Source organism: Pongo abelii, chromosome 19 (assembly GCF_028885655.2).
Source record: "Pongo abelii isolate AG06213 chromosome 19, NHGRI_mPonAbe1-v2.0_pri, whole genome shotgun sequence".
Classification (NCBI taxonomy): domain Eukaryota; kingdom Metazoa; phylum Chordata; class Mammalia; order Primates; family Hominidae; genus Pongo; species Pongo abelii.
Window position 1 is genome coordinate 59,255,175 of NC_072004.2, and position 576,716 is coordinate 59,831,890.

Below are 576,716 nucleotides of genomic sequence, written 5' to 3' on the forward strand. Positions count from 1 at the left end.
ACATGTACACCTATGCATCCACCCATGCATCCACGCACCAGCTTTCAGTCCATCTGTTCCCCCATCCATAATATTTATTGAGCACCTATAGTATATCAGGCATTGCACTGGCTGCCTTGGTTGCCTTAGACTCTGGGGGAATATGTCAGCTATGATCTCTGTCCTCATGAAGCTTACAATCAATTAAAAGCAAAATGAATGTTTTTCCTTTCTTCTGTCCCCGCTTTCCTTCCTCCCATCTGCCTTCCATCCTATTTCCTCCTCCTCTCTCCTTTCCTTCTTCACCTCTGGTTTTGGGAAAGAATTGATTCCACACCAAGGGTGGGGGAAAAGCCAAAGTTGTGGGAGGCCTAGCTTCGCATAGAGAGAGATTTGCTGTGGTGGAGAGTGCAGTGGCCAGTAGCTGGAGTAAGATCTCGTGATGAAAATTAAGTCCTTGCTTGAGCCACTGTGAGACACCAGCAGGGGTCCCTAAGATCTAGCTCCAGGTCTCTCTATGTATTGCCTGTCTAGGATTGGCCTGACCCATGGGTGGGGCAGGTAAATGCCTTATCTCTTCTGTCCCCAGCACCCCTCCTCATCTACTCTTTGATGCCTAAAGGGCCAACAAGTGAAGTGTATTTCTTGAGCTTAAAGCTTTGATCTCTGTGAAAATGAAAATCCCTGTGGGAGGGTCACAGTTTAAACTGGTACTGATTATTCACACTTGGTTGTGAATGAATATCACTTTTTGTTCCCCAATGGAATTAAATCAACAGGTATTTACAAGCCTGCTTGAGATCAGATTAGGTAGGCAATGGCATATTTGGAGAGAGCCCTAGACGGGGACACAGGTATGTTAGGGATGGTCCCTGCCAGGCCATCTGTGAGCTCCTAAGCCTTGTGCAGTCCCTCTGGGCTTCTGGGACTGGATGATCTGCAAGGTGGCTCCTAGGCTCTGAAGTGGATATGGAGGGAGTCACCGAGGGCCTGCTTCATGGGCATCCTCCTGAGCAGCTACATAGGGCTCTGTGCTGGGTTAATGCTCTCCTGTCACCATCTTGAATAGAATAGTTTTTGAACATGAGGCCCCACATTTTCATTTGGCATTATGCCAGGAAATGATGTAGCCAGTCTTGGTGGCAGCGGTGGTGGTGGTGACTCAGGAAAGGGGTCTCAAAGACAAATACTGCTCACTTTAGCAGCTTGCCCTCAGTGGCTGCTGCTCCCCATCCTCCGCAGTCCAGCCTAGGACTCACCTCCTTGAGAAAGCCATTTCCAGATAAATTCACCTGCCGGGAACGCTCAATTCCTCCCTGGCAAGTAGATAGATAACAGGCTTGGCTTGGTGAATCTTTTGCTTGTTTGTGATGCTCAGGGGGAATATTGGGTGGTTTCAAGTGCGTGTCCCCATTTCCCTGCTAGCGGTTCTCGGGGTGCTCCCCACCTTCTCTGGATGCCCTGCTGCACGGTAGAAAAAAATTCTTTGGAATCACATAGTCCTGGGTTTGAGTTCAGACTTCACTTCTTACAAGCTGTGCGATGAAGGGAAGATAGCATCCCCTTGGAAGCTCCCACCTGCCCTCCTGGATTACTGTGAGGATGGAGAGATGCGTATGTATAGCACTCAGCACATAGTAGGCGCTAAATAAATAAAAGCGCCTTAAACTCTCAGAGTCTCGCTTCCTTGCCTATAAAGTGGAGAAATCACTCCTACCTCTAGGCCGAAGGCTCAAGGCCATTTAGAATCATTATCAACTAAAAATACCCAGACCCCAGTGAAGTCTCCCCCGCCCCCACCCCACCCTCTGGCAAGCAGAGAGCTGCGCCCAGCGGGAGTCCCGACAGCAGAGCGCTGCATCTCTAGGGTGATCGTGCCTTGCGAGTTTCTAGAGGCTGTTGAGCCCTTTGAGGTTTGAGTTACATTTTCACTTGGCAGAGTCTAGTTCTCTGATTCAAAGAGAAAAGCTGTCAGAGAGAGGGATAGGAAGAGAAGGGGGGTGTGTGTAAAAAAAAAAAAAAAAGTCTCCCACAGCTTCTCGGACTTGGAATGGCTCTGTGGAGACCAGGCGGGATGCATGCAAATCAGAAACACATGCATGAGGCTTTCCTCCCAGCACATGCGGGCTCCGGAATGAAGGCGCCAAGCCCTTGACATGTTGGCTCAAGACTGGCCAGGCTTGGGCTGGATTGGGATGTGGAGTTGGAGCCTGCACCTGTGTCCTCTTGTCCTGTCCTGGTGAAAGGGGAGAAGATGGGAGCAGTGGCTGGTTCTATGCTCGACTCTTGGACTCTGAAAGGTCCTGAGACCTTGAGACCTCCTGGATCAACACGCCAGGGAAAGCTTTGGGGGTAATATCTGGCAGCACAGGGCAGTGGAAAGATTATGGGCTTTTAAGTCAGAAAAACTTGAGTTAGCATCTTGGCCATGTCCCTTATTAGCTGTGTGACTTTGGGTAAGTTACTTAAGCTCTCTGTGCCAGAATCTTCTCAGCCAAAACTTGAGGACAATGATCACTATCCCAACAGGCTTAGTGAGAATAAAACCAAAGTTTGCATTTTGTTTATTTATTTAATGGAAGATTGATTTGATCCCTTATACTGCTTTTCTTTCCAGACAGGAGACAAGACAGCTCTTTTAAAAAATGCAGTGTATTAAAGAAACCGTGGCAAAAAGAAAAGAAGAGCTGAACAGAAATATGAAGCGAAGGCAGGGTTAGTACACAGGCATGCACAACTTGGAATCTTGCACAATTATTAAAGTTGTTTAGTAAATTTGTTTCTGAGCTTTTAGTTGGCCAGAATAAAGCAGAAGACATCATTGAGAAGATTTATGTTGTCTATTAAAAAAAATGGTTTCGGCTGGGTGCGGTGGCTCACGCCTGTAATCCCAGCACTTTGGGAGTCTGAGGTGGGTGGATCATCTGAGGTCAGGAGTTCAAGACCAGCCTGGCCAACATGGTGAAACCCCATCTCTACTAAATATACAAAAATTAGCTGGGCATGGTGGTGCACACCTGCAGTCCCAGCTACTTGGGAGGCTGAGGCAAAGAGAATCGCTTGCATCCGGGAGGTGGAGGTTGCAGTGAGCCGAGATTATGCCACTATGCTCCAGCCTGGGTGAAAGAGAGATACTCTGTCTCAAAAAATAATATAAAATAAAATAAAATAAAATAAAATAAAATAAAATAAAATAAAATAAAATAAATGGTTTCTCTGGAGAGCAACTTTCCTTGACATTGAGGTCGCTCGCAGTCATTTTTCCCAGGGGTCCTCTCTTCGGGGTCATAGACTGGGAATAAGTGGAGAGCAGTTCCTTGTTGCACTGGACTGTACTTCTTATACTGACTCCCAGTGGAAGGAATTGGGAGGAGTGCAATGCATGTGCCTATCTTGGGTCCCGGTACATAGGGGGTGCTGTCTCTAATGGGCTGCTTATGGTATTGGGGTGATTGTCTCCTTGCAGGAGAAGGGCTGGAATCTAATACAGCTTTTATCCCACAGCTTTCCTCTGTGGCTTGATTTCACCTTCTGCCAAGCCAACCCGCTCCTCTCTCTCTGCTAGTCTGAAGCTTCTGTCAGGGGTGCCTCTTGGTGGCTCTGAGATGGAGATGATGCAGACAGATTGGGCTGTTCTCAGGAAGCCCAAATCCTCCTCCTGGAACCCTGCATAGTTGGCTCAGTGACATTTCATCTCTCTGGGTTCTGTCCCAGGGAGAAAACATGTGGGCATTCTCTAATAACTTGAGCATAGCTCCCTCCTGCCTTCCTTTGTTTTTCCTTCCTGGGCAAATGAAAGGCAGAATGAATGAAAGTTTCTATTCTGATGGGAAAACTCACTCTGGCCTTGTAATGAGCTAGAATAATTGATTTGTCGGTGAAAACCAAGTCTGTGGAATTGATGCTTAGTGTCAAAACAGTCCAGATCACTTTGGTACCAATTCATTGTCGCTGGAGGGAAGCTGTTAGCCAGGAGCCCAGTGAGAAAGGAGTAGGCTGAGTTGAAACATGAAAAGATTTGATTGTGCTAAAGCTCCCCAGCACAGAATTGCCCTGTTGGGATCTGATTTCAGCGCTCCAGATCGAAGGTCCCGGCTAATATTTTCTTTCTTTCCTTTCTCATGAGGGTAGAAATAACTTGGCAATTGCCCCATTGCAGCTACTGTTTGAACGTGGGTATTAATTTAATCTGGAGTTCTGTTACTCTTTAAATATTTAGGGGTTTGGCTGAGGCCGTTGTGCTTTTACAATGCAATAGACAGTAAAAATGGAATTGGAATGTTTCTACTCATTTTAGAAAGGACAGGGATTCTTGGCCCTGTTTCCCGCACACCCTACCCCACCCCATTTTCATTCCTTCATCTTCTGACTGCAGCTCCTGATGAGAATGAAAAGTTATTTTGACATATATGGACAGAGGCCATGGGGTGGAGGAGAAAGAGAATATACTTTAGAATCAGATGGATCCACAAGGGAATGTTCAAATCCTGGCTCTTTCATCATGAGCTGTGCAAATTTGGGTGAGTGTTTAAGAACTCTGTCCCCTCTTCTATGGACACCTACTCCATAGAACTGATACAAATATTCAGTGAGATATAATGTATATTTAAAGCAACCACCAGAATACTATTATTATTTTATGAAAATGCTATTGACTTAAAACCATATATCCCCAAAGCGTTCCTGCAAAATTCTGAAAGGGTATATTTCTTATAGGATGAAGCTAGTTACTTCTTGGGTTACCTGGTGTCCTTTTAGTTTCATGAGTTTGTTGAAGGAGTTGGGCTCTGTGCTGTTGTTATCTAGAGAAAGGCTCAGAAAAGAAGGGTGCTAGATAGAGCCCTTCTATGCTTCAAGTGCCACCATCTAATTCTCTTGTTTCCCCCTTCCAACAACTGCGGAGTATATTTTTATTTGAAAGATGAGGAAACAAACTCAAATATCTGGAGTCACTTGTCCCAGAGATCCCTGAGTCACTTGTGACTCAGAGATCACAGTGTGATTGCCTCCACAGTTCAAGTTCTTTTGGCTTGACTAAGATGCTGCTCACAGTTTATGATGGTGATGGGAGATAAGGGGGGGTCTTCCCCGTCTCCACTAGAGACCTGCACCTGGGACTCTCATTGTTTTGTTGTTGGCTTATTTTCCAGATATCTATCTATTGATCTATCTATCTATCTATCTATCTATCTATCTATCTATCTATCTATCATCTGTCTATCAAGATAGGTTCTTGTTCTGTGGCCCATGCTAGAGTGCAGTGGCCCCATCAAGGCTCACTGCAGCCTCAACCTTCTGGGCTCAAGAGATCCTCTTACTGGCTGGGCGTGGTGGCTCACACCTGTAATTCCAGCACTTTGGGAGGCCGAGGCGGGTGGGTCACCTGAGATCAAGAGTTCAAGACCAGCCTTGCCAACATGGTGAAACCTCGTCTCTCCCAAGAAATACAAAAATTAGCCAGGTGTGGTGGCAGACCCCTATAATCCCAGCTACTCGGGAGGCTGAGGCAAGAGAATCTCTTGAATCCAAGAGGCAGAGGTTGCAATGAGCTGAGATCGTGCCATTGCACTCCAGCCTGGGCAACAGAGCAAAAACTCCGTCTCAAAAAAAGAAAACAGAAAAAAGAAAAGAAGAGAGAGAGAGATCCTCCTACCTCAGCCTCCTGAGTAGTTGGGGCCATAGGGCCATCGCACTCAGTTTTTTTTTTTTTTTTTTTTTTTTTTTAGAGACAAAGGCTTGCTATGTTGCTCAGGCTGGTGTTGAACTCCTGGCCTCAAGCGATCCTCCCACCTTGGCCTCCACAGTGCTGGGATTACAGGCTTGAACCACCTTGTCCATCCCCAGATATCTATTAAGTGTCTATTCTGTGCCACATGTTGTGGGAAGTAAAAAGGAGCAAGACATAGTCCCTGGCCTCAAGGAACTAACAGTTTATTTAGAGAGACAGAGACACATAAGTAATTTTTTAAAAAGAGAAAGGAGGAAGAAAAGTTTTGGAAAGAGTGTTGGGTGCTTCTCTTTCTCCCTTATTTGTACAGGCACTGCTGAGCATGCAGATAGGAGTGTGCACAGAGTAGCTCTGCAATAAATATCCTCTAAGTGAATACAGTCTTTCTCCCCCATCATCAGCCCCCAAATGCCAGAAATCCCATATCTGGTTTCCTTAGACTTAAGACCTGGAGTCTTCAGTGCACAGTCAGTTTCAGATTGACAACCCAGGAATCTTTGCGCATAATAAAAGAAAGCCATAGCTGTGCAAACCAGACGAAGTGGATTCAGCCCAGGTAATAATAAGAACAACAAGGGCTGGTAGCTATTGAGGCTGACTCAGAGCCAAGTTGTCTGCACGTTCATTTACTCTTCATGACTACTGATGTGGTGGATACTTGCTATGGATGGAATCTTTATGTCTTCTACAAAAATCCATGTAGAAAATGAAACCCCAATGTTATGGTTTGAGAAGATGGGGCCTTGGGCAGGTGATTAGGCCGTGATATTGGAGCCCTTGTGAATGGTATTAGTGCCCTTGTAAAAGAGATCCCAGAGAGTTCCCTTGTCCCTTCCACCATGTGTAGACACAGCAACAAGATGGTTGTGTAGAAACCAGGAAGTGGGCCCAAATTAGATGCTGGATCTGTATGTGTTTAAGCCATCCAGTTGATGGTATTCTCTTATAGCAGTCTGCACAGTCCAAGATAGTAATCCCAAAGCCCAAGCTACAGATGGGGAAACAGACATGATGAGGTTGCCAGGCTACATCTCCAGGTACACAAAGAGGGTGGGGAAGAAGCCCCTTAGGCCAGGCCCAGGGAGAAACTGATGACATGTGGACACCTGGACATGAGGTGCCTGGGTTGGAGGGTGCCCTGAACAGCTTCAGGAAGGGAGGGTTGGAGCAGGCAGCTGTCCAGCATTCCTGAAGTGGGCTGAGTACACGCCTTCTCCATCAGCCACACCCATACCCCTTCCCATGTCATCTCTACCTGCTGGCATACATGGAATAAGGGTCTCAGAGTCTGTGGCTCCTGAGACAAGACAGGCTTCGAGGAGTCCTCACTGGCTGAACCTGCTTTCTTGGGCCCAAGGAGCCTCCTGAGAATTTCTGGCAAGTTAATGGCCTCAGAGTGGGTACAGCTATTTATTTTGCTGAGAAGAGATGTCTTCATCTTCACTTTCTGTATTTCCTCTTCTGGCAATTCTTTCACTCACCCACCCCTCTCTTTTTCTTTTGACTCCTCCTCTTACTTTTCTATCTCCTTTTTCTTTTCTTCCTCCCTCACACACTTCCTCTTATGCATTCTCTTTTCCTTTTTCCTCCTTCTCATTTCCAAACAGTTGTCTTTTATACACACACATTTGTAGGTATACGTATAAGATGTAAGATTTTTGAAACAGATATTACATATGTGTATATGTATTATATACATATTTAAATATACAAATATATATTACAGATGTGTATATGTGTGCATACACACATATACGCATATATATGTACATATACATATAATCAGTGTAATTATACATCCAGACATGTTTTTCTGCTAAGAATATCGAAAATCCAGAAGCCAGTCTGACCAGAGCCCCATTAGGAGTCTCAAGGGCAGGCAGAAGAATGGTGGAGAAAGCAAGGACTTTTAGTGTTAGAGACCACTTGGGCTAGAAGTTTCTGATACTAAGTTGCTGTATGATGCTGGGAAAATGACCGTATCTCTGTTTTCTCTTCACATGGAAAACAAAACCTACATATGACATAAAGTTGGAGTGATGCTCCAATTAGAGAATAGTATTACAAAAAGTATGAATGTGTCATCCTTTTAATTATGTGTTGTTTCATTCTCTCCCTCATTTGAAACAAGTGAAGAACAATTGTGTGTATGTGGGGAGGGGGCAGGGAGGAACAAGGAAAGGAAAGGGAGGAAAGACTTCTTTTCACAAAAAAGTAGAGTAGTTTTTACATAATTCCTATTGGATTACTTATCCCCACTGTCTAAAGGAAGATTTCTTAATTTTCTTTTAACTGATGTCCAATACCACATTTGTCTAACTTTTAGTAATTTGTATAATTGAAATGAAACCTATTTTTCTTTTTGCTAGGTATAACCTTATTTTGCAACACCCAGTATGCTTTTCTGTTTGGTTGTTTGTTTTTTGAGACAGAGTTTCGCTCTTTCACCCAGGCTGGAGTGCAGTGGCGCGATCTTGGCTCACTGCAATCTCCGCCTCCCTGGTTCAAGTGATTATTCTGCCTCAGCCCCCTGAGCAGCTGGGATTACCGACATGCACCAGTACGCCCAACTAATTTTTGTATTTTGTAGATGGGGTTTCAACATGTTGGCCAGGCTGGTCTTGAACTCCTGACCTCAGGTCATCTGCCCGCCTCAGCCTCCCAAAGTGCTGGGATTATAGGCATGAGCCACTGTGCCCAGCCTACACCCAGTATACTTTATCAAACTTTCCTTTCCGGAAATGTGGATCTGCCCCAGTCTTGGGGGAATAGAGTATTGATCTCAAATCGTTTTGTGAACTAGGCTTGGTTACTCACCTTTTCTGAGCCTCAGTTTCCCCTTCTGTGAGATGGGGGATGAGATGCTTCCTCAGCACCTAGCAGGCCTGTTGTGAGGAATTGAAGTCCTTGCAGTTAACGATGCTTCATTGCAGAGGGGTTTCCTGCCACAATACTCAGGTCAGACCAGCAGAGGCAAGGCAGGGGTCCCTCAGTAACAACAGTTTCTCTCTGGGGACTGTCTCCTGGACATTCAATGTGATGTTTTTTCTCCCTCTCAGGAATCTGGCCAAACTCCAGGGCCACCTATCATGAGCAGCCTTGTTTTCTTGCAATTTTCAGAGTTGCAAGGGGTAAAGGACTGGCTTTGACTATTCAATCTTTCAGGTGAGTGTGGGGAGCTGCCTTAGACCGGAGGTGTGGACTTTTCCTTCCCTTTTAGGAAGAAGGCATTCCCGTATGTGATTCAGTGGAAGCGTGTGTGCGTGTGTGTGTGTGGTGATGGCAGTGGGGCAGGGGGGAGTGTAACACTTTTTTGAGTGACTGCTTAGTGCCTACACTGTCTTGCAAGATGTCCTCTTATTTAACATCTCTTATTTAATCATGCTGCTTCTGGCCAGGCGCAGCGGCTCACACCTGTAATCCCAGCACTTTGGGAGGCCAAGGCAGGCAGATCACATGAGTTCAGGAGTTTGAGACCAGTCTGGCCTACACGGTGAAACATCATCTCTACTAAAAATAAAAAAATTACCCGGGCGTGGTGGCGGACACCTGTAATCCCAGCTACTCAGGAGGCTGAGGCGATTCAAGGAGAATTGCTTGAACCCAAGAGGCAGAGGTTGCAGTGAGCCGAGATCGTGCCACTGCACTCCAGCCTGGGCGACAGAGAGAGACTCCATCTAAAAAAAAAAAAAAAAATCTCTCTTGGAGGCCTGATTATCCCCATTTTACAGAGGAGGCCCCGGAGGCTCAGAGATGGTATGTAATTGTTCCCAGTCGTGTACCTAGGTCTGTAGCCTCAGAAGCCCATGTGGGAATATAGGAGGGAGGGAGGAATGTTTCCAAGGGATAACAGGGCAAGGGCCTAAGCTATTTCCTCTCTGCTATTTCCTCTGCCCATTTTCTTGAGCAGAATGAATTTGAGGAGGGGATGGCAATAGCAGCTGACCCCTGATTGTGCCCAGCAAGTGTCTTGGAGTTTTGGATCCTGCTATAGACGAAGCCAGCAGTTCAGAATGGGCTCTGCTCTGCCCGAGCTGTGGACGGTCATCCTTCCTAAGAACCACAGGTTTTGATAGATGAGCCCCTGCTTGTCTTCTTTGATGTTCACAGGCCTTGAGTCCTTGTCAGCATAATGGCCCATAAAGCCAGAAAATGCAAGAGAAGGGAGCAAAAAAGAGTATAGACTTTATTGTTATTATTTTTTTGAGACAGAGTCTCGCTCTTGTTGCCCAGGCTGGAGTTCAATGGTCTGATCTCGGCTCACTGCAACCTCTGCCTCCTTGGTTCAAGCGATTCTCCTGCCTCAGCCTCCCCAGTGGCTGGGATTACAGGCACCCACCACCACACCTGGCTGTTTTTTGTATTTTTAGTACAGACAGGTTTTTACCATGTTGGCCAGGCTGGTCTTGAACTCCTGACCTCAGGTGATCCGCCTGCCTCGGCCTCCCAAAGTGCTGGAATTACAGGTGTGAGCCACCGCACCCAGCCAAGAGTGTAGACTTTAGAGTCCAACCAATCCATGCTCAAGTCTTATTCTGCCACCTTCCAACTATATGGCTTCAGACCAACCCTGGCTCATCTTTAAGCCTCAGTTTCCTCCTCTGTAAAATGGAGATGAATCTCATTTACTGTAGGAGTGAACCAAGGTGAGGAATGAGGAAGTGCCCTGCATGGAGCCTGGCACATGGTAGGGATCCAGGAGATGCTGGATTGTTTTCTTCCTGGTAGAGAAGATGTGTAGTTGGGAAACCCTTGGCAAAGGACAGTCTCACTCTTCCCTGACCCCAGCTGCTTAGACCCAGGAGATGCTGGACTGTTTTATTCCTGGGAGAGAAATGTGTGGTCAGGAGACACCTTGTCAAAGGACAGTCTCACCCTTCCCTGCCCCCAGCTGCTCACAGTTAAAAGCAGGAGACATGCACCTCACAAGCACTAAACATCACATGGAGAGAAAAAAACAAGTAAGAAAGGGAGAAGGCAAGACAGACGGATGGGTCTGGATCTGCAGAGGTCATCACCAGAGTGATGCTCACAGCTAGCTGCCCCCAGTGGCTGCTCCGCAACAGAACACACCCAGAGGCATAGAGGATGTTTCTTATCACTCCAAGCTCTGCACTGGGCCTGAAGGGGGCTGGGATCCGGTTTTGATGAGGGGACACGAGGCCCTTGCCTTGCTGGCTGCAGAGGCAGGAAGAGCCCACCAGGGTGGGGCTCCCCATGAGGCTGTCTGGAATTGAGGAACACAGCCCACTGCAGATTCCAGAGCCAAAGAAACGAAACTCTCCAAGCTCAGAACTGTGGAGAAACACTTCTTCAGTCTGTTTTAAATCAAGCTCCCCACGCTGACACTTGGGCTCCATTCAACCATTAAAAAGTTCCACTAGCAAATAAACACTTAGCCAAATATTTGCTCTTATGTGTTTTCAATAGTAAATGCCAGCTATATTGCTCATCTCTGTATATCACCCTGGCGGCCCACCCCTGGTTGTCTTGAGCTAAGTGGCCTCTTTAAAGACAGGTGGAAACTCCTTCCTAACTTCCTACCATGGCAGACAAGAGGGGTGGACTTAGACCCTGGTGGAAAAGAAAAAGTTCCCTCCCACCCTAAAGGGCAGACCAACTTAGGATCGTTCTGTGAGATTTGTACTTACATGTAGCACAGACCCCACAGCCCCCAGGCCCCAGAAATGTATTTCTGCTTTCCCCTTCTCTCGTGGGTCCTGCTCCTACCTTCTCCAGTGGTCAGTCACCAGCTCTAAAATTGCTAGCACACCTCTGAGAGGTAGGTCAGCGTTTACAGCTGCTTTCCACCCCATCTTCTAGCCCCTGAGGACTTTAGGGGAAGGTTTAGAAACTGGGAAGGCAGAATGGAGATGAGAGTGAGAGGGCAAAGAAGGGCTTCAGCTTTCACAGGTACAAAGGGTGTTTGGGACCTTAAGTTACACAAAACACAACTACACACACACACATACACACACACACACACTACCACGCACCATGCCACACAGCAACCACAGAATTGGCTAGCATTCCTTGGTTGTAAGCAACAGATACTGGTGGGTTAACTTAAATGAAAAAGGGAATTTATTGGAGGCATTAAAGGGAGCCCATAAGAGAAGAGGTGGGAAACTTAGGTTTGGAAAAGACAAGGCCAGGCAGGAGCTTCAGAGGGTGTCGGTAGCAGGAACTCCTCAGCAGCCTCATCCAGGTGCTGCCACTGGAGAAAATGTTCTTAGTCCCGGACACTGCTCATGAATCAAGTTCTCGTAAGGGAATTTTCTGTTGACCTTGATTGGGTTCTGTCCTTGATCGGGTTCTCTCCCTGTCGACCATGGAGGTCAGGATGCCTTGATAAATAGTCCTTCAGGGCTTGGTTGCCTTTTTTCTCAACTGTTTTTGTATTCTGACATGCAAAGGATACTACGCTTATAAGACATGATGGGGTGAAAGGATAAGTTGTTCTTCCTTATCTTAAGGCTACTTCTGGCCATAAGTGACTGCTGAACACTGCCTCCCCAACCAGGACAGAGGGGATCAGTGTCTCACGCACCTGTACCTTTTATGGAAATCACTGGGAGATTCAACTGTTTCCAAGAAGGGGAGGTAATCACCAAAATATTATCAAGATGCCACCAAAGATGGCAAATGGAATGGTTCCTGAAGACTCACTCCCCTCTCTAACATGCATTAAAGCCTCCAGCATCATCAATAAAGCAATGGGAGGTTCTCTTCTGCTTCTACCTCTGCCTCCCACTCCTCCCCATCTCATTCCAGCCACAGTATATTGAATTTTCCCACCTAATTCGTTTCTCAGTACGGGGATAGCAAACAAATACACTTTTTTTTTTTTTTTTTGAGACAGAGTCTCACTCTGTCACCCAGGCTGGAGTGCAGTGGCACGATCTTGGCTCACTGCAGCCTCCGCCTCCAGGGTTCAAGCATTTCTTCTGCCTCAGCCTCCCAAGTAGCTGAGACTACAGGTGCACGCCACCATGCCCGGCTCATTTTTGTATTCGTAGTAGAGATGGGGTTTTACCATGTTGGCTAGGCTATTCTTGAACTCCTGACCTCGTGATCTGCCCACCTCGGCCTCCAAAAGTGCTAGGATTACAAGCGTGAGCCACCGCGCCAGGCCTAACAAACGCATTTATATCTCTGCTCGCACATCACAATCTCTCCTTCTAAAGACTGTGGGCACTTGAGGGCCCAGGCTCCTTGGTATTTCACTGGCACCTAGACAAGTGCTCTGTACACAAGTCAGCCTTCAAAATAGACCCCAAGCTTAGACAAAACTTATACTCCAGATACATCAAATGCTTACATAGCTCCCAACATGCTCTGCTGTTTACAGGTCTCCTTGGAGGGCTTTCTTCAGTATTCACGATGTCTCTTAAAAGGGACTTTTGATGTACATTTATGGAATGAATGGAGAGAGTGTTAGAGTGGATTCCCCCCAAATAGTAATCAGGCCAAAGCATCAGATCATACAAAGATGTTCATTATATTCTTGTTTTTTTTTTTTTTTTCTGGAATCTCTTATGAAAACTTGATCCAGTCGGCTATATTCTTGGACTGGCAAAACTGTAATGTTGAGTGCTTCTACCAACTGATAACCTATGGGAAATCAAGACAGAGCTGCTCTGGGATGACTATGCATGTTGAAGGAGGAGTGGAATTTCATTTACAAGACATTTTGATGAAGTCTCAGTAGGGAAGAAAACTAACTTCTGGAGAGAGCTTACCTGTGCTAGATAATTGTACTTGTATTATTTCACTGAATCTTTTCGGCAAAGCTTTGAGGTAGGCATTATAGCTCCCTTTGCGCAGATGGAAATACCAAGGAGAGATGTAGACATATGCCTAAATTTATTTTTAAACAACTGGTGTGAGGCAGAGCTGAGAGTCAAACCCAGGTGTTCTCCCTCTGACCCAGAGCACTTTCTTTCTTTTCTCTTTTCTTTTCTTTTTTTTTTTTTTTTGAGACGGAGTCTCACTCTGGTGCACAGGCTGGAGTGCAGTGGCACGATCTCGGCTCACTGCAACCTCTGCCTCCCAGGTTGAAGCAATTCTCCTGCTTCAGCCTCCCGAGTAGCTGGGATTACAGGTGCGTGCCACCATGCCTGGCTATTTTTTTTTTTGTTTGTATTTTTAGTAGAGACAGGGTTTCACCATGCTGGCCAGGCTGGTCTCAAACTCCTAACCTCGTGATCCTCCTGCCTCAGCCTCCCAAAGTGCTGGGATTACAGGTGTGAGCCACTGCGTCCAGCCCAGAGCACTTTCTACTCCACCTCTGCACCTCTTTGCCTGCTCTATCATTAATATCACCAGTTTTCTTTTGGGCTAGTTTTTAGTTCTGGCTTATACTGAAACTAATGGACATGCCACCTGATGTGGACAGAGGTAGCTTAGAGGATGTGGTCACGTTTTGGGAATCCAGTATCGAGACTGAGATCCAGCATTAACTGTGGCTGAGATCTGTCTCGAACACATGCACACATATGTGTTCTGTCTCGAACACATGCACACATGTACACCCACGTGCATTTAAGTAGAAACAATTGAGGGCTGATGATCCAATCAAACAGTTGATCTCTTCCAGTCGCTGGAAAGGCAGCAGAGAGGGCATGGAGACAGACACATCTGGATGAGAAACTCCAGCTCTGCCTACTTAACAGCTGTGTGATCTTGGATGTGCCATTTACTCTCTTGCCTCAGTTCGTTCATCTGTGAAATGGAGCAAACATCACATCCCTGGTGGTTGTGAAGATTAACCATGATCATGTGTATGTGGCACGTACTGTTACCTACCTGTTAACCCTTAAGTCACGGGTGAGGATTTGAAAACACTTGTGAAAGAGGGTGGTGTCAGCTGATGTATACATTTCTCTGTTTATCTTTCATTTTTCTTACTGTTCAAGTGAAATGCCAGAAGGTTGAGCTTCAGTCTGGTGACCAGGAGGACAAGGGGCACATGCTAGAAAGAGAAGACAATGGTGCCTTGGTCCCTATTGGTAGATTGAATGATTTGTTCAAAACATATTCTTGGTGCCTTTCTGTGGGACCCTGGCTCTTGCCCCTTCATGGGAGAGGAGAGCACTCCCATGCCATTCAATCAGGCATGGCCGTGTGTCTTGCATTAGCCAGTGGGATGTGAGCAGAAGTGACTATGCCCTGCTTGAGAAGAAGTTCAGCGCCATCCCATGATCTTACCTTTCCTTTGACATGAGGCCGCAAGTCCCAGAGAGGGGCTGCTCCTTCTGCTTGGACCTCAGAAAGAAGATACTAGGGGCAGAACTGCAGCTGACTTGTGAAGGGCATTTAATGGGAGCAAACAGACCTTTGAGATTTGGGGTTATTCCTTATGGCAGCACAGCTGGGAAAGCTGACTAATTAATAGCATCGCTGATGGCGTACTGGGGCTGCCACACTAGCTCTCACTGGTTTTACCTCCAGACTTCTTGCTACATGAGAAAAAACAACTCCTACTTGGCTAAGCCACCATTTTTTGTGACTGTGGTCATGATATCCAGTATCATGAAAGTACCAGGCACATTCGCACTTAATAAATTAATGTTAGCTATTATTAGGGTAATATACAGACATGTATTTTAGAAAATACTCAACTTATGCAGTCTACATTTAAGCGATAAATTAATGGTGGATTTTTAAAATGAAATTCGGCTTTGTTAATAACCTAATGAATTCACTTATTTTTATTTAAAAATTGAACATTACAAAACGTCGTAAAATGAAGATTTCTACCTGCCATTCTTTCAATACTTCTCTCCATTGATAACCTGTGTATCAGCCCAAAACATTTTTCTGTGTAATGGCCAGATTAAGGTGAGGCAAGTGAGGCACCTTGGGCACAAAATTTAAGGAGGCCCTCACTCTCTCTCCTGTGCAGGGCAGAGTTGATACTTCCATAAGCCTGAAAGTGAGGGCATCCTTAAATTTTGCTCCCTGGGTGTGCCTTATTGCCTCACCCCAGTCCTGGCTTTGCTAAGCATTGCATACATTCACGCGGGTACTTACGCAGTTATTTTTCAAAACTAAAATCACTTTTATTGAACCGTGACTTGCTTTTTTGTTTTTTACACAATGAATCAGAACGATTTGTGTCAATTCCTACGAGTCTGTCACAAACTTTTAATTGTTTTGTAGTATTCTGTACTATGAATGAACCCAAGTTTAGCCATTTCCCTACTGATGAGCATTTAAATTTTAATCTTGCTCTTGCAGTGAATGCTACCAAAAACATAACCTAGCTCATATGTGCTTGCCAGTATTTCCAGGGGATACATTTCTAGAGGTGGCAATGCTGGGTAAAGGGATGTTTTAAAACTATGAAAGCTACAACCAAAGCACATTTCAAAAGTTTCAAACCAATTGCTGTTCCTACAAACAGTGCAGAAGGATATAATGGGAAACACTTTACATTAGAATTATCTGCATGATTTCTTTAAATAGCCAGCTTTCTTGGTACTTATGACTTCCCCAAATTAGAGTCACATGCAGTTTTCCAGCAGTCTGTTATTGCATAAATCCAGACAGGCTGCTGAAGTGTGTGTGCTGCCTTAAGAGCCAGCTCTTTCCCTGCTGTGTAGCTCAGCTGGGAAGTGGTTGCTCTGACTTCTCCTATAGGCCTGGAGCTGGTCTGTGTTGGAAATGGGGTGCTGGGCAATCTGTAAGGTTACACCCTGGGTCAATGTCTCACAACTGCTCTCCAATCTCTCCAAAGATGGGAGCAGGATCATGAGTCCTGTGGGACATCAACAGCTGTAGAAAAAAAACTTTCCAACACGGAGGAGTTTGTTGAATCTGAATCTCTACATTTTTGAAGAACATAACTTGATGTGGAATATTGCTAGGCCTTCTGGCAAGGAAGAAGTGCTGGAACTGGTGACCATTTGAGATAGTTGTGTAGGATTCTGTTTTATGAATGAACATAGTTTAGCCATTAGCCTTAGCAACAGAGTGCTGGACCTGGTGACCATTTGAGGTTCTTGAAATCCTCCACGCTGGCCCTCCTCCTACACTTTCCCTACAATCCAGGATGGATGTGGATTCCTATCCATTCACCTTCAAATCAGGAGCTGGCAAACTCTGGCTTGTGGGTCCAATCTGGCCTGCAGCCTCCTTTTGTAATATAAAGTTTTATTGGAACACAGCCATGCTCATTTGTTTGCAAATTGTCTATGGCTGCTTTTGCAACAGAGGAGTTGAGGAGTTGCAGCAGGTTGTTTGGTCTGCAAAATCTGAAATACTTATTATCTGGCCTTTTACAGATGAAGTATGCCAACCTTCTGCTCTAAATGTCTTTCAAGTTTGTTCCTTCTTTTTCCTTCTCTTAGTTCATCACATCTTGCCTGGATGACTGCAGTGGCCACTAAGCTGGTCACAGATTGAGCTTTCTTAAATGCAAATGTCAGGATGGCAGAGCCTCAAGTGCTTCAGTTTCTCCAAGTGCCTGTTCGCTGAGTGGCATGCCATTGAAGGCCCTCTGAGTCTGCACCTATCTTTCCCCTCTCATTGGTGTGTGCACCTGGAGCTGTCACTTTTTCAATAATGCATTTCTGACTCCTTCATCAACAAAGGTATTTACTCCTTCCTCTTTGCTGCCAATAAACCACTGAGAACATGCCTTCCTTTGGTATTTCAATGGCATTTGTAATTATGTTTCTTTCCCTGTCTTCCTCACTGATCTGTGGACTCCAGTGTGCAGGAAACTTGTCTTATTCTCTTTCACATCTAACAGGGTCTGGTCCAAATAAGTACTAAAGAAATGTTTGCTGAATGAATAAACACTAATATTTCTTGAGCTCTTCTTGCTTTTTCTCAATACTGTCTCTTAGAATCCTCACAACAGCCTTGTGGCACAGACACTGTTATATCCCTACTTTATAGATGTGGCCGCTGAGGGCACAGAGAAGTTAAGTCACTTGCCCAAGGTACAGAACTTGACAGGATTTGAACCCTGCCAGTTAGGCTTTATGGTATATATCAAACTCTAACTCCCATGGTAATAATGAGCAAATGAATGAATGAATGAATGAATGAATGCAGTGAGATTCCATGAACTGAAGATAGGAAAGGGAAATGCTACACGACCTTATAAAACCCATTGGTAGGGTTTATAAAAGAAAAACACAAAGATTCCAGGAGACCTGGCAGGAATGGAAGCTATGGAGGATCAACAGCCAGCAGAGTTCAGGCAGAGTTTAAAGCAAGTGGAAAATCAGACCCTCTTGTGAACTGCTGGGAGTGCTCAAAGAAGAAGCCATAGGGCTGGGCATGGTGGCTCATGCCTGTAATCCCAGCACTTTGGGAGGCCGAGGAGGGTGGATTGCCTGAGCTCAGGAGTTCAAGACCAGCCTGGGCTACATCGTGAAACCCCATCTCTATTAAAATACAAAAAATTAGCTGGGTGTGGTGGTGCATGCCTGTAATTCCAGCTACTCAGGAGGCTGAGGTGGGAGAATCGCTTGAACTTGGGAGGCAGAGGTTGCAGTGAGCTGAGATTGCACCACTGCACTCCAGCCTGGGCGACAGAGCAAGACTCTGTCAAAAAAAAAAAAAAAAAAAAAAAAAAAAAAAGCCATAGGGCCACAATTAAACTAAACAAACAAAGCCTGCCCCTTGGTGCATTGGGTGAAGGTAAAAAAGCACCAACCTTAACACTTATGGCAAGCCTCCTGTATGTGCAACACCACACCAGTGAGCTGTACATATGCTGGCTCAATGAATGAAAATTACCTCCTCAAGCCCCGCCACAAAACCTTTCTTATTCAATACATTTTCATTGATCAGCTATTATGTGCCAAGCCATTGAACTAGATGCCGAGAGAACATAAATAAACGAACTCTAGGAGCTCCCAGTCTAGCAGGGGAGAGTATATAATTCTAACAAAGTGCTGGGCGTTATCAGAGAGATACAACCAAGAGAACAGAGGGGACCTAACTCTGCCTGGAGATGTGGGGAAGATTTCAAGACAGTCATGACTGAGGTGGGTTTTGAAGGATGAATAGAATTTTGCCAGGTGGACAAGGCAGAGATGGGCTCCTTGAGAGAAAGCACAGTTAGTGCCAAAGCACAAAGGCAAGAATGCCAGGATGCACTCGGGGATCTAGGAACAATTCAGAGGGGAGAAACGAAGAGTGGAGGCCCATCAGGAAGTCTTGTAAGGCATGCTGTAGAGCTTGGCTTCCTCCTGTGGAGTGACTGGGTTTTTAAAGCAGATGTTTTAAAAAAGTGAGATGGTATTTGCATGACACTAACTGTGGAAGAAACAGAAAGGTGCAACTAGAAGTCAGGAAACCAGCTAGGAAGCTGTTGCTATAGCCCAGTGGGGAAAAATTCAGGTCTGAGCTGAAGACATGGACAGGGGAGGTGAAAAGCAAGCCAAAGACCAAGAAGTGTTGGTCTTGAAATGTTAAAATATACACTAACCACTTGCTTTTTGAAAAGGCTGGTTATTAGAATCCTCCTTTGAGGGGGCTACACACACAGAGAAGTGACAGTGTGGCCTTTATCTGGGAAGTGAACAAACACACCCTACAGAAAAATGGTAGAATAAAAGTATCCAACAAAAGAGTAAATATGTATAATAATTACAGTATTGGGCCAGGCGCAGTGGCTCACACCTGTAATCCCAGCACTTTGGGAGGCCAAGGTGGGTAGATCACTTGAGGCCAGGAGTTTGAGACCAGCCTGGCCACCATGATGAAACACCGTCTCTACTAAAAATACAAAAATTAACTGGGTGTGGTAGCACATGCCTGTAATCCCAGCTACTTGGGAGGCTGAGGCATGAGAATCACTTGAACCTGGGAGGCGGAGGTTGCAGTGAGCCGAGATCACGACACTGCACTCCAGCCTGGGTGACAGAGAGAGAATCTGTCTCAAAAAACAAAACAAAACAAATTATAGCACTGGTGTAGTCTGAAATAAATGCATGTATTGTATAGGATGCAAGTAGGTAGGTATGATAAGAGTTGGATGGTTTTAGCTTGGGGATCTCTTGTGAGGTTGTAGTCAGGATTAGGTGGAAGTTTTGGGTTTTGGCTGGAGAGTCCAGTTCCAAGATGGCTCAGTCCTGTAGCTGGCAAATTTATTTTGGTGTTAGGCAGAAAGCCTCAGTGTCTCACCACAAGAACCTCTCCACAGGGCTATTTGAGTGTCATACCAACAGGCTTCCCCCATGGGGAGTGATCGAGAGAGCAAGGTAGAAGTAGCGATGTCTGTTATGATCTCGCCTTGGAGGTCACATGCTGTCACTTGCACAATACCCTTTTGGCTATTCAGGTCTGTCCTCTTCGCTATGGGAGAAGACTGTACAAGGATATGAACCCAGAAGCGGGGATCACTGAGAGCCATCTTGGAGGCACAAATGGGCCTTGGTCTACCTGAGAGTGGGCTAGGTAATGTGGTGCAAAGGAAAGCAAGCAAGATTTGGAGACAGAAATTGGTTGACTGACCAATAGTCATCCTGCGTATATGAGCCTTGGCTCCTCATCTGTAAAATGAGGTGCATAATCAAAACCCTGATGGCTAGTGAAGGTCATTTGAGACAAGGCTTGTAAAATGCTTTTTGGGAACCATAAAGCATGATAGTATGACATACAGTGACTGCATAAATAAAAGGGATCATTATGAAGTCCCATATTTTATCTGGATGGAAGGTTTAGCCTTGATGAATCTCAGAGCTTCAAGAAAGACACTTGCTCCTTTATTTCTGTGGCTGTAGAAATCCAATAAATAACATTTATTGATCTTCTACTTCTACATGCCAGGAATGGCACCATAATAATTTCATTTCATTCCCTCAATGATGCTGAGAAATGGAATCTATAAACCACATTTTATAAGTGAGAAAACCAAGGCTCAGTGAGATTAAATAACTTGCTCTGAACATGGGAGAGCTGGGGACACCAGCCCAGTCCTGTTGGACCCCAACGCATGAGCATGAGGCAAATGGGAGATGGGCTTGGTGGGACCTGAAAAAAGTGTCCCCACCCTGCCCAGATCTGGGGCTGGGATGTCCTCATGGCTGGGGTTTTGCAGGTCTCTGGCAAGGGAGGGTGAACGGTGAGTGACAGGCCTCTCCTACCCCTGCACATCCTTGGTCTTGAACTGATGAGGGGTCTTCCTGTGTGTGTCTGTGTATGTGTACGTGTGTGTATGTGTGACCACACTGGCAACCGCTGCCATCCCAAAGCTGGGGACTAGGGTGACGAGTCCTACAGCGCCCTCCAGAGTTGGATGTAGGCCAGGGCTGCATTGGGCCTTGGACTCCTTGGAGGACGGCTCCCAGACCATTCTCGGAAAAGCATTTGCAGCAAGGCTACCCCAGGTGCCAGGCCGGGCCATCAATCCCTCACTCTTCGGAGCAGTGAGTTTATAAAGTAGCAATTAAATAAGAGCTCTGTAAGTGCTTCTGGGAACTGCCCTGAATGCATTTTCCAAACATAAATAACGGGGACCTCCACTCTGAGCAAAGTACATACAGAGCAGAGAAGCAGCGCCGAAAAGAAGGGAGCCCTGTTGTGCTAACGAGTTGGGCTACGTGCCCCTGGTGTGCACGTGTGCTCCGTGGAGGTGGCAAGTCCATTTGTCTTGCCTGCCTGGGTGGCATGTCAGCCAGTCCGGACAGTTCGTGGTGAGGAGATGGTGGCTGTGACACCCGCTCCCCTGGGAAGGCAAAGCATTGTTATTTCAGAGATAGTGATAATGATGGTGGAAGCAATGATGACAGCTGCTATTCATTGAGAACCTATGGTGAGCCAAGAGCTCGCAGATCCCCTATTACTGGGAGGATTAGAGACTTGTCCAAGGTGGAAAATCCTATAAGGTGGAGGGAAAGATAAATGAGAACTCTTCAGCAGCTTACATGTATTAGGCTCTTATTATATGCCACATACTGTTCCAAGAGTTTTACTTGCATGAGCTTACTTAGATCTCCCAACAAACCTGTGTAGTAGGTACTCTTCTTATCCTATTTTGAAGGGAAGAAACTGAGGCATGGAGAAGTCATGTCTGTTTCCCAGGGTCACACTAAGCCAACATTCAGGTGCAGGCAGACTGGCTCCAGAAACCCTACTCCTAACCATCTCTGTGCTGCATTGGTCCTGAGCGCTGGTACCGGGTGCCATCCTATCTTTTCAGTTCAGGTTTGATTATTGTCAACAGTCTGTCCCTGCCCAAGTATGGGCAGCAATGTCTTTCTCAGAAAACAATACTCCCCTAAGTCCCCCTGCCTGTCTCAGTGAGCCCTCCTGGTCTTAGGCCCAGCCTTGGCCCGAGTCATCCTCCTGTCCCCAAGAGCTAGCTCTCCCAGCCGTGCAGGGATCCCGAAGGGCCGTGCTCACTCTGCTCTACCACTTCATGCCTTTGCCCATGCTAGTCCTTGCCCCTGGATGCTCTTTCCCTGCTTGTCTACCTTGGGATTTTAAGTCATAGAAGAAAGCTCACTCACTCTTAGAAGTATTTCCCGACCTCACCTCCACTTTAACCACCACCATCCAGCTGAATGCGTCCATCAGAACACATATCAAATTCTTTTATTTTTTATTTTTATTTTTTATTTTTTTTAATTTTTTTCTTTTTATTATTATTATTATTGTTATACTTTAGGCTCTATGGTACATGTGCGCAACGTGCAGGTAAGTTACATATGTATACATGTGCCATGCTGGTGCGCTGCACCCACCAACTCGTCATCTAGCATTAGGTATATCTCCCAATGCTATCCCTCCCCCCTCCCCCCACCCCACAACAGTCCCCGAAGTGTGATGTTCCCCTTCCTGTGTCCATGTGTTCTCATTGTTCAATTCCCACCTATGAGTGAGAATATGCGGTGTTTGGTTTTTTGTTCTTGCGATAGTTTACTGAGAATGATGATTTCCAATTTCATCCATGTCCCTACAAAGGACGTGAACTCATCAATTCTTATTATTGTTGATTTTCTAGTCTGTCTCCCCTGAAACAGTGTTGCATGTCCTGGGATCTATAGCTCCTCACATGGTGCCTGGCACATAGTAGGGATTCAATAGATATTGATAGGTAGGTGGAGCCATTTTCCAGAAAGAGTGGACACATCAGACCACACCTGATCCTGAGTTGCTAAGAGCTCCAGCCATGACTATGCCTGCTCCCCCCAGAGCAATGTGCAAGGAACAGGACTGAATAGAATGAGCCCTGACCTTGGCTCTGCCATGAACCTGCTGAGTGGCCTTGACCAAGTCATTCCACTTCTCTAGGCTTCCATTTTCTCATCTGTATAACAGGAACAATTATATCTTTTTGGCAGATCACCTGAGGCTTAAATAGGATACAGAAAACAAAGGCACCCAGCACATCATTGGAACTTGAAAAATATTAATTTTCCTCCCCCTTCCCCTTACCTGTGAAATGGGCTCTTGGTTTGGGGATAATTGAGTGGCACTGTAAGACACCCTTTGCAACAGATGCCTCTGCAGGTTTACCATTTTCCCTTCACGTCACTAAGGTATGGTCTCATTGTTTTCTGCAGAAGACCCTGCCACCACTAAGCTTCTTCCCTGCATTTCTTGGGGTTCTGAAGCAGCCTCTGGCCACCAACTCTGTTATGCCACACCTGAACGCTGTCTTCCCTGCAGTCACTCACCAGAGAATCCCATCGCAAAAACCCCATCAAGAATCTAGCCCCTGTTCATTCCAGAGTCAGGAGTCAGTGATTTCCCTGTCTCGGACTCCATCGAACTTGCCAGTGATTAAGAAACTCATATATTTTCACACTCATTAAAAGAAACATGATGTTCACTTTTCCAAGAAAAGCCATCCTTGTTTGTAGACCCTGTAATATATTGGGAACGCCTCTTAATTGGCTTCTAGGTCTCAGTGTCAGAAGTCAGACCCAAGTTTGTTTATTTACACAAGAAAAAAAATAAAACGTCGTATAATTAGTTGAGTGACTGACTCTAAATTCAGTAACTCCCATCGGTATGTGGCCTTGTCAGGGTTTAAGATTCCATTTTGGGTTATGAAAGAGGCCGGGTCCTAGGTAGTCCAGACGCGGGCCGCACTGCATCATAGCTATTGTACAAATGGGCTCAGTGTGCTGTTTGTGTTAAGATGGAAAACTTTTACATGTTTGATTTTTATGCAAGTCAATTAACTTGTTTTTTATAACTGTAAGGGCTTGCTTTGCAAATAAGATTACTTACCACTATAAATTATGGGAACATAGGGGCCTATTCAGACAAAATGTTACACACCCCTAACCCGTGCGCCAGGCTGCATGCCGGCCTTCTGCAGGGGGGACAGCCGAGGCGAATGGGACAGGGAGGTGAAGGAGGAGGGAGGGGTTATTTTGGTGGATTCTGAGGGGCCCTTCCAAGAAAGATGCAAAGGGGGAGTGGGGAGATCTGGGGGCGGAGATTAAGAGTGAACCGCAATACTCTTCTCTGTGCTCACCCCCACCCCAACTCTCCCAGGTTGCCCAGAGCTGGCCAAGACTTTCCTTACATGGCAACACAGGAATCTCCTTTGGGGATTTTTTTCCCCCAAATGTTTGCTTCTTGGTGACAGCACATCCCCCTGAAGTTGGAAAGTTGGGGAGGGCTAAGTCTGGGCTTTATCCTCACTGTCATTTGTTGTCCTTCCTGCATGATGGTTCCACGCCCATTCCAGCATTCAGTGGGCAGCCCCCTCCCAAAGCACAGGGAAGGAGCAAGTTTAGGACAGAGGGAGGGAGAGGAAGAGTAGCAGGCATTCCTGGGGGCTGCCACTCAATGGTGGAGAGGGGGCTGGGAGGGTTTCAGGCAGGACTGGGAAAGAGCAGGGCCAGTCTTTGGTCCCTCTGACCTACTCCTTCCCTTCAGGTCCTTAGCAGAGGGCACTGCAGTTCTATACATAGGTGTTCTGGAAAGCCAAGTTGGGACTCTTGTTTCTCAAGCCCTTTTGTGAACTTGGATGGATTCCTTCCTGTTCTAGGTCTCAGGTTTTTTCATCTGTGAAATGTGAGCAGAAACCCCAGCCCGGCATACCTCCTATGGGTAGGTTGTGATCCTAATGTGATCCTCAACAAGGTAGTTTTACAATTTTGCATTCCAACCCCATGGACATGTAGCAACGTCCAGAAACATTGTAGCTGTTACAACTAAGGGGTGGGTGTGGGCATCTAGGAGTTAGAGGCCAGGAATTCTGCTAAACACCCTGCAAGATACAGGACAGCCCCGTTCCCTGCCTTCCAACAAACATTTGTCTGGCCCAAAATGTCAAGAGTGTCAAGGTTGAGAAATTCTGTTTCTCCAAAGCATGTGAGGGAAAAGGAGACCTTCTTGGGGTGATCAGTATTTGGGACAAGATTTAATTTACTGAAGAATCAATACAGAATATCTAGTCACTCAGAAATAAAGGGATAAGTCTTCAACAGTGGCAACAATACAATCCTTCACAAATAAATAGGACATTGCTGCTGATTCAGTGCTTTTAGATGCATATTTCACCATTAGAGTTCCACAGTAACTGTATGGGGGTAGCTAGAGAAATAATAATAATTTGAATAATCCTAATAAGGATTATGATATTATTCCTATTCTTCTGATAAAGAGACTGAAGCTTAAACATATGAAATTGGTGGGGTGAAGTGGCTCACGCCTGTAATCTCAGCACTTTGGGAGGCAAGGCGGGCAGATCACCTGAGGTCAGGAGTTCGAGACCAGCCTGGCCAACATGGTGAAATCCCATCTCTACTGAAAATACAAAAAATAGCTGGAAGTGGTGGTGGGCACTTGTAATCCCAGCTACTCAAGAGGCTAAGGCAGGAGAATTGCTTGAACCCGGGAGGTGGAGGTTGCAGTGAGCTGAGATCACACTGTTGTACTCAGCCTGGGCAAACAGAGCAAGACTCTGTCTTGAAAAAACAAAAAACAAAAAAGTATGAAATCATTAGTCTAAAATCACACAGCAAAATCTTCAAGCACAGGGTCCTTTTTACATATTTGTTGAAGAAATCAGGACGCATATCATCATATTATCATGAAACAACCGATTTGAGGCAAAGCCAAGTGACATTGTCAGGCATGACTTCACTGCACTTGCAAATGCTTCCCAAAGGGAGGCCTTCCTTTTTAAGATAATTGTGCTATCCTCCACACACCTTGAGTACTTTGTATCCACTCTTATTGGGTCACAGGTTGTGGCTTCTATGTCTGCCACTTCTATTGAATTGGGGGCCCTTTCAGGGTAGGGGCCATATCTTAATCATGTTGACAGGCCTCTTCAAGCTGTAGTTTCCTCTTCCAGAAAATGAGACAATGGCTGCAATCTTACCAGGTAGATCTCCATTAAATGTCTGTGGAGCACTGGGGTGAAATAAGAATGCCGGCTTTCCCCAGTGCCCCAGGCTTCTGTGCCCACCCCTTCATTCTTTCCCTTGGCTTGTTTGATATTGTGCCAAGTGGCAGAGAAGGCAAAAGATTTGTAGAGAGTGTGAGAAGAGTCATTGAACTCTGAGGACTGTATTTTATTTTTTGAAATCTGGCTTATGGAAAATTGAGAATCACAGGTGTTAAGGGGAACTGATCTTTGAGAATCCAATTTTCATAAGAAATAGAAACCAGCGGTGAGATTTCAACTTGAAAATAACCTTCAGCTCTGGCTCCTCAGATCATCCAAGGAATCAAGTGTCCCCAAAGAGATGAAAATTCAAGCTTCTACTTGGCACATCTGGAACTCACAGAACTGTTAGCACTCGGCCTCTGCGTCTGGAAATGGCAAGATTCAAATCTGGCCTGATGTGTTCTTCCTTAGGCTGCTCATGATGTGTGTCTGCTGGATGGAGGCCTCAGAAAACTCATTTGACATCTTGGCTGTAACTTTGTCCAAGTCTGTGTCTGATGTCATTATGCAATCAATTCTATACTAGATTCTGCAGGGTAAGATCTTAAAAGACAAAAGCTTTGTTCTTCAGATCATCACTGGCTTTGAGGACATACCTTGTTCATTCATTCATTCATTCTGCAAATTATTTATTAGAGCAAATTAACTTCTGTGACTCTCAATCTTCTCTTCTACATACAGGAATAATAAACCTTGCTTCATAGGGTTAAGTTTTAGGCATATGGCTGGTACTCAAGAAATGATTATTATTAGATTATTATTATTATTAGATTCTTCACAGAAGTCTTAGTAGTAGTCAAAGCATAAAGGACATTTAAAGGCTGGGTGCTGTGGCTCACGTCTGAAATCCCAGCACTTTGGGAGGCAGATGTGGGAGGATCACCTGAGGTCAGGAGTTCAAGACTAGCTTGGCCAATATGGTGAAACCCTGTCTGTACTAAAAATACAAAAAAATTAGCTGGGCATGGTGGCGGGCACCTGTAGTCCCAGCTACTTAGGAGGCTGAGGCAGAAGAATTGTTTGAACCCAGGAGGTGGAGGTTGCAGTGAGCTGAGATTGCACCACTGCACTCCAGCCTGGGCAACAAAGCTAGTCTCCGTCTCAAAGAAAAAAAAATTAAAGAAAAATATTTAGCAATTCAGCAACATACAAACGAATGTTTAACTGTTGCCCCTGTATACATGTTGGGGACACTAAACAGGCCCTCTGTGAATAATCTTGGAGGCTTCCCAGAGGAAGTGAGACGTGACTCTCACGTAAAGAGAATCCTAGATCGTAGAGTTAGAATCGAGATTAAGTAGGCCGGGTGCGGTGGCTCACGCCTGTAATCCCAGTACTTCGAGAGGCTGAGGTGGGCAGATCACAAGGTCAGGAGATCAAGACCATCCTGGCTAACACGGTGAAACCCCATCTCTACTAAAAATACAAAAAATTAGCCAGGCGTGGTGGCGGGCGCCTGTAGTCCCAGCTACTCGGGAGGCTGAGGCAGGAGAATGTTGTAAACCTGGGAAGCGGAGCTTGCAGTGAGCCGAGATCGTGCCACTGCACTCCAGCCTGGACGACAAAGCGAGACTCCATCTGAAAAAAAAAGAAAAAAAAAAAAATCAAGTAGGGTCTACCCCTTGCCTCTAGTCTGGCATAGTAGAATTATTGTTATTTTCTCATTTTTTTAGTTGAAGAAACTGAAAGTGAGGTGAAGAGTCTTATGCCCATTAACTGGACATTATTATTTCTTTCCTTTCACAAATGAGAAAACTGAGGCAAAGAGATGATATTTAACTCTCCCCTAGGGACATACCACTAATCAGCAGTAGATCCCAAGTAGGACTGCAGGTAGCCTGGCTCCAGAGACTAGGACTGTAGCCTCTAGACTCAATAGGATTAGAGGCTATAGTGAGAAGAATATTGGATTTGGAGTTAGACCAATCTGGCTTCTAATCTCTGCTCCAGCACAGACTATCTTGAACCTGGAAAAGCCACTTAACTGCCTGAGCTCTGGTTTCCTTATCTGGGAACTGGAAATAATGATAATACCTACCCTGTAGGAAACTTGTAAGAATGAGAAATAACATATGTCATTCCTTAGGTAGTGTAAATTCTTAGACCATCATTGACATTTTTGCTTAGAGACAGGGTCTCACTCTGTCTCCCAGGCTGGAGTGCAGTGGTGCAATCATAGCTCACGGTAACCTTGAACTCCTGGGCTCAAGTGATCCTCCTGTCTAGGCCTCCCACAGTGCTGGGATTACAGGCATGAGCTCCCATGCCCGGCCAGGTCATCATAGACTCTTAAACATCACAAGAACTTTTGCAAACATGACTGTATGGAATTAGCGCAGTCACATGAGGAGGAATATAGGAGAGAGATTTTTTTCCCTGTTTACAGATAAGGAAAGTAAGCCAGAGAGGAAGAGAAAGGGGGAAGGGAACTCTTTTAAATGTTTTCATTTATTCAATCAATATCAGTTAAGCAGCTATTCAATTTATGTTGACTGATATCATTTATTTAATAAATGTCAGTTGAGCAGTATCACATCATGAGGGGTACAAGGATTGACCCTATTTTTTTCTGGATGAGGAACTGAGGCTCAGAGAAAGCATAACTTGCACATAGTCACAGAACTAATCATGAACAACACTGCAATTTAAACTAAGGTATGTGTGGACCCAGACATGCTCACAGTGGAGTGAATTTCCCCCAGGTCTCAGATGTAAGGGGCAAAGTCAAGGAAGGCTCTAACCTTAATCTTCTGTGTCCAGATCTAGTCCCCTTTCATCCCACCATGTGGTGTAGCCCTACAAATAAGTTGAATTCCAAATTCTAAGCAAGCATTGACTAATGCAAAAGTGGTTAAAAGGCCAGAACCCTAGAGGCAGGAAATGTCACCTTCCTTGATTAAACCTGGGAAATCTACCCATTATGGATAAGATTTACTGTCTACAGGAAACCTTCTTAGACATAAACTGATCCTATCTTCCAGCCAAAGTGATTTGAAGATGGCTTAACTAAGGAGATTTAAGTAGCAGACTACCTTCAAGGTAATCTATGAAAAGGGACCGCTGACTTCGGAAAGTGCGTCTACCACAAAAGTCTGTGAGGATGATGGGTGTGGTTCTGTGATAAGTGCATTCAGAAAGTCCATATGAGTTCTGAAAAAGTGCAGGTGACCTGGAGCCAGAGAGATGGGGTTCAAATCCTAGTTTCTCTCCCACTTTGAACTTATTTGTGTTTAACCATCTTCATCTGTAAAATGGAGAGAGCATTGTTTTGTTTGTTTGCTTGAGAATCTAGAGACATTAGGATGATTAAACCATACTGTACACATCTCTGATAATCTTTTAAGGAAAAATCATGGAGAATGGAAAAAAAATCAGTGAGTGAAAAGATTTCTCTGTATCATCGTCACAATCCAGAGAAAAGAAGTACAGAATCCAATGGTTTTGGACAACTTGGTCATCAGAGAAATGAAGTATGCCCTGTCTTTGGTGTATTTCACTAGGTTCTACCTTATGAACATGATGACAATAATAATAAAAAGTACTTTGCTGTTTACTGTGTGCCTGCACATACGGTTCTTATTTTCAATTTCCTGAGTTGATCCTGTACTCTCTTACTTTTTGACCTTTGTACAATGTTGTTACTGCTGGAACATCTCTCCCCTCTCTTTGCCAGACCAACTGTTTATCCTTCAATATCAATTTAGATCTTTTATTCTCAGTTCCCGATCCACTCTACCACCAACCTGAGCGAAGAGCCCTTCTGGACGCCTTCTAATCCTACAGCTCACGTTGCAATTGCATATTTGTCTGTATCTTCACCTCTTCTCTCCATGAGAGCTGGGGTTGGGTCTGTTTGCCTTTGAACTCCCAGAGTCTAGCACAAAGCTAGGCACATGGAAGGTGCCTAATGGATAATGCTGTATGAACAAATGAATTTGATTTTCACAACAATTGCATTAGGAAGGTAGTAGGGCTAGAAGACACTGGAGAGATGGTCCAGGCCAACTCTCTGTTTCAGATGAGGGAATCAAGGCCCTTAAATTAAATAACAGTTCTGACAGCACTTTTCCTATTGGTAGCAGAGCCGTTTGACTGGTACCAGGCTGTTCTTTTTGTCCCAAGTCTGTGATCTCCAAGCAGCCTCAAGATAATGATACAGATTTAGATACCTTTGTATTGGACTGGGAACGCTCCAGACAGTAGTCATTATGCAATGGAAAGAACATTGGAGCTATCCTTGACTCCTCCCTTCTCTTTATCTTCTGTATCAAATCAAGTCCTGACAGTCTAACCAAGCCCTGCCAATTTTACCTCCCAAGTTCTTGCATCAATTACTACCTCTCCATCTAAATCCTTCCATGATAAAAAACCACCCAATCTTGAACCCAGGCATTGAAGAGTTTTGCTTATTCGTCTCTTCCCTGCTGCTGATTTACCCTCTACAATGACATACAGAGCTTTTTCATGACTTCACATGAATGCTTCAATGATCTACGTGAAAGTCCTCTCCCACGAACTAGAGCACTTTAATAACTTCCAGTGGCCTTGCAGATAAAGTCAAAATCCTGAACATGGATTACAAGGCCCTCCATTGCATGGCCCTTGACTTCTACTCTAGTTTTTATTTGTCCACCATTCTCAGGCTCCTGCTCTATGCTTCAGGGACCTTGAATTGTGTAGCGTTCCCAGTACACACCAATCTATTTTAGATCTCCATGCCTATGGTCATGCCAGTCTCCCTTTCAGGAGTGTCTCTTTTCTTCTCTGCCTCCCCATTTTGCCCAGCTCACTCTTACTCTTCCTTCAACTTGTTGAAGCTCCTGGGCTGGAACAAGAGTTCACATAGCAATACTTGTCCACCTCAAGATCAAGGAACATTTCTGATGTATCTCTGTGGCTCCAGCACTTAAACTGGAGTTTTGATCTCACCGTCTTACTAGCTGTGTGGTCTTGAGCATATCGCTTGACCTCTTCAGACTTCAATGGATAGATATTGTGTAGCTACTATGTTGTGTGCATGATGTAAGTCTCGACTTCCTCCACTGTGAAATGGAGAAGGAAGGATAATTGCATTACATAATCTTTAAGGTCCCCTCAAATTCTAAATGATATAGTTCCTGCATCAATTTCACTGGCATAATATTACCCCATTGTAATATGGTGTTAAATGTAAGTGATGGCTTTGGAACAGGATTGACTGTAGCACAGTGGTCAAGAAACCAGATTTGAAATCAGATGAAGAGGTTGTGAACAGCTGATAGGTATTTTCTGGGAAGAATAATCTTGGACCACTTGGATACTCAGTTTCCTCATCTCAAAAAAACGGCAGTGATAATAAGGCTCTCTTTTGGTTAATGAGATCAATTGAGATGCTATGTATAATGTGCTTTGTGCACCCACATGCTCAAGATAACTGTAAGGAATGGCTATTACTGGCTGGGTGCAGTGGCTCCCTCCTGTAATCCCAGCAACTTGGGAGGCCGAGGCAGGTGGATTATTTGAGGCCAGGAGTTTGAGATCAACCTGGCCAACATGGCGAAAACCCATCTCTACTAAAAATACAAAATTTAGCCAGGCGTGGTGGTGCAGGCCTGTAATCCCAGCTACTTGGGTGGCTGAGGCATGAAAATCACGTGAACCCTGGGGTGGAGGTTACAATGAGCCTAGGTTACGCCACTGGACTCCAGCTTGGGCAACAGAATGAGAAACCCAAACACACCAAAAGCAAACGATTGAAACCAAATGAAATGAAACCAAACGAAACGAAACCAAAACAAAAAGAATGACTATTACTGACCTGTCTTACATAAGAAGGAATCACATGAGCTGGGAGGGTCATCATCTGATAACTGGTGCATGGAGCAGATTCTATGATTCCAGATTTACAGGGACTGGGCTCAGAATTTTTATCCAGGGAAGCCCACCGGCCAAAAATGCTAGAAATAGCTGGTTTCCCTTAGTCATAACATACTACAGGGGCAAGAGCTCCTCAGTGGCACCCATGCATGGAAAAGGCCAAGGTGGGTGGATCACTTGAGGCCAGGAGTTTGAGACCAGCCTGATCAACATGGTGAAACCCCATCACTACTAAAAATACAAAAATTAGCTGGGCATGGTGGCCCACTCCTGTAATGCCAGCTACTCAGGTAGGACCTTCAGGGGCTTTGATTCTTTTGCTCTGTCTCCATCCTAGAAAGAGTTTTGTTGCGTTTGTTTGTTTAAGTGGAGATTCTACATCTTCTTTACCTTTGCCCCTCTCTTTTGGGAAAATGTCCTCTTGCCTTTGAGCAAGGCCAGCCCGGCCCTCTGAACAACACTTTTAAGTTAGATGGGCAGCCTTGATCAGCAAGATAGGGGTGTGAGGGAAACAGCAACTGTGCCACCTCTTCATTGCTGCTGGGATGTGTTGCTATGGATACCAAATTCAGGGAAGCAAAGACAGCAGCAGAAGAAAAAAAGCTATAGTGTGTATATTGATGTGGACACGTGTGTGCTCCTGCATGCTTGCACACTTGTGTATGAGAACCAGAGAAAAAGGAAAGGTGTTCATTGAGGAGGAGGCCTGATATTTTAACAATTAGATTGGCATTATCAAAGGTGGATTAGCATTTCCAGATACTATATTAGTGACCCGCCCCCATAGTGACTACTCCATAGTCAGAACAGGCCCCAGAAACTTGGCCTCTGTCTCTCCCCTTCTTGTTTCTTATTCTTGGTCTCAGCCCCAATAGGGGACAGAGAATACATTTCTTAAGTGCCCACATGTGGCAGACATTGTGCCAAGCACTTACATTTCTTACCTGCCTTTATCCTTGCAGTAACCTTGTAAGATAAATACTGTTACTGCTATTACATAGATGAAGAGGTTAAGGAGGCTAAGGGTATAGGCTGTGAAGTCGGAATGCTTGAATACATCCCAAATCTACCAGTCACTAGCTGTGTAATCTTTGATCTCTGCTGTGTCTCAGTTTCCTCATCTGTAATTGGTAGCACCACCACCAGCATGGTGAAGCGTGAGTTGAGACATGCTTAGCTCAGTGCCTGACACATCATAAGTGCCCAATAAATGATAGTTGCTATTATTGATTGTGCCCATGGACAAACAGCTGGAAAGGAGGGGGTTTCTAATTTGTTGACACTATACAATACCCGCCATGGGGTAAGTGCTTAACAGATGGATGAAAGGATCACAGTACCTTGATTTTGCTACTGTCAGGGAGGAGAAGGACTGATGAGATCATGGCTAGGTTATGAGTGGGCTGTCAATCCAGATGTCTCTTATTTCAAAACCAGGTGTGGTGGCTCACACCTGTAATTCCAGCACTTTGGGAGGCCAAGGAGGGAGGACCACCTGAGGTCAGGAGTTTGAGACCTGCCTGGCCAACGTGGTGAAACCTTGTCTCTACTAAAAATACAAAAGTTAGATGGGTGTGGTTGTGTGCGCCTGTAATCCCAGCTACTTGGGAAGCTGAGGCAGGAGAATCACTTGAACCTGGGAGGCAGAGATTGCAGTGAGCCGAGATCGCCCCACTGTACTCCAGCCTGGGTGACAGGGTGAGACGCTGTCGCAAAACACACACACACACCATGAGCTCTTTCTACGCATCATGTTGGCCTGATTCAGAAACTGGACTGATTTCCCAGCCTCAGGAAGGTTGTATCCCTGGAAATGTTTAAGGGTAGGAGTGACAACAGCCTGTCTTTGAGAGCTAAACTACCCTCTGGCCTGCAAGGAGAAGGTGTTGGTCCTAGGAACCTGCAGAGTACTGGTTCTTTCAATGCCGTCTGGGCTCCTCTCACAGCTTTCAGGGCTTTGGAGATGACAGATGTCTCTCTGACATTTGTGGTACAGTGGAGGTCTAATTGGCACATTCTTTAAAGAAATGCTTCATTTGGGAACCAAGAAAGAAGAGAATCATATAGAGCATTTTAAAAGAGTGATTTTAAGGCCAGGCGTGGTGGCTCACACCTGTAATCCCAGCACTTTGGGAGGTTGAGGTGGGTGGATCACCTGAGGCAGGAGTTCGAGACCAGCCTGGACAACGTGATGAAAACCTCTACTAAAAACACAAAAAATTAGTTGAGTGTAGTGGTGCATGCCTGTAATCCCAGCTACTTGGGAGGCTGAGGCATGTGAATTACTTGAACCTAGGAGGTGGAGGTTGCAGTGAGCTGAGATTGCACCACTGCACTCCAGCCTGGGTGACAGACTGAGACTCTGTCTAAAAAAAAAAAGAAAAGAAAAAAGAAAAGAAATTGACTTTAATATTGGGAGGATGATTATCAGGCATTCCATGGGTGTTACTTGAATCTGGTCCCAGCTCCAGTGCCAACCAGCTTTGTTACTTTAGACAAGTCTGTGCACCTCTCTGGGTCTTGATTTCCTTACCTGTAATGAAGCAATGACTGGGACAAATGGCAACCACTTTGGTCTCATGTCCCCTTGGCTCTATTCTTCTATGACTTCACCCCCAGCTTCTCTGGGTGTAAATAGGTCACAATTCCTCATTATTCCAGCTTTTGCTGAACCTGCTCCTTCTGGGACAGTAGTAACTATGGAAAAGCATCCCTCCCTGGTATTCACAGGCTTTTCCAAAAAAGAGTCCAGTGGTCTCCAGGGTTATCTGCCTCCACTTTCCCTCTCTGTCTCAGAGGAAACAGCTTGAGTCCTCTTTGGAGAAGCACATATTATTAATAACAATGGCTTGTGTTTGTTCAGGGTTTTAGAGCTTACAATGGAATTAATATTATCAGTCACACAGCTGGGATGGGATAGAGCCTAGAGCTTAGGTCCAACTTCAAAGTCCCTGCTTTTAACAACCCCACATTACCTATGTCTTCAAAAGGTCTCCTTAAGTTAAAGTTGGAATTAACTGATGTTCATGAAACAAACAAACCATTGTATTTGGATTTAATTTTAAAAGAAAAAACTGGAGCCCCTTCTCATATCTAGTCACTGAGTTCCTGATTCACCACACATTTATTAAACGCCTACTATCTACAGGCACTATTTTGGATAATATGGTTGCAAATTAGAATCAAAAACAGTAGCTGCCTCAAAGGGCTTTGAAACCCAGAGGTAGCCAGATATGGTTCCATACACATGTAGTGCAAAGTTGTAAGTGCTGGACACACTGTGATGGGAAAAAGTATGCAAGGTTGGAAAGAACATGGATTTTGAATCCTGGTTTTGAGTCCTGGCTTTGCCATTAACTAATTAGGAGTCTTTGGGTAAGTCACACAATCTCTGTGAATCTATTACATAGCAAGAGTTAAATACCACATAGGATTACTGTTGAAGTTTAAGTGATACAATGTGCATAAAGTACCGAGGACAGTGCTCATCACATGTGGGCAGTTCATATCTATTCATATTATTATTAGTGACCAGCACTGTGGGAGGATAGCATTGCTTGATTAATTCCACCCTGGCCAAGGGCTGAGGAGGTGCCATGAAGCTGGGCCCTTAAGTATGAGTAGGTCTGCCCTGGTTTGGGGTGACGGGGAAAGCAAGGGTGGGGCAGGGGGTCGTTCAGGGAGAGCAAATAGTGTGAATAAAAGCTCAGAAGCATCAAAGGGTTGGCAAGTTTGGGCAGCCATGAGTAAGTTGGTGTGGCTGGCTGGTGGGGGTGGGGTGGAGCAGAAAATAATGGCAGATTATAGTGGTAGGTAAATTGGGGTCATAGATTGTAAAGGGTTTGGGTGCCATGCTAAGGAACTTAGCCAGGGTTTTATAGAAAAGGGGAGTCACTGAAAGTTTGGAGTGTGTGTTAGGGAAACGGCCACTCAAGTGGCAATTCTGGGGCAAGGCTGGAGGTGAAGACATGGACTATCAGGCTATTGCAAAGGCCAAGGCGAAAGAGGACAGAGGCCTGAGGGTGAGGATGAGAAGATGGACTGACAGACAATTTAGGAGGTATTGGCGGATACTTTGTTTGTGACAAAAGGATGCTGACAAGGATGAAAGACCAGAGATTTTTTATTTTTTTCGATCTGTATACCTGGGTGAACAGTGGGGCCATTACTCAAGAATAAGAAAACTGAAAACAGATCAGAAGGTTTGGGGATAGGGTTAGGATTCAACTTTGAAAACGTATTTGATGTGGTGAAGTCCAGGAGGCAGTTGGTTCTGCAAGTGTGGAACTCAGGAGAGACATCTGCCTTGGGGGTGAGATTTGGGTGCTGGCCATCCCGTGGTGATGGCCCCCACTGTGGAAGGCCCTGAGTTTCTTTTCAGGCAAAGAGATGGGAAGAGGCTGACCAGAACTCTGGGGAACATCAAGCTCCAAGGGTCCAGCCAGAAAGAGGAATTGCACTGAGCATGACCCTAGGAACCCCAGGGGTTGGAGCTGCAGAGCAGGCCTATCCATGGTGCTTGCCTTTGAAGGGAAGAGGAGACAGCAGCAGAGGCCCAAGCCCTTGGTTAACCTGTCTCAGAATGTGACATTTTGGGGAAGTTGTCCAACCTTGAGGGTGTGAGGCCCTTGAGTCCACAAGTTAGTTACCAGCAGCCCATACTCTCATCAAAGTTTCTCCATTACCCTTGGTCTCTAACTTGAGGTTGATATTGACTAGGTCACTTTTCCTCTATGGGTCTTAATTTCCTCATTCTCCACTGTGGTAGTCATGAGTAGACAGATGTCCTTTAAGGCACTGCATTGCTGACTTTGCATGTTGACTCTCTTGGGGCCCTCGGTCCTCTGTGGCTGTGATGATCTCACTGACAACCAGGTCTCTGCCCTTGAAGCGAGGCTGGAATGACACCAGTCAAGACTGTTTCTGGGAGGGAGTCACTTCTGCATAATTTCCAGTAAAGAGCCAATCACTAGAAATGAAGAATTTTTAGATTTAGAGCATATTAGGGCTAGTTTCCCTAGGCTGGATTCCTGCCTTTGCTCATGTAAAACCAACTCTCTGTTTTCCCAATTTCCTCCCATCCTGATTGAACTTTTTGTCTTTTCTCTCAGCTTTGCCTTTGGTCATTGGTTTTCCCATCCTTACCCGTTCTTTGTCTTATAATTTAAAAGAACAACAACAACAACAACCGCCACCAAAAAAATAACTGGAGCTAAATTAAAAGCCTTTTGTCACCTGAAAAAAGGGTAGCAATACATTCCGATGGAGAAGAGCGCAGCACAGGCCCTGGAATTAGGGAGACAGAAGGAAACCATCATTGGCTGGGCAGGGGCTACATGTTTGGAAGATACTAGAACATCCCAATAGCCTGGTAAGATAGGTGTCATTATGCCCATTTTAGGTATGGAGAAACAGTCTCAGGAGATCAGATGCCTTAACCAAGATCCACAGTTAATAGAGCCAAGATTCAAACCCAGGCGGTTCTCACTCCAAAGTTCAAGATGTTCTGTTTTGTTTTCCTCCATATTCTCAAGCTCCCTCTCCGCAGAAAGGTTTTTGCCTCACAGGCAAGTTACTCTTCATGTCTCAGTTTCCTTATCTTTCAAATGATAATCCAAATTCTAGCCATGAGCTGTTGTGTGGGTTTGAAAGAGATAACAGATGTGAAAGTGGTTTGTCAACTGTAAAGCATTAGACGTGAGTTAGTCATTGCTTAATTTTATTATTCCCTGGGCAGGAAAGATCAAGTTTTAACTGTCCAACAGATAAGGCAATTTCTCCCATTTTTAAAGGATTTCAGATGTGGGGGCAGGTGATTCTTCCGCCCACTCCCTGGAGTCTTCTTAGAATTTTCTCTATGAAATCATTCAGTGCTATCTAGCTTCTGATGGGGAAGCTTTTCTAAGTAGTGGACTCTCTCTGACTGGGAGGGTTCTTGATTGGCTAAAAGGGTTTATCTGGCAACTCAGCTCTCCCTCTCCACCTATTCAAGGAGACAGGGGGTTTCGGGTTCAGTAACCTGGGAGTTCCTGTAATCCCCAGAACTGATAGTCACTTTAGGGTCTTCTGCTCCCTGCCCTGCATTTCACATGTGGGCACATTCTTAAATTCCCTCTGGATCACTAGTTAACAGCAGCTGGACTCTGAACTCTTGGTATGCTTGGAGCCCCAGATAGAACCTGGCTTATGCCAGGAAGGTAATTAATTAATATTTCTTCTTTTATGCAGTGTATTCATTTATCTCTCTCTACATATTGTCTACATGTGCCCCAAACAGCACCAGTGATCAGGGATATCATAATGAGTAAAATGGAGACAGGCGATCTATGTATTCAGAGAGAGAAGGCACACAAATAATTGTAAATTGTGCATTCCAACTACAAACCATAATACGGCCTATGAAGAAAAAGCACAGAGAGCTGAGAGATCATGCATCAGAGGGGACCCAATATGCTTCCCCTAAGACTGATCTGAAGGACAGGGTGACATTTAGGGGTGCAGAGAAATTACCCCAGACTGAAGGTGGGGCATGTGCAAAGGCCCTGAAGCAGTGGGGAACTTGGTGTGTGAGGGGACCTGAAAAGAAGGCTGAGCTCAGAGCCAGGGGAGAGAGGGCCTCAACTTGGTAAGGATCCTGGCCTTTATTCTCAAAGCAATGGGAAGCCACTGAGAGGTTTTAAGCAGGGGAGTGACAAGACCACATGTGTGTCTTAAGGTCACTCGGGCTACAGCGTGGAGAATGGATTGGAGCTGGGGTGAGCAGGGAATCAGGGAGAGTGGCTGGGATTATGAACTCAGGGAGCACTAAACCCCCTGCCTCTCCCAACAGCCCAGCAGAGTGCTAGAGCTAGGGCTGTCTGAATCTTGGCTCCACCACCAACGAGCTGTTTGATCTTGGGCGAGTCCCTTAGGCTTCCTGTTTTGCAAGTTTCTGCATCTGCAAAATGAGGGGAGGTCTCCTTGCTTAACAATTTTTTTTCCCCTCAATTGAATAAGTTGAACACCAGTCAGGAGTCCTTTACAACACTGGGTGGGAAGATGCTGACAAAAACAGTGACTATAAGGCCTGTTTTGTTTGGCAGGTGTACACTCCCACCATCTTCCTTTTGTTGCATAGACTTACTGGGCAATCTGCAGATGTGTGGTTGGTTTCTGGAGCTCAACACTGACCATAGAGAAATAGCAGCTGCTGGATCTCCCAGTGCTGATGGCACCAGCTCCTCCTGCCTCCAGCAACAGGAATGAACTCTGTGACCATCTGTCCTTAACTGAACTTCTCCGAGCTTCAGTTTTCTTATCTGTAAAATGAACCTATGTGCATTTATCCCTGCAGTTAATGTTTGTTAAGTGCTGCTATGGGCCAGGCCCTGTGCTAGGCTCTGGGGATATTAGACAAGCCTATTTCCTATCCTTGGGAGTTCTCATGCCTCATTTTACATAAAATTATGCACATGAAAGTGCTTTTTAAATTCTAATGCTGTTTAAACCTACAACAACTATAAAAGGAGGGTTGAACTGAAAATCTGGAAACATTGCTTCTAGTGCCATTTCTGTCCCAAAGTAAATAAAACTGAGACAAGTCAATTGGCCTTGATAAGCCTTAGTTTCTGCAGTCAAATTAATGGGTAAAGAACTTTAAGGACACCCCAGCTCAAATATTGTGATTCTATCATCTTTCCCTCAAAATTTGAATTTATTTTTAAAATTCTGTATATGGTTTCTTTTGGGGCCCCCTTTTCTCTTATTTCAAAAGAATAAAAATTTGCAGTCTCCTCACTATATCTAATCCAGAAGTCCCAATTGCAAATGTCTACAAAGGTCATGGTAGGTGATATAATGACTGAAGTATGTAATAGAGAGAGGTGGAGGCTGTGGCAAAACATGGAGGGCACACTGTATTCAAAGGGGGCCGTTTATTTTCTGCTGCAGCAAATTATTGCTTCATACAAAAATGCAAGTTGGATCCAGCTTCTGTTTTCCTTTAAATCATCTGTCAGTTTTGTCCTTTTATCTCTTCTTCCTGATTATCTGTCCTTCAGGATTAGATGCAATCTCTTACATGGCCTTCCAGTCTGGAGTTTTACCTTTCTAATCTTTTTGTTTGTTTGTTTTTTAGTTTTTATATAGTTTTAATCCAGAAAGTCTTCCCGCATCATCCTTTGCTCAATGACCTAGCATGACACCCTGTGGACACTCAAATCAGTCCATATTTCTTTACCTAATATTTAGTGAAGACTTACTATGTCAAGCACTATGTCAGAGACTTGTATGAATGGCCACACGAGAGTTTAGCTATCTCTTACTCTCAATGTCCTGTGTATGTGTGGGTTGGGGGTAAAGGAGGGACAGAACTCCTACATCTGAAATTCCTCTTCTGTGCATGGTCCTTTGCAGGCCTGAAGCATCAGGGGTCTTTTAAAATCTGTTCCTTAGCCTCGCACTCAGTCAGTGACCAGGTCCTCTCTAGTCTTCTGAGAAACGATCTCATTTGTTGGTATTGATGCTCCTCAGGTATAGACTCTTACTTGACTCTTTTTTTTTTTTTTTTTTTTTTTTGAGACAGGATCTCACTCTGTCACCTAGGCTGGAGTGCAGAGGCGCGATCTCGGCTCACTGCAACCTTTGCCTCCTGGGTTCAAGTGATTCTCCCATCTCAGCCTCCCAAGTAGCTGGGATTACAGGTGTGCACTACCACTCCCAGCTAATTTTTTTTTTTTTTTTTTTTGTATTTTTAGTAGAGACGGGGTTTCACCATGTTGGCCAGGCTGGTCTCGAACTCCCGACCTCAAGTGATCCACCCGCCTCGGCCTCCCAAAGTGCTGGGATTGCAGGCATGAGCCACCACGTCTGGCCTTGACTCTTGACCATAGCAAGGCCCTCCTTAACTAATCTCCTGGCAGCCACTATTCCCATCTCCAATCTATTCAGGACACCGGCACCAAATTTAAATGGAAAATCACTGCATCGTTTCATTTGTGTGTCCTAGACATACAGTATAGAACCTGGACTTCAGAAGTGCCCACCACAAGATAGATTAAAGATGGGTGCCAATTATTTGCTACTCCTCCCATTGAGAAGTGATGTCTAATTTCCTTCCTCTTGAATCTGGGCTGGTCTTAGAGACTTGCTTAACCAGTAGGCTGAAGTGGAAACAATATTTTGGGACTTTTGGAGTCTATGTCACAAGAAGCCCTGCAGCTTCCCTTCAGGCCTCTTGGAACACTTTCTCTCAGGGCCGTGAGCTACCATGTAGGTCCAATTAGCCTGAGCCACCAGACTGTGGGAAAATCCAAGCCACATGGAGAAGTCGCTTGCAGAGGCTCTGGCCAATATTTCTTCTGAGCTCCTAGTTGGCAGCTGGGTGCTAGAAGCCATTTTGGAAGTGGATCCTCCAGCTCTCAGCTGACATCATGAGTGTAAGAGATGAACTGCCCAGCAGATCCCTTCCCAAATTGCTCACTCACAAAAGCATGAATAAAATAAAATGGTTTTTAAAGATTATTCATTTTGGGGTAGCATGTTATACACCAATGGATAACCAGAACAGTGCTCAAAAATATTTATTGAGTAAATAAATAATTCATTTTGCAGCAGTGCCCTAATGGGGTCCCTGCCCTATTTAAGAGCTCTCAATGGCTTCCTGTCACTATTCCCTTAGTTGGCATTCAACATCCTCCATAATTTGGCTCCAACCTGCTTTTCAAATCTTATTGCTTGCTCTTCTCAGCATGGATCTATCCTATGCTAAAGTTTGTTTGAGCTATTTCCCAAACACACACATACTTTTCCAGCATCATGTCTTCACTGATATTAATATATATTGCTTTCTCCATCCTCACATCTCCTCCTCCATCCTCACTTCAGTGGGTTGACATTCAGTCTGTTCTTTGAGGCTTCAGTCAAATGCCTTCTCTGGCTGTGAGCCCTCCTTTTTCCGGCCCAGGTTTATTTGATGCTTTACCTCCTCTTTTGTCTCTTACCCAGTTCTTCTTCTTTTATTTATTTATTTAGTTTTTAAGAGACAGGGCCTCACTCTGTTGCCCAGGCTGGAGTACAGTCAGGTCACGGTTCACTGCAGCCTTGAATTCCTGGACTCAAGAGATCCTCCTGCTTCAGTCTCCTGAGTAGCTAGGGCTACAGGAATGTGCCACCATGCCTGGCTAGTTTTTAAATTTTTTGTAGACATGAAGTTGCCCAGGCTGATTTTGAACTCTGGCCTCAAGCAATCCTCCTGCCTCGGCCTCCCAAATTGCTGAGATTGCAGGTGTGTGCCACTGCACCCAGCCACCAGTTCTTCATTTCTTATCTCCTCTATTGCATTGTAACTTCCTTGTGGGGGTATGGGGGGAGGAAGTGGGAGGTGCTGGCACATAACAGGGTGTGCAAATATTTTTTTGTGTGGCTTACCAGGCATGAACCCCTACAGAGCTTGACTTGAGACTTACCAGCTCACAGCGTGGCATGCATTTTGTCTCCCAAGATCGGTGTTCAAGTCCTTAAAGGAAGGAAGATTATTTGGAAGAAGCATAGGCTTTGGTGGTGTCAGCTTGGATTTTGAACTGTAACCGTGTCACTTACTATGAGGCTTTGGGGAAGATGCTTAAACTCTCTGAGCTTCAGTTTCCTTATTTGGACACTAGAGGCCTTAGATGAAAATGAGTGTAAAGGCCTAACACACCGCTTGGCACATCACAAACCATTAATAAACACCTGCTAAACAGGTACAACAGAAGGATTGATCCGCTTGCTGATGATCAGTTGTTACTATGTCAACTTTAGGGAGAACTTGCTCCCCTCAATTAAAAAAAAAAAAGCAAAGAAAAAGAGAACAAGAAAAAGAGAACCATGATGAGGCTCACTAGAGAGGCACCACCTAGCCAATCTCAACTGTATTAATCTGTGTGATCTTCAGCAAGTGGCTGCTGAGGTCTTAGTCTTCTCATCGGTAAATTGAGCGGTGGGCATTGGAATCCAAGCTCCCCTCCAGCTCTGACATTCCAAGAGCATTAAAGAAAAAGGATGAATCACCCCCTTCAAAATACCAATATGGGCTGGGCCCTCCCCCTGTAGTCCCCATCGAGCACAGCTAAGAGCTCTTAATACGCAGCCAGTTTCTTCTTGCAGCTGCCACCAAACTTCAACCCCCTTTCCCAGGGAGTCTCAGAAGCAAGACTGATAATGGACCCCTGGCCTTCTCCATCTCAACAGAGGACTAAATCCCGTTCCCAGACTCTGGGGGCCAGAGGACCCTCCATTGAGAGGGCTGACTTTCCCTCTCAGTTTGGTCATTGGGCCTCAGTTTGCTCTTGTGTGCAGAGAGAGAGAGAGAGAGTGTGTGTGTGTGTGTGTGGGGCGGGGGGAGGACATTGAAAGTGGAAGGAAGGAATAAAGCGGAGGCTTGCAAATAGGAGGTTGATGAGTGAATTCTCGAAATTCTAGTGGGAGGAATGGGTTGGTGGAAACCTTGCCATTCTCTTCCAGTATTTGAAAAAGTTGACATGTATGTATCTGTAATAGTTATAAATCTCCACTCTGGGGAGGCACGGCCCCCCAGCAGCTGCATAAATTCATAGACACAGGTGTCAGAACCGCAGAAGTCACCTAGATCAATTGTCCTCCTTACAGAAGATAGGCACTAGATGACCGAAAAGGACAGTCTTCTTGCCACTTTACCCAGAGCCCTCCCCTCCTTTCCGCGTTGACGCTATTATTAGTATTATCGGCATTAATAATAATGGAGAGGTAACCAGCTGTCCATTAGGCACAATGTTCCAGGACCAGCACTTCCTTCGTTAGCTTCTGGGACTGCCTGGGTCCCGCTGGGTCCTCTCTCGCGGCCGCAGCGGCTTCGGGCCTGCTCTCCGGTTCTGTGCATCCGGTGGTCTGTCTGTCGCCGGTCACGTCTGCAACCCGCGTCCTCCCAGCTCACACCGGCTCCCGCTCTGAAAGCCGAGAAGCTCGCCGGCTGCGGGCGGGTTTTCCAAGTGGGCAGGGGTGGGGAGGAGGGGCGCGGGCGGGCGGGCCCGCGGAGGGAGGAGGGGGCGTCGCGGAGGGGAAGACCTCGCATTGTAATCCAATGACATTGCCAACGTGGGGGTGGGGGCGCTGGCCTCGGCGCGCTCTCCGAGTTTTGGCTGCCCGCCCAGCTGGGAATAACTCTCTTCGCATAATTCGCGTGTTTACCAGGCATGAAAATTCTTGCTTTCGCCCCCCTCGCATAAGACCCCTCCTCTTCCCCACTCCCCACCACCTCCGCCCCTCGCAAGTGAAACTCTGTCTAAAAAAATATTGGCCCGGGGCACAGAAAGTTTTGCATAAATTCATAAGTGATGAATGGCTGATTTTAACGTTATTTGGGTATTTGTCAGAACTTAACAAATATACATGGGGACGGCAGTTCATAAACTTAAACATCTCAATATCCCCTTTCTTCTGGAAATAAATTACGTTTGTTTGCCCAGCTTGGAGTCTTAAGGTAGCCGACATTAGGAATATTTTAAAAGCCATCATCCATCGAGCATGTCTCCCAGGCGCCAGGAAGATTAAATGAAAGAATCATAAGATGGAGGTCTTTAACTTTTAATCCTTTTACAATGAAGCCTCAGATAGTCGCGGGGGCAGGGTGCCCTCTCTGGGGGGAATAATGCCGTTATTCCTCGGCTCTCAGTTAATGAATACCCTAACGTCTGTCCCACGGCTGACGGAGGCAGCGCCGGGGAGGGGGCTCGGCTCCGGGGCCAGGCTATTGAAATGAGGAGCCATCGAGGCTGCGTCGGGAGGGAAGAAAGCGCCCGGCTGGAGGGACAGGGCGGGCGGGGCCGGGGGCACTGAGACTGCGCTGGGGACCAGGCGCAGGTTTGAAATAATTAGCATAGATTCGCCGGGACTCCGGACTTGGGGGGTTAGGGGGGTGGGGGGTGGGGTGGGAGGAACGCCGGGAGGGAGGCGCGGAGAGGTGGCAGGGAGGTGGGGAGGGAGCAAAGGAGAGCGACTTTGGAGTCCAAGATAAATAAAGGGAGCGCTGAGCAGTGTCAGGAAGCTGGCCCACGTGGAGCTGTGCGGACGGGCGCCACTGGGGACTGAGGCGGAGGGACGCATGCGAGAGTCAGGCGTCGGTCCCAAGGAGTTGGCTTTTTAAGGGGTGGGGTGGGAGTGATGTTTTGCACGTCCCTTTAAGGGGTTACGTGTCTTCTGCCCCTATCTAATCTTAAAGCGCAAAGATTCCGGTTCCGATTTCTCCCTTCTCCCCACCCCTCAAGGGGAGAAAGTGCCCAGAGCACAGGCATACCCTCTTCCCAAAAACAGATGCCAGAGGTGGTGATTTTCACCCAGATTCGGACCCCTCCGAAACCATGGCTCTCAGTCTTCCTTAGGTCCCCGGGGAGAGGAGAGGCCAGTGTCAAATCTCCCTGATATCCCCAGCACCTCCGGCCGAGGGCCTGGGATTTCGGGGCTCGGACCTGCAAGATCCCGGAGGCTGTGAGCCTTGTTGATTCCAAGGGATTGCCTCAGCTCGTACCACCGCAGCTTCCGGGCATGCAAAGGGTTAACATGGGCTGGATATTGAGGTGGGGGGTACGAGGCGGGAGGGGTGGCGGGATCTGGGTGGGCGCGCTCTGATCTCCCCCCCTCCCCATTCCTCGGGGGTCAAGTTTCAGCGGCACTCCGCCCCCAGGGTAGGTGTGAAAGACACGTGTCCCCATTGTGAAGGGCCTGTCAGGCAGGACAAAGCGGCCGCCCACCCTCCCCCTGCCCCTCGGCCCAGCCTGGGGTCAGCTCCAGGGGGCCGGCTGGGTGTCGAGGTCACTACAGGCCCGAGCTTTGGTGACATAGGGGGAAAAGCTAGGAGACTAGGCGGAGGCCACGTGATGTTTTAGTGAGGGGTTAGAGAATATCGCCCCCCTCCCACCGCCCTCAAAAAACTAAGTCACCTCCATCATACCACAGGAGGGGAGTCCGAGGGGATGAGCCCCTTCCCCAACGGGGTAGGAGGCACAGCAGCATCCCCTGCCCGCCCCCTCCCACGCCCTCCCACTCCCATCAATCACCAACACAGAAAATCAGTGTGGAGCGCAGTCGGTTTTAGTGGTTTTCTTTAATCCTGCTCTGCACTTCTTTCTCATTTACTACACGGGATATTATAAAGAATAAATAGCAGATACTCTTAATTTACAATGATTAGTCATTCCATTTGTTCTCTATATTTACAATAACTGTAAAATAACATTGAACTCTATAGCTTCTTCGAGGTCCAAGGAAAACCAAAACACTTTCCGAAGAATGGAAAATAGCTTTTAAAAAGTCCTCTACAAAAGTTCCCCCGTCTCTTTGTACTTTAAGAAAAAAAATAACTTTTCCCCCCTGCTTCGCCATGCGAAGGGCACTGGAATATAAATAGCAGGTTAACATTATTAGCAACAACCAGAATAAGTCTCTCTTTTCTCTGTTCTTTTTTTTTTTTCCTTTTGCTTACTTTTTTTTAAAAATACAGTAGAAGCCGGTAACTTTTAACGTATAATACTGACCTTTTAATAAGTAAATTAAAACTGGGACCGTATATACACACACATATACATTCCTACACAGTTAAACAGTGCATTACATGAACCAGAAAGCTAGGTCTCTGTAGCCCAAAAAAAAAAAAAAAAAAGAAAAGTTCATTGAAAACCCTCGCTAGAGGGTGGTGGAACTGGTTGGAGGCGGTGCAGGGGGCGTCGGTGGGGATCGATCAAGTGTCCGGGTGCGGGCAGGGGGCCCCCGAGTTCTAGCACGAGCACTTGCACTCGGAAATGATGGGGTACTGGATGGGAATCCAGCCGCAGCGCTGGCCCCCGCGCCGCTGACAGCGCCACCGCAGCACCGTGAGGTGCACGGACTTGGACGGCTTGCACACCATGCCCTCGGGCACGGAGCACGAGCGCTTACTGAAGCAGCTGCCCACCTTCACGTAGCGCGGCCAAAAGCGGCTGCCCAGGTCGTTCCACGCGTACAGCACCGGGCAGAATGTCTGCGACCACAGCCACATCTGTAACTTCCTCCGCAGCTTCTTGCTTAGGCGCTGCTTCTTGCCCTGGGCCAAGCCCTCGGAGAACTCTAGCCCTTTGATCTCGCTCGGCATGGCCCCCGACGGCCGCTGCCGCAGCAGCTGGTCCAGCTCCGCCAGGTCCTCCGCGCCCCCAGCTGCACCCCCGCCCCCGCCGGGCCGCTCCTCGGGGGGCGAGGTGGCCATGAAGCCCGGGTCGTAGTGGCCCCCGAGCAGCGAGCGCAGCAGTGTCTCGTTCAGATCCTTTTCCTTGGGGTCAAAGATAGGGTCTGGGTGTTCGATGAGGTCCACCAGGGGCAGGTTGTCGCTGGGCGCCGGGCGGATGTGGAGATAGTGCTGGCCGCCGGCCGGTGTCGCCCGCAGCCCCAGGACCACCACCAGGGCGTAGAGGGTGACCCCTAGGCTGGGGCAGCGCTCCATGCCTCCGGCGCGCGCCCGGGGCTGCTGCTTCGTCCCGCGTCCCCGGAGGAGAGCACGCCGAGCCCGCGGCGCCGCCGCGCTCCCCCGTCTCTCCGGAGGCGGCTCACCCGAGGCTGGGCAGGCGCAGGGCCGGCAGCATGAGCCGCCGGGAGAGCCCTTCGCGCAGCGCTGGCTCCCACCGGGGCGGAAGAAAGGCACACAAGTTGGCCGCAACTCCTCTCCCGGGTCTACTGGGGAAGGCGGCCGCGGCTGGGCATCGGAAATTACTCCAGGGCGACCGCGGGGCGCCGGAGGCGCCGGCTCCTCGCTGCCTTCCCGGGCCGGCGGCGGCGCAGGGCGCGTGGACGAGCCCCTCTCCCCTCCTCCTCTCGCTGCTCTTCGTCCTGCCGCTCTGTGCAAGCGCCGCTGGCTGAGCTGGTCCTAGGGGCACTTCCCTCCGCCTGCTCCGGGCTCCGCGGCCGGCTCTGCCCGGCGGACTCCAGCGGCGGCGGCGGCGGCGGCGTCCGCGCACGTTGGCACCGGTTTGTCTGTCTCGCAGGGTCCAAGCCTTTAAATTTCCTGCACTTTCAGCTCCATCACCATGGAAACCACTGACTCTCTCGGCGTTGCCCCCTCCCCCTTCTTCCCCCCAAACAACAACCCCACCCCCCACTTCTCCACCCCCGAGGAGCTGGAGCTGCACAGGCTCCGGGGGAAGCCGCCTGTACTCGCCGCGGAGGCGGCGGCGGCGGCTTCGGCAGCGCCCAGGGCTGTGCCCCGCCGGACCCAGATGCCCCGGGAAGCCGACAGTCCGGCTGCCCGCCGGAGCTCACAGGCGGCGGCGGCGGCGGCGGCGGCGGCGGTGGCGGCGGCGGTGGCGCTTGGCAGGTCTCCGCGCAATTTTCTCTCTCCCCCACCACCCACCCCCCTTCTCCTCCTCCTGCAAAATGCACCGCCCCCCTCCTTTCTCCTGGAGCAATGCAACTGGGGCTCTAGGCGCCCCGCCAGGGCCAGTCCTGGGGAAAGCTCGCGGCGGCGCTGGAGCCGGGCTGGAGGGTGCAGAGCCGGTGTTTGCGGGGACGGTGCTCGAGGTGGGGCTGGAGGGTTTCTCACTAGCTGGGTGCTTTGCACTGGGAGGGGAGCAGCGGGGAAGTGCTGGGGGCTCGTTTCTCGGTGCATGCAGTTCGGAGCAAGAAATTTCTCCATGTGCATGGAGCGTTTTCCCCGAGCGCGTCTTCCTCTCTCCCTGGCTCTTGCTCTAAGTCCCCTCCCCCCAACACACACACACACACACACACACACACACACACACACACACACACACAGCCCCTACCCCACCCCCCTTTGCACCAGGGAGTCCGAGAGCCGCAGCGTTGCGCAGCGTGATGTAATTCTTAGGAAGCACTCCTGTCTGTCTGCCCCTCGGGCCCACGAGGGGGTTCAGCTCCTCACCATCCTCCTCCTCCTTGGCCGGGTCCTGCACCCTGAGTGGCCTAGCCTCAGGGGCACGACTGGCTCGCCTGCGGCTCCCCTAGCCCGCCCGGCTCCGCGCGGCCGCCGCTCGGCTCCCTGGGGGCGGCGCGCCCTCTGCTGGCCCGCTGTGAGCCCTGCACCTGGCGCTGGCGGGGGCGGCCGTGCGAGGTGGGTCGGCCGCTGCCCGCTCTGCCCAGCTCAGCTTCTGCTTCTGTGTCCGTGTCACTTTGTGTGTGTCTGCGTCTGCTGACGGGTCCGTTTTGGTTCTGGCTATTTTCCCGAAGCTCTCCAAGCCCCCAGTGTAAACAAACTTCCTGAGATTCCTTCTCAGTCCCCTCAAATTTCACAAGAATGCGTGCAGCACCTTCTGCCTCAGGTAAATCGGTCTCTGGTCTCAGTGGGTGCGAGTGGGGACCAGAAACTTGAAAGATGAGCTGACAGCAGAGGCACCTGAGTCTTTCCCGGGGTCCACCCTGATATAACTCGGACAAGTCATTTTCCTCACTTTTCCCATTAGTGACATAACTATTAATAAATTTCTCTTCCAGCCCTACCTTTCTGTGATTTTAAATAAACCTCCATGATGCTTTCTCTTTCAGAAGCAGTTTCTCTTTGATGGGAGATGGGTACTGAAGGGACACCTCCGGTTAATTTCCCCTTGGACGAGGAACTCAATCTAAGCTTTAAAATGCAAACTCAGTTTTCTTTGTGGTGAATGTGATTGGAATCTGGAAAAAGCTGGAGAAGAGAGACTTGGAGTGGATGACTCAAGTATTTGCCAGTCTTCCATGGAGTGGGAGTTAAGAGGTCCCATTGTGACAACCTAAATCCCTCAACTTTCTTTCCCCAAAGATCTGGTTTTTCCTTTCAACCTGCCCCACCCCAACTCCCAAAGTTTATCATCTGTCTAAGGAAGAAAACACTTTGTTGCACACTACAGTCTTTCTGCAAAACCTCTATTAAAAGGGGTGGGCAGTTTCCGCTGAAAGCGTTTCCTCAATTTTAAAGTCTAGACAACTAGAATTAGACTATCAAGGGACTGCTCAAAAGGAGATCTTGCTTTGATGGATACTGGAGATAAAAACAACCCATTGGTTGTTTGAATTGGGCTGACTTTGAAATAATATGTGATTAGAACCTGGTACAGGCTGGGCACGGTGGCTCATGCCTGTAATACCGGCACTTTGGGAGGCTGAGGCAGGCGGATCACTTGAGGTCAGGAGTTGGAGACCAGCCTGCCCAACATGCTGAAACCCTGTCTCTATTAAAAAAAAAAAAAAAAAATTAGCTGGGCCTGGTGGCAGGCTCCTGTAATCCCAGGTACTCGGGAGGCTGAGGCACGAGAATCACTTGAACCTGGGAGGCAAAGGTTGCACTGAGTTGAGATTGCACCACTGTACTCCAGCCTGAATAACAGAGTGAGACTCTGTCCCCACCTCCCCAGCTCCTCCCCGCCAAAAAAAGAACCTGGCACATAGTAGGCTCCTAAGCATACCTCTTTCTTTTTGATGTGCTTTATGGGGATTCAGCACTAGTTTGTTTCCTTATGAAGATTACATGTTCCAGAGCAATTTTGTCACTGATGTGAATTAACTAAGAAAATTATTTAGTGGCGTTCAAGGGCTAAACTCTAGCTCAGCCCTCCTGAGATGGTGGGTTCCAATTAATTACATTATATCATGCTGGTTTCTGTTCTTTTAATCCCCCTCTCCTCTCCTTCAAATCACCTATTTTTGCTTGAAGACCAACCCAGATCCTTTATTTAGTTAGGCCGAGCAGATTTGACTGAACAGCAAAAAAGGTCCCTCAGGAACCAGAAACAAATCATGCTTGAGAACAGATTGGGTGACCTGTTTATGGAGTATCTACTGGGTGAAGACCATCAGGAAAAATACAAAGAAGAAAAAATTCATAGTCAGTCTCCATCCTGCAAGACTTTTGTAGTACAGTTAGGGGAGATATGACAAGCACAAGAAAAAAATAGTAAAAGGACATTGGAAAAATTTATAAATTCCCATAACAGTGTGGACTAGTTTTTTATAACCTTTTCTTTTTAAAATCCATGTCCCCTTTTGATAAATATAACAATATCATGCTCTTCTTTGAATGTTGTTTAAAGTTTTTAAAATACATTATTATAACCAAAAGGAAGCTCAAGCAATTATTATGTTAGCTATACTGTTTTCAAACCATATCTACCCCTCTTCAATGTGAAGTTCTGAAATGCCACATTTGGGAAGCTTGCAACTCCTAACTCTGTGCCACACTGGAGTAGCCCATGCGCTTAGGTACTGAGTGAACCTGGGGATGTTGGTATTAGAGACTAAGCAGTACTAAGACCTTAATGGTAGAGCTGAATTTTAGCTGAGCTTCATGAAGAAGGATGTATTTATCTGAGTATGGAGAGGAGGAGATTTGAGAGATAGGATATACATCTACATGAAGAAGGGAACCACACTTGTATGAGGGACAGCCAGAAAATCTGGGGATATGAGAGGTGGAAGAAGAAATGTCCCAGACAGGGAAGCTCCATGACTTTTGGACCAGGTGGATTTAAGTTGGAATTCTGGCTGTGCCCCTCACCAGCTGTGTTACCTTTTTAACACAGTCATCTTAACCACCCCGTTTCCATTCTCTCATCTGTAAGATGGGGATGATACACGCCTGTCAGAATCATCCCATGTAAAAGAGGTAAGGAATGCCTAGCCTAGCAAGGTGCCTGGGGCAGAGCCTATATCAGGCAATGGTTTTACAACATGTTACTTCTTTAGAGAACCCCACTGCCCTCAATTGGCCAGCCATCTCAGGTTTGAGCGGAAGAAGTTTGAAGGGGTGAGGATGCTGCTGAAATAAACTCCAACACCTTTGGACTTGCTTTCTGTCCACTCCATCTGTGCAACTTGAGGGCTGCCAGGCTTCAGGAGTTTGAGGGAGGGAGGACTGTAGTTTCTTAGGAGATTCTGTAGCCAACCCATTTTGATGCTTCTGTGGTTCTGTTGAAGAGGGAGCTTGACAAAACTGGACAAAGAGGGTTGTATTTCTTCCAAAGGAAGTTGTGGGTGGAAGATGGGCCAATGGAAGTACGGCTGTCAGCTTGACTCTCACCGCTGTGGGCAGTGTTTGGAGTGTAGTGGGGCTTGGTTGGGGACTTAGGCCTCAGGAGGCTACATAGGAAGAGTCTAATGAACAACATAAATGGAGGCCAGTCCCTGGGTAGCCCCATCCCAGGTTTCTGTCCCTGCAAAATTCTCTGGGCAAGGTAAATGGAAGCACTCTTTTAAACAGTCGCTGGGGCAACTCCAGGTCAAAGGCAAGAGGAGCCAGAGGGTGCTTTTATGTATCTTCTCTTATTTCTATCATGATTCAAAGAACAAATTGACAATCTTCTTGCTTCTTTGGCCCTGGAAACATAGACCTAAGGCAACTGTGGGTGATACCTAAAGGGCATGGGGCTTGAGGTCAGAAAACTTGCAATCTACCAGCTGTGTGACCTTGGGTGAGACACTCTACCTTTCAAGGACCATGAGACATCCTTGGAGAATGCATGAGAACTGCCATCTTTTACATCTCGTGTCATCCCAGGCATTGAAATTCTCTACCCTCTGTTTCTGACAATCTCTTGGGACCCATAAATGTAGAATCTGATGGGCTTTCTCTTAATGAGACCCCAAAATGGCATTCTTGGGCTTGACTTAACTTAGCAAAGGGAGAACAAGTCAGCCATGAGGCTTGCCACATATCTCTCCTGACTGCCAGAAGGAGGTGACAGTAGAGGTGGCACTGAGGTCAGAGGGTGGTGAACTCCATGTAGCCTCCTGGGTCTTGGGGAGCCCTGGCAAGTTCAGAACTCACAGTGAGGGTAGAAAGAACCCAGTTCAGCTTCACAGGGCATTATAATTGTGTGTGTGTGTCCCATTGGTGATTAGATTCTGGAGAGAAGTAACTAAAATGGGCATGCTGGGCAAAAGAGGGAAAATAGGAGAGAAAGAGGAGGGAGAGAGTGGGAAATCGCTCTAAAACGTGGTCTGGGGTGGGAACGTGGGCAAATACATGTGAAATACATTTCCCAAAATAGAGACAAAGTTTAAGACCAAAGGAGGAAACGAGCTTCAGCTAGCTTATTCCATCCCCGACAGCCCCTTCCCTTCCTCAGTCTGGCTCCTGCTCTGCCTGTAGCCCCCTCCTCATCTGGCTCCACACTGGGGAAGGGGAGACGTCTCTGGAGCCCGGTGGCTCATTCATCTCCTGATAAACTGTTTATCTGAGTTTTAACGAGGGCGCCTCTCTCCAGCCCTGGAGACAGAAGCCTCAGCATGTTTAGCCTGCCCTGATGTGGGGGGCCTGGGGGTGGATGGGGGCGACGCCAGCAGGCATATCTTCTCCCCTTTCCTGCTTCAGCTCTCCTGGGCTTCACATTGCATTTCCTTGGCTGAAGTCTGGGTCTAGGATGGACCCAACGTTTTCCTATGGATAGGAAATCCTTGTACAATCCTTCTCTCTCCAGCCACTGCTTTACACACACACACACACACACATTCTAAATAAAATTTAAAGACCAACAACACTTGGTTCTGAGTTATGGACTTTTACCATATGTGACCCAGTATTTCAAGGGGAATGAATGGAATACTACAGATACAGTATTGCTAGTGTGGGACAAGAATCTCCAAAATGATGGGGGGGCTATGATGTGAACGGATAACTGTCATCGAATAGAAACACAAACTCTAAATGCTCTAGGACTTGCTTCCCACTCCCCACCATACACTGTCATAGATTTGCACAGGCACACAATTTTCAGATACTGAAAGTCTACCTGTATTGAAGAGCCTACCTTCCAGGCCCCAATACATATGTAGTTAATCAATACAAACACACGAGTGCACATGCACACACATGCATATATGCACATATCACACACACTCGCTATGCACTGCTCCCTAACACACCACACATACCACACACACAGACATACACACCACACCACACACACACACCACATACCACACACACAAACCACACACACCACACGCACACAGACACACACCACACCACACACATACCACACACACCACACGTGCACACACACACATACACACAAACCACACACACCACACACCCATACTTCTGCCTCTTCTGTTCCTATCTGGGCTTAAAGGTTTCTGAAGGTGGTTCCCTTTAGCAACCTGCCATGGGAAATTGATACACTGCCTCCTCCTGCCAAAAACACACAAACACCCATCTCAATGTACACTAGCATTTCCCCCACATCCTCTCATCCCATTGCCTCAGATAGATGTGTATTGAGATAATAAGGTCTAGTCTCCCTTATCCCGTCAAAGGCTCAAGATAACAAGCAGACAGAAGCTCAGTGGAGTGAAAAATAAGGGGAAAAGTGACCTCATTTCAGGTGGGTGGGATGAATCATGGGTTCCAGCTACCGAATCCACCTAACACAACACCTTCACATCTCTGACTTTTTTCCTAGCCCCTACTCTGTCTCCTCACCATCCAAGTCATGGTGCAGCCTTGGATATGACTTGCTGTGACCACCTACTGTTATCTATCAGTCTTTTATTCATTTATCTCATCACCAGGCATGTACCCCAATTATAGACACATTGCTCAACAAGAGATAAGATGGAGTCTCATCTCTTGAGGAGGTCACAGATGATTGGGGAAAAAAAATAAAGATTACAATTCAGGATGTCAGCTGCCATGAAGAGGCATAGAAATGTTGGGCTGGGGGATCCGAAAAGGCTCCCTAAAAGATTTGATGTCCAAGTTGATTTTTTAGTTTCTTTCTTTTTTTTTTTTTTTTTTTTTTTTTTTTTGAGACAGGGTCTCATTCTGTCATCCAGGCTGGAGTGCAGTGGCATCATCTCGGCTCACTGCAGCCTCTGCCTCCCAGGGTCAGGTGATTCTCCTGCCTCAGCCTCCCAAGTAGCTGGGATTACAGGCATGCGCCACCACGTCCTGCTAATTTTTGTATTTTTAGTAGAGACAGGGTTTCACCATGTTGGCCAGGCTGGTCTCTAACTCCTAACCTCAAGAGATCCTCCTGCCTCAGCCTCCCAAAGTGCTGGGATTACAGGCGTGAGCCACCATGCCTGGCTTGATGTCCAAGTTGAAAGACCTGAAAAATCAAGTGGTGGTTACAGAACAAATGGGTGAGGAGAGGCCACTGGCTGGATGACATATGGGGCAGTGGGGAGGAGGTGTGACATAATCCAAATTCTGGGGGTGGGTTGGCAGTGTCCAGAGTTAGGGATTGAGGAATAGAGACTGGAAGACCAGAGGCCTTGCATGGTGGACCACTGAAGGGTCTTAAGCTGTTTTAAATAGGATTTAAATTTAGACTTGAGCTTAGAAATATTTGAAACAAACCTTAGAAACCATCTAAATATGGCGATTATAGGTCTTAAATATTTCAAGAGAGTCCCTATTAAGAAGTGGCCAGGCATGGTGGCTCACGCCTGTAATCGCAGCACTTTGGGAGGCCGAGGCGGGCGGATCACGAGGTCAGGAGATCGAGACCATCCTGGCTAACACCGTGAAACCCTGTCTCTACTAAAAATACAAAAAATTTGCCAGGTGTGGTGGCGGGCGCCTGTGGTCCCAGCTACTCGGGAGGCTGAGGCAGGAGAATGGTGTGAACCTGGGAGGCGGAGCTTGCAGTGAGCCAAGATCACACCACTGAACTCCAGCCTGGGTGACAGAGCGAGACTCTGTCAAAAAAAAAAAAAAGAAGTGAAAATAAAAATTCATTATGTGTTACATCAAGTTTGAAATCTAGGATTTCAACTCTAGAGCCCTTGATTTTAATATGTATGCAGGGATTATTTTACGTACGAGGAAATATGTTAAAAAATGTTTGTAAGTCATTAGTTGTAATGATTATCCTAAAGAATGGGGTTATTACCCTTAAAGTGTGAGGTGAGGAAGAGAGAGAAGCTCACTTTTTACTTTATGTAAATCTGATTTAAAAAAAGATGGCAATCAGCATTTTTGTGTTTAAGGAAAAAATCAGTAAAAGATTAAAATCAGTGAATTTAGAAGAAACAATTTGCCCCAAAGTTACTATTAGGCATTAGTAAAACTGAAAATGGTGTTTAAAGTTCTAAATGTTAAAAAGATTTTTGAAGCCAGCAGCAGGCTGCAGGGTAGGCACGATTCTTATTCTTAGGTGATGTTCATTTTGTGTTGAGTTAAATGGTGCAGTGCTCATTTATGATGGTAAAGTGAAGAAGTACATTTGTGGAACTTTCGTATGCATATGTGTGTGTGCATGTGTGTGTGCGTGTGCGCCCACATATAAGTAAGTGAGAGACACTGTTTCATGACACTTTGATTTCCTGTCTCAGGCATCTACAGAGAAATCAGATTGCTTTCCAAATAAAGTGAAAACCCACTGCTGGGCTGGGAAATAAAACTAAAATGAACCAAAAACCACTCTCATGCTTGATTGAAAAAAATCTGTGCAGTCTGGAATGAGTTTGGTGTGTAAGCAAATGATTGGAAATAAGTTACCTAAGTTGAGGGTTTGGAGGATGAGGTCCCTAAATAAGTACCAAAGGAACTTACCCTTTGGTAAAATGGGGAGGTAGGGACAACTACTTCCCCATTTTATAGATAGAGAAATTGAGGGCCAGAGAAGTGAGGGGGTGTCTCAATGCTCTGCTCTTGACTCAAGGATCATCTATGGAGGCAGAGAGAGGCTTCTTAGCTCAGAGCCGTGAGCCCAAAGCGGGCTTCTTAATGCATCTGCTGTCTTGCTCTGAATCCACGTTTGACTCCAGAGATCGTCAGTACCAGCAGGCCAGGGAGGTTTACTTGTGGGCAGTGACTTTTGGCAACCTGGTTGAGTAGAGGAGAGGGCTCGTTTCATCTACCTCCCACTCCCCCGTCCCCATCCTCATCCCCACCTCCCATAATGGAGCATGACTGTAGTAAAACAAGGCTTTTGATCAAGCTTCTCCACCTCACTCTTAAGACAAACAATGTCTCTGAAACCCCCAACTGTTTTTTTATTTTTCTTATATCTAAGGTTTCATCTTAGTGTCTTTACTCAGCTTCATTTAAAAATGCCCTCAATTAAGGAAAAAAAATTTTCTTTTTTATTTTAATTCACAAAACATACCTACAACAAATGAAAGGAAGGCTTCAAAGTTACACAAACAACCACCTTAAAGTTCTAAAAGGAGTTCTTACTTTTCCTGTAACCCACTGGGCAACCGCAAACGTTTTACAATCTGTTCTTTGGCATAATAGGTTAAGATCATAAGTAAATTTATTAATTAAAATATGAATAAACATAAATAAAGCAGTGGCTAGTCCTTTACCAGCATGGCTTGTGTTTCAACACAGGACTTTTTTGAGATATGATTCATTATTCATTGGAGTTTTGGAAAAAAATTAGTTTTATAAATTGGTATGCTTATAAATTTAAAGAAAAAATTTTTTTTTCACTCATGATAGAGAGAATGGATAAGGTTAGAGCTGGTACCCAGGCTTGGGCCTCTTTGTCCCTTCCCTACAAAATGAATTCAGTACACTACAATTTCAGATAAATGTCTCTTTTCTCACACAAAAGCTTAACCATGTTAACTGGTTAATGTAAAGCTTGATTAAACTCGCAAAGATAATCCCTAAAATGCTGGGAGAAGGGCCCTTAAAGTGCCTGGAGGTGGCAGGGAGGAGGCGGGCCAGTAATGAGGCAAGGTTTTGATTCCAATCTCATTTTCCCTTTGCATTGTTTCAAAAGTGAATTACTGCAGTGGATCAGCAGAATACATTGAGAAAAATGCAAAGCTGCTTCCCGCACCTCCTCAAGGATTTGAGTCACCTCGGATAAGGCTTTAAATATAATAAGAGACATCGTAATGATCATGCCACGGGGGTAAAAAAATCCTGGCAGATCACATTTTATGGAACTCTGCTTTTCTTTCAGACCCTAGCCCAGAAGGAGAGGCAGCTACATTTTAGACTAAATGTTTATGGTTTAAGCTTCTTCAACAGCGTGAACGTTTACTTCTGAGCTAGTCCTATTGTTCCGTCTGTGATTTAAATATGCTTCTTCTAAATATTTTGACAGCAAAGCAAGTCTTGGGGGCACTTGTACGTTTTCTAGGGACTTCAGGGCTGTCACTGGTTGCAGGGTAGGGGTTTGGTGAGATCTCTGACTTGTCTTTTGTAGCAGCTATTCTTCATCTCATAGGTATGAGATCCTAGATGGGGTCTTTATCTCTCACCAAAGTTATGCTAAGGTCACCACTGAGAAGTAAGTCTTGCAGATGGTACTGGCCCACCCAAGACAGATAGCTTCCTGCTGAAATTCAGTGAAGTGCCGCCTCATTTCTCCCAAAGTCTTAGTATTCCTGAAGAAGAAACAGGCTAAAATAAACTGCTGTATAGGATGGGAATTGTAATTATTCAAAAACCTCTAAGGATTCTTCTGGTTACTCTCAAGATAAAGTTATGACATTTGATGCCATTTCCAACCTGACCACAATCTGCCTTTCTCCTATTACCTTGTTCTACTCTTTGCTGTTTGCTGTATATTTAGCTTGGAGGTCTCTACACATAGCCTGCACTTCCTCACTGTTACGTGTCCTGTTTACTCACTTTCTCCCTTTTGCAAAATCACTTGCCACCCTCTAGATCCTGCTTAAACGTTGCTTCCTCCATTCTTGATTCTGTCTGGGAAGATAAATTGCTCCCTCCTGTCAGTCCTACACCATCTCATTCCTTCCTCTAGCTCATCCATTAGTGACTGCATTCAGGCTTATGGCTGTCCTGCTTGCTGGACAACGAGCTCTTTATGGGAATTCAACTCCTTATTCCCAGTGCCTGGCCTTGTGTTTATTATACAGTAGGTGCCTAGTAAATGAACGAACACCTGAACTTGTTTAATTACTTCTGGTTACCATATTGGATCCTGGTAGTGGGTAGATGGAAGCGATGGTGGTCAAAACAATGCCCATTTCTTAATTAACAGCTTATGATGTTTGATCTTCTCTTATAAATCACATCCTTCTTCTTGGCTGAGTCTGTCTATTTACTGAAAAAAGTTTAATCAGATTCCTCATAGGTGTCTGGAAAATAAAAAGACCAGTTTGACCCAAATAGATGCTTTACAATTTAACTGGTATACACCAATGTCTTGTCCATGTTGAACTAGAGATGGCCTGGTTGTTGTACCAACACCCTCAGCAGCCTGAATCCTCACAAATTAGCAGCTCTGTATCTTGAAGTCAGCTGATTTTGGCAGCAGAAGCAATTCAGGGCAGGGGAGAGGGTGAGGGATGGTTGGCTCTCTCCCAGGAAGCTGCAGCTTGGGCTGTTGTTGGGGTGGGGTGGGGAGTAGTTGAATGATCCCAGCTCATTCTGGAAAGGCAGCAGCTGCTGTGAGATGTCAGGCTAACCTCAGCCCATGTCCTCAGAAAGGAAGATGGTGCAGGCTCCCACTCCCATCTTTGGGACCCCAGGATCTAGTTTTTGCTGGAACTGTTTTTCTTCCCTTCCACCCCACCGCTCCCAGTCCCTCCCATGTTCTTGGAGAGGTGGACTCAGAAGCCATTTCCAAAAGGGCAGAATAGCACTAATCTCTCTGAAGACAGCTCTCCTTGGTGTCCAATTCCTCTTTATGTAGCCAAAGAGCCTTGCTCACCATCTGGCATGGTCAGCACTCACTGGGGGTGGCTGGATCAATGGCTGGGTTCACTGTCAACACCGACTGGGTGCAATTCCACAAACATCTTTTAGGTCCTCTAAACTGTCATTCCCCAGTCACAATTGTCCGGATAACCAGGTCAAAGGTGCACCTTTGACTATTCTTTTCCCAGCCTGAATGACGCAGCCCAATGCAAGAGCTTCTCAGGGACAGCTCCATGTTATTCGGACTCTGTCCACCTGGCACAAAGGGCAACGCTTTGAAGAAGAAATGGATTAAGATATTAGATTACAGTTTCTCTAGCCAGGCTCAGGGCCTGTGCTGAATGTTCTCTCCCAAGTAGAGTGACTTGGCAGAGTGGGTCAGGCCTCCCGCCTTCCTTACTTTCCTCCACTCTCCACTGCCTTCTGGGTGGGAGGTGGAAGGGGAGAGGGGGACACTCACTCTCCATGACTTACATCAACATTTTTGTAAAAGTCAAACAGGGCTGCATTTTTTTTTTGTCTTATACTTTTGCACATGTTCTGTCCTACCTCAGGGCAGCATGAAGATGCAGGCAAAAATAGTCAGTGGATCATGGATGAGAAATGGCTGTGGAGAGGCAACAACACAACAAGAACATTTGATTAATTAATTTATTTATTTTGAGACAGGGTCTTGCTGTGTTGGCCAGGCTGGAGTACAGTGTCATGATCATGGCTCACTGCAGCCTCAACTTCCCAGGCTCAAGTGATCATCCCATTTCAGTTGCCTGAGTAGCTGGGATTACAGGTGGCACCACCATGCCAGGCTAATTTTTGAATTTTTTTGTAGAGAAGGGGTTTTGCTATGTTTCCCAGATTTTTCTCAAACTCCTGGACTCAAGCGATCTGCCTGCTTTGGCCTCCCAAAATGCTGGGAATACAGGCGTGAGCCATTGCACCTGGCCCAAGAAAATTAACGTTAACCTCTTTCTTCTCTTCCCCCTCCACCTTCCCAATTACTGAACTCTTACTATGTGCTGATATAGTGCATTATATTTGTTGTCTTCTTCAGTCCTGCAGACATCTCAGTTTATAATCTAGGACACAAGCTCAGAGAGGTCAAGTGACCTGACCAAGGTCACACAAGTAGGAAGTAACACAGTTGAGGTTTAACTCTCTGCCTAACTCCAAAGCTTCTGATTTATTCCGTGTGGCCTTTTTTGGTTTCATCTGGAATTCTGCTTTTGGTATTCTTTGTACAACTTATAAATGTGGAAGGTAGTGATGGGGGTGGAGAAGGACACAAAAGTGGAATCCAATGTGACCCACAAAATAGTAGTATAAATTATTAATGAATGCAAATAGGCCTGGTAAATTTATACATGAATTGCAATCCTACACACCAACTTGGGGACAGTGCTTGCCTCTGGGGAGAGGGACAGAATGTAAAGTACTTGGTGGATACTTACGTGTATCTATACCATATTATTTCTTTGAAAAAGGAAAGAGATCAAAGCAAACATAAAATAAATACAAATCTTTGGTGTTCAAAAACCACAATGTGATAGCACTCATACCCATTAGAATAGCTGATATCAAAAAAAGGGAAGGAAAATAACAAGTGTGATGGGGATGTGGAGAGACGCAAACCCTTGTGTGCTGCTGGTGGGAATGTAAAATAATGCAGCCTCTATGGAAAACAGTATGGCACTCCCACACAAAATTAAAAATGGAAATAGCATATAAACCATCAATTCCACTGCTGGGTATATCCTTCACATAACTAAAACAGGGACTCAGATATTTATACATCTTTTTTTCATAGCAGCATTATTCACAATAGCTAAAAGGTGGAAGTAGCCCATGTGTTCATTGATGAATGGGTAAATAAAATGTGGTATATCCATACAATGAGGTATTATTCAGCCTTAACAAGAAAAGAAATTCTGATGGCCTCAACATGGGTAAATCTTGAAGACATTATGCTAAGTGAAACAAGCATAAGTCACAAAAGGACAAATACTGTGTAATTTCACTTATATGAGGTATCTAGAGTGGTCAGATTCATAGAGATGGAAAGTAGAATGATGGTGGCCAAGGGCTGGGAGGAGGGAAAATGGGGAGTTACTGTGTAATGGGTATGGAGTTTTAGTTGGCGTATTAGTCTGTTCTCACATTGCTAATAAAGACATATCTGAGACTGGGTAATTTATGAAGGAAAGAGGTTTAATTGACGCACAGTTCCACATGGCTGGGGAGGCCTTACAATCATGGCTGAAGGCGAACAAGGAGCAAAGTCATGTCTTACATGGCAGCAGGCAAGAGAGTTTGTGTAGGGGAACTTCCATTTATAAAGTCATCAGATCTTGAGAGACTTATTCACTATCACAAGAACAACACAGGAAAGACCTGCTCCCATGATTCAATTACCTCCCACCAGGTCCCTACCATGACATATGGGAAATATGGAAGCCACAACTCAGGATGAGATTTGGGTGGGGACACAGTCACAGCATATCAGTTGGGATAATGAGAAAGTTCTGGTGATGGAAGGTGGTGATGACTGCATAACAATGAGAATGTACTTAATGCCACTCAACTGTACACTTACAAATGGTTAAAATGGTGAATTTTACTTTATGTATATTTTACCACAACAGAAAAATTAAAACTTTTAGTGGTGTCCATTGAGGGAGGAGCAGAACTTTGTAAAGAGTTCTCCCTCATAGGCCATCTTTCCATGGCTTGTTCCTCACCAGGAGTCCTAAAGTGAAGTCAGAGGCTCCCTTCCCTTGGGACTCTTAACAGGCAGCTTTCTTGCTTCTGGTAGGCCAGTAGCTGTGTGCAAAACACATTTCTCCATTCTTTTGTCTCTCAGCCAAGCCCTGGATGCTTTCAGGCTCAGAGGAAGTTCATCTGAAAATAAAAGCGGTCCTTCAAGGGTCCATTTGGACTGAAAGACTCCCTTCCTGGTAGCCTCTGAGGCTGAAGCATGACTCCAGCCAGCCCCCTGGGTATAGTAACAGCCCTGTCAGCCAAGGCAAAGCTGCCGAACCTCAGAATCCCAAATTAGCACCTGGCCCTTCAATAGGGCAACTTTGGTTTAAAGTTTAAGTGAAACCTTGACAGTCCTACTGACTTGAGGGGAGGCCCTGGCCGGCTCTCATAGGATGCTCTTTCTTCAGAGGAATGTGAAGGTGTGTACAGTGCGGTGTCTGCAAACAGTCAGTGCCTACAACTGCAATTAGGGCCTTTCAATGGAGGTGTTAGCCACATTCAAAGTCTGACCGGTCTCACCCATGAAATTCATAATGGGATAAAAGTTCCATTCCGGGACTGACAACTTCAAATGGAATTTGGTGTAATCTTTTATTTATTTACAGGGTTGTGGGAGTGGGGGATGGGGGTTATGAAAATCCCACCTCACCCTGCACTCCACCCCCCAAGCTTCCAAGGATAAAATGAGGGTTGGGATTACATTTCGAGGGAAGCAAGGCTATATTTAAATATGCTTTGGAAAGTGTGGCTCCATGTCTGAGGCTGCCCTGGGTGACAGCTTCATCCAGCCTGGCCGGGGACATTCCAAAGAATCATATTGAGACCTTGTTGCTAATTGGTTCCAATTTATCAGTTCCAATTTCTCCCATACCAGGGCCAGCCTGAATGCTTGATAATTTCAGAGGGAAGCAACACACTGGATTTACTCCAGGAGCTCAAGAAGGAGTCCATGCTTTGCCTCCGTCTCTGGTTTTCACTGATGACGATGGCTGTTTAATTAATTCCTGAATGCCCCTTCTTTTTAACCTAAGCTTACCCAAGTCATTATTCTATTAGCTGCCTCTCGGTAGATCTTTCAGTAACTTAAGTTCCTCGTATTTACGCAAAAGCAGCGGCTTTTTGTGGTATTAAGCGAGCTGGGAGAGCCAGGGGGTGGGGGTGGGTGGCGGATTTATTTGTAATTACAGTAGGGTTCTTGCTGCCATCCCACCATTCTGCCCATTCACAGGCTCTGGCCAGGGCTGGCGCCAAGATCTCCAAGTTGCCCTGTGTTTATGTCATTGAGACGAGGACAATATTTCAGTGTGGAGCCAAGCCACAGGGATCCACTCTATAAAACCCTCACTAAAAATAGACGTTCCAACCCCTGCCCAGCCCCCCTCCCCGCCTCCGCGACTCCCCCACGCCTGCCCCCAGCACTAGCAGCACCCAGCTTCAATTCGCAGGGAGACAAGCGTGCCAAATCGGTCGAATCTGGGGGCCCGGTGAGCTCTTTTCTTCCTGAGGAGTTTTAACCCAGAATAAAAGGCGTCAATTAGCAGCCTTTAGAGCTGACAGGGCAATTAAAGTTAAATTGCAAGACAGAGGGAGAGCTGGAAGAAGAAGGAAGGAAGGGAAAGGAGAGAAAGAGAGAGAGTGAGGAAGAGAGAGATTTCAAATGTATTTTTGGTGACAGCTGCATTTTTGAGGAGGGAGAGCCTCTCAAACTACAACTGGCTGTTTGGATATATTTTCACTTGTGAAGTGATATTTTCAGTGGACACTGATACTCCCAGTTTATTGCACTTTTCATGTTAGATCTGAGCTGCTTGGGAAAATTAAAACAAACACAAAGCAAAAGGATCTTGTCTTTACAAAGGCTCCCAACTGGCTGGGTCCCAACACACCCGTTGCTTTGGAGGGTGAGTTAGATGCAACATGAAATTGTGAGGGTAGATGTGTGGGTGGGTGAGGGCAGTTGGGGTAGTCAGCCCTAAATCGGGTTTTGGGGCTCTCAGAGCTTAGAGCTGGTGACTTGGTCATAATGCTTCTGCACACCCCTGGGCTTTCAGTTCAGTTTCCTAGTCCAGGACACCAAGTCAGATTATAAAACTATTGGGAAATAAAACCTTTTTTTGGTCTACTTCTAGGTGACTTTCCTTCACTGATGACGACGGCTGTTTAATTAATTCTTGAATGCCCCTTCTTTTTAACCTAAGCTTACCCAAGCCATTATTCCATTAGCTGCCTCTTGGTAGATCTTTCAGGAACTTAATTTCCTCTTATTTACGCAAAAGTAGCAGCTTTTTGTGGTATTAAGCGAGCTGGGAGAGCCAGGGGGTGGGGGTGGGACCTGGGAGGGCTTTGGTTTGGGACCTGGGAGGGCCTGCAACTTTTTAAATGCAGATTGGAATTCATGACAAGAGCAGTATTGATTTGTGATTCAATCTTGCAACATGCCGGCTCAGGGCAATGAAGCTCATGGAGCTGTGCACAGGGCTGGACCCAAGAGAGAAATGTAACATAATCAGAGCAGGGGTCAGCCTGGGGAAGCTAGAGCTTTGCCCACTTCCACAGCCTCTTACCCCACCACCACTCCCAGCCCCCAACCCGTGGAGGAAACAGGAACTACAGTTCCTGAGAGGGTGTTCCCAAAGTCACCCTTGCTTTGTGGGACCTCAGATTTCAGTCTCCCATCCTACGTCTATAGTTCTTTTTCATGATCCTCTGTCACTGTTTAGGGAAACTACCATTTCTGCCCATACCTGGAATGCAGGCTGGATCCCATTATTATACCTATTTGATGTAAGAGGAAACTGAGGCTGACAAAGATTCAGTAACTTGCTCAGTGTCGCCTAGTTCGTAAGAGGTGGTGCTGGGATTGGAACTAAGTCTAAATCTCAAGGCTGTGCTCCTTGGGCTGGGCACAGTGGGATTTGTAATCCCAGCAGTTCGGGAGGCTGAAGTGGGAGGATTGCTTGAGCCCAGGAGTTTGAGACCAGCTGAGCAACATGGAGAGATCCTGTCCCTGCCAAAAAAAAAAAAAAAAAAAAATTAGCTGGCTGTCATGGCACAAGTATGTAGTAGTCCTAGCTGCTGGGGATGCTGAAGTGGGAGGATCCCTTGAGCCCGGGAGGTCAAGACTGCAGTGAGGCATCATGGTGCCACTGCACTCCAGCCTACACAGCAGAGGGAGACCCCATCTCAAAAATAAAAAATAAAATAGGCTGTGATCCTAATCTTCACATGAATCTTCAGAAAAACCTTTTTATTATTTATTTATTTATTTAAGAGACAGAGTCTTGCTCTGTTACCCAGGCTGGAGTGCAATGGTGCAATCTTGGCCCACTGCAACCTCGGCCTCCCGAGTTCAAGCGATTATCCTGCCTCAGCCTCCCTAGTAGGTGGGTATTACAGGCGCCCGTCACCATGCCTGGCTAATTTTTTTTGTATTTTTAGTGGAGATGGGGTTTTGCCATTTTGGCTAAGCTGGTCTCGAACTCCTGACCTCAGGCGGTCCGCCCACCTCAGCCTCCCAAAGTGCTGGAATTACAAGCATGAGCCACCATGCTTGGCCTGTTATTTATTTATCTTTATTTTTCAAGAAAAATTTTAATGTCAGATTAGGAGAAAGAAAGAAAACTGCATTAAGTGCAACTAATCAACTTGAAGGAAATAAAGAAGTGTAACATAAAGAAACCAGAATCAAATGCAATAATCTTACTTTCAGTATGTTTCTTTTTTGTCATTCTTATTACTAAACATCACTATTATATAAATGAATAATAATGAACTTGTGGTAAGTACTAATTGTTTAATAAAGTTTGAGATATGCATGGTTCATGATTTCAAGAAGCTTATAACCTAGCAGAAGTAATCACCATAATTAAAGCTAGAACTTACTGAACATTTACTATGTAATAAATATTCAACCCATGTTAATTAATTCAAGATTAATTAAATTCTTATTTAATCTGCATAACAATTCTATGTAGTAGGAACTGCTATTATTCTCATTTTACTGACAAGGAAACAGAATTACAGAGTTTTAGTAACTTACCTAGTATCATGGAGGGCTATCTCACCTCTGAGGCTGTATTCTTACCCATAGACAATAAAAGGAAATGGAGCAATATAGGTTAATATATATCTTGATTATCTCAATACCAACCTAAATTCATGACATTAGTTCAATGACAAACAGAGAGAATGCTAGCTTGGTAGGAAAACTTTTTAATCTAGAATCAGTGCTCACTTGGAAGTTTTGAAGCTCTTAGTAAAGTGGGACTTGCTGGTCTCAGGACACTTTAAAGACAAAAGTCAACATGCCTGGAATCAGCACTTGTGAGCTGAAAGGACCTGAGAGTGATGTTTAGTGGAAGGTCTCTCCAACTGGGGTCTAGGGTTCCCGGATTTTGGAGAACCTGTTCTCAGGAGTATAATGAGTTTAGATATTTGAGACATATCTGTCTGGCTCAAGCCCTGCCATTTTGACAGCTCAGGAAGGTGAGAGGCCAAAGGTCACACAGTTAGTTATGGCAGATGAAGTCTTAGCCAGGACTCTATCTTTGTCCAGGACTATTTCTGCTAACTAGTATTTTTCTGACAGTGAATTTATAGGTTTACTCACACAGCTCGATGGAAACCCCTTAAGGGTAGGGACTGATTCTTGGGGCTTTAATAGATGTTTGGAGAGTGAATGTGTAAAAGCAATTTAGAAGTAGTTACAGGTACGTAAACACTTGATATGCTAATTACAGACCAGTGTTACTTGCACTCAGGGGTATTGATATTTGGCCACAGATCAGTCTCCTAATGTCAATTGCTTAAATCAAGTAAAATCACCTTTCTTTGTATACCCTGAGTTCTTCTCGATTCATTCCACATTCAATAATATTTTATGGAGTACCTAATATAGGCCAGGCACCATTCCAGGTTACAAACAAAATAGACTAATTCCTCACTTCCCTTCACTATTAACTTTCTTTGTAAGATATTGACGCCATATACACATGTACTTTTAATGAGATGGGGTCTTGCTATGTTGCACAGGTTGGTCTTGAACTCCTGGGCTCAAAACTATCCTTCTGCCTCAGCCTCCCAAATACCAAATAGCTAGGATTACAGGTGTGCACCACCGAGCCTCGCTGATATGCCGTATTGCTATGAAATGGGATTTGGTTTGGTTAGAGTTTGATAGAGAGAAGTCCAGTTTAATTTTTCCAACGTGGAGACAATGACTCATCTGATGTATTTTGTTGGCTTGTATTTTCATATTTTCTTCTATTATGCCTAAGTGAATGTTTCTTTCCTTTAAAAATTTTAAAAATCACAAAGCAATACACTAAAAAAGTAAATGCAGGAATATAAAAGTAAAAATATGAAAGTCTCCCTTATCCCTCCTTTGAGTAACCAGTGTTAATGATGTGGTGGTGTATGTTCTTACCTCATGGCACGTATATACAACAGTCATACAATATACAATATCTACTCATATATAAAGTGGACGACCATCCCTAGAGGGTACAGGGTTGGGGCAATTCAGTCAGTGGGGCTGGCCAGGATAATTATGCTTGATATGGTTCTGCACTTGTAGGCATTTTTTATAAGCCTCTTAGGACATCATTAAGAACAGAAATTTCAAAATTAAATTTTAATGATATTCAGAAAAGAGTAGTCAAATGTAGCACCTTACAGCTCCCTCTCCTTGCCCCACCTTCCCCGGAAGCCTAGGCCCAGAACAGCCTGCACTCTATTTGAGGCCCAAGGGGTGGGTCCCAATTTGAGTTTTCCTTTGTTTCTTTTTCATCTTCTTTTTTTTAAACAAAAATGTTTGATCCTATTATCGATGTTATTTTTTTTTCAACTTGCTTTATTTTTAACACATTTAACTACATGAGTATTTGTCCATAGGATTACAAGCAGAGTAGCACACTCTTTGTAATGGTTGCATGCTCTTCCATAGCATGGAGGCATCATGATTATTTATTTATTTATTGAAACGAAAAGTCTCACATATTTATTACTGAACCCAGCCAACCAATGTGTTCATAACAGATTCACAAGAGAAAAAAATGTATTTCTGATAAAACATGTCCAACTGTCCAGATAGTGACATTTTCAGCTTGATATGATAAGATGGTAGTGACTTTGACACAGCATAAATATGTGTGGCATCTCATGTGCAATTCCTTATAGATCCAGCTTGCTTCTTCTCCAATGTCTCCTTTTGGAGTTGTACCTGATTTTATTACCAGTTTTCATCCAAATCCACTGGAGAATGAGACGATTCTGCTTTGTTTCTTGGCCAGGAAACTTTTAGTCCTGAAAGTCTTGTGAGAAGACACGATGAGAAGGGGAGTCAAGCATATACCATGATGGCGGAGAAAGGAACATGATTTTTAAAAAACAGTTTTCCTAATAAGAAGCATTTGGCTCTCTACATTTTTTTCTTTTTATTGTTATAATAGATAGAGCTGCAGTAGAACAGCTTTGACACATGTCTTCTGCTCACTCATGTGAATATTTCTTTAGAATAGAGTCTTAGAAGTGAATTGTTGGATCTGAGGGTTTGTGCATTTGTAATTTTGGTACTGCCAATTTCCCTTTAAAATTTCCAATTTGCACACCAACCAGAAGAGTGCCCTTTACCTACCCATACTACAGTGGGCATTTTTTGCTATTCATTATGCTAACTCCAGTCAACCATATTCAGTGGGATATAATCAGTGACAGGTCCTCAAGTGAGTAAGAGTGACAAACCAAGACTGTCCTGAGAATTTACCTTTGTTAAGTTTCCCTTAAACAACCCTTCCCAGCAGAAGTGGAGCTGAGATAGTAATAAACAAAATAAACAAATAAGACTTCAGAAACTCATGGGTATTTCTGAATACCCATGGTAGTTCTGAAGCAAATGGATTACATCATCTGAGCTGGTACAAGAAGACCTATTCTCCTTGCTGGCCTTAATCCTGCTGAGTTCTGTCTGGATTCTGTCCTTGGAGCTCTAGGAAGCCTCTGGGGTATGGGTATGGGACCCTTCGGTTCACAGTTCCCCAAATAGTGAGGGCTGATCCCTAAGCAAGCCTATCTTTTTGAACATAGCACATGATGATTTTTCACCCATAAGGAGATAGTTCATAAAAGGTGCCCTTGGCCTTTGACAGGTAGCCTACTTCAGGAGAAAGGCACTAGAATTAGAAGGAAGTATTAGAAGACTGGCTTCCAGCTGGTGTTTGCCATTTACTAGCTGTAGCATCTGGAGCTGTGGCACCTGTATTCACTACCTAGAATTCCAAGAACCTCAGGTCCCTAACCCGCTGAACAGGATTTTGTCATATAGTCTTCACACTTCACGGGGTTGCTATGAAGACAGCATGCCTCAGTGTCCCAGTGTGGTATGTGAAAGTTTTATAAAAAGGTATGTCATTTGGAAAACTGCAGATTTGATGGATCTTTGGTAGGAGGACTACTGCTTCGATACAGATACACAGAGCAGCTTGGATTGTATTTAAGTCTATGCATAGATATTAACGGACCCTGATATCTGAGTGCTTTGGGAGAAAGGGTCTTGGATTGAGTTTCTAAACCATGTTTCTTTGGGCTTCAGATAAGCTTTTGAGAAATTTAAGGAGTAGCAAGGAGCTCCTGGGGATGCTTTTGTAATACTGTGAGACATTTGGAGAGAGGATGACAGAATGGTGTGTAATTGCCCAAGATGATAAGGTTAACTTTTAGCTGTTGGGCTTGGCACATGGTAGGAGCCTAAGAAATAATGGAGGGAATGCATGAATAGTGCTCATACTTACAACCCAACAGTGTGAGTATTCTCTTTGACCTTGAGTTGGAGATCACATGCCAGTCCCTGACATTTTGCTCACTGCTTTAATGACATGATGCTATGTTATAGCATAGCTATGTTATTAATAGCTATGTTAATACCTGGCATTGTGCTTGACTTATTGGAGGGGCCCAGTTAGTGTTTTCATTTGGCTCCCTCTGCCTTCGTGGTCCTGCTCTCTTCATTGCACAGTTCGCATAGATTCCCCATTCCCTTCCCCTCCTTTTTTTTTTTGGCATATGGGATAATTATGTATCATTATTGCAGCTAGATACAATGTGTTCCAGTTTCAACTATGCCATGTGCTTGGTTTAATGACAGTGAGTAAAGTACTTAACGTAGCTCTGCCTCAATTTCCCCATCTGTAGAATAGATAATAAATGGTTCAGGATTCTTGTGAGGTTTACATAAAATGATGGTGCAGGGTGCTACTCCCAGGTTTACAACCCAATACAGTGAGGCATTTGAGATGGTTATCCTTCACATGATTTTAGTTCTGATGACAACAACAACTAACATTTTGGTGTGTAATTGCTTACAAGCCCCTGTAACCACTTTAATTCCATTCTTATAAGAAGTCATGAAATTATGTCTCAGAGAGGTGAGGCAGCTTCTCCAATGTCCCACCACTAGAAATGGTGGAGCTATATTTCTGCACCAGGCTGAATCCCTAAGGCTAATTCAATGGTGCATTCCCGACTTGACTCCTATTCCAGTTTCAGAGACCCATGGGTATTTGTCAAGTTCTGAAGCAAATAGATTGCATCATCTGAGCTAGTATAGGAAGACCTATACTTCTTGCTGGCCTTAATCCTGCTGAGTTCTACCTGGATTCTGTCCTTGGAGCTCTAGGAAGCCCCAGGGGGCTGGAAGGGTATGGGTCCCTTCAGTTCACAGTTCTCAAAATAGTGAGGGCTGATCCCTGAGCAAGCCCATTTTTTTGAAGTCTGTGGTGGGACGTGATCTCATGGGGGAGCAGGTCCCCAGGGAAGAGTGAGGTTAAAGAAAGCCAGACTGGGAATGACCTCCTAACACTGGCCTCTCCCTCCTGACCTCCATCCATCACTGCTTCCCTCTCCCGGTGTCTCCAATCTCCTGGGGGATGGCTGTCTCCTCCTTTCTTTTCTCTGTAGCATCAGGGAGGATGACTCAAATACTGCCTAAGGGCACCAAAGACATCCACAAATTGGTCCCAATCCCAGCTAATGAGGAAGGCAAGAGAGGAGACAGGAAGGCTGAGTCCTGTGGCTTTGGGCTGTGAGAGGAGGGGAGATGGGGGCAGCCAGCTAGGCCCTCCTCTGACCCCACACAGCCCTGAGGCCTGAGACCTGAGGCCCCATACCCTGGGCATGTGGATCAGACTTCTCTGAAATATCTCCTATTCCAAACCAGTAAATAAACAGATCTGTCTCCAACCTTCCTCCCTCTTTCCATAGTCACACTTACCCACATGAGATCAAGTGGCTCTGGTGGTATAGAGGAGAAGTTAAAAGCACATCTTTCATTCAGAGCCCAGAAGGTCTTAGTGTCTATTCCAGCTTGTGGGTCCCAGCATAAGCCACTCGACATCTCTAAGCTTTAGTCTTCTCATCTGTGGAATGGACCCAGTATTACCTGTTTTGGAGAGCTGTGAAGTAGAAGTTAGTTCAGACATGTGAATTGCCTGGAACCCAATCCTTCAGGAAGTGGTGTCTTTTATTATTTTAAACAACCTCCTTCCCCTGACACCACCTCTGTCCCCCAACACACACATTTAGAGCAGGCAACTACAGCACTGACACAAATCCCAAGATCCATTTTTCAAATCATTGCCTTTCTTTTAAAATTGATCCTAATATGACTTCTTGTAGTGTTGAGACCCTGCCCTCCCAGGCCAAACTGCAACACCAGCATCACTGATTAAATGCTCTTAGTGTCAAATTGGCGCAGCCCACTCCCTTGAATGACATGGGTGTGGGGGAGGGGAAATACTAACCAAATAATGGCCAAGGCTGTTCTGAGGTCTTCCATGCTAACTCTCTCCTTTCCCCATCACTAAGTAATCTCTTCTAATTTAAGGTGGTCTCCTCGGTTGATAAACTCAGCTGACTTCCTTTTTTTTTCACGCCTGGCTTGAAGTCGGAAATTATATTGGTAAGTCTCACTACGGTGGATGTTATTAATGTGCTTAATGGGCACTCAAGGCAGTTTAAAGATCTTAGCCTTTGCACTGTGCCTTTATCCCACCCTGGGGGTAAATAATGGAGATGCTAACACAGTCTGTAAAGGGGAAAGAGCAGAGGTGGCCTGCCTGCTTCACAGGGGCAGGATGCTTTGATGGCCTGTCTGCTGGCGGGTGATGAAATCAGCTTCCCTCATTTTTATATCCCTTTCAAAAGGCCAATTCTCCCAACACAATGCCCACTTCCAAGTCGTTTTTAATTTGGCATGAAAATGTCTTCTTTATCCCAGACTAGAGGCAGCAGAGTTAATGGGAAACACACATCTGGGCAGCTGTGCTCTCCCAAGTGAGGAGGTGAGCACTGGGGGCAGGAGTGTGGTGAAGGATTAAAGATAATGGCACTCAGGCCCCATCAGCCTACAGTGTTTAATCACACTGGAATTGTAAGTTTTCAGTGCTATCTGTGGCTCCTATGAGTGGCCATAGATTCCTTCTTTTCCCTCATGGAGGTGAGGTATGGGGTGGTGGGAGTGTCAGTTAACTTTTTGGTGGTCTTTAGTTCTTGATCCCAGGCAATGGGGGGCATTCTCCTTGAGCTCTCTATTAAGGGAGTCCAAACTGTTTCCTAGATGGCCCCTCTTTTGCTGTAGACATTCCCCATGCCTGACACGGATAGTGGGCACAAGTGCTAAGATGGGGGCATTTGGCAAGAGGATAATGGGGTAGGCTCTGAACACATCCATGCCAGGCTTTCGGGATTCTCCATAGTCTGTTTTCATTCCCTTCTCTGATGAGATTCTTTGTGTATGAATTCAAATTTAGTATGCATTTGTATCCAAGATGAGCAGGCAATGGCCCTGATAGACATCTTTATGTTGATAGTGGCCTTGTCCATGAATGCCTTGAGTTCTCTGCATAAACTTGCTCCATCATTATGTTGGTCTCAAGTTTTAGGCATACTTTTACCATATTTCAGTTTGTATATTATTTTTTAAAACTGTTCTTTAAGGCTGACATGTGTAGCCTAAGGAACCTTGGGGTCTATGAATCCCTTGGAATTGTCTATAAAAAATGTGTGTGCTCATGGCTTTCATCAGATTCTTAAAGGAATCTCAAAAGCTAAAATTAGAGTATCATACATCCCCATTTGCTTGAGACAGTCCAGTTTATGCCAGTTGTCCTGGTGTAATTGTTAATAGCAACTCTTCAGTTATAAAAGTGTCTTGGTATGGATGATAAGTTACAGTCTATCCTCATTATTTGCAGATTTCCTATTTGTGAATTTCCCATTGCTAAAATTTATTTGCAGTCCCAAAGTCAACACCCACAGTGCTTTTGTGGCCACTCACTGACCTATGCAGAATGGCAAAAAATTGAGTTGTCTGATATGCATGTTTCAACTGAGGTCGAACTAGGTGATACTTTATGTTCTTGTTGCAGCGCTCGTATTGTAAACAAGTGTTTCTTTCATGGGCTATCTATTACCACTTTTTTTGCATTATCTGTTGTTGGTGATTTTGCTCTTTGAAATGGCCTTCAGGCATAATGCTGAAGGCACAGGAAGGTGTGATGTACCTTGCAAAGAAAACAAATATGTTAGATAAACTTCATTCAGGCATGAATTATAGTGTTTTTGGCTATGAGCTCAATGTTAATGAGTCAACAATATATTAAACAAGGTGTCTGTATTGGTCAATGTTCTCCAGAGAAATGGAACCAATAGGATGGCAAGCTAGCTAGCTTAGATAGATAGATAGATAGAGGAGATTTAGTATAGGAATTGACTCATGTAGTTATGAAAGCCAAGAAGTCCCATGATCTGCTGTAATTCAGCCTGAGACTGAAGGCCTGAGAATTCCAGGGGCCAATGGTGTAAGTCTGAGTCTGCCTGAAAGCTGGAGAACCAGGAGTGATGATGACCAAGGGCAAGAGAAGATGGATGTCTCAGTTCAAGCAGAGAGAGCAAATTCACCATTCAGCCAACGCCATAACTACTTTCTTTGCCTGTTGACTCAGAGGTATGAGGAGCCCAAAGTGGCCAGGTGGCAGGCAGTTTCAACTTCAAGTTCAATGGAATCACTGTTGTGTCTCCTGGTGACAGTATTCCTGTCTCTGGAACTAAGACCTCTAGGCCAGGAAGGCATAAAAGGTGTGGGAACGGGAAGCAAAAATTTTGTTAGGTAGTCACTCTGGGTAATAGTGAGTGGTGCTACTCCCATTTTCAACCCTTAATTCTTGGACTCATGAATCCTGGCTATCAAATAACAGCACCATATATCAGACATTGATTCAAAGCATAGACAGCGTTCTGAAGAATGTTGTTCTATCCCTGCAAAGTACTACTACCTGGTTGGCATTGTAACTGAGTCTTCAAAATGTCATTCCCTTGTTCAATCAAGCCAACTGTTTAAGATGGTGAGAAAGATGGTAAGACCAGTGAATTCCATGAGCCTGGGCCCATTGCCAAACTTCTTTTGCTGTGAAGTAAATTCTTTGATCAGAAGCAATGCTGTGTGGAATCTTTGATCAGAAGCAATGCTGTGTGGAATACCATGACAGTGTGTAAGGCATTCAGTAGGCCCATGGATGGTAGTTTTGGCAGAAGCATTTGCAGGCAGAGAAGACAAAGTCATAACCAGAGTAAGTGTTTATTCCAGTAAGGACAAAAAACTGCCTCTTCCATGATGGAAGCAGTCCAGTGTAATCAACCTGATGCTGGATAGCTCACTGATCACTCCAGGAAATAGTGCCATATCTTGGGGTTCCGTGTTAGCCTCTATTTCTGCCAGATTGGACAATCAGTGGTGGCCATAGGCAGGTCAGCCTTGATGAGTGGAAGTCTATGTTGCTGAGCCCATGCATAAACTCCATCTCTACCACCATGGCTATTTTGGTCATAAGCCTATCGGGCAATGACAGAGGTGGCTGGTATCACAGAATGGGTCATCTTATCTACTTGATTATTTAAATCCTCCTTTGCTAAGCCCATCCTTTGGTGTGCATTCATGTGGGATACACATATCCTCATGTTTTGCTCATTCAGAGAGGTCTATCTACATACCTCTTTCCCCAATTTTTTCGTCACCAATTTTTCAATCATGTTTCTTCCAAGTCCCTGACTATATAGCCAAACCATTGGCTATAGTCCATGAATTAGTATATTACTGCATGTAAGGCCATTTCTCCTTCCAAGTAAAGTGCACAACCAGGTGCACTGGCAGAATTTCCCTTCACCACAGTCCTTCAGGGGTGTCCCAAAGATGGACTGTAGTGCTGCTGTATGGCCTGCACAATATGCAAGCACCGCCCAAAGTTGACAGCTTTTGGGTGGTGTTTGCATATTGTGCAGAACCAGCTGTAAACCAGGCCCAAGTCTTTTCTTCCCCAGTCAACTGACTATAGGGAATTCCTCATGAGGCTGTAGGGGCAGCCTGGTAGGGAGACAGGAGTGTAGCAGGAGTGGGGATCATGAGCATTTGGGCAATTCCCTCATGTAAACTGACCATTCCGTCAAGGCTTTCTCAGGCCTGATCATGTATGTATTACCTCCATTTGATGGTGGAGTATTGCAGTGCATGCTCAACTTTATGGTTTTGTGGATCAGCTAATACGCAGTTCATGATGGGTAACTCAGGTTATATGGTAACTTGGTGGCCCATGGTCAAGCACTCAGTTTCCACTAAGGCTCAGTAGCAGGTCAAGAACTATCTCTTAAAAGGTGAGTAGTTATCTGTGGATAATGGCTGAGCTTTGCTTCAAAATCCTAGAGGCCTGCACTTCAATTCACCAATGAGGGCTTGCTAAAGGCTCCAAACAGCATTCCTATCTGCCACTGATACTTTTAAGCACCATTGGATCTGCTGGATCATATACCCCCAAGTGTCAGAGCAGTTTGTCCAGCAACCTGGACCTGTTGCAGAGCCTTCTCTTGTTCTGAGTTCCATTGAAAACTAGAAGCTTTTCAGGTCACTTGTAAATGGGCCAGAGTAACACATCCAAATGAGGAATATGTTGCCTCCAACATTCAAAGAGGCCCCCTAGGCATGCTCTTTCTTGGCTGTAGGAGGGGCCAGATGCAACAGCTTATCCTTCACTTTAGAAGGGATATCTTGACTTGCCCCACACAACTGGACCCCAAGAAATTTCACTGAGGTGGAAGGCCCTGAAGTTTTTTGAATTTATTTCCCAAACTCTGCTGCAAAAATTTCTTACCACTAAACTAGAGTAGTTGCTACTTCTTGCTCACTAGATCCAATCAACATAATGTCATCAATATAATGGGTCAGTGTGACATCTTGTGGAAGGGAAAGGTGATCAAGATCCCTGAGAACTAAGTTATGTCATAGGGCTGCAGAGTTGATACACCTGAGATAGAACAGTGAAGGTGTACTGCTGGCCTTGCCAGCTGAAAGAAAACTGCTTTTTGTGGTCCTTATAGACAGGGATAGAGAGAAAGTCATTTGCCAGATAAATAACTGCCAGGTAATAGGGGATGTGTTAATTTGCTCAAGGAATAAAACCACATCTGGCACAGCACCTGCAACTGAAGTCGCCACTTGGTTAAGCTTACAGTAATCCACTATCTTTCTCCAAGATCATCTGTCTTCTGCACAGGCTGAGTAGGAGGGTGAAATGGAGATGTGGTGGGAATCACTATTCCTGCATCTGTCAAGTCCTTGATGTTAGTACTAATCTCTACAATACTTCCAAGGATGTAGTATTGCTTTTGATATACTATTTTCCGTGATGTTAGTATTAATCTCTACAATACTTCCAAGGATGTAGTATTGCTTTTGATTTACTAGAAGCAGTTTTAGTGGCTTCCATTTGGTCATTCCCATGATACTAGCTCTCACTGTAGAGGTCAGGGAACCAGTGTAGGGATTCTGCCAGCTGCTAAGTGTGTCTATTCCCATTATGCATCTGAAATTGTGGATATAACAACAGGATGGATTTTGGGGTCCAATGGACTCACTGGACCCACTGTAAGATGAACCTGAGCTAAAACTCCATTAATCGCCTGACCTCCATAAGCTCCTACTCTAACTGGAGAACCACAGTGATGTTTTGGGTTTCCTGGAATCAGTGTCAGTTCAGAGCCAGTGTCTAGTAGCTCCCCAAAGAACTGATCATTTCCTTTCCCCCAGTGCACAGTTACCCTGATAAAAGGCTGTGGGCCCATTGCGGGAAGGCTGGGAATAAGATTAACAGTGTGTGGGGGAGGAGCCAAGATGGCGGAATAGGAACAGCTCCGGTCTACAGCTCCCAGCGTGAGCGATGCAGAAGAAGGGTGATTTCTGCATTTCCATCTGAGGTACCGTGTTCATCTCACTAGGGAGTGCCAGACAGTGGGCACAGGTCAGTGGGTGAGCACACCGTGCCCCAGCCAAAGCAGTGGCGAGGCATTGCCTCACTCGGGAAGTGCGAGGGGTCAGGAAGTTCCCTTTCCAGGGGTGACAGACGGCACCTGGAAAACCGGGCCACTCCCACCCGAATACTGTGCTTTTCCAACGGGCTTAGGAAACGGTGCACCAGGAGATTATAGCTCGCACCTGGCTCAGAGGGTCCTATGCCCACGGAGTCTCGCTGATTGCTAGCCACAGCAGTCTGAGATCAAACAGCAAGGCGGCAGCGAGGCTGGGGGAGGGGCGCCCGCCATTGCCCAGGCTTGCTTAGGTAAACAAAGCAGCCCGGAAGCCCGAACTGGGTGGAGCCCACCACAGTTCAAGGAGGCCTGCCTGCCTCTGTAGGCTCCACCTCTGGGGGCAGGGCACAGACAAACAAAAAGACAGCAGTAACCTCTGCAGACTTAAATGTCCCTGTCTGACAGCTTTGAGGAGAGCAGTGGTTCTCCCAGCATGCAGCTGGAGATCTGAGAACGGGCAGACTGCCTCCTCAAGTGGGTCCCTGACCCCTGACCCCCGAGCAGCCTAACTGGGAGGCACCCCCCAGCAGGGGCAGACTGACACCTCACATGGCTGGCTGGGTACTCCAACAGACCTGCAGCTGAGGGTCCTGTCTGTTAGAAGGAAAACTAACAAACAGAAAGGACATCCACACCAAAAACCCATCTGTACATCACCATCATCAAAGACCAAAAGGAGATAAAACCACAAAGATGGGGAAAAAACAGAGCAGAAAAACTGGAAACTCTGAAAAACAGAGTGCCTCTCCTCCTCCAAAGGAATGCAGTTCCTCACCAGCAACGGAACAAAGCTGGACGGAGAATGACTTTGATGAGCTGAGAGAAGAAGGCTTCAGACGATCAAATTACTCTGAGCTATGGGAGGATATTCAAACCAAAGGCAAAGAAGTTGAAAACTTTGAAAAAAATTTAGAAGAATGTATAACTAGAATAACCAATACAGAGAAGTGCTTAAAGGAGTTGATGGAGCTGAAAACCAAGGCTCGAGAACTACGTGAAGAATGCAGAAGCCTCAGGAGCCGATGCGATCAAATGGAAGAAAGAGTATCAGCAATGGAAGATGAAATGAATGAAATGAAGCGAGAAGGGAAGTTTAGAGAAAAAAGAATAAAAAGAAACGAGCAAAGCCTTCAAGAAATGTGGGACTATGTGAAAAGACCAAATCTACGTCTGATTGGTGTACCTGAAAGTGACGGGGAGAATGGAAACAAGTTGGAAAACACTCTGCAGGATATTATCCAGGAGAACTTCCCCAATCTAGCAAGGCAGGCCAACATTCAGATTCAGGAAATACAGAGAACGCCACAAAGATACTCCTTGAGAAGAGCGACTCCAAGACACATAATTTTCAGATTCACCAAAGTTGAAATGAAGGAAAAAATGTTAAGGGCAGCCAGAGAGAAAGGTTGGGTTACCCTCAAAGGGAAGCCCATCAGACTAACAGCGGATCTCTCAACAGAAACCCTACAAGCCAGAAGAGAGTGGGGGCCAATATTCAACATTCTTAAAGAAAAGAATTTTCAACCCAGAATTTCATATCCAGCCAAACTAAGCTTCATAAGTGAAGGAGAAATAAAATACTTTACAGACAAGCAAATGCTGAGAGATTTTGTCACCACCAAGCCTGCCCTAAAAGAGCTCCTTAAAGGAAGTGCTAAACATGGAAAGGCACAACTGGTACCAGCCACTGCAAAATCATGCCAAAATGTAAAGACCATCGAGACTAGGAAGAGACTGCATCAACTAACGAGCAAAATATCCAGCTAACATCATAATGACAGGATCAAATTCACACATAACAATATTAACTTTAAATGTAAATGGACTAAATGCTCCAATTAAAAGACACAGACTGGCAAATTGGATAAAGACTCAAGACCCATCAGTGTGCTGTATTCAGGAAACCCATCTCACGTACAGAGACACACATAGGCTCAAAATAAAAGGATGGAGGAAGATCTACCAAGCTAATGGAAAACAAAAAAAGGCAGGGGTTGCAATCCTAGTCTCTGATAAAACAGACTTTAAACCAACAAAGATCAAAAGAGACAAGGCCGTTACATAATGGTAAAGGGATCAATTCAACAAGAAGAGCTAACTATCCTAAATCTATATGCACCCAATACAGGAGCACCTAGATTCATAAAGCAAGTCCTGAGTGACCTACAAAGAGACTTAGACTCCCACACATTAATAATGGGAGACTTTTAACACCCCACTGTCAACATTAGACAGATCAACGAGACAGAAAGTCAACAAGGATACCCAGGAATTGAACTCAGCTCTGCACCAAGCTGACCTAATAGACATCTACAGAACTCTCCACCCCAAATCAACAGAATATACATTTTTTCAGCACCACACCACACCTATTCCAAAATTGACCACATACTTGGAAGTAAAGCTCTCCTCAGTAAATGTAAAAGAACAGAAATTATAACAAACTATCTCTCAGATCACAGTGCAATCAAGCTAGAACTCAGGATTAAGAATCTCACTCAAAACCGCTCAACTGCATGGAAACTGAACAACCTGCTCCTGAATGACTACTGGGTACATAACGTAATGAAGGCAGAAATAAAGATGTTCTTTGAAACCAACCAGAACCAGGACACAACATACCAGAATCTCTGGGATGCATTCAAAGCAGTGTGTAGAGGGAAATTTATAGCACTAAATACCCACAAGAGAAAGCAGGAAAGATCCAAAATTGACACCCTAACATCACAATTAAAAGAACTAGAAAAGCAACAGCAAACACATTCAAAAGCTAGCAGAAGGCAAGAAATAACTAAAATCAGAGCAGAACTGAAGGAAATAGAGACACAAAAAACCCTTCAAAAAATTAATGAATCCAGGAGCTGGTTTTTTGAAAGGATCAACAAAATTGATAGACCGCTAGCAAGATTAATAAAGACAAAAAGAGAGAAGAATCAATAGATGCAATAAAAAATGATAAAGGGGATATCACCAGTGATCCCACAGAAATACAAACTACCATCAGAGAATACTACAAACACCTCTACGCAAATAAGCTAGAAAATCTAGAAGAAATGGATAAATTCCTCAACACATACACCCTCCCAAGACTAAACCAGGAAGAAGTTGAATCTCTGAATAGACGAATAACAGGAGCTGAAATTGTGGCAATAATCAATAACTTACCAACCAAAAAGAGTCCAGGACCAGATGGATTCACAGCTGAATTCTACCAGAGGTACAAGGAGGAACTGGTACCATTCCTTCTGAAACTATTCCAATCAATTGAAAAAGAGGGAATCCTCCCTAACTCATTTTATGAGGCCAGCATCATCCTGATACCAAAGCCGGGCAGAGACACAACCAAAAAAGAGAATTTTAGACCAATATCCTTGATGAACATTGATGCAAAAATCCTCAATAAAATACTGGCAAACCGAATCCGGCAGCACATCAAAAAGCTTATCCACCGTGATCAAGTGGGCTTCATCCCTGGGATGCAAGGCTGGTTCAATATATGCAAATCAATAAATGTAATCCAGCATATAAACAGAACCAAAGACAAAAACCACATGATTATCTCAATAGATGCAGAAAAGGCCTTTGACAAAATTCAACAACCCTTCATGCTAAAAACTCTCAATAAATTAGGTATTGATGGGACGTATCTCAAAATAATAAGAGCTATCTATGACAAACCCACAGCCAATATCATACTGAATGGGCAAAAACTGGAAGCATTCCCTTTGAAAACTGGCACAAGACAGGTTTGCCCTCTCTCACCACTTCTATTCAACATAGTGTTGGAAGTTCTGGCGAGGGCAATTAGGCAGGAGAAGGAAATAAAGAGTATTCAATTAGGAAAAGAGGAAGTCAAATTGTCTCTGTTTGCAGATGACATGATTGTATATCTAGAAAACCCCATTGTCTCAGCCCAAAATCTCCTTAAGCTGATAAGCAACTTCAGCAAAGTCTCAGGATACAAAATCAATGTACAAAAATCACAAAAATCACAAGTATTCTTATACATCAATAACAGACAAACAGAGAGCCAAATCATGAGTGAACTCCCATTCACAATTGCTTCAAAGAGAATAAAATACCTAGGAATCCAACTTACAAGGGATGTGAAGGACCTCTTCAAGGAGAACTACAAACCACTGCTCAAAGAAATAAAAGAGGATACAAACAAATGGAAGAACATTCCATGCTCATGGGTAGGAAGAATCAATATTGTGAAAATGGCCATACTGCCCAAGGTAATTTACAGATTCAATGCCATCCCCATCAAGCTACCAATGACTTTCTTCACAGAATTGGAAAAAACTACTTTAAAGTTCATATGGAACCAAAAAAGAGCCCGCATCGCCAAGTCAATCCTAAGCCAAAAGAACAAAGCTGGAGGCATCACACTACCTGACTTCAAACTATACTACAAGGCTACAGTAACCAAAACAGCATGGTACTGGTACCAAAACAGAGATGTAGATCAATGGAACAGAACAGAGCCCTCAGAAATAACGCCGCATATCTACAACAATCTGATCTTTGACAAACCGGAGAAAAACAAGCAATGGGGAAAGGATTCCCTATTTAATAAATGGTGCTGGGAAAACTGGCTAGCCATATGTAGAAAGCTGAAACTGGATCCCTTCCTTACACCTTATACAAAAATCAATTCAAGATGGATTAAAGACTTAGACGTTAGACCTAAAACCATAAAAACCCTAGAAGAAAACCTAGGCCATCATTCAGGACATAGGCATGGGCAAGGACTTCATGTCTAAAACACCAAAAGCAATGGCAACAAAAGCCAAAATTGACAAATGGGATCTAGTTGGACTGAAGAGCTTCTGCGCGGCAAAGGAAACTACCATCAGAGTGAACGGGCACCCTTCAGAATGGGAGAAAATTTTCGCAACCTACTCATCTGACAAAGGGCTAATATCCAGAATCTACAATGAACTCCAACAAATTTACAAGAAAAAAACAAACAACCCCATCGAAGAGTGGGCGAAGGACGTGAACAGACACTTCTCAAAAGAAGACATTTATGCAGCCAAAAAACACATGAAGAAATGCTCACCATCACTGGCCATCAGAGAAGTGCAAATCAGAACCACGGTGGGATACCATCTCACACCAGTTAGAATGGCAATCATTGAAAGGTCAGGAAATGACGGGTGCTGGAGAGGATGTGGAGAAATAGGAACACTTTTACACTGTTGGTGGGACTGTAAACTAGTTCAACCCTTGTGGAAGTCAGTGTGGCGATTCCTCAGGGATCTAGAATTAGAAATACCATTTGACCCAGCCATCCCATTGCTAGGTATATGCCCAAAGGACTATAAATCATGCTGCTATAAAGACACATGCACACGCATGTTTCTTGCGGCATTATTCGCGATGGCAGAGACTTGGAACCAACCCAAATGTCCAACAATGATAGACTGGATTAAGAAAGTGTGGCACATATGCACTATGGAATACTATGCAGCCATAAAAAATGATGAGTTCATGTCCTTTGTAGGGACATGGATGAGATTGGAGATCATCATTCTCAGTAAACTATCGCAAGAACAGAAAACCAAACACCGCATATTCTCACTCATAGGTGGGAATTGAACAATGAGAACACATGGACACAGGAAGGGGAACATCACACTTTGGGGACTGTTGTGGGGTGGGGGGAGGGGGGAGGGATAGCATTAGGAGATATACCTAATGCTAGATGACGAGTTAGTGGGTGCAGCGTACCAGCATGGCACATGTATACATATGTAACTAACCTGCACATTGTGCACATGTACCATAAAACCTAAAGTATAATAATAATAATAAAAAAAAGATAAACAGTGTGTGTGTTCAGTGGTGAACTAGGCTTTTCTTTGATGGGACTCTACCTCCTCTTCACTCAAGAAGTTTTGTGTTTGTAAACTAGCTCAAGTCTGGGAATTGATTGAGAGGCTGTGACTCTGTTTTTATGATTTGAGTTACACTTTTGTTCACTTGACCTAGAGCTTTTCTGCTTGTATGGATCAAGTAAGAGCATTGTAGGCTTCTTATTTATTTCACTTCTAGGAACACCATGATGAACCAGTGAATACCATGGATCTGCATGAGTCAGACTATCCTGATTGTTGCATCTACTCTGCTATCCATGTTGGTAACTATGTCCATCTTGCCTTTGGCAGTTGAGTGCCACACTTGGATCCAATTACACCAATTGCATTTAGATTTTCCAACTGAGTGGCTACAGTTCCTACTGTAAGATCTGGTCTCAGAGAATAGTGATCATGAAGCTCTTCAAGGATGCTGGAGCTCCCCTCAGAAATTTACTTCTCAAAGTATTGGTGAAATTTATGTCTTCTGGACTCTCCTGGTGTGGGTAAGCAGGTCTTAAATGACAAATCCACTCTAACATTCCAGTCTCCCTAATTCTTTGAATCCCTTCCTCTATATTAAACCACAGGAGGCTGGGTATTTCCAGTTTGCTCATGGTAGCCCATCTTTTGATCCAGGTTTCAGCCAACCAATCAAATTATTAGAGCTCTTTCTAACTTCTTGAGCTGCAACATTAAATGCAGAATCACTGCTTGGTGAGTTCATATCAATCAATTAAGCTTCATCTGACTTTGTTTCTTCCATCATTAACCCACACCCTTAATACCCATTCTTACACATGTTCCCCAGATTTCTGATTGCATAAATTGGAAAACTCAAGTACAGTTATGTGTTGCTTAATGATGGGGACACGTTCTGAGAAATGCATTGTAGGAGATTTTGTCATTGTGTGAACATTGTAGAGTGTATTTACACAAAATTCTATATGGTACAGCCTATTGCTCCTAGACTACACACCTGTACAGCATGTTACTGTCCTGAAAACTGTAGGCAATTATAACACAATGTTAAGTACTTGTGTGTCTAAACATATCTAAACAAAAAGTACAGTAAAATATGGTAGAAAAGACAAAAAAAAGTTACACCTGTATAGGGCCCTTACCATAAGTAGAGCTTGCAGGACTAGAAATGGCTCTGGATGAGTCCGTGACTGAGTGGAAAATGAATGTGAAGGCCAAGGACATTTACTATACACTACTATGGACTTTATAAACACTGTAAACTTAGGTTACACTAAATTTATACTTTTTTTCTTCAATAATAAATTAATTTAGCTTATTATAACTTTTTTACTTTATAAACTTTTAGTTTTTTTTTTTTTTAACTTTTTGACCCATTTCTAATAACTTTTTTTTCTTTCTTTTTTTTTTTTTGAGACAGAGTCTTGCCCTGTCGCTCAGGCTGGAGTGCAGTGGCATGATCCCAGCTCACTGAAAGCTCCGCCTCCTGGGATCAAGTACCACCTGCCACCATGCCCAGCTAATTTTTGTGTTTTTAGTAGAGACGGGGTTTTGCCAGGCTGGTCTTGAACTCCTGACCTTAGGTGATCTACCTGCCTCTGCTTCCCAAAGTGCTGGGATTACAGGCGTGAGCCACTGTGCCCAGCCTGTAATAACTCTTAACTTAAAGCACAAATGTTTTACAATTGTACAAAAATAGTTCTTTCTTTATATCCTTATTATATAAGATCTTTCCTATTTTTAAACATTTTTATTTTTTTACTTTTTAAGCTTTTTAACTAAAAACTAAGACACATATACACACATTAGCCTAGGCCTACTCAGGGTAAGGATCGTCAATATTGCTGTCTTCCACCTCTGCATCTTGTCCCGTTGGAAGTCCTTCAGGGGCAATAACACACATGGAGCTGTCATCTATGATAACAATGCCTTCTTCTGGAATACCTCTGAAAGATCTACCTGAGGTTGTTTTACAGTTAACTATCTTTTTTATAAGTAGAAGGGGTACACTCTAAAATAATGATAAAAAGTTTACTATAATAAATACATAAACCAGTAACATAATTGTTTACTATCATTATCAACTATGATGTACTGTACATGATTGTTATATGCTGTACTTTTATACAACTGGCAGCACAGTAGGCTTGTTTACCCCAGCATCACCACAGACATGTGAGCAATGAATTGCTCTATGATGTCAAGACATTAAGATGGCAACATTAAGGTGTCACTAGGCGATAGAAATTCTTCAGCTTTGTTATAATCTTATGGGACCACCATTGTATATGTGGTCCATGGTTGACCAAAATGTTATGTGGCGCATGACTGTAGTTCCTTCGGAGTGTAGCACACCTCCTCACAGCTTCATACTTTGCCTTTAGGGGCCTGCTGGGACATGAGTCTGCTTATAGGTCTAGAAGAAAAGAAGAGGGATGGGGAAAGGTTCTGAGGAGAGCTAGCATCATCTTGCATGGTAGCTGCCTCAGGAGAGGTTATTATCATTTCCTAAGGTAATGCAGGATTAACCCCTCAGATAGAGATGGAAAGGCTGTAGCTATTGGGAGTGGACAGACCACTTCTACTGCGGGTGAGGAGAACCCTTCTACTGGCAAAGAAGACTCATTTAGGGACTCAATGTCCCCATGTTCATCAAGGTCTTCCCACATATCCCCATTTCAACTTAAAGGATTCCATTTTTTCCCCCAATCAATGCCATCACTTTAACAGTGGACACCCTGTGATGCTGGGAGTTCAACTTGCATTGTAATTCAGCAAATTGCAAGATGAGGTTCTGCATTTGATTTTCAGCAATTTCAACCCTACGGCTACAGGAGATAAGACTCTCTTTCAGGGCATACCCAGAAGCTCTTAGGTCATTTATGCAATGCTTGAGCTTTGAATTCACATCCTTAAGCTCATACTTTTCTTTCACCACTTTGCCCAGTGACATTAGGAGCAACCCACCAACATCATTATATTCCTTGGTTTTCAAAAAATGTTTGAAAGTATCACATATAGAGTTACTAGCACCTTACTTCTTCTTTTGTATTTTTTTAAACTTGGTACTTATTTTATTTGAATAATATATGAGGAATCACAATTGCTTCAAAGCTTCAGGCCTTTCTAAATGAAGCTTCCCTTGCATTCCTAATCTCGAGGAGATTAAAAGTCTCTGAGATCTTATTCTGTTTTGTAAACTTTATTATTCCCTTGGAGATAGCAGTCTTATGATCAGAAACCTGAAATTTTGTCAGACTCCCCTTGGGATAAAGTCTCACTTAGATTCAGATAGTCAGACTCTGATGGCAATGAATTCAATTCTGTCTTGATGGTCTAACTATATGGTAGGGCTGCTTTCAATTTCTCTCTTTTTTCTTGATGGCTTTGTTCCTAAAGAGTTTACTGGTTCATTATAAAGAACATTGCAAAGGATACAGATGAAGAGATGTGTAGGGCAAGGTATAGGGGAAAAGGCATGGAGCTTCCATGCCCTCCCTGGGCATGCCACCCTCCAGGAACCTCCATGTGTTCAGCTATCTGGAAGCTCTGCACCTTGCTTCTTGTAAATAGGTGATTAGAAGTATCCCATGCAGACTTTTTTGTGTTTGTAAATAATTCACTCCATGGATTATCAGTGCTCATTTTACTATTGGAAACATAGTCATCAGTGTCTTTAAATCTAATCAGATTGGAGAGTCCATTTCAGAAACCCCAGAACCAATTCAGAAAACTTATCCCTAAAATTTTGTTCCTCTAGAACCATTCTCAGTACCAAACAAAATCTGTATTCGTCAGGGTTCTCCAGAGAAATAGAACAAATATTATATATTGGATAATATACATATGTTGGAATACATATATATAATATATATATATCCTGTCCTTCAGATAAATCCTATTCTTCATATATGTATGTGTGTGTTCATGTGTGTGTGTGTATATATATATATTTATATTTATAATCCTATAAAGATTTATTATAGGAGTTGGATCATGCAGTTATGAGACTGAGAAGTCCCATGATCTGCTATCTGCAAGCTGAACAACCAGGAAACCCAGTGGTGAGTCTGATTCAGGAGGCAGAATGCCTGAGAATTGGGGGTTGGGAGTGGAGTCGGGATGATGGTGTTAGTCTTGATCTGAGTCTAAAAGCCTGAAAATCAGGAGCATTGATGGCTGACAATAGGAAAAGATGGCTGTCCCAGCTCAAGCAGAGAGAGTAAATTTGCTCTTCCTCTGCCTTTTTGTTCTATTTGAGCCCTCAACAGATTGGTAATGTCCACCCACATTGGTGAGAACAATACTCTTTACTCAGTCTACCAATTCAAATGCTATGCTCTTCCAGAAATATCCTCACAGACACATCCAGATTTAATATTTTACCAGCTATATGGGCATTTCTTAGCCCAGTCAAGTTGACACATAAAATTAACCGTCATGGTGTCTTTAAACAGAAACACATCTAAAACAACATTATAAATTGATGGGATGATGGAGATCTTGTGACCAGAGGCTTGCAGGAACCTAATCTTGTATTTTGTTTAGGTGCAATGATTCAGTACTTGCTAATTCAGGTGACTTTATAGAACATAAAATGTGAATTGATTGTGTTTTGTTACCCTTGTTAAAATTCTTTTTTTTTTTTTTTTTTTTTTTTTTTTTTATGAGACAACCAGATTGCAATCAGTCAGACTTGGTTCCAGAACACTGCTCTGCTTCATGCTAGTTGTGACACCTTGAGTGCTCACTTCCCATGGGCAGACATCAGATTTCTTCTCAGTAGGATAAGAAGAATGCACTTGGGGTTCCCTTTCTTTTTGCCTTAAGTTGTACAGCTTGTTATTGTCTTGGAGAAGTAGATTATCTTGTGGAAGCCTGCTCCAGATGAGAGTTGAAGGTTCCTTCTTGTATCTGGAACAGACTAGCCTGTCTGTTGAGTCCTCTTGTGATTATGACTGGAGTGGGCCCCTCCTAGGGCCTCTCGTTGGAAATACTGGTAATTGCACATCCATCCCCTCCCTTTCATTGCCTCCCTTCTCTATCACTTCCTCCTTTCATGGAGTATCCTTAAATCAAGAGAAGTTTTCAGTCCCAGGGAGCCCAACAAATAGACCTTCCATACTGGCAGCATCCTGATCTATTTTATAGGTACACAATAAAGCCTAGTAGAGAACATCTAAATGACCCGGTAAAAAACAAGAAGACAAAGGAGTTGGAAGTTTCATGTACAGAGTGCCCACAAAGAGTTGGGCATTGTACTTTGTACTTCGATAAATTACTCTATTTCCCATAGCAACTTTGATAGTTAGATATTATTATGTCCATTTTAAAAACAGATATGGAAACTGAAGCTAAGTTAAAAACGCTCAGTAAGTAATTAGCAGTGTGAACAATTCAAACTCAAGTTTTTCTCACTCCAAATCCTATCATTTTCACTTCTTTGTGGTGTTTTCCAATAAAGCCTACTTTGGGGGAGTTTGGGGGGGACCTTCGAAGTCACAGGATCTCTGACTCCCTGGGGAACTTTGAGAAAGAAAGCAGATCATCTTGTATAATGGAAACTCCAAGGGGTTCAGTAGTTTCTTAGGAACCCTGGATTCCAGTGGCCCGTCTTCAGACCCTGGTGTAGGAGCAATAGTGGACCTCCAAATTAGTTGTTTCCCAGAATGGCACCCATGGCCTGTGGGCTGCTGTTTGTGGAAGGTCATTCTCTTAGCTCTGCTTGCTTTTTGCTGCTTTCGAGCACCCTTTTTCAGCACAGGAGCTTGGTTGCAACACTCTCTTTTGCTTGGCCCCAGGACAATTTTTCCACTGTCACCGCCCTGTAGCCTCAGCTGGCACAGAAATTCCAAAATAAATGAACGTGTTGTAAATCGGGAGAAAATATTGTATCCTTGTGGTGTTGATGTTGATTGCAGCTCAGCGGCTCAGGCAGCAATGACCACAGCTCAAGCTGCATATTTCTTTACCCAAACACGCAGAGGGGCTGCCGAGGCCAGAAGGTCTGCAGACGCCTCCATTCAGTATGCACTTCAGCTTCTTAGAGGTGCGTTGGGCTGACAAAGTGCCGTTGATCTGCAGCCACCAGCTAGGCCAGGGGCCCAGCCTGTCAAAGCCAGGCTGAGACAAGACGCACCAGTCTTCCCAATGTGGCGTTTGGGAACACAGGCCTGCCGATAACACCTTGGCAGGATGTACCCCCTGGAGCAGCCTGGTGCTGGCCTTGGGAATGGCCCTCGGGCTTGCATTTGATTGGGGCTGGCACATCACAGCCAGTAGCTAACTGAGGCCCTGTGGTAAGAGGCTTCATGAGCCAAGGGTGAGGTCTGGGTTTGCTTGTCAGAGTCTGGCTGCAGGTTCTGCGGGGTCTTGAAAGTTTGACCACCCAGCGTCATTTTGGTAGGGGACATGAATAAGAGAGAAACAAAATCTTCTTTGAAGAGGGTTATGAGCAGGCAGAAGGAGAAACTGATCTGTCATATGATTTTTTTCCCCCCTACCCCAAAGATTGGGACTGAATTTTCCAGGCAGCAATGGGAATTCTTGTACGGGTTACTTTCCCAGAGTGTTTTGGAGAGACATCTATTATTTTTTTCTGTCCAGCAACCCCCATACCCTGCTTTAAGACATTGTTCCCACTTCCCAATCATGTGACTTGGTGGTACAGCCAATCAGTTTCTCGTGCTCCTGAGTGTGAGGGTGGGACATGGTCATGACCTGCCAATCACAGGACTGCATTTCACTGTCCGGAATGGACATTTAACCGCAGCCAGACCCATCAGAATCTTTCCCTGGAACTTTTTTCTTTTTTTGAGATAGTCTCTCTGTCATCCAGTCTGGAGTGTAATGGTGCAATGATAGCTCACTGCAGCCTCGAACTCTTGGGCTCAAGCCGTGCTCCTACCTTAGCCTCCTGAGTAGCTGAGACTACAGGTGTGCCACCACACCTGGCTAATTTTTAAACTTTTGTAGAGAGGGGATCTTGCTATGTTGCCGAGGCTGGTCTTGAACTCCTGGCCTCAAGTAATCTTCCCACCTTGGTCTCCCAAAATGCTATGATTACAGCCGTGAGCTACCACACCAAGCCTTTTTTCCTCTTTTTCTTAGGGACTTTGGATTTGAAGGAGAAAGTGGTGCCTTTTATGACAGAGAGCTAGGAGGATATGAATTGGGGATGGCAGGTGGCCATCTTTTTTACAATTTGGTGATGACCTATTTGCAGAATAGGAGAGAATAAGGCAATATGCAGAAAAAGCATCAGTACCAAGCAATGGGGAAGAAGGTGAGAGAGGGTCTTGAGGATTGTGCTTGAATTCCTGGACCTAGGTGTGCCTGGAGCCAGGTTCATCCGTGATTTCCTGCTTTGATGGACCAATATAGTCTCCTCATCCTTCTTCTTTAATCCTAAATTAGTCTGAGAGTTCTATCTCAAATAAAGGTCATGGCTTGTGGCCCATCCTCAGGCAAATCAAAACTGTGTTTCTGAGGGGGAGAAGACAGAAACTGGGAAAGAAATTGTGAACAGTCATTTTATGAAACCCATGCATGATAATGGTCTGTGGTCCCACCTCTATTCCTTCTCATTAATTTGTTCAGCATATATATATTAAATGCCCACTGTGTGCTAAGCTTGTGCCAGCACTGGGGATATTAAAATGAAGAAGGTGAAATCTCTTGCCCTCAAGGATTCCACAGTCCAATTGGAAGAACAAACAAATAAACAGGCAACAATAATACACGGTGATATGATGAAGTACTAGGATTAGACTACAATGCTAGGAAGGAAGACTGGCACCCGGGGGACATGGGAAAAGGCAGCTAACTCAGGAGTAAAGGGAGATCAGAGACTTCCAAAAGGAGGCAGCACCTAAGCTGAGCCCTAAGGGACAAAGGCTCCTGGAGATGGAGGTGCAGATGTAGCTGGATGTTCACCAGTAGCTCACCACTCCAAGCACTTTCTGATGGGTTATTATTTCTGAGAATAATGTGGAGGTGCTAGAGAGGAGCAGATATGGTGCTATCCTGAATTGTGCTAAGTAAGTTACAACAGATTTGGTCCCTCTTGAAGTGAAAAATATCCAACAGACTAATTTGGTGAAGACAAAAGAGAGAAAAGACAAAGGAACGTACAGCTATAGAATCAAATTTGGCAAATGTGTATCATAGTTTTTGTATCCTCTCTGGTGAGTTCTGAAATGACTGAATGGCCAAACCCCAGGCAGCAATAACCAAGGGTCAGTGGGGGAGAAGGTTGGGAAACATTTGCTTATATGAGAGTGGAACTAACCATAGAATGAGTTTTAAAGGTAGCTTTATTGTTTATTTTAAATGTTTATTGGTATTTTTTTAATCAGAAAAAAACCCTCAAATCACTCAAAATACGATTACCCAGAGATTTCTACTACTAATATTTTGCTGAGCTTCACCTAGGCATTTTTCTAAGGATATATTTACATAGATTATTCATACATAGAGATATATGGCTATAATTTAATAAAAATGGTATCATACTGCATGTCCATTTACATAATCTTTTTATTACTTGATGACATGCTGCATTAATCTTTACATTCTAACAAATACAGAACTACGCTATCATTTTTAATGGCTGCATAATATTACATTAAATGGAAGTATTGCACATCAATAAACCCTACTGAAATATGGATGGACACTTAGAGGGTTCCCAAATTTTCACTCGGTTTTGATAGCAGTACTGTGATAAGCCTGTCTGTAAACACAGTGGAGTTCCTTAGGTTATGCCATATTGAGGACGAGCACAGCATTTTTCAGAAGGTCACTTTATCCTGTGTCTCCTCGAGCATTGGAACATATTGATTCTCTGCTTGGCTTGCATGTAGGGATTATGTCATAGGTCATGTATCTTTAAACACTAGCCTCAACATGCAGCATGAAGAGATGCTTATTCTAAGAGAGGCAGTTGGGAACTGAGGCCAGTTTGAGAGATCAAGAGATTAATTGTCTCCCACATCAAGCTTGCCTTGGACTTAGGCTTACTGGGTGGAAGTATTTCAGAATCACACACACACTACTTAAATGATTTCTCTTTTTCCCTTTTATTTATTTTTATTATTACTATTTTCAAAACTTTGAGCCTGGGTCTCACTACGTTGCCCAATCTCATCTAAAACTCCTGGGCCCAAGCAATCCTCCTGCCTCAGCCTCTTGAGTAGCTGGGATTACAGGCACATGCCACTGTGCCCAGCCTACTTAAATGATTTCTTTTCCTCTCTATGTTGCCGTCATATATTTTTGAGTTCATATTTGTTAAATGTTCATGTAATGTAATCTTCCTTATCTGCCGCACATCATTTTGCGCTTGTCCAATTATCTCTTTGGTGTAAATTCCTAGAAGTGAGATTACAGGCCAAATGTCTGCACAGTTTACATGTTGATACATACTGTCCAACAGCCCTCCAGAGATATTGTATCAATTTAGTGATCCCTTTTAACCATGGGGAAACAGTTTTTCTGGTCATGCTTGGTTTGGGGGTTTTTCAATGTTTCTTCATTGTGGAAAGCCTCCATTTAAAAGCAACCTCTTTAGGCAGTGCTAATGAGAATGACTTGAATTGGGTGGCCCCAATGGACATTTGCATCCAAGGGCTAGGTAAATGACAGAATATCTTTGTGGAAAGGGCTCTGCAATAGATGCTGATGATGTAGAGATGAACCGTCCCTAATCCTTGGCTTGGAGCTCTTATTCTGGGGTTGGGGCTGAAAAGGGTTGGGAAGGAGACTAGAACAGAAATTATGGTAACACATGACTGGCTGGGGAGGCACTGGGGGCCATGACTCATGATCAATCAGGAGCTATAGACACTCACAGACGTTCAAATGTTCCCATCAGGAAATGATATTTCCAGGTCACAATTCATGTGCTCTATGCCTTCCTTACCTGCCCTTTTGGCCACTGCCTTTGCTATATGTCTACTATTTCCAACAGTGGTTTTCAAATATTTTTGATCATAACTTTCATTGGTAAAATAATTTTGATGAGGTACCCACAATATTTGTTTATTTATTGATGTACTGGTGAATAATATATATAAATAAAAGCTGTTGTGTCAATAAATTATGCAATTATAAAATATATTCAGAAGCAAGAAATTTTAAAGCATGAGATAAAAATGAAATAGTGTTTTAAAAGTCTCCCTAACTGTACTAGCCAAATACACATCAGCAGCTATGCCTTTAGAGTAAGGTTAATTGTAAATGCAAGTGGATTTGTAGCCACCCATTTTTCAAGTAGATTTTATTTTATTTGAGATAGAGTCTCTCTTTTTCGTCCAGGCTGGAGTGCAGTGGTGTGATTGTGGCTCACTGAAACCTCTGCTTCCCAGGTTCAAGCAATTCTCTTGTTTCAGCCTCTGGAGTAGCTGGGACTACAGGTGTGTATCACCACGCCTACTAATTTTTGTATTTTTAGTGGAGACAAGTTTTGCCACGTGGGCCAAGCTGGTCTCGAACTCCTGGTCTTAAGTGATCTGCCCGCTATGGCCTCCCAAATTGCTGATATTACAGGAGTAAGCCACCATGCCCAGCCTCAAATAGTCTTAATAATTTGATTTGTTGGACAATTTTCTTATCATATTTGATTATTTAGTTGATGGAGAGCTCACTGGAAGTAGGAAAAGCAGGATTGTCATTTTCCCTTTTTTTGTTGTCACTTGTGCTTGTGTTATCAGTATTATCCTTCGTCCATACTTTCTTTGCAAAAATTCTTTTAAAAACCGTTTGTTGAATTTGTGATAAGTTTGGTTAAAATTAGGTAATATAAAACATTAATCTACTTAACTGGGCACATGTAAACTGCAATACACATAGAAATGCAGTGAGATCAGGCAAACCAGGAAGGGCATGGCTGTCAGTCATCTGTATTTTGGGAGCCCCACTGAACCCTCAGTACACCTTGCATGCTATTTGTGCTACGTTTCCTCTGTCATATGGACCAAGGAAGACCACAAGTGACAACTTAGACATTAAATAACATACAGCTCAATTAATTCATTTTTAAGAGAAAATAAATATGTATTGCAATGCTAATATTTTCTCTCAGTTCTCGGGATTGTTGTGTGCATCCTCTGGAATGTTAAAACTAATTGTGTTGACTGTTGATTGATATGGTGAGGTAGACAAAAGGTGGCTGCAAATTCTTTGTTCCTCCTCCCATTGAGCAGTGGAATCTCATTTCCTATTTCCTGAATCTGAGTTGGTCTAAGTGCCTTGCTTGGCAGAAAGAACAGGGGTGGAAGTGACATTCTGGAATTTCAAAAGCATGATCATATGAAGCCTTGAAGCTTTGGACTGAACCTCTTGAGACACTCTCCCTGAGATCCCTAAGCGGCTGCATAAGAAGTTTGGTTACCCTGCCTGATACTGCAGGCTGAGCCTAGCCTTCTGGCAATCGCAGTGCAGATGCTAGAAGTGAGAGTGAAGCTCTCTTCTGTCCATCCAGCCAGGTGAATTCTTTGTTGACACTATGTGGAACAGAATAACCAGCCAGCTGTGCCCTGCCCAAATTCCTGACCCACAAACACATGAGATATAATAAAATGGTGTTGTTTAAGATACCACATTTAAAGGCTATTTGAAGCAACAGAGAGCCTTAACTTGTGGCTTTACCCTTCCAGCTAGATGCATATATAGTCCCTCTTGACTTTAGTGAGAACTTCCTTTCTAGGCTTATTTTTTTAAATCTCTGAATATACTTCCCAATAGTATTTATAGATGATAAATTACCATCTCTGGGAGAGAGGGCATCACCAGGAAAACACCAGATATTTTCAGACTCACAGGGAGGTGTGATCATTCCTGTCTTATCCATGCCTCTGGTTGGATTTGATCTGTAGCCGCTTCTCTGGATCTAATTCTGCTCAGAGATTTTCAGTCCCAGGGTGACATGATTTGGCTCTGTGTCTCCACCCAAATCTCATGTGAAATTTTAATCGCTGGTGTTGGAGGAGGGACCTGGTGGAAGACGATTAAATCATGGGGATGGACTTCCCCCTTGCTGTTCTCGTGATAGAGTTCTCATGGGACCTGGTTATTTAAAATGAGTAACACTTCCTCCTTCATTTTCTCTCTCTCCTGCTGCCATGTGAATATGTGCCTGCTTCCCTTTCACCTTCCACCATGATTGTAAGTTTACTGAGGCCTTCCAAGCCATGCTTTCTGTACAGCCTGCAGACCTGTGAGCCAATTAAACCTCTTAATTTATGTCTTAGGTATGTTTTTATAGCAGTGTGAGAATGGACTAATACACAGGGCTTTTCCCCCTCCTCAGCCTACTGACCACGTGGAAAGGTTTGTCTGAGATCCTCAGCCAGTGGGGTAGAACCTGTATCCACTCTGGCTTTTCTTACCAGTGCCTAGTCCCATGGGTATTGCTTTTGCATTAACAGAATTCTCAGAACAACCTCATTTGAAACTTGACCTTCAGTGCATCTCTGCCCAGGAGCCTAAAAGTTGTGTTCCTGTCTCCTCCCTAGAGAGTGACTTTCTTAGGCCCCCTAATACTTGACTTAGATCTGGTTTGGACTGAGGAAGTTTATCAGGACCAGGTCTTTGGGCTGTTGGTCTTTCTTTGAGGGAGTGGAAACTTGTCCCTTAATGTCATAAAACAGGGACTTCTTGCCAACTCCTCCCTTACCAGGTTCCCTTTCCTCCTTACCACAAAGACAACCTGGCTGGGCAGGCTTTACTTTCTCCCTGAAATGAAAACTAATTGAAACGTTGTATCGGTTACCTGCTGCCACAATGATGTTGGTAGAAAGTCACCCCAAAGCTGAGTGCTTAAAACAATACATATTTCTTTACTTTTTTTTTTTTTTTTTTTTTTTAAGACAGAGGCCCTCTCTGTTGCTCAGGCTGGAGTGCAGTGGTATGATCTCGGCTCACTGCAACTTCTGCCTCCTGGTTTCAAGTGATTCTAGTGCCTCAGCCTCCTGACTAGTTGGGATTACAGGTGTTTCCACCACATCCAGCTAATTTTCATATTTTTAGTAGAGACGGGGTTTCATCATGTTGGCCAGGCGGGTCTTGAACTCCTGGCCTCAAGGGATCCACCCTCCTTGGCCTCCCAAAGTGCTGGAATTACAGGCATGAGCCACTGCACCCAGCCAACAATATATATTTCTTATCACTCATGAATTGAGGGTTTGCCAAATAGTCCTTGTGGTCTCAGTTGGGGTCACTTTTGTTCTGTAGTCAGCTGTGGGTCTGGAAGGTGGCTCTGCTGTTCTTGATTGAGCATTCTCATATGCTTGGGACTTGGCTAGCTGTAGGCTCGTACATGAAGCCTTGGTTGGGAAAACTGGACTCTCCTTATGATCCTCCAGCAGGCTCTTTCAGTCATATTGTGAGGCTATCACCATCTCATGGTAGAAGTAGAAACATGCAAGTGTTTTTGTTTTTGTTTTGTGGAGCTGTTTTCCCACATAGCCAAGGCAACATACAGAGTAGGAGAGGACTATGAAGTTACAGGCAAAAGATAACCATAGGGAGGCCATTAATTGACCATTAATATAATTAACCTAACAATAAGATCAACTCTCTCTTCTACCAAGTGGTTGCTGAAATCTCACCTGGAACAATACAAAGGCAATCATTTGGTGGGAGCTGTAGTCACAAGAAAATGTGAATATTGGCAGATACACAGGGCTGAAGCAGGGAAAGGTGACAAAGAAATGTCCTGCTCACAATCTCTCCCTGATGGACAATCTCCTATTAGTGCCTTCCACTGTCCAAACCCAACCTGAAGCCAGCCAGTAGAAAAACCCAGAAGACACAGGCCAGAAAGGTCAGCCTCCCTGGTCACAGAGCATATAGATGAGGGCAGAGGGTATATCTGGGTGTACGTATCAAGCAGGTCATTCTTTCTTTAGCCATACCACAGGGACAGAACCAAAAAACTTTCCTCCCAACTCCAAGCTCAGGAACTTTGAGATGGGCTAGTTTCAAGCAAAGCCACACTCAGCAACCCCCCTCCTTCTCTTAATCCTTCCCTCCTTATATTGTCTAGGTACTCTGAGATGCAGATGCCAAGACAGGTTTAGACCCACTGGGAGAAATGACTGTAAGTAACAAAAGAAGAGGGAGCCGGAGGAGACTGGAAGAGCCATTAGACCATGATGCAGGTCTGACACCTTTGAAGGGAGAGGAGAGAGGGTTGGATACATAGAGTCTCAGACAGCAGTGCACTTCTAAGAAAGTTTCAGCTAGGCCAAAGGAAAGTCCTTGAACCAAAGTCCATATTAAAAGAGTCTCATGTTTTGCAGGAACTATATGCCCAAGTATCACTGCCATGCTTACCCTTTGACTGAGAGCAGCTGTGAGATGTGTGGTCTGTACACAGAGTGCTGCATTTGGAGCTTGGCAGCTGGAGCCATCAGTCAATTATGCACTTGGTAGTAGTAGATCTGAGAGGCAAATTTTCATGGCTTCTACTCTTCTTTCCTCCTTCTCTCCCTTTCTTTCTTCCTTCTTTTTTTCCTTCAGTTAATATTTTTGGAGTGCTGTTTAAGTTCAGGCTTGGTGCCAGGTACTGGTGATAAATAACAAATAAGACAAATATGATCTCTGCCCTTATGGAGCTTACGTTGGTTCTTCTTAATGATTTCATAAACCCTTTTTTCTAGGGTTCTGTTGAGTGATCTCAACTGAAAGCATTTTTGAGTGGAAGGAGGGAGATTTGTCTAGCTCTATGCACTTTCTCCCCATCCTTTCACCCCACAGAGCCTAGCCAACTGCTTGGTACATCATTCAGAGAACCATATTACCTAAGCCCAAACCCAGGCCATTCTTATTTGTGAATTTACTTACAGCAAAAGTCATAAAAAAAGTGTGAAAATTAAATCACATTTTTTCATAGTTTTAATGCATGCCCTTCAAGAATTAGGACAAATTCATGGAATTGAGCTGATCCTAGGAAGTCCAGGTCATATGTTAAATAAAGCAAACAGGTTGACTTAATCAGACTTGTTTGGATGCAAACAGAGATTCATCTAAGTTACTCATAGGTTTGTCATAAGTTAACATGTGCATGGGAACTCACGGAAAGCTATTTAGCTGGCCTTGGTAAGATGAAGAAGTCCAGCAGAATCTGAGCCATACAGAGACAGAAAGTGGAATTCAATGTCATTTGGATCCTGGCTGGTTCCAGGAATGTTGGTCTCAGGAGTGCATGGATCTTGACTCATCTCTTCTCCATGGCTTGGTCTTCTCTTCGTACTGACTGATTTCTCAGCCTCTGTCCTTTATGTTCTTGACCTCATCTTTTATTTTGTATTTTTGAGACAGGGTCTCACTCTGTTGCCCAGGCTGGAGTGCAGTGGTGTGATCACGGCTCATTGCAGCCTTGACCTCCCAAGGCTCAGGTGATCATCCTGCCTCAGCCCCCCAAATACCTGGGACTATGGGCACATGCTACCACACCCAGCTAATTTTTGTCTTTTTAGTAGATATGGGGTTTTGCCATGTTGTCTAGGCTGATCTCTAACTCCTGGACTCAAGTGATCTACCCACATCCGCCTCCCAAAGTGCTGGGATTATAGGCTTGAGCCACCACACCTGGCCTCAACTTCATCATTTCTTTTTGTTTTTCAGACTGAGTCTCGCTCTGTCACCTGGGTTGGAGTGCAATGGTGCAATCTCCGCTCAATGAAACCTCCACGTCCCGGGTTCAAGTGATTCTCCTGCCTCAGCCTCCTGAGTAGCTGGGATTATAGGCACGTGTCATCACGCCCGGCTAATTTTTTGTATTTTTAGTAGAGATGGGGTTTCACCGTGTTGGCCAGGATGGTCTCTATCTCCTGACCTCGTGATCTGCCTGCCTCAGCCTCCCAAAGTGCTGGGTTACAAGTGTGAGCCACCACACCCAGCCCATCATTTCTGATTCTCATAATTTCACTTTGTTTGTGATGCATCATGATCCCTCTGGTTTCTTTCTGTCTCATGATCTCTGGCTATCTGTTGCTAAATGCTTTACTCTCCTGGTATTTCTGTTGTTCAAATACTAGACAGAAAAAATCTGATTGGCCCAGGTCTTCTTTTATGACAGTCCACCTAATTGGTGCTGGACTGAGGAACCTTGTTCAGAAGTCCGATTGTGGTTCAATCGACTGATTAAACAGATTACAAAACCGAGACCCAGAGAGGTTAAATAGCTTGCTACAGATCATAGAACTAGCAAACAGCTGGCCCAGGGTTCACACCTATATTCTTGACCCCAGGTCTGTACTGTTTCTTCTTCAGCACCCAACTTCCCTTGCCCTTCAAGAGAGACACTTATGCCTGGGTTAGATACAACTAAAAACACTCACTTCTCTGCCTCCTTTAGCCTGACACACAGGTTTCCCCAGAATCCAGGGAATGCATGTATGTGCCTCTTTTTGTCCTTTACTTATCTCAGAATCCCAGTGACCATCTAGTCCATGAGGATGATGACTGTGTGCTGTCTGCTCCCTTCTTCATGTTATGTCGTCCTCTACCACACACCTTCCTCTGGGGTAGTAAAAATAATTTTAGATAAGAAGGTGTCAGAAGGCCTGAGTTTAAGTCTTGGCTCTGCTACTAATGAGCTGGGTGATCTTGGGCCACATTTTTCTGGTGACAAATGAGAAAAATTTTTAAGTTTCTTGGAGTCTCCATAGGCCGTGCCCCAAATAAAGCATGGGTTCTTTCAGCTTATCTCCATGTCTGAAAGCTCACTGGCTTTGGCTTAGGATCCTGAATCTCTGGTCCTTCCAGGTGGATCAAAGTTCTTTCATAGCCTACTGCTGACCACAGCCACCGTGTGTAATTGTTTGGGAAATTGGAGGAGGCTGGGTTGCCCCTAAAAATGGCTTGAACTTTGAGTAACTGCTACTTTCCATCTGATTCAGGGCCTTTCGCGTGGGAGGAATGTGAAATATAGCTGAGTGGGAGAAAATAATTCTCCATAGTATGAATTCATTTTCTTCAGCTGTTTACCAAGACCATGCTTTTGATTCAGCAAAGCCCCACAGTTTCACACGTTATCATCCTAGTCTGTCTGGAGTCCCAGTCTGCGGATACAGAAGTCTAATCAATGGAGCGTTCATTGTCATCTCTTTCATTCATTAAAAATTGAGTGCCATGGCATAGTTCTTGGTTACTAGGCTTGGAATAGTGAGGAAAACAAATATGACCTTTTCTTTTGGATTTTTGGATTCCAGAGGAGAGATAGTCAATAAGTAAGCGATACATATGTGGTTCTGACTTCTCAGATGACTCTTCTTTAGAAATCCCATAGGGAGTAAATCAAACGGTGCTAGTATCTTTTTTTTTTTTTTTAAACTGCCTCTTAGTGTTATGCATAACAAATAAGATCTCATTATGCATAATTTCTCCAAATATCCCAATGGTTTTGTCATAGTAAAATTTACTTACAATGAGACCCAGTGAATCACAGTCCCATCTTAGGAGCTGTTGAAGCAGACATACCCTCATGATCACCTGAGAAGCAGCAGGATACAGTCAAATTTTCTTGGTTATATAGTCAGATAGGTTTGTGTTTAAATTCCCATTTCTCCACTTATTAGCAGTGTAACTATGGGCAAGTTACTTAATCTCTCTCAGCATGTATGTATCATTTATCAAATAGTTTGGGTTATCATGTGGTTTTACATGAGATAAAAAGTCAAAATACTTGGCACATAGTAGGTGTTCATTAAATGCTCATTTTCAATCTTTTCCCTAAAAGTAAATTAGTGACAAAATGGGTTCTGAACCAAACAGTGGAAGAAGGAAACTGTCATATAGACATTTTTGAACTAAGCCTATTGCTCCATTTATTAGATCATTTTTGCAGGTATTCCCATTATCATTAAATAATTAATTCTTGTTATGTACCAGGGCTACTAGGCCTGCTAGGTTACGGGAATGTAGTGGCAAGCAGGACACAGTCCTTGTCCCTGTAGAGCTGTTTTAAAATTTTTTCTTTGTCTTTGACTTCTTCCTGTCTCCCTCCTCCCCACCCTCCTCCCCTCCCCCCTCCTCCCCTCCCCCCACCCTCCCCCCCTCCCCCCCTCCTCCCCTCCCCCCACCCTCCTCCCCTCCCCCTCCTCCCCCCACCCTCCTCCCCTTTCCCCCTTCCTCTCTCCCTCCCTCTCTTCCTTCCCTTCATCCCTCCCTCCCTCCTTTCCTTCCCTTCCTCTCTCCCTTCCTTTCTTCTTTCCTTGTGTCCACCAGTGGGCTTTTCATGTAGGGTTATATTTTAGAAAGCATGATTAAAATGATGTTTGAAATTACATGGGAAGTAGTAACTATAGAGATGAAGAAAATGATAGGAAAATAATGGCAAGGAGGGGCAGTTTTGCTTTCTTCACCTTTTTTTCTTGTATGATGAAGAGCTCATAATCAGGATACTATTACTATAGAGAGTGACTCTTACATAGAAAGGATCCAGGGAGAGTGTTTATTGTATAGGAGCATTAATTATAACCATCCGGGCCAACAGCCTGCCATGGAAATAACCCTTTTATTTGTGTAGCTCTTTACAGCAATGGGATGTGCCATCCTGGAAGCTGACTTGTGTTACTCTCTGCAGGGATGCAGGCCGGTGACAATTTACAAGTCTATATTCTAAGGTTGCTCTAAACAACTGGTAACTGAGGTGATGAAGGGATAGGGGCTTTGCATAAATAGAAAAGCAAATGTATATTTGTCGGCATTGCTCTCTTCTCCTTTGCTTTTCCCTCTTTCCAAAAATAAAGTACATTGTTCCCAGGGAGTGGAATTTGCAGTGGCAGCTGTCTGCCTGGCTGACTCCTTCTCAGAGAGCAGAGCTCAAGGAAGTAACTAGGGTTAATTTGAGTTTGTTCTGTCCTCCATAGACACCGGGATTGATGCTGCCAAAATAGCTGCATTCACAGGGTGTGTCAGACTGAGCTTGAAATGCCCATTGCTCACACATTTACAAGTGACACACAAGCTCTGTTGGTACCTGGGTCCTTGGGTTCTACACAAGTGTTCCCTGTTGGAAAGTCGGCTCCAAATTGGTGCCATTTGTCAAGAGTGGCATAGCATTCCTTCTGTCCTTCTCCACTCTCTGAAAATCACCTCTCTTTCTCTGGGTCAACAACTCAAATGAGGTTTGATTTTGCCTATGCTATTGTTTGTCCACCTGTTAATCTGAGAGGCTAATCAAAATTGTGAAGGAAAACATGAACTTTGTACCATGCTATAGGGCTGGCTTTAAGTAAAATTTAGGATTTATGAGATGACAGCTCAGGGTTGCTGATCTAGGTTGTTTGCCCAGGAGAGGAGGAAACAATTTATTCAGGAAAGTTCTGTGGGCAAAATTCAGGTGCATAGTCAATGTTTCTGGAATTGAGTTAAGCTGATTTGAATCAATTCAACAAACGCTTGGTGTAGTTACTACACCAAGACATTTGTGTAAAACACTCTAGCCTTTCCTCAAATGGCTGCTTCAGTGTTTTACGTTAGTAGAGATATTATGGAGGGATAATGTGCATGTGATCCCAGGAGTATCAATCTTAAGTGGCAGTGGGAGAAAAGATAGCATTGGCACTTGGGAAAAATTGTTCTTAGCCACATTTTGTTAGCAGGCACTAAGTGTGTTAGGGGTTACGGGTAGTGACAGAACACCCGTCTGTCCATTCATCCATCCATCCAACCCATTTAAAAAATTGACTCCCCAGCACTTTGGGAGGCCGAGGTGGGTGGATCACGAGGTCAGGAGATCGAGACCATCCTGGCTAACATGGTGAAACCCCTTCTCTACCAAAAATACAAAAAATTAGCTGGGCATGGTGGTGGGCACCTGTAGTCCCAGCTACTCGGGAGGCTGAGGCAGGAGAATGGTGTGAACCTGGGAGGCGGAGCTTGCAGTGATCCGAGATGACGCCACTCCACTCCAGCCTGGGCAACAGAGCGAGAATCCATTTCAAAAAAAAAAAAAAAAATTGACTCTATGCTAGCTGTTACGGTGAGAATAAAATATATCTTTACCATAATAAGGGCACTTCTTGGATTGTATGGTAAACCTCCCCCCTACCGCAAAGACATATATACATCTTAATCCCTGGAATCTGTGAATGTGTCCTCATTTGGAAACAAGGCCTTTACATATGTAATTAAGTTAAAGATCTCAAGATGAGATAATTCTGGATTATCTAGGTGGTCCTAAATCCAATGACAAGTGTTCTCATAAGAGACACAGAGAAGAGACACAGAGAGAAAAGAAAAAGACCACGTGAAGATGAAGACAGAGATTGGAGTTATGCAGCCAGATGCCAAGGATGCCTGAAGCCACTGCAAGCTGGAACAGGCAAGGAAGGATTCTGTTCTAGAGCTTTTGGCAGGTCCTGCTAATCCCTTGATTTTAGACTTCTGACCTCCAGAACTGTGTGAAAATAAATTTCTGTTGTTTTAAGCCACCAAGTTTGTGGTAATTTGTTGCATTAGCTCTAGTAAACAAATACAGGGCATTAGCAAGTAATTTTATTATGGAAATCCATAGTTGGAAGCCAGCTCTTTCTGAGCTTTCACAGGCCTTTATAATTCATTCATTCACTCCCTCTTGAAGCACAAAACTCAGGGCCACTATGTGCCGGGCACTGTTCTTGGTGCTGAGTAAACAAAGACAGTAAGATACAGCTTGGCCCTCTAAGGAGCTCACAGAGTGAGGCAAAGCAGTAACTTAGCCAACAGAGAAAGGCACTTAGAGGTGTGTGCTGTAGGAGCACAAAGTGGGGCTGGACACCTCAGTATTTTTGCGGGGAGATGATGAATAGCTTATTAAAACAGAGATACATGCTTTATGGTATGGATGTGCTCAAAACTAGGGCAAATCTGCTTTCACAGAAAGCACTTCTGGGTCAGGCGCAGTGGCTCACGCCTGTAATCCCAGCACTTTGGGAGGTTGAGGCAGGTGGGTCATCTGAGGCCAGGAGTTCAAGACCCTCCTGGACAACATGGAGAAACCCCATCTCTACTAAAAATATAAAATTAGTCGGGCATGGTGATGAGGTGCACCTGTAATCCCAGCTACTCAGGAGGCTGAGGCAGGAGAATCACTTGAACTCTGGAGGTAGAAGTTGCAGTGAGCTGAGATCACACCACTATACTCCAGCCTGCGCGACAGAGAGAGACTCTGTCTCAGAAAAAAAAAAAAAAAGAAAGAAAGATAGAAAGCACTTCTGTAGGGTGAGTGATGATTTCTCTACCCTAAACTTAGGCTCACTTAATAAACAAAGGCTGTAGCTCATAATTTATGGGGGCCCATGGGAAAGAAAACAAAAGCGTCCTTTCTTGAGTAGGCTGATTGTGTGTGGAGTTTATGTGTCAATCTCCCTCTGACATTGCCAGCCCTGGTTTGAAATCCTTATGAGCTGGAGATGGTAAGTGGTGGTGGGTGGGTGGGGATGAGAGGGTGTGAGAGGGTGGAGTGAAGGGAGGGAAATTTGTCTGCACAGAAAAGACATTCCCATCAGGAGTTGGGCCTCAGCTAGATGTAGAATGCAATTTCCCAAAGATGCTGTTTTGTCTTAGAGACTTGTTCAGATACAGTCACTCTTTTATTCACTAATAAAACATTCATTTACCGTCATGAGATTAACAAGATGGACTGTGTTAGGGGTCAAGATGGGATGATCCTGGAAGGCAAGAAAATCATATCAGGAATGATTAGTTATATGGGGCATAAGACAAGACCTTGAGCTTGAGGAGCACTGTAAGGCCAGGCATGTTTAGCCCCATATGTGAGTGTATAGCCAGATGTGATGATAATGAATATTGATGGTTAGAAAAGGGAGATCAGAGATGGCCACCATGGCCAGGAAACGCATTCTGAGGAATGAGTGACTTGAGGTGGAGAGATGGGTAGGATTTATTTATTGTTATTATTTCTTATTTTTTTGAGACAGGATCTTACTCTGTCACTCAGCTAGAGTGCAGTGGAATGGTCACGGCTCACTGAAGCCTCTACCTCCTGGGCTCAAGTGATCCTCCCACCTGAGTAGCTGGAACCACAGGATTGCACCACCATGTCTGGCTAATGTTTAACATTTTTTTTGTAGAGAGAGAGTCTTGCTATGTTGCCCAGGCTGATCTTGAACTCCTGGGCTCAAGTGATCCTCTTGTTTCGGTCTCCCAAAGTGCTGGGAGTATAGGCGTGAACCACTGGTTGACATGGGTAGGATTTAGATGAGAGCAGGTGGAGGTTGATAGGTCTTCCTCCCTCCCTCCCTCCCTTCCTTGAACCCAGGGTAGGAAGAAGATAGCATGCTTAAATGTCTATTGTCAAAAAAATTGTCATCTGGGGAAGCAGATGAAACTTGTGTTAGCTGAAACATCAAATTCTGGTAAAGAAAAAAAACAATCTTGGGAGACAAGAAACAAATATAATTTTTTAAAGTAGAAAATATAATTCATTGCCAGATTGTGAAGTCCTTGACTGCCTGCTTAGATGTTTAGATATGATCCTAAAGGCAGTGGGAAGCCATTGCTGTTTCTTTTTTCTTTTTCCTTAAAATGAATAAAATTTATTTTTTATCCTAAAAGTAATAATCCTCATTATGGGAAGTAGAAGGATTATAGAAAAGAAGGAAAAATAAATAACCTGTAATTTCACCTTAAATAAATGATTACTGTCAGCATTGTTTCCTGCATATAATTTTTTAAATAGTTGAAGAAATCATATATATACATATATACTATTTTATATCCTTTTTTTAATCTTACTATTATAACACAAGCCTTTCCTGTTATTTTAGTCTTTCAGCTGCATAGTTTTTAATGCCCACATCTAGGAGATGCACATTAATTTACTTAATCTTTCCCCTTTGGTTGAATATTTGATTTACTAGCACTTTTTCATTATTATAAATCATGCTGGGATAATCTTCTTCCATATTTATGATTATTTCCTTTGGCTAGATCCCTAGATGGGGAATCACTGAATCAAAGGGCATGAACATCTTTAAGGTTCTTTGAACGTTCTGCCAAATTGCTTCCTTGGGGGTTGTTGAGCTTTGGAAGTACATGATGAAAGATGAGTCTCATAGCCGAGGACAGGCAGAGCCAGGCCAGAGAGAAAGAGCATTCCAAACATTCTAGCAGGAAGAGACATTCCAGAGTCACCGAAGCCGCAGTCCTCGTGGTGTGCTGTCCTGATATGAAAGCATTGCTGGTGCCCCTGCCATTTATAGAAAGCTGGCTTTGAATTCTTCCCTACAAGGACAGTAGTACTCCAGCCACGATGGTCTTCTATTCTGCTCTTGGAGCACACCAAGCTGACTTCCACCACAGGGCCTTTGCATTTGCTGTGTTCTACTGGGAATGCTCATTCCTCAGATTTTGCCATGCCTCGTGCTTTTGTATCATCCTCTGCCTCCAGCCACTTCTGTTAGGCTGATTTTATTCATAGCACTTATTTTTCCTGACCCATAGTCAATGTTCAGTATATATCTATAGAATGATTGAAGCCATTCACTCGTTCATTTAATCTATGAATATTTTCTGAGGGCCACTTAGAAATATTCTCATTGCTTTTCAGGTAAAGAACAAAATATTTAGCATAGCCTATAGAAGGGTTTCCAGAATGAATTTCTACTCAAACTCTCCCGTTTTATTTTTATTTTTTATTTTTTTAGACAGAGTCTCACTTTGTCATTCAGGCTGGAGTGCAGTGGTGTGATGTTGGCTCACTGCAACCTCTGCTTCCCGGGTTCAAGTTAGTCTCCTGCCTCAGCCTCCCGACTAGCTGGGATTACAGGCACCCACCACCACACCCAGCTGATTTTTGTATTTTTAGTAGAGATGGGGTTTCACCATGTTGGCCAGGCTGGTCTTGAACTCCTGACCTCAGGTGATCTGCCCACTTTGGCCTCCCAAAGTGCTGGGATTACAGGCGTGAGCCACTATGCTCAGCCTCTCCTGTTTTATCTTGTCTCACATCCTGACTTAGTCTCTGTTCATCAGCTCTACTCTCTTTATATTCTTGAATGTGTCCTGCTGCTCACTGCCCCAGGGACTTTGCACATACTGTTCCCTCTGCCTGGAACATACTTCCTGTTTTTATCTCATTAATTTCAACTCAACTGTTATATCTCAGAGCAATGGCACTTTCTTGGAAACTTTCCTTGACCCCCCCCAAACTAGATCAATTTCCTCTATTTCAAAATTTTTGTGGGAGTTAATTTCCAAAGATGATCCCCAATGAACCATACATTCCAGCATTCATGCACTTTTGTGGTTCCCCTTCCTTGAGTCTACCCCGACCTTCTTTTTTTTTTTTGCCAATAGAATGTGGCAGATGTGACACTGTGCAGTTTCTGAGACAGTCACGAGAAGCCTTGCATCTTCCACTTGGTTCTCTTAGAGTGCTTGCTCTTGGGACACCTCCCCTTCTAGGAATCCAGCCACCATGCTGTGAGAAGCCCATGTTACATGGAGAGGCCGTGGGTAGGTGCTGTGGTCAAAAGACCTCGCTTGAGTTCCAGCCGACAGCCAGTGTCAACTGACCATGATGCTGAACTTTCATGTGCCTCCACCTCCAGCTGCTATCTGACTGCAACTGCATGACAGAGGCCAAGTCAGAACCACCCAGTTGAGCCCAGTCAGTCCATAGAACCATGAGAAACAAAAATACATGTTTGTCTTAAACTACTGGTTTTGGGATTGTTTGTTACAGAGCAATGGATACCTGAAACACATTTGCAGCATTATATTCCTTAGGGTACATCATTCCTCTCCTTTGCTGTACTCATCACAGCTGTGACTGTTTCTTGCCTAATTATTTAATTAATGATTCTCTAAGGATTCTTTTCTTACTAATCTATAAGCTATATGAGGGCAAAGACCATGTTGACCATGCATTTTGCTTTTATTTTGGGGCTTTGTTTTGGCTCATCATTGACAATTGTCACTTCATGGCCACTTAAGAAATATTTGGGGAGCCTTTTTTGGTGTAAGTTTCAGGAGAGGCAGGGATTTGCCTTCCAATAAGAAAGATGGAAAGTCTTTATGTGTCAGAGAATATCTGACAGATAGGGCACAGCATGTGCCCAGAGCTCAGCCAGTCAGATGCTCCTGCCTGGGTCTTAGAATCTGGAACCAGTGATGCAGAGAATCAGGGAGGGCTGAGGATTCTTTTCGGTGGCCCTGGTAGCAGCATCTGGTGTCCAGTAGTGTCAGCCCCGATGCCCTGACTGACTCCTCTGAGGTATAACCTTGGCTGTGCTATGGCTGCCCAAATTCCTTTATTTTCTGCCTATCCATTTTACAAGTTGGTTCTCCAACCTTGCTGGTGATCCTCTGGGCTACTTGATATCCCTTCAGAATTTCATTTATGTTTAAGTTAGCCAGAGGTGCTTTCTGTTGTGTCTAACTGGTGATGTTGACTAGTTACATAGTACCCAGCATGTAAGTATTCCTAAAGGAATGAATGTGAATGAGTTTCAGGGGTGAAGGTGGATATCAGAGATTCCAGGATAAATAAACCTCTAATTCAGAGATGCCTATTTCTGTTTTTTCAGATGGAGTCTTGCTCTGTTGCCCAGGCTGGAGTGCAGTGGTATGATATTGGCTCACTGCAACCTCCACCTCCTGGTTCAAGCAACTCTCCTGCCTCATCCTCCTGAGTAACTGGGATTACAGGCAAGAGCCACAAAGCCTGGCAAATTTTTGTAGTTTTAGCAGAGATGGGGTTTCACCATGTTATGGCCAGGCTGGTCTGGAACTCCTGACCTCAAGTGATCCATTGACCTCGGCCTCCCAAAGTGCTGGGATTATAGGCATGAGCCACTGTGCCCACCCAGCCAGAGAAGCCTATGTTTTACTAAGTTATAGATATCCATGTAGAGTAATTAGAGTTAAGTGCTGCAAGAATGATAGGCACAAAATTATGGGAACCAACTATAGCTAAGAGAGGAATGGGGAGGGGATCGCCTTGACTTATGTCAGTGACTGTAATTAGATAAACTGTAAATATTTATTTGTTGAATAAATTGATGAATAAATAAATGCAATATTGAAGAAATTAAATGAAAAGCTTTGGCAATTGTAGAGTAGTACATAAATGGAAAGTATTATTCTTAGACTAACACGTTGAATTCTGTATTATTTATGTTGCAAATATCAGAAAACCCAAGTCAAACTAGCTTAAGTAAAAAGAGAATTGGTTGGCTCATATATCAGAAAAGTCCCGGAAGTATAATATTTTCAGGTGCTTGGGTATTGTTACCAATATCTTCTCAGCTTTGATCTTATCTGCATTGGCATTATTCTTAGGTTCTCTCTAAATGGTGGTTCCCAGACATTCAAGACTTCCTGTCTCAGGTCCAGGCTCAGAAGACACAAACAAACAAGAAAATACTTTTGGTTGTTCCAGCAGAAAACCTTGGGTTTGCAGTGGACAAGATTGGCCTACTTTGGGTAATATATGATGCTTGAATTGGCCAGACCTAGTTCATGAGCCTGAAGTTGTGTTAGAGTTCAGCCCTACTGCAACTACTAGTGGTTAGGATCATAGGCACTGCATGCAGTCTACCTGGCTTTGTAAATCTCGGTTCTGCCATTTAAGAGCAAATTGCATATTTATCTGTAAGTTATCTGAGACATCTCTCAAATGGGAATAATAATAGTACCTGTATCAAAGAGTTGGTATGAGGATTAAATGAGTTAATTATGCAAAATGCTCAGATCAGTGCCTGGCATGTGGTTAGTGCTTAATGTATGTTAGTTATCATTCTTAGCTATTACTGCATGGACTGAGAATAGTGAAGAGATGGTTTCCAAAGGAAATTCAGGGGACTGTTACCAGAAGACGGTACAAATGAATGCTTGAAAGGCAAAAACAACAAATGTCCACTGCACTTCATCCCCAGTTCTAACAACCAACTACTGGAGGTGGGCAGCCAATAAGCTCTTGCATGAAGCCAGCTGGGATTCACAGCTGCCTCTTGGTGTCAATCTTATCCCCCAAGGTGAAGTCCCAAAGCACAGTCATGCCCACCTGATCAACACCCCAGGAGGGCTGAATGTCTCTCTGGCAATCAGCCCTCATTTTTCTAGGCTTCACCTTTGTGGCAGTCTTAGAAAATCCATGGCTTGGCCAGCCTGAGTGCACATTAAACCATTTCAAAATGTTGGAAGAGGAAGTCTGCATGCTGAATGTGTAATTTAGCTGAAAGAACTGGAACAACTTTCATTTTGGTATGTTCCTCATTTTGCAAATGAACGTTATTTTCATAATGGACCATAATGGCTTGCTCAGAGTTATTCTGGTCTGTCATATTAATGTGGATTATGGTGCTTTAATAAGAGTTGACTTTTGAGTCTTTGGTCTGTGCATCCCGTATACCAAATCATCAGTCATTATTCTTGTGAATTGATATCTATTTCTTATTTCATTACTTCCATGGGATGAGAAAGAACATGAATAATACATCAACAAGCCCCAAGCACGTCAATGGCTTGAAGTGACAAAGGACTGTTTTTTTTTTGTTGTTGTTGTTGTTGTTTTTTTATTTTTTTCATTTGTTTGTTTCTTTAGAGACAGGGTCCCACCGTGTCGCCTAGGCTGGAGTGCAGTGGAGAGATCAGAGATGACTGCAGTCTTGACCTCCTGGGCTCAAGTTATCCTCCCACTTCAGCCTCTTGAGTAGTTGGGACTACAAGTATGCATCACGCACCTGGCTAAGCTTTTTAAATTTTTTATAGGAATGAATCTCACTATGTTGCCCAGGCTGGTCTTGAACTCCTGGGCTCAAGAAATACTCCCATTTCAGCCTCCCAAAATGCTGGGATTATAGGCGTGAGCCACTGCCCCTGGCCCAGAACTGGTTTTTAAGTCCTTCCAAAATTCCAGCTGAGGAAGAATTGTGTTCATTTTGTCCAATTTTATCTGGAATCTCCATGTCTTCATCATTCTTCTTGTCCCTGGAGATAGGCTCAAGAGATGATCCAGACTTCTAATTTTGCCTAATTCAATCTGTTTCAAGATGGGGGTGCTTATGCCATAAATTAACTGGGTAAGAAGGATCTTCACAGTCAAGAATTCCTGGAGAGCATGTCTGGCAGAGAACTGGTTTTAAGCTAGGTTTCTGGAAAGAAAACTTAAGCCCTTGAAACAATTTCTTCGAGGAGTGCTGGAAAATCCAGACTCCTCTGTGCTAAGAGTTCCACAGTATTGCTTGGAGACACCTGGGTGGTGACTGTGACAATCTACAGCTACAAGGCTTCTGTGACACACTCTTTCCTTTGCCTGGCATACAGCAAGATTCAAGGCTTCCTTTGGCTTCTCGGTGTAGCATCTCATGAGTTCTAGACTCACTGTTAGAGGGTAACCATTAGCTCCTGTCTCTCCCCAGCACCCAATCTCTCCTCTCCCTCTCCACTTGGAAATGCATTCCCGAGTTCCATTCATTCCTTGCTTGTCCTGTTGCTTTCTACCTCAGCCTTACCCTCTTGTAGGGCAACCATTTATTTTATATATTCTAGGCAGACTCAATATCAAATGTTACATGGCTTTGTTATAACGTGTCCAGCTCTATATCGATTCTTAGTTTAGAAGGTATGATCCCATGATTTTCCCCTCATCAACTCCATTACTAAAAGTCCTCAAATGCTGCCCCAAGGAACAGTAGACAGCACACATTCAGCAGAGCCAGAGAGACCTGGGTTCTCATCTCAGCTGGACAAACTTGCTAGCTATGCAATTTAGGGCAGGTTATATCACCTCTCTGATTCTCAGTGTCCTCATCTGCAAAATGGTCATAATCACATATACTGCAGGGGGATTCAGATGAAAATAAATAAAGCTGGGTGTGGTGGTGTGAGCCTGTAGTCCTGGCTACTTGGGAGGCTGAGGTGGGAGAATGGTTTGAGCCCAGGAGTTCAAGTCCAGCCTGGGCAACATAAGGAGATTCCATCTCTTAAAAAAAATCTAATTAATTAAATGAGACCATGTCAGTAACACATTTAGTGTACCGTTTGGCACACAGCAGATTTGCAGTAAATATCTGCTGTTGTTATTTGTGAAATCATTCAGTAAGATAGGAGGTAGATTTGCTTCATCTGTGGAGGACACTGGTTCCTATCCTTCTCCTTCTTTTCTAAACTTCCTTGGACCCTTCCCTGTCTTTTTCTTTTCCTTCCATTTTCTTCATGCTCTAGTCTCTTCCACCTTTTTCAATCCCACCCACAACTTTGAGATGATGGAAAAGGATAGAGTTGTTTATTTTGAGAGTAAATTCAACATTGACCCTCAGAAAAAACGACCCCTGCAATACGCTCTATTACCACATAAAGCATCACATTTAAACAAAGCCTTTTGGCCTGAACTGAAAATTACTGTCCCACTGGGAAGCATAAACTGGAGGGGCTGCCTGCATGAAGGAGGGACGCCTAGCAGCTGGCAGGGCTATGTCCGCAGGAAGGAGGAGCCGAGCTCTTTGCTTTATGCATTGATTTCATTTGGAAAATTGTGTTTCCCGTTTTCCCTCCAAAGACAGGGAAAACAAGAGCAATCTGTTAAAATGTTGGAAAGCAGGAAAGCAACAACTACCATATAATAAAATCAGTGAAACCCGCCCCCTCTCCCCCTTCAACTAGCAGCAGGAGAATTCTATTAGGACTGCAGAAAAGGTCCAATGATACAGTCTAAAAATGGCATGTTGATAGGACTTTGCACAAAATATCAAAAGAACAAAAAATGGCGGAGCAGAAGAACTTCCTTTGGCCTGGATAATAATAATGTTAATGCTGATAAAAGCAGACATTTATTGAGTACTTTTCACGTACCAGGCATTGAACTAGGTGGTGACTTCGCATATATAAACTAATTTACTCTTCTCAGCCACCTTGTGAGAGACGTGTTATTTTTATCCTCATTTTCGCAAATGAGGAAACTGAGGCAAGGTTCAGTAACTTATCCAAAGTCACACAGTTGATGATTTGAGCCCCAGCATTCTGGTTCCAGAACCCATTCTCTTCACCCGCTTCTTATGCCGTCTCATTTGGTGGGAGATGGAAGTGAGTTTGCACACACTATATGTGCACACCTGCACACACCTAGCCAAGGACACTGAACAAACATTTCTAAAACTGCATGGGTCTTTCTCATGGACCTGATACTATGTTGTCTTGGGTAAAGTATAGTCATTTGCACGCACGTCTTGTCGTCCCCTTAGAGATTGCAGAATTCTTGAGGATCTTTCCATTTCAGTGTTCTCTACAGGTCTGAATACTGCACCTGGCATAGAGCAGGGGCTCAATAAATAAATGCTTGTTGAGTTGAGAACAGGTAAGTGTTAAACAAGGCAATGCTGACTCTAAGTGTGAGCTAGACATTTCAGAGAAGATTTAGATCCGTGAGGGACAGAGAAGCTGCAGAAAGTTATGGGGAAGAAATGGACCTTTAACATTTAGATAGATAGATGGCTCAAAAAAAGATGCTCAGGGTGGGGAAGGCACATGGGAAAAAAAATGTTCAGGGTGGGGAAGGCACATGGGAAAAGGACAGATACAGGAGAGAGAATGGCATGGCAGGAGCTAATAGGGAAATCTGGTCAACCAGAGTGAGCACTTGAACCTGGTGCAGCTGGTGGTCACCTGGACTGGGAGAGAGGTTCTTGAGCTAGGACAGTGCCTTGGGGAAGACAATGCTTTCAGGATCCCGGGGAGCCAGTATGGCCCAGTGGTTAAGTGCATGAAGCCCTTGTCCAGGGCTCTTGGGTGTGAGGGACGTTATAGGAAGATATGTATATGTTTAAAAAATAAGCCAATCTCGGCTTTATTTTTTTAAACATTAATATTTTCCTGGCACTGCTGGTTAGAATTACTTGTCTGAGTGTCCTCAACTCAGCCATTTTCCAGTTGTGGGACCTTGAGCGAATCACAAGCCATACATCCCTTTGAGGGTGTTGAGAGGATTAAATGAGATGATGTGTGGGCAGTGCCTAGCGCTGTCCCATAGTAAACAGTGCTGCCCTTATCTGTCTAAAGCTGTGAGATCAAGGATGGCGTTGTGTGGGGGTGAGTCTGAAGCCAACAGCAAGTACAAGAAGAAGAGGAAGAAGAAGAAGGAAGAGGAGGAGGAGGAGGAGAAGAACAAGAAGGAGGAAGAGAAGGAGAAGAATCATTAAGCAGCAGCTTTATACTCAGGCTTCTTGTTACATAATGGGGAGGTGAGTGGTTACCCTACAATTTTATAGGAGTTAGTGAACTATTTGGGCTTACATGCACTCTGTCCGGCTTCCAGGCCAATGGGCTTTCTCCCACCATATCTTGCCAATGTGGTTCAGGATATGATGGGAGAGGAAATTTTACTGGTGGAAATATCCCTAGGCTACAAGTTGGAGGACATCAGGTAAGTGCCCTAACTTTAAGGAGGCCTCTTTTAATTCCTTCTGCCTTTTGAGAAACACACCAGCCTCCCCCATCCTACCTCCTAGAGATTCTGCCAAAGGCACCTGTCCTCTTCTTTCTAAAGAATCACCATCTTCTGTGTTTCCCCAGTAAATGAGAAGCTTTGTGTGAAGCTTAACTTTCTGTAGTTTGTTTTACATTTCATTCCCGTTTTCAAACAAATTTGTAACATTGGGTTTTAAAATTTCTAGGACTAGAATGTAAACTCCACGAAGGCAGGGCCTTTGTCCAGCTTGTTGACTGTTTTATCCTCTTCACTTAGAACAACACTTGGCACAGGATGGAAGCACAATAAACACTTGTTGAATGAATGAACATATGTTTTCAAACAACACATTCTCCTTGGGGATTCTGTGTATCCCTGGCACATATCCAGAAGATGATAGTTAGTATTATTTGTATGGCAATACACTTGTTCATTTGCCCAGCCCCTACTCCACAGCTAGACTGTTCATTCTGTACAGTCAGTGTCCTGGGGTCTTTAGAATCTTTTATATCTTATTTCTGAATTTTGTAAGGGGCACTGCACCAGCTAAGTGCTCAGTCAATGCTGAGAGACTGTTTTGTTGGTGTTGTGTAAGTGCATGTGTATGTGTGCAGGTGTGTGTATGCACACAGGTGGATATGGGTGTGGTTTCCATACCAGTCTGCCTTCCATGGGCTTGGAGGACATTTGCTAAAGTTAGTCAGAATGGCTGGGACCCAGGACTCTTGGTTCTCTTCCTATGATTCATGGGCATTCTGGGGAAGTCTGTGAAGCCCTTAAACTGCAGTGAAAACTGGTATTAAAAAAAGAGGATGACTTCGTTCCTCGTTCCCTTTTGTACATTTTTCCACTAGCATACAGGCTCCTCCAGGAAATTTTGGATCTTTTGCTATCCTTAGAACAAGTCATTTCATTATTAGTATTTATTTTTGCTTTTTTTTTTTTTTGCATTAGCTGTCTACTAATTAGGCATTTGCTTATAACATTTCATTCATTGTTTAACACTCACTTACTCTGCCCCTACTGTGTGCCAGACACTGGCTGATACTACAGAAATGAGACACATCGCTGCCCCTGAAGGGCTCCTGAGGTGGGGTGACTGACAAGGGCCTGGGAGCAGGGACCCAGTAGAGAGGTGGGGAGGGTGGGGCAGGTTGAGGGTCAGGGTTCAAGGATGATTTCCAGAGGCGGCAGAACTCTCTTAATGAGAGCTCATGAGGTGCCAGGAATCATGCTAAGCACGTTACAGACATTATCTCATTCACTCCTCACCACTCTATGAGGTAAGTGCTATTATCCCTGTTTTCATGTCACTTTGGATGAATTACTTCACCTCTGTAAGTCTTAGTTTCCTTATCTGTAAAATGGGATTTGTAAAACCTCAGAGAGTTATGGTTTAAAACGTACACAAGGTATTTAACAACATGTTAAGCTGGAGTTACTAGATGGCTCATAAATGTTACCTACTGTTATTATGATGAGGGCATGGGGACTGCAGAAGGTGAGTGGCTTGCCCAAGTTCCCCTAGAAAGTCAGCGTCAGAAGCCAGGTTTAGATTCTGTGCTCTTGGGTGCAGGCCACACCACCTTGTATGTCTGCTTGGAAGTTTAGGAAGGGTTTGGAGAGTTTTTCCTGGATGGAAAGATGTATTACTGAAAGATTTTCAGGAGGGAGTGGCCGTCCCACACCTAATCTACTCTACTCCATGATCCCATTCATAGAAGATGTATTAGTTATCTGGTTAGCCTCTAACATGGACATGGCACCTCTTCCCTTGACCTCTAAACACTATAGCCCTTGAGCTGACGTTTCCTCTTTCTTTTGCATTGTCCAGGAATTATCTACAGTGGAAACAATGAAGCCAATAGAAGACTCGGGATTCTCGCCATGGAGTTTCTGGGTGGCAAATAACAAAAAGAAGTCATTTTTATGGGGGTGGGGGTGGGTGGAGAGTAAAAAAATAACATAGAAATAAAAGCAATCTGTTTCTGGCACTGGATTTGCTCATTGAAATCATTTTTTATCCTCTGTACAGAGTCACTACCAAGTTCTTCTTGGAGCCACCTCCCAGGGCAGTTGTAAGGAGCCCTGATAAAGATTTATGTGGTTTGTTTTCTTTCCCCAAACTTTTGAAGATCAACAGAGGAGGTAATGTTTATGGTTGGTTGGTTAACCCTATGGCTCTCTGGGGTCTCCTCTGCGACCCCTGGGCTGTTTCTCAAGGCAGGAGGCAGCAGGCCTTGGCTGCCGTATCTGGGGAACTGGCTGTTTAAAGGCCAGGGTTGGAGAGAGTTTCAGGCCCAATAGTTCTGGAGGCTTTGCTCACCACAACGGCGTCATCCCAGCCGAACGCCCCCACCATCTTCGGAATAGAACCAATTTATCCCACAGGGGAGTGAACGCTTGAAAATCAGCGTCAAGAGGAAAAAAGAGGTTGGGGGTGATGCTTACAAGGTTGGGTTAGCGAGACACGAATAGATTTGGCTCTGAACTTGTTAATCCTGCTCAGGTGAAAGCAGAATTGTCCAGGGCTCTTGGGTGTGAGGGACGTTATAGGAAGATATGTATATGTTTAAAAAATAAACAAATCTCTGCTTTATTTTTTTAAACATTAATATTTTCCTGGCACTGCTGGTTAGAATTACTTGTCTGGGTGTCCTGAACTTCATTTCTGAGACCCAGCTGAAAACCCTGGACAGCTGGAGGGAAGCAGACACCTTGGAGAACCGAAATATTTGGTATGCCTTTCAGACCTTATTAAAAAACGAATCCATTTGGTTTTTTTTTCACATGTTCCTCTACATCCTAGGATAGCTACTGAGAGAACATTGGAAAAACATGTCTTTTTGGAGTTTCATTGGCCTACAGTTCAGGAAAACATAGTTCTTTGCTTCATGCAGGAAACTCCGATCTTAAAGATCCAAATCTTCCATTGCTGTTCAGGAACTCAGGAGCTAGCAGTGGGAGTCTTTAGAGTTACTCTCCTGAGTAACAGTCATAGGGGTTCCTTTGGGAACTTACACTCAGAAGAAATGTTAGTTTACCTATTTATTGATTAATTTATTGGTATTCTTTCAGTCAACAAACTGTCCATGAGGTACTGAGTAAATTTTCAAGTCATATCTAAGATTTCAGCTGGCCCACAGCAGTCCTATTAAGGGTAATGGTAGCAATTCTAACATATTATGGCCAAGGAAACTGAGGCAAGGTGAGGTTGAATAACTGGGTTGCACAGCATTTATGACTCTTTTCACTGCTCCAGGCTGCTTTTCCCAGAACCTATGGTAGAACAGTTCTAAACTTGGGAGCCAGAAAGACCTGAGCTCAAATTCTGTGCCTTCTATTTACTTCAGGTGGGGCCTTGGGCAAGTTGCTTAATTTATTCAAGCCTCAATCCATGCATTTGTAGAATGGGGATCAAAGCAACAATAGCAACTTTGCCAGGGTGGCGGTGAGAATCAAACCAGATGAGGTGTTCAGAGTCCTGTACAGATAGGTTCTCCATTGGAGTATGAATATTGTCATTATTAGGTTGAAGCTGTTATCTTTTGCTCTCCTCCTATGGTCCCAGAGGAGTGCTGCAAGTTGACAGAAAGCTTAACTGGCCTTTCTAAGGGGTAGATCCCATCTCGGGTGCTGTGCTGTCTGTGTTGGGCAGTGGTGGTCTTGAGAACTGTCAGCTTTGGTTTCTCCACCAGGAGGTAGAAATACTTAACATAACACAGTGACCTAATCAGGGGCATACCAGATGCTATCATCCATAAACAGCCATTTATTCAAGTCAAGCAGGCCCCACATGCCACAGGTAAGCTGGGAAAGAGAGATTGAATTGTTCAGTCCTGCAGGAGTGGAGGTCAAACAGAAAAGCAACACAACCCTTACTCATAACTTCCAATTGCTGCAATTTTTTTAAAGCAGGTTAAACAGGCTTTCCACTGGAAAGGTGTGGAAAAGACCCAAAGCGGGACAATGACAATATTTTATTTTTTACACAATCATCTTCCTCCTGGCTTTCTGCAAATTCTCTCATCTCAAACCATTCTGCCCCATCCCACATTTTAGCATTTGTCACTGCTCCTGTTTCCCACCCCTGAAGAAACATGGAAGGCACAAGTTAGCCTGATTCAACTCCATAAAGGCACAGTCTTTCCAAACGAGCAAAAATATTCCCACCTAAAACTATACACAAAATGTTTATGAAATGAGAAGGGGGAGATTCAGAAGTTATAGGAGCCGGGAAAAAGTAAGTAGTGCCCAATGTATGTGAGAGCACCTCTGATGGTTTCCTTTGCAATTGCCATTTAAAATGTGTAGACATGTTCTTGCTCCCTCCCTGGAAGGCCCCCCGCTCCCCACCCCCAGTCCCAGCTGCACATGCACACAAGAACCCACATATATATGCATGCTCGCTCTGACTGAGGAATCCAGCAAAACACGGGGCTGTTCTTTATAGGCCAGGGAGCTTGTTGTTTTAGTCTGTTGTTTTCATTTCTGTGCACCTGCACCCCTTCCCTAAGACCTCACCACATTGCCTGTGCCTTGGCCAACAACACGGGGATGTGTGTTTCTGAATAAGTCACACATTATGCAATTTGGTTTCCTCAGGAATTTGGTAGAAAAACTCTGGATCCCGGTGAATTGGGCTTAATTGCATCCTTCAGGTCCTGGGCATGTTTCACCTGCCTTGGGTTTACTCTTTGGGATTCCCCAGTCCCCATCAGTTCCCTCCATCCCTCCCTCCCCCCAGGAGCTGCATGCATGATGAGGCTGAGGTCTTTACCTTTAGCGAGGCAATGAGCTCGGTATGTGGGTGGTAAGGACAGCCTGGGCTGCCCGGCATTCTGGTGGCCAAAGGGTGGGTGGAGGGTGGGCACCAGACTCCAGGTTGATGAAGAGTTATTTCCATGTATTTGACATCCAGCCACCATGGGATCCTGTATGCAAATGCTAAGTAACCCAGTCAATATGGTACAAATTATCAATAGCAGCAGGGGGAATGCTGACTGCTGCAGCTTGGGCTTTGAAGAGATTACTGTGCTCTTGGTGCAATCCAGGGCCAATAAGGTCTTAACTCCAATTTCAACTTGGTAGGTCTCTAAATCATGGTGGAGGTGCCATTGCAAAAACAAAGCAATGGCTTCTCCATGGTGGGAGCAAGCCAATCAGGCCCCAAATAAGATCCAGAGGAAAATCATGCCAGGGTTGCTTTGCATTGCTATGATGGTGACCTTACTTTCTTAACCAGAGAGAAGACTGAAGGTTAGGAAATCAATGATGGCTGGTTGGAATATGAAGAATGAGATGAAAAATAAAGAATTTGGGTTCTAAGCTCATGCTCATGCACCCAGTGTAGATATCACCTTTACAGTATCCTGAGAATTGGTGGTCCTGCTTCTGGTTGAACACAGGGATCTCACTTCTTCAGCTGTGAGTGGTGCCATTCCACTCTTAGACAAAAGTTTTCATTTGCAATTATTTTTTCTGTTAAGGTTAAATTGGTTTCCTTCCCAGATGAATCTTTTGGTCATTGTATTACTTATCTATTGCTGAATAACAAATTACCCTACAAATTTAGCAGCTTAAAAACAACAAACATTTATTATCTCACACAGTTTCTGTGGTTCAGGAATTCAGGAGCAGCTTAGCTGGTCGGTTTTGGCTAAGAATAGCTCATGATGTTGAAGTCAACCTGTTGGTTAGGACTGTTGTCAAACGAGGCTTGACTGGAAGTTGGACAATTGCTTCCAGAATGGTTTGCTCATATGGGTGTTGGCAGGAGACCTCAGTTCCTTACCAGGTGAGCCTTTCCATAGGGCTGCTTGAGTATCCTTAGGACATGGCAGCTGGCTTTCCCCAGAGAAAGTGATCCAAGAGAAAGAGCATGGAGGAATCCACGATGCCTTCTATGACCTAGTCTTGGAAGTCACACGTAATCACTTCTGCCACATTTTAGTCAATAGAAGCGTGTCATTAAGTCTAACCCACATTCAAGGGAAGGGGAATTAGGCTCCATCTTTTGAAGGGTATCAAAGAATTTCTAAACATGTTTTTAAACTATCACAGTCAATTCTCCTAAATGATGCTACATAAAGTAAATCTATTTAACAATTGTCACAGTAATCCTCCAGATATTTCACTGCAGTTATCATACCTTAACACCTCTGGCTAGACAGCTTCAATTTCTTTGACTATTCTGTGCATGACTTGGTATATATCTATTATCCTTGTATAGTGTGACAATGAAGCTAAAACATGGTATCCTGGATTGAACATAAGACTCAAACTATGAATAAAGAGTACTATGTAACTCTTAGAGTTCCTTAACACATTCTAAGCACAGTGCCTGGCATGTAGTAGGTATTCAACTAATGTTTGCTATTGAAAGAATGAACAAAAGAATGACTATATGAATGGATCTATTTCTGTTAAAATATCTAGAGATTGCACTAGTGGACTTTTTTAAAAAGCAGCTTTTTATACTGTGATTAATTTGAGCTTGTTAACTAAAACATCTGAATTAATTCTTTGTTTTCCCCCAATCCTTTGCCCAGCTAAAATTCTCTCATCTTGTTCTTAGATTACTTTAACCAAATACGGAAATTGTCTTTAATCTCTATTAAATGAAATCTGCTGGTCAAGACCATTTTGAATAATAGTCTATCATCTAGCATAAGCTATCTCTTTTAGATTTATGTGGTCTAAAAGTGTAATCTAGGAGTTGTCCATACAAGTCATTGATCAAATATTGCTTCATCAGGCAACCAATTTATTTCTTCTGTGCAGGTCTGCTCTGCCACCAGGGCTTCTGATTTCCTGCCCCTCTCTGTCACTGGGCTCTGTATGCAATCAGCACTCCAAAAATGACAAACCACCCATAACTAACTTGTTCTAACTGCACTTAAATCCAAGCCATCCTCAACAGAGGTGACTCGCTCCCTCAGTAAAGGCCTTTAGAGAGGGAGATTCCACTGCCTCCCACAGTTATCCATTTCCAGAGTCCAACATCTGGAGGTTAGGGAGAAAAGAGTAGGGAAGATGATGTATTGGTAGAATAATTGGGGTGGAGAGGATTTATTCCTGGCCTTTTTAGCAGGAACCAAAATCTTCTTGGGGGTGAGTGGGTGGAGGGAAAAGTGGGAGCGGGAGGATAGTTCACAACCAAAATCTTAACATCCAGCAGAGGTGGCCATTTTAAAAACCAATATAGAGAATAAAGAGGGGATGAGTCCCACACAGATGTCAGTGTCTGGGGCCAATTAACAGAGTTAATTTGGATGAACCCAAAGATGTAAGGGAGGAATCTGAGTTTTCTTTGTTCAAATTAGACATGGCAAAATTCTAGGCTTAGTTTATTTTCTTTTTGACTTGCTTTATTATTGTTTTAAATTACAGAAAGAATATATGCTTTTAAAAATAAAAAGTCAAATAATTCAGAATCATATAAAAATGTTACTAATCTCTCCCTTCCTTTTCCTAGCCCAAACTCTGAAGTTAACAACTTATATTTCTTTTCATATTTATTTCTGTGTATGTTTATATATATACACACACATATATATACACACACACATATATATATATAAACATAGATATGCATATAATAGAACTTAAAACAATTGCTTATAGCAGGCTGGATTACAAAAATACATTTTATTCTCCCACTTTCCTTCCTTACCTTCTTCCTCCCAACCCATCATAGAGATCTTTCTATGTCAAGGTAAATGGCTTTTACTCGTTCTTCATAACAATACTAAAGATGCAGCAGAATTTGTCCAATTGTTTCGCTATTTGTGGGCACTCAGGTTGTCTCCCGGTAGTTGTGTCACGACCAGCAACTTTGCAATAAGCATGTTTACAAATTTCTTTATCTACTACTGATTTTCTCTCTATTGGCTACATTTCCCAATGTATTGGTTTTACCTGGTAGCAAGTTTTATATTCTTTTATGCTAGTCAATGGTATGATAAACAATGTACTGTCTTCTCTCTCTTCTCTTTTTTTTTTTTTTTTTTTTTTGAGATGGAGTCTCATTCTGTCGCCCAGGCTGGAGTGCAGTGGTGGGATCTCAGCTCACTGCAAGCTCCACCTCCTCGGTTCACGCCATTCTCTTGCCTCAGCCTCCCAAGTAGCTGGGACTACAGGTGCCCGCCACCACGAAGGCTAATTTTTTGTATTTTTAGTAGAGACAGAGTTTCACCATGTTAGCCAGGATGGTCTCGATCTCCTGACCTCGTGATCCGCTTGCCTTGGCCTCCCAAGTGCTGGGATTACAGGCGTGAGCTACTGCGCCCACCCTCTCCCTTCTCTTTTAATTTGCTAAGTCATTATTTTATTTTGTTATGCAGCATTTTCTTTTTCTTTTATTATTATTATTATTATTATACTTTAAGTTCTAGGGTACATGTGCACAATGTGCAGGTTTGTTACATATGTATACATGTGCCATGTTGGTGTGCTTCACCCATTAATTCGTCATTTAGCATTAGGTATATCTCCTAATGCTATCCCTCACCCCTCCCTCCACCCCACAACAGGCCCCGGTGTGTGATGTCCCCCTTCCTGTGTCCAAGTGTTGTCATTGTTCAATTCCCACCTATAAGTGAGAACATGCGATGTTTGATTTTTTTGTCCTTGCGATAGTTTGCCGGGAATGATGGTTTCTAGCTTCATCCATGTCCCTACAAAGGACATGAACTCATCATTTTTTATGGCTGCACAGTATTCCATGCTGTATATGCAGCATTTTATTTTTCAGAGTGACTATTTGGCTGAAGTAAAATCCAGGAAAATTCATCTGTTCACTGTTTGGGTAGGGGAGTGAGGTGAGTTAGTTTATTTGGACCCAGTTTTGAGATTGGTCTATATGTGTTGGTGAGTGTGTGTATATGTGTGTGTTTGTGTGTGTTTTAAATGACTCAGCTGAAATGCGAGGACTAACCATATCTAAATATCACTCCATGTTAAATAAAATAAATGGATTTTAATATTGAGGCATGGTACAGGATTTAAAGTCAGAAGACCTGCATCTGAATTTTGTTGTTGTTGTTGTTTTTTTTCTACCTACTGGCTATATTCTCTTAGAGTTGGTATCTTCATTAAAAAAAAATGGGCACAATCATACTGCCCACCTTATACATTGTGAGACTGAAGAGCAAGATTACATTGTAAACCATATGGCCTTTCCCATGTGTTTTAAATTTATTTAATGCTAGCAAAACACTCCAGAGGAAGGTGCTATTCTTTTTAAACAAGCCAGCCAGTAAGCAAACAGACAAACAAAAACATTAAGTTAGAAAAAGGTCGCCAAGACCTTATGTTGGAGGGGTCTTCCAGAGACTCAGGAAGGCAAATTCCAGAGGCATCCAGGGAACACAGAGGGGATGGCCAGGTTGAATGGAAGGAACCAGAGGCTTAAGAGTAAGAGTGTATTTCAAAACAGTCACACACAAAAGGCTGTTCAAGCATTTTCCGCATTTGAAAGTTCTTAAGTCACCTGGCTGACCAGGATTACTTTCTTCTGGAGAGCTGTCTGGTTTTGGTAATGGGTCTAAAGATGATTGCTGATAGATTGAGGCTGTTTGCTGGTTTCGTGCTAAGGAATCCTTGTATACTTTTCAGGTGTTTTCTTCTTTCATTGAGGCAACCAGTTCGTTGGTGTCCCCAGGACTTTTCTGGTTTTAAAACTGAAAGTCCAGTGTCCTCAATGCTAGGCATCTTGGACAGCTGAGCATCTTACGTCTTGATCTTCATACGTGAATAATTAAAGCTGTTTAAAGAAAATATGTCATGATCATGAGAGTTGTCCTCCATCTCTCACTTCCCTAGGGGCTATTCTTGATTCTTTAATTTTGCTTTTGTAGAATATTAATGTTCTGTGAGATGAAAGAAGGGGCTTTTCCATTAAAATGGAATAACAGCTATTTCTTCCAATTAACAGAAAAAAATTAAGATGACAGAATTTTCTCAATTTTAAGTCCTGTATTCATAATGATTTACCATATTATATTATAACATACGATTATATGTTAAATAAGAATTTTATGTATAGATATCATGGCATACTATAAAAGACTGTGGCTTTTAATGGGCTTTATGCAATAGAGTAAACTTTAGGGCCATTTTAGAAAAGATTACCTTGATGGAGTGTTAAATAGGAACTTTTCGAAAGGCTATAAAAGAATGGGATCCTATGTCCCAGTTTTCCCAGGTAGTCCCTGGTAAGCCAGTGTCCCAGGATTCTGTCCAGGTAGCACCCATTCTCACTATCAAAAGTCTGATTGATAAATTTTATTTTCTCTCCCTTTATAAGGGATCTGGCAGGATGGAACAATCTTTCTTTCTGGCTAACATTTGCCAGTGACACACCAGGCATTGGTTTGATCACTTTCCATGCATTTTGATCATTTAACCCTTAAGACCATAAGTAGGTGCTGTCAGAGACAAAGAACCTAAGTCCAAGAAAGGTTAAGTAACCTGCCCATGTTCAAAATGCTATTAAGGGACACATCAGGAGTAGAACCCTCGTCTGGCAAACTCCAGAGCCTGTGTGCTTAGCTGATATACTGGTCGGAGATGTTGGACTTGAGTCCTACCTAGCCACCTGAAACCCTCAAGAATTCCAAGATGTAACCTCAAGTGGCCAGCAGGGCTTCCTTCTGGGGAAGCCGTGTTCCTTGGTTAGAGAAAATGAAGTGTTTGTACTCATCTGAGTATTTCAGATAATCCCGAGGGACGCCTTGTCCATCCCTCATGGGTAGGGCTGGCTGTTTACAGGCATGCTTTTTTTTTTTTTTTTTTTCGCAATTAGAGTATAACCAATCTGCTAAGACCTTGTCCCACACAGCCCTGCCAGTTGGGTGTTTCAGGGTAGATAAAATGAAGAAGTAGGAGTCCAGCGGCCTGCCCCGGGGTGAGAAGAGAAAAGGGCAGATCTGTGCGCGCCCTAGCAGCCGGCAGCTCTCCCTGTGCTGTGGCCTGTTCTGGGACTGCCAGCCGAAGGAGGCTTGGAATTGCTTAGACCTGCCTCTGTGCCTTTAGCCGTCCGGGTAAAAACATCACCTCTCTGGAGGCCTGTGCTGGAGCACAAACCCACGTATTGTCTGGCCCCTGGCAGGCTGGTCTGTGGAGGGGACACTCTAAGAGCTCTATTTTAATCTTTTGGAGCTAGGCCAGGGTAGGAATTCAGCTGCCAGCCCCAGGCTCCCCACCCCCCTGCTCTCACCCTGCCCCCACCCCCTTCTCCTGGTTTCATTCGCTCTGACCTCCCATCATGAGAGGTGCTGGTGTTCTTTCTCTCTCCCTTTCTCTTTTTTCAACTACCAGGGCTCTTTCATTGATTTGACCTCCCAAAGTGAGGCAGACCAGGGCTCCTCAGTGGGCTACTCGGGGCTCAGGGCTGGCATGAGGCCAACCCTTGAATCCTGAGATTTACCTCCAGATGTGTGTGCCTCTGTGCTTGTATGGACGTGTGTATTTGTGTTGTGTGTGAGTGAGAGATCTGCATGTGTTTGTGTGTTTACGTGTGTTTTTTGTATCTCTATGACTTTTCTCTCCATGTGAAGAAAATGTATGGATGGAAAAGTTGAGGAGAGGAGCAATTAGAGGCAAAGAAAAAGGGTGGCCTAAGTCCATAAACCTCCTCTTCTCCCTCTGCCAACAGTGCTTTCCCTGCCCAGAGTCAGATAATTTCAGCTGTCCCTCAACAGGGTCTTCTTATCCCCAAGTTTCTTGGGTTTGTTTTTCTGCGTAGGCCTGAAGCCTGCAGAGAGACCACGTAGTAGAATGGGCATTGGACTCCTATATTAAACTTGAATTCCAGGCTTGGCTCTGCCAGTTGCTGGTTGTGTGACGCTGGGCATGCAATTTTCCTTCCTTTGAGCCTCAGTTTCTCAGTCTGTAAAATGTGGATGACAATGCTGCTGATTTTCACAAAAAGTATAAGGTAGAAGATTAAATGGCACTCAAAAGATGTCCCATAAATGTTAGCTCCTTTCCTGCTTACCTATTTCTCCCAGGATCAAGTCCTAAGGCAGCAGTTGGGCCTGGCTCTTGGTCCCAGTGAGGAAGCCCTCAGCTGGTAAGGAGGGGCTATGTGCTTCCTAAAAGGGTGGGAGGGGGAAGAGGGTGTGGTCTTTCTCTCCCACTGGGAATCTCCCATCTTCTCTCACCCCCATCCTTCTGGCCTCTGCCAATGATGTGCATTTTCCCCTCTGCACCGGCCTCCCAAACTGACTCATTACCTCGACAGGGTAGCAACTTCCAAAACAAAACTCTTTCAACCAAGGAAAATATAACTATGGAGAGGAAAACATTTCAATATCAGGCCTTCTGGGACCCAGGGAAATGTACTGAATGTTTGTCAGAGAATGATGATGCCCTGACTTCACAGCCTCTGCTGAGGGCAGAGGGAGAACAATGCCTGACACTTGGATCTAGCCAAGCCAAAATGGCCCAAGCAAAGTCCAAGCTGGTGCTCAAGTTGGCCCCAACTTGGAAGAGTCAGATGTGTGTCCAACATTGAGCTGCTAAACAGACCCACTGTGGGCTGATAAACATCCTTCATAAAGTGGGGCCTGGTGCCCTGTTCTATACCAGGCTCTCATCTTCCCCTTGACCCCAAAGGAGATGCCCAATACAGGCTTGCTGTCTGGCAAAGGGCCAGCTTGCTTCATGCCTAGGTTCTAGGAAGTGGCTAATAGAGAACATTCCACACTTAATAATAGTGCCCCCTGGAGTTGTGCAATGCCTTGACCCTTTCTGGGACACTCCAGGGAAGTGATCTTACAGCAGTGATCAGGCAAAATCTAAGAGAACAGCTGGTGGGCGGTGCTTGTGTCAGATTAGATGCTGGGGAAGATCCAAGGGATATTCCAGACCATATCTACTGTGATCCTAGTGACTTGGACAGCAAGGAGAGGGGAACTGAAATAGGTGAAATTGTTTCCTGAGAGAGACGGGGGTCAGGTGAGACAGAAGCCTGATCTAAATCTTTCTGCGATGAAAGATTTCTTGCGGGGCAGGGGAATACTGGGGACACTGAGCATGGACTTCTCACAGTTACTTTCTTTCTCTATAATAGATTCAATGTCATCTACGTAGCTCCCGCAACCTATGCACTCCCAAAAAACAATAACACAAAACGCATCCCCAAAATAGAAACATCCTGAGACTCCCTGCTTATCTCTGATAGGTAATCAATGTGAGTGTTTTAAATTCACGGAATTTCAAAGCTGAAATAGAGCTTACACATTTTATAGAGGCCTTTATCTGTACTGTAAGTTCAGAGAGGAAAAACACACAAACTCTTTCCCATGAGGCCCAGGTTCTAGCTCAGAGTCAGGCCCTCTGTGACTGCAAGAAAAAGTGTTTTGGTTGCAGTCACAGAGTGCCTGACTTTGCCTTGGGGGAAAGGGTTTGTGTGCTTTGTTGTCTTGTTTGGCTTCATTTGCCATCATTATCTGTGTCTGTGTAAATGTCTCTTGCATGTCTGGCTATTCAGGGTGTCTTCCACAGAGACAGCTTCCAGTGGCCTTTTTAATTTTTTTTTTTTCCTCAAAGGACCTAACTCAATGGCACGTGGCACTCTGGAAAGTGAGGAGTCCTGGGCCCTAGTTTTCACTCTACTGAGCCTCACTCTTCTTATTTGTAAAGCGGAGATATACGTTCTTGTCCTTATAACCTCACAGGGCTATTTGTCAGGCTCAGAAAGGATGGTGCTTATGAAAAGTGTTTTCTAAACATATAGAAGATTGCAGTTATTAAAGCTGGATGAGGAAAATGGTGTGTGCAAAAGCAGCCTTACTGGGCATGAGGATGAGACTTTTGCAGGTTTTCTGGGTATTCAGTGGGTGCGGCTGGGCTGAGTGATCTGCATGTCAATTCAGTGGTACCCAATCACTGGGCAAGATATCATGACACTCTGAAAACTGCTGGCCATCTGGAGGTGCATCTTGCACCATAAGAAAGGGCAGGTTTCTCCCCAGACCCTTGGCTTCCATTAGGTGGGCCAGCTCCAGATTGGACGGTACATTCCCACCCAATCAAGGTACTCTGGAGGTGATGTGTGGGGTAAGTGGTGCAAGTTTTCAGGAAATCCTAGAGAAATACTTTCAAAGTACCCTGAGGGGACAAACTGAGCTTCATCTGAGCCACTTTAGAGAGTCGCAGGCTGGCAGGCATGTGAAAAAGTCTTAATGTCCATTCTTTATGGAGAAATTAAGCAAGGCATGGGATTTAACCTGATTTTAAGTGCGCGCTCTACAATTTCTGGTGGTCATCGGTTTATCACTCATTTAACAGATATTTATGTCAGGTGCTATAAAATGTGCTGGGGTGGGGTGACGGATAACAAAGCAGCCAGTTGTTTTTCTCTTAGAGCATCTGATCTAGTCTAGTATGGAACTGGTACCTGAATTCCTGTAGTCAGTATCTAACACTAGTATTTTCTTTGGCAAAATATCTTAATGCAACATTTGACAGGACAGGCCACTAGAAGGAGTATCATGTAAAGACGGGAATGCCACATGCTACCTGAAGAGGAAATGCATTTGCATAGTCAAAAAATCATTGCAAAGATCTAACTTGCTTGATATTATGATAATATCAGGTAAGATAATTTCCTTATGAATGTTTTTCTCCTGTCTAGGAGTCACTTTAAATTGATAAGAAACTGTTGGTTTAAACTTGCTTACGTCCCTAAAATTATTTCTTTTTATTATAGAGAAGAAGGAGTGATTTTTTGTTGGCAGATAGAAATACTGCATATTGCTTGGCATAACTTTTCGAAAGGGTTAGGCATTCACTGAAGGCATACTTCTTACTTAGCAGGTTACATTTGAAAAGGCTCCTCTTACTCTTCACCTCATTCTGTCCCTACTCCAATACCACCCCAACAGTGCTCATAGAAGACAGGGGATATTAGAGAAGAATGTCATCTGTTTGGTTTGAAAAAGAAGGTAAACTTTTATTTAGAGAAAGAATTAGGAAAAGAAAGTAATGGTTTGCTTAGAAAGATGACAATTTACAGAGGGAAAACAGCATATTTGGCCAGGACAACAAAACAGCCCTCTGAGACTGTCAAGAAAGCCGACCACAAACATGCCAATAAAGAGTTGAATTCGTCTGTGTGTAAAAGAATTCTGTAAAACAGCATAAGACAAATACGTGGTCCAAAGCAGCACATTTCCCACCCTTGGGAATTCAGGGGAAACTTTGTACAGGTTCCTAGGGTGGAAGCAATCTCTTTGTAGTGTTCTCAAACACAGAAGAAATCTCAGATCTCAGCCAGCGGGAGTGGGGGTAGAAAGAGCTTCACGGGTGTGGAAATAGAAGGGCTGGAGAAATTGAGATGGGACAGCACACGCAGCAATGCACCGAAGACATTTAAATGTGCATGCAGTGGAGGAAGATGCGAGATTATGATGGCCAAGCTCCTGGGTACAACTTGGTGAGAGTATTTGCTGTGGCAACCTGCTGCTGTATTTTCAATTCTTGGCAATAACCAATTATGAAAGAGAAATAACTTGAATGGTACAGATTAATCAAGAGTCAGCTGGTCAGACTTTGCTGATAATTGCCAAAGCAATGCCACAAATGATAATTCTTCCAAAGTTTCAGTGAGGAGATTTTAAAATCTCAGGCTGAAAAATCTGTGTCTTTACTGAGACATGGAAAAGCATTAGGTAAGCCAAGTATTAATAATTCTATTTGTTTATTATTGAATCGACATTTTTCCACACTTAAGACAAATGGGCTTGGAAACTGTCCCTTAAACAGCAAAAAATCTAATGAAGAATAAAAAATATTTTTTGACTTCATGCTTGACTTAGATCTCAACAATATTAGGTAAGACATAAAGTATAATTAATGCTTATGAAATAAAGTCATTCCCTCTGTTAGCTTAGATTTCTTCTGTCAACAATTTTTCTTGAAAATACACTTAGGCAGGTAAGAAATTACCAAAAACACTTGCCATTAGAAAAATTACCTTAATTCTCATTTATCCCTGACCTCTTATAAATTGGTAGGTTGAAGAGGCATACATTTTACCTGTGCTGTTTTTGATTGAGGGTACTGGACATTTACAGTACACATTTAGATTGCTCAAATAGTTTTCAAATGTACATACAACAAAATATTATTGTTTCAAGAGTGGAAGTCACATTTAACACACCATACATGATTCATCTGCATATTTACAGAGGTTTAAAGCACACAGAATTGTGCAGATAGCGTACTGAAGTCTAAACTTTAACATACACTCAGTTGCATACATAGCAACAAGACACAATAAATTCTGAACAAATAACAACCAATAATCAGCCAGATTGCTATGTACACACTAGGAAGGAAGCAATTAAATACTGCCAAATGAGAATGTCACTTAAATTACTTTTTCTATGAAACATCTCTCTGACACCACCACACACGCACACACACACACACACTTTTTTTAAAATCACAAACATCAAACTGATGCTTGTGGTCACATACATGGATACCCCCAAACATCTGATTTTCACAAGGCAAGAGGCAACACAGCAACTCAGAGTGACTTACTATAATTTGCCATACTTGGCTTTTGAAAACCAGTCACTGGAGGGTGATTACTGTGAAAGTATATTCAGACTTTCATGTCATGCACTGCAGGAAGAGGAGCAAAGAGCCTTAACTAATAGCTTCATAACCTTTGCCACTAAGTTAAACACTGGCTTTTGCTAAAATTAAAAAAATATATATCTTTAGGAGAAAGACCCTATGATAATATTTAACACAACAGCAAATCTCCTACTTCCTTTATCACAATAGAATATTTTTCACAGCCCACCTATCCAATTGTTAAACAAAGCCAACCATCCTTTTGAATAACTGTTTTATGAAGTCATTATTAGTGGAAACAGAAGAAATAATTGAAAAAACAAATATAACTACTGTGTGCAGATGCGGTGGAAAAAGCAGAGACCCGAAATATGGCAAAATCAGTGCTTCATAAACAGTCAATGGATTTTTCTAAAAATACTTTTTGCTAATGGCAAAGTTCAACACCTCAGAAAAAGTCTGAATTAAGATCTCAGAATAAGTTTCCAAGCAGTACAACATGGTTTCAAATACACTACCCTTGTTGTTTGTAAGGCCGCATTGAAGTTTAGCTTAACAGTCATAAGCCACGTGTTTGAACATCTTATGAGAGGTGACCAGCAAAGAAAACAGTTTTTTTCCTTGCTCACCCTATTACCTATGAAGAAATACAATTGCTTTCCAAATAGCTATTTAAAAAATTTCCTTAAAGATATGACCTTGAAGAAAAAAGTCCAGGTTTGCTTCATTAAATCATCTGGAAAAATATTTAGACTTTATAAAGTGACCACGCAACAGTTTGAATTCTCAGAGAGTGTTCCTTTTGTTAATCTATAGCTACCTTCTCTAATAGGTATGTGATAGCTTAACAAGCACATATACCAAGAGATACACACTCTTAGCTATAGCTCTGCTACATACAAAATTGAGAGAGCTGTAGAAAAATGTCATCACCTTCCTAACATGTGTACATTTTCAGAAGCCAGTGAATTCTGTGTCTTGTTGACATAACTAGGCAACTTAAATGCGTTGCAGACATACCTTCTCTTGGAGAACTCACTTAAGCTGTTAAGTGAGTTCTCCAAGAGAAGGTAAGTACATCTTGGTTGTAGGATGAAGAACCAGAGGAGGCCAAGGAAGTATTTTCTGAGATGCCTCCTTGTCTAACAGAGTTATCTTCAAGGGAAGAGCTCCAAACTCACCAGGGCGCACATTTGTGTAGCAGGATAACAATGAACGAGGGGCCAGTTCTCTTTTCTACTTGTCTGGCATGATCTCCTGGCAAGGACACAGTAGGTGTTTGCCAGGTGGCTCCTGGACAAGGTTTCTTTGGGGGAGTACAACAAGGCTTCAGTCATTGCTTTTCATAAAGTGCTTTGGGATCCTTCAGGAAAGAGGACTGGCAAAATATTATTACTAACTTGTTTCAATTTTCAAACCAACTGAAACAATTTCTCCAGTGTAATTATTGCTTTGAGCATTAGTGAATGTTCTTTAAAGGGAATGGCTCTCATCTTTAAGTACCTACTTCTTAAAATACTCATTCCCTGGAGTGAATGTTTTTAATTACTGTCTCCCAGGCACCCTCGCCAATTAAGAGGATGTTTTAGCTTTGTTAAGTAGTTGCCAAACATATGCATCCATGACTTGCATTTTCCACGTTGTACTCCCTCAAGAGTCTATACAGCAAGAAGAAATCAAAGATGTAGCCCAACATGCACTATGTCTGCCTGGCTGAGGAGACAGGCTCCTGCCTCTTCTAAGAGATTGTTGAGAAGATGAATGGTGAATGTAAGGCAATGTACATTCTTAGATCAGATTGTGAGCTTCTTGTGGCCTAGGACTATGTTTCACACTTGATTCTTTGGATCTCAATGGGACTTAGAATTGAGATAGACATATGGGAGAACCCCAGTCAAGGATTTTTGAGGATTTTCACAAATGATGAAAGCTGATCAAGCATGTTAGAAAAACCCTGGAAAAGAAGACCTGGGACAGTTTCCTTCAGAAGCTCTCATATTGGATTAAAAAAAGAGTGAAAGACAAAAATCCATTGCATCCAAAATTAAACAAAACAAAAACAATAAAAGAAAACAAAATATCCTCAGACATTGTAAAGTCTCTGTAAGTAGGAGATCGGCCAAATGAATAAAGGACTGTGAATTAGAGAACACAGTTGTCGCTTACAAGAACGTATTAATTTAAACTGGGCTCACAAAATATTGCAAAGTGGAGGTATGGGGAAACCTACCTGAATAATAGCTAATTATGGAAGCTATAACATACCCACTTTTATTTAGGAATATTGCTAAGAAAATGCATTTTCAATTGATTTAACAATGCTCATTAAAATGTAACATGCATTATTCTTTCTGTGGGCATGCCTTCTTTCCTCACAGAAGATGAAAAAATAACCTTATGTCCCCAATATGAAATAGCAGGTTTAAAATTAATGCGGTTTTGGTCTAGTATGCCAGAACTTACTGACCAAATGAGGGGTCAGAAGGGTGGGTCAGTTTCTGCCTCTCCTGTTTGTTGAATGCCTCCCACCTGATTCAGTCACAAACTTCCTCGTATGCCACCAGAATGATCAGGATCAGGAAATCCCTTGGATTCTTAGTTTTTCACAATCCTAGAATCTCATCTCACAAACTCATTGAACAAAGCAATCCATTTTATAATTAGAAATAAGTAGAAACTGAGTGCAAATGACTCTGCCATTCTTGTTATTAACTAAGAGGCATAAATTTGAGATGATGTTTTTCCCAAATTTGTTGGTTAATTAATTAAGTTAACTTAGATGTGTATTACATGAAGTCTGTATTCCTTGGCAACAAGCAGCTCTGTAATACTGGAAACTTGTTAGGTAAAGGTTGAATTTGAAATCAGAAGTAGGTAGATGATCTACAAATAGGAGGTTCCCTGTAGATAACAATCAAGAGTTAACTAGGTGTGGACCAATTCCCAATGGGATGGCCTGCTATAAAGGGAATGATTCTAGTTCTGACCCTAACTCTGAGACTAAACCAGCTCCGGGACCTTGAGCAAGTCACTTAACCTCTCTGGGTCTTAATTGCCCTACCTGCAAACCCATGGACTTAGATAAATTTTATGGGCCCATCTAGTTCTAACACTCTCCCTTTCCATGCACATAGAATTCACTTAGACAGAAGAAAATTGCGTTTTAAAATCCTCCCAGGCATGAAAAAGGAGCTGTAGTGATTCTGATCAAGATTCTTTGAGGGTTTCATTGAGTATAAAATCTCTTAAAAAAATAAAGTCTGAGCTCTGGGCTTTAGTTTTCTAATGACCATAGGCCATGGGCCAAATCTGTACCTTTGCAGCAGGGTAATTATTTATGTTTAAATCAAATGTTTTTAAAATGGAAGGGATCAGAATAACATTGTGAACAGGGGACTTTGTATGAACTCCCATGAGGAGGAATGGTAGAACTCTGTGGACAAGGATAGGGCCATAAAGAGCAATATTTAACTGAAATGCCTGTGAAGCAGAAAAGGATCATTTAGAATTTCAGTGAAGTGAATGGGTCTTGGCTCCAGGAGATGAGGAGACTCGTGCCTTTTCTGAATATGCAGTGTGATTTGTCTAATTTGGATTCTTGTGAGAAATTCAGATAGGAGGTAATGAGACCAAAGCGATTTCCAGATGTTTTTAGCACATCCTTGGAATGAATCACTGGTAAAGGCTTCTGAGCATATTTTCCCTGATGCCAATTGGGCTAGATGATTTTGAGGCAAATTTGACCTAAGGAGAGGTAGGTTGAAAGGGGAAGGCAGCCACCCTAGCCCTGGACAATCTGCCCCTTGATCTATGATGTAGGGTGAGTGGATATGCCTGTGGGGTTGTGAGGAGCCCGTTGCTGACTGACCATATCTGCAGGGCACTTTCTGGTTCAATGACAATTTCATCACCAAAGAATCTGGAGCTGATCCACTATGATTTTCAGAGACACAGCCCCCATGGACTTACTTTGCTTAACTTAGAATTGTAAAGGAAATATATTTCTGCCCATGTTTCTCTCCCTCCCCTGTCTTATCTGTAATTCAGGCTTTCACTTTGCTTAGCCATCTCCTTGACCCCTGTAAAAATCTATGGTTCATTTTCATGCTTGGATGGGAGCTGAGTATACAGGAAGGGCTACTTCCTGTCCTATTCTGTCCTTGCAAGATAGAGCTGAAAGAGAATTCTCTACTTTTGTTTCTGGTGGTCTCCACACAGCACTACGCGAAGAAAAAAAGGCCTGTCAAGGCCTATTTAATCAGATAAGTACTGATGGATAAATCGGATAAGGTGAGCCCTGAGAACTCCGTACTTTGGAATGACCTAGTTTAGCTGACAGGGAACCAAGGTCAAGCCCACTTGACCCCTTGCCCTAGAGACACAACCTGGTGAATTTCCCTCAAACTCTTCTTAAGGTTTGGAATGGAGGGAGAAATGATGCTAATCTTATTTTCATTTGTAAAACTTCTCGTCATCAATCACAAATTCGTGAAAGAGCCCTAAACTAGGGGTCAGATTACAGAACCAGCCGCAGAACAGAGGATCTCTCTTTGGGATGGCCAACTTCAGTCATAGGTGCCACCAACAGGGTGGCATGTTTGAGTCACTGCATGTCGTATTCCATGTTGACACAACTCCCCCATGCCCTTTCTAGGCTGAAGTGGGAATGGCACTGGCATCTCTGGACTCCACTCACCACTCTATTCCAAAAAAAGAGGACCTTGAACTTGTAACCTTTGTATTTATAACATTCAAAACGCTTGAAAATGAGTGCGTACACAGTGGGGCAGGATGGGGGTAAGGGTGATGTAAAACGCAGGTAGTAGCGATGGAGGGGTGGAGAGCCGGGATGGGCCTCCCTAAAGCATGCTGCTGAGTATTTCTGACACCGGAGAGGCGGTGGGGCCCTCCTGACTCACATCGGGGCCAGTGGGGCTGGGCAGGGTGCTGCGGCCTCCAGGGGGCGGGCTCAACCCTTCCCATGGTTTTTCGTCCTGGGCCACCAGGGCCGCTGCGTGGGGCTCCACGTAAGGCCTCGCGTCCTGGAGACTGCTGTTTCGCTCCTCAGGAAGGCTGGCAGCGTGGGCCAGAGTTAGGCCCCTGGGACCATCAAGGGCCGGGCCGGCCCGCTTGGCCTCCTCGGGCTCCTGGGCCAGACCACAGGCCTGGGACAGGTGCTGTGTGTAAATGCCTTCAGAGAGCGATAGCGACTGGGTCTCGCTGTGCATGCGCAACCAGCGATGATGGCGGCTGAAGCCTCCGTAGTGGGGGTGCTTGCCTGGCTTCCGCTTTCCCAGGAAGCCTAGCGGCGGCCGCGCACCGGACACAGTCTTGGCGTGGTTCTTGGGTGTGAACCCCGTGAGGGTCAGGCTATGGAGAAACTCGGCACATGAGCGATCGGGATTTGGGCCCTCGCCCTGGGGATCCTGGCCCGGCCCCAGTGGGGTTTTCACATCGTGCACTTGTAGGACGTCGGGGGCGCTGCCGCTTAGGCCCCTAAGGGTCTGCTGCGCAATGTCGTGAGATGATAGGTAGACCAGGTCCAGGTCTCTGGGGCTCAGGGCATCGCTGGAGTCGTAGTCACTGTCGGTGGGGAGGAAGACTTCTGAGCAGGCTTCTTCATCAGAGCAGGGCTGTGAATCTGCGAAGCCAGAAACTGATGTTAGGCAAAATATAGTCTTAGCTAGAGCCTGCTTCACAGGCGTAGGAACAGTGCATTTGACCCCGCACTTAGAAGGGTCCTGTGCTTCGTTTAATGTCCTGCCGTCACCTCCTGAAATGCTTATACATTTTGAACTAGGGGCCCCACATTTTCATTTTGCACAGGGCCCCACAAATTGTGTAGTGGGCTCTGGTCTTGGTGTAAGGGAAAGGAAAGAGAGGAACTCTGACAGGTTCAGCCCAGAAAGAAGTAGGGGAACCTTCCCTCATTTCCCACACAAGCTTTTATTATTAGCTGGACAGCTGTGGAGAGGATGAAACAGGCTAGAAAGCTAAATGTTATTCATTTATTCATTCCCTATTATTTCAGAGATGATTTTTTGCATTTGACAAAGTAGCAGGAATTTAAAAGGTGAACGAAGAAGAGGAGACTCCAGTGGTGGACGTTGGTAAACCTGGTTTCAAATCCTAGCTGCCGTCCACCTCCATATTCTGAAGGACTACCTTGCTCATTAAAAAATACAACAGTTAATTGAAGAAAAAGCCCACATTCTAACCAGGTTACAGTCTGTTGATGGTGGAAAATCAGACATGATTATCATCGGAATATTGCAAAATTCATGGATAAAGTCTGATTTGTTAGGGAGTCAGTATCAAGATTTCTTCTATTTTAGGGACTAGAACTAGACGGAATGTTTTTCTTCCTTACTGTAGGAGATGATGTACATACTTGCTCTTAATTGGCAGGGCAAGATGTCAGTTTTGCCTTTTCACTCCTGGTTGTTACCCAGTATCCATTATCCAGTATCCATTATTGTTTGTTTAGTTACAAAATCTTAATTTTAATTGGGACACCAATGCACTTATGTAAAAGACCACCTTTTTTCAGCTTCCCCTGCAGCTAAGCATGGCGATATAATTAAGTTCTGGCCACTGAAATGGAAATGGAAGTATGGTATGAAACTTCTGGAAGGCTACATAAAGGGACCTGGCTTAGCTGGGTCATTACATTCTTTCTCTTTCCTTCCAGTTTGCCTGTAACTAGATGTGTCGGATGAGGTCATGGAGCAACCTTGGAAATAGAAGCCACATGCTAGGACGGTGGGGCTGAAAAATAGAGCTTGTTGCCTGAAGACCATTATGACTGCATATCAACCTTGAATTGTCTCCTTTTGAGCTTCTTTCACACAAGAGAGAAAGTATCTTGTGTTTATGACATTCTTATTTGGGTCTTCGGTAACACAAACCCAAAATTTATCCTAACCAATAGGAGTATGGTTAAATAAATTGTGGTGCATCTGTATATGGAATATTATCCAGCAGCTACAAAGGATGAGATAAATTTATATGTTCTTTAAATAATGGCTACCAATAAAAGGATTCCCTCTTCTGCCTTTTTGAGTTCTACTGATCTGTTCAAGGTTTTCCTCAAACATAACCTCCATTAGGAAGCATCCCCCAACTGTTGGGGCAGAGATATTTAATTACTCTTGGGGCAGAGATATTTAATTCATCCATTCATTCACAATGAAGATTCTATATTACTTGAGATCCTGCTCTAATAGAAGCACTGTACTTGGTGCTTGAGTGGATATAACATTAATAAGAAATTATATCTGTCTCTAGGGAGTTTACTGTTTTAATGGATGTATAAAGAAAGTATGCATCTGTGAGACTGTGGCGGAACATAGGTTTTATAAGAGAAGTTCAGCAAATAAGTGCAGGTATATAGGAAAGAGGGATTATATTTTATTGGGACAGGATTGATGAAATACTCTATCATTTCATTTTTCTCCCTCCATTCATTCATCTCTATGTCTATATTAATTTATGTCTTCATCCACTTTTAAAAAATGACTGGAGGTAGCTTTTAATAGTAAATATACAAACAATAAGAGGATTAGAAACAAAGAGGAAGAAGAAAGAGCACAAGTAGTCCTGTTTTGATATTATATGAGTTGTATAAAATGTTAAAATTGTGGGGGGCTGAGGGAAGGGTGCATGGGACTTCCTGTACATTTCTTTGTAATCTTCAGGGTCTATAATTATTTCAAAAAACATATTTTTAAAAACAGCATTTAATTTTTAAAAAGGTAGGGTGGAACCAGAGGAGGGTACTGAATGCTTAGATAAGGAGTTTGTACCTTATTTTGTAGCCGGTGGGTAGTCATCAAAGAATTCTGAAGAACTGACAAGATGAGAGCTATGATTTAGGATAGCAACTAGGATGTAAGATGAACATGCTGAGGAAGAGATAGCAGGGAGGCCAGCTGGGAAACTGTGGTCCAAGCTATATGTTCCCTCCAAATATTTATGTTGTTCAGGCTGTGGGGCTAAGCAAGAGCTGTGGTTGTGTGGAAGAAAATAGAAGTCCAGGAAAGTCATTCATTGAAAGATGTTTATGGAACAGTTATTTTGTGCTAGACAGACATGGTCTCTGCTTTCAAATAGCTCAAAGAGAGTGGATTAGACAATAAGTCAGAAAACACATAAGATTAATTTTGGGTAGTATGAAGTTCTGTGAAGACAATGAAAGTGGATTTTAACTAGAGAGTGACTTAGGAGGAAGATGCTTTTGATAAGGTGGCCAGGGGTGGAAGCATCACTGTACAAAGGGGAGTCTGGGTAAGAACCCAATGATCAGAAGGAACCAGCTATGTGAAAGTTTTAGGGATAAGTGTTCCAGATAACTGGGAGAAGCGAGTGTATAGGCCTCAAAGTTATTAGTAGATATCAAACTGTGATTCCTGGGAAGATAGGAAATTAAACTAAAGGAGTTAAATTTCAGTGCTGATTTGGGTTCGGTGGTAGAATGGATGGTAAATTTAATTTGGGACAGGTTGAGCTGAGGGGAAGCCAAAACATCAAGGAGGGGATGAACTGAGAGCATGTGGGTAGCAAAGCTGAAGGAAGGTATTTGTGATTGTGGAGAAGAAGAAACTATTGGAGACATAATGGTTGAATATGTGAGTGGTGAGGTTGATAATATAATAAGGAGAGGTGATCAATTGTGAGCACCAGTGCTGGCATTGGTGCTTAGTGAGAAAGATGGAAGGACACATTGTCCTCAGAGGGAAGTGGTTAGGAAAGAAGCAACATATATTTCCAGGTTAAAAGGAGAGAAATGTGTAAAGGCCTGGGCTAAATAACTTTGATATTCTTTAAAAAAGCCTTAGTACTTTTTTCAATCTTTAGTGGGAGAAACAGGACACTGCAAGTAATAGGATTTCAAAATTGTTGATTGTTTTTGATGATAGCAGGGGTAGGTGCCTTAGGAGTGAGGAAGAAGAGAACATAACTGAGGATTTGAAATTGCTCTTGAAATAGGACCCATGCAAATAATTCATAATTGACTGTAGTTGAACTTCCTTCTTCATTTATCTGATCAGTGTTTTCAGCTGTGTGCGTGTATCCACAATGGTAATAACAATATCTGATATTTACTTAGTGCTTACTGTGAGCCAGCCATAATGCTAAGAGCTCTAAGTGCTTTATTTTGTTTAACACTTACGGCAATTCTCATTTTGCAGATCAGAATACTGAAGCTTAGGCTTATCAAATTTTCCAATTTGTATTCTTGATAAGTGGTAGAATAGGCAGCCAAATGTAAATCTGTCTCACTACAAAGACTTGCTATGCTGCCATCCACCTTAGCATTTCCATGACTCTCTGTGGAAAGTTCCTGAGAAGTGGTGCTTAGTTCATCTAATTCACTTTTTGTGGTACACAGAGTTAAATTACTTAAACTCTTAGGGCTTCTTGACATTGCTGCTACTAGAGAAACATACTAGATCTTGTATTAGTTTCCCGTGGCTGCTGGAACAAATTACCACATACTGGGTGGCTTAAAACAACAGAAATTTATTCTTTTACAGCTCTGGAAGCCAGAGTTTGAAATCAAGGTGTCAGCAAGGCCACACTCCCTCTGGAGGTTCTAGGGGGAGAATACTTTCTCTTGCCTCTTCTAGCTTCTGGTGGCTGTCAGCATTTCTTGTTAGCATGCCACTGTTATCTCTGCTTCTGTCTTCTCATGGCCTCTCTTCTGTGTCTGTGCCTTCTTTTCTGTCTCTTATAAGGGAACTTTTCATTGGGTGTAGGATCCACCCATATAATCCAGGATGATCTCATCACAAGATCTTTAATTTCATCTGCAATGACCCTTTTTTCAAATAATGTCACATTCACAGGAAGGGGAACATCACACACCGGGGCCTGTCATGGGGTGGTGGGAGGGGGGAGGGATAGCATTAGGAGATATACCTAATATAAATGACAAGTTAATGGGTGCAGCACACCAACATGGCACATGTATGCCTATGTAACAAACTTGCACGTTGTGCACGTGTACCCTAGAACTTAAAGTATAATAAACAAACAAACAAAAAAACCAAATAATGTCACATTCATAGGTTATGAGGGTTCAGACATGGACATAGTTTTTGGGGGCCAGTAGAAGACTGATAGTAAAAATTACTAGAACTAGAAGCAACCACTGAAGTTTGCAACACTTTCAGTCCATAGTCAAGCACTTTGCAAAATCTATCTGTATTTTGATCTCCCAACATACGAATAGTGAGAACGTACTGTTTGGAGGGGACTAAGGAGTATACGAAATGTGCCTTAAATGAGCTGACAGTCTAATATTTTAATGGAGTATCATATTTTAAGACCCAATCTCTCAAGGAGAGCCTGTATTGTTTTCCCCAGGTGGAGTTAGTTGCTCAGTTCTTTTGCCTCTTAGAGCATTTTATTTATATCTCTGTAACTGCATTTACCAAGTTTTATTATAAATTATCCATTTCCTATTTGTCTTCCTCATTGGACCATGAACTCTAGAGAGCATGCAGTATGTATGTCTTACTCATCTCTGCTTAGTAAATATTGAATAAGTCAGTCAACAAAGGAATGGACTAAGGAACAAATCAAGCAAAGGGATGTGTAGAATCTTTTGTATTTCCCAGATCATGTAGTCTGAACATGGACATATGAGTGGACTATGAAGACCTCCCAACTACACTGTGTCTTAATCATCATTGTATTATTAACCTCTTGTGCTATAAATGGTACATAGAAGGCTCTCAGTAAAGCATGTTGAGTAGAACTGAAACAAACAAATATTGAAATCTGGGAGCATAACGAATAGTGATATTTGACTGTCTCTTAGAAATAATACTAAAAGCAAAGCATCCTGAAGGGATCTAATTTACTTAATCTACCATAGATTCCTGAAAACAATCACCCAGATAATTTTGCTTTATCTTTGCTGATATTTGACTGAAGAGCCAGCCCAAATATAGCAGAAAGAACAATTGTCTTAAAATTAGAGAAACCTGGACTGAAGTCCTGTCTTGCTACCTACTGCATATATGATCTTGAGCAAATCATTTAGCTTCTGTGAACTGGTACTATGAATAAGTACTATGAGGAGTAATTTAGTTTGTCAAAGATACTTTAAGTGGGCTGGGTGCGGTGGTTCACACCTGTAATCCCAGCACTTTGGGAGGCCGAGGCAGGTAGATCACTTGAGGTCAGGAGTTCGAGACCAGCCTGGCCAACCTGATGCAACCCTGTGTTTACTAAAAAAAAAAAAAAAAAAAATCCAAAAATTAGCCAGGTGTGGTGATGGGCACCTATAATCCCAGCTACTCGGGAGGCTGAGCACGAGAATCACTTGAACCTGGGAGTCAGAGGTTGCAGTGAGCCAAATTTGTGCCACTGTACTCCAGCCTGGGCAACAGAATAAATCTCTGCCTCAAAAAAAAAAAATGCTTTAAGTGCCTTAAAAACAGAAGATATTATTATTATTGAAATTCTCTTCACCCTAAATAGAGAATAACATATTAAGATCATTAAAATATAAACCAGTAATCAGATATACTTCAAGGTGAGAATGCTGTTGATAATAAAGGTGAATAATAATTTCTTGTATGGTATCTTCTGCTGGTGATGATCTAGTCCAGTAGATTTCCTAACCTACATTTTAGAGTGAATTAGTGAGTGATATAACTGATTTACTGTAGCTCCCAGAACATGAGAGATAGGAGATTTCATTTCAGGAAAGATGGGGAGATGACATTTCAGGAAAGACTGTTGACTTAAAGCTTCTCTTGATTTCAAGAGAAGACCTAGTTATAACCACAGTAACCTAGGAAGGAGATACAAAAGAGCTTGAATATTAAGTGGTAAATATTATCTCCTTGGTTCATGGACCCACACGTGGGAAACACTGCTGTAGTGGGAATCTAAATATTTGACTTGCATGGTGATTGTATTATTTATTAGAAGACTTAGTGGAACCTGTTGCTTAGAGTGGGATACCCCTCCCAGAACAGTCTGGGAAAATCTCCAGGATGCCAGCCAGGGCACTGAGGAGAGTTTCCAAGGACTTAGGCCACTGCTGCTCCCTCCCTTCCTGGAAAAGAATGCAAAGTGCAGCTTCCATCCCCAGATTCAGGCCATATGCTCCATTAACCATTGTAGGCACCTTGCCCAGTTGTTATTTTAATAAACTTGCTTATGCTCCTCAATTTCCCTGAGAGGGCCCACTGGGCAGGCCAGGACTGGTAGAACCTTGAATTTCTCCTCTGGTTGACCCAGGAGCTGTTTGATGAAAGTTCTGCTCATAGTATTAGTGCTGGCTTAGGAAGCTTGGCTTTCTTGCCATTGTAATGAGTGTTGTAACTCCTGGTCTCTGTGGGTCAGGCCAACAACAGCAGAGTAGAGTTGATGTGGATTTTGAGGGCGTTATGGGGAGATGACATTTCAGGAAAGAATAATTGACTTAAAGCTATTGCTTTTTTCTTAAAGACAGGGGGCATGGCAGAACAGAAAGAAAAGAATAATAATCCATATTTGCCCAAAAATCTATCTTCACAGTTTTAATGTACCACTGTCTGTATGTATGTACATATATATATATATATATATAATTTGTGCTTCAGTGAATTTATTTCCACTGTGTTTGAGTAGACTTTAAATAATTTATAAATGAAGACTTTTACTGAATCTTTCATCAGGCCTTCGGTAGAACCTCTGGGGTTTGTTCACCTTCTGATATCCCAAGAGAAATAATATCTCCAGATTCCTGTTGATTTTTTTGAGCTATGTATTTTATGCCATAGTGCTCTTAACATCATCTGGAAAAAGGTTACCAAGATTTACATTTGGAAGATCAGGATAACCTTCAAATGCATCTGAAGGAAACAACACCCCCCTCCTCTCTATTGCCTCACCCATGTGTCACTAGGAGAAACAGCAGTATTGGAAAAAAAAATTGCTGCTGCCTGTGACCACCATATCCACAGAAAAGGAGTGGGAGAGAAAACACCAAAATACCCATGTGATGGACCAAATCATTCCACCCCCTGCCTTGAGCTGCCTTTTCTAGGAGCCAACTTTCCCCCTTGGGTCCTTGAGAGATGCTTAATTTTAATTGACTCACAGGAGTTCTACTTTGTGTTTTGAAAACCACACAGAAATGGGAAGTAAGTGAGAGTTCCATTCTCCATCCACTTACTCCCAAAAGATATACACAAACCAATTCAAGATACTCAACAGCCTTAAAACAGAATCTTGGGCTGGCACCAGAGGCTAGGTTTGTGATAGGCTCTATATTTCTAGCGGGCTCCTTTGAAGTTAGTGAATCCTATGCACACAGAATGGAATTGTGCTGCAAACTTTGCCCTGTGGGTAACCCAGCAGGTATGTTCTTCTAAATTGCATTTCCCCCTTTTCATAAATGGCTTTTGAATAATTCAAAGTGGTCACACTTGTGGGAAGGACAGAGAATGCAGTGACAGATTTCATTACTCTGAAATGCTTCTGCTTTTGTGATGGGTAGGACACTAAATGTTTCTCCCCAGTTTTCAACAGCACTTCCCCGTCACTGGGTTCCATTTGTCATTTGCTGCTTTCCACATCTTTGTGTTTCATAGCTCATGGAATCTTGGCTTCCAAGAAGTAAATGGACCCAAGAGAGAGTTATATTTTAAGAAACAGAATGATGATCGCTCACATTTTAAGTTAATAATAAAATCTGAATGTAATTGGCCAGATCCTCTTAGCAGGGAGTGGTGCAACCCGTCTTCAGGCCAACGTGAGAGTTTGGCACTTCTGTGATATAGAGAAGGCCACCCTCATACAGCCAGGGAGGAATCCACTAAGGACCCTGTGGCCAAGAGAAGATTAAACACTGGGAATGTTCTGTGCACTGAGAGGGCAGACAGGGGCTGCGAAGGTGGAAATAGAAATGAAGAGTTGTTTGTAGAGTTAAACAAATTGTGGGACATCGTAGCATACATAGCTTTCCTGCCTTAAAAAATGCCCTTTCAACCCTACACTTCTCTAGCTACTACCTTCCCTCCTTCTTCCCTTTTGCAGCCAAGATTTTAAAAGAGTGAAAATTCCTGTCCTACTTCTTTACCTCTCATTTACTCCCTGATTAGCTTGTGTTCAGTTTCTATTTCTTTCCTTTCAAAAACTGCTCTCATCTACATCACTGATGACTTCCTTGTTGAGAAAAGCAAAACAACTGAAGCTTTTCAGTTTTTGAATTTAACCTTTCTCTACACATTTTGATTCTGTGACACTACTCTCTGGTTTTTTAAATCTTCTTTCTCTGGTTGTTCCTTCTTAGTCTAATAGGTCTTGATGCTCCATTCCACAGGGATCCTTCCACAGTCTCCTCTTCTTATTCTACCTCCTCTTTCCAGGGAATCCCAAGCATTTTCCTAGCTTCAAACATCATTCACATGTAAACAAATTCTTAAATCTATAATATTAGCCCAGTTTTCTTTCCTGAGTTCTAGACTCCATGCAGCTTGTTTTCTCCTGAATGTTTCTTTTTGTACGGAATGTTCCAAAGCCAACGCAAATTCAACATGCCCAACCACCCAAGCTTGTTTTTCCTTCTCTCTTACCTTTTTTTTTTGGTAAGTGCCATCATGATACCATGAGGCACCCAAGCCAGAAAATTTGGTGTCTCCTTTGTTAATAACTTTCTAAGTTGCCTCTCTGCTTCAGTAATTTTCCCTTATGGTCTCTTCATACAGCAACCAGATTTGATTTTACAGATCAGATTATATCAATCCTTGCTTAAAAGTTTCCAATGGCTTTCCATCACAAGTGGGATAAAATCCAGACTTTTTACTATGACCTACAGAACGCTGCCTACTCTGGCTTCTGGCTTCTGTCTTGCTCTCTACCCTATCTCTCACAATCTGCCCTTTTGTTCACTGTGTGTCAAAGATCTTGGCCTTCTTTCTGTCCCTCACCTACCTCAGGGCCTTTTGCTGTTTTATTGTCTGGAGTATTCCAACTCCAGAACTCTGCATTACTAGCTTCTTCTTCTGGGGTTGGTTCAAATGTCATCTTTCCAGATAGGTCTCTGCTGATCATCATCCTAGTGAATTCAACGCACTTCCTGCCTACTCCCACTCCTACTGCTGTTTTGTATTATACATTGGAATTTTCAAGATCTGAAATTATCTTGTTTGTTTATGTTTTCACTCTTTGTCCCTCTTTCTAGAATGTAAGTAAGCTCTATGGGAGCGGATATTTTGCTTTATTTATCACTGTATCCCTGTTACTTCGAAGAGAGCCTGGCACATGGAGGGTGGCCAGTAAATATATATTTTTTAAGTAGAAAGAAAAGAATGAACAATGTTCTTAGATCCTGAGTTTCAGCCAAACTGCTTGCAATTCCCTAAACTACAAGCAATTGTACAATCTGCTTTCTCTGCCTATAATGCTCTTCTGTTTCCTGTTTTTCTGCTCAACTCCTGCTTATCCTTCATACCAGATTCCGTCATCTCCTCCAGGAGGCTCTCTTTGATCATAGGAGTTTAATACTGATAACTTCATAGCAGGTGGGCAATTACCAGGTAATTTTTTGTTAATATATCTGTTTCTCTTATTAGCCGAACTTCTGGTAGAGATGATATTTGATTTGTATCTCTAGCCCAGTGGCAGTCTATAAAAATGCACTCTAGAAACTCTACTTAAATATTTTGTTATTTGGTAAGTCATAGACTCTTTTGGTAATGTAAATTAGCTGTCGCCTAAGTTCTTCCACTTGCCAAGTTTTGACTTTACACATTGGAGTTTTAAAAATATAGGTGCAGACACAAACTTACTCATAGAAAAGGCTCAGATTCCCAGTAAATTTTCTATAATAAAAATAACATTAAACAGGATATTGACAATATATTGTCTATTATATGACATGCATCTTTGGTATAGATTACCTTATTCACAAGTAACTCTTCAAGGTATAGGTATTATTCTCATTTTACATACATAGAAACTGAGTGTCAGATGTAGTAATCTGTTCAAGCTCATACAGCTAGTAAAACAAAGCTGGGATTTGAATCCAGGTCTCTGATTTCTAAGTGCAAGCTCTTTCTGTTACACCATGCCGCCCCCTATGGGACAAATCCACAAATCAGGCCTATTTATTAAAAATATTATGAAGCTTACAAAATTGGAGCTCTTACAAACTATAGAATCAAGAAAGATGCTTTGAATCGCCATTACTTTAATTGACCAGAAAATGGCACTAGCCTTAGCATGGCTAAGAGCTTTTTATTGCCTTTACCTAGTATGCTTTCTCTCTGTTTATAAGCATAGAGGTATTTTGTAGAAATTTATATTAACCCAGTCAGGTTTTTGCTGTTAGACTTAATACCCAAGGGTGGAGAGGTGCCTTGCTAGGTATCTTCTCCAGCTTGTTTAAAGTTCATTATATCCATGATGAGGCCAAGCTACTTACATGGACTCAGTTTCAGGATTCTAGTTTATCCAAGGTTTCTCTCTTTCCCACCTTCCACTCTAGAACACTGTGCTATGTGGATGGGAAGTTTTTCCTGAACTCTCACCCAGGTTGGGGCCTGCTTCCTGCTTCGTTCTTGTCAGATGCTATTTAATAGAGGTTAGGCCTGTTGTCTTTCCTTAGTTTGTCTTGCTCAGATTCCCTTGGCTTTTGTGGCCCTCACCTGGCATCACAGTTGTCCCCATTCTGCATCTTTGAAGCCGTATCCCTGCTTTATATCCTTTTGCATCTTGTAAATGTGACCTAGAACTGGAATGAATCTTCCCTGCCCCTAAATGGCATTGATCTTAGGTTACTGCTCTAGTTTCCTATTCCTCTACTGTTCTGATTTTGTTTCCTCTATGCTGTTAGACTCTTACCCCTGAGCAGTGTTTTCAACCACTTTCTGGAACCAATACCTCAGCATAAAAGTCCTCATCAGTGGAGAGAGGACCAAAAGTCCAGGGACTAAACAACAGAACTTCAGATCTCATTGCTTACCACTCACTGCCTTTCTTCTGTGCATCTCTGGGGATGGGGGTGGGGATGGAAGACAGTCTATATGTGATGATGATGTAGAATTGATCTTCTTTAGGCTCTGCTCATCTGAGGGGTCTATCAGCTTAGTGATGGGCAAGCCAGAGACTGGTTGTTTGTATCTTGCATACTGTAGAGCATCCATGATCCATCTCATTTCACGCCAGACTTCATCTATTTGCTTTGGAATAAAATGGTAAAAGACACTAAGTTATCAAGCAGTGATTAAAAAGGAATACCTTTCCCTGAGAGTCCAAGATGATCAATTTTCCACAATATTGGCTTTGAGCAAGAGTAAAATATTTTTAACATAGATTTGTTAAGCCAGAAAATACCTCTTTTTTTGTAATATTTTTTGTTTTGCGTATTTTTACCAGAGAAGCTCTGTCATTTAGTGAAAATAGTAGAAGACTTAGATGCTAGCTGGGATATATCACTTATTAGCACTATACTAACTCGTAGCAAGTCACTTGACCTTTTTGAGCCTTAGTTGCTTTATTTGTAAAATGTGGCCAAAACATTTTTCATTTATACCTCCCAGGGTTGCTGGGATGATTAGTTGAAATGATGAATTTGAAAGTGCTTTGTGATGCCACAGGGTACATTGCTCATACATATAAAGGGTTACTATATCCCAGATTTTAATTAAATATTCCTCATTAAGATATTGTGAAGGCATATGATAAAGCCTGAATCTCAGAATATCTTAAGAAAGAAATGTAGTCCTAGTTCTTATATGTGAACTAGAAAAGCAAAGCTGTACTGGAATATTTTTGCTAAGTAGAGATTTTTGGACCTATGTTAATAGAAAATAATTAACTTTATATATTAGACTTACTACTTTCTTACATACAGAGTAAGGGCTTCTAAAGTTCAAAACGGCCTTAACAGTTTAATCTTAAATAATTTACACATCCTTACATTTCTAGAGTAGTCCATCTTAGGTTGTTCCATTTTGATTTTTGGGTTATCAAAGTCATTTTAATGATATTTTCATTATAAAGTACAATAGTAGTTTCCTTGAAGCCTATTTGCATAAAATTCACTCAGATTTTTGTGTCTCTCTCTATATATAGATGACAAAAGTTTTCCAGATCTTGATAGACACGGGCCATGAGCTTTTTTGTTATTCTATCTCAAGGAGGGGCTGTTGGTTAAACATATTTTTTCTTATGACCCTGGAATTTGTGGTAGGCTTTCTATTTAATTTCACTCGATGACTTGGGCAAGCCATTAACTTCTTTGGGCCCATTTACTCAACCGTAAGAAGAGGTAGTTAGTCTACGTGATGTCTAAGTTCCCTTCCAGCTCTGAAACTTTAGGATTTATTTTTGAGGAACATTTGGAAATTTGGTATTACCTAACTTCCAGATAGAAGGTATTCATTATGTAAGTCATGCAAGGTTAATCTCTCTCTCCAACTGTGGAAGTTTTAAAACTAAAACACTACCTAGTGTTATATTTTATTTTCAAAATTTCTTAATAGGTCTTTAATCTGTACTTAAAACCTACTCATTAAGAATATCCACAAACCTGGTCCTCCCAACAAGCACAGAGTAGGTCTGACATTCAGTCCGCCAAGCTGAGTGAAAAGCTAGCTAGAGTGAACTAGTGAATGGCAGTGTATGGTCTTACAGCCGTTTTCCCTTGCTTTCTAGTTCTTGTCACTCCTGTGGTGACAAGACTCAGCAGAGTATTCAGAGCCAGTGATGAAAGCATGAGATTGAGCTTCAGGCTTTTTTAGCTTGGTCAGTTGGGCAGGAAGTTCAGCAGTAGGCAGGCCCATGAGGAGGCACTAAGCCATTTTGAAGGGAGAAATCTAAAGTCTGGGGATAAAGCCAAAGTGGGAATCCCAGATGAGACTCAGATGAATTTTCCCAATGAGATTGTTGTTCTCTCAGCTGGCTTTTACTGGCCCTACCTCATGCAGCATAAGCTTGTTGAAAGTTATTTTAAAGGCACCGCATAACTGTGGATAGCTTTTAGAGTGCCCGACAAGGACAGGGATTGTGTTTTGGTTTTTTTTGCTTTCAGCTTTGCAAAGTAGGTATGTACTCAAAAAATCACTGTTTAATGTATGAATAAATGATCTAATTCTTTAGATCTCTACCCACAAACAGAGTTATTATAAGGATTAAGTAAGATAATGTAGATGAGTGTACTTTATCAACTACATATTGTTATAAAATTTTCAGTTTTTATAATGACAATCATGATTACTGTAGTGGGCTGAATATGGAACCCCCCATAACACATCCATATCCTAATCTCCAGAACGTGTGAATATTATTTGATATGATACGAAGTAAATATTACTTTATATGGCAAAAGGTATGATTAAGTTTAGGATTTTGAGAGGAGGCGTTTATCTTGGATTTTCTGTGTGGATTCTAATTCGAACAACAAATGTCCTCATAAGGACATTCTTATAAGAGTGAGGCAGATGGAGATTTGTCAGACATAAGAGAAGGAAGCAATGTGAGTACAGAAAGAGTGAAATGATGTGGCCAGAAGTCAGGGAATGCTAACAGCCATCAGAAACTGAAGAGGCAGAGACTAGATTCTCCTCTAGAGCCTCCAGAGGGAGTGTGGCCTTGCCAACACTTTAATTTCAAACCTCTGGTCTCCAGAGCTGTGAGGGAATACATTTCTGTTATTTTAAGCCACCCAGTTTATGGGAATTTGTTACAGCAATCCTAGGAGGCTAATATAATTATTAATAAATAATCTACCTGCTGTCTTTGGATAAGATTGTTTCAGCTTTATTGCTGAGGATGAATACAGGGATTTAGCGTAGAAATTTTTTTAAAAGTATGTAGAAACAATATTTACTTCTTAATTTTTCTCAGTGACGTGAAGAGGTCTTAGCTGAAGAAAAAACTTAAAAACCATATGGGTATAGGAAGGCCTGTGGATTGAGTTTAATGAGACTTAGCTAATTGCTCCAAAAGAAGGCCAATTTTCACCCATTTTACCTTATACTGTTGATCTAAAAGTAACTGACAACATAATCCCCCTGATTTTAAGGTCCAAATTCACCTTCTAAAGACTTGCTGACACATTTTAAAAAAGAAAGACCATGAATTCCCTAGGTCTGTTGATTAAAAGTTATGCATCCATTTCTCACTCTGCCCCTTAAAAATTTCAGTTTTCATCTCATAAATTATATTCCTTTCTCTTTACTCAGGCAAGATAATATTTTTATTAAAATGTAAAGGTGATTGGTTTTCTCACAGCACAGCTACAAGGTGCTCAAGGGGATGATAGATTGGCTGTATTTAATGAGCTGTGTTTCTATTACAGCTTAGGAGCATTTGAAGCATTACAGTATATAAATTATAGCCTAATTGCCCTTTAGGCTTTAGCAGCTCAAAATATGCCAAGCTCCAGGTCTTCACACTTTGACATTTCTGCTGCATGTGCTGTCTATAAAGCCTGTATGCCTTATCTATGATTTTCTACACCTCCCCTGGCCCAGCCCTCCCCCTTTCTGGCTGCACTTCTTGGCTTCTTTTCCTAACTGTATTTACATAGACTCCCTTGCTCTTTACAATGTTTGGTTTGTGTAGTGACTTCAACACTGTCTTAGATCTGGAATCATACAAATGCTCTCACGACTGGCGGTCACCCCTGCAGGTTATGGTGTGTGGTGGGCTGAGCTGTGAACACCAATGGGTGAGTGGCTACAGCTGGTTTTCATTTTGAGAGAGAGAGTGAGTGAGAGAGAGAAAGAGAGAGAGAGAGAGAGAGAGAGAGAGAGACCGAGACCACAAAGTCAACATAAAGGGAGAGATGATATTGAATTGTCTCCACTCAGTGAAGTTATCCATGTTGGGAGAAGGAAGGTGGTTCATTGAAGGCTATGGGTGTAGGGAGATGGTCTTGTTTTACCCAGACCAAGAAGTTATATTTTGAACCCTTTGAGAATTGGCTTTTATCCAAGTCTGTGTGTACCTGTCTGACTGGAAGGGAAGTATGTAGAGAGGGCTCTCAAGTTACCTGCTTTGGGAGACCAGAGCAGGCTAGAACTTTGAAGAATTCCCAGCCTGGCCTGCCTTTATCCAACCCACTTAATGGTGTGATATAAAAGAAAGAGAAAAAGGCAGTGGAGCCCTAGGCTACATGGAAAAGAAAGGAGCAAGGGTAGTAGTCAGGGAGTAGGAATAAAGCCAGGGAACTCTGGGAGGAGTTTGAGAACACAACAGACTGAAGAAAGTCAGCCTGCTTGTTGGAGGAACATATTGGATTCAGGGAGGCATAAGTGGAATAAGGCAGAAACAGAACCTAAGGCATGGGTAGAGAAGTGTTCCTCTAAAAATATCTCTGGTTGTTAAGTCATAAAACGTTAGAGCCAATTAGACCCACAGAAGTCATCTAGTCCAGTTCTTTCATTCTACATATGAGGAAATTGAGGCCCCCAGAGATCAAATGAATTGTCCAGTACTCCAGAGTTTATCAGAAGATTTGGGACTAAAAATGTGTGCTCCTTGACTTCTTTTTATTTTTTATTTTTATTTAATAGAGATGGAGTCTCACTGTGTTCCCCAGGCTGGTCTTGAACTTCTGGGCTCAAGAGATCCTCCCATCTCAGCCTCTCAACCTCCTCTGGGACCAACTTCTGATCTGTTGTTATTCTCACTAGGCTCCACTATCCTTTATATGGGGTTCAAAAATAAGCCAGTCTTTCGTATTCTCCTCATGCTGCACTCTTCCTTTTCCCACCCCTTCCCCACCATCTGTGTTCCATTTTTACTGGAAATGAAATCAATGAAGTAAATGTTTTGAATGTTTAAATTCTACATTCTCAGGCCAATGGAGAAAGTAAGTTCTTGAAAGCTCGTTCTCTATTCTGAGAGGTCACCTAAGATATCTCATTCACGGGATGAGGAAAGTAGGATAATCCTAAAGATTTGTCTGCTCTCCACTTTGCAAGTAAATTACAATATTTTCTTCCTGAGTGTTTCAAACACCTCGAATCTCACATATTCATATTTCAAAGAATTTCTCCATCTTGTCAATGAATGAATGAATATATAATGTATTACACACTTACTACGTGCCAGGCATTTTGCCAAGTGTTTTATATGTATTATCTCATTGAATTCTCTCAGTAACATTATGAGATAGCCCTATTATTATCATCCCTATTTTACAGATGAGGAGATTGGGACTGTTGGGACTAAGAGAGATTTCTTTGCCCAAAGTTCACAGCATTTGTTCATCTTAAGTCCTCATAACATCTTGTCTGGATAGTTATAATAGCTTCTTATCTGGTTTCTCTGCCTTTAGTCTTCTCAAATCCTTATTTGGTGAGCATGACCAATCAGAGTGAATGCTTATAATAAACAACCAGTATGGCTATACCAATGTATACGGGAAGAGTATCCTCACTGCTTGAATCTATCCTAAACAGAGTTTTGAGAGCCTGTGACTTAACTTTCTTCAAAACTTCGGGTAGCTCCCTACTGCCTACAGAAAAAAAGTACAGATTTCTTAACTATGGCTTTTAATAAAGCCCTTGTGATCTGCTATCATTGCCATCTTTCGTTCTTGCCTAATTTCTACCTCTCATCACTCAATTTATGCCCCAACCAATCCTGACTATTTATCATTCCCCAAATACTATTTTTCTGCTCTGTCTGCCTCATCTGTTTATACTTTCTCTTTGAATGCTCTACATTCTATTTCACCTTACTGTAATCTAACCTATCCTTGTAGGCCAGGCTGTATATCAATTACATCCTTCATGGGAATGTTTCTGATACAACTGAAAGTAAAGTTTTACTTTCTTGTGCTAACACAAAACTTATTTGTTTGTTTGTTTGTTTTGCTTTGGTATATCTTTTTTTTTTGGCACCTAGCACATTTTACAAATTGTATTTACACACATTTCTTATCTACCCTGGTGGATTTTAAACTCCTTAAGATCAGAGACCATGTCTAATTCAACTTTATGTCTCGCATACAGTGTCTGACACCTGGTTGTTTAATAAAGGTTTATCAAATTGAACTGAATATGTATCATAGTGATATTTATCATGGGGCTATTGCTATTCTACTCATTTTGTGAACTGAGTAACTGATGGACAGAAAGATTGAAAGATTTGGCTAAGGGATTCAGAGGCAATTTTAGGCTAGATCCAAATTCTCTTGATTACTAGTCAGTACCCCTTTCACAAGACCCTGAGTTGTTACCATAGGCTTTACCAGACAAGACCATGGGAAGAGGAACACATTTTCTGATCTTAACAGCCACATATTAAAGTGTCAATTCTATGAGAAAGAAGCCCAAAACATGAGGAATTTTAGTTCTAATTGGATCTGGGTTAACATAAACTGGTAGGTCATTTTATTTTCTTTTTCTCTGAGATATTGAATTAATTAATACAATTTTTCTTTCCATTAGAATTGTCAATAGGCTACAAGGTAAGAATAATATTCTAGTTACTGCTTCTGGGGGGTGATTTTTCTCTCCCGTATGGAAAGCTACCACTACCCACCATGGTGACTGATAACATTTCTTAGTAATATTGTGATTTATCTGTAACTTTTTCTTAAGGCTTTGTTTGAAAACTTATCTCCCTGAGCTCCACATTTTAACCAACTCAATAGGCTACTTACACACCGTGTTCTTTGAATCAGCCTGGACTGCTGTCCTTTCCCATGCTTGGCTTTTCACCCTTTCCACCCTGCCTCTTCTCCCTTCCTTTTACCCCAGAAGGAACAAACAATTACCTGAATGAAATCTAAAACTTGCTGGTGTCTTTGTTTGGCAGCTGCAACCTCGCTGTCTGAGATCGCTTCCCTGAGGGACTGTTGGGTATTCAGAGAATCCAGCTCCACAACAGCAGAAAGGCGGCAATACAGACTAATAAATTTCTCTCTGTAGCTGCAAAAATGAACTGGAAAATGGACAAGCAAAATAAAACATGTTAAGATTTGGTATCAAAATAGAGAAATTCATACCTCAGAGAAAACAAGTTGAATGAAAACATGATTTATTAATCCTATCAGTGGAAAATATTAAGCCATAAATAAATTATAAATGTGCTCTTAAGGGGCCAGTTGTCTGGCTTTAGTCAGACAGTATTCCCTTTTAAGGTTTACCAACTTCTAGTAAGGTATGGGGAAGTGGGACTGGCTAAAGCTGCAGTTATGTGGACTTTTCCCTAAAGTTGGGGCTGATTGAGTGTGTGTGTGTACACACACACACACACACATATACACACACATACTGGGAAAATAAGCTTGCTTATCACTTTAAAGAAAAAAAGCCAAGTAGCAATTTGAAACCTAGTTTTGGTTTTCATGTCTGATTTCCAGTACATATCTTGCCTACTCCTTTCCAAGGCCAGAACCCCCAGAAGACAGAAGACATGCTTTTCTCAGAGTGTCTTCGGTCTGACTGCAAAACTTCCCCAAGGGCCTATTATGATAGGCTTTGATCCTCTTCTGCCTCTCCCCTTCTTGGCCCCTCTGGATGGATGATATGAGCTGTTGCTTGGACAGACCATTTCTTGTCTTCAGCAGACTTGGTTTTCTTCTCTCAACAGATAATGGGACAGAGACCACAGGAAAGAGTCCAGCCTTCATTTCCATCATTTTCTTTTTTCAGGAGGAACAGAGCAGTGTAGGATTGAGCCTGGTATAGGCAGCTTGAGGTGGTCAGATTTCCTGTACTTCTCTGACCAGCTCTGATCTTATACCGTAACTTTGGATTCTGGTAGGATGAGGAAAACACCCTGATTCAGACTATCATAGTACTGGTTTCTTCCAGGGCATTGATGAATTTGGAGACTCATTCTTCAAGAACCTCTTTTACTCTGTTTACCTCTGACCTGTACCAGTGTGTTCCATGCTTTGGAAATAGGGCTGTTACAACCCAACAAGTCTGTTGAAACATTTTTATTCTGGCTTCTTTAGTGAGGAATTCTAGGAAGAACATCTAATTACAGGTAGTAATTACAGGTAGTAATTAGACGTTGATTCCTGAGACCCAGATCTGGCCATTTAGGGAAGCTAAAACCACATTACCTCAAAATGGGGCATTGGTCATCTCTACACCTCAATGAGGAAGCCCTACTTTTCTGCATATTGAGAGATTTTTGTCCACCCTACAATTCCCATGTTACCACTGGCTACTACTTCCTTGCTTTTTTTTCTCCGGGGATAAATCTTAGGTGAATACCAGGGCAGTGTGCTCTGTCTTTCCTTCCATGGAAGTAGAAGAGAAGAATGGGGTGAGAGTGAGAGTGGTCCATCCTTACTCCAGCTATGCCTCATTTCAAGGAGGTGTTTCTCAACTCAGGAGGCCTCTGTCCTGGTTTGATTTTTCCCTGTGGTGTCAGATCCTTCCTTCTCATCTTCTCTGCTCTGTTTAGCACTTTTTTTTGCCTGACACAGAGAACCGATTTCATATGCCCTCTCAGTAAATGACAAGCTATGGAGCTTCTCCAAAATGACCTAATTCTCATAGCATTTCCCTGCTTAAAGACTTCTACAGAGCTCCCTCTGGATCTGAGGACAAAATCCAAACATCTCTCCATAAGGAAAACTCCCTGTGATCTAGGATTTGAGTATTTTCAGTCATACCTTCCCTCATGCTGCCACCTTCCAGCCCTAGTCCCTCATCAACCTTAAGCTTTGGTCAAGCTGAACTTACTACGAGTCCTTTTATACTTCCATGCTTTGAAACATGCCTTTTCCTCCTCCTCACATACCTTTCTTTACTAAAACCTCCAGGTCAACTTGTGATACTTGAAGATTCACGGTAAATGTTTTCTCCTCAGCGAAGTTTTCACTGACATCTCCCGGCCAGGTGGAACTAGTTTCTCCCTCTTTTGCACTCCTAGAGCACTTGTTTCTAAATATTTCATGACACTTATCCTACTGCATTGTACTTATGTGTTTACTTGACTGCCTTGGCATTAGATTGTGATTTCTTTGAGGGCAGGAAATATGCCTCCTATTAATTTTTATGTCCTTGAAACCTGGAACATTGTAGCTTCTCAATTAAGGTTTATTGACCAAATGAATTAATAAATAAATGCATGAACGGATCTGAAGAGGCAGACCCTTTGCCCGAAGGCTTCTCTTTTCTCCGTTGTCTTTCCTTTACTGTGGGCTTGATTTTCCTGTTTGGAAAGGTGTTTCAGGTCTATGATATTTCCTGGCAGCTCCACAGGAAGGAATCTCAACGACTTTTTAGCTTACTCTTGACCCTGGTAGCTCCCTGAATGTGTCTTTATGCCTTTCAAGGAGGGATTATGTCCTGTTAGCACTTGACAGATGTCCTCTCTTGGCTGGAAAGTGACAAGAGTGAAGTGTCTCACACTCTGCCTTTCTAAACCAAGAGGTAAAAAAAAAAATTTGTTTTTTTCCCCTTTCTAAAATATGACTGGAAAAATAGGGAGAGGCACTGAATAACTTCTTTAAAAGAAACACTATCAGTCTGATCTGAATTCTTACAAGCCGGGGTGTTCACAGCTTTCTCTTGTTGTGTCTCTGTAGTGGGAGCCTGGATCAGTGGGTGGTCTCACAGCACCCACCCTGTCCATGCCACGCACCACAAGTGAGTTATGAGGAGGTTTCAACTATAACGCTTCGGTTTCCCCGCTCCTGTGGTTTTTTTTTAAATCCAGACCCTTTAATGTTACTTTAACAAATGTTACTTTAACATAGTCTTTTGTGGTTTAGCAATGATATATTTGGTAGCCATAACTGAGGCAAGAAAGGAAGACTGGAAGCTTCTAATTTTTAAAAATGTGAATCTCATGCATTTTACAGATAAAATGGTATAAGGCTACAATAATGTCATTAGCTGGACCACATGATTTGTTAGTAATTCACAGACTAAGACTAATTTTCTGCGGTATTTTTCTCTCTCTTTTTTCTACATAAGATAGTGGCAGACTAACATAAGGTTGGCATCAACACTAGGAGTATAGTACAGTGGAAAGTACATGGGCTTAGCTATCTGACGGACCTGGGTTTGAACCATACTTCTGCCGCTCACCACCTGTGTGACAGTGGGCACGTGACCTCTGGGAGTCTCAGTTTTCTCATCTCTAACACAGGGATTATAATGCCTACCTAGGATTAAGTAATACAATGTATATAAAGTGCCCAGCACAGCATATGGCTCATACCCGATACAAATAAATGTTTGTCCTTCTGCCACACCTTTTTACTACCCTGAAAGAATGAGGCAGTTAGTGGTAGTGATTAGAATATTAGAACAGGACTGGAAGTAAAATATTCTTCCTAAGGATATCTAACTCACTAAAATCCTAATCAGTCTGGGCCATGTGGCCTAGTTTGGAAGCCAAGGAATCAGCGAGATAAACTCCTGGGGTCACTTTAGTTCAATGAGTCTTTGCCAAGGTGTCAGAAAGAACTGGGGCACAAGGTGCCCCTCTAAAGATTCTTAGTAGTGAATGAGTTGACAGGTGGAATAAAGGAATGGTCTCTTAAATCATGTAAAATGGGTATTAGGTTGACACTATGCCATTTCTTGCAAGCCTGTGGCCTGGATTCCATTAGGCTCACTGCCTGGATATTCCATAGGTTCCTCGAAACTCATCATTTGTCATACTGACCTCATAATCACTCCCCTGCCCCAAACCTGTTCCTCCTTCCTATGGCCCATTTCGGTAGATGGTAACATTATCCGTCTCGGCACTCTTATTCAGACTCTCTGGCTCCTTCATCTTGCTCTTCAACCACATCAAATCAATCACAAAGTTCCATCATTTTAACTCCTAAATTCCTCGTCTCTCTGCTCTCTCTTCTATACCCCCACTGAGGCTGCTGCCTTGGTTTGGACTCATGGACCCGTGAGATATGACCAGGTGGACCCGTGAGGTAGTCTCTTAATTGCTTAATTGTCTCATCATATCCAATGTCAGCCTGATTTATTTGTTTTTGACTCTCTTGCAATCAGTCCTCCATGAGCTGTCAAAATCTAACAAGACCACATCATCTCTTTTCTTAAAATCTTTCCTTTGCTTCCTATTGCCTATGGGATAAAGTCGTACCCTCTTAGTGTTATATAAGTAGCCATGTATGATTTTGATCTTTTAAACTTTTAGCTTCATCCTCTGTCACTTTTCCTCAGATGCCTTAAGCATCCATCACAATGAGCTATTAAGAGTGTACTTAATCAGGCTGCAAGTCTCTGAGCTTTTGTACACACTGTCCCTTCTGCTTAAAATGATTTTCCTTTTCTGCCTGCCTTTTCTTTCCCATTCTGAATGTCTGTTTATCCTTCAAGATACAGCTCAAGTATTATCTCTATAAGGAAGAATTAGATGTCTTTCCTTTGAAACTCAATAGCCTGCCTCTTTTAGCAGTGCTTTCGTTTTATGAAGACTATCGGTAGGGATACCTGTATCCTCTAATGGATTTTGAGCTTGTGATGGGCAGATGGTGCCTTATTAATGTCTGTGTGGTTCAGTCCCAGCACAGTATCTGGCATATAGCAGAAGCTCAGTAAATGTTTGTTGAATGAAGGATGTAGCCAAGCACAAGCCGAGTATGAAATATATACCAGGCCTCAAACTATTATTTTTAAAAATTCCCTAGTTTTTTTTTGTTTGTCTTTCTAGTCCAATTGGTTTAAATCATAAAGCCAAGAAAATCAACAAAAGCCAACTTTCCTTGTTATAGGCCTGCTGTCAGTTTTGAGCACCCACAAGGTCAGGGCAGGATGACCTCCTCTGTGCAGGCTAGGCAAGTCCTCAAGGGGCCACATCACCTGATAGAGTTTCTAAGGGCTCATGATGCTGCTTTTCCTTCTGTTCCTGGGAACTTTGTAAATAGTGATGCTTGTAGGCCCCCAGGAACATGCTTTATTACTGCAAAGGGGTCCTGTCCTGCTCCCACCCAAAGGATGGTAGAGTGTCAACCTTCAGGCTGTAGAAAGAGGAGTAGGTTTTTGGTGAATCCGCTTTGCCCCAGCTCAGTCTTCCTCATCCAGGTCTCATAACATCCTCCAATAGGACAATTTATCTTGACCCCACAAGTAATCCTGTGAAGGAATAGCCTGTGGGTTTGCTACAGTCTAGACCTTATTCCAGGAGACAGAGAACTAAGCTCCTTTATCATTTTGTCTTTGCTAGATCTACGCAGTGCTGGAATAGGCACAGATGCAGTTTCCATAGCTGGTTAGCAAGTTATTTATGATTCACTTAGGCCACTGGCAGGAACAAGGTCAGTTTGCCAAATCTCAAATTCTTTCATGGGGACAGGGATGACTTATACAAGTCAAACTGAAATATAGTGCAACCCTTTATTCTATTATAATTTACATATTCCCATAATTCACACCTTTTTAAGTTTCATTAGAATTCCCATGTGGTTATTAAAATTTTCTGAGTTCTGACTGAATTTCCGAAAACATTCTCTCCTTTCTCAGAAATGCTTAGTGTATCTCTTGACTCTTTACTATGTAACTACCTATGAATGGAATTTCCTACTTATAGAAAAAATAATGCTTAGCATCCTTCTTAGAGAGGCTTAGGACCACTGTAGCAGGCCCTTGGAAGTTCCCATATAAGGTGTCATTATATGCTGAGTGGCCAGATGCCTGATGGAGGAAGTAGTTATGATAAACTTCCTCTTGGAAAGCTCTGATTGCTTGGGGATAAGATGGAGTTTGTCATGATTCTTATTGAGACCAAGGCCCAGAAATGTTTTTGAAATTGTTGCTGGTGGTGCTGAAGTACAATAATCATTGTATTAGAGAGTGTATTAATTTTCTGCTACTGGCAACATTTCCTCCGGTCCCTAAAAAAAGACTAATAGAATTGTTTATGCCAATGGAACCAAGCCCAACCAAGTGGTTTTTTCTGGAAACTTACATGGTCCTCATTAATCAGTTGGATTACCAATGATATGGCAACAAGGGAGGACCAAGAAGGTGAGAAAGTATGTCTTACTCTAGGAAAAACCATCTTAAAGTCAGGCTTTGATCTATGGCCTATTTTTCATAGATGAAAGAAAGTATCTGATGCTTTCATATTGCTTCTAGCAATGTGAAGAGGTAAAACAGGTAAAAAGGACAGGCACAGTTGAATTTGGCTGAATTCCTGTGTTAACCACATCTCTAGTTTTGTATTTATGTATTAATCTCTTTGTCATAGGCAATACTACTTAAATTGTAGTCCATGGATTAGCAGCATTAGTATTACCTGAGAACTTACTAGAAATGTAAATTTTCTGGCCTCCTGCTGGACCTACTGACTCAGCATCTCTGGGGTTGGGCTCCAAGAATCTGTATTTTAACAAACTCTCCAAGTGATTCTTGTTTTTTTTTTTTTTTTTTTTTTTATTTTTTTTGAGACGGAGTCTTGCTCTGTCTCCCAGGCTGGAGTGCAGTGGTGCGATCTCGGCTCACTGCAAGCTCCACCTCCCGGGTTCACGCTATTCTCCTGCCTCAGCCTCCCGAGTATCTGGGACTACAGGCGCCTGCCACCACGCCCAGCTAATTTTTTGTATTTTTAGTAGAGACGGGGTTTCACCATGTTAGCCAGGATGGTCTCGATCTCCTGACCTCTTGATCCACCTGCCTCAGCCTCCCAAAGTGCTGGGATTACAGACGTGAGCCACCGCGCCCGGCCTCCAAGTGATTCTTATGCAGGTTAAAATTTGAGAAGCACTGTTCTAAGGCTATCATATCCCAAAGTATATGTTCTATGGATTATTAATAAGTCCCATGAAAAACACTGCTCTAGTCATGGTCAAATGAATTTGGAAAATGCTGGGTTAAACAAAGCTGAGCTTTAAAAAAAATTATTTTTTAATTTTTTATTCGTTAGGGGGATGACCACTGGATTTTGCAGAGCTTTTCATAAGTTACTCTACTGCTCAAAATCCTTCACTGGATTTCCAACATACTTAACGTAAAAATTCCTTATCATGGCCTGTGAGGCCCTGCGTGGTCTAGCTCCCATGACTTTCTGACCTCATCTCCTATCTTTGTTGCTTTTGCTTACTACACTCCAGATATGCTGATCTCTTAGCCAAGCACACTCTTACTCTAAGGCCTTTGCACTTACTGTTTTCATTGCCTGGAAATATTAGGTCTCCGCTCAAATGTTTCTTCTTCAGAGAGGCCTTCCCCAATCACCCAGCTGTATAAAGTGAAGCTTACTTCACTCGAGTCCCTTACCCAGATTTATTTTCCTTCATGACCTTTGTTTCTCTGATATTTACAATATTATGGTTTATTGATTGGTTTGTTATTTGTCTCTTCCACTAGAATGTAAGCTCTATGAGAAGTTTTTTCATTGTTGATTCTTCAGTGCCTGGAATAGTGCCTGGCACATAGTAGGTTACTCAATGAACATTTATTGATGAATGAATGAAAAACTGAATCAAGAAAAGAAATGGATGCTAACAGACTTCACAAAATTATAGAATGGAGAATAACAACAGTGGGACAAAGGGTGGCTACTCAAGAAGAGTGTGTGAGCCTCACAGAAACAGGCTAGAGAGGATATTTGCATGGCTTGGACTTTCAGGGCCTTAGGAGTCACATATATTGTAACGATTGATACCAAGTTGTAGATTGTTCCCACCAAAGCCATTGAGGCATGGGGAAATGAATTTCATGTGTTTTTGCCTGTAATCATGGAATAACAATGACTGTTGAACACAGAATGGAATCCTGGTTAGCTCTCCAGTGAAATGTTTTCTTTAATTCTTTTCTCTGTCAATTATATATCCCTCGGAAATCATTCATTTTCATGGCTTCAGCTGTTATTAATAGACACTGGACAGATTTCTGTGTTTAGTATCCAATTTCTCTCCTGCATTTCTACTGCCAGTGAAACATGTCCACTTGGATGTTGACTTAGCACCTTCAGTCTCAACATATTCAAAGCTAAAAGCATCACTTCCTTCAGCAAACCATTTTTTCCCCTCTGATTTCCTTACTTCTGATAAAGGCAGCAATAGCCTCATAGTCATTGAAGCTGAAAACAATGAGAGTATTCTCTAGACTTCTCCCTTTCTCATTTAAATAGTTACCTACTTTTGGGCAAGTTTTCTTTTTTTTTTAAATATCTGTATTTCTTTCTGTTTTTTTCTTCTTATTTTGGTTCCTACCCTAACACTGGATGAATAAAATAATCTCTGAAGGTTTTGACCTCTGCTTCCCATCTGTCATAAACAGATTCCTCAGCCTGATGCTGGAGATATTGCCCAATATGGCCCCAACTTGTCTGTACAGATTTATGTCCCACCTTTTCCTCACATTTCTCTGATCTAGCCAAACTGGACCACTTGTTCTCTTCCCCATTCTTTCTGAATTCTTCTGTTCTCATGTTTTTGCTCTTTCTACTCCCCCAACAAGAAAGCTTTTCTTTTTATTTATGTTTATTAACATCCTGTTTGTTCTTCAACACCCCATATCAGATACCCTTCCCTCCATGAAGGCTTTCTCATATCTTCTTTGAGAAAATGTGCTTTCTTTTTTTCAATATTAACACTTCCAATTTCTGGCATATTTCTACCTTGTTTTATAATAATTTGTATTCTCATTTTACTCCTGCCACCATACGAAAGCCTCTTGAGGGCAGAACCTTTGTCTTACTCACCTCTAAATCTCCACAGTGGGCACCGAATAGACACTTATGGAAATACCCTGCCCCACACAGTGTTGTTATATTACAGACTAAAAATGCTTTTTGGCTGAGGAACTCATTAAATGGTCACATTCACATCCAGGCCTCTTGGGAGTGGTATGGCCAATGTGATTAATTGTGTGACACAGAAAAGGTGTAGAAAGGTTAAGCAATTGCCAGTGTCACACAATAGGGAAACTAGGACTCTCAAGTCCCAGTCTACGTGTCTGATTTGAGCTTCTTGTAAGAACACTCCCTCCTCTAGAAATTAACAATTGCTGTTCATCAGCTTTTGGGCATCTGAAGTGCTTGGAGCAAGGAAAACTGAGAGCCTTAAGCATATCATCCTTGAGGGATAAATTCAGATGCAGATGCCCAGGGCTCAAATGAGACATCAGGCAGTGGCCTTGTCTGCTTCTAAATCTGGTGGCTGGGGAGCAATCCAGAGAGGGTCTGCCTCCATTCCACCCACCCACTCACTCACCCTCCTGCAAATTGTACAATTCATTTGAACTGACTGAACTCTTGCTAATTGCCTCTTACTGGCCTGTTACAAGATGAAGCATGGGAAGGGGACAAAGCCTCCCTATTCACAATCTCAGTGGGCAGCAGGGGTCTCTGCAAAAGTAGAGAAACTGGAGCCCAGGCTATTCATTTTTGAAAGTCAGGACAAGATCTTCCACCATTCAGAATCCCACATTATAATCACAATATTGCATCCTGGGAGATCCTGTCCATTTCTGAAATGGTCTGTCAGAAATTTAGAGTCTATTTAATAAGTCAGTGCTACTTAAAATTGTAGGCTTTTTTCCCCTCCAAAGTGATATGCACTCTACATTTTGATTTCATTATTATTTTTTTCTCTGGTTGGGGATGTGGGGACAGTGAGAGAGAAAGGGAGGAAAGGAGAGAGGAAGGAAGTGGGGAGAGAGAGGGAAGGGGAAAAAGAGAGAGAGAGAGAAGGGGCAGTGCTTTTCATGAAAACATCGGTTTTTATATTTATGTTTTAAGAAAGCAGAAGGGAGGCAAGAAGTCCAGCCTGATAACTGAACTTTCTGTTTAGAATTCCTTCTTCTCCATTGGGCCTTTGCTAGGTTTCAATAATTATTGCTCAGGCACATAGTCTTGGAGCTTTGCTTTTTCTCAGACTTGTACACATTTCTAGGAAGGGTTGTTGCCAAAGCCATCATGTGATTTATTGACCCTCCACTGGGACAAGGGGGAACAGATATAACTTTGTGATTTTATTATAAGGAGGCTGGGTTAATATTTCTAGGTGAAACAAGCTACTATACCAAGTTCAAACATCTGAAGAGGGAGGTTAAGAAACCCTGAGTGTGGGGTGTAAGGATTATTCTGTCCTGGGGCTGTACAGACGTCGTCTGAGGCAGGGAGCAGGAGAAGAAAGGACACATTGTGACCCATTTCCAACACCTCCTGTGTGTAGAGGCGGAAGTTCCTTGCCTGCAGAGGGACACGCGCGGAGGAAAAATAGGAGAGTTACAACATGGCACTTACATAAACAACACCAAACTGGCATAAAACATCTAACAAAATTACACAACTTCAAGCTTGGAATTTTTATACAACATAAATATTAGGGTTCAGCCCATTTAATAATGCTATATAAAATCAAGATTTAAGGCAGTAATGTTCCACATAAACTCTGAAAACAACATTTATGCTTCTTATAAAAGCAGAAAATGATTGCATTCTGTGGGCTTTTCAAAATGATGACTATAATTACATGAAGCAACAAAAATGGATTGAATTAAAAATCCACTAGTTTCAATTTAAGTTGGTTAAGGGGGAAAAACGTAGTTTCTGGCCAAGGACTGAGAAAATTTTACAAGTATCCAAAAAAAAAAGTTGTATGCACTGTTAGGCAGTTAGGCAGCCTTCTCCCAACATGTATATGTAGCCTAAGAGTCACCAATGAAATATGAGCTGCTTCAAACCTGCTAAGTCCAAGAAACCCTTTAATAGTATCTACTGTCACAAGTGGAGCTCTTGCTTTTTTTTTCTCCTAGTGAACACACGGCCACCCTTAGAATAATCCAGTTGCTTCCCTATTGTCTTTATGGCATCTTGTGCAATTTAGTCTTCATTAGTGTTGGCTGTTTTAGACTTAAAATCAAAAGAGCACCCCAATGGAAGGACATTCTTAGAACTCTAATTTATTCCCCTGCCTCCATGGATTAGAGGCCAATTCATGGTTCTCTCTTGTATTTAAAGAGAGCCAGTCGCTCCTATAATGGTCTCCCAGTTTACAGGCTAAACTTGGTTCATCATGTGTGTGTGTGTGTGTGTGTGTGTGTGTTTTGGGGAGGGAGGCAGGATTGATGAACATAGGCCCCCCCCCCCCCCAGAAAATTAAATAATGCTACTTCATGTTAACCTATTGGGCAGAGCCTAACAAAGTTTTACTATTCTCCTTTATGCCAACAGTTTTTCGTGAAGTTGCTTATTAGTGGAGGTTAGATTTGTACATTTTGATTTAGATACGACAATAATTTTGACAGAAAGTTCTTTGGGAAAAAATAGCATGGCATATCCTTGGGACATTGCTGTAGATTATACCACCGTTATCCTTCTATTCTTAGAGAAATCATTTGTACATGTGAGTACACCTTTATTTATTTGTACGTTCTCTTTGCTTTATGCTGTCTTGAAGCTGAGCCTGGTTGTCTTTTAAGGTAGACTAGCCATTGATTTTTTTTTTTTTTCTGACCAAACCATAGTACAGTGGGGTCCAGAAAACGTGGAAGAGGTCCAACACAGAGGAGCTGGAGGAAAGGAACAGAAGCGCAGGCTGTGTCTACCTGTGGGCATCAATTCAAAATGTGCATGCACTTGCAAAGTGGTGTTTAAGTAAAGGAAAATTTACACACACACACACACACTCACCCCACTTAATGTTACAATGCAGTTTCCATGAGCCATAAAAAAAGAAGATAAAAATGGTAAAGTCTAGTACCTGGTGTAGAGGTATATTGATCTGCTGAAGGAGAGCTTTCACTGCCATCTGGAGCTCGTAGAAGAACAATTGCATGGGGCAGTCAGAAGTATGATCCACACTTTCCATAGATTCAGAGCCAGAAAGCTTTTGGATCCATTCCCATTCCTCTCTGTACGTTGAGTCAAGTTAAAATTAGAAATACAACAAAAGTTCAGAACACAGCTCAGAACTTTCTTAGTGTATGTGTCCAGAACCTGGATAACCAATGCTCGGTGGTTAAAATTCAGTGTAATTCATGAAATTTGAACGTTCTGCCACCCAAATGGAGCTTAAAATGATCTCTTTCTAATTTCAGCTTAGTTCACCTATCAAACCACATATACCTCAGAACAGCAGGCCTAATTTGTGTGAATCAGTTTTTGAGATTGGGGTTCTCAAATATTTTGTAATAATTTCCTGACTGTCCTCATTTTTCTTTCTCTGCAGATCCCCTGTAAATTCTAAGATCCTACATTTTACCACAGGGGCATCTGCTGGCTAATTCTGCAGTTTAGTAACCACAGGACTCTGGTCCAACTCAGGCAACAAACCACTTGGCACATTTCAACCCTGGCCTGTTGTAATCGTGGGGGATATTTTGGTTTTTCTCTCCTTCCAAAAGCTTGAGGAGAATCACAAACAGGAACACCAGACAATTCCAATAAAAGGAACCAAGGGATGCATATCACTGCTTCCATCCTCCTTACAAACCAGTCATCTGTGTCTTTATTCTGCATGCTCTATAATCCTTCCTAATGAACTTTTCCAAATGGCACACAGAAGGGAAGGGAAAAGAATGGCAGTGAGAGGAAAGCACATCTGCTTTGCCCCCAAAGGCTGCTCTTCAGAAGGAGCTTGAAAAGATCAAGGTAAATGCCTCTTGGGCAACATTGTTTCCACAGGTCTCTTAGCACAAGTCTCTAAACACATTCAGTTGGCCCAGATTCTCCTTCGAACTCTGCAGGGAGCAGCAGTAGGCTCTCAGGAGCAGGCTAGAGAGGAAAGGAAAGCCCTCCTCTCAGGGGATGGAAAGAGAGGAGGTGCTGACATATGTTCCCACCCTAGTGAAAACTCTCTGAGGCTTTCCCCAAAGGGCTCTACCAGCCTGGGCTCCAATCTGTGGGTCAGAAAACTAAATTGATTGTGGCATGAGCTTTTCATCAAAAACTACTCTCTTTTAACTAACTACCCTCTTAGAAAAGTTTCTGTTTTCAAGATATCTGTTTTATTTCAAGTCTCACACTGGACAAGACTACGGAAAATTTACCCTTTGTCCTAGTAAGAAAAGAAAAAAACCTCAAAATTAAATCCTACTTCAATCTGGGCATACTATTGGCTTCACAAATAATTGAAATCTTTGAGAACCTGCTTGGGAAATGTTTCTTTTTTCCCATCACTGATATGGAACAAAACGAGAGTTCTGTGACTAGCATATGCACGCATAAAACCTAAAGGACAACATGGCTAAACTAGCGTTTGTAATCAAGTTAGAAAATAAATTACCGGTAGGAATATCGTAAAAACACCTACCACTAATCAGTTTCTGCTAGAAGGATGAAGGAGATGGAACTGACAGAGAAAAGGCTACTGGAATCTTTTGTACAAATGAAAACTGGATCCTTGGCAAGGGAAAACTAGTTGATATAACCACTAGGAGATAGAGTTCAAGTCTTTAAGACACAAATCTAGAAAATGGATGAGTGTAATCTTTACTAAGTCAACCCACAAATGAACCATGTAACCTTTTGGGAAGGACTGAGGCGATAACGAATGTTGATTGTGGCAATGACCACCAGATGGCAGACTTAAAATCCAGGTGTAGTTGACAACTGAAGAGAGAATATGGTAGTCAGTGAGTTCCCTCCTCCTCCTCCTCATCATCATTTCCTCCATTGTCATCAAGCAATACTTAAGAAACCTAGTGAGATATTAGAGTTGATAAAGTCTTGCCACTTTAGGGATCACATTTTAAACTACCAAATTAGAGTATCCTTTGGCTAAGCAAATCCATGAGTGTAACTAGAATCTAGTTTATACTCTTTGGCAGTATCTAGTTTATGCCCTTTGAGGTCTGAAGAATTCTGGATAATTTCTTTTTTTTTTTTTTCTTGTCTATTCCTTCCTTTCCTTTTTTTCTTTTCTTCTCTTTCTTTTTTTATGTTGAGCACAATTCAGTTCATTATAGCAGACTTTCAGAGGCCTGCTATGAGGTTGTAAAGTTGAGCCAGATTACCAAGATTGGACAACTTTCCCAAAGCTAACAGGGTAATTCACCAAATGCCAAACTGTAGAGCAGGTTTCCAGAAGCTCGGGCCTTGTTACTTCTTTTCTTCCGTAGAGAATTATAAGGGTTGTAGAAAACATACAAGGTCCTCAGGCCAGAGGGTTAGAGTTAGGGAGAATGAGGGTGAGGAGATTTTTTAAGATCGGGGGAATCATTGGCTCTATGAAACCCATTCCTATAGGCGATATTTAAAAACAGAAAGCAAAAAGAACATGGCTGTTTTAGATTATAAAGAAAATATACTGGAAATAGCAGTGTTGAAAGAAAAGGTCAGCTGTTCATTAACCAATTGAACATCAGTGGTTTTACCATGAGTAATGTAGAGAAGAATGTGAAAGGACAGTATTCTCTTTAATGGGCTCATGCCTTCCACCAACCATCAGGCAAGCCCTCCTTATTCTAGTGTTAAAATTAAACTCTGGCCGGGCACGGTGGCTCATGCCTGTAATCCCAGCACTTTGGGAAGCTGGGGCAAGTGGATCACCTGAGGTCAGGAGTTCGAGACCAGCCTGACCAACATGGTGAAACCCCGTCTCTACTAAAAATACAAAATTAGCTGGGCATGGTGGCGCACACCTGTAATCCCAGCTACTTGGGAGGCTGAGGCAGGAGAATCATTTGAATCTGGGAGGCAGAGGTTGCAGTGAGCTGATATTGCGCCATTGTACTCCAGCCTGGGTAACAAGAGTGAAACTCCGTCTCAAAGAACAACAACAACAAAACAAAACACAACAAAACAAAACAAAAAAAACCCCCAAAACTAAGCTCTGCCCTGCTCCAGTGTGGCATCTGAGGACACCTCACCATAAAAACTGCACTGGGAAGTAACACTTCAGTTTCCTTCTGGCACATCAAGCTGGTCACTTGAGCCACTGTTTCATCACAAGGAAAATCTTAACTCCTGATCACTTACCTAGAAATGTTATTGTTTTCACGGATCTTCACGTGGCAGAGAATGTTGGGCAACTTTTGGGTAACGAGAACTTTGATTTGATCCACAGAGCTACAGAGCTTTAGGTAACCCAGATATAATCCAGGAGAGAGACGCTGATGACTCCTTTTGTGATAGGAGAGAATATCCTGTACAGTTGAAAAAAAAAAAAAGAAAACAAGAAAACACCTCGAAGGGCAATCTCAAAACCTTTTCCTTTCTAAGGCAGGCTTGTCATGGATGAAAAGAGCTGTCACTAAGTAATTTGGTGAGAAACCTCAGGTATACCATGAATGCTGGGGAAATGGTGGTACAGCTACTCTTACCTTAAGGAGAATTCTTGGCCAGGTAATCAGTTTTTAATATATTCTATATGCTTATTTGCCTAAGATTTCTGTGCCAGTGTAGGTGTGTGAGTTGTGTTTGGGAATAGGTGGTGGTGGAAGCAGCTAATAAAGAAAAATTGAGTTGATAATTTCTGTCCTTGAAGATTTTAATGTTTAGCTGGGAGAAAACAGATATTTGCAAGTATAAAAGCTGACAGAACAGTTAAGGAAGCTTTGTAATTTCTGGATTGTTAAAATGGAAAAGTCGTTTAAGTAAAACGATTTAAAATAGAATCCAAATTTTATAGTAAGTAGGTTCCTTATCTTGAAAATTAAAAAGGTACTGCCAAGAGGTTTATTGAATTTTATGTTAACATTTAAGTTGTAGCTATAATTATGCACTAATTCTGAGAATGAAGAAAGAATGAATCAAGCACTGGTTCTTTTTTTGGCTTAATTTTTAAAATTAAATTGTATGATAGCTAAAATGATACTACTTATATTTGACTTTTACAATGTAACCATGAAGAAGATAATGTTTAGAAAAGTATTTGAAGTCTTCACATTTTTTTCCAGGCATCTTTTAAAAAATGTTGATATTCAAGTCACACTCTTATGAAATCCTTGTTCGTGTTATGTTTTTCAAATCCTTAACTGGTCTACCACTTCTAGATTCTCAGTTGTCAGTGGCTTTGCCTGTTATTTGATTAGGTCTCTACATCATCAGCTTCACTGAATTCTGTATCTTTTACAAGATTTTAAATTTTGCCCTGTAATGGATTTTCATTGAATTTGCATTATATTGTCACATCATAATATTCCAAAAGCAGCAGAGACTGAACAAAGCTGTTGATTCAATAGTAAGTGTCAACCAAGTTAAGTACAGGGATATCTTGTTTTTTATGTGGTCAGTTCTCCAGTGAACTATTTGGGTTGTGACTTTTGATTCTCTGTACAACTGCAGGGACTCAGATAACAAATAATTACAAAATTCAGATACCATCTCCCCACATCAGTAGGTAAAACTTTTTACATTTGGGCAGTGGGGGTTGTGACACAAAGTTAGGAGTGATGAGTCAGGTAACTTATTAATATGGTTTGGATTTGTATCCCCACCCAAATCTCATGTTGAATTGGAGGAGGGGCCTGGTGGGAGGTAATTGGCTCATGGGGGGTGGATTTCCTCCTTGCTGTTCTCATGATAGTGAGTTCTCACAAGATCTGATGGTTTAAAATTGTGTGGCACTTCCTACCTCACTCTCTTTCTCCTGCTCTGCCATGGTAAGACGTGTTTGCTTCCCCTTCACCTTTTGCCGTGATTGTAAGTTTACTGAGGCCTCTCAGGCATGCTTCCTGTTAAGCCTGCAGAACTGTGATTCAATTAAACTTCCTCATAAATTATCCAGTCTCAAGTAGTTCTTTATAGCAGTGTGAAAATGGACTAATACACTTATTATAGGAGAAAGTTTCCTGTAGGTAGGAGCATATCCTGGTTTTCAAAAAAGCAAGGGTTAAACAACTAAGAGAGTAAAGTTCCAGTGCCTTACCACAAAAAAATGATAAGTAAGTGAGGTGATGGATATGTTAATTAGCTTGATTCAGTCATTCTACATTGTATACATATATCAAAACATCACTTTGTACCCCACAACTATATCCAAACATAATTTGTCAATTAAAAATAATACTAACGAAAATATTTAAAAGGGTAAGGTAAAGGGAATCAACTCTACCATTAAATTCAGGGAAGGTGAGAAAACAAACATTGAAATGTCTATAGAATTCTATATGGAATGGAAAAGTATGGGATCTTCCTTGACCGTCATACTCTAGAGGAGTGATCTTTTCTCTGTAGAGTTAACCATCTGCAACATCTAGCAGATGTTATTGTATATTGTCTCCTCTGTCTCATCCTTTATCAAACACATATTGAGTCCCTATAAAGTGTCAGGCACCATGTGAGACATTGGTGTTTCAGATGAATATGATGTCATCCCTACTTTTGAGGAGGTCAAAAGGAGAAGTAAACAGATGATCACAATATATTGAAATCAGTTTTATAATAGAGGCAATGTAGGCATACAGCAGAAGGAGTACTTATATTTTTCTTTCGTGTTATTTTCTTGAACTAAACTGTGAAATTAATGGTAAGGCTATGTTTTTCATTGCTTTGTGTCCTTAGTACCCAGTACTTTTCTGTATAAAATAGGTACACAACATGTGGAAAATTAGGACAGATACCTTAAACAGAACATAAGAGAATAGTAGAAGAGGGATAGAATAAGAATGGTCACAACTGGGAGAAACATCTAATGAGCATGTACAGAAAAGCAAAATCTAAACAATATTTTAAAAGATCACTTGGCCAAAAAAAAGGCTAGAAAAAAATTTGATCTCATGATGAAGAAGGAATTCTTATTTAGATCAGGATGGATAAGGCTGAACTTTTTAATGTCTTCTATCCTGTCTCTTCAGCCTAGATCACAAGTAAGTAGTTGACTACAATAAATTCAGTCAAGGTGGAATTTGGGAAATGAACACTAATTAAAGGAAGAGAAATGGTTAATGAGGGAAAGAAAAATGGAAGTATTCAAATCCACTGAATTTGATGATATGCACCCTTAGGGATACTTGCTAAACAAACAGATGTGGCTACAGACTCACAGGTCATTATTTTTGAGAAGTCATGGAGAACTGGAGAAGTCTCTAAAGACCAGAAAAGGACAAATATGGCTGTCTTTGAAACAGGAAGGGGAGAAACATGGAATGACCCTAGTAATTAAAGACCGCCAACTTATTGATCTTTAGGAAAAATGAGAAAGAACCATCAAACAATCAATTTGCAGTCATCCAGGAAATCTTGAGACACTGAAGAGGAGTCAACATGGTTCTGTGAGAGCAAAGCATACAGATTACCTTAATTTATTTTAGCAATAGAACAGGATTCCAAGACCAGAGAGAAGTCTCTAGTGTAATCTGTTTCACTGGATAACCTGGGAAAAGTAGAATCTGGACCACATTGCTTTTAACAAGCTGAATATCTGGATGGGAGATTTGTAGATAATGGAGATGGTGAATAAATAGTAGACATATTCAGTGATGGTCCAGTAGGGATTGGTCCTGAGGACCAGTCTGTTCAGCTTATTTATTGACATTCTGGACAAAGAAATCAAGAATGTGTGCATCAAATTTGTGGGTCCCAAATTTGGTATGGCTTTTCTTTTCTGGAAAATGGTAATAAAGTTCTAAATGACCCTATGCATTGAAAAAATAAGGCTATGATAATTAGGGTTGAAACTTAATATGAAAATGTGCTTGTAAAGACCTACATCCAAGAATACAAATATAGGATAGGTAAGAGTATCAGAGAAAAACATGTGGGGGTCAGAACTGACCACAAATAGAATGTGAGCTAGGAGTACACTGTGGTTATATAAAAACCAACAGCATTCTGGGATGGAGTAATTCACTCTTTCATTCAATTTTTTGAAAGACTATTACTGAGCATCTACTCTGTGTTTCCTTGCCTTTATGTAGTCATTTTCCCCTCTTTAAATGTTTTGGAGCCTGAGAAATGTATGGGAATGGAAAGAAGCTGTCTCATCCACATAATCCATGATACACTAGAAAGGCCAACTTTTTTTTTTTTTTTTTTTTTTTGAGACGGAGTCTCACTTTGTCACCTAGGCTGGAGGGCAGTGGCTCGATTCTCTGTCTCCTGGGTTCAAGCGATTCTCCTGCCTCAGCTTCCCGAGTAGCTGGGATTACAGGCATGCGCCACCATGCCCACCCAATTTTGGTATTTTTAGTAGAGATGGGGTTTCGCCATGTTGCCTAGGCTGGTCTTGAACTCCTGACTTCAGGTGATCTACCCGCCTCGGCCTCCCAAAGTGCTGGGATTATAGGTGTGAGCCACTGCACCCAGCCTAAAAAGGCCTTCTAACACCAAATTGAATGCCTGTGGTTCTACATGTTACCTGATTTGACCTCTAATCTGCTTTTCCAACCTCCATTTCCACTATAGCCCTTTTGTGTTCCTTATCTCTAGTCAAAATGGATTGTTTTTTCCTTTCCCCATACATGCCCTAATCTCACTGTTCTGATTGTTGTTTCACAAACTCACTCATTTTACCAACTTTTACTGAGCACTTACTATGTATCAGTCATTGTGGCTAGGATATTGATGACACTGAGATGAATAAAACATGATCCTTCCCTTCATGGAACTCACATTTCAGTGTGAGAGAATCATGTAAGCAAGTTTTTCTCACCCAACATCATAGAGGCCATAAGAAGACTGTGTAAGGCCCATTGTGGGCCTAAGGGAGGGTGAAATCCACTCTTCCAGTTTCTGCCTCATTTCTTTATCATGCTCTCAATTTAATTTAATTCCATCTATTTAATTCCTTCTTTCTTCTCTCCTTTATTTTGTTCTCTCTCTTTCTTTTTTTCCACCTGGTTAACTTAACTACACTCATGGCTCAGTCAAATGCCATCTCTTCTGCAATGCCTTCCCTGACATTTTCAGGCAGAATTAATAGCTGCTTTGTCTGTGTTCCCCATAGTACACCGTTTGTACTGCTATCAGGCTATAGTTTAATTCTGTCTTGTATTACCTTGATTTGTTTACAAATCTGTCTGTGTTCGTTTGACTGAATTCCTTGAGAGTAGGGACCTTGACTTATTCATTTGTTTTTTTCTGTAGCACCTAGAAGAGTGCCTGGTACCTAGTTGACATTGAAAAAAATATTCATTAAATATGAAGTGAGAAGATCAGAGGAGGTAGGGTCTGGGGCTGGTCTTTAGGGAGAAAATATGCTATGCTTGCACAGTGACTAGGAAGGGTATATCCACCTTCTCGTCATTGATCAGAGATCCTGAGTTTGTTAGAGGAACAATAGGTAGTTGCTTTTTCAATAACTACAGCACTTTTATTTTGTTGGATGGAATATGAAAACTCAACCATCCATGATGGTAGAGGTGACAAAATGGTGGCTAGTGGTCTTTGTAGGTCCAAGATTATATGGACTGCAAATAATGTAATTTTCTGAATTATTTTCTAAATTAGAAAAATAAAAAGACTTTACCAAAATTTTTGATTTTCAACTTCTCTTCAAAACACTGAAAATATTTCAAGACTGAGACCACATTCTTCCATTGTAATTAGCTGAGGCTGAATCAGAGCTGCTGTCTTTAAAGGGGACAAGATTAATGTAGTCTCTTTTACTTACACTTGTTTCTTTTTATTTTAATTGAGCTATAACTCATATACCATAAAATTCACCCTGTTCAAGTGTGTAATTCAGTGGTCTTAGCATATTCACATGGTTGTGCAACTATCACCAGTGTCTAATGCCAGACCATTTTCATCACTTTAGAAAGAAACCACACATTCATTAGCTGTCATTCCCCTATCTCTCCCCCTGCTGTTCCTGAAACCACTAATCTGCTTTCTGTCTGTATGGATTTGCCTATTCTGGGCATAGCATATGAGTGGAATCATACAACATTTGGCACTTTGTGTCTGGCTTCTTTCACTCGGCATTACATTTTCAAGGTTCATCCATGTCATAGCATGGATCATATGTTATTCATTTTAATGGCTGAATAATATTCCATTATATGGATATACCACATTTTGTTTACACATTCGTCAGTTGTTTGGCATCTAGTTTACTTCTACTGTTTGGCTATTGTGAATAATGCTTCTATGAACATTGGTGAACAAGTTTTTACATGAACCCAATTGTTTCCTAAGTCCAGCCCTATTGCCTCATTTCCAGCAATCTTTCTGATTCCTGTAGTTTTTGATCCTTGTGTTTGCAGCTGCTTGGGGGTAGAAAGAGTAGGAACGTGCTGGAAAAAAAGCAGAAAAAGGAAGAAGAGGTCCTGGGCACCTAGGGTGTAAGAAGAAGACACTGAATACCTAGAGGTGATAAGGAATGCCTAAGGAGAAGAAAAGGAATGCAGGGATGAGAAGGAACAGAAGACATGCTTCACCACAGCTTCCCTAGGATCATAAAGGATGCAGAGAAAAGCGGGGGGGTGGAGAGGAAGGTGTGTACAGCAGCATGATGAAATGGGAAGGCCATCAGTCTAGGAGTCAGAAGTTGTGGGTTTGGTCCCTCTTCTAGCTGATATGACCTTGACAAGGTACTTCCTTGAAATTCACGGCTTCTTCTGCAAACTGGACACAAAACGACTCACTCATCCTCTTTGGGTTTGCATGAGGATCAAATGATATCACAGATGTAACAAAGTGTTAGAAAGTTGAATATATAGTACACGTGTGAGAGATTAAGCTTCAGGAAAAAACTTGCATGTGAGGCTTCCAAGGACTGAAGTGATCCCTGAAGAGAATGGTCGGAGCGACTTAGCACCTGAGAGGGGCCTTTCTCTTGGAAATACTCTCATTGCCAATTAGTTTGCTCATAGGGACTCTTGTCCACAATAACTCTCTTTTCCTTCCCAGGCAAGGGTGAGGAGGATTTTTTGCTCTTTCACAGATAAATGAGAGAGGCCTGTTTTGAAGGCCTGGCATTTGAGAAGGTCAGGAATTTGAGGGAGTTGGACACTGGAGTTTCCCTGGGGCCCTAGGGATTCGTAGATTAGTTATGGGCCCAGATTTTGTTAAAGCCCTTATCTTTTTTGAAAACCCCATCATGGATCATAACTTTTATACAGCTTTTCCTTAGTTGTGATGGAAAGGTAGAAAACGTGATAAAATGCCCCACGGAATGATTAGGCCATTACCAGAGGTCTCCGTGGACTGGGTGTGTCCTGAGGGCAGCCTAGCATTGCTTAAAATTTTCTGAGACATGAATGGTGATTATTATTAATAAAAATTCAAGAAACAACAGATGCTGGCAAGGCTGCAGAGAAATAGGAAAGCTTTTACAGTATTGGTGGAAATGTAAATTCATTCAATAATGTGGCAGATGGTGTGGCGATTCCTCAAAGACCTAGAATCAGAAATACTATTTGCCCCAGCAATCCCATTACTGGGTATATACCCAAAAGAATATAAATCATTCTATTATAAAGACATGTGCACAAGTATGTTCACTGCAGCACTACTTACCATAGCAAAGACATGGAATCAACTCAAATGCCCATCAATGATAGACTGGATAAAGAAAATGTGGTGCGTATACACCACGGAATACTATGCAGCCATAAGAAGGAATGAGATCATGTCCTTTGCAGGGACGTGGATGGAGCTGGAAGCTATTATCCTCAGCAAACTAATGCAGGAAAAGAAAACCAAACGCTATGTGTTCTCACTTAGAAGTGGAGCTGAACAATGAGAACACATGGACACAGGGAGGGGAACAACCTACACTGGGGCCTGTTGGTAGGGACAAGGGGTGGGAGAGCATCAGGAAAACTAACTAATGCATGCTGGGCTTAATATCTAGGTGATGGATTGATAGGTGCAGCAGATCACCATGGCACACCAATGTAACAAACCTGCACATCTTGCACTTGTACCCTGGAACTTAAAGTAAAATAAAAAAAAAATGAAAAAAAATTTTTCTGAGACATAATAAAAGTCACTAATATTTATTGAGCACTACTTTGTACTACTCTTTTAATCATTTATGTACTAACTCACCTATCTTCATTAGAACCCTATGAAGTAGGTTTTTTGCAGAGGAGGAACTGTGAGGGATGAGAAGTTAAATAATGCCCTGGACACATAACCAGAAAGGGTGGAGTCGGTATTCACACCCAGTCATCCTGATTTCAAAGTGGTGCACAGAATGTGATGTGATGTAGCAGAAAGAAGCCCAGGCTTCCAATGAGAAGGCCTGGTGGTCATCACTCCACCACCCCTGAGAAAAGAGAGTGGTCTGCGGCCTGTTACTGTGGGAATTACCAGCCTTCTTTGGGTACCACCAAGACCTGTCTCTCCCTTTATGTTGAGTTGGTGGGGCCAACTCCTGATATAATTAAATCTTAAGTCTAGGAGGGATTGGATACCAGCCCTCATAGTTTTATTCCCCATTTCCTCTCTAGTGTGAGACTTGCATGGGAAGGAGGGGAGAGAGAAGAAGTAGGGGGAGGAGCAGGGAGTGTGGGGGTGGGTGGGAATGACATCAGGTGGGAATGTGCCAGTCAGCGGGGGTAAATTTTCCACTTGGATCTGTGTGGAAACCCGATCCTGCCTCTATTTTTGGTTTTCTTCTCTAACAACCTTTCACCAGATTGGAATTTTTCTGCACCTGTAACACATTTTTAATGTAATAAGTCTAGGAGAAACCAGGTATTATATCATGCTGAGGCCTGTGCTGTGTTTCTAGGAGCAAAGGTAGCCCAGACCCTAGTTTATCCCTATAGGGGATTAGTGTATTAGTCACCCTGTAAAAGCTCAATTTATTATGATTTTTTAAATGTTTCTTTTAGCACTTGCTTATAAAAGGTGAAGAGGGGAGCCTCAAATGTGTCTGTGTTCCCTGCCCCCACCTCCTTCACACAAGCACATACTCTCTGTCAATTCCCTATGAACTCAAATTCCACAAAATTAAATCCAGAGGTATTGGCTTTGACCAATTAGCTTACCTTTGCTTCATTGGCCTTTGTCCTGGTTTGGGCCGGTGCAAGTAATGAAAAAATGAGATTATTGTACTTGCCACCCCTTGGCGGGGAATGAAAGTAACTTAGAAAGTAAGTTAGCTGTTTAGGGTGACCACAAATGGCTCCCAGGACGGAAGCTCAGATTTGGGTTGTTTCTGTGCAACTAGGTCCTTCCTTCTGTCTTACTCCAGGTTAGCTGTCTGTGGATATGCTACTGCTTGCACGGGGCTCAGTGTAGATGTTTCTGCCAGCTTTTCTACCTAACCGAAGTGTCCTATACAATTCATCCCTATCACTGGGTTTAAAAAAAAAAAAAAAAAGAAAGAAAGAAAGAAAAAAAGAAACAGTTTGAAGCCCATGTTCACAAAAGAATGTGTGAGGCAGAGAGAGTGTGCTGGACTCAGGAGCATACAAGGGTTGGTGTCCCAATTCCACCATCCAGGCCAAGGGCTGCATCTAAGCTACCTGGATTTTGAATTTTGGTGGCTATTCAGTATTCAAGTAAGTCTTTTATCCTTTATTTCATCTCCTGGCCCCCACTCACTAAAATCCTGACTTCTACCTCAGAATATGACATAATGTAGCAGAAAGAAGCCTATTTGCAATCAGAAGATCTGAATTGAAGCCTCAGCTCTGCCATTTTCTAGCTGTGTGCCAAGGGACAAAATCAAGTTTTGTGGAGTCTCAAGTGGATATAGTTTCTGGTGTCTTTTTTTAAGGAAAACAACACAAAGTTATGAAAGCAAAGCTGCCAGGGTCCCTGCGAGGAACTGGAAGAGGCTTGTACAAGTGAAGGCTGAAGGACATCAAAGCTTCATCAGCTTCACTAAATTGCCTCTGTGTGTAGCTCTATGTCATTTAACTTCTTTGAGCTCTAGTTTCTTTTTCTTTCTTTCTTTCTTGTTTTCTTTCTTTCTTTCTTTCCTTCCTTCCTTCCTTTTTCTTTCTTTCTCCTTCCTTCCTTCCTTCCTTTCTTTCTTTCTGTCTTTCTTTCTGTCTTTCTCTCTCTCTTTCTTTTCTTTTCTTTTTATTTTTTGAGATGGATTCTCACTCCATCACCCAGGCTGGAGTGCAGTAGCGTGATCTCGGCTCACTGCAACTTCTGCCTCCCTGGTTCAAGCAATTCTGCCTCAGCCTCCTGAGTAGCTGGGATTACAGGTGGCTGCCATCACAACTGGCTAATTTTTGTATTTCTAGTAAAGATGGGCTTTCATCATGTTGGCCAGGCTGGTCTTGAACCCCTGACCTCAGGTGACCTGCCTGCCTTGGCCTCCCAAAGTGCTAGGATTACAGGTGTGAGCCACCGCACCAGGCCTCTAGTTGTTTCATTCCTAAAATGGACTTAATCATGCCTGTCTGTCCCAAAGGAGTATTGTAAGGAACATGCAGAAGTAAATATGTGTGAGAGTGTTTTTGTACATACACACCCATGTACACACACACAAATACACACACATGCACACATATATATACAATTTAGAAATGTATTGTTATTACAGTTCATTCAGATATTGGTTTAACGTTTTGATTATACTATCTAGAGATTCCCTATCCCCTACTCAATTATTTGTCTCAATGTTTCTTTTCTTTTCTTTTTGAGATGGAGTCTTACTCTGTTGCCCAGGCTGGAGGGCAGTCGCACGATCTTGACTCATTGCAACCTGCCTCCCAGGTTCAAGCAATTCTTCTGCCTCAGCCTCCCAAGCAGCTGAGATTATAAGTGTGTGCCACCATATCTAGCTATTTATTTATGTATTTATTTTGTATTTTTAGTAGAGATGGGGTTTCACCATGTTGGCCAGGCTGGTCTTGAACTCCTGACCTCAAGTGATCTACCCACCTTGGTCTCAAAGTGTTGGGATTACAGGCATGAGCCACTGCGCCTGGCCTCAATGTTTCTTACTGGCTCATTGGCCAGGGCATGAAAATGCTTTATTGGGTGCCCACTATTTGTATGAATGAATTCCAGATCTAGGGAGTGATAAATAAAAAATAAGCTTCTGCATTTGCAACAACATATCTCTGGACCCCCTCCACTCCATCACTGCATATGTAAATGGCTCTTGCAATAAATATTTCACTAGACCTTCAATAACTGGGTTTGGAACCTTAAGTATACCAGGGAATTAAGAAAAAAACTACGTACCTGGATGGTTATCAGTAAAATGTCTAAAGCTGTTGGCTCCTCAGGTGTTGATAGAGACTTTCTCTGGCTTTGCAGCTTTGAGATCTGCATCCATTTGCCATTAAAAAATGAGTAAAGCATCTCCACCTCCCTGATGGTGACTATGAGTATGTTTCCATGTCGATCTTTAATGGGCTCATAGTAAACTCTTCCCAAGTTGTGTGTCCCAAGTAAATTCTGGAAACAAATGGATTACTGGTAGCATAGAGGGTATTATGCTAACAAAGCAACACAACAGCAACAAAAGACACCGTGAATAATTATCTGATTTCTGAGAAGCTGTTTGCTCTCTTTTTTTTTGCACTTAAACCTAGACTATATGGCATCATAGAAATGTACTTCACAGAAGCTCAAAGGTCTTTACAAAGACATTTGTAAAGATTGCAGAGCCTGCAAAGATTACAGCAAGATGTATAAAAATTATGTTTTTTTAAAAAAGCAAATTCAGTATCTGTAAATATTTCTTACCCACATAGGCACACCAGTACATAAACCTCAGTTACCAGCACTTGAAGAGAATCCCAGATGTTTTAAAGAAAAATGTCTGATATTTAAAGTATGCTTCTGTGGAGTTCTCAGGAGATCTGCAGTAAGCTGGTATGAGGTGGGGTTGTTTAAAATGAAGAAGTGAATTGACAATGTAGCACATTGTACAGGTCCCCAAATGACTGCACATTCCCTTCAAGATACTTTAATTGGGAAATTGGCCTGGTTTGACTTATCTGCATTTCAGGGGCTTCTGTTTATTTAAAAATCTGTTAAAATTGCTTATAAACTGGGTCAACTGAGGCAGACAATACTTTTAGGAAGGTAGGAAGGGAAAGATGCCACACTCAATATGGAGGGGCTCAGGTAGTTATTCCTAAAATAAACAGGAGTTTTACAAATATGCAGGGTTTGAATATTTCTAACCTAGAACACTGGATGAATAGGATAAAATCCCCTCTAGCTTTAAATATCTATGATTTCTAAACATTATAAATCATCCTAGAGCTCCTAGCTGTTACTTTTGTGAGCTCACATAAGAGGTGGTGAGATGCCCTGTTAGCATGAATACAGAAATAGAACTGGGATTTGTAAAAGTGACAAGGATGACCTAAAAATGAATGAGCCAAGAAGTCCATATCTACACCTATGAAAACCCTGGAATTTTCCCTCACAGGTAGGGACTGCGGCCGAAATCTTATCTTCTTCCTTACAAAGACCAGACATAGGACAAATAAGGCATTTCATAAATAATTTTTGACATAAAAATTCATTTGGCAAGATTATGATTTTTTTGCAACGGCCTAATCACTCAGTCATATTTTTTCTTTCCAATATTTGACTTCTAAATCATAGAGAAGTGGGTGTGGCTTTTAGTCCAGCCCTGTGGGATACTAATAAGCAGTGTGATGCTGGTAAACTGGCTAGCCAAAAAGGAAAAAAAAGGAAGAAAAGAAAAGAAAGCCCTGATTTGTAGCACACGCCGGTTTCTGTGGTGTAAATACTCTTGCTGTAGTGGGATTTCAAACTACCCAGAGTTTGACAACAGGCTTTCAAAATCCCTGAATATTTAACAGCTGGCTCTCTCGGGCCAGTACAAGTTGGCTCCAGCCTACCATTGCTATTAAGCCTTTACTTATATTTGGTATTGAATTTCAGGGTTGGCTACCATTTATTAACTGTTGGACTTCTGAAAAATTACCCTCTCTGGTCCTGAGTATCATCATCTAAAAGTAAGAGTCTTTACAGCTCAGACAGCTGTTATGCTAATCCTTACCTCAGTGAGTGTTTGAGGGATTAAATCAAGCAACTCATGAAAAAGTATTTTGTAAACCCTCAAACTTGGTGCAATGTAGGGTGGGGGCTTTCTTTGCTGCTTTGATTGGAATCCCACCCAGGCTTACATCTACTCCTTTTCAAGACCCATCCCAGATTTCACCTCCTCTGGGAAGACTTTTCCAACTCTCTAAGGTAGACTTCACCATCCTTCTTTTGTCCCTTACTGTTTCCTGTACAGACTTCCATCTTAGCATGTCTCTGGCTTTACTGCATGTATTGGTGTATGAGTTCACATTATGAATTCATAGTTGTTTCATCTTTGTGTCTCTGTGTCCCTTGCACAGTGCCTGCCACATGGAAAGGACTCAGCCACTTTTTGTTGACTTAATTAACATATTGTATTATCATTAAGATGCCGGAAAATGTGATTCACTTTGGACCAAAGCTGATGGGTAGACATTGACTACAGTGGTCTTTTCACTTAAACAAAGTTATTATCAGTGGTTCACTATCAGCTGTAGATAGGTTTTCTAAGGCGTTGAATAAGAAAGCACTATAAGTCTTCTTGAAATTTTTTATTGACATCAAATTAGGTTGGATAGCTAGCTTTGGGGAGAGCCCAATTTAAAAGTAGAATATTATTGTGAAAATAAATTGCAACCATCTTCCATGAGGGAGAATTCAAGGTTCTTTAGGGCCTAAAGGAAAAATAGACCACGTTAATACCTGTCATAATCAAGGTTAGGTGATCTGGGGCTCCTGATGATCCTACAAGAGCCACCTGATGGCTAACAGGAATGCATCTAGGTTATAACCAGGACAAATCACAGGGCTGTCAATAAGCCCTAGGCAGAGGCACAATATTTAGAGGTCTTTATTCAGTTTGGGGTGACGTGGACATGGGAAGGTGAAGGAAGTCCAGAGTTGGGATAAGGAGGCCTGAAAAAGAAAAGCAAAATTTTGGGAAAATCTTTTTTCCCCTTAACAAATGTAAAGAACACAGTATTCATATATTGTTACTTAGCTCTTACTCACTAACACTCATTTCTAAAAGCTATGGAGGAGGAAAGTTTAGCACAATCTGCAGTGTCAGATTTTTACTGTTTTGGTGGGATAAGTAGTTTAGACACCTTTCAATGTAAGAGCAATGTACACTTCTCCCTCTTTGGGCCCTCTGACATTTTCCTAAGAGAAAGAAAAACAATGTGGGCTTTTGGTCACTTACAGGATTTCTCATCTTAATTTTTTTTCCCAAATGCTGACATACTTCTCTCTCCTCTGGCCTAGGTAATTTTAATTAAGAATAGACTTCTTTTTCTTTTTTACTATAATATGAACAATTTTTTCTCTTTAAAATTGTGTCTGCTTTTTTTGTAAATTACTACACAGTAAGAGGATGAAGTACTGTAAAGGATGCAGGCTTTCGAGTTAAATAAATCTGGATTTGAATCTAGAATCTGCCACTTCCTATCTATGTAACCTTGGGCACAAATGAGCATTTCTAGGCCCTAGTGTTACGATCTGTTAAAAGAATACCATAATAGTACTTTCTTATTAGGTTGTGGCAAAGATTAAATGACAGTAAAGTTTGTAAAGCACTCAACACAGTGCCTGGCACCTAGTCTGTTAAATAAATGAAAGTAGTCACTTCACGGTTACTATTTACTATTATATATTAAAGGAGCTCACTAGAGAGCAGAAACCCAGAAAACAAGGTGCAAATTGCACAGTGCTTGAAATGCACTGTGATGAAGGTAGGTCCCCTGACTTGGACACAGTGACTAAGCCCAGTGACTATGAGTGCAGATGAGGGGGAGAAGGATCATGATTGAGGCCTTTGTGAGCCGTGATAAAATGTCTGATCCACAACTGGAGGAGTCTAAGTCAGAGAATGCCTTGGTCAGAATCTTTTAGATTGGGTATTCTGGCCAAAGTATGGAAAGTGGATTGGAGGCTGTCAAGACTGGTGGCAGAGGGATGACTTTGGAGGCTTTTGACCAAATTGGAGTAATCAGGCAATAGTATACAAAACTGGAAAGGAGAGGAGAGTTAAATGAGATGCACCAGAGGAAAATCAATAGAATTTATTTACGGTTGATGCCAATCAAACTATGTATAATGCATTTTTACTTTCCTCAGAACATTGTTATTTTATTTTATTGTTTTGTGAGACAGAGTTTCACTCCTGTTGCCCAGGCTGGAGTGCAATGGTGTGATCTCGGCTCACCACAACCTCCGCCTCCTGAGTTCAAGCGATTCTCCGTGCATTAGCCTCCCGAGTAGCAGGGATTACAGGCATGTGCCACCACGCCCAGCTAATTTTGTATTTTTAGTAGAGATGGGGTTTGTCCATGTTGGTCAGGCTGGTCTCGAACTCCCGACCACAGGTGATCCACCCGCCTTGGCCTCCCAAAATGCTGGGATTACAAGTGTGAGCCACCGCGCCTGGCCACATTGTAAAATATTTTAAATTAGTAGAGTGATCTAACATATTAACTATGTGTCAATCCTCAAATTTCTTTTTCTTTCCCTTCAGAAGTTTTTCTATAATTTACGCCTCCCTTCCACCGCTCTTACCTCCCTCCCCAACAAAAGGTGCCTTCAGTATTTCCAGATATCTTCATTGTACAGACTAGTAAATAGTTTGGGCAATAGGTCCTACCAAAAAAAGTGATGAAAGCAACTTTATCATTGAACTAGGCATACAGAAACTTGGAGAGAAGGGCGTACATACAGCACTCAGGCCTTGATGGGGGCACTGTGAAGGTGACCATTTATTGAAGACTATGAGGCTCTCCGGTCATGGTGCAGGACCAGAGAGCTCTCCATCCAGGTGGTAACTATGCTACAAGACATTTCTGTGATCCCTTTTCCCTTTGGCTAGATAAAGTTTCCCTCAAGTGTGATCACTGGGGTACATGGGTTTGGATTGACAGATATATTTATTTATCCAACCTGTACTTACTGAGTGTCTACCACATTCCAGGCATTGGGGATATAGTGGTAGCCAAGACAGACACATTCCCTGAACTGAGGAACTCACAATCCAAGTGGGTCACTAAACAGATAATAATACAAATAATAAACTCTGGGATTCTGATCACTTTCCTGAATGAAGAATACAAGGTGCTACGAGAGTGATTCACTTAATCAAGGGATCAGAGAAAGGCTCTTTAAGGAAGTATAAAAATTAAGCTGAGACCTGGAGGATATATAGGAATTAGTAAGGCAAAGTGAGGAAAGAAGGGGATTCTAAGCAAAGGAAACAGCCTGAAAACTAGCAAAGGATACAGAGAAAGACCAGCAAGTTGGAAGAAAATCGGAAGAGTGTGAAATTGTGGAAGCCAAGGGATATGCCAATCTACAAAAGGAGTATGGAACCAAGTGTATAAAATGTTGCTTACTGAAACTGAAGTCATTGGCATGACTAGATCCAGGTTTTGTGGGGGCCTGAACCATACAATTTTGAGGCACTCTTTAAGACAGAGAATACAAAATTACAAAAACAAGACTAGGTGTAAAAGTGAATCTTTATCTAGAAGGATAAAAGAAATTTCCTTCTCTCCAGCAAATACTAGAGTGTTTGGAATTTTGGGTCCCCTTTTCCCCTGAAATTTCTTAGGCAGTTTGCGAGAAATGCTTCCTGACTGCAATCCAGCTTCCCTTCCCTAAAACACTGTGGGTCCCACACTCACAGGGGCCCCGTGCTCATAGCTCATGCAAGTGAGGGGTCCTGAAGCTCCAGCTTTGGCAGCATCATCTGCCTCTGATTTCTGGTGCCCTTAAAGAGCAGTTTTGTATGCATCGTGGTAGCAAAAGTCAGAGACAGGGTTGAGAACTGGTAGGAAATGGAGATGGCAGTGGAGAAAGAGGAAGTAGGTAACTCTTCCAAGAAGTTTGGGTGTAAGGAAGAGAATAGTTTGGTAGCTGAAGGGGCATGTGGGGCTATGGGAGGAATTTAGGGGGAGATTTAACTGGAAAGACTTGAGTATTTTAAAATAAAAATGAGAGGGAAGAGATGGGACCCAGAGCACATGTGGAGGAATGAACTTCTGATAAGAAACGTGAGAATTTATCTTCTGAAATAAAAAGAAAAAAAAGAAGGTTCAGTCTGTTCAAGGAGGTTTATACATTTGGCAGAATAAATCATTAATTTCCATTTTTTTTCTTTGATGAATTATACAGTGAAATCATCACCTGAGATGTGAAGGAGAGTGTGGGGAAGGAGAAGGGATGTGGGAGAATGAAGAAGGTTTTATTTTATTTTATTTTATTTTTTTTTAGACAGGGTCTTACTCTTTCACCCAGGTTGGAGTGCAGAGGCACAATCTCAGCTCACTGCAACCTCCGCCTCCCAGGCTCAAGTGATCCTCGCATGTCAGCCTCCTGAGTAGACAGCACTGCAGATGTGCATCACAACATCCAGCTAATTTTTGTATTTTTGGTAGAGATGGGGTTTTCCCGTGTTGCCCAGCTGGTCTGAAACTCCTAAGCTCAAGTGATCCACCTGCCAGCCTCCCAAAGTGCTGGGGAGAAGGTTTTAAGATAGTTGCTTTACAGTGTGAGAAAGCAAATTTAGTAGAGAAAGGAAATTGGACCACTAGGTAACATTACGTGTGAGAATTGTAGTCATGAATTTAACATAAAACCAGTCAGCCCTTTTTTGTGATTTTTTATTTTATGTGGCAATGTGTAACTACTTTAGACATGTTAGATTCATTTAGGCGTGGGATTTTTCCAAATAAATAATATGAAGGGGAAAATGGAATATTTTCAAGGAAGTGATTAAGATGGGCTAAAGGAATCTAAGCTGGTCAAGGAAGGAAATGACTTCAGAAGTGGGCTGATGCATTATGAAAAGTGGTGAGGTCTATAGATTTGGAAGCTGAAGAAGTCCAAAAGTACTGTAATGGGAGTAGTTGAGTAGAGTCACACTGGCCATCATTGCATCACTCAGCATCTGACTGCACTGACTTGTAACAGTCTGATCCTTCTCATATTGCTGATATCAGATGAAAGTTCTAAGAAATTTCCAATAAACACATAATAAAGAGCCCCCCTTGAAATTCTAAGGTTTTTCAGTCTGTGAACCAGGCATGTCTAGGCTGTATGGTAGGATGATGGGAGGGTCCACTAAGGAGTCTGAGCCTCTCAGGAATGTGTTTTATCCTAAAGAAAGAGTAGTATGAGGTGCAGTGGCATGGTCCAACTCAAGTGGGTCAGTGATGAAAGGACGAGGCACTTTGAATTCAGCACAGTCATCATGGCCTGCTCCAAGAACTGCTTCTTGAGTTGGAAGAGAAGATTATGCAATCAAGAGTGAGTTGAGGCCAGGCACAGTGGCTCATGCCTGTACTCCCAGCACTTTGGGAGGCTGAGGCAGGTGGATCACTTGAGGTCAGGAGTTCGAGACCAGCCTGGCCCACATGGTAAAACCCTGTCTCTGGTAAAAATACAAAAATTAGCAGGGTGTGGTGGTGGGTGCCTGTAATCCTAGCTACTCGGGAGGCTGGGGCAGGAGAATTGCTTCAACCCAGGAGGCAGAGGTTGCAGTGAGCCGAGATCACGCCACTGCACTCCAGCCTGGGTGACAGAGAGAGATTCCATCCCACCACCACCCCCAACCCCCCCCAAAAAAAACCGAGTGAGTTGAAATGAACAGCTGTTTGCTAAAATCTCACTGAGCATACAAAGCAGCAAGCTACCTGTGTAATGGAATATATCACAGAGGAGCAAAATTTGCATTTCTGAATTAATTGTAATATCAACAAAATATTGCAGGAAGTTGAATTATTATTGTGAGAGTTTAAGAAATGACATTCCTATAGTTGCAGGTGGGGGGCAAAGCCATATAAATTTTTTTTTATTATAACCCTATTTTTATGCTGTGACTTACATGGTCTGGCCAAACACAGCTTACATAGATTCCTGTTATGCATATTTCTGGGGTTGATGTAACTGCAGATTTGCAGGTACATACCCGTTACTGATAAAGGCTCAGTGATCTCTTAATGGCCCCAATCCCATGTAGCAGATATTTTTTTTCTGTGCTAAGATTCACAAATTCACTTAATACCAGAAAACAGTAAGAGGAAAACCCAGAAAATCTTGGTTAGAATTTAATGCTACTTCTAGGAGGAGCTCTGTAAACTACAAAGATTGGGGACTTGATCTGATGTGACTGAGAATATGGAAGGATAAATAAATTCAGGCTTAAAGATAATCTTTTAAGCGTTGTTTTCTATTTGTTTGTTTTTTTATAAGTAAGCAAAAATGTCTATGCTTTACCAAAATCATCACACCAAGAAACTGCTCAAAATAGCTGCTCATCTCTTTTTTCCATCTTCATATGCTCATTAATGCATAGGACGCCAGAGCCGCAACAGTCCTTCAAGTGATCTCATTAAACTTCTCTTATTTTGCAAGTGATGAAACTGGGGCCCAGAGAGGAGAACTGAGTTGGCTGATTAATATCAAATCTAGAACTCAAGTCTCCTTACTCCTTGTTTAATGAGTTACTCCTATACACTGTTCAAGAGAGACTCACTTGGAGGAGATTGCTAAAGGTACAGGTTTCCTACACGAAACCTGCATACCTACAGGTACGCAGCTCCAGCTGCTCAAGAGAACTTCATATTCTTAGGGGTCTGAAAGAGAAGGGAGCCCATCCTTTTCCTTTCTAGGTAGGACTGGTAACTGAATTTTCTACATTAAAAATATTTTCCTTGGGGGCCTGGGTTGAAACCTGGTCCCTTACCTGTAGCTGTGCTGTTGCTGCAAGCATCTTCTGCCGAGTTTGCAGCACTGTGGATGAGGATGAGGATATTGGTACACTTTGCCTCAGCCATCTTATATCTTCCCACATACAAGACAGCTGCAAAAGAAGGCATGCAGTCATGTCATCGTCCAAGCCAGTACATGATTTAGGTTGTGGCATCAAAGCAAAGCAGGGAGAAAGAAATCTGATCCCTGATGTTTATTCTCCAGTCCATTTTCAGACACACACGAAACAACTTTTTGATCTCTGTCCAATTGGAAAAAGATCTGAATGCTAATGAAACGGTCAGATCCACATTTTAGTCTTTGCCAAATGATCCCATAACTCAGAACAGTGGAGACACATTGTGACAGGATGCAAGCCTCTTTGCTTTGAAAATGTAGTGCACATGTTACTTTGGTGCTTTTTAAAATGACACAGGGCATACTAGGGCTGAAAAGGACCTTTGAGATACTTTATTTCTACCCCAAAACTTTGATCGCTGGAGACCCCTCAACTAATGTTTCAGAGATTTTTGTGCAGTAACATTGGTACAAAGTAGGGAAAAATGAAATCAGAACTTAGCATACCTTCGTGAACCACAGAAAATCTTGTGTAATAGAACTGGTGTGAGAGTCATCTATTTCAACAATTGGTACTTGATCTTCATTGGTGACTAAGATATTGTCTTTGTAATAAAATATAACAGCTATGTAGAGTCCCCTAAAAAGAAAAAGGAAAATAAAAGCATTGTCCTCAACCATCTTGGAAAAATATTGTTTTTGGACGTGATAAAAGATGAATTTAAAATATACCTAGGAACATATTCCTGCTAAGTATCACAAGTTCACTAGTTACAACTCAAAAGAGAGAAAATTACTGTCTTGCACAAATTCTCAGGAGAAAAGTGAACTTTATTGTTTTGAACACAAAAAAGAAATTTCTACCAAGTTTCCACTCAGAACCAAAACCAGCGCATTCTTGAAAAGTTAAGATTTCCTGAAAAAACTACATAGAACCCACCGTTTTAAGGTCTTCACAAACTTGTTTGAGGAATGGAACAGGTGTTTCAGGCTCCTTGAGACTGACTGCTTGCGGCCTGTGGTTTGTAATTTTGTACTTTCTGGAATGTATTTTAAAAAATACAGTATAAATTCCACTGGGCAGATCAACACTCCCAATTCTGTTTTCCTACCTTCCTGCCTTCCCCTCCCCCATCCCTTTAGTGTCACTTATCCTCAGGTTCATGTAGGGATTCTGCTCATTCATGCCTATAAGAAGCTCTTGTAGCCGGGCACAGTGGCTCTCGCTGGTAATCCCAGCACTTTGGGAGGCCGAGCGGGGGGTGGATCATGAGGTCAGGAGTTCAAGACCAGCTTGACCAACATGGTGAAACCCTGTCTCTACCAAAAATACAAAAATTAGCGGGACGTGGTGGCGCGTGCCTGTAATCCCAGCTACTCGGGAGGCTGAGGCAGGAGAATTGCTTGAACCCGGGAGGCAGAGGTTGCCGTGAGCCGAGATTGTGCCAGTACTCTCCAGCCTGGGTGACAGAGCGAGACTCAGTATCAAAAAAAAAAAAAGAGAAAAGAAGAAGCTCTGGTATCTTGAGATGCCAGTGGTTAACTCAATGAACAACTCCTCAAAAATGCTGGAGATAAGTAGTCTTTATAACTGCAGAGGAGATCACCTAGGTGTTCTGTTGATACTCTTTGCTTTGAAATTTTTGATGTATTTTAAGGTAGGATAAAAAGACATGGAATCAGCTCCTTTACCCTTCTCCCTACTCCCGCAATTGCCTTCTAATATTCATACAATTCTCAGTGTTGGTAAAGTATTCCCTGTAAGTCTACATATTCCGTTAATTTTTTTCATTATAAAATTAATATAAGCACATTACAGAAAGTCTGGAGAATAGAAAAAAAAGAGCAAAACCCCACCCATACCATCTCATCACTTCTGTATAACCACTGCTAGCATTCTGGAACAGTTTTTTTCTCCATTGTGTATGTTGGTTTACAAAAATGGGTGTAGGGATGGGTATGATTATCATCCTCATTATTCGGAAGAAGAAACTGAGGCTGAGAAGTGAAAAGAATTGCTCAAAAAGTCAGTGCCTGGGAAAACAGACATTCATTAATTGGACAAATATTGATTGGGGGCACTACTATGCATCAGGCTTTGCAGCTACAATGGTAAGCAAATAATTCATTGCTTCTGTTCAGGTCTTATGCTTATAACATGGAGCTTGCCCTAATAGAGGTAGTAGACTTCCTATACTTCCTATAACAGCCTTTGCAAATAATATTGCATGGAGCTGGACTACATAATCACTGATTTTAACTCTCATATTCTAGGCAATGAAGGGAAAATGAGGTTGTTGGTATCACCACCAGACTGTTGACAGACATGTCACTGGAGATGAGAATATGGTCCATATGACTACTGTTAGGCATAGAAACCTGGACAGGTGGCCCATGACTGAGGGCCAGTGTGTCTTTGGCTATGATTATATAGGAAGAGCTGACTGACACAAGCATTCATGCCAGTTTCAAGCTTATGTTGGTAATGGTTACTCCTTGCAGAACAAAGCAAAATCATTCTTTTTTCTGACTTGAACGTGAGTTTGGCTGCTTGGAAATAATGCTGCTGGGATTTCCAGTTAAATATGGAAGAGTGAACATATTCATTACATACTACCCTTTCCCCAAACCTCACTAAAGGCAGAGTAGAAATTAAGAAAAGAAGGAAACAACATAAATTTTTAAAGACAGAGAGACGGGAAAGGAGACAAAAGTAAGTAAATTTCAGTAGCTGGAAAGCAGATGGATAGAAAGATTTAAGACTTGAGACAGATGAAGTCAAAGACAGCAGTGGAGAAAGTTCAGAAGTGATTTGATTCACTCCATGGTCTCCATGGACTGCTGGAAGTGAGGGGTGAGTGTGAGCTAAAAACAAGGAGGATTTGTGGAAGCCTGTTCAAAAAGTAGTTAGACTTCTCGATCTCCTCCTCTACTACGTGACTGGACGAATACCTCTTCCCCACTCTAGAAGAAAGCTAGTGGGTTGTTCTCTGGAAATCAACAGACAAATAAACACCCAAAACAACAATAACAGACATCTCTGGAGTGGGAGACATTAGGTAGTGTTGAAAATGGGGTGCTGATGATGGTGGCAGTGTACCCCAAATGGGCAGATTTATGCATAAGTTTTTATACGTAATATTTCCCTATTGGGTTCTCAGAACACTGGTATCCAAACTTATACCCTCCAAGCAGGACACTGGAAGAAATTTCTGTGGAAAATTTGACCAGCCTAAGAGAACGTACCCAGAGATTCTGACACTGGGGATATCCCAATGGAAAGGTGGTGCCAGGTCACCCTACAATGAATCCTGTAAGTAAAGAGCACTACCCATGTGCTCAGAACTTCCCAATGGCTATTGATTTCCCTTCTCTGAAATCTGAGCATTCACTGAAGGATCACCAGGCAGTTGAGAAAAGCATCTAACATGAAATACAAAGGCCAAAAATTAGTAAACAAAAGACCAAATTAGAGAAAAGAAAGATTATTCTGAGGAAAGAAAATATAAAATGAAACAAAGCCTATCATTAATATTCTGAGAGGTAAGAGAAGACTTGCATCCTTATAAAGAGAGTAAGAGTCTATAAAAAGAACCAGAGGACAAAAGAGAGCATTGGCAATTAAAAACATGTTGTCAAAAGCTGAGAAACCCAATACAAGGCTTAGCAATTAAAGCTGATGAAATCTCCAATAAAGTAAGGCAAAAGGATGTAAGGACTGAAAGTAGAAGAAAAAAAGAAAAGAAAATTAAAGGACGAATGTAGGAGAACCAAAATCTGAATAACAAGAGTTCTAGTAAGATAGAGGAGACGAAAAGAAGGCAAAGAAATACTTAAAGAAGTAATTTAAGAAAATGTCTCACAATTGAAGGGTATAACTTTTCATGTTGAAAGGACTTTCCAGGTGCCCAGTATAACAGACAACAGATGCCTTAGTACGTCACTGTGAAATTTTAGAACACTGGAGTCAAAAGAAAACTTAAAACCTTCCAGAGAGGGGAAAAAAAGGTTTCATATAGAACCTCTGGAATTAGAATGACATCAGACTTAGTCCAGAAAGCTGGAAAACAATGAAACAATACCTTCAAAATATGAAAAAAAGGATTTCAACCAAGAATTCTATACTCATCCAAAACCTTGAATAAATGTTAAGTAGAATAAATACACCTTTAGATACACAATTTCTCCAAAAATTAGTTCCCAAGCCCCCTTTCAGGATGCTGCTAGGGGGAAAGCTCCGCCATGCAATACAGAAAGAAGGAACCCAATATTGGAGAGTGATAAGAAGAGTCCTCAATACGGTAGAAAAAGGCAGTCCAAGGGTGACAGTTGTACACTAGGCAACAAGTGACCAGTCTAGACTGGAGCAGGACAGAGGACTCCCTTAATGTTTCCTTAAGAAGATGCAATAGAAACATCTAAAGCATCTGATTATATTGAGAGAAGACTGATTTAATTTGAGAATAGTTTGGGGATTAATTATTATAGCCATATAGAAAAACAAGCAAATGCACAATAAATTATTATTAACTACAGGGAAAACAAAAAGTTATCCAGGAAAGGAAAATAATCATATAATTTATCATTATGATGTAAACAGTAAATACTGATCTTACTAAAATTCAATATACATATATTAAGAGATTGAGAAGATAGGAACTATGCATGCAAATAAGGGAGGGGTGGGGTAAAAAGAGATGCATCATTACTTTCTTTAGTGAGGTAATGACTAAAATTGAAAAACATTATTAGAAATATGAGCACGTTACTTAGAGATATGGGGAAAATACTAAAAGAATTAGCTAAAGGTTAAGAGGTTATCTTTGGGGAGGAAAAAAATGGAAGAAGGAAGAAATTGCTTTTAAGAAAATAATAAAACTGTTTTAACTGCCTTACTGAAGTCATTCAATCCTTAAACAATGAATGAATGAGGTATATATAATTATTATCTGCATTTTAGAGATGAGAGAAATGAAGCACAGAGCCATTTAGGCAGTTTGCTCAAGGTCACACAGCCAGCAAAAGTAAAAGTACAGCCCGGATTTGAACTCAGGCAGTCTGGCTTCAGAGACACATAGTTATATATAGCTCACATAAAAACGAAGATTAAACTAAAAAAATCAGACTAAAAATAAAAAGAGAAAATTAAGAAATACTGCTACCAGTTTGGAAAAGGGCACATGCAAGCGTTAAATATTCCAGGTCTGGTCACATGGTAAAACTGTACTTTGGAGCCCTTGTGGTTGGATGGGGCCATGTGACCACCTCTGGCCAATGAGTTTTGGGTGTAATAACATGCAGAAAGTCTTGCCCATATGAGACCTTCAAGAGTTATTTTTCCCTCTCCTATGGTTGCTAGCAAATATTTCTAGAGAGAGGATGATAATAACACAGAAGGAGAACTCCCAGCTGATCAGTGGTAAATGCATAGCATGAGGGAGAGGTAAAAGTTTGGGGAATCATTTGGTTACTGTAACATAGTAGGGTTCACCTTGATTGACACATGAGCCTAAACTAACTTTTCTCCTAAGAACCTTGTGGCTTCTACACTGCACTTCTCTACTTGGTTGGGAGCTCTGGAGCAACAGTTCATTTTCTGTACTCTGAATGCAGTAGTTCCCTAGCTTGTAAGTGCATGGAGCATAGGAGTTTACTTCATTCATGTTGGCATGTCTAGCCCCTACTATGTGACCTACAAATTACATAGTAGGCAGGGTTTCAGTTACTATTGTTTGCAAGTTGAATAACTGGATAATAATATAAATTCATCCCCATAGGATATTGCTATGATGAACACGACTGTTGTTTTGATATTGTAATTCATTATGCACGTCAGTGTACTCACCTTGTGAACAATGAAGCTTGCTTAACATCTCCCTTGAATTTTCATCCCAATACTAATCATGCAGATCAGTTTTGGCCAGTTCGTTAGCCAAAATGCAGAAATTAATGTAGATGTTGGTACCTCCTATTTAGGATTTTAGTAGAAGTGATTTTTATTATTACTCCCATATTTGGAATATGTTGTATGGTTAGTGAGTCATTACAGGGTCATTACAGTACAGTCACCAATTACACTTCAATTCTATGGAATATCCATAAAGTGCCGAGGATGGAGAGTGGCCCCATTCTTAATGGGAGAAAAATAAGCTACAGTTTGCCAGGGAAAGACACTGTGTCGGGTGAATTTAATGCACCTAATTTACTCTTCATAGAAATCCTGCAAAATAGGTAATATTATCCTGACTTTGCTGATCAAGCAGCTGTGGATCAGAGTGGTGAAATCCTCTTCCCAATAATATACAGCTTGTAAGCGGTAGAATTGGAATCTGAAATAATGACTTTTTCTAATTGTAAAGTTGGTAAAAGTTTATGTCCCCAATAAACGACATAGTATTTCAATGTATTTGAATATTTTAAATAAAAATTTTGTAATAATAATAAAAAAATTTTGTAATTCTCTGTAAGCAATACTTATATTATTCTTCATTTGTCCTTCTGCATTTAGGGTTATGTTAAATCATCTTAGATTCATTCTTTTTGTGTGTGTATGAGGTAATTTATTTTGGCATATTATAAGTTAGCATTTCCCAAAATTTATGCTTTGGAATACTAATACTGTGAAAAAGTTGTACATGGCTAAAGAAGTTTGGAAAATGCTTGTTTAAGCAAATGTGATATGTCTGTTTATTAGAGTCTTTAATATTCTAAAGTATATTTTAAATTTCTAAGAGAAGGTGTAGAATTCAACATTTCCAAAACTTACATGACAAGACAACCTTTTTCAGCTGAGCATATTATTGGACCACTGATCTTTGGAACATACTTTGAGCACTGTTTAAGTGTCCAGAGTATATTTCATATAAAATATATTCTTCTTTTTTGGAAAGTTCTACCTTATGCCTTACTTAATTCTTTCCTGATATTGTGTGTATATTTACATTCCTCTGGGGGAAAAGCATGTACATGACAGAAGTTGGATGGAAACTATAGAAACAATTGGGCCATCTAGGCAATCATTTTTTGATTATTAGATAGGAATCCAGTGGTAATGGGGAGAGCATGAATCCTCAGATAATATTAAAAAAACTCTCATTCTCGTGAGTAGTTTCAGCTTTTCCCCTTCTGATCAAGACCAAACACACAGTGGCTTATGAATTTCCAAGAATTTCCAAGAATTCATTATATAGTATATATATACATATGTATAGTATATATATATATACAGATGTGTCCACTTGCTTTGTTACCTTTGCTGTCACACAGGAACCAATGGGCAGGGATGTGATGGAAAGGCAGAAGATGAGAAAGGAGCTTTGGTAACAACTGGCCTGGTTAAATGAGCCCTCAGTAACCGAGAACTGACTAGACTTTGGTCAGTGTGGAATATGCTGAAGGTCCTGGTCTGGGTAAAGACTTCTTAGAGATCTGGGAATGGAAATCCCACTTGGGTTTCAGAGCTACTCCATGCATATTTACATATCCTAATGAACTGGTCATTAGAAGAATATTATTTTCTTCCAAACACTTGTCCTCATTTCTAGCTAGAGCCAACATTGCTGAAGGGTCCTACTGTGATAGCTATGTAGTAATTGGGAACAACCTTTTGCTAATGCTCAGTATGACTTATCTATAGCAAGCTCAAACTCAGCGAGTATCTCTTAGTTTCAGCTGTGGATTTTTTTTCTTTTAAAAAATTTGCTAGTTTTAGAGACAGAGTCTTGCCCTGTTGCTCAGGCTGGAGCACAGTGGCATCATCATAACTCACTGCAGCCTCGAACTCCTGGGCTCAAGAGATCCTCCACAATAGTGGATTTCTTACCCAGCTGTCCCAGCAGTGCCCTAAATCTACAGCACACAATGGAGTTAGAGATCTGATGGGGGCATGGAAAATGAAAACTTTATGTAGGCTTTAATTCTCCAAATAAAACTAAGTACCTCTTCCACGAATCGTCACACAGATCAGAAATCTGACCCTGTCCCAATTGAACAGCCCAAGTAGAAAAGAAGCTTTTAAAGCCTTCTCAGAGATTCTCTGGGTGTAGCTGGTGAAAGTCTAGGGAATATGTGCTCTACTTTCCTGTGAGCAGTGGTACAGAGGAAGATTAAAATTCAGAGTGAGGTTACAGTTCAGTGCCCAGTCCTGATGTAAGGGTGCGGGACAAAAATGAAGTGTGTCAGGAAGACTGGACTTAGAACCAGAAAAATCCAGCTTGGAGTCCTGATTCTGTCTTTTCCTGGCATTGTGACCTAAGGGGAACACCACTTAGCCTCAGTGGTAATTGCCAAAATGAGGATGAAAATGAGATACTTGGTGTGAAATTGCATTGTAAACTATATTATTAATAAATATGGAGGTTTATTATTATTGTTGTTATTATAATTGGTTGGGCTCCTGCAGGGATACTCAGGGGATTTTCCTTGGAGCCAAAATGTTTTTGGGTGAATATCCCAAAGAGCTAGCCCCACTGAGGAGTCTTGTGAAGGGACAATTCCGAGAGAAGGGAACTCATGGCAGCTGCTGTTTTTCTTGTGCTTGTTTTCAAACCGTTCATATGGAGAGAGGGAGAGGGAAAGGAAGGGAGGGAAGGAGAGGGAGGTCTCTTCTGAAGGGTTAAAGCAAGATAGTGCTGTAAAGTGATTCCAGATGTACAAATATTAATATCTCTCTCCGTGATGAATGAGAAGGTATGACCCAGTTAGGAAACTGCTAAAATTACCGGCGCCACCGAGACCTCAGTTGATGGCCCAGCACAGATTTTTATCCTTACCCCGGCAACTGTAATGCTGATGAAGGGCTCGGACCTGCTGCAGCAGACCTTCCAAAACTTCACTCTGTCCCTTGTGTCTGGGCTCTCTGTCGTCATAGTCTTTCCAGTCTATTGAACAAAAGAAATAAACATAGTGAAATTTTAAAGCAAGGGAGGCCTCTTCCTTGCCCTGCCTCAGGAGCGGGAGTTTTGCTCATACTACCCACAGACTCCGCGGATGAGCACCCCGCACATGCAGAGCAAGCAGGCGATGCCAAGGATTTAGAAGCTGCCATTGTTCAGAGCTCTGTGCAAAACAGTAATTGTGGTTGGTTTCTTGTGTCGGGCAGTCTTAGGGCAAGAGAAAATGGTAATTGAAAGCCAAAAGAAAACAGGAATTTGGGAGTCCAATCTCACCTCTTCCAACCCCTTCTCCCCTTTTAGCCTTCTATATCCTAACCAGTTCCTCTGCCATCTCTCCACTTAGCACCCCGAGTCTCAACTGGATTTTCACAGTAGGAAAGAAAGGGGTGGGAATGTGCAGACTAGATGAAATCCACAGTCCCAGTGCTTTTATTGTAGGTTTCACACTTTTGGCCAAATTGACATTTCTTTCCAAGGAAAGAGCCCATGTCAAATGCCAAGAAATGGAAATCTACATTTTGCTCTAATGAATGTCTGCTTTGGTTAGCTGGCACAGCAGCCCCTGCACATACTCTGAGCCACCAACCACCCTGTCTGCTCAGTCTCTAAATATACAGTATTAGCTTACAAGGCAAATTTAAATTGCAATACCCACTGAGATTTTTCTCCCCCTTCTATTTTCATTCCATTTAGCTATAATGATATCAAGAGTAATAACCCATATGGGACTAATGTCAAGATTGTAATTCTGCTGTCTCCAACTCTTAATCTTTTTTTTTCAGCAGTTCAGTCATTTCAGAGTCCATCCCTTCTTCCTTCTATTTTCTTTCCTCCAGTTTTCCTTTCTGGAGGAAAAAACAGAAAGCAACAACTTAATGTCCTTCTTAGTTGAGATGCTTTCTCTAAAATTGCTAGTCATTCTTCCCCAGAAAAGCCAGTTAGTTCATGAGTGTATCTTGGGCTTAAGTTCTAGTTGAACAAGTTTCAAACTCCTTCCCCCACAGATTTATTTTAAAATATGGGGTCTCTTTCATTCAGAAACTTAAGTAGATGTCATGACAGTTAAAGTTATGTAAAGGCATTCCATAGTGGTTCATCCAAGGCCCAGGCATATAGCACAGTTAGGAGGACCATAGGTTCTGAAGTCGGGTAAACACAGGTGTGAATCCTGACTCCTAAAATTCCTAGCTCAGTGTCTGCAGGTAATTTACTTATACCAACAGGGCCTCTACTCCCTAACATGAAAAATGAGGATAGTATCTACTTTGCAGGATATTTGTGAGTATTAAAGGAGAGATATCTTAGGTGTCTGGCACAATGCCTAATTACATGATAGGCATTCTGTAAATATAACTTAAAAGGAAGGGAATTCATGATGGAAACACCATTTCTTACCCTATCAGATGATTACCTATGAAGAAGGGGGCCTCAGAGATTTTCTGATCCTTCTTCCTTTCCACCCTCCCCCATGTACCTGTCTTTATTTTACTTTTCAGGAGACCGGGGCTGATATAACCAATCCAGTTGTATATGACTCAGCTTGTTAGTGGCACAGCCAGGGCAATAATAACATCTCCTGACCCTCAATATATTGCTCATTTCATATACCATGGACATGCTTTTTATTTTTCTATTTTCTCTTAGGAAGGAAGGTCAGAAGCTTGGTTGGAGTTTGTGTGGTGTGGCTTAATTGTGGTCAATGCTGGAGACAGGGAATTGGCACAGGTACTTTTTGTAGAGTCTTTGTTCCTTGTGGTCAAGAACCATGACTTAATTTCTCTTTGCCTCAGATTTTTTCTTTGTAAAGTGAGGTTTTTCTTTTTCTTTTTCTTTTTTTCTGAGAAAGTCTCGCTCTGTCACCCACGCTGGGGTGCAGTGGCACAATCTTGGCTCACTGCAACCTCTGCCTCCCAGGTTCAAGTGATTCTCCTGCCTCAGCCTCCCGAGTAGCTAGGACTACAGGTGTGTGCCAGCAGGCCCGGCTAATTTTTGTAGCTTTAGTAGAGACAGGGTTTCACCATGCTGGCCAGGCTAGTCTCAAACTTCTGGCCTCAAGTGATCCACCTGCCTTGGCTTCCCAAAGTGCTAGGATTACAGGCATGAGCCACCATGGGCCTGGCCTATAAAGTGAGGTTTTTGTTTTTGTTTTTGTTTTGAGATGGAGTCTCGTTCTGTTGCCTAGGCTGGAGTGCAGTGGTGCGATCTCAGCTCACTGCAACCTCCGCCTCCTGAGTTCAAGCAATTCTCCTACCTCAGCCTCCCTAGTAGCTGGGACCACAAGCGTGTGCCACCACACCTGGCTAATTTTTGTATTTTTAGTAGAGACAGGGTTTCACCATGTTGGCCAGACTGGTCTTGAACTCTTACCTCAGGTGATCCACCTGCCTTGGCCTCCCAAAGTACTGGGATTACAGAGTTTTTAAGTCTCTTTTTAGTTTGTCTGAGGTTTAAGAAAACAAAGCACCATCTGGGGCACAGAGCAGACTCGTTAAATGTTGGTGAGGCATTGTGAATAGAAGCATGATGATGTTCAGGTAGGATAAGATAGGAAAGGATTTTTACTGGAAAGTTCAAAAATGTTTGAGGAAATAAACACTCGGTATCCTTTAGATCATTTTTAGCACCCCCAGAATTGGGGCACAGTGAGAATAAATGTTGCTCTCATAGATTTCCAAAGGCCATTAGGAGTTTATTCTCTTAGTTGGATGAATGCATCTGAAGTGCTCATGATAAGATAAGCAAGGTTGTGTGTTTGAGTAAGACTCCTAGGTGGCTGAATTACTACGCATCCCTGAACATGCTAATTCATTCTAAGGAGTGTGACTGCTGCCATCAATGTGAGGAGAGCTGAAATAGGCCTGTCTCTTTCAGCCCTATTACATCAGAGGCGAGCTCCATCTGATGACTTTATGATACATTAGAAAATTGCTAATGCTAAACTGCAGCCCAAGTGAGCACTGGACATAATGCCAAGGTTTTTGGAAAGAATGAGTTCTTCTCATAGATGTTTGGAAGGTTCTGACGACTACATAAAATAGGAGACTTTAGGGATGAGGGAGAAAATTGAAAATATATTAAGAAATCAGGAACCTGATAGGAATAAACTTAGCATGGTAGGAAAAGAGCAGATTGTGTCACATAATACAGCTCACTGTTCTGGTAATGAGACACTTCAACTGTGACACAATGCCGAGCTTACGTTCACTGGCGATATCGGGATTTTCCTGATCATAACTCAGACAAGCCTGTCTGGATCCTTTTCTCTTACTATGTACTGTACCATATAACATAAGTCTATAAAAACACATTAAGGCCTTTTGTAAAAATATTTAAAAAAAGTTTTATAGCCTACTGGAACATATTACCAAATTTCCAATTACCCTGTCATGTTAGAATACATTGTCTTCTAGTAAATATCTGAATACCGATATATGTTACATCACAATGTCATACTCTGTTTATAAATAGGAGTGTTTTTATATTGTTCCTCCCAAGCGATAGGGCATGTCTGCAACAACTATAACCACATGTTAGGATTTCAGTTCTTTGCCAGTTATCCCTACTAATCAAACATACCATTTTAGAAAGTGGTTGCTATTTGATATGTTAATTACCAGTTAATAAGTGACTCCTCCCCGTCCTGAACAACTATTCTGGTCATTCTGGAGATGGCACCTCAAATGGGCTGTGACAGATAGTGTCTGAATGGAACGTGCAGCTTATGGAACCTGAACCTCTGATCTTTATCAGCAAATGCATCTATATGCAGATCAGAACTTGCATTTGGAGTGGGGCTCCCCACATACCTCCTCACTTTCAGGTCAACTGAGACTAGCATTTTTGTGCATTTTCTGTCTCTCCCATAATATACACATACTACTGCCCATCCCCAACATGAGATTGGTTCCTTTTATCTTAATCTTAGAATTCTGTTTGTGTTTCTGGCAAATCTTTGGTAAAAAGACAACTAGAAATAAATGACTAGAAATAAAAACATGACTAGTCCAAATAAGACTAGAATAATGAAGTCATCAAATGCCAGGAGAGTCAGGGACCTTAGGGATCTCAAGCATTGGTGGTCCAAGGTCCTGTCTGACCTGGTGTAGTTATCTGAATCTGCCAGAGATGGTAGTCAGGCATAGATGGCCAGCTCTTAGTCTGCCTAATAGCAGGGCACTAGTTACTGTAACATCGGAGACATGCCAGATGACCAATTCAGGCTAGAATCCTGGTTCAGCCACGTACGAGTGTTGTGATTTTCGGAAAGGCAACATCTCTGAACCCCAGTTCAGATGCTGGGCTCTGTATATATGTGCCTCTATGTTTATAGTTCCCTCATCAGTAAAATGAGCCCAATGATAAAAATCACCTCAAGAGGTACGTTATGAAAATTAAATTAGTTAATCCGTGTGAGGTACTTAGATTAATGCCCCCCATATAATGAGTCTTGATAAAGGTTATCTCCATTGCTGATAGAGATGCAGATGATAGTGACAATGAGGCTTAGTTACAAGCCAGAAACAATGATGAAAGATTGCCGCAAGGATTAAGAGATACTGAGTTTGAAAGCCCTTTACATACTGCCTGATTCATGGCTGGTCTTGAGTAAATGGTTATTATAAAAAAAAAACACAGACATATTTAAAAAAACTAAAAGAGACCATAATCTCATAACCCAAATGTCCACTGATAAATTTGGAGAGTTATTAAGACACATGGACACACTCTAATTATATACAAACCTACAGTTGAATGTTATGTGAAAAAAATCCCACATTTGGCATTTTTTTTACATAAAACATAAAACTTACACTGTAGAAGTTTTTTTCCACACAATGTTTTTTAAAAAGACCATGTTTAGTGATTGTATTTTATTTGTAGTTACAGATATAAAGATAGATATATCATACTTTACTACTAAATTAATATTGGATATTTGTTCTCCCTACCACACATGATGCTTCATTTTATGAGTGCATGGCTACACATCATCGTACAGACTGGTTTGTTCGCATTTCTTTTTACTTAGGGTAGAGTCCTAGACGTAGAATTATGGAGTAAAAAGAAACAGATTTTCTTAAGGCAGTTGGTATAACATAGCAAATTGTGTTCCATAAAGGATGTAGCAGTTTGTACTCTCACAAGAAACATATGATATCACTTTTAACTCTCACATTAATAAAGTGCTTTTAAAAAATGAAAATACAATTCAGAGTACTGGGCTCATTACATAGAAAAATCTATGGTATGATATGTCTGGAGATATTTATTCCGGTTAATTACATTTTCTGGTTAATAGAGAGTGCCCAAACATACCAGACATACATAGACTGTTAATTTTCAAATAATCGGAAGGCCTTTGCTGGGTTTCTCAGCCACCACTACAAATGCTATAGATTATATTTGTGGGTTTGTAGCAGAATGCTGTTAGTAAGAAAGCTTTTTTTCTGACAGAGTGTCAAATCGGTAAGATTTGTTAGATTTCATTTTCTTATCAGGTCGATGTGGATGTGTGCACTGCGGGTGAGGAAGGGAAGAGGTGAGCTACAATGGACTGTATGTACTCTGGGCCGCAACTCCCACCGTGGCATCTGATCCATCCCCACAAAAGCCCTATGAAAGGGTGTGGTTAGACCAGTTCTAAAGACATGGAATTGAGTCTCAGAGACTTGGTTTTTGTTTTTTTCTTTAGAGGCAGGGTCTCAGTCTGTCACCCAGGCTGCAGTGCAGTAATGCGATCATAACTCACTATAGCCTCGAACTCTCTGACTCCTAGGCTCAAGAGATCTTCCTGCCTCAGCCTCCCCAGTAACTGGGACTACAGGCATAAGCCACCATGCCTGGCTGTTAAACAACTTTTGAAGGCCACACAGATGATAAGAGGCATAATGGGTATCAGATTCAGCCTTTCTGTTTCCAAATTCCCTCTCCTTTTACTCCACTGAGCTGGTTCCCCAGGAGCATTTCTGCAGGGGAATCATTCATTATGTGGCCCAGATGCTGCCCTGAGAAGGTCTTATTGGTGGCAAGCAGTGGGGGAAGGGAACGGCAATGGCACCCTGAGGATGGAGTTGCAGTTGGAGTCTGTTACCATGCTGGAGAGAGTTCACAGCCACCACCTACTAGAAGGAGAGGCACATGCCGGTGTCGTGGTCTGAGCAGGTCCCCATCCTTTCATATTGTAAGCCGAGACTTGAACAAAGTACTGTTGGCCCTGCAAAGTATTGAAATGATGCATCAGGCATTTTATTTAATCATTTTTACCCTAGACTCTATGGGTATACAGTTTAATAACTATGTTTGATTAACTCCTTCATCTCTTTGGAACTCTGTTGCCCATACTATAGCATTCTGGTTTTTCTAGATTATTATGTTTATATGTCACAGTAACCATATTTGAAGTTCCCTCTTAGTTTCTATGCACTTTCTTCTTTTCAAAATTTAAGTATCATAATGACTTTTCTTGACCCCCCTAAAACTATATATAAATTTTTAAAAGTCACATAGTTCTACAAGGTTTACTGAAAATAGCAATTCCCACTCTCACATCATTCTCCTTATTTTCCCCTTCCTATAGGAAATAGCTATCACTTCTTTTAGTGATCAACTTGCTTTAGAAAATGAATAAGTTATAATAAATATCTTTTCAGAGTAGTGCATTAAATACCTGCCTTGTTCTTTTTGTGGCTGCATACATTTCACTGTGAGCAAATATTCGGTATCATGTATTTAACCAGTCCCTGACTGGTGGACATTTAGATGGTTCCCACATTTTGTGCTACAATAAATATGCTGCAATAAACATCCTTCATTCAGTTGCATACACATTTAAAAAAATTGACTCTTTGATGTGACTTCAATTTTAAAGCCATTGTTAAGACAATGGCTTATATTCTTTAATGGTCTTTTGTGATGTTAAGAATTAAGGAATTGTTTTTGTTTGCTGATAATGTTTTAAAATCTTTTGTATAGTTTTTACATTTTGCTTGAGTTTTTATATTTTATATTTTGCTTTTATATTTTTTTTCCAGTGAACCCAAAGGACATTTGAGAAGCCAGCATTTGATGAAATATTGCTTGTAAAAATTGTAAAATGATGTTTGAAGTTAAAAAAAAAAAAGCGCATCTTTGGAGAGACTTTTCTAGGGATCACAAAATATGGACCTTACTCTGTTAGGAAATCAATTTTTTAATGTTGAAAATGGGTTTCTATGACCCCCAAAGTTATAGAGATTGTGTAAAGTATAAATCTACTCCTAGGCTTTTATATGATTACAATAGTGTCTGCATTTCTTTCATTAGATGGTCAAGTGGAAAAACTTAATCCCTATGGAAATTAGTTCAGATATTAGAGAAACTCTTTATGGAGAGTTTTCCATTTTTATCACCATACCACTTTTTCTTTTAAGCAATGAAAATTCCCTAGGGTTCCTTCTGGCCCTCTTCCATCTCGTGAGCCATAGGGTTGGAATCAGTCTTCTACTGATAGCATCTCTGGGGGCCACCCACTCAGGGGTTTGTTTGCTCTGGTAATCCACAGTTCTGGCCCCTGGTATAGATATGCGATTAGGACTAAACGTCAGGATTCCGTAGTGATTACCCAAGCATAAAAAATTCCATTAGAATAAGCAGGTTTAAACTTGAAGAAATGCAACCTGATGCATTTTTTTTTTAAGGCTGGGCTTTAGGATTATACTTTGTAGGTAACATTTTAATCAACCAACCTTTAAGAAAACAACAACAACAATAACAAAATTATCCCTCTACTTCCCTCATCTGAAGGTCCTAAGATATTAAATATTTGAATTGGACTGAAAAAGGTTTGATTTAATTTTACTTTTAAAATATTTTGAGAAAAAAGAATTTTATCTTTTGCATTTTAATTGCTTGAGGAAATACAGGGTTTGCTCCAGTTTGAACTGATTTACAAGGTTTTTTTTTTTTGCATTTCATATGCTCACATGTTCATAATTCTAAATAATTAACTTTTGAGTTTATATTAGTTAAACAAATAAGCAGTTTGTTCCAGTTTTTCACTCACAGTTCAAATTAGTTTAGGTTACTGAGAAACATAGCTCCACCGTATATAGTTTCTTTTTTGTGAAATCATATTTAGACAGACTTTTTTTTTTTTTTAATCAAGGGAAAAGGATTTCTCTCAGGAAATTATGTGATTGCAATTCATGACTGATCTCAACTGAGGCTGAGGCTGTGGGCATGAGGGTGAGATGAAGCTGTTATTTTTACCATCAGACAGGGAGTCAAAATTGGATCTCTCAGAGCCTTTGATCCACTCCCTGCTTCCCCCCAAAAGATTAGACTGTGATCCAAAAAGCAGCAGCTTTCAAGGCTTGCATGAGGCCAGTCTTTTTCTGATCTCCTTAGAACACGACAGTTTACAAAGTGATTCATGCTGTCTGCTTACTCCTTTGTGAAATTCAGATTATAGATACCAGACATATCATGCTTAATGAGTGGCAGTTGTTGCCAGAGGACTGGGCGTTGGCTGTTGCTTTCAGAATAGGCATTTGCTACTAATATCCCAGCACAAATATCAGCAATAGGGAAATGGAAAGTCTACTGGGGACATTTACCATTTTAAGTCCTGGGATTGTGCATCTCAGAGTCTGCAGTTTATCCATGATGATTTCTCCAGCCAAAGGAGAAAAGTCTTTGGACATACTCCATTCCACTGGAAGGAGTAGGGGGGCAGGGAGAGAGAGAAAGAGGCAGAATAAAATTCAGTCACACATCAAGAAGTATCATAGAAACTCTAGCATACAATCCCTCTCAAAAAGGGTTAAGTGCACCCTCCTTTCTTTATATTGGTGTGTCAATGTTCCTTGAGATGTCAATTTAGTTTCCAAGTTCACATTTTTTTAAAAGAAGAGCAGAAAAGAATAATAAAAACTTATCAGTTTTTTGAGCCTTGATAAATATAATGTATATTGTGGTACCATGTACATTTATGTGATGTTCTTAATGTCAGATGTAAGTTATATTAAATATATTGCTCATGAGGCCATTGCCATATAAACACATTGTGTGTGTGCATTTGTGTATGTATGTGTACATGTATATGTATATACACACACATACTCAGGCACATTACATGTAACAGCTTGTTCTATATAGTAGATAACTTATTTACTGCATTTGAGAACCAAAGGATCCACTAGGACATTACCTTCTATTCGCTCTCCAAGTCTGACATCTGCTTCGCCATATTCTACTGAAAATCCTCTCTTAAGGTCTGAGTGAGATTTTCATTCCAAATAAAGAAGCCTCCTTTCATTATCTCCACATCATTTGACACCTTCTGTTTCTGAAAACATTCTCTTCCCCTAATGCCTTATATACTGCTCCCTTCTCCTTCTCTCCTTCTTCTCCCTGATACCCTCTTCCAAGCCTTTTCATTGGAAAAAGGGGTTTGTGGCTAAGGTGTTTAATGTTCTTCTCCCTTGACATCCCCAAGGTGAATGTTTATTCCTAGTTAAGTCATGCAAATTCTAACACCCCATTTTACTGTGATATCATATGCTTTCATCACATTTTCTATCAGTTGACAAAGCCATCAGGAAAGATAAATTGTGCATCATCAGTAAAAAGTATCTTAAGTAATTGCTTATACCTGGTGGGATTTAAGGCAAGCGTAAATGAAGCAGGGACTTAAGGGACTTAAATCCCATGGGAAGCAAGGCCTCTGTTTCTAAACTTCGTGATAAACAATAGATCTTAAGATTTAAATGACATTCTCTATGACACTTTAATATTTCAAAATCAAACCATCTCCAAAGCCTGCTGTGCCCCTCGAGTCACACAGTTCGTCTGCTCTGGATGCTTCTGCATTCTCTCCTCTTCTTCAGAATGTTCCTGGGCATCTCGCTTGCTTTCCTCACACTCTTGAAACTGCTCTTCTAAAATTCTTGCGCTTTGATCATCGGCAACAGCCTCCCCTTGGGAAATCTTGCCATGTTTGGCCTTCCTTACTTTGTGCAACCTTTCCCCCACTGGTTTTGGTTGCACTTGCCTTTCTACTTCTCTTATCCATTAACTGCCTCTTTCTAGACTCTTCCTGGTTTCGCCCCTTCTCCTTCTCCCTTTGATGTGATGTTCCTTGGGAGTTTGATGTTTGGCTCTCTTTTCACTCCACATGTTTGCCTTTGGTATTGACTTTATCCACTTTTTATGGCTCTAACTATGAGTCTTAAAACTGTGATTCTATGTCCAGCCTCCCCCTTGAGCTCGAACTTCCTTCTGTTAATCTCTATTTGAGTGCCTATCATTCCGAGTGGTGGCATGCCCCTACTGTCCCAGCTACTCAGGAGGCTGAGAAGGGAGGATTGCTTAAGCCCGGGGGTTCAAGGTTGCAGTGAGTTGTGATTGTACCACTGCACTCATCCTGGGCCACAGAGTGTGATCCTGTCTCAAGAAAAAAAAATCCTCTTACTATACCCTGAATTATAGTTGAAAAATGAAGATTGAATGATTTTATTCCTCCACCTAGTATCTTGTCATAGTGTCCAGTTGCTTTGAAATAAAATGAAATCTCAGGAAGGCATTCAAGGACCTTCTTATCTGGTCCCAACCACATATTACTCTTCTAAATTCCTGCCATTTTTCAGAAGAAAGTCTTTGTTCTGTAAGTCTCTGTTACCTGATTATTTTGTGCATTTTCTGCTTCTGTGTCTTTTCCCCATCTTCCAACCTCTGCTTGGTGAAACTCTACCAATCATTTAGGACCTAGCAAAGTCATCTCTAAATTCATCAGGAATAATTAATCAAATACACCAGTTTTTCTGCTTCCTAAGTCCCTTATTTCTGTAAAAGCGAGATTTATTATAATGTATTATGTTTTACACTATGTATCTCTTTCTCTTGATCATGAGAAACTTGAGAACAGGAAAAGTGTCTTTCACTTTTTTCCTTTCTAGTACGTGGGTCTGTGCTTGGTGCATCGAGGGTGCTTATTAAATACTTACAAATCAAATGCATATACACACACACACACACATACACACACACACACACCTAGAGTAGATTAGTTTTTCCAACACAAAAATATTTTTCTTTCATGTGAATCTTCTCCTTTTCTAGTTTCTTGCCCCTTGAAGCTCTCAGGCAGGTTATACCACCTAGTTAGAATCAAATGATTAAGATTATATATTAACTCAAATCGGGTCTGTACCTCCTTACAAATATGTATTCTAAAACACATATATATGTTTATATATATGTATATGTATTATATATATGTTTCCATTTTTCAAATGTTTTATTCCACTTACAAGCTACTAACTCTTGAAGAAGCCAAGTCTCTGAAAGTCAAATTGGGGAAGGTTTGTAATCAGAGAATAATGTTACACCTAATTTAGCTGTAGAAGAAAAACGGTATGCTTGAGTAAGTTATTACAAACAGAACAAAACAAAAATGAGTAGCAAATTTCCAAATAAATTTAGGAAGAGCAAAGAATATAGGAAAATTCTGGAAACAAAAATATCTTTGGTTGCCATTGAAACAGAGGGAGCTCTAAGCTGAAGGCTGAAAATCAAGGGCTGTGACTCCAGACTAAGAACTCAAGAGAACTTGCCAAAAGAAGAGCAAGGGATTAGCGGGAATAATACCAGATTATTTGGCAAATGATTAATGAAAAGTTTTTCAGAGATACAATCTTTAGAATTTCTAAAGAACCCTCAATTTATTTTTGAAATTGTTCAAGTTTTACTGAAACATGTTTTACAAAGCAAGTTTCAGGTGGAAAAGAGTGTCAGGCTTCTTGCAGAACAAAACATAAACAGAAGCTGGTTGTAAGAAGATGTGGTTCTGTTTTGGGAATTAATAGAGGGTTTTAAACAGTTAAGTCTAATTAGATTTTATAACATATCTGAGTTTCAAAAGGGAAGGGGCTAGGGAAAAAGAAGATTCACATCAAAGGCAAACAATTCTCCATGTTAGAATGGCCAATCTATTCCGGGGCAACCAACAGTCTTTTTCCCTCTGTGTATTTCCTTGGGTTGGTGGACTCCTTTTGGCATGAAGCCATAGAAAGAAGAAAGGAATTTCTGGGCATTTAAAGAATGAAGAGGGAAACAGAGTGAGCAGGAGTCACTTTGAGAGTGACTGGGAATTCCTTTTTTTTTTTTTGAAATGGAGTTTCGCTCTTGTTGCCTAGGCTGGAGTGCAGCGGCACGATCTCAGCTCACTGCAACCTCCAACCTCCGCCTCCTGGGTACAAGTGATTCTCCTGTCTCAGCCTCCCAAGTAGCTCAGATTACGGGCATGCACCACCACACCTGGCTAATTTTTTTGTATTTAGTAGAGACGGGGTTTCATCATGTTAGTCAGGCTGGTCGTGAACTCGAACTCCTGATCTCAGGTGATCAGCCCGCCTCAGCCTCCCAAAATGTTGGGATTATAGGCGTGAGCCACCGTGCCCGGCTGCAACTGGGAATTCTAAGAAGGTTAACTCAGAATGTTCTCTTTGGAAAGTTGTATGTAGGTAGTTTACAGACTTACCATTAAAACCCTGAGAAAATCACATATAAGCCGGTCCTAAAACTATAGAAAACTTGTAATGTTTAAGATAAAGATGAGAGAAACTGTTTCTACTTAGGTCTGAGAAGGAAAAGCAGGGCTTAATTGTGCAATGGCTCATAGCAGTTGAAAATTAGCAAGAAAGGTACTCGACAAAACCTAGATATTAGTATTCCCTAAAATTTGGCTCTGGCTCAAACTGTGATTCCTTGTATTTATATCAACTAACTATGACTATTTTAAATGGGATTCCTTGTTATTTTAACAAAACTTTAATTTTTATCTAGGTTTCAGATATGTAGAGTCATTTGGGCAGGGAAGTTCTACCTGAACACCGCCATTATCTGATGGCAGCTACGTAAATCACAGGCTGATAGATTAAAATGAAAAAGAGCCCCTGAAGCCTGGCCCTATCACCCTGAGGTCTATAATGTAACGAGAAATGTCACAGAATCAGTTACAAGACTAGAAAATTCACAACTCAGAAGAGTTAGGGTACGCAAGCAGAGAACATTGTATAAAGTTTACGTAAATTTCAAGGCTTATGATGTGGATTAGATAATCCACCCTGTTTTAGCTGAAAACACTGAAGTTGCAGGCCAGCTTTTGGAGAGGTGAAACTATGCGAATGTAAAGGCATAAAGAAAAAACAGTGCAGCAATGCCTATTAATTTTTATTCAATTGATCAAAAAAACCCTCATAAAACTTGCTGTTGTGAAGGTTCTCCCTAAAATCTCAAATGCCTCAAAGCCCAGAGTTGTTTTAGCCTGTTCACACATTGGGAGGAATATACTGTAAAAGTTACATTCCTTCGTCTTAACCAAACATCACACAAATCCTCCACTTAGCCTTATCGGTCACTTGCCCTTAGACCCAGCCATTGCTTATGCTGTTTTCTCCTGTGGTATGGCCTCCTCTTCCACAAAAACTTCTATCCTTTTATTCAAACAGTCCTGGTTCAAAGTCCTTTCCTTTTTCTAGTTTTCTCTGGCTTCCCAAGGGAATCATCCTTGCCAATTTTCCCTTAGCAATTTTAATATGTCTCACACATTGTACTTGCTTTATTGTTTTATGTTTTTTGTTTTTCAATGATCCATCTCCTCTGTAGTCTATAAGCTCCTTAGGGCAAAGAGCATGTCTGATTAATATCACTTTCCAAAACACCTATCATAGCACCTAGCAGAGTGTAGGTGGCTCAGTAAATGTTTGGTGAATACTTGATTCTTGACTTTGGAATGCTTGAAGTCTACGGTAGACAGGAATTTCATGCTGGTACAGACAGCATAAGACAACTGTGTCAGAATGGAGGGAAAAAAGTCAAAAGGAGAATGGCAGTTACTTGTACTGCTCAGTTAGTGGTTGAAATGGAGATTAATAACTGGCCTCCAGATTCCAAGCATCCTGGACTCTTCACTTGTCCATACTGCCTCTCAGAAACCAAAAAAACTGAAAGTGTATTTCCTATTCCCTATCAGCTCTTCGATGGAACCAAAACAGCATTCTTACTGGCCACATTCACCCTGGCGCCTTAGCTAATGAACGGAATTTGGCTAGACTGCCCAACCCAGCACCAGAGCATTATGAAATCTTCCCCCGATCCATCTAATTGTGCAGTTTCTAACCTTTCAGGCCAACCATAGCACAAGAAGAAGAGAGAGGGAGAGAAGGACGTGCCGAGAAACCCAGACCGAGATCAAATACAGTCATTTCTAGAGATGAGAAGATGTGTCTTGCTGCATGCAGCATGAACCCGCTCAACACTTGTGGGTTTTAAATTAGGAACTGACGTGAAAACTCTGGATCTGGGAATTCTGTTTAGCTCTGGCAAAATATGAGGTCGGAGCTGCTTGCATTTTTTATTTTAAATTCCCTTGGTAGTCTTAGGAACAGGGGCATGCATTACTTTCAAACAAGAATCTTTATTGTTTGCATAGCACACAGTCATCCAGTTAATTAGAAAAACATTTTTTTCCCAAATTAAATTTCCCTAGAAAAACAATGACTTAAATTAAGGGCAAAAGGCTTTTTCGTCTTCTTCTTCTTCTTTTTTTTTTTGACACTAGAAAAGCCTTCTTGCATCCACTACTTCTAGAAGATTAAAAGCAAAGTTGGAATCAGAAGGCTAGATTCATTTATTTATTGGCAGGTTCTGCCATCCACAAAAATAATATGTGCTTCTCTACATATATCATGTACTCTCCTAGTTTTGCTTATCATATGATAGAGCTACACACAGATGCAAGTAGGGAGCAGAGGTGTCTAAATGTTCAGGATTTTGAAAAATTCATAAGCACTATAAGTAACCACAAAAAGTCTCCTCCATAGTCTGAACCATTTGCTTGTTAATTGCTCTCCTAATAGTTATTATATTATGGCTCTTACCTAAATTTTTTTTTTGTTTAGATGCAGTCTTGCTCTGTCACCCAGGATGGAGTGCAGTGGCACTATCTTGGCTCACTGCAACCTCTGCCTCCCGGGTTCAAGCAATTCTCCTGCCTCAGCAGAGAAATTTGCTGACCAGTGGCTGAGACTTAAAAAAGTGATGGAGAAAATGTTAATAATGCAGACTAAATGTTTCTGTGACCATTACAGTTTTTTTTTTATTTCCATAGGTTATTGGGTAACAGGTGGTATTTGGTTGCATGAGTAAGTTCTTCAGCGGTGATTTGTGAGATTTTGGTGCACCCATCACCCGGGCAGTATACGCTGCACCCTATTTGTGGTCTTTTATCCTTCACCCCCTTCCCACCCTTTCCCCCTGAGTCCCAAAGTCCATTGTGTCATTCTTATGCCTTTGTATCCTCATAGCTTTAGCTCCCACTTGTGAGTGAGAACAAATGATGTTTGGTTTTTCCATTTCTGAGTACTTCACTTAGAATGATAGTCTCCCAACCTCATCCAGGTTGCTGCAAATGCCATTAATTCATTCTTTTTTATGGCTGAGTAGTATTCCATCATATATATATATGTGTGTGTATGTATATCTCACTGTTTCTTTTCTTTTTTTTTAAATTGCACAAAAAATTGAGGAAATATTCTTCTAATACTCAAAAACTATTATTTAATTCAACAAAGAAGTTGCTTATGTCATTGATGAATAAGTTCTAAAACAGGTCTTTGTTGCTTTTGGTTTTACTTCCTTCAAGTAAATGAAAATAGCAAACAACATTTACATGGAAAGTGCACCATTCCATTAATTGCAGCCATCATTTGGCTGCAGATTCAAAAGTTCAACAAAAATAAAAGCATTTTGATAGAATCAACGGGTGATAAAGAATCTACAATAAAGAGTATTGTGTATTTTATTATTATTTGTGAATTGTGTGCTACACATTCTATCAGTAAAATTTGCAATAGACTTATATGCATATATATGTCTGTGTGATTATATGCGTATGTATATAATTACATGCACATATAATCTATATATATAGATTTTTCCTCTCCAGGGTATCAGTTGTTAAGCATTTACCATCATATCACTGTATAAATGCTAGATGATTGCTCAAGCAGACTTTGGAAGGTGGAGTATCATGATCAGCAGGTATAATGACTGTCTGAGGGGTGTAGACTTCTTGGGCATAATTTGGGTAACATCCTGACATCAGGAGTCAAGAATGAGGTACTTAAACCCCTTTAGGACACAGGAGTGGCACAGTGAGGGAATCTGGGTCAGAAGGTCAGTTACCAAGCAGTCACCACCTGGGAAGTCTGTGCAGTGGCCAGGCTCCAGGTCCTGGGCAGTACAAGAGTCCAGGTTCCCTGCATTAGCTCTTGTCTAAGCCAGGGCTGGCCCAGAAACTCGTGAAGGACACAGCCTGCAGGGTGGGCATCTGTGGACCTGACTGAGCAACCAGGACAGCAGTCATGGACTGATAAACTAAATGCTGTTCTTATGGATGGCAGGCCATACCAGGCCACTACTCCCGATAGCATAAAAGATTACGCCTGAACAGGACTAACCATGCTTCATTATTATTACATTTCATTACTATGTGTAGTAATATTTTATTATACATTATTACAATATTTTATTTCATGTTATCTGGACCTTATGAGTAAGCACTTTTAGGACACTGAACTAAAAGTAGGCACACAGGTCACTAACTCAGACAAACTCTTTTACTTTCTCTTCTTCCTTGAAACCCTGCCATATCCTTGAGTAAGATGTCCAGATAGATCGTCACTTGTTTAGACTAGTTTTTAGGAGAAACTGTCCTGATAATTTTTGTTCATGAAAAAAGTATGAGCTTTTAAAACACTATAATGGATGTAACTGAACAATAGCAAGACCTCTTAAAACCCAGTGACAATTGGAGATCAGCAGGCTTGGGCTGCTAACCCCACCACACCTCCCTTGAAAAGAGGCAGCCTCTGACAGCGCTTGCATAGGGCAAGAGCTCTCCTGGAGATGTTTCCTGGGATTCTGACATTTTTGTTTTGTTTTGTTTTCAGCAGAGTGATACCCATGTTGCTTGCACGGAGAGAGCTCCAGCAAGCTATTTTACATTCCTAAAGGAACACAGCAAGGAGAGCACAGGATTAGCTGTCTGATTTATACACACAAAGACCAAGATATGTAGTCAGTTTACATTCACAGCTTTCTGAGTCCTGTTGGGCATTCCTGAAATTAAAATCACTAGCCACGGGGGCAAAAGCAAAAACAGTTCAACTTTCTTGCCAGATGCTGAGCTTTCATTTAGAAAGGGGCACTCTGGCTTTTCTTTTATTCACTTACCTCATCCATTGAAAAGATCCCATTTTCCTCCTTATAATTTTAAGTAATGAATTAAACTCCTTGAGGACAGGATCAACGCCAGATTGATCTTTGGACACCCACCCCCACTTTCTCTTGTAGAAGTACAGAATCGGGGCTCAGATTGAGTGGCTTTGACTTATGTGTGGACACAGATACGGGGAGGACAATCTTCATAGTTCCATTTTGCTCCCTGGGAGCCACAAAATAGGGATACCTTTGCTGAGCATTTAACCTAATTTCTGAGCCTTAGCTCACATTATTCCCTGCATTTACCCTGTGCCCAGAGAGGAAAAACCATTTAATGAAATTCCACCAGCTTCTTTTACAGAAAATGTCATCATTATTTCTCATAATAAATAATTTTAACATTTATCCTCACAATTCCTGAAAGATGGGCTAAGTCAGTAATTTAGTCATTCTATCCATTTAACAAGTGGCGTAACTGGGAATTAAAGCTAGGTCTGCTTCGACCCAAAACTCCCCTATCATTTCTGGAAGTTCTTGATCCTTCTCCTGGCCTACAAGGCCTGGATGGTCTGGGCCTTCTCCATCTACTAGTTTCAGTTCTATCATGCTTACTTGTTTTCTTTCTGTCTCTGGTTTTTAGATCCTGAAACATGCCAGACTCCTTCCTGTCTCAGGAAACTCATGCATACTGTTCATTTTGCTGGAAATGCTCTTTCTTCTGACTTCTGACTTCTATTTCGTTATTTATTTCTTCCTTTTCCTTCAGCCATCAATGTAAATGTCAGTTCTACATGGAACCCTTCTCTGATCCCCAAGACAACATTGGGTCCTGGTATATCCTCTCGGAGCACCAAATACTGTTCCTTTGTAGCACGGTAATTATTGATTTGTGCAATTATCTCTTTAATTCTGGTAAGCTCCATGAAGACAGTGACTATGTCAACTTTATATGGCACTATAGTCCTCAGCAGCTAGCATATGCCATAGCATGCAGAAGACCAATAAATACTTTTGGAATTGATGTTAGTTTTTTTAGCAGATGCCATTAAATTTTATTTTCCTTTACATTTTCAAGGTTTACAATATGATGTTGTGATATTCATATACATAGTGAAATGATTACACAGTCAAGCCAATTAACATATTCATCTCTCACATAGTTACCTTTGTGTGTGTGTGTGTGGTAAAAGCATCAAAATCTACTCTCTTAGCAAATTTTTCAGTAGACAATGCAGTATTACTAACTGAAGTCTACCTAACTATAACTTTTTGCCTTTTGACTTACATCTCCCCATTTTCCCTCTCCCCACCCCACTGCCCCGGTAACTGATATTCTGCCCTCTTTTTCTGTTTGTAACCTTTTTTAAAAAATTAAAGATTCCACATATAGGAGAAGTCATGTGCTATTTTTTCTGCATCTGGCTTATTTCACTTAGCATAATGCCCTCCAGGTTCATCTGTATCACAAATGACATTAGATTATTGATCAGCTAGGTTGTAGGGTTATGGAGAGGCAAATGACATGATCTCTGACCTCAAGGAGCTTACAGTTTAACATCATGGTCCATTTCTTACAGATGAAAACAGGAGGACCAATATTTTCCCCCATCTCAATGACTCTCCCTTCTCTTCTTGTCAAAAACCTACTCAAGTGAAAGACTTGTGGTTCATCAACTTCAAGTCATTCTCTCTGGTCCTCCAGAATAATTTCAACTGTCATTCTTTCTGGCATTTATATACTCTATTTCATATTATAATGATTTATGTGCATGCATTTTCAACTCTACCAGCACAACATATTTCAAATTGGCCTCCTATTAATTTTTTAAACTCCATTGCTATAATTACCCTCATCCAAGCCACTATTGTTTCACACCCATACTCCTACAACAGTTTTATAGCTGAGCTAGTCTCTCTGCCTTTATTCATACCCCCACCAATCCAATGACACTGGAACAATCTTTTCAAAGCATAAATCCTTTCACAATACTTTCTTACATAGAAACCTTGTACTGGTTCTCTAATGCACCTGGAATAAAATCTAAACTCCTCAATATAGTCTACAACAGGACCTGGCAAACTGAAATCTGTAGGCCAAATCCAGCCTGCTGCCTGTCTCTGTATAGCCTGTGAGCTAAAAGTGGTTTTTATGTTGAAGAAAAAGCAAAATATTTCTTAATGTGAAAATTATATGAAATTTAAATTCAACACATTGGCTTATGTATTGTCTCAATGGAAGGATTTAATAGTTGGCAAAGAGACCACATAACCTGCAAAGCCTAAAATATTTACTATCTGATCCTTTACAGGAAAAGTTTGCTAAGCTCTGGCCTACCAGGCGTCATGATCTGGGTCTTGTTGTTTCTTTGAAAGCCCCCCTCTACCATTCTATCCATTTTGCTTCATCTGCCCTTTCAGTTTCTCAAACTTAGTAAGTGACTTCTACCAAGCCCATTTATGCCTGTCCCCTAACACACTATCTTATTTTATTTTTATCACTTATCACTATCTGAAATTGTTCTCTTTCCTTTCCTACTTGTCAACTTAAGAAAATGTGAGATCCATGGGTTCGTCTGTTTTTACCCCACTGTATACAAGAGGATCTGCACATGGTAGGCATTTAAAAAAATTGTGTTAAAGGAATATCTTATCTTCCCTGGAACTTCTTCAGTGCAGACTCTGCACCTAACTCAGTTTTGCATCCCTCACTGTGGCCAACATCTGTAGAGTAATAGTTCCAAAAATAGCTATTGAATGAATAAAATGACAGTCACTTCTCTCTCCTTCTGGGACAAAATGAAAAAAAAAAAAGCACTTGTTGTCAGCTGGGTCCCAAGAAACCATAACGTGTGCAGCATCTTTTTCACCTCATCTACACTCTACTGGTTGAGAGCACATTTTAAGAAGGGGTCATGGGCCGGTGCAGTGGCTCGTGCCTGTAATCCCAGCACTCTGGGAGGCTGAGGCGGCTGGATCACTTAAGGTCAGGAGTTCAAGACCAGCCTGACCAATATGGTGAAACCCCATCTCTACTAAAAATACAAAAATTAGCCAGGCATGGTGGCAGGCATCTGTAGTCTCAACTGCTTGGGAGGCTGAGGCATGAGAATCGTTTCAACCTGAGAGGCGGAGGTTGCAGTGAGCCCAGATTGTGCCACTGCACTCCAGCCTAGGCGAAAGAATGAGACACACCATCTCAAAAAAAAAAAAAAGCTCCAATTATTTGAAAAATAATCAACTTTTAAGATATAGCATATAATTAATGTCACAAAAGGTGAACAGTAAAAAAAAAAAAATCCTGAAACAATCAAAACTGCAATGGTTTATTGGAGCTAACACTTAGTAATCTTTGGAGGATGCTGGGAGACCATCTATTAATATTTACTGGAGCCTTGTGCTTTAGTTATAAATATGTCTTTCTTTTTTTTTTTTTTTTTTTTTGAGATGGAGTTTCACTCTTGTTGCCCAGGCTGGAGTGCAGTGGTGCGATCTCAGCTCACTGCAACCTCTGCCTCCTGGGTTCAAGCAATTCTCATGCCTCAGCCTCCTGAGTAGCTGGGATTACAGGTGCTCGCCACCATGCCTGGCTAATTTTTTGTGTTTTTAGTAAAGATGGGGTTTCATCATGTTGGCCAGGCTGGTCTTGAACTCTTGATCTCAGGTGATCCACCTGCTTTGGCCTTCCAAAGTGCTAGGATTACAGGCATGAGCCACTGCACCCGGCCATAAATATTTCATTTAATCCTCCTAACACTCCCATGTGGTAGGTAATGTTCTCTTCATTTTATAGATGAGGAAACTGAGACTCAAAACTTTTAAATAACTAGCTCAGATCCACACAGCCTATCAATGCAGAAGCTGGATTCAAACCCCTGTCTCTGTTATCTGCCTCCCAAATCCATATGCGGAGAAAGTAATAAATGGATTAATAGCCATTTTGAGGTCTTTTTGGCTAGAGAAAGCTCCACTATGTAAAGCTCAGATAGTCTGTGAGATATTGGACTTTCGCTGACTGAACTTAAGGCAGGGACTCCTGGTTGGTGCCTCTGTCCCCTTTCCCCAGGGGCCAGGGTTGTCTCTAATACTGTGATTTCCTTGTTATGCATTTCAAGAGGGAGAGAGGGTTGGGGGCAGTGACCACCAAGCAGAACAAGGGGTTGTACTGAGTCTATGAGTCTCATGAAGGTGTTCTGTATGTTCATATCAGCTACATGTGGCAATGGTGGCCAAGATAACTACTGAGTAAAAAAAAAATAAACAGCAATGTAAACAGTCACAGAAGACTCGTGTAACTTGCTGGCCCATAATTGGAGCCTGGTTCGTGTTATGGGGTCTTACTGGTGCCAAGTGTTTCTCCTCCTCCCCCTCTAATAGCCTACTCCAAGCACTCCCAGTTCTGGATAAGGTTCATATCTTTTAGTCACCTGTTTCTCTCTCTTCTGACTAGAGACATGTAAGCTAAGGTGAGAGACAGGATGGAAGACTTGAGAACAAAACAACTCCAAAGTAGCAGTGGGTCCTCAGGACCCAAAGGAATTTGTGGGGCAATAAAAATAAATAAAAAAGAAAAAACCAGACCATCTTGGGAGGCCAGCCCCAGTCTTCTTCCCTCTGTGTCTCACTAAAAAGAATGTGCTATTTTGGGCTTTTTTTCTTCTGTATTTGTTTTCACATTCTCCTGTAAATTACTCAACAAGGTGCCTTACTAATCCTGAAAAATCCAATCTTTAGATTTTCCCATCAAGTCAAGAAGCTTCCACAGCTTCCCAGGGAAACAAAGAGCCTTGTCCTCCATTCCCAGGCTCAGCTTCTGCTTTTGTGATGATCAGACTAGCTGATGTTGAGACATAAATCTCCATAAGGTCACATGGGGGTTCTTTTTTGGGGGATTCTCAAATAGGCTTCAGCAGATCAAAGAAAACCCTTTATGTTATAAGCAAGATATATGTATTATTTTTTTCAGATCCCTGTGAAAGGTTAAACTTCTCAACATACATTGCATATCCTAGCAAGGGGTATTTGAAGGACCTAGTTACTTTTCTTGGGAAAGTGCTGTAGTTATCTCTATTTTGTGTGTTGCCTTTGGTTTCTCCATATCTACTTGTATGTGATATCTCTAAATTTTCAACATTCACAAAACACAGTTAAAACAGTAGCTTTGACCTAAAATGCATAATGTTGAGTATTTTCCAGCTCATCTGCTTAACGGGTAGATTGACTCATGCATGCCTTTTACTTTGGTCCATGACAGCAGCTGGCACATAGTAGGTATCCAATAAAGATGTCTTAAATGAATGAATGCAGTTGTTCAATTAGTAAAGACTGTCACATTGACAGTTGAACAGGAAGAACAAGACTACTATTTGGAAATATTCAAAAGAGGTCACTGGCTGTGGGGAGGAGAATGTGGTTGAAAGAAAGGAACTCTTCAGATTTTGAAAAGTTTTATGTATTCTAAAGTAACCAAGGTGGGACAGGAAGGTCATTGACCAGGATTAAATCTTGGGAGTAAGGTACTTGGCCCATAGACAGGAAAGAGAATTATGTGGACTTATTGGAGGGAAATATACATAATAGCTTCTAAATAAACATAATTGAATTTTTTGAATTTTGTATCTTTTGGTCAAATACTCAATACCAAGCTAATTGCTGGTACATTCAGGATAAGAAATCAAATCCAACTTTAAATATAGTGTGCTGATTGGCTGACTGATTTATCAGATTCTGACACCCTTCTAGGGACAAAAAAATGTCCTGGGGAGGTAAATATGAATAAAGCCCAAATCTTATCCTACAGACGTAACAGTACAATGGTGGGGAGCTAGACAGTCAAGTCAATTTAAGATTATAATACAATCTGATGAGAGTAATGATAGAGGCAGGCTTAGATTAGGGTAACCCTAAACAGTCTGGCAGGGAGTGGTTAGGGATAACTTGCTAGACAGGCTGGCTCCTGGCAGACTTCTGAAGGATGTATAGGAAAGAGTGGCTAAAGGCATTCCAGGCAGAGGTTGCTGTGTGTGCAAAGGCATGGAGTCATGGTGTGGTCTGGGAATTGCAAGGCAATTACAAGGAACAGGAGAAGAGACGAGGTGAGATGGGAGTGTGACTTTAGAAATAAGATGGGACAGGAGACAGGAGCTCAGGTTATGCTAAGAAGTATCAATATTATTTGAAAGCATTTTGGAGCCCTTGAAAGATCAGGCCATTATGTGATCAGATTTGCATTTTAGGAAAATTTCTCTTGTATTTTGTAGGAGGAAAATTGGAGAGAGTCAATGCTGTAGTTAAAGAGACCAGAAAGACATTGGTGCTATGATCTATGTCAGATGTGGTACCAGTTAAATTGTGGACATTATCTTCACCTTTGTGAGGAGGAGGAAATTTCCTGACTTCCTGTTACCCACCAAAACCACCTTTTCCTATTCATTGAGGCATCTGTGAGCCAAATTTCCATGTAAACCCAAATATTTGGCATCACAGCATCACGAGCTCTCATAGGAATGCTGAATACTGGAGTTCAGCTACTTTTTTTTTTTTTTTTTTTTTTTTTTTTTTAACTAAGAGCTGTTAGCAACAGTGTATACTTAAAAATTTCCAAATCAAATATCGTGGTCATATCAAAAACCATGCTCTCTCTTCAGGTGTATGTAACGGGTCTCAGCTTTACTCAAAGTTCAATTGCAAACAGTAATAAAAACATTGGCATCTCATTGCTCATTTAATATTTATGTAGCTGTCACCATCTCAATTCTACACATTGGAAACCTCAGAGTTGGTTGGAGTTGAGGTGAGCTGAAATCCCCTTTGACAGTAGGTTTTTTTTGGATGCTTTCATCCTTAAATAACTTTCAAAACAACACTCAGATAGTGGCAAGAGATCAAAGAAATGCTCTGTTACCACAGGGGCTGCTGAAACTGTTATTTCCCCAAGAAAAGTTTCCCCTTTGCAGAGAATAAAGTAGATCAGCTTTATTAGGGATTGGAGCAAATACTCCGTCAGGAAAAGCAGACCCAAGCCCAGCCAGATGTACATTCATACTGTTTCTTCTGCAAGGAATCCAAGAGAGAGATATGGGGGAAGAAGCAACCAAGGAAGGGGAGACTGGGGCTAATTGTCTACTTCTCGTTACAAGAGTAACACCTTGCGGTTCCATAACATTTTTACTTTTTGACACCTTCTTCCACATTTTTCTCCTTTGATTTTCACAACAACCATGTTATGTATTTTTCTCATTTTAGAGGTGAAGTTAAGGCTTTGCCAGACTGAGAGCACACACTGGGAATGAATGCGAGGGCCAGATTTCGAACCCAGGTCTGTCTGGGTTCAAAATCCAGTGCCTCTTTCTCACACAGTTTAATGAAACTTCAGCATGTACTCAAAAGTGTGGAAAACAGCAGTCGTAGAGAAGGAATCATGGAGGTACACAGGTTTGTAAGTTTTCATTTTGAGTAAGTCTGAGGGATGGTACAGTTCTATAGATCAGTGCAGGTCCATGATGAAGGGTAGAGCTTTACGTCTTTCAGGGTGTCACCCCTTAGTGCACCCACCTGCTACTCTGTGGGGCTCTGGAAAAATCTGTAGCATCTATATTTAGAAGGACTGTAACACCAGTTCCTTCAAGTGTAAAACTCTGAGACTAAATTCTCCTTTTATTTAGGTTCTCTACCTTCAATAATAGCAATTACTACATTTTAATGACACTTTCCAGTTTAAAAACATCTTTTATGTACTCAGGTTTCTACATATAAAGCCAATACATTCCTGAGCATCTTTAAGATTGGTGGGTGACACGGATGTAAACATAAATAAGAATTTATCTTTGCCCTAAAATTATCACAGCCCAGCATGCAGATGGATAAAGATACAGACAATTACAATAAAAATGTGATGCTCGCTATAACAGGCACATGAGCAAAGTGTTGCTAAAGTGCCAATGACCAACAAAGTTGGGGCAGGCAGGAAGATGGGAAAAATAAGGGAAGGTAATATTTGGTCTGGGTTTTGAAGATTGAGTAGGATTTCACTCAATCTTGGGGCATTCCACGGAGAGAGATTGAGAGCTGAAAAATTCAGGCACAATCATGTGAAAAAATGGATGTTCTGCAGAAGAGAAAGAAGAGAAAGGCAAGACGTAGGGGCTGAGGGATGGGTTGATATGCGGAAAGCCTTGTATGCAATGCTGAAGGTTTATGAGCAAGGGAATGAGGTGATCAGTTCCTGGTTTAGTTTGATGACCAGTGTTGGTGTAAGGAGAGTCATTGGAGACATTTAAATCTTACAAGCTCTCCTGTTCTTACTCATATTTCAAATCAGTGAGCTGCTTCTCATACTGTTTCAAGGACTTTGCCCACTGCTAGCTAGTAGGAGTAGGAATCGCCACAGCTTAGCTGTACAACCTCTGACTTCAATTCCTGTTGACCCCACGTGTCTGTGTGATGCGTGGCCTCAGCCTACTTGCTTTCTGTAGAGTCTTTGGTCTGTAATATTTGGGGTGATCTGCTCAGCTCATTCACTATCAACACTGAACAAATAACCTAGATTTCCCTTGAAGGATTGCTTTACATGAGAATAGTGAGATACCTACACTTTTTTAAAACTTCAATTTAGTTACTAAAAGGAATCTCCTCAGAATAATTGCTGGATGGTGTTGACAAAAGTTTGAGTCACATCATCTGACTGCAGTTGTGCTGACAGCAGTCCCTGGAGAACTCTGCTGCAGGGACCAATGGTTGCTTTCACCCTCCTAGGGCAGCACCAGGACTTTGGGGACCCAAACAACTATAGTTACAGACCAAGCACGTGGTCTAGCAAAAGCTAGAGTCCAGCAGAGTTAAAAAGAGTTATGCAGCTTTGGCCATCTTCTTTGTGAAACAGATTCCTCCATTTTTTTTTAGTGGAAAATGCTAAAACATTTTTAGCACTGGGTCAAGGGTGAAATCAAGAATTTCGGGGCATTGTAATGGTCACCACAATAATTTATTTCAAGTTATTTTGAATGGTAAGGGTTTATCAAACGTTCATCATCCTCATCTGAAGGCTTACAATAAAAAAAAAATAACGAGGATCTTGCACTTCAAGGTTTTGAATTTCAAAAAGCATTTGCCAACATTGGATACTGAATATTTATCTAAAAATTGTAGTAGCATATTCAGAGAAGTAGTTGAAACGTGTGCGTACATGCGTGTGTGTGTATGTGCGTGTGTGTGTGCGTGCGTGCATTCGTGTGTGTGCATGTGTGTGCGTGCGTGTGTGTGGTGGCAGCAGGGGTGGGGCTTTGGCTAAATGCTGCCTCGGACTGGAGAATGAAGAAATGAAAGTTTGTTTATTTTAGTATTTATCAAAATATTTATCAAAATATTTGGTATAAAACCACATGGTCCAATAAGGCTAGGAAAATCAATTTACAAGTAAAAGGCCAAGGAAACCCAATAAAACATTTGTGACATTTGTGACAACCCAATAACACATTTTGTGACAGATATAAGTACTATGTATTAGCAAGGTGCAGTGTGAACATGTTGCAAAGAAACTCACTTTTAAAATGCATAATTTATGCACAAATTATCTGACTAGTATTAGGAGGCACATGGTTTTAAAATTATGTATACATTTGGATAAAATTAGTTTTTATTTTCAGAAGACTTTGGAAATATCTGATTTTTCTAAATGTACTCATCATTTCACCCATTGAGAGGGATAAAAATACAGGTGAAAGTGGTAGATCTGACATATTTCTTTCAAAAAGAAATGTGACATCACACATGGAAAAAATATAAATGTTGCAAAAGGTTGTATCCCCCCTTAGCTCATGTCCCAGAGGCATGCTAATATCAGTTATTGACTCTCCCAGATATTTTCCATGTATATAAAGACAGAATATATTCTGATGAACCAGAGTGAAATTATGATTCCTCATGAGTAAAATGAGGCGGTATTTCACTGATTGGGTTGTTAAATGACATAATGATATGAAAAATCCTTGACAAACTTTTGAAGGGTTTGCAAATTTTAACCGATTACAGACTTCTTAATCTGGAGTCTGTGGACCTCTAGAAAGTCTAAAGCTTGGTTTCTGAGTGTTGTAGACAAAATATACAGGGTATGCGTACTAATGCATTATTAGAATTTGCTGTTTTATATTTTTCCTAGGCAGACAAAGCCATGATGGCCAAGAGTTTCTTAAAGGGAGAGTAATGCCAAAGAGGTTTAGTATCAGTGTTTAGAGCCCAGGGCCATTGTTTTGGGTTTGTGCCCTATTCATTGAATGAGCATCATCAGATGAATGAGAGCAGGAAGATAGCAAGGTAGTTAATAGTTGTCCGTGGGACCCTCTGACTCCCTTTTTCTAGACCTCTCTCCCTGTTCTGGCCTTCATCCAGAACTGACATACACTTCACCCAGTGCCTATGTGTTCCTCATTGAGGCATCTCATTCCTCTAACTAAGCCCACCGTCTTGCACCATTGTGCCAAGCTTCCAGAATTACCTTCCAGCCTTCCATCATCAAAAATCTGAACCTAGCTATCACAGAGGAAAACACTTCTAACTAAAAATTAAAGATACATCTAATGATAAACTACTTTTTATCAAAGTGTGATTAATGGTAAGGGCATAAAGACATGCTCTGAGATCATTTTCATTTTTGTATTTTAATTAATTATTTATTTGTTTCCCACCCCCCCACAAATATTTTCATTTTAAAAGAATGAGACGGCTGGGCCCGGTGGCTCACGCCTGTAATCCCAGCACTTTGGGAGGCCGAGGCGGGCAGATCACGAGGTCAGGAGATCGAGACCATCCTGGCTAACATGGTGAAACCCCGTCTCTACTAAAAAATACAAAAAATTAGCCGGGCGTGGTGGCGGGCGCCTGTATTCCCAGCTACTCGGGAGGCTGAGGCAGGAGAATGGCGTGAACCCGGGAGGCGGAGCTTGCAGCGAGCTGAGATTGCGCCACTGCACTCCAGCCTGGGCGACAGAGTGAGACTCGGTCTCAAAAACAAAACAAAACAAAACAAAAAAAACAAAAAAAAAAAAAGAAGGAGTCAGAAGAAGCAACATAGAACATTAATTTCTGCCACGGAGTTTCCAGGCTTTTATTTTTGCAGCACACATAGTGGATTATGAGTTCTCATATATGCTGAATTCCTATTGATGTATCCAGGGTCATGCACAATTACCTGCACCCTAGGTATAATTTCACCGCTTTCATACTAAAGATAGTGTATCAGAATGCAAGTGAGTAAAAGTAATATTATATAGATAAGCTTTAGTTTCCCATAACATTAAAAAACAAAAGAAATAGTTTGCCAACTTTGCCACTCCAACTTTAGTATCATAACCATTATTTTAACTATTTGCCATAGACCTCATAGGTGATAATCACAAGACTGGTGTGGCCCACAAGGATGCTGAGACTATTTATTAAGATAATAGAGGTGTAATTTTACTTTTTTGAATGGGAGCTGGAGTTACTCTAAGTCAGCAGGTTCTCTAGTGCTCCTTAAATTATATGTACTCATTCCTTCATTCATTTTCCATCCATCTATTCATCTATGCAGCCACTTATTTATTCAGTCTAGATGTTGGGGAGAGGTAGAAAGGCATGTCATGCAGAGGGAATAACGTGGCACAATGGCATGAAGGCATGAGTGTATATGAGATTATGAGATTATATATACCAAGGTAACATGAGCTGCTCTGGGGATTTGGCCGTAGACTGTAGGATAAGTGGTAGGAGATGAAACTGGAAAGATATGGGGAACCAGGTTATTAAAAGATTGTCTGTCTATTTAGGACTATGGACCCATGTAGTCATTGCCCCATGAAGCTGGTTATGCTAAAGGGAATCCATATACGGAGCAAAATCAGATTATTTAATTTATATTTCTTTTCTTCTTATTTCTTTTTCCTTTTTTTTTTATTTTTTTATTTTTTGAGACAGAGTCTCTTTCTGTTGCTCAGGCTGGAGCACATAGCTCATTGTAACCTATAACTCCTGGGCTCAAGCTATCCTCTGTCTTGAGTAACTAGGCCTCTTGAGTAGCTAGGCTGTAGTAGTAGATACTACAGGTATGTGTCACCAATGGCTGGCTAATTTTTTTGTTTTTTATTTTTCATGGATATGGGGTCTTGCTAGGTTGCCTCAGGTGGTCTAGAAATCCTGGCCTCAAGTGATTCTCCTGTCTTGGCCTCCCAAAGTGCTGGGATTACAGGCATGAGCCATCATACTCGACCCAAATGTATATCTTTTTTTTTTTTTTTTTTTTGAGATGGAGTTTCACTCTTGTTGCCCAGGCTAGAGTGCAAAGGCAGGATCTCAGCTCACTGCAGCCTCCACTTCCCAGGTTCAAGCAATTCTCCTGCCTCAGCCTCCCGAGTAGCTGGGATTACAGGCGCTCGCCACCACACCCGGCTAATTTTTTGTATTTTTAGTAGAGACGAGGTTTCGCCATGTTGGTCAGGCTGGTCTTGAACTCCAGACCGCAGGTGATCTGCCCGCCTTGGCCTCCCAAAGTGCTGGGATTACAGGCGTGAGCCACTGCACCTGGCCCAAAATTTATATCTTAACATCATGGCCAGGGCCATGGAGAAGAAAGGCTAGTGGGCTGCTCCTATCCACTGACTGGGGGTTGGCCAACTGCCTGGAGATTCTGACCTGATGAGTTGGTTCCCATGGTCCATTCAGTTAAAAATGCAGAGATCTAAGGGCTGAGGTGTGAACCAGTAGAAGTAGCAAAGTCCTAAGAGTTCTCAGCATGTTACTCTAATCCCCCTGAGATCAGAGTTGAACCAAGCTTCTCTTGTTGAGAATGCTTAACTTCTGCAAACTCAAGAAATCTCACCTCAGTTCTACAAATTGCACAGATCCTGGGCAAGGTGCATTAACCCGTGAAGTTCCTAGCCTAGGCTTCGGACTCTCTGTGGTTTCTTGTGATTTTTTTTTTTTTTTAACTTAGAAAGTAGTATACTATAGGGGAAATATAATGAACTGGGAGTCGGGAGTCTTGTATTTTTGTCCTGGCTCTGCCAAATAATTTTGTGACCTTGAGAAAGTCCCTTCACCTTTCTGGGTCTCAGTTTCCTCAGTTTTAAAAGAATAAATTGGGGCAGATAATCTCTGCTTTTATTTTGTTATTAAATTCCAGAATCCTGGGGTTTTCTTTTATTATTATCACATATATTTTAAATGGCTTCTAGTGTTTTACGATTTTATTCTAGCTTTTTAAGATCTCATCGCACTGCCATCTTAAGCAAAACTCTACGAAAATCGACTTATACATTTTCATTTTTATTTTACTCTTTTCATTACTCTGCACTACTTTTACTGTTTTAAAACAAAGGGGCTTCTCTTAAAATCATTTTAATCTCAGTTTTAAAAACCTATTACAGGGTTTTGATTTTCCAGAATTATATCAGGCAATGTGAGCAAAAGATCCATGAGGCCAAATTTTTATCCTCTGATCTCAAAGAACATCAAACCAACACAAACACATCCTTTGTCTTTGTTAATTCCTTACCAAGTAACAAAGAATTTATCACCACAGTGACAAATAGTTTCAATTATTTAGATGTGGAAGAACAAAACATCAGGAAATAAAGGGAGGTCTTATTTAAAAGGATGCCTCCAGAAACCACTTAATTATGATCAAACAAATTTACTAAAAAATCCTGGGGAAGTTTTGCCAAATGATTTCTATTGGATAGTAGAAGACTCCTCAAATAAAAGTTGAAAGAAATGAGATTCCCTGCCCCTGACTAGTAATGCACAGTATATTCTGATTCAAGAAAACACTCATGTAGAAAAGATGAAGCCTCCCAGAAGTGCTCATCCTCCTGGGTGAACAAAACTATCTTAAGACCTAACGCCTTTAAGAAAGAAAAGAAGGTGGACTTCAGAGAGTTCTAGTAGGCTCCCAGTTATAACACAGGGCAAAAAAATGGAAAGTCTAGAGTGATGTCAGCAACATGATGGAATAGGAAGCTCCTGCTTATCCCTCCTCCCACAGACACACTGAATAAACACCTACACGTGGATCAATTCTCTTCAGAGAAAGCTGGAATCCAGCTGAAAGACTCCTGCACACTGGGTGACTGAGCAAATATCCATAACAAAATGAGTAGAAAAAAGGCAGATACATTCATGCACTAACCCTACCTTGGGCACAGCGCCTTAAACTCGGGAGAAAACTCCAACTCCAAGCTTCTTCCCGAGGGGACAGGAACTTGTACCACACATATAGTGCCTGACTATATAGCCCCTGCTGCAGGGCTTGACTCTTAAGTCACCCTGCTTGAGAAACAGCAGGGACAAGGCATCAACGAATTTCCAACAAACACAAAGAACAAAGGGATTTTAAATTTATGTATTTTTAAAAACTTTTGTGGGTACATAGTACATGTATATATGTTGATGGAGTACAAGAGATACCCTGATACAGGCATGCAATGTGAAATTATCATATCACAGAAAATAGGGTATCCATTCCCTCAAGCATTTATCCTTTGTGTTACAAACAATGCAATTATACTCTTAGCTATTTTTAAATGTGAAATTAAATTATTAATGACTGTAGTCATCCTGTTTGTCTATCAAATACGAGGTCTTATTCATTCCTTCTGACTGTTTTTATTTTGTACCCATTAACCACCTCCATTATCCCCCCCCCAACCTCCCACTACCCTTCCCAGCCTCTGGTAACAATCCTTCTATTCTCCATCTCCATGGGTTTAATTGTTTCGATTTGTAGCTCCTGCAAATAAGTCAGAACATGTGAAGTTTGTCTTTCTGTGCCTGACTTATTTCATGTAACATAATGACCTCCAGCTCCATCCATGTTGTTGCAAATGACAGGATCTCATTCTTTTTTATGGCTGCATAGTACTCCATTGTGTACATGTGCCACATTTTCTTTATCCAATCATCTGTTGATGGACACTTAGATTGCTTCCAAATCTTGGCTATTGTGAATAGTGCTGCAACAAGCATGGGAGTGCACATATCTTTTTGATACACTGGTGTTCTTTCTTTTGTGTATATATCTAGCAGTGGGATTGCTGGGCTGTATGGTAGCTCTATTTTTAGTTTTTTGAGAAATCTCCAAATTGTTCTCCATAGTGGTTGTACGAATTTACATTCCCACCAACAGTGTATGAGGATTCCTTTTCTCCACATCCTCACCAGCATTTGTTATTGCCTGTCTTTTGGATGAAAGCCATTTTAACTGGGGTGAGATGATAATCTCATGGCAGTTTTGATTTGCATTTCTCTGATGATCAATGATGTTGAGTGCCTTTTAATATGCCTGTTTTTCATTTGTATGTCTTCTTTTGAGAAATGCTTATTCATATCTTTTGCCCATTTTAAAATCAGATTATTAAATTTTTTTTTCCTGTAGATTTTTTGTTTGAGTTCCTTATATATTCTGGTTATTAATCCCTTGTCAGATGGGTAGTTTGCAAACATTTTCTCCCATTCTGTGGGTTGTCTTTTCACTTCGTTGATTGTTTCCTTTGCTTTTTAACTTGATGTAATCCCATTTGAGAATTTTTGCTTTGGTTGCCTATGCTTGCGGGATATTACTCAAGAAATTTTTACGTAGACCAATGTCCTGGAGATTTTCCTCCAGTGTTATCTTGTAGTAATTTCATAGTTTAGGTCTTAGATTTAAGTCTTTAATCCATCTTGATTTGATTTGTATATGGTGAGAGATAGAAGTCTAGTTTTATTCTTCTGCATATGAATATCCAGTTTTCCCAGCACCATTTATTGAGGAGACTGTCCTTTCTCCAATGTATGTTCTTGGCTTTTTTGTCGAAAATGAGTTTACTGTAGGTGTATGGATTTGTTTCTGGGTTATCTATTCTGTTCCGTTGGTCTATGTGTCTGTTTTTATGCCAGTACCATGCTGTTTTGATTACTGTAGCTCTGTAGTATAATTTGAAGTTAGGTAAAGTGATTCCTCCAGTTTTGTTCTTTTTGCTCAGGATAGCTTTGGCTGTACAGGGTCTTTTGTGGTTCTATATAAATTTTAGAATTTTTTTTCTATTTCTATGAAGAATGTCATTGGTATTTTGATAGGGATTGCATTGAATCTATAGATTGCTTTGGGTAGTATGGATATTTTAACAATATTGATTCTTCCAACCCATGAACATGGGATATGTGTCCTCTTCAATATTGTGTCCTCTGCAATTTCTTTCATCAGTGTTTTATAGTTTTCATTGTAGAGATCTTTCACTTTTTTGGTTAATCCATAGGTATTTCATTTTATATGTGACTACTATAAATGGGGTTACTTTTTAAATTTCTTTTTCAGATTAGTCACTGATGGCATATAGAAATGCTACTGATTTTTGTATGTTGATTTTGTTTCTTGCAACTTTACTGAATGTATCAGTTCTAACAGTTGTTTTTTTTTTCTGAGTGTAAAGTCTTTAGGTTTTACCAAATATAAGATCATATCATCTGCAAACAAGGATAATTTGGCTTCTCCCTTTCTAATTTGACTGTCTTCTATTTCTTTCTCTTGTCTGATTGCACTAGCTAGGACTTCCAGTACTATGCTGAATAACAGTGGGCATCCTTGTCATGTTCCAGATCTTAGAGGAAAGGCTTTCAGTTTTTCCCCAGTCAGAAAAGGCTGTGAGTCTGTTATATGTAGCTCTTATTATGTTGAGGTATGTTCCTTCTATACCCAATTTTTTGAGGGTTTTTTTTTTCTTTTTTTGAGACAGGGTCTCACTCTGTCACCAAGGCCAGAGTGCAGTGGTGCGATCTTGGCTCACTGCAACCTCTGCCTCCCAAGTTCAAGTGATCCTCCCATCTCAGACCCCAGAGTAGCTGGGACCACAGGTATACATCACCATCCCTAGCTAAATTTTTCTATATTTTGTAAAGATGGTGTATCACCACGTTGCCCAGGCTGGTCTCAAACTCCTGGACTCAAGCAATCTGCCCATCTCGGCCTTCCAAATGCTGGGATCAAACACATGAGCCACCATGCCCAGCCTTTTGAGGGTTTTTATCATGAAAAGATGTTGAATTTTATCAATGCTTTTCAGCATCAATTGAAATGATCATACGATTTTTGTCATTCATTCTGATTATATGATATATTACATTAACTGATTTGCATATGTCAAACCACTTCTTTCTCTGTATTATCTCTCTGCATCCCTGGGATAAATCCTGCTTGGTCATGGTGAATGATCTTTTTAATGTATTGTTGAATTTGGTTTGCTAGTATTTTGCTGAGGATTTTACACCAGTATTAATCAGAAATATTGGCCTGTAGTTTTCTTTTTTTTGATGTGTCTTTGTCTGGTTATAGTGTAAATGTAATACTAGCCTTGTAGAATGAGTTTGGAAGTTCCCCCTCTTCCACCCATCCTCCTGTATTTTTTGGAATAGTCTGAGTATGCTTTGTATTTGTTCTTTACATGTTTGGTAGAATTCACCAGATGTACAAAGAAGAGCTGGCACCATTCCTATTGAAGCTATTCCAAAAAATTGCAAAGGAGTGACTCCTCCCTAACTTACCCTATGAGTTCAGCATCATCCTAATACCAAAACCTGGCAGAGATACTACAACAACAAAAAAAACTTCAGGCCAATATCCTTGGTGAACATCAATGTAAAACTCCTCAACAAAATACTGGCAAATGGAATCCAGCAGCACATCAAACAGCTTATCCACCATTACCAAGTAGGCTTTATCCCTGGGATGCAAGTTTGGTTCAATCTATACAAACGAATAAACGTGATTCATGGCTGGATGCAGTGGCTTATGCCTGTAATCCCAGAACTTTGGGAGGACGAGGTGGGCGGATCACCTGAGGTCAGGAGTTCGAGACCAGCCTGGTCAACATGGAGAAACCCCATCTCTGTAATCCCAGCTACTTGGGAGGCTGAGGAAGGAGAATCGCTTGAACCCGGGAGGCAGAGGTTACAGTGAGCTGAGATGGCACCACTGCACTCCAGCCTGGGTGGGTGACAGAGCAAGACTCCATCGCAAAAGAAAAAAAAAAGCGATTATTCACACAAACAGAACTGAAGACAGAAACCATATGATTATCTCAATAGATGCAGAAAAGGCTTTCAATAAAATTCAGCATTCCTTCGTGTTAAAAACTCTCAATATACAAACTATTGAAGGAATATAACTCATAATAATAAGAGCTGAATATGACAAACCCACAGCCAATATCAATGGCAAAGGCTGAATGGGCAAAGGCTGGAAGCATTCCCCTTGAAAACCGGCATAAGACAAGGATGCCCTCTGTCACTACTTCTATTCAACATAGTGTTGGAAATCCTGGCCAGGGCAATCAGGCAAGAGAAAGAAATAAAGGGCATCCAAATAGGAGGAGAGGAGGTCAAACTGTCCCTCTTTTTTGAAGTGATTTACAGATTCAATGCAATCTCTATCAAAATTCCAAAGTCATTTTTTGGTAGAAACAGAAGAAACAACCCTAAAATTTGTATGAAACCAGCAAAGACCTCAAAATAATCAAAGCAATCTTGAGCAAAAATAACAAAACTAGATTTCAGAATATATTATAAAGCTATTGTAATCAAAATTGCATAGTATTGTCATAAAAACAGACACATCAACCAACGGAAAAGAATAGAAAGCCTAGAAATAAACCCACGTATTTACCATCAGTTGACTTTTGACAAAGATGCTAGGAATAATATAGTCAAGAAAAGACAATCTCTTCAATCTCACTGAAGCAGAGTAGAAAGATGGTTACCAGAGGTTGGCAGAGAGGTGGTGGTGGGGGCTGGAGGTGGAGAGATGGGGAAAGGGAGATGTTGATCAAAGGATGCAAAGCTTCAATGAGACTGGTAGAAAAAATTTTAGTGATCTATTGCACTGCTTGGTGATCACAGTTAATTAGTAATACATTATATATTTCAAAATTGCTAAAAGTAAAGATTTTTAATGTCCTTACCACAAAACAATAAGTTGGTGAGGTGATGGATATGTTAATTAGCTTTATTGAATTTTTCTACAATGTATACATAGATCAAATCATATTATACCCCATAATTATACGCAATTCTTTGTGAACTAAAAATAGTAATAATAGGCCAGGCATGGTGGCTCACGCCTGTAATCCCAGCACTTTGGGAGGCCGAGGTGGGCGGATCATGAGGTCAAGCGATCGAGACCATCCTGGCCAATATGGTGAAACCTGGCCAACATGGTGAAACCCCCATCTCTACCAAAAAATGCAAAAATTAGCTGGGCGTGGTGGCACATGCCTGTAGTCCCAGTTACTTGGGAGGCTGAGACAGGAGAATCACTTGAACCTGGGAGGCGGAGGCTGCAGTGAGCCGAGATAGTGCCACTGGACTCCAGTCTGGTGACAGAGTGAGACTACGTCTCAAAAAAATACAACAATATAAAATTAAAATAAAGAAAATGAAAACTCTGTCATTTGGGGTTTTACCTCTTAAAATTGGCCTGGCTTTTCTTCTGCTTAATAGTACTCTACTTTCAGTTTTTTAAAAAAAATTATATATTATATTAAGTAATGGTGGATCCATTTTTATGACTCTGAAAACAGAGGCACTGCCTTTCTATTTTAAGAAGAAATTGAGGCCAGAGGGGTTAAGTAACTTGTTCAAGGTCACACAGCTAAGTAGAGGAACTGAGAACAAATTCAAGTTAATGAAGAAGGTAATCATGATTGCTTGCGTTTAAAAAATAGTACCTGTTTTTCCCTTATCAAACTAACGTTTTAGAAACAAGTTAGGCATAATAAGAGTATTATAATCATGATGTAGCTGTCTGGGAATAATTTGGCTCAATCAGGAGGAACAAGGGTCATGAAGTCCACTTGAGTATCAGTTAAAGAGATGCTGATTAACTTCTGTGAGGCTCTCTTCATCACAGAGCAGTCAGCTATCAGGATTAATTTTGATGGCTTTAGGAACAAACTTTTAAATAAATGACACTAGTATGAGATGTTCTTCAACTCCGAGTCCCAGAAGTCATCTCTGTGTTGTTCTTAGTCTCTGAGGCCACTAGCTGGTCTGCTTTCTTTCTTCACCTTCCAGGGTCTTCTTGTGCTTGTTTTATGTACAATGTTAAGTGGTTTTGGTTGCATTTAGCAGGAAGAATGAGGGAAAGTACATCTGCTCCATCTTCCTGTAAGTGCAAACAGTCCCAGGATGAGATTTTAAGATTATTGAAAGTCAGCTGCTTTCTTGGAATCTTATAAGGTGGGGAAACAAATCATAAGACACAGACATAAAAATAATCTTGGCCGGGCCTGGTGGCTCACGCCTGTAATCCCAGCACTTTGGGAGTCCGAGGCAGGTGGATCATCTGAGGTCAGGAGTTCGAGACCAGCCTGGCCAATATGGTGAAACCCCGTCTTTACTAAAAATACAAAAATTAGCTGGGCTTGGTGGCAGGCGCCTTTAATCTCAGCTACTCAGGAGGGTGAGGCAGGAGAATTGCTTGAACCCAGGAGGTGGAGGCTGCAGTGAGCTGAGATCGTGCCATTGCACTCTAGCCTGGGCAACAAGAGCAAAACTCCATCTCAAAAAAAAAAAAAAAAAAAAAAAAAGCTTAAAAGCATTTACCGTTTTGTATTCTAAGTAACATGATCTCATGACTGCCTTCTAACTCTATTGTTTTTAATTTTTGCGTTCAAACCCAGTCTAAAGTGAGAGGAGAAACTTTTGTTTTTACATCAATTTAATCATCTATATAGAATCTGCAATGCTGATCTTTAAGGAGCTAGTTGCCTCTGTAACCAGGAAGGATGCTCACATCACAGACTACACCAAACTTCTCTCTCTCTTTTTTAGCCTGGCATAAATAATTTGAAATAGGTAACGGAAATAAAATCTTTCATTAGTCCAATAATCTAACCTTAGTATCTCTGACCCTCTCGTCTCTTTTTCTGCAGTATATGTGAGTTGAATGTAGCTTTTGAGAATGAAGAATCTGATTGCTCTTTCTTCACCACCAAGATAATGCAGAGTGTGTCCCTGGTGGGTCCACATAAGAGCTTCCACCATTTTCACAGGTGTCTGTATCCTAATCCACTGCTAGTAATTTATATCTATATTAATTCATAACAGGAACCCAGAGTTAACCAGAGTGTCTCGAAGAAAAGAAATGGAGAAAATATGGTTAACAAACACTCACATAGGAAGATAAAATTTGTATAAACATCTTTGATAATATTCAAAGAGACACCCAGAATATTATAATGGGCCAACTGATTGACCATTATAAATTATTTAAATATTGGCTGGGTGTGGTGGCTCAAGCCTGTAATCTCAGCACTTTGGGAGGCCAAGGTGGGTGTATCCCCTGAGGTCGGGAATTCAAGACCAACCTGGCCAACATGGTGAAACCCTGTCTCTATTAAAAATACAAAAATTAGCCGGGCATGGTGGCCTATGCCTGTAATCCCAGCTACTCAGGAGGCTGAGGCAGGAGAATCGCTTGAACCCAGGAGGTGGAGGTTGCAGTGAGCCGAAATCACGCCACTGCACCTAGCCTGGGTGCCAGAGCAAGACTCAGTCAAAAAAAGAAAAAATAATTTAAATATTTAGCTATTTGTGCTTAACACAATGCTCTTCTAGAAAGTTTATATTGAAAACAGTTGTAGTAATTGGCATTATTGAAGAAAGCATCAAGAAATTTTATTGAAACATTTCTAAGATCATTCTAGTTTAACTTATTTCTGATACAGATGTAGCTAAAATGTCCTACAGTTAATGTAGCCAAATATTCTTTGTGATAGTGTTCTAATCTATTTTCTATTTTATTTTTAGTCCTATGGTACTTTGGGAGTTCTGAGATGGGAGTGGTCGGATTCCCTTTAATTCAAGCCTATGATTAAGAGGCCATAATCAAATACAAAGAATCTATTGATCATAAGTGAACTCTACAGAACAATAAAAGCCTCAATGTGTATTAACACTGACGGAGCTCTGATTTGATGTTATGAGCACACACTTCAGAGAAATATGTATTCTGGTTTCTTCACTTACTAGTTGTTAGACTTGGGCAACTTCTTAATTTTTCTGAACCTGAATTTCCTCATCTACAAAATGCAGTTAAGTCACACTCTTGTTGTGGGGTGGGGGAGGGGGGAGGGGGGAGGGATAGCATTAGGAGATACACCTAATACTAAATGATGAGTTAATGGGTGCAGCACACCAGCATGGCACATGTATACATATGTAACTAACCTGCACATTGTGCACATGTACCCTAAAACTTAAAGTATAATAATAATAATCAAAAAAGGAATATATCCTACCTCATAAGATTTTTGAGAGGATTAAGTGATATAACACATATAAAACATTTAGCTTGGCACCTGGTAAGAGTTCAGTAAATATTTCCTAGTATTACTGCTACTATTCCTACGTCATTTCTCTCATAAATCAATCTAAAGGATAGCACTTTGTTCAAAATGCTCTGTATGGTAGACTGTTTTTAATCAGATACAGATTTTGTTTACTCTGGTAAAATAATTAAACCTCTTTCTGGGTTCCAAGCTCACCTCCAAGTTTGAAAACAGATACTTTCAGACAATTTTAGCTTATCAAATGTTTATTTTTGGAACCCCCGAGCTACAGAATTATCCACATTTCCTTCCCCTTTTTCCCCCTCCCTATTTATACCTGGCCCCATGCCAGACACTTCTTGGGGCTAATTCCAATTAGCATCCATTACAGATCAATCTAGAAAAGATTGGTTATTTATTGTCAGGTGGATACATGAACCATGGCAGTTTCAGAAACCAGAGCTAAAGTGATCTTATAAAGTTCCAGGTAGGTCAGCGTGGTACTGTGCTGGTCTCATGACGACTTTCATGAAATTACCTCTGAAATGCTATGCATTTTCCCACTCAGAACCTCACTCTAACTCTATAACTTATACCAAAGATCACACTGTACCTGCTCCTAGCCTTGTAAGTCTTACAAAAGCCTTTAGCCAAAAGCAATAAAATTTAACCTGACCTAATCCTGGAGTTGCAATGGATAACGTGTGTATTTTTCATTCAATAATTTAACGTAGAAATTAACTGCATGTGTCACATATTCCCCATGTGAAAGAGAGAGGGTTTATGCTTCTAATATTACACAAAAATTAAATACGTAAACACTCCTGTCATTTAAGACTCTTCTCTTTCTCGATAGCTTAAATAAGCACTATAAAAGACTCTTTTGGGGAAATTTATTATTTAATTCAGTATGGGAGCCTGCTCCATGAAATTCATCCTCTATGGTTACAGAAATGATAGCAATGGAGATATTTTTCTTCCTCCCTGAAAGATTTGAAATAATTTGCCCATTTTAGCTTACTGTATTGTTTTCTCCTGTTTGTCAATATAGGGGGAAGAAAACACTGTGGAAATTTACAGAAAACTTTGTTCTCGCTATCCCTTCTTTCAGGCATACTTTTGAATATTTTCTATTCCTGGGTATGGGATGAAAAGAGTCTGTACCTGGCCTCCTCTTTTTGACTGCCCTTACGTGATTTTAAAGACTATTCCTTTATGGTAGCCTTCTGTCTGACGTATTTTTTCCCATTGCCTTTTCCTCTCTTGCCTCACTCTGTTTCCTCTGTGTCTCATTAACTTTATTTTTATTTTGATCCTTTTATTAAATTAAATGTTTTAAACAGATCTACATGGTTAAGAAACCAAAAGGTATAAACAGTTATAAAGCGATAAGACTCTCTTATTCCTTATCTACCATCTTCCCAGTTCTTAGATTTTCCCTCCCACCATAGATATCCATTGTTCTCAGTGTCTTATACATCTTCCCAGAATTTATGTATATTCAAGCAAATATGAATATAGATCCTCCTCCCTCAATTTTACTCAAAAGGTAGTATATTATATATATGTTCTTTCAATTTTTTAATATACTTTGGAGGTCCTTCCATATACAATTCAAAATGAGATAATGAGATCCCACATTCTTTTTTATAGCTGTTTTATATGTATGTGTATGATAATTTGTTTAACTAGTTCCTAATTGAAAGATACTCTATATTTTACTCTTTTAAACAACATTGATACAATTTACTTTTTAAAAATTCTTAGAAACAACTCTTGTGCACATGTTATTTTATATATATCTAGGTGTAGTTGTAGGATAAATCCCCCTACTTAGAATTACTAGGTCAAAGATTATTTGCATTTGTAATGTTGATAGATATTGTCAAACTACTCTCCATAAGGGTGACAATAATTTACACTTCTGCCAGCATTATATGGAGTTGACTGTTTCCTAGAACTTAATCTATAGAGAGTATATTAAACTTTTGAAGTTTTTGATATTCTGAAAGGTGAAAAGTGATACCTCAAGTTAGTTTTAAGTTGCATTTCTTGCATAATGAGAAAGTTTGAACATCTTTTTATATGCTTGGGAGTTGTCTGTGCTTCTCTGTGAACAATCTTTCCCTCATTTTTTCGTATATATTTCAAGAGCTATTTATATATTAGAAATATGGATACTACTGATGCTCTCTGGAAAGGGCTACCTCCTGGCAGGAGGCCAACCAGCACAAAAATAGAGTGTTAAACCACCAGAGCTAAGAACCCTCATGGAGTTCATTGCACCACCCCCCACCACCACCTCCACTGGAACAGATGCTTGTATCCATGGCTGACAGACCCATACACGGTTAACACCACAGGACTCTGTGCAGACAACCTCCAGTACCAGACTGGAGCTTGGTAGACTCTCTGGGTTGCTAGACCCAGAAGAGAGACAACAATCACTGTAGTTGGACTCATAGGAAGCCACATCCATAGGAAAAGGGGGAGAGTATTACATCAAGGTAACACCCCAAGAAACAAAAGAATCTGAACAACAGACTTCAGCCCTAGACTTTCCCTCTGATAGAGCCTACCCAAATAAGAAGGAACCAGAAAACCAACCCTGGTAATATGACAAAACAAGGCTCTTCCATACCCCCCAAAATCACACTAGTTCACCAGCAATGGGTCCAAACCAAGAAGAAATCCCTGATTTACCTGAAAAAGAATTCATGAGGTTAGTTATTAAGCTAATCAGAGAGGCATCAGAGAAAGGTAAGCCCAATGCAAGAAAATCCAAAAGGTGGTACAAGAAGTGAAGGGAAAAATATTCAAGGACATAGATAGCTTGAAGAAAAAACCATAAATAAGTCAGGAAACATTGGACACACTTTTAGAAATGCAAAATGCTCTGGAAAGTCTCAGCAATAGAATTGAACAAGTAAAAGAAAGAAATTCAGAGCTCGAAGACAAGGTCTTCAAATCAACCTAATCTAACAAAGAAAAAAGAATAAGAAAATATGAACAAGGCCTCCAAGAAGTCTGGGGTTATGTTAAATGACCAAACCTAAGAATAATCGGTGTTCCTGAGGAAGAAGAGAATCCTAAATGGTTGGAAAACATATTTGGGGGAATAATCAAGGAAATCTTCCCCAGCCTTGCTAGTGACCTAGACATCCAAATACAATAAGCACAAAGAACACCTGGGAAATTCATCACAAAAAGATCATCACCTAGGCACATTGTCATCACGTTATCCAAAGTTAAGAAGAAGGAAAGAATCTTAAGAGCTGTGAGACAGAAGCATCAGGTAACCTATAAAGGAAAAACTCGGATTAGCAGCAGATTTCTCAGCAGAAACCCTACAAGCCAGAAGGAATAGGGGCCCTATCTTCAGCCTCCTCAAGCAAAACAATTATCAACCAAGAATTTTGTATCCAGTGAAACTAAGCATCATATATGAAGGAAAGATACAGTCTTTTTCAGACAAACAAATGCTGAGAGAATTCACCATTACAAAGCTACCACTACAAGAACTGCTAAAAGGAGCTCTAAACCCTGAAACAAATCCTGGAAACACATCAAAACAGAAGCTCTTTAAAGCATAAATCACACAGGAACTATAAAACAAAAATACAAGTTAAAAAGAAAAAACCAAAAAATCAAAGTACACAGGCACCAAAGAGCATGATGAATGCAACGGTACCTCATATTTCAATACTAACATTGAATGTAAATGGCCTAAATGCTCCGCTTAAAAGACACAGAACCACAGAATGGATAAGAACTCACCAACCAACTATTTGCTACCTTCAGGAGACTCACATAACACACAAGGTGAACTTAAAGTAAAGGGGTGGAAAAAGGCATTTCATGTAAATGGACACCAAAAGCAAGCAGGTGTAGCTATTCTTATCTCAAAGAGGGACATTATATAATGGTAAAAGAGCTTGTCCAACAGGAAAATATCACAATCCTAAACATATATGCACCTAACACTGGAGCTCCAAAATTTATAAAACAATTACTAATAGATCTAAGAAATGAGATAGACAGCAACACAATAATAGTAGGGGACTTAAATACTCCACTGACAGCACTAGATAGGTCATCAAGACAGAAAGTCAATAAAGAAACAATGAATTTAAACTATACCTTGGAACAAATAGACTTAACAGATACATACAGAACATTTCATCCAACAACCATAGAATACACATTCTATTCAACAGCACATGGAACTTTCTCCAAGATAGACCATATTACAGGCCATAAAATGAGCCTTAATAAATTTAAGAAAATTGAAATTATATCAAGCACTCTCTCAGACCACAGTGGAATAAAACTGGAAATCAATTCCAAAGACAGCCTTTAAAACCATGCAAATACATGGCAAATACAGGCATACTGCTCCTTTTGGGTCAAAACGAAAGCAAGATGGAAATTAAAACATTATTTGAACTACAACAATAATGACACAACCTACCAAAACCTCTGGGATACAGCAAAGGCGGTGCTAAGAGGAAAGTTCATAGCCTTAAATGCCTACATCAAAAAGACTAAAAGAGCATGAACTGACATTCTAAGGTCACACCTCAAGGAACTAGAGAAACAAGAACAAACCAAACCCAAACCCAGCAGAAAAAAAGAAATAACCAAGATCACAACAGAACTAAATGAAATTGAAACAAACGAACAAACAAACAAAAATACAAAAGATAAATGAAACAAAAAGCTGGTTCTTTGAAAAAATAAATAAAATTGACAGACTATTAGCAAGATTAACCAAGAAAAGAAGAGAGAAAATCCAAATAACCCCACTAAGAAACCAAACAGGAGATATTACAACTGACACCACTGAAATACAAAAGATCATTCAAGGCTACTATGAACACCTTTATGCACACAAACTAGAAAACCTAGAAGAGATGAATAAATTCCTGGAAAAAATACAACCATCCTTGCTTAAATCAGGAAGAATTAGATACCCTGAACAGACCAGTAGCAAGCAGCAAGATTGAAATGGCAATTTAAAAATTACCCCCAAAAAGTCCAAGACCACACAGATTCACAGCAGAATTCTACCAGACATTCAAAGAATTGGTACCAATCCTTTTATCACTATTCCACAAGATAGAGAAAGAAGGAACTCTCCCTAATTCATTCTATGAAGGCAGCATCACTCTAATACCCAAACCAGGAAAGGATATAACCAAAAAAGAAAACTACAGACTGATATCCTTCATGAACATAGATGCTAAAATCCTTAACAAAATACTAGCTAACTGAATCCAATGACATATCAAAAAGATAGTCCACCATGATCAAGTGGGTTTCATACCAGGGATGCAGGGATGGTTTAACATATGCAGGTCAATAAATGTGATACACCACATAAACAGAATTAAAAACAAAAATCACATGATAATCTTAATAGATGCAGAAAAAACATTCAACAAAATCCAGCATTGCTTTATGATTAAAACTCTCAGCAAAATTGGCATACAAGGGGACATATCTTAATGTAATAAAAGCCATTTATGACAAACTCACAGCCAACATAATACTGAATGGTTAAGAGTTGAAAGCATTCCCTCTGAGAACTGGAACAGGACAAGGATGCCCACTCTCACTACTCCTCTTCAACATTCAAAGAAGAATTGGTACCAATCCTAGCCAGAGCAATCAGACAAGAGAAAAAAAATAAAGGGCATTCAAATTGGTAAAGAGGAAGTCAACCTGTCACTGTTTGCTGACAATATGATTGTTTACCTTGAAAACCCTAAAGACTCCTCCAGAAAGCTGCTAGAGCTGATAAAAGAATTTGGCAAAGTTTTCAGATATAAGATTAATGTACACAAATCAGTAGCTCTTCTGTACACCAACAGCAGCCAAGCAGATAATCAAATCAAGAACTCAACCCCTTTTACAATAGCTGCAAAATACAATACAATACAATACAATACAATACAATACAATACAATACAATACAATACAATACTTAGGAATATACCTAATAAAGGAGTCAAAAGACCTCTACAAAGAAAACTACAAAACACTGCTGAAAGAAATCATAGATGACACAAACAAATGAAAACACATCCCATGCTCATGGATGGGTAGAACCAATATTGTGAAAATGACCATACTGCCAAAAGCAATCTACAAATTCAATGCAACCCACATCAAAATACCACCATCGTTCTTCACAGAATTAGAAAAAGCAATTATAAAATTCATGTGGAACCAAAAAAGAGCTCACATAGCCAAAGCAAGACTAAGCAAAAAGAATAAATCTGGAGGCATCACACTGCCTGATTTCAAACTATGTTATAAGGCCATAGTCACCAAAACAGTGTGGTACTCGCATAAAAATAGGTACATAGGCCAATGGAACAGAATAGAGAACCCAGAAATAACCCAAATACTTACAGCCAACCGATTTTTGACAAAGCAAACAAAAACGTATAGTGGGGAAAGGACACCCTTTTCAACAAATGGTGCTGGGATAATTGGCTAGCCACATGTAGGAGAATGAAACTGGATCCTCATCTCTCACCTTATAAAAAAAGTCAACTCAAGATGGATTAAGGACTTAAACCTAAGACCTAAAACTATAATAATTCTAGAAGATTACATTGGAAAAACCCTTCTAGACATTGCTTAGGCAAGATTTCATGACCAGGAACCCAATAAAAACAAAGATAAACAGCTGGGACTTAATTAAACTTTTGCATGAGCTTTTTGCACAGCAAAAGGAACAGTCAGCAGAGTAAACAGACAACCCACAGAGTGAGAGAAAATCTTCACAATCTATACATCTGACAAAGGACTAATATCCAGAATCTACAATGAACTCAAACAAATCAGTAAGAAAAAAAAACCCCATCAGAAAGTGGGCTAAGAACATGAATAGACAATTCTCAAAAGATGATATACAAATGGCCAACAAACATATGAAAAAATGCTCAACAACACTAATGATCAGGGAAATGCAAATCAAAACCACAATGCGATACGACCTTAATCCTGCAAGAATGGCCATAATCAAAAAATCAAAAAACAGTAGATGTTGGTGTGGATGCAGTGATCAGGGAACATTTCTATACTGCTGATGGGAATTTAAACTAGTACAGCCACTATGGAAAACAATGTGGAGATTCCTTAAAGAACTAAAAGTAGGACTACCATTTGATCCAGCAATCTCTCTACTGGGCATCTACCCAGAGGAAAAGAAGTCATTATTCAAAAAAGATACTTGCACATGCATGTTTATAGTAGTACAATTCACAATTGCAAAATCGTGGAACAAACACAAATGCCCATCAATCAACAAGTGGATTAAAAAAACTGTGAGAGAGATATATATACATATATCACTGTATATATATCAATATATATACATATATCACTGTATATATATCAATATATATACATATATCACTGTATATATATCAATATATATATATAAAATGGAATACTACTCAGCCATAAAAAGGAATGCCATATATATATATATATATAATGGAATACTACTCAGCCATAAAAAGGAATGAATTAACAGCATTTGCAGTGACCTGGATGAGATTGGAGACTATTATTCTAAGGGAAGTAACTCAGAAACAGAAAGCCAAACATCATATGTTCTCACTGATAAGTGGGAGCAAAGCTATCAGGATGCAAAAGCATAAGAATAATACAATGGACTTTGGGGACTTGGGGGGAAGAGTGGGAGGGGGTGAAGGACAAGAGACTACAAATATGGTGCAGTGTATACTGCTCAGGTGATGGGTGCACCAAAATCTCACAAATCACTAAAGAACTTACTCATGTAACTGAATACCACCTGTACCCCAATAACTTACAGAAAAATAAAAACCCAAAGCCTAAATAAAGGGTTACAATTTGTGTGTTGAGAAATTAAAGAAAAAAAGAAAAAGAAATATGAGCCTATGTCCATTGTTATGAATATTTGTCTTATTTACTTTGCTCATAGTTTTTTTGTTGAAGTTCTCTTAAAAAGTGAGGTTGAGTTTTTTCTTGATATTAAACCGTACTATGCTATAAATGCCTTTCCTTCTGTAGGTATAAAAGATTTCTCCCATGTTTTATTCTAGAAATTTTATTATTTTATTTTATATGGAAATCTCTGGTCCCCTTATAATGCACTCTGGAATAATGTGAAACATGAATACAATTTTATTTCACGTTTTAGATGGTAGTCCAGTAGCCTTCTTATTGAAATTTGTGTATTTTCCTCACTGGTATGTGACATCATTTTTATTTTATACAAAATTTCTGTATTTGGAGCTACTTACAAATTTTCCTTTCGAATCCATTGGTCTATTATGCACCAGCACGGCATTGCTTAATTATTTTGGCTTTATGACCTTTATGTTTAACCTAATAGTGATAGCATTATCTTACATTTATACTGCACATTATAATTTACAAAGCATTATAACTTATATTATCTCATTAGTTTTGTTCTTCATAATAGCACGTGGGGCAGCTGGGACAGTAATACTCTCCTTATCAGAAGAGATGAAACGTTTTCCAAGATCACAAAGATGTTAGGTGGCAGAGTAATGACTTGTCTCTTGGTTCTGTGTCTTTGCCAATTCATGGTTGTACGTCTCAGGGCATCTCATATAATCTCTGGGTATCTCTTCACCAGAGAGAGCTTGTGCATTTCCATAGATTAACTCTATGCTATTGAATACTAAATTTATGCAGGATCATCAGCTTTATTTAACTTTTGGATTGAGGAAGAGACTAAATAATGAAATTATGGAATGCTATAGAAGGAGACCTGAGGGATCACAAATTAACCTAGTTGTTTTAAAGAAAAGGAAACCAAAGCTCAGAGAAGTTATGATCTTTATACTCAAGGTCACATAGTTAGCAAGGAGGTAGGGCCAAACCATAACTCAGACACAGTTCTTTACACTTGGTGTAGCAATAACGAGAAGGAGGAAAACAATGTGTTTTCTTTACTGAGACTAATCATATCCATGTTCACAGGCACTTCCAGGGCCAGAAATGAGAGGTATTAATTCATTCATATATTCATTCATTCAATAATGTATCATGTACCACGTGCCAAGTACTGGGCTACTCATTGGGTTTGTAATGGTGAATTAAATAGGCATAGTCTCTGCTCTCATGGAGAATATAATCTAGAAAAAAACAGATATTAAGTCATTAATATATAAATAAAGATGAAATTACAAAGTGGGAAAAGGACTGTGAGAGAAACTTACATGGTCCCCTGAAAGAATACAACAGGAAGACCTAATTTAGAAAGCGGAATCTGGGAAACCCCCTAGTGCCACCTCCCCTGTCACTTCATGTTGTCCCATAGGCATCTCTGTGGAGACCTAAGTTTCTATAGATGTTTGAAAACCGCTGATTTAGTCTTATTCCCTAATTTCTTCACAGGGGAGAACTAAGGTTTAAAGAGGAGATATGACTTACTCAAGGTCACATAGGTAGTTACGGCAGGACCAGAACTAGCACAATAGCCTCCTGACTTCAGGCTAGGTCTCTTTCCTCTACATAATTCCGTCTTAGTGAAGACTGTGGTTCTGCTACCAACGTTTGCAATGACCTCATCCTTCCCAGGTCATGGGCTCACAGAGGATTGTATCACTTTGGCTTAGTTTATATCATGCCATAGTTAACACACTGTATAGAACAGACAAGTCAAGATTTTGACAAACACTTGCTATTGATGTGAGGCATTTTTTAGAATATAGTTAACCTCATTTTTCCTGAGGGGTTCATTAGTCATTGTAGTAAAGAGTCTGAAGGGTGGGATGGACTTTCCTAAACCAAATGCACATTGTCAGAATTTAAAGCACTTTGTAGAACAGACTAAATCCTTCCTTTGGCAGTGGACAGTTCTTTGGCAGTGAACAGTTTAACCACCATTCCCTTGATGAATTGTTTCTATTGATCGGTGTAGTCCTTAGCACACACGTCATCAGAAATGGAAATGGTTGATTAGAAGATCTCCAAACCTATTTATTTAGATGCGGTGAATGTGTAGGCAGCCCATCCTTTTTAGCCTGCTCTCAGCATTCATGGATGTGTTCCCATTTAACATCTGAGGCAGTGGGATTAGTTAGGGGTGATGGATGTTCATCTATTTAGATGCCAATTTTTGTTAAAATTTAAGCTACTTGACCCATGTTTTTGAGTATGAGCATAAAATTAACTTTAAAAAGTTTTTATAAAACTATATATAATTTTTAAAATAGTTTTTTATTAAAATTTTTATTTTAAATTTAATAAATTTAATAAATTTATTTTATTTTATTTAATAAATTTATTTTATTTTATTTAATAAATTTAATAAAAATTTATTAAAATTTTTATTATAAAATTTTTAATAGTTTTTATAAAACTATATATAATTTTTCTAATTTTAAAAATTTTCTTTATTTTATTTTTCTTTTCTTTGGAGGTGGGGTAGACTGGTAGAATAGGAGAGTTTGATATTATTTCATACACTACATGTAGCTTTCTGCAACTATGTGATTTGAAACTAGAAAAATCAAGATGGGGGAAGAAACTATTAGAACCTTCAAGCTGGTGGGTGGTGGAAAAGCTGGTGGAATAGTGTAGTCCTTAAGAGGAAAGACCCTGGGATCAATGATTGGGATTAAATTTGATTCTGGCATATACTGACTGTGGGACCTTCAGAAAGTTCTTCTCTTTGCCTTAGGTTCCTCATTCATTAGGAGAGGATAATAGTAGTACCTACTCCACAGGACTGTGTGAGGTTTAGAAGAAGCAATGTTTATAAAGTCCTGACCCAATGGCTAGCACATGGTATGGGCTTGACAAGTATTCATCATTATTTTTAGGTAAGTATAATAATATTATAATAATTATTAAATATATAATCTCAACTTTGTTATAAAATGTCAAAAAAAACAGGTTTCTTCAAGGAGTAGATTTCTTTGGGATGTAAAAGTAAGAATGATTTTTTCCTGCTTTTTGCAATGTTCAATGTTCTTTTTTTTTTGGAGACGAAGTCTAGCTCTGTTGCTCAGGATGGAGAGCAGTGGCGCGATCTCAGCTCACTGCAACCTCCGCCTCCTGGGCTCAAGTGATCCTCTTTCCTCAACCTCCTGAGTAGCTGGGATTACAGGCGTGTGCCACCATGCCCAGTTAATTTTTGTATTTTTAGTAGAGACGGGGTTTCACCATGCTGGCCAGGCTGGTGTTGAACTTCTGACCTCAAGTGATCTGCCCGCCTTGGCCTCCCAAGTGTTGGGATTACAGGTGTGAGCCACCGTGCCTGGCCCGTGGCCCCTTCTTAAAAAGTGCTCTCAAACAGTAGGGTGTAGATGAGGTGAAAAAGATGCTGCACACATTATAGTTTCTGGGGACCCAGCTGACAACAAGTGTTTTTTTTTTGTTTGTTTTTTGTTTTTTGTTTTTTTTTTTTTTTCATTTTGTTCCAGGAGAGAGAAGTAATGTAATTTTATTCGTTCAATAGCTATTTTTGGAACTATTACTCTACAGATGTTGGCCACTGTGAGGGATGCAAAAGTGAGTTAGACGCAGAGTCTGCACTGAAGAAGTTCCAGGGAAGGGAATCATGCTTCCCCCCACCTTTGCTTTTCTTTTTTGAGACAGAGTCTTGCTCTGTCGCCAGGCTGGAGTGCAGTGGAGCGGTCTTAGCTCACCGCAACCTCCACCTTCTGGGTTCAAGTGATTCTCATGCCTCAGCCTCCCGAGTAGCTGGGATTACAGGCATGCACCACTATGCCTGGCTAATTTTTGTATTTTTAATAGAGATGGGGTTTCTCCGTGTTGGCCAGGCTGGTCTCGAACTCTTGACCTCAAGTGATCTGCCTGACTTGGCCTCCCAAAGTGCTGGGATTACAGTTGTGAGCCATGGCACCCGGCCTACAGTGTTCTATGATTATTACATTGGTTTTTCCATTGGTCCTCTAGAACAATTTGTCTTTTCAGTCTTTTCACCCTGGAATTCTTTATGGACCTTCTCTGTCCCACTCTGTGTCTTTGGGAGGCTGACCCCTATAGACTGCATCACCAGGGCCCCTGGCCCTCGAGCTGCTAGTTAGGTACAGCCAGTGCCTCTGTCTGGCTGTGGTTGTGTCTTTTCACACAACAGCGTCTGATTGGTGCTCCTCTCACCCCACCTTTTACCCCACTCCTTTCCAAGTGTAGGGGTGATAAGACCGGCTCAATGTTGTTAGTCCCTAAGTGCTTTAAAATCCCTTGTCCTTTCATGAACCCTGGTCACCTCTCTGTAAATAATCCCTTCATTAAAATTTCTTCAAAATTCAAGATGAGCGTGGCTTCTGTTTTCCGCTGGAACCCTAGCTGATATAAGGAGCCTACATTATTTTTATAATTGGAAAAATTGTATTAAAACAACCCAACGGGACATCTTCCACCCCCCACCTCCCAAAGGGAAGTACTCTTCAGGGACTGGAGAGGCCCCTCAGCTTCCAGACTTGAGGGTGATTATTTTTGTTTCAGTTTTGAGCCTTCTCATGAAATTAGGTTTCAGGCTACAACACCTATTTCTTAGAAAAACACACTTTTTCCTGGAGAGAAATTCTAGAAAGCAGTCGCGGGCTATTGACAAACTATAATGCTGCAAAGGGATCTGGCCAAAAATGATTCAAGAGAAAAATCTCTGCGGGGAGAAGGTGACCTAGAAAGTGGCTCATCATCTGCAGTGCCGGCTGCGTGTCCAGTTGGGTAGTCACAGACACAGCTCTGCTTGAGTCTGCATGTGCCTTGAGTGGAGACCTGCCTCTGTGGCCACTGGAAACTCACCAGCCCCTGAGGCGTATGGGCTCAACAACTGCCAGGCTCCCAGGGGATAAGTGATGCCATTTGTTCAGTCCAGGGGTAGGGATGGTGGGGATGGTGGTAGCTGGGGGGCAGGGGAAACTTGGCACGTCACTATGCACTGCTCCACTGTTAAATCTCCACTGGCAGGCTGACTTTTCCCCAGGAGGAAGTGTGGAGAGGAATCTCACAGTTGCATGGCAATAAAGAGCTGCCTGGTGGGCCTCCATCTCTGCCAAGAGGCTTCATGGCTCCAGAGTTCTGGAGGGGTGTGTGACAGGGAAGAGGGAGGGATAAGCTGCTCTACTAAGTTGGTGACATAATCACCTTTGCAGAAACTTTCCAGTGGCAAGCAAGTGTGTTGAAGACAGTGAGCTTGGAGGCGCCACCATAGTGTAAGATGAAACTGAAGACAAGGGGCAGGGGTCTGAGAAGAGAGCTCTGAACCACAGTACTTACAAAAGAAAATGATTTGAGGTGAGGCTCACTGAAAGAGGGTGTTGGACAAAGTCAGTTAAAAAGTCTTGCCTCAACACTTTGGTCAATGACAGGCTTTATTTTCTTTACACTGCAAAGCGAATTCTTATGTTGGTGAGCTTTGTTTTCACCACTAACATCCAAGCTCCATAAACAAGGGGACTGTGTTTAGTCTGTTCATTGCTGCGTACTCAGAGCCTTGTGCACTACCTGGTACATCATGAACACTTAGTATTTGTTGACTGGTAAAGGAATGGATGCCTAAATATTAGTAAATTCCTGCACTGCTTGGCTAGGAACTCCACTATTATGGCAGGAACTGTGCTGATCTTATTTACTGCTGCATCTGTGGTGACTAGAAAAATGCCTGGCACATAGTAGGAACTTCAGTGGTGCTTGTTGAATGATGGGTGAATGAGTGAATGAATAAGTAAATGACATCTTAACTATATGCTCCCTGCGGGGAGAAATCATGTATAATACATCTTCACTGTGCCCACATTACCTAGCTGAAGGTTTTTTGAATAACAAACAAATAATACCTCTTCTTATGTTTTCCTTTTGCTTTTACATAGAATTTTTGCTTTCAAAGTTGTTTCTCATCAAGAGTTTAGTTCAGCTCAACAACTAGCCAGGTACTGTGCACTGACAGTTAATAAGGTGTAATTTCTTTTTGCCCTCAAGTTATCCATAGATACAGGCATGCAAATAAACGTCATGTTGTCTAATGTGTTCAGTGAAAATAGTGTTTGCAGGACACTGAAGTGTTACAGAGGATGTAAGTGGCTGGTTCTGTATGGGTGGGAGGTGGGGGCCAGTGAGGGCTTTGTGCAGGCAATGCCTGCACAAAGTTTTGGAGGATGACTAAGGGTTTATTGGGCAGAGAAGAGGTTTGGAGGAAGGAAAGAACATGTCTAAAGACTGAGTTAATGGCGAAATTTCCACTGGACTCTTCCCTGCAGTGATTTTAGGTAGGAAGAGATTTAGGTGGATTCCTCAGAGGTATTGTATCCAAATGGCCAAAGACTCAGTTCTGTTGGTATCAGAGCCACTCAGGCCACAGGACTGAAGGTTTTGTTTTAACTGTGGGCCTTACACTTAGGAGAAAGAGTCACTATACCGTATGAAGGCCAATGAAAGGAACAGGGGATATTTTATGGCCTGGAACAAAATGACCTAAGGCAGGAAAAAGAGGAAGGTGATAGCAATTTTCAAATATTAGAAGAGCCGCTATTCAGACTTCCTGGGTGCTCTTGGAAGTCAGAGCTAAAATCAGTGGAAAGTTATCAGGGAGCTTTTGTATATGACAGGAGCTGGCACAATGCGAGGCATATAATAGTTAAATGGTAAATATTAGAGAAAGTTTCCTGAAATATGTTTCCTCTAACTTCTGATGCTGTTTCTGATTCCACAATCTGGAGCAAAAGGATTGGCAGACGGTCCTGAGATTGAGAAAGCCAGATAGACCCTGAGCCTGCTTATTGGCCAGACTGTAAATCATCTCAACAGTTGTTTATTTATTTTTGGTTGGTTCTGAAATTTTTCCATACTGTGTGAAATATTTGGAGAAGATTAGGAGTTTCTGTAGTGTGTTTGCTGTTCCCACGGTGTGTTTATTTTATCTGTGACTCAGCCCACCTGATTTTAAAATGAAGGACACAAGCCAGAAAGGTTAGAAACTCCTATCCAACAATGGAAAATGCTGCCCTACTGGGAGGTGCATCCCTTGTGTGCAGAGCTATTCACTCCAAGGCTCGAGATGCCCTCTAAGGGACCTGTGGGGGTAGAGCAGAAGATAGGAGATGGGGCTAAATGACTGGCTTGCCATCATGAACAGGATACCTCCTTAGGCTTTAGGTGATTCAGAGACCAATTCATGCATTTGTTTATTCATTCAGAGACATTTTATCACCCAGGATTTGCTGGTGGTTACTGCATGGGCCCTTGCGTAACAATGTGTGCGTTCAACTCCCTGCTCAGCCCCTACTTATTATGGGACCTTGCACAAATTTCTTAACCTCCTTGTATCTCAGTTTTCTCAACCATGAATTAGAGGCAATAATGCCTCCTAAAGATACGCTGTGAGAATTCAGTCAATTCATGTATATAAAGTCATAAGAACATGGCTTGGCATATAGGAATCACTTAGTATGTATTATTATTACTCCATAAAATGTAAGCTCCACAGAGATGGGGATTTTTGTCTGTTTGTTTATGGTTACATCCCCACTGCCTAGAATACAGTCTGACACATAATAGCTGTCACTAAATTGTTAATGAATAAATACATTAATTAACTGAGTACCCATTATATATATGGGTAAGTCCTATGCTAGGAATACAGGAATGAACAAAACATTCTTGCTTACATGAGACTTACAGTCTGGTGGGAGGGATAGATATTAAAAACTTGACCATATGTTCTCAGCCTAGATGAACATTAACATCATTTAGTAGCTCTTAAAAAATATGTATTCTTGGTCAGGCGCAGTGGCACACACCTGTAATCCCAGCACTTTGGGAGGCCGAGGCGGGTGGATCACGAGGTCAGGAGTTCAAGACCAGCCTGGCCAAGATGGTGAAACCCTGTCTCTACTAAAAATACAAAAAATTAGCAGGGCATGGTGGCACATGCCTGTAATCCCAGCTACTCCAGAGGCTGAGGCAGAGAATTGCTTAAACCTGGAGGGGGAGAGCTTGCAGTGAGCTGAGATAGTGCCACTGCACTCCAGCCTGGGTGACAGAGCGAGACTCCGTCTCAAAAAAAAAATATATATATATATATATGTGTACACATATGTATGTACACACACACACACACACACACATATATATATACATTCTTGGGCCTTCACCCTGCAAAGACTCAGATTTGATTGGTCTTAGAAGGGATCCCCAGTGATTCTATCGTGCAACTTGGTTTGAGAATTCCTGGTCTAAATATTCTGAAGCGTCCATGAAACATTTTCCCCATGAAACATCCAGTGGTGGTCAAATTAAATTCGGGAAATATTTTATTATATATATTAGATGTGAAAGACTCTAAGAAGTTCTATAATAAAGAAATCTGTTTAAACTTTAAAATATACTATATAAATAAATAGATGCTTGCAACTGTAAATATTACTTTGAAGAAAAGGTGGAGGGCATAATAGCACTTACGATAGGCCTGGTCTAGAGTAAATACTTAGAAAATGCTTCCCTGAAGACATTTATGTGGCCAACGAACACATGAAAAAAAGCTCATCATCGTTGATCATTAGAGAAATGCAAATCAAAACCACAATGAGATACCATCTCATGCCAGTTATGGCAATTATCAAAAAGTCAGGAAACAACAGATGCTGGTGAGGATGTAGAGAAACAGGAATGCTTTTATACTGTTGGCGGGAGTATAAACTAGTTCGACCATTGTGGAAGACAGTGTGGCAATTCCTCAAGGATCTAGAACCATAAATACTATTTGACCCAGCAATCCCATTACTGGGTATATACCCAAAAGATTATAAATCATTCTACTATAAAGACACATGCACAAGTATGTTTATTATAGCACTATTTACAATAGCAAAGACTTGGAACCAACCCAAATGCCCACCAATGATAGACTGGATTAAGAAAATGTGGCACATATACACCATGGAATACTATGCAGCCATAAAAAAAGAACGAGATCATGTCCTTTTCAGGGACATGGATGAAGCTGGAAGCCATCATTCGCAGCAAACTATCACAGGAACAGAAAACCAAACACCCCATGTTCTCACTCATAAGTGGGAGTTGAACAATGAGAACACATGGACACAGGGAGGGGAATAACACACACTGGGGTCTGTCAGGGGGTGGGGGGGCAAGGGGAGGGAGAGCAATAGGACAAATACGTAATGCATGTGGGGCTTAAAACCTAGATGATGGGCTGATAGGTGCAGAAAACCACCATGGCACACATATACCTATGTAACAAACCTGCATGTTCTACACATGTACTCCAGAACTTAAAGTAAAATTAAAAAAAAGAAAATGCTTCTCTGAAGAAATGTCTTTTAAAAGACACCTGAACAATCAGTGGGCAAGTGAGTGGGAGAGGCAATGTGCTCAGCACAGGCACCATCGTGTACAAAGGTCCTGTGGTGGGGGAACTGGTTCAAGAGCAAAAAGAAGGCCAATGCTTGTGTAATGTAGCAGGTGTGGAACAGAAATGAAAAAGACACAGTTTCTGCCTTCAAGGAACTCATATCTCAGGAAAAAACTCATATATTCCAAAAACTTCTTATTACTCCATGGGTTTATAACTTTCCAAATATTACAGGAAGAAGAAGAAATCAGTGTCAGGAATAATCCTTCACCAACTGACATAAAACCTCAGTTTTATGCTTGTCTCTAGCTAACTTACACAATTTTTTGAAGTACCAGATACACTTCCACAAGTGTTGGCTTAAGCTAATGTTAGTCTGAGGTCATGTTTACTGAGCATACAGCTGAATAAGAAGGAGAAGTGACTTGGAACTTGAATTAAGAGGCCAAACCAACACACATGCCTACCTGTCCCTTTTCTCTCTAAATCCTTTAAAAGGTAAACAAGGTATTTTAAAATGCATCCATTAGCTAGAAAACAAGAAAGGGAGCTATACACACCCTCTTCTTTCTCCCTCTTCTCCTCTTGGCAACCACTAATCTGTTCCCTATTTCTATTATCATTTTAAAAGTGTTACATAAATGGAATTGTGTAGAATTTAGACTTCTGGGATTGCCTTTTTTACTTAGTAGAATTCTCAGAAGATTCATCCAGATTGTTGTATGTATAAATAGTTTGGTTTTTTAATTGCTGAGTAGTATTCCATGGTACGGATATACCACAATTTAACCATTCACCAATTTAAGGACATCTGGATTATTTCCAATTTGGCTATTAGGCATAAAGTTGCTATAAACACTTGTGTACAAGTTTCTCTATAAAAGTAAACTTTTATTTTTCTGGGATAAATGCCAAGTGGTAGGATGTATGGTAGTTGCATGTTTAGTTTTTTTTTTTTTTTTGAAATTGCCAAACAGTTTTCCAGAGTGGCTGTATCATTTTACATTCCCACAAACAATGTAAGAGCAACCTAGTTTCTCCAAATCCTTGCCAGCATTTGCTGTTGTCACTATATTAAAACGCTTTGTTACTGTGATAGGCATGTAATGATAGTTCATTGCAGTTTTATTTTGCATTTCCCTAATGGCAACCCTAATGAGTTATTACTATGTAGTGGAACAGGAGTAGAGAATACGCTGAGAGGGAAAATAGATACTACTCTTGGGGAAATAAGTAATACTCTGAAAGGAACATTTGAAAGGAAATGAGAATATGTTGATTGTAAATAACGTAGAAGAGAAAAAAGGTAATTAGAGATATGAAGAAAATACATGGAAAAGGAAATATAATCATAGTACACTACTTTGCAATATCAAAAATGTACACACTCATAATGTATAAACATAGTTGGCAATTAAAAATAGAAATATAGCTATGTTGAGAGAATAAGGGAGTGCAGAGGAGTGCAGTATTATGAGAGTTAAATGCTTTTCTTTTGTAGCTATAATTGCACAGATATTGATAAATCAAGAAATAGCTGACTGGGTGCAATGACTCATGCCTGTAATCCTAGCACTTTGGGAGGCCAAGGTGGGTGGATCACTAGAGGTCAGAAGTTCGAGACCAGCCTGGCCAACATGGTGAAACCCCGTCTCATTAGCTGGGCGGTGGTAGTGTGCACCTATAGTCTCAGCTACTCAGGAGGCTGAGGCATGAGAATCACTTGAACCCAGGAGGTAGAGGCTGCAGCGATGCAGTGAGCCAAGATCCTGCCACCGAACTCCAGCCTGGGTGACAAAGTGAGACTCCATCTCAAAAAAAAAAAAAAAAAAAAAAAAGAAAGAAAAAGAAAAAAGAAAGAAATAGCCATAGAAGCTTATTAATTAGAGAGGTAATTGCTAGAACTAAAAAAAGTTAAAAGTGGCTGACTATGAGAAGAAGAGAGTAGGAAGAATGAAGTAAACCACTGCCTATTTTTCATTATAAGCTTTTCAATACAAATTTTAAAAAATCCCCTATATCACTTTGGACAAAACAATTAAATGTGTATACAAAAAAAGACAGACTCTTAGACTGAGTATATAAGTTAACTATATACCCTTTACAAGAGACAAATGCATTGCAAATGTCCTAGAAAGGAGAACAACAGGTAGAGAAAAGACAGCAGGCAATGGAAACATAGAGGAAGCAATGTGAACTACAACTGAAATAGAAATCAAGTTAAACTGCATGAAACAAGACAAATCAAGCAGCTTTTTCAGCGATCAAAGACCAAAGGAACAAATATTTTAAGGAAAAACCAGGGTATTTGAACAACACACACACATTCATACTTCATAACCTAACGGAGTTTACACACTCTTTTCAAATATCACATATGGCACATATACAACTGATTCAGTAGTTAGCCACAAGTAAGAATGTTAAATTCCCAAAAGGACTGTAGTCCATATTTTTGGATTTTTAACATATGATATGTGCATAATAAAATTAGACATTAACGATAAAAATACACCAAATAAAATCTGGTCACTTGGAAATTAAAAGTGATTCCTTGAAAAACTCTTAGATTAACATGGAAGTGAAACAAATTACAAATTGTTTACAAATAAGTGACAGTTACAACACCACATTTTAAACTTTTTGGATATGGACAAAACAGTACTCAGGGGAACATTTATAGACTTAAACCCATGGATTAGAAAACAAGAAAAATAAAGGAACAAGTAAATTAAGTTTCAAATAAAAGAAAAGCAAAACTAGTAAGGAAACAATAAAGTAAACCCATAGAAAGTAGCAGGAATTGGTAACATGAAACCCAAAATTAATAAGATAGAAAATAAGCATAAAATAGATTTTATGAATCAAAAAGCTCTTCAAACAAACCAACAAAATAGTCAAATGTTCAACAATTATAAAAGAAAAGGCACAAAAGCATAAACTTTTGAAATATTAAAGGGGCTATAATCACAGTGATTTAAACATTATGTTCAACAACACTGTATCAATAATCGTAATCCAGATGAAAATGATGATTTTCTAGGAAAAATATAGTAAAATCACGATACAATTTAACATATCTTTCTTAAACAAAATAAAACAAAAACACTTCTTATTAAGCTGGTAAGAAAATAAGACTTCTTTAATTTGATAAAGGATATCCACCAGAAACCTACAGTAGATGTGGCATACTTAATGGTAAAATATCAGATGAATTTTGATAAAAGCCGATAAGAGAGACAGATACCAACTCTCACAGCTACTATTCACAATGTAGTGGGAACTGAATTCACATTGATTCTTGTCAAACAAGTGAGACCAGAAAAAGAAAAAAAAAATTAGAACGAGACAAATGTATTGTTCTTAAAGACAACATGCAAAAAAAGAACAAACTCATGAGATGCAAGATAATCTACTGATAAAAAGCTATTGCTAAGAGATTTTAGTAAAGCAGCCAATTAAAGTTTTTCTTAATTAGCAATACTCTTCTACTGTCCCGCAACTAAATGTCCTGAAAAGAGAGTTCATTCGTAACAGCCATAAAAACTGTAAAATTTAGCTAGCATGAAGCTCAATAGGAAGTATAGAATATCTATATAAAGAAAATAATTAGACTGTTCTGAATACACACAATTCAGCCTGATTAGGAAGACATCTCATGGATGAGATTCTCCCCAAATTGATTTAGGAATATGATGTAAATCCAACAAATAAGATTTTTAAAAGTGAACTTGACAGGCCAATTCTAAAATTCATTTTTAAGAGACAATGTGCGTGAATAACAAAGACATTTTGAAAAAGATTTTAATGGGGAGGAACTTGCCTTACCAGATCTTAAAATATTCTGTAAAATGATGGTATTTATGATAGTAACACAGGTATAGACAGATCAATGGGACAATGTGTGAATCCACAAAGAGTCCCTTCTGCTTCTAGTTAACAATACTAGAAAAATATTCTCTAGATAAAAGAGAGATACATATAAGGATTGTAACATTATATAACAGAAAAAATTAAAACAACCAACATCCAACAACAGGAGAATGATGATACCTCTTTCTGTGGAATAGGAATACTATACAACTGTAAGAGGAGCCAAACACATTTACATAGATTTGTAATTTATACTGTTGAACTGTAAAAATATCACTGAGTTGAAAAACATCCAGTTGTAGGACTAGAAAAACAATATAATATTTGTATTAGAGCACATAAACAAAACTTTGTACATATCCATGTGTATATACCTATCAAAAAAGAATTTATAAGGACATACATCGAACTCACTATAGAGTTTGAGGTATGAATATGACTGGAAGAAGGGTGAAGGACTTTGACTTTTTTTTTTTTTTTCTTGAGATGGAGTCTTACTCTGTCACCCAGGCTGGAGTGCAGTGGCACGATCTCAGCTCACTGCAAGCTCCGCCTCACGGGTTCAAGCCATTCTCCTGCCTCAACCTCCCGAGTAGCTGGGACTACAGGCACCCACCACCATGCCCAGCCAATCTTTTGTATTTTTTAGTAGAGACGGGGTTTCACCGTGTTAGCCAGGATGGTCTTGATCTCCTCACCTCATGATCCGTCCACCTTGGCCTCCCAAAGTGCTGGGATTATAGGCATGAACCACCGCGCCCGCCTGACCTTTTATATATATATATATTCCTACACAATATAGTTTGAGGGTTAAAATTTTGTTAAATGATGAAAATGCAGAAAAGCTATTCTTGACAATATACATTATCGGAGAAAGGTTTTAAGGTGGTTTACAAGATGGTTGGAGAATAAATTGGCCGGATCCTGACAACTCAGCAACTAGTGAATGAAAGTAGGATGAGTAAGGATGTAGAAGCCTTAGCAGCTTAGAAGTGACTCTTGAGCAGTGTTGCCTTTCATTTTTCATCCTCTCACCCCCACCAGACTTGTTATTTTTCCCCATCATACATTTTAGTCACTAACCCCACTTTCATATTTTCACCCCAACACAAAAAATGTTAATCCACTAAGTTTCATGCCCTCTGGACATAACATTTCCTGCTCCTCCTCGTTGCTCTCATCTGCAAATCTTTGGCCACCTCCCCACCTCTCTTTCCCCAAACAGGCTAAAGAAAGTTATAAATACTTTTGCTTTGTGGAATTGTATCACTTCAACCTAGTAATGAAGGTAGCTACCTCATACCTATGACCAGATTAGTCCTTCAATTAATTAAACATAGAAATAATTATATTATTTAATGGAATGCATTTTTCTTGATAGATAAATATCCACCCAACTACAAGGTATAGGAGGAAAAAACAGAAAGGGTAAAAAGAATATAAATCACAGAGCAATGGGAACCCGTGCTCTGTGATGTCAGGGTTTTCTCCATTCCTGTAGAAAAGATAGTCCAAGTCGTCAGGTTATGATCAAGTTCACACTATTATTATTATAAATGATCGACCCTGAGGGTTTTAATATCCCAGTGGTAGACTCTCCTTCCTAGAAGCTGAAATGCCCCCTCATACACCTTCCTGGAATTTTTTGGCTGCTTCTCCTGAGAAAGAAACTGAAAGTGGTGGTCGGCAGACATATGGGCCTGGTCACTGCAGAAGCAGATACACTATGAGCTCCTGAAAGGCCCTGGCAGTTTCTACAAGGAGAGATGCTTTTTAATTTTAAAAAATGTCATCAAATGAAGAGCAGTTAAACAATTTGCTATTACAAGTCTTTGTAGGGAGGAACTAGGGTGGTGGTTTCTAATCTGTTAGGGAATGAGGTAGGAAAAGACACAGGCAAGGATACCACCCAGAACCCAGGTACTGCACTCAGGCAATGCAGCAACTACTGCAGCATGTCATAATTAGCAAACCCCAAGGTGTGGCCACTTTGAGGCCCAATTAAGAAAAAAAAACAAAAAAACTCGAAAATGTTTCATCTTGTGGATGGAAGAGAGGTATTGTGCCGCACCTCTTTCAGGATGCCTTCCTAACCATCCCCCAACCCTGCAAGGAGCAGTAAAATCACTTTTGCAAATGTTTTCTATCTCAGGCCTGCAGAGAAATGACATAATCTGCAAATGAGAGGTTCAGGTAGGTGACCCAAGGCAGTGAGGAGAAAACGTGGAACAAATGTCTGGCAATTGTCCAAAGCATCAAAGCATCTGAAATAACTGTAGGTTTTCCTCTGTCAGCCATAAAAATGGGTGAGATGAGACCAAAAGATGCAAGCCTCCTTTGAATCCAACAAGAAAACACCTAGAAACAGAGAGTAGCTCTCCTAGCCCCGTTTTACTGCATTCAGGGGGGAAATTCAGAAAAAATCATGTGGGTCTCAACTGAAAACTGTTTCCTAGGTTTAATGTGGAAATTGATGTCTTTAACCTTCAAATTGTGATGGCAGTTGGCCTGGTGCATGCCCCCATGTTGTGAAGAAAACTTAAAAAGGGGTGCTTTTAAAAAGATGTCTACATATCAACAAACTCTTATAAAACAATATGTTGATGGGTTGAGTGTAAACAAATGAGAAACAGAAGGATTTAGATTTCCTTTCAAATACACCCTAGCTTAAGCATGAAGGAGGAAAACATTGAGTTGTCAAAATAGGCTTGAGGTTTTGCCGAACCCAGAAATTCTGGAGAACAGTCTGAGATATTTTTGCCAAACTCTAAATACTGCAGGGGTAAGCTTTCCCTCTAACCAATTAGATAATTGCCATTTCATTCTGTAGATTTCTCAATTGTTTCTTCTTTTTCTTTTCTTTCTTTCTTTTTTGCAAACAAAATAATTACGCTAATATTTTCATAATTAAATAATTACTTCAACCCCTGAATTAAAAACTGCACTGCTGTTCCTGTGGATACAGTAGGCTGCCAGCTGTTTTAAATAACCCTTGAGAATGGTCAGGTTAAGGACTCAATTTATGACCTTATAAATTAACACAAGGAAACCTACTCCATAATGCAACAGACAATTCTATTTATAATGCTTAATTAATCCCCTCCAGTCTCTAACAGAACCCACTTGTGACCTTTCATTTCAACCTCACCCAAATGCAAGTCTCCTGAGATGAGAAGTGTTAATATGTGAATGCGGATAGAATTTGCCGGCATTATGGGCAAGTATTAAATTGCTGACAATCTGGACTGTTTGGTTCCTGATAGCTCACTCATCAAAGTAAGAAGGAAACGTCAAGGTGGGCAGCACTGATGAAACTCTTCATCGAAATCCTGAGCTGGAGAGAGGCAGAAAGAAAAGAAAATGCCCATATCTAACATTGCCCACAAATGCTTGCTCTGAATTTCAGTCTTGGCAGATGAGACAACCAAGAGAAGGTATCAGAATTGTTTCAAAGGATGGTTGTGGGGGGCCAACCTGGGTGGTTTCATTCATCTGCTGTCCTTAGTACCCTAAGGCTGCTTTCTTTTAGACTGATACAGAAAATCCAGGGATAATCAATTCAATGCTGTCTTATCTAAGGTATTACAAACACAGTAGCGTTATCTGGAAAATTCTAAGTACCCAAGAAAGCTACAGGGTGTGGGCAGAGTAAAGTTTGCAGAGACATATGAAGTACCCCTGAGGGACAGGCCTGAGAATGAGAAAGGAAGGCCTGTGCAACTACTTGAACATGTTTGAGGGCAGAGAGAGCCATAGTGACCTGAATGCAAAGAAAGTCCACACTGTAGCCTGGAACCTTGGAATATGTGTGGAGAGCTTTATCAGCTTTTAGGGCTGTTCAGTGTAATTCCATATGTCCTTACGAATCCAGAAAATAGCTTTCCTTTTTTGTTCCTTGTATTCAAGAGTCAGCATAACGTGATGATTCTGTCTCTGTTGTAAGCATTTAGGCAAATTCCTTAACTTCTCATTGCCTCTGTTTTTCCATCTGCAAAGTTGGAATCCTAACAATACCTGTCTCATGAGATCATTGTGAGGATTAAATAGAGTTAAAACTTTAAACGGCTTTAAATGGTGCCTGGTGCATAGTAGGTGCTATGTAAGCATTAGCTGTTATCATCACAATACCTCTGCAGTCCTTTTTCCTCTGGGCTTTCCCTTTCTTTTCCCAATGCTGCCACTGTAGCCAGGTCAGGCTGTCATGACCTCCCTCTTGAATAGGTTCATAATTCATTTCCTTATTCTAAATCTCTATTTCTCTCAATAAATCATACACAGTATTACCACTCCAATCTTTCAAAAGTCTACCTCTGATCCTGTCCCTACCTTACTCAATGGCTCTGCTGAATTCATCACATAAAGTCTAAACTCCCTAGCCTTAATTTCAAGCCTCATTCTGTCCTTATCTGTTGATCATAGTTTCATTCTTTAATCTTAACATCTTACTGTACCTTCTCATGACCCTATGCTTATTCGGAGCCATGCTATTTTCTATTCCCTCTACTTGTTCCCTTAGTTTGCTCTACCTGACCTGGTATGTTCTTGGTTTTATACCTGTGTTCACTGTCCTTTCCATTTGGAATTTACTTTCCCCTCAATATCTTCCAGTCCAAAGCCTACTTATCCTTCATAGCCAGGCCTGAATGCCACCTCCACCCTAGGGAACCCTTACCGATCCCACCATTTTATCTTCCCTTTGCTCTTTCCTGACCTCCAGTGTACTTTATCTGCATTTTTGAAAAACCTCAACCCTGTTACCTGGCTTTAGTTATTGTTTTCTTTTAACCCCTACTTAGTATGTTCCATATCACAACACCTCTGATCCTTGGATCAAGTCTGATTCTTCCGTGTTTCCTACTCAGACCTGTCCCCAGCCCTATGCTATGCATAGAGCAAGTCCTCTGCAAAGATGAATGAAACAGTAATTGAGGGACTTGAAATGACAGCCTGGTCTTGTGGTTCTTCCTTTGTGTGACATTCTCAGTCACTTGATTGTTCCTTTACATGAGCGCCTATGGAAATATTTCAACTCCAAAAGTCAATGGGATAAAAACATTCCTATCAGTAGGAAAAACAAACACACAAAATGCACAATTGATTCTCAAACAGCAGATGCTTTTTTAAGAAGGAGTGATGAAAAAATGTCTTGGGTCCAGTACCTTTATACCTGGTTACTACAGCTGCATTGACGCTAAGAGGCTCTTGGAAGCTGACAGTGAGTGATGTGCTGCTGGTTACCATGAGACAGACATTGGTTGGCATCTCAGGGGCTCCTGGGACAGAAGGAAAAACACAAGGATCTTAACATAGCAAATCCTTTTCAAACAACGTTCCTCCCTCTTCAAAGGATACCCTGAAATGAACACTATGGAAACATTTGTTTGTAGAGCCTAATAGCTTTTGCTTTTGAACATTTTCATTAGACGTCTCAATGGCTTTTATTTGTTGCCATTGGGGTCTTATTTGAGCATTAGAACATTTTCTGAAAAGGTACATAATACCAGTTAAGCCTTCCTAAAGTATCCTGCAAACATGATAGGAGATTGGGCTGGATCAGTGAAGAGAAGGGCAGGAAGTGATAGCAGGATCCTACATTGTCGGTGGACACCCTTACGTTTTATAAAGTACATCATTTCACTGGAGCCTTTTTGCAGCCCTGCTAGGTAGAAAGGGCAAGTAATAGCACACTCACTTTTGGTATGAGGAAACTGCAGCCCCAAGTGGCCAAATTCCTTGTTCAAGAACACAGTGAAGACAAATAGCCAGGATGAAAGCCCCTGGCTTCAGTTGCCTACTTCTGGGCTCTTTCCAGTATTGATAGAATTCTAACTCACCTTGCTCTCAGGCTTTCTCCTATTACAAATGAGCAGTATTTTCTGAGAAAAAAATTTATGGGTGGATGTCATGTCCACCAACCTCAGGTTTTAGAGGACTCCTGATGGCTTTTGGTATTGCTTAACACATAGAAGATGTTTTATAATTTAGCAAATTACAAAAATTGACATCAAATCTGAAAATATGTCTGTTTCTAGTATTAATCTGTCCTAAATGAGGCACAATAGCAAATGCATTTATTAAAGCAAGTGCTGAATCTCTTTAAACAAACCCATGCACCAGCCTTGCTGGAGAGTGTTGATGTTGAAAGCAAACTTTCATTAATGTTGCTAAGTTATTTGCTCCAAGAGAAAGGATTAGGCCTGATTTGGTATTTAGTGTACTTAAGAAAACATCATCACTGTCTTTGGTCTTTGTCTACATCACAACTAAGTTTCCTGCAACAGAGGCAGAGACCTTTCAAACTAATGAATTTTCCCTTATATTTAAAATTTCCAGCCTAATTTTTTTGTTGTTGTTTAGATAAGATCTCCTTCTAATATGAGAGTTTAATATTTCACAAGTGTTTGAATTTTATATTTTGTTTTTATATCAGGAGCTACACTTAGCATTACTTTCCAGTGCTAACGAGTATTATCCAAAAAGAAGGCTTTTCTTAAACTAACAAAAAGAATTGGTAAAGAAAATGGAAGTGCAGACAAAAGCATAATTCTTGAGTTGATTGTTCTTTTCAGTTGCCTGTGTTAACTGAAGTTCAGTTTATAGCTCTATATAAAAAATGCAGTAGAGAGTTGAAAACAACTTAAACTTGAGCTTGAAGCAGAAACTGGACAAACAGGCAAACAAATATTTTTCCACCTCCGTATCCCAAAATATAGCCATCTAGGGCATCAGACCATCCAGATCATTAGGCATTAGGGCATAGCGGGTGGAAAGTGCTAGATGAGTGTGACATGGTAGAGAGAGGCCAGAGGCATGAAGCCTCATGGCTGTGGTCAGAGCACCCATCAGGAGCCAGAAACTCATGCAAGACAAAAGACCCTTTGACAGCCTCTCAGAGCCCTTGCTCCATACAGGCTGACAACGGCCACCCATGACCCTGTAGAGCTGAAAAAAAAAATCCGTAAAAGAAGACCTGGCTGTCTCAAACTGAAGCTCAGTCTAGTGAAATGTAGACGTTTTCTGCTTATACTCACTGGCATGCTCAAAGCCTGTTTTCATGCGTCTGTAGAGCCGATACCTCCACTCCCAAGCTTTCAGCTGTTTCTCTTTCTCTGTGTTGTCCAGAGTGAATCCTTCATTCTCCACCTGGGCAGACAGTTCACTCACCCTCTCCTGGGCTTCCTGGACCAGTGTGTTGAGGTGCATTGCTCGGCTTTCCAGGCTGACAACTAAAGAGAAAGAAATGGGATTACTTCTCTTTCTTTCCAGGGAAATGCTGCTTCATTGGAATGATATATCCCAGAGTCTACTATGATTTGAAAAAAAAAAAAAATGCCTGGGAAAAGTGGGATCTGTGTTTGTTATCAAGTATCTTATTACGATAAGGTCTAATTAGTGACACTTACAATCAGATTAAGTGGTAAATTCATCACATTAACATATTCCCATTGCTCTCCAGCCCTGCTGTAACACACACCTCAATTAGCTGCTTAACTCAGCTAATTAGAATTCCACCATCAAGTACCCAAGAGGACCACTTCTCATCCAGAGAGTACACATTTGTTGCCATGACCTCTAGAAGGACAAACATGTAGGGGCAAAACTCCGTACGGCCAGGAAGACCCTAGGAAAAGTTATCCATGAGGCAAGTTGCATTCTGATGAAGTTTTGTTTTGTTATTGGTAGAACCTGATTCAAATTTTCTGCCTTTAACACATTCTTCCCAGCTTATAGACATTTTTGTATGTATATCTTAGAGGCATAATTTTATTATTGTTAATCAATGTATTTATTGCTTACAAAGAGTTCCACTACTGCTGCCACAGTTGAGCTAGTGAGTTCTGATGACTGGCTGACTTGAATGTGATCAGAAATTGATCTTTGACTGTGGTATAATGGTAGGAATGATCTCCAGAGATACCAACGCTCAAGAGGACAAGTTATATAAGCCCCTCTTGCTGGGAAGGGTTGTAGAGCTTGCTATTTCTATTTTACCCAATATGTGATAGTCTTCATTTGATTTACATCAGATTGTTTAGCCATCCTGCTCTTGTGTTCATGTCAATGAATGGGAAGGAACGTATGTTTCCCTTTCTTGTGCTGAGCAGTGAGGCTGCCTCTCATGGTCTTGTGGCTGTTATGCATATGAGGGCCTGCCATGATGTTCACTTGGTCACTTCAGAGCCCCTCCTGGTTAAGTGATAAAGATAGCCTCAGCATGGGAATATGGTAGGGGATCACAGAACAGTCAAGTAAACCAGACTAAAGTCCTGCAGATCTGTTGCTGAAATGTGTTCGACACTCCCTGTGACCAAAACAATATTTCTGCCTGGTGGGTGGGAAAGAAATCCAACTATTTCATTCTTCTAATTAAGGGGGAAAATATTGTGAAGATAACTCAAGTGAAAATTTGTTAGGTGTATTTTGAAATGGAAATTAGGTGGTTATATATTCATATTCTCTGTGTTCATGGGCATGTTTGTATTAATTACAGGAAATGAATACTAATTTATTATTGCCTCTGTGCACCATCCGTCTAAATTTATTTACAGATGAGGTCAATGAAAAATTAGTTGAGCCTTTTTTCTTTTTCTTTCTTTCTTCTTTCTTTTTAAAGTTGCTGTTTAGAACACTCAGGACTGTGTTTTGCTGCAGATTTGTCATGGTTAATGAATGTTGCTGTAGCAGTCAATCATGTACTCTAAATACTGTCACACTTTTTTTTAAAAGCCTCAGTCATGAGCCATGACAGAAAAATAAACAAATAAATATAAAGCTAAAAAACTCTTTCACTGAGCAGCTACACTATGCAGAATCCCTGGGGAAGGCTAAAGGAGGCCAGAATAAATGATAATATAAGTGCTGTGGACGTAGGGAAGCAATGATGGGGTATGAACGCAGAGGTTCTGGAGAAAAAAAATACACATACACACACACGGGCGCACACTCCAGTGGAAAAATTGGCAATATTAGTAGCCTCAAGGTGCAATTTCCTGGAGCAGTGAGATTGACAAGTCAGTACTAAATGCTGTTAATTTAACTAACTTCAGATTAATGGTAGAGTCTGCTATGACTGAAGCCCTCAAACACAGTCTCATTATAGCCTTGCTGGGAAGGTCCTAAATATAGGCATTGACAGTTTAAAACAAATTCGTATACATTTGTGTATTTTTAGACATAGGTTAGGCGTCAGAGTTTGTGTCACAGTTTTCAGGTTGATTAATTGACCCAGTAACTGCACTCTCTACCCACTCCCCCCTCCTTCTTCCACTCCAAATTATAGAGAAAATGGGGGAATTGTCCTTGTTAAGTTATCCAGTGAGCTTTTTATTGTATGCCTGATGTTTGAATTGCATGCATGCGTCAACACTTGGGTGATAGACACATGATTTATAAAAATAAATTTTTCTAATACTATGAAATCCCCCCTATTAATTTTTATATCCACAACAGTTATTACTGCTGTGAATTCCAGGTGGCATTTCAGATGGACAGCTTCTCTTGAGCTATGCTTGGCTCCTTCTGACAATTTTTCTGCTTTCCCAAGAACCACACATTTTGTTTCTGCATTTTCCCTTTCCTTCTAGGCTTTAGATGCAATTTGAGTTGTAATGGTAAAGGAATTCCACCTCTTCAAGATAATGCATTTTGCCTCTTCAGAGACTAAAGACAGAATTTTATAGCTGGGTGAGCTCTGCAAGATTATTTAGATCCCAGTGCACCTCAAACTGGGATATCTAAACTCTAACGTAATATGGTGGTGATGGTGGGTGAAGTAGGGGGTGAAATGATCATCTCTGAAAACACAATATGAATGAATGTGTCTTCCTGGAGCATCAAATTTTACATGCAGATTTTGATTAAGCATATTATTTAGAAATTAAATAGGTCTATTAGGGAGAAGAATGGAAAGTGTTTCCAAACATTAAAAATTTTGAAAAAAGGGAAACTTTGTAAAACTCTATCCCTTTTTTCCAGGTTAAGACAGCAAGTGCTCTTGAGACTATCATTTGCATCTGTTGTTAAAAGTAATTCAATGGACAAGTCAGAGAAGCACTGACTGAGCCACTGGTTTCCAACCATTTCAGCAAGCAAAGCTTTATTTATTTTTTCCAGTGGATTTTTTTAATAGCTTAATAAAACACCCTCTTTTGAAAGATTTTTTTTGTCTACCAAACCAGCTGACTTATAAAGTGATCACGTTTCTCCCTATTATTAATGACCTATATAACCATCAATAGAAGCATCTGTTCAGAATGAGATAATCAACCTAACAAACTGGGTTAATATATTTTAAGCAGAAGCAAGTAAATATGACAATTATAGTAGACTGTGTAGTTTATCTTGAGTAATGGTGTGATAGTTAGGCTTTTTGAAAGCTTGAAAATTGTTCTGGGAACCCAGTTTCCATTTTTGCCACCCTGGAATGGGGGCATTTATTTTTTTACAATTGAGAAATCATATTTAAAAAATCATTGTCAATTTTTATAATGTTTCAAGCCCATTCTTTGTTGATAGCCTCCACATTTATACGGTTAAGTCATTTTTGCTGTGCTTCTTATCTATGACATTACTTTTATATCCCTTCACCTGTGGATCTTAATATGTTGCAGAAGGTTCATTCCTGTACCTCAATACAGATTCACTTCCTTTAGCTGCCTTTTCTAGCGCCAATGTGCTTTAAAAAAAAATGTGCAAACAACAAGCAGTGACAGTGGCCAATTCCTCGAATGTCCAGATTAATAACTGTAGCATGCTAAAGAAAGGTGTGTGTAAATAGCTGGAGATGGTGTATGGTCCAGGGTCTAGCATAAATGTATTTCCTTTCTGAGCATTCCCTCCGTTCCCCTAACCCGAATACATGCATTAGAATGTAGCAAAACCCTTGGGAAACTTCTCTTAGCCAACGGCAAACTTATCTGTTGCCACAAGTGCAAGGAAGTAGGATGTGAACCAGTATATCACAAAGCTCTTTAGCCACTTCAGTTGGCGACAGAACACAAAAGGAAAAAATTCCTATGTATACACATCAGTCTGTCTCCACTTTTTATAAAACTGGAATAAAATGGGAAAGTGTCACCTTTATTAATCCTAATTGAATTTTAAATGTCCTTTTGACACAACAAGGTATATACATGACACAGCTACACAACCTTTTTTCAACTGGACAACAAGTGCCAAAACCCTGTGGATGCATAGGGTAAAACAAGATTGGTTAGGAAAAGAGAATTTTTCCTATAACTGGTAATCTGACACAATGTCCTATTGCCATTAAAAAAAAAAGGTCCATTTTCAGCCGGGCGCGGTGGCTCACACCTGTAATCCCAGCACTTTGGGAGGCTGAGGCAGGCAGATCACCTGAGGTCGGGAGTTTGAGACCAGCCTGACCAATATGGTGAAACCCCGTCTCTACTAAAAATACAAAAATTAGCCTTGCATGGTGGCTGGCACCTGTAGTCCCAGCTACATGGGATGCTGAGGCAGGAGAATTGCTTGAACCTGGGAGGCGGAGGTTGCAGTGAGCCAAGATCGTACCATTGCACTCCAGCCTGGGAGACAGAGCGAGACTCTGTCTCAAAAAAAAAAAAAAAAAAAAAAAAAAATGTCCATTTTCAGTTTATTCAAGTTTGTTTTCATGGTGTTTTATACCTCTTGATAAAAAAAATTTCAGACTTTTGTAATTTGTGTATGCTGATCTTCATCAAAAGGTTCATTCTCTGGATCAGAGTCAGTGGTGTCAGAATATCTATAATGATCAGGCTCATTGTCACTAACATCTGGTGTTACAGATGTGTAACTACTAGCCTCTGGATTTGATGGCAGAATGGGGCTATTTTCAACTTCCTTATTTTAAAGATGAAGAAATTGAGACTCAGGGAGATGGGATGACTTATTCATGATCTTCATCTAAACCTTAAAGAACTCGGTGGATTTTCTGTAAACCAAATAGAATACAAATCAACCTATTATTTATATGTTACAATTTCCTGATTGTTATCTATTTGGTATGAAATTGGTGAACTCAGTTTGGCTGGTTGGTTTGATTTAGAAAATAGAAAGGCTATGTCTGTTTTATCATTCCTGCCCATCCACTTCTCCTTTTCTTGGATTCATTCCCCTTTCGCTTCCACCCACAGGACACTTTTCCCTGGAGGCCATACTCCTGATCTCTTTGCAAGGTTTGGTCTTTTCTCTCATTGCAGTTGGTTCCTCTCCAGCCAAGCAGCTATCCCTCTGAGCAGCCATGCCAGCACAATGGAGGGTCTGTGACTGCATGGTAAGCAGTCCAGCAGGGGCAAGACCACTCAGTGGCTCCTGAAACAGGCTCTGTGCTATTGTGGTGTTTAATTATCAACAGCATTTCTACCTCCCAGTGCTTCTGAGTGGGCATTTGTTATAAGACTTACGCAGCTAATTAACTACGGGATGGGGTGGGGGGTGGGGCGGGAACTTTGTGTTCAAAGAATACAATTAGAGTTACTGTTTAAATCCCGAGATAAATAATGATCAGGGACTGGAGGGGTTTTCTTCACCATTAGAATCTAACCTATGGATTACTACTTACAGTTTGTTAATTTTGCCTTTGCCTGCAATTGCTAAATTTGGGTCTGGTTGATAATTGCTCAAAGCTTGAAAATACAATGAGTGTAAAAGGTAAACTAATTTTAACTTTTAATTAAGAATTTTAGGGAACAATTTGTTTGGTTTGCTTGAAAAAGACGGACATATTTGTCTATTACTAATGATGTGCCATTTTTCAATTTAGTAACAGCTTTTCCGTTATTATGGGTATGTTCCTCTTTTTCAATGATGAGAAAATAAGGCACTAAGACAATCATTTAATCTCAGAGTTAGAAGGATACCTTACAACCAACCTCAGATACCTCTCCTTTAGTACCCTTGGTCCTGTATAATTTCCTACATGAGGGGAACTCACTGTTTACTGAGATGACCTTGTCCATTTTCATACAACTCCGAATTTTAAAGTTTCCTTATCCTGAACTGAAATCTGCTTTCCTATTACAGTCATGTGTCACTTACTGACAGGGGTATGTTCTGAGAAATGCATCCTTAGGCAATTTCATTGTTGTGCAAACATTACAGAGTATACTTACACAAATCTAGCAGGTATAGCCTACCACACAGCCAGACTATATGGTATAGCCTATTGCTTCTAGGTTATACACCTGTACAGCATGTTGCTGTACTGACTACTGTAGGCAGCTGTAACACAATAGTATTTGTATATCTAAATCTATTACAACATAGAAAAAAGTACACTAGGAATACTAAAAATATGGCATAAAGGATAAAACATGGTAGAGCTATGTAGGGCATTTACCCTGAATGCAGCTTACAGGACTGGAGGTTGCTTTGGGTGAGTCAGTGAGTGAGTGGTGAGTGAATGTGAGGACGTAGGACATTACTGACACTGCTGTAGACTTCATAAACACTATACAATTAAGCTACACTAAATGTATAAAAAATTCTTTCTTCAATAATAAATTAGCATAGATGGACAGCTTCTCTTGAGCTACGCTTGGCTCCTTCTGACAATTTTTTTGCTTTCCCTAGAGGCACACATTTTGTAACTCTTTTGCTTTATAAACTTTTTAAAACTTTTTGGGTCTTTTGTAATAACAGCTTAAAACACAAACAAACAGTACCACTGTACAAAAATATTTTCTTTATATCCTTATCCTATAAGCTTTTTAAAAATTAAAAAAACAATTTTAAACTGTTTTTGTTAAAAATCAAGACACAAACACACACACCTATATCTAGGGTGACACCTATGCCTAGGGTCAACATTATCAATATCACGGTCTTCCACCTCAACATCTTGTCCCACTGGAAGTTCTTAAGGGGCAGTAACATGCATAGAGCTGTCATCTTTTATGGTAACAATGCCTTATTCTAGAGTACCTCCTGAAGGACCTGAGGCTGGTTTACAGTTAACCATTTTTTTAAATAATTAGAAGGAGTGCACTCAAAAATAACGATAACAAATATAGTAAATATATAAAACAGTAACGTAATAGTTTAGTGTCATTATCAAGTAGTGTATCCTGTACATAATTGTATGTGCCATACTTTCATGTGACTGGCAGCACAGTAGGTTTGTTTAAACCAGCATCACAATGAACATGTGAATAATGCATCGTACTATGATGTTATGACAGCTACAACATCATTAGGCAACAGGAATTTTTTAGCTCCCTTATAATTTTATGGGACCACCTTCATATACGTAGCTTCATATACGTTGACGGAAATGTTATGCGCATGTGATTGTACTTCCAAACTGCAAGCAATGTGGTAAAAGGGCTTTGGGGTCCTATAGCTCAAGTGCTGCCCTTACATATGGGTGATCCTAACTAGTTACTCTGCTATACTGAGCCCAAATTTCTCATTTGTAAAACTGGCATTGTAACAGCACTTGTCTTATAACTTGTAACGAATTAATGATAATCTTTACATAGAAGACTCTCTTAGCAGAGGTTTGCTTATTATTATTACATCTATTGATCTTATATTTTTAGAAGCACACAAAATAAATCAAAATACTTGTTTTATAAAATAACTCTATGTTCTTCCATCAAAAACCCCTCTTGCCTCAAATAAATTTTTTCCATCCTAGCTACTGTTCAGAAATATACACTAGCAAGTGATATGAATTTCAACCCTATCTGCTATTTCAAGGCAGAAAACAAGGTCACTTAGATTTGAACGTTGCATTGTAACAAATATACTCTGGGCAGTTAATAAAATTTATTTTTGCTGATTATAAGCGACAGCCTTCTAACAACTTCACCACTGACTTGTTTTAAGGTAGGAATGACAAAGTAATGTAGGGGAATTCTAAAAATTAAATATTTTTAATTCAAAAACTCTTATACCAGAGAAACACAAAACATAGTTCCAATTTATCCATCTTAAGATTCAGGATACAAGACTCATTTTGGCTTCACTTAGGTCTCAAGCTGTTATTACATTTTCAGATTTTCCCAAGGACATTGAGATGCGGTTCCAAAAAGGTTTTAGAGATCTGGAGATTAAATGTTTCATTTTAATGACTGTGAAACTTTCTTCTCCTACAACTTACTACACCCAGACATGGGGCTCTGAAGTGTTCTCTGCAACTTTCCAGCAGAATGTTGACTCACAGAGTCCTTATATAACTTAGATTGTAACTGGTGATTTCTTAAGAAGCCAGAACAAATGACACAGAAAGGAACTGTTGGGACTCATCAAACTCAGAGAGGAAAATGGACATCTTCTCTAAAAGCACAACATGCAAGCCACTTGAGTGGATTATTTAGGAAATTCAAAGGAGATTGCCCCATGGCATCATAGGAGGTTTAAGTAATGAAACAAGATAACCATGTTTTCTGCCAATATTTTCAGTGCTGTTCATAGACATATAGTGTGAGCCACATCATTTAAAATTTCCTAGTAATGACAATAAAAAAGCAAAAAGAAATAGGTGGCATTAATTTTAATAATATATTTTACTTAACTAGATATATCCAAAATGCTACCATTTCAGCATGTAATCAATATAAAATTTATTAATTTTATATTTTATGTTATTTTTGGTACTAAGACTTTGAAATCAATGTAATTTTACATTTAGAACACTTATTCATTTGCATTAGACACATTTCTTTTGTAAATTTTATTTTATTATAAATTGATAATAATGTGATATGTATTTACGGGATACAAAGTAATGTTACGATTTGTGAATACAATGTGGAATAATTAAATCAAGCTAACTAGACATATTCATCACCTCAAATATATATCTTTTTTTGTGGTGAGAACATTTGGAATTTACTCTTTTACCAATTTTGAAATGTACAATACACTGTTATTAACTATATTCATGACACAGTGAAATAAATTTAATAAAACCAATTATTTCTCCTGTCTAACTGAGATTTTGTACACTTTGACTATCATCTCCTCATTGTTCCCAACCCCCTGACTCTGTAACTACCATTCCACTTTCTGCTTCTATGAGTTCAATCGTTTTAGAGTCCACAAGACTCTAAATAAATGAGAACATGAGATATTTGTCTTTCTGTGCATGGCTTATTTCATTTAGCAGAATGTTCTCCAATTCCATCGATTTTGTCACAAATGACAACATTTCCTTCCTTTTTAAAGGCTGAATAGTATTCAATTATGTGTATATATAATACATAACATTTAAAAAATCCACTCATCTGTTAATTGATACTTAGGTTAGTTTCATAACTTAGCTATTGTGAATAGTGCTGCAGTGAACACGGAAGTGCAGACATCTCTTTGACAAATTGATTTCAAATCTTTTGGGTAAATACCCAGAAGTAGGATGACTAGGTCATATGGTAATTCTGTGTTTAGTTTTTTGAGGAACCTCCACTCAGTTTTTGTAATGGCTGTGCAATTTACATCCCCACTAACAGTGTACAAGTGTTTCCTTTTCTCCACATCCTCACCGACACTTATCTTCCATCTTTTTGATAATAGCCAGTCTGACAGGTGTTAGATGATATCTCATTTCTCATTGTGATCTTAATTTTCATTTTCCTGAAGATTAGAGGTACTGATCATTTTTTTCCATATATCTGTTGGTCATCTGTATGTCTTCTTTTCAGAAACTCTATTCAGGTTCCTTGCTTATTTTTATTTTTATTTTTGAGATGGAGTCTCACTCTGTCTCCAGGCTGGAGTGCTGTGGTGCGATCTCGGTCCACTGCAACCTGTGCCTCCTGTGTTCAAGCGATTCTCCTGCCTCAGCCTCCTGAGTAGCTGGGATTACAGTAGCTGGGATTACAGGCGCCTGCCACCATGCCCAGCAAATTTTTGTATTTTTAGTAGAGACGGAGTTTCATCATGTTGGCCAGGATGGTCTCGGTCTCCTGACCTCATGATCCTCCCGCCTTGGCCTCCCAAAGTGCTGGGATTACAGGCATGAGCCACTGCACCTGGCCACCTATTTTTAAATTGATTTATTTATTTTCTTCCTGTTGAATTGAATTCCTTACAATTTTTGGACATTAACCCCTTACTGGATGTACAGGTTGCAAATATTTTCTCCCAATACACAGGTTGTCTCTTAACACTGTTGTTTCCTTTGCTGTGAAAAAGCTTCTTAGTTTGTTTTAATCCCATTTGCCTACTTTTGCTTTCGCTATCTGTTTTTGGGCTTATATGCAAAAAATCATTGCCTGGACTAATGTCATGTAGTTTCTCCCCTATATTTTCTTCTAATAGTTTTATAGTTTCTGGTTTTATGTTTATGTCTTTACTCTATTTTGAGTTGGTTTTTGTATATGGTATGAGATAAGGGTCCAATTTCATTCTTCTGCATGTGGATATCCAGTTTTCCCAACACCATATATTAAAAAGACTATTCTCTTTCCATTGTATGTTTTTGGTACTTTTGTTGAAAATCCATTTACCATCCATTCATGGTTTCATTTCTGGGCTCTCTATTCTGTTCCATTGGTTAATGGCATAGATATATTTCAAATGTTTGATAGTCATATGTGGCTAGTGGATTCTGTGTTGGACAGTGTAGTTTTAGAACACAAAAGTTACACAAATTTTAAAAAGTGCTTAATAGGAAGTGTTTTGGAATACAAACTATATAACTAATGGGTAAAATATTTAAATTCTTTACCAAAAACTCTTGGGTCATTTTATTTTGTTTTTGAGAGTTATGTTGGCTAACAATTTTTAGAAATCAATTACAGTTGCCCAGGTAATGTGATAAATGTTTTAATGGTATTATTCCACTTAATTCTCAATAATCTTATATGGGTAATAAGGTAGCCAGCCTCCAGGAGGGCCTGCAGTGACCTATGTCTGCTTGTATTCACACCCTTGTATAGTTTTCTCCTACACTGAACAACCAGGGTTGTTCTGTGAGATCAGCAGAATTCTGCAGAAATGACACTATGTCACTTCAGAGGTTAGGTTATACATGTGACTGTTGCTTCCACCTTGACTGGTCTCTCTTTCTCTCTTTCTCAGATCATTTTCTCTGGGGGAAGCCAACTGCCATGTCATAGAGTAGCCATATGGAGAGACCCATATAGTAAGAAATGTGGGGCTCATGCCAGTAGCCACCATGAGTAAGCTCGGAAGTGGGTCCTGTAGCTCAATCAAGCCTTAAAATGACAGCAATCTCATGGAGTCACGTGAGATTATAACTGAGCCATAACCATCTAGCTAAAGCCATTCCCAGCTCAGACTCACATGAGATAAACATTTACTATTTTTAGTTGCTGTTTGGGGGTAATTATTACACAGCAATATATAATAATACAAGTTAAGTACAATTATTATATCCATTTTGCAAATGAAGAAATGGGGCCACAGATAGGGTAAGGAATTTTCCCACAGCTACAAAAGTTCAGATGTGGGATTTGAAGCCAGAACTCTCTGACCCCAGGAATTTAATTTTTAGCCTTTTCTAAGGGTTTAATTTAAAAGCTGCTCCCCAAACAATTCTATTGCTTTTGTGTTTATGTTAAAACTCATAGGGAAAAGTCTGCCTACCCTCTAGACTGATAACAATGGATATATTTTGGGTTTTGGGGGATGGGAACCTAGATTGTGTGTGCATGTGGGGATGCATTGGGTGGGCTATCAAAGATACCTTTTAACTTTATCTATAATCTTTTCATTTCTGACAAGGAGAAGATATTCTATGTTGCATGTATATTTTAAAATTTTTTAAAAAGAAAAAAAAGATGGCTATAAAACAACATGGATGAACCTGGAGGACATTATTCTAAGTAAAAAAAAGCCAGACACAGAAAGAGATAATGGATGATCTCACTTAAATCTGAAAATTTAAAAAGTCAAACACATAGAAACAGAGAGTAGAATAGTGGTTGCTATGGGCTAGGGGTGGGGAAAATAGGGAGATATTGATCAAAGGGTACAAATTTTCAATTAGAAGATGAACAAGATCTGGGGATCTAACGTACAGCATGGGTGGTGATGGATCTGTGAATTAATTTGATTATGATAATCTTTATACAACATGTATATCAAGTCATCACATTATATACCTTGAATGTATACAATCTTGTCAATTAAATATTTTAAAGCAAAAAACCAGAAAAATGCAACTATCAACTCAAAGAACAGGTGACACGAACTTAGGCTTTGGCCATCTGATGTTTAAATAATTATTTGAAAACATAAAAAAGATCAATGAGCCCAATACTAAGTAAAATCATTCTTTTCATAAGGGATAATATATTCACACCCCTCAAAAGAAATAGGCTTGGGATTGATTCAATTAAATTCAATTGAGTGTCTACTGTTTGCTGGGGATTCAGTAATAAATGAGAGAGGTGCTGTCCTTTAGAATTTGTGTTCTATTGCAGAGGAGACGAAAATAAGCAAATAAAAACATTAAGAAAAATCGTAAGTGCTATGCACAAAATGACAAGAGAGTGATGTGATGAGAAAATGTCATTTTAGACTTTGGACTTGGTGGCCAGAGAAAGCCTCTCTTGAAGATGTCACATTTAATCTGAAAGGATTTGGCCATGTAATGAACAAGATTAAAAGCACTCAAGCATTCCAAGTAGATGGAATAGCCAATACAAAGGCCCTATGGTAAGATAGCCTGGCACGTTACAGGAACAGAATGGAGGATGGTGTGGGTGAGGAGTGCACAGTATAAGAACAGATTTGTAAGTTAGGGTGAAGATCTATACCCCTATTTTAGTGAAGCAGAAAAAAATATTGAGGGCTCATTATAGAGACCTGTCTGAGGCTTGTTCTTTACATATTCTTATTGGCTGCAAATCTTTGTCCTTTGAGGGTGGATTTGATTTCAGGAAATCTCTCTAAATAATTTGAAGCCAAGTCTGGTGAACACAGAGGGTGATGATGCTAGGCAATGCTGTTTTGGAACAAAAATCAGGTGTGACTCTCAGCAACGAGTCAGATTTTCTCATAAACTGACTCTGAGGACAATTCCAAAGTGTTCAGAGTAATGGCAGCACTGTTGGAGCAAGTGTGGGGTCTCCCAGGAGGACCATGTGGAAGGATAACATTCGCTTGGACTGTAGACTTTCTAGTGTGTTTGTTTACATAAAACCAGCCTCATTAGTTTATAGTCACACCTCTTAGACATGGCCTGACCAGTCCCAGCACAAACACGAACCGCTTACTACTGCAGAAATGAGTGGTGCATCCTGACAAGACTGCCAAAATTGTAACACTGGTGTCTGCACCATGCTCAAATGACAGCAATTCTGTTAATTGCATTTTATGAAGTAACTGGACATAACAAATTCTGAGTGACACTTTCTAGTTCCACAGGCAGCATCTGAGAGAAAGTGAGAGGGAGGCATTCACCAAGAAATGCAGAGGGAGGGGAGAGGGACTAGAGAGAAGGAGAACGTAGCTAAGGGAAAGGGCAGAAAGACTGAAACAAAGAGGTATTCTACTATTCTTACTGGTCTATATAATTAAATAGTGCAAAAATAAAAACAACTAGGCTACATCTACAACCAAATTCTGTAACAATGTCTGGAAAACAATAACAGCATTATTAACGACAAAAGGTGCCCCAAAGTTTAAGTTACTGGAAGACTTGAAGGTTTTTTTCCCTACATTCTGTGTATGCATGTGTGTGTGTCTGTGTCGATGATACACATAACGACTGTATATGTGCACACTAAGACTTGACATTTGTGACTCCCAGTAGCATAAGACAAGGCTGTCACAAAGGCTAAAATTTCAACTGTAATTTTCTGAGCATCTACTATGTACTAGGTACTGGAGTCAAAGAATGAAATAAAATCTCTGTGAGTGACCAAATTTGTACACAATAGGCAAAAGAGCTAGTTTCTTTATGATTACTATCTACGGGGCCTTAATGGCCATCTCAGAAAGGCAAGACTCCCATCGATGATTCAGCAAACTCCTCCTGGAGGCTATTGGTTTGAAGGTGGGGGCAGAATATGAGTTAGTCAGAAAAAGGGAGGGGTTTATGACTGGGGGCTTTTGTATACAGAGACAACAAGTCTTTCTTTGACAGCAGTTGTTCAATTGAGCATGAGTCATAGCGACTGGGATCCTAAGTGTATGAAACAGTCTATGGCATACCCATAGGTGTCCTGTGGTGCCTCTATACATTGGCTTTCCTAGTTGCAGTCCTTTCAGATTCGGTGGCTGTTTTCCTAAGCTCAGCACATCAGTCTGCAAGAAAGTACTTGGGACTCTACTTCAATAACTGCTGATTGTTTTTCTGCAAGGAAAGGATATTACTTTGTGCTGTTTGCAAAAAGGTAGGAGGAACAGAAAAAAGTCATTGAATAAAGATAGTAGATTCATCTAATGAGTAGGCTGTGGTTCTGTATATATTTAACTTCAGAGCAGTGTGCAAGTTTAGATGGCTGCTTCTGGTATTTTTCTATGAGTAAGGAAACATACGTGGTTGAGTTTCAAGCTATGCATATAAAGAACACATCCATGTGGCTCTGGCTTCTAGAGGTTCAAGATAGAAGACAGGCCTGACCAATGGTTTAGGAGTTAAGTCCCTAAACCCTCCGTGTCACTGTGCACGGAGAAATGGAGAAAACTACAGACGATGTTCTTCTGAATTGTGTGAGGATACTTGGTTGGCATAGTGAAAAGAATACTGGGCTAGTTTTCAGAAGAGAATACACAGAGAAAGAGAAGAAAGAAAATTAACCTTGTTAGAAACCCTGGAGTCTGCACTCTGCTTTGAAATATGCAACTGTAATTAGAAAAGGAGCAGATGGAGAGCCAAAATAGGGAGGAATTGAGCATCTAATGTGTAACAGTGATGCACGCCAAAGCTTTCTCACAAACACCAAGGGAGTTAATACAGATCTGGGTTCAAATCCTGACTGCACCACCTATTAACTTTGTTGTGTTGGGATAACTATTTGACCTTTAAAATTCCAATTTCTTTATTGATAAAGATGAAGAAAACAACGTCTCCCTCACAAGCCAGTTGTGAGGATCAAGGGAGATGATGTAGACAAAAGCATTTTTGTAGGTGTAAAACACTCTAAGAGCTTCAGACCTCATCGTTATTTTTCCTCTCTTATATATCCTGCCTCTTTGGCTTCTGGGGAACAGTTTACGGCAGGTGTTTGCTTATCTGGTTCTGGCTGGCAGACTAGTTTTTCTCTTGGGCTTGCTCAAACTCATGTACAGAAGCATTCTGCTTCTTTTGTACTTGACATATAAAGTGAATTAAAAATGCCTGAAAACACTATGTTTTTCTATCCTGCCTCTCTCCAACGGGAATGACACCTTAATGCACAGAACAGAACAAAGAAATACATCATATGACTTTAGCAAACAGTAGAAAGGGAGAGATGCAGGGGCCCAGAGGCCACAGCCCTCCATATTGGTTATGTGGAAAGGCAGTGAGTTTGTGTGGAAAGATTCCTGGTGTTGGCATCCTACAGATTTGGGCTTGAGTCCCTGGCATCCCTATTCATTTGCTGGATGTGTGACCTTGGGCCAGTCAGTTAACTTCTCAGAATCACAAGTTCCTCATCTTCAAAATGGAGTTAATAGCCTTATCCTGTAGGGTTAGTGTGAAAACCAGAGATGTTGTATGTGGAGACACAACCAATCTTGCATTGCCATTTTTACACATGTGAGTCTATATGTGGTAGTATCTCTTTGCCTTCTTAGGTAGCCAAGGTGACTTAGGTGTCATGTTTCCTGGAGGCTGAAACCTGGGTTTATCTCCCACCATTTGTCCTTTACAACTTTATGATAGTAACATGGCTATCATCCCAGAGACAATGAGGATGAAAACCAGGGATCTCTTGAACAAATTTGCTTTTGGTTTAACTAGATATTTAGTACTTGAGTTCTTTTATAGAGGTTTAATTATGCACAGGGAGATTTGGGAGGTAAGGAGTCTTACTGTTTTCACAGAAAATGCAGAGTTCTTTGTAGTGTCACAGGTAAGTGAGTAGGACTAATATTTCATCCAGCCCAGTGCAGGATGGCCATGGCAACATCTGGATGAATGGTCTCCTTGTTCCTGTAGAATGGGGCTCAGTCTGCATTCTCCATGTTCAGACCCTCTGATTCTCTCTCCACCCTTCTCTCACTGGATCTTTGGGACAGACGTTGTTGCAGAATAAACCAGAAGGCAGCAAAGATGCCATTTCAATTTCTTCCATCCTCATTTATCATCCTTCCAAATCCTCCAGTTCCACTAAAAAGGGGCAGCACTTTGACTATAGAGCTCTTTTGAAGAGCTCAAATCCTACCGAATCCAAATCTTCACTGTCTCTGACATGGATATGGTGAGCTTAGCATTTTTATAATAAGAAATTTTCTGATACAAGGATCTGCTTCTGTACCTAGTCTTTGGGTGGTGGCGATTTATGAAATTTAGGGGCAGAGATGTGACCTCTAATTGTATATTTACTTGCTTCTCTTTCAGCCTTCTGGGTCTCACCACTTGGAAGTAAGTGAATCAGTATTAGTGAAACTAACAGTTTGATGAGTTTACTCTTTTCTTTAAGGAAACATAAAAACAGTGGCTCACAGCCATTGTGATCAATGGGTCAGAGAGTTTTCACTAAGGGGAATGTGAGTGCCTACTTCATAATGTTGCTGTGAGGATTAAAGGAGTTAATACATGGAAAGTGCTCAGAAAAGTGCCTGACACAGGGTGAGTGCTGCATGATATTATCCCATCCACTCCTGGGTGGGGTCTGCCATTGGCCCCAGTGCAACTTTCTTCCCCAAGTACTATCAGCTCTACTTCAAAATACATCCAGAAAGAAGCCAGTCACAGAAGACCATATATTATATAATTCTGTTATGTGAAATGTCTAGAACAGGCAAATCTATAGAAACAGAAGGTAGGTTCATGGTTGTCAAGAGCTGAGAAGAGTTGGGGAGGTTGGGGAGTGATAATAGTTAAATGGTATGATGTTTCTTTTCAGGGCAATGAAGCTCTAAAATTGATGGTGGTGATGGCTGCACAACTCTGTGCATATACTAAAAACCATTGAATTGTATACTTTAAATGGGTAAATTTTATGGTATGTGAATTGTATCTCAATAAAGCTGTTAAAAATATATCCAGAATTCTGACACTACTCAACATCACTGTGATGTGAGTCCAAGCATCCAGTCTGTCTCCTGGACCACTAAAATGACCTTGTAACTGGTCTTCTCAATTTCACAATTACCTCACCACTGTCTCTTTTCCATAGAGCACTGTAGTGATCTTCTAATATAAATCAGAATATGTCATTTACCTTCCTAAATTGCTCCACTGCCTTCCCATCATACTCCACAATTCAAGTTGAACACTGACCATGGCCTCAGGGTCCTGCATAATCTGGTCCCTGTGACTTCTCTCTCAATCATCATTCTCCCTCTTGCTACTTTGCTTTGGACCCATTGACTTTTTTGGTTCCTCCAGTATGTCAGTCTTATTCTTGCCTGCCTCAGCATCTTTCTATTTGCCATTCACTCTGCTGATAATTTGACCCCCACATCTTCTCATAGTTCATTCCTTCATATCATCTAGAATCCAACTCAAATATCACCACATCAGAGAGGCTTTTCTTGCCCAACCCTATTTATGTATTCATTTTTAATTGACATATTGTAACTGCCCATATTTATGGGGTACAACTGGATGTTTTCATATACATGTATGTTGTATAATCATTAAATTAGGGTATTTAGTGTATCCATCACCTCATGCATTTATCATTTCTTTATGGTGAGAAAATTCAAAAGCCTCTCTTCTAGCTACTTTGTAATATACAATACCTAACTGTTAGCCATTCCAACATCACCCTACTGTGCAGTAAACACCAGACATTCCTCCTAATTGTCAAAATTAAAAATAGAACTACCATACGATGCACCAGTCCCACTACTGGGTATATATCCAAAGGAAATAAAATCAGTATGTTGAAGAAATGTATGCATCCCCATGTTTATTATGGCACTATTTACAATAGCTAAGGTGTGGCATCAACTTAAGTGTCTATCAATAGATGAATAGATAAAGAAAATGTTGCATAAGCCAAGCAAAGAAAGATAAACATGGTGTGATCTCACTTACATGTGGAATTTTTTAAAAAGTTGATATCATAGAAGCAGAAATTACAGTGATTACCGAAGACTGAGGGGTGGGGATTGTGAGAGATTGGTCAATGGGTACCAACCCTATTTAAAATAGTCCCTTCCCTATCAATCTCTAGCCACTCATCCATTTTATTTTCTTCACAGCATATATCACTATTTTGAGTTTGTATTTTGTCTATTTACTTGCTTATTGGAAGTCTTCCCAACAAGCATGTAATTTCTATGAGAATAGGGATTTTTGTCTTGTTTGCTGTTACATTCCTAGCACCTAGAACAGTGTCCTGCACTCAGTGTTTATTGAATGAATGAATGAATGAATGAATGAATGAATGAAGCCACTGCATTGACTGTGGATACAAAACAGAAACACACAAATGCTCATTCTTCTATATATATCTCCTATTCTATATCCTCACTTGGAGTATCTCACATATTTTAAAGCTTGTGATAAAATTCTTAGAAGTTCTTTGGGGGTTCCTTTTTAATGCCATTCAGCATATTCTATTTAGAAAGGAACTTGATGCTTAGACCAATAAATGCTGTCACTATTTGCATGAAAGTCCATGAAAACATCCAAAGCCTATCAGAGTCTATGCTTAGTCAACAATTCCTGCTCTGAAAGTCAGCAATGGCTATTTTGGTGGCATAAGGCTGGAATCTGGCTTTAACAGTACATGTGTTTATTCTCAGGTTACTTACAGTGTGGACTTTCTCGGGCCCCTGTCCTCAGAAGAATCCTTGCAATGGGCACATTGTTGGTCATGATGGCAATATCCAGGGGTGTCAAGCCCTCGCTGTTAGGTGTGTTGAGGTCGAGTTCTTCTGGTGTGTACTGATACAGGAGGATCTGCACAGCATCCATGTCCTGCTGCTCGACTGCCTCAAACATGGCTTCATTGCCCTGGAAATTCTAGAAAGGAGCAAAAGTAGATTAGCACAGTTTCTTAAACCAGTGTGTCTTTGTAGCTTAGCTCTTTTGAAGCTTAAAGACTGTTTCAGGGACTACATGTCTACTTATAAGTGGAATAACTACAATTTATCCCAAGGTCTCCAAAGTAAACACTCTGTTAGACTTCCCCTCCATCATTTCTAATGGACATTGAATAGATGCACTGAGAGAATACAGGATAGCCTGGCTGGGCTGTAGATAAGAGCAAACCTCAGCTTTTCTCAAACCAGTCTTCTGAAAAATACTCTAATAGTTCATTTGGCTGGGCAGGGTGGCTCACGCCTGTAACCCCAGAACTTTGGGAGGCCGAAGTGGGCAGATCACTTGAGGCGAGGAGTTTGAAACCAGCCTAGCCAACATAGCGAAACCCCATATCTACTAAAAATATAAAAATTAGCCGAGTGTGGTGTTGGGTGCCTGTAATCCCAGCTACTCCGGAGGCTGAGGCAGGAGGATCACTTGAACCCAGGAGGCAGAGGTTGCAGTCAGCTGAGATTGCGCCACTGAACTCCAGCCTGCGCAACGGAGGGAGACTCTGTCTCAAAAAAAAAAAAAAAGTAATTAAGAGATGTTCTATGAAGAAAATAGCATGTGGTCAAATCAATTTGATAAACATTAGATTAAACCAAGTGTACCCCATTACTTCCCTGTAGGCTTCCTCAGGGTCTTTAATAATTTTTACATGTATTTTATTGCATTTGCTTTGACTACTCCTGGAATAGTGTTCTACAGAACACAGTTTGAGAAACGCTGGCATAGGTAATGTTAGCACAGGTAGCAGTTATGGCTAGCTTGGAATTGAGAGTACACTTTCTCTGTTTTTCCTCAAACTCACCCCTCCCTCTCCATCCCCAGCCTCTACATTGTCATCTCGTGTCTGGACCATGGCAATGACCTGTCTGCTGCTAGTCTTGGTCTCCCCCAGCTCTCACTCTACACTGATACAAGAATAATCTTCCTAAAATATACATGTTACATGTTACTTCCTTATTTCCGAATATCTACTAGCTCCACACTGCCTGTGGGTTGATAGTTTCTGACCCCTGAGATTAGGAGTCCAAGTGGTAGTGTTCAGGGAGAGTTTCAATGGCTGGATGGCAAATTGGTTTTGGACCTCATGGGACCAGAGTTGAATATTTATAGAATACAGTTCACTTGCAGAAAAAAATAGCTTAAGAAAATATGGTTCCTTTGAAAAGTTCTTTCAAAGGATTAATAGTAAACAAAGGAGAAGAACTCTGGAATTCTTTTAGGTACATATTTCTTAGCACATGGGAGAAGACCAACACACTTATTATTTACACATCTATCTGGTATCTTCACCAAGAGTTGCTTGGTCTTTAAAAGAGTTGAAATACCACTGGTTTTAACCTGCATAGGGGTCACCTGATTAACATGTGGAAGATCTCCAGTGACCAAATGTTCAGGTGGTCAGGTTTTATTTTTAGTCTCATTAAAAATCAATTCTCCCTATCAAAGGCTGCAGGTCAGCTTTAGCTGAGTACATAACACAAAATTGAAATTTGAGGAAAATACAAAGCTATTATGCAAATGCTTGTTTTGACAATGGGGACCCAGGGAATAAAGCTATTTTGGTATGCAGTTTTCTTTGCTACAAGACAATCTGCTGAATGGTAAAGTGTTTGATCCACAATCTGCTAAACTGAAGAGCCTCTGATGCTTAGGCCCCAAATTAACCACAGCCAAGTCCTCCCAAAAGATGAGTTTGAAATGAGAAAACATATTAGAAAACAAATGAGTTCAAAGTTAAAGTGCCACCCTGTCCACAGTCGCGTATTTGTTTTTGGCTCTTAGTATTCCTAATTTCTCATGTGCCATATTTACTTTGACTCTTAAGTCATTTCCTCCTCCAAGCTTTTGCTGGCAAACTTTGGCATGCTTCTATCTGGAAAGGCTAGGACTCATTTCTGTTTTAAGAGCAAACAAATGGTGCCATTACTCCCTGCAAAAATCCCCTTGCTGAGCATGTTAATATTATGCTCTCAGCTTTTACTGAGGGCCATTCTGAGAAACTATTATATGAGAATGCCTATAACATCATCAGTTCCACTATTTACACCATTCTCTATTACATAACTCACTATGACATCTACAAGGTCCAGAGGACTGAGCAACAGGTGAATATTCTTTCCTCCTGATGGACTGAGACATTTTTAGTTATCAACAGATGGGATGCTATAATCAATTGTGTTTCTTTTTCTGCTTTGACTTTCTGGGAAGTCAGAGATGAATGTAATGATAAATTTCAGGTACAGGTACTATATTTGCCTAGATTTTTTGATATATCTATTTTTGTTCTTATACCCAATATTTTCTTTTCCTAGTTTTTTTTTTTACATTTTTCCTTTACTTTCCTTCCTTCCTCCTCTCTCTTTCTTTGTCTATCATATAATACATGTGCATTCTTTGGATTCTATTTTGAATGCCTTTGGAAAGAAAGTGTGGTATACATTAGAAATAAGTAATAATATTGTTATTTGAATGAACACTGGAACTCTCAGAAAGCCCATTTAACCTGAGACTTCATATTTGTCAAGCTGCTCTTTTTTGAGGTTTATTTATTTTTTGGTGTAGTGGTGAAATAAAAATTAAGGGAGAAGAAAAAGAAACAAAAAGAAAGGGAAACAGCTCACAATCACTCAGACTTTGTCTAACAACATAAATATGTACAGTTACTGCCTTACCTGACTCTATTCCAGCATTTATAAAATTGCAAGCATCAACTTCTGAAGTAAACGTGAATCATCTTAGAATATCCTTAAACCCAAACATAACTGAATAAATCAAACTGACACAAGAATAAAAAGTTTTGTTACCACCGAGGTCTTCCTGAGACTCAGCCGATCAGTTCTTGTCCTAAAGTAGGCCTCATCGAAGGAAGAGTGGCTCCCCTTCAGTTTCTCAGAGAGGTTCCTGTACAGGCGTTTGGCTGCGTTGGGAGATGAGGGAGCACTATGTTTTTTTGACTGACAGAGATGTAAATTTTGCATTTGTTGCGTCATTTTCACACGACAATTCCTAAGAAGAGGAAAGTCTAATGTTATATCTTTTACACCACAAATTATAAGTTGACATATAATTTTATCATCTCCAGTCAGTATCTGGAATCCAAATACAATATTATAGCTGGTAGGGACCTTAGAGATTATCAGACCCAGCTTTTTCATGTTTTAAATGAGAAAGCTGAAACCCAGGGAAAGGAAGCAGCTTACTCATGGCCACAGAGCTAATTGGTGGCAGGAATGAAATGACAACCTCCGTTTACTATATAAACGTATTCATTTACATACAGACATATATATGATTGAACCTCGACTCAAGTCTTTACTTCTCTATCCCAAGTGAGGAAGTGTCTCTCTGTAACCTAGGTGGTCTGTTCAATTCCTCTTGGGTATATATAATTGGGACTTTTCTACTTACATCCCCCTAGATGTTGGCTTCTGTTGGGTATATAAGAAAGTGTGGCTCTGTCTCAGATGGACAGATGCAAGTTAACTTCTGCATAGCCCCAATCTCTTGGGGTAGCAGTTAACTTACCTCTGTCCTCTGTCCATCTGAGGCTTGGCGAACTATCTCAGTATGCAGAATCTTGGGGAATTTGTACCCATAGGTCCATCCCTGCTCACCCCAGATACCCTGGCTGGGGTCCACCAAGGCACTCACTACTGGCATTCCTCACCAATGTCACAACTGCAGTCAGTTTCCAGATCAGCCATGCCATTCAAAAGCCACTCACAATTACTTTGGGTATTGCTCTTGAAATTTTGATGCTATAAAGGCCCAGGCTGCCTGGCATGTGTATATGTATTGGATGAACAAAGGAATGAGAGAAATAACTAGCCAAGGTAATTATGCGCAAAGTGTCTCCCTGGTAGAGCCTCTGATGCGCTGGGCCCAGCGCTCTCTGGAGCATGTCACTGCCTTCTCACCACTTCCCCTCAAATGTTTTAAATTTAATTTTTAAAATTGGTATATAATAAATATACACATTTTGGGGTATATGTGATAATTTAATACATTTATATAATTTATAAAGATCAAATCAGTGTAGTTGGGATTCCCATCACTTTAAATATTTAGGAGCCTAGTATATAGGAAGACTCATAGTAGCTAACATTTTTGTTGTTGTAGGCATTCAACAGATAGTTTAGAATAAATGAGTGCACATATGAGAGTCTATTATATTTAATATACTAGAGCACTACCCAGAAGTTAATTTCATCCTCATGCCTTTGAACTGGGTTCCATGTCTGCTAGCACAAACTAACTTTGATTCACTTTGACTTTAAGAAATGGAGATTCATCTTCATTTCATTGTTAAAGTGCTCAGGCTTTTTTTATTTTTTTATTTTTTTATTTCCAGCTTTTAAGTTCATGGCTACATGTGCAGGATGTGTAGGTTTGTTACATAGGTAAATATGTGCTATGGTGGTTTGCTGCATAGATTATCCCTTTACCTAGGTATTAAGCCCAGCATCCATTAGCTATTCTTCCTGATGCTCTCCCTCTTCTCAGCCTGCACCCTCTGACAGGACTGAGTATGTGCTGTTCCTCGCCATGTGTCCATGTGTTCTCATCATCCAGCTCCTACTTATAAGTGAGAACGTGTAATATTTGGTTTTCTGTTCCTGCATTAGTTTGCTGAGGATAATGGCTTCCAGCTTCATCCATGTCCCTACAAAGAACATGATCTCATTTATTTTTATGGCTACATAGTATTCCATGGTGTATATATACCATATGTTCTTTATTCAGTCTATCATTGATGGGCATTTAGGTTGATTCTGTGTCTTTGCTGTTGTGAATAGTGCTGCAGTGAATATATGCATGCATGTATCTTTATAATAGAATGGTTTATATTCCTTTGGGTGTATACCCAGTATTGGGATTGTTGGGTCAAATGGTATTTCTGCCTCTAGGTATTTGAGGAATCACCATACTGTCTTCCACAATCATTGAACTAATTTACACTCCCACCAAAAGTGTAAAAGTGTTTTGTTTTCTCCACAACCTGGCCAGAATCTGTTGTTTTTTGACTTTTTAGTAATAGCCATTCTGACTGGTGTGAGATGGTATCTCATGGTGGATTTTATCTAATGATCAGTGATGTTGAGCTTTTTTGCATGTTTATTGACCACATGTATATCTTCTTTTGAGAAGTGTCTGTTCATGTATTTTGCCCACTTTTTAATGGGGTTGTTGTTTTTTCTTATAAATTTGTTCAAGTTCCTTGTAGATGCTGGATATTAGACACTGTCAGATGCATAGTTTGCAAATATTTTGCCCATTCTGTAGGTTGTCTGTTCCCTCTGATGATAGTTTCTTCTGCTGAGGCACCGTTTAAGTTTTGTCTGCAACTACCTTCAAGGCAAAAAAGACTTCCTAGATCCTTTTAAGGTGTTCCTACTTAGTCAATCTTAGTGATGTCTGGGAGGCCCTACGCAGTTCTAGCTAAATGGACATATTTACATTTGGAAGGATGATGCCAAGCATTGTCTGTAATGTGTATGTATGTGTATGTTTTTATAAATCTTTAATAACCTTCTCAAAAGTAGAAATGGAAAGGGAGGTGATTTGGCATCTTTTTTCTTCCATCTACAAATCCTTTACCTTTGATTCAATAGCAAATAGGAGGTTTTCTCTAACTTATTTTTTTCCATTCCCATAAAAATTCCAGATTCATATGCAAGCTGGCTCACATGGGGATTGCCTTAACCTTTTTCTTTCTGCCTTCTGTCTCTAGCTTTTTCCTTCAGCATTAATGCCCCAGTTCAAGCCATCTGTTTTCTCTACATCATTATTGTTCCCAAAATAACTCTACATTCTTTTGTATCTCCCGCAATGCCCAGAAGTCCAGAAAATAAATTCTTGTCTATTGATCAAATTCCAGCTACTTGCCCTCTAACTGATGACACCTACCCACATGGCCCCTTTTGTCTTTGCTCACCTCCCATCTGTTCCCTTCAGTCAACATAGGTTGACTTTCTCTGTCTCTCTGACTTCCTTCTCATCCTCCCCCAGCTGTCCCTTCCTTCCAGGCTATTCTGTAGCTGCTTCCACTCTTCTAGCTTTCATCTATCATTATGTTTTCTTTTTCTTCTTTATATTTAAAATTTTGTCAGATAAGATGGTAAGAAAAACAACTTTCTGTTATTTGTTATTACAAATACCCATGACCCTCCCAACTAATTGTGCTCTTAAATTTTTACCCTTATGGAAAGAGACAAGCAATTGAGAATCAGTGTAGCTTTAGTTTTGGAATTTGGCAGACCCAATTGGAATCTTGATATTGTTACCTACAATCTGTATGACTTTGGGAATCTTATTTCAACTCTTTGACTTCATTTCATCATTTATCAAAAGACATTTATCAAAACTCTTTTTTTCTAGAGTTGTGAAGATTAATCAACAAATGAAAGGTTCCTATTCTGTTTTGTGCATAGTATGCACTCAATAAACAGTAGAAATGATCACCTTAAGTCTTTTTCTCAAAATAGAGACACCAAAGTATATCATAACAATTTAAATAATTTTATTGCTTGTCTTAAATAATGTCTTGAAATTAATTTTATGTACTCAAGTAGAGACTTCTGTGTGTTTGTTTTTAGTAACATATACTAAAACAGATATAGGAAGTGGAAACTTCAAACTATTAGAGGGAAGGGTGGAATAAAGATTAATCTAAAATAATTTAAAAATTAAAACATAAAAAATATAATAAATAGAAAATGTAAAATGAAGTCGTAAGGTTAATGTCCTAATATTGTCTTTTCATAAAAGATGAAATAAACTCAGGGAATTTAAATAAGGTGCCCAAAGTCACAGAGATTGTAGGTAACAATATCAGAATTTCATTTGGGCCTGCCAAATTCCAGAATCAAAACTATAGGTTGAATATATCTGTGTGCACAATATATTCAAAAGTTTACTTTTCCTAATAAAAGACAAAGACTCTGCAACTGCAATTCCTAAAAAGCCATTTACAAATGGTACACCTAAATAAACATTTCACATAAAGATTGAAAATAAAAAAAAACAGTATGACAATAGGAATGGCAGAGAAAGGACTTCCAAAAGTCCTTTTCTCCATAAAAGAAAAGAGAACCATAGCAAAAATGGCTAAAATTAACTTTTTCAGGATCTGGGAAATTAACCAAAGGCTTGCAGCAATCCAGGATGTCTTTATTCATGAAAAATGACTGAATTTAGTAAGAACAGCAAGCTTTGTGGAATTTTAACTTGCCTTATTCCCATCTTCTCCAGCTCTGTGGCAGTCTTGGAAACCAACAGTTTACAGTCATGGTAAAAGCAGTGGCCTGTCTCATCAAGTTACCATTGACTTTCTTGGCAGAATCAGAAAAAACTAATTTAAATTTCGTCTAGAACCAAAAAAGAGCCCGTATAGCCAAGACAATCCTAAGCAAAAAGAATAAAGCTGGGGGCATCATGCTATCTGGCTTCAAACTATACTACAAGGCTATAGTAACCAAAACAGCAAGGTACTGGTACCAAAACAGAGATATAGACCAACGGAACAGAACAGAGACCTCAGAAGTAACACCACACATTTACAACCATCTGATCTTCAACAAACCTGACAAAAACAAGCAATGTGGAAAGGATTCCCTATTTAACAAATAGTGCTGGGAAAACTGGCTAGCCATATGCAGAAAACAGAAACTGAACACCTTCATTACATCTTATACAAAAATTAACTCAAGATGGATTAAAGACTTAAATGTGAAACCCTAAACCATAAAAATCCTAGAAGAAAACCTAGGCACTACCATTCAGGACATAGGCATGGGCAAAGACTTCATGACTAAAACACCAAAAGCAATTGCAAAAAAAGCCAAAATTGATAAATGGGAGCTAATCAAACTAAAGAGCTTCTGCACAGCAGAAGAAACTATCATCAGAGTGAAGAGGCAACCTAGAGATTGGGAGAAAATTTTTGCAATCTGCCCCTCTGACAAAGGTCTAATATCCAGAATCTATAAGGAACTTAAATAAATTTACAAGAAAAAAACAACCCCATCAAAAAGTGGGCAAAGGATAAGAACAGACACTTCTCAAAAAAAGACATTTATGTGGCCAACAAACATGAAAGAAAGATTATCATCACTGGTCATTAGAGAAATGCAAATAAAAACCACAAGGACATACTGTCTCATGCCATTTAGGATGACAATTATTAGAAAGCCCTGAAACAACAGATGCTGGAGAGGATGTGGAGGAACAGGAATGCTTTTACACTGTTGGTGGGAGTGTAAATTAGTTCAACTATTGTGGAAGACAGTGTGGTGATTCCTCAAGGATCTAGAACCAGAAATATCATTTGACCCAGTGACCCCATTATTGGGTATATACCAAAAGGATTATAAATCATTCTACTGTAAAGACACATGCATATGTATGTTTATTGCAGCACTATTTACAATAGCAAAGACTTGGAACCAACCCAAATGCCCATCAAAGATAGGCTGGATAAAGAAAATGTGGCACATATACACCATGGAATACTATGCAGCCATAAAACAGAATGAACTCATGTCCTTTGCAGGGACATGGATGAAGCTGTAAGCCATCATTCTCAGCAAACTATCACAGGAGCATATAACCAAACACTGCATGTTCTCACTCATAAGTGGGGTTGAACAATGGGAACATATGGGCACAGGGAGAGGAGCATCACACACTGGGGTCTGTCGGTGGGTGCGGCCAAGGGGAGGGAGAGCATTAGGACAAATACCTAATACATGCAGGGCTTAAAACCTAGATGATGAGTTGATAGGTGCAGCAAACCACCATGGCACATGTATAGCTATGTAACAAACCTGCACATTCTGCACATGTATCCCAGAACATAAAGTAAAATTAACAAACAAACAAACAAACAAACAAAAAAACAGCAGCCTGTCAGCCACTGGAAGGGGACAGAATGGGGTTGTAGCTCCTTTAAAACCCACTTCCAGAGAACTATCATTTTTTCACCTGTCTGGGGGTTTTCTAGAAAATCCTATTCACAAGGCTTATCTTTATTTGCTCTGACTTAGAGCTCACGAAGGGCTAATAGCCTTTTCTTCTTTTTTTTTTTTTCCAAAAACAAAGATTAGTAATTGTTTAACAACAGTTTAACTATGTTAGATGGGGAATTAGATGTCCATAGAGGGCTTTGAAAAGCTCTGTCATTTTCCTGAGAATCTAACAGACTACAGGGCTGGGAGCATGCTCAGAAAAGACCTGAGAAGATCCTAAAATCTCATCTCTCTCTGACTTCATGGCTCTGCAAGCAGGAAGTGAAGACTAAGGTGGTATTTTCAGCTGCCTAGCTGAGTATTGAAGGTGTGCCCCAACACACATATGCAGAGCTCTTCAGCAAAAACTAGGATGCTTATCAGTTCTAGGCATTTAAGGAAATCTCTGTTCAATCATTAACTCGCCACTAAGTTAACCAAGTAGCAACTTCAGTGGCCACATATAACAAAAAAATACAGATTTTACAAATTTAATTCTGAAAAATCATTAAACAACAATGAACACTGGGGAGAAGGGGTAATCTAGTTTCCACAGTTGCTACATCATTAATAAAATGCTTAGTTTTCAAGAAAACTATGTATGAGGGCATGCACAGAAACAAAAACTATGTCCCATACAGAGGAAATAAAGCAGTCAATAGAAATGATTCCTGCAGAAGCCCAAATATTGGACTTACTACACAAAGACTTTTCAATTAGCTACTTTAAATATGTTCAAAGAACTAAACCATACCCAAAGAAATAAAGAAAATTCTTGGAATGATGTCTTGCCAAATAGAAAATATAATAAAGAGATTGAAATTATGAAGCAAATCAAGAACCAAACAGAAATCCTAAAATTTAAAAGTACATTAACTGAAATGAAAAATATACTCAACAGCAGATTTGAGCAGGCAGAGGAAAGAATCAGCAAACATAAAGATAGATCAATCGAGATTATCCAGTATGAGGAGTGAAAAAATATGAAGAAAAGTGAAGAGTGCAGAGATCCTTGGAACACTGTCAAGTATACCAACATACAAATAATAGGAGTCCCAAGAGAAGAAGAGAGGTATAGAAAGGCTATTTGAAGAAATAATGGCCAAAATATCCCCCTATTTAAGTATGCATCCGCAGGCTCAATGAACATTAAGTAGAATAAACTCAAAGACAGCCACATCTAGATACATCATAATCAAACCATTAGAAGCCAAAGACATAGAGAGAATGTTAAAGACAGCAAGAGAGAAAAGACTCATCACATTCAAAGGATCCTCAAAAAGATTAACAGCTAATTTTCACCAAAAATCACAAGGGCCAAAAGGAAGTGGTACAACATAATCAAAGTGATGAACAAAAAAGACTGTCAAGAATTTCTCTACCCAAAAAAACTACACTTCAAAAAAAAGAGGAAATTAAGATACTGCCAGATAAACAAAAACTTTGATATTATACCTACTGTATGATAAACACAAACACGACTCCTTCAGGTTGAAATGAAAGGACACTAGATAGTAATGCAAATCCACATGAAGAAAGATAAAGAATTGAGCAATGACACATATAGACTCAAAGGGATGGAGGAAAAGCTACCAAACAAATGGAAAACAGAAAAAAGCAGAAGTTGCAATCCTAGTCTCTGGCAAAACAGACTTTAAACCAACAAAGAACAACAACAACAACAAAAACCAAGAAGGACATTACATAATGGTAAAGGGTTCAATTCAGCAAAAAGGTCTAACTATCTTAAATATCTTAATATATATGCACCCAACACAGGAGCACTCAGATTCATAAAGCAAGTTCTTAGACACCTTCAAACAGACTCAGACTCCCACACAATAACAGTAGGAGACTTTAACACCCCACTGACAGTATAAGACAGATCACCAAGAGAGAAAATTAACAAAGATGACCTGAACTCAACACTGAAACAAATGAACCTGATAGATATCTATAAAACTCTCCACCCCAAAACAACAGAATATACACTTTTCTAATCGCCACATGGTACTTGATCTAAAATTGATCACATAATTGGAAGTAAAACACTCCTTAGCAAATGCAGAACTGAAATCATATCAAAAATCTCTTGGACCACGTTGCAATCAAATTAGAACTCAAGACTAAGAGATTCACTCAAAACCATACAATTACATGGAAATTGAATAACATGCTCCTGAATGGCATTTGTCATTAATTAAATTAAGGCAGAAATCAAGAAGTTCTTTGAAACTAATTAGAACAAATATACAATGTACCAGAATCTCTGGGACACAGCTAAGGCAGTGTTAAGAGGGAAATTTACAGTACTAAGTGCTCCCATTGAAAAGCTAGATCTCAAGTTAACAACCTAACATCACAACAAAAAGAACTAGAGAACCAAGAGCAAACAAATCCCAAAGCTAGCAGAAGACAAGAAATAATCAAAATCAGAGCTGAACTTAAGGAGGTAGAGACGTGAAAAACCATTCAAAAGATCAATTAATCAAGGAACAGTTTTTTTTGAAAAAAATAAAATAAAATAGATAAACCATTGGCTAGAATAATAAAGAAGAAAAGAGAATATTCAAATAAACACAATCAGAAATGAAAAGGGGGATATTATCACTGACCCCACAGAAATACAAACAACTATCAGAGAATATTATAAACACCTCTATGCACATAAACCAGAAAATCTAGAAGAAATGGGTAAATTCCTGGTCACATACACCCTCCCAACACTGAACCAAGAAGAAATTGAATCCCTGAAGAGGCCAATAATGAGTTCTGAAATTGATGCAGTAATAAATAGTCTACCAAGCAAAAAAAGCCCAGGGCCAGATGGAGTCACAGATGAATTCTACCAGATGTACGAAGAAGAGCTGGTATCGTTCCTACTGAAACTATTCCAAAAAATTGCAAAAAAGGGACTTTTCCCTAACTGATTCTATGAGGCCAGCATCACCCTGATACCAAAACCTGGCAGAGATATAATAAAAAAGAAAACTTTAGGCCAATGTCCTTGACGAACATTGATGCAAAAATCCTCAACAAAATACTGGCAAACTGAATCCAGCAGCACATCAAAAAGCATATCCACCATGATGAAGTAGGCTTCATCCTCGGGATGAAAAGTTGGTTCAACATATGCAAATCAATAAATGTGATTCATCACATAAACAGAACTAAAGAAAAAAAGCCACATGATTATCTCAATAGATAAAAAAAGGCTTTTGATAAAATTCAACATCTCTTCATGTTAACAACTCTCAATAAACTAGGTACTGAAGGAACATACCTCAAAATAATAAGAGCCATGTATGACAAACCCACAGCCACCATTGTACCGAATGGGCAAAAGCTAGAAGCATTCCCCTTGAAAACTGGCATAAGGCAAGGATGCCCTCTCTCACTACTCCTATTCAACATAGCACTAGAAGTTCTGGCCAAGGCAATCAGGCAAGAGAAAGAAAGAAAGGGCATTCAAATAGGAAGAGAGGAAGTCAAACTATCCCTGTTTGCAGATGATATGATCTTATATCTAGAAAATCCCACAGTCGCAGCCTCAAATCTTCTTAAACTGATAAACAACTTAAGCAAAGTCTCAGGATACAAAATCAACGTGCCGAAACTACTAGCATTCCTGTACACCAACAACAGTCAAGCCAACAGCCAAAACAGGAATCTACTCCCATTCACAACTGTCACAAAAAGAATAAAATACCCCAGAATTCTGGTAACTAGGGGGGTGAAAGATCTCTACAAGGAGAATTAAAACCACTGCTTAAATAAATCAGAGATGACACAAACAAATGGAAAAACATTCCATGCTCATGGACAGGAAGAATCAATATCGTGAAAATGGCCATACTGCCCAAAGCAATTTACAGATTTAATGCTACTCCTATTAAACTACCATTCACATTCTTCACAGAACTAGCAAAAACTATTTTAAAATTCATATAAAACCAAAAAAAGAGCCCGAATAGTCAAGACAATCCTAAGCAAAAAGAACAAAGCTGGAGGTGGCACACTACCCAACTTTGAACTATAACAAAGGGGTGCAGTAACCAAAACAGCATGGCAGTAGCACAAGAACAGAGACATAGACCAATAGAAAAGAATAGCAAACCCAGAAATAAGACTATGCACCTACAACTATCTGATCTTTGACAAAGTTGATAAAGACAATAGGGAAAGGATTCCCTATTCAATAAATGGTGCTGGGATAACTGGCTAGGCATAAGCAGAAGATTGAAACTGGAACCCTTTCTTACATCATATATAAAAATTAACTCAAGATAGATTAAAGACTTAAATGTAAATTCCAAAACTATAAAAAAAAACTCCAGAAGACAACCTAGGCTATGCCATTCAGGACATACGCATGGGCAAAGATTTCATGATGAAGACGCCAAAAGGACTTGCAATAAAAGCAAAAACTGACAAGTGGGATCTAATTAAACTAAAGAGATTCTGCACAGCAAAAGAAACTATCAACACAGTAAACAGACAACTTACAGAAAAAGAGAAATTTTTTGCAAACTATACATCTGACAAAGGTCTAATATCCAGCATCTACAAGGAACTTAAGCAAATTTACAATAAACAAACAACCCCATCAAAAAGTGGGCAAAAGACATGAACAGACACTTTTTCTTCAAAAGAAGACATACATGCAGCCAACAATCATATGAAAAAAGCTCATCATTACTAATCATTAGAGAAATACAAATCAAAACCACAATGAGATACCATCACACACTACTCAGAATGGCTACTATTAAAAAGTAAAAAAATAACAGATGCTGGCAAGGTTGTGGAGGAAAAGAACACTTATACACTGTTGGTGGGAGTGTAAATTAGTCCAGCCATTGTGGAAAACAGTGTGGTGATTCCTCAAAGACCTAAAGACAGAAATACCATTTGACTCAGCAATCCCAATACTGTGTATATACCCAAAGGAATATAAACCATTCTATTATAAAGACATACATGCATATGTTCATTGCAGGACTATTCACAGTAGCAAAGACATGGAATCAAACTAGATGTCCATCAATGATAGACTGAATAAGGAATATGTGGTACACATATACCGTGGAATACTATGCAGCTATAAAAAGAACAAGATTATGACCTTTGCAGGGACATGGGTGGAGCTGGAGGCCATTATCCTTAGCAAACTAACACAGGAACAGAAAACCAAATATTGCAGGTTGTCACTTATAAGTGAGAGCTAAATGATAAGAACACATGGACACATAGAGGAGAACAAGAGATACTGGGGCCTTTCAGAGGGTGAAGGATAGGAAGAGGGAGAGGATCAGGAAAAAAGACTAATGGGTACTAGGCTTAATACCTGGGTGATGAAATAATCTGTACAACAAAACCCCATGACACAAGTTTACCTATATAACAAACATGCACTGGTACCCCTGAACTTAAACCAAAGTTAAAAAAGAGAAAGCATTGAGAAGGAAATTATACAGACAAATATAAAATACAGTATAAATATAAGGAGAGCATAAACTTATCTTTTATTTTTGTATTTTTTCTCCTGTCTGATTTAAATGACAAATGGAAATGAAATAAAGAAAACAATTTAATTTACAACAGCATCAAAAGATTGAAATACTTAGAAATAAATTTAACAAAAGAAGTAAAAAAACTAATTTTCAGAAAATACAAAACACCATTGAAATAAATTAAGAAAAATATAAACAAATAGAAAGACATTCTTTGTTCATGGATTAGAAGCCTTGATATTGCACACCCAATGGGAGGCACTGGCTGGAAATTGGAGAGTAAGGTAATGATATTTACCTCTCTTCATCTGGGGGGTATCCCTTTCAATACAACTTATTTCCTCTGCATTACAGAAATTGCTCCTCCTTTTGTCCCTTCAGGCTTTACCATTCCTTACTGGTTTTCACTAACTTGCCCATTCTTTTGTAAGTGTTCTTATTAGTAACCTCCCCTCTGTTCTTCTGTTTGAATGCACTATATGATTCTTGCTGGGATCTTGAATAATACATCATGTAATCTCTATAGCATCCATAAGAGTATGTTGAAATGGATAGCAACAGTACTCTTTGCAACTTTAAACTGAACTGAAAAAAAAAAAATACTCAAGTGTTAAATAAATATACGGCGGGTAAAATAAATACAGAGTCCTTTAAAAAGACTGGACAAGGAAACTGTATCTGTTGTGTTAAATCTGGGATATCACTCTTAAAAGAGCATTCTTTATTAGCCATTTTCACTGAAAAACCTGCAGGTTGAAGTCTATCATTACATTTTATTCCATTCTTCTTTTTTAAAATTATACTTTAAGTTCTAGGGTACATGTGTGCAACGTACAGGTTTGTTACATAGGTATACATGTGCCATGTTGGTTTGCTGCACCCATTAACTCATCATTTACATTAGGTACTTCTCCTAGTGCTATCCCTCCCCCACATTAGGTACTTCTCCTAGTGCTATCCCTCCCCCAGCTCCCCACCCCACTACAGGCCCTGGTGTGGGATGTGCCCCACCCTGTGTCCAAGTGTTCTCATTGTTCAATTCCTACCTATGAATGAGAACATGCGCTGTTTGGTTTTCTGTCCTTGTGATAGTTTGCTGAGAATGATGGTTTCCAGCTTCATCCATGTCCCTGCAAAGGACATGAACTCGTACTTTTTTATGGCTGCATAGTATTCCATGGTGTATATGTGCCACATTTTCTTAATCCAGTCTATCATTGATGGACATTTGGGTTGGTTTCAAGTCTTTGCTACTGTGAATAGTGCCGCAATAGACATACATGTGCATGTGCCTTTACATAGCATGATTTATAATTCTTTGGGCATATACCCAGTAATGGGATCGCTGGGTCAAATGGTATTTCTAGTTCTAGATCCTTGAGGAATCCCCACACTGTCTTCCACAATGGTTGAACTAGATTACACTCCCACCAACAGTGGAAAAGTGTTCCTATTTCTCCACATCCTCTCCAGCATCTGTTGTTTCCTGATTTTTTAATGATCACCATTCTAACTGGTGTGAGATGGTATCTCATTGTGGTTTTGATTTGCATTTCTCTGATGGCCAGTGATGATGAGCATTTTTTCACGTGTCTGTTGGCTGCATAAATGTCTTCTTTTGAGAAGTGTCTGTCCATATCCTTTGCACAGTTTTTGATGGGGTTGTTTGTTTTTTTCTTGTAAATTTGTTTAAGTTCTTTGTAGATTCTGGATATTAGCCCTTTGTCAGATGGGTAGATTGCAAAAATTGTCTCCCATTCTGTAGGTTGCCTGTTCACTCTGATAGTAGTTTCTTTTGCTGTGCAGAAACCCTTTAGTTTAATTAGATCCCGTTTGTCAATTTTGGCTTTTGTTGCCATTGCTTTTGGTGTTGTAGTCAGGAAGTCCTTGCCTGAGCACCCAGATTCATAAAACAAGTCTTTAGAGACCTACAAAGAGACTTAGACTCCCACACAATAATGATGGGAGACTTTAATACTCCACTGTCAATATTAGACAGATCAACGAGACAGAAGGTTAACAAGGATATCCAGGACTTGAAATCAGCTCTGCAGCAAGTGGACCTAACAGATATCTACAGAACTCTCCACTCCAAATCAACAGAATATACATTCTTCTCAGCACCACATCACACTTATTCCAAAATTGACCACATAGTTGGAAGTAGAGCACTTCTCAGCAAATGTAAAAGAACAGAAATCACAACAAACTGTCTCTCAGACCACAGTGCAAGCAAATTAAAACTCAGGATTAAGAAACTTACTCAAAACTGCACAACTACATGGGAACTAAACAACCTGCTCCTGAATGACTACTGGGTAAATAATGAAATGAAGGCAGAAATAAAGATGTTCTTTGAAACCAATGAAACAAAGACACAACATACCAGAATCTCTGGGACACATTTAAAGCAGTGTGTAGAGGGAAATTTGTAGCACTAAATGACTGCAAGAGAAAGCAGGAAAGATCTAAAATCGACACCCTAACATCACAATTAAAAGAACTAGAAAAGCAAGAGCAAACAAATTAAAAAGCTAACAGAAGGCAATAAATAACTAAGATCAGAGCAGAACTGAAGGAGATAGAGACACAAAAAACCCTTCAAAAAAATCAATGAATCCAGGAGCTGGTTTTTTGAAAAGATCAACAAAATTGATATACCACTAGCGAGACTAATAAAGAAGAAAAGAGAGAAGAATCAAATAGATGCAATAAAAAATGATAAAGGGGATATCACCACCGATCCCACAGAAATACAAACTACCATCAGGGAATACTATAAACACTTCTACACAAATAAACTAGAAAATCTAGAAGAAATGGATAAATTCCTGGACACATACACCCTCCCAAGACTAAACCAGGAAGAAGCTGAATCTCTGAATAGACCAATAACAGGCTCTGAAATTGAGGCAATAATCAATAGCCTACCAACCAAAAACAGTCCAGGACCAGACGGATTCCCAGCCGAATTCTACCAGAGGTACAAAGAGGAGCTGGTACAATTCCTTCTGAAACTATTCCAATCAATAGAAAAAGAGGGAATCCTCCCTAACTCATTTTATGATGAAGCCAGCATCATCCTGATACCAAAGCCTGGCAGAGACACAACAAAAAAAAAAAGAGAATTTTAGACCAATATCCCTGATGAACATCGATGCGAAAATCCTCAATAAAATACTGGCAAACCAAATCCAGCAGCTCATCAAAAAGCTTATCCACCAGGATCAATTTGGCTTCATCCCTGGGATGCAAGGCTGGTTCAACATACTCAAATCAATAAACGTAATCCATTACATAAACAGAACCAACGACAAAAACCACATGATTATCTCAAAGATGCAGAAAATGCCTTTGACAAAATTCAACAGCATTTCATGCTAAAAACTCTCAATAAACTAGGTATTGATGGAATGTATCTCAAAATAATAAGAGCTATTTATGACAAACCCACAGCCAATATCATATTGAATGGGCAGAAACTGGAAGCACTCCCTTTGAAAACTGGCATAAGACAGGGATGCCCTCTCTCACCACTCCTATTCAACATAGTGTTGGAAGTTCTGGCCAGGGCAATCAGGCAAGAGAAAGAAATAAACGGTATTCAATTAGGAAAATAAGAAGTCAAATTGTCCCTGTTTGCAGATGACATGATTGTATATTTAGAAAACCCCATCATCTCAGCCCAAAATCTCCTTAAGCTGATAAGTAACTTCAGCAAAGTCTTGGGATACAAAATCAATGTGCAAAAATCACAAGCATTCCTATACACCAATAAAAAAGAGAGCCAAATCATGAGTGAACTCCCATTCTCAATTGCTACAAAGAGAATAAAATACGTAGGAATCCAACTTACAAGGGAAGTGAAGGGCCTCTTCAAGGAGAACTACAAATCACTGCTCAATGAAATAAAGGAGGACACAAACAAATGGAAGAAGAGTCCATGCTCATGGTCAGGAAGAATCAATATCGTGAAAATGGCCATACTGCCCAAGGTAATTTATAGATTCAATGCCATCCCCACCAAGCTACCAATGACTTTCTTCACAGAATTGGAAAAAACTACTTTAAAGTTCGTATGGAACCAAAAAAGAGCCTGCCCTGCCAAGACAATTCTAAGCAAAAAGAACAAAGCCGGAGGCATCATGCTACCTGACTTCAAACTATACTACAAGGCTACAGTAACCAAAACAGCATGGTACTGGTACCAAAACAGAGATATAGACCAATGGAACAGAACAGAGGCCTCAGAAATAACATCACACATCTACGACCATCTGATTTTTGACAAACCTGACAAAAACAAGCAATGGGGAAACGATTCCCTATTTAATAAATGGTGCTGGGAAAACTGGCTAGCTGTATATAGAAAGCTGAAACTGGATCCCTTTCTTACACCTTCCACAAAAATTAATTCAAGATGGATTAAAGACTTAAATGTTAGACCTAAAACCATAAAAACCCTAGAAGAAAACCTAGGCAATACCATTCAGGATATTTTATTCCATTCTTTATGGTGGTTTTAAGCACAGTATTAAAAGCATGGCTCTGATATAAGGCTGATCGAACTTTATGTTTTGGCTTTTTAACTTATTAACTATATGACCTTGAGCAACTTATTTAGCTTCCCTGAACCTCAATTTCCTCATAATTAACATTATTCCTCATGTTAATAGTAATAGTCATGTATTGTCCAAAAAGGGATATCAGAATTTTAAATGAGCAAATACATATACATTGTTTAGCAGAGTGCTTGAAAAAATAGGTGTTCAATAAATATTAGTTATTATCCTTTAACAGGTCTTTTGAGGTATAATTAACATAAAATAAACTGCATGTTTTAAAAAGTACAATTTGATTAGCTTTGACATAAGTATTCACTCATGAAACCATTTGTCACAATCAAGATAACGAACATACACATTATCCTTAAAAGTTTCTTTGTGTCTTTTTGTAATCATTTCCCCCCTCTCCTGATTAAAATCCCTTCACTGCCCCCACAGTTTCTAGGGAAGTATCAACATTCTTTCTGATACTACAGATCATATTTCATTTTCTTGAATATATACATGGAATATTCAGTATGCACACTTTAAAAATCCACCTTCTTTAAATCAGCATAATCATTTTGAGATCCATCTATACTCTTTGTGTCAATAGTCCTTCAGTTTTTATTGCTGAGTAGTATTCCATTGTATGGATATGCCACTATTTATTCAATTGTTAGATGTTATTTTAATTTAAGAATACTTAATATTTAATAAAAAATTAAATCCCATGGGGTTTGCTTTAAGCAAGAAGATGTATCATTTTCTTCCTTAATAAAGATGTAGGGGACCCAAGTTCCAAAGAGAGGGAAACACACGGTTGGTCAAAGGTGGGCTGGTCTGTACAACTTGGCTATAGGACCAGGCTTTAGGAGATATTAGCTAGGAGACCACGTTTTATGGGAATGTTAATTTCTAGTTTTACATTTTGTTTTTCTGTATGCTAATAATTTATCCTAAAATCTTTAATAAATGTCATGTTAAATGTTACAGCCTCCCAAACCTTTAAGGAACGATACCAATTCGACATACAACTCTTCCAAAATGTTGGCTTCATTTTCAAGGCTAGTACTGCCTTGATACTAAAACCAGGAAAAAGGCAAGACATGAAAAAAAAGGTATGGACCAATGTCTATCATGAACATGGTGTTAAAAAATTTCAAAAAACGTTAGCAAATTAAATCCAGCAATGTATATTACATAAAGAATAATGCATCATGACTAGGCAGGGTGCATTCCAAGAAGGCAAGGTTAGTATAACATTTATCTACCCATTAATGTCAATGTAATTTAATACATTAAAAGAGAGGATAAGGAGGAAAAACTATATGATCATCTCTATGGATTCAAAAAAACAATTGGATTTAATAATATACAACATTTATTCATGGTAAAAAAAATCTTTCAGGAACATAAGGGAACTTCTTCAACCTGATTAAAAGAATCTTTTAAAACCTATAGCCAATATCATACTTAATGAGTAAAGACTAAGCTCTTCTATCTAAGATCAGAAACAAGGCAAAAATGTCCACTCCTACTTTTTCTATTGTACTGGGCATCCTAGCAAGTGAAGTAGGGCAAGAAAAATAAGTCAAAGACCTATATATTGGAAAGAAAGAAATGAGATAGCCTTCATTTGCAGATGACATGAAAGTTTACATAGAATAATCTAATAAATCTATAAAAATCTACTTATGAAAAGCCTGGATGCTGAACATGACATGATATTCAATAATGAAATTAAAGAAGAACTATATATATATACACCTTGTTCATGGATTGGAAGAATAGGTATTGTTAAAGTGTCAGTTCTTCCAAACTGACCTATACATTCAATGCAATCTCAATCAAAATCCTAGCAGGCTTTTAATTTTAGTAGAAATTGACAAGCAGATTCTAAAATTTTTATAGAAATGGAAAGGATCTAAAATAGCCAAAACAAATTTGAAAAAGAAGAACAAAGTTGGAAGACTTACACTATGTGATTTCAAGACTCCCTATGAAGCTACAGTAATCAAGACATATAGGATTGGATTAAGGATAGCCGTATAGATAAAGACAATATCATAAAGATAGAAATATAGATGAATGGCACAGCATACAGAGCCAGGAAACAACCTGTATGTATATGATCAATTCATCTTTGAAAAAGGTGTCAAGGTAATTCAATAGGAAAAAAGATAATCTTTTCCACAAATTGTACTGGAACAATGGTATATCCATACTGAAAAATGTAAAAACCCTCAATCCCTATTTCACATCATATACAAAAATTAACCTGAAATAGATCATCCTAGACCTAAATGTAAAAGCTAAAACTATAAAATGTTTAGAAGAAAACATAGGAAAAAAATAGTACAGTAGCCTGGAGAATGCAGGTCCAAAATGGGAAGAGTAGCCTGTGCAGAGTGGAGCCTCCTCATGTTGGCTTCACAAGCACCTGTTCCCTGGGCTTTGCTGCTTACATAAGCAGAGAGCCTCGATTGCCGCCACCATCCTGTCTCCTAACACTACCAGCTGTCTCAGGTAGAGGGCGTGTTTTGACACGGTCTCCATCATGCTTGTTGTGACAGTAGCTGCAGCAGCCCTGACCCAGCAAGACCCATGGAGGCCTTAGCTTCGCTTGTGGCTACCCTAAGAGACTGAGTAACACCACCGAAAATGGAGAAAATTGGACCAGTGAGACACAGGAGACTTTCAGTAGCCAGTAGATAATTTCTTCTCTATTGCTTGCTGTAGACTGTTCTGAGGGCTACCTGGAAGCCAACACATACAAAAGAACAAGAAGATGTGTTTTCTTGTGAAGCAATTGCTATTTCAGTTACAGCCACCTTTGTTTTCCTTTCTTCTTTGACTCACTTCCCTTTTTTCTTCACTCTTGATGCCCTGAGGTTGTATCTCCCAATACCCAATAGATAATTTGCAATTGGCTTTACCTTAAGTTTTGTTTGTACATGCTAAAACAAGATATAATAATAATTCTCTGAGGAAATAGCTGCTTTGACTATATTATCATTTTACTGAGGCCCAGAGAGGTTAGCTAACCTGTCCAAGATGTTACAGCCAGTAAATTGAGCAGCAGGATTTGAACTCTGGCTCCAAAGTCCATACTTATAACAACTCTGCTATTATTATTTCTAAGGGACCTCGATCTGGCTGCCTGTCAGCTTCATCTCCCTAGATCTTGATTCTGAAGTCAAGACTTCCTGTCATGTTGTGAGTCCTGGCACCTCCAGAGTTCATGTTTCACTGGAGCTTGGTTGTGGGACTTTCTCAGCATATTTGTACTGTGACAAAAGGTCTGAGTCAGTCTGGATGAGAAGCAGCTGTAAGACACAGCATATTCAAAAGAGGAGTTCTAACCATGCTTGACAGGTGGGTAGACAGATATAGTCAGTGAGAGGGACATTTCTGACTGGGAAAAGATTGCTTTCCTAGCTGTGATGTGAACTAGGGGACCTTAAGGCTTCAACCTGCCTGTCACTAGGCAGAAAAGAAAGTTAGACTCTTTCCATTTCCCACCTGCTGTTAACATAACAGGTGTGTCTTTGAGTGCTAAAGAGTGGCCAATCCTATTACAATGATGATGCAGAGTGGAAGCCACCTTTCTAGTTCCTGTGCACTTTAATGTATATATATTAAGTGATAAGTTTTGAAAAGTCAGCAGTAACTCCTTGGCAAGAGGAACACTATTTTTGAAGTATGAAAGCATATGTTTATGAAGAAGAGAATAGAAAGATGATTAGTATTGATTCTACAGTTCAACAAATACTTATGGATGATCTACTTTGTAACCTGTGTATCCTGTGATAGACCCAAGGGATTAAAAAGTAAGATAGTATCCCACATAGGGTAACCAACTGTCTTAGTTTGTTCAGGACTGCAGTACTTTCAGAGCTAAAACAGGGAAAATACTAGGCAAATTGAAATGAGTGGTTACCCTACCTGTTCCCAAGGAGCTCATATGCTAGAAAGGAAGTCAGTTATGCAAATGCATAGCTATGAAATAGTGTGGTATGTGAAATTATGGACTAATAATACTAGCTTATATTTCTTGATATGGCTTGGCTGTATCTCCACCCAAATCTCACCCTGAATTGTAATAATCCCCACATGTCAAGGGCAGGGCAAGGTGGAGATAATTGAATCATGGGGGCGGTTTCCCTCATACCGTTCTCATGGTAGTGAATAAGTCTTATGAGATCTGATGATTTTTTAAATGGGAGTTCCCCTGCACAAGTGCTCTTGCCTGCCACCCTGTAAGATGTGCCTTTGCTTCTCCTTTGCCTTCTGCCATGATTGTAAGCCCTCCACAGCCATGTAGAACTGTGATTCCATTAAACCTCTTTACTTCATATATTACCCAGTCTTTCCTTTATACATTTCCTTTAGTAGCAGCGTGAGAACAGACTAATACACTTCTATAACACTTTCTATGAGCCAGGTGCTATTTAGAATAATGCCTGTCTTAGTTCCTTCAGGCTGCTATAACCAAATACCATAAACTGGGCGGCTTGTAAACAATACATTTATTGTTTACAATAATATTTGTATTTCACAAATATTTATTTACAAACATTTATTTCTCACAGTTCTGGAGACTGGAAAATCCAAGATCAAGGCAACCAGTAGATTTGATGTGTGGTGAGGGCTGAATTTCTGGTTCAAAGACAGAACCCTCTTGCTATATCTTCACATGGTAGAAGGAACTAGTTAGTTCTCTGGGTCTGGGCACTAACTTCAATGATGAGGGCAGGGTTCTTACAACCTAATATCTTCTTGAAGTCCTCAGTTCCTAATACCACCACCTTGGGGGTTAAGATTTCAACATTTGGCTTTCAGAGAAACATAAGCATTCAGTGTGTTGCAGTGTTTTTACATGTATCAACTTATTGAATCCCATAATAGCCATGTGAAGGAATGACTATTATTATCTCCATTTTACACAGACAGAAATTGAGGCACTACTAAAGAGTAGTAAATCTGGGATTCAAACCTAGGTAGTATGAGTCTAGATTTGAGATCTTAACCTCTAAACACTTTTCTCAAGAAACCTAAGACATAGAAGTAGCACAGAGGGGTGAGTGATGAACTTTCTGTGTGACAGGATGTGGTCATCAGATAAGAGGTGGTGGGAAAATGGGTTAGAGAAGGTGATGCCTGAGAAGGATTTTGAATGATGAATGATGAATTAACTAGCAGGAAGGGGAAAAGGGGCATTCTAGGTATAATAGTTCAGCTTGGCTATAGAGATGGGAAACATCATGGTGTCACTGTTAAGTCAGTGCCGGTGAGGGTCCCCATGAAGTTTTTCTGGGCTCGGACACTCACAGTGGTACATTTCATCAACCACGCCAGGACCTTTGGAAAGAAGCCTAAAGATGTATGTAGCAGGGCCAGACCACCAAAGGACTTGCATGCCATGATAAGAATCATAGACTTTAACCTGTACCCAACGGGGCAGCATTGGAGACTTTGAAGGAAAAATTGAGATTTGCTTTTTTAGAGAATTGCTCTGGTAGCAGCTAGAGGATTGCTGGAAAGGGGAGGGATGTAGGAACAGTGGTGGGGGACAACCAAGTATGGAACTCTTAAAAAATTACCCCATGAGCGCTGGTGACTTCAACTAAAGCTTGTGGCAATCGGGATGGGGTGGGCTCAACAGATTCAGAAGATGAAGGAAATAAAATAGACTAAATTTTGTTAGTGATTGGATGAAGGGGCTAGAGAGATCAGGAAACCCAGTGATAAATTCTGTGAGCCTTATTAGCTGACTGGGTGCATGATAGGTTGCCGTCCCCACTTTTTTTTAAAGGAACATAGGCAGAGAAGTGAGTTTAGAAAGGGAAAAGATAGTGAGTTTGGCTTTCCACAATGTGACTCTCAAAAGCCCATAGGAAATCGAGATGGTATTGTCTAATCCAGATATCCATAAAAGAAGGAAATAACTTGCCCTAAGGGTACTTATTTTTCTGATGAAGAGTGAAATAATAATTATAAGTGAAGTGCTTAGAGACAGGTATGAAGCAAATACAAAGCAGAATAATTAATGGAATACTAATTCCACATCCTTTGGGTTAACTTTGAAGCAGAAACAATTTAATACATTTATTTATCATAAAGTATCAGTGGCTTACTTTACTATTTCCCCTAGGAATGTTTGAATTTTATAAAAGACATCAATACTTAATTGAATCTCTGATGAAAGAATTCCAGGTGCCCTAATACTAAGAGATGGGACAAATTTTGGGGGATGCAAATAAGCCTTCTAGAGCTTCTCAAATCATAGTACATTTGCAGCTGCTAATTCGATATGCATGGGAACAGGAGCAATTTGAGCAACTGAAAGTTGACATAAGTTCTATACATGGATTATACCCATATCTGAACTACCCTCTGAAAAAAATACTTCCATGTTTGTTTCAAAATACTAATGATCTTTAGGATCTTGGGGTCGTAAGTATAGCAAATCAGTTATCACTAATCAATATTTTTAAAAATTCTGTTTATTTACATGACCTATTTATTTGAATTTGAATTTTTTTAACATCACTGCTCAGCTCCATTCTCCTCTTCTAATTCCCTAAGTGTGATCATGCTTCCTTCAGAGTGTTCTGGATCCCTTAGATGAGGGAAGGGACATATATCTTCTCATCCTCACATAAACTCTCATCTGTGTATTTCAGATGAATGACCCCTGGATTAAAGTACATGAACAATGATCTTGAATACCTAGTTCATCATTTAACAAAAGAACCTAAAGTAGTATCTCACGAATACATTAATTGAGCTTAGCATGTGTTCTTTGAAACAATTAGGAATAGAAGGAATGGCAGAACAGAGATCCACAGAGGCTAAGGAAATTTCCAAAAGACACATCTTTAATCTGGGAACCAGCACAAATATGCAACTATCCTGACATCTCACCATTCCTGTAACCAGTGGGCAATTCAGTCTTCTTGCATTAGAATGTCATCATTTGTAAAATAGCCAAATCACCTGGGAGAATGACCTTGGCTCTTGTGATTGAGTGGCTTGGAGATCCTTTCCACCAGGCAGAACTTCACCCATCTCTCCAGTTTCATAACTTTGGTTTTTATTTAGAGAAGCATGCTGCTCATTGTTCTAACATCATTCATCTTTGTCACACCCAAGGCCACAACTTTGTCTGAACAGTCTGAACAGCCAGTGACATACTGCAGATAGAGTGCACCAAAGACATTAAACTCTATATGACACTTATATGGACTCCGAGTTCACCAGAGATGGATTGGTGCTGCCATAAAGCCTTGGGGTAGCCAGGCAAACAAAAGACTAAGGAGACTTGTGGGGGTGGGGATGGTGGTAAGAAAAGCAATATCTTTCTACATTCACTTTCTCTCTCTGCTGAGGTTGGCCTATCTCTTATTTAGGAAATGAAGAAACCAAGTGAGTATGTGGATTTTTGGAGCCCAGTACAGAAGCAAACTCAGTCTTGATTATCAGCGGAGCTCCTGATGGCCGTGACCAGGCCAATGATCAGCACGGGTAACTGGATAGTTAGAACATCCCACTTTGAACCCAGTGCACCTCAGCAACCATATCTTTATGAAATAAAGAAAAGACTTAAATAATATAGATGCAAAAGTAGTGGTGGATCAGGCAACGATTTAAATATATGTCCATTGATTCCCTTGGCAGATATCCTCAGTATCACAGTCATAATGTTATTTATGGGCACACTCACCCAGGATGAACAGAGTGCTGGCATTCCACTCTGCTTGCCCAGTCTGAAAATTGGATTAAAGACAGTAATATATCTGGGTTTGCATTTAGGATTATCAGCACGATGGAACCCATCTTTACCTGACCCAACAGGTGTTTTGTTAGGTATTCAGGAACCTGACTGGAAAATGATTTTATACAACAAAACAGTAATTTATTTTTCATAGCTAATGCTAATCAGTTATGCAAGCACTTAATGTGATTAAGCTTACTGCAAACAAATTGCCCAATTATCAGAAATGGGGCTTCCCTACCCCCATCCTGTCTCTCCACATGGACGTGTATATACAATTGCAGACCACTGTGTGTGTGTGTGCTTGTGTGTATTCTTCATGGACCACCTGCAGCTAACTTTGGAAGATGCAGATTTTTAAGTATCATTTAAGCCACAGCAACATATACGCATTTAAAAATAATCAGTAATTAAGAAAGCTCCATATTCACATGAAGAAAGACAACAGTAAATTTGACTTACCAGTTTATGCTGTTCGAGGCAGCAGAGGAACAAGTTGTTGGTAATTGTCCAGTGCTTTCATTCAATAAATCACATTGGCTTTGCTTTCTCCTGTGGCTCAGCCTCTGTGCAAAGCAAGCGAACCTCCTTCCTATTCTGTGTAAAGAATAAAATGCGAACAGGATCACTACAGGCAAGAGCCGAAATCCATGATCATGAAGCTACTCTTAATGCAAAATAAAAGAGCAAATGATGCATAGGGAGAGAAAGGGAGAGGTAAACAGCTTGGCTCAGAGGCTAGGTGTATTCTCTAGACTGCAGCCCGGGGAAGGCTTGATTCCTGTAGCTTGTGTGCGTGTAGTAAAAGGATACCATGACTTCAGTGTGTGCTTAGCCTATTGTATCCGTGAGGACCATTTGAAACGGCTTGTGGAGACAACTAGCTTCATAGCAAACAAGACTGAATCCGAACCAACTGTCACTCAGAGGTGAGCAGAGGGGCAGTGGGTCACTACATCAACGGCAGGGAAAGAAATATTGTCTGGCATCCAAGAGCTCATCCAGCAATCTGTGAGTGCAAATGATCTACAGCCCTTCTGGGGCCAGATGCCCCCTTGTTTCCACAGCCGTCGGGGACCAGAAGCACACAAGTGGCCGTCACATCCCTTCACCACAGGGCACCTGCGCAATTCCTTACAAGCTCCTAGCAGGAGCTAGGGGGGGCATCTTAAGAAAGCTCTAAATCCAGTCAGGGCTGCTGAAGCTGTGTTTGGGATTTTGTCTGAGCGGGTTCTGAGAAAGTAGTCAGCAGATGTGGGACTTAGGACAGCAAGAGGCTCAGTCTCAGGAAGAAGATTCCAGTGCTGCTTCTGTGCCAGCCACATATGGGTATACCGGGCTCCTTTCACAGCATTGTGCTTTACGTGACTAATGAAAGACACAAATAGATTTCCTAGAAAGCTGCATATGTAGGCATTTTTAATGGCTCTCACTGAAATAAAATGGCAAATGACCTTCACAGGCTGTTTATTATGTTGAGGGGTGGGACTTGCCGATTGATAGCACATATGAATACTGCACACATGCACACACACACAGTGACACTAACAACAGCATTAAGAATCTTTCTAAAGCTCTGTTCTGATTCTTTCTCTGCCAAATGAATGTTTAGCTGCTGTGATGACTTCAGGAGTAATTTTGGACTCTTCTGCTAGGCACTGACTAGTCTGTTATTTATACCTGGAGCCAAATAAACTCTCAAATTTTGAATGAGACTCTGTAGCAAGTCAGGAGAAAGTCTCTTGATCATAAACAAGAGGGTGGAGAGTTAAACTCTGGCCTGGTAATTGCTTAGAATCCTGGAAATGACATCTTGTATTCATGAAACTCTCCCCCTTTCTAGAGACATTATCTCCCCCTGATAGCTCGCTCATCCCCAACAGGTGGTTGTTCTGGAGCTCTGACCTGAGGCAGGGCTCAGTGACTCATAAAACCTGGGTGGCCAAAGGAAGAGCTTGGTTTAGCTTTTAACAATTGTCTTACTTTTTCTTTTCTTATTAAAAAGGCAAAATCTCTCTTTTGAACATTTACTATCACTTTCTATCCTTGGATTTATTTGTCCATGGAAGCATTGCTATGAATAATCTAATTTAGGAATATTCATGCCCTTGAGGTTTAGAGGGCTATGTTTTTCATCAAGGATTAAGAGAGTCCGGCTTCTCTTGCACAGCTTAGGCCAAAATGATTGCCAGGTAAAACTTTACCCTTTCATCTAGAAAAATTTTGGCTTGAATGCAGACTTACTTGAATTACATCTGCTGTGGTAAGGTAGGTGACTGAGTAACTCTACTAAGGTTAGGGGGTTGCCTCACAGGGGTCATGAGTTACACGTGCCAGGCAGACCTAAGGGGAGAGTGCCTCTGATAATAGTAGCAACACTTTCTAGAGCAAATACTCAAGTGGAGTCAAAAAGCCCATGTTTATTGCAAAGGAAATTCATTAATTCATCCATGTATTCATTAATTTACTCTTCAATAGACATTTAGTAAGTATTTAGTAGGTTAGATTCATTGTGCTACATACTTTAACGTTACTTAGAGCCTATTGATGAAGTATAAACTCCTTGACATACCCTAGAAAAATTTCCCATATTCTGGCTCTTCCTATCTCTCTAGCCTAATTTCTCACCACCTTTCTATTTGCATTCCATGCTGTAGATTTTTTGAATATCTCTTAGTTCCTTGGACATGCTATATTCTTTCTGAATACCAGATCATCAAATATGATGGGTGTTCTTCTGCCTGGATGCTCAGTTTCCTATGTCTGGCTAACTCCTGTACAGCCTTGGAATCTTGGCTTAAACATCAACTCTCAGAGATATTTTTCTAGCCCCTAGGCTGTTAGGGTCCCTGCTCTGTGGTCTGAAAGCACGACACCTTATACTCTGCCATCATTATATCCATTATATTTTATTACACTTCATTGTTTAGCATCAGTCATCCCCATTATATTGTAAGAGTTTAAGTGCAAAGTCTCTTATTCTCTGCTGTATGTCCAGGGTTTAGCAGAGTTCCTGGCACATAGAAGGCATTCGATAAGTATTTGATGTTTTGTTGAAGTGCTTAGCATGTATTTATTGAATGAATACATAAATCACCTCAAGTAATAATGGGAAATGGAGTCTCAGAATTGAAAGGAACCTTAAAGTTCTCTTGGTATGTCTAATGTTTCTTGCCAAGTGACCATCCACAGAAGGCTTGCCTCCTCTAATTAATCCTTCTGGATTAATCTCAGCCCATATTGATCACACTCTTACTTTGTCTCCCACTTCCTAGCACTTTTACAGGATGTTCTTCCTTTTTGTTCTCTGGCTGTTTCCTGGAGTTCGTCTCATCTCTGCAGACTGGTACTCTATAACTCTTAGCATAAGCCTGCAATTATTTGATGCTTGATTCATTGAACATCAAACACTTGAACAGGGAGTTAAATGATCACAGTCTTGTTTTGGGAAGATTTCTCTGGTTCTGAGGGAAGTATAAGTGAGATTAGCTAGACCTAGAGAAGACTCTAATAATGACTACAGCACGAGATGGGATCTAAAGGCAGCTTTGCCGTTTCTTTCCTTCTACTCCTCCCCCATTACTCCACCCTCCATGTCATAATACCAATGTTCGCATTTGGAACACTGAGAATGTTTGTTCCACACTCAGAACTTCCCCTCCACCCAATTCCACCCCCACAGTTATTTAACTTGCTTAGGATATTTGCGAATGTGTCTCACTGATTCAATTAAAGGCTCCTTTAAAGACAAGGATTGTGTTTTATTTTGCATCTTTCTCCTTCAGCCACTACACCTCCTGCCCTAGTGAGTGCTCAGTAAAATTAAGAAAGAAAATCATTTATTATATGCAGATATTAAATGAAGCAATGTGGTTGGGAGGGCGCATTGCTCCCATTCAAAGATGAACAGGGCATCTTTTCAAAGATAAAAGAGATATACTTAGCAAGAGATATGCAACCGATTACAATACAAGGCAGAACTAAGTAAGTCCCATAAAAAAGTATGAGCAATGTGCTAAGGGAACATAGAATTATTACTTCTTTCTGTAACACATAGAAAAGATTCACAGAGAAGCTGGCGTTTGAACTGGAACTGGAGGAATGAAGATCTCTCTACAGGTTGAAAAGAAGAAACAGGTTCGGCGTCAAGGCATAGTGTCAAGGCATAGAGTTCCGGGGCTGTTAGGGAATGACAAGTAGTCCAGTGTACTGGAGTGAATAATGCAGGGAAGAGCTGATGGAATTGGTCTCAAAAAGTAAGCAGGAGCTAAATTGGGGAGAGCTCGAACACCATGTTAAAGAGTTTGGATGTTATGCCATAGGTGACAGTGATCTGAGCAGGAGAATGCCAGAATAGTTGATTAGGATCCACCTGGCCTGGCCATTGTGGATAGTGGTGAGAACCCAGAAGCAGGAAGACACTGATGATGTGAAGGCCCGTGAAGATCTAAATTAGGAGATGAAAGTCCTATATATGGAGATAGAACTTACAGGATTGCCAATAGTATAGGTAGGGGATGGGGAGGATGAGAGAGAGACAAGTTGAAGGTGACGTAAAGTTTTAGCCTACATGATGGCGGATGATGATGACATTAATTTATTCCAGTACATACACCTAGAGATAATTATGGCATGCAGGTTATGGTCTGTGCTCTATTTTTTTAAGACAGAGAAAAGAACAGAAGCTGAGTCCTTGGAGTCATGTCAATGTGCCTAGACGTTCATAGAATGCTTTGAAGAACCCATTTAGCACCAGGTAAAGATTTTAGCCCAGGCTGTGACAGATGAGCTGCCTCTAGCAACATTCAGGGCCATTTCCAGGGGGCATGGGTACAAGGTTTCCATTAAATGTGAGAGTCTGCAGTTTCCCACTGCAGTTGTTTAGTTCATTGGAAAGAACCTGGGTCTGAGAATGGGGAGTTTGAACTTGAGTCCTTGAGCTGCCCCTCACCAGCTGTGTGATCTTGGGCAAGTTACTTTTTATCATTGGGCTTCATTATTCTCACTTGTGAAATGAGAGTGTTGGATCAGTTAAATTCAAAGGTCTCTTTTAGTATACTCTCCTCTGATTTGTGACATATGATGTGTAGAATTTCAGAATACTTGCAAAATTAGGCCAAAGCCCACCAATATCAGAAGCCAGTAATGTCCACTTTCCCCTGCAAAATCCTGACCATATTTTGAGAATGTCCATATATCGCTGCAAATGCATGTCTGCCCTGTGGTTAGTTCCATGTGGTTTGTTTGTTAGACATAAATTTAAATTGATCACTTTTTGATGGCTATTTTCTAACAATTTTTCACTTTTTTTCAGCGAAGATTTTTTTTTTTTTTCTTAGGGAGTGCCTTTTCATCAGGATCTCAAAATGAAATTATAAGAAAGTGGCATTCCCTTACTGTGGTCAGCAGAGAGCCTGGCCAGCCTACTTCCGTTCCCTAATCTTTTGACCTTCCTTAGGGCGCGGCTGCTCAATAACGGCTCCGATTCTTTTTTAAAAAATAAAATGTGCTACTTACCGAAAGCTGCTAAAAAGGAGACAAAAAAATAGGAAAAGAAAACTAACACCCCAGGGTGTATCTGAATATGCTTATTATGTGCAAAGTTGTTAGTAATGAATGTGAAACTCTTCTTCCTCCTCCCTCTCAATTTCTAATCCCCAAAGAAAAAAGAAAAGGGGTGGGGGAATGCATTGGCTATTCAATCCAAAGCAGACTTTTTTTTTTCTAAAGAAAAGATGCAGACTGCTCACGGGCATGCTAGTTCTTGATTATTTTGTTTTAAGCACCAATTGACCTTTCAGACTAAAAGTAACGGCCTCAAAATATCCTGAGAAAGCCTCTTTTGGAATTTTTCTCTAAGTCTTGGAGACGAGACACATTGCATTCAAAAAGACTCTTCGGAAAGAGATGGCCCATATTCCTCGTAGTGCAGTCCGATGACAGAGTGTTTATCTGAACTAATCATGTGGGATTTTCCAGTGCCACATTTTTGAGAAATGGGATTCTCTTAAAGGAGGTTACAAACACTTCACTGAAAGCTTTCCAAGAACGGCTTCATCCGTCCTCTCAGCAGCCTCTCACCGGCCTGTAGCACCGACGTGATAATCAGAGTCCATGCTTCTGAAAAGCCTTCTTGTCCTGGCTGCCACCCTCCTTTCAGTCATCATTAGAATTCTCAAGCTATGAATCCCCTATTGTCTGTATGAGCCCAGGATCCCCCACACCATGCCGAGGAAGGAATGTGAGCCTCCTGAGTCTGGCTCTAAGTCTCAACCTTATCCAGCAGGTCACAAAGCCCCATTTATATGCAGCTCCAACATTTTATCATAATTCTTTATCTGCTCGGCCCCATATATCCTCTAGGGCAGTCAGGAGACATTTGGTAATGAAGCCCATTTATCCCTATTTTCTCAATTGGCACACTTCAGGTTCTAATATTTATGTTCACACTGTCTTAATTTTGGATGTCAAAGATACTATACTAGACAAGTAGCATTGCTAAAGGATAATGGAACCATGTGGAAGAGTTCACCAGAGTCTGATACATGATGTGGTTTGTCATATTACCAATTATTACATCAAAATAGTTAATTTTAATAACTCAGTGGAAAAATAATAATAAATGCTGCCATTTATCAAATACCTTCTACGTGCCATGCAATGGTATCACTGAATTCTCACACCCTACGAAGTAGGATTATCCACTTTTTATCGATGAGGAAACTAAGGTTCAGAGAGATTAATCAGCTTGTTTATGTGCATTTAGGGACTGAGCTGAGACTCAAACCCAGGTCTCTGCAAAGTTTTTGGTATTTCCATTTCATTCCTTTGCCAAGAAATAAGAAATAATACATAATATGTATAATAATATAAGAAATATAATACATTTCATTAGCTGTTTTATATTAATGTAACATAATTATTTTTCACCAAAAACATGTAAATAATTATGAAGTTCGGGCTGATAAAATGCTTTGGCCAACTGAGAAATGAGATCTGCTTTGATAAGCATTAGCACATCAGTAGGAATTTGTAGCATAAATTTCACCTATCAATAGGTGGCAGTATTCACCTAACTCTCTTTAAAAGGAGCCAGCACAGGTTGCTTCTTATGACCAATCCCTAGGCCATCTGTATTTTTTGATGCACTAGATTTGGTCATAATGAATAAAGTGTGTAATAGGTTGGTGGCTAATTGGACCTCAATCATGCCTCTGTATAGTGATATCTGGACTATAGTGCAGTTGTGGTAGAGGACTATTATCCATGGCAGAGATGTTGGGATCCCTCTCCATTTACAACACTCATTTTGGCCGTTCCTCTGGGGAAGTCTTTTACTGGTGATTCAAAGCCAAAGATGATTTTTGTGTCTTGGTTTACTTTAAGGATATTGTGCAGAATTCTCAAACAATTTGAAAATGAAATGGTTAATACTCTAGGATTTGATAACTCATAAACCAATATTTGTCTAGATTAAAAAATAGAACATTTATCAGACTTCAGAGTTTCAGCTTTTTCAAAACCCTATGTATGTGTACAGCTACCCATCAGATCATATGAATCTTCACCAGTAGGCACGGAAGCTGGAATCCATGAGGTAACTATTTAATAGACAAGTCAAAATGGTTGAGTTGATTAGTCAAAATACTGAAGGATAAAGGACCACTCAATTTTAGGCAGACCCTTCCTCCTCCTCTTCCTCCTTTGTCTATGTTTTTTCTTCCTCCTCACTTTTTTTGTAAAGAAAATCTTAATATTGAAATATCTGTAGTTAAAAGTCACAGATTCAGTCTCTATTTTCTACTTGCCAACAGGAGTCCACTTAGGAGAATTTAGCTTTATAAAGTCAAGAAAACAGGTAGATAAAAAGATAGAAGAATAAGCTGAAAGACTCTTTGACCTATCTTTATGCTATCTTCTCCATTTTCATTTGAGATACTTGGGAACAGATCATTATCAATGATGACAAACAAGCACTTAGAAATCAGATAGGATGAGTAGTCCTAACTCTCAGAACTAAGAAGTTGACTCCAATAAGATTCTCAGCAGACCAGATTTTCTTAAAAGAATACAGATTGGCTGGTGGAATAAGGAAGGTGGCCCTGAAGACAGCCTATTCACCTCTCTTCTATGTTCCCAATGGAATGAATGTCTTTCTCCTCTCTCCTTGTAGTATTTATAACGATGTTAAAACTCTCAGCACAGCCTAACTTCATTAGAGTTACTTGGGGCTCTATGTAATTCCCTTACTGGATTGAAATCTCCATGAGGGCAGGACCTGGGCCTCATTGATTTTTGAATTTCCCTCTCAGCTCTTGGATTGGGGCCCTGTGCATGGTAGATAATTTTCAATACATTTAGGTTTAATTGAAAAGAATTAAAGATAACTCAGAGGAATGCATTTTATACTTTTTCCCAGTTTAAGGAAAAGGGCAGCTTTGGTGTTGGATGCTATGCACGCTCATATTTCTAATTTCTCATCTGCTTCTTCCATTTCAGAACAGTATTGGCGATGGTAGAGGTATCATGCCAAAGGCCAGCACACCCCCCTCAGAACCATTAATTATCTATTTTTACATCATTGGCAAGGCCATCTGATTTTGTAGAAAAATGCCCTGGTTATATGAAGGTTAAATGCAAAGGCAGGCCAAAAAATAAAAATAAAATTAAAAAAAGGCAGTTACAAGGGACATTAAGTGACCTACTGTGTCATTCCAATCACTAATATTTCCTGTCTTTGTGGTCTAGAGACTTAATCTGCACTAAAGAGCTGAACAAGGCAACGCTATTTCCTGGTGGTAGTTATCATTGTTTCCCATATTAGGACAAAGCTAAGCACAAGGGGAGACAACGTGTATCGTGTCTCACAAGGGAAGGGGCAGCATCCTCAAAAGCTTACAAAATTACATTGAACCCATTTAGGCATATCAGGAGATATTGCCAAGCCGGAGAAATGAATTACCCAGCTGAATATCACAGGCATAATGAAGTTGTCAACAGCAACAGTGCAGCTGTAGATTGTCTGATTATGTGTTGACTGCGCTGGCCATTCAGGGACACACCAGGAAGGAAATTGTTGTCATATTGTCCACCACATTCCAAGCCCCATCCCAGCCATGGTGATAAACCTGATACCCTTAGGAGTACGTGGAAAATAAAAATAACAACAGCAAGCCAGAAAGAAAGAGCATCCTCTTCTGATGGTCTCTTATGTCTAGCATTGCTGGAGTCTCTCCCTTTGTGTGACTCCAATCTGTCATCTTCTTTTAAAAAAATTACCATGACAAGGAATGCAAGTTTAGATTCTGGCCCTCCAAACAAACATTTCACAATGGGCTTTTTAGCCTTTGTTAAATTCAAAATAAGCAGGAGTCCAGCAAGAAAGCTTTAACTACGTGGGTGGGATTTACACCTTTCCTATGAGTCAAAGATGAAGGCGAGCTGGAGTTTTCCCTTTTGCTGAAGCATCTAAAAAGGTTGATTTGCAATGTTTCTGGACAGCAACTGGAATGTTCTTGAAGATTCTTCTGGCTTTTTTCTTTTTTTAAAACACCTTCAGTTTTCTCCTCTAAGTGAGGGGGTCACGCTAGATGATGTTGAAAGTCACTTCAAGCTCTAACATGTTATGATATCAAGAAGCCATAGAGCACTTAACACATAGAAGAACTCTGCCACAAAGAAAAAAATGCTTTATTTCAACCCGGCTAGTCTTGGTTTGTATTGGACATATGGTCTGATATTTCAGAGTCAATATATGTGATCTCTTCAGAGAGCGCGCTGAAATCTGCTTTAAACGTGTGTTATTTATCAGGAATGTTTTCTTTTTTAAAAAGGAACTAATGTAGATGTGCCTCACTCATTAATAGAATTCTATTCTCTATTCAGGTTTTCTTCAGAGAAAGCCAACAAGATGTTTCTATTAGTGGGACTGGTGCTTTATAAATGCTTACAATATAGCACAGGAGCATTTGATCCTTTAATTACCCTAGGTGGCTCCACTCAGTGGGTGGTGATTTGGGTGAGGAATCTGGATAGCTTTGGTGGTCAGTCAAGCCATAAAGAAAACTCTCCTCCTTCCACCCTCATTTATTTTTCTCTCTTGAGTGCCAATCAAAACGAGGTTTTTTTTTGTTTTGTTTTTTTGTCAGTTCTTCTAGGAATACTTCTGTTTGGCATTTGAATCTAGGCTTAAGTTAAATTTTAGGCCCCCAAGACCAAATTTCCAAAAGGGTCCTCTACCCTTGGCTAACTGCTAAATAAATAAATCTCTAAAGAAGCCTTCCATATTTTCCAGGTCCTTTTCTCCATTTATTTCACAGCCTAAGTGTTCCTTAGATGATATTTGTGTGGGTGGCTTGTGACCCAGTCTCCTGCCAAATTGCTCAGCTTTCTACTGCCATAAGAAATACCTCCTCCATTTGACAAATGGAAAAGCCACCTTGGTTTATCTCCACAGCTTCATGGAATCAGATCCTTAGTATTAAAGAGAGAATTCTTTGTAATTAATCACAGCGAGAATTTGAAATACTAAGAGAAGCAAGGAAAGTTAATTCTATTTGCACATTCAAACATAATAATAAAGACATATAGCTGTGTAATAAGACCCAGCAATTATAAAGGCCATCTGCACTATCAGTTAAACATTGACTGTAAATGCCACTTTACCCATTAAAATTACTCTCAGCTGAAAATAAAAACTTTGTCCCCTTTCTTCTAAAAACGTCAGATGAAGTTTGCTGTACAAATGTCAGGAGCGTCTGACCTAAGGCATATAGCAACAAAGAGGCATTTAATGAATTGGAGAAGAAAGAAGAACAGAGGAGGAAAAAAAAAAAAGAAAGTTGAAGAGGTTGTAGGAACACTTTTAAGAAGGCTTGACTGATTCATCTTGTTAAATTGTAGCCTCATCTCTATTATTCCCATCTTCTCTTCACAGACATTGGTGCGACCCTTTTATTTCTGGCCTAGTTCTTCTGTCTTCAGACTCCTGTCCAAATTCTCTTTCTTCATTTTGTCCCAGATTCTGAACTCCTATGAAACCAGATAGAGCAGGGTCTGAATGGGCTGCTCTAGCCACTTTCTAAGGAGTAGAGGAGCTTTCTCAAGGACTGCATATGCCAAATATTCAATGTCATTCTTCCGCATTGTGAAACCTACTGGATGCACCTTGCAGCACAGCAAAGGCATTGAATGGAATTAAAAGGTCAATGGCTTATTCACTTCCTTCACTATTTGGGAGAAAAGTACAAGATTTTGCTCAGAGAGGATTAAAAGGACAGCAACAGGCACCTTCTGTCTGGGCTGCCCTGCTAGCTAGCATAGTCTCCTCTTAGTTTGAAAGGGGAGTCACAATGTTTCACCCATTTGTCAGATGCTCAAACTCAGTCTGTCAAATACAACTATAACCATGGCTGGTTATCCATTCTCATTGTTCCTTCAGTGATTTATCTTCAGCATCAAGGAAAAGTGGGAGTTTTCTATGACATTTTCAACCTCAAAGTACATTTAATTCTTAAAGAAAAAGACAGAGAGAGAGAGAGAGAATGAATCATGTTCCATATTCACCATCTCCTCCAGCTATATTAGTGAGAAAATCAAGCCTCAGGAGCATCTACATTTCATTAAGCAAATATTAACTTACTGCAATGTGGCATATGGACAGGAGAAATTGTGGCTATTTTAACTGATTGAATTAAAACCAAATAGGCTGAAGAGAGTTACATGTAGCCCAGTGAAACACATTTGCACCTGAACAAGAAGGGCTTATTTCAAGCTTGGTAGCATTGAGTAGTTGAGACTGAGAATACATCTCTGCCTGAGAGGGTATCAGGTATCAAACAAGAACTCCAGAATTAGAGTGATGGTTTTGATGACTATTTAAAAAAACATTATGTTGCTTTCAGTTAATATAAAATCATTCACCTCTTCTTTTGTCTACATCTATAAATTTTTTGACTGTGCCCTTATCTAAAAGGTCCTGAGGTTCAGGATGCTGTAAAGATTACCGATGAGGGCAGCTTAAGCTTGAGACCCATTGTAGGAAAAAGTCCAGTATATTGGAAATGAAATACCAGTTAGAGTCAGGAGATATGAATAAAAGACTTGGGTTTGCTACTTATTAGCTGTGAATCTTTGCAGTCTTTGGCCACTTGACCTGAGTCTTAATTTTCTTATCCATAAAATGAAATTAATAGTAGTCACCCTGCAAATGCTAGAATAGACATATTACAATAAAAGATATACAAATGGTCAATAAGCACATAAAAAGGTGCTCAATATGATTAGTCCTCAGAGAATTATAAAATAAAATTAAAATGAGATACTAGTTTACTGCCACTAGGATGGCTAAAACCAAGAGTTGGTGAGGTTGTGGAGCAACTATAGTGCCTTTAGTTTGCTGATTGGAGTATAAAATGGTATACCTTTGGAGAACTGTTTGACAGTCTTTTACAAAGTTAAATATAATATACCTTATGACTCAGCACTTCGACTTCTGGGTTCTACCCACAAGAAAGAGAAATAAATGCTCACGGAAAGAATTACACAAGAATATAGCAGTCTTAGTTAAAACAGCCAACCTGGAAATAGCCCAAATATCAAGAATAGGGTAATAGCTAAACAAATTGTGATATATTCATTCTATGGACTATTACTCAACAATAAAAAAGGAATAAACTACTGAGACATACAATAATGTGAATGAATCTCAGAAACATCAGATTAAGCAAAAGAAGCTAGACACAATAGAATACTTACTACACAATTACATTCCCGTGATGACCAAGTACTGAAAAAACTGATCAATAGTGACAGAAATCAAAACACTGGCTACCTAGGTAGTACTGGGTTGGTGGGATATTTGGTTGGACAGTGGCAGAAGGAAACTTTCAGGCCCGTTGGAAATGTTCTGTATCTTGATTTAGGTGTTGGTTAGGGGGTATATAGAATTATTGAAACATAACTAACCAAAACACAAAATCTATTCATGGTATTGTATGCAAATTATAATTAATGAATAATGCCTGCCCTAGCTACCTTACAGAGAAATTGGAAGATCAGATGAGATATGAAGCAAATGTAAAATGCCATGTAAATCTGAGTTGTTATCATTTGATAGATAAGATCAAACATAGACTAATCTAAGAATGGGCAGGCATATGGGGATGGGTATTTGTAAGCTGAGGGCAAGATCCCAGGATGTGAACCCAGGCTGCAGTCCAAGGACCAAGAGAAAAGGACTCAGAGCCATCCTCTTTCCACCTCAAGGCTCAGATTATTACTAGCTCACACAGTGTCTTTATGACGCTCAGAAAAAGAACCTGTTCCTTCCCCTTACGGTGGCACACTGCTTGGGGAACAGAGCCTGGCTGGGTTTCAGCACTCCCTTTACCTCCAGGACCAGGCTTGTTTGTGCCCTGAACAATCTGCACAGCTTCATATGAGGTCCTCTTTAAGGCCTTTGCACATACTGTTCCATCGGCCTAAAACATCTGTCCTTGTTTCATGGGACTGGCTCCCTTTCATCTCTCAGGTCTTGGCTTAAATATCATTTCCTCAGAGAGGAAATACCCTTCCCTTATCTCCATTAATCTTTATTTCAGCACCCTGTTTTTTTTTTTTTCTTTTTTTTTTTGAGTTGGATTATCACTCTGTCACCCAGGCTACAGTGCAGTGCCATGATCTTGGCTCACTGCAACCTCGCCTCCCCGCTTCAAGCAATTCTCCACCTCAGCCTCCCGAATAGCTGGGATTACAGGCGCCTGCCACCACCCCTGGCTAATTTTTGTATTTTTAGTAGAGACAGGGTTTCACCATTTTGGCCAGGCTGGTCTTGAACTCCTGACCTCGTGATCCACCTGCCTTGGCCTCCCAAAGTGCTGGAATTACAGGCGTGAGCACCGTGCCCGCCCCCCTGTTGTTTTTCTAAAAGCACCAACCACAGTTTGTAACTACTTTCTTTACTTGTCGTTTGTTAGTCTGCTCCCTTTTAGACTGTGAGTTGCATGGGAGCAGGGAATCCATCCCTTGTTCACTATAATACCCCAAGGTTTAGCATAGTGCCTAGCACATAGTGGGTGCCCTACAAATATGTGATGAATGACAAAATCAGATGCAGGTTTGGAGAGGTGTGAGGCTGGAAGCTAGTGACCTTTCCAGTAGGTGATCAGGTAGCAAAGACTGAAAAACTGGAGACCAGCAAAGGAAAGGAGGTTTGTGGAGGACCATGGAGGGCCAGAGATTTGGCAGTTAGGGCAGCTGAGATTAGGAGAGAGGCTCCAAGAAAGTGGGAAGTACCTATGTTAGGGATTCAACTAAAGGAGTGTGAAAGGAGGTACTGGGAGAATGGGTCAGAGTAAGATCAGCAGAAATAATGCCTAGATGCTAACCCTGAGGTCTCCTGGGATTGGCTTTGTTTTATACTCTAGGTCTAGACTACATAGGCAGTGCTGGGCCACAGACAGGGTCAAATCAAAAGGCCTCTGGGAACTGGCAGCCAGACACATGTGGAAAATCAAGCACCTTCTCACAGAAAAGTATCATTTAATTTTAAGCAAACCAGAGGCAAGGTGGGAGTGGGCAGAAGCACAGAACACAGGTCTACTGTCAGGTAGGCTAAGGATGGCTTCCAGTAACCACATGGTAGCCCTCAGGATATGGAGGGGCAGACCCACTACAGTCAGACCAACACTGGGTGGTGGGGGTGAAGGAAGATAATGTTCAATGGGAATAGAATATTTAGGAATGGCTCCTTCTTTTTAGAATCAAGTTTTCAGGTGAACCATAGGCCTGAAGAGGAGACCGCAAAGAGTTCTAGATTCTGTGATCAGAGAGTGATCACAAAATAACAGCACTGATATCACAAAATAATGGGACTACAAGTTGAATATCCCTTCTCTGAAATGTTTGGGACCAGAAGTGTTTCAGATTTTGGATTTTTTCTTGGAGTTTAGAATATTTGCATATATATAAAGAGATACCTTGGGGATGTCACCCAAGTCTAAATACAAAATTCACTTACATTTCATATACACCTAATACAAATACCCTGAAGGTACTTTTATACAACATTTTTAGCTAATTTTGTGCATGAAGCAAAGTTTGTGTACACCGAACCAACAGAAGGCAAAAGTGTCACTATCGCAGCAACTCATGTAGACAATCTGTGGTTGTTTGGCATCACTGCCATTCCTGTCTCTGAATTTATATGCTACCAATAAACAATCGCATTTGTATACGTTTTCTCACATAAGCACTTAACAGTAAAAAAATATGACATACAGAGAAGTGGAGGTGGAGCCAAGGTGGCCGAATAGGAACAGCTCCGGTCTACAGCTCCCAGCGTGAGCGACGCAGAAGACGGCTGATTTCTGCATTTCCATCTGAGGTACCGGGTTCATCTCACTAGGGAGTGCCAGACAGTGGGCGCAGGACAGTAGGTGCAGCGCACCGTGTGCCAGCCGAAGCAGGGCGAGGCATTGCCTCACTTGGGAAGTGCAAGGGGTCAGGGAGTTCCCTTTCCTGGTCAAAGAAAGGGGTGACAGACGGCACCTGGAAAATCGGGCCACTCCCACCCAAATACTGCGCTTTTCCGACGGGCTTAGGAAACGGTGCACCAGGAGATTATAGCCCGCACCTGGCTCGGAGGGTCCTACGCCCATGGAGTCTCACTGATTGCTAGCACAGCAGTCTGAGATCAAACTGCAAGGCGGCAGCGAGGCTGGGGGAGGGGCGCCCGCCATTGCCCAGGCTCGCTTAGGTAAACAAAGCAGCCGGGAAGCTCAAACTGGGTGGAGTCCATCACAGCTCAAAGAGGCCTGCCTGCCTCTGTAGGCGCCACCTCTGGGGGCAGGGCACAGACAAACAAAAAGACAGCAGTAACCTCTGCAGACTTAAATGTCCCTGTCTGACAGCTTTGAGGAGAGCAGTGGTTCTCCCAGCAAGCAGCTGGAGATCTGAGAACGGGCAGACTGCCTCTTCAAGTGGGTCCCTGAACCCTGACCCCCGAGCAGCCTAACTGGGAGGCACACCCCAGTAGGGGCAGACTGACAGCTCACATGGCCAGGTACTCCTCTGAGACAAAACTTCCAGAGGAACTATCAGACAGCAGCATTCGCGGATCATGAAATTACGTAGTTCTGCAGACACCGCTGCTGATACCCAGGCAAACAGGGTCTGGAGTGGACCTCTAGCAAACTCCAACAGACCTGCAGCTGAGGGTCCTGTCTGTTAGAAGGAAAACTAACAAACAGAAAGGACATCCACACCAAAAACCCATTTGTACATTACCATCATCAAAGACCAAAAGTAGATAAAACCACAAAGATGGGGAAAAAACAGAGCAGAAAAACTGGAAACTCTAAAAAGCAGAGCACCTCTCCTCCTCCAAAAGAATGCAGTTCCTCACCAGCAACGGAACAAAGCTGGACGGAGAATGACTTTGACGAGTTGAGAGAAGGCTTCAGACGATCAAACTACTCTGAGCTACAGGAGGAAATTCAAACCAAAGGCAAAGAAGTTGAAAACTTTGAAAAAACTTTAGATGAATGTATAACTAGAATAACCAATACAGAGAAGTGCTTAAAGGAGCTGATGGAGCTGAAAGCCAAGGCTCGAGAACTACGTGAAGAATGCAGAAGCCTCAGGAGCTGATGCCATCAGCTGGAAGAAAGGGTATCAGTGATGGAAGATGAAATGAATGAAATGAAGCAAGAAGGGAAGTTTAGAGAAAAAAGAATAAAAAGAAACGAGCAAAGCCTCCAAGAAATATGGGACTATGTGACAAGACCAAATCTACATCTGATTGGTGTACCTGAAAGTGATGGGGAGAATGGAACCAAGTTGGAAAACACTCTGCAGGATATTATCCAGGAGAACTTCCCCAATCAACAAGGCAGGCCAACATTCAGATTCAGGAAATACAGAGAACACCACAAAGATACTCCTCAAGAAGAGCAACTCCAAGACACATAATTGTCAGATTCACCAAAGTTGAAATGAAGGAAAAAATGTTAAGGGCAGCCAGAGAGAAAGGTTGGGTTACCCACAAAGGGAAGCCCATCAGACTAACAGCGGATCTCTCGGCAGAAACTCTACAAGCCAGAAGAGAGTGGGGGCCAATATTCAACATTCTTAAAGAAAAGAATTTTCAACCCAGAATTTCATATCCAGCCAAACTAAGCTTCATAAGTGAAGGAGAAATAAAATACTTTACAGACAAGCAAATGCTGAGAGATTTTGTCACCACCAGGCCTGCCCTAAAAGAGCTCCTGAAGGAAGCACTAAACATGGAAAAGCACAACCGGTACCAGCTGCTGCAAAATCATGCCAAAATGTAAAGACCATTGAGACTAGGAAGAAACTGCATGAACTAACGAGCAAAATAACCAGCTAACATCATAATGACAGGATCAAATTCACACATAACAATATTAACTTTAAATGTAAATGGGCTAAATGCTCCAATTAAAAGACACAGACTGGCAAATTGGATAAAGAGTCAAGACTCATCAGTGTGCTGTATTCAGGAAACCCATCTCACGTGCAGAGACACACATAGGCTCAAAATAAAAGGATGGAGGAAGATCTACCAAGCAAATGGAAAACAAAAAAAGGCAGGGGTTGCAAACCTAGTCTCTGATAAAACAGACTTTAAACCAACAAAGATCAAAAGAGACAAAGAAGGCCATTATATAATGGTAAAGGGATTAATTCAACAAGAAGAGCTAACTATCCTAAATATATATGCACCCAATACAGGAGCACCCAGATTCATAAAGCAAGTCCTGAGTGACCTACAAAGAGACTTAGACTCCCACACAATAATAATGGGAGACTTTAACACCCCACTGTCAACATTAGACAGATCAACGAGACAGAAAGTTAACAAGGATACCCAGGAATTGAACTCAGCTCTGCACCAAGCTGACCTAATAGACATCTACAGAACTCTCCACCCCAAATCAACAGAATATACATTTTTTTCAGCACCACACCACACCTATTCCAAAATTGACCACATAGTTGGAAGTAAAGCTCTCCTCAGCAAATGTAAAAGAACAGAAATTATAACAAACTATCTCTCAGACCACAGTGCAATCAAACTAGAACTCAGGATTAAGAAACTCACTCAAAACTACTCAACTACATGGAAACAGAACAACTTGCTCCTGAATGACTACTGGGTACATAACGAAATGAAGGCAGAAAGAAAGATGTTCTTTGAAACCAGCGAGAACCAAGACACAACATACCAGAATCTCTGGGACACATTCAAAGCAGTGTGCAGAGGGAAATTTATAGCACTAAATGCCTGCAAGAGAAAGCAGGAAAGATCCAAAACTGACACCCTAACATCACAATTAAAAGAACTAGAAAAGCAACAGCAAACACATTCAAAAGCTAGCAGAAGGCAAGAAATAACTAAAATCAGAGCAGAATTGAAGGAAATAGAGACCAAAAAAACCCTTCAAAAAATTAGTGAATCCAGGAGCTGGTTTTTTGAAAGGATCAACAAAATTGATAGACCACTAGCAAGACTAATAAGGAAAAAAAGAGAGAAGAATCAAATAGACGGAATAAAAAATGATAAAGGGGATATCACCACCGATCCCACAGAAATACAAACTACCATCAGAGAATATTACAAACACCTCTACGCAAATAAACTAGAAAATCTAGAAGAAATGGATAAATTCCTTGACACATACACTCTCCCAAGACTAAGGAAGAAGTTGAATCTCTGAATAGACCAATAACAGGATCTGAAATTGTGGCAATAATCAATAGCTTACCAACCAAAAAGAGTCCAGGACCAGATGGATTCACAGCTGAATTCTACCAGAGGTACAAGGAGGAATTGGTACCATTCCTTCTGAAACTATTCCAATCAATAGAAAAAGAGGGAATCCTCCCTAACTCATTTTCTGAGGCCAGCATCATACTGATACCAAAGCCAGGCAGAGACACAACCAAAAAAGAGAATTTTAGACCAATATCCTTGATGAACATTGATGCAAAAATCCTCAATAAAATACTGGCAAACCAAATCCAGCAGCACATCAAAAAGCTTATCCAATATGATCAAGTGGGCTTCATCCCTGGGATGCAAGCCTGGTTCAACATATGCAAATCAATAAATGTAATCCAGCATATAAACAGAACCAAAGACAAAAACCACATGATTATCTCAATAGATGCAGAAAAAGCCTTTGACAAAATTCAACAACGCTTCATGCTAAAAACTCTCAATAAATTAGGTATTGATGGGACGTATCTCAAAATAATAAGAGCTATCTATGACAAACCCACAGCCAATATCATACTGAATGGGCAAAAATTGAAAGCATTCCCTTTGAAAACTGGCACAAGACAGGGATGCCCTCTCTCACCACTCCTATTCAACATAGTGTTGGAAGTTCTGCCAGGGCAATTAGGCAGGAGAAGGAAATAAAGGGTATTCAATTAGGAAAAGAGGAAGTCAAATTGTCCCTGTTTGCAGACGACATGATTGTATGTCTAGAAAACCCCATTGTCTCAGCCCAAAATCTCCTTAAGCTGATAAGCAACTTCAGCAAAGTCTCAGGATACAAAATCAATGTACAAAAATCAAAAGCATTCTTATACACCAATAACAGACAAACAGAGAGCCAAATCATGAGTGAACTCCCATTCACAATTGCTTCAAAGAGAATAAAATATCTAGGAATACAACTTACAAGGGAGGTGAAGGGCCTCTTCAAGGAGAACTACAAACCACTGCTCAATGAAATAAAAGACGATACAAACAAATGGAAGAACATTCCATGCTCATGGGTAGGAAGAATCAATATCATGAAAATGGCCATACTGCCCAAGGTAATTTATAGATTCAATGCCATCCCCACCAAGCTACCAAAAACTACTTTAAAGTTCATATGGAACCAAAAAAGAGCCCACATTGCCAAGTCAATCCTAAGCCAAAAGAACAAAGCTGGAGGCATCATGCTACCTGACTTCAAACTATACTACAAGGCTACAGTAACCAAAACAGCATGGTACTGGTACCAAAACAGAGATACAGACCAATGGAACAGAACAGAGGCCTCAGAAATAATGCCGCATATCTACAACCATCTGATCTTTGACAAACCTGACAAAAACAAGCAATGGGGAAAGGATTCCCTATTTAATAAATGGTGCTGGGAAAACTGGCTAGCCATATGTAGAAAGCTGGAACTGGATCCCTTCCTTACACCTTATACAAAAATTAATTCAAGATGGATTAAAGACTAAATGTTAGACCTAAAACCATAAAAAACCCTAGAAGAAAACCTAGGCAATACCATTCAGGACATAGGCATGGGCAAGGACTTCATGTCTAAAACACCAAAAGCAATGGCAACAAAAGCCAAAATTGACAAATGGGATCTAATTAAACTAAAGAGCTTCTGCACAGCAAAAGAAACTACCATCAGAGTGAACAGGCAACCTACAAAATGGGAGAAAATTTTCGCAGTCTGCTCATCTGACAAAGGGCTAATATCCAGAATCTACAAAGAACTTAAACAAATTTGCAAGAAAAAAGCAAACAGCCCCATCAAAAAGTGGGCAAAGGATGTGAACAGACACTTCTCAAAAGAAGACATTTATGCAGCCAAAAGACACATGAGAAAATGCTCATCATCACTGGCCATCAGAGAAATGCAAATCAAAACCACAATGAGATACCATCTCACACCAGTTAGAATGGCGATCATTAAAGAGTCAGGAAACAACAGGTGCTGGAGAGGATGTGGAGAAATAGGAACACTTTTACACTGTTGGTGGGACTGTAAACTAGTTCAACCATTGTGGAAGTCAGTGTGGCGATTCCTCAGGGATCTAGAACTAGAAATGCCATTTGACCCAGCCATCCCATTACTGAGTATATACCCAAAGGACTATAAATCATGCTGCTATAAAGACACATGCACACGTAGGTTTATTGCAGCACTATTCACAACAGCAAAGACTTGGAACCAAGCCAAATGTCCAACAATGATAGACTGGATTAAGAAAATGTGGCACATATACATCATGGAATACTGTCCAGCCATAAAAAATGATGAGTTCATGTCCTTTGTAGGGGCATGGATGAAATTGGAAATCATCATTCTCAGTAAACTATTGCAGGACAAAAAACCAAACACCGTGTGTTCTCACTCATAGGTGGGAATTGAACAATGAGAACACATGGACACAGGAAGGGGAACATCACATTCTGGGGACTGTTGTGGGGTGGTGGGAGGGGGGAGGGATAGCATTTGGAGATATACCTAATGCTAAATGACAAGTTAATGGGTGCAGCACACCAGCATGGCACATGTATACATATGTAACTAACCTGCATGTTGTGCACATGTACCCTAAAACTTAAAGTATAATAAAAAGAAGATGACATACATTAATACAGTGAAAATATAATGACTCAGGGTAGTTTGTAGCATCACATTGGCACTGAAAAGTTTTGGAGTTTGGAACATTTTGGATTTTGGATTTTTGGATTAGGGATGCTCAACCTGTACTTGATGAGTACCTTATACTCACCAATTCTTTTGAACCCCACAGCAACCCTGTGATGGGAAGTAGCGTTAGAAGCATCTGAACTTACAGATGAGAAAAGTGAGGCCCAAGTCTCATGGCTAGAAGGTGGCAGAGCCAATACTTTATAAAAAGAATCACCTTCACATGAACAGTGAGTAATGGATAAAAGAAATGTGGTACACACACACACACACACACACACGAGAGAGAGAGAGAGAGGGAGAGAGAGAGAGAGAGAGAGAGAAATATTATGTAGCCCTAAAAGGAGGAAGTTCTATTATTTGTGACAACATGGATAAACCTGGAGGACATTATGCTAAATGAAATAAGAAATAAGCCAGGCACAAGAAGAGAAATACTTCATGATGTCACTCTAGTGTAGCGTCTAAAAAAGTTGAACTCAGAAGCAGAGAGTAGAATGGTGGTTGCCAGGATCTGGGGGCAGGGGGAGGAAATGGGGAGACGTTGGTCAAGGGTTACAAAATTTCAGTTACACAGGTTGAATAAGTTCTAGAGATCCAATGTACAGCATGGTGAGTATAGTTAATAATACTGAATTGTATACTTGAAATTTGCTATTAGAGTAGATCTTCAATGTTCTACACACACACACACACACACACACACACAAAGTAACTGTGAGATGATGGATATGTTAATTAGCCTGCTAGTGATAATCATTTCACAATATATATCAGAACATGGAATTGTATACCTTAACTATATACAATTTTTAATTTTCTTTTTTTCTTTATTCTTTTTTTTTTTTTTTTTGAGATGGAGTCTCACTCTGTCTCCTAGGCTGGAGTGCAGCGGCTCGATCTCGGCTCACTGCAAGCTCCGCCTCCTGGCTTCACGCCATTCTCCTGCCTCAGCCTCCTGAGTAGCTGGGACTACAGGCACCCGCCACCACATCCGGCTAATTTTTTGTATTTTTAGTAGAGATGGGGTTTCACCATGTTAGCCAGGATGGTCTCGATCTCCTGACCTCGTGATCCGCCCACCTCGGCCTCCCAAAGTGCTGGGATTACAGGCGTGAGCCACTGCACCCGGCCCAATTTTTAATTTTCAAAAGCACAGCAGTCTCTCCTAATTTGTGTTTTTGCTTTCTGTGGCTTCAGTTATCCGTGGTCAACTGCAGTCTGGAAATATTAAATGGGAAATTCCAGAAATAAACAATTCATAAACTTTAAATTGTACACCATTTTGGGTAGCATGATGAAATCTTGCACCACCCCAATATCCTGCACAGGACGTGAATCATCCCTTTGTCCAGCGTATCCATGTGGTATACACTACATGCCCCTAGTCATTGATTTAATCTGCTCCTGATACCTAACTACTGACATCATCACGGCTCAATGATCCAGGATCATGTGAAGCGGATGATCCTCTGTATGATGTATCATCGGAAAGTCAGGAGTAGTTTAGTGCTACATCACAACGCCCGTGCTATTCACCTCACTTCATCTCATCCTGTAGGCATTGTCTCATCTCACATCATCACAAGAAGAAAGGTGAAGAGAGTGCAATAAGATATTTTGAGAGAGAGAGAACACATTTACATAACTTTTACTATAGAATATTGTTATAAGTATTCTATTCTATTATTAGTTATTGTTGTTAATAACTTACTGTGCCTCATTTATAAATTAAACTTTATCATAGGTATGTATGTATAAGAAAAACATAGTGTATATAGGGTTCAGTATTATCCAGGATTTTACGCATCTGTTGGGGGTTTTGGAATGTATCCCCTGTGGATGAAAGGGCACCATTGTACCACAAGAAAGCCAAAAAAGATTTTAAAAAATTCTTCCAATCTATGAATCAAAAAAAGAGCAGAAATCTATAACATTGATAATAGAAAAACAATAGAGAAAATCAATGAAACACAGAAAATGTCTTTTAAAAGATAAAATTGGCACCTCTATTAACTGTTGAAGAAAAAGAAAAAGAGATGCAATTTATCAATATCAGGAATTAAGTGGGGATGTCATTACCAACCGTACAGATATTAAAAGGATAATAAGGGACTATAATAAACAATTTTATAAGTATAAATTTGATACCTGTAATGAAATGGACCACTTTCTTAAAAAACAGACTATCACAACTCACCCAATATGAAACAGATGATTTTTAACTGTCTTTTAACCATTAAGGAAATTGAATTTATAATTTAGAAACATCAAAAAAAGTAATGTCTAGTCCAAGATTGTTTCACTGGAGAATTTTCTACCAAACGTTCCAAAAAGAATTAAAGAATTAACACAAATGTTATACAATCTCTTCCAACCCAAAAGAGGAGGGAACACATAATATTTTATCTTATAAACCTAATATTATCTTGGTAACAAAACTGGATAAAGACAGTGCCAAAAAAGAAAATATTACTCACAAATGTAGATGCAAAAAATCATTAACCAATATTAGCAAATAGAATTCAGAAATATATAAAAAGAATTATATACCATGACAAAGTAGCGTTTATTCAATGGATGCGAGGCTTATTCAATATTTGGACACCAATCAATGTAATTCACCATATTAACAGATAAAAGGCGCAAACTCACATAATCATATCAATTGACGCAGAAAAAGCATTAAACAAAATTCAGCATTCATTCATTCATGATAATAACGCTCAGAAAATATCAACAGAACGAACATCCTCAGCTTGATAAAGAACATCTACCAAAAATCCAGCAGCTCACATGAACAGTAAATGGTAAAAGACAATGCTTCCCCCTAAGATCAAGAATAAGTCATGCAGCTCTCGTCACTCTTATTTATCCTAATTTTGTGAGTTCTAGTCAGTAATAGAAAGCAAGAAAATGCAATAAAAGGCATTTTATTGAAATGCTAACTAGAAAAAAATCACTGGCTTGAAAAAATAAAACCATTCCTATGTGCAGATGAAATTATTGTCCATAGAAAAATCCCAACTAATCTACAAAAAGACCAATAGAACTAACAAATGAGTTCAGCAAGGTCACAAGATAAGAGATGAACATACAAAAATCAGTTGTATTTATGTATACTAGCAATGACTACATGGATGCAATTTAAAAGTGCAATATCATTTACAATTGCTCAAAAAAATTAAAATCTTTTTTTTTGCACTCTCATTTTTTTTTATGCTTTAACTTCTTTTTTATTATACTTTAAGTTTTAGGGTACATGTGCACAACATGCAGGTTACATATGTATACATGTGCCATGTTGGTGTGCTGCACCCAGTAACTCATCATTTAATATTAGGTATATCTCCAAATGCTATCCCTCCCCCCTCCCCCCACCCCACAACAGTCCCCAGAGTGTGATGTTCCCCTTCCTGTGTCCATGTGTTCTCATTGTTCAATTCCCACCTATGAGTGAGAACATGCGGTTCTCTTCATGTTTGGTTTTTTGTCCTTGCGATAGTTTGCTGAGAATGATGGATTCCAGCTTCATCCATGTCCCTACAAAGGACATGAACTCATCATTTTTTATGGCTGCACAGTATTCCATGGTGTATATGTGCCACATTTTCTTAATCCAGTCTATCATTGTTGGACATTTGGCTTGGTTCCAAGTCTTTGCTGTTGTGAATAGTGCTGCAATAAACCTATGTGTGCATGTGTCTTTATAGCAGCATGATTTATAGTCCTTTGGGTATATACTCAGTAATGGGATGGCTGGGTCAAATGGCATTTCTAGTTCTAGATCCCTGAGGAATCGCCACACTGACTTCCACAATGGTTGAACTAGTTTACAGTCCCACCAACAGTGTAAAAGTGTTCCTATTTCTCCACATCCTCTCCAGCACCTGTTGTTTCCTGACTCTTTAATGATCGCCATTCTAACTGGTGTGAGATGGTATCTCATTGTGGTTTTGATTTGCATTTCTCTGATGGCCAGTGATGATGAGCATTTTCTCATGTGTCTTTTGGCTGCATAAATGTCTTCTTTTGAGAAGTGTCTGTTCACATCCTTTGCCCACTTTTTGATGGGGCTGTTTGCTTTTTTCTTGCAAATTTGTTTAAGTTCTTTGTAGATTCTGGATATTAGCCCTTTGTCAGATGAGCAGACTGTGAAAATTTTCTCCCATTTTGTAGGTTGCCTGTTCACTCTGATGGTAGTTTCTTTTGCTGTGCAGAAGCTCTTTAGTTTAATTAGATCCCATTTGTCAATTTTGGCTTTTGTTGCCATTGCTTTTGGTGTTTTAGACATGAAGTCCTTGCCCATGCCTATGTCCTGAATGGTATTGCCTAGGTTTTCTTCTAGGGTTTTTTATGGTTTTAGGTCTAACATTTAGTCTTTAATCCATCTTGAATTAATTTTTGTATAAGGTGTAAGGAAGGGATCCAGTTCCAGCTTTCTACATATGGCTAGCCAGTTTTCCCAGCACCATTTATTAAATAGGGAATCCTTTCCCCATTGCTTGTTTTTGTCAGGTTTGTCAAAGATCAGATGGTTGTAGATATGCGGCATTATTTCTGAGGCCTCTGTTCTGTTCCATTGGTCTGTATCTCTGTTTTGGTACCAGTACCATGCTGTTTTGGTTACTGTAGCCTTGTAGTATAGTTTGAAGTCAGGTAGCATGATGCCTCCAGCTTTGTTCTTTTGGCTTAGGATTGACTTGGCAATGTGGGCTCTTTTTTGGTTCCATATGCACTTTAAAGCAGTTTTTTCCAATTCTGTGAAGAAAGTCATTGGTAGCTTGGTGGGGATGGCATTGAATCTATAAATTACCTTGGGCAGTATGGCCATTTTCATGATATTGATTCTTCCTACCCATGAGCATGGAATATTCTTCCATTTGTTTGTATCGTCTTTTATTTCATTAAGCAGTGGTTTGTAGTTCTCCTTGAAGAGGTCCTTCACGTCCCTTGTAAGTTGTATTCCTAGGTATTTTATTCTCTTTGAAGCAGTTGTGAATGGGAGTTCACTCATGATTTGGCTGTCTATTTGTCTGTTATTGTGTATAAGAATGCTTGTGATTTTTGCACATAAATCTTAAATGTAAATCTAACAAAACACATACAGGACTTGTATGCTGAAAACTACAAAATGCTGGTGGAAAAAAATCAAGATCTTAATAAATAGAAAGACATACTGTGTTCACGGATTAGAAGATTCAACGTAGTAAAGATGTCCATTCTCCCCAAGTTAGCATATACATTTAATACAATTCTTCTTAAACTCTCAGCAAGACGTTTTTTAGGTATGGAAAAGATTTCTCTAAAATATATAGTTGAAAAGGCAAACGAACCAGAATAGCTAAAACAATTTTGAAAGACAAAAATAAATTGGGAGGAGTAAGGTTACTGAATTTCAAGAGTTACTGTATATCTATAGTAATCAAGACTGTCTGATGTTGGCAGAGAGATAGACATATAGATTAATGAAACAGAACAGAGAATCCGGAAATTAACCCATACAAATATGCCAACTGAGTTCTGACAAAGGTGCAAAAATTATCCAACATAGAAAAGGTAGTATTCTAACAAATGATGCTGGTGCAAGTGACCATCCACAGGCAAAAAAAGCAAACCAAAAAAACAACCCTCAACTTAAGCCTCACATCTTATATATGAAATTTAATTCAAGATGGACTACAAATTTAAATATAAAATGTAAAATGATACCACTTGTAGAAAAAGCAGAAAAACATCTTCAGGATCTAGTACTAGGAAGAGTTTTAAAACTTGCCACCAAAAGCACATCCATAAAATTAAAAAATGACAAACTGAACTTTAACAAAATGAACTTACTTTTTGTGAAAGATCCTGTTCAGTGGCTAAAAAGACAAGCTACAGAGTGAGCAAAAATATTTTCAAGGCATACCTCTGACAAAGAACAAGTATCTAGAATATATAAAGATTTCTCAAAACTCAACAATAAAAACCAAACATTCCAATGAGAAAATGGGCAAAAGACATGAAGAGATATTTCACTGAAGAGGATACATAGATGGCAAAAATGAAATCAGCATTTGAAATAAATATGTGAAATTATATTCAACACCAAGAAAAGCTGCAGAGTGAGAAAAAATATTTTCAAGCCATATTGATACGGTTTGGCTGTGCCTCCACTCAAATTTCATCTTGTAGTTCTCATAATCACCATGTGTCGTGGGAGGGAGCCAGTGGGAGGTAATTTAATCATGGGGTTGGTTACCCTCAGGTTGTTCTCATGATAGTGAGTGAGGTCTCACAAGATCTGATGGTTTCATAAGGGGCTTTTCCCCCTTTTGCTTGGCACTTCTTGGTGCTGCCATGTGAAGAAGGATGTGTTTGCTTCCCCTTTTGCCATGATTGTGAGTTTCCTGAGGCCTCCCAAGCCCTGCAGAACTATGAGTCAATTAAACTTCTTTCTTTTATAAATTACCTAGTCTCAGGTATGTCCTTACAGCAGGCTAAGAATGGACTAATACAACATACATCTGAAAAAGAACAAATATCTAGAATATATAAAGAGTTTTCAAACCTCAAGAATAAAAACCAAATATTCCAATGTGGAAATGGCCAAAAGACATGAAGAGATATTTCACTGAAGAGGTTTTATAGATGGCAAAAATGCAACAAGCATTTTAAATAAATGTGTAAAATTATACTCAACACCATTAGCCATTGAATAAGTATGTGAAATTATATTCAATATTATTAGCCGTTAGGGGAATGCAAATTGAACCACAACCGCATTAAACTTATCAGAATAACTAAAATAAAAAAAAAAAAGAAAACACCAAATGTTGGTGAGTTTGTGAAGAAACTGGATCACTCATACATTGAGTAAGAATGTGAAATTGTACAATCATTCTGGAAAACAGTTTGGGAGATTTTTTTTTAAAACTAAGCATGTAATTAACATATATTCCAGCAACTGCACTACTAGGCATTTATCCCAGAGAAATAAGGACTTTGGTTTGCACAAAAATCTGTACACAAATGTTTATTAAAGCCTTATTCATATTAGCCAAAACCAAAAACAACTCAGTTGTCCTTCAACAGATGAATGGTTAAAATAAACTGTTATTTACATCAATTCCATAGAATATTCCCTAGCAATAAACAAGAACAAAATTTTGATACACATAACCACCTTGATGAATTATCCTGAGTGAAAAAAGCCAGCATTAAAATGTTACATACTATATTATTCCATTTATATAACATTTTTGAAATGTAAAATTATAGAAATAGAGAACAGATTAGTGGTTGTCAGGAGTTAAGGAGGGGATGGGGTAGGAGGGAAGTGGGCGTGGTCATAAAATGGAAGTTAAAGGATTTTTGTTGTGATGGGAATGTTCTGTTTCTTGACAATATCGATATTCTGGTTGTGGTACTGTTATCATTGGATGGAAGATGTTACCACTACAAGAACCTGGGTAAAGAGTACATGGAATCTGGCCGGGTGTGGTGGCTCACACCTGTAATCCCAGCACTTTGGGAGGCCAAGGTGGACGGATCACGAGGTCAGGAGATCGAGACCATCCTGGCCAAAATGGTGAAACCCTGTCTCTACTAAAATTACCAAAAAAAAAAAAAAAAATTAGCTCAGCATGTTGGTGCATGCCTGTAATCCCAGCTACTCGGGAGGCTGAGGCAGGAGAATCACTTGAACCCGGGAGGTGGAGGTTGCAGTGAGCTGAGATTGTGCCACTGCACTCCAGCCTGGCTGACAGAGTGAAACTCTATCTCAAAAAAAAATAATAATAATTAAAAAAAGAGTACATGGAATCTCCCCCTATTATTTTTCTCAACAGCCTGTGTGTAGAGCTACAGTTATCTCAAAATAAGAAGCTTAATTAAAAAGTTGATCCACTGTGAAAATAGCCTGCTTCAATAGTCTGGTTTAACCTCCTTTAATATACCTCCCATTAGTGGTTCCTCGGCATAAAAACTAAAGTGAGCATTGTGGAGTGGTTCTGGTGATATTATGGCTTTGTCAGCTCGGATGGCAACAATTTGGTGTTGAGCAGCAGATGAATTTTGTACATACTATTTACTCCAGTGGCCTAGAGGTAGCTACCAGGTTTACCACTGTTTAACCAGGACCTAGTGCAGCACTTTGCACATGGCTGTACCCTCATCCCCAACATGAACAAATCAATAGGTATTTATTGAATGTAATAATAAATAAAAGGACACTTTCATTACTCTGCTAACTGTACTGCCTCAGAGTCGGACTGTGTTGATTTTACCTCAAGTCTAATGGAATTGTTGGCTTTTAGATTCCCTAGTGATGAAGTCCAAAAGAGAGATAAAATTACTTGTCTGAAAATTTGGTATCCAACTTACTGAGAAATCAACAACATCCCTTGGTGGAAGCCAAAGGAAGTGGCCTTGTATAGTAGACAGAGCATGAGTTACATATTATCCTATAATTATCCATCACTAAATGTGCAATAACATATAAACAGGCAGCATACATTTCATTACAGTAGTGCCTCTAGTCACCAAAAGTTGAAATCAGTCAAACTATTTAAGGGACTTTAAACCATGACAATTCTTAGAATAGAATACCATGCAGCTATTTAAAGGGATCTGGTAGGTATGTATTACTGACACAGAAAGATATTCAAGAAGAATTTTAAAAAGCAAGTTCTAGAACAGTTCTCATTTTTGTGTAAAAAATTTATATGTATGTCTCTTGGTTTGGTAGCTTATACGTAGAAAATATAGAAATATATACTCTGTCCTATTAACATGGTTATCTTGTGGGGGTAGGATTATGAAGAACTTTAACTTTTAACTCTGTTCTCTATCTCTTTAAGTTTGAATGGGTTTCTATTAATATCAAGAACTTTTGTTGTAATTAGACAAATACATTTTTCTTTTTTCTTTCTTCTTTTCTCTCGCTCTTTCTCTCTCTTTTTTTTTTTTAAGAGGCAAGGTCTCACTCTGTTGTCCAGGCTGGAGTGCAGTGATGTGATTATGGTTCACTGCAGCTTTAAACTCTTGGGCTCAAGCAATCCTCCCACCTCAGCCTCATGATTAACTGGGACTGTCACCATGCCTGGCTAAGTTTCTAATTTTTCGTAGAGATGAGGTCGTGCTATGTTGCCCATACTGGTCTCAAACTCCTGATCTCAAGTGATCCTCCTGCCTCAGGCTCCCCAAGCAACAGGATTACCGGCATTTTTCTTTTAAAGAAAGAGTACGGGCTTTGCAGGTTAACAGACTTGTGTTTGAATTCCAGCAGATTACACAAATTTGGACAAGTTTTGTTAACTACGCAAATTTGGACGAGTTACTTGGTCTCCCCAGTAAGTAATTTTAGGAGCCCCAGTTTCCTCATCTGTAAAACAGGGAGAATGATACTTACCATAAAGTTCTGTAGATTCAGTAAGGTAATATATGACCCAGGACCAGGCTTAAAGTGGTTAATCTATAAAGTAAATTCCTGCCAAGGAATTCCTTTTTCAATTGCCAAGACTGTTGAAGAGTGGTAGATTTCCGATCATTGCACTTGCCTACAACATCTCAATCATGTAAAACCTTGATAGCCACCTGGCCCTGTGGACTCACTGAATTTCTAAGACTGGCTACTTCCTGTCAGTTGTTTTCTATTCTCACCCAAGATCCAAAGTCAATATCATGTGCAGTCTCAGTACCCTGGTTTGGTGTTCATGTTCTACAGACATGGTTATCAATTATTTTTCATTCAGCCATTCAGGTTCAGAGTTTCACCATTCTCTCTCTCTATTACAAGCAATTTAGTGATGGAGAGAAGCCCTTCAAAGCTCTGTGTCCTCATCATTCAGTAAATCCAGCTAAATGGGGCTAGGTGTAGAAGCCACCAGGACGTTCTTTGATTGGATCTCTTATTTGCAACTTTGTTTTGGGAGACAAGTGTTCCCCTAGCTTTTGGCCCCTGGGGCAGAGAAAGCCTTAGCTTGGGCCATTGCACTACAGAGTTCTGATGCTGTGTAGGGAAAATGGGTTGAGATAAGCCAGCCAGATGATTTTAGAGCATTTCAGATTAAACCAAGCCATTATGGTTGATTAGTTCCAAACTATTACATGCCATACAATGTAAGACTCTGTGACCCTTAGTGTCCAGAAAGATTCAGCCCAATCTGGCAATGAGCATGTTGTCAGGAAGGAGACAAATAAAGATGAATGCCAGCTGAGGGTAGAAGAGGTGACATGGCTAACAACGTGGAGCTGATGCAGGTCAAACAACTCCAGACATCCCCTCTTATGGCTGAGAGGTGGTACAAACACATGGGACATTTCTGCCTGCACTGTGGATATCTGGGACATTGTGTGAATCCTTTCAGTGACAGGAAACTCACTAACTTTGGAGGAATGTCATCTTCACCAAGCTTTGTGAGAACATTGCCTATGGCTACTAATAAAAGCATGCCAAATTCTGTGTTTTCTCTCTAGGGATGATGTGGAAAGCTATCCTAAAAAACAGTTACTATGTTTTGGAATTAGTGGCTACAATTCTCTTAGACTACTTGTATGCATGAGTTTCTAATGCTGAACTTCAGGATTTGACTAAGGCAGAGGGACCCAAATTCTAAGCAACATGGAACAGATCTCTCAGTACAGAAGCACAAATAGGAGAAAGACTCTCAGGCTGGTGGGCAACCAATCAAATATCTGAGGACTCCATCACAGCACATTGCCAATGATTGACATCTGCCTAAGTGTGGAATCTATCTTCCTATCATCCTTAGGAGCAGCAGTGAAAGATGACATTTTCTCAAATGCATTGCTCCTTGAGCTTGTCTGTCTGACCCATCACTACTGACTTTGAGACTTTCAGTTCAATTCGTTTTCTTTAAAAAAACAAAAACAAAAACAATTTCCTGTGTCTAAGGGAGAGAGGAAAGGCTAAAAAATATCATTATAAAGGCTCCAGAGATTTTTGGGACATCAAATTGCTCTGACAAACCATTTTTATGAGTTAAGTGTAAAGAAAACAGAAACATGTGGATTAAATTTCCCTTAAAATACACATGGGCTTAAAAATTAAGGGGGAAAAGAAGGACTTGGCAACGTGGATTTCAGGCTTTGCCAAACCCCAACTCCTGAGAAATAACTTGAGATGCTTGACAAACCCAAAAAGCAGCTGGTTCTGCCCTGTGCCCTCATCGAGCGACATCTAGAGTCCTGTGTGATTGGAACCTCTGTAACTGAAATGTGCTAATTTACAAACTCATGCTCTGATTCTTCAAATTACCCTGAGCATTCCCTGTTTATAAGATTTCTCCCTAAAGGCCTAGTTTTCCTCAGGTTTTCCTTGTACCCAAGCAGAGTCAGAGATCAGCATTATAATTCACATTTCATGGGTGAAAACACGGAGTTCCATGAGGTTTAAACTAGAGAACTGGTGGCAGGTTTCTCAAGACAGAAAATTTACCATATGCATCCCGCACTTGCCGTAAGTACAGAACACCCTTGGTTCATTAAGTTCTGTGGTGAATTTGTAGACAGATGACAAGTATAAACTTTTTGTTGAGCATTGAGAATTCAGAGGGGTGTGTATAAATTTAACTAATAGCATTCATTCATTCATTCATTTAGCCAACGAACGAATGCTTATGGAGTCTAAATGTACTATTTGAATCACAATGGAGAATAGAAATAAAAACTGCTAGCTCTTATTGGGGTTTACCATGTGCCAGCTATTGTGCTAGCCCCTTTACATGTAGTATCTCATTTAATGCTCACTTCAACTCTCAGAGGTCTCTGCTACAACTATCTCCATTCTACAGATGAGGAGGGAGACGTAGAGGAATTTGATAATTTTCCTAAGATTGGCCAGAAAGAACGGATCTGTGATTCAAAGCCCAGACTGATGTTAGAGACACCTGGATGCTGCCTTCTAGAACCTTGGGAGTCCCCTGGGCAAGCTAAGTCGTATTCAAATGTAAATATAATAAAGAGGGATAAATATCCCAAAGACATTCAGAATGTACAGGGATTACTTTCTGCTAAGATTAGGAAGGCTTTATGTAGGAGGAAGCTTTTGCAAAGAATTTTAAAGGATGGGTACAACCTGAATACCAGGGGAGGGGTCAGAGTCCTTCCTGCTGGGGAGACCATCCAAGGGTTGGGGAGAGGATACTAAAGAGAGAAGCCCAGGGAACACTGGAAGGTACTGGAGAGATATGGGGAGACCTCACCACATGCAGCTTTGACCCAGGCAAATGCACTTCTGTACTATCAGCCACCACAACAAAAAACAAATCCTCCAAAGTAATTTAAATAGCTCAGGCAATTTCATCTGCTATTGCCCAGAAAATGAATATAAGATAGAAGGAATCTGTTATTTCCTCATTTGGGTTCTGACTGAGACTCTCTTGTGGTGTGAGCATCTCACAGTGCTAAAGTGATTAAAGGTGTACATTTTTGCACAACATAGCCTCTGCCATGTTGGCTGGGACTCAGATGAAGTCTATTCCAAGACTGTTCCAGTCTATGCTGGTATCACTGAGATGGGGTAAATGTGATCATATGTGATATTGGCTGTATCTTCTGATTTTAGAACTTAACTCTCCTGTATAAATGCAGATCCACTATATCTGCTTACTTTGTAAATGAACTCTTGAAATTAGAAGGGTCAAGTTGTTAAAAATGCTTTGAGAAGATGTAGCCAAAAACAAATAAATTCAAAGAAACTGTACATTGTGTGTGAAAATATATGCAAAACTTAAAATTGTTACTAATGGATGAAAATATATTAATCTCTCTCTCTCTATATGTAAAGAAATATTGTGCTTAAGGAAAAAACAACTATTTGCTTGTTCCTGACTAACAAAGCATAGAGATCTTTGATGAGAATGTTGTTTATAAATAATAGCAGGGGGCTTTAAGACTTGGGGGTGGGAAAGTCAGTAAATAAGCAGCGAAGCTGAGAAAATTCATCAAGGAAAATACAGGGAAGTTGATTTGCAAGAAAAAGAAATTGAAAAACACTGAAAATGCATGAATAAATCTTCAAGACAATCTTAATATGGTATGAGTTGACATGATACATGTGTAGCAGGAATACATGATAACAATTCTTTTGACTTTTTTCTCTAAATACGAAAGCAAAATATACTCATTTTTTAAAAAGTAGAATATACAGAAAAAAATCTCACAAAAGATAAACAGGAAAAAGCAAAAATCGTCCATAATTCTATAATAGAGAGAACTACTATATCTTTTGGTGCATTTTCTTCCATATGTATATATTTTCCATTGATTTGGGCTCTATATCAATTGCTTTCAAAATTTAACACACATCAATTCACTTGGCTATTAAAACACACAATTGCTCACCCTTGGAGTCTCTGACTTAGTAGGTCCAAGGTAGGGCCTGATAATTGGCATTTTTACCAAGTTTCCAAGTTTCCAGATGCTGCTGCTTCTAGTCCATGGACCACACTCTGAGATCCACTGCTCTACAAGGTCTTGGTTCTTGCTATTTTCTCTGTATATTGCCGTAGGAGCATTTCCCCCCAAGCCATTAAAATTACATAAAAGTATATTTTCTAATGGTTGCAAAATGTTTTATTACATGATTTATTAACCATCCCCCAGTGTTGTACAGTTTTTCTATACTCATTAATTGGAGGTTTCATATTTCTTTACCAAAATAATTCTAAGATGACTGAGATATACCTCCAGCCTTGAGACAGAAGCACATCTAAGGTTGTGAGGCACTAGGAGACGTCTTATGGTTATTTTGCATTTTAGAGGATCAGATCACAACACTCACACCACCAATAGGAAGGTTCCTGATTAAATAATTTTAGGTGTGCAGCAAGGACCTCCTAAGCTGAGGAAAGCTGCATCTCCCATGAGGTTGCTATCAGTGACTTCTACAACGGACCAGGTGGTTCTTTTGAAGGAGATTATCAAAATGAGTCTCAGAGACTGTTGTTTTGAAGTCCAACCAGCTGAAAATCTTGTTCTGGAAGCTGCTTGATAAACTTGTGGTTCCAAAGAGACCTTTGAAGCTCTTGGTGAGCAGACTCACCACAAACAGAATCACGAGTAGATTGCTCTCACCCTCCTGCCCTTTTCTCATCCTCAGCAATGAGCAACAGAAACAGTTAAACCGCCAGCAGCTCCCAAACAGTGGTTTCCGCCCTTAGCGACTGCCAGCCCCTGCAGGCTCACCACACACAGCCTCAGAGGTCTGGCTCCGAAGCTCCTCTCTGCCCAGACGCCGTAACAATAAGGAGAAAGGAAAACTGCAGCCACCACAGAGCTTCAGAGGCCAATGATCCGAAGCAACCTCCACCCTTACCCCACGGCCTGTGCCTTTCTTCTCATCCATTACCTTTCCCCAAAAGTTCACCAAAATCAATGACTCTCTTTCTCATTCATTGTCTCACACTGTCCCTGAAGAAAAATTCCAAAGAGATCCAATGAATCTACATTTCACAGGAAGGATTCTCTGGACACTCTGGTACTATTAACCATGGGTGAACCCAGTAAAATAATAGTAACAAGGAGACCAAGTGTTGCTTGAACAGTGATATTTACCAAGCATGCTATGTGTGGGTATTATCTAATTTAATCCTCATATGAGCCCTGGGAGCTCAGCACTATTACTCTTCCCATATTACCAATGTAAAAAGAGGACCACAGAGGTTAAACCACTTGACCAGTGCCACTCAACAGTGGACTTAAGTCTGACTCCAAAGCTCATGCTCTTCACAGCCGTTTTTTTGTTGTTGTTGTTTGTTTGTTTGTTTTTTGAGACGGAGTCTCACTCTGTCGCCCAGGCTGGAGTGCAGTGGTGTGATCTCAGCTCACTGCAACCTCTGACTCCTGGGTTCAAGTGATTCTCCTGCCTCAGCCTCCCAAGTAGCTGGGACTATAGGCATGCGCCACCACATGTGGCTAATTTTTGTATTTTTAGTAGAGATGGGGTTTCACCATGTTGGCCAGGCTGGTCTCAAACTCCTGACCTCAGGTAATCTGCCTGCCTCGGCCTCCCAAAGTGCTAGAATTATAGGTGTGAGCCACCTCGCCTGACCCACAGCCTTTTTAATCAGCTTCTTTTACAAAGATATCTAGTATTTAATCTTCTGTTCATCAGACTCATTTAAATGCCAAAGGCCAAATGTTTCACTTTTTTTTGGAGAATCTTAAATCATAGAGTAGATTCTTAATAATCTAGTTTAAATTAGTCAATAGAATGTTCTCTGATTTCTTAGGTTGCTGGTTCACACCCTGCCCCCTCAACTCCGTACTCAGATCACAGGGAGCATGTGGAGGTTAGTGTAGAAGAGACTTAGAGTTATCACATCAAACAGCAAGAGGTTTCAATAATAAAAGCTACTACCTTAATTTGAAAAAAACCCTGAATTTAAAAAATCCATAATTTAGTACATATACATCCATAATTTTATATATTTAATACACGTGTATCCATAGTGGTTTGAATGTGCCCCCCCAAAACTATGTGTTGGAAAATTAATCCCCAGTGCAACAGTGTAAAGAGGTGGGACCTTTAAGAGAAAGTTGGCCCATGAGGGCTCCACCCTCATGAATGGCTTAATGCTATTATCTCAGGAGTAGGTTCATTATAAAGGATGAGTTTGCCCCCCCCCTTCTCTCTCTCATTCTCTCTTTCCCCTTCCACCATGTGGTGCATTCTGCAAGATGGCCCTTGCCAGAAGCTGGTGCCTTGATCTTGTACTTCCCAGCCTCTAGAACTGTGAGAAAAAATTCCTGTTTATTATAAATTAACCAATCTGTGGTATTCTGTTATAGCAGCACAAAACTGACTAAGACAGCAATTGAACACACACACACACACCCCACACACACGGCTTTTTCTAATATCATGGTGGACCCCAGATTTCTTAATGAAGAGTAGAATAGTGGTTTTCATGTGTCAGTGTGCATTGGAATCATCTGGAGGGATTGTTAACAACTGCTGGGCCCCACCCCAGAGTATCTGCTTCAAGAGTCCTGGGTGAGACCCAAGCAGCTGCTGCCCTTCAAGATTCCCAGGTGATACTGATACAGGTATTACCGGTCTTGGGATCACCTTTGAGAGTGATAGGAGTAGAGGATATACCAAGGCTTGACTCTGGAGAAAGGAGACTCTGCCACAATATTTTAAAGGAAATTGCCTTTCTTCCTTGAATTCATACTGCATTGCCTTTTTGTTGAAATGAGTGGTGATATAACTAGAAAGGATGACTGTCTCAAGAATTGGGCCCACTTCAAACTGAGTCTTTCATATCATGACATGGGGTTTCCCCAAGGAAGAGTTGTAGCCCTTAACTCCCAGGGGTGGTCATTAACAGATAAAAGCCAGAGGAAACCCAGTGTTTTCCAATAGGCTGGCTTAACACAGTCTCCTCTTTGTCAATAATGGGAAAAGATATTGGCTTCTTTGTTACCTGACGTAATTTCAGAGATGGTCACAGACAAACTCAGTCATTTTCTGTAGCTGTCACAGAAATTGGATTTTCCTCCTGCTGCCAGAAAGATCATGGTCTCTTGCTAGAATGGTGATTGCTTCCCAGATTTGCCCATCAAAATGCCCTGTGAAAGTTCTTCCAGGACTCGATGGCTCAAGCCTTGTTCTGTATGCATTGATTCTGGAAGTTTCTTTGTGTACAGAGTACAGAAAGTTTAGAATTAGCATTTAGTAATATTTTCATCTAAATTAATGGGTTGAGTTCTGTGGCAGAAAGTTTCTGCTATTTCTGCCAGACTTGGGCTGTCCCTGAATGACACAAACAAGCAGGTCAGACCCCTGTTCCAGTTTGAAATTCTTTGTGTCTTGAACTAAAGTAGAATGGCATCCCAAGTGCTGTACTAGGCTACACATTCTGTATTATCAAACAATCAAATTCTCAAACCTCTACTCCCTCTGCCTAGGATGGAGAAAGCCAGTCTAATTTCTAAGGCTTGCAGTCTGAGAGAGAAGCAGAGAGCTAGAAAATGTAAGTCTGTTTTCTTCTTTGATAAGCTTTCTTGGCAAAGTCCAATGACCTGAATTATGGTGTGGCCTGTGGCCTAAGAATCTTGAAGTCGGCTCCTGGCTTCCCCTGCCTCTAGCCTCTCTTCAGGCAGTGGTGCCTGGCCCATAGTGCCGTGGATCTATCACTTGGTTTCCAGGGGCAATCATGCATTCTTTTCTTGATTACCAGCCACTGGAGGGAAACAGGGCCACAGATAACCCTAAACAGAGCTAAACCAGAAGCCAAGTCTAGTGTTTGGTTTGAGAAGGCATTATTTGGTTTCTTTATATAGCTATTTTGCCCTTCAAGCTGATAGCAAAACAAATTTTTGCTCCCTGAGTACACAAGGTCTCATGGTGATGGAGGTGAACCAACAATTTGCTAATCAGGGAAGAAAACAAAACCTGAAATTTAACAAAGATGACCGAATATGCCTCTAAAGGATTCCTCCTTTGCGGAGAGAATCTGCCAGGTGGCTAAACCACATGGTGAAAACGTTTGTGCCTAGGTTATTAAGAAGAAAGCTTGTGGGGGCCTGCATTCCAGATCTGTTCCCTAGATCCCTGGAGAAGGGATAGAGGCCCTGGGACTATAAGAGATAATTAGGGCCCAGCTCTCTCCCTCAAGGAGCCAAGGACCAACAAATGGCCTAATACTTAGTCATTCATGTAGCGAATATTTATTGAAGACTTAGTATGTGCCAGGGAGATTGTTTTGGCAATCAAATCTCAGAGTGGAAAATCTCTCGATTTGGGGTTACAAGTCTCCTGGGTAGCATCTGTTCTGTGCTGTCCTTCGTGGGTCATCACCTGACTTCCAACCACATCTCACCTTTGTGAGACAGCTTATCCCACTGTCCCACAGTCACCATCACTTAAAGGTTCACTTTGTACTGTCCTGAATCTGGGATCTGCCTTCTAATATCTTACCCTGCATGAAACTGGTGCATATTTGCAAGAATACGTTGGAATAACTCAATAACCTTACTCACCCATCTGAAGCCTACCCTCCTCTCCCTTTAAAATGACCACAAACTTAAACACACACAAAACCTGAAAAGTTGTTGGGCTTGTTTTTGCTTCTGTGCTTGGTGGTGATGTTGGCATTTGTGTGATACAATGAATTAAAAACAAGATGGGGAAGAAGATTAGGATAAATATGTTTGGCCCTGTGCCTAACATGGTGCCTGGCATGCAGTAGATCTTCAGCAACGATTTGTCAAATGAATAAGCAAATGAACGAATGAATGACCAGATGAATGAATAAAATGTGAATTACTAACTAGACCATAAATTTTTAATGTTATGGACTTTGTCTCATATATCTCCATATACCCAGTACCTAAGACAGTACTTGGCCCATTTATAGGGGTTCAAAAATAAGTAATTTCTGAATGAATAAGTGAAGTCATAAAATTGATGACCATTGGTATATAAGTGGGCATGAAATAAATGTCTGAACAAATGAATGAATGAATATGCAAGGCAAGGAAAGATGCTTCACTGGGGATAGTTATTAGATTTCAGCTGGAAAGACATTATAATTACAATGGGTAGGTGAGCAAAGTATGAGTGTTTAGTAGGGCTATGGTTGCTTTCTCAGCATGAGAAACTTTTTCCTGTTGTTGACTCAGCAGCCCAGGCAGTCGGGCTTCATCCTGTGCTCTTTTCTAGCATGCTAGTTTTCGCTAGGTGAGATGGCAGTGGTTTTTTTTTCCCCCTAAATCAAACTGCTTTGCTTAGAGATGCTACATTTGCTTGATTCACTTCCCAGTTGCTTAAGGGAATGTGGATGTTAACTAGAAATGGTTACAGATGCTAACAGAGAAGCTTTCTGGTTTGGTATTGGAGAAAAGAAAGACATGGAGGAAATGAGCAATGCGTACTGATGTCTGTGCCCCTGTCCTCGTAGGACCACCTGGAGATCCATCACAGACACAAGAAAAGGGTGGACATTCCATTTCTTCCAAGAGATTTCTTCTTGAATCTGGAACACTCTTGGTAGAGCAAGTTTATTTCTCCCAGGCACGGTCCTTAGCTTCTCAGAGCCATACTCTCTGAAGAGGAGATGGTATTTTTCTTTCGATCTCATCACTTCTGGCTTCTGGAAGGCAGCCCTAAGATGGTAGAGGATTAAGAGTACTAAAATCTGATTTAACTTTCCTCCTGCAATTGTTAGATCCTTAACCTCTGAGTCAGTTTGGCTACACTCTGCAGGAAACCAAGTTTTACTTTGCCCTAGCAAAAATCTGACTCAGCCTCTGCCTCTTTGGAAGGCACTGTGATTTCCATGCCAGTGATGAAAAGGAAAATGAGGGAGGTACAAATGATGCCCACTACTTAGTAACAGACATTCTCACAAATCTCCTCCTTCTGAGATGTCACCTGATTGGCTCTCCTATGCTCTATTAAAATGAAGAACAAAATACTGGCAGCAGTATTTGGGAGATACGAAAGGCGCAGCCCTAAAGGTAATAAAAATTTGTCATAAACTTTAGGAGAATTACGTGTAGCCTAGTGGATTAAGTACCTTCCTCTCTAAGCTAACTAATTCCTGGTTCTTTGTTAAACTAGGGTCATTTGACAATCTATTTGTGAGGCAAGTATTTGGTGCTAAAAAGATACTTTAGAGAAATAAGTGAATAGACTAGGGAAGCTCAACAGATGTCCTGAACCATGTGTCAGAAGCCATCACCCTTCCTTGCTTCAGAAGGATCCCTGAAGAATTTCTGAATGGCCCACAGGAAGAGCCAATAGCGGCTAGGCCATCTGCAGCAAAGAACTACAGGCCAAGTTCACAAGAGAAGTGAAGGGTACTCAAGGCCACTCTTATAGGCAGCTGGCCAGTGTTCAGGTCAGCCTAGCTAAATGAAGCCAGTTAAATTAGCTGGGATAAATCATAATCATCATCATAATAAATAAATAATAATAAATAAATAATACCATAAGGCCTCTAAATGTGTGGCTATTAGACATCTGGGTATCAGAAGGTCAGTTCTGTGCAGTAGGATAGCACATGTCTATTGACACAGGCTTGACCCGGATTGATTTGCCCTACTTGGACATTACTTGTCATCGTAAGCAGGTATCTCCCAGTCATATGAGTGTCTTCTGTTATAAGAGTGAATCCACTCCAAATAGACAATCCCATATGTTTAGTCAATAATGAGTTAAAATACCATCCCAGACAAGGAATTTAGGGAGATATAAAAAAGATTCTGAAGAGACATAGTCCTAGAATCAAATACACACAGATTTTTGAAATGATCCAGTGACATTCTCCTGCAGATGTTTTGCCCCCTCAGAAATTACTGACAGCTTCCACAGGGGTCTATCTATTCTGATCATTTGTCAGGATAGAAGGGGCTGACTGATCCAGACTCTTCTTTTCAAACTAGAAATAATACTTTTAAGAGTTGAGGGGCATGGTTTTGAGATATTGCCTTTCTTTGCCTCTCTAGGATGGAACTATTTAAGTCCTCATTTATTAAGTCATTGTTCTCTAAGCATTCCAGTCCTTCATGGCTTGGAGGCTGGAGACAGGCACTCATGAAAGCTTGTCTTCATGTCGTTAATTTTCAGAGGAGGGGAGGAAATGAGATCAGACTCCGTTCCGAGAGTAATTTTGATATTAGATATTCTTTCAAACATCTGCAAATCAATAAAAATTGAGATAAGAGGGGTCACTAAGAGGCATGGTACAGTGGCTAATGAAACTAATTACCATCTATCTGCCTAAACTGGACTGCAAATAGAGAATTTAATACTTTCACTTTCAATTTCTGAGATATCCTTATTTACAGTACCAAATAGACTCAACTCTTCACTGGGTTCTTAGAATATTTAGTTTGCATGTTTCCCCAAGTAGAAAGGATGGTGGGGGAGAATTCCCTGGGGTTTGACTGAAATTCAAATGTGCCAGTTTAACATTATTCAAAATGTTAAGAGAAGGTTAAATCACTACATCAAGGCATATATAAATTTGATCTAAAGAGATAGGTTACATGTAGGTCCTATATCAATATTTCCTTGGGCTTTTCTGGCTTAAGAACCCTTACAATTCTATTATCTTGTAATTACACACATGATATTCTTATTTCATAGCTGGAGAAAATGAGTCACAGAAAAGCAAAGAGATTCCCTATGAGTTATTTAAGTTCCTGTTTAAATTGCTGGGTGAACAGTAAAGTTGGTGCTGTAATTCTAGAGGGTTCTTGGTCCTGCCTGAAATCCTTTGTAGAACAAGAGAGTTGAAGAGAATGAAGAGAAACAGATTGAGCAGGAGGAAGAAGGTAAAAAGGGTGCAAGGAATGGGCAGAGGAAAACAGAATTGGAGAGAAAAGGGAAAGGGGAAAATTAGAAGGGTGGAAAGGAAGAGAAAATAAAATACTCAGCCATGGCAGTGAAAGATGTAATGATCTGGGAGTTTGCATCCCAGCCCTACAACTAACTAGCAGCATGATTAAACTGTCTGAATCTCAGTTTTCTTATCTGTGAAATGGGACTAACTATATCTGCCTTGCTTTTTTTTTTCACAGGGCTTGCCAGACCACAGGAGACCAAGTATATGAAAGAGCTTTGGAAAACACAAAGTGCTGTTCAGCTCCTTAAGGCAGCACTATGGCAGAAACAGTTACTCCATATTAGGGATTTGGGATTTTGGTTACCCTGGAGGGTCACTTCAGACGTTTTGAACTCCCCATTGCTATTGAGTGAAGAGTGCCACACATTACAACGGGGCCAATGTGGGCTTCCTTTATAAACAGTGAGGATTCCAAAGCAATCCCGAAGGGAGGAGGGTAAGCTGCCCTGAAGCATGGGCTCCAGGCGCCAGGAGAAACGGAGCTGTCTCCCTGCTTTTGGATGCCAAGACATCAACACTTAAAGCAGCCACAGGGCAAGTTTGATTCTGAACCAGCAAAGCAGAGAAAGAACTCAATTGAGATGCCCTGCCCTGTAGGCTAGCTTCCTGCTGACGTGAATGAGAACTTCACACTGGTAAGGAGCTGAGGACTGGCTCGTAAATTTTAAGTATCCCTTGGGTTTTCTTATGAGCGAATCTGCTGTCCTTTTGGCCTTGGAAGCAGAATTAGAGGCCTTATAGTCAGACCTAAGTGATGGGCAGAAAAAAAATGGAAAACTATTTCTGAACGCCAGCAAAATGGCTCTTTCTGAGTCTACAAAGCAACTTCTAGGACTATAAAGTGAGGCTCTCCCCTATCCTCATGGCATAACTCTCAGGAACTATAAACACTGATTAATTTAGCCCCTTCACTTGCCTCTCATTAATGGCAAATATCAGACTGCCTTTGCCGGTAGAATACTCAAGAACATTTTCTTGAAACAATGAGAGAAAAATGCAGGGCCTTTCAATGACTCTGGGTCCACCATCACAGAAACGGATACATACACAGTTACATTTAAATGGCATCTGAGGGTAACTTACTGAAGGCCTGGCAATTGTGTTAACCTTGTGCTCTGCCCAGCCATCAAAGCTTGGCCCACTCAAAGATCATTATGTAGCACCCATCCCCACACTGTGTAACAAAGCAAACCTCCCTAGCCCCAGCAGCCTCTATATTCAGCCTTTTGAGCTGGAGATTTAATATTAGCCTATATCCCATTCAGTAATGTCTGTTTAGAGGAGTTTGAGAATTGGTTGCCCTTTTTAAGGTTTCATTTACAAACTTATGAAAAAGAACAAATTTTGCTATGAAAAAAGATCTAAGATGATTGGCTTGCCATGTGATTTGAGGATAGTTCCCACCTATACCCAGATGCAGAATATCTTTTGTTTGTTGTGGCCCAGATCAGCGTTTACTTCTTCAAGATCTTTTTAAGAAAACCTGGCTCTAAATGTAGTGTATCAGCTGTTAGATAACACACCATTATCAAAATTCACCTCTTAGGTGCTGTTTGGGGGTCAAATGTGTGTTAGGCACCATCCTATGCACTTCATGAATATCATTTAATCTCATGGCAGGAAATAAACGCATGAGGTAGGTTGTATTGCCTTCATTCCAAGGATAAGAAAACTGAAAGTCAGGGAAGTGAAGTTCTTTGGCCAAAGCCACGATGCTGTAGAACCAGGACTCAAAGCCAGGCTTGTCCAATACAAAGTCTGGGCTCAGACTACAGTACTGTGCTGCTTTTCCGTTCGTCGAGGTTGGTTGGTAATGGAAGGAAACCCAATGCCACATCTCACTGACTGCACTGAGTCCCAGCTCTGCGACTTTGAATAAATTATTTACCTCTCGGTATGTCCTTTCTCACCTGTAAAAAGGGGAGAATAAGGCCTGCCTTATCTGCGTCACAGAGTTGTGAAGACCAAATGCAAAGATCTTGCAACTGTAACATGCCTCACAACTATAAGGGATTAAAGTATTTCTGATTAGAGAAGCCTCACCCCCACATCACAATATCAGGGAACTCATCCTAGGAAAATTTTGATAGAAGAGGGTAACAAGAATGGTGACCCTTTGCCTATGGTTGGCAGAGTTCTTGGAAGGGGTGGCTGATTATATTTCCCAAATATATACATATATACACATATATGTATACATACATGTGTATGTTTCTATGTGCATATATATGTATAGATGCCATACCATATGATCATCTTACCAAAAGGAGTGTAAAGGTAGTGGTCTAATGTTCTTTGCTCTTGAATCTTGGCAGTGGGTTGCAACTTCCTTGATCAATGTAATATGGTGGAAGTCATGCTATGTGACTTGACAGTTAAGTGAGTCTATGTCATCTAAAGGATACAGCCTCCACCTGGCTCAGGATACTTGCCTTTGGAATCCTGCTGCCATGTTGTAAGGAAGCCCCAGTCACATGGAGAGGCCATGTATGGGTGTGTTCTAGGCAACAGACACAATGAGGCCCTCAGCTGACAGCCAGCATCAACCTCCAGACATGTGAGCAAATGAATTTTCAGATTATTCCAGATGTTTGATATCTTCAACCTTTGAATCTTCTACCTTAGGTCCCAGGCATCATGAAACAGAGACAAGCTATCCCCAACATGTCTGAGCTGAATTCCTGAACCACAGAAACTATAAGGGATAATAAATGACTATTGTTGTTTTAAGTCACTAAGTTCAGAGTGGTTTGTTATGCAGCAATAGATACCTAATGTAGGGAAACACTAAAAATAGGGTCAGATAGACTCCGGGATAACATCATAGTTCTCTCTAAGATTCATCCTGCCAGGGGAGCTTTCCATTCTTGATGTTTGAGATGATGCTGGGAGCAGGAGATGTTGAGTCTAGGCCAATTTGGAATTACAGACTTGAAGGATGGACCAGCTGCAGGCCACTAGAAAATCGTTAACCAAGCAGGCAGAGCAGGATACTGGATAGGGTAACTTTTCCACACTGAGATGCTTTATACAATTTTTTGAAAGTGAAAGGGGGTATAATTAAAATAAAGTCACTCTGGGACTCTGGGACAACAGGTATAGATGGAGATGTCCTGGGTAAACTAAAATTTGTGTTACAAAGACTAGGTCAACACTGGGTAGATCAGTAGGAGGTGATCATCATCATCTTCATCATCATCATCATCTGACAGACTGGCCAACCACAGGAGAGGGAAATCAAGGAAGAGGATTATTTGGAAAGGAAGAGGAATCTCTTCTAATTAGACTATTTGGAAAATTGAGGAAGAGGACTATTGGAAGGAAACCGAGGAAGAGGACTATCTGGGCAGGGAAGTCTGTGTTTGCAACAGTTATAGAGTCACAAGCTGTGGTGTAGAAGCAGGAGTTGAGTTATACGTGGGGAGAGAGGAGCCCAGTTTTAATGACAGAAAAGCTAAGAAGGAAAACACATCAGCATTATACTGCTCCAACACTGAGCAGTATCTTAATCGAGAGGGTGAATTTCATCTACATCCATTTTCTTTTGAGAAACTCCTTAACGAGAAGTAGAATAAGGAGTAAAAAAGGCATAAAGGAGTCATCTGGAGTTTGTTATGTATGGAGAGCAGGCAGGCAAATAAGAAAAGGAGTAGAAGGAAGTTCTAGAGGGAAGATACCTTGGGCTAGGGTGCTGGTAGCTCTAGATTCTTAAATACATAAGGATGGGATGCCACCTCCAGCCCAGCAGTTCCAGGGAATAAGTCTTTAGGAGCTTGTCCAGTGTCTGCCTCATACTCTTTAGAGACTAGGAATTTGTCTGCAAGGGAAAGACCACACACAGTCCCCAACCACGCCCCTGCTGTCACCCTAAATGACATTGGTATGGTTCAATTAAAATTCTGTGAGAGAGGAACAGATTACAAGGACATTGTAGTTGTAGATTTCTCCATGAGGTGATTTACCGAAGTACTCAAAGATTCCTTTCTATCAAAAAAATACTGTAATATTTATAGGTCACAGAAGAAATAAGATCTTGACTTGTGCCATATATTTTACACGGCTCATTCCAGGTAATTTAGGTTCTTTCTGACACGTTTCTGACAATTATGGCCATTGTTTCTTCTCTGGGGAGTTGGGGAGAATTTTCCTGCTCTTCTTTAATCATCTCACTAAGGCTGTGCTCAATGAACTAATGAAGCCTCTCTTTGGGGCTGCCTGGGAATTTCCTGTTTGTTCCTGGACCTCTTTCACTTCTATACGTCGACACTCCTAAACTCCTGTTCTTAGGCCAGATTTGAATTTTCTCACCTCTTTTGTGGAGTGGACGTTTTGTGCCATTGCATGGTGTGGTGGCCTTCAAATGTTTCTGCCCATGACTCAGTAAATGCATACACTGCATATGTAAAACTGAAACAAAAATTTCACAACATGTTATTGACCTCACATAGCACCCTGCTTTGTACTCTAATGGTTTCCATCACATATTGTTTTGAGCTGTGCTTTCCTATGCTGGGCGATTCTATTAGATTAAGTGAAATTCAATCACTATAAATTGGCAATCATTAGCCCTGATTGGAAACATTTTACACTTAAGAAGATTGACTATGTGTTTACTTGTGAAGAAAAAGAAAAAAAAGGAAATATCATAGGAGTATTTTCATCTCATACTTTTAAAGACAACTTTAAAAGGTGAGTTACATTTGGAAATTTTATACTTCTCAGTATCCTAGGAATGGAATTTGTAACAATTAAGTCTATTGCTGAAATTTTACAAGCCAATTTTCCCACAAAAATTTCCCAGAGGAAATTTGAGTATGTTGTTTGTATGAAAGTAGGACAGAGCCTATAGTGGGATTTAAGGAAAATCAATCTCTTCTCTCATACATGAACATGAGTGTTTGCCTGTGAACGTGCGTGCACACACACACACATTTTCCAAATCTCTATGAAACTCTTATCAAATACCAGGATACAGAGCATTTAATTTATCAGTCAGATGTGTCTCTGAAAGTCTATTACTAGGTGAGGAAACACACAAACCATAACCTAGTCAGTCTTTTGAAAGCAGTAAATAATATCAGATAATTTTCTATTTTTAAAGTTGTTGGGTTGTGGTGGTTAAAAAAGAATAAGATTTTTTTAAAAAATTTATTTCCATAGGTTTTTCGGGGAACCGGTGGTATTTGATTACATGAGTAAGTTCTTCAGTGGTGATTTGTGAGATTTTGGTGCACCCATCACCTGAGGAGTGTAAACTGAACCCAATTTGTAGTCCTTTATCCCTCACCCCCCTCCCACCCTTTCCCCTGAGGTCTCCCAAGTCCATTGAATCATTCTTATGCCTTTGCATCCTCATAACTTAGCTCCCACTTACGAGTGAGAACATATGATGTTTGGTTTTCCATTCCTGAGCTACTTCACTCAGAATAATATTCTCCAGTTCTATCCAGGTTGCTGCGAATGCCATTAATTCATTCCTTTTTATGGCTGAGTAGTATTCCATCATATATATATATATATATATATGTATATCACAGTTTCTTTATCCATTTCTTGATTGATGGGCATTTTGGCTGGTTCCATATTTTTGCAATTGCAAATTGTTTATAGCGATAAACATATGTGTGCAAGTATCTTTTTCGTATAATGACTTCTTTTCCTCTGGGTAAATACCTAGCAGTGGGATTGCTGGATCAAATGGTAGTTCTACTTTCAGTTCCTTAAAGAATCTCTACACTGTTTTCCATAGTGGTTGTACTAGTTTACATACCCATGAGATCATGTCCTTTGCAGCAACATGATGGAGCTGGAGGCCATTATACTAGGTGAATTGAGGGAGGAATAGAAAACCAAATACTGCATGTTCTCACTTATAAGTGGGAGCTAAACACTGAGTACACATGGACACATGTATGCTTAAGGATGGAGAGTGGGAGGAGGGAGAGGATTGAAAAACGACCTATTGGGTACCATGCTTATTACCTGGGTGATGAAATAATATATACACCAAACTCCCTTGACATGCACTTTACCTATATAGCAAACCTGCACATGTACCCCTGAACCTAAAATAAAAGTTAAAAAACAAAATAAAATCATATAGGGTAGCAGTTCCTTTCCATCTGCTACCATACCTAAGGGGAAAAAAGGATGTGATTTCCAGTATGACGTTTCTTATACTTTTATTTTTTAACTTCAATTTAAAGGTACTTTACTAAAATTGCCAAGAATAACAATTCATAAAGTGAATGTGCCAACACTTTGTCAAAGCTTACAGTTTAGGTACAGATAGGTACAGATCACTCCTAGTACCAGGCCTTCAAAAAAAGTCCTAGTTAGAGTGGGTTAAAGGGTGCTGCATTCATTTTCTAAGTTATAAATTAAACTCATTTTGTTGGATGTAATCACTTCAAATATGCAGATGAAAACTGGAAACTCAGAGCTACATCATTGTTTAGCATCAGTTCACTATTGCAGTCATCTCAAACTCATCTTTGTCTTGAGAGACTTCAAAAATTAAAACACTTTATAGTACTTATATAACACTTTATAGTTCACAAAAATGGTTTTTGAAATTTTAATTTTTGGTGTATGCTTACATACAGATTTTAAGTCTGATGAGTTTTAACAAATGTTTTGATAAATGTATATACCTATGTAACCCACACCCCAATCAAGATAGGACATTTGTAGCACCCCAGAGAGGTCTAGTCTATTGCACACCCTCTTCCCTCCAACACACACACACACACACACACACACACACACACGGCACCTGTTCTTCTGATTTTTATTATTATATAAATGCACTCATACTGTATGAATACTTTTGTATCTAGCTTCTTTCACTCAACATGTTTTTGAAATTCATCCATGCTGTTGTTTGTATTAGTAGTTTATTGCTTTATATTATCGAGTATGAATATACCAAAATTTATTTATCCTTATATCTGTTGATAAATATTTGGGTTGCTTTCACTTTGGGGCTATGATGAATAAGACTCCAATAAACATTCATGTACAGGTCTTTGAATGGACATGTGTTTTCCTTTATCTTAGGTAAATAGTTAAGAGTAGAATTGCTGGGTCATAAGGTGGGGATATGTTTAATTTTATAATCAATTACCAAATAGTTTTCCAATGTAATGATTTCATTTTATACTCCCATGAACAATGTATGTGAATTCTAGTTGTCTACATCTTTACCAACATTTGGTATTGTCAATATTTTTAGCCATTAAAATAGTGTGAGGGGTACTTCATTGTGATGTTAATTTGCATTTCCTTGATGTCTAATTAATTTCAGCACTTAAAAAATGTGCTGCTAATTATTTTTATATCTTCTGTGAAGTGTTTGTTCAAGTTTTTTGCCTATTCTAAAAATTGGGTTGTCTTTTTGTTGTTGAGTTTTAGTAGTTCTTTATGTATTCTGAATATAAGTCCTATGTGACATGAATATATTTTTCCAGCCTGTGGCTTGCTTATTCATATATTTTTAAATGGAATCTTTTGAATTTTTAATTTAGATGAAGTACAGTTTATCCTTTTTTAATGGGTAGTACTTTTTGTGTCCTGTTTGAAGTCTTTGCAAATGGTTTATCTTATATTTTCTTCTTTATAATTTTAGCTTATACATTTAGGTCTGTGATCCATATAAAATTAATTTTTGTATGAGGTAGGGATTGAGATTCTTTTTTTCCCTTCAAATTATGATCTAGTTGTTCTAGAACCATTTATTGAAAATGTTTTCTTTTCCTGATTTGTTTTGGCACTTTGGCTGAAAAATCAATTAATTGTTTAATAAGGGTCAAGTGTTACATTATCTGTTCTCTATTGGCCTACTCATCTGTGCTTACACTAATACTATATATCTGGATTACTGCAGTTTGATAGTCTTGAGGCCTCTGTATTAGTCCATTTTCATGCTGCTGATAAAGACATACCTGAGACCGGGCAATTTACAAAAGAAAGAGGCTTATTGGACTTACAGTTTCACATGTCTGGGGAGGCCTCACAATCATGGCAGAAGGTGAAAGGCCCATCTCACATGGTGGCAGACAAGAGAAGAGAGCTTGTGCAGGGAAACTCCCCTTTTTAAAACCATCAGATCTCATGAGACTTATTCACTATTATGAAAACAGCATGAGAAAGACCTACCCCCATGATTCAGTTACCTCCCACTTGGTCCCTCCCACAACATGTGGGAATTCAAGATGAGATTTGGGTGGGGACATAGCCAAACCATGCTAGCCTCCAACTTTGTTCTTTTTTTGCAAGATTGCTCTGACTATTCTATATCCTTTGCATTTTTATAACATTTTGGAATCAATTTGTCAACTTCAACAAAAAACCTCTGTGATTTTATATTAGCCAGGGTTCTCCACAGAAACAGAACAAATGGGATATATATAGATGTATCAGAGATTTATTATGGGATTGGCTCATGCAATTATAGAGTCTGAGAAGTCCCACAATATGCCATCTGCAAGCTGGAGAACCAGAGAAGCTGGTGGTATAGAATTCAGTTCAAGTTCAAAGGCCTCAGAACCAGGGCATCCAACAGTGGACAAAGACCTGAGAACTGAAGGAAAGAGCAGGGTCATTCTGGCGTAAATCCTGGAGCTGGAAGGCCCAAGAACCAGCAACTCTGATGTTAGAAGGCAGGAGAATATGGTCATCCCAGTTTAAGAAGTGAATCGCCCTTCCTCTGCCTTCTCAGTGGATTGGATGCCGCCCTCCCACATTAATGAGGGTGGATCTTCTTTACTCAGTCTACTGATTCAATCGCTAATCTCTTCTGGAAAAAAGCTCACAGATACACGTAGAAATATATATATATTTCTATATATAAAAGACGAAAAATGAGCCGGCCATGGTGGCATGCACGTGTAGTCCCAGCTACTCAGGAGGCCGAGGCAGGGAAATTGCTTGAACCTGGGAGGCAGAGGTTGCAGTGAGCTGAGATCGCACCACTGCACTCCAGCCTGGGCAACAGAAAGAAACTCTGTCTCAAAAAAAAAAAAAAAAAAAAAGACATTATGTGGCTCCCGACCTGAAATGTTCTGATTTAATTTGTTTGGCAAGCAATCTGGGCATCAGGATTTTTAAAAGCTCTCCTTTTAAAAGGTGATACTAGTGTGCAGCAAACTTTGGGAACCACTGGTTTAGTGCTCATATTTATAATGTGAAAACTGAGGCCCAGAAATGATACGCGAGTTGCCTAAATTTTCAAAACTTACAAATAGATTTACTTTAAATGTCATATGAATATTTTGTTCAATAATTGTGTGTAGACCTTAAAAATCAACAACCACTGCAGCTTCCAACCCAAGCCTAATAGTTGTCACTTTTCTGCCAGCAGACAATGTCATCTAGCTCTTTGTGTTGTACTGAGCAAAGTTCTATATATGAATATCCTCAGGGAAGCAACAAAGAGAAAAAACAAAGAGGGGGGAAGATTGGAAGAAAAAACACAGGCATTAGGACCAGGTGTGTTATTCTACTCCTGGATGCCAAGTCAATAGCTGTCTTTGTGTTGTCAATTTTCGAACTACAAAAACAAAAGACTATCTGAAGAAGCTCTATGAAGCCTGAAGCCTTATGCTTCTTGGGTGAAAACACAGAATATCTGATAATATTACTAATTTCAATATTAGCAATTTCTATTTAAATTTCATTTAGAGAAAACTGCTTTTAGACATCACAAGAAAAAAGAACATTGCTCAGCATGAACATTTATTATTTCTCTCTGTGGGATTCCACTTCTTTCTGTTTAGAAAATGGAAATTATAGGACAATAGGTGGAAAAATTGATGTTATATAATTTTTAATTCTTTATATTGGGTATATTAGAATTTGTAATACCTTTTTTTTCCAGCATAAGAGTTTTTAATCTCCTCAAAGGCAGAGGCTACACTTTCCTTAGCTGGTATATTCTCATTAGCACTGTGCATGGCACAGAGAGGGGTGTCAACAAATGTGGAACTGACATATCTTACTAAAGAAGAAAAACTAAACGACATATTAAAATGCTTCCAGCAAAAGTCTCACAGCTTTTACTTTAAGAATCAGACACTGTTCATTTTGAAGCTTAAAAAAATCCACACTAAATAGATCTTTCACCTTTAAGCTTCATGTTGTACATCTTTCAAATTAAATGTCAGTTTCACAGTTTTTATCACTTCAAGGCATTTCAAGACAATAGAAGACTATTCTAATGTACCTGTTCAGTTCAAATGTCTGAGCTGTTAGGCTTTGTTTTTGATTATTTGTATTTGGTCATAAGGTATCTTTTAAGATGTCTTTCAAGCTGTCTCTTGGTCATCCACTCTCAGAATTACTGTTATCAATAAAAGATCCATTCTCTTGTTTTTGAAATAGAACTTAAAAAAATACTGGTGATGGGCAAGATGCATATTCAGAATCAGTCTGCATATTCCTAAAACAATAGGAATTTTTTGAACTAGAATTGTAGTGGGGTCTACCCTTAAAGCTGTCCTGTTTGGACTGGGGCCAAATGAAGGAAGGAGACCAGCAACATTTTGAAGTTTACTTTTGGGATAGTAGAGGACAAAATGAGACTTCAAAGAGATATTTCTTTCTGTTATTTTTATCTGCCAGATTAGAGGAGAAAATCATGATGGAATAAACATGTACTTAATTCCTAATTTGGGAATTTTGCAGAACTTAGATCCAAGAGGATGGCTGAGGAGGGGAGTGATTGAGGGAGGGTGTGTGGCAGCACAGAAGGAATCCCTCAGGGATCCTCTTGCCAGAACCTGAATTGTATTCCCCAGTGGTTACCTTTAAGAAGGAAGAGAGGTTGGCAAAGAGGCATTTAGATGAGTTAAGGCTTCATTCAATGTGAGATATAAGCTGCTTTGATCATTCTGATATTGTTGTGGATAGGTAATTCAAAGGGGCTTTTATTGGGAATTGCTTTTAACAAGTTATCAACTGATAACATAGAGCCAGTTTATCTCTTGATATTTGCTCTATAAATGTTTACATTCCTAAGGAAGCAAGGGTTTTTCAAATGACCCTTACTGGACATTCTGACACACAGAGTGTATATAATGTCTTGATCTTATTTGTAGAGTCATACATTGAAAAGGTCACCTGTGATGATGCCACTGATTGTGATACCACTCTCTCATTATTCGAAATACTGTAGATCATGTGACTCAATATCCTCTCACGTAAACATATACCTATACTGCTAGCTTTCAGGCTTTGATAAAATCTCTCTTTGAATGTACAATTTGGGGCTAAAAATATGATTTTATGGCAGTGAGTGAGCTAGAAAAAACTCAAACTCTGAAGGGTTGCAAACTCAGTTCTCAAGCAGTGTACACTATGGCTAATATGGAGTTAGCCATATTTGGGTTTGAGTCTGGTGCTGACATTTATTATCATGAGATTTTGTACACCATTTTTTAAATCTTTAATGACATCCTCTGTAATGGGAATACAAATACTGTCTTCTCAGGTGTACTGTGAGGATTATATAAGAAAATGTACATGAAGCATTCAAGATAGTGCCTGGCACATTGTAGGTACTCAATACATGAGAGTGATTATGATTATTATAATTAGCATTATTATTAGTATGCTACCACAGGATAACTCTGTAGGTCAATAAATGAATAACAAATAGTCTTAAATAAAAATAAAGAGCTTACAAGATTGATGTCCTGCAAGTCAAACATGTAGAATTTGGAATTGTAAATTCCTATACTTCTCGTTACCAGTTTGTGTAGGAAGTGTTTAGTCATTACTCTAGAATGAGATCAAAGTTACTTAATTTTATTAGTGTTGATTCAAACAGATATTTTATTCTATTGAACACTGTAGGAATAATTAACAGAAGCTGGACATACCAAACAGCTGCCATTTGATAGTCATTCCCTTACATGGTAGTGAGAGCTTGGCATGAATGGCTTCTATATTCTAGATCATTATTTTTTAGCTGAGATTTTAGCAGTTAGTGGGGGTAACCCATAAACATTACTACCATTGTGCATAGAGTACACTTTTGTTTAAGAAGCCTCCTTTCCCTTAAACAAACCTCAAAATGGAATTTCCCACAATTCAAAGGAAATGCAGTGAAGTTGGGGCTCCCTCAGCAAAAAAATCATCTCATTCAAAGCATTTAAATTATAGCCTATGATGAATCAAAATAGATCATGAATGAGAAAAAATTGGGGGAGAGGTAAGTTATTAAAAATAAAGGGAATGATTTGTCTGTGGGAAAAGGAATAAGAATAAACTCCCTTTCAGCTAGTATCCAGAATCTACAAAGAACTTAAACAAATTTACAAGAAAAAAACAAACAACCCCATCAAAAAGTGCGCAAAGGATATGAACAGACACTTCTCAAAAGAAGACATTTATGCAGCCAACAGACACATGAAAAAATGCTCATGATCACTGGTCATCAGAGAAATGCAAATCAAAACCACAGTGAGATACCATCTCACACCAGTTAGAATGGCGATCATTAAAAAGTCAGGAACCAACAGATGCTGGAGAGGATGTGGAGAAATAGGAGCACTTTTCCACTGTTGGTGGGAGTGTACATTAATTCAACCATTGTGGAAGACAGTGTGGCGATTCCTCAAAGACCTGGAACTAGAAATACCATTTGACCCAGCAATCCCATTACTGGGTATATACCCAAAGGATTATAAATCATGCTACTATAAAGACATGTATGTTTATTGCAGCACTATTCACAATAGCAAAGACTTGGAACCAACCCAAATATCCATCAGTGATAAACAGGATTAAGAAAATGTGGCACATATACACCATGGAATACTATGCAGCCATAAAAAAGGATGAGTTCATGTCCTTTGCAGGGACATGGATGAAGCTGGAAACCATCATTCTCAGCAAACTATCCCAAGGACAGAAAACCAAACACCGCATGTTCTCACTCATAGGTGGGAATTGGATAATGAAAACACATGGACACAGGGTGGGGAATGTCACACTCTGGGGCCTGTCGTGGGGTGGGAGGCTAGGGGAGGGATAGCATTAGGAGAAATATCTAATGTAAATGACAAGTTGATTTACAGGGTGCAGGAAGCCAACATGACACATGTATACCTATGTAACAAACCTGTATGTTGTACACATGTACCCTAGAACTTAAAGTATAATAATAATAGTAATAAAAAAATACAGTGCTGATCTAGGCCCTATTCATCGCTTGCCTGGAGTTCTGCAGTATGTACTCTGTCTTTCCTGCCTTCTGTCTTTCATTTCAACAGTTTCTCCTGCATTAGGTACTAAGTCCATTTCTTAGAAATATTCTGTGCTCCCCAGTGTTTTCAAGACTAGACTTCATCCTAAAAGTCTTTAACAATTTGGGGGTCATCTGCCCAATCATTCATCTACTTTTTTTGCCCAAAACAAACTGTCTCCTTGCTATACTTTTTAAACACTGTATTTGACACCTCCTTAATGCTTTTCTTCATTGTGTGCTTAGCCTTAATACCATCACACTTAAACTTTCAACTAAGTCTTATTTTTCATTCATGGCTCTACTGAAATTCTTCATTAAGCCTTTTCTGATCACTCTGAACAGCACAGTCTTCTCCTAATCGTCTATGGTAGTGGTTCTTAAATAGAGGTATTCAGCCGAAACCTCTATTTTAATCTAAATTTTTAAAGTACAGATGCTTGGGCCCTCTGTCTGGAGGCTGTTAAAAAAAAAGAAGAAGAAACTCCCTTTCATAATGTTCATCTCCTTGGTAATCAGCACATATTCCAATTTTTAGCAGGGTTAAATCCTCCTCTATGAAAGAATGGCCTTTCTTAATTTATCTGTCTCACTGTCACGCATTATGCTCAACTTTAGATATTGGATCTGGAATTGGAAGCAACCGTTTCCTGAGGAGAGGTAAGGATCAGTGATTATAGCACATGAAGGGGTGGTGATGATGCCTGTGGTGGTGCGTTGGGTCCCATCACCAACCAGTGAAAACGAGGAGGCAAGCATGGCCCTAAACAGGTTCCATGCATTAGCTCACTTAATTCTTTTTAGAAAGAGAAGGGACTGTTATTCAGTCCATTTTACAGATGAGAAAACTAAGCTTAGCTTAAGTGATAACTGCAAGGTACATGTTTCCAGGGATAAGATTTGAACTCAACCTACCTGCCTCCAAATCTAATGGCTTTAACCTGGGGTCCATTAAGCTACAAGTCAGAATGAGTGGGAGTCACCTCCTCTGGCTGAATGAATGAATACATTCAGCTTGAACAATTATAACTATGTGGAGACCACAGCTGTATGCAAAAAACCCAGGCAAATTGCCAGCCCCAAAGGGACTAGAGTTAGGTTACCCTAGGATCGCAGGTGTGAAGGCCTGGTCAAGCTCTTCAGTGCTTCTAATAGGGTGAGACAGATGGGAGCCTGTATTTCAATCGCTCTCTGCTACTTACTAGCTGTGTGATCTTGGAGAAGTCAAATAAGCTCTCTGAGCCTCAGTTTCTGATCTAATAATGTGGTTAGCAAGAGCTTTTGCCTACAGTAGAATTACTTCTCTTCTTTTTTTTTTGAGGCGGAATCTCGCTCTGTTGCCTAAGGTTGGAGTGCATTGGGGCAATCTCGGCTCACTGAAAGCTCCGCCTTCCAGGTTCACGCCATTCTCCTGCTTCAGCCTCCCAAGTAGCTGGGACTACAGGCACCCGCCACCACGCCCGGCTAATTTTTTGTATTTTTAGTAGAGATGGGGTTTCACCATGTTAGCCAGGATGGTCTCGATCTCCTGACCTCGTGATCCACCTGCCTCGGCCTCCCAAAGTGCCGGGATGTAGAATTACTTTTGCTGCTCAGCATCCATTGACTCCCCCCTTGTCAAAGAGTCCCAGATTTCTTTAGGGTTCTGCTCTCTACCCCATTCCCAGTTCCCATGCTTTGGATGCCCTTGTATGTGACTCAGATCTATCCAATAAGAATGTCGTATTACTGTGGTCACAGAAATGTGACATGCTAAGAGTCAATGACTTACAATGAGATTTTGGCCCAGGCTCTTGGGGAACCTGTCACTGATGAGAATGAAGCAAACATAGAAGAAGTCAATGTCAAGAAATAGAGGGAGAGACAGTAACATTTGGGACCCTGAATCAAACTGTACCTGAAGCTAAACTTATCCCAGGCTTTTTCATTTAAATGAATAATTGCTTGGGATATTGCAACTAAAAATGCCCTAACCTTACTATATAGTTGTGAAGATGAAAGATGTTTTTGTACATAAATACTCCACAAAATTTCTGACACACATCCAATGCACAATAATATTAGCTATTTTAATTTTTCTTATGTTTTGGGAACTTAAACATTTTTATACTTTTAGTTTTTTCTTTATATCCTTTTTATTTCCTTTAGGTTTCAGTAATATTCTTTATTCAATGAGTTGTGTTGCAGTTAGTAACATTTACAAATGCACTAATTACATATGTGAATAAAAACAAGATTAAATATCTGGTGAGTGTCTGTAATTGTACTGTATTCTTAGAATCTACTTGACAATATTATCAAAATCCTTAAACATTTCCATTGTTTTTGATTCAGAAATTCAGTTCTGACACTCTTCCTTAGAAAAGCTACATAAAATTCAGACAAAGATTTGTGTGTCAGCACATTATTTATAATAGTAAAAAATTGGGAAAAAATCCAAGTGTCAAACAAGGAGTGGCTAAAAAATTATATGAGCCAGTTATAGTACTGGGTATAGTATACCCATTAAATAAAGACATTTACAAAGAGTTGTTTATAACAATGAAAATGAACACACTATACTGTTAAATGAAAGAGGGATACTGAAGGTACACATAAATTTAGTCATGTGAAATATTTTGTCTATCTTGTATTATGTATAAACATAAAAAAAGAAAGGAAACACCAAAGTATTTTTTAGAGAGATTCGGAGTGTCAGCCATGTGCAACATGTCCCGTACAAGATAGAATTTGCTGTCTTTTGTGTCAAATTGATGTCTTAGGCTGTTAAGATGCACTAACAGCTGTATCTAGAAAAAATATTTGGGCTGTTAAATCAGGGGCCCAATTCAGGCATCAACTATCAGTTTTCCCTGGCAAAAATGTAAAGGAAACAAATGGAAGAACATTTTCCCAGACAGTCAGGGTAACTGTGGAATTAGGATCCCTTCTACTTGGTATTCCACTCCCTCATTGCATTTCCATCCTTAAACCTCCACTTCAAAATGTAACCGGTGCACCGCTGGATGGTAAAACCACTACGTACTGAAAAATATTATGGTAGTTCTTCAAAAAACTTAAAAATAGAATTAATATATGATCCAGCAATTCCACTTGTGGATATACTCTCAAAAGAATTGAAAGCGTGGTCTCATAGCAACCCATCTTCATAGCAACATTATCCACAATAATCAAAAGGTAGAAGCAACCCAATTGTCCATGGATGGATTAATGGATTAACAAAATGTGGTATATGCATACACTGGAATATTATTCAGCCTTAAAAAGGAAGGAAATCCTGACACATGCTATAATGTGGATGAACCTTGGGGACCTTATGCTAACCTTGATGATATTATCCTGAGTGAAATAAGCCTGTTACAAAAAAGACAAATATTATATAATTCCACTTATATGAGATTCCTAGAGTAGTCAAATTCATAGAGATAGAAAATAGAATTGTGGTTTCCAGGAACTGAGGGGAGAGGAAACAAGGAGTTGTTTAATGTGTATAGACTGTCACTTTTGCAAGATGAAAATAGTTCTGGAGATGAATGGAGGTGATAGTTGTACAAGCATATCAATGTACTTAATGCCACTGAATTGTACATTTGAAGTGGTTAAGATAGTACTTTCTAAAGGTATTATACCATAATAAAAAATAGAAAAATAAAAACAATTTTTGGATTGGTTAATTTTCCAGGTCATTATTAGGACAGTTGTTCTAATATTGTCCTAATATTGTAACAAAACCATGTTTTCTGGGCTCATTATAATTAGAATGTTTGCAACTGTAGTCTCTCCAGTAACAACAGCTACTATTTATTGGGTACCCTTTTTATATCAGATCTTGTGTTTGGTACTTATACATTTGATATTATACAACATGCTGTTATCATGCCCATTTTGCAAAGAAGGAAACAAGCTCAGGGAGGGTAAACAGCTTGCTGAAAGGCAAATTGCCAGTGACTTTCAGGGGCAGGATGTAGGCCTTGGCTTACCCAGCTCCGGATGCAATCTCCCTGAGCCACTCTGGTCTCTTGCAGGTGCCATGTCCCAACTTGTCTTATAGCATCAAGCCTTCTAATATTCCAAGGGTTTGGGTCAGAAGTTGGTCCTCTATAGTCACCTGTTTTAGAATCCCCTGCCTTTCCTGGTCACTGTCACAGCAGCTGCCTCAATGGCCAAATACTTGAGAGCAATGCATCGATACCACCTTATCCAAGACAGAAATGGTGTTCTTCTAGGTCTGCTTGCTTCTGCTGCTCTAAGACCAGGAGACATTTATTTCCCTGGCTTCTTAAGCTTATGTATGACTATGGGTTAAACAGTTGTCAAGGACAGTCATTCAGTTACTCACTCATTTAAATATTGAGCTACTTCCCTGTGTCAGGTATTGCTCTAGACACTGAAGATTCAGAGGTATCTAAGGAAGAATGGTCCCTGACCTGGAGCTTACAGTTTGGTGGGGGCCAACAGAAATAACCATATAGGCCAGGGATGGTGTCTCACACCTGTAATTCCAGCACTTTAGGAGGCTGAGGTAGGTGAACTGAGTCCAGAAGTTCGAGACCAGCCTGGGCAACATGGCAAAACCCCATCTTTACAAAACACACAAAATATTAGCTGGGTGTGGTGGTTCGCCTGAAGTCCCAGTTACTGGGGAGGCTGAGGTGGGAGGATCGCTTGAGCCCAGAAGGCAGAGGTTACAGTGAGATGAGATCATGCCACTACACTCCAGCCTGGGTGATAGAGCAAGACCCTGTCTCCAAAAAACTAAAAATAAAAAAAAAATTTACAAACAATGGCACAATTAAAATAATTTTAGGTGGTGGTGCTAAGTGCTAAGAAGAAAATTAAGCATTAAAGAGCAAATTAGGGTGGAGGTACTACTATAGCTGGAGTGATAAGGGAAGAGGAGTATCTGAAGAAAGAAATAAATAATAAGATGGAGGCAGCCATATGACAGCAGGAAAAAGAACATTACAGGCTGAGGAAACAACAAAAAGACCCTGAAACAGAAATGAGCTTGACATGTTCAAGTTAGAGAACAGAAGCTCTTTCACTGCAGTAGAGTGGATGGGGAAAATCGTAAGGGCTGAGGTTGGAGGAGCCAATGAGGCTTGGTCATGATGACTACTTTGGCCATAGTGAGGAATTTGGGTTTTATTTAAGGTGCTCCAGGAAGCCATAAGCCAGGGGAGGGCATGCTCTGATTTATGTCTGGGATGAAGGAGGTCAAGAGTGGACGCACAGCCACCAACTAGGAGGGGGTTGCCAGGATCTAGAGGTAGGATGATGGTGATTAGGACAGCTTACCTTGCGAGCAGAACTGTCTTTCCCTGGGGTGACTGTCTTCTTCTGAGCCAGCAGTTCTGTAGCTTTTCTCTCTTTCTGTAGCCCTGGAGGCTAGGCAGGACAGAGAAAACCCTTTCCCTCAAGTCTGCAGCCTTGTCTGTTTCTTGCTGGGCCTTGTGGTGGTCCACATGGGCCTGGTCATGGGCAAGCTGCCCTGTCTCAAGCTTCTTCGGGCTCCCCTTGTGAAGCCCCGTGACTGCGGACCCTCGGAGACTCTGCTAACCAAAAATGTCCCTCTCAGTCTCTAAGCAGATTGGGGTGTGCCTGTCCACTAGGCTCTTTAAGTGTCCCACTTTGTTACGTGTGCTCAACTCAAGCACGAACATGCCAGTAAAAACAAAATAAAACAAAACAAAAAACAAACAAGAAAAAAACAACTTCCAATGGCTTACTAAAAGGAAAGGAAAATATTACAAAAGATTTTGGACACCAGATAGCTCTTCTTAAACAGAGCTTGATGAGTTAAGTGTAAATGAATCAGAAACATGTGCGTTGGATGTCTCTTTGCAGGCACTTGGGTTTAAAAATGAAACACAAGGGTTAGGGGAATGAGGGAAAACATGGCTGAGTTTTGCAGAGACCTGAATGAGAACTTCACAGAACAGAGGGCCCCAAACATGGTGCAGTTTTTCCCTACTCTAATTTCTTTCATCCCCAGACTGTGAAAGCTGCTTGATGTATGTGGCATTCTGTTGCATTTTCCTTGCAGACACTATGTCCCTAGTATTCCTTGTTTCCTTGCCAAAGGCTTTGTTATGCTGTGGGTTAAAATTATGCTTCACCAAAACTATTTTGACTTAAGCATCTCAAGAAGTTCATAGACTTTTTTTCTCATGAAATCCAGGCTTTTGATGGCGAGAGCTGACTCTATCTTTTAGGCTGTGCTGCAGCCTCATGTAGTTGAGAGAGGACACTGTTTTGGCACCATTCAGAAACTTACATGAGCTCCATGACCTTGGGCAAGTCAGTAACGGTAATATCTCAAAGTCAGCTTTCTCATCTGTAAAATGGGTGACAACTCCTTCATTACCTGCTTCCAGAGTTGTCTGGGAGGGCTGTGTAAATTGCAGAACACATATAAATAAAATGGACGATTACAATGAATATACCAGAAGAGTTGTGAATGACTTTAAAATGGTACAATCACCTTATCTGGAAGAGATGTGTGGTAGAGGGGACAGTGAAATGTATTTGTCTTCTTTTATGCTGAAGAAGAGTCGGAATGAGAGAAGAGTTCAAAGTCAGCATGGCTTCTGGTTCATATTAAACAGCTATCATGACCTAGAACCCTAGAATTCCAGGGCTTGGAGAACATCGTGTTAAACTCTTTATTTCACACTTGAGAAATCTGAGTCAAATGGGGAAACAACTGGCCCAGGTCATATAACTACCCCCCAAAAACTGCCAGGATGCCTGTACCTGATAGAATAAGGTGCATTCTTAGCTGTGGAAATGTCACAAAGAATAGGAGTCAGTTATTTGTAAAGCATTTTCTGAGCATTTTGTGTCTTTATTTATTTATCTTAAATCTCCAGGGCTTAGCATAATTCCTGGGATGACATACACATTTAATAAAAATTTGCAGACTGAGAAAGAGGGAAGAATGTCAGGCAGGAAGAAGATGAGTTGAAAATAAAGGGAAAGCATGATTTCCATCCTGGAGAAACTTACGGTCCAGCTTACAGTCTTGTCTGTGGAAACAAGATGTATATGGAAAAAAAAAAAACTTTTATTAGTCTAACTAGCAGTTTATCAATCTTATTTATTCTTTCAAAAAAACAACTTTGATTTTGTTAGTCTTTTGTATGGATTTTTGCATCTCAGTTTCATCCACTCAGTTCTGATTTTGGTTATTTGCTTTCTTCTGCCAGCCTTGGGATTGGTTTGCTCTGGTTTTTCTAGTTCCTCTAGGTATGATGTTAGGTTATTAATTTTAGATCTTTCTAGCTTTTTGATATGGGTGTTTAGCACTATAAAATTTCCCCTTAAAACTGCTTTAGCTGTATCTCAGAGATTCTGGTATTACTCTCTTTCTCTGCCTATCTGTCTGTCAGTCTCTCTCTTCATTAAGTTATCTTAATGATAACGCTTTTTAATGATAACGCTTTGTTATCATTAGTGTCAAAGAATTTCTTGATTTCTGCCTTAATTTCATTATTTACCCAAAAGTCATTCAGGAGCAGATTGCTTAATTTCCACATCATTGTATGGCTTTGAGATATTTTGGTATTGATTTCTATTTTTATTGTGCTGCGGTCCAAGAGAGTGGTTGATATAATTTCAGTTTTTTAAAAAATTTGTTGAGAATTGCTTTATGGTCAAGTGTGTGGTGAGTTTTAAAGTATGTGCCATGTGTAGATGAGAAGAATGTATATTTTGTTATTGGGTGGAGTATTCTGTACATATCTGTTAGGTTCATTTGGTGAAATGTTGAATATAGGCCCTGAATATCTTTGTTAGTTTTCATTCCATGCTTATGGACAGGAAGAATAAATATTATTAAAACAGCCATACTTCCTGAAATAATTTACAGATTCAGCGCTATTTCTATCAAAATACCAATATTTTTCACAGAATTAGAAAAAAAATTCTAAAAATCCTATGGAACCAAAAAAGAGCCCAAATAGCCAAAGCAATCCTAAGTGAAAAAAAACAAAGCCAGAGGGATCACAAGACCTGACTTGGAACTATACTAGAAGCCCACAATAACCAACACAGCATGATACTGGTACAAAAACAGACACATAAACCAATGAAATAAGTTATAAAACCTAGAAATAAAGCTGCACACATACAACCATCTGGTCTTTCACAAAGTTGACAATAACAAGCAATGGGGAAAGGACTTCTTACTCAGTAAATGGTGCTAGGATAACTGGTTAGCCATATGCAGAAGATAGAAACTGGGCTCCTTCCTTTCACCATACACAAAAATCAACTCAAGATAGATTAAAAACTTAAATATAAAACCTAAAACTAACCTAGGAAATACTATTCTGAACAGAGGCCCTGTCAATGATTTCATGATGAAGACTCCAAAAGCAATTGAACAAAAACTAAAATTGATGACTGGGACTTAATTAAACGAATAAGCTTCTGTACAGCGAAAGTAACTATCAACAGAATAAACAGACAACTACCAAGGGGAGAATGCATCCAGCAAAGGTCTGATATCCGTAATCTATAAGGACATTTAAAAAATTAACAAACAAGAATCAAACAACCTCATTTAAAAGATGGGCAAAAACATGAACAGACACTTCTTACAGTAAATTATGTCCTTTGCAGCAACACACATGCAGCTGGAGGCCATTCCTAAGTGAATTAACACAGGAACAGAAAACCACATACCACATGTTCTGACTTATAAGTGAGAGCTAAGAAGGGAGCAAGGGACACTGGGGCCTACTTGAGGGTGGGGGTGGGAGGAGGCTGAGGATGGAAAAACTACTGAGTGGAGGAAAGAAGAGTCTGCATGAGTTCAGAAACTAGGATAAGGTTCAGTGACAACTGAGTGAAAGACTAGGCACTGAACTTCTTGGTAGCCAAGGCAGAAAAGAGGAGAGATGAATCCCTTTCCTAAATTAAAACAAAAACAAGAACAAAAACACTCCTCTAAACATTCTTGAGTTTTGTGGCTGTTAGCTACTAAACACAAACAAAATGATTAATTGAGATGGAAAAATAATTTTTGTTTTTTAGTGATGAATCCTAAGAAAAATTGGTCACATGGTTCTTCATATAAGGGATATTGAATTACACGGTCTTTAACAGCAAATTTACAAAAGATGCAGAAACATTCTTCATATGACTGTTTCATTTATTGACATTCAACAAAAACCAAGGACATTATGAAATTATAGCTCTTTGTAGGAATGTCTACACTGGCAAACTAAGGTCATGTAACCTGACACACTGTTTAGAAGATCTCAACTTACACAGGGATAGATAGGCTTAAGGACTCTTAGGAGGGACATTTAACAGGTTAACCCAGTGGAAACCACCAATGTGCACAGAGTAGGTTATCACCTTAGTTAATTGCTAGTGGAGAAAGATGAGAATAGGGTTCTGAATGAAAGGTATGTATGTAGAGTGATTTTGACAGTAGAGGAAGGGAGATGGAAGGGCAGGATGGAAGGGCTCAGGTTGAAGCAGCATACAGACTCATGATGATTCAACAACAATGTGTCTGGGAGGCCACAGAACTAGATTCAAAGGTAGGTAAAATTCTCACAGAGTATGCAGTGCTCGTGCAATGAGGCCTACATTTGAGGCCCCAAATAAGAAATTAAAGAGACAATAAATAGCCCAGGGTTCAAATGATTGTATTTCCAAATGGAAGATCTCTCCAATGCCCAGATAAACAGTGTTATTTATGATTCAAGCACTACTGAAAAATGTCAAGAAAATCAAATTTTATCATTTACAGCTTATAAAAGTTATCTACTCTGGTGTCCCAGAGAAAAGCCAGTAGCTAGATACTCCTCCAGGTAATAAGACCTTTTTACATGTGTCCCTCCCCTATCGGATAATATGCCCTTTGACTGGTTACTTTGCCAATAGAGTAAGCTCTTTATATCTACAGGTTCTGCATCTGTGGATTCAACCAACTGAGGATTGAAAATACTTGAAAACAAAAAGAGAGTAAAACAATAAAAAGAATACAAATAAAAACAATACAGGGTAACAACAGCTTATATAGCATTTGCATTGTATTAGGTATTATAAGTAATCTACAGATGATTTAAAGTAAATAAGAGGATGTGTGTATGTTATATGCAAATACTATGCCATTTTATATAAGGGATTTGAGCATCCATAGATTTTGGTATCCATGGGGGTCCTGGAACCAATCCTTCTTGATTACTGAAGGCCAGCTGTACAGTCCTATACTTGGCTTCCATGCAGTGAAAGTCCTTTTCAGGCTCCTGAAATCTCTAACCACAGCCTAAAATTCTCACTTTATGAAACATTGCACATGATATGGTTTGGCTCTGTGTCCCCATTCAAATCTCATCTCAAATTGTAATCCCCACATGTCAAGGGAGGGACCTGGTGGGAAGTGATTGGATCATGGGGATGGTTTCCTCCATGCTGTTCTCAAGAGAACTGAAGGTTTTAAAAGTGTTTGGCAGTTTGCCTCTTCTCTCTTTCTCTCCTGATACCTTGTGAAGAAGGCGCTTGCTTCCCCTTTGCCTTCCGCCATGATGGTAAGTTTCCTGAGTCCTCTCCAGCCTTGTGAAACTGAGTCAATTAAACTTTTTGTTTATAAATTACCCAGTCTCAGGTAGTATCTTTAGAGCAGTATGAGAATAGACTAATAGAGCACTGTTTGTCCAAATCTTGGGATTGTTCTCAGAATATCTGTGATTCTTTACTTCCCACAAAACCCATGAGCCTATATCAACATTTATTATTATTTTGAAATAATATTAAACTGGCATGGAAAGGGATGTGTGGAGCAGAGACAGTCAAGAGGGACTTTTCAGAGTGGGTATAATTTAGATGGGGGTATCACATAAAAATGCGAAAAAGTAGATGAGGATATGGCCTGAGCTAGAGGGCTGGGGGAGGGTAATGCTGCTTATCCCAAGAAAAAAAAGAAACCCCAAAGTATCTGTAGAGGGAAAATATAGCCCTAATAGGTTTCATGGGTCCCAAATAAGATGGACTATGAATCATGGAAAGGAATTTTGAGGCCACTGTTAACAGCCCAATGTAGTCACTTACAAATGAGGAAACTGAAGCCCAAGTAGACTGCCATTTTTCTAAGGTCAGAAAGTGGCAGAGCTAAGGTTAGAATCCAAACCTGTAGAATCCAAGGTCAGTGCTCTATGCTCACTATGCTGAAGAGCTGTGAGTATGGAAGAGCTGTCTTGTTATCCTGAGAACTCATTGACTTTGAGGGGCCTGAAAAGCACAGGGAACATGAGATATGTGTGGGAAATGTTCCCAAATCTATAGAAAAGGAGGGAAAGAGAGTGTATGTAGACTGCAAACTTGAAATTTCCTTCTGATGTCTTAATGAGCTCTTGAAAACCAGAGCTGCTGAAAAATATTGAGAATCCTCTAAGTTTGGGAGGTCTAACAGGCAAAGTAGGCTTGTGATGCACAAAAGATGTCCATGTCAGCCCAGGCAGGCATGTAGCCGGCAGGCCTGGCTGTTCATATTTCAGAAAAAGGGCAAAGAGATCGATGGAATCCTTCTGCAGAGGAGAAGAGGCTCCAGCATATGAGTAAGTTACATAGCTCAGCCTCTTCAGAGACCACACAAATCCACTGTGGTCACCTGACGTTATTCTGTGGCTTTCCCACAGATTTGACCAACATTTAGCAATCCTTTTCTCAGAGTTCCATGGCATCTTTCTGTCACCTTGATTGGTGGACAGCTCCTTTAGGAACTTGGGTCTCTATGATCGTCTTCAGTGGGACTACAGTACTGTATTACCTGTCTGGAAAGTGAGGGTACGGGAGTCTCACACAAAACACTTTCTCTCCTCTTTTCTTTGCTCTCTTTGATTTTTAACAAAATGTAATGTCACAATGGCAGCCTCAGAGGTCAGACTTCCATTGTTACTTGGCCCCTAGAAGGGGTCTTTAAATCTAGAACTGTTGAAAGTCCTTTGGGATGGAGGTTAAGGTACAACAGCAGGTATCAGAGGGACTATGACAAATGAGAATGGTATCAAAAGAGACTGCTCAAATAAACAGTTGGATGCTTGGAAGTATAGCCTGAAGACCTCAGATCTTTCTCTCCCCTCTGTTATTCTTTCCCCCCAAAACAGAAGATTAAGTTTGCTGTGAACATGAGCTGATGAAAAGAATTCAAATAGTGCTTTGAATAGGACCCCAGTCAGACCCACAGGAGAGCTACAAATTGCTTTTGGAGACACCAGTCTCCCTTTACAGAAAGTTAGCAGAAAGCCCACATATCTTCTTTCTATAAGGTACTAACTTGTAAATTAACCTTTAATGGTGTATAAATGATGTTCTGAAAGAACTGCTTATGCAGCTATATTTATGATCTAGAAAATTGCAAATATTTACAAGATTATAGGTGTTAATGGTCTGTCAAAAATGTTTGTATATTGTACATACATTAAACCCCAGTTTCAGACCACCCTGGTATAAAAGACCACCACTCTCTAGTCCCATATAGTGTTTCACTTTGAATCCATATATGCCAATCCCTATAATTAGCCTGCTCCCTAATATAGATCAAGTCCACTTTATAGGGAATTCTCTCGATAGCTTTCATTTAGTTTAAATCCAGTACCCAGGCTGCCTATGTAAACTGTTTGCTAAATGGCCCAGGATGGCCAATCGATCTTATGTCAGCAATGGCCTGTGAACATGTTTGTCTTGTTTCTGAGTTGGCCCCACTGTAGGGCCTAAGTGCCCTTGTTTGATTGCTTTCTGGAAATAAAATTAAGCATATATTCGTGCCTCCGTGACTTGACCTCTCTGCTAACGTTTGGTCATTCGAGCACAAATGTACATAAGCCGCAGACATAATTCAGTTCCAAGAGCTGCTTAATGTTACAAAAGCACCTTAACAATGGTGCTTGACAATGGGAAAGGGCATAGACAAAGAGGGGAAAAAATCTTCTTTCTCCTGTAATTGTTACTCCTTTTATGGCTCGTCTAACTATCTTGCTGTGTTACTGCTCTGTGAGGGGGTATGGCAGGAAAAAAATAAAAAAGGTCACAGGTTGTTTTGAAATGGTTCTTCCATCCTCATTTATTATCTCATTTGCACATTTTCATTAATGTCAAACTGTTTCTATGGCTGTCTCAAGATGATCGTTCTCCCGAGGCATTTGCCAGAGCTATGTCTGCTTCGTAGGAATTTATAGAGCAAACTTATTTTCAAATGCTACAAAAGAAACTGCCTTCCCACCTACTCTGATAAAAACATGCAGGAATACGGTTGCTGAAAGTCTTGACTTGAAATGGGTAACTTTTGAATTTCCATATAAATCTCCAAATAATCCCTCCAACCCTCCTCCCCCATCTCACCCTTAAAAACAGAGTGGGGAAACAATAAAATCAATTTTCCCTTAATCCCTTTAACGAGCCTTGACGACATACACTTAATTTTCTTGAAAATAAAATAGGTGTTTGGGCGGCTGCGACGGATTGAAACCATTGAGGTTACTGCAGAAGTCTTAAACGGAACAGGCCAAATGGCTTCAGACTCCAAATGAGGAGCAGGATGCCCCAGATGGAAGGAAGAGGCTGGTGACTGCCCTGAGGCATCAGAAACTCTGTGTTGGGGAGAGGGTGGTGGAGCCTTCAATCCTCTCTAGCTTCTCTCTGAGATGATTCTCAGAGCTACCAAGTCTTTCAACCTGCCTAATATTTGGAAAAGATTTGTTAAAATTATATCAGAATTCTTGGAGGGCTTGGACCTAGAGAATTCCATTGGAGCTGGTCTGGAAATCTCTCCACCTTGATCTTGAAATGCCTTTCAGATCGCTTAGGCTAATGATTCTCCATCTAGAATTATGGCCCTTGGGGACCTGGGCAGGGAGAAATGGTCTTCTCTGAGATGTTCCCGACATGTCTGTGATGGTTAATATTGAGTGTCAACTTGATTGGATTGAAGGAGGCAAAGTATTGTTCCTGGGTATGTCTGTGAGGGTGTTGCCAAAGGAGATTAACACTTGAGTCAGTGGACAGGGAGAGGCAGACCCACCCGCAGTCCGGGTGGGCACCATCAAATCAGCCGCCAGCACGGCTACAATAAAAGCAGGCAGAAGAACGTGGAAGGACTAGACTGGCTGAGTCTTCCAGCCTTTATCTTTCTTCCATGCTGGATGCGTCCCGCCCTTGTACATGGGACTCCAAGTTCTTCAGCTTTGGGACTCTTAGACAGTTGACCACAGACTGGAGGCTGCACTGTTGGCTTCCCTACTTTTGAGGTTTCGGGACTCGGACTGGCTTCCTTGCTCCTCAGCTTGCAGATGGCCTATTGTGGGACTTCACCTTGTGATTGTGTGAGACAATACTCCTTAATAAACTCCCTTTCATATATACATTGATCCTGTCAGTTCTGTCCCTCTAGAGAACCCTAATACAATGTCAGAAACACTCACTGGGGTTATAGAGCTACCCAGCTTCAACTGCAAAGGGGAACTAACATATATTTTCTTTTTGTTAACTCAAATGCTAGCAACTCAATGTGTTTCATGTTGGTCTTCTTACAATGGCAGTTTTTGATTAATAAGAAAATGAGAAAATTATTTCTCAATAACAGCATCTGGTGTGTAGACAATATTGTTCAAAATATAGTAGCCGGGAGAAAAGGAAGCTAACAAGGTCCGTGCAGGTGACAAGTGGAGTGCCACTGGCTTACGGGTGGGACTCTGCACAGGCTACTAAGTACCAGGTCACTGCTTTTTAATTTAGGTGCCACATGAGGAAGCCAAAAAGCAAACGCAAGATGTAGAACCCATTTAGGGACAGATTCCAATCTCTGTTCAATTACCTTTTATGTTTATCTAGGAGAACAAATGGCTGAACAGTCTACTGTATTTGCATGCTCTCAAAAGCGGAGTAAGTTAACTCTCTCTGTCATTTGGGAAGTGATCCTCTTTTGTCTAGAAAATGTGCATATTAAAATTAGGAAGCCACCCAGGCACTAAGCAGGTGAGACTGTTTGGACCTGGCTGTTCCCTAGTGTTGTTTAAAGGAGAGGTGGCTGGAGTAATCACCCAAACAGCCATGCTTCTACTGTGCCTGGTGAGGCTGGCAGGGCCTGGGAGGGATTCAACAATTGTTTCAAATGATTGTTTTTGAACATTATGGGTTTGGCAAAACCCCAGACATACTTTACCAAGTACTTTTTTCCTTCATTTTTAAACCCCATGTGTATTTCAAATGTAATCCGTATGTTACTGATTCATTTACACTTAACTCATCAAAAATGCTGGTTGGGATGAATTAGTTGATGACCAAGGAGAAGTATGGTCTCCTTTTAAAGGAGATGTTAGAAACCTTGTCCCCACCCGCTCCTACTTGCCAAAGGCAGTGTAAAGTGAATCAGCACCCCTACCCCACCCCACCACCACCACCACCGATTTTTAATAACATTAGAAAACGCAATTCCAAGGAGCACTAAATTTGGGGAAATTCTTTATTCCACTCTCCCTCATTTAAAAATCTTGTGCATTTTAAGGGAAATCTAATCCATATGCCTCTGATTCATTTACACTTAAATCATTAAAATGTTGTTTTGAACAAGCCACTTGGTGAACAGAAATGAATATGAGCTTTCTTTTATTATTATTTCTTCCAGCTCTTTTCTGCAAAACAGGAAGTCACATTGGGAAAGCTGAATATCCTCCAAAAGTTTAAATTTGGTATGATAATTCTTAGGCCACCATGGTTTAGATAAATCTATATTTGCCTATCCTTGCATGGAACCCAGTACAGCTCTCTGCTTGGATGGCAGATGTATGCTTATAATTGCATGTAATCCGCTAAATTGCATGTGCGAGTATGTTACTTCCTTTGAGTAATGTGAAAAGTGTGTGTGTGTGTGTGTGTTTGGAGGTGGGGTGGGGGAGTGATACCAACTCTTTTGGATCGTATATATACCTGGTAGAATGGGACTGAAAAAGAAACTATATGCTGAAAACAGAAGAGGATTTACTTGAAACTGCTTATATATTTGCCACAAGCATTAACAGAAAACACATTAGATATAGTTTTCATTAACCACGGAGTCACTGAACTAGTATTATCAAGCTCACTGGCAAATTAGCAAATTTGTAGTCTCCTTTTTCTCCATCGTCTGTGATGCAAGATGCCAATGAACTTCACTCTCTTTTTTATCATTTTATTTCCCTTTCCTGAATCTCATAATAGCTTATGGTCATTCTACTGGGAATACCTCCCTACCCCAAGCTTTTCATTTTACGGAGGAGGAAACAGAAGTCTAAGAGTTAGTGACAAAACAGGGACAATCCATAGAAAATTGGGCTCCTAAAGTCAGGTAGTTTCACCACTTTGACCTAGTAGTACTTACCAAAAATCAAATGCCTATATACAGATATCTGGCACATCATATACATTAATCTCTTCCAATCCTTAAAGCAGTCCTAACGTAGCAGCCACTACTACTCTCCTTTTTCAGATGTGGAAATGGCAATTTTGAGCAATATTACAGAGTTTGTAAATAGAAGAGTCAGGATCTCACATGATATCCCACAGAGGCAGCCTAGCATGGTGATTAAAAAGGAGGTCCGTGAAGTGTGTTTGAGTACTGGCTTCAGCATTCAATAGTTGATGATTTTAGGCCTGTTACTTTACCTTTCTGCATCTTTGTTCCCTCAAAAATGGAGATAATAGTACCTATACGACAGAGCTGTTGTGAAGATTACATAAAATACTCCACGTCACAGTGTCTACATATAATAAGCACTCAAGTCACACGGACACTTTATATCTCTAATACTTTGGAAATTTCATGAGCGCAAAGGAACATCTGTACCATTTAATTCCATTTATTTATTTATTTATTTATTTTTTGAGACGGAGTCTCACTCTGTCACCCAGGCCAGAGTGCAGTGGCCCGATCTCGGCTCACTGCAAGCTCCGCCTCCCGGGTTCATGCCATTCTCCTGCCTCAGCCTCCCGAGTAGCTGGGACTACAGGCGCCTGCCACCATGCCCGGCTAATTTTTTTGTATTTTTATAGAGATGGGGTTTCACCCTGTTAGCCAGGATGGTCTCGATCTCCTGACCTCGTGATCCGCCCGCCTCGGCCTCCCAAAGTGCTGGGATTACAGGCTTGAGCCACCACGCCTGGCCTCTACCATTTTATTAATAAAGATGCCAGTACTAGATGCTGTGGGCCAGTTAATTTGTGTGTATCCTGAAGTATTGTGTCTCTACCAGCCTCTTATTCCAAATTCTGCCCAGTGGTAAACAGGCTCCACATGCACACAGGTCTGTGGCAGAAAGCACGTGGTGTCACCATCTTCCCAACATGGAACTCAGCATCAAACCCTCACACCTTATGGGAATGTGAAAGCAAAATTGAGATAATTTAGAGGAAAAAAAATAGCATCATAGCAACCATTTTACAATATTGTCTTTATTTTCACATCAAGAGCCTAGTGCTGTCTTTAAAATACAATTTTTAAGCTAGAGTAGAGGGCGAACATTTCTAGTTTGGACCATGGGTCATGAAAGTTCCTAAAAGTTCACCTAACAGGTAAAGCCATCAGAAGCCCATTTAAATTGTGGAATGAAGATTTCATGGCAAATAAAAATGCTATATCACTTTAATAAAATCATCATGTGCAAGCGAACATGGAAAGAAGAAGGAACTGAATTTCTAAGTCCTTATCCAGCTCTTTCTACTCTGGCTGAAATTGTAAACCTCCAGGAGAAGAGACTGTTAGCAGCCACGTCATCAATCTGCTGAAGAAGCTGGTGTTAGTGTCTAGATCTTTCTCATATTCTAAGTGGAGTAATGACAGTGAGGCTTCCAGGGCAGGATCTGAATAGGGACAGAGCTAGCAGCTGACAACGTGCTCTTAGAAGGTGGAGGGGTTAGAGAGAGGGAAGAGGACTTTGCCAGGTAAGAAACCAACATGTTTCCCCTTTGGTTCCAAAATCGTCTCCTGGAGCTCCAAATACTACTTGGGAAAACCTATGGCAACCTGTTTTCTAGATTGAGGGTGTCACACCCTTTAATAATAATTTCTCGAATTGTCCAGAGGAAAACTATGGCTATCTGTTTCCACTGTGCTAAACACCTGGATGAAGGCTGGTGAGAGGGAGTCCCCTGAACAGGCCCCGTGTCCTCATTTCCTCGTAGCCTGGAGGGTCGGTGACTGTGAGTAAACTGGCAAGGGATCTGAGAGGGCATCGTCCTGGGAGAGAAGCTAAGTTTGGTGTGGAGAATGTTGGAAAATGCTCCCACCACCATATCATCCGGGTGTCTGCAGGGCCTGAGCCTGTGAGATTTGCCTTCTTTTTCCAGATGTATGAGCAAGACAGAGATTGTTAATGTTTAAGGGCCAGTGAATAACCAGACGCATAGCACATCACATTAATGTGGCCCTATTGTTTGCAGTTCCATCTGCAGCCAAAGGCAAGGAACAGTGAATCCTATAGATGCTTATGGGCCCCAGGATTCTAGGATCTCTGATCATTAACTTAGCCCTCTAGTGTCAGTTTTTCTTAGTAGAGTAATGACATCTCTACCCCAAGTACCACTGCATTATCATCATCGTCATCACCACCACCACTGACATAAAAACTATTGAGTTCTTACTATACCAGGCACCAAACCAAGGACTTCAGACAATCATTTCACTGATCTACTGTAACCCTTTGAAGTTGGTCCCATCACAATATTGCTATTTTAAATCAATAACCCATAGTTAAGTGAGTTAAGTGACTTTACTAAGGTCACCAGGATAGCGAGTGATAGGTCTAAGACTTGACAAAGCCTGTGATGTTGCTGTTAGGCAATCTGGGACTAATATGAATGAATCAATGAATGAGTAGACAAATAATTATAAAGATCCATTCTGACTTAACTCCCTTTAGTGACTCTTGATAATATCAGGGGATAGTAGTATTTGGTAAGAGAGCTAGGCTTGGGTTTGAATTCCAAATGAGTCACTTTCTAGATGTATGGCCTTAGGCTGGTAATTATATATCCGAACTTAATTTTCTATCTGTAAAATGGAGGATATTAGCCACTCTAGATTTGTTATAAATATTCTTGTGTATAATAGATAAAGGGCTTGTTTCATAATCGGTCCTTAATATGGGTTACATACTATTTTCTAACATTTTAAATGTTTATTTAAATTAATCATTACATGTGACCTAAAGCTATCATTCAGAAAAAGAAAACCGTCGGCTGGCAGTCTCATTTTCTGCCCCCTCACTTCCTACAATTCTTATGCCTTCAAAATGTGAGACTCTTCTTCTTCTGTTCTTTACTCCAGGTTTCACAACCCCAAATAATTCTGCACCATGAAAAAGCAAACCCCGCACACTGGAGCCTCCTTTTATGAGGACAGAGAACTAGACAAGAATAGGCTTTTGTCTGCCATGAGGAAAATGCCTGAGTTTTGAGAGACTAAAAGAAATATTACATTGTTCTTATTCTGCAATTTGTAAATAATTATTTCCTTCCAAGCTCACAAACAAGGGATTAAAATAAATATTTCCCATTTCCCAATAAAATGGCTTGGCTTGAGTTTTTGAAAATGTTTTCATTAATCTTTCCTAACTCCTTTGCAGCTGTTCTCAGACTAACTCTAGCACTGGTGATGTACACTGCTAGAAAATGAAGGAATTCAGAGTGGAAATGGCCACTCTTGGGGCAGGGTTCAGCTCATGATACATTCTTTCTTCAGGCAAAATTACTATATCTATATTTTATTTATTTATTAAAATTAAAATAGATATAGAGTTTTGCCAGGTTGCCCAGGCTGGTCTCAAACTCCTGGTCTCAAGCAATCCTCTTGCCTCGGCCTCCCAAAGTGCTGAGATTACAGGCATGAGCCACTGCATCCAGCCCCAAATTACTATCTCTAATGAGTTTTCTCCATGGTAATTTTGCAGTTCCTACATAAATTCCTAATATTAGATTATGGATGCTTAACAAGTAATGATAAAATATAATCACGGTACCCAAACGTTTTAAACTTGATGGTCTTGAATGTCTAACATTTAACAAGAGTGTGTAAAGGCTGTGCGATATATAATAGCCCAGTGAAAAGTTGACCCATTTACAGAGCATGATTGGGTTACACTGCCACACTGACCTTCTTGCTTTGTAAACAGGCCACACTTTCATAGGGTAACATGTAGATTAAATTTCCATTAAAAAATAACCACTTCTAAATGTATGTCATTAATTCTGACTTCTTTGTGGGGCCAAGGAAGAGATGGAAATGCAGTATTTTCATTTTCATTTTTCCAGTCTGTTTCTCACAAGGAATATCCCTCCCACACTGCCTGAGTCGAAAGAGAGTAATGATTGTCTTTCATGGGGGCAAACCTCTGTGGTTAGGGGACTGTGTTGGCAGAGCCGGATAAATCCTACTCCTAGGTGTTTGGACCTGTGCTATGCCTCAAAATAGGGAGGAATCTGAGAAAAGCTGAGATTACTTCTTACTCTATCCCCTCTGCATCCCAAGCCACCAATGTTCCCTCCAGTATATTTGAGGGCCCCTGGTTCAAGGACTGTGGAGACACAACCAACAGTACCATCTTCTCCAAAACACCATCAACGCAGGGCTGGCATAAAAGGGAATCAGCCAAGAGTTGCAAGGCCATGGTCAAGGCTGGTTTAGAATGGAGGAATTCCTTCCATGGCTACCGTTGTCCCCACCCTCAGTCCTTTCTATAAGGGTTTGTTGTCTCATTGCTTACTCTTTCTCTTTTGGACCTTCTCTGACAGCAGTCATTTAAGTCTAGTGTTAATGGATTTCAGAGGCCAGACTGGTCTGATGGCTGGAGGCAGGATGTGCAGAAAGGGGTGAAAGAGCAGGGTTCTTTGTGTCTGGGGGTTGCCATATATTTGCAGCCATGGCTACAGAATTACATTCCTCTCTTTCAGAGCACAGGTCCTTCACTCCTTCATCAGCCTCCCTCCTCACTATCCCTTCTTTCCAGGGATCTGGTGCCCATGTTCATGGTGTCCTCTCTTGGTCTCTGCTCTACCTCTGTCTTGTGAAAGTTCCATCCAAGAGTGGCTGAGGTCAATGCAACCTGGATGGAGGGCTTTTTCAAAGCTCCCCTGGTGATTCTGATGTGCACTAGGGGTTGAGAAGCTCTGCTATGAAGGAATCAGAAAGAGGACCCTTGTTTCTTTCAGAGAATCAGCATGAATGCTAGGGAAATTAGACTGCTGGAAATGCCACAGGAAAGCAGATATGGAGATAGAACCAAGGGAAAGGACATACTGGGACATCCTGGCTACGAAAAAGAAGCATAGTCATTCACAAAATCTGGTAAGTACAACTAACCACCCTTAGATAATGAAAGGTACACACAGACAATGTCAACAGGGCAGCTTTGTTGTAACTTTCAATGCATAAAACCACTGTGATTCATCTACACTTAGGCTCCCATTGGCCATGTAGCACTATCTCATTGTTATAACTTTAAAATTGGTAAAAACATTCACACCTTGCACTCTCTTGGCACTGTAGTGCTCCAGAATAGTATAAATTACCAATTACCTGAGATGATGGTGAGAATGGGGCAGTGGTTCAGAAATCCAGCGTGCTGAAGGATTGTTTTATTTGCCTTTGCTCCTCTAAGCATTTTCTGACGCATGTTCTGTTCTGGTGAAACATTAATTTTCATAAAAGGCTATTGGGGTCAGCATTAGAAAAGTTTCAGCAATACTGAATATTTGTTCTCCAAATTCTCGACAGAATATATGACCTTTATAACCTTGAATGTTCCATCTCACAGTCCTTATTAAAAACTCAGTTTAAAAAGATAATAAATAGGGCTTGCACAGAAGATATGAAGATATGTATGTAAATACCCAAAATACAATGTCTGGGCACACTCCAATAGCCCAATCAAAGCAAATCCTTTATTATTGCTCTAGATGGTGTAAGTGTTATCCCGGATACCCCTGAATAAAGCTGGGCCCTCAGTGAGCTGTACACCTGGACTCATAATGTTCTGGCCTTTTTATTTTTATTTTTATTTTTTTGAGACAAGGTCTTATTCTGTCGCCCAGGCTGGAGTGCAGCGGTGTGATCTCGGCTCACTGCAATCTCTGCCTCCCAGGTTCAAGTGATTCTCTCGTGCCTTGGCCTCCTAAATAGCTGGGATATAGGTGCATGACACCATGCTCTGCTAATTTTTGTATTTTTAGTAGAGATGGGGTTTCACCATATTGGCCAGGTTGGTCTCAAACTCCTGAACTCAAATGATCTGTTCGCCTTGGCCTCCCAAAGTGCTGGGATTATGGGTGTGAACCATTGCGCCCGGCCTGGCCTCTTGTCCAGATGTTTTCATTGTCCTGGGCATTGTACAACCACTGGCCTTCAGAATGGCTCAGGAAACAACCTGTCAGAATTCACTGTTGAATTAATAGAAGCAATGTCTTTTCTGAGGCCCTAATGGAGAAATTTCATTGAGGCTTTAGGGTGAGAGCAGTTGTATTTCTTCTGAGAGTCTAGACTCTTTTGATTTGATGCCTACCAAAATTTATGTTTTCTTCCTTTCTCTGCTGCTAGGAAGTACAGCATTAATTGGCAGCCCATTTTTAGCAACTATGTAGAACTTTTTCAGTGCATTTAGTTTACTAAAGCTACCTATTGCTTCACTTGATTTTCCTCACTCTTCTTTCTCACTCTAGGTTACATCAATTATTATTATTATTTGAAGACAAGGTCTCGCTCTGTCACCCAGGTTGGATGCAGTGACACAAACATAGCTCACTGCAGCCTCAAACTTCTGGGCTAAAGCAATCCCCCCACCTCACCCTCCTGAGTAGCCAGGACTACAGGCATGCACCACCCTACCCAGCTAATTTTTAAAAATTACTTGTAGAGATGGGGTCTCACTATGTTGCCCAGTCTAGTCTCAAACTCTTGGCCTCAAGTGATCCTCCCTCATGGGGCTCCCAGAATGGTGGGATTACATGTGTGAGCCACCATACCTGGTCCATCAATTAGTATTTTTATCTTATTATACTGTAAGTATTTTTATCTTATTATACTGTAAGTATTTCAATTATCTTACTATACTGCAATCCCCCCACCTCACTCTCCTTAGTAGCCAGGACTACAGGTATGCACCACCCTGCCCAGCTAATTTTAAAAAACTACTTGTGGAGATGGTGTCTCACTACGTTGCCCAGTCTAGTCTCAAACTCTTGACCTCAAGTGATCCTCCCTCATGGGACTCCCAGAGTGGTGGGATTACATGTGTGAGCCACCATACCTGGTCCATCAATTATTATTTTTATCATATTGCACTGTAAGTATTTAAAATTTAAAAGAAAAAACTTGTAAGAAGTAGGAGGAAACCAAACAAGCAAACAAATAAATGCAGCTGGACTAGAAATACATTTAAATAATTATGTTGCAGGTTTTATGCCCTCATTTTCTCTGTAGTGAAAAGAGCATATTACCAAGAATTCTAGTCTTGGTTCCATCATTGGTTAGCTGTGTAACTTGAACAAATCACTTTATTACCTCCAGGTCTTCTGTTTCTTCAGCTATAGAATGAAGAAGTGGAAATACATGATGAAAGTTACTTTCAGTAGTCACAACCTTAGATGTATAAAGGCATTTGCATTCTCTGAGCAGATATAATCAACTCACAAAGGCTCTGAATGGCAAATGGAAGCTAGCTTATGATCCTCTATTATTCCGTGGTTAAGCCGGAGTCTGTAATTCACAAAAAAATACCTGAGGGTTAATTGCCTTGAGCCAACTTGGTACCTTCTAGGAGTTTATAATCTAATAGATATCTCTGCAATTCATTCTTCTCAATATTCTAAGGAGAGCAGGCATGCAGTAAGCATTTACTAAATAAATAGAAGGATGAATGAGTGGATGAATACATTCTTGAATAGCTTTTCAAATTTAGGATTCTCTTGTAGGGTCTCAAAGATCTCTTTTTCAGAAGCTAGGAGTATTGGTGACTTTTTTTCTCTTCTTTTAACTCTCCTGATAGAACATGCATTTCCATGTTAGCTTTCAAATTTCATCTGGAGTGGGAATCAACACAAATGAGATGAGGTCAAGTAGTTGGTTGTTACCATCAAAAGAAGTAAGTAAAAATAAACACTGTGCAGTTCTGAGGTGGATGCCTAATCTGGAACCTTGGACAATGGGGACAAACCTTTTGGGTAGGGAGAGATTCACATATTCTGCTAACTGCTTCACAAAAGTCTTTCCTGATCTATGTGCAATTAAGTGAAATGTTGGCTTAATTAGAAAAAAACCTGCCCCAAACAGAGGCTTCATTTTTAAGAAAACCAATTACATGCACTTTAATAAGATTTCATTTATTACTTTACTCTTTGGGTCAGATATTGTGTTTTCAGAGTCTCACTCTATTGCCCAGGCTGGAGTGCAGTGATCTCAGCTCACTGCAACCTCTGCCTCCTGAGTTCAAGTGATTCTCATCCCTCAGCCTCTCTAGTAGCTGGGATTACAGGCATGTGCCACCATGCCTGGCTAATTTTTCGTATTTTTAGTAGAGACAGAGGTTTCACCATGTTGGTCAGGCTGGTCTCGAACTCCTGGCCTCAAATGATCTGCCCACCTTGGCCTCCCAAAGTGTTGGGTTTATAGGCATGAGCCACTGCGGTCAGCCTTCAGAAGCACTTTTTCTACGTGACAGTTGAAACATTATTTTACAGCATTGCAAAGCTATGCATAGCTCTCATGTTAAAGGAGACCAGTTAAAGAAATACTGAGTAAATACAATTTAGCTTTCTTTGGGAAAAAAAAATTACCAATCTTTATTTTGTTGTTAACGAGATTATATCTGGCTCTGTGGTAAGCAGTTTCAACTTGTTTCTGGAAAGAGGTGAGGTATAAATACATTCAATAAATAAAATGATGTGATGGGTTTAGCTTGCCCTCCAACTTTTCTGCATGGGAAAAATTGTCCAAATTGTTAAAAAGTAATAAAGCTTCAGATGATAATCAATAATAGTTACACTATTTTTAAAAATGGTCATACATAATGGTCTATTGTACTGAGAAGGGAAACCTCGGGCTGAACACCATATTTCCTAATCAACTGTTGGCTTGCTCAAGGCAATTAACTCTTGAGGGTACCGTTTTCCCATAACTTAAGAAGAGCTGTGATATGATGTATAGATCTAGTTTGTGTGGCATAGATGCTTTAAGAAAAAATACTCTGTGTGCAGAAATTGATAGTGATTTACTATTTTCAATATTAATATCAAGCTCCCTGGGTTAATGATGTAATAATTATGCTTTTATTTTTAGATAGGAACATGTCAATTAAAGAAGGATAAATTCTTGGCAAGTATGCCATCACTTTCCCCTACTGTGCCCATGGCAGACATGACTAAACAACTCTGCCCTTCTTTTTCAATAGCTGCGCTGTGCCTTTAGGATCATTTGAACCACTGTTTCAGTGGATGGTAGTGCTCATGTAAGATGAAGCCTTATTTGCCATGCATTTTGAAGTGGGCAAAATATATGAGAGGAGGGTCCATGGAATGTTTTAAATAGGTGTATCTCAACACTGGATTCTAAATGAAGAGTAAAACTGGGTTTTTTGAACTCTAAGTTTCCAAAGGAAATACAGAAGGGAGTATCCTTGGGTTACTGTTGTCTTTTCTGCTCCATTTTTTAATGAGAAAATGGGCCTCTGTTCCTATGGATATGCTGGGGGTGGGTGTATCAAGGGGAAGCTAAGCAAGTGGGGCTCCAACGTCCTTACCTTTGTTTCAACCACTGTATAAATGTGTACAGTAACACCATTCCACAGAAATTTGTTTTTTCCTTGGAAATAATGCTAACAATGGTGCAGCAGAAAATCCAGAAGCCCTGGAAACTGCCCCAGTGACTACATCTCCATCAGTGAGGTGGGACAGTTGGCTTTCTATATGGGAAAAAGTAAAATCCTCTCCTAATTTACCTCCATATAAAAAACCAACAGATCCACAGCACTGAACAATCTACCATTCCCCACTGATGTCTCACGACCTCCACTTTTGTTTACCAGGGCCCTGTATGGATCCATTTCTGAGATCTCTATCCTAGTTCAGCAACCCTGGGACAACACATACTACCTTAATGGCTGCAACTTGGTAAGTCTAGCTGTCTATTCATGGAAAGTTTGCCTAACCTTTATTTTTTTTTTTAATTGTCTTGGCTATTCTGGGACTTTTGTTCTTCCATATGGAGTTTTGAATCAGTTTATCAAGTCCTATGAATAATCCTGTTGGGATTTTTATTAGATTTCCTTTGAATTTGCAGATGAGAAATTAACTGGACATTTTTTTTTTTTTTTTTTTTTTTTGAGACAGAATCTTGCTGTGTCATCCGGGCTGGAGCGCAGTGGGGTGATCTTGGCTTACTGCAATCTCTGCCTCCCAGGTTCAAACGATTCTCCTGCTTCAGCCTGCCGAGTAGCAGCGATTACAGGTGCCTGCCACCACACCCGGCTATTTTTTGTGTTTTTAGTAGAGATGAAGTTTCACCATGTTGCCAGGCTGGTCTTGAACTCCTGACCTCAGGTGATCTGCCCACCTCGGCCTCCCAAAGTGCTGGGATTACGGGCATACTTCAGATTTACTTTTATGTCTTTCAACAACATTCTCTTAGGAAAATCTCAAAGGTTAGGATTATCTTCACTATAGGTAAATTACTTGCTGAATGATACCCCGAGCTGTTCTAACCCAACTATAGGTGACCTGGAATTTTTCAGCTCTATTCTATGCTATTTCCACATGACAGCGTTCTCCTCACCACCTCCCCTGTGCCCTTTGGTCCTAGTCACTCCAGCAGGATTAAGTTTGGTTGCTCACAACGTGAATTTATTGGATAATGGATCTTTTTGGCTGTCTTCCCTTTTGTCGCTCACTTCCCTACTCTCTTACTCATGTTCCCTGGGATCGCCTCCTAATAAACCACATGTACTTTCATCCTTCCCCTAGGATCTGCTTCTGGGGAAACCATGACAAGTGTTAAATAGATTTCCAAACCAAATGTAATAAAATCTAATTCTCAGAGCCTAGAAGCAAAATCTCCATTAAGAGTAATCTCTAGGTAGAGTCATTCCTGGGCAGAGGATAGGCTTTGGGGTCTGGTAGATGCTTAAATTCCAGCTCCTCTACTCACACTGCATGGCCTTGATTCACCTCTGCCTTCCACCTGTGTGAAAATAGTAATGTAAGCCTCATAATATGTTCTGATCATTAAATGATGTATAAAGTCTTATATTCATTCAACAAATATTTATCCAGACATAATATACATTAGGAACATAATTAAGTAACTGGCACAGACTGTTGTACAATAAAAGGAAACTATGAGATTGTGTATACTAATGAATGAGAAGCAGAACAAATTTTGGGGGAACTTGAGACAACAGGAATATTTGGTAGTAGAGGGACACACATCTGCCAGAGAAGAGGTCTATTACCTCTTCTTCTCTCTGTAGGTGCGTGCACCAAGGCTTCTCATACTCTGTAACATGAGGTGAGCCTCTAAGGGCAGAGGCTGGGTTCAAATACCCAGTGTATTAATTTGATCTTGTTAACTTCTCTAAGACCATCTGTGGGATGGTAATCATGATATCTACCTAAAAGATTACGGTGAAGAGTCAATGATGTAACGGACCAAAAGGCCAGGCTCCAGCAATGTTACTTCTCTTAATCTCTCTTCCTGAAGGCCTCATGGTTGCTGACTACTAAGTAAATTGCATCATTTTCTTCTGAAATGATAATGTGTTGCATTCAAATGTTGTTTAGACAAGTCTGATTGGAAGACACTGCTCTGTCCAATTCTTCTCCAGAATTAACAGTAGTTAAAACAATATTGCTTTTTATACATTTGATATAGGCAACAAACAGGACCCTGCTAACCATTGTCTAAGAAATTTTCTAGAATGGGGCTTTGAAGAAAACATACCAAGGTCAAGTTAGAAGTCTGGGGAAATGTAACAATTTCCCCAGACTTCCCCAGATAAATACAAATGAAGTATTTATCTTCGTTTTGTTTGTTGATTTGTTTGTTTGTTTTTACCTAGGGTTGTTAGCCCAAGGCCTGAAATATTTGTGAAAAGTCTGTGTCTTACTTGCAATACATGTGGTGCTCAAGTTCTAAAAGTTTAACTTTCAAATGACTGGCATTTTTGTATATTATACATTTAAATCCCTAAATTTCCTTTCCTGCGTCAAATTCAGACTTGTGCCTTAGCTTATCAAAGAACCATTTCAAGTTTTCTTTATGCGGTGCTGCTTGCCAATCAGATTTCATGGCAATGCCAATGTTTTCTGCAAAGCAGCATTTATCTGTCAATTATCTGAGTAGCTTATTGTATTTTTGTTGTTATTTTATAAAAATGAATGGAAAATGAAAAAAATGATAGATAGGATTCTAGTAATAAGCACAGATTTAAGAAGGAAACCATTCTACATGTTGAAAGCAACAGATCTTTAACTTCAGCTTGATGTTCTTTTGACATAAGCTAGTTAACTGTGTTTTCTGGTAAAGAAAAATTAAACAGAACTCTGGGATAAGTAATTGATGCTTGAAGCTTGTACATAAAAGGGAAGATGTAACTGGGAATTTTATAATGCTTTTTCAGTTTCTCTGAATAGAAACACCCCTACAACATGTATGTCTACCCTTTAACATTCACGTACCAGGTTATATCATAATTATTAGTTATGTATTATATAAATCAAAGGAAATGGCCTGTGTTTTTTTTAAAGTCTAATCGAAAATATGAAGTTTCTTTGTTTTTTTTTTATGGAATTGTAACAACTCACATATGATATCAGCCAAATCAAAGTTCTGATTGGCAATTTCCAGTTTTGATTAATAAAAATTATAACATTTATTGCTAATTAACTATTTACTTAGTAGGCTAAGTCCTTCAAGGCATGTGCTCCACCAGGGAAAAAAATTGCAAAAGGAGTTTGTAAAGAAAATACTAAGAAAAGGCTAGAAACCAAATAGGTCCAACACACATAGCCTGAGCTGTAGCCATTAACTTTAGTTACAAAAGTGGGTCAATGGCTAATATTATAATGTATCTGTTAGGGACTTGATATCTTTGAACATATTATTTTCTTTCTTTTTTATTCACAGAAGGGAATAGAGCAGATTATTTTCTTAGGAGATGAACAGATAAAAGGTCTCGGTTCAACCCTCACTAAGCCGCTGCCCATGATACTACACTCCATCATAGCCTAAAGGCCGAGAAGTGATTGCCCATAATACTGTGAACGAGTCAGACTTGCTCCAAACAAGCAAATTAGGAAGAAGACCTCTGAGTATCCCAAGTTATATTTCAGATGCAGTTTGGAATCACATTGCAACTCCCACTGACTCATCTGATTAGAGGCAGTGGTGGTGTGGAACTATAGAAAGGAGCAACTTTGATTGCAGGTGCTTGTTTCTGGAAAAATTATATATTTGTGTCTATAAAGAGATGCTATCTTCTAATAGGCAAGACCATTTTAACTTGATTCAGAGGAAGAGGTCCATCTGCTTTTTTCTCTTTGACCTTTTGGTAGATTGATGCTACCTGTCTTTGTCTTCTTTTTTAATACGTTGTAACAAAGCTCTCCTATTAAAAGAATCCATAAAACATGACTTGGTGCTGTAACAAAGCTACAAAAACCAATTACCAGCAAAGCTCCTGCAGGTCTGTGTTGAAATGTCAAAGTAGGATTCTCTGGTTTCCTTAGAAAAGTGCTTTTCCCTTGATAGTGTCTCCTAGCTTCCACTTCTGTTTCTTCTTCATTTTAATGACATAATTAAAGAAGACTAGAATGTTTCTACTTTAAAACGTTATAAATGAATTTTTATCCAGATAAAACAGTATTACTTTAAGTGTTTGCTATCAGCTTTAAAATATTACTGATGAAATTTTACAATTGCTATCAAGTCACAGTTCATGTGGGATTTAGGGTTTAAAGTTAGCATGTAAGGTAAAAATAATCAATTGTCAAAACTAGCAGTGAAATTTCATTAAATCACCCATAAAGTACACTACAGAACCACCTTTCAAGAAGTCCAGCAGAAGTGTGGCAGGAAGGATCACTGGTGAGAACCAGATAAAGTAGTTGTCTTCTGTTGAGGTGCCATGATGTTAGAACAAATAAACAAAGGAAAAAACCCTCTAAATACTAGATTCACTGTCTACCTGACAAGCTCTTTATGAGAGTTATAAAGGGCAGGGAATGAATTACCTGAGGAACCACAGCTTCAGACCCTCCACTGATTCCTGTGCCTGGTAAAGGATCATTGTGTGCAAAGACATATAACATTTCTCACATGATTTAGCTGTTTTTATTTTCCAGAACGATATACAGTTAAATTTATCTATTACAGAAATAGACTATTGAATATAAAGAATTTGAAATACAAATAGGGTTTTTTGGAGCTATATCCAAAAAATTTGGAGCAAATTTCAAGGGGCTACAGACAAGTAAGCAATGTATGATTCATATATTCAATATTATTGAAAGCCTCTTTTGGGAAACATATGTTGAAATTAGAAAAACCTTAATTACATAGACTAAGGAAATGTGTTGAAATTTGAATGGAACAAAAAAAAAATGGCCATCTGAGTGATACTTGTCTAAATTAAACCCTTCCAAACACAAAGCAGTGGCTTAAATTCTCTGTTTTACTGAGGAGCAAATTGGGACAAGCTTCATAGAGCCACAATGGGAATTCTAGGAAGCTTGGTCTCTTTATGCTCTATAACCTGCTGGTACTCTTAGTAAGTACAGCTCCAACTGCTCTGCTGAGGTTGTCTGGACCCAGCAATGCTCATTCCTTACCTGCTGGCTATACGCAGCCTGCCTGGATTCATGAAACGACTCAGCATATAGTTTCAAGCACAAAAATCCAAAAATCATAAAGATGAATGGTAACATCACTCACTCATTCAGATTACTCATACCTTGGTATTGAGAAAACCCTTCTAAGCTGAGTAATTTCATTCTCTCCTTTGGCTGCTGGACCCTGAGAGTTGAAGATTGAGAAGTTCATGATGCGATAACTTTGAGTCATGGAGCCAGCTTCTTCTAGGCATGTGACTTTGGGTACCAGCACACAGGGAATGCTATGTCAAATCTTACTGAGGAAATATTCCCTTACAGTTATTCTGCCCTATCTTCACTTTACCTTTTCCATTGGAATATAAGCTCCTTAAGGGAATAGGCATTGTCTGTCTCTTTTTATTGACTTCACCTAGCACAGTGTCTGACAAATAGTACATGTTGATACATATTTTTGAAATTAATGTATTGAAGTTTACAAGATATGAGTAGAGAAAGAAAGCTCATCACTTACACAGTATTTTATAGTCACCACTCCTTTTCTGTCACATGTCACATTCTATGTATGCCACTCAGAACTTCTCTCCAAACAGCACCCTATCTCCACCTTCCTGCTTTCCTAGTGACCCCCTCCACTCCCCACCCCTGATATTTCATGAGGGTCTGTGGCTAAACTAGGGCTAACTGGCTTCTCCACCCCAATACAAGGAAGTTTCATTTAACTAAAAATGTCTTCAAAGGCCCAGAACTACAGAACATGATAATTACATAGATTTCAAATTTTAATTAAAAACCTAACATTCTTGAAACACTCCTTAGTTCATTTGGAGATTAAAACTAATTCCAGATTTAAAATGCATGCCTGTATGTGTGTATGTGTGTGTGTATACATAATTCTATAGATCATAAGTTAAACCGAAAACTAAGGAGATAAATAGGGGATGAGATGGCGTTGGAGGCGAAGCCCTTAGCCACCTGGACTTCCATCTGGAATCAGGGCTAGGAAGGACTAGAATTAGGGAGGGCTGTAGCACCCGTAGTTTACTACAAAGTTTACTACAAAGTAAAAATGCTTCATATTAAGTAGACATCTGAAGATGGGCTTACTACTTGAAACCAGGAGTTAATGTAGGTCTTCTCAGTTTGTCAAAGGAGGCAGAAAAAGGTCACTGTCCTTGGGACTATTGAGTTATGGCCCAGGAAGGCTGGAAACACTGGCTTCACCTCACAGGCAGCAACTGAGCCAAACTATCGCTAGCTTGGAGGCTTGGCTCTTGGATATTCCCAATATCACCACGGAGCAGGAGCATAATCCCCTATTAAAGGTATGGTTGGACTGGGAGTCTTGGGTGAGGCTCTCAGTAGAGGCAACAGCAAAACCTTTATATAAGGAGGGCTAAGGAGAGTGAGATGGAGGGAGGAAGAGAAAGAGAGGAAAGTCTCAAAGAAAGTAAGATATTCATAAAATTCCCAAAGCACAAAGAAATTCAATGCTAAATAAATGTAAAAAAGAATATAATGACAACCACAACAACAAAAGAAAATTATAGACTATTCTTGCAAGGGAACATAAATGAGAAAAATTGAATGGAACATTTGCAAATTGTATAGCAATACATTTTTAAAAAGCATTACCAAGTAGAGTTTATGCCAAGAATGCAATAATAGTTTCATGTCAGAAAATCTATGAATATTTCACATGAAAGGATCAACAGAACAAAATCATAGCATCATCTCCATAGAGGCAGAAAAATATTTGATAAAATTAAATACACAATCATTTTTTTAAAAAAAATCCTAGTAAATAAGGAATGAGAAGACTTTTTCTTAACCTAATAGAAGTCATTTAACAAAAAACGTACAGCACGCATTATTCCTAACTGTGAAATTTTAAATAAATTCTTATTAAAGTCCGAGACAAGTCAAGAACGGCTGTCATCATCCTGGTATTCAACATGAATTGAAGACCCAAGGCAATGCAATAAAACCAACAAAATCAGAGGCTCAAAGAATTTTAGAAAGCATGATACAAAATTATTCTTATTTGCAGAGTATATGATTGTAGACAATCTTTGAATAATCTACAGAGATACCATTAAAAAATTAGAGAAATTAGTAGCGTTGCTGGATTAAAAATCAAACATGAAAATCAATCGTATTCCTAGATAGCAAAATAACTATTTTTAAAAGTATAGAATAAAGATCATTCACATAAAAACCTATACTAATAAATACATCAAAACATGTTTCAGAGTTTTGTAGAGAATACTGTAAAACATTTTTAAAGTTTATAAAAGATTAAGTATATTATACAATATGTTATACCCATGGATGGAATAGTACAGTATAACAAAGATGCCAATTCTCCTGAATATAAATTCTATATAATTTCATCAAAATTCTTACAGAGATTTTTGTGGAAATTGACAGACCAATCTTAAAAGTCACACAAGAAATTAAAAGACAGAGAAGATATAGGCAATATTGAAGAAAAAGATCTAGGTACAGAATCTTGTCCTATCAGCTATGAAAAATTACAGCAGTCCTACCTTACTCACAGTTTCATTTTCTGTGGTTTAAGTTAACAGTGGTCAAACAGTATACCAAGAGTATTAAATGAAAAATTCCAGAAATAAATAACTGTTCATTTTAAATGGTACACCATTCTGAGTATGGTGATGAAGTCTCACACCATCCCACTTTGTCCCAGCCTGGCGTGAATCCTCTCTCTGTCCAGCATATCCACACTGAATATGCTACCTGCCCCTTAGTCACTTAATAGCCATCTTGGTTATGAAATTGAATGTGAGAGTATCCATGGTATTGCAGTGCTTATGTTTACAAGTAATCCTTATTTTACTTAATAATGGCCCCGAAGCACAAGACTAGTGATACTGGCATATTGTTTTAATTGTTCTATTTTATTATTAATTGTTATTAATCTCTTACTGTACCTAAGTTATAAATTAAACTTTATCATAGGTCCACTCGCATAGGAAAAGACATAGTATATATAGTATAGGTTTTGGTACTTTTTGCAGTTTCAACCATCCACTAGGGGTCTTGCAACTTACTCCTCATGGATAAGGGGAGATTGCTGTAATTTAATGCTACAGTATTTTAAGAGAATGTGCCTTTGGGTCAGACGATGATCAATAGGCTATTTGAACAGAGTAGATTCCTCAGAAACAGATCCAGACATATGGAAAGCAAGTTCATGATAGAGATAGCATAGCAATTCCATGGGGAAATCATGGACTATTTATTTGTTACATCATGCTGGATGAGTTGATTTTCCGTAAGAAAAATATAAAGTTAGACCCCCTACTTCACAGCATACAAAATATAACTTTCTTTTTTTTGTTGTTTTGTTTGTTTGTTTGTTTGTTTTAGAACAGGGTCTCACTCTGTTGGTCAAGCTGGAGTGCAGTGGCGCAATCATAGCTCACTACAGACTTGAACTCTTGGGCTCAAGTGATCCTCCTGCCTCAGCCTCCAGAAAATGTAACTTTCATATGGATAAAAAACACAAATGTGAAATCAAAACTTTAAAACTTACATAACAATGTACAGAAGCATATCTTTACATCATCAAAGTAGGAAATTAAAAAAGTCTTAAATGAAAATCTTAAAAATATAGATTATGTTAGAATGTCAATGTCTCTATAATTAAAATTATTCTACAAAAAGTTAAAAAAAAACAGGCCAACAACAGAGTTGGAAAATGTATTTGCATATAACATACAATAGATTACTAAATGGAAGAGATAATTAACTTATACAAAACCATAAAAATAAAATAGTAACTCATTAAAAAATAGTAAAATATGTGAATAAGCAATTCACAAAAATATGACCAAGAAACATATTAAAAGATGCTCAATTTCACTAGAAATTTGGGAATTGAAAACTGGAAAAATGACACACCATTTTACTCCCATCATATTGAAGAAAAATTTTGAGGTCTGAAAATAACCCATGTTGGCAAAGACTTGGGGAAACCGAAACTTACATACCTACTCATAGGAATGTAAACTGGCCAACCCTAGGAGGGTAATTTGGCAATATCTGGTAATATTAATGAGATATATACCTTATAATCCAATAAGTTTACATCTTAGTATCCTGGAGAAAATTCTGCCCAGGTACATGAGGCTACAAGGATAATCATTGCAGTATTTTTTTATAGCAAAAATTGGCAACAACCTAATTTTTCACCAATAGAATGAATGAATGAATGAAAATAGTAATATATTCATGCAATGGAATACTATCTAGAGATAAAATAGCAAATCATACCCACATGTCCAGTTGGATAAATCTCAAAAACATAATGTTGACTGAAAAAAAAATACAGAATGGCACATATGGCTTGGTATCATTTATGAAAACTTAAAAATTATGAAGCAATGATGGATATTGCTCACTGATAGAGAAAAACAAGGATAAGCATACAGGATTGTGATTTTTTGTGGGAGAATGATAGAGCAGAATCAGATCAGGAAAGGGGGCATATAAAGATTTAATTATATTTAAAATAATTTATTTCTTTAAAATCTATAAAAATCTGAACCAAAAATTGATGTACTCAAATTAGTTAAATGTGCATGACAAAACATAGTTACTCATTATATTATTTTCCTCTATGTTTGAAAGATTTCATAACGCTTCTTCTTTTTAATGAAAAAGCCTGTGGATACTATACTAAAAATGTCAATCATTATGTTTTTCTATTCACAGCTCCCGAATGTGTAAGCTGTCCTTGTCCATAGTCCTGGATGTTCCTCTGACCCTATCCCTTCCCACAACTCTGCTAGAGTCACATCTAATGGAACCAGAAGTGTTTCAATCTGAGGAACCCCATTTGTATGCTGACCAGTAGCCTGACAAGGAAAAAAGACTTGAACCATGTGAATTTTTTTTCTTTGGAGTTTAGAAATCCTTGTGGATTTCCCAAGTGGAAAGAGGAGCTAAAATGTCTAATCCTTGATGCCTGTAGCTGCCATTTTGGGACATATGCAATCTGGAGAGTAAATAGATTGGCCTGGTCAACAGAGGTAGGTGATACCACGAGGCCCCAGAGAGAAGAGAGCAGCTCTGATTCCTTTTTAAAAATATGTATTTTAGCTTTTAAAAAGTTGATACATTTAAAAAGTTGCACACATTTATGGAGTGAAAGTGATATTTTGATACATGCATACAATGTTGTAATGATCACATCAGGGTAATTGGGATATCCATCACCTCAAACATTTGTCCTTTGTGTTGGGAACACTTCAATTGTTAGCTTATGGCTATTTTGAACTATTGCACCATATTATTGTGAACTACCTTTCTCTACTTCACTATTGAACACTAGATCTTTTCCCTCCAGCCATTAACCAACCTCTCTCCATTTCATATGGAGCTCTGCAGTTCAGATTAACATGATGCAACTGAACTTTTTTTTTCTATTTGTGGATTTCATTAAATATCTATATCTTACAATCCTCTCCTCCTCATTCTCTTTAACTTGTGATTCTTGTAGTCTAAAAAATTGTTTAGAAAAGATAGAATGATGAAATCTTTGAATCATAATCAATACTAAAGATGAAAACATTTTCATGGCAAGGATGGTAGAAACTGCCTGCTGAAGACTTAGGAGATTGTCTCTGATCTTGGCAAAAGTCTAAAACAGATTTTTTAAAAATTGTAACTTGAGAAAAAAATCAACTTAATATTCACAATCATATCCCAATCTCTTCTTCCCATTTCCTACCCTCACTGCTCTCTAAAGAGGAAGGATCAGTGTTATGCTAGATTTGTACCAGTTTGCCGGGGAGCAATTGTCAGATTTTCAAGAATTTGTATATTTCTTAAACACAATCATTGTTACAAATTAAATTATTCAAACTTACAGTTAAACAACTTACATTAAATACAGGGGACTCATGGTATGCTGTCTTCATGAGACCCATCTCACAAATAATGACACCGATAGGCTCAAAATAAAGGGATGGAGGAAATCTACCAAGCATATGGAAATTAGTAAAAAAGCAGGGGTTGCTGCCCTAATTTCAGACAAAACAGACTTTAAACCAACAAAGATCACAAAGGACAAAGAAGGGCATTACATAATAGCAAAGGTTCAATTCAATAAGAAGGTCTAACTATCCTAAATATATATATATATACTCAACACAGGAGCACCTTGATTCGTAAAGCAAGTTCTTAGAGGCTTACAAAGAGACTTAGATTCCCACACAATAATAGTGGGAAACTCCAACACTCCACTGACAGTATTTTTGAGGACAGATCATTGAGGCAGAAAATTGACAAAAATGTTCAGGACCTGAACTCAACATTGGACCAAATGGGTCTGATAGACCTCAACAGAACTCTGTCCTCAACAACAGGATATACATTCTCCTCATCACCACATGGCACATATTTTAAAATCGACCACATAATTAGACATAAAACAATCAGCATATGCAAAAGAACTGAAATCATAGCAAACATACTCTTGGACCACAGCACAGTAAAAATAGAAGTCAAGACTAAAAAAACTGCTCAAAGTCATGCAATTACATGGAAATTAAACAACGTGCTCCTGTATGACTTTTGGGTAAGTAATGAAATTAAGGCAGATACCAAGAAGTTCTTTGAAACTAATGAGAACAATGATAAAACATACCAGAATCTTTGGGACCCAGTTCAATCAGCCTTCAGTGGGAAATTTATAGCACTAAACTCCCACATCAAAAAGTTAGAAAGATTTCAAATTAACAACTTAACATCACAACTGAATGAATTAGAGAAGCAAGAGCAAGCCAACCCCAAAGCTAGCAGAAGACAAGAAATAACCAAAATCAGAGCTGAACTGAAAGAAATTGAGACACAAAAAAAACCATTCCAAAAGATCCAGGAGTTGGTTTGTTATAAAAATTAGTGATATATAAGCTACTAGCTAGACTAATGAAGAAGAAAAGAGAGAAGATCCAAATAAACACAATTAGAAATGACAAAAGGGATGTTACCACTGACCCCACAGAAATAAAAATAACTATCGGAAACTACCATGAATACCTGTATGCACACAAACTAGAAAACCTAGAAGAGATGGGTAAATTCCTGGACATATACATCCTCCCAAGACTGAACCAGGAAGAAATTGATTCCCTGAACAGACCAATAATGAGCTCCAAAATTGAATCAGTAATAAATAGCCTACTGATTAAAAAAAGGGCAGGACTAGATGAATTCACAGCAGAATTCTACCAGATGTACAAAGAGATGTAAAAGATGTGAGTGTTTAGAGCTGGTACAATTCCTACTGAAACTGTTCCAAAAATTGAAGAGGGAACTAACTCTTCCTCACCTCATTCTATGAGGCCAGCATCATCCTGATACTAAAACTTGATAGAGACACAACAACAATAAAAACTTCAGGCCAATATCCTTTATGAACATTGATGCAAATGTCCTTAATAGAATACTTGCAAACCAAATCCAGCAGCATTTTAAAAAGCTAACCCACAACAATCAAGTAGGCTTCATCCCTGGTATGCAAGGTTGACTCGACATATGTAAATTAATAAATGGTATTCATCACATAAACAGAACTAAAGACAAAAACAACATGATTATCTCAATAGATGCAGAAACGGCTTTCAATAAAATTCAACATCAGTTCATGTTAAAAACTCTCAGTGAAGGAACATAGCTCAAAATAGTAAGAGCCATCCATGAAAACCCACAGAGAACATCATACTTAAAGGGCAAAAGCTGGAAGCATTTCCCTTGAAAACTGGCACAAGTCAAGGATGCCCTCTGTCACTCCTCATAGTCAATGTATTAGGTTGGTGCAAAAGTAATTGCAGTTTTTGCCATTATAGTAAATGTAAACGCCACAATTACTTTCGCACCAACCTAATAGTATTGGAAGTCCTGGCCAGAGCAATCAGGCAAGAGAAAGAAATAAAGGGCATCCAAATAGGAGGAGAGGAAGTCAAACTACCCCTGTTTGCAGACCACCTGATTCCATATCTAGAAAACCCCACAGTCTTGGCCTAAAAATTCCTTCAGCCAATAAACAACTTTGGCAAAGTTTCAGGATACAAAATTATGTTCAAAAACCAGTAGCATTCCTATACACCAACAACAGCCAAGCCAAGATTCAAATCAGGAATGCAATCCCATTCACAATTGCCACGAAAAGAATAAAATATCTAGGAATACAGCTAACTAGGGAGGTGAAAGATATCTACAATAAGAACTACAAAGCATTGCTCAAAGAAATTAGGGCCGGGCGCGGTGGCTCACTCTTGTAATCCCAGTACTTTAGGAGGCCGAGGCAGGCAGATCATGAGGTCAGGAGTTCGAGACCATCCTGGCTAACATGGTGAAACCATGTCTCTACTAAAAATACAAAAAACTAGCCAGGGGTGGTGGCACATGCCTGTAGTCCCAGCTACTCGGGAGGCTGAGGCAGAAGAATCGCTTGAACCTGGGAGGCAGAGGTTGCAGTGAGCCAAGATCATGCCACTGCACTCCAGCCGGGGTGACAGAGTGAGACTCTATCTCAAAAAAAACAAAGAAAGAAAGAAAAGAAAAAAAAAAAGAAATCAGAGATGACACAAATAAATGGAAAAACATTCCATGCTTATGGATCATGGATAGGAAGAATCAATATGATTAAAATGGCCATACTGCCTAAACTGATTTACAGATTCAGTGCTATTTTTATCCAACTACCAAAGGCATTTTTCACAGAATTAGAAAAAACGATTTCAAAATTCATATGGAACCAAAAAAGAGTCTGGATAGCTACAGCAATCCTAAGCAGAAAGAACAAAGCTGGAGTCATCACCTTAGCCAACTTCAAACTATAATACAGGGCTGCAGTAACCAAAATAGCATGGTACTGGCACAAAAATAGACACATAGGCCAATGGAACAGAATAAGGGGCCTAGAAATAAGGCTGCACACCTACAACCATCTGATCTTTGACAAAGCTGACAAAAACCGTCAGTGAGAAAAGGACTCCCTTTTCAAGAAATGGTGCTGGGGTAACAGGCTAGCCATATGCAGAAGATTGAAACTGGACCCTTTCCTTACACCATGTACAAAAATCAACTAAAGATAGATTAAAGAATTAAATGCAAAACCCAAAACTATAAAAACTCTGGAAGACAACCTAGGCAATACCATTGTGGACATAGGAATGGACAAAAATGACATGATGAAGTTGCCAAAAGTAATTGCAACACAAGCAAAAGTTGACAAATGGGATCTAATCAAATGTAAAAGCTTCTGCACAGCAAAATAAATTATGAACAGAATAAACAGACAATCTACAGCATGGGAGAAAATATTTGCCACCTATGCATCTTGCAAAGGTCTAATATCCAGCATCTGTAAGGAACTTAAACAAGTTTATAAGAAACAACAACAACAGCAAGCATTAAAAAGTGGGCAATGGACATGAACAGACACTTCAAAAGAAGACATACGTGTGGCTGACAAGCATATGAAAAAAAAGTCAAATATCACTAACATTAGAGAAATGCAAATGAAAACCACTGTGAGATACAATCTCATACCAGTCAGAATGGCTATTAGTAAAAAGTAAAAAAATAACAGATGCTGGCAAGGTTGCAGAGAAAAGGGAACACTTAGACACTGTTGGTGGGAGTGTAAATTAATTCAACCATTATGGAAAGCAGTGTGGTTATTCCTCAAGGAGCTAAAAACAGGACTACCATTCAACCCAGCAATCTCATTACTGGGTACATACCCAGAGGAATGTAAATTAGTCTACCATAAAGACACATGCATGTGAATGTTCATTGCAGCACTAGTCACAATAGTAATGATATGGAATCAACCCAAATGCCCATGAATGACAGATTGGTTAAAGAAAATGTGGTACATATATACCATGGAATACTATGCAGCCATAAAGAAGAATGAGATGATGTCTTTTGTGGGAACATGGATGGAGCTGAAGATTATTATCCTTAGCAAACTAATGCAGGAACAGAAAACCAAATACTGCACGTTCTCACTTATTAGTAGCAGCTAAATGATGAGAACTTATGGACACAAAGAGGGGAACAACAGACACTGGGACCTACTTGAGGGTGGAGGGTGGGAGGAAGAAGAGGATCAGAAAAAATAATTATTGGGTATTAGTTTAGTACCTGGGTGATAAAATAATCTGTACGACAAATTCCTGTAACATTATTTTACCTATGTAACAAACCTGCACATGTACCTGTTAACCTAAAATAAAAGCTAAAAAAAAAAAAAACCCCAAAGGAAATAAATGCTAAAAACTCATCACTTCTTAATTATTTTGCTGCATTTTAAATTACCTATGTCTTTTAGTTTATTTGAACGTTTTGTATGCATATGGTGTGAATACCATATAAAGGTGTGTTACTGCACATCTTCCTAATTACACATTTAGTGACATCATGTTGGTAACTTGAAAATGGCCATGGCAGCAGCATTTACACCACAGAAATTGGCAAATGCTACCAACCAGGTCTTGATTTATTGTTTTGTTGATTGTCTACATTTAAGAAAGTGATGAGAATGTTAATAATGCAGATTAAACAAAAAGGAATGTTCTGTCTATAGCTGTCATATTGTAACATGGAAATTTGAGGAAATATTCAACTGTGTTCAAAACTATTATCCAGTTTAGCAAAGAAGTTGTTCACATTTATTGAGGAAGAGTGGACCTGTGATGTATATCTTTTCTGTTTCATTTTTGTCTTACTCATTAACATATATATAAATATCAACCACATTTACATGGAAACTATATTCATTCATCAATCATAAATTTTGTTACACATCTATTATATCAGTGAAAGTCATAATATATATTATATATAGGCATATAATATATAATGTACACACACATGTACACACAGGCAAACATACACATCTTTTCACATGCCACCTGGAAGTGCCACATAAAATTATACAGGGAATGGAGGAGTTGTAGACAGAAAAGATTAGGCTAGTAATTTAGTAGTTCTGGAGAACTGGACATGATTAGGAGAGAAGAGGTAAGTGAGAAAAAAACAAGAACAAAACGGCACATTTTGTTTTTATAAAGCACAGAGAGAATGGTAAAACGTTTGAGTTGTTACTCAAAATGAGAAATTTGGGTTAAGAAGATCTTTAGAATATTTTGCTGTGGAATGTAACATAATTTCCCTTTGAAGGACTTTAGCAAAAGTGTACATTGTTGTCATCTTTTTAGATGTTTTGATTTTCCATTTTCAAATGCATGTCTGAGCTTAAATGGCCCATGAAGCAGTCGGTTACATTCAGATCACACTAGCATTTTCATAATAAAATTATGAGTTGAAGTCAATATGGGTTTAATATGAACAAGTTATATCAAAGTTGTTTTTTGTTCCTCTTAGGATTGGGTGGTTCTATTAGCATATATTGAAAATAATAACAAAAGCAACAACAATACAACTATTACTACTATTATTATTTTTATATTACCAGAATTTTTTCTATATTCTTTACGTGTAATTTGAGTATGCATTTACGTGCCTCACAAACACCTTATGAGGCAGATACAAATAATTTATTACCATATTTTATTTGTCAGGAACAAACAAGGTGATCTAATTTGCTCTAAAGCACATAACCAGTAAAGTCTAGCAAGATTAGAATTCAGACTATCTAGCCCTTGAGGTGGCACTATTAGTTAACTCTACAATGCTACAAAATTGCCAAGCATTAGCAGTATAGTGTATTTTAAGTATTTATCTTAGTTTCTAAAAGGCACAGATATCAGTCTAAAGATAGGTCCCAGTCTGGGTGTTGGAAAGCTACTTTGTGTTTGATTCTGTTGATTGAGTTAATGTAAGCATTTACTGAGCATCTGGTTGTTTAAGAGAATATCACAGACATTTCAGGAGAGACAAAGATGAATAAAACATGGTTCTACCTTTGAGGAGCTTAAAATCCAGATATTCACTGTCTTTACCAACCTCTTGAATGAAGCCAAGTGGCAGATCAAACTGACAAAGGATTTAAAATAATTTAAATTCAAAAAACTCCTAATAGTATTACTTATATTCTGAAATTACTAAGTGTTGCATGGATAAATGTATTTGGCATCATATTCAAAACCAAGTGCAAAGATACATGACTGAAAAATCTGTTTTTATAGCAGCTTTTGTATCTAGGGGGTTTAGATTAACCTCCGGACTAAAGTGCTGTTAAAATTTTTGATGTGCTCTTAGTTATTGTAATAAAACGAACACACCAGAACGAGAATTTCTTTTTGTTTTTGTTTTTTCTAGAAGCTCTATACTGGTCAGCCATCTCAGCAGTATCCTTTTCAGTTCAGTCTGTAACATTTTAAAAGGAGCATTGAAAAATGCAACTGGGATAAATGGAAAAGGATAACTAAATCAAGTCATGTGAAGAATGACTGAAGGAATTGAGGATGTTTAGCCTGGACAAGGAAGACTCAGAGAATATACGGGATCAGATTCCAAAATATTTGGAAGGTTGTCATGTGGGGAAGGAGTCAACTTCTTCTGAGCTGCTCCAGAAAGGATAAACTAGCACAAATGACCCAAAGTCAGAGGGAGGTTATCTCAGGTTAGCGAAAGAAAGTTTGAATACTGAGCTATTAAAAAATGGATTAGGCTACCATATGAGATAGAGGAAGGGCTTCGAGAGAAGATGTTGTAAGGACAGCTAGGGGTGGGCTGCTGAACTGCATCATATTGAAAGCATCTTCCAAAATTAAAGTTCCATGATTTATGATTCCATAACAGAAGTAATTCCCTAAACGTTTACAACACACACACACAGTAAAATCATATTTTCCCGAAATACGTGAAATTTGGGGGATTGTAATTAACATATGAGTAGCAATTACCTTTATTGTCCTTTTAGAAGTACAAGAAGCAGTGACATTTAGGTCATGACAAGAGAAGAAATACGTAGGCTTTGTGCATGGAAAGCCCAAGAACGATGGGCATAGGCCCTGGGAATCCACTCCTTTGGAAACAGAAGACTGTTTTGATATAAAAAAGTGAACAGAGAAAGAATACAAGGTTAACACTGGATGCAACTTTAAATCCTTCAGCACAGTGCCTAGCAGCCATAAAAAAGCAAACAAAAGTCTGCAAACCCTTTCCAGAGGCGATGAATAGAAACAGAACAAATCACTCTTGCCTAGATAAATGCTACATCCCTGTACTGCTTTGCTGGCCATAGACCTCCTCTGCAAAGGGCATTAAAGCCATAGGGAAGGGGAAGAAAAGGCACCCAGAATGAGGGCAAAAAATTCTGATGCATAGCTCTTGAGCTAAATTACACAAACCAAGTTAATGTAATTGGCAAATGGATACTTAGAGATGGAATATTTAAAGAAAATCCCTCTAGAAGAGGCCAAGGAGCCAGTGAAAGAGACTGCTCTAGGCTTGTTGAATACAGGAAAAAAATGAAGAAAAAAGATTGACATTGTAACCCAAACAAAGCTCAGTGGAGAGGCAAGAAGAATTAAGAGAAAACGTCTTTGCCCAGACAATGAAAGCCCCAGCTAAAATCCTAGCCACACTATGCAATTTATTAAAAGTTGTTTCTTCCCCCATAACCAACCAGCTTCCACTAGTCTCCAGCGTTCTTCTCTGACTTATTTCATCAACATTTCCTTCTTTTTCTGGAGCAGTCAGGGCCCCAGGGAATCTTTCTTTTTCCCCACCTCACCCCCACCAATGGGGCATTGAATGAGAGCCAGGGTGTTGTCTGTGAAAAGAGAAATTGCAAAACCACAAATTGCAGAAAATGGTTACTGCCAAAAATCGAAAGGAACACACGATATCACCAAGCCTCTTTAAAAGCAATTGCGCATTTTACAGGCCTCTAGATAATTCAGGTTTCTTTGGCAACTTGCTCACCCATACCACCCAGAAGATAATTCTCTTCCACCAGAGGCAGTGGTCCTAAAGAATATGAGCGGTTGAAAAGAAAAAAAAGAATGTGGGTGCAAGTCTTTCCAGAGCACTGACCTGGCCCAATAGTGTTCTATTTTCTTCTATTGTGTAGCATTAATTTGAAGGCCCAAAGCTTGCCACCAGAACCCCAAGGAGTCCCACTAAAACAGGGAGGGTCTCCAATAATTTAATAAGATTATTGGTAATACAAAGCATTTTTAGATGGTAAAATTTTTCCAAAACATTATATCATGTGATTATCACAACAACCTTTCGAAGGGGTCAGGAGAAAATGTCTTCCTTCCTCTCTCCTTCCCCAAAAAGATACTTTGAAACCGAAGGGTTAAGTAACATACTCCAAGTTGTACTACCGAAGGAGTGAACTGGGACTTAGCCATTGGCCTTTTGATCTTTGCTCCTGAGTTCCTTCCATTGCCAGCCTTATTCCTCTATGGGGGCATATTTTCCTGACTTGGCTAAAGCTGTCCTCCATCCGTGGGTTGGGATTTTATGTGTTGCATATACATTTCCAGGACCTTTACTTGGAAAGTCTCCTGTCATTCACTATAGATTTAAGTCTTGTTTGAATGGAACGTTGATTAGGTCGTTTTCCATTTGTATTGGTTGAATAATACAATCATCATTAGGACAAAATGTCAACTCCAGAGGGTCTGGTTCAATGTAGCTTCCAAAAAGAACCCAAGTCAAGACTGCCTGGTGATTTTAATATGTTTCCGTGACTCCATGGGTCAGACCAACCTTTCCCCAGTTGCTCAGAGATTGCTTGGGGAGCTGGGTAGACCCATTTTGTCTGGATTGTGTATAATCCCAGTGCAAGCTTCCTTCTCAAAATATTTACTAATGAAATAGGTCACTAAGCACCCTGTATGTTTCTGAGAAAAAAAAATGTGAAAAGAAAACAATCACAAATTGAGACCTCTAAAGTAAAATAGCCACCCCCCACCCTTTTTTTTTTGCAGTCTGAAAGATAAAGGGTGCTTTCAACTGAAATTTTGATAAAGAGATCCTGGGGTAACACGTAGGTGTTTAAATTTACATATAGTAACTTAAAATGCTGCCTTAAATTGCCCTTCATCAAATTTTCATGATTAGTACATACCAAGTATTTTTGGTATTTAACATTAACTCATTTAAAATACTAGTAAACCTAAATAGGCAGTAACAGTACGGTAAAGAGCTACCAAATATGAATATGCAAGAAAGTAAACATAGGCAATTTCCCCTGAACAGCTTTCTGTGTTCAAAAGAAATAATACAGTCAAAAGCTAACATTTGTACAAACAATATACTCATGATAGCACATGAAAAGGAGACTACTCATAAAATCTAACATGACTTTCTTAGTAAAAGCTGCTTAAAACATTCATAGCGTGCAGGTGTCTTGATAATGCAATAAAGACTAAAGCAAGATAATACAGAGACTGACATTTTAAAAAATATCAGTGAATGTGTAATACGTTGACATTAAATCTGAATGTTTTGAGGGTGAATGTCTTTTGTGCTAACGCTTGAGTATTTGATGTACAGCAGTGGGATCAATTTATTCTAGAGAGCAAACAAAAAACCATCATCCAGGGAAATCAGTAAAAACTAAGTTTTTCCTGCAGTTCAGCTGAACACATAATCTTCTCAGGGACTGAATGATTCAAAAGAGAATTTATTAGAACATGTATAATATATATAATTCAACTGTACTCTTTGGATTCTGATAGGTACTAGAATGTCTAATTAAATGCTTCAGTGACTACTGAGATGCATTCTCTGCTGGAAATTCTACATGAATTAGAAGTTGATGTATCCTCCATGAGGGTACATGACTCAAACATCTACCTTATAGTTGTTGATTACTTGCTTAGTGACAAGCAACTTACTACATTTTGAGCTACTTTTGAACAGCTAGGGTCTTTATACTAAAGCTAAATCCACCTCCTGCTTTTGGAAATTGGATATTATTAAATTACACCAGAGACATACGAAACTTTCTTTTTTTCATTTGTTAAAATTATTCTTACCTTCATTTCATTAAAAAAGAAAAAAAAATCACCCTAATTCCAAAGACAAAACTCAGAACTCCCAGTTCAGATCTGCTATAATTTTATTTGGTCTTTCAGAATAGAGGGGATTTGTAATTTGGGTATAGACACTGGAAGTACTAAGAATAAAGAAACATAATACACAGGAGATTAGTTCTGGAGAGAATACTGGTTTACCGAGTGGCCATAACACAGTACACACACGAAGGAATTATTAAGGTTACTACCATGTAAACGAGAAACAGTCTGTGACTACACGGTGAGGAGCAACTGGGAAAAGAGTAATAAATTAGTCATTTGAGAGAACTGAATATTTAAATGTTTAGTGTCACATGGTCATAATATATAAATGAATATTGCCTATTTTTTTACTCCTCACTTTTATCTAGCTTTAGATGCAATATTGTCACAACCACAATTAAGTTCAATCTGCTTCCAAAATGGTTTCTGAAATGTTCCATGATGTTATACAAATCAATAGTATGAAATGTTAGATTGGCTGTGTGTGTTGAGCCAGACTTTAAAAATGCAGCAATGTGAGATGGGAGCCTTAAAGATTAGGAGGCTTTAGGAATTACAGCTGAGAAGTAGATACTATTTCAAGGAGGAAATGTACTTACATTTTGCTGCAAGTAAAATGCCTGTCTTTAAAGAGTAGCCTCTGAAACAAAGAAAGAAAAAAAGAATGTTAAAAAATTGTACAGTAATCAATTCAAAATGAAAAAGGAGTCACGTTCGAAGCCACTGACTGAAAAAAAAAGAGAAAGAGAAGCCTAGCCTACAGACGAATATGTATTTATTGGGAGAATTTTCTTGGGGATACAGGAGGCTGTAGCCTAGAAAGAAAACATTCATGCTAGCTGCTGTATCTCATCACATGCTCAGCTCCCTGCTCCTTAGTATCCTAGAATTTCAAGACTACTTGATGCTCACTTTGTCTCCCAGGTCCAATCTTGGAGACAGAAAACATGGTAAGTCTGGCTGGCTCATTCAATGGCTTAGATGCTCATCATTCTCTTGCTTCTGGTTCATGCTGACATTGTACCTTGTTCTTGTTGGCCAAGTTCTGACACATTGTTCCTTTAAATGAAACTTCTCCTAAAGATTATGGTTTTTTCAACTCATACTTATTAGGATAAATGGACAGTTTTCTTTTCCAAGAAATAGAAAGCTTTTGTGGGAGATGCGAGGAGGGGGATTGAAACCAATGCCAAGTTTCTCTTTATTCAAGATGTTGGTGAAAGGGGAGGGACAATTAGACTGTGCCTATGCTTGGAAGGCCAATTGTGCAGGTAATTTATTCAGTGTGACAGCCCACCAGACAATTCAGCTTGCTTCCAAATCCATAATTTATTGGACCTATTGTGGTTATATTGAAAGGGGTACTTTTTAGTGTAGTAGGTTTAATAGGAAATGGCAGGAAAGTCCCTATGATTGATATGAACTATTTGCATTCTGAGATTCAAGTGATTCCAGATCATCTCTAAGGCTAAGCACTCAAATCATGGTGTCCTCAGACCTACAGAAAGATCTTTCCACACCACCTGCACTGATCTGGATAGGTCAGATTAATTACTTCAGTGATCAATGTTTTTCCAAGCTCTGCCATTTCTTAATAATAGTAGTGTGATTTGGGCAAACTGGTTCAATGCTCTGAGATTGATAGAAATATTACTAGTGGCTATTTCAAAGAATTGCCATAAGGGTTAAATAAAATAATATATATAAAATAGTTAGATAAAGTCCTCCTCATGTCAGTGTGAACCAGAAGCAAGAAAATGATGAAAGTCTTAAGCCATTGAACTAGCCAACCAGACTTATTGTATTTCTTCTCTCCAGCACTCTCTCCAATTCTACCTGGTGTTGTTACTGTTGTTATTATTATTATCAGAAGGCCAAGTTGTAAAACCAAATTAAGAACATATGATAAATCCATGAAATGGGAGCTGGGAAGGTAGCTATGGAGGTTTTGCTTGGGTAAGATGTTTCCATTTATGACAGTCAAAGCTGTACCCTTGTCCCAAATTCCTCATCCAGATTGCTTTTCTCCAATTTTCATTCCTCCAACTACTCAGTATCTCCAATCAACATCCTTATTAAAAAATCTCTACGTGTTTTAGCAAGCCACCTAATTCCTCATTTACTATCTGTGAAGACGGTTAGGAGTGGGGCTCATGGATTGACAAATTGTTAAATTATTAAATTTCTGGGCCCATAAATAATACAGATAATTCCTCTTTATACAGGTAAGAGGTTGATGCATTTTTATTGGACTGAATTTCTTAGATGGATTCTATAGTTTGACCCGACAAGATCTCACATGTGTCACTAAGCACTGAAAATTCTTCTGAAATTGTGTACCCTTCAGCTCCTTTGAAGAACCTGTTGCTAGGAAACAAATTTGGAACATTCTCACCTACTGAGAAAAGTTTTTACTGCTGCCTCACATAATGCGTTCTTCTTTGGCCACAAAAATATTCACAAAGAAAATTATCTGTCTATTACTTCACAGATTCATTGGACAAGAACTCTTCATTTGGGCAACATTTTCACAGCAATATTATTGATTACTTTGAAAACTATTCAGGGATGTCCTTGAGACCGCCTTATGTATCTATTCAATTCAATGTTACTGATCATTTTTCTTGAGGTACAAAATAAATCAAGCAGTTAAGCATACTGTGGCAGTGTGCTCTTTCAGGCCAGAGAGTTACATAAAAACTCACCTCTGCTTTTTTAAAGCTTATTTCCACAACAGACAAAGAAAAACCTGAATTCTTAAAGGAGAAAGAGAGGCCTTCAAATTGTTAACTCCTTCACTGAATGCTTGTTGAGTGCCTACTATGTGCAAGGCACTGTGCTGGGCCCTAATAACACATCCCCTCCCCTCGTGATTAACCTCTGTCTGGTTGGAGGGACAACTGGACAGTTTAGAGGGATCACATCACAATATAACACAAAGTTACAACAGTGGTCAGTGAGGAGGGAAGACGGAATTGGGTAATCAATCCAGATAGAAAGGTCCAGGAAGTCTAATGTGGGGAAGCATTGAAATAGCATCTGGTAAAAAATTCATATTTAATAATAATAGTTAATAATATGGAGTGCTTAATGCATCAAGAACCTCCTAATGTACTGAGCAGTTTATTCCTCATAATAACCCTAGGGAGATATTATTCTTACGCTAGAGCAGGACATAAGAAGGCAGATGGGGAATGTGGAGCAGACCAAGCAAGGGAACATCACCGAGTGCAAGAACCCTGGGCAGCAGGAACTGGCTCACTTGAGGGACCACCATTTGCATGATTTGTGTATACTTTGGCAGAGACCATTCTCCCACCACATAAGGGTTTTTAAGAGATCATAAATGGGGATCTTCTTATGTGGATCCTAGAAGACTTTAGCTAGGGAAGCCTAGTCTCTCTGCTCCCACCTCAGGGGAGATGTGAGGTACATCCTGGCTCTGCCCTGTGCTATGCCCACCTCAGAAGATCTGCATGGTCAGCAGTTTACCCTCCTCGGATCATGGTAGGACATGTGCCTGATTCAGTAGCAAGGTTCATACAGAACAGACTTTGTCCGAAGCCCTGGACACATTCTTTGGTCCCTTTGCTGGAATCCGCTTTCATATGAACTGTGCTGAACACTGAGGATACATCTCTGTCTGTGATCTCTTCTGAGAACATCTTTATCTTTAAACCAAGTGCTCAACCAGGGGATTCTTCACACCATTCATTGATCTCAACTCCTCACCCTGGTTCCTGTGGTTGATCCCATCTGGTTGTCATCTGTAACCTACAATTGACACTCATTAGAAAATAAGATCACTTAGAAATTTCTGAGTGTTTTATGCTGATTAGCCTATCTAGCTTGAGTTGTCAGTTATTTAAAATGTTTATGGTTTGTAAGAAGTTGCATCAATGCAAGTATAATTGCATAATGTAACCTATGGAGTAAAATCTCCTATATACCTATTCTTCTTTATGATACACAATAATCTAGTTCCTATATGTTCAAGATTATGAATGTTGAGATGAGGTGGGTACTGTCCTCTTATTCTGAATTTTGAATTAATTCTATTTTATGTTAATTTTACTTATTTGCTTAATGCTATGGTAGGACTACCTATTTTCTATCCCACTGATTCTCAGGAGTATAGGTAACCACTTAAATTACCTGTGAAATTAATTTAAGAATGAAGGTTTTATTTAAGATAGAATATGCCAGTTATCAGATAATAAAAATAATTTATGAATAGTGTATCTCCTCTTTGCTTTGATCAAGTGTTCTTTAAAAGCCAAGACTATGTGATGAAGGCATAGGGATGTGATGTCAAGAGTTGTAGGGGCTCTGCCCATGGCCCCCACTCTGAGGGCAGAAGCAATGTCAGGGGGCCAGGAGTTCAAGTCTCGATTCTTCCACCAACCTCCAGTGTGACCTCTGGCCAGTTATTTAATCTAAGTCTCGAGGCCTTCATCTATAAAATAGAAATAAGAGTAGCACTGTACTTCTCCTAAGATTGTTGTGCTTATTGGAGGATATATATATAAAGCATTTGGAAGAGAACTTGCCCAATCCTAGTGCTTACTATGTGACAGTTATGTTGTCTTCATTAAGTCCAAACTGAAAATTTACTGTACAAAGAACTGTACCATCCATTGGATTAAAATATTCTGTACTAGTTTCTTAAATGGTTATAACTGGGGGACATGACCTCTTTTGTCTCTGTGGGTTCTGATTTGACCCACAATGAGCTCAACTTTAAAAAGTGATATCAGATTGTTTTTCATGACTTCTAATAATTTTGCTCACAGTTGCTTTTTAATCCCTTGGCCTCACTCGTGTTTTACTAATTTTATAAACACTGCCAATGGCTTCTCCTACGGTATTGGAATTTTGCTGTTTTTTGTTTTTTCCTAGCCTTGACTCTGTGCCTTTGCTGAGGCCTTGGTGAACCATTCCACTGACTTAGCATGTTTATTTATAAATGACTCCTTGTGTTTTGATTTCTTTATAGCTTTTTTAACAGTTAAAAATATTTTTAATCTAAATAAGCAATTTTCATTATCAAACATTTAGAAAATATTTAAAAACCCACTCAAATAAAGTAAAAGAACTCAGAACTGCACAGATTTATTTTGAAGCACACAAAGAAGTGAACACTTTGTCCAACACCCCCATTTTCCAGAAGTAATTCTATCAACAGCATGTGAGGGTATCCTTCTAAATATTTTTATGCTTATGAAAGCATGCACATATAAACTTTTATCCATACATACGTATGTCATGAAAATTTTTATAACAAAAACAAGGTCATGCTAGATAAATTTCTATAATATGCTTTTATCCTCTTAATGACATTTTTGTGGACACAGATTCCAAGTCAGTATATAGAGATCTCCTTATTCTTGTTAGTGGCTAAGTAGGATTCCATTTATGGACATGTCCTAACTAATCCCATATTCATAGACATTTACGTTGTTAGTAATTTTTTGCAATTACAGTGGGCTTGTAATGACCAAGCATTTTGAACATTTGCTTTTAGACGTGAGGTCTTATACTCCAAAGTAGTTCTTAGAATTGCAAGTACTTTATAATAGGGTAGATGCAGCTTAATATTAGATGAGTTGTGCAAATCACTCTTCAAGAAGGTTGAAACTATTCACCCTCTATCAACAATAAGATGTGTCCTCTATATGTATTTTTCACTTAGCATGCATAACTTCCATTTATTTGAGTTTTTCTTCTCTGTGTGCTAATCTTCCACCTGAGCTTCAAGATCCTTATTCAGTTTTCAGCAATATTTTTGAGTTTCAAGAACTCTATTTTTCTCAGATCATTCCTTTGTAATAATTTCCCTAGTCTCCCTAGGAATTTGCATTATATTCTTTTAGTGTCCTTTGTCTTTCTTTCTTTAAGACTATCTCACAGAGAGCCACCTGTTCTGATTGTGTTGTTCTTTCCTCCTTCAAACTGCTGAGTCATCTTCAAGGCCTTGTGCATTTTTTCTCCTCACTGTTACTTGTCTGCAAACATCCAGATCTTTCTGACCCATTACAGTGAAATAAGTTCTCAGCACACATGTAGGCAGGCTTTTGGGGTCTCCTAACTAGTAGTGGGTCTGCAAGTTGTGAGAGGGAAAGGAGGAATATTTTCCTGGTGAACAGGCTTGTAGGCTAGAACCCCTCAACTGAGGGTGCAGGTGAAGCCTCCAAGTTCTCAGGATCCTCCAGGCAAGTGCAGAGTGTGGCAAGTCTCTTCGTGTCACACAAAAAGAGTCTTTTGGGCTCCTCCCCAGCCATACATCTAAAGCAAGCAGTCCTGCTGAGAACAACCACTAAGGCCAGTGCTCCCTATACTTGAATGTGTCCACAGATCACCTGGGACCTTGCTAAAAAGCAGATTCTGATTTGGAAGGTCTGGGGTGGGGACTGGAATTCTGCATTTCTTACAAGTTTCCACACAGGGCAGTAGGCTCTATGGGGTGGGCCCCTTGGACTGAAGAGAAAAAGAGCCTGTGTTCCCTGTTTCCTGGGAGGCAGGCATCTTCCCAGGCTTCAGTGCCCTCACCTTCCCCAGCCCTATAAATGATGGTGTCCAGAAGATGCCCACCAATGGCTGAATCTGCTCACCACCTCCAAAACCTGCAAGCCAGGGTGTCGGGGACTCCTGTACTGCAAACAAATGTAGGCCGAGCTTTAGCTTTTCCCATCTACAGATAACTGTGTTCGAAATCGCTTTGTCACCCCTGCAGAGAGCTGGGAGAGAGTTTCTTCAGGTAAAGTTCATCCATGTTTCCAACCACTTCAAATTATATTTGGACTTCTGTATATCTTGATTGCTATAAGAATATTTGAATGTATTTTTAACCATTTAAAATTATTCTTGGTATAGACTTATATCTGGCTATCACTGAACTTAAAAAAAGTATTAATTTCTTGTACATCATATAAGGTTCTGTTTGATTCTAATGTTTATTGACATTTAATTTTCCTTATAAATTTTCATAATTTGGTCACCTTTCATCTACTTCAGGCCTTTCATCAATAGGCATATATACAAGCAGATGTATAAATATGGCACATATTTACATATTTGATACAGTTTGGATGTGTGCCCCACTCAAATCTCATGTTTAAATGTAATCTCCAATGTTGCAGATGCAGCCTGGTGGGAGATGACTGGATCATGGAAGTGGATTTCCCATGAATGGTTTAGTACCATCTCTTGGTACTGTCCTCACGATAGTGAGTTCTCATGAGTTCTGGTCATTTAAAAGTGTGTGGCATCTTTATGCTCTCCCTCTCTTGCTCTTGCTCTGGCCATGTGACCTGCCTGCTTCCCCCTTCACCTTCTGCCATGATTCTAAGTTTCCTTAGGTCTCTCCAGAAGCCGAGCAGATGCCAACATCATGATCCTGTACAGCCTGCAGAACCGTGAGCCAATTAAACCTCTTTTCTTTATAAATTACCCAGTCTCAGGTCTGCCTTTCTTTCGTTCGTTCGTTCGTTCGTTCCTTCATTCCTTCCTCCCTCCCTTCCTCCCTCCCTTCCTTCCTTTCTTCCTCCCTCCCTCCCTCCTTTCTTTCCTTCCTCTCTCTTCCCTTTCCCTTTTCCTTTTTCGCTTCTGTTTCCCTTTCCCTTTCCTTTCCTCCCTTCCTCTTTCTTTCTTTCTTTTTAGATAGAGTCTCTGTCACCCAGGCTGGATTGCAGTGGTGTAATCATAGCTCACTGCAGCCTCAACTTCCCTGGTCTAGGTGATTCTCCCACCTCGGCCTCCCGAGTAGCTGGGACTACAGACATGCCCCACCACACCCAGCTAATTTTTGTATTTTTTTTAATAAAGATGGGGCTTTGCCATGTTGCCCAGGCTGGTCTTGAACTCCTATACTCAAGCCATCCACCTGCCAAGTTGCCCTCCCAAAGTGCTAAAATTACAGGCGTGAGCCAAAGCACCCAGAAGCTATTTCTTTATAATAATGGGAGACTGGACTAGTACAATATTTAAATGTGTTTTGTTTTTGTTCCCATTGCATTAACATAGCTTCAGGGCTACTGTTTTATCATTTTATTATCTGCATTAATTAATTCAATATTTATGAATATCTCTTTTTCCAGGTATTGTATTAAGCATGAGAGTGATCAATAAGTGATGAGCTCCCCCTTTGAGGGGCTTGCATTTCATTTGGGAGTGCCTTGTTGAACGGTTTCAGGCTTACACAGTTTTTCCATAGATCATCTCATGTAATTCTCACACCTTCAGAAGACAGAGAATAAGTTTACCAGCATACTAAGTTACTGGACGAAACAAGAATCAGTGAGATTTAATGATCATCTCCAAATCATGCTACAAGTGATTTGAACTAGAATACAGATTTTCTGACTTCAATGTTACTGCCTTTTAAGGTCATTTTGGATTTGAGCTTAATATTAAAAAGCCAAGGGCCTCCTAATACCTTTAATGAAACTGCTCTGACAGTTTGTACTGGTTTCAGTAGCCGCCATTGGGGCAGAAAATGACCCCAAATAACTCACAATTGAGTTGTGATCTTTAGTTGTGGTCTTCTTAAAAAGCAAAACACACAACAACAGCAACAAATTCAAAACTGACTACCAAAACAATAAAAAGATTTCCATGCCAATCCCAGATTAAGAAGCCAGATCAAGCATAAACCCTTATCTTCAGGATAATGACATTAAGAAATTCACTTAAACATGGCACTCTCAGAAAGCATGTCAATATCATAAATTATATTCTATCTTGAATATTAAAATATGTTATCAAAACAATTATATTGGTTGGCCACAGTGGCTCATGCCTGCAACTCCAGTACTTTGGGAGGCCAAGGCGGGTTCACCACCTAAGGTCAGGAGTTCCAGACCAGCCTGGCCAACATGGTGAAATCCCATCTCTACTAAAAATACAAAAATTAGCCAGGCATGGTGGTGCACACCTGTACTCCCAGCTACTTGGGAGGTTGAGGCAGGAGAATCACTTGCTCCCAGGAGGCAGAGGTTGCAGTGAGCTGAAATCACACCACTGAACTCCAGCCTGGGTGATGGAGTGAGACTCTGTATCAAAAACGAATAAACAAACAAAAACAATCAATCAAAAAATGCACCTACTCTTTAACATAGGTGAATTATTAATAGCAATGAACTAGATTGTCCTTTGTCCAATAATGTATTTATTTATCAAATATTTATCAGATATCTAAAATGTGTTCTAGGTATTGGATGTATAATGCTGATAAAAACATGGTGATTATTTTATTATTGAGGCATTTGTAGTCAGTCTACTGTACATGAGACCTATTAGAAAATGACTCTGCAATTATAGGGATGTGTGAAAAGTACTGTAATAGACCTATGCCTGGGGTACCTATAGGAGCAAAGGAAGTTCTTCCTAAATCAGATGAAGGCAAAATTTTCCAAAAAAAGATGATAATAGGTTTGCAGAAAAAATAAGTTTAATGTTCAAGTAAGTTTGGGAAACATTGGATCAAAGATCAATAAATCTTTTTATGGCAGTCTTTTTTCAGAACTTGTAATATTCTAATATTGGGTATGAATTCCAGGGAGAGGAACTGTCACAAATTTATGTGATGAAAGTACCCTTTATTCCAAGGGTATTTGAGGGACACACATGGTGAAGGATGGCTCTGGTGATCCAGAGACACTCTCCCAGAGAAGTGATGTTCATGTCAGAGCTGAGATTTCAAGATGATTAGGTGTTGGGCAAGAAGAAAATGTGGAAAAGAGTATTCTTTGCTGAAAAGAGCATGTGTGAAGTCCCCGAGACAGGGCACGTGCTGAAGTAACACAAAGTAGCTCAAAAAAGTTAGACCAAAGAATTCCACATGGAAGAGTGAAAAGAGATGGGACAGAGACAAGCAAGAGTTAGATAATCTCAGCCAGGTAAAAGGTTGAACATTATTCTGAAATCCAAGAAATGTATTTAAAAGTTCCTAAAATAGGGAAGAAGTATGAATGGATTTGTACAGCATGGATTTTAGAAAGGTCAGCTTGGAAAAAGGAATAGTTAGAAGGAGTTATTTAATTAACCCAGATATCTGTGTTGAGGAACTGAACCAGAGGAGAAATATAGGGGAGGGAAGAGGGGAGGGAGGGAGGGAGGGGGAGAAGAGAGGGAGGGAGAGGGAGAAAGAGAGAGAGAGAGAGAAGGGGCTAAGGAGAAACAGGTTGCAGGACCAGGTGATCTATTGGATGTGGGTAGGGGATTAGGTGACACCTGGAGAATGGGGTGGTTGATATGGTTAGCCACAGAAATGAGCAATATGAGAGAAGATTTTGTTGGAATCTAATGACTCACTAGGAGGTAGAATGCAGGTGAGAAAGGATGAAGTTCTAAGCTATAGCTGTGGCCAAAGTAGTTTTAGACACGTTGAATTTGCGGAGCCACTGGGACATGTAACTGTTAAGAGCCTAGCAAGTAAATCTGTTAGAGATAACAGTGCTAGAAATCTAGAAGTCACTAATTATCCTTCAGGGAACACAGACATCACTTAAAAGTTCTATACCCAAAACCCCTTAACTAGGGAAAGACAAGTACAAATTATTTTTAAACATAGTATGGTGAAAAAAATTATTATTCAAAAGCTAAACTGACTAGCTTCCTTTGCCTTTGAAGGAGAGATGAACTTACTCGTAACAGTGGGAAAATAAATTTCTATATTGGTTTCTCAACCTTAGTACTATGGACATTTGGGGCCTGATTGATTCTGTGTTGTGGAGGCTGTTCTGTGCATTGTAGGATATTTGGCAGTGTCCATGGCCTCTACCTGCCATATGTCAGTATTATCCTCTTCATCATTTGTGACAACAAAAATGTCACAAAACATTGTCAAATGTTGCTGGAGGGGCACAATTGCTGGGCCCTTCCTCCTCAATTAAGAACCACTGCTCTATGCATTCCGTTCAACATAACGCGGTGGAATTTCGAAGAACTCTGCTAACTCTTTGGAGTCACTAAAAGTGAAACCATGAGGAAATGGTCTTTGACTTAGCAAATGCACAGTTGGTCTAGACCTTGAATCGGTGGTCTAGGAGTCAAACGCTGCTACAGAAGACAGTGAGAGGGATGCAATTCCTAAAGTCAGCTAGGGGGAGTTTGTTGAGCAGTAGAGAGGTGAGATCTCTGGAGAAGGGAGGGCAGTGTGAAATTTTTGCTGGCTGGAAGGATGGAGGGAGGTCCTTTAATGACAGGGATGCTTCGTATTCAATCCTCAATTATTTACTGTTCTGTGGAGTAAGATTCCTCCCTTGTCCTAAAGTCCTGATGTGGGTGAGAGAATGTTATCTCCCAGGATTTTGTAGAGATTTTAAGTGTGGGGTTTAAGCTTATAAGCTTTGACTGCACCATCGTCATCTTCTCTTTCTTTTTATATTTTCCTTTTTCTTCCTTTTATTTCACATCCTACAATAGAAGCTTTCCTTCTTTGAGCATTATTTCTCTGACTAGAATTCCCAATAAGCTTAATTATCCCATGGGATGCTGAATTTGAGGTGTAGGAGGCCAGAAAGGGCCCTTTAGGCTGATCTGGGCAGAGTTTCACCTAAACAGCAGCATCATTAACAATGTGGGGTCCTCCACCTGAGGCTTTGCTTTACAGATAGGTAAATTGAGGCACAGAGGAGTGTGCCTTGTTTAAAAAGTAGAAGTTAGGTCTTTTGGCTCCCATTTTTATGCTTTTTCTAGCAGAGCGTATCATCTATGGAAATCACCCTTCTCTGATTAACTGACATCAACATTTAGAAAGGTCTTTGATTTCTGCACTAGCCACTTCAGTGTAATAACCCTGCTAGAATAAAAAAGCAGAACAAGAGTTGTTTGACTAAAGACTCTCTTCAATGATGCCTTGAAGTTCCATATATATTCAAATCTTTTCTATATGACATCATTATGATCCGACTCTGAATATTTTCAACTTTCAGACATTTCAAATTTCTAACTCCAAGTTGTCAGCTGACAATTCAGACTCACAGAAATCTTTCATGTCTCGTAGGCTACTGTCCAAATGTTACAATTAAATAATAAATTTCCAAGGATTAGTTATTCCACTATCAAAGCAGTAGTTTTTGGCAAGGAATAAAGGATCTGCTTTCAAAACTGCTGTGGATAATATGAAAGCTGATCAATGACCAGTGTTTACATATTTAGCTATCAATTTTAATAGAACATTTTCTTTGAGGCCACTTACAAAATATTATGAAGCCTACATACATAAAATTTTGGGGAAAAAAGCCACACTGAAGTTCTTTCTCACAAAAGGTGACCTCAATTGATGCTGCTCTAAAACCCTTCTAACAGGAGAGTAAATGGCTTGAATTCCTTATGAATCGGAGCATGAACTCAGGCAACTGTTTACTCATCTTTTTATCCTCCATGGTGTCTAGCATATTCAACACATCATGGCTATTCAATAGAGTGCAGTGAGGTGAATGAACCTCTAGGCTTCTCCAGCAACACAATTCTGTCTGCCCAGCAGCCTCCCACCCACGCTGCCTCTGGCACCGATAGCTGTGCCTGGGACCAGGTACATCGTTTGTGGGGCTCTGTGAAAAAATGAAAAAATGGTGCCCCATGTTATAAAATTATTAAGAATTTCAAGACAGTGACAGCAGAGCATTAAACTGAGCACAGAGTCCTGTGTGGCTTCACTAAGTGCAAGCCCATGGAGCTGACCCTATCTGTGCCCAACTAGTTTTGCAGCTTTCTGATTCCTTCATCTACATGAATTGCACCTCCTCTGCCAAGTGAAAAACCTATGCTTGGGCTACCCTGAGCTCCTTCTTTCCTGTCTCAATCGGATTCTTTCTTCTCGGGCCCATGCCTCTCCATCTTCCTGTTCTTGTGCCTTTCATTGTGTTTTCTGGACCCCTGTTCTAAGTTGAGAAAACTCACCTCTGTCTCAGCCTTCTCAGTGTGTCTGCTCACCTTATTGGTAATGGGCTTTCTCACACAATAACCCTGTAAGGTAGGTGCTATTCTCATCCCAATTTACAGATGAGGAAACTGGGTGTGGTGAAGGCCAGACAGAGAAGTTAAAAACAATGCCCAAAGTCACAGCTGGTAAGCGATAGATTCTGGATCTGGACTCAGGCAGTGTACTGCTCTCACACCTAAGCACAGTGCTCTGCTGCTCCAGGATCATCCCCAGTCAGGGCTAAAGTACACAGCTTCCTTGTACAGAGCCCAAATTACTTGGCCACAAAAGGTGACTCTATACCAGAGGCAGGAGTTTGGAGACGAGGATGACAGATAACCATAAGTGAACATAAGCATCATGCAGGAAATCCTCAGAGATACTGGAAAAGTAGGTGGATTTCCTCCAGTTATGTGGATGGGGACTTATTTATTTAACTTGGTTATGAAAGGAAAGGGTTACTGCCCCAAAAGGCTAGAGGCCTTGGGGCAGTTGGTTTATACATATCAGTACACATTGCTATACATCCTTATTTTTAATAGCTGTATATTATTTGTTTGCATGTTAGCCCATTTTTTTCCACAGAGGACAACAGCAGCAGATAATAGAAACCATTAGGAGAAATAGACTCAAATGGGCTGAAGAGGACAAGTGGGTTAAATATTCCAGAGGTCTAAGAGAATGAGGGCTGACTAGTAGCCTCTGGGATTAGTGATGGAAAGGTCAGGGGAAATCTTAGAGAAAGATATTTTGCAGAGTGGAAGGAGCGGAAACCAGATTAGAGAGAATGAGGAGTTAGTGGGAGCTGCAGTTGAAGAAAGAATGACGGGGGGAGACACTAGCATTCTTTTTTGCTAACCATGTATGTATGAGGCATATGCATGATCTAATTTGAATCTCCAAATCACCTGTGCAATAGGGAGCATCATCCCATTTTTTAATACAAGAAAGATGTAATCTCAGAGATGTAACTATTTCAGGCCACACTCCTGGCTTACCTATTTTCAAAATTTGCTTTTCCTACTCTTTGACCAATTTTGGCTTAGAAAGGCAGCAGCCCCTCTGCGAAGCTTTTCTTGATGCCCTCCACCCTCAAGCTTCACCATCTCAGACAGAGATCATCACTGTGTATCTTGGATGTATTCTTATTAACGCATATTTGGTTCCTCTAAACATTTTCTACTAAAAGAGCTCTACAACAGAGGTGAGTTAAAGGCACATCCCCAGAGGTTTGAGGATATGCCAAAGAGACCTCCCCACATTTTTGTGAAGTCTGATGTATTCTCTTAATAAATACAGGCTAATTGTGCTTCTGCTCCCAAATACATTCTAGTTTGTGTTAATACTAAAATGTTTTAAATTAATTACCACTGAGGTCACTCAATCCATCTTTTATACCTATATCTGGAGTAAGAGACACCCTAGTTTTAAACTTTCTGTCATACTACTCTCTTGCTTCCTGGGGCATGAGAATGCCCATTTGGGATGTGTGGATATATATTAAGAACAAGTCTTCAGGACTGTCCTCCCATCCTTTGCCTCCCTGGGCACAGTACGATCCCTAACATATGAAATGTTTAAGTGAACTGAAGTGAACTCAAAGGGATTTCAGCATATATTAAATAGCCATGTGCTTATTGCTTTAAGAACAGCTTTTGGGGTAAGAGTTATGTGGACTGAAATCCCAAATTACTTCAGCCTCAATTTCCTTTGTAAACCAGAGATCATATTAGTCTTCCCCCAAGATTGTTAGAAAGTTGAAATGTGTTACTCTATGGGCAGCACTTAGGATGACACCTGGTATATAGCAAAGCTTTCTTAAATCAGGGGAAAGGTGTAGATAGCTTAAATAGATGGGAGGGAGAAATGTTTCTCCTTCCTCCTGCCTCCCTCTATTTTCCTTGAGGTGGAGGCTTCCACACTCCCACACATGAGTGAGGGATGTGAAGTGAGAATGACTGACTTCTCTCTTCACCCTTTTACTTTCTCCTCTGTCTAGGAGGAGATTGTCTTACTGGACTGTGCGAAACCAGACATCCAGTGTGGGCCATGTTTTTATAGTGGGTAGGCTTGTTGGTTACAGCCACTGCTCGTGTACACAAGAGACCGGGGTTCCTGTGTTGATGCTGCAAGTCAGGGGCCTGCTGTCTTGGGGCCAGCTTTTCAGCCTGTGATGGGATGGTTGAGTTACATTGCTCTGGTGCCAGCTCCAGGCTCTTCAATTCAGAGAAGGGTAGTTAGAAACCCTGGTTTGGCTTCTTTAGTCAAGCTTCCCAGCTGCTCTGTATGTTAAAGTTACTGGATATTCCCTGGCTATCAATAAAGTTGATAGTTTGATACCATTTAGTGAAGAAGTGGGGGTGGAGGATTAGCATCTCAATCCTAATAAGTTAGTGCACTGCCTGGAAACCTTAAGAATAAATACAAAGAACTCAGATGTGAGGCTGCTGCTCTTGGTACAGCTATTGTGAACAGCTTTAGCATGAATGGGCAATGCCAGTCTTAGTTTCTGGCTTGCTTTGGTAGCAATGGCTTGTAGTAAATGTGCTGCTGAGACCAACGTTGTGTTATTTGGACCAACTAGCAAAAAAACTCCAGCTACATTCCATGCAAGGCAAAGAGAACTAGAGTGAGTGGTTTGGGCCTTTGGGTATAGTGCTAGGCACTGGAACTACTAGCTCAGCTGATCCAACTTGGGTTCCTTTTTCTTTTGTATGGAGTTGCATAGGCTCAAGCAGGACTGCTGAAAAACTAACCTTCTCATTCATGTAGCCTGCCCACAGGCTTCTGGTCTCAAACTGGATTTCTTCATACAGCTTATTTCTTATCCTATTGGCACTATTCCAAAAGAGAGAAAGAGATAATCCTCCCTAAATTACTGTATGAAACCAGTATCACCCTAATATCAAAACCAGGAAATAACATAGCAAAAAAAGAAAACTACAGACCAATATCCCTGATGAACATAAATGCAAAAATCCTTAACAAAATCCTAGCTAACAGAATCCAACAGCATATCAAAATGATAATCCACCATGATCAGGTAGGTTTCATACCAGGGATGCAGGGATGGTTTCACATCTGCAAGTCAATAAATGTGATACACCACACAAACAGAATTAAAAACAAAAAGTACATGGTGATCTCAATAGACACAGAAAAAGCATTTGACAAAATCCAGCATTTCTTTATAATTAAAACCCTCAGCAAAATCGTCATAGAAGGGACATACCTTAAGGTAATAAAAGCCATCTATGACAAACCCACAGCCAATATTATACTGAATGGGGAAAAATTGAAAGCATTCCCCCTGAGAACTGGAACAAGACAAGGATGCCCACTCTCGCTGCTTCTATTCAACATAGTACTGGAAGTCCTAGCCAGAGCAATCAGACAAGAGAAAGAAATAAAGGGCATCCAAACTGGTAATGAGGGAGTCAAACTGTCACTGTTTGCTGATGATATGATCATATACCTAGAAAACCCTAAAGACTCATCCAGAAAGCTCCTAGAACTGGTAAGTGAATTCAGAAAAGTTTCAGGATACAAAATTAATGTACACATATCAGTAGCTCTGCTATACACCAAGAGCGACCAAGCTGAGAATCAAATCAAGAACTCAACCCCTTTTATAATAGCTGCAAAAAAATTAAAATACTTAGAATTTACTTAACCAAGGAGGTGAAATACCTCTACAGGGAAAACTACAAAACACTGCAGCAAGAAATCATGGACAACACAAATGGAAACACATCACATGCTCATGGATTGGTATAATCAATACTGTGAAAACAACCATACTGCCAAAAGCAATCTACAAATTTAATGCAATTCCCATCAAAATGCCACCATCGTTCTTCACAGAACTAGACAAAACAATCCTAAAATTCATATGGAACCAAAAAAGAGCCTGCACAGCCAAAGCAAGACTAAGCAAAAAGAACAAATCTGGAGATATTACATTACCTGGCTTCAAACTATAGTATAAAGCCATAGTCACCAAAACAGCATGGTATTGGTACAAAAAAAATAGGCATATAGACCAATGGAACAGAATTGAGAACCCAGAAATAAAGCTAAATACTTACGATCACCTGATCTTTGACAAAACAAACAAAAATATAAAGTAGGGAAAGGATACCCTATTCAACAAATGGTGCTGGGATAATTGGCAAGCCACATGTAGAAGAATGAAACTGGATCCTCATCTCTCACCCTATACAAAAATCAACTCAAGATGGATTAAAGACTATAATCTAAGACCTGAAATTGTAAAAATTCTAGAAGACAACATTGGAAAAACCCTTCTAGACATTGGCTTAGGCAAAGGCTTCATAATCAAGAACCCAAAATCAAATGCAACAAAAACAAAGATAAATAGATGGGACTTAATTAAGCTAAAAAGCTTCTGCACAGAAAAAGAAATAATCAGCAGAGTAAAAATCCCACAGAGTGGGATAAAATCTTTGCAATCTATACATCTGACAAAGTACTAATATCCAGAATCTATAAGTGATATGGTTTGGCTCTGTGTTCCCACACAAATCTCATCTTGAATTGTAATCCCCATTATCACCATGTATCATAGGAGGGACCCAATGGGAGGTAATTGAATCAAGGGGGCGGTTTCCCCCATGCTGTTCTTGTGATGGTGAATTCTCATGAGATCCGATGGGTTTATAAGTGTCTGGCATTTCCCTTGCTGGCACTCATTCTCTCTCCTGCCACCCTGTGAAGAGGTGCCTTCCGCCATGATTGTAGATTTCCTGAGGCCTCTCCAGACATGCAGAACTCTGAGTCAATTAAACCTCTTTTCTTTATAAATTACCTAATCTCAGGTATTTCTTCATAGCAGCATGAGAATGGACTAATACAACAAATAATTCAAACAAATCAGCAAGAAAAAAACAATCCTATCAAAAAGTGGGCTAAGGACATAAATCGACATTTGTCAAAAGAAGATATACAAATGGCCAACAAACATGAAAAAAATGCTTAACATCATGAATTATCAGGGAAATGCAAATTAAAACCACAATGTGATACCACCCCACTTCTTCAAGAATGGCCATAATCAACAAATCAAAAAATAATAGATGTTGGCATGGATGTGGTGAAAAGGGAACACATTTACACTGTTGGTGGGAACGTAAATTAGTGTAACCACCAAGGAAAACAGTGTAGAGATTCCTTAAAGAACTAAAAGTCAATAAACCATCCTGATCCAGCAATCCCACTCCTAGGTATCTACCCAGAGGAAGTCATTATACAAAAAAGATACTTGTACGTGCATGTTTATAGCAGCACCATTAGCAATTGCAATAATATAGAACCAGTCCAAATGTCCATCAGTCAACAAGTGGATAAAGAAAATGTGATGCATACATTATCTATCTATCTATCTAGCTAGCTAGCTAGCTAGCTAGCTATAATATACATATCATGGAATACTACTCAGTCATGAAAAGGAATGAATTAATGGCATTTGCAGCAACCTGGATGGAACTGGAGACCATTATTCTAAGTGAAGTAACTCAGGAATGGAAAACCAAATATTGTATATTCTCACTCATAAGTGGGGAGCTAAGCTATGAGGACACGAGGCATAAGAATGATACAATGGACTTTGGGCACTCAGGGGAAAAGGTGGGAGAGGGGTGAGGGATAAAAGACTACACATTGGGTACAGTGTACACTGCTTGGCTGATGGGTGCACCAAAATCTCAGAAATCACCACTAAAGAACTTATTCATATAACCAAACACCACCTGTTCCCCAAAAGCCTATTGAAATAATAAAAAAAGTCACTCTCCTAAAAACAATACAGCTTATTTCTTATATAAGATATTATTTCTTAAATGCATATCTGGTTATGACCTCTGATTTAGGAGACCCTGTTTCAGATAATGGTTAAAGAGAATTGGGGCCTCTGGTTTGTTATCTTCAGGCATTCAGCTAAGAAGTATATTTAAAAGGCTGTTTTCTTGACAGTCTGTCTCTTTGACACTAGGGTAATTCCATTCTTCCTTAACCTTCTGAGTAAGTTTACCCTAGTGCTGTTATCCTATTGATATCCTGTCATCAGGGATATTGATCTGTAGTTTTCTTTTTTCGTTAAATCCTTTCCTGGTTTTGGTATTTGGGTGATATTGCCTTCATAGAACAATTTAGAAAGGATTTCCTCTTTCTCTATCTTTTGAAATAGTGTCAATAGGATAAGAGCACTAGGGTAAATTTGCTCAGAGAGGTAAGGAAGAATGGAATTGTTTAAACCACAGGCTTTGATGTTGCATTTAGAACATGAGCTGGTGGAAATGAAAGAAAAATGATGGAAGATGCTTTGATGAGTGGAAGAAAAGGAGTTACTTCTTTAGGAAAAATGTTGTTATTTTAGAGACTAGGTTGGATGATGTAAACCTGAAAAGTTTTAAATGCTCTTAAAGTCATGTGCCTGTAGTCCCAGCTAACTCGGGAGGCCTAGGCAGGAGAATCGGTTGAATCCGGGAGATGGAGGTTGCAGTTAGCTGAGATCATGCTACTCTAGCCTGGTGACAGAGTGAGACTCTGTCTTAAAAAATAATAATAATTATTATAAAATAAAAGAGGCATCATGACTGGTGCCTAAACATCCAACAAGCAAAGAAAGAAAAGAAAGGAGACCTCTGTCCCGAAAGATTGTCCAGATGTGGGGGACTACTAGGAGATGTACTCTTAAAGCTGCTGCATTAAGGAATAGGACAGCCACACCGAAAAGGGGTGTAAAATTTGTATTGGACTATAAAGGATGACCAGGAAGATCAGAGTGAAATTTTTCAGGGATTATTTCACTAGTGCCAAGATGACACAGTTATTATAGCAGTGAGGCAGGATCAGCGGATATCATGAGGAACTGCATGCAGGTAATCTTCTAATGGAAGGTTTAGGGAGAATGAGATAGACAGACTAAGGCACTGGCTTTCCCCCTGGGAGATTTTGCACCTTACCCCCAGGGGACAGCTGCCAATGTCTGGAGACATTTTTTGATAATCAGGATTTTGAGGGGCAGGGAGGGGGTGAAGCTACTGCCTGCTAAAAATCCTATAATGCACACACAACAAAGAATTATCTAGTCCAAAACGTCAGTAGTGCTGAGATTGAGAAACCTTGTCTAACGGCCAGGTATGGTGGCTGATGCCTGTAATCCCAGCACTTTGGGAAGCCAAGGCAGGCGATCACCTGAGGTCAGGAGTTTAAGACCAGCCTGGTGTTGGTCAAGTAACATGGTGAAACCCCATCTCTACTAAAAATATAAAAAATCGGCCAGGCTTGGTGGCATGTGCCTGTAGTCTCAGCTATTCTGGAGGCTGAGGCAGGAGAATTGCTTGAGCCCGGGAGGCAGAGGTTGCAGCAAGCCAAAATCGTTCCACAGCACTCCAGCCTGGGTGACAGAGAGAGTGAGACTCTGTCTCAAATAAGAAAAAATAGAAATCTTGTCAAGGAAAGCCAGTATGGGCTACAATATTTGAGTCCAGATGGAGTCAGATGTTGCACTGATGGGTACAAGTATTCTGCTTGGAGAGTTAGACGTGGACAAGATTTGCTTACACTATGGATATTTTTGCAGCTTCTGAAGTTACTGGCTTCACATCTATTATTAAGGAGGATCTAAAAGGACAAAATCTGGAATAGTGTCATGATGAAAACAAATGAATGGGGATGAAAGCAAAGAGAAAGAGAAGGAAAAAGGAGAGATGTGCTATGATCCAGCCAGGGTATTAGCACCATATATGGAAAAGGGAGGGAGCCAAATTAGGAAGAATATTACACGTTTACAAACAGCTGAGTTTGTTTGAAAAGAGTGGAGAATGAGAAGACAAATGAAACAGCAGAGGCATTTGCCACTGCAATAGGAATGAAGGTGGTAGAGATGAATGTTCTGGCTATCAATGAAAGTAGCATAATTCACTCAAGGCCTGGAGATTTAAGGACCAAGGAAAGGAGAAGCACATGGTAGAGGATGGAATGCCTACCTCAGCAAGCCAGCTGCAGCTGCATCCATAAGAGCTTCAGTTGGAAGATCTGTTGAGATAACTATGCCAGCAGAGGAGGTACATCACTCAAAGACATGACTACAGCAGTGGTTCTCAAACACAGTGTGCATTAGGATCACCTGAAGAGCTTGTCAAAATCCAGATTGCTGGGCCCCAGCTTCAGAGTATCTGATACAATAGGTCTGCAAGCAGTTTGAGAATCTGCATTTCTAATGAACTCCCAGGTGATGCTGATGCTGCTGTTCAGGGGGCACATTTTGAGAAGCACTAGTCTACAGAATTCCAGTGTAGAAAGCAAAGACAATAGACACTGCCTCCTGTGATTCTGCTGCAGATGGAGAAATATAAAAAGTAGAACAAGATTGAAACTCTGGGGAAGGCACAACCATGCACCTTGCTTAGACAGGGGCCTCTCCCTCTTGGGGCACTCTGCTCTGAGAGGTAGAGGATGCCGGGCTATTGTAAAAACCTACCCTTGATTGAGCATTGAGGAGGGGGCAACATGTAGGGCTCAAACCTGGAATGGAAATTAAAAACATTAAAATGTACAGCACAGAACTGAGCCACAAGAATACCCAGAGACACAGGCCACCTTTGAAATTTCTTAATTTTGCTAGTAGAGAGGAGTGTCTCAAAGGCCAGTCTGTGAGAAAGGAAACAGGATGCATGGGCCCATCCCTATCTCTTGCCAAAGGATATGGGAAGCATGGGGATAGTATTAATTTCTTCATATCGCTTGGTACAAAATTTCTATGTTCAATTATTTATGCTCCCAGGTCACGAATGCTAGACCGGCATTCTTACAAAACTGAAACCAAAAACATTTTCTCTTTTTCCCAGATGTTTCTGCCAACCCTTCTCCCCCAAATAACACTGTGATCCATAGCTGATAACCACAGTGTGGGCCCAGTACTTTCCATCCCATCGTCTTCTTTGCCGTTCTCCATGCATATTTCCTACCAGCAGAAAGGGGGGTTGAATAGGTAGATTCAGGCAACAAACTCCATCCTGTGCTTCTCAAATCTAGTAAGAGACTGCTCAACTAAACTGTATACATCCATCTACTAGGGGACTATCATGTAACCATGGGCCCTGGGGAGGGGAGAACTTTATGAACAGTTGTAATTACTTGGAGGAAAAGCTCATGATACAATGGAAAATAAAGCAGAAGAAAATTGAATAGATAATAATATGATAATTACATGAAAACATAGCAAATAAAATACTATATACAGACAAAATTATAAATGGAAATACACTGAAATATATACTAGGGCTATTGGTAAGTGGTGGGCATTTTCTCCAAAATTTTTTATTATGAATTTAAATTTGATATATAATAGGAATAATAAAATTTATCAACTTTAAGTATTTTAATGCAAATGTTAACATTATAAAGTCATGAGGATCTTTATTTCTCAAAGACAGGAAAAGCAGAAAAATAAATTTCAAAATGGCAGGGAAAATGTGGATGGAAGCATGCTTTGAGGTGATGAAGAGACTTGTGATCTGATAGAGGATGTATGAAGAGGAAAGGGTGATTACTTCTCCTGTAGGGGAGGGATTATTAACCAAGAGATTCTGACATTTCTTGATATTTCAGGACTAGTGTAGATTTGATGCACAATAAAAGATGTCAAGCAAAGCTGGCCTAATATTGCTAACCAATTGCAGAAGTGTGAAAGAAATTTTAACACTCTATAGATATAATGAAAATCAACAAAGTTGAGAATGACTTAATGAATACCACATGGAAAAATAGAATGAATTGGCTATGAAAAAAAAAAAATCAGAAATTTCTCCTCGAAGGGATGGCTATAGTATCACTTTTCATTATAAATGAGGAATATAAACACACTGCCAAAAATACACATTGTCAAATGAATTCAAACAAAAATATTTTAGCTTTCTGTCAGTTGAGTAGAATAAGTTTAGGTTTTAATTTAAGTATCAAGAGAAAGGATCTAAAGGCTTATAAGTAACTTTGCAGAGAGCAGGAGCAATAAAAATTGCAAACAGATGATATGTAAATAAATATTTGCATCAACTTTTATAAATATTTAGAAGCGCTGACAACTCCCAATTATTTTGTTTTAATTGGTTCACACAGAAACTAATTTTTGACAATTGTACCTGGCTAATTAATACTTCAGTAGCTCAGCTAATGTCTTTGATCTGAAGAGTGCTTTGGGGAACAAGACTGGGTAGTCACCCCTTTGTACCACAGAGAAATAAACTCTTCATTCAGTCCTGAAATCACAGTGATTTGCAAGCCTCCTTCTGCAGCCAGGGAAATCTTGATTTAGGAGAATGGAGCCAAGAAGGGTATAATACAAAGTTTTTGTTTTGTTTTGTTTTCTTTCGAGACGGAGTCTCGCTCTGTCGTCCATGCTGGAGTTGCAGTGGTGCAGTCTTGGCTCACTACTAGCTCCGCCTCCCGGGTTCACACCATTCCCCTACCTCAGCCTCCCGAGTAGCTGGGACTACAGGCACCCGCCACCACGCCCGGCTAATTCTTTTGTGTTTTGAGTAGAGACAAGGTTTCACCGTGTTAGCCAGGATGGTCTCAATCTCCTGACCTCGTGATCCGCCCACCTCGGCCTCCCAAAGTGCTGGGATTACAGGCGTGAGCCACCGCACCCAGCCAATACAAAGTTTTTAAAACTAGTGGTGCTGGGATTACGGATGGGGAGGAGGTACAGGGGCAAAGCTCACAAAAAGGGTTTGACATTGATTTTGAAATGTCTATGTTATGACAGTGGTTTCCAATCCGTAATGTACGATCATAAACAATGCCTGAGCCAGGCACAGTGACTTGTGCCTGTAATCCCAGCACTTTGGGAGGCCGAGGTGGGCAGATCACTTGAGGTCAGCAGTTCGAGACCAACCTGGCCAACATGGCGAAATCCCAGCTCTACTAAAAATACAAAAATTAGCCGGGTATGGTGGTGGACACCTGTAATCCCAGCTACTCGGGAGGCTGAAACAGGAGAATTACTTGAACCTAGGAGGCGGAGGTTGCAGTGAGTTGAGATCGTGCCACTTCATTCCAGCCTGGGCGACAGAGCAAAACTCTGTCTCAAAAATAAAAATAGGCTGGGCGTGGTGGCTCATGCCTGTAATCCCAGCACTTAGGGAGGCCGAGGCAGGCGGATGACCTGAGATCAGGAGTTTGAGATGAACCTGGCCAACATGGTGAAACCCCAGCTATACTAAAAATACAAAAACTAGCCAGGTGTGGTGGCGGGCACCTGTAATCCCAGCTACTCAGGAGGCTGAGGCAGGAGGATCGCTTGAACCCAGGAGGTGGAGGTTGCGGTGAGCCGAGATCGTGCCATTGCACTCCAGCCTGAGCAACAGAGTGAGACTCTGTCTCTAAAAAATTAATTAATTAATTAATTTAATTAAATATAAATAAATAAATAAATAAATAAACAGTACCTGATTTCCTAAGTGGGACCATTCAGATATCATTTCAGAGAAAAAGCAGGCATAGTGTGAAAGTTTGCCCATTTCTTGTCCCTCTTCCTCCCAATTTATATCCCACTACAAGCTTCCTTTGCTAGTTATATATTTTTTTTATAAAAATAGATGCCCCGGGCTAGATTATGCCTAACTTGTATTCTAAACCAATATCCAACTTTTATTGAGCCTCGTAATAATTACTTACACTCTTTGCCAACATTTCTGACTCTCCATATTCTAGGTACATGGAGAGCTGACTTCCTGACTCCTTTGTACCTGAATGAAATCACATAACTAGTTCTAGCCAATGAGTAAAGAGCAAACACGAAGAGCAGGAAGTTACTTCCTTGACAGCTCATTTATTTGCTGAGGCAAGACTCTGGAAACTCTGTTTGCCCTCTGGCATGGCAACAGTCCGGCTCAAGATGGTGGGCATTCCCTCAGTCCCTGAGGTCATGTTTTAGGAAAATGAAGCTGAACACAGTGTGAAGCGCGGCTTGGAGACTGGCCACGGAGATCAAAGTCCTAGAGATCAGGAATGAATATTGAGGGCCTAGACTTGGCTAGGGCAGTCGGAAAAGCACCATGAGGGGAGCATCACCATGACGATGGAAGTGAATGGGCACAGGAGACGGACGGGGAAAGGAGATGTCTTCATTATGTCCCTTATTAAAAGTGTGGGATGTGTGCACTACAATTTGAGGCACTGGGGATGAAAAGGCCTAAGATGTATGTATGTCCTGTGGAGATCTTAGATACTTAGGGAGACCTTCAGAATGATGATATATTCCTAAAAATAAAAATGTCCCTGGAAACTTACAGTAGATTACCTACATCATGGTATGAATTAAGAGAGAGAATATTCATCAAGGTCTGAAATGGCCTGTGTGTATCCAAAGTCCACGTTCATTGTATCTTTTATTTATTTTCCTTCATAATAAAAGCAGAGCATGTTACAGAAAGTTTAGATACCACAGAAATCTAAAAAGACAACAGTAGTAGTAACTCAAAGTTCCCTGACCCCAAAATAATAAGGGTTAACATTTTAGCTAACATTTCTCATTAGTATTTTATGTGTGTATACATGCGTATGTATTTTTTTAAATTATAAATACAGTTTTGATTTTTTACTTTTTACAGTTACGTGATAATGAGCATTCTTTCACATCATTATATTTTTTTCAAAACCTTTTTGAACAGTTCCATAATATTCTAATATACAGACACTTCATGGTATCTCCCCCCTATTATAAAGGACAATCTACCCCTATACAAATCTATGTTCTTCCATTATGAATCACTTCATCTGAGCTGATGAAATCAAGGATATCTTCTTGGAGGAGGCAGAATATTTATTGGTCCCCAAAAGATAAATAGGTGAATGGTGAAAAGGGTGTGGAGGGGGGAAATGGAACAGGAACATCATGGGTGATTTATGGACTTCTTTGGTTCATCATACATAGGTTAATTGGAGAGGAGAGTAGGGGCAGACTGGAAGGCTAGCAATGCTAGGATAAGAAGCTTCCTCAATATTCCACAAACTGTGGAGAACCTAAGAAAGCCCCCACTAGTGTCCTCTCTGTGCATACAAGTGTTTTAGGAAGATTATGTTGGTAACCATACAAAGGCCACCCAGACTGGAGGCATGGAGACGAGTTAGGAAAGCCCTGCTGTAGGCTAGGCTGAGGAGGAGAAAGTCTTTGACTCCTACTAATCATTTAGGTACTAATTCTGTAACTCTTGGATGTGATACTATTGCTGATCATATAATTTACTTTGGGTACCATGAGGGTTAACTGTTTCTTTGAGCTCACATCCATTTCCAACTCTCCCCCTGCTCTGTTGTATATCAAGTGTAATCACTTCCCAGGCTACTTTGCCTTCTGGCCCCTGGGAAAGGGTTGGAAAAGATTAAAGGACTGGAGGAATGGGGAAGATAGGACATTTCTGCCCTTTGCACTTTGCCTCCAGAAGCATCTCTGGCAGAAGCAGTTTTTCCTCTGTGCTCTGGCTCCCATGGACATATCCTTCCACCATGGTCTCAGTGCCCACTGGACGGCCCTAGTTTATTTCTTCTTCCAGTGCAGGGGTAGCAGTAGTTTTCTGCTATTGCTAATTTGTGAGTTGTCTTATGGTCTCCTATTTAGTTTTTCATTGGTTTTACCCCTGTGAAAATACTTTATTAAATTTTCTGTGTTAAAAACGCTAGAGTAGTCTTTCCCCACTTGTGGCTGGTATGAATAAAACATTAAGTCACAACCATTACAGATATATACAGAATTAGATATACTGAATAGCTAATTTGTTTTTTTCACAAATAACATTCCATCAGCCAAAGCACTTATTACTTCTTAACTCTTGTGGCAAATCTTTGTAAAAGGTATGAACACATTTTTCTATCTCATAAGTAATTTAATCAGTAAGTATTTATTAAGGATACATTGTATGTCAGACACTGTGCTGCTGGATTTTTATGGGGTTTACAGTTTATAGTTTTGTAAAGAAGATAGACATTAATCAAACAATCATATGAACAAGCATGGATATACAATGATAACAAGTGATTGTGAGGATATGGGCCACTATGACAGTGTACAATAAGGCAGTCTACTTACAGCTGAGAAAGGAGTGCTCAAACAAAGGTCTGCTGGATGAATTGGTGTTAACTTGGAAAAGAGAAAAGGGAATAGTTTTCTAGGTAGAAGAACGGCGATGTAAAGGCTTGATGGTGGGAGGAACTATGGTGGGTTTGAGGAGGAGCATCCTGGCTAGAGAGAGAGTGCTTGAGAGGTATCCAGGACTGGGTGAGTTTTACTGAAGGCTGTTCATTTTATATTAAGAGCAATGAAAGGCAACAGTAATGGTGGGAAGGCTGCAATATGTGTGACATGATGGGGTGGTCATTTAGAAAGGGTCACTCTTGAGGAGGCAAAGAGATTGGACTGTGAGGGCTCCACCATTAGAAGGTGATTGCAGTAGTCCTACCCACTGGGGCTATTCTGGAGAGATGCAAGGAGAAATCTAGCATACCACAGAAATTAATCTTTTTATGTAATGCTTCAGAATCTTCTGATGACCTTGATCATCTCTATGACTAACTATTTTCATTGAATGAGACTGTAGCTATAGAGGATTGGGATGACTTCAGACTAATAGATTGCCTCTGCTTCATCAAAGAAGAATCAAGAGTAGATATCAAGCACTGGTTACTTGAGATGTTACTCTCTATATATCTATATGCCTATATCTTCTCAGGTAATCTGTACCTGATTATTATACTACAGTACCATGTACATATGTCAAAGCAGATTGGGACGCTGGTCTTGAAGACTGTACAGCCCAAGGGTGTCCAATGTTCTACAAAGTTCCTTAAGGGGCCACTCCGAAGGGCAAGGGGGAGTTGAGTTGGGGGACCTTGGACTTGCTGCATCTTCTTCAAATAGAATTGCTGTCTTTTACCTGCATTAGATGTTGAGGTTCTGTGTAATATTTCATTTCTAAGGACCCCACCACTAAAACAATGCTTGATAACAACTCCTATTGCAATGGTCTTGTTTTACGGATGAAGCAACTAAAACCAGGAAGTTGAAGTGACTTGTGCATGGCCAAATAGCCAATTCATGGTAGAGTCAGAATTAGATTCCGGGTCTCTTGATTCCATTTTAGTGCTCATGGTTCTTTCTAATAATAAAAAGATAAAGTCATATATTCACTTATCTTCTGAATTTAAAAAAATTCCAGTTTTGAAAATTTTAAAAACTGGCTGTACTTTTCTCTTTTTCTTGGATTCTTTGGCAGTTAGTAAACTCAGTCACACCTGTTTGTTCCTCTACTTAAGCCTCAAAACATTTTACAGTTCATGTGTTCCAGTAATACTCAATAGTTGATGATCTGCTTGCCATCATTCATGCATTTTGAAAATTCATTTAACAACCAAATGCATAGGATACATCAGCTGCCAGTAGCTTCTGAGGATATGAAGTAGCAAATGAACATATCATTATAGCAGAATATTAATGAAATGATAATAGACAAATGTGCATAGAGATGTGTGATCCCAGATGTGAACTTGGCTTCAGAATTGGAACTGGCACTAGGGTTGCCAGATTTACCAAAGAAAAACACAGGATTCCCAGTGAAATCTAAATTTCAGATAAACAACAAATAGGTTTTTAGTATAAATGTGTTCCAAATACTGCATGGGACACATTTATACTAAAAGTGTATTTGTTGTTTATCTAAAATTCAGATTTCACTGGGTGTCGTTAATTTTATCTGGCGACCCTGGCTGGTACACCTGGACAGACTAGAGGATGAAGTTCCATGGGGTGAGTGTTAGAAAAGGGAGCTCTTTTCCAAGACACAGAGAGATGCTGGAATGCACTAAGGGGAGTCGAATCAAATGCCAGGAAAAGGAGGATATTTAGGGGCTGGGCTGGGGAGAGAGAAACATCAAAGTTGGGAGATCAAAATTGATTTTGTGATTTCATATTGTTCTGGAAGTTCAGGCCAATGTAATGAGAACCAGAGCAGAAATGAAGAGCATGACCTTTGCCTATTGGAAAAGAGAAAAGAAAATCATTATTTTCAGAAAATATCTTCTTAAAAATCCCATAAGAATTAACTGAAAAAATGTTGGAATAGAAGAGAGTTCAGTAAGGTCATAAAGTATGAAATAAACATTTAAAAGTCTGTGTCTTTTTTTTTTTTTGTAACAGCAATAACGAGCTAGAAAACATAATGGGAAAAATTGTATTTGGATTGTCAACAAAAAATATAAAGCAACTATAGGTAAACTACAAAACCACAAAATGTGCAGGACTTATAGGAAAAAATTTATCAGAGATGTAAAAGCAGATGAAAAGATGGGGGCCATGCCATATTCTCATATGAGCAGAGCAAATAATGTAAAGACGTAAATTTTCTCAAAATTTATTTTTTAGGATTAATGAAATTTCAACCAAGATCTCAGTGGAATATATCCAGAACTCCTAAATGATTCTAACATTTATCTGCAAGAATAAGTTACTAAGAAGAGCTAAATAATTATTAAGAAAAAGGATTAGAGAAGGTGGTAGCAATCCCTACCTGACATTAAAACATTCCCAAAGCTACATTCCTTACATCAGAGTTGTGTTTGGGAAGGAATAGGCAGGAAGACACCAGAATGGAGCTGAGAGCCCAGAAACAGACACAGGTGTCTGAAACATCTCCTTACACAACATGGGAGAAAATACAGATCAGCAGGGAAGGAAGGATCACCTAAGAAAAGGTGTTATAAATAGTTGAATATTGGGAGAAAAAATAGTAATTTTTACCTCATAGAAAACACGAATTTTCAGATACACTGAAGAGTGAAATGTGGAAATAAAACCAAAAAGAAGAAAATAAGGACAAATGTTTAGCTCAGGGGTCCCCAACCCCCAGGCTGCAGACCGGTGCCTGTTGGTGGGTGGCCTGTTAGGAATGGGGCCACACGGCAGGAGGTGAGCAGTGGGTGAGCAAGCAAAGCTTCATCTATTTATAGCCACTCCCCATCACTCATGTTACTGCCTGAGCTCTTCCTCTTGTCAGATCAGCAGCGGCATTAGATTCTCATAGGAGCGCCAACCTTACTGTGAACTGCGCATGTGAGAGATCGAGGTCGTGAGGTGGAACAGTTTCATCCTGAAACTGTCCAATGGTTTGTAAAAGGATAGTTTTAATGAAACCTATTTTTATTATTCCCATATACGAGACCTCCCCACAATTCAGGTCTTTTAACCTCTGTGCCTAGCACAATCAAATTCAGTGTTTCCTAATTTCTATGTTTTGTCTTCTCAGTCTCTGCAAACACAGTACAACTAAGTTCCACTGTAATCATCCTGAAACTGCTTCACCTCAGATCATCAGGCATTAGACTCTCACAAGGAATGTGCAACTTAGATCCCTCACATGCACAGTTCACATTAGGGTTGTTTTGTCTTTTCTGAGACAGTCTCCTTCTGTTGCTCAGGCTGGAGTGCAGTGGCATGATCATGGTTCACTGTAGCCTCGACCTCTTGGGCTCGACCAATCTTCCCACCTCAGCCTCCTGAGTAGCTGGAGCTACAGGCACATATCACAGGCATCCCCCGCCTTCCCACGCCCCTGTGCATGGAAAAATTGTCTTCCACGAAACTGGTCCGTGGTGCAAGAAAGGTTGAGGACTGCTGGTTTAGCTGATCTTTGGATGTAAATTATTTTCCACTTGGTTTAAAAGTCTTTGAAGGATATAAATCCAGGTAGTCAGACGACATAAAGGGTTTTTAAGGGGGTTTGTCCTTTTCAGAGCATTTGCTAACTGAGGAGAGAGTACCTGCAGTCAGCAGGTTAGTTAGAAGACCATTGGAATAATCACCCAGAGACGCCAGGAGCCTAACTCAAGTTTAGCAGTGAGGAAAATGCAGAAGAAAATGGAAACTAACAGCAGCCTCCCTAGGAATTTGCTGTGTGTACTATGTGTCTAGACACAAAGGAATACACTAGGGATACCTCTGTCCGATGGTTTGTAAAAGGGTAGTTTTTAGTAAAACCTATTTTTATTATTCCCACATACAAGACCTCCCCACAATTCAGGTCTTTTAAACTCCACGCCTAGCATAATCAAATTCAGTGTTTCCTACTTTCTATGTTTTCTTTTCTCAGCCTCTGGAAACACGATATAACTAAGTTCCACTGTAATCGATAAAATATTGTACAGTGTGTGCAGAATCAGATAGGTCTGTGTTTTTATAAATGTACATTAGAGAGGGACAGGAATGGAACAGAACAAGGCTGACTTGTTCATGCTTTTTAATATAGATACGCTGTACTAAACAGCATGATATGTCATAAAACGAAACCTAATATTCGAAAATGAGATTGCAGCCTCTACATGTTTAAATGGTTTTCCTGGGAGACAAATCTTCTTTCATTTGAACAAACACAAAAGTGTTTTTTATGAAGTACTAGGAAATATCCAACAGTAAAGTTGTTTCAGTGAAGTAAATACCGACACAATTCAAATCAAGACACACTTAGACCTGCTCACATTAGGATTTCAAATTGCTAGGTTAGAAAGGGTCATTTGCATGACACAATGTGCATGACCTTTCTGATGGGCCATAACTTCTTCCCAAGTCCTTAATAGTCTATCAGGCACCAGAACAGCTATGGCAGCTCAGAATGAAAAAGAGCATCAGGGAATCTTCCTTCTCAGGATTTTTTGTTTTTTTCTTTGTGACAGGGTCTTGCTCTGTCACCCAGGCTGGAGTGGAGTCATGCATTCATAGTTCACTGCAACCTCAAACTCCTGGGCTCATGCAGGCCTCCCACCTCAGCCTCCTGAGTAGCCAGGACTACAGGGTATGTGGTGCCATGCTCTGCTAAATTTTTTAAAAGAATTTTTGTAGCGACAGGGGTCTCATTATGTTTCCCAGACTGGTCTAGAATTCCTGGCTTCATGCGATCTTCCTGGCTTCATGCGATCTTCCTGCCTAGGTGTCCCAAAGTGCTAGGATTACTGATGTGAGCCACCATGCCTGGCCCTTTCTCAGGACTGAAAGGCACTTGATCCAGTCCTCCTGGCTGCAACTCTGATTAAACCTTCAATTCTCATACTTGATTCCCTAGTAGAATTACCTGACGGAGTACCTGGAGGAAATAACAATTCTTTATATCTACATGTCCCCTAAATGGTGTCATGACTTCACTTTTATTGTGATGGTGGTGGTTGTTTTGCCTTTTTGGAGACAGGGTTCTGTTGCCCAAGCTCGAGCACAGTGGTGCAATCATGGATAACTGCAGCCTCAACCTCCTGGGCTCAAGTCGATCCTCCCAAGTAGCTGGGACTACAGGCACGAGCCACTATACTTGGTTAATTTTTGTATTTTTTGCAGAGAGGCGGTTTTGCCATGTTGCCCAGGCTGGTCTCAAACTCCTGGTCTCAAGCGATCCTCCTGCCTCAGCCTTCCAAGGTGAGAAGGCCCATAACTTCACGTTTTGAATGCTTTACTTGATATCATCTCTTCTCTTAAGTATCCCTTTTTATGTTAATAAGCAGTGTTAAAATATTTGAGGGAGGAACTAATTATACTGCAATGTGGCATATATATGTACTATGCTTGAGCATTTTTATTTTTTCTCCTTATTTTATTTTTTCTTCTTATTTAAGTACATGGGAACATCATCAATAAAGATACATGCCCTGTTATGGAATGGAAGCTGAAAAGCTGTAGGCACTCGCAGAGCAAAGGGAATAATATGCTGAGTGATACTTTAAGTCATTTGCCCTGAGTCTGGCTGCTGTCATAGACCCTTGAGAGTTTACTTGATGAGGAGAAGGAAATGGGCTCAGAGTTATTCTTTTTGCTTTGAGTATATAAGCATCTGCTTCCTTCTGGGTCCTGGGTTTTCCTACAGAGCTAGTTGTTTAAGTAAAGATTGGATGTTTGGCACCAGGGTTAGAGACAATGACATGGAGGAAATAAGGCAATTAGAGATGCGGGCCAAGAAAGGGGAACCAGTAAGAACTGAATTTGCCTCTGGACCTGTGATTGTGTAAAATAAAATCCTCTATAACGCACTCGTCCCATATACATTTACCAAGGACTTGCCTGCAGGAGCTAGGTAAACCCTTGAATAGGCAGAGATGAATTAAACACAGTCTTTGAGAAGCATAGAGTCTAGAGAGGGAGAAAACATGATTTCTGGATTACAAGTTAGTTTTTAACATTCAAAATGGTAAATGTTCTATTTGTATTGTGTGCAAAGTGCATGGGAGCACCAAAAAAGCCATCCAACTTCCCAAAAGGGCCAAGGAAGACACCAATCTAGGTGGAGGAGTTTGAAGGCCAAAGGAATATTAATGCTCTTAGGTGAACTGTTCAAATAGGTTGATCAAATATTCACTGTAATGCAAAAAAGGGAGCTAAGAGATGCAACTCATGTGCCCGCTCCTAAGGTGTCTTCTGTTTCTTCTCCCCTCTTTCGTTCATGAAACATCTTCAGCTGTCTACATGAGTCATAGAGAACAGAGATGAATGATAGGAAGGAGGGAAAGGATGGCTCACCTATATTGTTGTTTTTTGTTTTAAATAGATTTTTATCTTTTAGAGTAGTTTTAGATTCACAGCAAAATTGATAGATGGTACAGGGATTTCCCATATATCCTCTGCTCACACACCTGCCTAGCCTCCCTCACCAGACTGGTGCATTTGTTACAATTGATGAACATTGACACACCATTATCACCCAAAGTTTACAGTTTACATTAACTCTGGGTTAACTCTCAGTGTTGTATATTCTGTGGGTTTAAGACACATGTATTAATGTGTATCCAACATTATAGTATCATACAGAGTATTACTACCTAAAAATACTCTGTGCTCTGCTTAATCATCCTTCCCACCCTGCTAACCACTGGCAACCACTGATCTTTTTACTGTCTTCATAGTTCGGCCTTTTCCAGAACGTCATATAGTTGGAATCATACAATATGTGGCCTTTTTCTTACTTAGTAATAAATATTTAGGCTTCCCCATGTCTTTTCACGACTTGTTAGCTCATTTCTTTTAGTGTTAAATAATACCCCATTGCCTGATGTACCACAGTTTTTCCACTCACAAACTAAAGAACGTCTTGGTTTCTTTCAACCTTTGGCAATTATAAATAAAGCTGCTATAAAAATCAATGTGCAGGTTTTTGTATGGATACAAGTTTCCAACTCCTTAGGATAAATACCAAGGAGTGTGATTGCTAGGTAGTACAGCAAAAGTATGTTTCGTCTTGTAAGAAATCACCAAACTGTCTTCCATAATGGCTTGCATTGCTGTCAGCAATGAATAGAGTTCCTGTTGTTCCACATCCCCACAAGCATTTGATGTTCTCAGCATTCTGGATTTTGGCCATTCTAATAGGTGTATAGTGGTATATCACTGCTTTAATTTTCGTTCCCTAGTGACAAAAGACATGGAGTACCTCTGCATGTGCTCACTTGCCATCTGTATATCTTCTTTGGTGAGGTATCTGTTAAGATCTTTGCCTCATTTTTTAAATAAACTTGTATGTTTTCTTCTTGTTGGGTTTTAAGATTTCTTTATATATTTCAGATGACAATCCTTTATCAGCTATGTCTTTTGCAAATATTTTTTCCCAGTCTGTGGCTTGTCTTTTCATTATTTTGACAGTATATTTTGCAGAGCAGAAATTTTTAATTTTAATGAAGTCTGGCTTATCAATATTTTCTTTCATGAATTGTACCTTTGGTATTGCATTTAAAAAGTCATTGTGAAATCAAAGACCATCCACATTTTTGCCTATGTATCTTCTGGGAGTTTGATGCTTTTTATTTGGGTCTGTGATCCATCTTGAGTTAATTTTTGTGAAATGTATAAGGTCTGTGTCTAGATTCTTTTTTTTTTTTTTCGCACGTGGATGTCCAGTTGTCCCAGCATCATTTGTTGAAAGGGCTGTCTTTTCTTCATGATAATGCCTTTGCTTCTTGGTCAAAGATCAGTTGACTATATTTATGTGGGTTGACTTCTGTGCTCTCTATTTTGTTCCATTGAAACCACAAGTCTTAGAATTGTATTTATGAATGATAGAGCAGAATTACAAGTTCAGACTGAAGTTTTGTTTATTCCAGCTGTGGTAGACTGAATTATAGCCCCCTCAAAGATGTCCAAGTCCTAATCTCTGAAACCTGTGAATATGCAACATTATATAATAAAAGGGACTTTGCAGATAGTGTTTTTGGAGCTGTTTATCAATCATAAGCTGGCATTAGATCCCACAGTTAAAGGGTTCAGTCCCATGAGACTGTATTCAACTTCGGATCCCAAAAGTCCCAGGTTGTCACCTGCACTTCTGACCAACTGGCTATAAAGTGAGGGTCCCTTCATCCCCTTCCTCATGCTTGATACTTTGCTTATAATGACTCACAAAAAGTCAGGGCAACATTTACTTACTTAGGTTTACTAGTTGATTATAAAGAATACAACTCAGGAACAGCCAGATGGAAGAGATGCAAAGGGCCAGGTATAGGGAAGAGGTGTGGGATTTTTACGTTGTCTCGAGGTGCACCACCCTCCCAGTACCCCTATGTGTTCACCAACCCAGAAGCTCTAGTTCAGGGATATTTACAGAGGCTTCACCACATAGGCAGGATTGATTAACTCTGTCTCCAGTCCCTATGCTTTCCTTAGAGGATGGGGAAATGGGACTGAAAATTTTGAGCTTCTAATCAAGGTTTGGTCTTTCTGGTGACTAGCCTCCATCCTGAAGCCATCTAGGAGCTCATCAAGAGTTGCCTCATTAGGGCAAAAGATACTCCTATCACTCAGGATATTCTGAGGGATTTAGGAGTTCTGTGTCAAAGACCAGGTCAGAGACCAAATATTAGCACAAAAGATGATTCTAATACCCCTATCACTCAGAAAAGCACACGTGTTTCAAGAGCTCTGTGTAAATAACTGGGAGCAGAGACCAATATGTATATTTCATATACACACACACACACACACACACACACACACACACATATATATCTTATTTTATTTCCTATATATAATAAGAAATACATATGCATATACATATTTAGGAAACACGTATACTTATTTAATACTTATAATAATTATCTCTTATTATTTCATAAGCAGCCTCTAGAAGCTGAAAAAGGCAAGGAAGAGGAATATCTTTTAAACCCCCTAGAAGGAAGAAGGCTTTAAGAGAGATTCCTCTTCCTTGCCTTTTTCAAAATCAAAGACATTTTGATTTTAGACTTCTGGTTCCAGAACTGTGAAAATAAATTTATGTTGTTTAAAGCCACTAAGTTTTGGATAATTTGTTACAGAAACACTGGGAAATTAACCCACCAGCATTTCATTAATATAGATAGAAAAAGCGACCTCAAAGCCAGTGAGTTCTTAGGCAATACCAAAAGGCACAGTAACTTACATTAGCCCATGTGAGTTATTTATTTATTTATTTATTTTTTATTCTTATACTTTAAGTTTTAGGGTAGATGTGCACAACGTGCAGGTTTGTTACATATGTATACATGTGCCATGTTGGTGTGCTGTACCCGTTTACATTACGTATATCTCCTAATGCTATCCCTCCCCCAGGCCCCCACCCCACGACAGGCCCTGGTGTGTGATGTTTCCCACCCTGTGTCCAAGTGTTCTCATTGTTCACTTCCCACCTATGAGTGATAACATGCGGTGTTTGGTTTTCTGTCCTTGCGACAGTTTGCTCAGAATGATGGTTTCTGGCTTCATCCATGTTCCTATAAAGGACATGAACTCATCCTTTTTTATGGCTGCATAGTATTCCATGGTGTATATGTGCCACATTTTCTTAATCTAGTCTATCATTGATGGATATTTGGGTTGGTTCCAAGTCTTTGCTATTGTGAGTAGTGCCGCAATAAACATACATGTGCATGTGTCTTTATAGCAGCATGATTTATAATCCTTTGGGTATATACCCAGTAATGGGATGACTGGGTCAAATGGTATTTCTAGTTCTAGATCCCTGAGGAATCGCCACACTCACTTCCACAATGGTTGAACTAGTTTACAGTCCAACCATCAGTGTAAAAGTGTTCCTGTTTCTCCACATCCTCTCCAGTGCCTGTTGTTTACTGACTTTTTAATGATTGCCATTCTAACTGGTGTGAGATGGTATCTCATTGTGGTTTTGATTTGCATTTCCCTGATGGCCAGTGATGATGAGCATTTTTTCATGTATCTGTTGGCTGCACAAATGTCTTCTTTTGAGAAGTGCCTGTTCATATTCTTTGCCCACATTTTGATGGGGTTGTTTGATTTTTTTCTTGTAAATTTAATTTCTTCGTAGATTCTGGATATTAGCTCTTTGTCAGATAGGTAGATTGCAAAAATTTTCTCCCATTCTGTAGGTTGCCTGTTCACTCTGATGGTAGTTTCTTTTGCTGTGCAGAAGCTCCTTAGTTTAATTAGATCCCATTTGTCAATTTTGGCTTTTGTTGCCATTGCTTTTGATGTTTTAGACATGAAGTCCTTGCCCATGCCTATGTCCTGAATGGTATTGCCTAGGTTTTCTTCTAGGGTTTTTATGGTTTTAGGTCTAACATTTAAGTCTTTAATCCATCTTGAAATAATTTTTGTATAAGGTGTAAGGAAGGGATCCAGTTTCAGCTTTCTACATATGGCTAGCCAGTTTTCCCAGTACCATTTACTAAATAGGGAATCCTTTCCCCATTTCTTGTTTTTGTCCATCTACAGCCCCATGCGATTTTTAACACCTTTAGGTAACAGGATGCCATACACTAGTTCCTCATTTTGCAAGTGTGTCCTAAGCAACATGCAGCTAGTCTGTGCCTGAACTGGGCTGTATGTGATCCTTAGCACTGTGCTCTTGTCCTGGTGTAGACCATTTCTCTGATAGCTGGGGAGCCAGGGGATAAGTCATTTCCTGTGCCAAATAGTTTTCTTCTACACAAAATGACCTTAGAGATTTTTGCTCCGATTCATACATTTTTGCTCTTTTGCGTCACAGTGGACAACGTGGAATGCTCTGGCGCCAGGATGTTGTTGGAATCACTGACCAATTCTTAGTAGCTCCTTGGACAAGCCGCTTAACCCCTCTTGAACTGTAAAATGGTATCACAACACAGATCATTCTTAACTCGCGTTATTGAGGATCAAACATCATAATATATGTGAAAGGGCTTTATAAGTTCTATAATGCTATTCAGATGTGAGGAATTATTATTTTTATATGCTCAAGAAGGCTGGCACGGCCCCTCTCCCAGGTGACTAAAAAGCATATGTGATTTTATTTGCTCCAATAATTTTATTCTTATTAGTACTTGTTCAGTATACTACATGGGTATGCACAATGCACAAAGCATTTATTCTTCTGGCTACAGTAACTACCCACGCCCCTCCAAACTTACCCTTGTAAAAACAAATAAGACTTGTAAAACAAAACAAAAGTAGAAAGGGGGGAGATGGCATTATTTGTAACTGTGTGCCATCAAACAAACTCACCTGTCACTTGAAACATGAGCTGCCTTTGAGAGTGGACAGTTAATTCTTTTCACCAAACAAGTGCCCAAACTAATGGGTCTATTTGCTTTTTCTTCTTTCTTTTTTTCGCTTTAATTTTTAACATGGTTTCCTAACCCTCCACTTCAGGAGGTAAATACAATTCTGGCAGAGTCCTGGTCGAATTTAGTTTATTAGGGCTTTTACTACAAGTTTTTAAGCACTTGCTGATTTTCAAAAACATATTAAAATGGCATGGCCAATCTCATAGATTGGTACAAGTCCACATTTCCCAAACGACTTAATAGTCTGCAACTTGTGCCAGACAGAGAATGATTTCACCATTCTCTTTCCCACAACTTAAAGGCTGGACATTGTTTTTAACTCTGTGGTGGGAGGGAGCAGTTTGCTTTGCCATGTTAGTCTCCTCCCTAGAATTCCCTCCTACAAGTTTTATAGGTCCCACTGTCCTGGAGGGCACATTAAGTCCCCAAAGAACATCTTTGTAGGCCATTTTTGGAACAACCAGCCGTGCTCTGACCCATTCTTGGACAGAGAAGCTCTTAGGGATGTTTCTCCACACAAAGTTTGGTATTATGGGAAGGGGGGTTATAAAGATTATGGAGACCCTGTCCTATGGCAAAATAATTAAAACTGGGATTTATGTCTCAAACTTTTTTCCTTTTCTATTTCTCCATTTCTTTTCCAATTGCCAGTAAATTCAGCAAAAATTTATGCAGAACAAATACATGAATGGATAAATATTTGAGACCTTCTACTGCCAGGCTCTATGTTGAAAACAGGATCACAGGAGTGAACTCACAATCTAGTGGGGGAAGTCACATCAGTATATATGTACCATATAACACTCTGGGATGACATTTGGGATTGGAGTTTAGGTCGGGGTTTCAAGGTGGTACAAGGTGAACTACATAGTTAACTACATGGACAGAGATTGATGAAAAGCAAAGATGGCGGATTCTCCACAAAAAAGACAAAATCACCCATGAAATGCTATTACATGAGCACTATGCCTGAGATTCTTGTTCCATCACTTACTTGAAGGTTGACATTTTATTTCCTTCTGTTAGCTTATGTGCAGCCCAGAGTGTTATTCTTTGCCTGAGGACCTATGGAAGACAGCACAGTACTTTAACATTCTGGCGTAACAGCTGAGGGGGAGTTCTGGTTTGAGTTCTACCACAAGTGGTGAACTGACCTTGGATGTGTCGCTTCGTTTCTAAGATGAGACAATAGCACAGGATGTGCCGACCTCTCAGGGCAGATCTGAGGATCAAATGAGATCATGGGAACGATGATTTATATTTAAAAAGTTTGAAAATTTTCTCAAATGACACTGAAGCACAAAGGAGTGCATATGTGTATATGCCTTGAGGAATTACAGCAACAAATATAATTAAGTGGTTTTGAATATCAAAATCAAAGTTAATATCATTTGCATGTAGGAAACAGGCCTACCTTGGGAAATGGCAGGTTGAGTTCCAATGAAGCAAATCTCACAATAAAACAAGTCGCATTAATTTTTTTGTTTCCCAGTGCATATAAAAGTTATATTCACAGTATACTGCGGTCTATTAACTGTGCAACAGCATTATGTCTAAAAAATAATGCACATATCTTAATTTAAAATATTGTTAAAAATTGCGTACAATCATCTCTGAGTCTTCAGCAAGTCTTAACCTTTTTGCTGGTGAAGGGTCTTGCCTCTATGTTGCTGGCTGCTGACTGATCAGGGTGGTGGTTGCTGAAGGCTGGCGTGGCTATGATAATTTCTTAAAATAAGACAACAATGAAGTTCACCCACACTGATTGACTTTTCCTTTCACAAAATATCTCTTTCTACAAAATGCTGTAGAAAGATAGCATTTTACCCACAGTAGAGCTTCTTTCAAAATAGGAGTCAATCGTCTCAAACTCTGCCACTGCTTTCTCAAGTAAGTTTATGTAATTTTCTAAATCCTTTATTGTCACTTCAACAACGTTCACAGCATATTCACCAAAGAGTGGATCCCATGGCAAGAAACCACTTTCTTTGCTTATTCATATGAAGCAACTCCATATCCATTCAAGGTGTATCACGAGATTGCAGTAATTCAGTCACATCTGAAGGCTTTACTTCTAATTTTAGTTCTCTTAATATTGGTACTACATCTGCAGTTTCTTCATCTGCTGAAGTGTTGAGCCTCTCAAAGTCATCTACAAAGGCTGGATCAACTTCTTCCAAATGCTGGTTATGTTAGTCTGTTTTTGCATTGTTATAAAGATATACCTGAGACTGGGTAATGTATAAAGAAAAGAGGTTTAATTGGCTCACAGTTCTCCAGGCTGTATAGGAAGCATGGCACCAGCATCTGCTTGGCTTCTGGTGAGGCCTCAGGGAATTTTTACTCATGGCAAAAGGTGAAGCAAAAGCAGGCATATTATATGGCAAGAGAAGGAGCAAAGGGGAGGCCCCAGACTCTTAACCAACCAGATCTCATGTGAACTAACTTTGAGAGAACTCACTCATTACCAAGGGATGCTAAGCCATTCATGGCGGATCTGCCCCCATGATCCAATCACCTCCCACTAAGCTCCACCTCCAACACTAGGGATCACATTTCCACATGAGATTTGGAGGGGACAAGCATCCAAACTATATCACCGGCTAATGTTGGTATTCTGACTTTCTTCCATCTATGATAGATGTTCTTAACGGCATCTAGAATGATGAATCCTTTCCAGAATTTTGTCAATGTACTCTGCCAGGATCCATCAGAGGAATCACTATTGATTGTAACTATAACCTTATGAAATGTACTCCTTAAATAATAAGAGTTGAAAGCCAAAATAACTCCTTGATCTATGGGTTGCAGAATGGATGCTGTGTTAGCAGGTGTGACAACGACATTAATCTCCTTTGCAGATCTCTATCAGAGCTCTTGGATGATGAGCTGCATTGTCAGTGAGCAGTAATATTTTGAAAGAAATCTTCTCTTCTGAGCAGCATGTTTCAATAGTGGGCTTAAAATATTCAGCAAACCGTATGCTGTAAACAGATGTGCTGTCATCCATGCTTTCTCATTCCATTTATAGAGTACAGGCAAAGTAGATTTAGTCTAATTCTTATGGGGCCTACGATTTTCAGAATGATAAATATCCACTGGCTTTGACTTTGGCCACCAGCTGCATTGGCCTCTAACGAGAGAGTTGGCCTGTCCTTTGAAGCCAGGCATTGACTTCTGTTCTGTAGCTATAAAAGTCATGAATGGCATCTTCTTTCAATAGAAGGCTATTTTTCCTACATTGAAAATCTGTTGTTTGGTGTAGCCACTTTCACCAATTATCTTAGTTAGATCTTCAGAATTACTTGCTGCAGCTTCTCCATCAGCACTTGCTGCCTCACTTTACACTTTTATGTTATGAAGATGGCTTCTTTACTTAAACCTCATGAACCAACCTCTTCTAGCTTCAAATGATTCTTCTGCAGCTTTGTCACCTCTCCCAGCTTTCAGAAAATTCAAAGAGTTAGGGTCTTGCTCTGGACTAGGTTTTGTCTTTGGGAAATGTTGTGTCTGGTTTGATTTTCTATCCAAACCACTAAAACCTTCTCCATATCAGCAATAAGGCTGTTTTGCTTTCTTATCATTTGTGTGTTCACTGGAGTAGTACTTTTAGTTTCCTTCAGGAATTTTCCCTTTGAATTTACAACTTGGCTTACTGGTTGGCACAAGAGACTTAGCTTTTGGCCTCTCTTGGCTTTCGACCTGCCTTCCTCACTAAGCTGAATCACTTCTAGCTTTTGATTTAAAGTGAGAGATGAGTGGCCCTTCCTTTAACTTGAACACTAACAGACCAATGTAGGGTTATTAATTGGCCTGTTCTCAGTATTGTGTCTCAGGAAATAGGGACATCCAAGGAACAGGAGACAGATGGCAGAATGGCCCATTGGCAGAGCAGTCAGAGTACATGCATTTATTGATTAAGTTTGCTATCATATATGGGAGCACTTTGTGATGCCCCAAAACAATGACAATGGTAACATCAAAGATCACTGATCATAAATCACCACAACAGATAAAGTAATAGCAAAAAAGGTTGAAATATTGCGAGAATTAACAACACGTGACACAGAGATATGAAGTTAGCACATTCTATTGGAAAAATGATGCCCATAGGCTCACTGCAGGGTTGTCACAAACCTTCAATTTGTAAAAAACACAATATCTGCAAAGCACAATAAAACAAGGCACAATTAAATGAGTATGTCTGTATATATAAGCATATAAAAACATATATACGTACATATATGACATATGTGTGTATATGCATTCATACATGCATAGGTAATTGTTGTATATGCTAAGAAGAGAAAGAAAACAATAGGCAATAAGCAGTGATCTGATCACTGGAAGTTGCACTTGACTGGTCTACAGCTGTAATGGATGATTAGAAATTCATCCTCGAAAGCCAGCCTGCCTGAGCTTAACTAGTAGTGCTCCCACTTATTGTCGCGTCATCTTAGATTAGTCACTTCACCTTTCTAAGCCTCAGTTTCATCATCCGTAAAACAGACACATAACAGTGCCTTCCTTGTCAGGTTGTTGCAAAGATGAAATGACACAGTGTTTATATAAAGTGCTTTGCAAAGGATTTGGCACACAGTAAGTGCTCAATAACTAGTAGTTACTGCTATTATGAAAATGTGTACTTTTTTAAAAAAAACTTTGGGGGAAATCCTCCAGTCTCAGAGATCAGAATACAAAAAGAATATTAAAAATATATAGGAATAGCTCTAAAACTTTCCAGATAAAAAGGCATTCATGCAAGAAAAATGAAACTTCTTCGCTGTGTTATGCTATAGATATATTGACATTACACAGAATTAACATTACTTTTCCAATAACAAAGAGCATCACTCATTCCCTAGACTCAAACAGCCAACTGGACTCTGGGGAAAGGCATATATTATGTTAGCAATTTGGAATAGAAACTCCCTTTGAAAGCTGCTCAATAAAGAGCCCTTAATGTACTACGCATAATGTAAGGCAACATGTTTTGTAGTTAATGAACCTAGAAGCTAAAGCCATTGGTGTGGCTTAGAGAACAGCACTCCTTCCTCGATGCTACAAGGTAAATTAGCATCAAGTCGTGTGTCGTGAAACTTTCAATAAAGAACTGATTATATAAGGCATTAAGTCTTTCTCTAATTACAGCTGTAAATATAGATAATCAAGTCATTCTGAGTACTAAAATCAATTTTACTGTTTATGCTCTTTCCATTTTATATATTTAGCTGTTGACTTTTAACTTGAAGACATAAGCAGCTGGCGAAAAATATGCTTAGAATACTAATTATGTTGTCATGGGGGATACCAATATATGTCGCCTGTAGGAGAGTTAATAAGGATTGAAAACAGTGTAATTGTTCTACCAATGAAAACACTGTATACTGGGGGAACCTATGATTTCATTTTATAAATTAGATGCTAAATACTTTGGTGATTTTCAGTAGTGTCATCTCTATAATAAAGTTCCTTTTAACTGCTTAGTTGAATGTTATGTAGAAGTCTGAGGCTCAGATGAAGGCTTCTAGCCTGAATCTTAGGGTTTGCACATTTGGGTAATGTGAGGAGGTAAGAATGGGCTTACAGAAGAGACCCTGAGTCCCCTTACACAGCCATAAACATGGATGAGGACCACAGACACGCTGACACACCTAGCAACAGGTAGAACAAAGAATGGCAGGTCTGCTAAATTTGGCTCTATTCTACTTGTAGCTCAGAGACAGAATGTGACCTTGCCTCCTAGAAAAATGTGGTCTAGTGAACTATCAGAGTAACCACACTTCTCTCTTGGAGAAGGTCGAGTAAAGGGTAGAGGCCAGAAGAGTGCCCACCAATACTCCATGTATGAGAAGAGGAATAGAAGGCTACATGCAACCCCTGGAAATCACTTCTTCCTCTGTGAATCTATGGTTCTCTTTGTTGACTTATTTATTCAAGTATGAATATTCAGTCATACAAAAGTATTTATTGAACACCTTCCCTCATTAGGCATCAAGCTATGAGATGAGCTCAATCTACTCGTTTTGATATAATAGAATGTGCAATGAATGCTTCTTAAATCAAAGTAAGCTTAAAGTAAATTGCTTCCAGATTTTGGGAAGGAAGGAAGGAATGCTTTATTAGGCTTAGTATGTCTCCACTAAACACCAGGCTCTGTACTGGGCATCTTACAAATATGATTTCATTGGTTCCTTAGAGAACTCCTATGTAGGTAGACAACTCAGTTTTACAGATGAAGCAACCAAGATTTGGACTGGTAAAGTGACTTGCTTGAGGTCACACAGTTTGCAAGAAGCCAAGCAGGGATTAAAATTCATGCCTCAGATGGCCTTTCTTCCTAACATTCAGCTCCTTCAGGTCTCTGTGTTTTCCCAGCCCGAGCTAGGGGCAGAAAAGCCAAAGCTCATTCTGCTGCCCTACAAATGACTCTTGTCTCGATTTTTGCCTGTTTTTTTATCCCCCCTCTGGCACTTTGAAAAAATGTGTTCCGTTCTTCAAGTTGTCTGGAGCAGGAGTACTGCATTTCAAACAGGCTAGGGATGTACCAAACAAGGCCAGGTCAGCACCAAGAGAGCAATGGTGACTGGCAGGAGCCTGTCCTATTGCTCCCAGTTAAGAAAACACAGGAGAGTTTGTTTTCCATGCTCTTGTGTTAAGAAGCTCTTGTGTAAAGGCTTAGAAAGTGTTAACAGGGAGTCTCTCTGCTTTGTCTTCTCATTTCCTAAGACTAGAATTCCCTGAAGTATGTTTTAAGGGACATTTGACCTATGATCACGAAACATGCTCAAACAGGCTTTAGAACTTGGTTAAAATAAAGTTGGTATGGATTTGCAGGGGAGGGTGAATGACATCTCAGCACCCCCAAAAAACTGATAACCAATTTTAAGGGCTGGTTACATTAATACACAAGAAAAATTAGTGACTGGAAATTTCTTTAGCAGTTATTCTGCATTTATAATCGATTCCATTGTTACTTTCCTTAAGTGACAGTGAAATCTCAACTAAATAACGAACTTAATTGGAGAATATTGCATAGAAAATGACTTAATGTTAATAATAGAATTTCCCGAAGTCTGTTTTAAGGGACATTTATCCTATGATCAAGAAACATGTTCAAATAGGTTTGGCAAATGCTACACGTTACATCCTTCAAATGCTTTATGATGTCCATCAGCATATAAAAGGTCTGAGAAGTTCTGCAGCAAAAACCAGGTAAATGAAACGCATTATCTTTCCTCGACCCATGCCTTTCAACTAAACCATCATGCCCCCTGGAATGTCATTCCCGCCTACCCTGAGGATAAAAATCCTACTCATTCTTCAAGGTTGAGTTTTAAAAATATATAGATCCTCAGGCCCACGCCAAGAGAGTCTGATTTGGGAAAAGCCTAGAGAATCTTAAGTACCTTCATAAGTATAGATTTTAAGTGACTTTAATTCTAATAAAGAACTGCTGAATTCACAGCTCCTACCTTTGAGATTCTCCACATGCATCCTCGAGTCTGAATCTAGGTTAGCACTCTATGTACTCAGGAATCCATAGGCTAAAATGTGTTTACATCCGCAAAATTAGCTTATGTTGCCAAACTATATTGGGAACTTTACGTATCTCATGATATGATTTATAGTGGGGCATATTTAAATCAATGTCCCCCAAATAACTATTTTAAATTTTTGAAGCAGTTCTTATGATTCTCTTGGTGCCCTCAAGTCATACAATACATGAAGCAGCCTGATGGGTCAGATCATTCTGGGGTCTCATCAGAGTTTAATCCAGGCCCAGTTCACCTGTCTGCACCTCTCCCTCTGAAGAGTCCTACAACCTTTTAGGACTTTTCAAGTTGGTTAAAACAAAGTTGGTATGGACTTTCAGGGGAGGGCGAATGACATCCCGCTACCCCCAAAATATTGGCCATCAATTTTAAGGGCTGGTTACATTAATACACAAGAAAAATTGGTAAATTTCTTTAGCAGTTATTCTGCATTTATAACCAATTCCTTAAGTGACAGTGTGATGTTCCTTAAGTGACAGTGAAATCCTAACTAAATAATGAACTTAATTGGAGAATATTGCATAAAAAATAACTTAAATATTAATAATGTATTAAAATAAACCCCAGGATCTCACAAAAACAAACAAAACAAAACAAAATAAAAACAAAACCGAAAACCTATGTTGGCAGTTATAGTAAAATTAGGAGCTTAGGCAGTTAAAATACCAATATCATAGAAAATAATATTTTCACATCTTTATTTCTGCTGTTGCAGACATCACGTACTTCAGCCTATAAGAGGAATGTGGTTTCTCAAACAAATGTTATATTGATCTTTTATTTTGTGAGGCACATTCTGATTCCCACAACTAAGTCCATCTGGAACGTGGGAGTCACTGATGTGTGGGCTTGAGCATCAGCCAAAGGAGGAAAATTAATCGTAAGTGGATTATGAAAAATATTCCCTTGTAACCTGTTTTAACAGGGCAGATGGAACAGGAATCTCCAGCTTGTACTTGGCTCTTGCTTCTGAGAGGCCTATTTAAGCCCAAGGTGAGATGATTTTTCACATCACACATATGCATCATGGAAAATGGGCATTCATTCCCATGCTGGGAAACCAAAATTCCATCTGCGTTGTTGGGCAGCGGCAGAAGGGCATGCACACAGTGGCCTGAGGCTGCGCCCTCTTAAACATGGACCCCGTGAAGCTTGGGAAGATCATGCAGGTCTGGCATAGGCCTGTGGTTACATGGGAACCCCCTTGGGAAAACCAAACCAAATGGTTGAACAGAATCTGTGGTGGATAGTCAACTGTTCACTCTGCTGGTCAGGCTGGAATCATGTCATTTACCAAGGAGAAAAGGGCAGGGGGGCCTTTCACCTGGGGGCTCTGGGGAAATCCCTACGATTCTACAGTCAAAGAGGGCAAAGATGGCTTGAGTTCCTGGAAACTCCAACCTGGCCTTCTTGGAATTACCTGGCTTGCTTGTTTTAAGTGACAGTAGGATTGAGTGATATTCTTTAGGGGGAATAGCAAGTGTTTCAATCTGGACAAAAGGCATTGTGTCCTGTGAGACTCCATACTCCCAATGATAGGATGAATTTTTTTCTCTTACAATATGTAATCAATCCTGAGGCAGTGACATTACAGGAAAATAGAACATAAGCTGGAGTGTTCAGCTCTTTCTAGCTCTACCTTCACTTTTGTCCTTTGCTTCATATTATCTACTCTGTCCTCAAAGACATGTTTTCCTACATACAAGACAGGTGACCTAGTTCAAGGCTCCATTTGCACATAAGTCTTAAAAAAGTGCTTTGAGTACCTTGGGCCAAATTCTCTTTCTCATTTAATGTCTTTTGAGGGCCAACGGTCTTCGAAATAAGGGATGAAGTACAGACTTTGACATAGTGACCACAAAGAATGGTGAAGACAGTCTGCTTTGCTATAAATGGAGTTCTCTTAACTCCTTGTGCGCATTGAATGGGTTCCAACCTATAACAAACACTCCGATCCCATGCATTCCCAAGTGCATATCCATCAAATCCAAACTTTAAACTTGAGTAAATATATCTGTCTTACAAAGTCCAAGGTATTTATTACAGGGATCACCCACTTTAGGAATTTAAACAATGTTCAGACCAAGGAAAAATTCCTTACCAGGGGTTTTAAACTCCATTTCCCCTCTCTCCAGCTGGCTAGCAGAACCTGGCATGAAAGCAAGCGAACCAAGTGATTGCCATTCTTCCCTCCCTCAGTCCCTGACTCCCTAGCCTCTTTAACCCCTCCTTGCCCAACCATATGGATTCGCATCATTTACTAGAAAAATGCAGTAAGTTGGTGCCAAGCTGGCTGGAGCCCCCCAGCGGACTCACAGCAGGGTGATAAGAACAATCCTCCCCTCCCAGTACCCACTTTCATGTCACACTCTGCAAAAATCAAATAAATAGATTTAAATTAGGAGATCATCAAAAAGGTATTTTTTTGTCTCTCTCTCTCTCCTGCCTCCTTTTCCCAGACCCCCCACCCCCAACCCCCCCACCCCCCTACTATCTTATAATAGGCTATTAATTCCAGCCATTTCAGACCGTCTGAAGTGTGGTGTGTAAACTGTGGCTGCATCAATCAGAGTTGTGCGTCTAGTTATTTCAAGCATTCCCTGTTGGCATAAAGAAAGGCTGGTTTGTCCTGCTCCAGCCCAAGTGCAGCTGAGATCTCCATTGATTGATAACTGAATGCATAGGGCTGGAAAGTTCTACAGCTGGGACTGCAGGAGTAAGCATATCTGAGTAGTCCAAGGAGGGAGTGAGGAATGGTGGAAATGGATGGTGACAAGGCATTTTATCCAGTGAAGGCAGGTGGGGATCTGGACTTCACCATCACTTGTTAACTGGCCTCACTGGCTCTGACTTCATGAGCTGAGTTGCTCATTTCTGAAGATGTCTCACAAGGGCTTTGCAATGTGTATAGCAAATTCCCCAAACAACTCAACTCACCACCTCACAGCACCAGGTACAGTGGCATCATCTTCGTGACAACACAGGGGATTTCAAGGTGTTGATGTCCATGAGTGTTAGTGTCTTCACTCCCAACCAGTTATATCTAGGTGTTTTGCTAGTTGTTATTTTTTTGTTTGTTCGTTTTACCTCTCTCCTTGTAAAAACAAAACAAAACAAACACAAACAAACCGACAAGAACTAACTGTCTGGCACTCAAAATTCCTACCCTGTCATATCATAAGTAACCTTTTCCAGACTAAAAAATGACAATATGAAGTAGGTCCTCAATCAATGGAGCACTTATTTTGATATCTTACTATGTATAAGTAAAATCCTGCAGACATCAAAGAATAATGGTAGATGGTAGTCTAGGTGTAAAAGTTAGAAAATATTTGCTTAATACAAACGTGGATATAGGTTTTTTTCCTGTATTACTCTTCATTTCAAAAGGTGGGTGGGGGTGATCAGGAAACAGGAAAAGAAATTATGGCACAGAGAGAGATAATTAACTCCCTCCCACTTAATAGAAAAATAAAGAAAGACGGTCCACCTAAGCTTATGTATCTTTTAGACTCATTTTGACCTGAGTAAAATCCGTTCCCTGCCACTCCCTCTCAAATCCCCAGGGTTAAGCTTGGCTTTCAGACTGACATTCAGTCTGGGGGAGGGGAAAGATGAAGGGAATCATAAAGGTGGGAGGAGGGACTCCTCTAGGGAGATCAATCTTTGTTCATCCTTATTCTCTGAGGTGGGAGTCAGTGAATAGATTTGAGAGTGAGTAGGTAGGGGTCTGAGTGTCCCTGGAGACTTCTCTGGGCAAAACACAAACAGGGAGCTGTAGCTCTTGTACTCTGTCTAATTATAGGACCCTTAGCAGGAATGAACAGCTGATCCATAGGCAGAAAACAACCATGAATCACCAAAGATGATGGTGAGAAGGGGGAGAGGCTGTCCCAAAGGCACAGAGAGACTCCAAGGAGCGGGGAGTGCAAGTAATTGCACCAGGTCTAGCCAGAGAACCCTCAAGCAATTCACTAAAAAGATCACTGCTTGGAAGATTTGGAAGCCAACTTCAGCCTCTGCTCCCTCCTCCAATCCAGCTGTCCCAGAATGTGGCTGCTTTGCACACTTGGTAGGGATTCCACGTGGCATCAGCTCCAGGGTCCCCTGGCTAGGCTGCCTGAGGCTTTGCAGTGAAGAGTGTCTCTGGAGGGCTGAGTGGGCTCACAAGTCTTTGAAGAGCTGCTGGCAAAGAGAGAACCCTGCGGGCATCTGGCTCTGTGGCCAGCCCAGGAAATGAATGCAGCCTCCAGAGAATGAATGCAGTCCCTCCCCTCCCAACTGCACCACCCACAATGTCAAGCTGACCCACGGATTCTTGGAAGGCAGCAATGGCACCTGATAGCACAGCAAGTACAGGGGAACCTGGCAGATGGCATGGACCTGCCTGGCCCCAGGACTCAGCTGTATCAGAGAAAGGAGGCAGGAGTCTACCCTGATGAAGAAGGAATACTCAGGGCAGATTGTGGAGAATGTCAGCCAAGTAATTAATATTTGGGATCAGTGGGTCTCAGAAATCTGAATTTTGACATTTCCCAGCTGATACTTACTCATTCATTCACCAAATATTTATAGAGTATCTTCTCTGTGCCAGGCACTGTTCTAGGAGTTGGAGAGACAGTACAGTAGTAAATTAAAAGGACAAAAATCTGGCTGGGTGTGTTGACTTACACCTGGAATCCCAGCGTTTTGGTAGGCTAAAGTGGGAGGAACGCTTGAGGCCAGAAGTTCACAACCAGCCTGGGCAACATAGGGAGAACCTGTTGCTACAAAAAAAGAAAATAAAAAATAGCTGGGCATGGTAGTGTGCATTTTTAGTCTCAGCTACTTGGAAGGCTGGGGTGGGAGCATAAAAAAAAAAGACAAAAATCCTTGTTCTCCTATAATTTCCATTCTTCTGGGAGAGAGACTGAAGTATATGGCAAAGTGGCACATGCTGAGTTCTATGGGGAAATACAAAGGTGTAGGAAGCACAGGTGTCTATGCAGTATAAACCGGGGTGGTAGGACGGTTAAGGAAAGCCTCACTGACAAGGTGATACTTAAGCACATACTTGAACATGGGTGGTGAAAGAAGCCATATCCATGTCTGGGGAAATACATTCTATGCAGGGGGAACAGAAGGCAAAGGGTGAAGGCAGGAGTGTGTGGACAACCACCAGGTGGCAAAGTGGCAGAGCCCAAGAGTGATGAGGAGTAACCAGAGAGGGGAGCCAGGAGCTAGCAGAGGACAGGCACACAGACAGATCCACAGGCATGCTGACGTTTGAGGACATCATTCTAAAACTACAATTATTGGAGCTAGTTGATAAAATCCACTTTCACAAATTTTACTTAGGGTCAGATAGAGGCCCAGGGAATGGATGGAGAAAGCCAACCCACAAGTGTAATTGGCATTCTTGCTCTCAGCCTGCCCTCTAGGACCTTGTATCACAGTGGTGGGGACTGAAAACTAACCACACAGCATGACATTTGCCAAGAGCTAAGTGTGCAGTGCCAACAACAGATGATACAAGTGCTCCAGGGAGGGATCAGTGTGTCCCTGTCTGCTGGCTGGTTCCAGAGGACTTCCTGAAATGGGCCTTGCCTGACCGGTAGTATCAGTTGTCAGGTAGTACCTTTAAGACAGCGTGGGACAAAAGCCAGCTGAGAAAGTGCTCCCACTCCAGCACTCCCTGGATGCCCCATATCGGCTCTCCAGGCCAAACAGCTTGTTTCAGCAAATACACCCCATGCTCCTGTCTCCAATTACTTGGCAGCTCCCCTGGCTCTTAATCCTGGGCTCAGCCTCTAGACTCTGAGTTGGCACCTGCCATGTCCTGCTCTTGGGACCAATAAGAGCTCTCACTGCCACCTCCTAGCACTGAGCATGGCAGCTTTCATGGCCCTGCCTTTTGTATCACACTGAGCTTGTCACCTGCTTGCTGCTTCCTGGTCCTGAATCTGCTGGATACAGTTCCTCCCAGCCTGATGCCTTGGCGTTTCACTTGATATGATAATTAAAAATCAGATAAGTGAAAGAGTGAGAAGAAGATGCTGCTTGCAATCAAGGATGCAGAAGAAGAAAGCTACAGGAGTTGTTGAGGGAAAGAGGAGTAGACATACCATTTCCCCTAAAGTTAAAAGGCAAATAAAAGGAATAGCGCATCACAGCCTTTCCAAAGGATGCATTCTTTCAAATTAGACACGCATGCATTTGAAATCAAGTTCTGCTTTGTCTCATCAGAGTTATTTATCACACTGAGATTAATTTTTCTCATTCATAAAGTTAGGATAATAATACTTACCTTTCAGAAAAGCAGAGAGTATAAAATAAACTATATTAATCATTCACGTATGTAACAAGAACATGGTAAGCCTACAATTAAACACAGAGTTGTTTTTGTTTTTTGCTATTATTATTGTTGTTCCTGATAACAGCAAATACCAAAGGATGCTGGGGATTAAGTTCTAGAAGATCTTGATCAAGGAGGTTAAATGTCAGGGTGATAAATAGAAAAGCCAGGACAGAGACCTTCCTTGATTCTTTTGCTAGCCCTGCTAGCTAGGAGTTTCTTCCTTAAGACCTCAGGGTATGTCTGGGTAGAGTTTGCATTTCAATCACTTGTTTCCCTGCTGTTTTCTATCTCCTCATCTGTGCCTGGACAGTCTTAATGGGTCTTTGTGAAGACCCAGACTCAGCGTATTTGACCCAGCTGTGGACAGCCTCTTGTTTCAGAGAATTGGCCTCTTCTCAGAGGGATACCAAAATGAAGAAAACTTTTCCTTGGCAGTTTCTACAAAGTGAAATGCCAGTCCCCAGCCTTTGGACTTTTTTTCCCCTTCTGTTCACCCACGCTGTTTATGGAAAATGAATCATGCCACTCATTCACACAAATGGAGAGGTAGTTTGGGGATAAACAACACAACTTCCTGGAATGCGCTTGGCTGCTCATCACACTGCTGTTATAACCATTGCTGTAGACCGTTGGTTTGCAGAGAGCCTCCTGGGGTATAGAAGGTGCTGCTTAGATCAGAGGGAAAAACACAGGCTCCTGGCCCATCCACCAGGCTAATTAATCCTGGAGACAGGATTCCCGTCTGTACATTGTTCCTTCCCTGCCATGAATCAAAACCACTGGCTCCAGTCTCCTCAGCACTAGTCCCTCACTTCCTTCAAAAGGGAGAGTGAGTACAAGGGGCCAGGGGAGATAGAAATAAGACAATGCTTCCTGGTACTTCTACCTTCAAATGGAGGGTTGCTAGTGAAGCCCTGAGGCCATTTCCCATGTTATGCATTTCCCCGCCAGTGCTGGTCCCTGCTTCCTTCAGAGACTATCATTGAGTTTCTAACTCCTGCAAATACCTTTCTTGAGGATCAGCCCCTGCCACACCTGGTCCTGAGAAAGCTTTACCATGCCTGCTCTCCATTTCCTTGCAGCTCCCCCAAGATAAGTTTAAAAGTTGTTCTTATTCCAGAGACTTACATCAACTTGAGAAAATAGGGATGTATGTGTGTATGGCGGTGGTAGTAAGGGCAGGTAACTAGATATATAAATATGGGGACTATACATATATATACGTATATATACACGTATATATGTATATACGTATATATACACGTATATATATGTATATACGTATATATACACGTATATATGTATATACGTATATATACACGTATATATGTATATACGTATATATACACGTATATATGTGTATATATGTAAGTATGTATGTGTATATATATATATACGTATATATATGTGTGTGTGTATATATATATACGTATATATATATATATATTTTTTTTTTTTTTGACAGAATCTCACCCTGTAGCCCAGGGTGGAGTACAGTGGTGTGATTTTGGCTCACTGCAACCTCCGCCTCCCAGGTTCAAGAGATTCTCCTGCCTCAGCCTCCCAAGTAGCTGAGACTACAGGCACACGCCACCATGCCTGGCTAATTTTTGTATTTTTAGTAGACATGGGGTTTCACCATGTTGGCCAGGTTGGTCTTGAACCCCTGACCTCAGATGATCCACCCGCCTTGGCCTCCCAAAGTGCTGGGATTACAGGCATGAGCCACTGCACCCGGCCTGTTAGGTTATTTTAATACATTTAATGAAGATTGGCATTAAACACATCCCTATACTTCCCGATGATCCACTTAGCTCCAGCAACCTGTCTGCCTCCTGCAGACTCTGTCGCTCCCCCTCTGAGTTCTTATAGCTCTTATACGTACTCCTGTATTTGCATTGGTAATTATTGGCTTAGGTGGCTATCTTACTCTCTGGGCAGGTATCCCTGAAAGGGCAGGGAGCCTTCCTTCTTCCTCCTGGAGGAGGAATACAGTAGGAGCTCAATAAATGTTGACTGAGTGAATGGGTGCCTTCACTAATCATTTTCTTTGACTCCAAGGTCATGTTTTGAATATTCTTCCATATTTGTTTTTCAAGATGGAGCAAAGAAGGTGAATGAATCCCTCAGTCTTAGAACAAGAGGACACTTTCAGGACCTGGGATGGGGGCTTGCAAGGTCTTTTTTCTTCAGCATAGCTGCCACCGATCCATGTGGATTTACCAGATTGACCTGATCAGGGCCTCTCTCTGTTAACCCAATCTCTGCAGTCTAAGCTTCTGGATGGATCATCAGATTGACCAAAGTCAATGTACCCACTTGATTAGGATTACAAAGAGCAGCCTTAGGGGACTTGCTCTTGCCTGCTGCCTCCCCAGCACAAGCACCTTTAGGGTTTATCACTGAGGCTGCCAACAGGGCAGAACAGGAGTAGCAGGGCAGCTTGCCATGATGTGTTATTAACGTCTCTACACTGAGCCCTTGGGATGGCTTGGCGCTGTCTCCTGGGATCTCTAGGAAGCCTGCTCTGCCACTCTGATCAATGCCCATCTTACTTTTCTGCCTTTCTTAAATCTCCCACTCATCCTGCTACCCTCCATCCCTTTCCTTCTCACTTGGTGGATGTACTACTTCATAAAAATATTAGAAGGCTGGGCTTCGTTGCTCATGCCTATAATCCAGCATTTTGGGAGGCTGAAGTGGAAGGATCACTTGAGGCCAAAAGTTGGAAACCAGTCTGGACAACATAGTGAGACTTTGTCTCAATAAAACATTAAAAAATTAGCTGGATGTGGTGGCGTGCCTGTAGTCCCAGCTACTTGGGAGGCTGAGGCAGGAGGATTGCTTGAGCCCAGGAGTTCAGGGTTATAGTGAGCTATGATTGTGCCACTGCACCCTAGCCTGGGCAACTGAGTGAGATGTCTCTGAAAAAAAAAAATAATAATGATAATAATTTTAAACAGAATTAGAAGCTCTCTAATGGAAATTAAATTTTTCCTGCCAGGGCTACACACCTCCCTGCCTCTGCACACTTCCTCTGCGCCTCTCCTTTAGCTTCAAACGAGAACATGCCCCTTCTCTGGTCCAGGGCCAGTCCTTCAGATGATTTCTGGATGTGCCTCTTTGATGCTCTCTAAAGACCATTGTTTTCCCCGCTTTCTCTTACATCTCCAAACTCCCCCTGCCTTCCAGATCATTCCTCACAGTATTCAAGCAGGCTCAGTTCCCTCCATATTAAATTGAAAACAAAACAAGACTCCTTTGAAACTACATCTCAACAAAGGCAGTGATCTCTAGTCAAAATTCTAGAAGCAATGGTCTAAGCCTACTGGCTCCACTTATCCATTCACTCCTCAACCTCCCTTTCCAAATAGCCTCTACCCCTCTAAAGTAACTGTTCCAATTAGGGTGATGTTGGGATTCATTAGCACCTGTATGAAACCAGCATCATCATGCTAACAAGATGCCACATAATAATAATGAAATATAGGCTTATCAACAAGTTGTGTGAATTCTAAAAGCATTTGTGAAAACAAACTAAACCAAAACAAAACAAGAAAAAACAAAGCTAAAAGCTTACGATGTCTATCGATATTCTAGATATGACAATTATCCAAAATGGTAAGTTAGTCTTGCAATTGATTATAACCACAAAAATACATTTCCTGTGAATTTAAAATAGCCTATGAAAAACAATCGCAAATTTCTTATTTAAATTATTTAGTGAATATTTACTGAGTAATATGTGCAAACACTTGAGTTTGAAATGAAAAAGGAATAACAAATACATATACAACTTGTCCCAATTCATTAGGAAAAAAAGAGGAAAAACACCAACAGTTGCTGAAGGCCTGTCCTATCTGCCTGATGAGGTTATTACATTTCATTCTCCTAAGAGTCCTACACAGTAGTCACACTAGCCATTATTATCCTCATCAGCCTTTTTTTTTTTTGTGACAGAGTCTCACTCTGTCGTCCAGGCTGGCAGGATCTCCTCTCACTGCAACTTCTGCTTCACGGGTTCAAGCAATTATTGTGCCTCAGCCTCCTAAGTAGCTGGGACTACAGGCATGCACCACCATGCCTGGCTAATTTTTGTATTTTTTGTGGAGATGGGGTTTCGCCATGTTGGTCAGGCTGGTCTCAAATTCCTGGCCTCAAGTGATCTGCCCTCCTTCGCCTCCCAAAGTGCTGGCATTACAGGCGTGAGCCACCACACATGCCTATTCATCAGACATTTCTAGTGGTCACTGACATCTGGTTCACCTCTCTTTCTGAGTATGTGGAAGCCTGCGTTTTCCAGGCCCACTGAGGTTAGGTCTATGACTAGAAGTGACATAGGTCACTTCTGTGTTGGCCATTAATTGCTTAAATGAGAGCCTTTACACACTCTCTCTCCCTCTTCCCCTGCTGGAACACTGGAAGTTTTCACGTGTTCCAGATGACATAGTTGTAAGGTGGTGAAGCCTCCATCAGCCTAGGTCCCTGAGTAACTACATGGGGCAGAGCTTCCTGCTTGCCTGCAATGGATATGTAGTATGAGTGAGAAACTTTTATCATGCTAAACCACTGAGATTTTGGAGTTGTTACTAAACTATAGTGCAGTACATTTGAATATACACAATGAAGGTATTCAGGAGTCAAGTAACTCACCCAAAGTCATCTAAGGCAGAAAAGTGGGGCTACAAACCCAGACTTAATTGGGCTCCAAAGTTTGCACTGCTTTACCACACCATGCCAGCTTTCATAATTATGTGAAGTCCTTGGCATACAATTGGAATTTAATAAGCATTTTATCTCTTATTATTGTATTATTATTATTGATAGTAACTTAGACATTTTCAACATTTGAGCCAAGGTTTTCAATTACATATATATACACACACACACACAAACACACACACACACACATATCTCTATGCACACACATATGAATTTATATATGTAACATATATGTATACATGATATATGTTTATATAGCATGTTTAACATATAATATTTATGTGTATATGTATATTCATTTAACTTCCACACTAAGCTCATGAGGTAGATCTTAGTAAATTTCTCTCTTTATGTCCATTTCTTCCTTTCTTCCTTCTGTTAAACAAGTTATTATTGATTTTCTAAGCTATGCCAGGCACAGCACTAGGGGCTGGGTATATAGTGATGGCTGATCCAATAATTAAAGGTATTCAGTGATTTATCTCATGACAACTAATGGGAAGAACTGGACTTTGAACATAGGTTGTCTGATTTTAAATTTCAGGAGTTTATAATCTAATGGAAGGCAAAGAAAGCTACACAAATATTCAATACAGCAGTCAAAAAGCTCAGAGAGGGGGTATAGAGTTTGTCGTCAATAAATGTTATAACTAAACAAAAAAATACTATGGGGATTCAGGAGTGAAGGGCATGGTCACGTCCAGCTAAGTTTACTGGCAAAGGCTTCAAGGGAGAGTGGAACTCACCTCAGCTTTGTAGGGCAGGTCAGATTTTGACTGAAAACTGTGACTGAAAGCATTTTAGGCCCTTCCAGTGGCCTAAAATTTTCAAAATGCATTTAGAGGAACTGTTCAAAATGCCATTGGCTGCAGTATGGGATTCACGTTAGAAATAGTAGGTGGTTAAGACGGAAAGAGGCTGTAGAATTGTGGAATGTTAGAGCAGGAAGCAACCTCAGAGATCATCCCATTGAGGGAGGTAAAGGGCTTTGATTTCAAAAGTTAACTGGTCTGTTGGAAGTGACTGCATGGATAATTTTGAAGCTCATTAGGGCTCGGTGGGAAAAAGCCAAATATCAATTAACGATGAATTCCAAGGACACTATAGGAAAGTAGTGGTGCCTGAATGTCATTCATCTGGCATCTCTGATCTTGTCCAATCACTTCATTCATTTCACGCTCAAGAAAACTAAGATCTAGAGAGGAAAAGCAACTCTTCAAAGGTAACTACAACCTAGAGAGGGAAAGTAGCTCTTCCAAGGTCACATGGTTACATTGTGGCATAACTGGAACTGAACAAAGACCACCTGATTTCTTTTTTTATGCATTTTTTTCTTCACACTAGGCACCAGATTTTGGAAGATCTAGTGCATTTGAACTATCTGTAGGTGAGAGGGAAGCTCTGCAAGTTTTTCAGCAGGGAGATTGCATTGAAATGATGGTGAGAGTATGATAGGCAGACTGACATGTGGAAAACAGAGGCAGGGAAGGGTTAGGTAAATTCCCAAGTAGAATTAGGACTCATGGACTAGGAACTGAACTGGGGCACTAGAGGTAAAAAGGATGGATGAGTGTGATTTCAACAGAGGAGAAACAATTCGTTGTTAGTAACAACACTGGCACTGTTGTTCATAAACAGGATCAGATCCCTGTTCTGGAAAGTGATGTTGAAAAGAACATTTTCCTCCAGAAAACCCAGACTAATCCCATGTTTAAACAATCCTTGGATCCTGTATTCCAGGCTGAAGTTGATTGTTTTTCTGAGGGCCAAACAGCCATATGAAAACTAAAAAAAAAATGAGTCCAACATCTGAATGTTTGGTCTATATGACGCCAAGCATCCCACGCGGCTGATTCAGAGGCAACAAGAGGGTGTGTGGTGCTGACTGTTGATGTGGACATTTTATAAATTCCACTAGGACTCTGAAAAATTTGGGTATGTAGAACATGTTACCTAGACAACACTTATTTGAATCCTTTTGGCAGATCTACTTCACTTGACAAGGAAATGAGACATAAATCATACCCTATCTCATTTAAATAAAATCCTGCTTAGAATAGTGAGTGGCCTAGTTAATAGTGGTCTTGTGTAATATAGAATAGCAGTCTATGTAATAGCAAGTATAATGGCATGGAACACTGACTCGATGGGTGATTATGAAATATTTTCTTAAAAAAAAGTAATTGCTAAGCCATGAGCTAGATAGAGGATGGTATAGAAAGAAACAGGTCCTGTGTGACCTTAAAGGAATCTGCATTTGGGTTTACTCAACTTTGAAACACTTAACAGAATGAAAGGCACATAGCAGTTACTCAAGCAATATCAATTTTCATTCCATGATACTGACACAGAGCTTAAAGTTCATAAGGCAACTTGAGTGAACCTATTTTACAGGATGAAAAGCAAATTAGGTGGGCTCTGAAACATTAACTAAGTTGTCCAGTGCCACCTAACAAGCAAATGATGGGGACCAGGTTTGATGCCTTTTGGCTCTAAATCCAGTGTACTTTTCACTACACCATAATAATGAGCATTTTATGTATATTACCAATTCTTCTTAGTAGGTTATAATTTTGGCAGTCTGTACTGGATTTTATTTTCCAGTGTGGCTTGTGCAATAGTTATCACCATCAAGTACTTTTAACTGACAGAACAGATTTCTATTGAGAAACAAATTGATGCATTATCCTGAGAAACTGGCTGAACTTTATGATGAGAGGCCCCAAGAATAATCTACAGGTCACAGACAATTTTCAACTTGGAATCTTGGGGGCATTTGACTGTGTTAAAAAGACTTTGCTATTTTCAAATAAAGAGGCTTTCAGAACTTCCAGATTGTTGATATTAAGAAAGCTGTGCCTCTAAATATTTTTTTCACTTAATTAATTCATTTCTTCATTCAATCATTGATCTACCCATTAAACATTAATCATGTGCCAGCTACTGTGCTAAGGGCTGGAGAATAAGAGGTGAGATAGAGAGTCCCCACCCTCAAGCAGCACGGAGTCTGGGTAGAAACAGACAAACTCACAATGAATTAGGGTACAACATGAGAACAGATCCAGTAGAGATGGGCAGCGAACTATGGCTTGTTGAGGAAGGGCATCTGACTGAGACCAAGGAGTAGGGAGATGGGCAGAGTATTCCCAGAGGATCTGGCATCTAGGCTGAAATGCAACACATGAGTAGAAGTCATCTGGGTGTGGAGGAGGGTGGGATGCAATGGAGGTCTTTCTGGGCCAAGGGAGCAGCAGATCCAAAAGCACAGAAGGGTGGAAAAGCAAGGTGAGCGGAGTATGTGGCCAGAGTTGAGGGGAACAAAAGACAAGGCTGGAGATATGGATGGAAGACAGATCATGAGAGGCCTTGGGGGTCCACATTTTTACTGTTTGACTCACATGGGGGATTACTCTTTACACCAAAGTCACGCCTGCTATTGCTGATGCAGATTTACCCAAATTCCATGATGATGTGTACAAACACCAAAACACACACACCACACAAAACACATCACATTATGCCTATACTCTGAGGAAAGAGTAATAAACCAAAACTATTCTGCATGTCTAGATGCTTTCTCCCTCATAGATGGGAGTTGGCGCCTTCAGTCATGTAGCTTGTGTGTTTGTTCAGATTGTCTTCTAAGTCTGATGGATTAATATTCACAGGCATTGGAAGGGAAGGAAAAGGAAGGCAAACACTATTAGGTAGAGCTAAATGGACGAGTTCCCGTTGATGGGCAGGCCTCGTGGCACTGCTATGCTACTTTTCCCCCTACAAAGATGTCAACAGCATAAACTACCTCTAAACTTTCAGGAGTAAGCTACCTCTCAGTTCCTTGGTCGGTAGAAGCCTGTTGCCAAGGGCACATCTTTCCAAGGAAACATAGGTATGGAGGTATGAAAGTTGGCATGGGTCCTGGAAGAAGCCCACAAGTATGTGTGTAGAGAAAATGTGAATCACAGAATTATAAACCAGGGGAGCTGGAAGTTTTAGGAAGCAAGCTAGATAGCCCAGGAGCCAGCCAGGGCTTTCTGCACCGCTACATGACTATTACTTGCTTCATGTATTGCTCAAGGCTGGACAGTGTCAAGTTTAAACAGTGGCTAGTGTCCAGATGAAAATCTGTATGCATAGTGGAGGTAATAATGAGTCATTTCTGCTTGGCTCTGCTCTTAGAAAAATCTCTGTAAACAATCTTATAGGCAAAACTGGCACCTCGGTTAGAAAGGGTTTTACCAACTTTCATTTCTTAAGGTTCGAGTATGGGTTTAAAAGAGAAAGAACAGGTTGGAGGAGAAAAACCTGTTTATCTCTGTTCTGACGAGCTCAACCAGCAAGTGTGGAATGTTAAATAACTCTGTAGACTTTACTAAGTGATTACTCTTTTTTTTTTCTTTTTTTCTTTTTTTTTTTTTTTGAAATGGAGTCTCACTCTTGTCACCCAGGCTGCAGTGCAGTGGCGCGATCTCAGCTCACTGCAACCTCTGCCTCCAGGGTTCAAGCTATTCTCCTGCCTCAGCTTCCTAAGTAGCTGGGATTACAGGCGCCTGCCAGCATGCCCGGCTAATTTTTGTACTTTAGTAGAGACAGGGTTTCACCATATTGGCTAGGCTGGTCTCAAACTCCTGACCTCAGGTGATCCACTCGCCTCAGTCTCCCAAAGTGCTGGGATTACAGGCGTGAGTCACTGCACCTGGCTGATTACTCCATTTTTACTAAAAGTGTTATAGATAAAATAGGTGTTTGCTAATTGATATTTCCACTCATCTGTGTTTACAACATGTAGTTACAGCCTAAATTTTGTTCCCTCACCCAAATCCATATGTTGAATTTCCACACCCTAGTACTTCAGAATATAATTCTGTTTGGAGGTAGGGTCTTTAAAGTACTTAAGTTAAAAAACAAAGTCATTAAAGTGGACCCTACTCCAATATGACTGTGTCCTTATAACAAGAGGAAATGTGGACAGATATGTACAGAAGAAGGACCACATGAAGACCCAACGACAGGATGGCCATCTATAAGCCAGAAGAAAAGCTTAAAACAGACCCTTCCCTCATAGTCCTCAGAAGAAACCATCCCTCTTGACACCTTGATCTTGGGCTTCCAGCCTCTGGAACTGAAAGACAATAAATTTCAGCTGCTGAAGCCACTCAGTCTATGGTGGTTTGTGAGGCGGCCCTAAGCAAATAAACATAGATGCATACTCATTACATATAGATATTATTAAGTTTATAATGTGGACATTTTAAATTTGGTTACAGAATCCTGACTTCTTTTAGGTAAGGGAGAAGTACCTCTCCTTAGTTTTATGTATTCTTGGTGAGGCTCTAAATAAGACCCCCTGCCCTGACTACACTTGGGGGTGGGGTGGACATGTGACCCAAGCTAGGCCAATCAGACTCTTTTCTGACTTTGACTTTGAAGTGGAACTAGGATGAAAATAACAACAGAAACTTACTCATGGTGCTGATCAGTGAAGCTGGTAAAGTTTCTGCTCTCACAACTGTGTTGCCGCCTGCATCCTGCATTTTGGCAAGCATGGATGTCCAGCATTCCCATAGACCCTGAAAACTGTCCCAAATCTTCTACAAATTATTTTCTTTTAAGTTAGGAAGACACATTTTCTATAGCTTGCAATCAATTATATTTATAATCCAATTCATGAATTTTTTTTAACTGAAATCTAAGAGAAAAGTTAATTTTTTTAATTTAAAATCTTTTCCTTGCCTAGTCCTCTATAGGGTTTATGCAATAATTCATCAGTCAATAAATGTTTATTAAGTATATATGTGTCACACATTTTGTTAGCTGATTTCATCCAACTAGATGCTGAAAGATGTTCTGAGTAATGTGGAGAATTATGGAAATTTAGAAATTAGTTATTTCATATATTAACAAATTGCATTATATACAGCCTGTATAAGTTTGTATCAGCAGCTCAAGCAAATTTCATTTAAACCTAGAATTTTAAAATCAGGAAGTATTTATTGAGCACCTACTGTGTAGGAGTTTCGTATCAAAGTAATACGGAGTGGGATACAAAATGGAAATAATGATTATCTTCCCTGAAGGCAGTTACTAGGACCCCTTCAGATACATTTCTCAATTAGTAAATAGGAACAAGTTCTATAGTAAATACCAAACCTTAAGACAATGAGAAAAGTTATTCTGAATACTGTTAACCCTAATGATACTACCACAATAGAATTTGTTGTGTTTATACTATGCTAAGCAATTTAATGCATAATCTCATTTAATCCTTACAGCAAAACTCTGAGGTCGATACTATTATAATCTTTATTTTACAGAGGAGAAAACTGAGGTTAAATGAGACTAGGAAACTCTCCAGCAACCTTTATAGTTCTTAAAGTGGCATACAAATCTCCTCTAATTCTATTTGACCTTTGGCATCATCACCATCTCAAGTATTAGAGGCCAAAAGAGCCCTCTTGTTTTTTCAAAATAGTTAACAAAACAGAACAACTTCACACCCCAAGGTTCAATAGCATGAGAACCTGTGCACTATGTGCCACTGTCTCTTGTCTTCTCCTGGGTTTAGAACTTTGATTTATTTGATCATTCCTTCTTCACCTCTAAGGTATCATTACTGTTTTATTTCTGAGCCTGGAGGGTGTGAGCTTTGGCAGCAGTCTCTACCAAGACTGGAATTTCAGAATAAATCAATAGGCATCTTCCACGGGATTCGTTACAATGGGATTTCATACTTATCATTACTCGGCTCCTAGACTAATTTAATGGAAGCAATCGGTAGCTCCCATCTCTTATAAAAGTTTCCATAAGACAAAACATGAGAGCTCTGTTCCATTTTTTTCCTGTAACTCTTTATCTCTTATGAGCATCAGTAATCAAAGTGGCATTTACTAGCTTGACAAATGAATAAACCTTTACTTTCCCACAAGTTCAGTTGTAGGCATCAAGCTCTCCTAAAGTTTCCATAGCAAACAGACCGCTGAATGTAGTGGAAAATAAAGAAAAAGAAAGAAAAAAGAAAAAAAGAAAGAAAGGAAGAGAAAGAGAAAAGAAAGTTAGCTATAAGGAAAAACTGTGTAACAAGGACCACACTGATCCTACATTACTTTCCTAGAAACTTGCAGAGTTTGTAATTTTTATCATTTACCTTTCTCTCCACTACACCAATTCCTAGGGGAGGGTTCATTTTTTATTCATTCTGAAAGTTTACCATCAATCATCCTCTTAAAGAGCTTGCCAGAAACTTGGACAGAGCCTCATAATAAAATTGCAGAGACAGAGGACTAATTGATTTCTATAAATAATGTTTAGCTGTAAAGATATGAAAGGTGGTTAGAACCACATGTATTAATCTCCCTTTTGCTCCATCTGTGTCTGCAAAAGCAGACTGTACCTTGACAAAGTACCCTGACTATTTTGCACTGCAAACACACAGCAGGAGAGTTTAACACCAGATGGCCCTCCCCTCCCATCTCTCTGCCCTGCCCTCCTGCCCTGCCCCCAGCTCTGGTCAAATCCTCTAATTACTCCTATCCCCTGCCCCGCCCCGGCCCTCTTGGTTATATCCTATAATTTTAAAATGCTATTTCCATTACTATCCCTGCTCTACCAACACACAGGAAAGTTGACAGTGTCCCATTTCTCTCTGCCCCTCCATCTTTCTGTCCAACAAACAAAAATACAACCCAAACCTCAAATGCAAAAGCATTTAATCAGACTGCAAGACTGACGATGTTCAAGAAAAACAGTAACTACTGGTGCTAAAGTGTTATTAATGCTTGTGTCTTGGAAAGGGGGAGGGTAGAGTTTAGAGTGTGTCTCCAATGGACACTCTCGCACACTACTAGCTTTAATCACATCGCATAAAAACACTTAGCAGTTATTACTTGTCAACATCTTATAAAATGGGAACAAAATTATATCTGGGGAAATATATGCTGGTTGGACAAAGATAATGCTATAAATCTCATATTTATTTCAGAGTTGCTGAAAAAATGTTCAGAACTCACAGAAGTACTATCTGCTCAGGCTAACTGTAATATGCTGAAATAAAAGGCAAATTAGAGACAGGGCAGGGCCTGTGTGATAGATGTCCATTTCTAAATTATGAAATTAGGTCATTACAGACTCAAGTGCTGATTCATAGGGGCAGCACTGTAGCCTGTTCAGTCAATCAACTGGTTCCAATCCCAACTAAACACAAAACAAAATGTCACACTTAACATGGAATATCATTTTCTGGATATTGATTGATTAAATGCAGAATGATTACTTTTATTCAGGAGACAGGGGAAGTTTTCACACTAGACAGAATTCAACAAAATTGGCCCATTTCTTCCTCTTCTTCTTCTACTTCTTCTTCTTCCTCCTCTTCTTCCTCTTCTTTCTTCTTCTTCTTCTGCTTTTTTTTTTTTTTTTTTGGCCTAGACCATTCCTAGATGGTGGTAAATATTTTCTATAAATAAGAATGCTAAGGAATCTTGTTAACGGGGCAACACGAATGACTAAATTGCTGTAAATAAAGCAATTCTATATTAGTTCACTTCTGATGGCATCAAGTATTCCTGATAATTATCCTACTTGAAATATGGTAATAATTTTAAAAGCTTTCACAGATACCTTCCTTTTCTGTAGCTTTTCACGTGAGGCAGATCAAAATTCCCCAAAGCTTTTATTTTAGGGGGGAAAATACATGCAGTGTTTAGCAATTTTAAGCCTCAGTAAAGTTAACCACACTTATAAAAAAATCATTTATTTTTAGCATGCGCTCCTCTATAACATTCCCTCCCTCTCCACATGCTGTGTTGTTGTCTGTCTTTACCCCCTTGAATCTGCTTGCTCAATTCATTTCAGCAGTTTCTTATTTTGATGGTACATTCCAAGAAAGTAGAAGCTGTTCTAGCTCCACTTGCTTTGTCCAAGCCCCCAGTGGCTTAATGAAGGCTACTAGCACTGATAATAGCCAGCAGTGTTTTAGATTTGCTGACTTTTTCTTATAGTTTCATTTCGTTTCATTTCTGCTAGGGCCGTAACCTCATCTAAGCACCAGGATGGAAGAAGGCAAATGGAAGGGATCATTGTGGAGGCTAAGATTGCTTTTCTTCTTCCCTTTCTTTTTAAAAAGGTCTTGAGTTGGGAGGATGAGCCCATGTTGGAACTGGATTGTCATGCCACTTGAACTCAGTTACTGACCAACTTCTAGGAATTAGGCAAGATAACCATTGGGGTGTATGTGAGGGGAGTTGCTCAGCCTGTGAATTAGCTTGAGTGTTAGGGCACTGGGTGACTGATCCAACCCTGAGTCCATGGTGTTCAAATGGCTGAAGCATTCCCAGCAAGTGAAAAATCAGCACATCTGTTCATTGGATCAGTGGGAGGAGCCTGCTGAGCCTGAAACACCATGGCAGATGCGTCTGGTGGATTATTTAGCATTGCTGAAAGCTGGGGTGTTCTCCATGTAGGCTGGCTGGAAAGTTATGAGTGCCAAGAAATACATGGCACTATATTTATATTACCTGGAGTTGAAGAACTGTGTAACCCAGTTTCCACTGCTTAAGGCAATAAGCCTGAAAACGGGAGTGGAGAGGAACATGTACTGGTAAAGCTAAAGTTCGGATTCCACGTATCCAATCAAGTGAAGCCTCCACTGCCTTTTGACCTATAGATTTACACCTATAAATGTACCCTCAAGCACTAGATTAAAACCTTGAGGTAGGTAAGTAATCACTTGTCAAGACTGAATGCATCAGTAAGTTTAAAGGAAGTGGAGTCCATGTAGAAGAGCCTATTTAAGTGCCTCAGTGGGAACTTGGAAATCCAAACACCTGAAGCTAAGCTATGAGCTTCTTGAGTGCCAGGCAGGGAAATAGTCCCTGGTAAGACACCACAGTCCACACATACTCCTAAAGTCTCAAGAGAGGAAGGAGGAGTCGCCAGGACTCCATTTGCATTTGAACTGTGGTCTCTGGGAATAAGCAAGCATTGTTTCCCAGTGTGCTAATGATGGTCATCCAAGAGTATAAAGTGATGAGCAGCCCTGAGGTCCAGCTGATCCCTGATAGGTGTGTCCCAGAGAGACCCACTCAGCAGTGCACATTCAAGTTGTGGTCGTCAGATAAAGCTGCTGCATTGCCCATTTCCTGAGCCCTCTACATTCCTCCTCACTGTTTTAGATAGCTGTCTCTAGGGTCTGAAATAGTTAAGAGTAAGTATTTGGGATTCCCTTCTTCTCTACCCAGGTACCTATGCCCAGAGTCCCCATCCTCTCCCTTTTCTGTCCCCTGCCAGGTGACCAGTGTGTTTCTGCTGGCTCCCAGTGGCCTGAGATCTCTCACTGCAATATTCTACCAGGACAGTGCTCTCCTCAAGAGAACCTCTGAATCCCACTGTTTTGGAGACCTAGAGAGGCCAGCCCTTCCTATTTGGTAACATCTAAGCTAAATACAATAAAGCCATGCCAATTAAGGGAGAAGAATGGTGCAGATGGGGGGCTGGCAAACTTTTTCTGTAAAGTGCTGGCAAGTAAATATTTTGGCTTTTTGGGGCTATACAGTCTTTGTTGTAACTACTCAACTCTGCTGCCCTGGTGTGGAAGCAGCCACAGATAGTACATAAATGAGTGAACATGGCTGTGTTCAAATAAAACATTATTATAAAAACAGAAGGCAAGCTAGGATTGCCCTGTGGGGCTGTAGTTTGCTAACTCTAAGCATAAAAGAAAGAACATGAGGCAGGAAAAAAGAACCTGGCCCCTAGACACAGCCCTGACCTTAACCAGCTGCAAGACTTGGCACAAGTCACCTTACTCCTTCCTTTTCCACCTCCCACATTCCCAAAGGAAGCAAGGTATAAAGAGGATAATATATGAAACCTACCATGCACCTTACGTTTCCTGTTGTCTTGCTCATCTGTGGCCCATAGTGCAAAGGTCATGGGATTAGTTTGGACAATAACACTATCATTTTAAGCAGCTGCTTTGAGATAACATATGTAATCTCTCTGCTTTCATCTTCACAACTCATTGAGGTAGATAATGTGGTCCCTCTTTAAGAGGTGAGGAAACAGGCTGGGCGTGGTGGCTCACACCTGCAATCCCAGTACTTTGGGAGGTGAAGGTGGGTGGACCACTTGAGGCCAAGAGTTTGAGACAAGTCTGGCCAATGTAGTGAAACCCTGTCTCTACTAAAAATACAACAACAACAAAAATTAGCTTGGCGTGTTGGTGCCTGCCTGTAGTCCCAACTACTCGAGAGGTTGAGGCATGAGAATTGCTTGAACTCTGGAGGTGGAGGTTGTAGTGAGCCAAGATTGCACCACTGCACTCCAGCCTGGGTGACAGAGTGAGACTCTATCTCAAGGAAAAAAAAAAAAAAAGAGAGAGAGAGATATGAGGAAATGGAGAAGAGGGAAGTTAAATAACTTGCCCAAATTACATAATAGGTCAGCCTCAAGATCAGGATTCAAATCCAGGCCTATCCAACCACATCCAAGTTTCCCAGACACCATGTGACTTCCCACGTAGGCTGCTTAGTTTCCAAGCCCTTCACTGTAACCAACCACTTTGCAGATATTGTCTATAGAACACTGTTCTCTGCGCAGTTGCCGGAGTGATCAGATATAATTATTTCTATGTAAAAATTTATCCAATGGCTTCCCATTGGTCCCTGTCATGACCTACAAGGCCCCTGTGATCTGTGTCATCTCACTCCAACCTTCTGACCTCTCCTCTCTGCTTCACTCTGTTTCTGCCCCAGGTACCTTGCTTTGCCTTAAGACATGCCAAGCTGACTCCCCAAATCAAGAGCCTCATACTTATGGGGGTCCTCAGCCTCGAGCCAGTGCTATTCTCCCAGTGTAAGCACAGCTTATTCCTTCACTTAATTGGTGCCTCAGCTTAACTGTCACCTCCTCAAAGAGAACCTTTGAGGACCATGCCATCCAGAAAAAAGGAAAGTTCTTGGCTTTCAATAATTACCTGTTGATTGTCGAATAAATGAAAGACTATATTGGAATGAAGAGACAGAGCGTGGCTGGCTTAGGACCAGCTGCTTGGCACATTCCAAGGGCAGCGATTCAGACCTCTCAGAAGTGAGAAGCCTTGTCTCATGGAAGAAAGGTAGCTTGCTTGCCTGTATCAGAACAAATGACAGTACTGCTTTGTGTCATCTTCAAAAGTACCTAATACAGGAGAGGTGACACAAAACTGGGAGAGATTAGTCTCATGACTCTGAATAAATGTCAGAGTTACAAGGGACCTGAGGAGTCCTCTAAGGTCCAGCATTTTCCAGCTTCCAGTCTCTGAGCCACTTCTTGCTCTACTTCCTCCTCTGTCTGCTATGTTCCTCTTTGCAGCAGCTGCTCTTGACCAGACAGGCCTCCCTCTCCCAAACCCTCCTATCCCCCAGGGTTGAGGGGGGCATGAAGGCTTTAGATAACTACTTTTGTTGGGAAAACACTGTTCTCATTTAAACTCTGTCACTTCATGGATGAAGAAACTGAGGGTTAGAGAACTGAAATAGTATGGTCCAAGTTCTGCCACTAATTAGTGTCAGATCTGAGCCTAGAGCCTAAGTCTTCTGACCACAAGACTAGTCCTAGCTCTACACTTCATGGAACAAATGGTAATAATACCCCACACTGTTCATTCAATTCAGTTCTACAATCATGAATGGAGCCCCCCAAATGTACCTGGCCCCCTAACTGGTTAGAATCAGGGGTAAAATATTGAAAACTGTATAGTTCCTGTCCCCAAAGGGTTTACTGAAAGTTCGAATACATAGTAAAAGGAATAAGTTTTTTTTGTTTGTTAGTTTGTTTTTTTGCATTGGCATATTGGTTAATAGGTTAATTCAGTAACCAGTTTAAACTCAGCGAGTACTTCAAGTACCTTCTCAGAGGTTCCATAAGCAGTTATGCTTAGGCCTCACTCTGGATGTGATTTTATAAGGAAGGAAGGAAAAAGAAAGAAAGGAAGGAAAAGAGAGAAAAGGAAAGGAAAACTGAACGGTGCTCTGGCCTCCTCCTTTCATGCCTTACTTGCACTTATCTCTGGTTTTTTCAAAGGTCTTAAGCTTCAGGTTCATTCTTGAAAAGCTTTTTGGTAAGGTCCTCACCTACTCTGAACTCCTGAGGGGAAGTGAAGTAGCTGAATCAGTTCCTCCTATTAGTATCCCCTACCAGGACCTCAGCCAGGACTTCAATAATAACCTTCTGAATTATTGTAGAAACCTGTGATTAGTATTAACCAAGTCAATAACAGGCATTTCCTCCATCAACCAAAGGCACATTTGAGGTCTTCTGGACCAACCTGGGTCAGTAACAGGAATTCCAATACCACCAACACAACCCACAGGGTTAGTATGTGTCAATCAGTCCTGTCCTGCCTAGCCCTGGCTCAGTTCTTCAGAGATGACCTCTTACAAAAAAAAAAAGTCCACTTCTAACTTTAGAAAAAATTTTACTTCTCCATCATCATGACAATAAAGTCCATAAAAAGTGAGAGAGAGAGAAGGAGAGAATCCATGTGGGAGACAGTGAGAGTGCATGAACAGTCAGAAATCATGAGCAAGAGTTGGCATTAACATGGAGACAAGTAATCCCTGGTTTCCTTGTTTTATATAAATAAAATGATAAGGATAAAAGAGAAAACAGACCATAAAGTAAAAACTTGTCTCTAGAAGCCTCTCTCCTTTGATCTCCCCATTCTCCCACCTCCCAAAAGACAAAGACACACATTACAGACCCAAACTACTTCGGAGCAACATTTGCCTGTTTACAGAAATGAAATCAGCTTTCCCTCTGTCTGACCATGGATGCTCACCAGCTAACGCCCGAATTCACTCGCCCACTCAACTCACATTTTCCTGCCTGTTGAATGCAAAACAATGGTCTCCAAACACCAATTACCGATATTCAGAACTATTGTTTTCCTACCCTGGTTAGAGACGCCTCCATGAGAGACACGGGACTGAGCTCTTGAGTTGAAAGAGGATCTGGGGGGGTGGAGGGAAACCCCTTTGAGAATGTCCACACGGTCCCGTTGCCAAGGGAACCCTGGCTTTATCCAGGGAGACTGAGCATGGCTGCCTCTCCCACGGCTTGGCTCCAGGAGTGTCCAGATTACACTGCAGGGTCAAGAGGAGAGGCAGGGGAAGTGCCACACAGGCTTGGTGACAAAGAAATCGTTTTCAAAGAATGAAAGAAATGGTGAAAAATATCTTAGGAGGTACCCGGTGGGGAGGGAATAAGTTTATTGATGATGCTGCGATCAGATTTGAGTTGGTCTTTGTGCCCCTGAAAGGGGTGGGATTCGAAAGTATATCTGAAAGGAGACAGGGTGGGAAGGAAAGAGAGAGTGAGACTGAGAGAGGAAAGGTTGAAAGGGGTGGGTTTTAGCCTCCTTCTGCGGATGCTGAATACTAATCAGGTAAACAATTATTTCATTAAGATGCTCAGTTGAAGATTTGGAATGGATTATTTTGGCTACTGGATTGGTTGGAGGAGCTGTCTGGCTGTTTCCTAGAAGTCTGGTGGGAACTGGAGGGGAGATGATAATATAATCTTGATAGTCAAGCAAGTTTTTATTTGGCCTGCACTTTAAGGGCTGAGGCTGGCCTTTCTTTTCAGAGTGAAATCTCTTGGGAAGTGTGCCAAAGGAGGCACATTATGTGCATGCTTATTTTGAAAACCCATTTGTCAAAGGAGGAGTATGTTGAGCAGTGGTTTGGAGAGTTTGATTGGACCCTGATTCCTCACCTAGTACCTGGCACAGTGTAGATGTTCAATAAAACATTTGCCGCCTGAATGGTTGCTGAAGGAAAACTTGTTTCCAGCAACTTGCCTGTCCAGCAAGGATGAGTACTTTGAAGCAGTTGAGGCTCAGGGGATGTGGCTTACCTATTGACCCACAGATTAATGGGAACGAAATAGAGGACTTGAGCCCAGAGCCCCATTACCCTTGATCATGATGTCTAATTGCTTTTTAAAAAACAGAGAATTCAAGGGAACTCTCTATCTAAATGTTGCTGCTACTATGCAATAGGAAAAAAAAAGGAAAGTAAATGAAAAGAAGTAATAATAAGTATCTCTGCAGGTGATCTGGGCTTAACATGGAGTGAGGCTATTTGCACTGAGTTACAGTGATGCACTCAGAAAAATTAAACACACACACACACACACACACACACACATATATTTCCCTGCAAGATGGTGAGCTTCTTATATTACTCATCTTCCAAGGCTTAGCTCTGGCATCAGTTACTCCAGGAACTTTCCATTACTATCCCCAACCTCAGCTTCCATAGTACTTTTTACGGTTTTTCCTCAGAATGCTTACCAAATGGATTTAGTTGTTGCTGCATGTATATATAATCACAGGAATGGCCCTCTACCAGAATAGAATCTCCTTGATAGAAGGCACCATGCTTCATTCCTTTTCTTTAAAAAAACTCTTTAATACTTAGTAAAATGCTTGTTACATAGGAAGTGCATGATACATATATTCAAGAATTGAACAGCAATGAGTCAATTTGTGAGTGTTTTGTTGAGTGTCAGCTACATTAAGCTCAAGGGAAGATTCAAGTCAAGGTGAAGGTATAGTATCTGCCTGCTTCGAAAAGCTTAAAATCTATGTAAGATGAAGGTGACTTGGTCTTTAACATTACTTAGGCTTATTGCAGTAAGTGTAGCTGAGAGTAACAGAAGTAATGCTTTTATTTAATGGATAAAAACCAGCTCTCTCAGTGGTGCTATTGGTCAGATTGTGGCTATGAAACCCCAGAAACTCAGAGTTGCAAAAAGCCCAGTTAGGCTTGCGTGGTACATGCTTATTTCTTCTTTTCAATACCCTTGGCTTTGTCAGCCCATCTCCTCTAAAGAGGCCCCATTTAAGGGCGCATTTCCTAGTAATAGACAGGCTGGAAATAGCCCCATCCCAGCACTTTCTCCACTGTACCATGCTGCTTATTTTATAAAAAGACTAATCTAAATCCAACAAAACCTACTAACAAAATGCACAAATTACAACCGGCACATAGCCACAAACCCAGCGTTTTAGACATTCATATCATTTGGGAATATCTGGACCCAGATTTCCTTCTTATTTTCTTCAGGGAATGACGACACAATACATACCTTGCATGGCTGACAGCACTAACCAGGGGAAGATTCCGACCAAAGGGAGCAGATCCTGTCCTCTCACTGCACCTTGATGATGAAAACAGCAGGTAGAGGGTGTTAGGTGCCAAAGTGAGTAATAGAGGACCAATGCTTTAAGGTCATAAGGAAGTCACAGATGAAGACTGAGGACCAGAGAGGTGGCTGCATACTGAGTGAGCAGAGATGGGACTACACTCTTAGCCTGGAAACGCTCAGCCACAGCTTCCCTAGTGGGCTCCCCATGTCAGGTCCTTGTCCCTCTATCCTGCCTCTCACTCTGTCCCCAGAGTGAGCTCTCCAGGCTGATCATTCCACCTGGTCAAGTCACTCTATTCACTTCCCCGGTGTCCCAAATCCTTTCCCAAATAATCAACTAATTATTTCATCACATTCTTTCTCTTGCACTTTCCTTTGCCAATATGTGACTCAAGTGACAGCAATGTCACAGATATCTCCCTGAGTCAGCTGGCAAGATCACTCTGCTTGGGCTAGGGAGTAATAAGCGAGACATCATGGAATGAGAGTCTTGGTGGAAGGAGGCTAAACTGGGGTTATGTTACACTACAGTGGCAGGAAGGGACAATATTTTGGTGCTCAGCATTCATCATAAGGTGCTGAGCATTTTGGGAAGAGAATGTGATTAGCAGAAGAATGCCTAAAGGAAGGGGAAAGGAATTAGAATTCAGTCGTATCTACTACCCAAGTGCATTTATAACTTCTGGGCACCAACTAGCTTCTGCTTAAACCAATACCATTACCACACATTGGGATCTCAAAGTTAAATGCCTACAGAGGCCAGCTAAGTGAGACAAATGAGGGCAGTGGGCTTTGTGTCAGGTAATAAAGAGTGGTGGAGACTGTGGCAAAATAGGGACCGAATGCTACGTGTGAAGGGGGTATCAGTAACCCGGCTCCAGCTGCTTACTGACATGTGGGGTTCTGACCCAGGACTGCCACGGCTTTTCATATTTTCAAGAGAAGCTAGAAATGTGAAAATGTGTGAAATTTCCCAACTTAATCATGTTGATTCCAAGTGTTAACAAACATTGTGTAGGTCAAAGAAAATTACATATCGGTGGGCCACATCTAGTTTCTGGGCTGCCACTTTGTGACCTCTGCCCTATATGGAACTTTCCAGTGTATGCATAGATATCTGCAGGCAGGGGTTTGTAGCTGTTGTCAATAATTCAGGCCAAAAATCTTACGTAGAAACATTCTTAGGGTAACAGAGAGTCATAAAAAATGTCAACATGCTACTCAGCAAAAGAGAGGGTGATCCAGTGAACGGACAGAAAAGAATGGAAAACAAAATAATATAATAAGATCTACTCCTCAGAAAGCATGGCTTTGTTTGAAGTGGTGATGGGATTGATAAAGGCTTCCTTCCAACCCTGGAAGCTGGACAGCTCCAGAGGCGGTCTTCCCGAATCCTCCTGCAAGGAGGCTGGGCTTGTGGAGGGGTAGGGAGGGACGTTGTCATGGAGAACAGGATTGCCATGCCAGGTGTGTAGACACATGTGTGGCTCAGCACAGGTTTTTCTTTTTCTCACTGGCCTCAAGCATACTTCTCCTAGCTCTTAGCCAGCATAACCTCAAGGCTTCGCATCTGGGGAGGGGCTGACAACGGTGAAATTCCCCTTTCCAAGGAAGCTCTTTCTTTACCTGTGACCACCTGTAAAGGCACTGGCACAGGTACATGTGGCCCAGTCATTCACAGTGGCTGCCCTGCCTCTAGCCCTCTCTGTTTAAGCCTGAGGAGGAAACAATGCTGGCCTTCAAAACCCTTTTCATCTCCTTTCTCACAGTGATGATGCTGTGACTGTACCTCCCGAGAACTCGCCGTTGGTGCCATTTCAGCTCTTCCTTTTCCTTTAGTTATGATTCAAGTCTCACCAGTTATTTTTCTACAGAGCTTACTCATCCCAAGACATCATTTTCTATTTCTACAGCCACCATCCTTTATCCAGGTGCCCAAGATTTCAAATTCCTATTACTATTCATGGCCTGTGAAAAAGGGGTTTCTTGCCTCCAGTCTCTCCCCACTTGCCCCAAACACCACTTTCATCATGTCATTTCCTTCCTTCTATTATCTCAAATTAAAATACACAAACATGACCTGAAAAGACCACCCCCTCTCACCCTCCTACTGCCTCCATGTACAGCCTATCCAGTTACTACCTTCAGGCAACAGAAAGAGAATACATTTTGGAATCACACTGACCCAAGTTTATGTCTTGACTCTGCCATTTGCTCCCTGTGTGACCTGAACGAATTATATAACCTCTCTTGCCTGTAGTTACCTCATCTGAAAATCGGGATAAATAATATGTACCTTTCATGGTTGTTGGGAGAATGACATAAGCAAATGTGTGCTATCTCATTGTAAGTACTCAAAAAATAGTAGCAGTCATTAACATAACTCTCCACAAATGTAGCCTTAGAGAGACAAAATAAGAGGGTGTTTGCATCTGTCAGCACATGATAGAAATGTCAAAAGAATCTGAAGCAAAGTAAATAATTAATGGAAATGTGCAGTTATTTGTTCAGCTATTGGGCAAAAGAAAATTTTTAAGAATTTATCAAAAGAGAAGATAAAAGTCTACTGCTACCAAGTTTTACCATTTTTTTTTCCTCCTAAACATTTTAGCTGTGTCATACCTATGTTCTCCTCCAACACAGATAGGTGGTTCTGATCAAAGTCCCTGCATGTCCCCTTGTAAACAACTAGAACATGCTCAGCCTTGTGCAATCTGGCCTGCAGTCACCTTCCACCTTCATAGCACAATTAAGCATGGCAGAGCGGAAACATGTGAATTGTCTGAGGTCAAACAAACCCAAGTGTGAATCCTGTCTCTATGTCCTAGCTGTGGGACTGCAAGCAGGGTATTCAATCTCTCCAAGCCTCAGCCTCTTTCCTGTAAAATTAGGAGAATCATCCCATTCGTGTAAAGAATGCTAGATTAGTGTCACTTCTAAAGGGATTCACCTATTTTAACTACACAATAAATGTTACCTCCCATTTTGTTTCCATTTAAGTGGACTCCAATGTTTACATCTGCTAAGAAATTTCCTTGATCAAGTCCTCTTAATGCTAACTGCTACTTTACTCTGCACTCTCTCATCAAATGAAATTTTAAAATCTTAGAGTTACAAGAAAAAAGAGTTTTTGAGTTAGACTTGGTTTTGAATTCTGGTTTCAACAATAACTAGCTGTGTTATCTGGATAAGTCTCAGTTTCTTTATCTGTAAGACAGGAGTAACAACAATTCTTCCTTTAGAGAGCTCTTGTGAGCATTCAATGAAATAATGCTTAGAACAGAATCTGGCAGAGAAAAAGGATCCAGCAGAGGGTAGCCACCCTTATTAAAGTGGCAAGTAGAAGTTGTAGCTAACAGGTTGAGATTTTTATCTTAACTTGACACAAATAGTCCATTCCCATAACCTCTCTGTTTCCATATCTGGAAACTGAAAGTCATACACCTGCTTTATATCCCAGGAATCTTGTGAAGATGAAATAACATCATGGATATGAAGATTTCTTGAAAAATGAAAAGTACAGTGATATATTTTGGCTGTGTCCCCACCCAACTCTCATCTTGAATTGTAGTTCCAATAATCCCCACATGTCAAGGGTGGGACCAGGTGGAGATGATTGAATCATGGGGGTGGTTCTCATGATAGTGAATTAGTTCTCATGAGATCTCATGGTTTTATCAGGGGCTTCCCCTTTTGATCAGTACTCACTCCATCCTGCTGCCCTGTGAAGAAGGTGCTTGCTTCTCCTTTGTCTTCTACCATGATTGTAAGTTCCCTGAGGCCTCCCTAGCAATGTGAAACTGTGAGCTAATTAAACCTCTTTCCTTTATAAATTACCCAGTCTCAGGCAGTTCTTTATAGCAGCATGAGAATGGACTAATACAATAAATTGGTACCAGTAGAGTGGGGTGCTGCTACAAAGATACCCAAAAATGTGGAAGCGACTTTGGAACTGGGTAACAGGCAGAGACTAGAATGGTTTGGAAGGCTCAGAAGACAGGAAGATGTGGGAAGGTTTGGAACTTCCTAGAAAATTGTTGAATGGCTTCACCAAAATGCTGATAGTGGTATGGACAATGACATGTCCAGGCTGAAGTGGTCTCAGATGGAGATGAGGAACTTGTTGGGAAATGGAGCAAAGGCAACTCTTGTTATACTTTAGCAGAGACTAGTGCCATTTTGCCCTTGCCCTAGAGATCTGTGGAACTTTGAACTTGAGAGAGATGTTTTAGGGTATCTGGCAGAAGAAATTTCTAAGTGGCAAAGCACTCAAGAGGAAGCAGACATAAAAGTTTAGAAAATTTGCAGCCTGATGATGCAATAAAAAAGAAAACCCCATTTTCTGGGGGAGAAATTCAAGCTGGCTGTAGAAATTTGCATAACTAACAAGGAGCTGAAAATTAATCACCAAGACAACGAGGAAAATGTCTCCAGGGCATGTCAGAGACCTTCAGTCCCTCCTATCACAGCCTTGGAGGCCAGGGGGTAAAAATGGTTTCCTGGCCCAGGGCCCAGGGCCCAGGGCCCTCCTGCTCTATACAGCTTCAGGACACAGTGCCTTGCATCCCAGCTGCTTCAGCTCCAGCTACGGCTAAAAGGGGCCAATGTGCAGCTCAGGCCATTGCTTTAGAGGGTGCAAACCCTAAGTCTTAGTGGCTAACACATGGTGTTGGGTCTGTGGGTGCCTAAAAGTCAAAAATTGAGGTTTGGGAACCTCAAAAATTGAGGTTTGGGATGGATGGAAATGCCTGGATGTCCAGGCAGAAGTTTGCTGCAGGGGCAGAGCCTTCATGGAGAACCTCCACTAGGGCAGTGTGGAAGAAAAATGTAGGGTTGGAGACCCCACATACAGTCCCCACTGGGGCATTGACTTCGTGGAGCTGTGAGAAGAGGCTCACTGTTCTCCAGACCCCAGAATGGTAGATGGTAGATCCACTGACAGGCTGCACCATGCACCTGGAAAAACTGCAGACACTCAATGCTAGCCGTGAAAGCAGCTGAGATGGGGCTCGTACCCTGCAAAGCCACAGGGTAGAGCTGTCCAAGGTCATGAGAGCTCACTTCTTGCATCAGCAAAACCTGGATGTGAGACATGGAGTAAAAGGGGATCATTCTGGAATTTTAGGGTTTAATGACTGCCCCACTGGATTTTGGACATGCATGGGGCCTGTAGCCCCTTAGTTTTAGCCAATTTCTCACATTTAGAATGGGTGTATTTACACAATGCCTATACCCCCATTGTATCTAGGAAGTAACTAACTTGCTTTTGATTTTACAGGCTCATAGGTAGAAGGAACTTGCCTTGTCTCAGATGAGACTTTAGACTGTGAACTTTTGAGTTAATGCTGGAATGAGTTAAGACCTCAGGGGATTGTTTGGAAGGCATAATTAGTTATGAAAACTTGCCTTGTCTCAGCTGAGACTTTGGCCTGTGGACTTTTGAGTTAATGCTGATGTGAGTCAAGACTTTGGAGTACTGTTGGGAACACATGATTGGTTTTGAAATGTGAGGACATGAGATTTGGGAGGGTCCAGGGGCAGAATAATATGGTTTGGCTATGTGTCCACCCAAATTTCACCTTTAATTTTAATTCCAGTAATCCCCATGTGTCAAGGGTGGGACCAGGTGGAGGTAATTGAATCATGGTGGTGGTTTCCCTGATGCTGTTATTGTGATAGTGAGTGAGTTCTCATGAGATCTGATGGTTTTATCAGGGGCTTCTCCCTTCACTTGGCACTCAATCCTGCTGCTCTGTGAAGAAGGTGCCTGCTTTTCCTTTGCCTTCTGCCATGATTGTAAGTTTCCTGAGGCCTCCCCAGCAATGTAGAACTGTGAGTCAATTGACCCTCTTTCCTTTATAAATTACCCAATCTTGGGCAGTTCTTTATGGCAGCATGAGAATGGACTAATACTACAGGTTTTACACATCTGCTAGCAAAAAACATTCTATTTTTTCTGACTCCCTTTATATCTGTCTGTTGGTCTGACAGCTCACTGAAGTCAGGGAAAGATCCTTTAATTTCTTTTGTACCCATTCCATGGTTTCTAATTCCCATTGCCTGCTCAGTGCACACTCACTGCTTGTTTCTCACCCATGCCTGCCTTATAGAACAAGATAAAATTAAAAACACCTACCCCTTTTGTGTGGGCAGTGTTTCTGCCAAGGCAACAATTCAGCTCCTTCCTGGTATGAGGGCCTGACTGCCCCAAGGAGAGGGGAAAGATTAAGCATCTGTAATAAATGTTCCCTAGGCAGGGAGGGAAAAATCACCTAACACTCTTGTGGTTTTTAGGGGAGAAAAAAGGGTAAGAGAAGAGAAGGAGGAAAAAGAAAACCCTGAGCTTTAAACAAGTGGCCAGGCTGTTTGTCATCTGTAAAATGAGGCGATGGAAAGCAGGAAAGGGCAGTGGTCCCTGGGTCTGCTTCAGGGATTCGTGCCTCAGACGTCTGCTCCAATGCTCCTCGGCTGTCCATCTGCAATTTCTTTTTCTTTAACAAAAACAGAGAACTCTCACTGGACCGAAGTTTCCCACCTGGGCTGAATTTTCAGACCTGGCCTAGGTGGTCCCTAAGTAAATATTTTTATCCTCACTCACTCACCTCCTCCTGAGGAAAAAAGCCCATCTTTTTGCTCAGTTAGAGAAGAAAGCACCCAAACCAAACAACAGATTCTCTGCAGCATTGGAACCCTCATTCTAGGGACTCCCATGAGGGCATGTGGTTTAAATCAGAGTACCCAAGCTACTTGTCTATCTTCTGGACAACCTGATTAACATGGACTCAGAGAGAAAGGCTGGATGCATGCCAAAGTACCTTAGTGCCTGTGCAGACTGGCGCATGGACTCTTCCCATTACCCAATAGTTCTAGAAATCCACCTGCAGGCAAAAAGTAAAGAAACAGCCTGACCTAAAGTGCAACCCATGGTGTACTCTTGATTTTTAGCATGGAGCCCTTCATCATTTCGCCATAGCTGGTAGTAGATTCAATAGAAGTACTCCTGCTGTAGACAGAATTTCTGTAGTCCTTTTGCCTCTGCATTCATTTGGTTTGGGCTGAGTAGTTTTTGTTTTTTTTTTTTCAGATGCGCCTCCATTTTTGTCAGGCACTTGTGCTAGGCTGGAGGGATCCAAAGATGAACAAAAGACAACCTCTGCCCTCTGGGAGCACACAACTCTTGTGATAAGGATAAAAATCCAGACTGATGATTATAAAGTGATCAGTTTGCTAGGGTTACTATAGCAGATTATCACACAATTGGTGACTTGAAAAAGCCTACACTTAACCTCTCACAGTTCTGGGGGACGGAAGTCTGAAATCCAGGCATCAGCAAGGTTGATTTTTTTCTGGAGACTGCAGAAGAATCCATTCCATGCCTCTCTCCTGGCTTCTGGTGGCTGCTGGGAGTCCTTGCAATTCGTTGGCTTGTAGCTGCATAATTCCAATCTCTGTGTTCGTCTTCACTTGGCCTTCCCCTTGTGTTTCTGTGTCACATCTCCCTCTCCTTTATCTTATAAGGACACATCACTGGATTTATAGCCCATACTAAACCCAGGATGACCTCATCCAAAGACCCTTGACTTAATTATATCTGCAAATATCTTATTTCCAAATAAGTTCACATTCATAAGGTAGTGGGGCTTAGGGTTTGGATATATCTTTTGGGAGAACACAATTCAATCTACTGCAAAGATCAAATATGATAGGCACTATAAAAATAGATGCAAGCACAGAACATAATTGTAGCAGAGAAGAGGATGGTCCATTGCAGCTGAGTGAGAGTCAGGAAAGGGCTCTAGAGGAAGTGGCTCATAAGGGGAGTTTTGGGGGACAAGCTGGAGTGTGTCCCAAGGAGTCGCTGCTTGTGTGAAAGTGAAGAGGTTTGCAAGTGTCATAAAGGGGATGACTCCATCTTTGGCACTTGAGTGTTGGCAGGATCCTGGAACCCCTTCTGTGCTTAACCATCCTCTCCACCACTGCCTTTGATACCTGACAAGAAAGACCTCTCTGAGCTGGCTGGAATTTCAAACAGTGCAGCCTCTATCCTACCATGCGTGAAGCCCCCAAACTTGGCCTCTCATCTAAACATAAAAAAGCCCCAAACTACCCCCCAACCCCACCCCTAATTATTCTCCTTCTCATCATTGGAATTCTTTGCAATGTCTTCCCTTCCTGAGAATCTCAGCTTCCTGTGAATGCTAACTAAAATTCATTCATACTCATTGGTGATGGTCATCTGTCTCAGCCTCCAAATGCATTCCTGGGTGAGTGATCAGATCCTGCCTCTGGGTAAACTGACCAAATAGAAAAAATGGTGGGAGTGGGGAATCATAGAGTATTTGTGTGAATGGCTTGTGTGGGGTGTGAGTAGGGTGGAGAAGTTAGTTCTCATTGGAGAGGTAAACAGAAGGCAAATTACAGAGAGTCTACAATAACAAAACTCCTACAGCAAAACACAAACTGGGAAAGGTGTATCGAAGCCAAATAGCTCAAATTCACCTGTAAAACACAGGTGCTGCTGCTTTGGGACAACCCTGGTTCTCAAGAAATGAAGGCTTCAGCGTGAGGAAATACAGGATAGGATGGACGAACAAACAAAAGTCTGAAGCGCAGAGAGCCTTCTAGAGCTGGAGCTTCCTGTCTTTAGAGCCAGAATTTTCCAGGGTCTGAATTTCATTCTGTAAGCCTGTTTGAGGTGAGTTAACCCTTTAGGCATGTGGTGCAGATGATTAAAGTTCTTGGCCAGTGTCCATTGAGCCCATCACTAGCTTATAAATGTTATGTGCTTGCAAAAGCATCTTTTGTTGGGCCAGAGGAATGATTTACTCTTCGTGGAGTGAACTTGGCCAATAGCTACTCTTGACATAAGTGTGGAGGGACAAAACAATAAGGAGATTTTCAACTTGTCATTTCCATCCAGTTGACAAAATTATCAGAGCAGCATCTGTGTGACTTCTTTTTTGACTCCTATGAAACTGCCTAGACCATAAAGTAGGCCCTAACTGGCCAGGTGCGGTGGCTCATGCCTGTAATCCCAGTACTTTGGGAGGCTGAGACAGGCAGATCATGAGGTCAAGAGATTGAAACCATCCTGTCCAACATGATGAAACCCCGTCTCTACTAAAAATACAAAAATTAGCTGGGCATGGTGGCGAGGGCCTGTAGTCCCAGCTACTGGGGAGGCTGAGGCAGGAGAATCACTTGAACCTGGGAGGCAGAGTTTGCAGTGAGCCAAGATTGCACCATTGCACTCCAGCCTGGGCGACAGAGCCAGACTCCATCTCAAAAAAAAAAAAAAAAGTACACCATGGTTATGAAAAAGAGGGGGCTATCTTACACACTCACTGACATGTGGTTGGAAGTGTTTTTTGATTAAGGATGTCTGAGCTTGCTTTGGTGTGAAACAGTTAATGAATTTGTGGAAATTATCCACCCCCACAATGATTGTTCTGCTTCAGCTGAGGTCACAGCATCAGGGTGAGGATTTGTGTGGAAATTCAAACTGCACTGGAACGCTGTGCTCAAAGAATTCCTGCCCCCCCCCAACCCCCACACACACCCTGATGAGTTTTTGCGAATGATCCTTTATCCTAAATATCCCACCACTCCAGGAACACTATATGGGTGATTCAGAAGGCCACATCCCATGCATTCTTGTTGCCCTTCCAAACTCATTATTTATGTGTGGCTTTGGATGGTCTTCAGAAGATTTGCTGAAGCATTCACACCACTCCAATCCAAAACTTCACTCTATTGCTAGACCATTCTTTATGTGACAGCTATGGCATCCCAGATCACTTTAGAGTCAAATGTCAGGCACATGCCCTTTCAAAGATAGAAAATCGAGGGGAAATCGCCAGCTGCCCCGATCTTCAACTACTTCTCCTTAAAGGCCCTATGGTATTCCATATTAGAGGCTTGGAAAATCACCACACGGCTGTCAGCAAACTGCGGAATTGTACTGGCAAGATTGGCTTGTGGTGGCGCTGTCTACAGATTTGTGTTTCTTGTCTGCCTGCCAAAACCCACTGTCCCTGATAAATGTAGCGCTCAGAGATGGCTAACAAGAGAGGTGGATTGTAGCACACACACCAAGCCCCTGGAGAAGATCAGTGAGGGGAGGTTTAGAAATAAAGCAGAGATGGTGAGATTGAGAATTAGAGAATCTGGGTGCACATCCAGAAAGCCAGGAGCAAATCGATGCTTAAATCATTACTTGCATATATCCAGTAGGTAAGACTGATAGTAGGGACTGTGGAGATATAAAGAAACACACAATGTGACCTTTACTTTCAATGAGCTTTCAGTCTGTATGTGGTTAACAGATGTCCTACTTGAGAGTGTAAGTGACAACATAATTTAATAAATGGATGAGATAAAGGTTATACCTATGATATATTAATAGTGAACACAGGGGAAGAGATATGTTCCAATTTGGCATACTTAGGGAACATATAAATTTTTATTTATTTTATTTAATGTGTTATATAGCCATTACTAGTTCTGAGTGCTCTAACCAGATGCTGACTCATTTAATTCTCCTCACAATCCTATGATGCAGGCATTACTAGAATATTCACTTCTTTTTAGATGAACAAACAGAAACAGAGAGCTTAAGTAGGTTGCCCAAGGTCACCCAGCTACTAGGTGGCAGAGTTGGGATTCAAAACATCATGGAGGGGAAAAGAAGTTTGGTTGGACTTTGAAGGCAGGTTAGAATTTGAAAGGCAAGAAAATAAGAAAGTCTTTCAGCTGCAGGATGGCAGGCCACTAGTGAGAAAGGGAAAGACATAATGAAAGAGTCATACTCCTGCTTTTTGGAGGGTTGATCTTATGGTGCCATGCAGGGGATATTGGAAAGGGGGGCTGAAAAACAAGCTGAAAGACTATATAGTGATTTAACCCACACCTGGCTTAGGAAATGGGTATTAATGGACAAATTCAAAAGAATCTATAAGTGAGGAATTGATACAAATTGGTGACTAACTAGATATGAAAAAAAAGGTTATGGAAAGTCAGTGCCTTCTCTCAAGTTTTGACTTAGGAAACAGCAGTGCCACTGATGGAATTAAGGAAGCCAAGATGAAGCAGGAGTTCTAGAAAGATCAGTAATGTTTTAGATGTTTTGAGTTTGAGATGATTGCAGACTTCTAAGTATACTTGTCCATCAAGCAATCGCTTAAGTGGGACTTGAACTTAGGAAAGTGGTCAAATTTGAGTTTATAGATTTAGGAACCATTAGTGCAGAAGTAATACAACTGCTCCAAGGGATAGAAGAGCAGAGGTTAAGGACTGAACTTTGTTTCCATCCAGTTGCCAGAGGAAATGGATTAACTAATAATCAAACAGAGAAAAGGATACGAAGAAACGTATAAAACCGAGATAGTGTAACACTGTGGAAACAAAGGGAAGATGATACAAAAAAGTTGGTAATGTGGTCAGTAATGTGTAATGCTGCAATGAGGCTATGGAGAATAAGAAGAAATGTCCTATACAGCATTTAAGGGCCAGAAAAAAGACAGTGACTTCTGAGCAGCCCGTATAAGTGGGGTGGTCCTTTTCTCACTTCTTCAGGCTGAGTTTGCCTGTTCCATTAACATTTCCTGATATAGAATGGTTTTAAAGTTTTCAACCTTCTATTGCTTTCCTCTGTCTGTTGGCAACAGAGCATAATGGGGGCAAAATCACATGGGCTCAAATCCAGATTTGTCTTTATCCCTGCCAGTAAAAACAAATTTGGCAACCAACTGAGCAGGTCACAAGCTGAGGGCAGAACCCCTGATTCTAATGGCACAACATTTCCTCAAGCCTGTCAGTCTTTGAATGCAATTATTCAACCAGGTGTGAATCCATTTGAGATACTTTGTTGAATGTCTGGTTGAAATTAATAAGTGCTATGTTTGGGAGTAGTCCCTTAATTTATCAGCATAGTAAATTTTAGCTCAAAGGCAAATGAAGTTAACCTGCCATGATTTGTTCTTAGTGAACAATGGTGGGTTCTTGGTGATCACTTTATTGTTTGTTTGGTTTTTTAGCCTACAATTTAATCATCTTTTCTAGAATTTTGTCAAGGATTTTAATAATGGCATTAAAAATAAAATAAAAACATACAAATGTTAATGAAAATTTAGGTTTAAGGAATTAGATTTTAGTAAATTTGGATAGCTTCTGATCACTAGCCTTTTGAGAACTCTCCCATTCATTGTATCATCTGACAGATTAATAACAAGGTTGTTAAGAGGACATATGTGTATTTATTTTAGAGCTTAAAACTTTCCAAGGCCTAAACAATTGAGCTCATGGGTGCCTAATTGTTCTCCCTCAATCTTGACTTGAATTCTTTTTTATATTGTTCGTTTCATTGAGTGTAAAGATAATTATTGCTAGAAAATCAAAAAAACAAACAGAAGTTGAATGTTGTGGCTGGGCGCAGTGGCTCGCACTTATAATCCCAGCACTTTGGGAGGCCAAGGTGGGTGGATCACTTGAGGTCGGGAGTTCGAGACCAGCCTGGCCAACATGGTGAAACCCTGTCTCTAACAAAAATGTAAAAAATTAGCTGACACCTGTAATCCCAGCTACTGGGGAGGGTGAGACAGGAGAATCGCTTGAATGCGGGAGGCAGAGGTTGCAGTGAGCCGAGATTGTGCCACTGCAATCCAGCCTGGGTGAAAGAGCAAGACTCTGTCTCAAAAAAAAAGAATAGAAAAGAAAAAAAAAAGTTGAGTTTTCTTCCTACTCTCTGTTATTCAGGAAAGCAGTTCAGTTTGATAGCTGTTCAAGCACCCACTCTGTATGAGTACTATGAAAGGCTTCAGTGACATGAAGATCTTATCCAAGATTTACTTCATTCTGTTTTTAGTGTCCCCAGTGGTCAGCAAATAACTGGCACTAATACTGCGTCTTCAGATTCAAATCCATTTTCTGGATGGATTTTTTTTAAATTTTATTATTATTATACTTTAAGTTTCACGGTACATGTGCACAATGTGCAGGTTAGTTACCTATGTATACATGTGCCATGCTGGATTTTTTTTGAGATCTAAATGCACAAAGCCCCGCTATGTATCCAGTAGGGTTCATGAGTTGCCCATTTCCTTTTATCTTCAGTGGGATTATTTTCAACTGAGTAATCGTAGTGTTAACTCTCAGTATTCCTCAAATTTAGAAGTCCTCATTCACTTTAGATGTCTTCTAGATGTGAGCTTGCTTCTAGCTATTCTCTGAATTTCTTGAAGCCTTGGGTAACATGTCCAGCAATCCGTACTGTATCTTTATCCTCTCAGAGAGGGTTCTGTCAAAATTCCTGTTAATTCAAGACTGTTTTGAAGGCCAATTCTAAGTCAAAGGGCAATTCATCTATTTTTGCTCTCTCTTTGCTAGATGATAAAATTGTCAATGAGGCTAATGTTTGTGAGATATTCTAGTTTCAATGGAATCAGACTTCTGGTAAATGTATGTAGAGTTAAAGTCTCCCATCCTATTATCTCTGTATTTTTAAAATATACTGTGTATTAGGAAATAATTTTAAATAATTTATATAAGAAAAATATCATCCTTAAACACTATCTGGCTAGGTATCCTATGATATAATTCCACCAAAACAGAACTTTTGATTCTCTTTCACTTTATTGCAATTGATATGCTTTTTACTTTACTTCCCCTCTCTGATCGATAGGTTTTTATACTAGTAAATGACTCATTATTTACAGGTCTAAATTCTTCTGCTTTTCCTATCCTTGATAGGCAATATCCCACCTGGTTTCTTCAGATGGGATTAAGAAAAGATTTACAAGTAAGCAGGACTAGCCACAAGCCAATGTCAAGCAAGAAAGGCTTGAAATGGGTAGGTTGGAAGTTTCTACGAGGGCTTATCAGGGCTGGCAGTAAATAAGGGAGACTTGGGCAAGGGATTTGCCTCATGAGAAACTTCTTTAGCGCGCTGATATTGACCCAGCTCAAGCATCCAACTTCTGATGTTTTCTAAGATTTGTGTCTTATAGAGCCAGGACCCTAAGGGAATACATTATTTTCATTCATCCACAAACCTCCAAAGCCAGTATTCAAAGAAGGGTCACATTTTCTGCTGGGAAACTCATTCCCTTTCAATCCCCTATGATTTTCACTTTTTCCCCCATTATACCTCCAAATATATCTGATCCGCTGGATTTTAAATATTCATTTTTCACATCTCTCTTCCCTAACAGATTGTAACCTCCTGGAGGGCAGAGGCTGTGTCTGCCTCATCTGTGCATTTCCACCACCCAATCTATAGTAGATGTTTCTTGAATAAATGGTCTTATTTCCTTTGTGGGCAGTTATGATGGATCCCAGGTAAGGGTGTCTGTTTGTATGTACGAAGAGTAACCCTAATCTTTCAGAGCAACAGAATTCTTATCTTTTGTGACTTAGCCAGGGCAAGAATTCTGGTCAGAAGTATTTGCCATTTAAATATGTTTCTCTGGATATGATTAATATTCTTCTTTTGGCTTTTTTATAATGGTTCATTTATCATATGTTCTAGTCATAGGCTTCACCATGCAAATAGAGAAATATCTAGAAGGTTGCATATATCTTTGAATCTTGGCATGTCAAGTTCAACTGTTTGTCCCCTCTATTCTGTATGTTTGGTATATAAATGACATTTACTATTGCCTAAGAACTACTAGGAACTTCTGCCCACACTGTGCTGCATCTTGCTATGTCAGATATAGCATCTTTCATATAATTCTGTTTTGCAGTATATTTGGCCTTTTTTTCCTCTCTCTGACAAAAACCCTGTTTCCCCTCTGTTGATCAGGGCAGAATTGTCTGCCAAATACATTCTTCCCAGTCTTTGTGACGTGTAGCCAGATTCTACAGATACTAGCCAGGACATTTGTTCTGGTGTCAGGCCACAGTCCAGGAAATTAACATCTTCTCTTCAACACTGTCTCTAGCTGTTCATTCCCTTAGTCTCCTTTCTTTTCCAAAGACATGACCTTCAGCTGGAATAGCTGAAAACATCACCTGTGTCCTGAGTGCCCCTCTACAATTTTCCATACAGAATATTGGGGTCTCTGGGTCCCCAATCCACCATTCATTTCCATGTGGGGCAGTGAATGGTGAGACTCAGGGGTCTTATCTGGTATATTGCCACATACCCTGTCTACTGTGGTCTTTTGACTGACTGTCCATGCATAGGTGCCTCTGAATGGCACAGGTCAAACTCTTCCTGACAGATCATTTCCTCCAGGAATAATAATGGGGTTCTTTTATGTGATGGCCACTAAAAATCTCTTTTATTGTTCTTAGAGCATGAAATGATACCTTTTTATCAAAATATCTCATAGCATGCTCCACTACATTCTCTGTGGAATTTCCTCTTTTCTTCTCATTCACATAACTTTTGACATCTATTTCTATTCATAATTTTGGCATCTTTTTCTGCTTGGTTGCTTACTTCCTGGATTAGTTTTTTACTTCCTATTATGTTCATTCTTGAATAAACTAGAATATAACAAGGTGATCCTCAAACTTTTTCTTTCATTTTTAATGGCCACTGAAGCTTGAACATAGAGTAAATAGAACTCTTAATCAATAACTTCAGAGGAAGAGAAACACAAAACAGATTCCAAAGGTCAGAAAGCTCTAATCTGTACATCACTTCCAAGCCTGAAGAACAAGAAAGCATCTCGGAGCTGCAGGGAACAATTGTTTTCAAGCCCCACTGACTGGAACAAGTTAATGACCTTCTCATTCATTTTCTCTTAAAAGTGCTCTGTATATTCGAGAATCTTCATGTGGCTTCTCAGCAGCCGCTACTGAGAGAGTAGAAAGCCCATAATCAGCATCATGATGTTGTTAAAAGAACACCAGGTAAGGAATCTAGAGAACTGGGTTCTAATCCAAATTCCTCCATTGTGTGTGGCTTAGGGCTATTTATTTGAATTCCGAATCTCATTTCCGGATATATTGACTTGGGGCAGAAAATAGTCCCTATTGCTTTTCACTGGGTAGTTGTGAGGTTAACTCACACACACACAAATATATTTTATGAAGGTGAATAGTGCTGCACAACTACTACATTTAAAGTAATTATCATTGCAGCTTTAAGGTAGCTTGCCAACCTATAGCCCTTATAAAAAGGATAAGCTAGAATGAATAATCCTAGATTCTTTGATTTATTTTTTTTATAGCAGAGGGACTATATGAGATTGAGCAGGCCACTAATCCTGTTTGAGAATTCCACTCTCTGTGAACTGGGGATGATAATAACATCTGGCCTTCTAAGTTCTACTTTCTGGCCTGAGGCTCAACCTTTTTACCGCATGAATGATACCAGGAAGATTCAGCCTTCAGGAAAAAGAGTGCCCCTACTCAACTCTGAAATCACAACTTTACCCAAAGAGTCCATCAGGGCAACACATCAGAAGAAAAGAATAATAAAACCAACATCTATACAAACATGCCTTGCATAATAGTTGATTGAGATGGAGGTAGAAAGAATTGACATTTCTTTGCACTAGGTTATTTTATACTAGGGTACAAAATAGCTTGAAGTAGAACCTATCTTTTCAGCTTATAGCTTTGGATAGCTATGCCATCCTTAATTAGTTATTTCATTTTCTATCTACAACTCTTTATTATACTGTGAAATAATAAGAAATACACATATTGCCCCCAGTTTCTGGCACAGAGCTGCTAAAACCCTTGCAATTTCCTGAACAATAGGGATGCTAGGAGAATCTTTAGTTCTAATATTTGGTCTTTGAGCCTGGTTCTTGACACAGAGCTCCTAAATCTCTTGGAATTTCCTGGGTGATAGAAGCATCTTTTGTTCTTTTGAGGTTACTCTTGGTGGGCTCTTTTGAGGTTACTCTTGGTGGGCTCCTGGATAGGGGCCGGTCACCAGAAAGATCAAGCCATGGTTACAAGCTTGGAGCTTTCAGCCCCAGCCCCCATTCTCCGGAGAGGGGAGAGTGGCTGGAAATGGAGTGAATAATAAATCACGCCTACATGATGATGCCTCCATAAATATCCCTAAACCGTGGGGTTTGAAGAGTTTCTGGTTTGGCAAATGCATCCATGTGCCAGTAGCATGGCACACCCCAATTCCACAGGGTCAGAAGCTCCTGCACTTTGGGACCCTTCTCAACTTCACCCTACATATCTCTCCCACCTGTCTGTTTATCTATATTCTTTATTATATCCTTTATTAATAAACTGGTAAATATAAGATTCCCTGAGTTCTGTGAGCCATTCTTAAACCCAAGAAGGAAGTAGTTGGAACCACAATTTGTAGCCCATATACCTATACAGTATACTTGTAGTATAGGTAACATCCTACTACTTGCGATTGGCATCAAAAGTCGGGGTAAGTCTTACAGAACTGAGGCCTTAACCTATGGGATCTGATGCTATCTGCAGGTATGTAATGTCAGAATTGAATTGAATTGTAAGACATCCAGCTGGTGTGTGCTGGAGAACTGCTTGTTGTATGATAAAATATCCCTACACATCTGGCGTCAGAAATATTATGTTGAGTGGTGTGTGAGAGTAAAAAAAGAAACATTTTGGATTTATTTTTCTTATCTCTAATAGTACAGTTCAGCCAGAACTACACTGAATCTGTAGATTCAATGATTGTCTACACTGACAAAGCTTGAGAATCAAAGAGAAAATGACATTAGTGGGTACAGACTGCGGCATATGACATGGAAATGTAGAGTGATGGAATGTAGCCCAGAAAGCCCAAAAATCTATGAGCACACAAGAGGAGATATAGATATATGTACACACACACACACACACATACACACACACACACACACACACACAGGTATACACATCCCAAATGGTATCAGAGCTGAGAACAAATAGACACTGCTATTCTATTTTTAAGGCTGTCATTTTTCAGCACATCAGAACAAAGGAAAACACAGCAGGAGACGAAAGCAAACTGAGGGTTTTATTGCTTTTGTTTGAAGTCATCCATGCTGAAGTTGATTTTAATTTAAATGTGGGGTTAGTTTACTTTGGGGGTCATAGTGCACATGCAAGCTAGGACCCTCAACAATTATCTTGCACCATGTAAAAATCGATGAACCTGTGCTCTCGAGGAAAGGCTATTTTTTGTTTTTTCACCAGAAATAAATTAACCAGCCAACTCAAGGATACAAACACTTAATGACAGTGACAAAAATGAGTCGATATCATCTTTACTGACTTCCCCCCAGCAAATGTAATGGAGAGTTGACTTTCCTGGGTTGGTATCTAGAAAGGTAAGCCTGAATGGTAATTTTTAAAATAATCTCTCAGGTGTAAACAGAATGTACTTCCCTGTTTTGTGTTTGGCACTTGCACCAACATAGTGATTTTCAAGTAAACAATTTTGAACTAGAATCCTCATGGCTTGCTATGGTCTGAAGTTTGTTTCCCCCCAAAATTCATGTCTTAAAACCTAATCACCAAGGTGATGGTATTAGGAGGTGGAGTCTTTGGGAGATGATTGGGTCGGGAGAGCTTCCCACTCATGCGTAGGATTACTGCCCTTATGAAAAAGACCCCAGAGAACTAGCTAGAGGGCTACCCTTCCACCATGTGAGGACATGGCAAGAAGTCAGCAGTCTGCAACCCAGAAGAGCGCCCTCATCAGATGCTGAATCTACAGGCATCTTAATCTTGGACTTCGTAGTCTCCAAAACTGTGGAAAATAAATTTATGTTACTTATAAGCAACCCATTTGAGTGTATTTTGTTATGACAGCCTGGACAGACTAAGGCATGACTTTTCCCAGTGACCTACTCTGTTTGTGATTTATTGATATATTCCAATTTTAGGAAAACCCATTAGAGACAGTCTTTGCTTTATAAAATTGAAGAATTGTGCATAAAGAAAATATTGGTAGATTGAATCTCTTATGAAATATACTAGATAACTTATTACAGTGGAGCCTTCACAGTTGCAAGAGGTGCCCTGAGAGCAGGTGGCCACATATGGCTATGCAGAGGAGCACTGCCCCATGCCAGGTCACACGTCTCAAACAGACCTGAGATCTCCAAAAAGCACCAAAGTTGCTTTAATGTCATGTTTCTTCATGTATCAAATGGGGAGAGTAAATGCATCCTCACTGAGCTGAGAGGATTAAAAGGTACTTTTATATTAATTGAGAACAACGAAGCTGGACTAAGATGTGGGTTTTTGTTTGCACTAAGTGATCAGCCTCTGCACATCATCTTTGTAGCTCAGAAGATTCAAATTAAATAGAAATCTCTAACTACCTATCATGAGTCACTTGCAAATAGCTACAACTGTGAACAGTAAATGAAGCCATGAATTCTTACATTGAAAGGAATTCATGATTACAAGTTTTAATTTGAGGGTCCATATGATTAGATTCTTAGAGTACACATTTGTAGATTTCAGAATAATTCTGTTCCTCAGAGGAGTCTTCATATGATCAAAGATTCACTATAATGTTCTCATCTTTTTAAAAAAAATGTTTTTAGAGACAGGGTTTTGCTATGTTGTCCAGGCTGGTCTCAAACTCCTGGGCTCAAGCAATCCTGTCTCGGCCTTCCAAAATGCTGGGGTTACAGGAATGAGCCATCACCCCTGACCATAGTATTTTCTTAATAGTGAGATTCCCACATAATTTTAAATCTCTTTAAATAGCCTGATTTTGTAGAACCACACTGCGGTGAATTCTTGCTACATCCGTGTCCAGAAGGATATACTATTGATCACATCATGAGATAGTTCTGGATTCTTGGGTGATTAATGTCCTTGGAACAGGTTCAAGACTGGGGTCCACTAGAACAGACCAAACTCTGAATGACTGCATTTTGTAAAAAGAGATACAAATTAGAGTCAGAGATTTTTTATTTATTTATTTTGCCAACTGAAACAATTATGGTGGCTTCAGAGATTTCTGATTCAGTGCCCTTACGTGCTTCACGCAAACTTTCATTTAGACAGTCCTCAGATCTCCAGGGCATCCTATATGTAGTAATGGGTTATTTCAAAAGCTGCTTCTAAAAACCTCCTGAATATTCTACATTTACACATATTGAGGCTATATAGATACAGTTTGTTTCAAGACATAAGAAAGAAAATAATAAACAGCATTATGGATGGTGTATTGGGAATCACTATCTTATGTTCTAGCTACCTAGAGAGTCAAAATTCTCAATTGCAAAGTGACAACGTCCATTTGCCCTTTATCTGCCTGGAATTTTCTGACAGTTTCCCCTACAGACTTTTTGAGTTCTTTGGTATCATACTGGTTTAGTCTTTACAGCACAAAGCTGGGTTTCTTTCAACTGCTCCTCTCTTTGTCTCAGATGCCCCATTCAATTTAAGACATATGCCTTTTTGCTTTTGTGAAAATGTAATCTTTTAAGTGACTCACAGAACAAGAAGAAAAAATTGAGTTAGAAGCCTGACAAACACCCAGATCAGCCAGCCTCACCCAATTCAGTCCAACGAGGTTTGACAAGTTGCTATACAGAAAAGCAGTCTTTTGGAGGCAAAACTGCTTGCCAGTGTGCACATCAACTCTGACAGAGGGCAAAACACCAGCTGCCTGAATACACTCTCAGGCTGCATGTCCAAGAGCAAAAAGGGCTCCTCAGTTTCAGCAAAGTGAACTGTCCTCCCCCATCTAATCAAAATGCCCCTTGGTTGGCAGATCGAAATATCCTTCAATCCAGGAAACCTGCGTGACTTTTCACAGCTAACCTCTGCCCAGGGAGAAGTCAATAAAGAAACGAAATGCAAATAAATTAACATTCATCACTGCTGATCTAGTATAAATATTTATAAGGGAAAGATGCAGCGATTTTGAGTGATACCATGATCCGGACCCCACATAAACAGTTAAAAACAGACATACTTGAGATATTGCACTTTGCATTTTTTTTTCCATTTCACATCACCATAATCACCTAATAAATATTTAAATGGACCCATTTGCTGTAACTATAAAAGAACCGTGTAAACTTGTTGTCATCTAGACACATTAGCCATGGTGGAGTCAATGAATTTCAACAGTCACTTAATATCACAGCCACTAGCTACCTTAAAACTGCCAGCGAGGGCCTGCCAGGAAGCTACTGTAACAGCCCAGATCACTGCCTCCTGAGCAAGACACGAGCTTCATTATGAATGCGAGCATTGCTGCTCTAATTAGGCCTGGGAGAGGTTTAACAACCATCCTACAGTCTTGCTGCTGACAAATATAAAAATAAAGCCTTGTTCGAATTAGCAATGTGAAGTGAGAAGGTCTAGAAGCACCAACTGTCTGAGCGGCCCTGGGACGGCTCTAATCTATAGTGAGGTTATTTTGGTTCATAAACTGCTAGTATGTAACCTGCAGGAGGTCTCCCCTGTAAAATGAATTATAGTAAGCTATATGTGATAATTAACCATGCATTAGCAAATATCTTGAAACAGGGAGGCTCTGTTTTCTCTGTATTTTGACTAATAAAAGCATGAATTTGTTCAACAAATGATCATTTAGGTTGTGGAATTCTAACCATATTGGAAGGACACAGTGAGCAATACAACATTGTGCTGGTCTAAGGGTTTCCTTACCCAAACAGGCTGCTTAATAGGCTGGCTCCATACTATGATGCTATTCACAGACCTAAAAACCACAGCGTTGAGAAGACAAATACAATATACATTTAAAATAATATGAACCTTGTGTTCTTATTTACTTTAAAATCACCCTATATGTGACAATTAAAAAAATACATGGGTAAAGTTCTATTTCAGAAAGTAACCTTATGTTTCATTTAAAATATTTAAAAAGAATTCCCATGACTTTTAAACAATTAAATAAATATATATCATTGTACTTTTTTTTTTTTTTTTTTTTTTTACAGAGTGGGTTGCTAAGAACTTTCTTTAGATGGTTTGAAACATGCTCTGGAAATAAAAACTAGATCACAACATTGAATAAGACAACACTATTTTCTGAATTACTTAATGGATCCTCCAAAAGAGTACCAGTGAGTATATCACATAGGTATCAATGACTTTGAAAGGAGTGTTTTGGGTGCTGCATTGGGGCTGAAGAGTGGGCTGGGCTGAATAAAAAGAATCTTGGGAGGTTGATGAGAAGAAGCGTCATCTCCAATTGTCAGGGCATTCATGGAGAACAGGAGTCCAGGTGTTTTTATCACTACAGGAAGCCACATGATGCTAATTTTGTGACCAGAACCTGCCAGTAATAGAAGGTACCAATGATGCCTTAAAATTAATAGATTTTTCCCTTGTCCTGCAAGACACCAATTGCTTCTTTATAAAAAGCAGTATCTTCTCCTTTTTTCTCATCATCTTCTAACCTCACAGCTAAAATGTATATTTATATGTAGTATATATAAACACACGCACACATACTTACACAGATCTAAAAATAATGCAGACAGACCACGCAGGCAACTTCAGTGTTTATCCCAAATATGTGACCAATAGTTCTGCTTTAAATAGTCTATCCAAATCCATCAATAATTTGAGGTTATCCCTTCTAAGCAGTTCCAAGAGTTTATATGTTTATACCCAAACTCTTTCCATGGGATATTAATAGATGTTAGCTAAAAGGGTTCTGTGGTCAGGTACATATGAGAATCCCTGGATTAAGTAAAGTGACATAGGTTTCTTTACTGTAGGACTTCTCAGAGCCTTTACTACTGCCTTGGGAAATACCGCCCCAGTGCAAACATTAGATACACATAGCCAGCTCTCATTAGAAAGAGCATCCAGTTTTATAAAAAGTCTCACCAGTGATGCAGAGATGGAAAGAGATATTGTTTCTGAAGATCTTGAAGGCCTTAAAACCAGGACATTGTTACAGAACAGAACACCCTATACTCCTATACTCAACGAAAGAACATTCAATCCTAAGTGAGATTGAAGGCTTTCTTAGTTTGGCTAAGGGGCAACACTCTTGATAATCAAAACATTCTTCAGTTGCAAGTCTTTCACCCACTTCAGGATTGCAAGGAAAATCACAAAGCAAACACATTTTGTCATCTTAGCAAAGAATTCCGTCTTTCCGTTGCAAGTCAAGTCAAAGCATTTTTACTCTTAATCACTGAGCACCTCCCAGGAAAAATAAAAGTGGCTATTGGCTTCCGGGAGGGAGGTAAAAACAAACCCCCTAGCTCTATACAGTCTTTCTAGCTCTTTCTGAGCAAGAGCTCTCTTTTTTTAACCTGTTGATGTATTGGGTGGTTACAGCGCAGACTATAAACTCCTATGAAAGCAGAAATCTTCAAGTTGAGTGAAGATCCTGGGAAGGAAAAGGGGAGAGGACTGGTGCTGAAATAAAGCGAATTATTCTGTGAAGTTTGAGGACTTGGTTTTGGTGTGTTTCATAAGAAGAGTTTTGCTATTACATAGCAGGTGCAGAAGCCTGGAGAGACTCATTGAAAGGAAAACAAGCAAGGATCTTCCAGATACCAACAAACATCTTTGGAGGCTGATGGCATAGGAATTACCTCCACTACCTAGCCCCCAGTTCTTCCTTTCTCCACAGACAAGCTTTGCTGAGAAAGTTAAGAATTTTAATTAGGATCTTTGAATAGAAATGGAATTGTATCTACAAGGGATTAGAGCTTTTTGGCACTGGCTTCAGGCTTTGGTAAAGTGATTGTGGGGGTCTGAGACTAAGTGAGAAAATAATGCATTATGAGCAGAGGATCCTAAACTGTGTTTTTTGACTGATAGAAAAAGCTCAGGCTGGCCAGGTGCGGTGGCTCACACCTGCAATCCCAGCATTTTGGGAGGCCGAGGTGAGCGGATCACCTGAGGTCAGGAGTTTAAGACCAGCCTGGCCAACATGGCAAAACCCCGTCTCTACTAAAAACACAAAAATTAGCTGGGTGTGGTGGCACATGCCTGTAATCCCAGCTACTCAGTAGGCTGAGGCAGGAGAATAGCTTGAACCTGGGAGGTGGAGGTTGCAGTGAGTGGAGACCGTGCCACTGCACTCCAGTCTGGGCAACAGAGCGAGACTCTGTCTCAAAAAGTAAAATAAAATTTTAAAAAAGGAAAAGTTCAGGCTTGGAATCAATCAGACAGACCTAGGTTCAAATCCCGCCTCTCCTACATACAAGGACAATATATTCAGTCATCCTGAGCTTCAATTTCCTTATCTACAAAGTCATGATAACAAGATAATTTATGCAAAGTGCTCGGTGCACTGTAGGAATTGAGTAATTACTTGTTATCCCTCACTCCTAATGGTATTCAATATAAAGACCCATTCCATTATTACACTCTTGTGCTATGAGCCAATCTGGACCTAGCTTCAGTGCCCCTTTTAAGAGGTAGTAAAAGTTGAGTACATAATAGCTACTCTTTTTGAGCATTTATGATAGATATGCCAAGGCATTGTGCAAAGCAATTTTTTGTGCATTTATCCCATTTAATTTTAACCGTCTCCCCATGATTTAGAGCTTCTATTTCTACTTGATGAAAAGTCAGAAAAAAAATTTAAATATCTAGTAATGAGGGTGGTTTTTTTCACCCCATTCTGCTTTCATCAGGACCAATCTTAAAGCCTGGTGCTGTTTCTGCACTATTTTACTTATTAAAATGGTATTATTGATTGGGCTTGGGAGCAAGTGCTAAGAGTGCCCCCTTTTGGTCCTGGAGAGCCTTACAACTCATCTGGGAGAATTAGGTGTGAAGCCTCCTCTTTGCCAGCGCATTCAGGGTTATTTGTGTCTCCTACTGTTGTGTCCCCTGGTCGGTCTGTATGTGGCTTTTACATTCCTTAATAAAGTAATAGACATGAAAGAATTCTGTGGCCGACGCCAGCAGCCACAGAGAACACCAAGTCTAAAGTCAGCAAAAGGTAAACATATGGAGCCATCCAAGGAATGCAGCAATAAAAATTGGAACATATGACGAAGCCTCCCCTCCCCCCTCTATTTTTCTGGGATAATTGTGTCAAGGAGGGGGAGAAAAGCATCTCTTTGCAGACAGCGTGCCTTCATTGTGATCCGCTGTCGTCTGGCAGGGGGAGCCAGTCAAGGAATCTTTCAAGAAATAGTTAGCCCCCTTTTTTTTTTTTCCCTGAGTGTTCAATGACCAAAAATCTCTCAAATCAAATCCAAAGACAATTATTTATTTTCCAGACTTAATTTAATAGCAAAAACACCCCTGGAGGACTGAATGTGGTATTTGACTTTTATTTGGGCCACTCTGGGCATCACCAGCAGCTTTATTCTCCAAAGTGTGACTTTGCAGTGAGCTCCTTGGCCCACAGAACAGTCCAGGGGCACTGGCTGGGATCCTCGTTCCCCACACAACAGCAGCCCCAGGCAGGGCCAGAGACAGCACATAAATAATGCTTCTCAGTGCAAATTTGACTCGGTATTTCTTCTCTGTGGCTCATAGTCTTCATTCTCATGAAGGGAAAACATGACCCCGGACTGTCCCCAGACCACCTTCCCAGCCTTGTCTGGCACCATGGTGGCCCCTGCCGGCCTGTCTGCCCCTGCTGTGTGGGGCGCATTGCTGCTTCCCTCTCTTGTCTTGCCTTTGCTCATGGCTTTACCTGTGCCTGGAGCTTTTCCATCTCTACCTAGAGCATTAGTATTCAAAGTGTGTGCTGTGGAGTTCCAGTGATGGATTCAAATCATAACTTAATTACCAAACAATCCACATGCCTGGAGAAAGTGAACTGGCCTCTCTGTGCCTTTCCTTGTGTTTCCTCATTTGTAAAACGGAATCTATCATAGAAACAACTTACTTTACAGGGCTATGAGAAGGATAAAATGAGCACATGGTCTAGCCAGTATCTGGAACATGGTAAGCACACAATACCTTTTAGTTATCATAATTATTAGTAATCCCACTATGGAAGTCCTACTCACCCTTCAAGAGAGATCAACCTCATTTCTCCTATGAGACCTTCAGGGAGTCTCCTCCTTTTTTCCCAGCTTCCTTTTTATTCGATTGTTCTTCCACCTCTTTGGTTTTTGTTCCTTCATTATACCAAGTATTAGTCTCACTTGGAATAATTTCATTCATTTAACAGCCATTTACTAAGCACATACAATGTGCAAAGCATATTGCTGGAGATGGGAGGACCAACCAGATTTTGAGCTCCCTTTGAGGAACCAAAGATACAAGGGAAGCCACAGCTAAGGCTGCCCATAGTGAAAGGTCAAAAGTGTCAATTCCTATGAGACATATGAAAGGAAGATGTTGTTGGGCAGGGGGGTATAGAGAAAAGAGAGGTCAATGTAAGTTGAGGTGATTAGGAAAGGTTCTATGGAAAAATGGTGTTTGCAGTAGATTCCTCAGGTTTTATGCATTTAAAGATGGGAAGACGGGGGAGAAGAGCAAAGCAGAGAGACAAGTGACTGGTTATTTGCATTCATTACCCCAACCAAAATGTTAGCCCCAGGAAGCTAGAGACATCCCAGAAATAGTGTTACCTTGCCATTAGGCATGTCAGGAGTCACACGGAGACCAGGAAAGAGAATCAAGGACAGCATGGGTTAAAAATATGGGGAGAAAAGGGCTGGCGCCTTGAGGGTGTGATTGGCAATGGCAAACAAATAATCCCAAAAGCAGGCCTGGTTACTCTAGAATATTCCAAGTGGTGTTCTAATTCATTAGTTCCATCCAAGGGGCAGAGTGAGGGCCTGTAGTTGTGTCTAGTGGCTAGTCCAACAAAAGTAATGAGAGTTGTTCCGAGCGTCTGATTGGGACAATAGAAAGTGGGCCAAACCCTAGGTTAGGAGTTGACTGGGGTCCTGAACAAGAGGGTTAGAGTGGGTAAAGCCAGACTCCTGTCCCAGCATACACCAAACCCAGGGACCCAAGCAAACAGTGGGCTGAGTAAACCAGCAGGGATGCTGGGGCCTGCCCTGTGTCCCAGTGCCACGGACCACGTTTGTATGCCACCACACTGAGTCTCAAAGAAGCTGCAGCTTGAATGTGCATGTGTGCTACAGTGGTGTATAACAGAAGTAGCATGGATTCTGCGGCCATCACGCATGGACTGAACCCACCAGCTCCGTGACTGAGCAAATCATTCAGTACTCTATGCCTCAGCACTTTTATCTGTCAAATGTGGAAATTCACACACATTATATTAGGATAAAAAGAGAAAATTATGTAGACTTTAGAGTGTGGTTCACAGACCAGCAAAATGTTTGTAAATTTGTTAGAAATGTAGTCTCAGCCCCCGTCCCAGACCTACTGAATTGGAATCTGAATTTTAACTCGACACCCCAGGTGATTTACGTGGACCTTAGAGTTTGTTAAACACAGGACTAGATTAAAAGTTGGTATACTTGCTTGGTTTTCTGCGCACCATGGACCCCTCGTCTACTGGTCAGCAGGTGTGACTAATTGCCAGCCCAAATTCAGAAGAGATGCCTTCTGGGGGTTCTTACTGAACCCCTAGAGTGGGACTAAGCCTACTGGGGAATGCCTCTCATAATTCATGTAGACTTGCAGTGACTTGCACAGTCTCTCTCTCTCTCTCTCTGTGTGTTTCTCTCTCTCTGTCACACACACACACACACAATCACTCATGCACACAGGCTCACACATATAATGTACACAAGGCCTTTAGAAAAAAACAAACTTGAGTTTGTTAATCCATGAGCAGCAAGGTCTCTCTTTACATCTAATTACTCCTAACTTCTTGACTCATTTCTTAGATTTCCAACCTAGCACACCTACTGATTTCACACTTCAATGTGCTTTTCACTTACAGTACTGATTTAAAGTGCAGTTGTCTTGATTCTCACTGGATAAAGGCCCATGTGGCTCCCTGCTATAGTGAAAATCTTCTGTGTGTTTTTGGGAGGCCTGAAAGAGGCTGAACTCTAAACCTGCCGAACACAGGTCACACAGGTCACAGAGTGACCTCACTTTCTGCTCTGACCCCCCAGATGGTTCTGGCATATTCCTACCCCTGCCCTCCCCATCATCCTCAAACCTATCCATTGAACTCCCATTCTGTGAGGTTTCAGCCCCATTCTCTCTGAGATGCTCAAAGCAGGAGCTGTTCTGCATTCTCAGAGTTCGCTGATGGAAGATGCAGCCACTCTGATTGACATGGTATAGGCAGAAACGGTCAAGAGCATGGGCTACAGAATGCAGCTCATGGATTTAGCACTAGCTAAAATGTCTCTGACCACATATTTAGCCACTTATTGTGTGACCTTGAGCATGTTACCTAACCTGTCCATGCCTCAGTTTCCCTGTGTATAAAGTAGGGGAAATAATGGTAGAGGATTCAATGAACTCTTCCAAGGAAAATGCTTAGTATAGTTCCTGGCACATAATAAGTACTCAATAAATGTTTGCTATTAATATTAGGCTCACCTTATACAAAGAGGTTACTCTCTGCCCTCCTTTTCCATTTAATAAGCAAACAGCTCAGACTTGGAACAGAGTTCTGGTGAGCTCCACCCAAATGGAAGCCAAGTGGTGCCTCATAATCCCTGAAAAAACAACAGGTAACCTCCAAACTACACACCCACAAGAGCCAAGACCAATGCTTTAGTGCCCATTAGTCCCTGTCTGGCTTTCTATAGGAAATATGACCACTTTTTTTCAGTGACTATAATTTGTGGATTAATTAGACTATTTGATTTTCTTTCTCTTTCTTTCTGATGGCCAGAGGGCCTCATTAGCACCTCCATTAGCATTTGGTCAGGGACGGAAGAAGCAGTGGTGAGTTCCAATAGTCTGAAGCAGAAGAAGGGAGTAGGGGATGAGTGAAGTTTTCTCTGTGGGATCCTGAGTTTGAGATGTGGACAGGGATGAACAATCTATCCATTAATATATCACATGCTTATTAACATCCTGTGTATACATACTATGCTTCTAATCATTGTAGGGAGTAGAAGAAGTAAACTGCAGTTGAGAGTAATACAAATATACGTAGAAAAGCAAATCCATGATATGGAAGTAAAACAGTGACAACAAGGCAGATCTCAGGCACGTTTCCTTCCTTTTAGGTTCCTCATCTATAAAATGAAGAAAGTAGGTTATGATAAAGTTATAAAACTGTAATTTCAAGGTTTGAAGGAGCCATAAAGGTCTTCTAGACCAACATTGTGCTCTATTAACTCCAATGGTTAAAACTTAGATGATATTTTACTGAGAATATATCTCCCTATAACTTCCTCCTGTTGGTAGTATTTCTGAAAGCTGTCCAAGTCTCGGAAAGCCACTACTCAGACTGTCCAATTCTAGGGGTAGGTTCCTCCTATGCCAAGTTTCAGAATGTCAACCTGTTAACCGGCCAGATCTGATCTTCAGCTAGCAGGTGCTAGTGAATATGTGTCAGTTTTTAAAGCACCTCTGTACTAGTGTTAGATAACCACTGCCCAGACTACCTCCCCCCAGCAACCCCTACTACCCTAAAACCCCAGCACCTTTCTGAGGAATGTCTAACTTTGCCATGATCCAGAAACCAAAGGCTTCACATGTAGTACAGCAAGGAGGCCCTCTAGGGCTCTACGTTGGACCTACAGCCAATATCCTTTCTAATTGATTCTTGTTTCTGCTGTACTGATTGCAAAATATTTTCATATAACCCATGTTAATGATCCCTTTATTCTCTGGGTCACATGGACTAACTCTAAATATTTTTCTATAACTATGTGGAGACAACTGTCCAACCTACCAACCCTGAATATTCCCATTTTCAGATCTCTCCCCCACCCTTTTTTTCCCTTAGCACTCTCTCTCTGTACATATTTCATCTGGTCACTGTCCTTCTTTGATGTGACATTCTTGGTGGAGGCTGAATCACACACGAGAGCAAAAGTCCCCGTATAATGAACACTTTACCTCTAGCAAAACAGCCAAAGATAATGTCATCTTTAAGAAGCTGTCAGATGTAAAATTCTAAGAAATGAAAGACAGGCAAACACAAGGCATTACATGACTAATATCCAGGACATGATTAAGCTAGCTGAGTGGTCTTAGCTCATAGAATGGGAATCATTAACACTAAGGCGCTGATTCTCTGAAAGATGTTCAACTTAAGAGAGCCTTGAGGAAGATGATCGCTTTTGAGTGAAACTATATGAGCAAAGGAGAGAAAGCAAGAACAACTCCTGGGCGACACCAAGAAAAAAACAAGTAGAACACACTGCTTGGAATAAGATTTTTTAAAAAGAAGCAGGAAGACATTAAAAAGATGAAAGGGTAGGATGGGGACATCTGGACATTATTTTTCAAATATATGGAGTCACAGGGATTTTTATCTGGGTAGTGATATGATCAAAGTGCAGTTCTGAGAAGATTAATCACTAAGTGCTATAAGTGAGGAACTAGGAAGACTGGGATATAGGTTAAAATGTCAGGGAAATGGGAAAAATAGATAAATTCAAAATAAAGAGTTTGAGTAATGATGACTAAATGGATGATGGTAGAGTTGGTGGTATGGGGCAAGGGTTATAGGTATCAAACCGATATTAGAGTTTTGACTAATTCTAATATTAGTCTGGACTGGAAGAACAAATAGCATACTGCCAGGAAGTGAACACTTCAGAAATGGAGCTGATAATGGCAAGTAATACTCAAACCTCCTGAATTCAAGGTGATGCTGCAACCATCATTGGAGGTGTCAAGAAGACAGTTGAAGCTGTGAAACAATTATTGCATTCTAGGAAGTTCTCTGTCAAGGTAAATTACTCATTGTATCAATTGGCATTACAATTTTTCTCTTATTTTCATGCTTGTCCAAGTTTTGTCCAGATGAGGCTGCAGTAATCAGGTGGGCATTTTTCCTGGGTAGGAGAGTCATAAGAGTTGGATTCTATTAGGCATGGCATATTCCAAGATTGCCAAAGACCATTAGAACCATTCTAAAAGAAATCCTAAGTGTTGGATTAAACTGAGGATAGCATATCCCAAGATTGCCAAAGACCATAAGAATCATTCTAAAAGGAATCAAGGTCAACTCTAGGGAGAAAATATCATAGATCAAGTCCAAAGGGTGATGAAAGGATGGGCATAAGAGAACAGTGGAAAACGTGGCTTGTAGAAGGGCAGAATGGAGTGAGATGTAGAAACAGATCAAGTCAAGCAGTGTAAGCCCAGGGCTGTGAATGGCAGGTTGATGCTGGGGAACTCCCTTTTATGGAATGATAATGACAATGATGACAACAGTAGATGATTAAAAATATGGCTGAGTAATGTAATCGAAATGGTAAACCCATGTTGAAAAAATGAATACATGTTGATGATGGAAGAATGAAGCATCATTTGAGAATTAGGCTTAGGAACAGGAAACCTAGTTAGCTATTTGAAGCTTAGATTAATGGAAACAACATCCCTGCCAGCAACGAAAACCTAAGAAAGGATTTGACTAACACAAATCACACAGCTGTGTGGAGTGAAATAATAAGTGCTGCCATTTATTGGGAGCTGTCTATGTGCCAGGTGTGATAATAATGACTTTTCATATGCTATTTCTCATCATTGCAATAATCCTGAAAAGTAGGATGAGGAAACTGAAGCTTAAAGCTATTAAATAACTTAATCTATACATGACAGGTCCAGGATGTAGTTCATGTTCTTCTGCTACCCTGTGCTTAGTAAAACTTTCAACATTTTCTCAGTCTATACACAAAAGGTACAGGAAAATTAATAAAGTATAATTGAACTTGGAACATAAATCATTACTTTCATACTTCACTTAATTCTTACCAATAGCCATAAGTACTCTTTTAGCATTTTCTATCAAAGGCAAAATGAACCATGTTTCTTTCCTTGCTAGTTACCACCCTATTCCAGATTCTTCTCTACCAAGCTTTTAAAAAGAATTATAACATTTTTCTGCCTCCATTCCATCATGTTCTACTGGCCTGGTGTACTCTCCCACGCTACCCTACCACATAGCTGTCTAGAAAGTCACTAATAACCGCCAGGCCTCTCAATCCAAAGCATCTTCACCCTTCTGGGCCTCTAAGTGGCATTCACAACTGTCGATGGCTCTTTTCCAGGAAATACACTTTTCTTGTGGCTTCAGGAGCATTACAAGCTCTTGTTTCTTGTTTCCAGGAAATACAGTTTTCTTCTGGTTTCAGGAGCATTACAAGCCTTGTCTTTCTTTAACTTGTCTTTAAATATCAAAGTTCCTCAAGGTCTAGTCCTAGAAGGTCTTATCACATCATTTTTTTACCCTTCCCCTAGGCAATTGTGCCCATGATTTCAGTGATCTATGGGACTCCAAAATTTATACATTGAGCAGATCTCTGTTCTAAATTTCAAACCCATATTTCCAACTGTTTATTATATGTCTCACAGATCCCTAAAGATCAACATGTTCAAAATAGAAATCATTTTTTTTTTCTGTCTTATACCCACCTTTCCACCTCCCCAAACCTCCATGCTCCTTAAGAAAATAGCACAACTGTCTTCCCGTTGCCCAAACTGGAAACCTTTTTGTACATCACTTTCTATATCAAGTTAATCAAAAATGCATCTTGATTTCATTTCTTAAATATCTTTCAGATCAATAGATTACAAATTCATTAAGGACAGAGACCAAATCTCTTTTGCTCATAACAGTCAACTTGGTAAACTACATGGTATGCCTAGCAGAGAGTGCATGCTCAATAAATATTGTGGACTGTGTAAATAAATAAATGATGTAATATGTTCACTTCTTAATATCACACTACTGTTCTACCAGTACAAGTTATCATTATTTCTCATCTAGACTATCTATTTCAGAGGATTGCTGGGAAGATTAAATGTGTGTTAACATATGTAACATACTTGAACAGTGACTGGAACATCATAAGTCCTTAATAAATGCTATGTATCATCATCAATAGCAGCAGTAGTTGCAGCAGCAGCAATATTAGTAAGGGACTAATAAGGGACATAAGTAAATATCACAGATTCTAAGATATAACTGTACCCATTTGATTTTATGATAGATATTTATATGCAAATCAGGTATTACAAAAAATGTATTTGAAAGTTAAAAGACTGTGGAAAAACGAAAACTTTCATTCAGTGCTGCTGGAAATGTAATATGTTGTGGCTACTTTTGAGATCAGTTTAGAAAACAGTTCCTCAAAGAGTTAAATACAGAGTTACCATCTGATCTAGAGACTCCCCTTGTAGATGTATACCCAGAAGAAATTAAAACATACGACCTTGCAAACTTGTGCTTGAAGGTTCATTGTAGTATTATGCATAATAGCTGAGAAGTAGAAAAAATACAAATGTCCATCAGCTGATGAATGGATACAATAATGTAGTATATCCATGTACTGGAGTATTATTTTACAATAAAAAAGAAGGAAATACTGAAACACAATAAAGTAAATGAACCCTGAAAACATCATACCAAATGAAAGAATCTAGTCACAAAAGACAACATTTTGTATGATTCTATTATAAGAAATGTGCAGAATAGGCAAACCTATAGAAGCAGAAAGTCAATGAGTCTGGTAGCCAGGCCTGGAGAATTGGCAGAGATGGATAGGGACTGCTAATAGGTACTAGGTTTCTTTTGGGGTGATGAAGATGCCCTAAAATGGATTGTGGTGATGGTTGTATAACTTTATGAATATATTAAAAACCATTGAATGGAACACTTTAAATGGGTAATTTGTATGGTTTGTAAAATATAGCTTAAAAGAAACCTTACAGAACAAGAAAACGGAAGAGTGAGAAAATTGCCCTCCTAGGATGGATACTATTTGTCTTTGCCTATTCCTTTTCCAGTTCTCTTCTTGGCTATCTCCTGAGTAATTGGTAGATCATGAGAAACAACAGAAAGTCTAACTTTAAAGTAAATCAACATTTGAAGCCTTCTTGAATAAATTTCTTACTCAGTAAAAACTTCTCTAGAAGATAATTGGATTTTGCAAATGCCCTGGGTGGTATTTTTTGTGGCCCATCCCATTTGGAGGGAAAATTTAAGGGCATTTATTTAAGTACTTTTGCAGTCCAATGATGACTACTGTGAGCTCACAATCTATCTCCTTCTATTTTTCATCCATTAGATAAGAATAGTCTCCTAATGATGCAACTAAAATCAGGTGTCCTTTGTGATGTTACTGAGCAAAAGTCAATACTTCATTCCTTTTCACTACATGTATTCACAGAAAATTCAACAAATAGTCATTGAGGGCCATGTGCTTGGCCCCACTTGAGGCTCTGGGGACATGATGATGAAAAAGACTGACAGTGGTCCAATCCTTATGGATTTAATAAAGGCATAAATTTATAATATAATACCATGGAGTGACAAGAATTATGGTATAATATAATACCATGGAGTGACAGGAATCCAATCCTTATGGATTTAATAAAGGCATAAATTTATAATGTAATACCATGGAGTGACAAGAATTGTGAAGAAAAAAATAAGGAAAATAAGGCAAGAACAGGAGCTATTTTAGATAAAGTGGTCAAGATGGACCTGTCTGAGGAGTTGAAAAATTTTTAACTTTTTATTGAAGAAGAACATATATACAGATAATTGATAAAATTTCACAGAATGAGCACACCTGTATTACTAACTCCCAGATCAAAACAATAGAATACAACCAGCATTCCAAAAGGCACCTTCATGCTCCCTGCAGTCACTATCCCCTAGAAAGGTAACCATCACATCTATCATAAGAAAGTCACATTTTAACTTAATGCAATCTTTTTTGTCTTAACTTGCCTTCTGTCTTAGCCTGTTTGTGTTACTATAAAGGAATACCTGGGACTGGGTAATTTATAAAGAAAAGAGGTTTATTTGGCTCATGGTTCTGCAGGTTGTACAAGTAGCATGGTGCCAACAACTGTTTCTGGTAAAGCCTTCAGGGTACTTCGTCTCATGGTGGAAGGTGAAGGGGAGCCGATGAGAGAGGAGGCAAAAAGAGAAGAAGAGGTGCTAGGCTTTTTTCAACAACCAATTTTCATGGGAACTAAAAGTGAGAACTCACTCACTTTCTTGAGAATGACATCAAGCCAGACATGAGGGATCTGCCCCCATAATCTGAACACCTCCCATTAGGCCCCATCTGCAACATTGGGGATCAAATTTCAACATGAGACTTGGAAAGGCCAAACAAACCATATGCAAATGATACCACCTTTCATTTATCCACTGGATTGTAAATCCTTTGAGTGTAAAAAAGTACAACCTGTTTATAATAATCCAATACTTGCTATATAAGGCCCTATTATCTGGAAGGCATGAAATACCACAAAGAATAAAGCATTATGCCTGAATTCAAGAGATTGTATGTCTAGTTGAGGAGACATATGTAAAAACAATGAATGCAATCTAGCATTCAGTATAAATATAGCTAACATTAAGAAGGCTGAAAAAAGAGGATGCTCAGTTCTACCTGGGGACGTGGCTGGGAAATGTTAGGAAAGACTTTGGAGAGGTGGTGATGTTTGAATTGAGTTATGAAAGATTTCCATTCCCCATATTGGCCACTACAGTGCTCTATGCACAAAAAAGTTAATGCATATTTGGGAAATGGAACATTCTGTTGTCCTCTAAAATGTAATAGGATAGCTAGTAGGGAAGGTGCTAGAGAGCCTTGACTGTACACCCTTGATTCCTGCCTTGCCATTCCCCTGTAGGACCAGGGGCTCAAGAGAACCAGAACCTCGCTCACTAGAACTAAGAAAACTGGGAGTCCTGTGACTTCTAGCCCCAGTGAGAATTCAGTCATTCAAAATTATCCTTTCTCCTGTATGCTGGAGCATTTTCTTCCCAGACATGTTAGCACAAGGTCCTTTTGCATTAAAGTGGACCAAACCAAAGGAGAGGTGTATGTGAGCTGGGGAGAATGAGTCTTCAGATGATCTCTCATTATTTTTCAATTAAATTTTATTTTAAAATTATATAAGGAATAAACTTTTCAAACTCAACAGTCTTCCACATGGTTATAACTGTTTTGTTTGTTTTCTGCATGGTTGTAACTGTTTTATTTGGCATGCATCCTTCCATTTACCTGTATAGATTATTAAAATGTATCATTTCATTGTGTGAGAGTGACAATTTTATATGATTGGGATATACTGGATGTGATATTCTCCAACTTGCTTCTTCTGTGTGTTTTGTTTTGAAGAATTTGGCATGTCAGTACTTACAGATCTGCTTCATTCACTTTAACATCTGCTTACTATCCCATTTCATGGATAACATGCTGAAGTCCCTGCAATTGTTCATCAGTACAAGCGATGTCACAGCGGACATCCCTGACTGTGGCCCCTCAAATACAAATCTCAGTGATTCTCCAAGGTAATAACAAGAAGAGGAATTGCTGAGACAAATGGCACAACATATTTCCATTGAAATTTTAATAGAACTATATCAGTTTTCTATTGCTGCTGTAATAAATTACCACAAACTTAGTGGCTTAAAACAATACAAAACCTATTATCTTGGAAGTCTGACATGGATCTCACTGCACTAAAATCAAAGTGTTGCTACGACTGCATTTATTTCTGGAGGCTTTAGGGGGAATCTGCTTGCTTGTCTTTTCCAGCTTCCGGGGCTGTACATACTCTTTGGCTCATGGCCCCTTCCTCCATCTTCAAAGCCAGCAATGGCAGGTTGAGTCTTCAAAGCACATTGACCTTGCTGTCATTATTTCTCCTTCTCTGACTTTGATTCATCTGCCTCCCTCTTTCACTTTTAAGGACCCTTGAGATTACATTGGCTCTCACTGGATAACATAGGATAATCTCTCTATTTTAAGATCGGCTGATTAGCAATTTTAATTCTATTTGTAAACTTAATTCCCCTTTGCCATGTGACCCAGTGTATTCACAGGCTCTGGGGATTAAGACATGGATATTTTTGGGGTAGGAGAATTATTCTGCCAAGAGCTGTCCAAAGTGCTTTCCAAATGTATGTATTAATTTCTCACCCCTCACACTATGTTTGAGAGTACCTATTTCCTTATACTCTCACCAGCACTTGATGTTATGCTCTAAAATATTTGCCAATCTGGATGATGAAAAATGAACCACTTCTAGTCCATTATAGGCACTCAAAAATTCTTGTTGACTGCATAAACGAAGGACTAGTGTTTTGTTTCGCCCTGATTACTAGCAAAATTGAGCATCTTTTCACATGTGTGTTAGCCATTTGTACTTTCTGTTCTGTGAATTACCTGGTCTTCACTTTGTTCCATTTTTATCTTGAGGTGTCATTTCTTTATTGATGTGCAAGGGTTCTTAACTTGGTTATTTTTCTAAAAGCTGTCATCCAGAATCAGAAACAAGAAATAAAAAGGTGCTTTTGCAGGCTCATTCTTCATTATCTCTTTCTCTGTTTAACTAAAAGATGAAGAATAATGCAGAAAATATGAATATGGAGGAAACATGGACTTGCATCTGGAGGCACAGATCCCAGTTTTGGTTCTCTTGCTTGGGTAGCTGTATAATCTTAGGTAAAGTCACTTCTCTCTGAGTCTTGGTTTCTCACCTACGCAATGAAATTTTTGTATTCCATGGCCTCTAAGATCCCCTCCTCTTCTGACATCCAATTAGTTTGCAATTAGAAGATAATTAATCATTCTCCTCTGGCTCTACAAAGGATCAATGAATTTCCGTCTAACATCTCTCCTAATCATATATCCATCTGACCTTCTCAATTACCACTTAGTCACTGCTCAAAGACTCTATTTCTCCCTGTGGGTGTATGACTGTCTATTTGACTTATAATAATAATAGTAATAGTAGCTATTGTGTTTACCATTATTATGGCTAACAATTACAGAGCCCAACGTTTATTTTCCAGGCACCATGCCAAAGATTAGACATGCACTGTCTCATTACAATAGTCCTAAGAAAATGACAACATTAGAGTTTCCATTCTAGGGATGAGAATGTTGAGATACACAGAAGGTGTGTAACTTGTCCATGGTCCCACAGTACATGTCCAGATATTCAGTCAAAGCTTGTACAGTCTGACTCCACCAGCTTGTTTTCTACACAGCATGTAACAGGCTAAATAGGTCCCTTTCCATTCTTTTATCTTGCTAACTTTTAACATAATTAGTACGGCCTCATTAAAGAAGCCAGCCTGGGGCTCCTTTTCATTGTGTATGCAGTTCTGAGCTTAAATGGTCTCATTTTCTTTCATTTTTTGGGTTCTGTACAGTTCTCAGTGACTGTATTTTGTTTCATCTGAAGGTTTATTACACAACAAACCTAAAGATAAGGCTACGTCCACCTCACTCCCAACCTTGGAAAAGCAGCGGAAATCAGCATTGGCATGTGATTTTCCACCCACCAGGTTGGCAAAAATGAAATGATGAATAATATCTAGTGGAGTGAAGGCATGGCAAAAAGGGCACCATCACACACACCAGCACGCAGTGTAAATTAGCAGAGCACTTTCAGAAAGTCACACGATAGTATCTTTGACGATATCAAAGTTTAAGTTGCATATACAATTTAGCTCAGTTAATTGCTCTTCGTGGAATTCATCCTACAGAAATACTACATCATATAGAAATGCTATAGAAGTACACACGCACACATATCAATTACATGCACACATACCGACATACATATATATGCATGTGTATATATATCTGATACGTATTTGTTATTGTGAAGAAATAGGAACCATCTAAACTCTAACAATAGAAGAAAAGTTAAATAAACCATTGCAATCTATAGAATGGAACACTATACAATAGTTTAAAAGAAATTAGGGTGTATCTACACATATAGGCATAGTTCTCCACAACATATTCTTAAGTGGAAAAAAGCTTGTTGCAGACCAAAATATATAGTGTGATTCTATTTAAAAGTTTAAGATAATCTAACCCCATGTGAATTTATTTTCATATATAATCTCTGTGTGTGTGTTCCTGTTCATTTTTAGAAAACATTATCCAGCCAATGGTGGTTATATCTAGAAAGGGAAGGGAATAGATTTGGCTTGGATACATGGGTTAAAAAGAGAATTTCACTTTTTACTCTTTATACATCTGTTTTGCTTGGCTATTTTACAATCAAGTATTACTTTAGTAATTAAAAATCAAAAATGGGAGAAAAAAGAAAAGACCAGAGGCAGGATAAAATTGATTTTAGTTGTAACCCGACTAGATCCTCACATTATGACTCATAAACAGTAAATCAGATTAAAGTAGAAACCACAGCTAAACTTCCTCACCATTCTGGAGGGAGGCCATCCTTTTGTAAGTCAACTCCCTCAGGAATGATACTAGAATGGTTTTCAGCCATGAACAAGCTCTGGAATTATACAACGCATAACTCTTCCTGGACTGTTAAAAATGACTTCTTGCTCTAACAAAAGACAGCATCATAATAGCAATGGACCTAAATGTCTGAGTAATTCACATATCACTGTAACAATTTTTTGTCAATAAAGTCTTGCATGAACAAATTTAATCTATAAGGTGAAGATAATTTCATCTGTAGTTAGCCCCTTGAGAACTTTGCCATGCATTTAAGTAAAAATATATAGCCCAGGCAACATACTCTTGATTCAGACCATAGATTTCTCCCTCAGATTACCATTTTTGTCATTGGTTCAGCAGGCTGTGCTGCTGGAACAGCAGCCATTCTGCTCATTATGATTTCTAGTGCTCTTCAGAGTTAATAGAATAAACTCAATGAGTTATGCCACCAGTGTTTTGCCATCCTCTTTTTTTAAAGATGTACTTTATAATTATGTTAGCTAGTTACCTAACTTTAGCATTAATTATCAGACTTTTTCTTTCTGACCAACACCATCGATTTTCATTTTTACATACCCCAAACAGGTAATTTAACAAATTTAGAACTATGGGAGATGTCACCTAAGATGCTTATTTTGGGGGTTGGTTTGTATGTTTTATTTTTATTCCAGCATACATTTGTAACAAGGGATTTGTTCCTAGTAATCCAGCTTTACTACAGCAAATCTTTTTTTTTTTTTTTTTGCCATTTATGAGAAGTTTTGTCTTAAATATTTACTTGTATTACTTTTAGGTATGGCATGCATGGCCTCAGCAAAAAGCAGTATGATCATATTTCAAAGAGAGAAAGAGACTCACGGGCACACAAGGAGAGGCAGAGAGGTGGTGGGCAGAGAGTAAGTGGTGTTTGAGCAGGTCCATTCGATGTGTGCCTGGGAAAGATGCAATGAGCATCTGATTCTCTGCAGACCAGGGTTCAGTTAACCAGGGAGAAACTGATCACTCCTTACTGGAGTTGGAGGTGAGCACATGGGTGTGAATGGGCCCCAAGCCAGTGGGGAAGAGATTTGGATTCCCTCCAGGTTAAAGGAAGGAAGAAAATGGACTTCCATTCAAGTTTGAAAGGCCAGCTGCCAGGCTGCTAAGGGGCAGGGGGAGTGGGCCAGATGAATGAGGCCAAGAGCTATCCCTAAAACCTGAGAAAGAAGGGCAGACTTACCACCTGGGGCTTAGAAATGGCCTGTCAGTTCTCCCAGCCTTCAGGCTGTTCCCCTGGGCTCCAGCATGAGGCTGCCCAGCCAGCTCTGTTTAGAGACTCTTCACCATGGTTCCCAACCAGGAACTGGGAGCTCTGTGCAAACACATCTACTGTGGTGGCATGCCGGGGTGAGGCACTTGGTCACTGTGTGTGCAGGTGGCATACCTTCTGCTAGGAGTGTCCTCAAGGAAGTGAGGGACCTGACATTTTAGGTTAGGACTTTTTCCCACTTTCCTTTCCTGCAAAATGTATTGTTGGGGTGAGTACATCGTTACCTGCAGCATGGTTTAAAGGAAGGAGTTCAAAGCAGGTGTCAGTAGACCCAGAGTTTAGTCTTGGCCTTCATTCATTCATTCACTTCGCCTTCATTCATTCATTCACTTTGCCTTCATTCATTTGTTCATTCATTCATTCACTCTATATTTATTGAGTGCCTATTATATTCCAGGTGAAAGGCCCTGGGGTTATAAGGCGAGCAAAAGAGAAAAAGTCATGACTGATTTGGGAACCAGTAAGGGAGACAGACACTAATCGACTAGTCCCACAAGTAAATATATAATTACAAATTGTGATGTGTGATGAAGGAAAGTCTTCAGGTCTATGAACATTTATTAGAGTGAGGGTGGAGGAGGGAATATCTAGCCTGAGAAGTCACGAGTGCTTTTCTGAAAAGCAAACAAATTAGTAAGAATTAACTAGATAAATGGGACGGGAGCCTTCTAGACAGGAGAAATAAAAGATCCTGAGCTAGAAAAGATGGTATGTATGGTGTGTTCAGGAAAGAAGGCTCGAGTGGCTAGAACACAAGAGTAAGAAGAAGGTTAGCTTAAAATGAGGCTGGACCGCTTTCAGGCAGGGCTCAGCTGGGTTCTTTGTTGATGCTGTTGTTGTTAAATAATAACAGGAATCTTCAACTGGCCAACAATATTGGTTAATAAGAGCACTCTTTGCAATTAAGCACCACAAACTAACCAACCTCTCCTGGCCTTTAGATAAAAGAAAGCTCTGACAAGTGAGGTGCAAATTCTATGTCCCTACAAAAGAGCTGTTGGTAGAGCTAGTTTGACCCATAGCTCCATTCTTCCCAGCCTGGCCAGCCCTGCATTGTGTTCTAATATCAACCGTTCCCAAGTAGTGAACTCTTCTTATTAGCCTGGCACTGTGTTAAACACATCACATGCAGTATTTCATTTAATCCTCTCAGCAGCCTTAGATGGTTGTTTATTAGGACTGTTGACAGGTATTTCAGCTCTCCCCTTCCTGATTTGTATTAATACTGTACCTCCTACCTCCTTGAAGTTAGGTTTGGCCAAGTGGCCAGCTTTAGTCAATCCAAAGCGAGGAAAAGCAAGTATGTCATTTTCATGTGGGAGCATTTCATTGCCGGTGTTCTGTTCAACCTTTCCTTTTGTTTCAGCCATTCTGATTGTTCTGATTATGGCAGTGCATGTGTAAATCAGTGATTCTCAACTAGGGGTGATTTTTGCTTCCCATGGGACATTGGAAATTTCTGCAGATAGTTTGGGTTGTCACCACTGGGGGTGGTGGTACTACTGGCAGCTGGTCGGTAGAGGTCAGAGATGCTTCTAAACATCCTGCAATACACAGGACTTCCCTCACAACAAAGAATTATCTGGCCCCAAAATGTTAATAGTGCTGAGGTGGAGAACAATTTATCTCGATGGAGGCTCCATCCACCCATGTCCCTGAGTAACCATAATGGGCAAATCCCTTCTGCTAACCTGCGGTGAACGTAAGCTTGAATGAAAAACAAACCTTGGTTGTACTGAGCCACTGATAAATGCGAGATGCCTGTTACTCTGACATAAGCTCATCCTGACTGATAAATACAGTGGTAGATGCAGTGATTATTCTCATTTTATAAATCAGGAATCTGAGACTCAGAGGTGTCAAGTAAGTTGCCCAAGACCACACAGCTAAGCAGAGCTGAGACTTTTACCCAGATCATCTGAACTTTAAAGCCTACGTGTTAACCACTCTATTAATGATTAACCAAATGTTAGTCATTCAGGATCCTGTTCACAGACCTCAGGGGAGAACGGCCTTAACCAAGAGCCACTGGGAAGAAAGTCGCTTACAAAATTACTCCTGTTTATCTGATATCTGTTTGCTGAAAGAATTCAGAAAGATGCTGAGAAACAGGTTCAGCTTATAAAGCAAGATAGTATCTCAACATTTAATATTTTGCTTTTGTTCCCCATACTTCCTTGTACATACAAAATAAAAAACCTTCTTCCTAGTCCTAATTCTAGTACTTTGGAGATATCCTGTTACTCCAGAAAAATTAGGATTGTTAGTTGTTGTTCATTTGCCAGAACTCTGGAGTTTGGGTTTGAACGTCAGTTCTGCCCTGTACTAGCTGTGTTATATTGGTTAAGTACCTCTCCATGACTTAGTTTCCTTATTTGTAAAATCAGATGGAGTAGCAATAGTACTCTTCTCATGGAGTTATCAGGGGGATTTGAATATCCAATGTTTGCAATGGTTATCACATAGTAAGTGTGTTCTAAGCATTTGTTAAACACATGAAGTTTCTGGTGAAGGAATGCAAGCAGAAAAGAAGAGTCGAAAGAAGAAAAGCCCTGGTTGCCATCTAAGATGATTCAATATGTAGGCATGTAATGAAAGTGCTATGGGAGGCCAGGCGCTGTGGCTCACACCTGTAATCCCAGCACTTTGGGAGGCCGAGGCGGGTGGATCACAAGGTCAAGAGATTGAGACCATCCTGGCCAATGTGGTGAAACCCCGTCGCTACTAAAAATACAAAAATTAGCCGGGCATGGTGGTGTGCACCTGTAATCCCAGCCACTCAGGAGGCTGAGGCAGGAGAATCACTTGAACCTGGGAGGCAGAGGTTGCAATTAGGCTGAGATCACGCCACTGCACTCCAGCATGGGCAACAAGAGCAAGACTCCATCTCAAAACAAAAACAAAACCAAAAAATTAGCCAGGTGTGGTGGCACATGCATGTAGTCCCAGCTACTTGGGAGGCTGAGACAGGGGAATCACTTGAACCTGGGAGGTGGAGGTTGCAGTGAGCTGAGATTGCGCCATTGCACTCCAGCCTGGTGACAGAGCAAGACTTTGTCTCAAAAAAAAAAAAAAAAAAGGTACTATAGGGATGCAGTGACAGTGAATGTATTTAAGGGCAGGAAGTTCAGAGAAAGCTATTCAGAGGAACCACTGCTTGGGTCTTAAGGAAAGAGTAGGAGTTACCAGGTGAACACAGGGGAGGGGCCAGGTGTGAGACTTCCAGAATAAGGCTAATGTGGACTGAGGGAAAAGGCAAGTTTGGATAATGTGGAGCAATTCCCCCTGGATGACTAGCTCAAAGGTGTGATGAGAGAGAACACTAGCAGGCTCTTTGGGATCAGGAAATAAAGAATTTTGACTGTAGCTTAGTTTCCCAACAAGCTCCTTAAACGCAGCCCCTTAAAAATAAAGAAAACAGAGCCAGGCCTTAAAGCTGTGGGAGTGAATAATTGCTCTGACTTCACTCAGATATCACCTTACCTGACCTGTCATTGTAAAATTCATTGCTATGACTCTCCAAAAACTATCCAGATTAAATGAATGATGGTTTAGCTATTGGCCTTTTTTGGGGGACATGGATGGAGCATTTTGACAAGATCTAAAACCACCAAGCTAGATGGGCAGAATTCCTGGTCTCCATTTACTTCCTAAGTTCTTGGGCATCTTGAATCCTCCTTGGGACTTCAGGTAACTCAAGCCCACCCTTCAAGCTCTGCAACCCCAGCCCAGCCAGCATCCAAACTCCTGGGTTCTTTCAGCAACTTAGCTGCCCCCTGCCACGGCGTCTGAGGTGGGAGGAAACCAACATCCACCAAAGTCCATCCAGAAATCCAGGCACTTGATCCCTGACATCAAAGAAATGGAGCACTTTGCCCCCTGGATTATATGATTTTCTTTGGTACAGGGGTTGAGGCACATGCAAAATTGAAGCTTCCATGATGTTCTTGGGGACGGTATGAGAGTAAAGTAGTATTTCAACTGTAAAAACCTCTCAGTGTGTCTCTCTTCAGTAGATTCCTGGGAAAATGCCCACTGCTTCAGTTACCTAAGCTGGCTCCCAATAACAATCATTGTTATACAGAAACAGAACCATTTCACTTTATACATTCTCAGGCGCCCTCCCTTGGATTTTCTATTTACTCCTCAGCAAAATCCAGAGGGAGAAATTGGTAGGACCGGATGGCCTTCAAGATGAGATTTTTGAGGAAAAGCAAATATTATTATTCCCAAGTGAGAAGATGAGGGAAATACTTCCCAGAAAAGGCAAATACTTGCCAACATGTCATGATTAAATTATGACAGTTCTGGGATCAGAAATTGGGATTTCAGATTCCAACCCTCTATCCAAGCTGCTAAGAGAAAATGAACCCACAGATTAATTTGGTGTTATCATCATCTGGCAGTGAAATCAATCCACAAAGCCTAGCGTTTGAGAGCCAGGTGGGATTTTGTAGCTCAGTCAGTTCTGAGGTCTCTGTTTTATCGGTAAGGGGATCTGAGGTCCATGCTTACCTTTGTACACATGTAACATAAATTGCATTTCAGCTTATGTGCTGCTTTCACAACACTCATCTCACTTACTGTTGTCCTCATGACAACTCTAGGAAAGGGCAGAGCTGGTATCACTGGCCACGGATTTACAAAGGTACAAAAAGGATGGGTGGGGCAGAGGTTATTGGAGCCCAGGTTTTAGAAACACACCTGGTTGGAGTCCTGGCTGTGTGACCCTGGGCAAAGTGACAGAAGTCATCTGTAAAATGGAGACAATAGTATCCTCCTTGCAGGGTTGCTTTAATGAATATATATTATAATATTTAGAAAGTCTTAGCTCTATGTTGGGCACAGAATAAATACTCAGTGGATGACAGATAGTATTTATATTATTATTATTAAAGTCTAAATCAAGGTTTCTCAACTTCTGCACTACTGACATTTTGGGCCAGGTCATTTTTTGCTGTAGGGGCTGTCATGCACGTAATAGGATATTTAGCAGCATCCCTTGCCTTTACCTCCTCTCACCAGTAACACCACCACTATCCTCTCACCACCCCAATTGTGACAATCAGAAATGTCTCCTGGGGAATGGGCAAAACTAAGTCTGGCTGAGAACCACTGATCTAAGGCCTTCTGACTCAATTCACTGTGATGTAACTCTCTCTCTCTCTCTGTCTGTCACACACACACACACACACACACACAGATCAAAACCCCCCAAAACTCCCAAATTAACTGAAAAAAAGAAATAATAAACCCCAAGAAGGAAAGACAGACAGGAAGAGAAAAATGACAGACAGACAGGAGGAGAAAAATGAATAAATGGAAGGAAGGAAGAAAAGAAGGAAGAAACGGAGAGAGGGAGGGAAGGAAGTCAGGAGGGAGGGAAGGAGGGATGGAAGAAAGAAAAAGAGAAAGAGAAAGAAAAAAATATACAAAGGAAGGATGGAAGGAAGGGAGAGAGTGAGAGAGGGAGGGAATAATTTCATCCAAAGGCACTGAACTGTTCCATAAAGCCGAGTATTTCACACGTGCCTCGGAGGTGTGCAGGGGTAGCTGGCAGACTCCCGTGATCAAGTGCGCATCTTTCTGGACTACTCTTTGTGTTCCACCTCGTCCTCTGCCTGTCCTCTCAGCCCACACAGATTGTGTTCCATACAGAACCAGTCACTCATCAATCCCTCCAAGTCCATGCTCCTTGACTATTGTTTCCACTGCTTGGAGAGGGTTTCCATACTCAGTGCTCCTGGTAAAAGCCTAGTCCTTTTTAAAGATGCTACCCAGGTTCATCTCCCTCTGTGAGACCTTCTCACCCATTACCATCCAGGCAAAGCAGCTGCATATTTCTCTCTGTACACCCATTATATGCTCTATTCTTAAACTATTTGTCATTCTCAATGAAAATGACCAATTTCCATATTTCTCTTCCCCACAAAACTGTGACATGCTTGGGAGCAAAGATCACCTCTCACTCATCTTTGATTCTCAATACCTGGCCCCTGGCTAAAGGAGGCTTTGCAAAGCATATCTGAATGCATGAATGTTTTTTTAATGTAGTTGTCCTGTGACCCTCTCCTCAAGGACTCTAGAATCCTGAAACACCATCGTGCAAAGATTTACAATACTACCTGCGTCCCTTCTGTCACCTCTTCTCTCCTCAAACATTACTCAAACAATTAATACCAGGAAGCAGAGCAGAAGCACAGGGCTCTGCCAAAGGGAAACGTGAACAGGACAGCACTGCTATCTGTCTTGTATTCGTCATGCAAAAAACGTGAACCTCCATGACTACTGTGGACACTGGGGCAGGGACCAGGGGAAGGGCTAGCTCTGGGCACCTCCAGCCAGCAGCCTCCCCAACCCTGATACCCACAGGGGACTATGCTTCTTTATTCTGAAGGTTGAAAAAAGGGTGGCACAGCAGTAAGTGTGCTGAACTGGGTGTCAGAAAACCCTAATGGGACCTAGGTTCCACGACTAACTTTCTCTGTGACTTTGCTCAAGCCAGCTCCCCTCTCTGGGTCTCAGCATTCTCATCTAAGAAATGAGGAGCTTGCCTTTGGCAAGTGTTTCACAAATTGAGAATTGTGATCCATCAAGAAGTCTAAAGCCACTATTTGAAAAATGAAACAGACTAGAAAAGAAAATATTGGAATGCCTTGTGCTTTGCAAAGGCAAGTATATTTTTGAGAAATGTTGTTTCCCAGGTGAGTGTATGTGTATACAATCTACATATTAAAACGGGTTGCAATAAAGTTTAAATGACATCAGGTCATATGATTTCTAAATTTCCTTTCAACTCCAGTTTTTTTATTCCATGAATGAGCCAAGAAGAAGACAGAGACATCCTCAGAACCAGAACCAGAGGATATCAATGGCTTGCTCTGCTCATAGCCCTATTTTATATTGGAGCCACATCAGAGAATATTTATAATTGCTGGGCATGCCACAAACAGCCTATCTACTTCCTTTGCCAAGAATATCCCTCCTTTCCTCCCCATCTTACTCTGACTGCTTGGGTACCTGGTGAAGTCCCACGGATCCTTGAAGAGCCAGTTCAAATATCACATTGTCAATTTCCCCAAGGCCCCAGGCAGAATGAACTGCTGCTTCCTGGATGGGCCCTGCCAACTCTGTACATAACCCTCTACCAGCACTTCTTGTTTTATTTGAGGCAGCTGTTTATGTCTGCTTTCCCCTACAGACTGGGAACTCTGGGGAGCAAGATCTGTTTATTTCATTTCCTTATCATCAGCCTGAGACACAGTCTTGAGTATGCTGGTTGAATGAAACTGAATTCTCTTTTCAGCACATCCTACATCTGCTGGGCAGTTCAGGAAAAGAAATCACTTTTACCTCATGGAAGAATCACACACCCAATGGGACTCGGTGGAGCACTGTCGCCCAACCCTCTGCAAGCCCCTGGGCTATTGCTGGCAAGGAGAAGCCATTGCTCAAACTCCCCCATGATGCATGCTGCTCTCCGGTCCTCCTCCAGCAGATGTTCTCTAAAAGAAGCTGCTGTGTTCCACTTTCCTACAGTGCCTTTGGCTTTGGCCTTTTCCAGACTTGATAACCAGAGGCTGCCATTAATGGCATCTGTGCCTTCCATCCTGCGCCTTTGATCCTGCTCAGCTCTGCTCCTCTTGCTCTGCCAGGGATGCAGCCTGCAGAACTCAGGGTGTACAATTCTAGGCAGGATACATAGCATGGCAGAATGAGATTCTTTTTCATGTCCCTCATTACCTGAATTGCCTCACTCTCTCCTTCAGTGCTGATTGACTTTTCAAAGGCAACTGCAGTCAGCATTTTTGCTCATTTTATAGATATCCAGATGCACACAGTCCCCAGGATCATAGAGGTAGCAGCCCTATTAAACGTCCCGCTGTGTTAACTACCAAATAGCAGATGCTTATTTACATATTTTGCTGCATACTATTTATGTAATATTTAATTATCAAACATCCATGTTTCTCAGAGCTTTGATTTCCCCACCACACACAATTCTCTCATTAGAACTTCAGTACTTGGGTTACAATATTTTAGCGATAGGCTTGGCACAGTGGCTCATGCCTTTAATCCCAGTGCTTTGAGAGGCCAAGGCAGGAGGATCGCTTGAGCAAGGGAGTTTGAGGCCAGCTTGGGTAACAGAGTAAGATCCTATCTGTAATAATAATGATGATGTTATAGGAATAGTGTTATTAACTCAGTGATTTCCAAAATCTGCATGCATACCTCAGTCATGTGGAGAACTTAACAATACAGATTCTGTGACTCTACTTCCTGAAAAAAAAAAAAAGGCTGGGAAGGGCTTGGGCATTTTTCAGGATCTCCCCCAGTGGATTCTAATGCTTGTCCCTGTTTGAGAGCCACTGCTTCATATGACACTGTCAGGGAATGAGATGTTCCCTATTCATGAACTCCAGATAAATACCATTTACAAATTCAAGAATTTAACCATGTAACCATTTATGTAATATTGCTGTAAAATGTAATTTATTAAACAGAATGTAGGGAACATAATTAGCCTTTATATTTATGACAAATGTCACCTTGAATCTTAAGTACTATGATGTAGTCTAGTGATGTGCTCATGCATAATTGACCTTAAAGTAAAAGAGGCATTGTTTGCCCCTTCACTGAATGGCTCCAGATAAAATGATGTTAAAAGAAGGAGTATCTCCAGATTTTGACTGTAGGGCGGGGGGCAGTGCATTACTATCTGTTAATATGTAAAAACTCTTTACAATGAGTTCTTTTTTGTACACACATAGGATGTGGCTTCACTAGTATATGGAGTTTGAAACATTTCCCAAGTGTTGGAGGTGGGTTTCCAGGGGTACTTCTCGGTGATAAACGCAATCTCTGCCCTTAAGGACAATCATTTTAAATGGCTGAAACAGGAATGGAATCTTTCAAAACTATGTTCAAATTGACATAACTAATTGCCTCTCAAACATTACTGTGAGGAAGCATCTCAGTTGCTTGTTTAAAATGCAGATCTTATAGCCCTACCTCTAGAGATTCTGATTCATTAGGTCGTAGGATGCGGCCCAGAATCTGCATTTTAAATAAGAGCTTCAGGTATTCTGATGCAAGAGACTGGTCAACACGTGCTTCTCAAACTATTTCTGAATGATCAGTTTTATTTTTGCATCTCTATTTGCTGCCAAAACCTGGTCTCTCAGCTCATTCATGGAACTTAACCACAGAAATTTGACTAGATCCAAACTGGTGTATGTCCTATTCCACAAAAATTATCTACTGATGATGCCTTGGAGGTTGTGCCAGTGACAGTTTGCTTAAAAAGTTTCTAAGTACTTACTCTTGAGGACTGGCACTGGTGCACAGAGCACACTTTGAGTAGTACTACCATATAACATGCTAAGAAATACTTCATTAAAGTATGAGTTGCTGAGAAGTCCCTAACCCTAGTAATCCTAGGGGACCTAACAATCATGGCTTTTGACACAAATGAATATCTAATTGGTTAAAGTGTAGGTTAATGAAGAGGGAAGTTTGGCAGCATGTGATTTAGCTTGAGGAGAAGAGAATGGAAAGATTCATCTGTGACATTGATTTGTTTCCTGTATGATAAAGAAGGAGTGGGGAGGAAAGGATTGTAAGAAGACAATTGTCTTTGTCATTTCAGGTTGCTGTAACAGAGTACCACACACTGGTGGATTAACAATAGACATTTATTTCTCATAGCTCTGCAGGCTGAAGAGTCTAAAATCAAGACTCTGGAAGATCTGGGGTCTTGTGAGGGCCTACTGTTCACTTCCTGGTTTGTAGAGGGCCATTGTCTCATTGTATCCATGTATGGCAGAAAGTGGGGGTGCAGGTGGATCCCAATGTCTCCTCCTCCACTCTCATGACCTAATCTGATTACCTCCCAAAGGCCCTACCTCCAAATACCATCACATTGAAGGTTAGAATTTCAACATGTGAATTTCAGGAGGACACAGTCAGCCCATAATAATGGTACAGAACCCTCTATAAAGAGTTCTGTGTTCTTAATCCAGGAAAACCTAGATAGGATCCAAACTACAGGTGAAGTTTGGGGGAACCCCAAAAGACAAATTCGCTACATCCTAAATTTGGGAATTGGGACAGAATAGACTTTTTCTTTAAGATGCCCCTGAGGATGCTCAGGTCTAAGGCTTCAGCTGGAAAGCTTGGCTTGGAGAAGGGAAGGGATATCTGAAGACTACTAACTCTCTGTTATCCTACTGCCTCCTCCGATCTCCTCTCTCACTAGGGGATTGCAAAAACACTGGAATTAACTTTAGAAATAGAAGGCCAAGAGCTATCATTATAGCAACTGTTTACTATTGCTACTTAATTAATATGTCATAAAATAATCCTCATGTGGTTCACTAGATGCGTGTCAGGGTAGCTTTGATGACTACACTAAAACATTTCTGCTACATTTTTCATGTGTAATACAATGATCTGTCCACAATCTGAGGGAAAATATTGTCTCCAAACACAACAGGGATCCATAGGTTATGCTCACTGGCTCCATTTCATCAGCTACAACAATCATCAGAGAAGTTGAATGGCACAGACACCTAACCTTAAAATCCTAGGAGCTCCAGCAGGCTCCTTCCACAATCTCATTTTCCATATCTGATTCATCCGTTACTTCTATAACAACTTCCTTGCAGAGAAGATGGGACAGATACAGAATACTTGAGAGTGCACAAGTTCTTTTCAGTTTCTGGTCCTGCCTTCACTGCCATTTTGCAGCAGAATTGTGGCTTGAATATTGGAGAGAATAATTATTTCGAGCAGATTAGTAGTGCCTGTGGGGTTCACTTGCATCTAATTCGTTCCATCTTTTCTGTGTTTGTTGCCGCTTTCTTTGTTAGAGTTTCATCTCTTCCTTCTGAAATTGGCATAGCCACCAAACCAGTCCCCCTCTTCTGCTCATTTCTCTCATCTATCTTCCATGTACACCCAGAAGGGTGAAGTGACCAGGTCACTCTCCAGTGAATGTCCTTCTGTAAAGTTACCCACTGGCTAGAGTCCCAGTACTTGAGCATGGTGGAATGCCTCATGACTTGGCTTTTGTTGCCTCTCAAGCAACAGTTTCCACCTCCGTCATTACCCTACCCTCCGGCCATGCAGAACTATCTGCTGTCTCTCAAATGAAGAACAGACTTTCTTCATTCTCGTTGGTTCTCTACCAGGAACCTCCTTCTCCTTAGATTCTGCCTGGAGAATTTCTACTCGTTCTTTAAGGCTGTGCTCCAACGTGTAAATTTCTGGCTTCTCCAGGATACCAAGACCCATCTGGCAAATAAGGACTGGGTTTAATCAACCTTTGTGTCCCCAGAGTACAATATCTGGTGGCAGAAATCTAGTAAGCACTTAATCTACAAGTGTTGAACACCCTTAGAAGAATCTAAAGGTGTTGAACACCCTTAGAAGAATCTAAAGGTGTTGAACACCCTTAGAAGAATGGTGGAAGCATGATGAGTTAGAGTGGAATGAGAAGGAGAGGAAAGAGGGAAGCTTGGAATTCTAAGATAGTACCAACTCCTCCCAGTGTAAAGTCAGCATTCTATTCACCTGAGATTTTTCAGATATGTTACATGAAACATCAGTGAAGGAATAAAGCCAGAAAATTAAGCATCAAAGTAACTTGTGATCTGGTCCATCAATCCCTTTCTGTGTTCTTTAGAGTGAAAGCCTCAGTTCTGCCCTGTTTGACTAACAAGATTCAGCACTTAAATAGGAACCACTTTCTCTCCCCTTAATCCACCGCTCATAAAGCCTCCGGGGGTAGAAAATTGGTGCACAGAAAAATAGCATGTCACTTCTGAGTTGTGACAAAGTAAGACTATCCCTCCATTACAGCTCCTGTTCTAAACCTGCTGGGCAAATAATAAAATAGTAGAGAACAACTTGGCAGGTGTGGACGGGCTGGAAAGATGCAGCTCACTCTTCTCTTAACCTCAGGGCATCTGAGCTTGGCAGATGTAACCGCAAAGACATTGTGTCCTTCTCTTCCTTTTATCCAGCACCCAACACACACACACACACATGCACACACGCACACACACACCCCTCTGACTTCTAGAGATTTACTCTTGGCAGCAGTAGAATAAATGTATTTATTGCTACTTTTCTGGTCATACATTTGAAGGTGAGGTTTGGATTGCAGTGAGGTGTTCAAATATAAATTATAATTTCAAAGTTTCTAAGGTTCTTTATGCTGTTAAAGGGGAAGGCTTTCATTCATTTACTCAATAAGTAATTAGAGAGATTTCACTTTGATCCAAGTGCTTTTCCAGGTTCTGGAGATATATCAGTTAATAAAACAAAGTCCCTGCCCTTATGGAGCTTACGTGATAGAGTAGGAGATAGATAATACATAAATGATCTCGTAAGTATATCACGTGTCAGAGAGTGATGAATGCTATGAAGAACAGTAAATCTGGCTGGTGGAATGGGGATAGGGTGTGTGTGTAGCGGGGGCTATTTTTGTATAAAAGGGTCAAAAGACATCTCCCTGAGATGAAATATGAACAAATATAAATAGAGACTACATTAGTTTCTTATGACTGCTGTAACAGATTACCATAAACTATGTGTCTTGAAACAATGGAAATTCATTCTCGCACAGTTCTGGAGACCAGAAGTCTGAAATCAGGACTTCAGTAGGGCTATCCTCCTTCTCTGGGCTCTAGGGGTGAATCCATTCTTTTCCAGCTTCTGGCAGCTGCCAGCAATTCTTTGACTTGTGATTGCATCACTCCCACCTCTGCCTCTGTGGTTATATTGCCTCCTCCAATCTCCTTCTGCTTCTCTCTTGTAAAGATATTGTGATGGCATTTAGAGCCCACCCAAGAATCCAGGATAAGCTCCCCTTTTCAAGATCCTTAACTAAATCTTATCTTTTCTGTAGAAGATAACATTCACAGATTTTGGAGATCAGACCATGGATATATTTTTGGAGGGCTACCATTGAGTCCCCCAAATATGAGGAATAATATTACCCAAATAATATGATAAAGATAGGAAATCTGGGGGAGCAGCGCTTCAGGCCAAGAAAACAGCAAGTGCCAAGGCTCTGAACCAGCATACCTTGCCTGATAAAGGAGGGGCAAGAAATCCAGTATGCCTGGATGAAAAGACGAGGCTGACAGAGTGTAGCTGTGAAGATCATGTAGGCTGGAAAGGACTTTTGCAGAAGTCGCTGGAAGGTTCTGAGCAGAAGAGTGATATGAACTGACTGTGTTTCACCTAAGGACTCTGCTTAGATTGTGGAGAGGGACTGGGCACAAACTCCACCCTAACAGACCATTGATGCATTTTTGAAGATGTGCAGATAAGCCTAGAACAAGCTTTCAGTGGGCCTGGAGTTTGAAGAATAAAAATTCTCAAGTAAGAAAGAAACAAGCATTTTGGAGGTTACAAACTGGTGGCAGGAAAGAGAGAAGGGAGGATGGGGTGGACTACAGTGACAGGTCCAGTAAGAGGAAGGCAAGTTGGAATCTAAGGCAGGGCAAAACTGGGGAATAATCAGCAGTAAATGATCCTCGGTGGGCAGGGATACCTGGGTTATCTTAGCCATACAATCTCCAAAATCTTCATTTTTAAGTTATTGCCTATATTGTCTCTTTAACTTTTATTTTAGGTTCAAGGGTACATGTGCAGGTTTGTTATATAGGTAAATTGCATGTCATAGGAGTTTGGTGTGCAGATTATTCTGTCATTCAGGTAATAAGCATAGTACCTGATAGTTTTTTGATGCTCACCCTCCTCCTACCCTCCACCCTCAAGCACACATATATCCATCTGTACTCAATGTTTAGCTCCCACTTATAATCGAGAATATGTGATATTTGGTTTTCTGCTCCTCTCTTAATTCACTTAGGATAATGGCCTCTGGCTCCATGTATGTTGCTGCAAAGGACATGATATCATTCTTGTTAGTGGCTGCATAGTATTCCATGGTGTATATGTACCACATTTTCTTTATCCAGCTTACTGTTGATAGACATTTAAGTTGATTCTTTATCTTCACTGTTGTGAATAGTGCTGCAATAAACACACATATGCATGTGTCTTTACAGTAGAATGATTTATATTCCTTTGGGTATATACCCAGTAATGGGATTGCTGGGTCAAATCATAGTTCTGTTTTAAGATTTAAATTTGAGAAATTGCCACACAGCTTTCCACAACGGCTGAACTCATTTACATTTCCAACAGCAGTGTATAAACATTCTCTTTTCTCTTCAACCTCACCAGCATTTGTTATTTTTTGACTTTTTAATAGTAGCCATTTTGGTTGGTGTGAGATGGTATCTCATTGTGGTTTTGATTTGCATTTCTCTGATGATTAGTGATGTTGAACCTTTTTTTTTCTATTGTTCCTCTTCCATTATCCTAAACCATCAGTAAAGATTTACTACCAAACATACCACCTTGGGTTAGAGTTCCTTTGGATAAAAGCAATTCCAACTGTTCTAAAGCACCTTGGGACTATTGTTTCGAATCTGAACCAAAGTCTGGTAGACTTTAATTCAAATGTCATTTCTAGGACTATTTGGGGTGGGCAGAGGCAGGCAGAAGATACTGAGAAATGAAAACATGAGAGAACATTGTAGAGCACAGGACAATAACGTACCAGTAATCGGTCAGGTCATTTTACATCTCTCTCTCATCAGACGACCACATCCTGGTCTCTAGCTGGTGTGGGAAGAGCTATGCCCTGTGGAAACATAGCTCATAGCAGCTGTAGAGAAGGGACAAATGTGGACCTGTCATTTGTTGGGCACTTAACATGTGCCAGGCCCTGTCCATAAATTCTCTTTAATTTAGTGCTAACAACAACCTTACAAGTAAACTATTATTATGGCCACTTTATAGGCATGAAAACTGAGGCCTGGGGAAATAAGATAAAATTGTTCAAGGTCATATAACGAATAAACAGCAGGGTTGGGATTTGCACTAGGCATCTCTGATTCCAAAGATCCCACGTTCTTTACATCAGACTAAAATCCTAGGGCTCAGTTAGGCCATTCTGATCCAAGGACTTCTTACTTCTCTGGGAATTTATTGACTTAACTAAGTCAGACATTGCACAGATCCTGCATTTTGGATTTCTGCTTCCATCGTGGACACTCCTGTGAGTCACAGACCATCTTTCAATGCCTGCGCAACCCAGTGACCTCCCCTGGCTTTCACAAGGAACTCAACATGCTTTGCGCTCAGGGCATAAGCACTTCCCCCAGACATAAAGCCTGGCTTCTTTTTCTACAGCTTCGCTAGCTCTCTAGGACACCTCATCCAAATTAAAGCATTCAGACCGGATGTGATGGCTCCTGCCTGTAGTCCCAGCACTTTAGGAGGCTGAGGCAGGAAGATTGCTTAAGGCCAGGAGTTCAAGACAAGCCTGGGCAACATAGCAAGATCCCATCTCAACAACAAAAAAAAAACCCACAAAAAATTAGCTGGGTGTGGTGGCATGCACCTGTAGTTCCAGATACTCAGGAGGCTGAGGTAGGAGGATTGATTGAGCCTACGAATTCAAGGTTGCACTGAGCTATGATTGCAACACTTCCCTTTAGCCTGAGACCCTGAGTAAGACCACGTATCAGAGAAAAAAAAAAAAAGTAAAGCATTCAACAAGCAGCTGAGTGAGTTTCCTCTGAACTTGTCCTGATGTTAGCCAATCAAAGGGCTGAAAATAGTTACATTGCTCTTAAAAGGTCTATTTTTCCAAATCAGCAATATTCCTTATCAATACCCAGTTTGGGCAAGTGTTGATGGAGGCCCTATATTTAGCATCCGTATTCTCTTGCTTGCATAGTACATGGGTCTCTCTAAAGAAGCCGTTTCCACACGCTTATACTACAGTGAGCCATTGCATAAAGATTTTAGGCTGTTTATTTGGGACTTGGAGCACAATTTAACCCTTACTGCTATTTGGAATTAACCCAAAATTCAGTTTTGAAACAGGCAGTTTAATTAGGATAGCAGTGATAGCCAGCATTCACTAGTGCTAATTTCATTCTGAATACTTTACGTGCAGTCTCATTTAGTCCTCACAGTAATCATATAGGAATCCATTTAATAGAAGAAACAGGCTGGGCGCTATGGCTCACACCTGTAATCCCAACACTTTGGGAGGTCAAGGTGGGTGGATCACGAAGTCAGGAGATCAAGACCATCCTGGCCAACATGGTGAAACCCCATTTCTACTAAAAATACAAAAAAAAAAAAACCCAATTAGCTGGGTGTGGTGGTGTGTGCCTGTAGTCCCAGCTACGCGGGAGGCTGAGGCAGGAGAATCACTTGATCCCAGGAGGCGGAGGTTGCAGTGAGCTGAGCTCATGCCACTGCACTCCAGCCTGGCAGCCTGGCAACAAAGCAAGACTCCACCTTAAAAAAAAAAAGAAGAAGAAACAACTGAGACAGTATTTAAGTACAGTCATTTCTGCTATAATGCAATATATACATTCCTAAGCATTATTATCCTCCTATGCTAAAATTATGCTGAAAATTATGCTGAAAATCATAATTTTACTCTGCAAAACCATGAAATAATATCCATAGGGCTTATGAGAAAATTTGGATTACGTCTGCATTAGTTTCTAGGGTTGCCATAAAAAATACCACAAAGTGCATCTCACAGTTCTGGAGGCCAGAAGTCCGGAATCAAGGTGTGGGCAGGGTTGGTTCTTTCTGAGAGCTGTAAGGTTCACTCTGTTCCATGCCCCTCTCCTGCCTTCTGGTGGCTTGCTGGCAATCTTTGACATTTCTTGGGATGCAGATGCATCACCCTGCTCTCTGCCTTTATGGTCATATGGTATACTCCCTGTGTGAGTTCACAGATTCTTCCTCTGTACCTGTCTGTCAGTGTCCAAATTTCTCCTTTTTATAAGGACAGAAATTATAATGGATGAGGACATACCTGATTACTTCACTTTAAATTCATTACTTCTGAAAAGACCTAATGTCCAAATAAGGTTACATTCTGAAGTATTGGGGATTAGGACTTCAACATACTAATGGTTGGGGAGCACAGTTCAACTTGTAACAGGTACCACACTCAAGAAACTTCATCAGTGACACATTAAAATGAAGGTAGGGAACTCATAAAAACAGTAGTATAGTTTTATGCACATTACATAGTTAAGAAATACACAAATACTACAATAAATACGGAACTTCGCCTTGGGGCTTGATGTTTACTTGTGAAAGCAAACTTGGGAAGTGGTAGAAGGAGGATCATCTGAAATCAGAAGGCAAGTTGTAGCACTTCTTGGATGGGTGTGGCTCATAACGCACGCAGTGGACTGAGGAAGTTGTTTGAAATGTGTGCATTTTGTGTATTCCTAAATGGCAGTTCTTATTCCTGGGTGCCGTTTTTTGCACTTAGTATTCCATGAGAAGGAAATTGTGCATAAGCAAATGGGAAGCCTACCTGATGCTCAAAATCTTCCCTATATGCCAATGTCTCTGGAAACACTGGCATGTTCAAAACAAACACTATAGCAGAAGGGACTTTATAATTTCCCAAGGTCATACAGTCATAGTTGAGAAGCTGGGTTTTAAGCCCAAGTAGACTGACACCATGGCCCACATCCTGTCACTAAGCTGCTGAATTCTTTGTGCTAGAAGGAAATTAATAAAATAAATGATTTAATATCATGCCATCATGACAGGGCTTGGTCATGCTCCCTGTGGAAAGCAGAATCCTAGGATACACCTCTCTCCCCACCATGGTGGCCCACCCTGATTCCTGGGACTGTGAACATCATGAGATATCATGCCTGAGATCACATTGTGCTTCCTGGCATAAAGGATTTTGCAGATATGATTTAAATTATTAATTTGTTGATGATGAATTAATCAAAAGGCATGCTAGCCAGGTGAACCTAATCTAATCACAGGAACCCTTGAAGAGTAAAGTGTTTTCTCTGGCTGCAGGCAGGGAGAATCAAAGCATGAGAAAATTCCAAGCAACTTGGCAGGCATTGAGTGTGGAGGTCCCCAAGGAGCGTGGTCTCTAAGAGTAGAGAACAACCCCACACCAACAGCCAACAAGGAAAAAGGATTTTCAGTCCTACGACCACTTGAAACTGAATTCTGCCAACAAACTGAATGAGCTTGGAAGCAGATTCTTCCCCAGACCCTCCCAGACAAGACTCTAGATGGCCAAAACCTTGACTTTGGCCATGTGAGATGCTGTGTAACAAACTCACCCGGCTTCTGAACTGTAGAGCTGTGAGCTAATAAATGGGTGCTGTTTTAAGCTGCTAAATTCACAGCAGTTTGTTGCACAGCTTAAAAAACATACTACCGACTGGGCACGGTGGCTCACGCCTGTAATCCTAGCACTTTGGGAGGCCGAGGTGGGTGGATCATGAGGTCAGGAGATTGAGACCATCCTGGCTAACACAGTGAAAACCTGTCTCTACTAAAAATACAAAAAATTAGCTGGGCGTGGTGGCGGGTGCCTGTAGTCCCAGCTACTCAGGAGGCTGAGGCAGGAGAATCACCTGAACCCGGGAGGCAGAGCTTGTAGTGAGCCGAGACTGTGCCACTGCACTGCACTCCAGCCTGGGTGACAGAGCGAGACTCCATCTCAAAAAAAAAAAAAAAAAAAAAAAAAAAAAAAAAAAAAAAAAAAAAAAAATACTACCTCACTCCCTGTGCCTACACTGTGATGCAAACAAAGTAAAAGAAAAGAAAGAGCAAATTTCTTACTGGTTCCTCTAGGCAGATTGGTCTCTATATAGTGCAGACCATTTCTAATTTGTACCAACCCTTTTTTCCAGCTGCCCTGGGGGCACTTGTGCAGACAAGCTACATTGTTTTTCTTTTGTAAACATATGCTTTATGATAATTTTTCTTTTGTCTTCTTTTCTTCTTTTACATATCTTGTTGCAAGCTTTCAAGGTAAGAGCAATTTGGAAATGCCATCCAATTAAGTTTGTTTCCATAAGTGACATATTTAACTTAGTTCTAGAAATTATTTGAGGTGGGGGAAATGATACTCTCCCTGTCCCTCTTCATGTACGCACATGAAGTTTACATATACATTACAGGGGATTAGATATCAATTCAACTAGTTAATACATTTACCTCTGCAGCACTAGCTGGAATCACAATCCTCTCAAATAAAGTGGTTTTCTTGACCACATAGTCTCTGGCTTCTTTAGGTTAGGTCAATCCTGAGCATCTCCCTCTTTGGTTGAAATAATTCAAATCTGAACGTTATCAGCATGGAAAAATGAGCTGGCTCCCAATTTGCTTTATAAGGAAGTCAATGCTTTGAACACAATGTTCACTTCTTTTCAGAGAAAAACATTTCTTGATAAGTGGAAATATTTTTTCAACAAAGAACCTGCTGCTCCACATTTGTTAAAAAGCTGGTTCAACAATCTGTTTCTATTCCTATGTCAAATGTTGCAGTGAAAAGAATGTTGAGAAATGGACTCTGTGTGTGTGTGTGTGTGTGTGTGTGTGTATGTGTCATTTGTTTGGAAGAAAAATGAAGCATTTGAAAAATAAATTTTAATTGATAAATAAACCCTATTCATTTAAAACACATATTGCAATATCAGTTGCACAATTTTACTCAATGACCTTATTGTATCATGCCTACAGTTTCATTTTGTTTTACAGTTTTGATTAATGTTTTTATCATGTGTCTGTCATTTTTGTTGAACCATTTGCCAACTTCTTTGCTGGGTTGGTATAGGACTTTATATCTCTCTTTCACGTTCTACCATTCTCTACAGAATTCAGAATATTCTACTTATTTCAACAAGAATTTTTTGAGGCGCTACTACGTCTTATGCTTTGGACCAGCTTCTGGGAGGAAAACAAGAATAAATAGTGCACAAGTCTCTCTCTGCCCTGAAGATGCTCATAGTTTGTAACAATTGTTCACAAGTGTGTCCCAGAGATGGAGACACAGAATTCCTCATACTTTTTGCAAACACCACGTTGGTATTGGTATAATATATTCAAATTAAAGCAAACACCTAGCCAGGCATGGTTGCTCACACCTGTAATCCCAGCACTTTGGGATGCCTTGTTGGGAGGATCACTTGAGCCCAGGAGTTTGAGACCAGCCTAGGCAACATAGGGAGAGCCAATCTGTACAAAAATTTTTAAAAATTAGCCAGATGTGGTGGTGCGTGCCTATAGTTGCAGCTACTCAGGAGGCTGATGTGAGAGGACCACTTGAGCTTGGGAGTTTGAGGCTGCAGTGAGCCATGATTGCACCACTGCACTCCAGACTGGGCAACAGAGTGAGACCCCATCTGAAAAAAAAAAGCAACACTTTACAATGTTATGATGCGCCAGATACAATTTTGTATTAGAATCTAGAGTAGACAGTGTTTGTGACTATCAAAGATTAAAGAAAGAAAAGCAAAAAGGCAGGAGAATACCCTAAGCTCAGAGACAATTCTACACCTAATTTTCTCTATAGATTGGGAAAAGGCCATTGCTACTTTAGGTGATCACGGTTTGGGGTCATTGTTTTATTAGGATAAGTCAGTATGGAAGCAAATTGAATATGGTGGGTTAGAAGTCCTTATGAAGTTTACCTTTCAGGTGACATACTGCTTGCTCTCTTCCTGTGCTTTTCTCCTCCAAAATTTTCAGCTCTTCTCTATTGCAGATAGGTTGGAAACTTAATGACTTACATGCACCTGCTACTCAGTGCTCACATTCTGACTCATACACTACACAGCGCCCCATTTCTCTCCGTGACATGCTCTGCCCCAGCCCCTCAGAACTGCATTCTGCCCCCACTCCCACCTTGTCATGCTTAGCATCTTTCTCCACACATTTTCCTACAACAGTTCTTCCCTTGCAGCCCCATCTTTCAAAGAAACAAGTCCAACTCAAATCCACAAATATTTCCCTGATATCCTTCCCTTTTCAACAGTGAGCATGGATGCTTTCTTTTCTATCTTTCCCTTTCCTATCGTACATACTTAGCAAAGTCTCTCTTGCCGTGGCGGTAGTAGATGTCGTTTTCCAGCCAATACGTGCCAAGAACCAGGTTATTATCATGCACATATTTGGATGAGGAAACAGAGGCTCAGGGAGCTGCTGCTGGAGGTGACCCGGCTGGTAAATAGCAAAGCTACAGTTCGAATACCAGGCTTTCTTTCAAAGACAGTGCTGCTTCCATTACACCCTAGAGCCTTCCTTCACTACCTTTATGGGGATATAGGCAGAGATGGTTTTTCTTCCTGTCTTTGTGCCTTATGCCTGGCAGCCACTTAAAATACATCTATTGAATTGAATTGAATTTATATTAGGGGGAGAAAAAGATAATATCACTTTTCCTACTGGCAAATCTTAAAATGATTGACACTATTCAGTATTGGAGAGCAGGTAGAAGAAAAATAATCTCTTTAATTCATTGTTAAGGGGAGTGTTAAAGTAGCACTTTAGCACTGTGTATCAGAATAAAATTATGTATATGCTCTGGCATGCAATTCTGCTTTTAGTACTTTCTTCCAGAGAAATAACTAGAATCAAGTGCAAGGACATATATATGGTGTATTTATTGCAGTATTATTTACGGTAGTAAAACCTTATGCAATCTAAGTGTTCATCAATAGGAAAATGAGTAAATACATCAGAGGATGTAGTATGATGGAATATTATGCAGACATTAAAAAGGTTAATGTAAATGTATACATACAAAGACAGAAAGATATTCACAATATATCAGTGAATAGGTAAAAGCAAGTTTTGACATGATAAATAGAGCACTTTCCTATTTTCTTCAAAATGAAAAAAGTCCCTCACCCTTTTAAAATATTCTCCTCCACATACATTCATACAAATGCAAACTTTTCAAATTGACAAGTGATTTTTTTTTAAATCAGTATAGTGGTTACAATCCGAAGACGAGAGCAAATGCTAAGCATCCTACATTCTAAGGAGAGCAACTAGCAACTGGCTGTGGCCACCCTCCTCTAAGCCATGCTAGACCAAGCCAGAATTGATTCTACTACCATTACACATGTGCTTCCTTTTTCCCTTCCTCTGGGCCAATAACAAGAGATGCTAAAGAAGCTATTAGCCTTGTGAGGTATACAGGGGTTGAAGTGAGAGGTTATCATTCCTCTTCTCAAGGGGGAGGAGAGCACAAGGGAGGACAAAGCTTACAGAAAATCCCATCTTAAGGTGGGAAGTGTGTGCTGTAAGGAGGAATCACAGTAATTTTCCCTGGAAGGATGTCAGCCAGGAGAAAGGAGAACAGGAGGAAGATAGGTGGAGGGAGTCATGCCCCAGAGGTAGCTGGGGAGAGGAGATGAGAGTGGAGGCTGGAGACAGGGCCTATGCAGTACTGGGGGATGGGGAGGCAAAGAGGGACATATCAGAGAGATGTGTGGTGACTGCCACCAGCTAGAAACCAGCTAGAAGAAGTGACCGGATGCCTCAAGGGGCTTCCCATGCCTGGCAACTAACCACTCATTCCCCCACACTGGAGCCACCAGCCATCTTCATGGGGCTGACAGACAGACAGCAAGATTGGTAAGTTTGTCTAACCAAAGAGAGAAATGCAGTATCATCAGTAAAGTAAGCAGTTTTAAACTTTTCCACCTCTCCCTCCTCATTCCTCTAAAATTGTTTCATGAGTAGAAAAGGGACATGGGATGTATCTTGCAGCCAGGGAATATGTTCTCAAATAGCTAGGGCCACACTTCTAGCTGGTGCTAAAAAACGAGATGTATTAATCAGTTTACCAGGCAGAGACTTTTAATAACTGAAGGTGGTTGAAAATTATAAAAGTGGACCTAGATATCATTAAAGAAGGTTCTACCTGGAGGGAAAGTAAGAGCAACGTGACTTAGGTGAAGATGGTTACTGGAATTAATAAAACCTCTCATGACTATACCTAATGGACTGAGTCTCAGTAAACCGTACACACACACAAACACACACACACACAAACACACACACATATAAAGGTATGTACATAGAAAATATTCTATAGTCTAGGGAAGAGGTCAGCAAACTCTTTCTGTAAAGGGCTTTGTAGGCCATACAGGCTCTGTTGCGATTACTCAACCCTGACATTGCAGTGCCAAAGCCACCATGGATTATATGCACACAAATAAGCATGGCTCATTTAATAAAGTTCCAATAAAACTTTATTTATAAAAACAAGCAGTTGTCTAGTCTTGACCAGTGGCTGTGCTTTGCCAACCTCTGTTTTAGAAGAACTAGCAGGACATCCATCACAATGTTAACCTTCGAGGACTGAGAGGGGTGTTCCAACAAAAATTGCAATGAACAAGTGGGTCAAGGGGAACTTTTTGAAAAATTTTTTGGAGGCTAGAATGGAAACAGATGTCACCATCAAGTACAGGGGAGTCCACTGGCGTTGAGCCAAACTGAAGGGCAAAAGAAGCAGTAGGTATCTAGAGCAGAAGGCAGGGGATTTTAGAGAGTGCCGAGTAGAGAGACACTGCCCGGATACAGAAACCACGGTCTCTCTGAAAGGACATAGTGGGTTCCACGTGCTTTCCAAGGTCAGGTGAGGCATCATGGTCACTGTTGTCCACAGTCACTTCCCTTCTGAGAGTGAAGAGTTACTGTGTAGCCCACAGTGCCCTTCTGGAGCAATCCAGGTCATGTCAGTGACCAGATTCACCCATGGCTAAGGCTTAGCCATTGCCTTGTTCCCCATGAAAGACCTGGGAAGTAGTCAAAAGTAGTACAGACACAGAATCAAACAGGTCAAGGAACAGATCCTGGCTCCATCAGTGCCATCTCTGTGACCCTTGGAGAAATTATGTAACCTCCTGAGCTACTCTCCTCAGTAGTAGTAGTGGCAGCAGCAACAACCAACATAAGTGTTTCCTATGTACCATTTTAGACACATCATCGATGGTCTTCAAAAACTTTCTGCCAGATAAATACTGTTAATAATAAATGCCTGAAAAGGAGATGATACTATCCCCCTGGCAGAATTATAATGAGAATCCAAGATAATTCATGCTAAATTCCTACTGTGGCACTTGACCTGGTATTGGAGTTCAAGAAATGATACTTATTATTATCCTTTTTATTAATCATTTTTCAGGGGTAGTGTGAACCTGGCACTAGGCATGGAACGAGAACAGTCATCTACTGCAGGTCTCTGTGACTTTTTAGTAAGTTTCCGTAGGACAATGTGCACATGTCTCAGATAACAAAAAAAGAAGACATTGTGGGCTAGGCCAGTGTTTCTGGAAGCCAGGACTGCAGCCCAGGACGGCATTATCTCCAACATATGGTTCAGGTAAGAAGCCCTAGGAGAAGAATCCAGGTGAAGCCTCTGGCCAGCCTGATAAAAACCTTAAATGGGGTAAACCTGAAAATGCACTGACAAATGGGGAGAGTGGCAAGATAAGACACTGGAAATGTTAACTTTGAAACAGTAATACTTTTCCCAGTGGAGGCCAATCCACTTTCAAACATAACAAATTGATTTTTATTTTCATTTTATTTTTGAGATGTAGTTTTGCTCTTGTTGCCCAGGCTGGAGTGCAATGGTGTGATCTTGGCTGAGTGCAACCTCCGCCTCCCGGGTTTAAGCGATTCTCCTGCCTCAGTCTCCTGAGTAGCTGGAATTACAGGCACCTGCTACTACATCAGGCTAATTTTTGTATTTTTAGTAGAGATGATTTCACCATGTTGGCCAGGTAGGTCTTGAACTCCTGACCTCAAGTGATCCTCCCGCCTTGGCCTCCCAAAGTGCTGGGATTACAGGTGTGAGGCACTGCACCTGGCACAAATTGATTTTTAAAAGCATACTTTCTCTACCATAAATTCTATATTTTATTTATTAAATTCTAAATTTTATTTAGAATAAATTATTTATTCTAATTATTTATTTAATGCTATATTACATTTATTAAATTATATATGTTTTCCACCGCCTTGTAGGTTCTTCCCATTTCCTTCTTTTGCATCTTCTACCAACTAATTTTTTTGTGTGTCTTAAATTCAAACTCTGCAAAGAGAAGAATTTAATCGGTCCAATTTGTTCATCACAGCCTGCTTACAAGCTTGAGTCAGATGTTTTCTCCTGGTAAACCAGCTGCTTCCCTCAAGAATGACATCGTCATGTGGTGGGGACCATGGTAACCTGAGCAGAAAGAACCATCTTGGATTGTACCCTCAGCAGGGAGCTTTGAGTTGAACCAAATGGTGCTGCTGTTTCATGAAAGTCCTTTGTGCATCCACAGATGGTCAGCCCATAAAAGAGGAGAAGTCAGTTGCCAGGTGGTGGGCCTGAATCTCATTGTATTCATTTCCTAAAGCTGCCATAACAAATTACCACAAACTCAGTGGCTTAAAATAATAAAAATTTAGTCTCCCTCAGTTCTGGAACCCAGAAGTCTGAAATCGAGGTATTGGTAGGGCCATACTCTCTCAGAAGCCTCCAGAGGATAATCCTTCCTTGCCTTTTCAAGTTCTGGTGTCCCCAGATATCCTTGGCTTGTGGCTACATCACTAAGTTCTGCCTCCGTTTTCACATGGCCTATTCCTATGTGGTTCTCTCCTCTGCATGTCTCTGACAAGGATACTTGTCAAAGGGTTTAGGACTCACCTGGTAATCTAGGATCATCTTATCTCTTAGTTGTATCTGCAAAGACCCTTTTTTCAAATAAGGTCACAATCACAGGTTCCCAGGATTAGGATGTGGAGGTACATATATATATATATATATATATATATATATATATATATATATATATATGAGGGCAACATTTAACCAGTGAAGGCTAAGACATAACTATGAAATATTTAACATTAGTCCAATTCCTGAACAACCTGGCACATATTAAGAGCTCAACAAATATTTGTTGGATAAATGAACAACTCAGCTCTTTAATTTTACCAATTGGGAAACTGAGACCAGGAGACATGATCTACCAAGATCACACATCTAGATTATATCAAATCTTGAACTGAGCCCAGATTGCCTGCCCTGGGTCTGAGGCTCCCGACTTCACAGTAGCCCATCACCTTATTGCTGTTGCATTACAAGTAAGAATAACTGAGTTTCAGAGACACTTGACCAAACTCAACTTATTATCAACTGGTCTAGGTCCCCAGATCCCTAGCCCAGAGCCACTTTCATCTCATTCTACAACTTGAAGGCTTTCTTCATCAAGCCTGGAAAGGAAGTTTCAGATAGTAAAATGAAGTTCCAGAAAATCCAAGGATAAAACAAAGAATAGCATGAGGTATATTTTATCTGTACTAAAGAAGGTTGGTGACACATTCTATTTTCCCACCTTTTCCTACAAATTCCTCAAAGATACACTGTCAACACGCAAGAAGGACCGGGCCCTTGCCCGGTGGAAAAGCTTTTGGAGTACAGCTCGATATTTTCAGATACACAGCCAGCCTACATGATAGAGGCTCAGTCACCTCAGAACTAAGAGGGCCTCTCCCGACTTCTCCGAGGTGCTGCAAAGCCAGGAGAACAGTGTGAGAGAAAAACCAAATGTGTCTTACAGGGTAAATCAGGTCTTTATTCACACAATACCCTTCATGGTTTTTATCTAAATGCCAAAGCTACAAAAGAAAAAAGGGAAGAAGGAAGTTATCCTTTCCCAGTACCCCATTCTTGGTTGCCGTGACAACATCCAACTGCTGCACATCCTGTTCATCCTCTTGGTTTCCCTTGTCCCCACTCTCTGAGGTGGCCATTTGCCTTCTGGTGCCTCCCATTGGTTAAACCTAACAAAAATATGTCTCTAGAGGGTGCCTATTTCTTTCTTAAATATTGAGAAATTTCAATAGAAGTCAAGATTTCCTGCTTCTCTTGAAACATCCTAGGCTCATACCAAAGTCTGAATTCCCACAGGGTATATAATGGGCTTGAATTTGGAGTTTGATGACCCTTCCCTCTGAGTACAGGCTCTCTAGGTCACCACTGTTCCCACCTGACTGCTTCTTTCCTTCATGGTACCAGTCTGAGGACATTTTACTTTGAATCCTTTCTTTTTGTCAACTGGTATTCACTCAGTAGGTTTCAGCTAAGCATGTCATTTACATTGTTGTAAGATGACTACTCAAGAATAGGCAAGTGCTATTCATAGCTCAAAAGTGACTTCCACAAACGAAGGTCCTATCTAATCTCTCATAAAAATTTGAGCTTGAACATCTGATTGGATTTTCCCTCAGCCACCTTAGCTCTGCGTCCCCCCAATACCAGAGGTTTCTGCTCTTTGGATGCCGATTTCTGCTGAGTACTGGACAGCTCCACTTTCGTATTCTGCTTAAAGTTAGAACATGGGCATCTAAAAATATCTCAGTCATCACTGCACTGACATAATGCTTCTGTTGCTCTAAGAGCAGATCCTCTGTCAAAAGAATCATTTCAAGAGCCAGTTTGGTTTAAGTTCAATAGCTACATGTGAAATGACTTTGTGCTTTCATTTTCTGTCTCTCCCTTTCTTCCTCTCTGGATGTAGAAGCTCTTTTTAAAAGATCTGGATATGGCAAAATAGTAAGAGGGAGTGTGGAGAACAATTCTGCCTGGAATTGTAGAGCATGCTTTGACTTAGCGTGTGCAAAGGCATTAGTCCCAAGCATATGTCTGACACATGATAGGTGCTCAAAATACTTTGGAGGGAAGATGGAGAGGAAGTAAGTTACCCAGTGTGTAGGCTTCAGTTTCTCCATTTTGTTTTAGTGATCTTTATTGAGTACCTGCAATGTGTAAAGCATTCTTCTAGGCACAGTTGAGTTTCATTGATTCACTTATTCATTTATCCATTCCCCGAGTGTCCACTTGGCTTCCCTACTGTTCCATTTGCATATGTGATTTCAGTTCTCGACTGTCAGCTCAGAATCTTATCACTCACCCAAATATTCTTTAAGAGCAAAAGGCTGCTCTTATCATCAGCAGTTATCACAATATATTTGTTATCTAAATTTAACAGGAAATCTCCTATATTTGTTCTACATGGTATAAAAGAGAATCTCTGCAACCACTCAGGAAACAAACCAGTAGCTTTGTCTGTGGGCTGGAGTGACTCACTTCATCTCAAATTTACCTAAACCCTGGAGAGCTCACTGGGACAGGTGCAATGGCAACTGATTGTCCTCCATTGGACCAAGTTCACTGAATGGTACCTTGCTAACATCTAGAGAGTAACTCACCAACAAGGAAATCATTGTTTTGTCTCACCAGATTGTGATCAAGCCCGTCCACCTCCCCAAAGCATAATACTTGACAGGGACTAGGCACTCAACATACTTTTGATCAATGAATGAATGAATGAATGCACAGAGAATGAATGAACAAATGAGGCACCAGTTTTTCAAGTAAAATGGAGACCTAGAAATTCCTGGGCTTCTGTTCTAACCACCAAATCAATCAATGTCCTCTCCATCAGCAAATCTTACTCTCAATGGGCTGAATGCACACCTCTTTTCATTTTATATAATAAATTCAGAACTCTGACAAGGCTCAGTGCCTCACGTTTTTTTTTGTGGTAGGGATTTGAGAAAAAAATGCAGCAGGTTTCCTTTACCATCTGACAACAGAGCCCGTGAAGATTAAAAAATATCAAATCTTCCAGACAAAACTTGGAGAAGCCAAGAGGACAAAAAACAAAACAAAACAAAACAAAACACAACAAAACACAACAAAAAACTTGGTTGTATCAGGAAGCAGCTTGGGCAGAGGAGAAGATTAACTGAGGTCTAGTTTCCATAAAGGCTTTAGCTGATTTGTGTGGGGAGCTTGGAAACTGGGATGTGTTACTAACTGGTAGCTAGGCAGACATGAACAGGGCAGGAGGGGGCCCCCAAACCCCACCAGGAAAGTCAGGCACCCATCAAGTGATGGTCAGGCAGTTGTCACACTGCCTCTGTAAAATAATAATTGGTCGCAGCCAGTACCAGGGAAAGGCAGTTTCCCTGTAGATAGAGAAACCTAAAACTGGTGATCAGAAGCTTCCTGATAAGATCTCAGGAGTTGGGTGCGTGGGCTCACACATGCCCACTAAGAGGCAAATGGCAGAATTTAACTGGTTTATGACCTTCCAGGGGCACTCCACCAGAAAAGGGAAGAAAGCCTCAGGTGAGTATGTGTACAACTCCAGTAAAAACACACTGTGCTTGCTCACCTCCTAAATGCTAGCAGGCCACCAAGCATGCAGGCAGCTCACCCTAAGGGAAGAATTAAGGGAAATGGAACACAAGATGCCGGAAGTAGGTCAGCATATAAAACCCTAAGCCAGGCCAGGTGCAGTGGCTCATGCCTATAATCCCATCACTTTGGGAGGCTGAGGCAGGTGGATAACCTGAGGTCAGGAGTTCAAGATCAGCCTTACCAATATGGTGAAGCCCCATCTCTACTAAAAATATAAAAATTACCTGGGCGTGGTGGTGGGTGCCTGTAGTCCCAGCTACTCTGGAGGCTGAGGCAGGAGAATCGCTTGAACCCTGGAGGTGGAGGTTGCAGTGAGCTGAGATCACACCACTGCACTCCAGCCTTGGCAACAAAGTCAGACTCTGTCTCAAAAAAATAAAAATAATAAATAAATAAATAAATAAATAAATAAATAAAACCTGAAGTCAAAAGGTCAAACCCCGCACTTGTCCTTCAAGTCACCAGCCTGGGCCTCTTCCAAGTGTAATTTCCCTCCTTTCATTCCTGCTCTAATGCTGTTTAATAAACTTTCACTCCTGTTCTAGAATTTGCCTTGGTCTCTTCTTCTGCCATATGCCTCTCAGTTGGATTCTTTCTTCTGAGGAGGCAAGAATTGAGGTTGCTGCTGACCTGCACGGATTCACCACTGTTAACAAGATGGACCTTCAGAATCGTTTTAAAAGGAGGCAAGGGGCCAGGTCTTTGTATTCCACGCTCTTCCAGCATCACTGGATGTGAGTTGCCCCTCAGCCCTGCAGAAGGGGCTTTAAACATGGAGGAGGCAGCCCCCTTTGATGGAGGGCAGTTCTGGGGAGGGATTCAGTGATGAGCCATCAGCAGCTAATGGCTCAAGCATGTGGGTGAATGTGTGCCTTGTTCTTTAAAGGGCAACTAGGTAGCACACTACAGACATATACTGCATTATATGCATTTTCCAAAACATACACACTTTCTATGTTTCTATGAAAACATAAAACATGCATACATACACAAATAAGGGGCAATAGAGCATAACAGTTAAAGACACATACTCTGTAGCCAACCTTGAAAATTTACTTAAGCTCTCTGGGCCTCAGTTACCGCATGGTTAACATGGCGGTGGGTGGGGGTGGTGTGGAAACAATAGCATCAGTCTTAGGAGTATAGGGAGGATTAAATGAGTGAATTAGTATAACGTTCTGAGAATGGAGACTGACACACAGAAAAGCTTAGCAACATCCTTGTGCCACTCAGCGATTATCTTGGACAAGCTTCTCTTTTATTTACACAGATGTACCTCATTCTTATTAGTGGCTGAATAATATTCCTGAATCCTGAATCTTGTGGATTAGCCATAATTTCTTTAATAATTCCCTTACTGTTGGGCATTGAAGTTGCCTCTGGTTTCTCCCAATTACAAGTCAAGTAATAGCAAACAATCCTTGTACATATATTCTTACATACTTGGAAGAAAATCTATAAGATAGATACATGACTGATTATCAAAAGATAAGCACATTGAATACTTTGACAGGTACTGTTAATTGCTCTCTGAAAAGACTGTATGTCCTAATTTGGACTTCAGCATCATGAGATAAGAGTGTCTGTCTCCCCCATTTCTGTATCAACATTAAAAATTAAAAATCTTTTACACTTTTGCCAGTCTGATAGGTGGAAAAATGTATTTTCTTGTTTAATTTGCATTTCCATTAATCCCTGAGTAACAAAGGCTTTTTTGTTTCTTGTTTCTCAGACATTCATCTCTCTGCTTTTGTGATTTGCCCAACTGTTCCTTTCCTCTGAGTTACTTTGTTGACATGTCTTTTAATTTATTTATTATAAATAGATTACCCTGCCCTCTTATGTGTCTTTTAGCCTGTTGAGAGTGCGTCCCAACTTACAGAGGTTAAATTTCCATGTGCTCAAATGTGCCAATGTTTTTTACAGAATCTAGATTCAGAGTTCTGTGCATGTAGGCAGTGCAAAAAGGGAGTCACCACCTTGTCATGTTCTGATGCAAAGCTCCCTTTTATCCTCAGAACTGCGATATTTTTTATTGGCCCCAAACTCTTTATCTGCCTAGAGCAGGAAGCTTCTTTTTTTGTCATTTCTCTTTTTCTTTTTCCAGCCCAGTCCTGATAGTCAGAGTCTTAGACAATGTCTAATCTACAATCTCATTCTCACAGTATCTTTCACACGGGTCTTTCCTCTCGTCTTCTTTCTGACTCTATTTCTTCTTTTCACTTATTTTGACTGTGCCTGGCTTGTGAGGATGAATAGGGCAGGTCAGCTTCCAGGAGCTTGTGCCATCATCTGGCTGTGTGTGGTCACTTCTCTGCTAGGCCCCACTGGTGGTATCATCCTCTGTTTGGTCCTGGCACAAATGAGGTTGGTTCTGGCTCTGACTATTTGCTAGGTGTGTGATTGGAACCAGTATGGTGGGGAGGCAGAATGGAAGTGTCTATGTTTTCAAACTGTTTTAGTGCATTGGGAGTGCTTTCTGATGCTATGGAGACATCTAAGAAGTGAATCATTCTCAAGCAGCATCTGTTACTGCTGCCTTGTGGCATGAAAGGCCTCCTCAGGGGCAGTTACCTTTCCTTTTGGCCCTTGCCACACTCCTTATGAGAAACAACCTTTGGCTCCTTTTCCACAGATAGACTTCAAGCTCTGGCAGCAGGGGTTAGAAGAATGAGCTGGCCCTATTTGTGAGCCCCACTCCTTTAAGAGCTACAAGGAACTTGGGTGGAGTCTTCTGCCCTCTTGATCACTCTAAAATGCTGGCTTGTCCCATCCTGCTGGTGTGGTGTACTTTGAAAATCCTCCTGTCTCTAAAGTGAGAGCTCTTTGTTATGTGTCCTCCGTGGGAGAGGTGGCTAGGAGAGAATTAACACCTCACCAACTGTGCTTTACTCAAGAAAATAAGTCTTCCTCCTTTTCTCCACATATATGGAGACTCAGAAAGGGTGATGTTCCCACACAGCTTCTGGAGAGAACCACTGCTGAGTGATGTAAATGTTCCAGAGATACATTTTGGCTCCTTTTGTCTGTCAGCTCCACGATGACTGCCCAGGGTATCTGTGTTTCTGTGACTCTCAGAAAGAGAGGACTTATTATGAGAATAATAATTAGAGTATTCACTTATTGAGCATTTCTGGAGTTCTGCATTCATTATAGTGGAATAATCACCCAGCAATCTGACATGCACAAACAACAGTTATAAACTCTGGACAAAATATTAAAAGACACAATATACTCAAAGACTATGGACAGCTAACAAAGGTATGTGGATTTTAGATGGGAGCTAAAACTTGGAAGAAGAGATCAACAGAGCATGAGCTCCCCCATTTTTTTTCCTGCAATTTTGTCCTAGGAATGGTCCATAGTCATGGTATGACACAGGCTGGCTGAAGGCATAAGAGAAGATTCACCATCTCTGTGGCCTAAGGAATTGAAGATAGAACCCCAGGTGACCAGGGCTTCAAGAAAGGGAAGAAGGAAGCCCAGAAAGGAAAATGACAGAGTAGGGAGCCCCAGGTTCTGTGTCAACTCTGGCCAGGTCTCTGCCTTACTCTCAAATCACATATGCATGAAGAAGACTAAAAGTAGCCCAGCTAAAAGAGTTGAACTGAGATTTGAGCTGCTGCCTACCACAGGTGTCTTACTAGACAGAGTATGCAATTTGAATCTAAACAAATTTACTGCCTGCTACAACAAAAATATTAACACTATTTAGAGGAATATAACAGAATCTAGAATCTCCACAGCATACCAACACAATGACTAGAACACAATCTAAAATTTCTCCATGAATAGAGATAACAAAAACTTCCTCTTAAGAGTGGTTATGAGACTTAAACAAGATAACGTATTTAGCATAGTGTTTGTAAAGTAAGGGGCATGCAGCTAATGGATGAGTGACAACCTATGTCTCCTTGGTTCTGGAGGTGATATCACAGGAAACTCCCACCAAGAGGCTGCCAAATGCAGTAAACATTCCAAGGTGGGAGAGAAAGCACACCTGTCATTACTAGCACATTTAGGATCCAGAACCCTAGAAGTAGGGGCAAGGCATACGTTGAAAGGAAGATCAGCACTTGAGTTACTTGTCAAAGTTGCCAATGAGTTGGCCAGAGAAGGGGAGTAAAGAGTGGTTTAGAAAATGCTCAAAATAAGCCAAATGTGAAAACAATAGGAGCCAGAAGGCCAGTCCAAAAAGTGCCAGGAGGGTAAAAAATCACACACAGGTATGTACATGTCAGGGCTGGAATAAAGACAAGAGCAGGGCCACTTATGAAAAAGTTGGTGAGGGCCAAGGATTTGAGAATTTGGGAAGGAAGGTTTAGATCAGGTCCATAGGTTGCAGCTGAATTTTCCTTGTGATGGTGGACATATTTTGGCTATCCATGAAGGGCATTCTAGCCCTGCAACCCAAGGTTCTTTGTCCCTTTGTTGTCTCAAGAGGAAAGCATTTCAGAGGATGAATCAAGGGTTACCATTACCCTCCATGGGTAAAATGGAAGAATACAATGGTTGACCAATACAGTGGGGAAGCCTGTCTATTCTAGATGAAGAAGTATCACCTTCCCAATTCAGGACCAAGGCCAGCATAAGGCCAAGTTTAATTTCTCTCCAATATTATCTACCTGCCTCACACAACAAAGCCATTGATAACATTTGGTTTGGGTGGATAAGTCTCCTTGTCTTGCTATTACTCCTACTCAGAGTTAGATCAAAGTTTTAATTCCTTATTGAAAAATAGATACTATGAGAATATAAAATCTTAGCAAAGATTTTATTTCTACTAACCATAATACCACAACCCTAGAGATATCCCAGAAATCAAATCAATCATAAGACTGATGCAATTCTTATTTTTGGAAAGGTAGGTTGGTGACAAACAGAAGAGAATGCTACCTGATGATGTTTACTCAAAAATAGTTTAGTTTTTTTCTTGTCTTTCTGCTTTCTCCACCAAATTACCTGCATATGATAATAATTATAATAATTATTAAATTGTACCAAATAGTAAGCTGGTTGCATTACAAATGTTACTTCATTTAGTCCTTATAACAATACTATAAGGTAGATGCTATTGTTATCAATCCCATTCCACAGATGGAGAAACGGAAGCTTAAAGAAAGCAAACTGCATTTGAAGGGCACACAGTAAGTGGCAGAGTCAGGATCCAAACACAGCAATGTGGATTCAGAGATGGTGATCTTAATCATTGTTCTCTGCTATCCCCATGTGGTGCCCCCATAGTAGAGGCTCACTAAGTGAGGGTAATTATAACAATAATGACAATTATACCTTCATAACACAGTGAAGGCAATTCCATCATGCATTGTCAATGTATTAATTCAACTAGCAGATTATGCAAATGTGCTGAGAGCTTGTATAATGAATATGTGCTTCCAAAATGTGAAAAATAAACAAAATCATTTCTCTCTCCATGTACTTCTTCAATACCCATCTCTGATATAGTAGCAGCACCTGGTGCCCTGTGGGTGTTGAACAAATGCATATTAATTTATGGCTCACATTGGTTATAGAACAAAATGATATAAATATTACTAGTAATATTACAATTGTTATGGATGAGAATTCCATATTACAGAAAAATGCTATTGAAATATTAGTGTACAGAATGGACCTTACAGAGGTTCAGACTGAATGACCTTTCCAAAATCTAGCAAAGTCCAAATTGTGTATCAGAGATAGGTAGAGATGCCAGAGCAATTAGTTCTGTTCTGCCCTGTAATGGTTCAAGAGGGTTAGTCTGTCTTTGAGGACCAGCATTTTCTGAAAAATGTGTCAAGCCTCTCAGTCTTGTTGTCAAGTTTGTCCAATTCAGAAATTGTACAAGGGGATGAAAAACTATCACTTGCCTATGTCTGCCATCAGTGCTTGATATGGTCAGTCTTCAGGATCCCAGTTAACTTCTGTTTGAGGAAGCTTGCAGAACTAGGAACAAAATAATTACTAATGCACAATGTACCAGGCTGCAGTGTTCCAGCCCCTCTTCCCTTTCATGTTAAATTCACTGCCTTAACTAAGTGGCCCTTTGCAAAGCCTGCCTTGTGACTAATAGGCCTTTGATCAGGTTTTGCTTCCTGACAGCTGTACATATAAATGAATGTTTATCCCAATTAAGTAATGAGCATTGATTCTTTCTACCTTCTGACTGCAAAGGGGCCCGTCATCTCAAAGTGCCTCCATTGTTCTTATGCCATGAATAATATTTTTCATTTGGAAGAACTCTGCTTGGGGCTGGAGCATGTGCAATTTAGGACACTATGGAGAAAAAGAGCCAAACTTGAGGAGATGCTGAGAACAGATTTTCTAAAATTTGTTAGCATACTCTAGTTTGGGCAAGAAAACTACGACTTTTTGAACACCTGCAATTACTAGTATGCAAGGTACTTCACGTACATTGTTACATTTTAACTACACATTAACCTTATGGGTTAAGCATCGTTAGTTCCATTGTATAGAGAAGGAAAATGAAGCTAGGGGCTAAATAACCTACTCATGGTTATGTGGCTTGTCAGTGGCTGAATCACAATGAAAATAGAGCAATTCCAGGTGCTACATGACTCCACAGTTTTATTTTCCTGATACCTTGGACTCTTATGATCTCTTCCTCATACAGCAGCAATAGTACTGGGCTTGAGGTTTGGGTCTGTTTCCTGCTAGCTTTATGACCTTGAGTAAGTTCCATATAATTTTTAATCTGGACCTCTTCATCTGCAAAATCAAGACCCACCAGCACCTTCTTGCTTTACGTGACAAGGTTGTTGTGAACCTGATTTGCACATGATAACATGCTGTACAAAATGTGGTGGGTTATTGGCATGCTTACAAACAGCCTTTATGGCTGGCTCTGCTCTGCTCTGACTCTCCCTTTGCTGCTTCCCTTTCCTGACTCTCCTAAAGCAACACTTGGCTACGCTTTGGCAATAACAGATTTATTTTCATTATTAAGGATGATTCTGTCTTGAAGTTGGAAGAGAAATGGCAATTGAATGTGCTTTCATGGGAATTTCAAATATTCCATTTTTCTGGGAGAAAGAAGAAATAGGAGCTAATGGAACAGCAATTAAATCCACAGTTTAAAAACAAATGCTACTAAGGCACAGATGATATCATGCAACAGTTGGAATTTCTCCTGTTTTCTCAGGCTCGTGGAGCAGGGGCAGCCCTATGAAATCCCTCACCAGCTGTCAGCGCCTGTTTCAGAAGCTGCCACTCCCAAGCATTTCTTTGGCAAATTACTCCCTCCGACTCAAACCTGTTGTACTTAGCTCCTAGTAGAACCCAGGAAACCATGAGGGGGCCTGGTGCTGCTTCAGCCATCAAGGGCTCACGCAGTGTCAGAGGGGTCTCGCTCTACGTGGCAGTTCCCTGGAATGGAGACTCATTGATCATTCAACAGGAACCATTAACGGAGCTGTGGGTGTCCCTGCAGGTTATATCCGCTGGGTCCCTCTAATGCCAGGTGAGTTGACATGCCTACAGGAGATGAGAGGAAACTGTAGCCTGTCTAGTCAGAGCCTCTTTTCACATGCCACTAAAATCCCTGCATATTTTATCCAGAGAGGAAGCTACTCAAGGGAAAAGCTGAAGAAGAGAATGATCCAGATTGAGCAAGTGATTTCCCAGAGTTCAAAAACCTCCTACCAAGAAAATAGTTTGACAGTTCCTCAAAAAGGGAAACACAGAATTACCATATGATCCAGAAATTCTCCTCCTAGGTATATACCCAAATGAATTGAAAGCAACCTCTGAAACAAATCTTTATACTCATATGCTCAAATAACACAATCTCCAAAAGGTGGAAACAACCCAAATACTCATCAATGGATAGATATACAAATCATGATATTTGCATACAATGATCTCATTCGGCCATAAAAGGAATGGACTACTGATATGTGCTAGAAGTGGATGAAACTTACAAACATTATGCTAAGTGAAAGAGGTCAGACACAAATATATATTGTATGATTCTGTTCACATAAAATATCCAAAATAGGTAAATCCACAGAAACAGAAATCAAATTGGTGGTCACCAGGGACTGAAGGGAAGACAGAATGAGGGGTAACAGCTTAATTGGTAAGAAGCTTTATTTTGGAGTGATAAAAATGTTTCGGAACTATACATAGGTGGTGGTCGTACAACATTATGAATGTACTAAATACCATTGAATTATTAACTTTAAAGTGGCTAATTTTGTGTTCTATGAATTATATTTTTTTAAAGAAAAACATTACTAAAAGTCTGCTGCTTCCTTTGAAATGCATAAAATATAAAGATGAACTCACAAATGAACAGACATAAATATGGAACAAAGCACTAAAAGTAACATGCTAATTGTAGAACCCAGGTTGTAGACACGTGAGTATTCACTGTAAAAGTCAATGTTTCGATGTGTTTGAAAATTTTCATAATAAAACGTTAGGATGTTAAGAAAATAATAAAACCTTACTTATCTCAGCAGGCAGTTAGAAAGGAGGTACCAAAATCCTGCTTTCTAATATGGGTCTTCTGGTCTTGGTCCTGGCCAGGATACATTTGGGAATTTCTGAGGATAAATTTTTTGGGCTTTGTCCGCTGCACATATTCCTTTCCCTTTCCCCACCTTCGCTTCTCATCTGCACTTCACCCATCTGCGGATAATGCCATCTTTTCATGATAATAACTGCTACTTACACACCTCAGTTACAGACCAGAGCCTGTGCTAGGTGACTTACATTGATCGTCTCCAATTCTGAAAACACTCAAAGTGAGTTACCGAAGAGAAACCTGCTACAAGGATAGCAACATCAGACACAAGAGTACATATGTTTCATATAAGTAGATTGTATATAAAGTAGGAAAAGAGAAAGACAAAATGAATTTATGCTGTTAAAAGGGAAGATCATGCTACTTTTGGGAGGTAGCATTAGAAGGGCTCATGAATGGGGGTTCTGGGAATTTTCCTGGAATGGAGCCTCATTGAACATGCAATAGGAAACATTAACTGAGCTGTGGCAGTACTATTTTGTTTCTTGATCTAGTGTTGATTACACTTGTGTAATCAAGTGTATTTACTTTGTGGAAATCCATTGCGCTATACTATGTGAGCCTTTTTATATGTACACTATATATCAATAACAGTTAAAAAAGGAAATGAATGAAAGACAGTTAAGTAAAATTAATCAGTAAACCAGAAGCCAATTTATTGAAGAGATTAATTAAAAAGATAAAAAGAAAGTGAAAACACAAGTGATTAATATTAGGAATAAGAAGAGATATAACTACCAATACAGAGAGAGTTAACATTTTACAGCAGAATACTGTATACAGATTTATCCCAATAGCCTCAAAAATCTTAATGACATGGATGCTCTTCTAAGAAAATGACTAAAACTAAGATTGCAAGGGAGCAGCAACCAATCACAGATGTGGCTGCTGTCTGGAGTCTGAACAATAGCAGAATTCACAAATCCCTGGTCTCTTGCTGTGCCCAGAGGGCCCAGAACATGCACTCAGAATGACCAATTAGCAAATGGCTAGGGCCCACTGTGAATGGTGAGTGCCTTGTTCTGCAGAAACTCCAAAACCCTGCCTATAAAAGGTGGTGAAAGTCACTGTGGTTAGAGTCTAAATCCATTTCTTATGAAATTGCAAAGCACTGGGATATGTCCTCGTCTTGGTTGCCTTCCCAAAGCCAGGTGATTACTAGATTAGACTAGGATGGCTCAAACCTATTGAACAGGTGTGAAGTTACACTGGTAGATGGATATAATGTTTTTGTTGTAATAGATATCTTTTTATAAAAACAAACAAACAAACAAACAAACAAAAAACAAGAAGCCACCTTTGTCCACTTTACAGGCAGTTGGAAATGTTATTTTTGCATTAGGTTGATTCTTTTTTTTTTAAATTTTATTATTATTATACTTTAAGTTTTCGGGTACATGTGCAAAAGTCAACCCAGTTGATATGGAAAGGAGGAATACAACAAATGTTAAGTTTGGAAAATAATCCATTAGTATCTAGGCAGAGTATTATTGAGGGAGTTTTTCTTTTAGCTGGAGAACCCCTGTAAGCCCTAACTTTATACTCCAAGGTCAGAGAGAAACTTCAAACAGGAAGAGTCATTGCAGAGGGAATCACAAGGACGAAAGAGAACCAAAGTTTATGGGGTTAAGTAGGGGTTGAGCAACCTGAACTTTCCTGGTAAATTCAAAAAGGCAGTTTTTGCAATGAGAGCAAAACTCAGCCTGGAAATGGGTGCAAAATGAAAGAGAGAAGGGATCCTTCCTTGGAATGGTTGTGGGGGGGGAGGCTTTTGTGAGGTGTTGGTGGTGTTAGAAAGGAGTTTCTATGTCAAATATAGAATCGGTCAGAGAGAACTTGTTTGTTTAACGTTAGAGCATACTTGTAGGATGAAGGGAAGGATCAAGTCGAAAATGTTAAAAATGCAGAAGAGACAAGGCACGGTGGCTCATGCCTGTAATCCCAGCACTTTGGGAGGCCGAGGTGGGCAGATCATGAGGTCGAGAGATCGAGACCATCCTGGCCAACATGGTGAAACCCCATCTCTACTTAAAATACAAAAAATTAGCTGGGAGTGGTCGTGTGCACCTGTAGTCCCAGCTACTTGGGAGGCTGAGGCAGGAGAATCGCTTGAACATGGGAGATGGAGGTTGCAGTGAGCTGAGATTGTGCCACTGCACTCCAGCCTGGTAAGAGTGAGAGTATGTCTCAAAAACAAAGAAAAAAATACAAAAGAGAAAATGGACATTATCAACAGAACAAGATCCTAGATTCAGGAAGATGAGACAACATGGACTCAAAAGGAAGGTTTGGCTTTGGAGAGGTGGCAGGTTAAGAGAACAATCATAAACCTCTATAGTGGGGGTGCACAGTGGCCCCAAAATGGTATATTCATTTCTTAGCCCCCAGTACTCATGAATGTGACCTTATTTGGGAACAGTCTTTAAAGATATAATTAAAGATCTCCAGATTAGGTAATTCTGAATTTAGGATGGGCCCTAAATCCAATAACTGGTGTCCTTATAACAAAAAAGAGTGGAACATTTGACACAGGCACAGGGGAGACACATAGGGGAAGGGGCCATATAAAGAAGGCGACAGAGTCTGGAGTCACACAGCCCCGTGGCAAGGAACTCCTGGAGCCACCAGAAGCTGGAAGAGGCAAAGAACAGTTCTCCTCTAGAGCCTTCTCCCCTAGAGGAAGGGCAGTCCTGCCCGGACACCTTTGTCAGAGGTGTCTGAACCAGAGCAACTCCATATTGAGTAGGGGTGAGGTAAAATGAGGCAGAGACCTACTGGACTGCATTCCCAGATGGTTAAGGCATTCTAAGTCACATGATGAGATAGGAGGTGGGCACAAGATACAGGTCATAAAGACCTTCTGATAAAACAGGTTGTAGTAAAGAAGCTGGCAAAATCCCACCAAAACCAAGATGGGCAAGAGAGTGACTTCTGGTTGTCCTCTCTACTATACTCCCATCAGCACCATGGCAGTTTACAAACACCATGGCAATGTCAGGAAGTTACCCTATATGGTCTCAAAAGGGGAGGCATGAATAATTTACCCCTTATGTAGCATACAATCAAGAAATAGCCATAAAAATGACCAACCAGCAGCCCTAGGGGCTGCTCTGTCTATGGAGTAGCCATTCTTTGTTCCTTTACTTTCCTAATAAACTTGCTTTCACTTTACTGTATGGACTCGCCCTGAGTTCTTTCTTGTGGGAGATCCAAGAACCCTTTCTTGGGATCTGGATCCAGATCCCTTTCCAATAACACTTTCATTTCAGGATTCTGGCCTTTAGATTGTGAGAGAATAAATTTCTGTTTTCTAAGCCACCCAGTTTGTGGTAATTTCTTATGGCAGCTCTAGGAAACAAACATACCCTCCAAACTCCAGTTCAAAAATTGACCTAGTAGAGGGAGCAAACCAAGATGCACCAACATATTTCAGAGATGTATCCTCACTCAGTGGTTTGCTTAGGAGGAATGTCCAGTTGTCACAGTGAAACTTTGTTCCTGGAATACTCATGCCTGTGTCAACCTCTCCCTTAAACGTACTCTTCATGGTCAAGGTCCAGTCTCAGGTCAGCCTTTGCTTTTCGCTGTTTTAACTGGCATTTCGCGCTGTACCCCAGACACTCCATCCCCATCACTTTAGATACAAAGCATTAAACCCTCTGGTCTCTCTCTTCTTGCCACATAGGTTTATATGAAAAATCCAATTAAACAGGCCAGGAAAAAGTTTTATTATATATGAAACTTCTACTCCCCAATTTTTATTCAAACAACTGTATTGTTCTTTGTGAGCACCCACACAAACACTTATTTTCATGGTTGGCCTAAATTACTGCTAATTCCTTCCACTTAAGTTCAATTTCCTCAATTCCTCATGACTTAATGTGCTATCAATTACAGAATAGTGAGGCACTAATAATCATTCATTTGAATCATTTTAACTCCCTAGCTGAGATTCATAGAAGGGGGACATTAATTCTATATATCTAATTCATTGAGAAATTCCCAGTCTAGAATCAACATACATCATGTAGATTCCAAAGAGGGCTTTAGAAATACATATGTGATAAAGGAATACATTCATTTATTCTGTCTGTATTTAACACCTACTCTCTACCAGGTATTTTGCCAGGTGTTAGAAATATGTGTATGAATGAGAGGAAGGAGTGTGACCTTCAAAGAACTCATTGTCTCATGTGTATTTGGGGAAAAGGCATTTCATTGAATGATATGAAGACAATATGAAAAAGATTATCCTGCAATGTAAACGGTGCTGCTAAGGAGTCTTGAGAAGCGAGTGTTTCTGGAGAAAGAGTTTGTGGAATTGTGCTGGACAGTTTCTGCTTGCCCTCTGAATCTTCCACCACCTTCTTCCACCTGCTCTGTGCCTTGGGGCTGGTGAGCTCTATGGGCACTCATGCCATTTGCCTTTCAGATGGCTCAGTCAGTGGGAGACAATGGCAAGACATGAGAAGGTGTAAGAAGGACATCTCTTTTTCTGCCACACTAGGTGCAGCCACTGCTCTACCTAGAGCACTCTTCTGAATCTGGCCATGTCCCAGCAACTCCTTCCTTCTTCCGGCTTCCAGCAGCAGCCTTAGTCTGCTTCACCTTCTCATCTCAATTTCTCTTAACACAGCCCACACCTTTGTAAATAGTTCCATCATTCAACTCCCTTTAACCACTCATTGGAGTGTGACATCTATTTCCTGCTGGGACCCTGATGGATACTGGGGTCAAGGGATACTTCACAGAGGGGTGACCTTTGAACTACATCCTGATGAATGGGTAAAGTTTCACCAGATGCATACAGGTGGGATGGGGTCTCCCAGGCCGAGGTTAAAAGAAGTATTAAAGGCTGGGAAGCCCAGGAGTGCACCGCGTATTTGGGCAGTAATAAGGAATACTTGTCTTCACATAGAGAGGTCTGCAGGGAGTGGCAGAAAAGGAAACTGACAAGCAGAAAGGCCTTAGATGTTAGGCTAAGGCTTTGGGGTTTTATTCTGGAAGTGACGAGAAATTCCAAAGACACTGATGACATTCCAATGCCTTGCATCTCTAGATGCCCAGGTCTTTCCAGGAAAACTGTATGCCAGAAATGAGAAGCTGGTGTCAATCTCTGCTCTGAATTTATGCTTTATTGGTTTTTGCACTCTTCCCTGCCGGTAGTTAATAAAATTTACTTGCAGCTGGTAAGCTGAGTAAAGCTGTTGACTTTTTAAAAAATCAAATTACTTCAAAAGCTTTTCCTTCTCAGTCCCAATTTATTGGGTCTTCTACTTATGTATTAAGGAAAAAAAGGTAAAATTCCTCTTGAGAAATGTCACAGTTTCATCTAATTACAAAAACACTTAGCTAAATGTGACAGCCTTTCATAGATCCTTATAATCTTAGTGGTTGATCAGAGCTGCGATTCTTGGCTTAGGTCTTAGGGAAGGGGAAGGAGAGAGGCCAAACTAACACCTGGTGAAGGGTAGTTGAGGCTTTATGTATGGGAGTGAGAAAGAGAGGCAATGAGATAAAGGAGACATCAAGGAAGGCAGAAAAGTTCAGAGCAGCACTGTTAATAGAGGTATAATGTAAACCACAAATATGAAGTACTGATGTAATTTTAAATATTGTAATAAACACAGTCAAGAAAGGAAAAAGAGGTGGAAGCAGTCCACGTGTCCACGGATGGATAAATGGATAAACAAAATGTGGTATATATATAATGGAGTACTATTAAGACTTAAAAAGGAAGGAAACTTTTTTTTTTAGATGGAGTCTCACTCTGTTGCCCAGGCTGGAGTGCAGTGGTGCAATCTCGGCTTGCTGCAACCTCTGCCTCCTGGGTTCTAATGATTCTCCTGCCTCAGACTCCTGAGTGGCTGGGACTACAGGCGCTTGCCACCCGGCTAATTTTCTTGTGTTTTTAGTAGAGATGGAGTTTCATTGTGTTAGCCAGGATGGTCTTGATCTTCTGACCTCAGGTGATCTGCCCGCCTTGGCCTCCCAAAGTGCTGGGATTACAGGTGTGAGCCACCACACCTGGCCTAGGAAGGAAACTTTTGACACATGTTACAACATGGATGAACCTTGACAATGTTATGAAGTGAAATAAGTCAATTACAAAAAGACAATATGATTCCACTCATATGAGGCATGTAGAGTAGTGAAATTCAGAGCAAGAAAGTAGAATGGTGGTTTCCAGGGGCTATGGGGAGGGGAAGAAGTTGTTTAATGGGTACAGAGTTTGTAAGAAGAAAACAGTTTTGGAGATTGGTTGCACAGCAATGTGAGTGTACTTAACACTATTGAACCTTAACCTAAAAATGATTAAGATGATACAAGTCATGTTATGCATATTTCACCACAATTTTTTCAAAAGTAAAAATAAATAGGTAAAATTAATTTTAATAATACATTTTATCTAATCCATTATAGTAAAATAGTTTTGCCTCAATACGCAGTCAATGCAAATCTATTCAGATAGTCTACTTTTTTATACTAAGTTATTGAATTCTGGTATGTATATGCACACTTATAGCACATGTCAATTTGGACTGGCCACATTACAAATGCTCAGTAGCCACCTGTGGCTAATGGCTAGCATATTAGACAGCACAGGTACTGAGCACTGAACAGAGGTGGGGGCTCAGCTGGGGTTCTTCTTTCTCTTATAAGTGTACAATGACTTCCCCAATGGTGATATTTCTCCAAGCCTTCTTCCTTTAGGAACTGGCCTTTGAGCACTACCAGTAATGGGCTGTGATCTAAGGGTTTTGTGTAGCACCATGCGTGGGTGATCTAAAAGCCATCACAGAACTCTAAGCCAAAAGAGATCAGAAGAGGCCACTGAGCTACCTCCAGTGTCTGAGGTAATCCTTTGTTGTTGCTGTTCTGGCCTTTGTTCTAGCTCTAACCTGTTGGTATGTCATTAAGGTGTGGTCATAGGCACAGGCATACCTCATCTTGTTGCTTCACTTTATTGAGCTTTGCAGATATTTTATTTTCTATAAATTGAAGGCTTGTGGCAATTCTGCAGTGAGTAAGTCTATTGGGGCCATTTTTTAAACAGCATGTGCTCACTTTGTGTCTCTGTGCCACATTTTAGTAACTCTCAGAATATTTCAAACTTTTTCGTTATTACTGTATCTGTTATGGTGACCTACAATCAGTGATCTGTGATGTTTCTATTGTAATTGTTTTGGGGTGCCATGAACCATGACTATATGAGACAGATAAATTAAATGGTAAATGTATGTGTTCTGACTGCTCCACCAACCATTCCCTCATCTCTCTTCTTCTCTTTGGGCCTTCTTATTCCCTGAGACACAACAATATTGAAATTAGGCCAATTAATAACCCCAAAACAGCCTCTAAGTGTCCAAATAAAGGAAGAATGGCAATTTTCTCACTTTAAATCAAAAGCTAGAAATGATCAAACTTAGCGAGAAAGGCATGTCAGAGGCTGAGATAGGCCAAAAGCTAAGTTCTCGTGCCAAGCTGCAAGACAAGTTGCGAATGCAAAAGAAAAGTTCTTAAAGGAGATAAAAAGTGTTACTCCTATGAGCACATGAATGATAAGAATGCCAAACAGCCTTACTGCTGATATGGAGAAAGTCATACTCATCTGAATAGAAGATAAAACCAGTGACAACATTCCCTTAGGCCAAAGCCTTGTCTAGAGCAAGGCCCTAACTCTCTTCAATTCTGTGAAGGCTGAGAGAGGTGAAGAATCTTCAGAAGAAAAGTTGGAAGCAATAGCATAGTAAGACAATGAGGTGCAGGGCCAAGACGGTTGACTAGAAACAGTGGCAATCTGAGGCTCCCATTGAAAAGAACCATAATAAGCATGAGGATCCTTCACCACTAATGAAGGCATCCAGGTTCTCTCATCAGAACTGACTAGGCAGCTGGTGTGATCCACGGAGAGGAAGGAAGAACAGTGTGGTGCAGTGACCCCACCTGAGAGTCCCACGGGCAGGGGAGCCCACACCCCTGCCAAGGGAGGTGGTGAGTAAATGTGCTACCTAGGTGGGGAAACCATGCTTTTTCCACGGAATTGTGCAACCCACAGATTGGAAGATCCCATTCGTGAATCCACACCACGGGGGCCTATCATCCCAACCCCGGAGCCGCACAGAGTCTCAACATCCTCTCAGCTGGAATCTGCTTAAGCCTACTTAGCTCCTGGGGGGAGGGGCGACCAGCACCACAGCTGCGGCTGCCTGCTGTCTAAGCCATTTGTGCTCCTTAGGGGAGAGGCAGCAGCCAGTACTGGGAGTCACAACTGCCTAACATGCTAAGCTGCCTGGGTGGGGGAAAGGTGGCATCTATCGCTATAGCTCCAGGCTGTGCTCTTCCCCTGCTGGAGCCAGGGGGGCTGGATGGCTTGGTCTCAAGATGTGTCCCCCACAGCCCAACATACCAGCGGTGGCAGACTGCGGCCAGAGTGCCTCTTCAGGCCTGACCCTGGCTCATCCTTCCTCACTGGGCAGGGCTTCCCTGCAGGGACTCTGATAACTCCAGCCAGAGGCTCAGGGACAGAACCCAGATCTCCCTGGGCCTGAGCCCCTAGAGGGAGTGGTGGCTGCAGTCTCTGCAGACCAGCACACTTAGCCTTTCCTCCTGTTAATCCAGAGGAATCTGGGCAGCCCAGATGAGTGGGTTTTCCCCCAGCGCAGCACACCCCTTCCACCAAGGGACAAAGTGCTTCGTTAAGTGGGTCCTACTCCGCATGCCACCCAACTGGGTGAGACCCTCCAACAGGGGTTGTCAGACATCTTATACGGAAGTGATTCTACTGGCATCAGGTAGGTCAGAGATCCCAGAAGAAGAAGCACACACCCATCTTTGCTGTTCTCCAGCCTCCTTGAATGACATCTCCAGGTATGGGAGTGAACCAGATGAACAGGGCCTGAAGTGAACCCCCAACAAACTGCAGCAGCCCTATAGAAGAGGGACCTGGCCATTGAAAGAAAAGTAAACAGAAAGCAACAACAACAGCATCATCAACAACAACAAAATCACCCACAAATCTCTATCCAAGGGTCAGCACCCTCAAAGATCGAAACTAAACAAACTCACGAAGATGAGAAAAAAATGCTGAAAACTCAAAAGGCCAGAGTGCCTTTTCTCCTCTAAATGATCGTGATGTCTCTCCAGCAAGAGCACAGAACTGGATGGAGAATGAGATGGATGAATTGACAGAAGTAGGCTTCAGAAGATGAGTAATAAAAAACCATGCTGAGCTAAAGGAGCATGTTCTAACCCAACGCAAAGAAGCTAAGAACCTTGATAAAAGGTTACAGGAACTGCTAACTACAATAACCAGTTTAGAGAGGAACATAAATGACCTGATGGAGCTGAAAAACAGCACAAGAACTTTGTGAAGCATACACAAGTATCAATAGCCAAATCGACCAAGCAGAAGAAATGATATCAGAGTTTTAAAGACCACCTTGC

The 576,716-nt window shown here is 40.7% G+C and overlaps 2 protein-coding genes and 1 long non-coding RNA gene across 8 annotated transcripts; 1 reads left to right on the forward strand and 2 right to left on the reverse strand.

Moving 5' to 3' along the window:
• Positions 1–46,022: 46,022 nt before the first annotated feature.
• NOG (noggin) lies at positions 46,023–48,225 on the reverse strand. Its single transcript, XM_002827353.6, has one exon. The coding sequence runs from the start codon at positions 47,407–47,409 to the stop codon at positions 46,711–46,713; it is 699 nt and encodes a 232-aa protein (XP_002827399.1). The 5' UTR covers positions 47,410–48,225; the 3' UTR covers positions 46,023–46,710.
• Positions 48,226–108,665: 60,440 nt separating this feature from the next.
• On the forward strand, positions 108,666–116,939 carry LOC129051094 (uncharacterized). 2 transcript variants are annotated; one of them, XR_008515138.1, is made up of 4 exons: positions 108,672–108,753; positions 109,821–109,964; positions 114,537–114,718; positions 116,780–116,939. It is a non-coding gene; the product is annotated as an uncharacterized LOC129051094 (long non-coding RNA). The 2 variants fall into 2 exon arrangements; XR_008515139.1 differs by lacking the exon at positions 109,821–109,964 and having other exon boundaries at positions 108,666–108,753.
• Positions 116,940–136,267: 19,328 nt separating this feature from the next.
• Positions 136,268–487,007, reverse strand: ANKFN1 (ankyrin repeat and fibronectin type III domain containing 1). Of its 5 annotated transcripts, XM_054535673.2 has the most exons (21): positions 486,820–487,006; positions 431,442–431,523; positions 416,360–416,400; positions 313,229–313,363; positions 288,729–288,930; positions 285,642–285,852; positions 266,843–267,037; positions 264,971–265,084; positions 207,566–207,663; positions 205,095–205,185; positions 198,849–198,956; positions 191,018–191,117; positions 190,585–190,717; positions 189,995–190,111; positions 181,435–181,650; positions 170,368–170,534; positions 167,150–167,300; positions 165,468–165,636; positions 155,282–155,448; positions 148,511–148,727; positions 136,268–137,182 (listed from the first exon to the last, which is right to left on the reverse strand). In XM_054535673.2, the coding sequence occupies exons 2-21, from the start codon at positions 431,451–431,453 to the stop codon at positions 136,401–136,403; spliced, it is 3,426 nt and encodes a 1,141-aa protein (XP_054391648.1). In that variant the 5' UTR covers positions 431,454–431,523; positions 486,820–487,006; the 3' UTR covers positions 136,268–136,400. The 5 variants fall into 5 exon arrangements, with proteins under 5 accessions (XP_054391648.1, XP_054391647.1, XP_024090960.2 ...); XM_054535672.2 differs by lacking the exon at positions 431,442–431,523 and having other exon boundaries at positions 288,732–288,930; positions 486,820–487,007; XM_024235192.3 differs by lacking the exon at positions 431,442–431,523.
• Positions 487,008–576,716: the final 89,709 nt, after the last annotated feature.

Excerpts from the sequence above, each read along its gene's own strand:
- NOG (XM_002827353.6), bottom strand. The coding sequence starts at position 47,409 with ATGGAGCGCTGCCCCAGCCTAGGGGTCACCCTCTACGCCCTGGTGGTG.
- ANKFN1 (XM_024235192.3), bottom strand. The coding sequence starts at position 486,840 with ATGGAGGCGTCTCTAACCAGG. Across the intron at positions 285,853-288,728 it reads GTCTCAGGAAGACCTCGGTG|AATTTCCAGGGCAATGAAGC; the intron begins GTAACAAAACTT and ends GCTCCTTTCTAG. Across the intron at positions 265,085-266,842 it reads AACAGGCTTTGAGCATGCCA|GAGCCCCTGAGATGCCAACC; the intron begins GTGAGTATAAGC and ends CTTCTGTCCCAG.